Source organism: Stegostoma tigrinum, chromosome 5, assembly GCF_030684315.1.
Source record: "Stegostoma tigrinum isolate sSteTig4 chromosome 5, sSteTig4.hap1, whole genome shotgun sequence".
In the NCBI taxonomy this organism is placed as follows: domain Eukaryota; kingdom Metazoa; phylum Chordata; class Chondrichthyes; order Orectolobiformes; family Stegostomatidae; genus Stegostoma; species Stegostoma tigrinum.
Window position 1 is genome coordinate 40,802,427 of NC_081358.1, and position 576,716 is coordinate 41,379,142.

Sequence of the window (576,716 nt, forward strand, 5' to 3'; positions counted from 1 at the left end):
GTAACAACTAAGTCAAATGTCTGTCTTTCTTTCAATTTCTGGTCCAGTATTTTTGTGTGACGGTACCTGAAGCAAGACATCCAGAAATTTAAAAGTGCTCCACGATTGTGGAATTCAAAGCAAAATATTTCTTGGCATGTAATAGTATGGAGACAATGAAGATTCAGGCTGGTTGTTTAAATCCTGGAGTCCAGTTTAGACATAAAGCTGGTATTTTAGGGCTGTAGTAAATTCTTGCATTTTAAATTTATAACACAAAGAAGTTTTCCCTTGCAGTGGTAGTCAATCTTCTTAGAAAAAGAAGCAAGTATATTTCTATTGTGCCTTTCAAGGCCTCAGGATGTCCCAAAGTACCTTGCAACTGGCGAAGTAGTGCAGCTGCTGTGGTTATGTAGGCTGTATAGCAACCAATTTAATAATGCAAGCTCCTAAAAACAACAATGTGATAATGACCAGAACATCTCTTTCAATGATGAGAGACGAATAGTGGCTGCTACCAGCTCCACCGCATCAAGATTGTGCAATAGAACTGTTGACATCCTCTCGAGAAGAAAAATGATTACATCACCAACAATACAGCACTGCATTTGAAGGGTAAAGCAGAGGGTACCTGTCCAGTTTTAGGATAACAACAATGTACTAGGCAACACTATAACAATAAATCCAAGTCGCTGCCATTAAGTTCAGTCCTCTCACAGTCATTCCAAAAGTTCTTGGATGAATTACTACGTATGCTAACCACCCAAACCCCAGCCGTAGTTTCTGTCAATTGAAAAATGACATGAACAGAAAGATTTCAGTGCACACCAGATATTGACAATCTTAAATAGGTAATGTTTATGATGACATGTCTCCCTACTTGCTGCTGGAAATGTTGAGGATATAAACAGAATAAGTAATGTTTGTGCTGGGCAATTTATCCATTTCACCTATAATTCTTTTGCAAAGAATATTAAAAAAGATTCGATTAATAAGTATAAATCAAATGGTTCACACATTTTAATGACATTGTAAGCTCTGTGTTTGGATGATTGGTGAAGAGCAGGATGAGGAGGATGATTGGTCAGGATGCATCTGTAACACAATTGGTATTATAAAGGACCAAGCAGCAGTTGTAACGAAACAAGTGGGCATTTTTATAAGCTTAGGCTTCAAGAGTCTGAGAACAATTTCAATCCTCTGATGCATTTCCTGTTCGACAAATGTCACAATTTAATAAAGACAGACAATTGCATAAAATAATTGAAAACTCTTTTTTGGCTGTTTCCACATATTGTTGAAATAATGAAACTTTTGAAAGCATTTTGCTCCATGGAAAGCAGCCAGTTGGAATAATGCCAGCAACAGTTCAGTTTTTTTTACATATAGTAAGGCTTCTATTAACTTCTCAGATTAGGGATTCTGCGCCATTCAAATTGCATATCATAGATGCAGAATGTTAATGCCCTGACAATCTGATTCCTATGCAGTTATTTATATTTCTGATAACAATCAAATTAAATAAATATCCTGTAAGTAAAGAGTACCAAACATTAGAGATATATTGACTGAGGAGATTTATAAAACAATAAGTTGCAGGATATACAACACAAGGCCCTTCACAGAAGTGATGATTGAATTTAACACTATACACAGACCACATTCAGAGAGGTGACTGATAGCTCAGTGGAGACATTTAGAGAAGGAATTCTGGAGCATTGGCATCAGGCAGCTAAAGGCATGATTGAAGTGATTAAATTGGGAATGTTTCAGAGCCTAGAATTGAAAGGAAGCAGATTAGTGCTTCCCAGACTTTTTCCTAAAGTGATACCATTTTGGTGAAATAACTCCTCGGAGGTAAGTATCTGTCACCAAGGTCATCATTTATTTACACATGAACAGTCCTTGACTTTAGAATTGTTCCATTCAGCGTCAAGTACCAGAGTGTCAGTATCCCTGACACTCAATCTTTTTAATAGGTCAGCCAGGGCTCCCTGATTGGACCAGATTAACAGCCCCAATTTGGGAACGCATGTTCTGTGCAGTCCTGCTGACTGACCTCATTCCAACCACTGCAGTTGGAAAATTTTTGTCACCCCTTAATAAGAACTCTGAAAAATAAGAGCCTGTTATATCATCAGCACAGCTCAGTCAGAGCTCCACGGTGGCTACCGCTATCACAGAGCTCACAACCTAAGCTCATGAGAACATTTAGGGTTCCACACTTTGGGAAGCCTCGTCTCAGAGGGCTTTCTGAATTGAAGGAAATTATAATGTTACATAGGTTTCCAAGACAGAGCACTGATCAGAGAAGAGGTGTATGCTTTATTCTTAACACAGTGACCTGAGAGAAAGAGAGAGAAAGAAAGGGAGAGAGAAAAAGAGATAGAGAAAGAGAGAAAGAGAAATAAGTAAATACATAAATAAATAACAACTTGATTGAGTAGCTCCATAAATGACCAAATTCACAGATAATATCAGACTACAATTGGTATTTGAATCTCAAAGGCAGCTTAAATCTGAAAAAATATGTACCTTGAACATCAGGTAGCTAAAGATGTGAATGAAGCAATTAAATTGGGAATGCTTGAGAGTCCAGAATTGAAGGAAGACTGATTATTTCAGTGCAGTTCTTCCCAGACTTTTTCAAGACTTCAGGGTTATAGAATTCCATCATCACTGCTGTGGAGTATCAGCCTTAATGTCTGCATCATACCTTGGGTTGGCAGGCAAAGCTACCACTTCTCACAACCTCAATTTGCCTCAATAACCAATGGAATGCTTCTAATTTAAGTTTTGTCACTCTTACAAGGTAGCAAATTTGGCAGCCTATTTGCACACAGCAAGGTCTCGCAAGCAGCAATACAGAGATCTTTGGGACCAGAAGACCATTTGTTTTGCAGCAGGGTTCGATGCATCCTTCAGTTCATCCAAAGCGTGTGCAATGATTATGTTTTGATAACCATGGCTGATCCTGAACAGACCTGGCCCATTTAAAACCCAGACCTGGAAACTCATATCATCTCAGCTTCAAGATAAAAACTCTCCAAATCAATCAACTATTTTACAACTGAAGTTACCCTTGTTACAATTGCTGCACTATCAAAAAGAGCTCATTTGGAGAGCCAGTGCAAACCCACTTAGCTGAATTGCCTCCTTCTAGCGTTAACAATTCAACTAACACCTTCTAACAAGTCTGTGGTTCTGTGACATTAAACCAAGATTTGTTGTCTGCTCTCTCAGTGGGACATGAAAAAATTTCGTGGTTTTATTTTGAAGAAGAACAAGGAGGTCTCCCAAGTATTCTGATCAATACTTGCCTCTCAGTCAACATCACTAAGGCTGATTATCTGGGCATTATTGGATGCTGTTTGTGAGAGTGTGCTGTGCACAAATTGGTTCTATTTCTTCCTATATTACAACAGTGACTACGTTTCAAAAGTATTTCACTAGCTGTAAAGCACTTCAGAATGTCGAAGATTGTGAAAGCAACTATATTATTGCAAGCCCTTCTTCAGATGGTGGTGAGCTACCTTTTTCGAAAAAGTTCAGTTGACTTTAATTATTTGTTTATATGTGCTAGATGGTCTTCTGATTTAACATTATGGAGGTGAGATCAAGGATGTTTGGGAAGACGGTGAGATGGGCTCCTGCCCTGTTTTACATGCAGGCCTGCCAGAAACACAACTAACGGGGTCACCAAAGTACTCAGCTCAATGGCAAGTTTAGTGATGGTCCTGATTATTTATGTGCAAATCATCAGGCAACTTGTGGAAAGAAAATGACATGGCCCATACTGTCAATTGTCACAAAATTACTGAATGATTTGTGCTGTGCTGCCATTAATTTCACAAAAACAGCACCTCAGCACCAAGGAAGTTGCTATATTTACATATTAATTACCCAGTAAACACATCACTGAAAGTTAGTGCTAGTACTTAATGGCATATACCTTTTCAGTGATGATCCTGAAATACAATTCAACCCGCATAATTCAGACAGAGGACAATTGCAATCATTATCCTGGACTTATAAATAAGCCTTTTGCGTGATGTTAATTGAGAGATGAATATTGGCCAGGACACAGCTCTTATTAGTACGAATGCTATGGGACCTTTCATAATTGACTTTGATAAAAAAAAATCAAATGTCAATTTGACATCTCATCTGAAAGACTGTACCTCTGACTGTGCAGCATGCTCACCAGTACCAAGCTGGACTGTAACCATGACATTCTGGTGCAAAGTTAAAAGCACTGGCCAATGAGTCCCAGTCTATGGCTAGACCTCACAGTTCCAGTTGCAGAAGGTCTCAAGTGCACTGATAGGTACCAAGGTCTCTTTCCAGGGTCGTCCTAGCACAGCAGAGAACCAGACAATCAAAGCAATCCATGTCCTCACCTCCACCCATCAACTCAACCTTGTCCCCACCAACAATAACACCTTTGCCAGATCAAGGAGATACGAGTCGGCGCTTTGACTTTCTCATATCATAACCGAAGTCAGCACCGCTCTCACAAAGAATGTGCAGAACATTTCACTAACCATTATTACGGAGCATCCTTCATATTGCTTAATTATTTATAATTCTCAATCGTTGTTACTTGAAATTAAGACTGTTCCTTTTTAAGTGTATGTGCCTCTTTAATACAGCCATGTGCCTTGTTTCATCTTGGCAGGACTTCAAATTTGTTAATAGTTCAGAACGTTATTTCGAAGAACTGAAATTAGTTTGTGAAAACAGCTACATTTACATCCTGAGCTGTTTCCACATGGTGAGCCAGGTTTGTTTGTATAGATTACATAAATTATTTGCGTCACTTCCTGTAGTGGTTGAGACTGCTTGGTGAATTTGGTTTCCACATTATTCTACCCACAAGCATAGAAACCTGATACTTGTGCAATATATAACTACTTCATTTTAAAACATTACCAGATGTCTTTTCCAATACATTGTTGTTGATTTCAGTAAACTATTTAGCCCCTTGAGCCTGTTACGCCATTCATGGAATCATTGTTGATCTGCCCCTCAACTCCATTTATCAATCTTAATTCCATATGTGTTGAAGAAAAGAAATTACTTGCATTTATGTAACACCTTTCACAAGCTCAGAACATCCAAAATTGGTCTACATTCAGTGAAGTACTTTTGAAGTCATTCTTGAACGATAGATGAAAATACAGACAGTTAACACAAACAGGACAAAAACAAAGTTGATGGAGAAGCTCAGCAGGAGCTTGTTTTTGTTTTTGTTCCTGATTTACAGCATCAGCAGTTCTTTCGGTTTTTATTTAGTAATGTAATGGTGATCAGGTCATTTGCTTTTATTGCGTTGAATTCAGCTACTGATCTCAAGTAGTGTCGCAATGTACTTTCTGCTCAGCTGGGAGAAAAGAATGGGCGTACAGTTCAATGTCTCATCTGAAAGACACAAGATCTAATGAAAATCTGTCAATTTCAGTTTTGAGGTTTTCAAATGAGCACAAGGCCCCATCATCTTAGGATATCCTGAACAAAGGGCAGAGTATCCCAGTATCCTGCTGCTATTTAGTGACATTGTTTTTCCTGGGATGAAATTATTTGGTGCAGTAAGCGATACTGGTTAATCTAATGATGATTGTATGGCCTGCCACATATATCAGGCTGAGTTACTACCTTGGATGTCTTCCATCTATCGCAACATACACAGCTCATAGACACTTTTGGCCTAATTCCCTCATAATCCTGTATGTAAGAAAATAAGACCATAAGAAATAGGAGCAAGATTAGGCTATTTTGACCCTTGAACATGCTTTGCCATTCAATAAGACCATGGCAGATCTGCTGTAACTCCACTTTCCCACCTCCTCTCCATAACTTCTAATTCCCTCAGTGCTCAAAACCGCTTTAAAGTCTGTCTTGAACAGACTCAACGCAGGATCACTGTCATAAACAATTCCAAATATTCTAACTCTTCTGACTGAAGAAATGTTTCCTCAACTCAGTCCTGAGTGGCTTACTCGTTATCTTGAAATGGTGACTCCTAGCTCTCCTGACAGTACAAAAATCACACCAGTCCAATATTGAAGGATGTGTGGAGATGCCAGCATTTTTTTTCAAAAGAGATATTACACCTAAAAACACCATTCTCCCACTTGTGTGAATATAAAAATTCCAATGTGACTGATTCAAAGAAGACCGAGACACTTATCCCTTGTTGTTCTGGTTAATATTTATCCCCAATCAACATCACAAAGAACAGATTATCTGATCTCTATTATATTGCTTTTTCATAAAGTTCATTGAGTGCAAATTGGCTGCTGTATCTCCTAGATTCCAACAGTATCAATACTTCAAAAACAAAACAAAATGGGCTATACAGCCATTTATGATGTCTGAGAGGCTGTGGAAAGTGCTATGTAAAAGTTCATCTTGCTTTTTTCTTTTCACAAGATCTACCACTTCAAATTCCCCAAAGATTTATCCCTAGGCAGTTTCATCTAAAAGTGAAAACTCCTCAATTAAGCAATTGTGGAGATATGGCAGGAGGGGGAAGCCTATATTGAATAAATAAACAAAATTAAGCAGGACTAAACAAAGAATAGATTAAGTGTAGTTCACATTATTCATGTTATGTATTAATTCTGACTACAGATTATTCCAACTAAATCCCAAAGGTGACTGTGTTTAAATCATCATTACTCAAAGGGCAACAAAACAAATACCCCAGTTACATAAGTTTGTGTCTTAATAAATGGAGTTTACAAAATTGAATTTACTGCAGATACAATGACATAATGTTGTATTATTGGTCTCCAAGTTGACACATTTCTAATTAATTTCTTTACTGGACACAAAATACTTACAGGAATGTTTTTTTTGAGCTGTTTGGCCAGTATTAGAGGTTTAGTTGGAATCCTCTGGAAAAGGATAAACAAACTTTCCAGAACAATTTTTTACAGGCATTGACTGGGATTCTTAACATCAAGTCAGGAACCTAGCTGCTATTAGATGCTGACAGGAAGCAGCAAGAAGGTGTAAGTGAGTCGTTTTCAGGTTGGGAAGATGTAACATATATAAATTATGTTAGTAGGCGAGGATGTGGGAAATGAAGTATAATATGAGAAAATGTGAAATTGTTCATTTAGCAGGAAGAATAAAAGAGAAGCATATTATCTAAATAGGAGAGACTGCAGAACACGGAGATGCAAACAGATCTGGGAGCCATTGTGCATGAATACAAAGATTAGTAAGCAGGTACATAAAGTAATTGGGGGAGCTAATAGAATGTTATTGTTTATTACAAGTGAATTTGAATACAAAATTTAGGAGGTAATGCTTCAGCTATACAGAGCAATGGTGGGACTGTATATGGAGTACTGTGTTCAGTCTTGAACACCTTATTTAAGGAAGGATGTAAATATATTAGAGAAGCTTTACTAGACTAATGCTTGGAATAGGCCCATTGTCTTATGAGGAAAAGTTGGACAGGCTCGGCTTATACCAACAGGAATCAAGAAGTGACTTGATTCAAACACGTAAGGTGCTGAGGAATTCTGATGGGCTGGACATGGAGAGCATGTTTCTTCTCATGGGAGAATCTAGTCTAGGGATCGCTGTTTACATATAGGGGAGGTCACCCATTTAAAACAGAGGTTAGGCAATATTTCTTCTCTTAGAGGATTGTGAGTCTTCATGGTGGTGGTGGAAGCGGAATTTATTGAATGTTTTTAAGAAAGAAGTGAATAGATTCTAGTTAAGCAAGGGTTTCACAGGTTATCGGGATTGACGGAAATGGGGATTTGAGGTTAATCTTAAGGAATGACAGAGCATGCTTAAGAGTTTTAATAGCCTGCTGCATTAAATATGTAGATGATCTATTTCTCTGAGCTGTCTCTAACATATTTACATTCCTCCTTAAATAAGGTGACCAAGACTGAAGGATTACCGCCCCACTTTTGTATTCAAATTCCCTTGTAACAAACAATAACATTCTGTTAACATTCCTAATTACTTTCTGTAACTACTTACTAATCTTTCCTTACATGTTTTACTGGTCTCCTCAAGTGCTCAAATGTTCTCTCAAGGTGCAGCAGACAAATATGCAGCCTTTCCTGGATATCTTAGTGGACCATCTGACCAGGAGATTCTCTAATATTTTAAGATATAGGAGCAGAAATAATACTGTCTGTCACTAGCCTGCCTTCACTGGGCAACATACACTATTAGGATTTCTATACAGTTCCATGCGCAATAGGATTAGCCTGAGATATTTTCTCAAAATGCAAGATTGATGCTGATTGAGGCATATCAAAGCTGTCTTACAGGAAAATAACTACTTGGATCAGATCCTTTCTTGTTGTATATTGCACAAACTCATGAATGGACCTAAGGTCGCCACTTGTGATCTTGAAAAATGTTCAGTATAGCTCAGATTGCTCTGGAAGGGTAAAGTATCTGAAAAATTTGAGGGACAGGTGAAGATAACTGTTTGACGTTGCTATTACACAGCAGCAACATGAGTTGTGTCCACCAGTGGCAGGAAGATGTTGTCAAACCAAAAGGATGTTACTCCTATACTATCAGTATTACCAAATAACAATTTATATTCCCTAGATTCTGAAAAAGTCCTGGCTGGATTAGAAAGCTACAAAAGTAACTCTGTTCAAAACTAAGAGACATAAAGAACTGGGGAGATTATAGAATCAATCATTAGGGTGGTAATAGCAGAATTTCTAAAAATTACAATACAGTCAGGAAGAGTCAACATAATTTTGTGAAAGGAAAAACATATTTGACAATTTTGTGAAGAGTTCTTCGACAATATGACAGCCAGCTGGATAATTTGAAACTAACAGATCTAGTGTATTTGGATTTCAATAGGCATTCAATAAGATGACACATTAAAGGTTATTGCACATGAATTCATTAGCGTCAACAGAGGATTGGCTAGTTAACAAAATACAGACAGAAAGAGGGTAAGTGAGACATTTTCAAATTGGTAAACTGTACCTATAGATCCCAATGAGATTACTGCTAGGCAAATATTTATAATCTATATTAACGGTTTGGATTAAGGGACTGACTGCAATGTAGCCGCAATTGTTTGTGACAAAAAGACAGGTAGGAAAGTAAGTTGTAAGGAGGATTCAAAGGTTCTCTAAAGGAATATAAATAGGTTAAATGAGTAAGCAAAAAATTGGACGATCAAATATGGCAATAACTCCGCAGAGGCTGGCATCCTGTCACCAAGTCATCCTTTATTTATATATGGAGAATCCTTGACACTGACCAGCTCCCTCAGAGCCATCTCTCAGAGTGAACAGAATGTCTGACATTCATTTTTATATCTGTCAGCCAAGTCTCTGTCATTGGACCAAATTATCAGTCCCAATCAGGGAACTCATATTCTATGAGGTCCACACAGCTGATGTCATTAATGATCTCTACAAATAAAATGTGGCGAAAATGTGAGGCTGTCTCTTTGGTAGCAAAGTGAAATAGAAGCTGAACAGTATTTAATCGGAAAGAGATTGTGGAGTAACAGGATTCTGCTGTCCTTGTGTCTGAATCAGAAAACTTTAGTTTATATGTAATGCATATAGTTTGAAAGACAACTGGAATGATCACTTTTATAGCAAAGGGGATGGAATATAAAAGATCTCTTCCATGCTAAGCTCCAAAAAAGGACTAGGAGGCTGAAGCATTAAACAGTGGGAGTTTTTTCTTGGAGGTGTTCATTCTGCAGGTAGCAAGGTTAAAGTGAGTCGAGATAATGGGAACTGCAGATGCTGGAGAATCTGAGATAACAAAGTGTGAAGCTGGATGAACACAGCAGGCCAAGCAGCATCTCAGGAGCACATTTCGTTTCGGGCCTAGACCCTTCATCAGAGAGGGGAATGGGGAGAGGGTTCTGGAATAAATAGGGAGAGAGGGGGAGGCGGACCGAAGATGGAGAGAAAACAGGATAGGTGGAGAGGAGAGTACAGATGGGGAGCTAGGGAGGGGATAGGTCGCAATAAACAACTGCACCTCCCAGTCGCGAACCATTTTAACTCCCCCTCCCATTCCTCAGACGACATGTCCATCATTGGCCTCCTGCAGTGCCACAATGATACTACCCGAAGGTTGCAGGAACAGCAACTCATATTTTGCTTGGGAACCCTGCAGCCCAATGGTATCAATGAGGACTTCACAAGCTTCAAAATCTCCCCTTCACCCACTGCATCCCAAAACCAGCCCAGTTCGTCCCCTCCCCCCACTGCACCACACAACCAGCCCAGTTCTTCCCCTCCCCTCACTGCATCCCAAAACCAGCCCAGCCTGTCTCCGCCTCCCTAAGCTGTTCTTCCTCTCACCCAGCCCCTTCTCCCACCTCAAGCCGCACCTCCATTTCCTACCTACTAACCTCATCCCACCTCCTTGACCTGTCCGTCTTCCCTGGACTGACCTATCCCCTCCCTACCTCCCCACCAAACTCTCCTCTCTACCTATCTTCTTTTCTCTCCATCTTCAGTCGCCTCCCTCTCTCTCCCTATTTATTCCAGAACCCTCACCCCATCCCCCTCTCTGATGAAGGGTCTAGGCCTGAAACGCCAGCTTTTGTGCTCCTGAGATGCTGCTTGGCCTGCTGTGTTCATCCAGCTCCACACTTTGTTATCAAGGTTAAAGTGAGTGTTTTGTTCAGCCAAAACTGCCAATGATATCTTCATTACATCATATGATCAGACACTTAAAGTGACAGTCCACCACTCTTACACAAATACACAACACATACCTTAACAGAGCATTGGTGGGACCAAATCTGGGCCTAGATTTTCATAGGCCTATGGAGATTCCACAGCCTATCCAAAATGATGCTGTAAACCTGGATCTAGAAGTCTCACACCATTCATGACAGATTCTGCTGTTGCCAGACAGAAATGAGGCCTCGTCATGACACACACAGGGCTGAGTTCAAACAGATTCCTTTTCACTAAAGTAAGGTCCACATCTGCAGTGTGTGAGTTTCAATGCTTTAGATTGGACATAATTATGCATAAAATAGTCTTCAGCTGCAGTTTCATTGGTGTTTTGTTAGATAGCCCTAAGTACTATCTTTACAACATTACTACAGTTTCACAATGAGGGGGTATATGTTCACAGCTTGTTTGACATCTCAAAGAGGTTATTGAAGGATTACCTTTCATATGAATGCATGTGTTTGATTTTATAGGAGTTATGTACTTAAGGAATTTAGAAGAATGAGAGGTGATCTTATTGAAACATGTAAAATCCCAAGTCAATTGACAGGGCAAATGTTGACAAGGTTTTTGTCTTTATGGGGGAATCTTGAACCAGCTGGTGCTGTTTGAAATTAAGACATTTTCCAATTAAGTCGAGCTCAAGAGGAATTCTCTGACAGTTTGTTAATGTTTAGAATTCTCTTCCCTAGCAAAACTTATGTGTCATTGAATATATTCAAGTCTGAGTTACATACAACAAGAGAGTCAAGATCCTGTGAAATAGACAGGAGAATGAAGTTAAGGCAGTGGTGAAATCAGCCCATGATCCCACTGAATCAAGGAGTAGGTTCAGGGAGATAATGGCCTACTCCAGCTCTTGGTTCTCATTATCTATTGAATGTCCTTCAGAACTGACAAATGATTAGCCCCACACATTGACAACCTACAGCAGAGTGCAGCAAAAGTGAGAGTTGCCAGTTCATGATGCTGAGAGAGCAAAATGGCACCTACCCATGACTAGTCAAAACAACGATGGCTGCCTAGCTATGGTTATAGACGGACAAGCCTCCTTGGGATAGTCGGTGGTTGCAGTAGTCGTGTTATAGCTGTGAAGGTTTTAGAAGGGGGATGGAGCCTGCACATGAGTTAGTAACTCCACCACGTCCTCACACATGCCCTTAACAAACTACATTAACTCGGGTGTGGTCCACTGGCTGCTTGCATTTCCAGCTGAAAATCCTAAGTGGCCTCAGAACAAGGCCTTAATGGATCCTGTAACAATAATTGACTAGGAAATAATGGCCTCATTGTAAATGATTTTGGGATTGGAGTTGTGGCTGTGAACTGGAACAGAGACTGATATTATAAAATTTCACGCCCGTCTAGTTCCAATCAGGACCTTGGCTTATTGAAAATTCCTAGTCACTGAATGTGCTGAAACAGGCCGTTATCACAACTCGTTCATGCCAATGTTCGATATGAGCTTCTCCATAGCCCTCTGCTTCAAACTCTGTCAATGTATCCTTTCATCTCTTTCACCTTTGTAAACTTACCTAGATTCCCCTGAAAGATACCCACCCAGAATTACACCTTGTGATTAGAATTCCTCATTCAAATCACTCTGCGTAAACAAGTTTCTTTGGAATTCCTACTTGGGTTTATCCCATAACACATGTTTATTTCAACTGTGCGTTTAAATGGTGGTTTTGGCTAATAACATCTTCTTCCCCCCCATTGTCTATTGGTTATTTTAACTGAAGTAATTGTGGGGCGAATTATCATCTCACCCAGGATTAAGGCATTAAGTTGCCCTGCAGAAATAGCACTTAGTCTGTATATATCCTTGGTGTTGAAATCAACAGAATAACTGTGGGTGAATCTGGCTCTGAACGACTTGTTCTCAACATCAATATTTATTTTGCAGCTGGCATACTTTCAGAGTTTTCCAAAATCTACAGTGCTCAGTTCTGCACATTTTTTCTGTTTGTTTTAGTTCCCCTTTTATATCTCATTATGTGCTCCCACATTTCACATCAAAAACCATAGGCTCCTGCTTGCAAAATGCTGCTTCTTTTTCCTATAAATATTTATACAGCAATCATTCACAAGCAAAAGCATAACGACAGAACATAACATTAAATTTAGCATTTGGGAGCTTGCTGTGCACAAATTAACAGCACATTTCCTGTATTACAAAGGTGGCTACACTTCAGAAGTACTTTGTTGGCTGAGAAAGCACTTTGGGAGGTCCTAAGGTCATGAAATGTATAATATAAATGCAAATTTTTATTTCTTATTTGAAAGAACGTTCATGATTGCAAGGGAGATGGATAATATTGGTCAACGGCGAGGATTGAAATGACTTAGCTGCAGCTAATGTCAGGAGCTGGTCTGTCGTGTCTGTGACTGTGGTATACTTCCGAGATGAGAAACAAATGTTCAATAAGACAGGTACGCATGATTAGCCAAAATTCTCGAGATCAGGCATCACAACGTTTTGCCACATTATCTCCACTGAAGTGATTTTTCAATCATGAAAATCAGGCAATAAAAGCCAGCTTGTACGAACTTGCTGAGGTCAGTTTAGTCCAGTCACAGAATTTCTACAGCATGGGATGGAGGCCATTGTGTACATTTTTATGACAGGTCTCAAAATGAATAACGCACCTGAGTGCATTCCCCAACCTCTAAATAACACTGTGTAACCTTTCTTTATTTGGTGAGAGAGTCATAGAGCAATACAGCACAGAAATAGACCCCTTCAGCCCAATGAGTCCACGCCAGCCATGATCCTAAATTAAATTGGTCCTGCCTACCTGCGCTTGGCCCATATCCCTCCAAACTTTTTCTGTTCATGTACTTATCCAAATGTCTTTTAAATGTTGTAAATGTGTCTGCATCCACTGCTTTCTCTGCCGGTTCATTCCACACATGAGCCACTCTCAGTATGCTTTCTAAATCTTCCTCCTCTCACCTTAAAAATATGCCCCATAGTTTTGAACTCCCTTACCTTAGGAAAAAGACCTTTGCAATAACCAATACACTCTTGAATGCATCAATTGAACCTAACTCCACTATATTCACAGGCAGCACATTCCAGATTGTAACCACCCTATGTGTGAAAAAGGCTCTCCTCATGTCTCTGTTGCTTCTTCTGCCAAATCCTGGGGAAGATCCTGGAAATTTGCTCCCCATCCTAAAATAAATTGCACATTCCATCCACTTCTTTATTGAGTACCTTCTTTGTATTTAACCAGTACAAATATTCAATAGTAAATAAATAATTGCATTCACCCTTTCAGCTCGAAATGTGCACTCCAACTTAAAAAAAATAAATCTTAAATGGCTGAAAGGATTAAACTTTGAATACATTTACGCTTGCAGATGAGTTTCAGGCCCACCTGTTTCTTAGCTTCATAATGTTGGAAAATGAATTAGTCACATTGTGTTAAGAACAAACTGTTCCTGGAACAGAAGGATCTGAGGAGGCCTTTTGTGAAATCATATCCACTGGCTCCAGCTTTCCTCCAAACTGTAATATTGACAATTTTCTGGCAGAATTGCTATTTCAGCAGAAAACCAAAGAAAAGTTACAGGACAGAAAGGGGCCTACAGACCATGGTGTGTACTGGCTGAATAAAATAAGGGTCTATTCTAATTCCACTTTGCAGCAACTGGTGCATAGCCTTGCAGGTATATGTAAAGAATATATACATCACATGTAACAGATATCCTTCTTGGCAACTAAAACAACCATTAAATGCTGCAAATAGAAGTTGGGCTTCGGCTATCATAGTCCTGCAGCAAATTACTCCTTGCTAAATTTGAATGACTGAATCATCATATTATTTTCAATCCCATTCCCATTTTTCAGATCCAAGCAGGTTTGTCACACTCTGCCCATTATATCTTAACTCATGCCATGACCCATTTAACATAAGCGTTTGTGCTCCTAAGATGCTGCTTGGTGTGCTGAGTTCATCCAGCTCTACACTTTGTTATCTCGGATTCTCCAGCATCTGCAATTCCCATCATCTCTCTCCCATTTATATATTGCCCCCTCTGCTCACATTGACTCCCGGTCTTACAGTATCTCAATTTTAAACACTCTCACCTCTCTGTTAAATCTTTCACTTGTCTCGGCTTGTTACCTCTCCAATCCAAATTATTCTACCTAACTAATCCCAAGGTCTCTGCTCTTCTGACCATTTGCTCAAGCCTGATTTTTACTGCTGTACTATTATCTTTCTAGGCTCAAGCTCTGGGATTCTCTTCCTAAACGTCTCTGTGAAGAGAAGAAACATTTAGTTCTTTTTCGCATGTGCTGTACATTTCCTTCACTTAAATGTAGTTAAAGCCTTTCACCAGAAACAAAAAGGAGTCCATTACGATATTTTCTTAAGTGACAGTAAAAGTAATTTAAATACCTGATGACCCCCCAAACAAAAAATAATGAAGAATCAACATCAAGCAAACAGCCATTGTGATATCACATAGACCCACACATATACACATACAAACCGACACTGATACAAAGTTGAAAGCAGATGGTGTCCAGTATAAAAGTAGGTAAAGGAATATACATGGCTGACTCCTTAGAGTGTCCTAGTGCGCTAGGTTTTAATCTGAGACACCAAAATAATTAATTGTTGTTCCGGACCACTGGAAATATTATTGTTGTCCTGGACAACTGAAAATAGTAAATGTCACAGTTACCTTTTGAATGCTTAGTGTGCTGATATGTCTTTCTGATCAATTTTATAACTGGATACTTTTTCCTCTTGAGAGTCAGAGAGAGAGAGTCATCAGCCTGTGCTCAACACTGCATCCTTAGCCTGCTCTCCATTCTCTGCCAAAAAAAAACTCCTTGGAATGCAAGCTTTTTTTAAATGTATTCTGTGTTTATAAAAGCTATGCTTTTAGATTTGTTAATTGTCGGCAAGTTTCCATCTCTAACATGTGAATATTCTCATAAATATGTAAACCAAAATGGAAGGGAAAGGCCTTTCCATGCTTTATCAGGGGGCTTGCTAGCTGGTTTTGTTTCCCTGAGGGGAATTGTTAATTTCGATTCAGCTGTCTCTTGTTTAATTCATTCTGATTCCATGAAACTTAGCCAAGCTGGTCAGGTGGTCACTTTGGCAACTGTAAGTCAATATTTTTGAATTGCTTTTAAAGACTAGTTCCAGTTATTAAATTGGACAATAGAATTTGAGTAAATAGTTTATAAATTTATGATAATGGCAACGCTTCACCAAATTGGAGGCAACTTTCTCTCTTGTAGAATAAACTGTCGTGAAGACTTGAAATGTGGTCTTCTTGTGCTTGTCCTGATGCAAGTTGTGTAGCTTCGACAACATGTCTGTCTTATTAGCAATGCAACGGTAATACTTAACAATACAGAAAAGCTTTTGGAAGCTATCACAATATTCAGAATCTGACTACTACAGTTATTAAACAGGTCATACGGTGTCTCCAATCCAGTACCAAGCAAGTTAAGGTGCCGTTTATGGAATGGAACATGCATTTTTTGTGAACAAACACATTCAGTACTTCTAGGGCTTCAGAGAACAAAACATCAGGCAGTCTCAACATCCAATGAATTGTATGCAAGTATTGGCAAAAGGCTAGTTACCTGCTGGTCGAACTTGTAGGAAAATCAAAGAATCCCCACAACATTGCCGAAACTTTAACCATGCCAAGACAATCGACAAAATTCCACATTTTAAGGATATAGTTAAACAGTGAATTGACAATATGTCAGTGGATATCAAGGAGGTGCTGTTAGAATTATGGTCTACCAGTGGGAAATTTGATTTGTACACCCATGAGTCCACAAATATAATCAGACACTTCCAATGGTGGCCAGTATTCAATAAATTGACGGAAACTCCATTCAGAGGATATAATCTTTTGTAAGGAGCCACAGAATTGAGTGACCAATGAAGAACTATTTTGGCTAACGGATACTTAGAGAAAACAAACGTACCTGGGACATGTGTTTGTGCATTTGCAACAGCAAATTCTGACATTCAGATCACCCCTTGCATCCTCGACTATGAAGTTCTTGTCGCCAAAACAATGTCACTATAGAGTTAGGAGCAGTGTTGGAACAACTATGAAAATCATCATTATATAAATTACAGTCTCTGAAATCATAATTGTTTGCTCACTATTTTGTGTGCAGTGACTGGGGCTGATGGATCATGGGTTTTAACTGTTCATGTTGGACCAGTTCTTGAAGGGCTGATAGGGTAGCAATGCTAGCCTTTCCCTGCTGCTGTGTGAAATCATCATTGAGTTTACAAAGCACAATGAATGGGAATATCATTGACTTTATGTCCACGAGGTTTTATTTAATCTAACATTTAAATGTATCAATGGTGTAAAATGCTCCTTTGTTTAAAAGACTGTTTTCTCCCTTTAAAAGTACCAATGTTATACTATTTTTGTTAAATCACTTTAAAATCCAGGTATATCTATCCTCTTCTGCCCCTCCCAATAGGTAAGAGGACAGTAAACAACTGATCTTCACATTTCCACCATTGGTTCCCAAGGTGTCTACACAATGCACTTTGCAACTGACTGAGAGCGAGCACATCTAATCGTCACCTTCCTTCCTTTTGAAGATAGTTGAGCTTTCAGAATGGAAACTTGATACCTTAAGGGAATTGAACTGTCTTCATCCAGTTGACATAATACCCACATAGAACTGCAAAGCCTGTCCCAAGCTTTCAGACTTACCAACATCAGATTGACATTATCCATGGAACAACATAATAGTTGCACACATTAGCCAAGAAAAATGCATGACTAATCCATGATAACAAGGTGTAGAGCAGAAATGAAGAAGGGCCTAGGCCTGAAACGTCAGCTTTCCTGCTCCTCTGATGCTGTTTGGCCTGCTGTGTTCATCCGGCGCTATACCTTGTTATCGCAGATTCTCCAGCATCTGCACTTCCTACTATCTATGATTAATCCATGTCATTTTATGCTTAAGCTGCCATAAGCAGTCAGAAACAGTTGATTGAATAGTTTAAAGTTAGCCATATCATTAGGAAGCAAATGACCAATGTTCATTCTACTACAGCAGCTTAGTTCTTTAATATCAGAATTATTATCGAATAGGATATGGTCATAACTATTTAACAAAATTTGACAAAGAATTTAATGTTGACCCAGAAACAAAATACCAATTACCCAGTTAAAAATAAGGGTAATCAGATAACCAGTATTATTTCACCATGTCGTATTTAAAAACATTTTTTCTTTGTTTTTCTCATCGACCCTACCTACAAATTTAAAACAGTACCATGACACATCTCACATCCATCAGGGAGAGCTTCCATTTAACACTTCATTTGTAGGAGTACTACAACATTGCCTTGATGTTGTACTGAGAACAGCAGCTTGGGTTTTGCACTGAAGATAGTTGAAGTGGAGCCTTCTAGACAGGAAAACACCACCAACTAAGCTACAACTTACACCTGTATCTAGGCTGGTTTGTTAAGGCTACATCTTTTTTGTAAATTTTTCTTTACTTTGGAGTGGTGGCCAAAATGAGAAAGAGACTGGTTTAAAATGTGGAACAAGTTGTTGCATTTTGAAAACAAGTTACTGGAACTCATGAACAAAAAATGAAAGAACTGTGGATGCTGCAAATCTGAAATAAAAACAGAAATTTGGATAATCCAGTGGAGCAGCATGAGTGGAGAGAAATCAGAGATAACATTGTGGATCCTATGACCCTTCTTCAGAAATGGAACTCATCATAAGTTATGTTTAAACTGTTGCTTTGTTCAAGTGATGAAGGCAGATGTGTAGTATGCCACTGTACCTTGGTTGCGTGCAGAGTAGCCCTCACTCCGAGATAGATTGCCAGTTGGTTTGTGGAATCAGTGAAAGTTGTGGAAGAATTCATCGGCATGGCAATAACTCCCTGACTGGCTTCTGAGCAGTTTCTCTTCCTTTTCAACTATTTCCTAAAAGCTGTAGTGTATAACCGGTAACTGAAGGATGGACAATCAGTGTAACAACTGCCCTATAACTCCAGCAAAAAACTGAAAGAACATGCAAAGAATAAGATGCTTGAATAATAAATGGGCTTGGGAGGCAAATGAAGTGCCTCATTGAATCCTTTGAACTGGTGCTACTCAACTCTGTTTCCCCCACAGTGTTTCCCCTTCAGCAGGAATATCTATGTTTGTTTGCTTTTCTCTGTCTGTCTATATGTGCGTGTGTAGAGGTTTAAGAAGGGGATCAGAGTTTTATCGAGCAAAGTTGTGTTGATGATCCACAGTTTTGTTTGTCTCTCGTGTAATGAACAGTAAATCCAGTCAATGTTTTGTGCTAACCTGTGTTCATCAGACAGGAAAATTGGAGACTTTGAGTAATTTGATTAAATCTTTCAGGGGCTTGAGTATCTACACATTTCCCAAATGGGTTGTGACAGTACTGACAGCAATTTGTAGCACCTTGTGTAGACAGGTTAACTACCACCTTTCGACAGTGAAATACACTTTGTTGGCTGTAATGTGGTTTTCAATGTTGTGTGGTTCTGAAAGGTGACACATAAATTAATTAATTTAATGTAGTATTTTGATTGACATTTTCTATTCTGTCACATACTTCTACTGTCATCTGTTTGTCAGAGTTTTTTGTCACGACCACTGGATATCTCAACTCAGATTCACAGAGTTCAGCATCCAATATGGGCCAATATGACACATCTCCGATTCAGTCGCAGGACACTTCTGCACCTTAATACTGCACCTCAGGCTGCACTGGCAATTATCACTGTAATTGCTGCTGCAAGGACACTCTACACTCAGGGACGTGCGCCCAGTGCAAACACTGGACCAGGCAGCATTTCCAGACTGATTGCTTGCTTTCACAGTCCTCTCTCATTCTCAACCTACCTGGATGCTGACAGCATCCGTGTCTTGCATTGGCTTGCCTTGAAATTTAGTGCAGACACAAAGCTGGGAAGCTCGTCATGGCTCTCAACAATCCTCAGTCAAATCAAGGAAGAGAGACTTCACAAAGGGGGCCCTGTGACAGTAAGTCAAGGGCAAGCAGAGAGCATGGCAGTTGTCTTCAGATAAGGAATATGAAGTCATTGAGCACAGGCACCATCAATTTTTGTATGATAGAGTGCTGCAGTATCAGAAATAGCAGGACATTATTGACACCCGCTTCCAGTAACAAACAAAAACAAATGATGCTGGAGCAACTCAACAGGTCTGCAGCATCTATGAAGAGAACACACAGTTAATATTTTGAGTTCAGTGACCCTTCTTCCAAACTGATTCCAGTATTTGATTCACTGTAAAGTTGTTGCCACTCAAAAGGTAAGCTGTCCCTGTCTGTTCCCAGAGATGTGTTCTTTTTGTTGTGCAGGAAAGCTGATGTTTCAGGTCGAGACCCTTCTTCAGAAAGGGCCTTGACCCGAAACATCAGCCTTCCTGCTCCTCTGATGCTGCTTGGCCTGCTGTGTTCATCCAGCATCGGCAGTTCCTACTATTTCTGATTTTTTTGTTGTTGCTTTGTTTCACTTCTGCACTTTGAATAAAAGTGAATGTTTTCAACTGTTTGAACGTTTGTCAATATATGACGGTGCCACACTGAACAACGAGAAAATGTTAGGCTACACTGGGCATTTGGGAAAGAGTAGAACCCACTTAAACAAGGTTCTCAGATGGCAGGACACTAAGGATGGGAAAACTGTGTGGCTAGGTTCTTATGTTGCAATAGATTTTCAAATGTGTACTTGTGCTTGCAATGATGTATCTGTCTAGCTACATTCGTACCCTGAAAAATATACGTTCTAGTTTTTCTCCCACTATCTACATAGTGAAGGATAACTCCTGGCTAGTAGCACTTGACCTGATGCATGGTAGGGCTTTAAAATGGCACTGGCACCTAGAATCCTAGGAACACCTGGCTACAATGAATGCTTCTACCTCTGACAAGAGGGAAGATAGCACAGGTGGGTATTCATAGAGGCATGATGCATGGTTCATTAAGTGAGTTTTGGGCAATAGCATAAGAAATATTGTTAGGACCTACAGAAAGATGCCCTCCATGAAACAATCCAAAATGGACACTTAACCGATTCCTCTGAAAATTCAGCCCAGTCTTATAAAGAAATAAGTTATTTGCATAGACAGCAGCATTTAACTTCCTCTGTTTCAAGCACTGAAACTAATGATTTTGGGTCGACAGTATTCTAATGCATACACAGCAAGAAGGGGAACATCCTAATCTTAACTTATCAATAAGAAACTCATAGGTAGTGTATCCATGACATTAAAATAAACTAATCAGGAGTGAAATAAATTGTCTCTAAATATGAAGGCAAGCGGAAGTTACAATTCAACAACGGATCTCTGAAGAAATAACTGACCTTAGGCCTCTTTTGACATGTGGTTCTATGTTGATATCCATGTGTATGGATGATGAGAAGGCTAGGTCAAGACCAGGCTCCAGATTAGGTTTCTTTACATGGTAATTTGAAATATAGCAAGCTTTAATCTTACTGTTATGTTATTAAGTGTGTTCTCTAAGCTCTATCTATTATCTATCTTCCAACTCACTTCTCTATCTAACTCCACCCACATATCATGTTTGTATCCAGTGTGGAGAAGCTTCATGACTCGTCTCAAGGTTGCTCCAGAGTGCTAAAGCCCTTACACTAAAAGACCCTAATTTGCTGTTTGCAGTTTTGAGATCCAATAGGCCTAACAACAATGATTTGCATTTATTTAATGCCTTACATAGAGAAAATGTTGCAATATGTTTCACACAGGAATATGGAAAAATTGATAGTGAGTCAAAGAAGAAAGAAAAAGGAGGGGTGCCCAAAGAATGACCAAAGAGGGAGTTTAAGGATGGTATTGAAGGATAGATTGAACTAAGAGGTTAAATGCATCAGAGGTAGTGGGGGTGAGGAAGGGCGTTGGATTTTACAGCAACAGTGAAACAAATGGTATGGTTCTGCAGGTGGAATCAGAAGGCTGAAGAGTTTGGGGAAAGTGGATGCAGCAATTACAGGACAAAAAGACTATACAGAGGCAGTGAGAATCATAGAAAGATATAATTGCCTGTATTGGCAGATTGTGCCTGAGTGGTTTAATAGAATCAAGTGACAAGGGCCGCTCTCTGACAAATGGTCTAGGCCCGAAACATCAGCTTTTTTTTGCTCCTAAGATGCTGCTTGGCCTGTTGTGTTCATCCAGCTTCACACTTGGATTTTCTGGCATCTGCAGTTCCCATATCTCTGCTCTCAAGTGACAAGGGAATGGGTTTTGATGCAGATTATAAAACAAGCAGCAGAGTATAGGATGCCATGAAAGTTTTTTAGAGAATGAAAGATGACACATGGGCAAGGAGATCACTGATGTCAAAGAGGTAGATACCCAATAGAAGGCTTCAGACACAGGCCAGCTGAGATGGACCTCAAATAGGAAATGTCACAGAAGCAACATGGGTCAACTTTGTCAGGGGGCAAATATGATGTTGCCAACATTGTGTAAAATTGAACAGAGACAGTCATTGAAGGGAAATTCAGTGGCCAGATTATAGGATTTGTGCCTCAGGACAATGGCTCTGGTATTCTGATACAGGGAATGCAGCTCATTGAAAAAAATGGACATTGGCCATGCAGTCTGATAGCTTAAAAACAGTGCAGGGATCCAGAGGGGTGGTCGAGTGGCAGTGCTGGAATTCATCAGCGCACAAGTTAAAAAGCTAACCCACAACATGTGGGTAAGTCACAAAGGACATCAGAGGAAAAAGGAAGTAAGAAACTCAAAGTGGATCCATTCAACTGCTGGTAAGGAAATTTGAAGAAAAGCTAATGTTAAAGATACATTTATGATTAAGTGGTAAGAGAGGAAACAAATGAAGGTAATCACATGAATGCAACAGTTTAACAGATAAGTGATAATGGGAACTGCAGATGCTGGAGAATCCAAGATAATAAAATGTGAGGCTGGATGAACACAGCAGGCCAAGCAGCATCTCAGGAGCACAAAAGCTGACGTTTCGGGCCTAGACCCTTCATCAGAGAGGGGGATGGGGAGAGGGAACTGGAATAAATAGGGAGAGAGGGGGAGGCAGACCGAAGATGGAGAGAAAAGAAGATAGGTGGAGAGGAGAGTATAGGTGGGGAAGTAGGGAGGGGATAGGTCAGTCCAGGGAAGACGGACAGGTCAAGGAGTTGGGATGAGGTTAGTAGGTAGATGGGGGTGCGGCTTGGGGTGGGAGGAAGGGATGGGTGAGAGGAAGAACAGGTTAGGGAGGCAGAGACAGGTTGGACTGGTTTTGGGATGCAGTGGGTGGCGGGGAAGAGCTGGGCTGGTTGTGTGGTGCAGTGGGGGGAGGGGACGAACTGGGCTGGTTTTGGGATGCGGTGGGGGAAGGGGAGATTTTGAAGCTGGTGAAGTCGACCCGAAGGTTGCAGGAACAGCAACTCATATTCCGCTTGGGAACCCTGCAGCCCAATGATATCAATGTGGACTTCACCAGCTTCAAAATCTCCCCTTCCCCCACCGCATCCCAAAACCAGCCCAGTTACCAAACGGAGGCTTGGGGACCACTTTGCAGAACACCTTCGCTCGGTTCGCAATAAACAACTGCTCCTCCCAGTCACGAACCGTTTCCACTCCCCCTCCCATTCTTTAGATGACATGTCCATCATGGGCCTCCTGTAGTGCCACAATGATGCCACCCGAAGGTTGCAGGAACAGCAACTCATATTCCGCTTGGGAACCCTGCAGCCCAATGGTATCAATGTGGACTTCACCAGCTTCAAAATCTCCCCTTCCCCCACCGCATCCCAAAACCAGCCCAGTTTGTCCCCTCCCCCCACTGCACCACACAACCAGCCCAGCTCTTCCCCTCCACCCACTGCATCCCAAAACCAGTCCAACCTGTCTCTGCTTCCCTAACCTGTTCTTCCTCTCACCCATCCCTTCCTCCCACCCCAAGCCGCACCTCCATCTCCTACCTACTAACCTCATCCCTCTTCCTTGACCTGTCCGTCTTCCCTGGACTGACCTATCCCCTCCTTACCTCCCCACCTATACTCTCCTCGCCACCTATCTTTTCTCTCCATCTTCGGTCCGCCTCCCCCTCTCTCCCTATTTATTCCAGAACCCTCACCCCATCCCCCTCTCTGATGAAGGGTCTAGGCCCGAAACGTCAGCTTTTGTGCTCCTGAGATGCTGCTGGGCCTGCTGTGTTCATCCAGCCTCACATTTTATTATCTTAGTTTAACAGATAAGCCTCTTAGAAGCTTTGACTAACAATCCAGAGAACCTTAGTTCATTTCGAGCATTCAAAATCATCGAAAATAAAATAAAAGTGCTTTTAGTAAAGGCATCCATGAAGCTGTCAGACTTTTACATACACACAATTGGTTCACTACCATTATGTTCTTTAGCATATGAAACCTGCCATCCTTATCCAGGCTGTGCTAATACGTAACCTCTGGCCCATAGTAATGCAAATGACTCCTAACTGTCCCATGAAGTGGACAAGCAGCTACAATGCTGTGCTCAGAGCAACCAGGAATGGGCAATATCAGTCATACCAATGAGGTCCACATCCTGAGAGTGAATCAAAAATATCCTACTAAATTAGACAATAAGGGAAAGATTTGAGGTTAAAGATGGTGTGATGGACCTTGCCAAATGAGCATGCAGAAAGTTTGAAGAGGAAAGGTTATTTGTAACTTTTGGTTCAGACCATTCAGTACTGTGGAAGCTTATTTGGAAATTAGGAGAAAGGAGCAGGAGTAGGCCATTCAGCCTTTTGGGCCTACTGTGACATTCGACTAGGTCATGGCTGATCTGATGATTCAGATAAGGAAATGCAAGAGAGACAGGTGCTGAAATGGGAGGTGACAACATATTAAAGGACTTTGAGATAAAAGTCAGTTGGAGATGGGCTCTGGGGCAGCCAGGCACAACTCATCCAGACGTACCCCAATTTGCTACAGGGTCCAAAAAGAAATTATATTACTTGTGGATTATCTGCTCAATTCAACCAGGCAAGATACTTATCAAACTTGCATCTCAAATTTTGACACCACCTCAACTCTTAATTCAATTCTACTCTTCCAAGTTGTGGATTTTCTGGTTATAATATATTTTTAATGATTGCTCTCTCCTCTGTCTGCAAACCACCTTTCTTGCTAACCCACTTGTTTTGTTATGACGATTCTAGGTAATCTGTCACTTGCTTATATGACCACATAAGATTTAAAACTGAAACTTAGAAAGAAACTAAGAGACAGATGTTTCACAATGAAATAAGATGTCAATGCAAGAAAGATATAAAAATCCTACAAAACAGAGGAGGAGATTAAAATTTTAATTTAAGACTCACATACCATACTAATACAACAGGACTTGGATAAACACACATCTAAATTCCAATTTATGTTTGCAAATTCACAACCATTAGTTCTGAAAAGCTCTAATGTATCTGAAAGCTTTATTTCTGTCTTCTTAGATGTGGGTGTATAACCATACAGAGGAAAATAACTGATTCATGTGTGTGCCAGATGAGAGAAGATATTATGCTACAGTTTAGTTAGTCATATGTATCTGGGACATATCTAGACTCAATGATTAGAAAAGAAAAGAGAGTCATAGAGGCATAAATTACTACAAACAGAACCAGGCCCTTTGGCACATAGACTCTGTGCCTGTCAAAACCAATTACCTAACTGTTGTATAGCTTGTGTAAAAGTCCTGAAATGGGAAAAGGGCTGCTTTAAAAAACAAGGATTATGGAAATAATTATGTCATTTCTTAACAGCAAGTTACCTGATGCTTACTGTAAGTGCTGTTTGCACAGCTGTTTGTTCAAGCAGCGAGGGAAGCAACTGAGAGACAACCTAGAGTCAGGGGTATGTGTGAAGAGAGATTTGGTCAGCAATAAGTAGCTAATTGGTCTCAAATGGTTACCAGTCGTTGCTGACAAAACTTTCTGTCTGCCAACAATTGTGGGATTGGCTCCCCTTTATTTTAGCTGAACAACTTATGAGTTTGGATCAGAAGCTATTGGACCTCAGAAAGGAAGAAGTTGTCCATTTTTATAAGGGGAGTTTTATAAGGGGATTAGGGTTTTCTGGTAGAGTTATATTTTCATATTTCATAATTGATTACCTGTAGCTAGCAGCTATTTAACTATAGGAAATAGTAATCATTGCTAAGTGCAGAAACCTGGGGCTAAAAGACAGGTAAATTGTGAGTTGTATTCTTTTGGAAGATCTTTAACTTTTGCAATATGATAGAGATCGGATATTCTATTAGGCCCCTTGATGCTGTAAATGCAGATAATGTTGCTATTGTTTTCAAGAGTGAACATCTTACACTTTTATTTAAGCAAAAACAAGATCTCCCTTTAACCTTTAACAACCTTAACCTTCAGATCTGTTACTAGGCAGACTGAAGACCAAGGGACAGTTGGCTGAACACTTGGTTTGTGATGTAAAATGATGTCAACAGTGTGGGTTTGATTCTCCATCAGCTGACATTTCCATGAAGGACTTTGCTTCTCAGCCTTTCCCCTCACCTAAGGTGTGGTGGCCTTCAGGTTAAACCACAATCAGTTACCTCTCCGTAATGAGAGAGCCACCCCATTGTCTGGGTAAGATTGCGGTAGCTTAACTTAAATTAAACACTCTGCCTTTCAAGATATCAGTCTGATCAAACTTTGCATTTACAACAATAATGAGCAAGAAATCGAGCTTTTCTTGATTGACTGCAACATCCATTGGAAGTGATTCAGTGTGTGATTAATAAGAGGATATTACTTAATATGTGTTTGTTGCTAAATGCTGACAAATACTTTCACAGATGGGCCTTACTTCAATTGAATTGGTAAGCTGCCAACATTAAAGATTGAGAGGGAGGAATGGTGGTGTGTGGACAGAGTGTGAAATCCAGAAATTTCTGAGGAAGGAAAGGGGTGATACACGTGGGCCATTGGCTTTATTTGAAATGAAAATTAGATGGTGTTTAAAATGGACTGTTGATCTAGCTAAACCCCCAAAACGTGCAATTCAGCAATTGAGCAGAACAAGGGCAGCAAATGTGTAGAAGTAGTATTCCCTCCAAATTCCTCTCTGAATCCTATACCATCCAATATTAGCTGGTCCTTCATCATCATTGATGAGTTAATATCTCCAAATAACAGCACTGTTTGGAGGTACACCATGTGAACTGCAGCAGTTCAAGAAGATTGTATACTGAGGGCAATTGTCAATGGGCAGTATGCCAGTGATGCATCTTTTCCACGAATGATACTTTTTGAAATTACTTGAAAATTATGCCAAAGAGCTGTCAATTGCTGAAATGCTAACATCTTGTTGCCTGTTGTATCCTCTGTCAAAGGACAATTTACTGCAATTCCAGGTAACAACAGTGCATCTAACTCACATCCCAAATTTTGACTCCTCCATGCTAGATAGACTTATTTTCTGCCCCAACTTGTTACCTTTAGGAGAATTCATGGCAAGATTTTTCTTCATTGCCATTTTTCACTTTACATTGGCAAGTGTTTTTGTTGTTTCTTATTTTTGTCTTACCAACATTCCATCCAGGTTCTGATCTGGAAAATGCACTAACATCAGATGGGGAAGGAAGAGAGAGGTAGTAGGTATATTAAACATTCATTGAAATATAAATAAATCGTCAAGTTACAAATCTAACTTCAGCTGGGAAAGGAATATATACATTCACACTCTTCGAAACTCACTGAAAAATTCAAGAGGTTTCCTTTGTGTCTATTCTAAGTTGAAATATTAAACAGCTTTCTCTTCATATCATCTGTTTATAATGGAAGGAATTTCCACAAGTTTCGTATATGTGAACAAGTTCAGTAAAGACTAAATTGTAGCTAATTGGATGTAGGTAGGATTAGGTTTCCACAGGGGAATGAGTAGGAACAAATAATATCGCCACACAATCAAAAGGAAACTCACCCAGAACATGTTTACTTCAGAGATCAAAGTGGACATTCCTGCATCCATATAAAGCTGGAATTTCCTTCTGTGCTTGTGTCAGACTCACATACTAACATTTACGTTTCACCAACATTTACAGCTGTGATTTAAAATGTGCGCAATGACCAGATAATCTGTTTTTCATGATGTTGATATTGACCAGGGTAGAAACATAGAAGATAGGAGTAGAAGAATGTCATTTGGCCCTCCGAGCCTGCTCTGCCATTGATCACGATCATAGCTGATCGTCCAACTCAATAGCCTAATCCTGTTTTCTCCCCATAACCTTTGATCCCATTCACCCCAAGTGCTATATCTAGCTGGCTCTTGAATACATTCAATATTTTGGTATCAGCTACTTCCTATAGTAGTGAATTCTACAGGCTCATCACTCTTTGGTAGAAGAAATGTTTCCTCATCTCCATCGTAAATGGTCTATCCCGAATCCGCATCCTGTGACCCCTGATTCTGGATACACATCAGAAAAATCCTCTACATCTACTCTGTATCTACTCTGTCTAATCCAGAATTCTAATCTTAGAATTTTATATGTCTCTACGAAATCCACCCTCATTCATCTAAACTCCAGTGAAAACAATCCCAATCAGGTCAATCTCTCCTCAAACGTAAGACCTGCCATCCCCACAATCAGCTTGGTAAACGTTTGCTGCACTCCCTTGAGAGCAAGAGCATTCTTCCTCAGAAAAGGAGACCAAAACTGCGCACAATATTCTAGGCCTGGCCTCATCAAGGCCAAACATAACTGCAAAAACATATCTCTGCTCCTGTACTCGAAACCTCTCATAATGAAGGCCAACATACAATTTGCCTTTATTATTGCCCGTTGCACCTTCAGTGACTGGTGCACAAGGACACTCGGGTCCCACTGCACACTCCCCTCTCCCAAATAGGTTCACGAGGTCAATTCCCGGAACGGCAGGTCTATCATATGTTGAAAGATTGGAGGGACTGGGCTTGTATACACTTGAGTTTAGAAGGATGAGAGGGGATCTGATTGAGATGTATAAGATTATTAAGGGATTGGACGCTCTGGAAGCAGGAAGCATGTTTCCGCTGATGGGCGAGTCCAGAACAGTTTAAAAATAAAGGGTAGGCCATTTAGAACAGAGTTGAGGAAAAACTTCTTCACCCAGAGAGTGGTGGATATATGGAATGCTCTGCCCCAGAAGGCAGTGGAGGCCAACTCTCTGGATACTTTCAAGAAAGAGATGGATAGAGCTCTTAAAGATAGTGGAATCAAGGGTTATGTGGATAAGGCAGGAACAGGATACTGATTGTGGATGATCAGCCATGATCATAATGAATGGTGGTGCTGGCTCAAAGGGCTGAATGGCCTACTCCAGCACCTATTGTCTGTTGTCTATTGTCCATAATTTACAGCCATTCAGGTAGTAATCTAGCTTCTTGTCTTTGCTTCCACAGTGAAGAACCTCACATTTATCCAAATTATACTGCATCTGCCACTGATTTGCCCACTCACTCAACCTATCCAGATCACGCTGAAGGATTTCTGCTTCCTCATCAAAGTTCGCCCTCCCACCCAACTTCGTATCATCTGCAAACTTTAAGATGTTACATTTTGTTCCCTTACTCAAATCATTAATATATAGTGTGAATAGCTGGGGTCCCAGCACTGATCCCTGTGGCACTCCAATAGTTACTGCCTGCCAACGTGAAAATAACTCATTCATTCCTACTCTTTGTTTCCTCTCTGCCAACCAGTTTTCTATCCTTCTGAATACACTTTCCCCAAACCCATGTATTTTATCCTTGCACAATAATCTCTTATGCAGGGTTTTGTCAAATGCTTTCTGAAGTTCAAATATACCACATTGACTGGCTCCCCTTGTCAACTCTACTAGTTATATCTTCACATAATTCCAACACATTTGTCAAGCATGATTTCTCTTTCATAAAACAATGCTGTCTCTGTCTAATCTTGCCACTGCTTTCTAAATGCTCCCCTATAAATTCCTGGATTCAAGAATTTTCCCCACTAGGGATGTTGGACTTACTGGTGTATAATTTCCTGTTTCCTCTCTATGTCCCTTCTCAATATTGGAGTGACATTAGCTATCCTCTAATCTGCAGGGACTATTCCAGAGTCTACAGAATCCTGGAAGCTGACCACCAATGCATCAATTATTTCTACAGCCACTTTCTTAAGTACTCTGGGATGTACATTATCAGGCCCTGGAGATTTATCAGCCTTCAATCCCAACAATTTTCCCAGTAGCAATTCTCTACTAAAATTGATCTCCCTCAATTCTTCCCACTCACTAAATCTTGCATTCTCCAACATTTCTGGCATCTGATTTATGTCCTCTACTGTGGAAACCAAACCAAAGTATGTATTCAGTTGCTCAGCCATCTCTTTGCCCCCTGTTGTGCATTCCCTCATTTCTGTCTGTTCAGAACCTACAGTTGTCCACTCCAATCTCTTTCTCTTCATGTACTGATAGAAACTCTTAGTGTCAGTCTTTATGATCTCTGCAAGCTTACTTTCATATTGTATTTTCCCTTTCTTAATCAATCCTTTGGTCCTTTTTGCTGATTCTAACTGCTCCCAATCCACTGGCATATTATTTTTCTTGGCCAATCTGTATGATTCTTCCTCGAATTGGATATTATTTCTAATTTCCTTTGGAAGCCACGATTTGCCCTCTTACCCATTTTGCTTTTGCATCAGACAGGAATAAGCAGCTGTTGCAGAATCCCCATGCATCCCTTGAACAGTTGACATTGCCTATCCACTGTCATCCCTTTAAGTAGCTGTGCCCAATCTATCAAGGTGAACTCACACCTCATATCTTCAGAATTTCCCTTATTATGTTTCACCGCCCTAGTCTCCGAATTAACTACCTGATTCTCCATCTTGATAAAAAATTCTATCATGTCATGGTCGTTCATCCCAAAGAGGTCTTGCACAGCTAGGTTGGCAATGATTTCCTGCTCATTACACAGCACCAAGTCTAAGATGGCCTGCTCTGTAGTTGGTTCCCCCACATATTGGTCAAGAAAACCAGCACATATACATTCGAGGAATTCCTCCTTTATGGCATTGTGGCTAATTTAATTTGTCTAATTTATGTGCAGATTAAAATCACCCATTATCACCGATACTCCCTTACTGCATCCATCTCTAATTTCCTGTTTAATGCCATTCCCAACATCACTATTGCAGTTTGTTAGTTTATATATGACACCCTCAAATGTTTTTTGCTCCTTAGAATTTCTCAACTCTATCCATATCGACTCCACATTGTCAGAGTTAATATCCTTTCTCACTATTGTGCTAATTTCCTCTTTAACCACCAATGCCTCTCTGCCACCTTTTCCTTTTTGCCTGTCCTTCCTAAATGCTGAATACTTTTGGTTCCAATTTCTGGTCACCCTGCAGCCATGTCTCCGAGTTTATATCATACTCGTTTGCATCTATCTGCATGATTAATTCATCCACTTTTTTGCAAATGCTTTGTGCATTAAGACACAAAGCCTTTAAGCTGTCATTTTAACATTGTTTGTCTTGCTCTTATTTTTTTCAATAGCCCTGTTTGAAACTTGTCCTTGGTTTCTCTGCCTATCATTTTTCTTATTCGCTTTTCTACTTTTTGTTTTTGTCCTGCTCCATCCTTCTCCGATTCCTTACATAGGTTCCCATCCCCCAGCATGTTAGGTTAAACGCTCCACAACAGCTCCAGCAAACAATCCCGCTGGACATCAGTCCCAGTCCTGCTCAGGCGTAATCCATCCAATTTGAAGAGGTCCCACCTCCCCCACAACCAGTCCCAATGCCCCAGGAATCTGAAACCCTGCCCCAACACCATCTTTTCAGCCGCATAGTCATCCAATATATCCTGTCATTTCTGTTCTGACTAGCACGTGGCACCAGGAGTAATCCTGAGATCACTAACTTTGAGGTCCGATTTCTTAACTTTCTTTCTACCTCCCTGTATTCCACTTTTAGCACCTCATCCCTTATTTTTACCTATGTCATGTGTACTGACTTTTGTACAGAATGAGACAAGAATAAAGAACTCCCCTGCTATTCTTCGCAATAGAGCCATGGGATCATTGACATTCATCTGAGCAAGCAGATTGGACCTTGATTTCAGGTCTCACCTGGTGCACAGTACGTCTAGCAGTACTAATGCAATGTAGACTTTAAACTAGAACTGTGTGAATCGGGGCAAGCATCCTATCTGTTTCATGGCTAAGCCATTGCTGGCACACTTGACACTGAAGCTGGCACCTAGAATCTCAATGGCAACTTACACTGAAATTCCCTTCAATTCCCCATAGCCTGATTTCCCACCAGTTGCATAACTGAATTGCTAAATGTGTGTTGACCTGGCCAGGTGAAAGTCCAGCACTTCACAATTGATCAATTGAGCAACAACTAAATGAAACAAGACCAGACAGTTGTTTAACACAGTGTTTTACTCATTATTAAACTGCTTTTTAAAAAAATGAGAATTTGCACCACTTAGACATCAGTGAAAAAAATTACATTCTGAAAAGGCTCAACTGGGTTCATGATTCCCATTTTCTTTTACAGATGGGATTCTGCAACACAGAATCATAGCTAGATTTTCTAAATTGAATGTTAAAAACAAAATGTTCCTTCTGCTGCTAGGGCAAGGAACAAGTAAAAAGCTGGGATTTCCTTTGTCTAATCTAACACAGAAATGAGGGTAGAATATATTTCAATATTTAAAATTTACAGAGAAGGGCATTGAAATATAATGGAATATTCTTTAAAAATGTATGACTAGCAGGAATAATCAGAAAAAAATTGGAAGTGAAATTGTGAATCTTACACTTTCTCTCAACTCGTTTTTTAAATTTTATTCATTTTACAGAAATTAAAGATTCAAGCCATCACTTACGGTCATCAAGCACAGCATGTTTAAGAAATCCAGTTGAATGAGTTCATTTCCTGTTTTAATGTCACAGATTTTGAAGTTTTAAGGACGAATTTGAAGGGATAAATGCAGTGTAGTGGAAGGATATATATGTTAAAATATCTCCGTTAATGTACATTAGAGTTCGTAACCCTGCTTTCAGCATCACTTAGCATTTGGCAACATAAATTTGCACTCATTCAATATTGGTTAGATGCAGGAAATTCTCATTCTCTGAACTTTGCATGGATGGGGGTAGGGAGAGACATGGTCGGTGGTGTTATGTCAACGAGATATGTGGAGCTGTGGCGATTATATCTTGGATGGTTGCAATTGATTGAGGAAACCTCCATCTAGTGAAAGGTCAGTGGAATAACATCATATGGATACAAACATGCAATTCTCCCTAAAAACAACATACAGGCGACAGTGTTTCTGCTTTCACTCCATTTTGCACTTAAAATGCGCAAATTTGAGAAATGCATTTTTCCTTGAGTTTTCACGCAACGCAATTGCAAGTCATCAAATGCAAAACCCACCAAAACCAGCACAATAAGATAACAAAGTGTGAAGCTGGATGAAGCCCAGCTCGTCCCCGCCTCCCTAACCTGTTCTTCCTCTCACCTACCCCCTCCTCCCACCTCAAGCCGCACCTCCATTTCCTACCTACCAACCTCATCCCACCTCCTTGACCTGTCCATCCTCCCCGGACTGACCTATCCCCTCCCCACCTCCCCACCTATACTCTCCTCTCCACCTATCTTCTCCTCCATCCATCTTCAGTCCGCTTCCCCCTCTCTCCCTATTAATTTCAGAACCCTCTCCCCGTCCCCCTCTCTGATGAAGGGTCTAGGCCCGAAACGACAGCTTTTGTGGTTCTGAGATGCTGCTTGGCCTGCTGTGTTCATCCAGCTTCACACTTTGTTATCTTGGATTCTCCAGCATCTGCAGTTCCCATTATCTCTCCAGCACAATGAGGATGTGTTTTAATAAATAATTTATGTTGTTAAAAATTGCTTTGTAAAATAGCTATTGCTATTGTTAAGCATGGTATTTTGATCTGGGTTGAGCACCATAGCCAAAATGAGTTTCTCATGAAAGAAAATGTGTAAATCACACTGTCTATCTGCCAGCAATGAGTAACCGGATTTTAAATTACTTTTTTCAAAAAAATACAGAAGCATTTGCTAGTTATATCAAAGTAGCACAGTAGTCTTTTTGTCAATAAATTTTACAAAGAACAGTAATAACTTAAAACCACAGGATGTAGGAGCAGAAGTAGGCCATATGGCTCATTGAGTCTGCTCTGCCACAGCTGATTCAACTCAATTTTCCTGCCTTTTTCACATAACCCATAATTTCCTTACTGATCAAAATCAAATATCTAAACCTAACATACCTAACAACACAAATTCTGTCTCCTTTTGTGGTAAAGAATTCCACAGAGTTACTACCCTCTGATCATAGATCCTACATCTATGTGGCATAGTCTAAAAAATTAGGACCAGAGTGTTCAGGCGAGATGTTAGCAAGCAGTTATACACACAGGGTGGTAGAGGTTTGGGGGAACTCACTCCCACAAATGGTAGTTGATGCTAGATCAGTTGTTAACTTGTAATCAGAGATAGATCAATATTTAAGCAGAAGTATTAAAAGATATGGACAAATGGAGGTATTAGGCCACAGATCAGCCCTGATTGCATTGAATGTGGAACATTCTTGCTGGGGATGTATGATCCTGTTTCCAAGTTTCTAAAAGAAATTTCTCATCACCTCTCTCCTATTTTGGGGATCCATTATGTTGCAATATGCCCTCTTGTCCTTGGCTCTCAAGCTAGGGGAAACAACCTCTCCATGTCTAACCTGTCAATCCTCAGGAGTCTTGTATATTTCTTCTATATTTCAATAATGTTGTCTTTTATTCTTCTAAATTCCGATGACACAGGCCCAACTTACTCAACCTCTCCTCAAAAGAAAATCACTCCACAACTTTAAACATTACCTAGTGAATGTGCTGTGGACTACCTTCAATATCAAAGTATCTTTCCCTAGAAAGGGTGACCACATTATTCATTGTTTTCCAGCTGTGGGCTAACTATGCCTTACATAATTTTAATAATTATAATGTTTCTATTCCATTCCTGTTGAAACATGTCCAACATTCTCTTCACCAAGCCAACACCAACTGAATTTGAATTTTTTTAATGAATCATGCACAAGGACCCCCAAATCCCTCTATGTTGCAGCGTTATCCAGTCTCTCAATATTTAAATAATATTCACCTCCTCTATTCTTCTTGCCAAAGTGTGTAATCTCACATTTTCCCCTTTTATATTCGGTCTGAGAAGTTTTTGCCCTTTCACTTAGACTTTCTATATCCCTCTGCAGACTCTTTGTATCATTCTCACCACATACCTTCCCACCTCTTTTTGTGCCATCCACAAAGATGTGCAGGCTATGTAGATTAGCCATGCTAAATTGCCCATAGTGTTCAGGGATATGTAGATTAGGGGATGGGTTTAGACGGGATGCTGTGAGGGTTGGTGTGGACTTGTTGGGCCGAAGGGCCTGTTTCCACACTTTAGGTATTCCGTGATTGTATGATCTATCAACTTGCCTATCGCACATTCACTTCCCTCACCCATGTCACTAACATATAACGTGAATAAGTGTGAGTCCTACACTAATCCCTGTGGCACTCCACCAGTTGCAGTTCACCATCCTGAAAGTGACCCTGACTGACCCTAATCATCTGACTTCTACTAGTTATCAATTCTTCCATATATTCTATCCATATCTTCTATACATACCATTATATTACCCAACACCATGAGCACTTAGTTAATTAAGGGGCATTTATAGGTGATACTTTATGAAATACCTTTCAGAAATCTTTAATCTTCCTTGTTGTCACCTCTTCAAAGAATTGTCATAAATTTGTCAGACATAATTTCTTCGTCATGAAGCAATGCTAACTCTGATTTCATTATTGTATATCTAAATATTCTGCAATGACATCCTTTATAATAGACTAACCTTTTCCCAATAATAGACAATAAGCTAACTGGCCATTTTTTTAGTGTTTTTGTCGGCTTCCTTTTTATGTTTAACTGTTGCAAAGGTGCTTATTATTGCCTTTTACAGCCATTGAATTTTAAAGGCCTAGAAATTACACCGATGCCCAATGGTATTTAGTTCATCTTAGAGCTATTGTCACCTTGGGTATGCATGTGTCACTTGTAGACATTGTTTTCTGCTGGAACTGTCTGGTGCACCTTGGGTAGATTCACTGCCATCAATCCTCCTTGCAGGTATCAGTGTTTCACTAAGAAAACTAACATGAAGAACAATCACTGAAGCACCACACACCTCTCAATGTTTTAGATTTAAATTAGTCTTAAGTCTACTCAAGTACAACATTGCAGGAGTGCAGTGAAAGCTTTTGAATGTTGTCACAAATGGCACTATCTTAGGCACAAGTGCCTAGGTAAAACAACTTAAGAACAAGGTAGAAAGAAATAAAGAACAAAGCTAAAAGTTAAACATTATAGTCACTCGAATAATAGTGTAAATAAACTTTTTTTAAAAAGTCAAAAGTTGAACATTACATCCCTTCTTAATATTAAATCTAAAAATAAAGGAATAAAGCTAAAAGAACAACCAGTGCAGTCTTTCTTAAGTGCTTAGCTATGGTGGGACTGCACTTCCTACAAGGGCTCAATCTCCTCTTCTTTGGCGCACTTTGCCCGCACTGGCTCAATCTCCCTTGCTTTCATTGTTGCTGCAGATAGAACATAGAACATAGAACAGTACAGCACAAAACAGGGCCTTCAGCCCACAATGTTGTGCCGACCATTGATCCTCATGTATGCACCCTCAAATTTCTGTGACCATATGCATGTCCAGCAGTCTCTTAAATGACCCCAATGACCTTGCTTCCACGACTGCTGCTGGCAACACATTCCATGCTCTCACAACTCCCTGTGTAAAGAACCCGCCTCTGACATCCCCTCTATACTTTCCTCCAACCAGCTTAAAACTATGACCTCTCGTGCTAGCCATTTCTGCCCTGGGAAATAGTCTCTGGCTATCGACTCTATCTATGCCTCTCATTATCTTGTATACCTCAATTAGGTCCCCTCTCCTCCTCCTTTTCTCCAATGAAAAGAGACCGAGCTCAGTTAACCTCTCTTCATAAGATAAGCCCTCCAGTCCAGGCAGCATCCTGGTAAACCTCCTCTGAACCCTCTCCAAAGCATCCACATCTTTCCTATAATAGGGCGACCAGAACTGAACGCAGTATTCCAAGTGCAGTCTAACCAAAGTTTTATAGAGCTGCAACAAGATCTCACGACTCTTAAACTCAATCACCCTGTTAATGAAAGCCAAAGCTCCATATGCTTTCTTAACAACCCTGTCCACTTGGGTGGCCATTTTCAGGGATCTATGTATCTGCACAGCAAGATCCCTCTGTTCCTCCACACTGCCAAGAATCCTATCCTTAATCCTGTACTCAGCTTTCAAATTCGACCTTCCAAAATGCATCACCTCGCATTTATCCAGGTTGAACTCCATCTGCCACCTCTCAGCCCATCTCTGCATCCTGTCAATGTCCCGCTGCAGCCTACAACAGCCCTCTATACTGTCAACGACACCTCCAACCTTTGTGTCGTCTGCAAACTTGCTGACCCATCCTTCAATCCCCTCATCCAAGTCATTAATAAAAATTACAAACAGTAGAGGCCCAAGGACAGAGCCCTGTGGAACCCCACTCACCACTGACTTCCAGGCAGAATATTTTCCTTCTACTACCACTCGCTGTCTTCTGTTGGCCAGCCAATTCTGTATCCAAGCAGCTAAGTTCCCCTGTATCCCATTCCTCCTGACCTTCTGAATGAGCCTACCATGGCGAACCTTATCAAATGCCTTACTGAAGTCCATATACACCAAATCCACAGCTCGACCCTCATCAACTTTTCTAGTCACATCCTCAAAAAACTCGATAAGGTTTGTGAGGCATGACCTACCCCTCACAAAGCCGTGTTGACTGTATTTGATCAAGCCATGCTCTTCCAGATGGTCATAAATCCTATCCCTCAGAATCCTTTCTAACACCTTGCAGACGACAGACGTGAGACTTACTGGTCTGTAATTGCCGGGGATTTCCCTATTTCCTTTCTTGAAGAGAGGAGTTACATTTGCCTCTCTCCAGTCCTCAGGTACCACTCCAGTGGAGAGCGAGGATGCAAAGATCTTCGCAAGTGGCGAAGCAATTGCATTTCTCGCTTCCCAAAGCAGCCGAGGACAAATCTGGTCTGGGCCTGGCGACTTGTCAATCTTAATGTTTGACAAAATTTTCAGCACATCAGCTTCCTCTATCTCTATCCATTCCAGCATGCACACCTGCTCTTCAAAGGTTTCATTCACTACAAAGTTCGTTTCTTTCGTAAAGACAGAAGCAAAAAAACTCATTTAGGGCTTCCCCTACCTCCTCAGACTCCACACACAAGTTCCCTATGCTATCCCTGATCGGCCCTACTCTTTCTTTGACCATTCTCTTATTCCTCACATAAGTGTAAAATGCCTTTGTGTTTTCCCTGATTCCTTCTGCCAAGCCTTTCTCGTGCCCCCTCCTGGCTCTCCTCAGACCATTTTTGAGCTCCTTCCTTGCCTGCGTGTAATCCTCTCTAGCTGAACTTGACCCTAGCTTCCTCCACCTTATGTAAGCTACCTTCTTCCTTTTCACAAGAAGCTCCACTGCTCTCGTCATCCAAGGTTCCTTTATCTTACCCCTTCTTGCCTGTCTCAGAGGGACATATTTACTCATCACTCGCAACAACTGTCCCTTAAACAGTCTCCACATGTCTATAGTTCCCTTACCATGGAACAATTGCTCCCAGTCCATGCCTCCTGGAAGCTGATGTCGGAGAACCTTGATCGCCATTTTGAGCTTGCTCCCGGGATCTCAGACCACCAAAGTCCTGATACAGGCTTTCAGCCGCTGACACACACCGGACGGCCAAAGCCCCAAACCAGGCACTGCCAGCGCTGGGCCTCGATCTCACCTTCAGTTCACATGCTGGACATCAAGAACTCGCCAAGAGTCCTGGGTCAGGGCCCCAACTTCTGCTTCACATTGAACGTCTAGCCAACCGCCAAATTCAACAAGCCTGAAACTGCTGCCTCTCTTCAAGAAGGATAAGTTAGTAGAAGAAAACTAAAGGAGAACTTAGAACTAAAAAGAAGACAAAAGCAAATGCGAAAAGAATAATAAAGGAAAGGAAGAAGGAAAGCAGATGGAGTGGACCAGTCTACTCTGCTGCCATCTTGTATTTCCAGTGCATACATGCAAAACCTATAGGACACACAGAACTGACCAGGTCCTCCCAGAAATAGTTGTTTATATCCTGATACGCGAAGCTGATCTTGTGACATTTGTTAACCATTCCTTGTACTATACGCCTTATACAACATCTTCTGCAGTAAAGAATTGTGGAGTTCCAAATTGCATTTGCACCTAAGTTGCCCTCAGTGATAATTCCATGATCAGCTGAGCAGGCCTTAATGATTTTGAGTGAATTACCCTGAAAGAATTAACACACTAACTTAGAGAAACTCTACTCAGGGTCATTGTGAGTAAACTCCAAATTAGTCTGAACAATATTATTTCCACTGATTTTGTAAGACAAGGCTATAACTCCACAACATTAAATTCTGCTGTCTGAATAAACATGAAGCCAACATTCCCTACATAAAATCTTTTGAAAACAATTTATTTCAAAGTGTTTCAATAACAGAGTAGTGCCTGAGGGAAATCATGGAAAACAATAAAGGTATTTCCTTACGCAACTAACACGTGTACAATGCAGTCTTTGAGAACAAAGCAAAAACAACAAATGATTCAAGTCTTACGAGACTTTCACCCACAAAACAACAGCTGCAGTCACTTAGAAAACTATTTCACAATCAATTCCATGTCTCAAAGATTACTTTCGTGACAAATTTACCCATTTAGGTTGCGTAATTAAATTCAGTATCTAGAGTGAACCATTTGGGCTGGTTGTGTTTTTTTTTAAAATATAATGTTAACTAATGTAAAAACACAGTTAAATGCTTGCCTTAGCGGGTCAGAATGTCAGAAAAAAACTACACAATGAATTATCTTGAAAACAATGGGTAATACATAGCCATCATTCTGGGCTACAAAAAGCCACAAAATGTGAATTATTTTATGCTGTTGATATTGATTGAATTTTGTCCAGAACAGTGGAAGAGCTCCCAACACTTTTTCAATTACTAACAAGAGTGTTTGGAATTTCCATGAAAGTGGTATGAATCTTCCACTGTCTCTTTATTGGGACATAGATAGACACCTGAAACAGATGGAAATCCATCAAGCCCACTCCTTCTCTTCCACCTTGAAAATCTATACCTTGATCCTTCAGATTTACCTCAACTTCAATAGCAAGCAGATACAGCTTGATTTAATGGAACATCCTACTGGGATCACACTACTGAAAATATGTTCCCTCACTACTTCAGTGAACTTAGAATCAAAGGATAAAGTGCAGAAGAAAGACACCCATCATGCTTGTGCTGGCATTTTGAAAGAACTAAGTTACTAATCCATGATTTACTGAGCCAGAGATAAGTGTTGTCAAGAGACAGCAGGAACTGAGATGCTGGAGAATCTGAGATAACAAGGCGTAGAGCTGCATGAACACAGCAGGTCAAGCAGCATCAGAGGAGCAGGAAAGCTGATGTTTTGAGCCTAGACCCTTGTTTAGAAATATCTTAGTAGTTTGAACATTTTAAAATGTGTATGAAATGCTTCAGGAAATAAGTTTCAAAGTGGCCAGGAACCTGTTTGAGGCTTAGCCAGTCTAGAGATGGCTCTTTTGTTTAGCTCCTTTATGGTAAATATCAGAAGTTTATAGTCCTCTCCCTTTCTTTACTCACACTCTTGGGTACATTTATATGGAACATTGGTTATTTCACAGTATGGGAGATGAATGTTCTTGACTGCTGCTCTGTGCACTACAAAAATAGGAACAGGAGTAGGCTGTTTAAATCCTCAAATATGTTTTGTCATTCAGTGAGATTATGGTTGATCTGTGACCTAACTCTATACAACTATGGCAAATTGCCCACTTGCGAAAGCAAGGTTAAGCAGAAAATTTTTCTTGATCACTGTTCGACAGTAACTATTCATACTGCAGCCTGGTGTCTGATAAATAGTTACCATAAACCGGGTGGTATTTGTGAAACTACTTTCAATTCTGCACAAGATTTGTAATAAAGATCGAAAATCGCTGCAGTTTTATCAAGAACAAGATCTGTGGCGACCCGTACTGAGTAAATGAAAATCTCTTTAAAAAATACATAATTTGCACTAAGTAACTCAAAACTACCGTTTGATCTAACATTTGCAAAGCAAAAGGAAATGCATGCTTAAAAATTACTGAGCTTCATACAAAACACATCAGAACCAACTGTAAGCTATTGATGTGGTTTTAATGTATTATTTATTTTCAATTGTACAGCCATAAATTTAGACCAGTGACATTGCTGAGCTGTGTGAAAAATGGTGATATACATGTTAAAGTGCCCAGTTACTTATAAATGTTCAAGCAATGGAGATCCTGGCAGCACTAGCCCTTTAATCCATACATTGAATATTTACTATCAGATTTTGGAAGTAAAATAAGGCATGAGAACAAAGAAATGAGAGAAAAACATTGAGAATTTGAAGGAAACACAGAGACATATTTGGCATACATGCTAGATTAACAAGTAATTAGAAAAGCATGGATTAATCAAGGCCAGGCAGCATGGATTTATTGCAGAAACTCTGCATTTGTCAAATTTATAAGCTGTTATTGAGGAAATTGTTGTTCGGGTAGATAAATTCACCAAGGATCATCAGACAGAACCTCCCAAAACCCGATCACTTTCATCTAGAAAAACACAGACAGCAGGAAGCAACCCACTGCAAGTTCTCCAAAGTCACCATCCGGAGGGAGGGAGAGAGAAAACAGGAAATTACAGACCGGTTAGCCTGACGTCAGTGGTGGGAAAGATTCTGGAGTCAATTACAAAAGATGAAATTACGACTCATTTGCATAGCAGTAACAGAATAGGTTGGAGTCAGCATGGATTTACGAAGGGGAAATCGTGCTTGACTAATCTTCTGGAATTTTTTGAGGATGTATCTATGAAGATGGATAAGGGAGAGCCAGTGGATGTAGTGTACCTGGACTTTTAGAAAGCCTTTGATAAAGTCCCGCATAGTAGATTGGTGAACAAAATTAGGGCACATGGTATTGGGGGCAAAATACTGAGTTGGATTGAAAATTGGCTGGCTGACAGGAAGCAAAGAGTAGTGATAAACGGTACCCTTTCGGAATGGCGGGCAGTGACCATTGGGGTACCACAAGATTTGGTGCTGGGACCACAGCTGTTTATGATATATATTAATGATATAGACGAAGGCATTAAAAGTAATATTAGCAAATTTGCTGACGACACAAAGTTGGGTGGCAGTGTGAAATGTGAGGAGGATGCTATTAGAATACAGGGTGACTTGGACAGGCTAGGTGAGTGGACGGATGCATGGCAGATGCTGTTTAATGTGGATAAATGTGTAGTTTTACACTTTGGTGGCAAGAACAGGAAAGCAGATTAGTATCTCAATGGAGTCAAGTTAGGTAAAGGGGAAGCACAACGAGATCTAGGTGTTCTTGTACATCAGTCAATGAAAGCAAGCATGCAGGTACAGCAGGTAGTGAAGAAAGCTAATAGCATGCTGGCCTTCATCACAAGAGGAATTGAGTATAGGAGCAAAGAGGTCCTTCTGCAGCTGTGCAGGGCCCTGGTGAGACCGCACCTGGAGTATTGTGTGCAGTTTTGGTCTCCCAATTTGAGGAAGGACATTCTTGCTATTGAGGGAGTGCAGCGTAGGTTCACAAGGTCAATTCTCGGAATGGCAGGACTATCACATGTTGAAAGATTGGAGCGACTGGGCTTGTATACACTTGAGTTTAGAAGAATGAGAGGGGATCTGATTGAGACGTATAAGATTATTAAGGGATTGGACACTGTGGAGGCAGGAAGCATGTTTCCGCTGATGGGTGAGTCCAGGACCAGAGGACACAGTTTAAAAATAAGGGGTAGGCCATTTAGAACAGAGTTGAGGAAAAACTTCTTCACCCAGAGAGTGGTGGATATATGGAATGCTCTACCCCAGAAGGCAGTGGAGGCCAACTCTCTGGATGCTTTCAAGAAAGAGATAGACAGAGCTCTTAAAGATAGTGGAATCAAGGGTTATGGGGATAAGGCAGGAACAGGATACTGATTGTGGATGATCAGCCGTGATCATAATGAATGGTGGTGCTGGCTCGAAAGGCCGGATGGTCTACTCCAGCACCTATTGTCTATTGACTTGGAAAAATATGACTTTTCCTTCTCTGTCACTGGGTCAAAATCCTGGAATTCCCTCCCTAAAGGCATTGTGGGTCAACCTTAGACTGCAGCGATTCAAGAAGACAGCTCAACACCACCTTGTCAAGGGCAACTAGGAACAGGAAATAAATGCTGGTGAAACCAAAGTTGCCCGTGTCTCATGAGAGAATTACAATAAAATAGGAATACATTGGATGTAAAGTATAAGGATCTGTGGAAGGCATTTAATAAAATGGCTTACAAGAGTCCTGCTACAGGTGGAAAATCAAAGAGAAAATAAGGCAAATAGTTGGAATGTTGGTTGAAACTCAGGAAACAAAGGCCGAATTTTACAAGAGCAGGTTGACTCGCAGTGAGGGGGAGTATTGTGGGGAACAGACAAAAAATTAGGCATCAAAGCAGGATCACAAGATCTGTCAGCTATCACTCACTCTGGATATTTTAAATATAGTGATGGGGGCAGTGTTGCTACTTTCATACCCAAGCATTTTATCAGATGGTTAGGTTTTGAGAAGTGTCTTTAAAGAACAGTGAGCTGAAGAGACAGGGAGGTTTACGAGGGGAATTCCAAAACTTAGGGCCTCAGCAATGAAGTCATGGCCAAAGTAGTGGAGCAATTAAAATTGAGGATGCTTTAGAGGCTAGAATTAGAAGAGCACAGATAAAATGGAGAGTTTTGTGGCTGAGAGAAGTTAGGAAGGGAGAGACACTGTGAGGATTTGCAAACAAGGATGAGAATTTTAAAATCAAGATGCTTAAAACCTGAAATAAAAATGGAAAATGCCAGAAGTAGTGAGCCAGACATGATCTGTGGCATGTAAAAGACAAGTATTGTTTCAGGTTGATGAGCTTTCATCAGAACTGAACAAGATGGAGGTGGAGCATATTTTAAGCAAGTAAAAAGGTACCAATGGGCAGGAGACCATGATATCTTAAATGATAAACATGGTGATTGTGCAAGGCAAAAGCAGATGACAAGGGGACAAGTTAAGAAGCAAAAGATGGGTCTAGAGGAGGTGTGAATTAGGGAAAAGTTGTCTGAGAAAATTACGGCATTGGTTCTGAACTGACCTTTTTTTAGCTCAACCTTGAGCCCAGAAGTTTGAATTGTGACTGATAAAGATGTGGTGTGATTCTTTGAGCTGACAATGAGCTTCATTAGAACATTTTGGTGACTGAGGACAGAGGCACCAGTGTGGGAGTGGGGTGGAGAATTAAACAACAGGCACAACACTTAAAGTGACAGATTTCCAGATTTTGTTTTGCTTCTATCAAATGAGATAAATGCAAAGAAATTGTACATCGAAGAACAACTGAAAAATAAAACACTTATGAAACCAATTGGAGCTTGAGAACAGTTGCAATTTGGTATTGGAATTGGTTATATTTAGTGCACTAGCAATTGGAAACAAGACATTTTATTCTGTGTTCAACATTTTCCACCCTCTCAAAGGAGGAAGCCATTCAAGCCCTTGTGCCTGTAAATGTGCTATTTGAAAAAGTGAAATAATGAATTCCATTCCATCTAGTGCTTTTCTAGCTAAAATTTTTCTGGGGAACCTTGTTCATCTCTGTCGTTTTACTGCATTTCTAACCAGATTTATTCTGGCAACTGCTCGTGCAACATCCCAGGAAGGTCACTATAACTAGACAAAGACTTGAAATAACAATAATAAAGTACTTTGGACAATGCTCATGCCATCACAGTCCAATTTTAGTCCTAATCATTGAACAAAACTTAACAAGAAAAATCTTTAAAAAATAACTATGATAAATCAGTTGTGATAGGCAAAACATTAGCACAGAAATAAGCTATTTCTATTTCATATCTGTTAAAGTTTAAAATGTTTATTTACCCAAAAATGAAGCTAAATAATACAAAATATTACAATAATTTATTATTTTTTTCGGGTGCCATTTTATCCTTACATCACACGTATTCATTTCACATGCTGAAAGTGTGCATTTTTCAACCCAGAATTTAAAACTGGCTGAAATTGAGTGAATTTTTGTATTAAAAGGGAACTTAACAATGACATATATGTCTGGTCCCAGCAGTAGTGATAGTGCCTCTTTAATTTTCTAAAGGGAATGAAATAATTATCTGAAAAGAAAACAAAATTGCAAGAGTATAAGGAAAAGCCTGGAGAAAATGAATTAGCTGCATTGATCTTGCAGAGACCCAGCATGGATATTACAGGCTGAATGACCCCCTCAATGTTGTTTCCATTGTATGATCTATAATTAGAATATAGAACATAGAACAGTTTCACACAGGACAGGCTCTTTGGCCTCATGATGCCATTGTAAACTAATTCTATCTGCCTGCAGGTTGTCTATGTCCCCCTGTTTCCTGCCTGTTTATGTGTCTATCTAAATCCTTCTTAAATTTTGCTTTCATATCTGCTTCTACTGCCTCTCCTTGAAGTGCATTCCAGGCACTTACTACCCCCTGTGTAAAAAAAATCTTTTCTTACACATCCCCCTCAAATTTTTCCCCTCTCACCTTAGACCTATGCCCCCCAACCCAATAGTAGATATTTCCACCTTGGGGAAAAAATTCCGACTATCTACCCTATGTATGCCTCTCATAATTTTATTTACTTCTATCAGGTCGCTCAGCCTTAGCATCTGACGCTCGAGTGAAAAATATCCAAGTTTGTTCAACCTTTTCTTGTAGCTTATCCACTCCAAACCAGACAACATCCTCTAAATCCCTTTTGCATCCTGTTCAAAGCTTCCATATCCTTCCCAGAATGTGGGAGCGGAACTGGCCTAACCAATGAGCGCAAGCATGCCATACGCCTACTTTTGGCCATCTTTACTCGTCATTCACTTGTGTTGCTACTTTCAGGGAGTTATGGACTTTACATCCAAGATCCCAAATATACCAAAGTTCCTAAGGGCCCTGTCATCAACTGTATACTTTCTTCTTGCATTTGGCCTCCCAAAGTGCATCATCTCATACTTATCTGGATTGAAATCCATCTGCCATTTCTCCATTCAACTTTCCAGTTGATCTATATCCTGCTGTACCCTTTGATAATATTTCTTACTTATCTACAACTCTACCAATTTTCATGTATCTACAGACTTATTAATGAGACAATGTACATTTTCACCTAAATCATTTATACATGTTACAAACTTCAGAGGTTGCAGCACTGGCCCTTTATGGAATATTTGTTACATACCTCCAGTCAGAGAAACATCACTCCACAACTACAGATAACAAAGTGTGAAGCTGGATGAACACAGCAGGCCAAGCAGCATCTGAGGAGCACAAAAGCTGACGTTTCTGGCCTAGACCCTTCATCAGAGAGGGGGATGGGGAGGGAGTTCTGGAATAAATAGGGAGAGAGGGGGAGGCGGACCGAAGATGGAGCTTCAGGACATGGTCGAGCAGTTTCAAGGCTGAAGAGATTACAAGAGAGTTGCAGTGGGAGAGAGATTCCCTGAGGTTGGTCCGGAGGGAGGAGGGTAACTTCTTCAGGTTAGGCATCCCTGGGAGAGGCTCCACAACTACACTCTGTTTCCTTTTGACCAACTCTATTTTGTATCCATATTGCCAACTTACCACAGATCCTGTATGAATTAATCGTGTGGACCAGCCTATCATGAGGGACCTTGTCAAATACTTTAGGAAAATCTATGTAGACAACATCCACTGCACTATCCTCAATCATCTTTGTTACTTTCTCAAAAAACGCAATCAAGTTTGTGAGACAAGTCTTCCCCTGCACAAAGCAATGCTGACTATCCCTAATAAGTTCATTCCTTTCTAAATGTGAGTAAATCCTGTTACTAAAAATCTTCTCCAATAATTTCGCTACCACTGATGTAAGTCTTACTGACCTTTAACTTTCTGGATTATCCTCATTATCTTTCTTAAGCAAAGCAACAACATTGGCTCTTCTGGGACCTTGTGGCTAAAGAGGATACAAAGATCTCTGTCAAGGCCCCAGTATTTACGTACCTTAATGTTTCTCAAGGCATCTAATAGCTTCCTTCTTAATATTGACTTGCTGCAGGATATCAATATACTACCTCACTAATCTTAACATTATCCCATGTCCTTCTCCATGGTGATTATTGATGCAAAGTACTCACTTCCTCTGGCTTCACACATAAATTCTCTCCTTTATCTTTATGTTTACATACCCTTTCCCTGGTTATCCTTTTGCTCCAAATATAAGTATTGAATGCTTTGGGATTCTCCTTAATCCTATTCATGAGGATAATTTTGTGGCCCCTTCTCGACCTCATAATTCCTTGTTTAACTTCTTCTGTGCTTCCCTTGTATTCCCCAAAGGTCTAGTATGCCCCTTTCCCTAGTTGGAGTATCTACATTTTGTTTCAAGAAACTGTCCTGAATGCACCTAACAAATTCTGCACGAGCAGGGTCCCAGTCAATGTATGGGAAGTTAAAATCCATCCACTACCACAACCCTAGATAACAAAGTGTGAAGCTGGATGAACACAGCAGGCCAAGCAGCATCTCAGGAGCACAAAAGCTGACGTTTGGGCTTAGACCCTCTGATGAAGGGTCTAGGCCCAAAACATCAGCTTTTGTGCTCCTGAGGTGCTGCTTGGCCTGCTGTGTTCATCCAGCTTCACACTTTGTTATCTTGGATTCTCCAGCATCTGCAGTTCCCATTATCACTACCACAACCCTGTTAGTTTTACATCTTTCCTTGATTTGTTTACTCATCTGTTCCTTTATTTCCTGTTGGCTGTAGGAAGACCTATAGTATAATCCCATCATAGTGATTGCACTTTTCTTATTCTTAAGTTCGACTGGTATGGCCTGGCTGGATGATCCTTCTAAGATCTTCTCTGTCAGTACAGCTCCTTAACCAGTAATGCAACTCCACAACCTTTTTATGTGCCTCTCTCTCATGCCTGAAACATCTCAACCCTGGAACATTGACCTGCCAGTCCTGCCATTCCGTCAACCAAGTTTCTGTAATGGCTGCCACATCTTAATTCCATGTACAAAACCAGGATCTACGCTCATCTACTTTATCAGTTATACTCCTTGCATTGAAGTAAATACATTTCAGACTGTTGGTTCTGTTGTGTTGTTTAACCGGGCCCTGCCTGTTCTTACTTACACACTGTTGCCTGCTCTTGTTAGCTCATTCAGCCAGTCTTGTCAAACCACTTTGATGTCCCTGTCGTTAAGCTACAAAACACAGGTAACAGGAAACTCAGATGAATGGGCAAAACATAAGCTTATCATAATCAATTAACAAGGAAAATGTGAGTTAAGGGCTGAGGTAGTGTACAATACTTTGCTGACATTGATAAGACACCAATTTTAGAAACTCAACAGAAGATTAATGGGCTATAATGTGGCTTTCATTCTCTGCCTGCCTGCAATCTAAAGTCTACATCAAATGCAACAAATTTACAATTAACTGCATTAGTATTTATGCACTTATGCTATCATCAGCAAAACTACAATTGTGAGATCTGTGATCACTGATATCGCGATTCACAGTTTGTCAAAACAATATTTTTTAAGCTTCTTTTAAGTGCCAGCTCATGAAAATCTTGAAGGTCAACTTTAACTGAGCCTTGAGTTTAAAATTTTCATCCTTGTTTCCAAACCCTCTAATGTCTTGCCCCTCTCTGTCTCTATAACCTCTTCTAGCCAACAACCTGTGGGAAAATAAAAATGACAGCAATATAACTGATGATGTTACTCCAATGTCAGCAGAATAGATCATATTAAGCAGGTAAAGATGAGCATGTAAAGAGAGAGGTCTTAGACTTTAAACTAGAGAGCTGAGTTCAGTCACTTATGATGTGTAAATGTGAATAATGTGTGGTACAGAACTAAAGTGAATGAGAGAGACTTGCTTGAGATTAAGGATGAACTAGAGATGCTACAGATCAAGAAGAGTGCTAACTTAGTAAAAGAGAATTGTCTCAAAGAGTATGTTTGTGGATATTCACAGTCTAGAGATACCAAGGACAAATATCTAAATCTCAGTCGGGTTTGTGTAGCATAAAACACAACCTTCTAAGAAATCTGCATTTAACCAATTCTGCTGTCTTGCAAATTGCAGATTTTAATCAGACTCCATCTGCAGTTGTGTCTTCAGCTCTGAAATGATCTCATTAAAATTGTCAACCTCTCCTGTCCTTTAAGATACTTTTTAAAGTCTACCTCTGTGACAAAAGTTTTGGTCATCAGTTCAAATATCTTCTTAAGTGGCTCAATATGAATATTCAGTCCTGTGAATCTCCTTGGGACATTTTCTTGCAATAAAAGTGCTGTATAAATAGAACCTGTTGTTGATTCTGTTTATTTGGCAAGAGGCCTTTCTGGTTTGACCTGCACTTCACTCCAGACGTGTCCATAATAATCTTAGAAACAAATGTCATTCTAGGCATATATTTTCACCTTGAGCATTACTATGTTATCACTTTGTGTTGTTCTGATAAGTGTAAAACAAAAAGTTTTGGCAACCACGTCTCACTTTTCAGCAGTGGACAAGTTTTATAATATCAAGTGATTGTGAAAGCTTTTCTATTGAAGCCACATTGTTCTCAAAGAGCTGATGAATCCTCCTTTCCTGTTATACCTTTAATCATATCAAATAGGCATTGTATCATGGGCAGATTCAACATTCAACACCAGTAAGCACATTCCTGATACTATTTAGATTCAATTCTATTAATGCCCAATTTTTTTCCTGATAACTGTTCCTGCATGCACATCTGGTTAGAAGGAATTTGTTTCTAATCTGTCTGAGCCACTGTTTTATAGATGAGTAGTGCATGGGACAGGTCTCCAGAAGGATACTTAACACAAATAATCAAGTCATGTTTTCACCTTTCTCAGAAGGAACATTACAATCAATACTCAATTCATGCTTTTTCACTTGCTGAAGGCACTGTGGTTTGAAACAGGTGGCAGCTTGGTTTCCTGTTTGTCTGACAGTTTCAAAGTGTCTGATGAGAGATGTACAACTTTCTTAATATTTAGTGCTATTGTAATGATTCCACAATCCTCTAATCCTAGCTCGTTTAGGACTGAGCAGGAATTAGAGAATTGGGGGCTACAACATAGCAGCTAAACCTCTATCTGACCCATGCCCCTTGCAAATCTGACTTCTCAATGAGAGTGTGAACTCACCACTGCCGTGTTCCATTTCTTCATGTGTGTACATGTATGTGAGTGTGAGGGGGCACCCTGCACATTTTATGGCCCTGTAATTTCCTTTCCCTTCCAAGTTTATTCAGTTTCCTTTTGAAAGCAACAATCGAATCTCCTTTCAGCACACTTTCAGGCAGTGCACTCTAGGCCCAAACATCTCACTGCATAAGATTTACCTCCTGTCACTTTTGGTTTTTACGTCAATTGCTTTGCGTTCTCGTTCACCAAGGTCCTCCAGCATCCATATGAGCAGGTTCAACATGTGTAGTATCTAAACATGGCCTACCTGTATTCCATCTGTCTCCTTTCCCCAGTTCCAATGAATACAGAAGATTCTTTGAAACTAGGCAGAAATTCTGTTGATTAATGCAAGTGCCTGAACCTGATTTCCTGTTGGGTGGCCATGTTTGCACATCTCAACAGAGGATGAAAAGGATAGGATGTTGGGCAGCTTGCTGGGCTGTCACGTGGATGAAAAATGGATTTGTTATCAGTGTGCAGGCATCTCTGACATTCCAGTATTTTTACACATCCCAAGCTTTTCTCAAGACAGTGTTGGTGGTGAGGGTGGACCTTCTTCTTGAACTGCTGCAGCTTGTGTTGTGAAGGTGCATCTACAGTGCTGTTAGGGAAGTAGATTGGCCCAGTACAGGAAGAACTAATATATGCCAAAGTAGGGTCAGTGTGTGTATCTTGGAGCAGAGTACACAGGTGATGGCTTTCCCCTACAGCTGCTGTCCTTGCCCTTTGAGGTGGGAAGTTTCCAGTTTTCCAAAGAGTTCTTTGAGAACACGTCTGGGCCAGTTGCCACAAAGCTAAAAAATGAAGAAACTTTCTTATCACTAGATGCAATGCACTTCAATCAAATTTCATATTTGGAAACAAGATGCAAGAAACAGATAACTCTGAGAATGCAGAATTTGTCTATCTTCTTAACCGAGAGTTGAAAATGCTGATGCGTTTTAATATCAAATCAATACAAATATGGATTTTGACCTGTATTTAATGTAAGTACACCTCTTTAAACTTCTTACTTGACCTTCGATGAAATGGTGAAGTTCGTTAAAGATCAGCTCCAACTAAATTGTAATGTCCAGATGTATTGTTGGGCAACATTGAAATTAAATTATTAGCAATTGACAATATGACAATCATGCTATCAGAAGACAATGCACAATGGTCTCAATCTGAATTACAGAGAATATAGCAATACAATATTATATGTTGCAATTTTCACATCACTGATACTTACATAGCACAGTGCACTTATGCTATTAAAATAAACCCCTCAGTCTCCTATAGAAAATGCATTGTTTAGAGTGGAGTAAATATTGATCTAAATAATACCATTTTTTGTTTTGTGTTCATGAGGAAGTCTGATTACTCTGTCAATGTCAGTAAGAAAACCTTACTTACATGCCTACATGTGATACGGCATTCCCTCTTAGAATGGTTGTAGTCAATGGTGCCTAGAGGCAAAACGCTTTTAGCTGCTGGTGCTGTGATATTTCGGCTATCAGTCATGACACATTGACAGCAGGAGTGACCATTTCTGAATTTGTCTTCAGCAAATTTACCTTCTTTGCTTCAGTACCTTCTCTAAGCCACCTAGGAGAGTGAATGGTATGGTGCCAATATCACTGGACCAGGAAGTCCAAAGTCTAATGATACGACAGGTGGTGGAATTTAAATTCAATTAATAAAATCTGGTTGCTAAAATCTAGTAACACTGACTGTGACAAATATTGTCAATTGTCATAAGAAACAATCTTGTCACTCATGGTCTTCAGAGAAGAAAATCTGCTGTCCTTATCTGGTCTGGCTTGCATCTGACTCTAGACCAACATCTGTGGAGTTGATTCTTAAGTACTCTTTGACTTGTCCCAGTGAGGCACTCAGTTAAATTACAAGTAGGAATGGGAAACACCAGTGATGCCCACATCCTATGATAAAAATAAAATAGAAAATCAGTTGGTTAGGTAGGGACAAGTTTAGCAATTGTTGTCCATACTTAATTGCCCTTGAGAAAGTTTTGTACCTGCAAATGAGATTACCCATTGAATAACTTTGGTTAGTTTCTTCTGGCTCCATGAAGGAGAATGGCAATGACAAAGTAACATTTTCTTCTAATTTTGGGGAGGTTTTAATGGTTTGTCCTCCTCCAATACCCTCCGATCAACATTGCAGTGTGCACTGCTTCACACTCTGCATGATTTTAAGAAGAAAACAGATGTAAAATGGCAATGCAAATGGACAGAACTAACCTTTATTGCATGAAAGGAGATATAGCCTTTTGAAAATCATGTCTGTGATTCTATCATAAATAGGCAACAAATAATGGCAGTGCGTTGGCACTTGTTTTGTGGCAGTTTTAAGACATGCATTCTGCAAGAAATTTTGGTGTGAGCTCCATTTGGTAGCACTGGGGGCCAAAATCAGTTTTGTTATTGTTTCTGCATGGAGTCTGATCCAGGATACTCGAGGCCCAGCTATTTATTCTCAGATTTCATTCATTGACTTGGATAAATTTGAGATAAAAGGAAGGTGTCAGAAGGCATTTGATGGGGTGGGCATAAAGAAGATGTTTCCATTTGTGCAAGATACCAAATCTAGGACCTTTAAGTAAAAGAACATCTTTGCACAGGCAGCACTTATTATTAACTCGCAACTATGGGACCAGGGGCATACTGTTTGACCAAGTATCCTGGTTGATCAAGAGGTCCACATAATCAATGTAAAACCACGTACTCAGTAATAGAGATATAATACAGGGAGTAATACTGTTTCACTTTATTCATTGTTACACTTTATTTCCAGCGTAGATCATTTAAGTAAAACTGCAACTTAGCCTTAAATGAAACTTACTGGAAGAGACCCTTCTCAGTCACACCCTCAACTAATTACATGGACATCGTCAAGATCATGATAATACAGTAAACTTCGGTGACACCAAATGTGCAAATGAGAGGAATTCTATCTGCTTCCAACTTGTGGGAATCAGATCATTTAGTCGGTACCCATTAGCAATGGAGGAGGATCAGGAGTATCAGCTCATAAAGATAGCATTCACTGAGTGGTACCTTTCTCAGGAAAATAGTGGTGGTTTGGGGTGGAGGGTTGCGTATTGTTGGAATGTATTGATGGTTAAGGAGATGTGAAAGATATTAAAGGAAAAATGATCCTTTTTAATAACAGATTCAAAAATAAACTAGAAGCAGATATATCTAACAAAACTAAAAAAACTTCACCATTAACATTCATCATAATTCTACAGACCAAACCTAGATGAGTGTAGCCCCAACAACAAACACCTCAAATGCCCTTAATGACAAAATGATCAATTGATTAGCACCCCATCCACCACCATCAACATTTATTTCCTCCCACACTGATGCACAGTGGCTATAATGCATGCTATCTTCAAGGCTGGTGTAACTCATCAAGACTTCTCCAATTGCACCTTTCAACCTTGTGACTTCTAACAGTTGAAAAGACAAAGGCAGCAAATGTATGAAGCACCACAACTTGCAAGTTCCTCTCTAAACACACACCATTCTGACTTGGAGCTACATATTGCAGTTCTTTCACTGTCGCTGGATCAAACTTCTGGAACTCCTTTTCTAAAATCAGTGTAAGTGGACCTACAAAACATAGACTGCTGCAGTTCAAGATCACCATCTTCTCAAGGCCAATTACATCCAAGCCATTCACCATCCAAACTTGGAAATATATCACTGTTTCTTCAGTGTCACTGGGTCAAAATTCTGGAACTTACTCACTCAACAACATTGCAGGTGTACCTACACCAAACTGACTGAAGCAGTTCATTGAGAGAGCGCACTGCCATGCACATCAAGAGCAATTGGGGATGGTCTATAAATTGCAGCTACGGCCCAAATCCCATGAATTTAAAAAAAAGGGATCATCAATACATGCTGGCCAAGCCAGCAAAGCCATATCCTGTGAATAAAGAAACTGAAATAAATGCAAATCCTTCTTTATTTAAAGGTAGGTGGAAATTAAAACAAGGGACACACCCTTGAGCGAGACCAATCTGTTCTGATGTTTAAGCGCTGTATGGGTCTCCTCTCACCCAGCTTTAGTAACCCACCCTTTTCATTCCATTCTCACCATTACCAACTCCACATCTCCTGAAATATACATATAGTATTTGCCTCAACCAGTCCATGTTGTAAAACATATATTCTCAAAAATATTATAAATTCTGATTTATTTTTCCCCTGGCTTGTAAGTTGTAGTGTACATAGACTCCCAGGTGTCTGGAAATATTGTAATTTATGTTGTGTTTATGCCATACATAGTATATGACATCACCTTGTGACGATTAATATATACAGATTTGATCTCCCTCAGGGCCAACTTCTTATATCCTGAGCACATTATACCAGTGTTTCATTCTTTACTTCATCGAGGTCCCACTGGATCCTTTTTATTTATCTGTGATCTTTCTAAAGACAGAATGTGAAAAAGAATGAGAGGTGTGTTTTGGTTTGAAGGAATTTTCCAGCTATTTTTATTTAGCTTTCGTGAAAAAAGCTCTCCATAATCAGTGTTAGGGTTCAGGGGCATTTAATATTTGCATTATCTGCCATTATTGACAAGGGAGATGTGAATTATTTTATTGTTCCCTTCAACTGCCTAAACCAGAGGTAATTTCCTTTATCCTTCTCTCTTTTCCATTTTGAAATAGGTGGTGTTATATTTCTTCAAATCCTGCTTGAGGTCCAATTAAAAATGACGTTGCAGCAAGTTCTTTAATTTTCAAACAAAGTAGGGTCTATTAAAGCATTTAATCCCTGGAGAGGATGGTTGTCATCACACACACATAGAAAGAAAAAGGAAAGACAGGAAAAGGATTTGCAATTATGAATTACTTAAAAATCAAAGATATTGGTACTAATTCCATGGAATTGGAGTCCAGTAAGTCAATGCTCTATGAGTTTTTGCTGTAGCTGGTCTGGCAGAAATATATTTCAATTGCGGGTAGACATAATTGAAGATATAGCAATATAATTCTTGTAAGGTTAGGGTTAGCATAGTAATTGCGTCCCTATCTCTCTGAGCTCGGACACCCGGGTTCAAGTCTCACTTGCTTCAAAGGCGTGCTATAAGACCACTCATTGAGCAGCTGGATTAAAAAATACCTTTAATTCTTGTAGGTCCTGCTGTGGTGGCCCAGTGATAGTCTCCCTACTCCCCGGCTAGGAAACCTGGGTTCAAGGTGTGCCATAACATGCCTGAACAGCTTGATTAAAAATATCTATAATCTTTGTAGGATGGGAATTAGTTCAGTTTCCAGGTGAAAAAGGAATGCTTTCTGGAATTCAAACCTCAAGAGAGGCACACTGGAGCTGTTCTGGCCATGTTGCAGAGGAACACCACCTGTAGGCAGCAGAAGAAGTATGCAGACACAGAGACGCTACCTAGTAGCCCTCCATCAATACCAAGTGATGGATGGAGTTGTTGCCCAAACAGCAGGATAGTTTATTTAGCCAGCCTTATGCTGGTCAGAGAAGCAGTGGCTGCTGAGTGTCAGGTCGGGGCAAGTTCTTAATGCTGTAAGTCCTCCAACTCCTTCCCTCTAGTTCAAATTGAACCCACGGCTGCTACCTCTCCATCCCATCATGAGGAGCTGTCTGGCTCAATGATCAGCACTACTTTGTGATCTTTTCCACCACTCTCAGAACTTTGCTGTATCAGAAACATTTGCACATGCCCAATCGGTGTAACATTATTACACAGTCGTGCAGTGATGTCAGCCATGTATGGCTGATGGACATCTACCATCAGTTACTCTCTCATTGGAGATGACTGCTGGTGGTTTAACCTGAGGGTCACTATCCCTCAAGCAAAGGGAAAAGTTGAGAATGATGGTAACCTTAGCTAGCGCAGGAATTGAATCCACTCTTTTGACACCACTCTGCATTTGTAATCCAGCCATCCAGCCAAGTGAGCTAACCAATGCCCATGCCTGTCACCAGTTACTGATGCCATCATAACCATCTGCGCAGGTGGCCATTTTGATGGTCACCTTTGTATTGGGGCTAATCAAGAAAGATGGTACAAGACTTGGGGGCAACAGATCTACAATTTAAGGCAAAAATGTAGGGAGGAAAGTGAAGAAGAATTCTTTCATTTGGTGAGTTTTGATGATCTGCAATTTGTCACTCATAAGATGGTCGAAGTGGAGATGATTCTTTTTGAAATGCTTAACTGATTCTGCTTGCACCCCCTTCATAATTACTGAAGCAAAATACTGTGGATGCTGAAAATTTGAAACAAACACAAAGTGCTAGAGAAACTCAGCGTGTCTGGCAGCATCTGGAGAGAGAGAAACAGATTAACCTTCATAATTACGTCAGTTTAAAACGAGCAGAAACCTGTACCTCTGTAATTAGTTGTCTGCCCAAATTAAGAAGAATTAATATTACACTGAGCATAGCTGTAATAAAGTGCACCAATAATCAGTACTTGAAATCTTCTACATGCAATTTTAAAGAGGCAGCATTAGCTGTCACATTTTCAAATGCTAATGTCTTTCAGGAAAGGAAATCTTCAGGCTCCAGACCCACAGAGATGTGGTTAACTCTTAACTGCCCTCTGAAATAGCCTAGCTGGCCATTCAGTTTTATTAAACTATCACAATGTCTAAAGAAAGGAAAGAAATTGGCGAGACCACTGGCACCTGTCGGAAACAATGATAGAAAATATAGCTCTGTTGATCTTATAAACTCTTCTTTATTAACATTTGTGGGTTTGTGCCAAAGCTGGGAGAGCAATCTCACTGATTAATTAAGCAACATACTCACAGCATCATACTTTACAATTTCCTAAACACTTCCAGCACTATCCCTCGGTATGTCCTGTCCCACCAGCAGCAAAGACCTGCCCGGGAGGAGCATACAAATGGGAATTAGTTGCCCTAGGACATCTCAATATTGACTCTGGATTCCATGAAGCCACAAAGCATTGGGTTAAACATAAGCAAGGAAAAGTTGTGCTGATTACCACTTTCTTCTCACTGAAACTCAGTTTAGTTCAGCCATGGTTACTTGGCTCCTGACCTCATTGTAACCTTGGTCTAAACATGGGTGAAAGAACAAAACTCCAGAGATGAAGTGAGATTAACTGCCTTGGGTATCAAGTTCATATTTGACCAAGGGTGGCATCAAGGAGCCCTTGTAAAACTGAAGTCAGTGGGAACCTAAGCGAAAATTCTTTGTTGGCTGGAGTCTAACCAAACCGAACAAAAAGATGGTGTGGTTGTTGGAAGCCATTCATTTCAGCTCCAGTTTATCTCTGCAGGAGTTTCTCAGGGTAGAGATCTAGGCCCAACCGCTTTCAGCTGCTTCATCAATGGCCTTCCCTCCATCATAACATGGTAAGTGGGGATGTTGACTGACGATTGCACAATGTTCAGCACTGTCCGTGACTCCATGGATACCAAAACAGTCCATGATACAGCAAAACCCGGGCGTATCCATGTTTATGCTGTTAAATGAGAAGTGCCACACAACTGAAAGGCAATAACCATCTTCATCAAGAGAGAATCTAACCATCACCTGTTGACATTCAATTTTATTACCATTGCTAAATTCCCTACTATCAAAATCCTGGGTCTTACATTCACCCCAAACTTAAGTGAACCAGCCACCTACAAGGCACAAGTTAGGCGTGTGATGGAATACTTCCCACTAGCCAAGAACCCTCAAGAAGCTGGACACCATTCAAGGCAAAACAGCCCAATTTTTTAGCAGCACATATACAAATATTCACTCCCTCTATCATTGATGCACAGTGGCAACAACATGCACCATTCACAAGAAACACTCATGAAGTCACCTCTGACAGCACCTTCTAAACCAGCAAACCCCATCGCCTGTTAGGAAAAGGGCAGTCGATGCCTACAACATTACCCTAAGTTTGCCTTTAAGCCACACACATCACCCTGACTTGGGACTATTCCTTCACAGTTGCTGGATCAAAACTCTGCAGACCTCTTTTGAGCAGCTCCGTGGGTTTCCCTGCACCCCAAGGACTGCAGTGGTTCAACAGCTCAGCTGTCTCTAGAGCAATTAGGGATAAACAATAAATATTGACCTCGCCAGTGATGAGCACACATCTCATGAACAGAGAGAAAATGTAACTCACCCTCCTGACTTAGTGCTGCATTTGCTTAGCAGTCTAACCTGTTCCATCACATCTGACATGAGGCCAAGGGCAGCTGTATCTCAGCTGACTCTGCAGTAAGTTCTGCTGTAGTTATTACAACAGAATGTGTTTCCTCCTGGATTGTACTTGTCAACTTATACAGAGGCTCAACATTGCCCCACTGTGGTAGCAAAGTATTTTCTGTGCAACTTTCTGTATACTCATGACAATTAAATGGCAATTGTTCTCAATAAATATATCTGTGTTATTTGCCGAGGATATTCTGCTACTAAGCTATGATATAATTACAGATATTTTACTAGGTATTATTTTAGCAAATAATGTGACTCAAAGCAGTTTATTTTGCATTTGAATCTATTTGTACTCTTTCAATTTTCTCGCACTCCACCTGCAGAGGGCATTAATTTCTCTTTGGTTTCCAGCTTCTCAGGCGGCAATATTGCATCTGAGGGTCATTATTATTTATGTTTTACACTTTGAAATTAATTGAGGTAGATGATTTTAGCATAGTTGTCACCAAACCGGGTGGAAGCTAGCACGGAGAAACAGTCCCAGGCAGAGGCTGGCGCAATAAAGCAGCCCTGGATGCGAGCAAGTAGTCGCGGGCAGAGACCGGCGGTAGGAAGCAGTCCTGGAGGAAACTTACCTTGGAGTAACTGAGAGCCGGTGAGGAGCAGACTGGAGGCTTAGAGTGGAGCGTGGATGGTTGTTGGACTGGGGCCTGGTGCAGGTTGCCAGACCACTTGTGAAAGCCTCTGTGCTCAGCAACAGCAATGTAATCTTTATTTGATCTTTTTATCTGATTGTATTGTCAATCTTTTAACTATGTCTTACTTCTAACTTATTCTTTAAACACTGTAAAGTAATGCAACTACTTCTTCATTTTTAGTCGTCTTTAGTGTCGAAGATTTGTACCGAGGTACTTGTATCTAAGGTGGTATCATCAGAGGTGACATTGTCAAACTTTTCACTGTACTCCTGCACTTGTGTACACATGACAATAAAGGATATTCAATGCTAAAACTTTTTTCCATTCATTCACACATTGTGAAAGTTAACTGTAATGATCCCCTGATGAGGTGGTTTTTAAGGCCTTATTTCATCCCATCCCAAGTAGCCCTTGAGAGGCTGGTGGTGAGTTGCTTCCTTGAACCCCAACAGTCCAGATGGAGTGGGTACAGCCAAAGTGGTGTTAGGGAGGTCATTCCCGGACTTTGACCCAGTGACGGCAAAGAAAGATGACAGTGTTCCAGATTAGAATGGAGTGTAACTTGGAGGGAGACTTGCAGGCGGTAATGTTCCCGTGTATCTGCTGCTTTTGTCTTTCTAGTGGCATCAGTTGTAGGTTCAGAGGATTCTGTGAAACGAGGCTTGGCAGGTTGCTGCAGTGTATCTTGTAGATGGTACGCAGTAGTTGCCCCTATGTTTTTTAGATTAGATTAGATTCCCTGCAGTATGGAAACAGGCCCTTCGGCCCAACAAGTCCACACCGCCCCTTGAAGCATCCCACCCAGACCCATTCCCTATAACCCACACACCCCTGAACATTACCGGCAGTTTAGCATGGCCAATCCACTTAACCGGCACATCTTTGGACTGTTGGAGGAAACCGGAGCATCCAGAGGAAACTCACGCAAACACGGGGAGAATGTGCAAACTCCACACAGACTGTCACCTGAGGTGGGAATCGAACCCGAGTCCCTGCCGCTGTGAGGCTGCAGTGCTAACCACTGAGCCACCATGCCGCTCTATGTTGTTTCTGTCCTTTGCACAAATCTACGAATAAACACTGATCAGGCTTCACTTTTTAATGATCAGCAGTGACCTCTTTGGCTGATTTTCAGCTCTCTGAAATACATGTCAAGGGAATATAACGGAAAATTCTTTTCACACCAAGGTCAGAACTCGCAAAGGTTTAATTTTTGAAGAAGATTAATTTTTAACACGAATAAAGACATTTTATTGAAACTCTGGGCTCACAAGTCAAAAGTGTGGAAGGCTGGCATAATATTTTGAAGCAAGGCTTTGCAAAATTTAACAAAACAGAGTCAGTGAAAATGGGTTGATGATTATATTTTTCTTAAGAAAAAGAATTAAATTTGGTTAACATTTTGATGTTTGAGCCTTGGTTACAGGGTAGTAGCCTCAAGCATTGGAATAGTCCATGGCAAAGAGCAAGAGAGTGAAGAACTGTTTACACAATCCATTCTGCTGATGATCCCAGCTCCAGCAAGCTGCAGAAGAATTTGATAAATGCAGTCAACAGAATCTCATAGTCACGGGCAGAAATACATTGATCATGGGAAGACCCAATCCTGAGCATTAACTATTGCTTCCAACAGTTAGTGAAAAGAATGTTGGCAAAAGGACTGTGGCGAATCAGAATATTACAAATAAAAAGGTTAGCTTTTAAAAGCTTCGCACTATTGAAGGTGTTCACAGCACAGTACATATACTGGACCATTTGTTAAAAGTCTGTTGTTAGTGGCTAATCCACATTAAGTCACATTCATCTGTCACCTCCTTTGCTTATAGATCTACATTGGTTTTTGGTCCAACACTGTCTTGATGTTAAATTCTCACCACTGACCCACATGTTTTCCAACACATCCAAATACTTCGACTTTATATTTTACATTTCTGTTTCCAAATCACCCATGGTTTTGCTCCTAGTAAGCCTCTCCCAGCCCAGCAATGCTTCCCTCCCATCCCCAAATTCTCGACATTCGTCCAAATCCATTTCTGTTGTTCATCCTTAATTTCCACCGATCATTTTTTGTTGTTATGAACATTGTACTTTATACAAAATAGACCTGTTTTAGATCTATAGGTGAGCTGCCTTATTGAACTAGTCCAGTCCATGTGCTGCAGGTAGACCCACAATACCAGTAGGGAGGATTTTTACTCAATGACACTGAGGTACAGTGATATATTTCCAAGTCAGGCAGATGAGTGGCTCGGAGGGGGACTTGTAGATGTTTATGTTCCCATATAATGCTTTTTTTCTTTTGATGGAAGTGGTTGCGGATTTGGAAGGTGCTGTCTAGGGATTTTTGATGAATTTCTGCATCTTGTAGATGGTACATTCTTTTGCTACCAAGCATTGGTGGCAGGGTGACTGAATGTTTATGGATGTGAATGCTTAGAAGATTGAGTGAATAATTCTTCAGCAGAATCTTATACTATAGTGTTTGAACAAATTATGTTTGCTCAATGTCGAGTAGTTTGACCAATCGACTTGCATCTGGAACACAACACCTCACATTTGCCTTTAAAATAAGAAAAATGTTGGGTCTAGGCTATCTTTTTACTGTATTTTGAGGAGATCTGGTCTGGTCCAGCATGTAGAAGAAGTGCCAGGATGGTTGTGATAGGGTTGGAAGGTTCTAAATGTCAATGTTCTTGGAGGAGGAATGCACACGCTTGGTGCCCTTTGTTTGCACCTTTGGCTTAGTTTGGTCACAGGCAACGTTGAGGTTGCTCAGAGCAAGCAGAGAGTAGAATCCGCCAGGTACACTCATTGGTTTCCTTGTTGAGTTTTCCTGCCGACTAGCTTGTTTGGTAAGTTTGGTAAAATGGGAGCCTGAATTTTAGTAAGGAGTATTTTGACATGAACAAGGCATTAAACAAGCCTAACTTTTCTTATTTTAAAGGCAAATGTGAGGTGCTGTGTTCCAGATGCAAGTCGATTGGTCAAACTACTCGACATTAAGCAAGCATCATTTGTTCAAAACTATATTTGAAAAAACAACAAAAGAAAGAGGAACTTGGAATAACGCTATTGGAAAACTTAACAGGATAACAGATTATTCTACTACTAAACAGTAACTGTTCCAATATAGTAACATCCCATAAATGCAACCTTGCCAAAAGGAAAATTCAGAAAACAGAATCAGCTGACATGCAACTCCCACAGCTCATAAAAAAAACATGCAGAGAAACCTCACAGAGTGTAATAGCTGGGAGAGATTCACTGCCTTCCAACCTGCTAGGATCCCAGCAATAACTGCTACTAAAAACCTAATAAACTAGAAATCTTGGTTCTGTGGCCAGGGGATGCTTGTCAACACCCATTTAGGCTGCTTCTATTGTTCCAACTTATAAAAACACTCAAGGCTTCACAAGTTGTTTATCTTCTCATAGACTGTCCCAATCTCTATCTGAAAGAAATCAGGACAAAACCTATCTTTTAAAGCCAAAGCAGATCACAGCCGGCAGTATTCAGATCTGCATTGTTGTGCACATCAGCAACGAGTACAAAAAGGCTGCAGTGAGGACATTGTACCCACGGACAGGCACCCAACTCCCAGGTTAAACTAGGCTGCATTTCGGTGACACTTACTTATATTCTGAGTGCTTAACTGCATGCTCACATCATCATAGTCCTCCCTTTACTCGTTGTGTCAATTATTGTTATCAGTTATATCATAAAACCAGGTCAGCAGCTTAGGCAAGGGCTCACACAACTTGCTGTGTGGCAGTATGATACATCCATCTCCTATCTCCTCCATGTGCCAGCTGCTCATATGGCAAACTCACTACTTGTACAGCAAGCAGGCAGTTGTGTCTCAAAATCTTAGGGGAGTAGTTCTCATTAAGGCTAATGGACATAATTGCTGGTTTCATAGCAACAAGTTAGAGCTTGTTAGCTAGAGCTAATGCATTCAGGGAGATCTATAGGCACCAGTCAGGGGTTTGGGACCATCTTGCCTGGGGCTGCCCGGTCATCGAAGTCAAGGGAAAGCAGCAGAATCCAAGGGAGAAGGGCTGTGGTGGTGATGGAGGTGGGGAATCAGGGTATAGGGTGGGCAGTGTACTTGTTGCTGCAGGACTGAGACTGGGCAGATTAGCTTTTAGAACTGGGATCTGTAGGCTTTGGGCAGAAACAGTACAATTGTGATGAGGCTGGAGGCAGCAGGTTATGCCAGAAGAGAAGAACTTAGTGTCACCTTCCATCATGATGCAAATTAGAAGTGCACAATGAGGAAGACAATGTCTGTGAGCACACTTGGAGTGGTTGGGGTAGATGTTTGGTCCTACGAAGGAGAGGACTGCAGCAATCACTGATCAAGGGGCTTTTAAAGGGAAACAACATTGGACACAAACTCACATAATGTACAGCACAGACACACAGGTTACCTACTCTCTGGCCATCCCACAGCATTAATTCTCTCTGTGTTGCACCTCCCTGGAACAGCCACTGCTGGATAACTCATTGATGGTTACTTCTTTTCCCACAGGAGAAACGAAATGTTATATATGTTGAACAAGGCCCAAAGGTGTCAGCATGACTCAATGTCATGTGTATGGATTATTTCCTCTGCTTCTAGATAAGCAGTAGCTCTCAGCATTGACCTCCATCCATGAAGCCTGAGTTATGGAAACCCCAAGCCAGGCTGACAGGGTCTGGTGGTGAAACCTCCTCCTTCAATCTTCCAGTCCTCAGGGATAAGGACATGTCTATCCTGGAGCACTCTATTCACCTGGAACCTGTCAGAGAATTCCAGTGCCTGTTTCTTCTTTCTCTGAGATATTCTCACTGTGTCCTTGGCCACAAAGGGCAGCTTTAGAATGCCAGTTCTCATCCAAGGATACAAAGGGCTTTTAAAAGTGCATGCAAGGGATGCCAGTCTTTTGGCATATACCTATTGAGTGGCAACTTGTTTCCACTGCATGGTTAGATAGGGTAGAAATCAACATAAAAGATGCCATTATGCTGGGGTGGGTAATTAATGGGGTTATTTCATTCAACAGGGTGGGAAAACTTGCCAGGCCTTGTGGCAGAAAAACCCTCCAAACAAAATCAACAGAACTTAGCTAAAAGAAAAAGACACTGCCTTTTTTTAAAAAGCACGATGGAAATTTACCCTGGAGTCAGGAAGAAGACATCCTGTTGAAGCTAGGAGGAACTGGAGACTTTTGTTACAAGGTTAATTTTCTATAGAGTGCAATGAAAAATATATAATTGTAGTGCAAGGCTTTAGTTGTGTTAAGAACTTAATTGGGGGTGTTGTTTCTATTGTTTATTTACCAAGTAACAACACTCTAATATCCAGTCAATGTTAATTCTAGTTTGATTGTTACTGTAAAAGTCTTAAAATGTAAAATATGCTAAGATTCTTTCCATTGGCTGTTGAGAAATTCATATTTCTGTGAGAATCATAACATTGATCCTTTAAATTTTGTTTGCTAACATGCTTGTGAAGCACCTTAGGATTTTTTATCGTACCGTATCAATTTAAATTATTGTTAAACTAGTTATGTTTATATTTTAAGTTTCATATCCTTCAGCTATAATTTTGTTAAAACCAATTTGACAGAAATTTGACCAAGTCACTCTCAGATGAAAGGAAAAGGAAAAGAAACATATGTTTTCTCAGGCCCAACTTTGACATCACGTCATTTTTGAAAATTACTCCAGAGCAATCAATGTATAAAGGTAAAACACAATACCACTAAGTTCAAAATCTGAAATCCACCCTGATATTAGAACTGTGAGATAACATCTTTCGCGCTTTGAAATTTCCTTGGGGGAGAGCCTGTTTGCTAATCTCATGCTAAAATAAGTGAATTAAATGATGTTGAGTCAATTTAACTTTCAGGTTTATAATTAGAATGATTGATGCAGTACCTGTTGATAGAACCAAATGCATAGAGATTGCTTACAAAGTGACTAGTCAGAAATCAAAGACTGTTTTAATGAGAGAATTGAACATTTAATTACTCCTGTCTAAATGTTTCCTCAATCACAGACAGCATCACTGTGATTCAATCCTGTTTGAGAGAAAGCTGTTTCTCTGAATTCTAACTATAATATTATTTCCACTGATTATCATGATTGCTTTAGGTTAGTTCGACACCAAGCAAGAAAAATGACTTGAATGTACACTGTATGAACTTTCAATTAAAAATTCTTTCAATTGAATGTGTTTCATGAAAACCTAATTGGGATAGATTTTAAGTGGCCACCACCATTACAGGGGTTTCCAGCATGAAAATTGGAATACCGCCTGGTTTCAGGTAATGGTCTAATGCCAGACTCCTATGATGTTCTGAGGACCTTTCATTGAAGGTTTGACAGCAACTGGACAGAATTTCACACTATCCACATCTCACCCAGTTTTAAGGAGTAATATAGCAGAAAAAGCATCACAAAGGTGAAATAAGAGATCGTAAGAACTACCGATGCTGGAGTCAGAGATAACACAGTGTGGAGCTGGAGGAACACATCAGGCCAGGCAGCATCAGAGGAGCAGGAAAGTTGACGTTTTTCTGAAGAAGAGTCCCGACCCGAAATGTCAGCTTTCCTGCTCCTCCGAAGCTGTCTGACCTGCTGTGTTCATCCAGCTCTACACTGTGTTGACAAAGGTGAAGTAATGTTGACACATGTTGTGACATACCAACCTTGGACACCAACACATTTATCATGATATAATTTACTGAAATCACTGTGTGCATACGCACTGAAATTTACAAGACTTCTCTGCCCAATTTGTTTCAAGGGATATCTGGGTTGACTCAGTTATTTCCTTGGACATTTATGACTGATGAAAGTATTCATAAACACTATAAAGAAGAGTGTGGCAACAGTCCTATGAGGGGATAGTTGCAGAATATTTCATTCTCATTGTCTTTGCAATATAGAGGCATGGATTCCCCACAGATACCCAAAACAGATACTGCTCCTATTTAAGATAACAAGGTGTAGAGCTGGATGAGCACAGCAGGCCAAGCAGCATCAGAGGAGCAGGAAGGCTGACGTTTCGGGCCTAAACCCTTCTTCAGAAATGATGTTCTGAAAATGCCCAAAATGTCAGCATTCCTGTTCCTCTGATGCTGCTTGGCCTGCTGTGTTCATCCAGCTCTACGCCTTGTTATTTCAGATTCTCCAGCATCTGCAGTTCCTACTATCACACCTCCTATTTAACTCTCAATGTAAGGTGAAGAACAGTGCAATCAGACTGGGCAAGTCAATGAGAAGAGTGAAAAAATGCAGTCTGGGGTGACCTCACAGGTATCTGGATAACAGATTGCAAGGAGCAAACGTATGGATAATTTTAAAATTGCTAGTGGCCACTAAAGCTCTAAATCATAAAACTAAGTTGTCAATAAAACTGCAAACAGTAACATGAATAGATTCAACAGTGTTAAAAAACATGATGCTACCATTTGTACGAGGGAATACTGTGTTCTAGGGAATAAAATATTATCAGTGATAAATGTACTGTGAGTTCTAATCTGGCAGACTGTTAATGAAAGCATGTCTTCTCTCTTAATTAAGTGTAAGTAAGATCAAGCAAAACTAATTAACCACTGATAATGTAAGGCCATCAACTTTCAGGACAGTGAAAGAGTAAACTTCCACTGCAGTGAATAATTAAAGTGCCACTTGGTTGATAATTACGTTTATGGCAAACTTAAACTAGTAGAGTTTGAAGAACTTTTAGCACAGTCAAGTTTTGCACCAGAAGTATGGTGAAGCAATTTTTATCTTAGTGTAACAAATGGGAATATATTTGAATAAACTCTTTTCATCACTGTTCTCTCTGTTTAGTCTTTAAAAAGACTTAAAGATTTAAACACTTCTTCCTTTATAATCTTCCAAAATTAAGTAACAATGAAGCACTGTGGCTGTGTTATATAACAATGTAAAACTAATTAAATTTGGTGTTGCGTCTGCTAATCTCTAGCATCAACATGTTCTTGAGTGCATTTTGAATAAAATTGGAGTTTAAAAGAAATGCACCAAAATCCATGCCACCTTTTGTTTTCCCAAGTGCAGAGTGGAATGTGAATGATGAAAAAACATTTCATTGAACCTAGATATAAAATTGAGAAAATTTAAATTCACTGCCCAGGCACCTGTCCACTTGATCTGATAGGACTGTGAAAATAAATTTGTTGTGCATCAATGTCAGCATCAGAATGTCTAAAGTTGTTTTATGAAGGCATTAAAGATCTGTTCTGTATCTTCTCTAGGCCTCCTTGTTCTTGATATAATGCCCAACTTTGTGCATTAGTTATTGTGAGAAATCAGATCAGATTCACAGATATGATGCACACATGCCAGGCTACATTCTTAACAGGTATCAACTTGGGAACTGGCACTCCATATACAAAATGAGGCAGAATAATGTCTACATCTGGTCAAATTTCTATTTATCAGCAGCTGTTAAAGAAAACAAACATAACTGAAAAAGAGAACTCCCAGAAAGGTGAGGTTCTCATAACTCTGAGGAGCAAGACAGATGAGAACTTTTGAGGAATGAATCATGCCAAGAAAGCTATCAGCACTTGTATGATGTATTAAATGTAGCTCTGATGGAATGTCTTGTGGACAGCTTCCAATCACTGCATTTTACTGGAGGAACAATCCTGCTTTTATGAGAAGATGTTTCAATTGAGAGTTAAGTTTGTCCATAAGACCTATTTAGATAAATAGAATTTATTTTATTAAAATAGACTTTGTTTGTTGCTAGAACTCTGACCTCTGAGTCACAATGTTCTAGGTTCAAGTCACACTCTAAAGCATGAGTACAAACAAAATCAGTACTGACACTTCTGTGTAGTATTAACAGAGCACTACATTGGCAAAGATGCTGGCTTTCAAATGAAAGGTTAAGTTAAGGTGCCATTTGTCTTTTGGGGTAAAAAATTCCAAAGCATGTCAACAACAGTTGAGTTTTGCCTGGGATTTTGACCAATATGCTCCCTTTAATTAATGTTGCAAAAACAGATTGTCAAAATATAACTGCATTACTGGTTGTGGGTCTGGCTGTGCTCAAATGAGCTACTGTGTGGCCTACAATACGATAGTGAATGCAATTCAAAAGTACTTCATTGGTTGTGAAGCCCTTTGAGACATCTGTTAGTTGTGGAAGATGTTATACAAATGCAAGATTTTTTTTATTTTTAATAAATCATGTCATGCCTCCTGTTCATTGGCTGACATTAGTGTCAATATTTAATGTATAATTTGTTTGCCTCTGTAAATTTTGATAAGTACTTCTTCGCTTGACTCAATGAAATTGAATAATTTAGGTTTTGAACTCAATCTTAGATAGACAATTGACCACTTTGTGTAGTTTGCAGATCAAACAGATAGAGGATTTGAAGGAGTCACTTCAGCATCTATGGTCTGCTCTCCCACAGGTAAATGAGAGAAGACACAGCTAGCTCCATGGGAGCTGCGGTGGAATGGTGGGAATGTTCTGTTTAGAGATCACTCAAGATCTTCTCCTTCACCACACTCCTAACAAACACACACAGCCATGTTGTCTTTGAGTGAGTTGAGTCAAACTGCTCTGGCAGGAGGCAAGGTGCAGCAGTCTGCAGCCAGTCCTCACAGGGTCAGGCAGGAGGAAGCGACTAGCCTCATCAATCTTGAGGATCCTGACTTGAGGAACTTAGTCTCTTGCCAACTCTGCTCAAGACACAAGGGAAGCATTTTGTAGAAGTAGTAGTTAGGAAGTCTTCCTCATTGAGCAAAACAGTGGGCTGACTATTTGGGAGAGAAATAAATGAAAGACAAAAAAAGTTGAATTTTTATAGAATGTTCTTTTTTCACAAAATCAAGCATCTCAAATTAAGTAGTTTTGAAATAAGGTCACTGTTGCAACATAGGAAAAGAGCCAGACAGTTTGTATACAGCAAGCTACTACAAACAAAAATAATAATGACCAAATGAGCTATTTTTGCGACATTGTGTGAAGGAAATATTAGCCAGGGATAATAATTCCCCAGCTCTTCTTTGATGTAAAGCCATGCAATCTTTTACATCTATCTGAGGATAACAGATGGACACTCACTTTAAAAACACATCCAAATGACAGAGATAACAAAAACAAAAATTGCTGGAAAGACTCAGCAGCATCTGAGGAGAGAAATCACAGTTAATGCTTCAGTTTTAGTGACCCTTCCTCAGACCTGATGGTAGATAAATAAAAGTTGCTTTTCATGCATACAATAGGGTAGGGTGAGGGGTTAAGCAGGAAACGATAGGTGGAGGTAGACCCCAAAGAGATAGAAGAACAGTTGGACAGACAAAAGAGTGGATAACGTTCAGCCTGGGAGGATAACTAGCTAATGGTGGTTCAGTGGTTAGCACTGCTGCCTCACAGCTCCAGGGACCAGGGTTCTATTCCACCTTTGAGCGACTGTCTATGTGGCATTTGCGCATTCTCTCCATGTATGCGTGGGTTTCCTCTGAGTGCTCCGGTTTCCTCCCACAGTCTAACAATGTGCAGGTTAGGTGGATTGGCCATGCTAAATTGCCCATAGTGTTCAGGGAGGTGTAGATTAGGTGGGTTATTGGGACATGGGTCTGGGTGGGATGCTCAGAGGGTCGGTGTGGACTTGTTGGGCCAAAGGGCCTGTTACCACACTGCAGGCATTCTATGAAATCATGGCCATTACTGAATTAGTGGCTACTGATGGGTGGTGTATAAGAGCAAACCATGTGATAACAAGGCCTAGTGTGTAGGGGCTGGGGTAAGTACATGGAAGAAGGTGCCTCAAACCTAAAATTGTCAAAATCAAAATGGACTCCAGAAGGCTGTAGATTTCCCAAGTGTAAATGAGGTGCTATTCTTCCAGCTTGAGCTGGAGCACTACAGCAAGCCTGAGACAAAAATATTGGCCAGGAAACATGATAGTGTGAAGTGGCAACCAACTGGTTCTTTTTTGCGGATCAATGTAGGTGTTCTGCGAAGTAGTCACCCTGTCTATGCTTTGTGTCCCCTATGTAGAGTAGACCATATTATGAGCATCAAATGCAGTAGACTAGATTGTGTAAAGTGAAGGTGGAAGGTGTGTTTGGGCCCTTGGATAATGAGGAGGGAGGCAGTGAGTGGGCAGGTGTTGCACCTCTTGCAGTTGCAGGGGAAGGTGCCATGAGGTTGTGAGGGAGGGCTGTTGGATGTGAAGAAGGAGTAGACCAAGGAAAAGGAAATGGTCCTTGCCAAATGCTGACAGGGGATGGAGAGGAATTTGTGTCTGTTGGTGGCATCCCACTGGAGGTGGCAGAAATGGTGGCTAATGATGCTCTGGATGTAAATACTGGTGGGATGGTAGGTGAGGACAAGGGGGACCCTATTGCTGTGGTGGAAGAGAAGAGAGGGGGTGAGAGCTGAAGTGCGGGCAATGGCCCAGCTGAGGGCCCTGTCAACAATGGAGCTAGGAAATCCTCGGTTGAGAAACAGGGCAGACACATCAACTTGTTGAAGTTGGCATCATCACAACAGATGCAATGGAGATGGAGGAACAGGGAGAATGGAATAGAGGCTTTACAGAAAGTGGAGTGTGAGGATGTATAGTCAAGGTAACTGTGGGAGGTAGTTGGTATGTTGTGGACACTGGTGGCCAGCTTATCCCCAGAAATGGAAACAGAGATGCTGAGGAAGGGAAGGAAGGAGTCAGAGATGGGGCAGGTGAAGGTAAGAATGAGGAGGAAACTGGAAGCCAAATTGATAAACTTTTCCAATTTCGGATAAGAGAGTGAAGCACTGATGATTTCATCAATATACCGGAGAAAGACTTGAGGGTGTGGGCAGGAATAGGACTGGAATAAGGAACGCTCCATGTACCCCACAAAACAGACAGACATAACTGAGGCCCATGTGGGTACCCATGGCTACCCCTCTGACCTGAAGAAAGTGAGAGGAGTTAAAAGAGCTTTTCAGGATGAGGACAAGCTCTGCCAGCCTGAAGAAAGTGATGGTGGATGGGGATAATTCGGGCCTTTATTCTAGGAAGAAGCAGAGATCATCCTAATGAGGAATGGATATGTAAAGACACTGTATGACCATTGTAAAAGGGAAGTGGTTGGAGCCCATAAACTGGAAATTCTGAAACTGACATAAGTATCAGAGGAATCGTGGATGTAAGTGGGAAAGGACTAGACAAGGGGAGAACAAAATCAGGTTGAGGTAGGAAGAGATGAGTTCTATGGGACAAGAGCCAGCAGAAACAGTGGGTCTGCACGGGCAGTCCTGTTTGTGGATTTTGAGAAGGAGTTAGAAGCGAGCTATGTGGGGTTGGGATACTACGAGCTTGGAGTCAGTGGAGGGGACATCACCAGATGAAATAAGGTTAGTGACCATAGTGGATGCAATGACACAAGTGCAGAGATGATACAGAACAGGCTCAAAGGTAGGAGACAGGTGGTGGTGGAAGGTTGTTTTCAGACTGGAGACCTGTAACCAAGGATCTGTGCTGGGTCCACTGCTTTTAATCATTTATGTAAATGATTTGGACGTGAACAGAGGAGGTATGGTTAATAAGTTTTCAGATGACACTAAACTTGAAGGTGTAGTGGACAGCAGAAAGGTTATCTCAGAGTACAACAGGATCTTGATCAAATGGAGTTTAATTAAGACAAATATGAGGCAATGCATTTTGGAAAAGCAAATCAGGACAGGAATTATAAACTTAATGGTAAAGTCCTAGGAAGTGTTGCTGAACAAAAGGATCTTGGAATGCAGGTTCATAGTTTCTTGAAAGTGGAGTCGTAGGTAGATAGGATAGTGAAGAAGGCATTTGGTATGCTAGTCTTATATTGGTCAGTGTATTGAGGTTAGGAGTTGGGAGGTCATGTTGTGGTTGTACAGGACGTTGGTTTGGCCACTTTTGAAGTATTGCATGCAATTCTGGTCTCCTTCCTGTAAGAAGGATATTGTGAAACTTGAAAGGCTTCAGAAAAGATTTACAAGGATGCTACCAGGGTTGGAGGGTTTGAGCTACAGGGAGAGGCTGAATAGGCTGGGGTTATTTTCCCTGGAGCATCAGAGGCTGAGGGGTGACCTTATAGAAGTTTATAAAATCATGAGAGGAATTTTTTTCTTTATTCATTCATAGGATGAGGGCACTGCAGCTTACGCCAGAATTTATTGCCATCCCTAAGTGCCAAGAAGGCATTTATGAGTCAACCACATTGCCGTGGGTTTGGAATCACATATAGGCCAGACAGATAAGGACAGCAGTTTCCTTCCCTTAAGGATAATAGCAAACCAGATAGGCTTTTCTGATAATCAGCAATGGATTTATGAGCATCAATAGATTCTGAATTCTAGATATTCATTGTATTCAAATTCCACCATCTACCATTACTTAAGTGTCTGGATTAACACTTCAGTGATAATACCACTAGGCCATCGCCTCCCCCATGGATAGGGTAAATAAGAAAGGTCTTTTGGCCAGGGTGAGGGTGTTCAAAACTAAAGGGCATAGGTTCAAGATGAGAGGGGAAAGATTTAAAAGGGACTTGAGAGGCAACTTTTTCATGCAGAGGGTGGTGCGAGTATGGAATGAGCTGCCGCTGGAAGTGGTGAAGGCTGGTACGATTACAGCATTTAAAAGGCATCTGGATGGGTATATGAATAGGAAGGGTTTAGAGAGATATGGTCCAAATGTTGGCAAATGGGATGAGATTTATAAAGGATATCTGGTCGACGTAGACAAGTTGGACTAAAGGGTCTGTTTCCGTGTTGTATATCTCTATGACTCTAAGTCAAGAAGGTAGCTCACCACTGCATTCTCAAGAGGATTTAGGAATGGGTAATAATGTTGGTCTTGTTAGGAACACAAGTAAAAGATGTCCAAAAGCAAACTAAGTGCTTAGGAATTGAGGGCAAGAAATTCCTTAATAGGCTGATGGACGTAGCAGAAGCAAAGAGTTCAACCTTATTGTGTGTTTCTGGTTATAAAACTAAGGTGCAATTTTCAATCAAGAAATATTTGCAGCTCAAGCCAACCCCTCATTCTGTTTCCAATGCTTGCAAAAACAATGAAATATCATGCAATGAGGATATTAATAGATGAGGTAAATTAATTAAGAGTGAAAAATTCCTTTAACAATATGTAGCATTGACATTATCTACAAAGCTGAATGGTGAAATCGCTATTCCAGCCCTTACAATCAAACTAGCATTATTCCAAGAATTGCTGATAATTTAGGGATGCATATTTTCTTTCATTACTTGTCTAATGTTTTCAGTTTCGCAATGTTAATCAGGTTTTGTTCATTAGAAAACTTAGTTACCACAGATAACAAATGTCACTGTCTCATAAGATAAACTAGTGCACTTCCCTTTCTGAAGAGATTAGAAAATATCTTTTGAAACATAAGCATTGGAAAAATCTGGTGAAAAGTCTTTTTCGTAGAGGTTGCCATTGTTTCATTGAATACAAACAGTGCCACTGTTGCTGTGTTTTGTATTAAATTGACTTTTATAATGTGGATTAGTAGATGGCAGTTTCACGAAGGCAGAAAAACAACAGATATAATCTAGTAGATGAGTTACAGGTAGGAGAAATAAGCAGGTTGTCCAGGAGTCTACTGTGGCTACCCTCATCTTAACAAAGTATGCTGTTTTGGTGACTGTAGGGGGTAATGGGCTCTCAGGGGAGTATAGTATGGACAGCCAGGTTTCTGGTAACCTGACTGGCTCCATGGTAAAGAGGGGTATATTAGGTTCCAAGTGATCGATTGTTACTGCCCAGTCAGGGGCACGAACCGACGTTTCTGCAGCAGTCATCAAGACATCAGAATAGTGTATTGCCTCCCTGGTGCCAGGGTCAAGAATGCCTTGGAGAAGGTGGAGAATATTCTAAAAGGGGAGAGTGACCAGCAAAAGATGGTTGTACACGTTGGCACTAACAACATAGGTAGAGAAAGGGATGAAGTTATGCAGACAGAACATAGGAAATTGGCAGGAGGTTAAAAAGTACAGCCTCAAGGGTAATAATATTTGGATTAATCCTGGTGCCATATACTATTGTGAGTAGGAATAGGATAGAGCTAAGGAGCTGGTGGCTAAGCAACTGATATAAGGGGGTAAGAATTTTCATTTTCAGACAATTGGGATCTCTTCAGGGGCTGAAGTAATCTGTACTAGAAGGACAGGTTGCACCTGAATTGAAGTGTTCCCAATATCCTGGCGGGGAGATTTGCCTGTGCTATTCAGGAGGATTCCAACTAGTAAGCAATGGGGGTGTGGGACTCAAAGTGGTAGTGAGAAAAGAGATAAGTCTAGGTTGGTTCAGTAGATAAGGGAAGAAAGTTAAATAACTAGAGCACAGCAGAGGACAAGGTAAGACTGATAAAGTAAACTACATTTATATCAAAGCATGAGACCTGACAGGTAAGGCCAATAGACTTAGGAATTTGTTGAGAATGTGGGACTGGGATATCATAGTAATTACAGAAACATGGCACAGAGAGGGGCAGGACTGGCTGGTTAATGTTCCTGGGTATAGATGTATAGGAAGTTTAGAAAGGCGAGCAAGACAGGAGGGGAAATGGCATTTTTGGTTAAGTGTAACATTACTGTTGTACTTTGGGAGGGCATTCCTTGGAGAATATCAGTAATATTATATGGATGGAACTGAGAAATAAGAAAGAGATGATCACGACACTGGAATTGTATTATCAGCCGCCTCAATAGACAGTGGAAAATTATGAGGCAAATATGTAAGGAGATCTTAGATATCCATTAGAAAATAGGGTTGCAATGATAGGGATTTTTAACATTCCATATATAGACTAGGACTGACATTGTGTTAAGGGCTTGGATGAAGAGGAATTTGTTAAGTGTGTACAAGAAAATTTTCTTACTCAATATGTGAATGCACCAAACTTGATCTTCTGTTGGGAAATAAGGCAGGGTTAGTGACCGAGGGAAGTAATCATAATTCTATTAGTCTCAAAACAGTTAGGGAAATGGATAGACCTGATCTAAAATTTCAACCTTAAATTAGAGTAAGGACAATTTTGATGGTCTCACAGGTAATTCTGCTATAATGTGTGTTTCATTAACACAAATTGACTGTAACAGGATTGATGAATAGAGGACACATAATGCGAACTTTCTGCTGTATAGGTATAGCGATATGGTGATTTTCTATAAAATGCAACTATCACATTATAAGAGAAATATCTGTAGGCAGGCGCTTTCAAAATTTGATTGGGGGAGACTGGTTGGAGAATGGGAAGACTTCAAAAATGAGATAACGAAAGTTCAGAGGCATTATATTTCTGTCAGTGCGAAGGACAAGGCTGGTAGATATATGGAATACTCAAGGATTAGCAAAATTGAGGCTCTGGTCAAGAAAAAGGAGTCATGTATCATATATAGACATCTGGGATTGAGTGAATCCCCAGAGAAGCCTAAAGGCAGTAGGAGTATACTTAAGAGGGAAATCAGGTGGGCCAAAAGGTGACATGAGATGGCTTTGGCAAATAGGGTATAGGAGAGAATCCAAAGAGATTCTACAAGTACAAAAATGACAAAAGAGTAACTAGGTAGAGAATAGGGCCCCTAAAAGATCAATGAGGCTGTCTTTGTGTGGAACCACAAGACATGGGGGAGATTCTCACTGAATATTTTGCATCAATATTTACTCTAGAGAAGGATATGGGAGCTAAGGAACTTGGGAAAATAAATAGTGATGTCTTGAAAAGTACTGATACTACAGAAGAGGAGGTATGGAGGTCTTGAAATGCATAAAGGGAGATAAATCCCTAGGACCTGATCAGGTGTATCCCAAAACTTTGTGGGAAGCTAGGGAAGAGTTTTCTGGGCCCCTTACTGAGATGTGATGTGGTAGAAGACTGGAGCATGGCTAATATGGTGCCATTATTTAAGAAAAGTCAAAAGGAAAGGCTTTATAGAACAGTGAGCCTGACATCAGTGGTGGGCAAGTTGTTGGAGGGGATTCTGAGGGACAGGATTTCCATGCATTTGGAAAGTCAAAGACTGATTAGGGATAGCCAACTTTGTGCATGGGAAATTGTGTCTCACTAAGTTGATAGACCTTTTTGATGGTGTGACGAAGAAGATTGATGAAGGCAGAGTGGTAGACATTGTCTTTCTGGACTTCAGGAAAGCATTTGACAAGGTTCCACATGATAGACTGGTTAGCAAATTTGGATCTCATGGAACCCAGGGAGACTAGCAAATTGGATGTAAAATTGGCTTGAAGGCAGGAGACAGAGGCTGGTGGTGACAGTTGTTTTTTTTTGGAGTGGAGGCCTGTGACCAGGGGTATACCACAAGGATTGGCACTGGATCCTTTGCTGTCAATTTATATAAATTATTTGGATCTGTTTGTAAGAGGTATGGTAAATAAGTTTGCAGATGACAGCACAATTAGTGGTGTAGCAGTCATAGAGATGTAGAGCAGGGAAACAGACCCTTCAGTCCAGCTTGTCCATGCTGACCAGATGTCCTAAATTAATATAGTCCTATTTACCAGCATTTAGCCCATATTGCTCCAAACCCTTTCTATTCATATACCCATGCAGTTATCTTCTAAATGTTGTAATTGTACCAGCCTCCACCACCTTCTCTGGCAGTTCATTCCATACATGCGCCACAGTCTGTCTCTTAGATCCCTTTTAAGTGAAGATTATCTCAGAGTGCAACGGGACCTTGATCAGATGGACCAATGGGCTGAGAAGTGGTAGATGGAGCTTAATTTAGATAAATGTAAAATGTAAATTTTTACATTTTGGTAAGGCAAATCAATGCAGTACTTGTACACTTAATGGTAGGCCCCAGGTGAGTGTTGCTGGAAAAACAGAGACTAAGAGGCGCAGGTGAATGGTTCCTTCAAGGTTGAGTTGCAGGTAGGCACGGTAGTGAAGAAGGCATTTGGCACACGCCTTTATTGGTCAATGCATCTAGGATAGGAGTTGGGATGTCATGTTGAGACAGTACAGGACATCCGTGAGGCCAATTTTAGAATACTGCATTCAATTCTGGTCTTCCTACTTAATGAAAGATGTTGTTAAACTTGAAACAGTTCAGAAGCAATTTACAAGGATGCTGCTGAGATTGGAGGGTTTAAGTTATAGGGAGAGGCTGAATAGGCTAGGGCATTTTTCCCCTGGAGAGTCAAAGGCTTTTCACACTACCTCTCTAGATCCCAACCGCACACCTCCACCCCAACCCCTTGCTAGTTTAAATCCTCCCACTTGGCTCTAATAAATCTCCCTATCAGTATATTAGTCCCCTTCCAATTCAGGCTCTACCTGTCCTTCTTTATAGGTCACTTCTACTCCAGATGAGATTCCAATTACCCAAAAACGTGTTTCCTTCTCCCCTGCACCAGCTCCTCAGCCATACATTCATCTGCTCTATCTTCCTATTCCTATTCTCAATAGCATGTGCCACTGTGAGTAGTCCAGAAAATACTACCCTTGAGGAACCAATTATTAACTTTCTGCCTAATTTCTTATATTCTTTCCTCAGAATCTCATCCTTTTCTCTTCCTAAGTCATTCATTCCAATGTGTACAATAACCTTCTGCTGGTTCTCCTTGGTAGCCTGGAGGTAACATACCATTCTGACATCTCGTTACCAGCCACAGAAACATCTGCCTGCGCCTGACTATGAAGTCCCCTATCACAATTGATCTCAGAAGCTTGGCTGTCAATGCGACATTCCCCTGAATGTCCATCAGACCCTATATCTTCCAAAACAGCATACTTGTTTGAGATGGAGATAACCAAAGGAGAATCCTGCACTACCTGCCTACCCCTTCTACCTTTCCTAGAGATATTCCATCTACCCGAGTGTACCTACAGTTTTTCTACCTTCCTGAAACTGCCAGATCCAGTAAATTCTAACTGCCGCTCCAACTTATCCATGTGATCCGATAGGATTTGTAATCAAATACTTCCTGCAGATATAATCATCAGTAACATGTAAATTCTGCCCCAAATCGCCCACATTCTACAGGAAAAAGTACATCATTTGTTATATGGTGCTTTCTTGAACAAGTTAGACAATTCCATCCAAAATGTTATGAATGAATTTGCCCAGGTGTCCCACAATACCGAAGTGGTCAAATCAATATGAACACAAGACATTTTGAAAACAGTCCTGACATTGTTAGGAATAAAGTTACAATAATCTTTAATACTATGTGGGCCCTTAAGGTTACGATACTTCCCCAGTCTCTTTAGATTTACACAGCGACTCTCTCTCTGGCTGTGTGAAATGGCTTTCTTCCTCTCTTTCTGGATGGTCAGCTGGTCTCTGTCTCTTGTCTTGCTGGTCTCCTTTTTTTATTATTTCAAAAATATATTTTACTCAGAAAAAAATCTTTGTATATACACATGGACACAAAAACAGTTCTGTTTTGCACCGTGGCATATCAAGTAAACACAGATGTTGGAGGTTGACTGTCCACAAACCAAGTACTTCTCTTACACGTACAATACACTAATATTCACACACTAGGAAGGTCCAATAACTGAGCAGATTCCCATTTACCTTCAGCAAGAGGACCTCAGAAAGTCTATCCCCCCTATGCCTTCGCGGCAGCTGGCACAAACTTTAGTGTATCCCTCAACATGTAGTGCTGAGCCTTGGAATATGCCCATCTGCAATACTTGGTTAGGGTCAACTTCTTGTTCTGGAAGACCAACAAGGTTCAGGCAGACCAAAGAGTGTCTTTCACAAAGGTGATGGTCCTCCAGGTGCAGTTAATGCTTGTCCTGGTGTGCGTCCTGCAGAACAGACAGTAGGGCATAGAGTGTGATGGAGCTGCTTGGGACAAACCTCGATAAAAACCACTGTATCTCTCTCCAGACTTCATTTACAAAGGCACATTCCAGAAGGAGACGTATGTCAGTCTCAACCCTTCTGCAGCCGTTTCGAGGGCAGTGTCTGGTGGCGCATGCTGAGCATACATAAACAATCTTGCAGGCAGTGCCCTCCTTACTACCAACCAAGCGATATCTTGATGCTTGTTGGAAATTACTGGTGATGAGGCACACTGACAAATTGCTTTGACAGTCTGTGCAGGGAACCATGCCACAGGAAGCACCCTCTCCTTTTCTCTCAGCATTTCCATGATGCTACATGCTGACCTGGTCTCCTCAGAATCCCTCAGTCAATTCCAAGAGAGAGGTCTGCAGGTGAACACTGTTTTTATACCGTTTAGATGGTTTTCTGGAACGTGCTATAGTACTGGCCAATCAGGAAGATACACTTAGATAACAAAGTGTAGAGCTGGATGAACATAGCAGGCCAGGCAACATTAGAGGAGCAGGAAAGCTGACATTTCAGGTCTGGACTCTTCTCATTTCTGAAGGGTCCAGACTCGAAATGTCAGCTTTCCTGCTCCTGTGATGTTGCCTGGTCTGATATGTTCATCCAGTTCTCCACCTTGTTATCTTAGATTCTCCAGCATCAGCAGTTCCTACTAACTCTGAGGGAGATACACGTAATAGTCTGAAACAAGAGTCAATCATTTCGATGGTATACTACTGTTTGGATCTTGTATAGCAGGACCCTATGCCTTTGTGTCTAGGCTCGACTTTGTTTAGCGGATAAGTCATTGCAGGTATGTCTGTTCAGAGTAACTGTAGCTTTTACATTATGATAATGGCATGAGCATCTGGCTGCTGTATTTTCAGTCTTTCTGGTGTGTTGGTTTTGTGATTTCAGACTTTTACTTGGTCAACGTACCCATGATCCCTTGCTGTCTGGCCAAGTTAGCAATCCATCCGTTTAGTAGGCAGGAGGCTGCCTTACATTCAAATAAAGGCCGTCTTTGCAACTTAACAATATATAGACCCAGAAAATAGCGATCTTACTGATCTAAAAACACTGCTGTAAGGTAACTTGGTACCTATAACGGAGTCCAGAGCACATCAATGTCTGTCTACAATGTATTTAGTTGGTTGGTGTAGGAACACCATCTCCGTGTTCATGTTACAATAGCGAATGCAAAAGCTCCAGTAGCACATCAGTGGGGAAGGAGATATAGGACAGATTTTCTTCTTGGTACACATTGGGTATAAAAATCATGGAAGAATATCAATAAAAATGTAACAGCCTACTTATTTTTGGCTATTTTAAATTTTTTGATGTTCAGTTGTTACAACAAACCCAGGCTCTTGAGACTGATAAACACTTTGAATTTAAAAAACTTCAAATATTACAAATCACAAAGGCAATTGGCAGAGTACATTCTGTTAAATTAACCTTCCTCAAAATCAAATGGTTGTTTCTTTGCTGTATATCCTATGTAAATAAAAGGACATTAAAAATTTCAGTCCCCAAGAGAAAAACTGGCAATAATTTTTCAGAAACAATTCTGAATAATTTTGGTTTTATTTCCAATGATAGCAAACCATTAACACCATAGATAATTTTCACAATCATACGGTGTTCAATCGGCAAAATAAATGTGACTCAGTATCCTGACAACAGTATTTATTGGTACTAAGTGTTTGCCATGGCAATTTTGACATAACTTGTGTATTTCATATGGCAATTCACATAGTAATTGTGAGATCATGATCTGTCTGTCTTATGTTGGAGGCTCTGTCAATAATATCCCATCTCTGAACCATCCCCGCTTGTTCAGGGCTTATCATATTTAGGTTCTGGCATACTCTCAACAATTATGTTGGGTCACACCAGTACATTCATGCATATTTGGGGGCAAGGAACCAGAAATTTAGCTGCAGCACATCAGTTATGCAACCACTGTTTTGCCAGTAATACCTCCAGTATGGCACGCTAGAAACACACATGCATTCAAATTCAGAGATAATGGGAACTGCAGATACTGGAGAATTCCAAGATAAAATGTGAGGCTGGATGAACACAGCAGGCCAAGCAGCATCTCAGGAGCACAAAAGCTTTACGTTTCGGGCCTAGACCCTTCATCAGAGAGGGGGATGGGGAGAGGGAACTGGAATAAATAGGGAGAGGGGGGAGGCGGACCGAAGATGGAGAGTAAAGAAGATAGGTGGAGAGGTAGGGAGGGGATAGGTCAGTCCAGGGAAGACGGACAGGTCAAGGAGGTGGGATGAGGTTAGTAGGTAGATGGGGGTGTGGCTTGGGGTGGGAGGAAGGAATGGGTGAGAGGAAGAACTGGTTAGGGAGGCAGTGACAGGTTGGACTGGTTTTGGGATGTAGTGGGTGGGGGGGAAGAGCTGGGCTAGTTGTGTGGTGCAGTGGGGGCAGGAGACGAACTGGGCTGGTTTAGGGATGCAGTAGGGGAAGGGGAGATTTTGAAACTGGTGAAGTCCACATTGATACCATTAGGCTGCAGGGTTCCCAGGCGGAATATGAGTTGCTGTTCCTGCAACCTTCGGGTGGCATCATTGTGGCAGTGCAGGAGGCCCATGATGGACATGTCATCTAGAGAATGGGAGGGGGAGTGGAAATGGTTTGCGACTGGGAGGTGCAGTTGTTTGTTGCGAACTGAGCAGAGGTGTTCTGCAAAGCGGTCTCCAAGCCTCCGCTTCGTTTCCCCAATGTAGAGGAAGCCACACCGGGTACAGTGGATGCAGTATACCACAGTGGCAGATGTGCAGGTGAACCTCTGCTTAATGTGGAATGTCATCTTGGGGCCTGGGATAGGGGTGAGGGAGGAGGTGTGGGGCAAGTGTAGCATTTCCTGCGGTTGCAGGGGAAGGTGCCGGGTGTGGTGGGGTTGGAGGGCAGTGTGGAGCGAACAAGGGAGTCACGGAGAGAGTGGTCTCTCCGGAAAGCAGACAGGGGTGGGGATGGAAAAATGTCTTGGGTGGTGGGGTCGGATTGTAGATGGCGGAAGTGTCGGAGGATGATGCGTTGTATCCGGAGGTTGGTAGAGTGGTGTGTGAGAACGAGGGGGATCCTCTTAGGGCGGTTGTGGCGGGGGCGGGGTGTGAGGGATGTGTAGCGGGAAATACGGGAGACGCAGTCAAGGGCGTTCTCGATCACTGTGGGGGGAAAGTTGCAGTCCTTGAAGAACTTGGACATCTGGGATGTGCGGGAGTGGAATGTCTTATCGTGGGAGCAGATGCGGTGGAGGCGGAGGAATTGGGAATAGGGGATGGAATTTTTGCAGGAGGGTGGGTGGGAGGAGGTGTATTCTAGGTAGCTGTGGGAGTTGGTGGGCTTGAAATGGACATCAGTTACAAGCTGGTTGCCTGAGATGGAGACTGAGAGGTCCAGGAAGGTGAGGGATGTGCTGGAGGTGGCCCAGGTGAACTGAAGGTTGGGGTGGAAGGTGTTGGTGAAGTGGATGAACTGTTCGAGCTCCTCTGGGGAGCAAGAGGCAGCGCCGATACAGTCATCAATGTACCGGAGGAAGAGGTGGGGTTTGGGGCCTGTGTAGGTGCAGAAGAGGGACTGTTCCACGTAGCTTTTGCGCTCCTGATATGCTGCTTGGCCTGCTGTGTTCATCCAGCCTCACATTTTATCTTGCATTCAAATTCATAAATGTGCTATCAAACTGAAAAAGACCAAATCAAAATCAGCATGAAGGGCCTATGCTTGCCATCTCAAACAGTTATTTGAAAATCCAGGGGCCCGAACACTGTTGGAAATCCTAGACTGCAATTGTGTAAAACTAAGCAACGTGAAGCCTAACAGACTGTCCTTAAAGGCTATAATCAACAAAGTTATTAAAATATATATAGCTCAACGTGCAGCAGGGAGGACCACAGTCTTTGAATACGAATTTGCATGGCTTCATGAGCAAACAACTTTCCATACCAATCACTTCTAACCTCCTCCTCCAACCACTCAATCATTCACCTGAAGACTATTGCTGGTGTCACAGAATAATATTTACCCTGCTGTTGGTGAGCTGTTTATTTCTGTGCATATACCAAATAATTTCTAGGCCACAGTTTGCATGGTTCACTGTCACATAGTTAAATGTATAGATTAAACCAAGTCTGAAAACATAAATTATCAAGCATGCAATACTTCCCTCCTCTCAGTTGCATCATAATTGTGCCTAAACTTCATTGTCTCAGTTTGAAATTAGCGGGAAGTGCGGATAGTTTGATAGATCTATTGCTTTGGTACCTGGCTTGTTCTTTATTGCTAAACGCCCGTATCTGTCACTAATAAAAAAGAAAACACTGAAATCATTTTTTTTTGCATTAGTAAGCATGGGATGGCTTTACTTTGGTTCTAAAATTAATATGTAGTGCAGAAAAGACCTGACTTAAAATAAATTCTTTGCATATATATTCGTACTTTAGTATGAAGCATGGCCATTTGACTTTTAACACAAGAAGGTTTCATTTTGTTTGATAAACGACTAATTTCAGTTTTTAATTAACATCTTAGTAACTTTTCAGAACTCTTTGGTAATATACATATAACTATGTTTCATTTTTAAATCAAGGAAATACCATTTTAAATATTGAGTTGATGAATTCTGAATTCTTGTCACAATTACAATATATTGAGCTATAAAAAATATTTCATGATATATATTTAAATTTTAAGAAGACCATTGTTAGGAGTCAATCATTCCAACCCGAGGAATCACAATTGGAGTGTCTCAGATTCACTTCTCAACCATTATCCATTATTTCTTCAATGACCTTCGATCATCACATTACGAGTGGGACAGTTTGCTGATGATTCCAGTGCTAAATTCATTTGCAACTCCTTGTTGTAAAAACAGCCCATTGCAACCTATTACTGGATTTGAATACAAAATGCGGATGGCCCAAATATCAGAACTTCGGAGGAGCATGTCATTTATCCCCTCAACATGCTTCTGCCATTCAGTGAGCTCATGAAAGATTGGGGTGTTTTAATATCCACTTACCTTGGCTTCACATCCTTAAAAAGTACTAACAAGAATCTATTAGTATCAAATTTCAAATATTAATTGAACTGGCATCTAATGCTTTTTTTTCACAATTCAACCATACTTCATTTGAGGAAGTATTTCCTAACTGTTCTCCTGAACAGCCCAGCTCTAATTTTAATCTGATGTCCTCTATTCTGCACTCCTCCAGCAGATATTCCTATCTACTCTTTCAATTCCCTTTAAAATCTTAAGTTTCAATCAAATCACCCTGTACCTTCTATAATAGAGGGAATATCTAACTACAGCATACTGGGTTATCCTAATCTCTCAAACTTACCCTTGGAGTCTTGGTAATGTGCTAATAAGTCTGCATTGCCTTCCTTCCAAAGCCAAATGTACTCTAAGATGTGGTATTCAGAATGGTGCTCAAGGTTTAGAGCTTGTATTGACGTAGTAAATATTCTTCTGAGATTCTATCCCTCCAGTAATAAATGCTGACATTCATTTGCCAATATTTTTAAGGATTGTTTGTACTTACTAGATTTTAGTGGACTGTGAACGTGGACATCTAACCTCATTGAACCTCCACTGTGTTGAGCTCCACACTGTCTAAATATTTACCCAAAATATGATGTATCACCCAGTTTTGCCCAATTAACCTATCAATCCCCTTTATAATTTTATGCTCCCATCCATACAACAATAAGACCAATGTCTGTGTCATAAACAACTTGGGATAAGTAGTTCACTATTGTCCAATGCCTCACTACTGTTGTGTCTCAAGAATAACATCTCAAAAAAGCTGGAGAGTACAATCGGTAAAAAAATTATGGAGAACACCCAGAAAGAACAGACAACGCAGGAGTGAAACTGAAACAGAAATAGGTAAACGGTCTTTTGTAGTTTATCCATAACTCATTATGTATAGTTAGAAGTCCATGAAAGACAGAAAATGCATTAATATAGTCAAATCAGACAAAACAAAAACTGTATAAAAGTTCTGAATAAGTCATCTCAGACTTGAAACATTAATTCTGTTTCTCTCTCATTAGATGCTGCCAGAGCTGAGTTTCTCCTGCGCATACTGTTTGTTTTGTGGTTGAAAATTAGAAATATGATTAGATTCCCTACAGTGTGGAAACAGGCCCTTCGACCCAACACGTCCACACCGCCTGTTGGAGCATCCCACCCAGACCCATCTCCCTATAACCTACACACCCCTGAACACTACGGGCAATTTAGCATGGCCAATCCACCTAGCCTGACCATCTTTGGACTGTGGGAGGAAACCGGAGCACCCGGAGGAAACCCATGCAGACACGGGGAGAATGTGCTAACTCCGCACAGACAGTTACCCGAAGCTGGAATCGAACCTGGGTCCCTGGACCTGTGAGGCTGCAGTGCTAACCACTGAGCATTGCATGAAAACTGGGATGTGCCTGTGTGGATTGACTAACAATGTCCTTAGTACCATTTTATCTAGGATTGTGGCTATGTTTGTGAAACAAGAAATGATAAATAAAGTACTAAAGAGCTTCTGAGACCCTTTCGATCATTTTAGGCGTAAGTAGATATCATTGGCAACCCTTTTTATCTTTATAACAGGATAAATAGGAATGTTGTGCCTGATTCACACCAATAATTGTTCATTTTGTGGTTGTTGTTTTTTAGACTTTTATTTAATGTAAGAGACAGACAGGCTATTAGACTTGTGTATCATTAGTATTTCATTAAATTTGCTAATAATGACATCTGTGTATTGGAGGTCAGTATTTATTGCATATTCTTAGATTTTCTTGAGGTGGTAGTGAATCACCTTGAAATACTGAAGTCTAGAATGTACAGTTAGAACATAAGTTCCAGGATTTTTATCAAGTAACATGGAAGATGGTATGTTATTTAGAAAAGAACTTGGAGGCAGTACTGCTCCCACATTTTTCTAGAGGTAAAGAATTTGGGTTATTTGTAAAGGAAGAATGCTTAACAGATAGAAAATGTGGTAATAACGATCAATGTTTTCTGATTGTGTCTTAATTTGCCATAGGTTATACGAACGACTTGGAATGCCACAGTACCATAAAAAGCTAACTGACCAAGTCATAGATTTACCACCCCAAGGGTGATTTTACAAATGCACACTACTGGTGTGTGGCAAGTCGGAAAAATCACAGTCACCTTTACGTCTTAAAATAACCTTCAGATCCAGACTCTGATATTGGCATTTGGTTTTATTTATTTGTTATTGTCATCACTCAGATATCCATAGCCTTCATCATCGACTTTTCTCACAGCCCTTGGCAAATAACTGGGCAAATGACCTGTACTTGTGATGTATGTCCACAATAGGTTGTACAAAAATATAACATACAGTAAACTTTGTTTTAACTGGCATCTTATCAACCAACACTTGACAAACCAGTGAAAATTATATACTTCAAATATCACAATCTATTTATGCTGTAAATGAAGTATAATAGTGATGTATATACCCCAGCACTATGTTTCCGTTACTTACAACATGTTGTTACATTGATTTTAAGTGTGTTCGTGTTGTTACATAAATTTTTTCAATGATGTTGATGTCTTGAAGCTTCACTTGGTCAAGGTTTGCTGTGGTTAGGTATACTTCTCAATTATCAGGGATATTTGATCAACGGCACACTTCCACTCCTGCAGGTGCTGGCTAATAAAAAGTTTGTTGTACATATTTGAGAATAACTCAATGGTTGTGGATATTAGTTAAGAACCATCTGTCCAATGAGATGTTAAACTGAGGCCCGATCTGTCCTCTCAGGTGGACAGAAAAATCGCACGGCATTATTTTAAAGGACGGCACATGAGTTTTCCCTGGCTTCCTGCTAACATTTAACATCCAAACAATAGTAAAAGCAAAGTATTGCTGATGCTATAGACTAAAATAAAAACAATGAGAACCTTACCAGGCCAGGCTGCATTGGTGGACAGAGAAAAACAAAGTTAATGTTTTGTGCAGAAGAAGACCATTTGCTGACAGACCTGCTGCATTTCTCCTGCACTTTGTTTTTAATCCCAAAAAAATTTATTGTATACAATTATATTGAGGGCTTGAAATGTTGAAAAATTGGCTACCTTGATTCTAACAACAGTGACTACACTTCAAAAAAAGTATTTCATTGGCTAAAAAGTGTTTTGGGGCATTGTGAGGTTGTGAAAGATGCAATATATATATATATGTATCTTTAAAAAAATCTTTTCTCCCTTTCTTAGTATAACAAAAACACTGTTTACAAAATGTACATACATATGTAGGAAGAAGTTATCATTGACCATATGAAAAGAGAATTGTCTAAGCAGGATTTTAAAAGGCTAATAAGAATGAATGAGCAAAGAATTAGCCCAAAACCAAAATAATATATGAGAAAAATACTGATGTTAAGGGAATGAGAATTAAGAAAAATAAACCAGAGACATCTATTGCCAAATCGAAGCGTGGAAATCATTTGTCACGGCCATCAAGAGAATAGTGGAGAAATACATCCTACTAAATAGAAACTAGATGGTAATACGACACCACAGATAAATAATCAGGACAAAAAACTGAAACTAATGGAAAGGGCATTCAGTTAACTATTCAAACAGCAAAAGATGACGAGCAAATGTTTGGAAAGTCAAAAAATACATCAATTTGAAATTAAAGCATCAAAGAATGTAAAATGTAGTCAAATATTCTAAAATTGACAAGTGAAACTCAGGATGAGGACAATAACACATACACACATTAAACTCAAAGACAATGACAACAAGATGGCCAAAATAATAAATATTTATTTTGTCTCAGTATTTACCAGGGAAATTAACATGGTGAGAGTGATATTAGAAGAGATGAAAAAAAGTTATAAGTCATACGAGACAGAGCAAAGATTATTAATAAATTAAATCAAACTTAAGAGGAGCAAACCCTGGTCCAGGTGCATTGCATCAACACATACTAGAACACGATGGGGGAATAAAGCAGAGGCAATATTAAATATGTATGGAATATCACCAGAAAATGGAACAGTGCCTGATGAGTGGCAGACAGCTAATATGATTCTTATACATGCACAAAAACAGAGCAAGCTTAGGGGACTTCAGTTTAACGCTGACGCTAAGTGGAATTGCTAACTAAAGATGTACACCAGGTGCACAGCAATGTGGTTGACTCTTAACTGCCGTCTGGGCAACTAGGAATGCACAATGAATGCTGGCCTGTCCAACAAGAAATTAACGGAAGATCTTGTTTCTGAAGGTTAGCAAAAACGGGTGGGAGAAAGCACACGCGGAACATAAAACACTAGCAAGGAACTGTTTCTATGCTGTAAATAGAGTGCAGTACAGAGTTTGTGAGACTAGAAAAGATTATCTCTCTGAACTCTTGGCTGCAGACTGCAGATGGAGTATGTCATAGAAAAATGACAGGAGAAAGATGAACACAGCAATACTATTCCACAATTAGGTAAACAACATCATATGTGGTTTAAGAAAACAAGTTGCACAGCTCAATGAACACTGCAGGCGAAGCAGCAACAGAGGAGCAGGAAAGCTGACGTTTTATGGCCAGACCCTTGTTCAGAAAATCCCCAGATTTGTCATTCAAATGAATGGAATAGCGTTTGCATAGATCATAGAATCCCTACAGCGTGAAAACAGGCCCTTCGGCTCAATAAGTCCATACCAATCCTCAGGCATCCCATCCAGGCCCATTACCTTATAGCCCACCTATTCTGCACATCCCTGAACACAACGGGCAATTTAGCATGGCCAATCCATCTAGCGTGCACATCTTTGGACTGTGGGAGGAAGCCAGAGCACCTGGAGGAAACCCACGCACACACTGGGAGAATATGCAAACTCCACACAGGCAGTCACCAGGGGGTGGAATCGAATCTGGGTTCCTGGTGCTGTGAGGCAGCAGTGCTAACCACTGAGCCATCATTCTGCCCGTGTTCATTGTTTCCCAATTATAATTTGGTTGAAATCAACAACTAAATTGCAAGATTCAGCAATTTTACTCCCATTATATAAAACGTTAACGCAATACACGTATCTCAATAAAAGACTGGGTAATTATATGGAAGTGTCTTATCAGGAAGATCATCTCCATTAGCACCCCATTGAACCACTTCATAATTATACATTTTTTTCATTTGATCAACTCTCAGCCTTCAATTTTCTAAACAATAAAGCTTAAGGCTGTTCAGTAAGGATGAATGCACTTTAATTTAGATACTTTTCATGGCCTTGGGCAAATAACGAAGTGATAAAGATGTTCTATAAACTTGAAATAACTGCTTTACCTGTTTAATTCTGCTTACTGTAGTTCACTATTACAGACCAATTATTTGAGTACAATACAAAAGCAAAAACTACACTTGCAGTAAATCTGAAAGAAAAACAGAACACTGGGAATACTCAGGTAACTTCTGGTAATAGGTCATGAGCCTGAAATGCTAACTGTTTGTCTCTTCATAACTACTACCTGGCCTGCTGAGCATTGCCAACATTTCTGTTTTAATTATGAGTTCTCCTTTTCTGAAATCCAAATAATTACCACTTTTTTAGCTGCCTAGTGGCTACAGTATTTTTAGCCTTGATGGCATAGCGTCAGTGATTGATACCAAGCACTCCTTCTCCAATGGTACTGTTGGATAGACAGGGAGCACAAATCTGTGTAATTACATTATAGATGTTAAGAGTGGTTGCATGTCAAAAAGTAGTTCCATTGGCTTCAAACCCTTTCAAGTGGTTCCAAGTTCATTAATTTGGCTGTTTGGTCCACTATCTATGCTTGCCAAAAAGATCTGAACAACGTAAGTTCAATCTTAAGCAGTTTGTTTTTATTTCAAAATTCTAGCATCTGTAATATTTTACTTTAGCATTAAATTCAAGTATTTGACATGCTAAAATAGTGAGATTTAAAAAAAAGCATAAATAACAATTTTAAGTTATTGGGACATCTGTATCACTCCAAATACACATAATAGGACTCTAGGCCTTAAGTTTGGGCACGTCAAGTAAGAATCCCAAAAATGTTTAAACACAGTGAATGTTTTTGCCTCTTTCACAAGCAACGAATTTCAGAACTGCACCAACCTCTGCAAAGGGCTATTAAAACATCCATTTTTTTGACCATGTAACCCTGTGTTGATGGTAGATGAATGGAGGTAGGCATTCTGCTTCCTCTCTGACAGGGAGAGGCAGAAAGAAATGTAGGAAGAACACAAAGTGCTGGAGATGAATATATAACAAGCATTGGCCACTGTGCTTTGAACCTACTCCGCCACTCAGATCATAGTTGAAATGATTTTAACCTCACTGCATTGAGCATATTCTTGATAATCTTTCAGCTTCGAGTCATCAAGAATCAATCTACCTGTGGCTTCAAAATGTTCAGAGATTCTGCAAGGGAACTCTAAAAAGAACTAAGCAGATCTAGCTGCATGTATGGAGAGACAGAGTTAACACTGAGCCCAATATGGCTTCTGTTAAATTATGAATCAAATTGAATTTGAAACATTAACATTCTTTCTCCAAAGACACTGTCAGACCTGTTGAGTTTCTAAAGCAGTTTACAAGTATTTTATTTCAGATCTCCAGCATTTGTCGTACTTTGCTTTTATTGGAAAGATATGAATCAGCTATTGTGAAACTGACAATACACTGGTAAAATAGTTTAGCAGTTGATGTAAATACATTCTTGCATGTTTCAATTATGTTGCTGTGATGATTTGTACTCCAGCTTTAATCATGCACCTTGACTTCCAAATTTTAGCCCTCCACCTTGGTTTCAATGAGAAGAAAAAAAGTGTGTCTTGGCTGATACTATACATATATTAACAGTGCAAGAAAACTTGGAGTATCATGTACAGTTATCATCACTGTATTTGAGAGAGGATATACTGGCATTTGAGGCAACTCAAGAGATTTACTCTGCTGATACCTGGGATGAAGAGGTTGACATCCTAAGATTGGCTTTTAGACAGAGTAGCTGGTTCTAAAGAAGTTAAGACCTGGAACAGATTAGTTCTGATCTTTTTACAACAGCAAGGCAAGCCTAAAAGTCTGTATGGCCACTGCAGCTCCTATTTATGTTATTTACTAACATGGTCAATGTAAACGTTTCTTTTGTCTAGGGTTTACTCAAACCGTGAACATCTCTAGCAGCTGTGATGGATTTTGCTTAATTCACCCTTCTCAGCAAGGTGAGATAGGTTCCCCGTATCCCAGGACAGCATTAACATTGTACTGTCATAAATCAACTTCATTAATGCAAATACTAGACAGAAGTCTGGAGGCCTTTGGTAGAATGGTTAATCTCCCCGCCTCTTCAACAGAGTTCCACTCCAGAACATGATTACCAAAGGTGTTCAAAACACGGCCAAATAGGTTGTGCGCGCTAATTGTTTAGAGACAGGTCAGTTGACAAGAGGTAGGAACGGCGGAGATTGCTGGTTTGCTACGTCGTGGGAATATAACAGGGATGCTGACCAAATTTGAGGAACCGTCATTTCTCAGGTCACCCTTACGTTGACCGCCCTCACCATCACTAAACATATCCAAACTACATAAAACTCAAGGGTCTAGGCCAGAAACGTCGGCTTTTGTGCTCCTGAGATGATGCTTGGCCTGCTGTGTTCATCCAGCTTCACACTTTGATATCCAAACTACAAAGTGGGTTAAAGCGTGCATTTTACCACAGAAACTGGGACTCCCTGAGCGCACTGTAACACACCACCAACACCATACACTCGGTGCAAAAGTCGTGCCTCTAGCCTCCCTCTCTGCACCAGTCGCCATTTTGCCTCCCCTCGGCGAAAGAAAAGGGCAGGGTGCGGGAGAAACCCGAGCCGTGCAACATCGAAGTATTAAAACACGATACTGGAGCCCACCACGGAACACTGACTGGGAGAGAAAATAACGATAATTTCTCCCGCACACCAACTAACTACCTTCTCGCTCGCTCCGACCCGCCGTCTCTCCACCGACCGCCATTTTGTCTCCTCCTCCCGCCCCCGATGCACCGCCCGCGCGCAAGCTGCCGATCCCGCACTCACTCACACACAACACAATAATAACATATATAAATATCTCAAACTTCAGGGTGCAATCACAGGGGTGGGGGAACAAAAAAAAAATGCCGCGAGGCCGACCTCCTAAAACAGCGATAAAGAACTCGGAGGCGGGTAAGTGGGCGACGTTTTATTCTAACATTTTTCTAACGAATTTAGTGTTGGAACAGGGAAAGGCTTGAGGCCTACTACTGCCGGGGCCCCGGTCCCCGGTGATGAGGCCGGGGCGGGAGGGTAGCTCCTGTTGCTGGGGAGGGAGATGGCTGCAATATAGTCCCCGGATATTGTCCTCATATACACATACTCTTACTCTCTCAGTCAGTCTGTGTGAGGGTAAGGAGGCGGAATGATATATCTATCTATCTATATCAATATGTAGTGTGTTTTTAAACCACCGCCGTCAACGGTTAAGAAAATTAATCCCCCCCCTCCCCACTATCTCTATCGTTATTAAAACTAATGAACACGCAGCCTTTGAAGGTTTGATCTAAGTGAGTGAATGCCTAGCTTTTTTTAAAAATGACACTATTTGTGTTTAAAACCACATTAAAAAATGGCCGCGTTTGCAAACTAAAAATAATTAAAGGAGAAAAAAAAACTTCATACAACAATGCTGAATTTCTTTTTGTTGGTTTAACCTTAGGGACAAAACACAATCCTTCCCCCAGATCCTCATCTTGCAGAATTGCAGTCATTTTGTTCAGTGACTTGATTGCTTTATTGTTGTAAAATTCTTTTTGAAATAACAATTGTTACCCCCTCCTTCGTTTGTCTTCTCCTTCCCCCTTTGTTGCAGAGAATTTAGTTTTATTTTGTAAGCTCTTTTTGAAATTGAGCAGATTCTTTTGTCTCCTTGTAGTTTTCTCCCTGCTGTTTTTTTTTCGCACAGCTTTAGTGTTCTCGTAGTTCTTTCTGTCTTGTCATAAAATCACTGCAACTAATGGGCAACAAAAGTTAACGGAGTAAAATTTTCTAAGACTTAGAAAGTTATATTTTTGACAAGTGTTTTCAGTTGATTTGTAAAAAAAAATTTAACTGTGCCCCGCTGGTTCATTCATAATATTAAACGCCCATAACCAACTGTTAAAAAATATATCTGGTTTATATACTCTCACATTACAGTTACTTGAAATTGAAATTATTAAATGCAAGATAACACAAAACTTGTCATTGATTCCAAATAGAACAGTTAGTTGACTTGGTTTCATTGTGAACTTCTTTCCCACCCACCTATGTTTGGATTTGTTCTTGTACAGGACGGATTGAGATTTCACTTGGTTGCTGTAGACTTGATCTGTTATTAACGAAGGGTTGAAACTAAGCTTGCAGTATTTGTATTTAAACTTGACCCTGGCGTCTTTGCCCTGAAATTGACGTACTTATTATAATTGCTCACCTACAAGATGAAATGAGGGGAGGGGGGAAGTAGGAGCTCCTTTTTTTTGTTTTGCCGCAAATGATTGTGTTTGAAACTTGCCTTTGTATTAAGTAGGTTTAGCATTTTATGTGGGAAAAGAAATGCTGGAAATGCTCAGCATTGTCTGAGGAGAAACAGGGTTAATGTTTGAAATAATTTAACCTTTTGCAAGATTGAAACATTTGTTAAGATCAACAACCTAAAACATGTTGCCTGACCTGAGTAGTTTTGGCATGCTCTGTTTTTATTCCAGTTGCGATGAAAGGTGCCTATATAACTCTGTATGTTAATCTCCATTTTTAAGAATTTGGATGGTCTATTTTTATGAAGGTATTTAAAAATTAACTGTCAGACTTTTTGGAGCCATACTTTTAAGTCAGTATCTATCTCCTGGAATGTTAATTGAAGTTTATTTGTATTGGGGGATTTATGACTGGAGATAATAAATGTTAAACTGCTAGTTTAGTAGAAGCAAGGTTTTTGTTAACTTAGTTCAAAGTAGCCTTGACTAGGGTAAGAAGCAAGAATTCTCACTTCTAGGGAAGTTTATTTCTGAAAATTAGTTACCTCCGTGAAAGCATGTTGCTGGTGAAACTTCCAGATCAGGAATGTTTGGTTAGAAAGAACTTTGCAGATTATTAAAAGCCTGACAAGGTTTAAGCTCTGAGAGTGTATGATCAGGGGAAAGACCTAACAACTACTTGCAGAACGTGAACTGAGAAGAAGCAGTTAAGTCAAACCTAAAGATTTGATAGGAGTTGGATTTTTCTGGATTTTTAAGTAACTTTAATATGATGGTGTTGGGAAGAATGTGAGCTTTTGATTTGCTGTATGTTTTGAAATTTTTCTAACTGTGCTGTATGTAGGTAGCTTTGTTTTATTTAAGTTTATTATGCAAAATAAATAAAATTAATACTTATTGTTAAAAGTAAATCTGCAGTCTTGTTTGATAACTGCAGATGACTTTTTTATTCATCATACCAGATTTCAATCTTGGATCTGACTTGTCCAATAGAAACGTCAGCTAGGACCATAACACAATATTTTGCTTTCGTAATAACATTTGATATGCTTGTATTATATAGTCATAGTCACACAACATGGAAACAGGCCCTTTCGCCCACCATGTTTATGCTGACCAACAAACTACACAAACGCCATTGATCCGCACTTGATTCATAGACTACTGTGCACTGGTATTTTAAGTGCTTATCCAGGTGTTTCTTAAATTTTGCAAGAGTACTGCCTCTGCCACCTACTCAGGCAGCTTGTTCCATATTTCTACCAGCCTCTGGGTGGAAACAAAATTCTCATATCCTCTAAATCACTTACCTTTTAACTTATGCCATCTGGTCTTAGACACATCTGCCATTGAGAAAAGATTCTGACAATCCACTCCGCCTCTCATAATTTTATATACTATAATCAGACCCCTCTTCGCATCCTCTATCCCACCCCATCCAGGCTGCCCTTATAATAGAGACTTTTTATCTCAGGCAGCATCCTGGTGATTCTCCTGTGCACCCTCTCCAGTGCAGTCATATCCTTCCGCAAGTGTGGTGACCAGAACTGCACGTAGTGTTCCATCTGTGGCTTAATCGATGTTTTATAAAGTTGTAACAAGACTTCTTTGCTCCTATATTCCACGCTCAGGCTAATGAAGGCAAGCATCCCATATGCCTTCTTCACCACTCTGCCCACCTGTGTTGACACCTTCAGGGATGTATGGACTTGTACACCAATGTCCTTTTTTCCCTCCATATTCTCTAGGGACCTACCATTTATTGTGTATATCCTTCCCTTATTAGATCTCCCAAAATACATCCCCTTATACTTATTAAATTCCATCTGCCATTATTCTCAATTTTAACAGGTGTTCAATATCAGACTAGCCTGATTCTGTCCTCCTCACTATTAACAATACCACCAAGTTTTGTGACTCCAAAATCACTCATTGTAACTTTAGCATTCACTTTCAAGTTGTTTCTGCACATAACAAACAGCAAGGGTCTTAGCACCGATTCCTATGGTACACCCCTGACCACAGTCTTCCGGTCACATATATATAATATTTATAATAATGTGTATGCTTATCCTTCTACTTTGGGCTGTGAGTTTTAAACAATTATTCAACTTCATATGAATATATTTTGTTTTAATAATGAATGCATAATTGTGTTTATGAAGAAAATCTAGTTGATTCTTTTTTAAAATCAAATGTGATTAACGTATTTAAATTGGTCATCTTGGCAATTGGAAAAAGCATTTTATGTTAAGACCAGCACAGTCGTGGGATTTTGAAATAACTTTTGAATTAAACAAAGGAATGGGGGACAATTTTGATCAAAACTGTCTTGCCAACCAATCAGCATGCCTTTCATAGAGTACAAGTATACTGTATAACTGGATGCTTCTTTTCAAATCCCTCCATCGATACCCTTTGGCTCCCATTTGTAAGCTAGCCTTGAGTCCAGTTTGCCAACCTGCCTTGGATCCCATTGGCTCTTGTCTTTTGGACCGTTCTTCCATGTTGTTATCACATAATGAGCTGTTAATGTTGGATGGTAATCTATGGTAATAACACTAGAATAGTTCCAGGAGTCTGTTGGACGCTGTGATGGGGGCCATAAAATTGTATGCTGTTATGTCACAATTCGTGAGGATTGTTGCACAAATTATGAATTTCAGTTGTGCAGATAAACTTAAGAAATTGTAATGGTTTTCTTGGCAAAGAGAACATGGGAACATTTGATGGAGGTGTTCTGAACCATGCGTGGATTTGACAATTGAAGGGGAGAAACTGACCTAACTGTTGGAATGATTGACAGTAGGAGGGTACAGATTTAAGAAGGGTCTAGGCCCAAAACATTAGCTTTCCTGCTCCTCTAATGCTACTTGGCCTGCTATATTCATCTAGCTGTACACCTTGTTATCTCAGATTCTCCAGCATCCGCAGTTCCTATTATCTCTGAAACAGATTTAAGGTAATTGTGATAGAAGCCAAGGAGACACAGAGAGGTTTTTTTTCATGCATGTAAGTAGTTAGGATCTGGAATATGCAGCATATGAACATGATAGGGGCAGTCAATTGATGCACTCAAGAGGGAATTATATCTGAAAAGGAAGGATACGCAGGGTTATGAAAATGAGTGGGGAGCTGGCATATTTGGAGAGCTGGTGCAAATATGATGGGCCAACTGAGTGCATCCTGCACTATAGCAGTTGCGATATCTCCTATACTTTGTCAGTGCTTGTAAATTGCAAATAAGGGGTTTTATTATTTAACCCATTGTTACTTATTTTAGTCAGGTCTTTATTTATGCTGTTGTTTCTGTATTATAGTAAAGTTAGAGGGTACTTCCATTAATGCTAACAGGGTCTTCTATGATTTTCTTTCATAAGGCTGCAAAATTAGCCAAAATCATTAGTATTGCCAAGAACTGTTTGTAGCCCTTTTTCTAAAGTATGCTTTCAGAAAATGAAAATAGGATGCATTTTTCACCACTTATTGAATGAGAATGCCCTGTAAATGATTGTTTATTTTAGACTAAACCTCTGCAATGTATTTAGAATTTTAGATTTATGTGTAAAATCAAAGTAGACATTGTATTCAGCAAGATACAGATGGAGCAGTGAGAAAGAAGAAAATTGAAAGCTGCTCTGAAGAGGTCTTCAAGGTTATGAAAGGGGGGCGGTTAGACATATTGAAGATATTTCCAATTGTGCCAGAAACCAGAATCAGGAGCATGTAGTAGCAAATCCAGAAAGTTATCCAGAAGAAGCATTTTGAGCAAAGGGATACTTAAGTGTGGAATATGTAACCTGCCACAAGGTAGAGTTGAGCCAATATGTACAAGTACAATTTATTCACTTGGTAGTACAGAACTTGAGTATTTTGAAAGAAAGGAGACTTGTTGATGAAGCTTTTCCTCATGGAGCCATAGACAGGAATATTACATTTGAAAAGAAGCATCCAGTTATACAGTATACTTGTACTCTATGAAAGGCATGCTGATTGGTTGGCAAGACAGTTTTGATCAAAATTGCCCCCATTCCTTTGTTTAATTCAAAAATTATTTCAAAATCCCATGACTGTGCTGGTCTTAACATAAAATGCTTTTTCCAATTGCCAAGATGACCAATTTAAATACATTAACCACATGTGATTTTAAAAAAGAATCAACTAGATTTTCTTCATAAACACAATTATGCATTCATTATTGAAACAAAATATATTCATATGAAGTTGAATAATTGTTTAAAACTCACAGCCATAGTAGAAGGATAAGCATTCATATTATTATAAATGTCCTTAAACATAAGCTTGAAAGCATATGCACACCCTTCAGGAAAAGAGGAAGATGACTCAGGTTACGCTGCAGAGTTGACTTTCCGAACAAAATAAGTGCTGTGGGCAATGAGTTATTCTCAAAGCAAAGGTAAAGTGGTGGGCACGTTGGCATGTGTGGTCAAGTCCCTAATCACAAGCGGTTGTCTCTGAAGTTTTGTCAGCACAGTTTACTCAGAAAATATAATCTCAATGTGTTTCCTCAATGATTCTTTTGAAAGAGAAAAAACAGGTTTCAGTAGGGTTTTGTTTTCAGAAGTGGGATAGATCAACTGGCCAGCTTATTTTGAGCAGGTTTCCCTCCAACTTAACCAGGAAAAAATCTAAGCCAGTTGCTCTCCGAAACAGCCACAGCAGGGTCTGCGGCACAGCAAGCAGTTGTCATCAGTCATGTGATTTATAAGAAGCCTGGACTATGAAGACAAGAGCTTCAGTGTTCGCAGTGAATTTTCAATGGCCACTTCTAAAGAAACCATCCCCGTATTGCCACAAGACTTGCAATGAATCTAACTTTCTGCTATCCTTCAAAACTTAAGTCCTGTAAGCAATATTAAGTACAAAGTGGTGTCTTCATAACAATAAATACAAGCAGAAGATATATGTAGGAGACCATGGTGGCAGGGTAGGCGAAGAAGGTTAGAACATGTAAGAATAATCCCATGGACGTGGAATTATTGATTGGAGCATTACTACCAACATAACACATATGGACTGCTTCTGTGCTGTAGAGACTGTACCTGCTTTAGGCTTTCATCGCCATGAAAGGAGGTACTGTCAGATTGATATGTCATGAGTTTGGATTCTTGAAGTTACTTTAGTCTCTCCAGTTTTTGCTCTGTTTAGTCTACAGTACTTGCACATTGATTTGCCAAAGGACATAAAATATTAGATAGGTACAGGTGTGCTGACTGGAGTCAATAGTATCAATGCTCTGTTAGAACTTTAGCAATAATTAGAACTTTTTTTGAAGTTACTGTAAACTCTTCTCTTTCCTTAGTCTATACAATATTTTGGGATGACTTGTTTCAGAAAGGTGCACAAGCTCAAATAGACCAGAATTAAAAACACAAAATGCTGAAATAACTCAGCAGATCAGACATCTAGAGAGAGAAATGTAATCTAAGCATATGTTTCTTGACCTGCTGAGCTTTTCCAGCACTTTCTTTTTACATTTCAGATTTTCTGAATCTGCAGAATTTTGCCTTTTAAAGAGTTTTGAAAACCTGAAGCTTGTCTTTGACTTTTTTTAAAAAAGTGAACCCTTTGTTTTGGAATTGAGATATTGCTTAGGAACAAAAGCTGTCTGATGGTCTGAAGACCTAGTTTGCTGTTTTGCATTATTTAGTTCTGGTGCAATTCAGTGGCAATTCTGGGCCATGTGTTGACGCAGAACGTTTTAGAGGAAATTAAAAAGAGGAGTCTATGCTTGTAGCATATGAAACAAGTGGCCTGACATTCCTTTAGATGTAGTTTGAATTTTTCCTATAGACTTGTGTGACATGAGCTTTGCTGGCTGGGCCAGCATTTAATGTTCATGATGAGTTGCTTGTGAGAAGGCGCTGTTGAGCTGCCTTCTTAAACTGCTGTAGGTAGACCCACAATGCCTTAATATATATTGGCCCCAAACTTCAGAATAAAAGTGAAAAGTGCAATTATGACAAAGCAATCACAAAAGTGGCGCTTTTTATCATGCTTTTTAAAGAGAAACTGAATAATTGCCTGAAGGAAAATGAAATTGTGATGAGGAAAGAGGTTGAGCGGGTCTAGCTAAATTACCTTTTCAAAGAGCTGACATGGGCTGAATCTTCTGGAATCATTCTATGGTCCTATTGTCGCCTATTACCTTCAAGATGGTGAAAAATGTGCCCATATGTTCAATATTTTCTGTTTTCGGTTGAATTTTTAACTGAAGTCTAAGATCATATTCTACAATTGTTGCTCACCATTCTACCAATAAGAAGGAGGCATGTGTTAAGTATAGACAACTGGGATCAAATTAATCCCTTGAAGAATATACGGGATGTAGGGGCATTCTTAAAAGGGTAATCAGGAGGCCAAAAAGTGGATATGAAATAACTTTATCTGTCAAGGCTAAGGGCTATCCAAAGAAATTCTGTGAGTACATTGAATGAAAGAGCAACCAGAGAGGCAATAGACCCCTTTAAAGATCAATTAGATCACCTATGTGTGGAATCACAGGAGGCAGGAGAGATATTAAATGAATATTTTGTCAGTTTTTACTGTGGAGGTGACATGGAGGCTAGGAAACTCAGGGAAATAAGTATTGATGTCCTGAAAACATTACAGAAGGGGCCTTTAAAAAAAAAATAAAGGTGGATCATTCTCCGGGACCGGATCAAGTGTATCCCAGGATGTTGTGGGAAGTTATGGAAGAAATTGTGGAACCCCTGTTGGAGATGTTTGTATCATTTACAGCCACGCATGATGATCTGGCGAATGGCTGACAATGTGCTTTTGCTTAAGAAAGGCTGGAAGGTGAAGCCTGGGGACTATAGACCAGTGGGCCTGTCATCAGTGAATTGTTGGAGGGGATTCTGAGGGAGACAATTTACATGCATTTGGAGAGGCAAGGACTGATTAGGGGTAGTCAGCATGGCTTTTGTCTCTCAAACCTGATTGAGTTTCTTTGAGAATGTAACCAAAATGATTGACAAGGGCAGAGTGGTAGCCATTGCCTACCTGCACTTTGGTAAAGCCTTTGACAAGGTTCTGCATGGTAAATTGATTAATAAAGTTAGGTCATATGGGATTCAGAGAGAACTTGCCAATTGGATACAAAATTGGTTTGATGGTAGGAGACAGGGTGGTGGTGGAGGGTTGTTATTTGGGTTGGAGGCTTGTGACCATTGGTGATCCGCAGGGATTGGTGCTGGGACCACAGTTGTTTGTCACTTACATAAATGACTTGGATGAAAATTTTAGAGACATGATGAATAAGTTTGCAGATGACACCAAAATTGGTGATATAGTCGAAGTGAAGAAGATTATCTAAGATTAAAAAGAGATCTTGATCAATTGGGTAAGTAGGCTGAGGAGTGGCAGATAGAGTTTAATTTGGATAAATGTGAAGTGTGGCCTTTTGGTAAACCGAACAAAGGCAGGACTTATACAATTAATGGTAGGGCCCTGGATAATGTCAAATAGAGAGACCTAGGGGTTCAGGTACATAGTTCTTTAAAAGTCGTGTTACAGGTATACAGGGTATTTAAGAAGGAGTTTATCTTTATCACTTACCTTTTTTCGCTCAGACCATTGAGTATAGGAGTTGGGACATCCTGTTGAGGCTGTACAGAATATTGGTGAGGCCACTTTTGGAGCATTGTGTTCAGTTCTGGTCACCCTGCTATAGGAAGGGTATTATTAAAGTGGAGAGGGTTCAGAAAGATTTATGAGGATATTGCTGGGACTGGAGAGTTTAAGTTATAAGGAAAAGTTGGACACACTGGGACATTCCTCTCTGGAGCATGGGAGTTTGAGGTGTGACTTTTGTAGAGGTTTATAAAATCATGAGGGGCATAGGTAAGATGAGCAGCATAGGTCTTTTCCCTAGGGTGGGGGAGTTCAAAACTGGGAGCATATTTTTAAGGTGAGAGGAGAATGATTTAAAAGGGACCAGAGAGGTAACGTTTTCACACAGAGGGCAGCTTGTTTGTGGAATAAACTGCCAGAGGATGTGTTTGATGTAGGCTCAGTTACAATGTTTAAGAGGCATTTGGGTATGTACATGAATAGGAAAGATTTAGAGGGAGATGAGACAAATGTGAGAAGTGGTTTGGGAAACTTGGTTGGCATGGATGAGATAGGGTGAAGAATCTTTTTTTGTGCTGTATGATCCTATAACCAACTAAAATGCAGTATCAGATTTAACTTCTGTTTCTTGGAGATATTGCCTCATTTGAATTACTTGAGTGAAATAATTGCAAAGGGTGAAATTTTTATGTGAATTTCACACTATAATTGAAAGGTCCGATTTCTTTCCTATCAATTATTAATCATTTAGCAGGTACCAAAACTACTTGATATTTAAATAGTGCAATGGTAAAACTTAGTGAGCCTATTTTGAATAGTAAAGGATTCTTCTTCAGTTTGTAAAAAAGGTATTTCATTAGTTTGTAGTTTTGCTAGTGCTCCCTTTTTGTGGTCTGTAATGTCCAGCAATCCCACTATTTCTCTGTCTGCTCACAGAAAACAACAGTGGATGCACTGTCCCAGTGTAATCCTTACCCACAACTTTTATTTTGCCACCTTATTTGCATAACCATCCAAGCAGAAAATTTGACCAGGCCTCTTTGCGTGGGAAACAGCACTTGAAGCCAGATTACTTTCTAGTATTTGCTATATGTGTTGCCACTTGTATTTCTGTCCTCTTGGCTGCTTCCCTGCAGATCTTGGCTGCTTCCTTTCGTATGGGTTTAATCTCTGAGCACAGATGTAAATAACCCTGAGGAAGTGAATTGAAGAAAAATATGTTTTCTTAGGGTGGTAGGATGTTGCAAAAGAGATGAAAAGTGCTATTTGAGTCACAAGTAGGAGAACTAAAATGAATAGTATAGGTTGTTAAAAGAATTCCAGAGAGTTAAGAGCAGATGGGCAAATAGTTTTCTTGTAAGATGTTCTTATTTTTTGTTCTCTGATTTTCCTGCTTACAGGATGCATTGGTGGAATATTGCATTTCTTTCATTGAAGCATCTCTGACGTGCTTCTTTAAAAGCATTGTAAATTAGTTTAAATGTATGTTACACTGTACAAAAACTGCTTTTTAAACTGGCTTTCTATATAAAAACATAATTTTGTAACAGTCTATTTGTTAATTGCCAAAAGGTAATTGTCATTTCATGTGTGGTCATAATTTGCATTTCCACTGTGATTTTACTGTTGAAAAATGGCAAGATGCTTCATAGGTGAAAATTGACATAAAGTTGATTTCAGACCAAAGCTTAACATGTTAGGCAGTATGACCAAAAGCTACATCAAAGAGATATTTTGTCTTTGTAAGTCTTAAACCAGAAGGATATGAATTCCAGAGTGGTGGGGTCTTTGACAACTGAAGATACAGCTACTAGTGCTGAGATGAAGGAATGAACACAATGTTCTGGAGTTATGAGTGAACAGTTAGGGATTGTGGCATTGATGGAGCTCAGAGGTTGAATTTAACTTTGAGGATGAAAATGTAAAATTTGAGACGTGAGACTAGGAGCCATTAATGATCAACAGAGGCTGGGGTGATAGATAAATTTGATGCAGTCAAGGAAATGAGCAACAGATTTTTGGATGAACTAAGCTTTCCAACAGACAAGAAGAGAGTTGCCAGATACTGCGACATTAGGAAGCGAGACTTAAAAACTGGTCAAGGTTTTGTATTTAATAAGGAACTTGCAATTTTTGGAGGGAGCCCCTGAGTGCATACACTCAGTAGCTCAAGGCATGACTGCAGAGGGTGGATTCGAGGAAGAGGTGATGCACTGTGCTGAAGTAAAAGCTACATAGTTTTCAGTATAGCTGGGGTTTAGGTGGGAATACGAGCAAGGGAGAAATTCGTAAAGATGAAGAAGTTTGAGACCATGAAGGCAGAAATTGAATAGAAAAGCAAGAAGTACAGCTTTTTTTTGTGAAAGGGAGTTGAAATTGAACGTAATTTAGTGTAAACCTGGGTAGGCAGGACTTATTGCAAGATAGAATATTGGCAGCACTGTTTGAATGAGCAAAACTTTAGAGGGTGATGGATAGCAAGGTATCCGGTCAGCTGTTAAGACTGTTGAGTTTAAAGGTGACAAAAGGCTTTGTGTCTGATGAGTTTGAGAGTGGGTGATGGCTTGAAAGTGGGACTAGGTGGTTTATGTGATTGAGAGAATGTAGGGTAGGAGGGCCTCAACACACATTGTTCCCAACCTTCATTTCTGAACAGACCATACAAGAATGAAGTTTTGAAATTCTGCCTAAGGAAGTTCTAAAATTTAACCACAAAGTGTGCTGTTGCATTAGTTTGATATAGCCACATAGCACCATAATCACCATAATTTGGATGTTTTTGGGAATAAACTTGTACGCAAAAAGGACAAGAAATGATCAACTAGTACAAATATGCAGTTGTACAGCAAAGAATGACACCATCAACTTGCACCCTCAACATACCACTTCATCCTCTAGGATATGTAGTCAAAAACCTTATGCCAAATTAGGGGAGCACATTCTCATAGGACTTCTCCAACTTCAAGAAAGCTGAAAGAATTTTAGTCAGTTTCACCTAGTTTTTATAATTCAACATGTCTTTGCAGGAGCACATCCAGCTCTCGTTTTTTTGAATTTGCCTGTAGTAAATCCTTATTGCTCATTGTAGCAGAGGTCATTAATTCTGTGAAGTGCTGATGATCTGTTGTAGTTTACAAAAGATAATTAGGTTGTGTTTTGAAGTTTGCAAATATTTTAAAAAGAATCTGCAGTTCTTTTAGTGGGTAGACATTTTAAGTTCCACTTGGAAAAGAAATTAAGCATGTTTTATTTCAAAAATGCACTTGTTAAATTTACATTAAAGCTGAGAAAAGGATTCAGTGATATTTTTCTAGATGTTCAGTTCTTCAAATGATGTTTTAAAGCTTTGATATTGCTTGTTTAGTTTTTACATTCATTTGGAACATCATTAATATGAGATTTAGGTTCCATTTCTTCAATTCAATCCAAATTTTGATTTTTATTTTTGTTGATGAAACTGACCAACCATGAGGTGGTTAACCACTGTTCTATCCTCTCTGGGTCATGGTACTGCATTTCCTTGGCTAGACCGCTTTCTTTGCATATGTGTAATGTTTATAATTCTATTTTTCAAAAACTCTTCAGCTAATTGCTTTAGCTGATAAAGGTTAATACAAGAGGAAGCAACTTCCTTTACTTTAACAAAAAAGTGCATGAGTTTGACTGAATCTATTGCCACTTCCCTTAGTTCTGATCAGTTTGCTGGCTGGGTTGTGAATGTGCAAACCACTTTTGGAAGATTTACTGTAGATGAACAGTTGCTTGTATTTATTTTTGAAGATATAACATTACAATACAGGTTAAAACATATCAGACCGACCCTTTTAGGCAAGTGGCACCTTACTGTTACATTTGAGCTCACGGAGGCCGAATTGCATTAATACATGCTTCTCTTCAAACAGACGTTGAAACAGGATGCTGTCATATAACAACTTTTAATGTAGAAAAAATGTCAAAGTGCTTTCTATGCGTGTAATTATCTAAAAAAAACCTGGGACGGATGCTCCGTATGAATGGAGTGTACAAAGGATGATAACGGTGGAGAAGATTAGATGCATGAAAGGATTTTAAACATTTTTTTTACATTTTGAGTAGTTGACCCTGGGAGCCATTGCAGGTCATGAGAGCTAGTGTTTTAAAAGCTTGGTCAAAGTTAAATTTTGACCAGCAAAGTTTTCAATGAGCTGATGTTTATGTAAGCAAGAGAAAACGATTAAATCTAGAAGTTGTGGAGATGTGAATGAAAATTTTCAGTAGTCAGTGGACAGAGGCAGGTGGTTAACTAGGTGGAAATAGATGGTCATCTCAGATCAATTCAAGATTGCCAACTATCTGGTACAAACTAAGGCAGTTGCCAGAGATGAGGTCATGGTTTGTAGGAGCCTTAGTCTTTATTGTAATTAGCTGGAGGAAATTATTTAAGTTCATCTAAGACTGGAGTGCTGGTCAGGATGAAAGGGTGGACCGTTCAAATGGAAACTCATAGATTTTCAGATGATATTGGCAAGATTGTCGATTGAATTAATCGATTTATTGTCACGGATACTTGATGCATGTTTTTTTTACAAATACAGTTAAAAATGTTTAATGTTACTATTCTTTGGCACCATCTTAAAACACAGAAAATAAACTAAGACATTAATATAAAGGTTGAAAATAAATAAAGTTAAAAGTTCAACATTACAGTCGATCTTGTTAAGCGCTCCGCTATGGGCCTGGATCTAGGCTCTTCCATTCCAGTGCTGAGACCAACACCAGCACGAAACCGAGATCCTTTGCCACATGCCCAGTGCTGGAACACAGTTGCCATTCTTTGATGCCATCTTGCCTCCACCAATATTGTTGCCATAAGTCTACGCTGGGTGGATCTCAACAATGCAGCTGGTGCTGAAGCTGTCAGGTCCTGAACTGGACTCAAACATGATGTTGGGCCCACCATGCCAAAGCAGCCCATTCTGATGTTGCCGGGTCTTACAGTGGCCACTGGACCCAAACTCGCCTTCCTCTGTCACTGCTGGGACTGCAGGCTCCTTGAGGAGGGAACTGAAGCTGGATCCATTTTTACGGGCAGGTTGATCATGCAGGAGTTGGAAGAGAAACCATATCTAGATTACAACTGGATACATAAGTGAAACCAGTGAGAGCAATCACCCTGCAGCACATGATAGATAAAGCACTTCAGACTAGCCTGCTGCGATTGAACATGTTAGATAGTCAAGAAGAAATCATCTGCTGAATACCAGGTGGAGAGTGCTGTTTGTTACTCGTAAAGCTACTTTAGTGTTGGGCAGGTGGGCACTTGATTGGGACTATGAAACAAATGAGTATGGATCTGGGAGGCACCTACACTTTCATAGGGTTTGGTGAAAAACTGGAAGGTGTAAATTGGGTATATTTCTAACTGCAGAGGGTCTAAGGATGGGATCTTTTTTAGACAGTTGGCAGTGTTATATATTTTAGAACGATGGTGAATAAGGCCTTTTGTCATGCAAGGTAACATGGGAGTTAAGTAGAAAGATTGTGTGCTCAGCAGTTCACTGCAAATGATGTGTAGAGAGCAGGAACTTGATGCCCCGGCCAAAGTAACTTTGGAGAGTACATACAATGTAAGATGGGGATTTGCGTCTGTGGGTCCAAAAGTAGGATTTTGGGAAAAAGGAAAGAAAGACACAGCTAAGTCATATAAATCATTATTTTTGAGACAGAGATGTGGCAGCATCTCTTTGACATGTTATGAAACACATTTGTGGCATAATAGGTGGGACTTCAACTCCAATCTGCTGGCTTCGAGGCAGGGACACTGCCACTGCCCCAAAAGGTCTTCAGGAGCTCTTTGAACCTGCTTTCAGTGACTAGTTACTGATGGTGAAAATAAGCAGCAAGCGATAATCTTTTGTTCATAGTGATCTGGTAGTAGTTAAATAAAACAACGAATTGCAGATGCAGGAGATCTGAAATCCATAAAAGCAGAAATTATTTGAAAAGCAGGCCTGACAACACCTATGAAGAGAAAACAGAATTAATGTTTCGAGGCCAGTGACCCTTTTTCAGAAGTGATAGCAGCTAAGAAAAGTTGTTTGTGCCGATGAAGGGGAGTGGCAGGGGGAAAAGAGTAAGCAAATAGATGGAAACAAAACCGAGAGAGAGAGAGAGAAGAAACTGGTCAACAGACAAAGTGATTGATGTTAGTAAACCAGGGAAGAAGATAAGCCAGATGAGTGAGAATGGGGACTTAACAGTTGAAAGTGGTTGACTGTGCTGAAAGCAGTCAATTTCATGACAGGATTTTGGATGGAGTGACAGGTAGCTGGAAGCTTGGTTATTTTTACCTTGTAGTAGTTGTATGTTTTGGCAAAAGTTTATCAAATAGGCTGTAGTATAGCATTCAACTTGATTTCCTAAATCATTTGGTAAGCTTTCTGTAAAATTTGAGAAATATTTAAGTAGTTGGAGTTGTAGTTACTAGAACTCAGTTTGCAAAGGAGTTATTTCCAGAAAATGGGACTGCTGATCAGATGAAATACAAGAAATTGGAACGATGTCATGGGGACCTTGAGATTTATGGCAGCTGTTCTTATGAATCATATTAAGGGCCCCAGAGAAAGATACTGGAGGTATTTTTAATGGATTTGTCTCCAACAATGATGGTAGGAGCCTTGAGGGGTAAGTACTTTTATTTCAGTGTTGTTGCTGGATGGCTATTCACTCATTTTAGTTCTCCTGTTCATGACACACACACACACTTCATGAAGGCACTGACTTAGTTCCGCATGTATTATCATGCAATGGTACATTCCTCAAATCTGTTTTTCATGTTAACCTAGATACTTATTGATGGCTGTTCAGTTCTGAGGAAGGGTCACCGGACCTGAAATGTTAACTCAAATTTTGTCTTCACAGATGCTGCCAGACTTGCTAACCTTTTCAGCAACTTTTTGTTTTTGTCCTTACTTCTTTAATTGTTGATTTCCCGATTATGTGAAGTTTCTTGAAAGCTCACTGGATAATGGCCCTCGTGCAAGTTACTGTTTATTTCTTCTGTCCATATCCTACCTGTACAAATAAGTTGCACAGTTACTGTGAAATTTAGTTACAACTGGTTAACTGGTGTGTGATGCTTTTAATTTTAATGTTTTATTCAAGAACAATGTTAATTTAAAAGGAAAAAGGATTGAGCTTCAGAAAACTAAGGCAAATCTAAGCAGAATTGTAGCTTTCCATTTTTCACAGGACCACACAAGTAGTTCTTAATCATTATATTGTAAACAAATCAAATGTCAGCATTTTTATGATGTAACCTTAAGAGCTTTGCTTGCTGTAATGTTATACACAAGAAGTGATCAAAAGAATAGTGATCCTGTTTGATAGAATCATACGGCACCAAGAGTAGCCACCTGCCCCTTGTAGCTGTACTGGATCTTTGGCAAAGGTGTCCGGTTAATCAATTATCTACTCATTACGCTGCTTCATAAATGACTTCAGATTCTCTGTTCTTTCTGCCTGTATTTTATTGTACGACGTTTGACATTTGTAATAAATATATTTTTGATGAGCCTTGATCTTAAATCAGCAGTAGTTTGGTTGGGTGCACTCTTATATCTGAATCAGAAGATTCTGGGTTGAAGTCCCACTCCAGGGCTTGAGCACAGAAATCGTGAATGACACTTGTGTGAGTGAATATTGCATTGTGGAATGAGTGCTTGATTGGATGAAATGGGCTGGTGGAGGGGTATTTGCTATTTGTTGTTTTGCAGTTACACTTTTTTTTAGGGAAGAATTTTTGGTTTTCATTAAACTTTTTCATGCTTGTGTCGCTATTTTGGTGTGTTGCCAGAAGCTTCTTCTTTAATTCTTATGGGAGTATTTTTTTGTTTTTCATTCCTTTGCTCTTTGTCAGATTTTTCTGAAACAAATCTTTTATGAATCAAAAGAACCCCCTGTATAATATCCTGTGGCACTATTGTGAAGAAGAGCACAAGAGCTAAGCCTGGTGTCCTGTCCAATAATATCCTTCAATCAACATCACAGGAAAAAAGAAACAGATTATCTGGTTGTTATCATGTTGGTGTTTGTGGGAATTTGCTAAACACAAATTAGCAGCAGTGGTTCCAATATTTGAACTGTGACTACACTTTTAAAAAGTACTTCATTGATTATAAAGCACTTTGAAATATCCCTTGGTTGTGAAAAGCGCTGTTTTTATTTGTTAAGTGACCATTTTAGGGCCTCAATGGACAGTAGTGAGTAGGTATCTCACTGATCCCAATCTTCCTGATTTGCCTTCCCCTCCCACTTCCTACTTGCCACTTTTTAGAAGGAAAGAATCTACTTCTCTTGTCAGTCACCCCTACCTAGAAAAAAGAATTCCAGTCTCTCCCTCATTTGAGGTACATAAAACATTTTTTTGGAAAATGAGTTATTATGCCAATTTGTTAAACAAAGAGTTGGATTTTCACCTCTTGTTTGGGTGGAGGAGCAGATGCATCATGTAAATGAGGACAATCCTTTGAGAGTTCAAACTGCATCCATAAATATATGTTTTCTGAGCAATTCAGAGAAACTTTGAAACATTCAGTAATTTTTTTATGCTTTCAGTTGGGCATTATGGAGTCTACATTGGCATGAATCACGCTAAAGGAATAACACCACCACATGGATTCAATACCTTGCTCATGCTGAGTATCTTACTGGTTTTTCTACCTGCTGATTGTGATTGGTTTCAGTCGGTTACAAGAGTTCTAACACAATGACTAAGTAAATCTAGGTTAGATTACATAAAATCATCTCAAGCAGATAATTAAGTCTAGTAATACGAGACTGACTGATTCGTATTAGTTCTCAGGTTCTGGGACAATAATACAGAAATAATCCCATCCATGTTGATACCTTATTCATTTGTTTTGATGGTGATAACATAATCTCAGCTGACAACCCCAGTACAATATACAGGGAGTGCTGCATAGTCAAAGTGGCCATGTTTCTAATGATAACAAAGTGTGGAGCTGGATGAACACAGCAGGCCAAGCAGCATCTCAGGAGCACAAAAGCTGACATTTTGGGCCTAGACACTTCATCAGAGAGGGGGATGGGGAGAGGGTTCTGGAATAAATAGGGAGAGAGGGGAAGGCGGACCGAAGATGGAGAGAAAAGAAGATAGGTGGAGAGGAGAGTATAGGTGGGGAGGTAGGGAGGGGATAGGTCAGTCCAGGGAAGACGGGACAGGTCAAGGAGGTGGGATGAGGTTAGTAGGTAGGAAATGGAAGTGCGGCTTGAGATGGGAGGAAGGGATGGGTGAGAGGAAGAACAGGTTAGGGAGGCAGAGACAGGCTGGGCTGGTTTTGGGATGCAGTGGGGGGAGGGGATGAGCTGGACTGGTTGAGTGATGCCGTCGGGGGAGGGGACGAACTGGGACCCATCCCTTCTTCCCATCTCAAGCCGCACCTCCACTTCCTACTTACTAACCTCATCCCACCTCCTTGACCTATCCCCTCCCTACCTCCCCACCTATACTCTCCTCTCCACCTATCTTCTTTTCTCTCCATCTTCGGTCCGCCTCCCCGACTATCCCTATTTATTCCAGAACCCTCTCCCCATCCCCCTCTCTGATGAAGTGTCTAGGCCTGAAACATCAGCTTTTGTGCTCCTGAGATGCTGCTTGGCCTGCTGTGTTCATCCAGCTCCACACTTTGTTATCTTGGATTCTCTAGCATCTGCAGTTCCCATTATCTCATGTTTCTAATGAGATGTTAACTGAAGGCCCTATCTGCCCCTGCATTTGAATGTAAAAGTTGTTAGTACTATTTTTTCAGAAAGAGCAGAGCAGCTCTCCCTGGTGTCCTGGCCAATATTTATCCCTCAACCAAAATCACTAAATGGATTATTTGCTTGTTTATCATATTGCTGTTTGTAGAAATCTGCTATGTTGGCAACTACACTTCATACGTTACATTATTACAAGAGCTTTTGTATGTCTTGTCCTTGTGAACTATTCAAAAGGTAGGAGTGACAGGGCAATTGTACTAGTAACTAATACTGGGTGTAAAATGATTGTGATACTGACGAGATAAGATCTTCCTGTCCTATGATGGGATATTCCATTTCACAGTGAGCGACGGAAAGTAACTACATTTGAAGTTGAGGATCCTCAGAAAAAACATAGAGGTGACTCAAGAGAATGTTAAAATTACAAAATTATTTAATTGGATAAGTGTAAAGAAAATATTTCCACATATTTCACTCATGGTAATTTAAAAAATCTGTCTTGTGCTTGGCATGCATGAGAACTTTTAGATTGCTGCAAGACTTCATTGATTAGGACGAGTTTTGCTTCTGATCATGCAGCAGTAAAAATCAGATTCACGCTGTAAAAGAGATGTTAAAATGTGTTCCAAAATGAGAGAATTGTCTAATGCACCAAATATAGAGAAGCAAACCAGGGTTAATTGCATTCCATCAATTGCTTGATTCTTCCTCTGCATCTTCCTGTCCCTTTCCAGTTGATGGCATAACCACAGTTGTCACTTGGAACAAACCTCCTGCATTGTTAAATACATCAGTGCCTGGCAGATCAGTTCTATCAGCCAGTGTTATGGTTCCTGAGCCAGAGTTTTCTATCCAATTTGTTTTTCAATTTTGAAATGCTTCAAGTAATGAAAGTATGGAACTAGAGGCAAGCAAAGCAAATTATTTGATGATACCTATATCCTGTCATAGATGACAAACTCATTTGCACATGGTTAACTGTGGAAGAGTAGGTAACCTCTTGCCTCTGAGTCAAATGTTTCAATGCTTCATATCTATTCAAGAGATTTGAGCACACAATCTAATATGACACTCAATCTATTGTAGTATTGAGGAAATGCTGCCTTGTTGGAAGTGCTTTGTTTTGCATAAGATTTTACATCATTTACAATTTTGAGTGGACAGAGAAGATTCCACAAAATTATTTTTGAAGCATCGGCCAAAACCCAGGATAAAGGAAGAATATCTGGTCAGTATCATACTGACTGGGAAAGAGCTGTTTTAAACCTGGCTATTGTGAGCCCTGTATTACTGCAGTGATCCTAATTAGCAAACGTGGACTCAGTTGGTTTACTTAAGACATCCCTACTCTGAACTCAATTCCTCTTGCAATCAAACCCAGTATACCATTTGCCTTCCTAATTGCTCGGTGCACCTGCCTGTCTACTGTCATTGACTGGTGTACAAGGACACCAGATTCCTTTGTACAACCACACCTCCCAATATATCACCATTTAAATAGTACTCTTCCTTTCTGTTGTTCATACCAAAGTGTATAACTTCACATTTAGCCACGCTGTATTGCATCTGCCATGTGTTTGCTTGCGCACTCACTCTACTTTTCTAAATCACTTTGAAGCCTCAATGCCACCTCCATACTGCTGTTAAGTTTATCTTGCATGCAGACTTGGAAATGTTACATTTGTTGTCACTAATGGACATCATGAATAGCTGGGGCTCAATCACTGATTGTTGTGATATCTCCATTATTCACAGCCTGCAACTTGGGGGAGTAAAAAACCCATTCATTCCTACTCCGTTAGTCATTATAAGATTAGTATTGGGGATGTTTGCCAATGAGTACACAGTGTTCAGCACCATCCATGAGTCCTTACTTACTGAAGCAGTCACTGTTCAAAAGGAACAAGGTCTGGTCCATATCCAGGCTTGGACTGACAAGTGGCAAGTAATGTGAACATCACACAAATCCTAGACAATGGCCATCTCCAATAAGAGACAATCTAACCACCAACCCTTGATATTCAAGATGTTACTGGCACTCAATCCCCCACTTTAACATCCTTAGTTGTGGGGTGGGGGGGAGGGGGAGGTTACCCTTGACCAGAAATTCAACTGAATTTGCCACAAAAGCACATTGGTGACAAAAGCAGGTTAGAGGCTAGGCGACGAACTCACTTCCTGACTCCCAAAAGGCTGCCCACTATCTACAAGGCACAACTCAGAAGTGTGATGGAATACTCCCCAATTCATGGGATAAGTGCAGCTTCAACCACACTCAAGAAGCTAGACACTGATTAGGCCACTTTTAGAATACTGAGTTCATTTCTGGTCTCCCTGCTATAGGAAGAAACTTGAAAGGATTCAGAAAAGATCTACAAGGATGTTGCCGGGGTTGGAGCATTTGAGCAATAGGGAGAGGATGACTAGACTGAGGCTATTTTCCCTCGAGTGTCAGAGGCTGAGGGGTGACTTTATAGAATCATGAGGGTATGGATAGGTTGAATAGACAAGGACTTTTTCCTGGCATAGGGCAGTCTAAAACTAGAGGGCACAGGTTCAGGGTGCGAAGGGAAAGATCTGAAAGGGACCTGAGAGGCAACTTTTTCACACTGTGTGTGCGTGTATAGAATGAGCTGCCAGAGGAAATCGTGGAGGCTGGTATAATTACAAGATTTTAAAAAGCATCTGGATGGGTATATGAATAAAAAAAATTTAGATATATATATGGGCCAAATGCTGGAAAATGAAACTAGATTAATTTAAGATATCTTGTTGGCATGGGTGAATTGGACTGAAGGGTCTTTCCATGCTGTACAGCTCTAACACCATCCAGGGAAAAGCAATCTGCTTGACTGGCACCATGTCTACAAACATCCACAGCTGACACTCAGTAGTAGTAGTAGCAGTGTGTAATATCTACAAAGGTGCACTGCAGAAATTCACCAAAGATACTTAGACAACATCTTCCAAATATATGACCACTTCCATCTAGAGGGACAATTGCAGCAGATACGTCAGAAGTGTAGAACGTCACCACCTGCAAGTTCCCCTCCAGGCCACTCAGCATCCTGACTAGGAAATTTACTGCTTTCTTTACTGTCGCTGGGTCAAAATCCTGGAATTCCCACCCTAAGGGTATTGTGGGTCAACCAAGAGACATGGACTGTTTTGGTTCAAAAATGCAGCTCACCACCGCCTTCTCATGGGCAGTTAGGATAGACAATCAATACTGGCCCAGCCAGTGATGTTCACATCCCATGAGTGCATCTTAAAAATATTTTTAGATCCACATATCACATACATTTTCTGTGCTAATAACCTCTAATGAGGAAAGTCCTAATAAAGCACATCCACTGTTTTTTTTTAACCATTCTACTAGTTACATTCTCCAACACACCAAAAGGTTTATTACGCATGGTTTACCATTCGTAAACCTTTGCTGGCTTTGTCCAGTCCCATTAATGCTTTCCAATTGTTTTGGTATTACGTCTTTTATTATAGACTCAGGCACTTTCTTCCTACTAATGTTCAGCTAACTGGTCTGTATTTGTAATTCTCTTTTTTTTTCTCCCTCCTTTTATAAATGGTGAGTCTACATTTCATCACCACCACTACCCACCCCAAGGAAATCTGTAGGAACTGCTCCAGTCTATAAAATTTTGTAAGACAGTTGCATTCAGTATTTCCAGAGTCATTTCCTTTAGTAATCTGAAATGTAGATTACTAGGCCCTGGTGATTTGTTGATCTTGAACCCTGTAAATTTCCCCAGCATTGCTTTCTTGTTAATACCGATTTCTTCCAAATCTGCCCTTTCAGTAAACTCTCTGTTCGCTAACATTTTTGAGAGTTATTTATGTCCTCCTTTGTGAAATCAGAACTGTAGTATTTATTCAATTCTTCTGCTATGGCTTTTGGTTCCCCATTTTACTTTCTCCAGCAATGAGTGGCCTGAATTTATCTTTTCTTTGCTATTCTTTTTCTCTTAATGTATTCTCAGAGTATTTAATGATCTTTTCCTATGTTTCCTGCAATTTTCTGCTGATTTTATGTGTCTGCTGTTTGGATTTAATGCTACCCCCAATTTCTTTTGTAAGCCATAGTTGATCCACCTTTCCTCTCTTATTTCTTTGCATTCAGAAATGAATGATTGTTGTAACTCTTGCATGTTTTTTTTACATGTGAACCATTGCTTATCCACTGTAACACTTTTTAGTAAGGTTCCCCGATCTATCTTTGCCAATTCAAGCCGCACATCCTCCTCGTTCTCTTTTTATTTAAATTTGGGACCCTAGATTCAGGATCTTACTACTTCATAATGAAGAATTCTGTCATATTATGGTTGCTATTCCCCATGATTCCTGTAGAACAAGATAGTTGACTTTGATCAAGTAACAATGATTACAGTTATATCCACATTGCATGCAACTCTGATTTATTTTTTTCTCTTGTGTCTCCACAACTGTTTTGCGTTCTATGGATGACCCCAACAATGGTTTATACCACTCTGTTTCTTGCTTCCACCCAAACAGATTCTGCGTCATCATTTTCTGAGGAAATATCCTTCCTTTCTATTGCTTTGAGGTCCTTTATTAACAATTTTACCCCACCTCCTTTCCCTTTGTGTCTCTCCTTCCTAAATAATAAATATCCGTTGATGTTGACTTCCTATCCTCGGTAACCCTGCAGCCACGTCTTGGCAATCGCAACTGTGTCATAAGCTTTCCTGTCTGTCTGTGCTGTTTCTTCATCTACCTTATTGTAAATGCTCCATCCAGAAAGCCACATAGCCTTTAGACTTGTTTTTATAACCTTGCATGCCACCTTAGCTTTGTCTTTTGCTCTTATTTTTTCTGCCTCTCGCTTTTGCTTCTTATCTTTGTTTTTATTTCTAACATTGTTTTTCCCTCCTTTGTCTCCCTACTTGGGTACCTGTCCCTGCCATTCCAGTTTAAACCCTGGCCGACAGCACCAGCAAACACTCTTTCCTTCAAGGACACGTGGTGTGCTATATGGAAAAAGGCACAACAGTTCATGCAACATCTATGATTGACTCAGCCCTCCTCTCATCTTTCCTTATCTAAATCTGTCATTGTCAGCCCTTCTCCCTCATATGCTTCACTTTAAATGCATCTTTAATTTTGGAAGCAGCTTCTTTGATCAAACAGATTAATAATACAGGTTTAGTACCTTATCCATGCATTCCACATTCAGATAACATTTATGGTCTTTAACCTGCCTTTTACTACTCTCTTACTGCTTATATGCCTTTCGAAAACTTTTGGATTCTCATTTTGTATTGTTTGTTAGTCTTCTGTGCTCTCTCTCAATTATTACTTCTCTTTGCCTTTAAACTTTCTGTATTTAATCTGGTTGATCCAGGGAGCTGTAGCTAAGCTTATATCTTTGTGCTTTTAAATTTGACTGACATGCTTGGCCTGAAATTGCCCCACCTATTCTTAGACTTTCTCACCTACAAGATGATGAGGGGTTAAGAATCAGATGCCATCTAACGACCCACACGTCATTGACTTTGCTTTCAATGGAAACTTATACGTCATACTTAGCACAATAGGAACAGAGGAGGCTGCATATTCTCGGGATTTGTGTAGAAACAGTGTTAATGTTTGAAGTTGTTCACCTTTTGTTCGAATGCACATTTCTGAAAAGTAGAAAGCCTGAAGCATTAACTCTATTTTTACAGATGTTTCCTGAGTGTTTCCAGCATTTTTTTTTCATTTTGAATATCCAACATTGCATATTTTGCTTTCATATTAACATTAGATGTCATTGAGTTATTATCACATAATGAAAGTTCATGTGAAAGTTTGATTTTAAAAAAAAAATGTGAATCTTTCACGACACCACGGAGCCTGTAATAGACTCCATAAGATTGTATGTTCTGGTGTCATAATTCATTAAAATGTCTGTAGGGATGAACAACTTTGCACAGATTGAAAAAGGAACTGGAAAAGTTGGAATTGCTTTTCTTGGAGAAGTAAAGTTTAGAGGAAATTGGATGAGAGAGTCAAGATCGTGACAGGTCTTGTCAGAGACGATGGGGAGACTTTGTTCTCAATTCTTCCACCAGTGGGAACAAGGGGTGTAGGTTCAAGGTCATTGGCAAAAGTAGCAGTGGAAATATGAGAAACCTCCTTACACAGTGATCACTCTGGACTGGAAAGTACTGCTTGAATGTGTGGGAGGCAGAATCAATCAAGGTTTCACGATCAAATTAGATTATTATCTGAAAAGGAAGAAATGCAGGGTTATGTGGGAAAAGTAGAGTAATGACACTGGGTGCATTATTCGTTTGGAGAACCAACATAGACAAAAGTGTCTTTTTGCGTCGTAATGGCTCTGTGATTGGTTTGGCCTCCCTTGTACAAATATACCTTGACTATACTCAAAATATCTGCTTTTAAAATTGTTCCTTTACAGTTTTTCTATTAATCTTTGATTCTAGTTTATTTGGGTCAGATTCATTCTTGTCTTTTTGAAACAAGCTTCTGCCAACAATTTTCATTTCTCGTTGTCATTTCTCATTGCCGTCCTAAGCCAAAAGATACTCTAAATGTTACCTGTCTGATGCTTAATCCACTTATCGCATCTCATTCCCCAAAATGAGATCCAGCAATAACTCCTCACCTGTTGAACTTGAAGTCATCAGATGTAGAAAATTCTCGAGTGCTCCTAAGAAATTTGTTTCCTGCTCTACCGATTACTCTGTTACTATTTCAGTCTATATTAAGATAATTAAAATCTACCACCAAAGTGCTTTTGTCAGTGTGTAATTTCCTTGTAGATTTGTTCCTCTGACTTGCACAACCTAGATATTAATTCATATGCAGTTCTGGGGTTACATTAAAATTCTTTCAAGTCATGTTCATTGAGTTATTAATATTTTGTAAACATGGTTTATAGTAGCGAGTTTTGAGAAGATTTGTAGCTCAGGTTGAGGTTCTGGATGTGAGTTTGCTCGCAGAGCTGGAAGGTTCGTTTTCAGACGTTTCGTCACCATACTAGGTAACATCATCAGTGAGCCTCCGAAGCGCTGGTGTTATGTCCCGCTTTCTGTTTATCTGGTTAGGTTTCCTTGGGTTGGTGATGTCATTTCCTGTGTTGGTGATGTCATTTCCTGTTCCTTTTCTCAGAGGATGGTAGATTGGCTCCAAATCAATGTGTTTGTTGATGGAGTTCCGGTTGGAATGCCACGCTTCTAGGAGTTCTCGTGCGTCTCTCTGTTTGGCTTGTCCTAGGATGGATGTGTTGTCCCAATCAAAGTGGTGTCCTTCCTCATCTGTATGTAAGGATACGAGTGATAGTGGGTCATGTCGTTTTGTGGCTAGTTGATGTTCATGATGTTCCTAGGACAAGCCAAACAGAGAGACGCACGAGAACTCCTAGAAGCGTGGCATTCCAACCGGAACTCCATCAACAAACACATTGGCTCCAAATCAATCTACCATCCTCTGAGAAAAGGAACAGGAAATGACATCACCAACGCAGGAAATGACATCACCAACCCAAGAAAACCTAACCAGATAAAAGAAAGCGGGACATAACACCAGCGCTTCGTCGGAGGCTCACTGTTGATGTTACCTAGAATGGTGACGAAACGTGTGGGAACCAACCTTCAAGCTCAGTGAACCAGCTTACATATGGAACAAAATAAAGACCCACTCTCTTGTGGACCGAGAGGAGGAGAGTGCTGTGTTGGAGTTGAAAGGAAGACGTCGGGTTGGCTGTGCACCCTTGCGACCAGTGGATCTTAATGCTGGCTTCGGCCTAACGCTGGTTCAGGGGAGCAGCCAACCTGCAACAATGGCTGCGGCAAGTGCTCGTGCCCCAGGTCAGGGGGTCCGGAACACCATCCGTGTTTCTGTAAAGAAGGTGGATGAAGGTGCACCTGTGGACCGCACCTTCTTCGTGAAGAGGGTCCTGTTGGACTGTTGCGGGTTCGCTGCTGCGGACATTTACTGCCTGCAGGATTTCCCCGGAGGAGGTTTTTATGATGTGACCTTCAGGAGTGGCAAGCTTTGCGAGCGCTTCCTGGAGGTTTTCATGGAGAAAGGAGGTGAGGGCCCCCTCTCTGTATTGACCGCTGTCCCGCTGTTTGTGATGCCAGCGCAGAGGAGCCATATGGTGACTGTACACATGTACAACCCACATGTGCCAGCAGTTGATGTCCTGACCTTCCTTGGAAGGTACGTGAAGGTGGAAGGGGACCTAACTGACATCATGGACCCCTTTGGCATCTGGACCAGTAAGAGGCAGGTCAAGGTGACGCTGAGGATGGGCGCGGACGGGAACGTCGTACACCCGCTGTCCAGCTTCGCGATCGGCGGGAGCAAGGGCTACCTGACCTATGCAGGGCAACCTAAAGTCTGCCATGCCTGTGGTAGGTCAGGTCACGTGGCGGCCGACTGCAAAGCCACCATCTGCAGGAACTGCAGGGAGGAGGGACACCTTGCAAAGGATTGCCCATGAGAAAAAAGCTGCAACCTTTGCGGGGAAGCGGGCCACCTCTATAGGGCATGCCCGCGGCGGGGGACCACCTACACCCAGGTCGCCGGCAGGGGCAATGCGGAGCCAGCCCCCCCGGAGGAGAGGAAGGCACAAGGGCCCAGCAAGGACCCCACTAATGTGCAGGAGGGCCAGGTCGTGCAGGAGGGCCCAGCCCCGCAGGATGGGCCCGAGGCCAGCAAAGCGCCCCTGCAGGCTCCGCTCCACCCCCCTGGCAACCCGGAGTCAATGGAGGCGGCGACAGGCGACCCAGGGGAGTGGATGATGGTCCGGAAAGCGAGGAGGAAGGTGCGTCGACGGGCCCAGGAACCGCAACCATCAGGCGGGAAGAGGCAGCTACAGGGGGGCTATAAGAGCTCCTCTGACGAGGGGGATTCAGAGAGGGCCCGCCCGAAGCAGAAGTTAAAGATCTCGAGGGAGAAGGAAAGCAGCACCATGCTTCCAGGTGACGGGAGGCATCCTGAGGCTCCCTCCGACACCCAGTCAAGTGCCGCTGGGGCACTGGAGGGCCCCCCGGAACTTCCAGGCGGGAAGGAGGAAACAGCGCGTCCCCAGCCTGACCCAGAGCCGGACCCCCCCTGCCTCCGCACCCACGCCGGGGGGATGCCACCCGGAAGGCAGCACGGACGGTTTCCTGATCCCAGAGAGTGTCCAGCAGTTAGCCTGGGCAATGGGCATGAAGGGACAGATGGAGGGGCTGGACCTTGGACTTGGGGAGGGTACTGCGGTCACTGCCCACAATGGGGGTACGAGTTGCGAGCATTAATGTGCGCAGTGTCAAGTCCACCGCAAGATGTGTATCCACGTTGGCCTACCTGACCACCATCAAGGCGGACCTCCTGTTTCTGCAGGAGTGCGGGATGCCGCACCTCGGCAGGTACGGGAAATGGTCCGGCGCCTGGACCTGTGGGCCTTCGAACTGGTCGGGCGGTAACGACTGTCGCTCCTCGGGCCTGGCTATTCTGCTGCGGGGGCGCGACTTCACCATCTCTCAAGTTCAGGAGGTGGTGAGGGGGGGGGGCGCCTCCTAGTGGCTGACGTCACCTACAGGAACGCTCCCCTGAGGCTGATCAACGTGTACGCCCCAGCGGTACAGAGTGAGCGGTTGGCCGTCCTGCAGCGGCTTCCACCCCTGCTGGCTACGTCCAGGCCGGTCATCCCAGGCGGAGACTTCAACTGCATCATCAATGCAGATGGAAGATCCGGCGTGGGGACAGCGGGTGGGGGGAGTCAACTGGACATCGCGTCCAGATTCCTGAGGGGCACGGTGAAGGACGCCAAGCTGCTGAACGTCTTCAGCACCCCTGCAGACGGAGCGCAGCGGAGGTACACCTGGTCGCGGCCAGACGGGTCTATTCGCTCAAGGATAGAATTCCTGTTTGTGTCATGGGCGTTCTCGGTCAGGTCCACCGGCGTCGAGCCGGTGTTCTTCTCTGACCACTGCCTCCTGCTGGCCGACTGTCAGTTACCAGGTGACCAGCCGGCCGGCAAGGGGACGTGGAAGCTCAACACGACTCTCTTGACCCCAGAGAACGTCGAGGAGCTTAAGAGGGAGTACGCCGGTTGGAGAACCGTGAAACCCCTCTTTGAGTCTCTGGGCGACTGGTGGGAGACGGTGAAGGAGAACATCAAGAGGTTCTTTGTCTTCAAGGGTGTTCGGAAGGCGAGAGAGAGGCTGGGAAAGCTGTCGCGACTCCAGAAAAGGGTGCAGAACCTGCTCCTTCTGTAGTTGATGGGGGCCGATGTCACGGAGGACCTCCGCGCGGTGAGGGGCCAGCAAGCCTCGCTCTTCGCTGCGGAGACCTCCAGGATAATCTTCCGGTCCAGGGTCCGCTCCGTGGAGCAGGACGAGACGTGCTCGCGTTTCTTCTTTCAGAAGGTGCACAAAGAGAGTTCTGTGCTTAGCCGGCTGAAGGAGGACGACGGCTCGGTGCTGTTGTCTCGGCCCGACATTTTGAGGATCAGCAGATCCTTCTATGCCGGACTGTACGACACGAAGCCCACGGACAGCACGGCCTCCGAGTCGTTCCTGTCGTATATCACGGAGGTCTTAGACGACAGCACGAGGGAGTGGCTGGACCGACCGATATCCCTAGACGAGCTGACCAGAGCCCTCAAGTCCTTGGAGAGGAATAAAACTCCCGGGAGCGACGGCTTACCAGTCGAGCTGTATTCCGCTCTGTGGGACCTGGTCGGCCAGGACCTGCTGGAGGTGTACGATAGTGCGCTTCGGGCAGGGGAAATGTGCAAGTCCATGAGGAAGGGCATCATCGCCCTCATTTACAAGAGGAAGGGGGAGAGGGAAGAACTTAAGAATTGGCGTCCCATTTCACTATTGAACGTGGACTACAAAATCCTGGCCAAGGTCATAGCCCACCGGGTCAGGTCTGTCCTGGAGTCGGTGATTCACCCTGACCAAACCTGTGCTGTGCCAGGCAGGAAGATCGCTGAGAGTCTCGCGCTCATCAGGGATACCATTGCCTACGTACAGGACAGGCGGGTGGACACCTGCCTTGTCAGCCTGGACCAGGAGAAGGTCTTTGACAGGGTCTCTCATGCTTACATGAGGGACGTCCTTTCCAAATTGGGGTTCGGGGAGGGCATCCGCAATTGGATCCGGCTGCTCTACGCCAACATCGTTAGCGCAGTCTCGATCAACGGGTGGGAATCGGACAGTTTTCCTGTTAGATCTGGAGTGAGGCAGGGCTCCCCGCGCTCTTCTGCCTTGTTCGTGTGCTGTGTGGAGCCCTTCGCCACATCCATCAGGAAGGACGTGAGCCTGAAGGGTGTGACTATCCCAGGCAGCGGAGGCCTTCAGGTCAAGACCTCCCTGTACATGGACGATGTCGCCGTCTTCTGCACCGATCGTCGGTCGGTGAGTAGGCTATTGGACATCTGCGGCCAGTTTGAACTGGCCTCGGGTGCCAAAGTCAATAGGGGTAAGAGCGAGGCCATGTTCTTCGGGAACTGGGACGACCGCACCTTCATCCCCTTCACTGTCAGGACAGACTACCTGAAGGTGCTGGGTGTTTGGTTTGGTGGAGCTGGGGCGTGCACTAAGACTTGGGAGGAGCGTATCACCAAATTGAAGCAGAAGCTGGGCAGGTGGACGCTCCGGTCCCCCTCCATCGCGGGTAAGAACCTGGTTGTCAGGTGCGAGGGGCTTTCGGTACTGTTGTATGTGGTGCAGGCCTGGCCTATTCCCTGGACCTGCGCCGCTGCGGTCACCCGGGCCATTTTCCACTTCATTTGGGGGTCGAGGATGGACCGGGTCCGCAGGGACACCATGTACAAAGACCTGGAAAATGGGGGAAAGGGCGTACCGAACGCCACCCTCGTCCTGACGGCTACCTTTGTGTGTGGCTGCATCAAGCTGTGCGTAGATCCTCAGTACGCAAACACCAAGTATCACTACTTACTGAGGTTCTACCTGTCCCCGGTGTTGCGAAGGATGGGCCTGGCCTCGTTGTCGTGGAACGCTCCGAGTAGTTGGACCGATCCGTACCACCTGTCCTTCGTGGAGAAATTTTTGAAAGGAAACACCTTTGACCACAAGGCCGTCAGGCAGTGGTCAGCACGTAGTATCATCGAGACCCTTCGGGAAAAGGAGAGGGTGGATCTCGTCGTGTGGTTCCCCACGCAGACTGCCAAAGTCGTTTGGCAGAATGCCTCATCGCCAGAACTTTCAAACAGGCACAAGGACATTGCTTGGCTGGCGGTGAGAGGGGCTCTGCCAGTGAGATCCTTTATGCATGCTGGAATCTCTGCGCCACCGCACGCTGCCCTCGAGGTGGCTGCAGGGGGGGGATGAGACTGTCGATCACCTCCTTCTGGAGTGTGCCTATGCGCAGGAGGTCTGGAGGGGGATGCAGTGGTATTTGTCGAGGTTCGTCCCAAGCAGCTCCATGACGCGGGACTCCGTGCTCTACGGGCTGTTTCCTGGGACGCACACCGAGACCAACATCAACTGCGCCTGGAGGACCATCAATGCGGTGAAAGACGCTCTTTGGTCTGCCCGCAACTTGCTGGACTGCCAGCTGAAAGAACTGACCCCGACCGAATGTTGCAGACTGGCGCACTCCAAGGTTCAGGACTACGTGCTGAGGGACGCGCTAAAGCTTGGGGCAGCCGCCGCCAAGGCGCGGTGGGGAAAGACCATGGTATGAAACCCCTCGTCCAGCATAGGAAAAAGGGCCCTATCTGGTACCTGGGCCTAGCTGGCGCCTTCCCCAACTGGTCAGGGGGCCAACTGGGACTGTGCGGGGTGACAACTGCCGGGGTATTTTCTTTGCTTTGTTTTTTTCTTCTTTGTTTGTTTTTTTTTCCTTTAGTTGATGTATGTACCCCATGGGTAACCCGGAGCGGCTTGCATGACTGGGTAGGTGTATAAATATGTTTTATTTTTGTACATCTTATGAATAAAGTATATTTTTTCAAATAAAACAAAGTGATGAAATGTCTGAAAACGAACCTTCCAGCTCAGCGAGCAAACTCACATTCATGGTTTATAGTGCCAGAAACTGTTTGTATAAATTTCCAATAGTGCATTCAGAATTAATTTTCATAAGTGATTAAAGTTCTTCTTTATTTTGGGAGCATTAAATTGGCTTTTCAAGGGCAATAATTTTGTTTTGAGCTATGTAGCCTATGCCGCAATTTTGTAATGCAAAAAGAAACAAATTAAGTAAGTATGTGTCCTAAGGATGGATCTAAAATATGAGAATTATGTTAAGATTGAGAATTGGAAAAATGTGGACTCACAAGTCTGAGGAAACAGTATCTTATCAAAATTCGCTAGGATGGTATGCAAACTTAACAGTGTTGGCTTATTTAATGAGCAGAAAATATTAGATCAGGCATGCTTTTAATCTAATTCAGTACTTCCCTTTCACAAAAGGGGAGGTACAGTTGCTAAGTGGATAACATTGCTACCTCACAGCACCAGGACCTGTGTTTGATTCCAGTCTCAGGTGACTGTGTGGAGTTTGCTCATTTTCCTCGTGCCTGCTTGGGTTTCGTCTGGGTGCTGTGGTTTCTTCCTGCAGTCCAAAGATGCGCAGGTTGGATGGATTGGCATTGGGAAATGCAGGATTACAGGGATAAGCGGGGTATGGGTCGGATGCCCTTTTGGAAGGTTAGTTTGGGCTGAATGGCTTGTTTCCACTCTGTAGAGATTGTATGATATATGTATAAGGAATCTGCAGTTTGATTTAGGGTTCATCATCGTGTATTTAAAACCTGCTTGTACCTTTTACTTCAGTGTTCTAAAAATCACTCATTGAAATTATTTTGGTGGATAATAATCCACTAAATTTTATGTTGGATCAATTTTGAAAATACAGATATGCCAGAGACCATTGCTGTGTTTTGTTGTCTTGTTTTTGAGACTTGGAACAAATCTAATAGTTTGCCTCGCTTCACCTACCGTGTTCCTCTGAAAAGCTTGTGAAGTGCCATGTTACCTTAGTTACTTGAAATTTTCCTAAATTTTCAAGTTCTAGGGAAATTAATCGTATCAACTTCTTGTTTTGTCTTCTCAGTTTAAATGAGCTGGAATTTATGTGAACTTCTATTTTTAGACAAATGTGACACACTTCATTACATTTTGCTCTAATTTTATGTGATATTTCTCAATGCAGTAACTTGTATGCATATAATAGCTTTTTCCTGAAAATGTGCACCCATGTGTTTTGCAGAGGGGGAAGGAAATAAAAGATAAAGGCAACAGATGCTAAATCATAGGGGAGGAATTAGCATGGGTGATCAAAGGCTTGGCTTCAAAGGTAGGCTTGAAAAGAAACTTATTAAAGAGAAAGAGAGAAGTAGAGAAGTGGAAGGATAAACAGCAAAAGTTACAGTATGACTAAGACAGCTGAAGGTTTTGCTGCTGATGGTTTGATGATGGATGCGCCTTTTGGCTTATTTGCACTTGTGGCTGAGTCAGAAGGTTTTGGGTTTACGCTTGGAGACTTGAACATAAAATCTAAGTTGCCATTGTGTTGCTGTGTCAAAGTTGTCTTTTTGATGAGGTATCTAATTGAGATACTGTTTGCTGTCACTGATGAACTTAAAACATCCCATGACACAATTCAGGAAGATCTTCCCTGACCAGTGCCTGAAGCAGATAGAACATAGAACATAGAACATAGAACATAGAACATAGAACAGTACAGCACAGAACAGGACCGATTTGTTTGTTTGTTTAATTGCTATCAGTAGGAGTTTGTGATATTCATTTGGCTGCTGAATTTTCTACGTTACAGGTGATCAACACTTTAAAAGTACTTTAACTGACTGGCAGTCTGTTTGGGATTCCTGGAGTGTGAAAGGTTGTTTATAAATATGTCTTTATTTCATGAAAATCAGTAATACACAAAGGCTATACTGTGAAGAGCATGGCACGCTGGAGTGGATAGAGGGCTGAAAGAAATTGCAGAGCTATGGTGAATGAAGCAATGGAAGGATTTGAAGTAGGAGGATGAGATCATGTGTGTTAGTGTGGATGGTGGTGATGGATGAGGAATGGGCTGTGGAAAGTTTAATTTACTCTGAACTAAGAGTTCATAAAACATGAAGGATTGCAGATCATCAAGGGAAGATATTGACAAAACAGAGGGTAGAAGTAACAAAAGCATGATTGAGGATGTCAGTTTTAGTTAAGCAGGATGCCATGCTTTCATGTACTTTGACTCAGCCTAAACAAGTGAAATATAGAGGTAGTGGCATGAAAATGAAGCTTATAATGGAGAGTCCGAGATAATAAGATGTGGAGCTGGAGGTAACCTTAGTTACTTGAAATTTTCCTAAATTTTCAAGTAAGTTCTAGGGAAATTAATTGTATCAACTTTTTGTTTTGTCTTCTCAGTTTAAATGAGCTGGAATTTATGTGAACTTCTATCTGAACATCTATCCTCCCCTTTTTTAGGAGCAGAAAAGCCGACATTTCGGGCCTAGACCCTTCTTCATCTCTATTGTAATGGAGAGTGTTGACTCATCCATGGCCTAGATTAGTTGGACCAAATGATCTGTCTCCTCATTGTAATGTGTATTTTTATATTTTTATAAATGTTTGTTGTACAATCTCTAATCATTGGATAAAATCTAAGTTGCATTTAACTGTAAAATGGATTTCTTTGTTTTGTCATCAATTTAGTTATTAAAACACCCCAATGCAGAGTGCACCCTAAAGTATTCAAAGCCATCAGATTGACAGATGGGATCTATATTTTACCCTTGTTTCAGTTTTATGTTTATATCACATTTATAAGTGATTTTTGTATGACCATGAAAGCACAGTCATTAATCCTTTTCAGTCGTATCATAATGAGCAAGCCAAGACCAGTGGAGTTTGAAAGCCAAACAGTGGTTTGTTGGCAAAATGAACCAGATTAGATAAGTCCTCCATTTTTGTTAGCTTTTCTTGGTTACCTTCGCTAAGCCGTTGTAGCGCCACAGTGGGTCTCAGTTATTGCTTCACCATCCCCTCCCTTCTTTCTGAAAATGCCCTTGCAGAAGTCGGGCTAGACAACATTGGTGCTTGTCGTTGGCATCACCAAGAACGCCCTGACGTGTGATCAGAGATAATGGGAACTGCAGATGCTGGAGAATCCAAAATAACAAAGTGTGGGGCTGGATGAACACAGCAGGCCAAGCAGCATCTTGGGAGCACAAAAGCTGATGTTTCAGGCCTAGACCCTTCATCAGAAAAGGTCCTGAGGTGTGGTAGCTTATTTACATTAATGTTTAGGGTTTTTGAATGGATGTGGGCTCTGAAACGATTTAATGGTTTTGAGAGAGTGGGAAGGAAGGAGAGAAAAATATATCAAAATGAATGATGGGAGAGAAGGCTACCTTTATAGTTTGTAAAGTGGCTTAGGTATAGAGCTTCCCAGTAAGTCTGAGCATACCTCCATGAGGACAAATCTTCAGCCTGAACAGTCCTTTAACTTATGACTTTGCCATATTAATGACCATTACATCAAATAAGCATATTACATCAGTATATTATATAATTGCATATATTTATATACATGCAGTACAAAGGTTGCAACTTGTGACACTTTTTTGCTTTACTTTGACAGATAATTTACTGCAGCTGAATGCAGACAATGCAAATGGGTTTCTTGAGCCCCAGGAATCTCAATACCATGGTGCTCATAAATGTGATGTTTGTTTCCAAACATTTCCCAAATATAATCAATTGCAACGCCATATCCGAGAGCATGAGGAAAATGACAAGGTAAGCAACCTTCTTTCTGTACTTTCGAAGCCTTCAGAAATCTTCAAATAAATCTATCAACATTTCTTAAAAATAATTTTTGAAAAGTCTTAATGTCACACACTCAAGATAAAATGCATTTTTTTGCCAGGTACATAAAAGTTTATATTCTTTCAGGCCATAAGTCATTGCATCCATTGGCTTCTACACAAGGTTAACATATAGATGAATGAATATAAAATATATAGTAGTTATTATGTCTAGGGCTACGTGTGTAGAGAGTTGGCAGGCTTTTGAACTAAAAACGGCAGTGCAGTCAAGATCAATCTACCTTTACCCAGTTGAACTGTCCAGCAAAAGTGGTGGAAGGCAGTTCAAGTTGTTCTTGTGGATCAAATCTCAGTGTGGTTATTGATTACTTAGTGGTAATTATATCAGTTCATTAATTTAAAGGCCCATGCAGTAAAGTTTTAGATTTTTCTTGTGCCAAGTCTAGTTTATAATTGCCTAAAATAACTGAGAGGACCAATGTGTACCACAAGATGTATCCCAATACCTTCAGGAAAGAATAACAAGTGCACAGACCCATTTTAAATTGCAAGGAAAAATGGCAGCATAGATTAATGAATGTTAGCAAAATGATCATGTCAGTTGTGGAGCCGCCATAGTTTATGCTTTGAGTAATGGGGAAAGACTGTATTTCAAAATTCAAGTCTAATGCCAGGTGGTGCACAGGCACATGAAAAGGTGTGATTTAATACTCCTTTAGAAAATGATAATTTTATAATGTTTGCCACCTGAACGCAAAAATGAAATCATCAAATTCGACCATTATATCACTTAACGTCAAGAAAATAAAGCACATCAATTGGCCTGCATTGGAAATATGGAAGCAACATCTTCAACATGCCAGTAAGCATGTTACTAAGTTTGCTTGGAAAAAAAAGTCATTTTAAGACAATTCATCACTAAAACACCCTGTTCGGTCAGGTCTCATCTTGCAAGGTGGATGGCATAAGATTAAAGCTGATGGTGATCTTCAAGTCCAAAGCTTTCCCCATAGAAGAGCTTCAGATTGGTGTTGTCATCTGTGTTCGTGATAGAGGCTTAATGCCTGAATTTAGTTGCAAGAAATAGTTTGAAGTGTCGAATTTGATACCAAGAAGATGACCAAAGTACAAAGATAACAAGGTGTAGAGCTGGATGAACACAGCAGGCCGAGCAGGAAGGCTGACATTTCGGGCCTAGACCCCCCTTCAGAAACCAAAGTAAAAAATTTTCTCCACCGGTACATGTTCAAGTTCCACCATGTTAGTAATGTAATATGTGATGTGAAATCAGCAGCATCGATATGATGGTTATTGCCATCATCACATGAGTGTTATTTTGCCCTTGGATGTATCGATCAATAAACTTCTTGAGGACAGTATCTAGAACTTCTGAAATAATTGGGTGTTGGAAGGTGAAAAAACATTCACTTGCGAGCACCCTCACTGGCAATGTTTTGAAAGTGGGCCGTATACCTGTGGAATGAACTTGATCTAAAATGTGGAATATCAAATATGATGGATGGTGCTGAGGATGAAGAATTGTGAAATGATGACAGAAATTACCAGTGTTGCCAGTGATAATGATGAATAGGAGGAAGATGAATACATTATAGAATCGGCTATTGGGGCAAGTTGTTTGGTGGTTCAGATAGCGATTGGAGTGATCGTGAAGGATTGCACAGTGGAATCTTGTTAATTCATTATGCTACATATTTGCATTGTGTAGAATGAAATGAATGTAGTTTACTGTTATAAAATAAATGTTTGGAGAATTAGTATGAATTCTTTAGAGTTTAGAACCTTTATTGTCATGAGATGGTCTTTGGGTCTGAATCAACCATGTATGTCAATCCCTTAAAAAAAGTTACCTGTGTAAAAGTCAACCTTATTAACATTGGCTGAAGAAAGCTTTAAATATTTGACTTTTACACACAAATACATGATATTTGTTGAAGCGTTGGATAGTAACTTGCACTTCATTATACAATTAATACAAAATAAGTCCAGGAAAAAAATATCAGGAGAGAAAATTGACAGGAGGAGGAGATAACATTTGTAATACAAAAAACCAAAGCCATATTTGAGGGGTGAGTAGGTTTATATCCTTCTATTCACAAAGTAAATTTCAATTTCAAATGTAAATTTTAATTGGTAATTTGGCTGAACCAACATCATCATTCTAACATTCCACAAAGGCTAAAAAATAACTGCTGAATTTACACAGTGACTCTTGATAGGCCTTAGTGGGACCTGTCCATGGAAAATGATATAAGTTTGATCATAACTGTTCAAAAGAAGTCATAAATGTGTGTGTCTCTCTCTCTCTCTCTCTCTCTCTCTCTCTCTCTCTCTCTCTCTCTCTCTCTCTCTCTCACACTCTCTCTCTCTCGCGCTCTCTCTCTCTCTCTCTCTCTCTCTCTCTCTCTCTCGCGCTCTCTCTCTCTCTCTCTCGCGCGCTCTCTCTCTCTCTCTCCCCCTCATTCCCCGCAGATATTGCCAGACCTACTGCGTAACTCCAGCATATCCTTTTTTCATAACCTTCCATTTGTCCTGGAGCTGAGATAATTGTATCCAAGGTGAAAATAGGCCCTTAAGCTGTCATGAATTCATCATTAATTGACGACTTAAGGGGCCCGATTGTGGTACAGGATGGGGAAGGTGGTGGTGTTCAGAGACTCCTCTACTGTGCCTAATTAGGTTGTCTTTCTGACATCATATGAGACGAGATTAGAACAGTTTTTTTTTCTCCAAAGGTTAGTTGGTACGTGGGACTAACAGCTAATAAATCTTCGCATACAGTTGATCTTTGATTAACTCCAAAAAATCTCATGTGCGATGTGATAGTTACTGTGGTGAATAATAGCGAACTGGGCTTGCCAGTTTTCCATTCTGAAGATGTGGGAACATATTATACCTGTTAGTGACCAAAAATCTTCCAAGAGATCACCTCTGATTCTTTTCAGTTCAATGAGCAGAGTCTAAACCTGTTCAATCTTTGCTCATAAGTCAAGCTCTCCATACCAGAGATGATCCTAGCAAACCTTCTCTGAACGACCTCCAATGAAATAATATCTTTACTTAGATATGGGGTCCAAAACTGTGTTCACAGATGTGGTCTCATCAGCACCTTGAATAGCTGAGTGACAGTTGCATGACTGGGTAGATCACATGTGATATCTGCAGGAAGTGAACTGGCTACCTGAATAATCTTTGTGTCATTTCATGCTTTCATACGTTATGTTAAATAAAATAGTGTTAATTATAAAGCTTCACTGTATAATTTAATGTTACATACTCAATTTTGAAAGTTTGAAATTTTAAGTCGTCTTACCCGTACTTACGCGAGAAGGTGCAAAAATAAAACCCAGGCCTGGAAATTGTACCTGCTGCTTGCAGATGCTACACAACCTTGTAAGTTGCAGAATGGTAATTGGACACTGTATCTGACTAGAAGCATGCTTTATCTTCATATTGGGCAAGGGCAAATGAAGTTTTCTTCTCTCACGCCTGAACTACCTGCAGCTAAGTGGCCTGATACCTGTTTAAAGTCTTAGCTGCAAGACCGTGCTTCAAAGTTGCCATGACATCTACCATCCTTCAACCCTCTAAGACCACTGCAGTGATAATTCCGTTTCACTGGGCCAAATGTAGTAGTACCAGAAATGGAATTCAGCTTACAACAACAGCCTGTTTCACCTCTTTGCACAGTAATGTGAATGCTAAGTTATTGTTTTTATTTCGCCTTAAAAAAGTTAAATGTTTGAAATTCTTTTGCTCGTCAAATTGATAAATTTATCAATCAGCAATGTAAAATATTATTTTCAGTATCAATAAGGATATCCAAAGATGAAGACTCATTGAGCCAAGGCACTGAACGTGACTTGATAGAATCGCACAATAGGCCTCGGGCTGAATGATGTTCTCCTGTTCATCCATCCCTGTGCTATTCATATGCCTTACACCATAAGAAATAAGAAGAGGAGTCGGCATTCAGTCCTTTTGAGCCTGTACCCACATTCAATAGAATCATAGCTGATCCGACATTCTTCGCGTCCACTTTTCTGTTCTTTCTCTGTAACCCCCAATTCCCTTATTGATCAAGAATCTAATTATCTCACTCTTAAATGTACGCAAAGACTCTGTCTCCCATAGCTCTCTGAGGCAAGGAGTTCCAAAGACACTCAAACCTCCAGAGAAGAAATTTGACCTGCTCGTAGTCATAAATTCGCATTCTTTGACCTGAGGCTATGCCCTCTGGTCCTAGACCCTTCCATGAAGAGTAACATTTACCCTGTCAAGCAGCTTAAGAAACCTATATGACTCCAAGAGATCACCTCTGATTCTTTTCAGTTCCAATGAGCAGAGTCTAAACCTGTTCAATCTTTGCTCATAAGTCAAGTTCTCCATACCAGACATGATCCTAGTGAACCTTCTCTGAACGACCTCCAATGAAATAATATCTTTACTTAGATATGGGATCCAAAACTGCTCACAGATGTGGTCTCATCAGCACCTTATAGAGTTGCAACAAGACTTTCTTACTGTTACACTCCGGTTCACTTGAAATAAAAGCCCACATTTTGCAGCACTACAAATAAAAGCAAAGAACTGTTGATTGCTGACTATTCACAGTCAAAATATCATTCATATCCAAGGTAATATATTTGAAAAGCTGGAAATGTTTGCAATGTGTGATACAGAATGGCTCTGTGTTAACTAGGAAAAGTCACTTACATTTTTAAAACTTGGAAACTCATTACATTTTTACCTTGTCTGTGTAATGCAGCCTTACCGGTGTGACCAGTGCTCAACATCCTTTAATATGGAGATTAATCTCATATTGCACAAAGCCACTCACAATGCAATTGACCCGACTTGTCCTGTCTGCAACAAGAAGTTCTCCCGTGTGGCCAGCCTTAAAGCTCACATCATGCTCCACGAAAAAGAGGAAGTACGTGTTTACTATTTGTAATCTACTTGAACTTTTATACCTAGTCAGATCTAAAATGGAACCTATTTCTTTACCATCAATGTGCCAAAAAATGATGATAAATAACTAGAAAATGCTGTTTAAACAAACCAGAAAGCAATAATTTGCTAAAAAGATATGTACCTAAATTTATTGAGTTCTTATGTTTTGAAACTGACAAAAAAAATTAAATGTTGACTTTTTTAAAAAAAGAACGAATTGACCGAACCTTATACAGGATTATGATCTTACGGAGTGTTGTTTATGGTAAGTTGAATGATTTTTCATTTTGTAAGGACAAGGAGGTTACATCATGTGATGTGCATCTTAAGCGAGTAGCTCTTGTTTGTTCAGAGAATTTTTATATTTAAATATGCTTAACCATTGCAGGGTCCTTTCAAGCACCAGCATTTTAAGGTTGTTGCGCATCAAAAGTGCAACATGTTTGTGTGCAAGACATTATTTTACAATTCATTATTTTCAACAGTTGATAAAATTATTGCAGGAGTGCTGGAAATTTATAGTATCTCTCTCTTAACTTTTTTTATTAAATAAAAACCGATTTAAAAATCTGTATGCTGTAAATCAGAAACAAAAACAGAATTTGCTGGAAAAGCTCAGCAGTTCTGACAGCATCTATGAAAAGAAATAAAAGTTTAACATTTCAGATCTGGTGACCCTTCCTCAGAACTAATGGTAGCAAGGAAAATGTCAATTTATATGCATAAGATAGAGTGGTGGGAGGGAGTGAAGCAGCACTTTACTGGCAATTCTCAGAATCTAGTCTACTGCATTCAGTTCTTGCAATATGATCTCCTCTATATTGGAGAAACGAAATGTTGACTGGGTGACCACTGCAGAATATGTACATTCTGCCTGCAAAAAGACCCTGAGCTTTCAGTTGCCTGCCACTTTTAACACACCACCCTGTTCCCTGGCCAACACCTCTGTCTCAGGCTTGCTGCAGTGTTCCAGCGAAGCCCAGCACAAGCTGGAAGACCAACACCTCATTTTCCATTTGGGGACCCTGCAGCCTTTTGGACTCAGTATTAAGTTCAATAATTGAGGGCTTGAACTCTCCCATGTCCTAATCCCCTACTCCACATACCAGGCCTTGTTATCACATAGCCTGCCATTGCACACTACCCATTGTTAGCCACTAATATTCCCTATTAACAGCTATTCACTCTCCCAGCCAGATCATTACCCATTCCTTTGTCCAACTGTTCTCTCCCTTTGGGCTATATCCCCACCTATCATTTACTCCTTACACCCTCCCGCACACAATCTTCTGCATGTAAACTGACATTTTCCTAGCTACCATCAGTTCTGACAAAAGGTCACTGGACCTGAAATGTTAAATTTTGAGACAACAAAATGTGAGGCTGGATGAACACAGCAGGCCAAGCAGCATCTCAGGAGCACAAAAGCTGACGTTTCGGGCCTAGACCCTTCATCGGAGAGGGGGATGGGGAGAGGGAACTGGAATAAATAGGGAGAGAGGGGGAGGCGGACCGAAGATGGAGAGAAAAGAAGATAGGTGGAGAGAGTATCGGTGGGGAGGTAGGGAGGGGATAGGTCAGTCCAGGGAAGACGGACAGGTCAAGGAGGTGGGATGAGTTTAGTAGGTAGATGGGGGTGCGGCTTGGGGTGGGAGGAAGGGATGGGTGAGAGGAAGAACAGGTTAGGGAGGCAGAGACAGGTTGGACTGGTTTTGGGATGCAGTGGGTGAGGGGGAAGAGCTGGGCTGGTTGTGTGGTGCAGTGGGGGGAGGGGACGAACTGGGCTGGTTTAGGGATGCAGTTGGGGAAGGGGAGATTTTGAAACTGGTGAAGTCCACATTGATACCATTAGGCTGCAGGGTTCCCAGGCGGAATATGAGTTGCTGAGGAACAGTTTCACCAGTTTCAAAATCTCCCCTTCCCCTACAGCATCCCTAAACCAGCCCAGTTCGTCTCCTCCCCCCACTGCACCACACAACCAGCCCAGCTCTTCCCCCCCCCCCCCACTGCATCCCAAAACCAGTCCAACCTGTCTCTGCCTCCCTAACCTGTTCTTCCTCTCACCCATCCCTTCCTCCCACCCCAAGCCGCACCCCCATCTACCTACTAAACTCATCCCACCTCCTTGACCTGTCCGTCTTCCCTGGACTGACCTATCCCCTCCTACCTCCCCACCTATACTCTCTCCACCTATCTTCTTTACTCTCCATCTTCGGTCCGCCTCCCCCTCTCTCCCTATTTATTCCAGAACCCTCACCCCATCCCCCTCTCTGATGAAGGGTCTAAGCCCGAAACGTCAGCTTTTGTGCTCCTGAGATGCTCTTGGCCTGCTGTGTTCATCCAGCCTCACATTTTGTTGTCTTGGATTCTCCAGCATCTGCAGTTCCCATTATCTCTATGTTAAATTTTGATTTCTCTTCACAGATGCTGCCAGACCTGCTGAACTTGTCCAGAATTTTTTTTGTTTTTGGTTTGTATAGTTTTTATAGTTTGTATGTGGTCTTGGATTATCTAAGGTCTGTTTAAGACTCAGGCAATGTTTGATTGTTGTCATGCAATTATTTCCAGTGATTTAGATCATGGCAGAGAGAAATTGATTATATAACTACAGTGGCCTGTGCAGTTTGTTGGCATGCTAATTACGGACAATTGGAAGGATTTGTGAGAATAAGTATTTTTTAGAAACAATTTAGCTTTATGGCAGAATTATAAATTTTACCAATGACCTGGTGAACATTGTGAATTTATTCAAGGTCGCAAAGCTCAGTAATAACTTTTGATGTGCAGGTATTGATTATAGCTTCTAATGGTTTGACTTCATTCTTTCTTTCCTGTTGTAGAACCTGATCTGTACAGAGTGCGGAGATGAATTTACCCTGCAGAGCCAACTTAGCAGGCACTTGGAAGAACACAGGCAGGAACTAAATGGAAACAGAGTACACAACTGCAAGATTTGCACTAAGGAATTTGAAAGGCTGTCCCAGCTACGTGAACATATGAAATCACACTACAGGGTTAGGTATGTAAGGTTTTGAAACAAAATGCATTGTTTAGACAGTGTGGATTTCTGGCAATGATCCACAAACTCAAGTGAATTGCATTGAAGTGATGTGGTACAGAAGTATCCAAATGCTTATTAAAACTATTGATTTACTGGAAAATAGCTAATGTGAGGTGGGAGGTAAAAGGGGCTCCTTGTTTGTACCAATGCCATCATTCCAATCCATGATTTCAAGCCCTCATCCTGAATCTATCTTTAAGTTTAGGACAATCTTACAATATACAATGTCAATTAATGCAATTTTAATGCCAGCAATGCTGGGCTAGTAAGTCAAAACTCAAAGTTGGTTGATTGGTCTTATCAACTGGGCATTGAGCATCACTGCGAGCAAGGCGCAGAAGGAAACATTTAGCAGAGTAGATTGCATACCCGACAGAGATCTGGCGTGGATTTTCTTTCGTTGCAGTTGTGGAAATTGATCAAATCTTGACGAAGCATGATTTTTCACTGTCAAGTGTTTCTTATTTGTGTTATGCCTATAGTCTTAAACAAAACAAGAAAAGGGAGATGATGGAGAACTAACTGCTATTTCTAACCTCTTTATACAGCAACAAATTGCTTCTATATAACAGCTTTTAAACGAACAAAACATTCTCCATGTTGCAGTGTGAGCGTTAATCAGACAAAAATTGATACCAAGCTACATAAGTAACCTAAAGCTTGGTCAGAGAAATAGGTTTTAAGGAGAGTTTCATGGAGAGAAATTATGGAGACTCGGATGTTGCATGAGTATGAGAAATTTCAAATTTGAATTCTTGCAGGACTGGAAGCGAAAATATGTATCAAAAATGCTGTTGACATGTAATTGCTTAGGAATATATCATAGGTGGAGAATGCTGAATATTGTTTCTCTATAAAATGTTTCACAAGCTTCAGAGTGCTGTAAATCAATTTCTGCACCCTTTAATTGTCAGATCATCGTTGTGTACCAAACAGTATAAGCGACATGTTGATAGATCAGGTTTCTCTCATCGTTGTGAACATTGTGGAAAAACATTTCAAAAGCCCAGTCAGTTAATTCGACACATCAGAATACATACAGGTGAGGTGTACTGTTGCTAATTTAAATCTGTTTATTGAAATATCTTTTACTCAGATCATTTGTGTTGTAATTGATTTTTCATGAATTTTAATTGCACAGTTAGAAAAGGAAGTTCTTTTTAAAATATGGGTTATACACGGTCCGCAGTTTGTTGCCTTTAGTAAATGGAACATCAAGCATAGACAAAGACCATGTAATTGGTCATACACTTCACATAAACCGTCTCCAATTTCTTTTAATCGTACTAGCTTAAATATCTGTTCATTTCTCTCCCTTTTAATCACCTGGCTTCTCCTTAAATATATTTATCCTCTTTGCCTCACATGTAATAACACTTTTCACATTCTGAACACCCTCGGTTATCAGAATTTCTTCTGATTTCCCATTCAGATTTATTAGTGATTGTCCAGTATTTATAGACCTTTTTAAATTTGGTCTCATCGACTAGAGGTGAAAACATCTGTACCCTGTTAACAAAGTGTGAAGCTGGATGAACACAGCAGGCCAAGCAGCATCTCAGGAGCACAAAAGCTGACGTTTTGGGCCTAGACCCTTCATCAGAGAGGTCTCTGATGAAGGGTCTAGGCCTGAAATGTCAGCTTTTGTGCTCCTGAGATGCTGCTTGGCCTGCTGTGTTCATCCAGCTTCACACTTTTTTATCTTGCATTCTCCAGCATCTGCAGTTCCCATTATCTCTGTACCCTGTTACTTTGCTGAATGATTGCTTCCAGCTTATCTATCAGCTATGATGTTTGTTTCCAGGTCAAACCACCATCTACCCTGACTTAATTCCCCTTCTTCTTTCACAGGTCCCATCCTTTCCAAACCTGAAGTACTGTGTTTCCCAGAGTGATACCTTTTGTTTTCATCCCACCTTTTGATCAAAGCGTCTGTCTTTTGCAGTTTTATGTTGCAGCTAAATGCCTGGATGCTTATTGTTAACTAATGCCAACACTCCAGACACATTAAGCTACATATTTATTGGAGACCGACTCCTAGATTTGTGCTGCCACATGGCCCCACGATCCTGACTGACTCCAGCCCACTCGACTCCTCATCCCAGCACCCAGTTTTTCTCTGATTCACAGTGCAGTAGCCCTCACATATGCTGCATAGTCTGGCTGTCTCCTTGATGAAGGAACCCTGTTGTGAATGAAAATGCAAAAGAAAGGAATCCACCCTAAAATTTAGAACCAAATTAGGAAGCACTTATACACATGTAGGTACAAAATGTTTGGAACCTGTGGCAGTGGCAGTTAAAAGTAAGTAGTTTGTTAAATTTAAATATGAGACTGATAGACAAGGTCAAGGAACATTGGCAATGGGAGATTTAGGAAGTTTAGCCATAGATCAACTGTGATCTCATTGACAGCTGATTAAGGCTAAAAGACGATGGGCTGTTCCGATGTTAAGAGTGGGAGATGAACTGTAAACCACTGATAGGAAAGATGAGGCATTTTTTTTAAGTAAAACTTTGAATACAGGGCCATGGGAGATCAATTTGTGTATTTTAAATAAATAGATATATATGAATCATCTTAAGTATACTGTAAATAAAGGAGTGTATTTTAAAATTAAAAACAGCTTATGATGTGATTGAACTAGAATTGTGAAAGTGGAAGGGTGGACTGAAAGTTAACTGGAAATGTGAAAAATACGTATGTGTGTTTATAAGAAATGCAGTGCTGTGTTAGAATTTATATTGTGCAGATATCCCACCTTTTCTTCATGTTATAAACTGCTAAACTTAAAATACTCTGTAAAATCAAATAGCATTCAGGTGCTTTAATTTCTGCCACCAAGGTATTTGTCTTGCTCCATTGCTAATTTTCGGTGATCTAACGCAAAATAATATTTATGCAAGTAATTGTTGAATGTGTACTTAGTAACTTGAGCTAAGCCGTTAAAAGTTATACTAAATGCAGTTGACAGAACTAAAATCTGACTTTCATTCTGTGTTAAAGTTGGGGTTTTAATTACTTTCTGTTCAATTGCCAGAGTGTTTGATTATTTCTAGGAAAATGAAAGACCCTGTCCTGAATAAACTTCTGTGTATTAACACAGAATATTATTTGTGCCATTATCATTAAGTTAGCCCTAGTGCATGTCATGTTATTGCCATAATGTTAGTCAACTAGGCTAAAAATATTTCCAGTACATTGTATGATAATTAGCCTTTTTAACTTTTCTTTTTGTATGGACTTTTTGCCACTTACCGGCTTTTATTTTTATTCTGAAACTTAGGCGAACGACCATTTAAATGCACTGATTGCGGAAAAGCTTTTAACCAGAAAGGGGCGCTGCAAATCCACATGATCAAGCATACAGGCGAAAAACCCCATTTTTGTCTTTTCTGCCCTGCATCTTTTTCACAGAGAGGCAATCTACGAGCACACATACAGAGGGTTCATACTGAGGTATTGTTATTCCCTTAATGGGCAGTAAAATGTTACAAACAGTCTTCATGACTTCATCCAGAATTGAAGTGATTTGAATTTCTTACAGTATAGCTATTTGGTAATATCAAAACTGCACCTCATCTTGTCTTTTCAAAAAAAAAACAAACTGGCCAGTGTCTTAATTTTTCAGTAAAGTATGGTATTTTGTGGAATTCTTCATTCTTTGTCTATTTTGATAATTATCCATTAGTTCATTTCTTGTTTGTCAGCCAGCCTTCTTAACCTTCAGCTATTTCCATGGCTTTCAGTTTTAGATGATTAACAGAGAATCCTAAAACATGTATGCTGTATAATTCTGGAGTGAAAGCTAAAAGGCATTCCAAATGTCGTACGAAATTAACATGGTCAGTGTTACTACCCTGCTGATTCAGATGTTTTTTGCCCTTTTTCAAAAGCTATCAGAATTTTTTTTCATTCTTGTTTTGAGACTTCCTTTTACATGCACTTGCATGCAATTTTCTGCTGTCTAAAGCCTGATGTAACAATGGTAATGAACTAACCTGAGGGACTGCACATTTTCACTTGTGACAGTTTTTAAAAAGCTCCTTTTAGCTGTTCAGCTGTCAGCTATGTTGTGATTACAAGTGGTATTCTTAGTGGACAAGTCATATCTCAGATTGAAATTTTGACTTCATAAGTCATATTTAGTTTCTTTCTGCTTTAGTTTGAGTGAGGTGGTCTTTTACATTGAAACACAATCAAACAATGCTGCAGACTTGGTTTTAACCAGTCTTGGGGCTTGAAGACTTGGGGAAATGGATGCAAACATTTAAGTAGTGGAATTAAGGATGCACAGGAGGCATTGATTGAATGAAAGCAGAGGCCTCATAGAATGGAAATCTTTAATGCCTCCTGAACTGTTTATACCAGTGTTTCCCAGGCTCCACTTCCAGGTTCTATCTTCCATAAATGTGGCAACATCCAAACCTCGCATCAGATCTTGTTCATCTCTCACCCCTGTGCCTCATTTTAGATTTTCGTCCTTGTTTTCAAACCCCTCTGTGGCTTTGTCTCTCCCGATCTCAATAGTTTAAATCACTCACTCAACCTTTGAATATCTTCCCATCTCCAATTTAGGTTTCTTGAGCATCTGATTCATCATTAGTACCTGTCTTCAGCTGCCTCCTGAGCTCTGAAATTCTGTAAGCCCCTCCCCTTCTCTACCTTGCTTTCCTCCTGTATGGTACATGTTAAAATCTGCCTTTGTCAACTCACCTAATATCTGCTTATGTGACTACGTGTTAAAATTTCTTTGAAGCTACCCCATGTAATGCCTTGTAATTACATTTAAGACACAATTTAAATGCAGGTTGTTAGTTGTGGTGCTCTCGGAGATAATGCAGATGGGGGGGAATTCCAAGTAAAGTCTCAAGGCAGCATGCCACTCTTACATAAGAATTAGGTGCAGGAGTAGGCCATCTGGCTCCTCGAGCCTGCCCTGCCATTTAATAAGATCATGGCTGATCTTTTTGAGACTCCGCTCCACTTACCCGGCCACTCACCATAACCATTAATTCCTTTACTGTTCAAAAATTTATCTAGCCTTGCCTTAAAAACATTCAGTGAGGTAGCTTCAACCGCTTCACTGGGCAGGGAATTCCACAGATTCACAAACCTTTGGGTGAAGAAGTTCCTCCTGACCTCAGTTTTACATCTGCTTCCCTTTATTTTGAGGCAATGCCCTCTAGTCCTAGTTTCACCTGCTAGCAGAAACAACCTCCCTGCCTCCACCTTATCTATCCCCTTCATAATCTTATATGTTTCTATGAGATCTCCCCTCATTCTTCTGAATTCCACTGAGTATAATCCCAATCTACTCCAGTCTCTCCTCATAGTCCAACCCCCTCAACTCTGGAATCAACCAAGTGAATCCCCTCTGCACCCCCTCCAGTGCTAGTATATCCTTTCTTAAGTAAGGAGACCAAACCGCACACAGTACTCCAGGCATGACCTCACAGGACCCTATACAGCTGTAGCATAGCCTCCCTGTTTTTAAACTCCATCTCTCTTGCAATGACAGGCAAAATTCTATTTATCTTTTTAATTACCTGCTGCACCTGCAATACTACTTTTAGCAATTCATGCACAAGGACACCCAAGTCCCTCTGCATAACGGTGTGCTGCAATTTTTTTTAACCATTTAAAACATAGTCCATTTTCCTGTTATTCCTACAAAAATGGATGACCTCACACTTATCAACATTGTACTTCATCTGCCAGACCTTTGCCCAGTCACTTAGACTATGTATATCCCTCTGCAGACTTTCAATATCTTCTGCACACCTTGCTCTATCACTCACGTTAGTGTCATCTACAAATTTTGACACACCACACTCAGTCCCCAACTCCATATCATCGATGTAAATTGTAAACAATTGCAGTCTCAACACTGATCCCTGAGGCACACCACCAGCCACTGACCGTCAACCAGAAAAACCCCCATTTACCCCTACCCTTTGCTTTCTACTAGCCAACGAATCCTCTATCCTTGCCAACACATTACCTGTAATACCATGCAACTTTATCTTAGTGGCACCTTGTCAAATGCCTTCTGGAAATCCAGACACATCACATCCACAGGTTCCGCATTGTCCACCATACAAGTAATGTCCTCAAAGAATTCCACCGAATTAGTTACCCTTCATGAACCCATGCTGGGTGTTCCCAATGGGACAATTTATGTCTTGCTATTTCTTCCTTAATGATAGATTCAAGCATTTTCTCCACCACTGAAGTTAAGCTCACTGGCCTATAGTTACCTGCTTTATGTCTACTTCCTTTTTTAAACAGTGGTGCCACATTGGCTGTTTTCCAATCTGCGGGAACCACCCCAGAGTCCAGTGAATTTTGGTAAATAATTACTAGTACATTTGCTATTTCCCCCATCACCTCTTTTAGTACCCTGGGATGCAACTCATCAGCGCCAGGACACTTGTCTACCTTTAGCCCCATTAACTTGCCCAGCACTGCCTTCTTAGTAATAATGATAGTTTCTAGGTCCTCACCTGCTATAACCTTATTGCCTTCAGTTTTCAGCACGTTAATTTGTATCTTCCACTGTGAAGACTGTCACAAAATAACTGCTTAATGCCTCGACTATTTCCTCATTCCCAGTTATTAAATTGACCTTCTCATCCTCTAAAGGACCAATGTTTACTATTGCCACTCTTTGACGATTTACATATTTATAGAAACTTTTGCTGCCTGTTTTTTATTCTGAGCTAGTTTACTGTCATAATCTATCTTACTTTTCTTTATAACTTTTTTTGTGGATTTCTGTTGACCTTTAAATGTTTCCCACTACTCTTTGCTTTTTTGTACTTTTTTTTCAATCTGATATTTTGCTTTATTTCCTTAGACATCCATAGCTGGCTATCTGTTTTCCGACAGTTCTTCCTTATCACTGGAACATACTTCTGCTGAGCACTGATGCCACTTTTGTTTTCAAATAAGTGATGTTCCACAGATATTTAAGCCAGTATAGAAGGAAAGTAATTTACTGTCTGGTTATGGAATAGTCCAGTCCACTTCAGGACTGTCTTTTACCATTCCCCTGTGCTGATCTAGGAGGTTTTCTTAAAAAAATTTAAAGATTTCATTAACCCCGCAAGTCGAATAGCTAGCCAAATCTGTTTAATGTAGTTTGATGATATCAATATATATAGAAAAAGCTTAGATTAGGTTATATCATCACATCTATTGGACAGAATGAATCAAGATTATTGCAGTGCTGTTATCCTCTGATATTTGAGCTGTAATTTTAAATAAAATCTCCCTTGGCATACCTAGTTTCTAAGCTATGTTTTTATGTTAACTCGTTTAGATAATTTAGTTTAGTTTTACACCACTTATTAATCACAATTATTTATAGTAGAATAGATGTATTAAAGAGAAAGGGAGAGCAGATATTTGTTTGAAAATATAACAAAGTTGATTTTATCCCTATGGTGGGAGAATACAATTAGTTGCTGTCCTGAGTTTCAGATTTGGGGTGTCTTAACTTTCAGATCTCATTTAAGTGCCACGTGAAATGGACAAGAATGGATACAGTGACTTGGCAAACTTGGAGGTATGTTAGACAGGGAATGGGTTTTAGGTGGGTCTGTGGGAGTGGAAGGAAGCTAAGGTTTTGGAGTAGATCTGTAGTGTTAGCTGAATCTGGGGCATGGAAGAAAACCACTTTCCTTTGTGGAACCAAGGACATCACTTCTTCTGGCCCTGCAAAAGGAAAGTTTTGCGTTATTCTTTTGGAGGGTCATTTCTGGTTGCAGGACAAGGCACAGCCTGGTGGGGAAGCCTGGTTAAACTCCCGACTTCATGGCCCCAGTGATATTGTACATACCTGCTTGGTATCAGTTCCTGAGTCTATTTTAAACGGAGCATCTTCTACAGCTATATGTCCTATGTGATTGAGGAAAAGATTAATTCAAAGATAGGAAAATAAACTGCTCACCTGTTTAGTGCTGTTAAAATCAATTAAATTAATTTACTTGGATTGTGTCATTCTATGCAAGGTTTTGGAAGGAAAATGATCTGTGTAATATTTGAGATTTGTTGTAAAGAGATGGCTGAAGTGCTATTTTCAGTTTCATGATTTGCAACTGATTATTTAGTCTTGCATTCTATGTATTTGGATTAGCAATGGAAGTTCTGTACTATCTCTGTTTTTACAGGAGGCAACTTAATATTTTTCAAGCACTGTTAAATAGTCATTTTTCTGAGGAATTTCTCTCAACACTTCATGATATCTTTGGACACAATACAGTACTTCTTTGTGAAGTCCACTTTTTGCTTTTCTTTGCAATGCAGATTATAATTATGGAAATACTGTGGAGCTTTGTAGTGTTTAAAATCTCATTAAAGCCTCTGGCATTATGACAAAGTTACTGTAGCTTTTTTTAATTCTAATATGTGTTTCTATTTTTTCTGAAAATGTTTCCATTCGTGTGATTTTTTTTCAAAAGGTGAAGGATGGTGACCAACCAGCATATCAGTGTGAAGAATGCAGTTGTGTTTTCAGAAAACTAGGCAGCCTTAATGCACACATCAGCAGGATGCACTCAGATGGATCAGAATCCTCGCGAGTGATCACTGACTCTGCACACAGCGTACTGGTAAATCGAATTTGTGGGATTCCAGCTTCATTGTTAATCTCTCATTAAAGAAATACATATTTCCACAACGTTACTCCAATGTTGTATATTCCATTTGGGCTGAAGTTTTAGAGTGTCAAATATCCAAACATTACAGAAAACCAGTGTGGTGTGTCACATTTAGCAGTCCATCTCATAAAGTGTTAAAATGTTATGTCGGAGTTAGTTGCTTTGTGGTGATTTCACTGGCTTGATGATCCAGAAATCCAGGCAATGCTCTGGGAATATCCACAGTAGGTGTGATTTGAATTCTGTTCATAAAAATCTGCAGTAGTCTCTGTCATGGTGACCACGAAGCTATCATTGTTTGTTGTGCAAAATCCATCAGTTTCACTAAGGTCCTTTTAGGGAAGGAACTTTGCTGTCTTTGCTTGAGCTGGCCTACAGACCCACAACATACCTTACCAAGCCAAAGTGCAGAAATACAAACCCTGTCAGTAATGCCCAAATCTTGTGAAAGGTTAAAAAAAACAACCAATTTCTCTCCTTTTAACTGTTTCTGCCACCTATCTGGCAACCCTGTGGTATAACCTCCTCTAGTCATCTTCAGTTTGTTATGCTTCTTAATTTGTTACGATGAGCAAACTTTGACAACATTTTTGTTTCTGTGCCTTTTCCAAATCATTTACAAAAATGACAAGTAACAGAAGCCTTAGCCTGGGCATACCATTATTTGCAACCTTCCACATCATACACTCTCCAAAAAGAACCTATTTAAATTTACTTTCTGATTTCTAACCCTGTCAATTTCTAGTCTCCTTAATACTTCGTACTTTAATGTCTTCAGTAGGCTCTCACCAAATATCTTCTGAATGATTTACAGTATTTACCATGTTTCCTTATATACATAAATCTCTGACATATGTAATGTGTTGTAGAATAATTGCCCAGTTATGCTCTGTTCCCTCCTATTACTGTCTGCTCGTTTTATATAGATTACTTTGTTATAAATGAGCCTGTCTTGTACAGTAAAAATCTCCCATGTTTTGACAAATGTCTTTCCCTTCATTGTTATTGAAAAGCAATTAAATCTGGACATTTACTTTCTCATTTTGAATATTCAGTGGTACTTGCACATATATGCAGACTATGCAATACCACAATATGTCAAGGTACATAAAACTGTTATAATTTTTGATCTGGTTGAGGCTGATTGTAATGATATAACAGGAGGTGCAGCATTTTCATGGCACAATGAAATACTGTTCTCTAAAAACAGGTCCATAACTCATAATGCATTACCAGGACATTGGATTCACAATGACTGAATGTCAAATTTTATTTAATAACTTAATACTTTGGAATCAAATTCCGTAACTGTTGTTAATTCTTTGCTGTTGCCTTTAAACATCTTTTCTTTCTTGCATAATATTTGCAAGGAATTAACCATTTAGAGTAAGCAAATTCGTGAGCAAAGGGGTTTTAAGTGATTAGCTTTTCCAGGCTAATATTTGAAGGCCCCTAATTGTAAAGTATTTTTGCACTGTTTTAGGTGAGCGATGTGAATTGCTTTAAAATTTTTACATTGGTTCATCAAAAATAATATCATTCCGTAGAACATTATAAGATTATAACCTGTTGTGAATCATAAACTGCTTTCTTTCCCTTATCTGTTTTGCTTATGTCAACAGACAGCTGGGTCATCGCCAGTAACCTCTGCAGGAGGTCACCAAGGAACACAAGCTGTAACTGATGTAATACAGCAGCTTCTGGAGCTATCAGAACAGGTGACTGGAGAGGGAACGCAGTCTCAGCAGCCAGTACAGCAAATCACCATTGAAGGCAGTATTAATCAGGATATCTTGCAAGTGAGTTTTTCATTTCCACTTCTTCAACTACAGGAATCATGTTAAAACCTCAATGTAGAATGATGAATGTTGGCATATCTAGTAGCATCTGTGGCGAATGAAACAGAATTAACATTTCAAGTTCAACATGACTTCCATATATGAACCTCAAACTCAAAGCATGCATCCGCTTCACATTGCACTGTAAATCATCTCACCAACTTGATATACACTCCTTTATGGGCTTATCCTTTCACAAAAGTTTTCATAGTGTTTGCTGGTGACTTAAACTTGGCCCTTGATGCTCTTGTGTGAGAGTCTAGAATCAGAGAGCATCGTCTCAGAATAAATGGGTGCCAACTTACGATTGATATGGGAAGGAATTTCTTTTCTTGGAGGGTTGAAAGCCTTTGGAACTCCTCACCACTGAGAACTGTAGGGCCAGAGTCCTTTTGTATATTTAAGTCTGAAATAGATAGATTCTTGAGCAGTTGGGCATTCAAGGATTACGGGGAAAGGTCAGGAAAGTGGATGTGAGGAATGTTGGATCAGCCATGGTCCTATTGAGTGCCGGAGCAGGCTCAAACGGCCAAACTGCCTGCTTGTGTTCCTGCTTCTTGTAGTCTTAAAAGGATGTGTGGTTTCCGTCCCAGTTCTCTCAACCACTGGATTTAGGGATTCCTTAAGAGGTTTATAACTGGAGGCCACTGTTCAGAGATTTCCAATGTAGAAGCCATAATAAGGTAAGTAGGTATTTTTTAAATCACGCCACGGTCAGAAGTAGGGCTTCCTACCCTGACTGGAATTTCTGGGCCAATGTGCGAGGTACTATCTGTTTGTTTTCTTTAAACAGTTCTAGATATCTGAATTTAGAACCAGATTAAGGGGAAACATACATTGATAACTGTTTGGACTTTAATGGCTTGATAAGAGGAGCTACTTAATATGAATATGCCTATAGGACCTACTAAGTGGTTTTTGTGACAGATGGTGTAGATATTTATATTCTTGTAGTTTTACATCGTCTTTTATTTCGATGTTTGTATCAGTCTGCCCTGCCTCTTTCGTATAATTATTTTTGAACTACTGTGACGTGTGTTTTGATGATACTGCTGTCAAATTAGTTCTTGAAAGTTAGCTTATTAACTTATGAATCTATTTGTTTTATGTGCCAGTTCTGAGTTTTAGCATCATAAATGCTATTTTTTCTTTTATAAACATTTGAATTCCAGCAAGCCTTAGAAAATAGTGGGCTGACAACTATTCCCATTCAAGCCCATCAATCTGAGCCCAGTCAGCCAAGGTCTTCGTTATCTCGAAGTCAGTCCCAGGACGCACAGACTGCTCCGCTTCAACAGACTCAGTCTTCTGCTCCACAGTCTCACCAACAACGAATGGAAAAACTGTCTGGCAAAGAGAACATGGATGTGGTGAAAAAAATGATGATGTATCCTGGTAAGTCTGAAAATATCTGGTCTGGGAAGACCTTTGTTTTGGTTAATCTTACCTAAATATGAATATTATTGATCGTGAAGGATTTCGCTTGAGCGAACAAGGACAAAGACACTTGGCAAAGGAACTGAGACAATAAAATGTGAAGCTGGATGAACACAGCAGGCCCAGCAGCATCTCAGGAGCACAGAAGTTGACGTTTCGGGCCTAGACCCTTCATCAGAGAGTAGCTTTTGTTCTCCTGCGATGCTGCTGGGCCTGCTGTGTTCATCCAGCCTCACATTTTATTGTCTTGGATTCTCCAGCATCTGCAGTTCCCATTATCACTGGCAAAGGAACTGGTTGGGACATGATGAAGAATTGCTTTAACATGATGAGTTATTGTGTTCTGAAATGCATTGCTAGAAGGGGTGGTAGAAGCAAATTCAGTAATAACTTTATAGAATTTATGGAATAGTTTTATCGAAGAACCAGAATTTATGTGAAGGCAGCCAAAAGGCTGCAGCCTCTGTTGTGCAAGTCTATGGTATTTGAAGAGTAATGCACAAATGCTGTTTCTTTTTTCTTCATCTTGGATTTCTATGACAACAAAAGTATATGAAAGATTAATTGAACAGGCATGAAATCTGATCATGTATTTAGTCAATACCAACTGCTGTGTATGTATCAATGTAGCTTAGACAGCAGTTCCAACTTCACTAGGTGTTATACTATCTTTGTAAGAAATACTTGTTCTTTGATTTTTTTCTTCATGAGGGTAATAGAACATAGAATCAGGAGTAGGCCATCTTCCTGGCCTGCCATTCACAATGAGCATGACTGATTGAACATTTCAATGTCTTTACCACATCTCTGTAACCCTCATGACACTGGTAATCAGAAATCTGTCAATCTGTACCTTACACATTCTCAAAGGCTTAGTCACCACAATCTTTGTGGTAGAGAATTGCAAAGCTTCACAAGCCTCTGAATAAAATAGTTTTCCTCATCTCCAACCCACGTGGCTTTAGGAGAGGCTTTAAAAGGGAGAGATTTCTTGTTCCTTGCTACTTCTGCTGTTATAGCACTTGCAGATTGCCTGGATGGTTGTGATACAACAGAGGCTGTTTTCTGGATACATTTTTGTGCTGACCTGTCCATGCACCTTCTCTGATGCTTACTGTCAGGATTTCTCCTGGGGATTTATACAAAATGGTTTCTAAATTTTCTCTCTCACAACACAAAGCAAAATAGCTGCTATGTCAATTTCAAATGCACTGATATTCAAGTGGTAAAGTTATCCATGCTGGAATTCCTTTTTGAAATTGTGAAGCATTGCAACTTTTAGAAGATCCATTGGACATTCCAGAAGTAGTCTCCTGCATTTTAATAACTCTTCATAGCCAACTTCAGAGATAACCAAATCTGACCAACTTTAAGTACACATCCATGAAGACAGTTGAGACAAATGTTTAAAGCCTATATCTCCTAGTCTGAAATCATTTAACTTCATACTCAATTCAAAGATCTTGATGGAAAATGTACTTTTATGTTTAAAAATATTTATAATATCATAATTACACGTTCGTGGAAGGTGCTTACATCACATTCTCAAGGGCTGTTCGGGATGAGCATAAATGCTGATCTTGCCAGTGATGTTTGCATTGCATGAGCTAATAGTTGCTGGGTCTGTAGCAGTCATAAACTCAGTCTTTTTGCACAAATGTACTTCACTTCATTATAAGTATATTTGAATTGGAAATGTGTAATGCTGACTGAAACTGAAAGATCAGGTTTATTCAGTCAACTACTATAATATGAAGAAAGTAACTAGATGTGTATTGAGGTTCGTTGTACAATTTCTGTTTGGTTAAAGTACTTATCAATGTTGGAAACAAAGGCTAGCTGAATCAGAGTAGGATTGGACCACTGGTTTTTACAAAGGAAAAACTGACTAGTCATAAATAGTTCCTCAGATTTGAGGTCCTAATAAACAGGAGATTGTATTATGGTTCTACATTTGAAAACAGTAAGGATACAACTCAGGAGTACATCACAAATAGGCTAATATGCAAAAGCCATGTATTTATTGTTAGATGAAAATAAACATAGAAGTGTTACCAATTAGCTGTTTTTTTTTGTTTTTTTTATAATCCTAGGATCTGTCCGTCGAGTGAATGGAATTAGATGGCACATGTGTACATACTGTACAAAAGAATTTAAGAAGCCTAGTGATCTGGTACGACATATTCGTATTCACACTCATGAAAAACCATACAAGTGCACTCAGTGTTTCCGGGCATTTGCTGTGAAAAGTACCCTCACTGCTCACATGAAGACACACACCGGCATCAAGGAGTTCAGATGTCCCATGTGTGCAAAGATGTTTTCTACTCAAGGGAGTTTAAAGGTTCATCTTCGACTACACACAGGTACTGTCACCTTTGAAAAGATTTCTTTGCAAATATGTTTTTTTTGACTCAGTAACCCAGACATGTTCTGAAGGAGAACTTTTGAACAAGTCAAAATAAAATTGTTATTGAGGAAGTTGGGAAAAAAAATACTATATAGTTTTCCCTCTTAATGAAACTTTTGGTATTGATTCCAAACAATATTCAGAGAAAATGTTTGTTATATTTTATTCAAATTGGAATAAATGTTTTTATATATGAATTCTAGAATGTTGAAGTAGTTGATCAAAGTAGTATACTGTAAAGGAAAAGAGGTCTGTACTCATTCAATGCCTTTCATGACTCCAGTCTGTCCCACAGTGCTTTATAACCAACAAAGTACTTGTGCTCACAACAGTTTTGGTACAAGGTCAAGAATGCTACCCGCTGAGCCATAGCTGACAGCCTTCTAATGAAGGTTTTGGGGAGAAGTCAACTTTTTTTTCTTCTATTGTGAACCTTCCAGAGAGGCGCAGTTAGGCATAATAGGGGAGACATGATTGTCCAAGAATGAAATGAAAAATTCACTAACGTATCAGAATGTGGTATTATTTTAATCCAAATTGGCATCATGAAATCATTTGCCAAGAAATATTCAAAATTTAGGAACCTCCTCAAATTTATTCCTAAAAAGCTAATATTAACATAAAATATATTTTAATACATGCACGTGACATTGTACCATTTGCTGCTGAGCAAGGCTTAAATTTGATTAGGTAGAACAGAAAAGTGGCTGACATATGAGATGCTGGGGTAGAGGCAGTCTTTTGCTTCTGCTGGCTTCACAATCAAGTTTGTTATTTTCATTTTTAATTTATGGCGTTCTATGCTTTGGAATGTGGCATCAGGGCAGCCAAACACAATGTTGTGGCAGGAGCCTTAAGTGGTTCTTGGTTACCTTATTTGCACACACAGAGCAGGAAGCACCTGCTACAGATATTGATGAAGGACTCCTATTGTGCTCGTCCAAAATGATGGGTAGCCTGCCTCCCGTCAGTAATGTAGTTCTTATTCCTGTTTGGCATTTGAGGCGCTCGTGTGCAGTTAGTGACTTAGGAGAGCACCGAGTTCAGCTTCCCTGCCAATATGGGGACCCCAGAAACCATGGTTAAAACTGTGTCAAAGGATGTCAGAGCACTTGCATAGTTCATGGGTTATTGAAATAAAATCCAAAACTAGAAAAAATAATGCTATTACATTTAATCAGTTAGGAATTTTTTTTCAACTCTTTTCTCCATTTGTTTTCTCTTATTGTTATCATCAGGAGCCAGACCTTTTGACTGTCCACACTGTGACAAAAAGTTCCGCACCTCAGGGCATCGCAAAAGTCACATTGCTTCACACTTCAAAAACTTACAGCTTAAAAAACGGTTTCCACGCAAACCAGCCAAGACACGAATTTTAAAAAGCAGCATCACATTAACTGACATACCTCTTCAGGAGCCTATTCTCATCACTGATTCAGGTGAGTGTTTGAATCACACAGGAGTTAATGAAATGAGATGTATGTAATAAAACGATTCTTTGCAGAAAACTGAAATGATCTATATTCAGAAGGCAATAAAAAGGCAGTGAACAATTTGAAGTGTTTAATTAATGCTCTGACCTGAACAAAAAGCAAAATTGAGTGATGCTTGTGCATAGTTTTATCATATTGCTTTTAGTCAAAAAAAGCCTTGTTTTAACCATCAGAAAGATATTGGAGTGCACTTGAGGTTGGTTTTTCATTTTAACTTCAGATGAATGTGTCAGTTTAAAAAAAAAATGCCAGTTAACTTTGCTTTCCTCATGTGTACAGAACTACCTCATGGATTTTTGTTGGCTAACTCCTCCTATTTCCTTTTCTGTAATTGATGCCTCTGTTGCACAGACTAATATTTTAACAGATTAGGCTCTTTTCTCTGTGGCGGTGGTTGGGGGGTAGTAGAGAAAAAGAGAAAGCTAGGCACATTAAAACTGCTAGCACAATAATTTTCCTCTTTAATGGTCACTGGTCCAAGAATTGTTGGTTCCCCTGTGGACATAAATGACTGAATTTATTGAATGTGTTTGGGAGTCAGTGTCGGGAATGCTGGTCTCGGCCACTGGCTGCACTGCCTCTTGAGAAGGCCTACCATATCAGTTGCCTCACTGACACTCAACTGGGTGCAGAGATTCTCCAAGATCAGATGGAAGCCACCAAGCAGACAGTGCTGCCACATACTGGATCCCTGACCGCTGTTGAATCATAGGAACCGGTTGGCAAGAAGGTGGTGAGGGAGGGTAGCAGCTCTCGGTGGAATCCCTTCCTGATGTCAGATTGACTGATCAGGCATTGATTGATTGCCTTTGAATACAGAGAATCTTTGCTGAAGTCCATTGCAGCCCAATCCCCTGGAATCTGAAAGGAATCCTGCGCAAGTTTGCTCCTCATTCTCCCCACATGCTGATTTCCCCCTGTCTGTTATTGGGTAAATACCAGATATGGCAGGGCAAACTTGTCTAGTTGTAGGCCTCAATTGGTGGCTGGGTAGAAAGGTTACCTACCAATTGTCCTTCCCGCCATAGACTTAATTGGGAAGGCAGCCAATCCCTTAACTCTAACCTCCAGCCTGAATAAATGACCTGTCATTGAACTCGTCCTGTAGAACAGTGTTGTATTCTGCTCAAAGTCAGGAAGTACAAAGTCTTGTTGAAGTAAGGCGCTTTTTGTCGAAGCTTTTTGTCTAGCATACATAAAGGAATTTTGAAGCTTTCTAAGAAAAATGATTCCCTTTGCTGTTTTCAGCTAATGGCAGCTTATTAGTCACCTGCCTCATTTATTGATACCGCATTGAAAGTGAGAGATGCAAGAAGCATCTATGACATCCAACCTCCACAATACAAGCAGACAAATATAGAGACCTGGCAGCAGAGCTCCTGTTTCACATTCTGTCCATTCCCTCATGCTACCCTTTCAGGCTTGCAACTTACTTTTGTGTCCAATGGGAATAGATCTGTTTGAAATGCTTGTCAGAGATACTTGACACCAATTGGAGCGAGAGAACAAGGGCTGGTTGAATGGTCACTGTGGGTCCATTGGATGAGAACAGCATGTATATTTTACATAGGGAGTAAATAATCAGTGTTATAGAGTTTGAAATAAAGTTGGAATAAAAATCTCACTAGAAAAGTATATACCTGAACACTGTCCGACCAACTTTTTAAGCTCAGGTGTTTAACAGTGAGAGCTTAGGATGGTTCTGATCCATCAGCCTCTGAGTTATAGGTCCAGCACACTTCTGCTGTGCCACTCTGCTCAGTTGAAAGATTTGCTGGGCTGAAATGCAGAAGTGTCCTGGTGGACTTGATATCAAGGCTTGGCATGGAGTCCAGGTAGCATGAAAGGTTATTTCATTTGCTGAGCAGTTCTCTTTGATGGAGTAACTTGCATTATGTAAAAGAGCTTCAAGTTGTATAGTTCTTCTCCAGTCCTCAGTAAATGGAGTAAGCTGAGCTACCTTCTCTACATTCTCTCTCATTTGCAGGTGCAACTGAAATTAATGTTAATGGGTAAAATGTGAAAAATAGCAAGACTGAAAATCGACATTATAAGCGACAAATGTTATAAGTGCACAGTCTATCTGCCTCTAGGGTGAGAGGGAAGGGTAAAGGATAGGCTTATTTTTCAGATATGAATCTTCTCCTAGAACTGAAGAAAATATGTTTTGTTTTTCTCAGCTCCCAGGACCTCCCATTGTTTTCCTTTTTCGGGGCTGATAACCAAACTATTCATGCACTGTTAGAATTATCAGATTCAGTTGATGTGTTGTGTGTATCTCTGAAGTTTTGGATTTTCAATTTTAGTTTTGGCAAGCAATGCAAATTGGATAACAGCACAAAATTTAATTTCAACAATACTGCTAAGTAGCTGATAATAGAATCGGAAAAATCACAATGGATACGCTTTCCATTTTGGATAACAATGTTTGATGTCTGTATGAAGATACTAGTAGTATATACTTGTATTAATAGATTTATTAAATTGTCATATTTTTATTCACTATTGCTACAAATTGTGCATTAGATGTCCAGTTTTGCAATTTAAGATTGTTTCTGGTAAATTTCTTTTAAATAGGGTCTCTTTGACACTAAGAATGTTCTTGCAGCTCACTTTCGTTTTCACTTTTTCCCTGGAACTAAACCTATTACAGACCTTCCTTTGCAGCAATGCAAAACAAAAATCAAATTTGTGCAATTAAGTGTCAGTTTGCCTGTAATAATCATCTGAGTCATTGTGCTGAGGGTTCCTGGATGTTCAAGCCTAATCAAGCAACATTGAGAAGTTAATGCTACTATGTAACATCAGTCGTATAGTGTGATGTATAACTGTTTTACAAGTTTAAACAATAACATTGTTGCAAGCAGTTTTGTGTTAAGCATTGACTGGGGGTAATACCTGATTCATTTTCATTTCTTTTAATCACTTTTTAACCCAAGGTAAAACTGTGACTGTTTTTAATACATAAAAATAAAATTCGATTAAAAGCTTGACTTCTTTTTCAATGTAGGTCTCATTCAGCAAACACCACGGAATAGCCAGTTATACAGTCATTACCTGGCCAATGGCATCATGTCTGATGGACTAGGCGGGGATAGGCCATACAAATGTGCATATTGCAACAAAGGTTTTAAAAAATCTAGTCACCTTAAACAACATATCAGGTACGAATGATATGATAGCTTGTTTAAATTGCCTTGGAGTTGGGTAGTGGTCTGTTGGCAAGATTGCATGCCGTTTCTGTAGTTGATACTGTTATGGAACCAGGAAGTTCAGGAGGAGGCTGTTTGGCCCATCATATTTGTGTTAAGTCTTTGAAAGAATTGTCCATCCAGTCTCGCTCCCTTGCTATTTTCCCATTGTCTTCCAAATTACGTGCTTCCAAGTTTGTATCTAATTCCATTTGGAAGCCTTATTGAACTTGCTTCTGTTCTTGAAGGTCTTCATTTTAATGAAATTTGTGGAACAGTGGATAAGATGTCTATTTTTACATTTTAAATTATAGCTGCGTGGTAGTTGCAAAATTGCTGTCAAGTTTTGCTTCTTAAATTTAAAGTGATAAAGGGATACCCATGTCCAGAATCATTTCATAGACCAGCTGCAGCAGTGATGATTTCACAAAAGATGTTATGGAAACTCAGAAAGCACATCTGTCACAATCAACACATGACTCCTTTGTTACATTCAGTCCGGTCTTCCAAGTACTTGTGTGGATCCTCCCCTCGCCTCTTTAATGATACTTGAGCCTTATACAAATGCTTCCGGCTTGCTTGTTTATTATTTTGCCTTGATAGTTTTTTCCTTCTAACGTCCTCCCATATATTACATCTGACTGTTGCTGGATTACACTTCCGTAGGGTTGAACTGCCCACCTCCAGAGTGGCCAGCCATTTTTTTTAGTACGGACAAGTCTCCAGCCACCCTGTTTTGTTTTCCCTATTGCCTCAGTGTGTGCCATTTCTATTTTTGGTCTTTGGCAAAAGCAGACAAAATCAAATGTATATCTAATCTTCCGTGTTTTCATTTCATTTATCCTCGTTTCAGATCTGACCCATTGAACGTGAGTGCTAAAGAATGCTATCTGATGTGGAGAATGCGGAAATAAATTTAGAGAGCCTTGTACTGATACAATGGGTTCAGAGAAAGCACAGGGGCATAAGACAAATTCAACTCTTTCAAAGGGACACGATGAACCAAACGGTTGCATTTTGCCTTCTTAATTTCCATGACATTGATAACTTATTTAGTTCTCCTCTTTGAAACTTGTTTTGATTTCATTTGCTTTTACTGATCACCTGGGCATCTATCTTTTTGTTTTTTTTTGTGAAGTATTAATTTTCTTTCCAGAATGCACTCCTTTAGAATTTGTGCTTATTTCTGGCCTCTGCATTATGAAAAAAATGAACATGGAGGCTTTGGAAAAGGTATAAGATTGATTTCTTGAGGATGAAGGGTCTAGGCCCAAAACGTCAACTTTTGTGCTCCTGAGATGCTGCTTGGCCTGCTGTGTTCATCCAGCTTCATACCTTTTGTTATCTTGGATTCTCCAGCATCTGCAGTTCCTATTATCTCTGATCACTTATTGCAGTATTTAGTTTTTGTAATCAGCTGTTTTTCGGCTGTATTAATAAAACAACACCAGATTACCAATTATAGAGCAGACTTAAACTTCATGCTGTGCAAGTAAACTTGACCAGACACAGGGTGAAATAAAAGTTACTGAAAATTAGTGCAATTTACCGTCTGGTTGCCGTTTTGCCCAAAGTTTAAGAACTTAACCAACAGGGTCTGTCATTGTTTCTGAGCAATAAGGAGAACACTTTTGAAGTGAAACATACTTAACAAATGTTCACGTGAGAACATGAGTGCATTTCACCTTTATGTACCTGATGAAATTTAGAGCATCGAAATAGCGCTTCTGTCCAACTGATCCATGCTGGTGTTTGAGTTCCATCTGAACCGCCTCTCAATGTTCTTTCCGTACTTCTAATCCATCTATTCCTTTTTGCCTTAATCTATTTTGGCATTAAATGTCCCTCTCTTTTGCACCTGTAGTAGTTGAGATGGACATGAATCCCAAATCCTTTAACTGCTGTCTGGGAAATGAAGTTTCTCCTGATTTTCCTATTGAATTTTTTTGTGTGACTATCTTATACCAGTATGCAATATCACTGAAGCTGAAATGAGGGAGGGAAAGTGAAATCTGTGCAGGAATATTCTACTTGAGTGGTAGCGATGGTCAACCAGTTTGTTCTTGTTTCAGATCGCATACTGGTGAAAAACCTTTCAAATGCTCACAGTGTGGGAGAGCCTTTGTTTCATCAGGGGTCCTTAAGTCACACATCCGGACGCATTCTGGCCTCAAGGCTTACAAATGTTTGATTTGTGATGGCACTTTCACCACTAATGGCAGTTTGAAGAGGCACATGTCAACACACAGTGAGGTCCGTCCTTTCATGTGCCCCTATTGCCAGAAGACTTTCAAGACTTCTATGAATTGTAAAAAACATATGAAGACACATAGGTAAGAATCCTTTGACGTCATTTCGAATCGCACATGGTCACAACCACTTCAATCTTTATGTAAATATAGGCCTCCGATGAAATTTGTACTAAAGGTGACTCAAGGACAGTAGGACTGTACAGGGAAACCTTTGCTGTCTATTGGAGGAAAAGTGCTGATTCTAAGGCAGTGTTGTGTAGAGTCCTGCTGTGCAGTTTGTTTTTGGACACAGATAAATTATTTGAATGAAAAGAGTTTGATACGTTGTTTCAGCATTGAGCATTTCTGTAAAATGCAGGTTTTTCTTAATTCAGTCCAAATATCTACCTAACTCATACAGACTGCAACGGTTCAAGAAGACAACTCTCCACCGCCTCTTTGAGGACAAATAGGGACAGGCAGGAAATGCTGACCCAGCCAGTGATGCCCACATCCCATGATTGAAAACAAAACTTTGTCCTGAATTTGAAGCAACGTGTCATATTTCCTGTCCCCAAATCTTATAATCTTTGAGTCAGATGAACAGTTAATGGGATAATTTTGTTTACATACTCGAGCACATCCATCAGTTCAGTTGGACTCAGCCCATTTTACTTGTGGTGTTATAAACAGCATGGAGTGCATATTTTCATTTGATCAGTTGGAACTGAACAAATGATCCGGAGCCATCTTGGTTTCTTTTTAAAGCTAACAAAGATTCAGATAGGTAAGTCGATAGCTTTTGTTGAAGTTACAATGAATTAATGAACTTAAGGTATTTCTGTAGTGCCTTTTGCAGCCTCAAGATGTCCTGAAATGCTTTACAGCCAATGAAGAAATTCTATAGTGTAGTTTGAGGAGACATTTTGCTTTTAATTCTTGAAGACTTGGAATATGTGCATGTGCGCGCACACTTACGCGCACATGCACACACAGACACAGACGTTCATACAGCTAAAACTGTTTTAATGAAGACAAAAATAATGAAAGCTAATTTTAGTTTGTTCTTGTAATGTAGGCACCGTTTATTTCCCAGCCATAACTACCCTGCAGGTCTTACAAGTCAAATGCATACTGTGTTTGTGTAGAATCACCTGTAAACCAAACTTGACAGGATTGGCAAATTCTGATCTGACATTCTGACCAATTTCTGGTTCCAGCACATAAGTACTGGTTATGAGGTATGGAATAGTCCAGTAACTTAATCATTAGGCTACTGTAAAAGGGCTTTCGGCTTGATTTATAGTAGAGAAGAGAAATGTTAAGTTAGCTTTTTCTCCTTGAGGCCAACAGTAAAACCATTAGCTTCATATCCTGGTAAATTTGTTTAAATTTATTATATAGGTACGAACTTGCTCAGCAGATACAGCAACAGCAGCAACAGCAGGCATCATTAGATGATGATGCCTTAGTTGAACCTATGGAACATCAGTCTGACTCAACTAATGGCCAAACACATGCACACCTTCAGCCTGAGGATCTACAGCCATCTGCGACAGTAAATGCTGACCAACAAACCTTGCTAGGTCTGAGCCAAGAACAAGTTGTGGGATCACAGCAAACTGGCCTTGGCCAACAGCTTGCAGACCAGCAACTTGTCCAGGATGAAGGTAACATTGAAATAGGTCTGTCAGAAGTTCTAAACATGCTTTTAATAATACTTCAACCAGTAGTAAAGCTTAGAAAGAGCAATTTTTAAAAACATTCAAATTAGTGAAAAGTCCAGACTATTTTAGGATTTTTCCCAAAATTTGGCAGAAGAACATTGTATCCTGCATTTTAACTTCTGCCCAGGTAGTTTGGTGCAACTTTTCTATGCCTTCTCCAAAGCCTTCTCAGCTTTCCTGAAACACGGTGCCCAGAATTGGATGAAATACAAAAGTGGAGCCAAAAGTGTTTTTAATTCGAAGTTCCTGGTTTTCCATATTATGTTTTTAATGTGCAGTATCCAAATGCTTTATTAACTACTTGGCTAACCTGCCCTGATACCTACAAATGCTTGCGTACTGAACAACTCCCGCAGTCTCTCTGTTTTGCAACCTGGTTAAAATTTTGCCATTGCATATGTAACGTCTGTCTCTTCATTCTTCCCTTCAGAATGCATTAGCTCAATAGTTTTTGACATGAATTTTATCTGATGTGTTTATCCATTCTACCAGCTTGTCTGTCTCTTCAAAAGCCTTTTACTAGATTCCTCACTTCTGCCCACTTCAAAATTTTTGATTTATTATTGTCACGTACCAACATATAATATTGTTTTGCGTGCTATCCAGGCAATTCATCCCCTACATAAATAATGAGTAATAGAACAAAATGTAGAATAAACTCTTCCAGCTACAGTGAAGGTACAGAGATCAATTCTAATATGTGAGAACTCCCCGTTCATAAGCCAGATAACAGCAGGGAAAAAGCTGTGCTTAAATCGTCAGCTTTTCTGCTCCTCTGATGCTACTTGGCTTGCTGTGTTCATCCAGCTCTACACCTTGTTATCTCAGATTCTCCAGCATCAGCAGCTCCCACTATCCCTTAAATCTGTTCGTATGTGTTTTCAAACTTTTGTATCTGTTTCCTGATAGAGGGTGGAGGAAAGTATATCCAGGGTGGGAGGGGTCTTTGTGTATGTTGGCTGCTTTCCCGAAGCAGAGAGGAGCATAGATTGAGTCAATGGAAGGAAGGCTGGCAATGTATAGGGCTGTGTTCACAATATTTTGTAATTTCTTGTAGTCCTGGACAGAGCAGTTGGCATACTAAGCTGGGATGCATCTGGACAAGATGGTTTCTGTGGTGCATCTATGAAAATTGGTGAGATTCATTGTGGATATTGCTGAATTTCCTTTGCCTTCTGAAGAAGTAGAGACATTGGTGTGCTTTCTTGACTGTGGCACAACGCAGATGGACTGGGACAGATTGTTGGTGATATTTACTCTTAGGAGCTTGAATCTCTTGACCGTCTCCATCTTGGCATTTGTGTCTTCTTATTTTAAAATTATGCCATGCTCCTCAAATTCAAGTCATTATCGAATACAAATGACAGGAGGTATTCTTGTGCGGGACTTAAGGGAAACATCACCATATGCCTCCCACTTCAAGTGTGAGCAACAGCCAAATAGTCCTAACTTTACTTTCAGTCCTTTGGCCAATTTTGTGTCCATTGTCCCTTTTACCACAAGGTTCTCTATTTTACTAATAACCTGATAAGTGTACTTGATCAAGTGCTTTTTGAAAAGCTATTTATCATGGATCAGCTGTACTGCCCTCAACCACCTTCTCCATTACCTCATCAAAAAACTCAATCAGATTAGTCAAAATTCATCATTGTAAATATATAATATTCTTTTTGCTCATTTTTAAAAAAAGTTCTAATTTTAGGTTTCAAAAGTGATTTAGTTTCTGATCATTTGGTAGATTTTTGTATCGTTGACATCTGCTGTTAATTATTTAATGAAAATGTACTTTGCAGCAATTATATAGTCTATCTAAACTGTAACTTAGTGCAATATCTGTTAACTAGGTAGTCAATAAAAATCCAATACTCTTTAGCCAGAGAGTGGTAAGAATTTGGAACAAGCAATCATGAGGAGCAGTTGAAAAGATAGCGCACATTCATTTAAGGAAATGCTGAATAGACAAAGGGGAAGAAGGAAAAAGAACAGACTGATAGAGCCTATTAGGCGAAATCTCACGTAGGCAGAGAATAGAATTTATGGCGTAGAATCGATATAACGGCAAAAGCCAATCGAACTGAATGGAAGTTGTTCTCACCACAGTTCTTAAATGAATACTTTATATATTTCTCTGTCTGTATGCCTGTCTGTTCTCTATCCCATAACACTTCGTTTCTCTCTCCATTGTGATATATGTAATATATATGTGTCAAGTCCCAGTGTTAACAAACATTGAGCCTGTCTACTGAAGTGGCTCAGGACACTTATCTGTACCAATCCATACCACTAGATGGAGGTGGAGAGGCTGATGTGCTTCTCCTTATTTCTGTTTGAATCTCATTTGTACAATAGTTAATCAGGGAGCATTGACAGTTACTCCTTGCCCATGGCAATCCTTTGACAGCTAGCTTATTGATGAGGGAAAAAAAAACTCTTTTAAGCTGTTAATTTTAGTTTTCCCTGCATTACCTTGCATCATCAGCAGTGAACCCACATTTGCAAGTTAGACTTTATAGAGTTGAAATAACTACTTAGTTTAAACATAATGCTTATGCTGCACATGTGGTTCCACTCTGCCTATTTGATCTGTCCCTGCTGGCAGGTCTTTATATATCTGATGTTGCTGCTGGTTGTGAGGTGCAAGAATATCCTAGCTTGACTGATTTGTTATTTTCATTCATTTTTTGTGGAATGTTTTTCATTTTATCCTTAGAGATTTGGAATTCTGATTTAGAAATACCAAGTGTAATTTTGAATCTTTCTCATCTCTGACACATAAGAATGGAGTCCAAAAGTGTTTTTTTTTTTGTGGTATATTGGCAGAGCCATGTTATCAAATGAAGTAATGTAGGTTTTGCTAAACAGTGCATCGAAAGAACTTAACATGAAGAGCATAAACTGAGAATATGTGAACAAAGATCAATGTGCCAGCAGCTTTTCCAACCATTTAAATTGTTCGAATAATTATATTATTGTTCTTTAAAGTTATAATAAAATTACAGTCCCGTTTTTCAACCAGTTTACTACAAAAGTTTAATTACCTTTAACTAAAAATATTTTTGTTTTCATCACCTCCCACCTTGAAATAGTTGTATATATTAACTGTACTACAAGTACAACATAGAACATAGAACATAGAACATAGAACAGTACAGCACAGAACAGGCCCTTCAGCCCACAATGTTGTGCCGACCATTGATCCTCATGGATGCACCCTCAAATTTCTGTGACCATATGCATGTCCAGCAGTCTCTTAAATGACCCCAATGACCTTGCTTCCACAACTGCTGCTGGCAACGCATTCCATGCTCTCACAACTCTCTGCGTAAAGAACCTGCCTCTGACATCCCCTCTATACTTTCCACCAACCAGCTTAAAACTATGACCCCTCGTGCTAGCCATTTCTGCCCTGGGAAATAGTCTCTGGCTATCGACTCTATAAAGTAGCTCTTCCTTTGTAAACAAATGCAAAGACTAAGGCTGTATACAAATGCTGTATTGTGAGAACCACACAATATGACCCAAGAGAGAATTGAAGAGGCTGAAGAGAATCAAATTTAGATTAGATTAGATTCCTTACAGTGTGGAAACAGGCCCTTCGGCCCAACAAGCCCACACTGCCCCTTGATATGTCCCCCCCAGACCCATCCCCCTATAACCCACACACCCCTGAATACTACGGGCAGTTTAGCATGCCCAATCCGCCTAGCCTGCACATTTTTGGACCGTGGGAGGAAACCGGAGCACCCAGAGGAAACCCATGCAGACACAGGGAGAATGTGCAAACTCCTCACAGAGTCGCCCGAGGTTGGAATCGAACCCGGGTCCCTTTTGCTGTGAGGCTGCAGTGCTAACCACTGAGCCACCGTGCTGCCCCCTTTTTAATGGCATAAAATTTCTGAATACTCTGATTCCAACTAGGACACTGACAAATTCTTAAGGCCTAAAACTGAATGGAGCCTGATGTGTTGGCAGGACTTGAAGCTTTGTGCAGAAGGCATAAAGTGTTAGCCTCATGATGCTCTCTAAGTGCCTATCTAGCCAGAAATGGTGAAAGTATTCAATCTACTACCACAAACTAGAGGCAAGATGCATTTGAGGAAGGTAGAAAAGTACCTGGAGGATAAAGAAGGAGATAAATGTTTAGATACAGTGAGATGAAGAAGGGGGGACAGATCTCAAATAGAGTGTAAACACCAGATCCTACTGAACCAAATGGTTGTATCTGTACTGTAAGTTATCTGTATGCTTTCATCTGCTTTCATTAGCAATGTCAAATTGATTGTTTTGTTTGATATTTATTTTTGTACTCTAGATTCCTTTGTGACAACACCGCAAAATATCAGCCAATTTGATCAACAAACTATAACACAGCAGACTTTTGATCAACAGAGCCTGACCCAAGGTTTTGGAACTGTTTTATTGAGTTTTTTTTTGAATAATTGTTACAAATGTGTGCTTTAATTTAAATGTGAAAAGATTATTCTGCACATTGTTGGGCTGGGAGAGGGATGTAGCTCAAGGCAAGCTATTAAAAACAGTTAAAGGGTTGCTAGTTCATGGTTCTGATGAAACAATCTATATCGCAGTGTAACATTGGATTGAGCAGTGTCATTTTTAAAAATAGGCTTAACAGTCAGAACCAGTGGTGAGGACTGTGGTCAGCATTTCACAATTGTTCAAGTGTTATGTCATTTGAGGTTTTAGTTTTCTGTATTGTCATTATTTTTCTGTATACCAAGGAGCTGTTTGTATTTGGAATGGTAGCACAGTGGTTTTGTCACTGGATCAGTAATCCAGATGCTGGACTAAGGATACAGAAATATAAGTTTAAATCCCATCACAGCAGCTGGGGAATTTAAATTCTGTTAATTAAATACATCTGGAATGAAAGACTAGTACAATCAATGGTGACCACGGAACTACCAGATTATTACAAAAACTCATCCGGCTCATAAATGTTTTTAAGGGGAGAAATTCTGTTCTTACCCATTCTGGACTAGTTTATAGTAATTGGACGGCTCTAATCACTGTTCTAAAATAGCCTAGTAAACCACTCAGTTATGTTCAAAAGGCAGGTCACCACCTTCTTGAGGGCAATTAAGGAAAAGCAGTAAATGCTGACCTAGTCAGTGAAGCTCCGATCATAAAAAAGAATTTTAAAAAGTGACACATTTCTTTCATAAAGTTGCATCTTCAAAATATTATTTCAGTTTTTGCAGAATTGGAGAGATTTATCATTTTTCCATGGCCTCGTCAGTGTAGTTTTTCAACAATTTATTTAAATTTGATAAGCTAACTAAACCGGTCTCCAAGACTGTTTAGCGTGTCAAGAACTTACAAACATTTGAAGTAGGAGTAAAAATGGAAAGCTGAGCCATCTGGGCCTGCTCCGCCATTCAGTAAGACAATTGCTGATCTCTTATGCATTGAGTTCCACATTTCCCAATACCCCAATAAACTTTGATATGTCTGTCTGATGAGACCTCTACCTTTTTAAAATAAAAATTCAGTGATTGCTTCCGCTGCCCCCGAGGCAGAGTTCCAGAGTTGCACAGCCCTCAGAGTTGGTTGGGGTGGTGGGGGGGAAGTCTCCTCTCTGACTTAAAACGGTGGCGCCTGATTCTCCTAGTTCTGGACTTAACAGAAGAGGAAATATCCTTTCCACATTCACCTTATTAAGATCATTCAGAATCTTATGCTTCAATCAAGTCCCTCTCACCATTTCAAATCTTTGAAACAAGCTCAACCTATCCATACTTTCTTTATAAAAAGATCTGCTTAATCTAGGCACCAATCTAATAAAGTACATCTGAACTGCCTCCAAAGCATTTACATGCTTTCTTAAATAAGGAGATCAAAACTGAATACAGCATTCAAGATATGATCTCACCAATGCTATTTAGAACTGAAGCAATGACATTTTTAGAGATAGTAGGAACTGCAGATGCTGGAGAATCTGCGATAACAAGGTGTAGAGCTAGATGAACACAGCAGGCCAGGCAGCATCAGAGGAGCAGGAAAGCTGATGTTTCAGGTCTAGACCTAGGGTCTAGGTCCAAAACATCAGCTTTCTTGCTCCTCTGATGCTGCTTGGCCTGCTGTGTTCATCCTGCTCTACACCTTGTTATCCAATGACATTTTTACTTCCATTAGAAAACCAGAAATTGCTGGAGAAACTTGGAGTTCTGGCAACCATCTGTGGTGAGAGAAAAACACAGTTTATGTTTTAAGTCCAGTGACTCCTCCACCACCCCCACCCCTTCTCAGAATTGACAGAATCTAGGAAAAGTGGTATTTTGTTGACAGGAGAAGAAAGAGAAAGGAATGAGTGGATAGCTGGAGATTAAGCCCAGATAAAGAGACAGAGACAGAAATAATAGAAGTTAGGAAAACAAAAGGATTGTTAATAGTCAGCCAGGAAAGAAAAGAAAGGCTAAATAGGTGGTAATGGAAACTACGAATGTGTGAAGATGGGTTGGCTGTGCTGAAAGCAGTCTAAATCGTGACAGGATCTTAGGTGTGGGGGTGGTTAAATGACATGGAAGTGAGTTTTCAGGCTCTAAAATTATTGAACTCTGTTGCGTCCCTAAAGCTGTAAAGTTCCTCGAGCATGAGCTAAGCCTTGTTGGAGAATTACAGCAGACCTGTTTGTATGGGAACATGGGAGTGCCTTGAAGTGACTGGCAAACGGGAGCATGGGGTCATTTTTATGGCTAAACAGTAGGTATTCCACAGAATGGTCACCCCATCTGCACTTTGACTCCCTAGTGTAGAGGAGACTGTTGTCTCCTACCTGGTGTCCTATGCACCTATCTGCTCACTCCTTTTCCCCATTACTCCTGTTATTAGCATAAACACCACTTCTTCCTCGATGCTGTCCGTTCTGAACACAGTCACCAAATTAAGAATATTAACTTGCTTTACTTCCTACAGATGCTGCCAGACCTGTTGAGTTTCATCAGCAATTTATGTTTTTGTTTTAGATTTCCAGTGTCCACAGTTCTTTATTTTATTCTTACTTTCATGTTTGATTCCTCTGATAGTAAAGGATAGTGCCTTATTACTGTTACTGCATACTGTATACACACTAACTGTAAGCCATATGCCATCTGCCTGCTTATGGTGTATTAGTTTAGAATGGCATCATGGTGACACAGACATGATTGGCTGAAGGGCCTGTTCCTGTGCCGTAGTGTTCTATGTTCTGTCTTCTAGGCACCAGAACACTTAAATCCTATTGCATGTCAGAAATCCTCAGTTGCCTTCTGTTTAAATAATTTGCTTTTTTTGTTCTTCCTATCAAACCGAACAATTTCACTTTTTCCCTACATTACCCTCCATCTGTTTAGGATTTTGCACACTCTTACTCAATCTACGGAATATGTATAAATCCACTTGCGTTGACTGACTTGTCTTCTTCGCAGCGAACTTTGCTACCTATCTTGGTGTCATCTAACTTTGCATTAAATGACACCTCAAATATAATATAATGTGCACTCTGCTTCAGAGAAGCATCATTAGACAGGAAAGAACCAAGGAAGGTGACAGAAATATTTATCAGTGATGCCCACAGAGATCAGTAGAGAGGTTTACCATGGAAATTCCAGAGTTTGAGACCATTACAGCTAAAACACAGCTGCCAGTGGTGAGATAAAAGGAATCAATGATATGCAAAGAGGTCAAAATTGGATTAATAGAAGAGTTCACAAAGAGTAAGTAACTTCAAGACTCCAATTTATAACTTCAACATCTGATTTGATTGTTGTCTTGTGGCCAGTCATGTCATTGCATTTTTTTTAAAGAGTAACAGGAAAGAAAAGTATACAAAGCTATCAGTTAACAGTTTGACAAGTAATTGTTCCTGAATGTCATTTAAATACCAATTTTGAGTGAACACAACAATTTTTTTTTTAAACTAGGTTTCACTATTGCTGATAGCTTTGGCCAACAGGGTCAGTTTACAGCAGTGCAACAGTTGCAGGATTCCAGTAGCCTGGAGTCACAAGCTCTAACTCCCAGTTACCATCAGCAAAGTCTGCTTCAGGTGCCAACCACAGACAGCATTAATGTGGTGAGTATTAAATAAATGATATTTTAAATTAAATTATTCAAGTTATGTTCCTTGTTGTATCTTTTGTACTTAACTTTGACAGCCTACTGTTACATTTCAAAAGGTTATTCTATGAAATTGAAAATCAACTGTATAAAAGTATAAATTACCCTCAAATGGGCCCGCTAAAGTTTTTAATATCTAGAATATAGTATTTGAAATACCCATTATGGTATACAATAATCACTGATGTTGAATTTTTCCGATGATCGTGGAGATATAACAGCGCAGATTCAGCCCATGGAGTCTGTCATCCAGATAATTATTTAATACACAAATATTTTGCTATCTAGGCTAATCTGTGGAAGGATGACCAGTTTCTCTCTGGATAAGCTGCACATTTTAGCGACATGTTTGAAATGCTGATGAGCCAATCGAAAAGAAGCAGATGTAGTCTTAGACTAATTAGAAGCTAAGTTAGAAAGCACTTTTCCAAACAAATGCGAACAAGAAATCTGCTACTTCTGTTAATGGATGCTGGGATAATTAGAGACTTTTTTGGTGGGTTAAAGGTATCCACAGGTATAGAGGTTGGATGGCTATATGGTATCGAGGTGATAATCAGCAGCGTCTAATATGACATTGCAGACTTAAAGGATTGAGTAGCCTGCTTCTGCTCCTTTGTTCCGAAATTGTGTTTAGGTTTACAATAAGGTATTTGGTAGATACAACTATCTGATGTTTCTGTCCAATATTATCAAGGTGAATCTTTATGGTTTGCTAGACAGTTTAGTTGCACCTCCTCCATTATTGTATTCAAAATTCGGATTGAAGCAATGGAATGTGAATGCTGTAATTTGGCTTTATTTTAATAAAGAAAGCTCGAATCAAACTTTTTTTTTGACTGCTCATGGTGAACGTGCTGTCAATCATTATTGGTTCAGTAGAAGATAGGGATGGAAGAGCTTTATTCAGGGTTTGCTGACCAATCACGAATCATACATCTGAGTAGTTAGTCAGAACAAGCAGTGAAATCACTGTTCTGGTGAAAAGCATGCAGCTAATGTTTTGTGTTTGTCAGTGTGTTCATTCTCTGATAGAGATTAAATCCAAACTTAAGGAGAATTTTGCCCCTCAGCAGCTGAACAAAGCACAGATGCTGATCTTCAAAAACTGTACGACATTAGTAGATGGAGGTAAGCTAGAATGTGACAAGTGATGCTAAAACAATGAGAGGAATTCAGTATTTTTATTGCATTCTTCTCAAAATTTTGGAAAATTTAAATTTTAACCTTTGTAGTTAATATGAAATGTAAAAGTAGAATTCAGATTGCACCTAACTGCCTGTCTATTTATGACAGTATTGATAAAGGTAAAGAATCACTCCACTTCTGACCTCATGAGAGCCTTGGTTCAAACATGGTCAAAAGAATTGAATTTCAGAGGTGAAGTGAGAGTGACTGCTCTTGACGTCAAGGCTGTATTTAACCAAGTGTGGCGTCTAGCAAAGGTGTCCAGGAGGTCTGGCAAAACTAGGGACTGGGGGAAATCTCTTTACTGGCTGGAGTCATATCTGGCATAAAGAAAGATGATTGTGGTAGTTGGTCAGTTATCCTAGTTTCACGTCATCTCTGCAGGACTTCCTCAGAGTAGTGTCCTCGGCCCAATGACCTTCAGCTGCATCATCGATGACCATTCCTCCATCATGAGGCTGGAAGTGGGGTTTCTGCTGATGACACTAAACATTCTGTAATCATTTACAATTCCTCAGATACTGAAGCAGTTCAAGTCCAAATGTAGCAAGATAGGGATGACAAACATCAAATAACTTCCACACCACACAAATGCCAAGTAATGACCGTCTCAAGTAAGAGAGAATCTAACCATTGCCTTTTGACATTCAAAGGCGTTACTATCCTGAAGCCCCCACTACCATCAGCCAGAAACCGAACTGGACTAGCCATATAAATATAGTAGCTGCAAGGAAATTAAAACTGTACATTTTACTTCCATTTGAGTATTTTAAATATTATTTCAAGCTTGGGACCATGGTAACAATGGAGGACATTTAGACGCTAGAAGGATTCAAAATTGATAAAGGAGTGGGTATTGGCTAAGCTGTTGGTATTTAAAGTTGACAAAGCATTGGCACCAAATGAGATGCATTCAAGGATGCTGATGGAAGCCGGAAAAGAAATTGCAGACGCACTGACCATAATTTTTCACTCTTCGTTGGGTATGGGGTGGTGCCAAAGGAATGGAGAAATGCAACCATTTCATCTTTGTTTCAAAAACAGTGGAAGGATAATCCCACCAATCACAGGCAAATTGGTTTAACTTTGCTGGTTGCAATGTTCCTAGAAACAACAATTCACTATAGAATTAATAGTCACCTGTACAAATGTGTGTTAATTAACAAGAACTAGCTAGCATGGATTTCTTGAGGGGAAAATCATGCTTAATCAAAGGTAACAGATGAGGGTAATTCTGCTGATGTGGATTTCCAAGAGGTGTTTGATACCGAGCTGACAGGGATAAGTTGAGAGATAAATTGGAATTCTGGAATAAAGGGACAGAAACAATGTAGAGACAAAATCAACTGGTAAAAGGAAATAGGGAGTAATAGTTACTGGTTATTTTTCTGTCTGGAACAAGGTATGTTGTGGAATTCCCTATGGGTGGGCATTGGAACTCTTGCTTTCCCTGATTTTTATTAATAACCTCGATCTTGGTGTATAGGGGAAAATTTTATATTTTGTCTATGAAAACTTGAAAGCATTGTAAATTGTGAAGAAGGCAGTTTAGAACTTCAAAAGGACATTGAATGCTCGGGTAAGTGGCAGGGGATGTTCATACAAACAAGGTGTGAGATGGGCTCTTGAGCCTGCTCCATCATTTCGTTAAATCGTGGCTGAGCTGATCATAATCTCAAATCCACATTCCCATCTACCCTAGTAACATTTACCACCTTGTTTCATAAGAATCTATCCATCTCTGCCCTAAAAATACTGAATGATCCTACCTTCATCACTTTTCAGGAACAGTTCTAAACACTCAAGATACTCCTTGAGAAGAATTTTTGCCTCATTTGATTGAAATGAACCACCCTTTATTTTTAAACAGTGGCCCTTAGTTCCAGATTTTCCCATAATAAAAAACATCCTCTCTATGTTTACCCTGTTTAAGATCTTTATGAATTTCAGTAAAGCTGCTTCTAACTCTACTAAATTCCAGCAGATACAAGCTTAACCTTTTCAAACTTTCCTCATAAGCTAATCTACCAGGCATTAGTCTTGTAAACTTGCTTTGAACTCCTTCCAATGCATTTACATCCTTCTTTTAATATGGTAACTAAAACTGCCCACAGTGCTCCCGATGTAGTCTCACCAGTGCCCTTCATAATTGATATATCACCTCTTCCTTATGTTCATGATTAAATAACAGCATTCCATTGGCTGTCCTAATTACTTGTTGTACCTGCTTACTGGCCTTTTGCAACTTCTGCACTCGGGCACTCAGATTCCTGTGCATTTCAGAACTCTGCAATTTCACACCACTTAGATAATATGCTTCTCTTTATTCTTCTTGCCAAAACAATTTCACATCTTTTCCTATTGTGCTTCATTTGCCAGGTCTTTGACAATGCTTTTAAGCTATACATATCTTTCTTGTGCTGTCTTCACAACTTACTTTCCTACCTTCTTTGTGCTATTAGCAACTTTTGTAACTGTTCCTTTTGTTTCCTCATTGAAGTTATTTATGTAAATTGTAAACACTTAAGGTTCCAGCACGCATCTGTATGGTACAACTCTTGTCTCATCTTGCCCATCAAAAAAAACCTATTTGTGCCTACTCACTACATCCTATTAACCAACTATTCTTGTATCCATGTCGATATGCTGTCCAGTAATCCATGAATAATATAGTGTGACACTTTATTAAGTGCTTTCTGGAAATCTACTGGCTCCCCTTTAAAAACATGGCATGTTATTTGTTAATCATATTACCCCCAACAGATTAGTCAGAGTTGATTTCTGTTTCACAAAACCATGTTGACTCTCCTTGATCTAAGTGGCTTGCTATAATTTGTTTAGTAACAACTTTAAATATATTTCCTATGATGGATGTCAAGCCTATAGTTTCTTTCAGTCTTCCTCCATTTTTGAATAAAGGACATACATTTGCTATCTTCCAATCTAATGTGATTTAATTGAAGTTTGGAAATTTAAACCTGATTTGTTTTGTTTTCTCATGGGACACGAGCATTGTGGCTGGCCAGCATTTATTGCCCGTCTCTAGTTACCTCTGAGAACGTGGTGGTGAGCTGTCTTCTTGGATTGCTGCAATCCCTGCACTGGAGGTAGATGGTGTTGCATCAGCAAACTCACTTACTAGTTTTTTAAAGACTCTAGGATGAAATCCATCAGGACATAGGCACTTGTAAGCCTGCAGTTTCAGCAATTTACTCAGTACCTTTGGTGATTGTAATTTTCCTGCGTTCTGCGCTTATATTTTTTGTTTATAATTGCTTCTGGGATGTATTCTCTGTAGTAATGAAAAATGCAAATCACTTGTTCAATTCATTTTGTTTTATTTTCATTTTCAATTCTAGAAGCATTTTCTAAGGACCGATGTTGACTTTGTTAACTGTTTACTTTGTTAAAAATTTATTGAAAATCTTATGATCTGTTTGTATATTTCTGGCTAGCATTCTTGCACACACTCTAATTGTTCTCTCCATATTATTATTTTGGCCATTCTTTGCTATTCTTTTGTATTATGTCCAAGCTTCTGACCTGCCAACCATCTTTGTACAATTGTATGGTTTTTCTTTATGTTTGATGTTATCTTTAACCTTTCTTGTTAACCAGAGGTGGTGCGTTCATTCCTTGGAATTTTCGTTATTTACTGGAATATATTGATTCTGTCTGTTCTGAAACATATCCTTGCAGGCCTCTCACTGCATGCCTATTGACCTGTCCTTAACGTAATTTTCAAATTCACTTTAGCCACTTCACCGTTCATGTGCTCATCATTGTCCCCATTTTTTAAAAAAAATTGTCTCAGGAGTCCACTCCATTCTCCCTCAAACTGAATGTAAAATTCATTGAGTTTGTGGTGTGCTACCTCGGGGCATCCTTACTCTAAGGTTATTAATTAGTTTCATTTCATTGCATGATATCATGGTCTAGTATAACTTCCTCACTGGCTACAAAAACCATTCAGAAAATTAGGATGAGGTGTTCATCTACACTAGCTTTTGACCACCTGACCTTTCCAGTCTGTATGTAGATGAAAATCTGATGTGATTATTGCTATACCTTTTCTGAGTGCTCCCATTATTTTTTCTTTATAGTTAATCATAACGTGTGATTAGTGTCAGTGAACCTCCCTCGAGTGACCTCTTCCCTTAAGCATTTATTGTTTCTACTTGAGCTGTTTTCCATGTACTTGCCTCCTGAACTTAGGTCATTCTTCTCTAATGTGCTAGCACCATCATTAAATAATAGAGCCACACTTACACATTTTCCTATTATTTTCCCATATCAATGGTCAGTATCTTTCATATTCTGGTATGTATCAGTGTCATCTCATAATGACTACTGGATTGTGTTGTCCTTAATTATTTGTCGCAATTTTGCTTCAAATACTACATATGTTTAGATATAAAGTTTTTTCCTTACTATTTTTGTTACCTCTAGCCTTATCTCTTCTTTTACTCTCAGATTTGTACTCTGAATCCCCTTTTGTTATGGTCAGTTTATCATTTCTGTTGCCGAACAAAAAGTCCTTTTAAGGTTTTCGCAAAGATTTGTAGCTTGGTTTGTGGGTGACTTTGTTGACTTGCTCATTGAGCTGGCTTGCCTTCGTTCAGACTGAGGATGGTCTCACTGATGATGTCACCTAGCATGTGACGAGCCATCTGCACGAGAACAAAATAGCTTGGCAAGCAAGACAACAACCTCTCAATCAAAGAGACCTTGGAGTATAGGTTCATAGTTCCTTGAAGGTGGAATTGCAGGTGGACAGGGTAGTGAAGGCGGCATTTGGTACACGTGCCATTATTGGTCAGTGCATTGAGTATAGGAGTTGGGATGTCATGTTTTGGCTGTACAGACATTGATTGGGCCACATTTGGAATACTGTGTTCCAATCTAATCTCTCACGTATAGAAAGAATGTTGCTAAACGTGAAAGATTTACAAGCATGTTGCTAGGGTTGAGGACTTTGAGCAATGGGGAGAGACTGAATAGCTTGGGGGCTTTTTTCCCCTGGAGTGTCAGAAGCTGAGAGGGTGACCTTTATCCATATCCCTCATGATTTTATAAACATCTTTATAGTGTGAATAGCCAAGGTCTTTTTCCCCCAGAGTAGGGGAGTCCAAAACTGGAGGGCGTACATTTAAGGTAAGAGGGTAAACATTTCAAAGGGACCTGAGGGGGCCACATTTTCACACAGCAGGTGGTGCGTGTATGAAATGAACTGCTAGAGGAAGTGGTAGAGGCTGGTACCACTACAATTTTTAAGAGATATCTGGATGGGTAAATGAATAGGAAGGGTTTAGAGGGATATGGGCCAAATGCTCGCAGTTGGGACTGATCTAATTTAGAATATCTGGTTGGCATGGACCAGTTGGACTGAAGAGTCTGTTTCTGTTCCGTACAAATCTATGACATATTAATAACATTTTCTCTAATCTTAACTCCACTCTGATTTACTACATCTTCCAAAATTTGATTACCTATCCTCAATATTTAGGTTAAAATCTTCCCTAATTGCTTAATTATGCAACACACAAGAATACAGCCCCAACGTAATTCAGGTGGAGACTGTCCCAATGGTACAGATCTTCCTTCCCCAATACTGGTTCCCGTGCCCCACCGACTAGAACCCACTTACGCACACATTTTGTCTCTTATCTAATTTGCTTCTGCAAATTTGCAAATGGCTCAGTTACTATCAGGAGAAGTGTGAAGTGATACATTTTGGTAGAAAGGACATGGAGTATAGTATAAAATAAATGGTGCTATTCTAAACTTGTGCAGGAGCAGAGAGACATGGTGTACATGTGCATAAACCATTAAACATGGCAAGATAGTTGGAAAGAACAGCTAATAGAACATACAGTACCCTGGGCTTCATTTCTAGGAACCTAGGGTACAAGAGCAAGGATGTTATGCTGAAAGTGTGTAAGACGTCAGTTAGACCTCCACTGGAGTATTGTGTGCAGGTTTGGGCACCTCACTTCAGGATGAGAATACATTGGAGACAGTGTAGAAGAAGAATGGCTCCAGGGATGAGAAACTACAGTTATGACAAGATTGGAGAGAAGATGTCTCTATGACTATCACTGTATGACTAAAATGGCTGAAGGGTTTTTCAAAATCACGAAGAGACTGGACAAAGTAGATAGAGAGAGACTATTCTCACTTGTAAAAGGATCGAGAACGAGAGGGCACAGACTTGCAGTGAATGCAATATGAGAGAAACCATTTTCACACAGCCAAGTCATTGGTGTATGCGATATACTGCTTGGAAGTGAGATAGAAGCAGGTTCACTTGATTGTTTATATTGAAATGACGTTCAGGGTTACGGGGAACTGGCATGAAGTCGTGATGGCCATTTGGAGAACTGATGAAGACATAATAAGCTGAATGGCCTCCTTTCGCAGGATACCAATTCTAAAATTTTGTGGACCAGATTATTTCAACTAATTGTTCAGTACATTGTAGCCAGAAGGTGAATATATTTCTGATGATGATCTAAATCTCCTGATTAATTGCAATATTTCATTCATCACCTTCTGTGGGCATGAGGGAGTGCTTTTCTTTGTAGAAACCTCCAGCTTCAGAATTGTGAGATAAATGCACTATTATGCATTTTGGCATAAGTAAAAATGATTTCCATTCATTAAGTTTGGAGTTCATTTGTTTTGCAAAAAGATCTGCAAAATACTATCACAAGTGTAATTCAACATTTTATTATCCTTTGACAAGCTATCATCACGTTTTTTAAAATATGGCTTTCATATTATGTTCATGCACTTTCTACAGACAAGCCGATTATTGCATGAGCCGTCATCAGGAAGCCTACATCTTCAAAGCCATCGCTCAACATTCCATTCTGACAGTGAAGACCAAGTTAGACGAACCTACAGGTTAGAGTCAATGAGAGTTTTTTGTGTGTGTTGGTGTAACTTCCTGGTAAGTTGTGAAGCATTGTCAGTTTTTTTTATTGCTGTCTAAACTTATACTGTTCTTTTAAACTTTCGATGTCAACATTTCAGGTCAGTCATAACCTAGCTAAGCGGTAACACGCTTGCCAGTGAGACAGAAAGTCTTGGTTCAGGTCAGAATTGATCATATAACTACCTGAAGTTTCAATTAATTGTTACATTTATGGAAGAAACGATAAATCTAGGCTACTATCTTCCTCTTCAAGTTGACAAAAAGAAAGTTCTGTTGCATGATGCATGAAAGAACAGGGTTGTTCTCCTGATAATCCAGCAATAGAAGATGCTAAAACTATTCCACATCTCTGGAGAGCGTAGCTAGGTAATGTTTTCTTCAAAACAGTATCCCAACCAACATTTGCCCAGCACAAGTCTGACTTCTTTGGCATCGACGTTGTGAGGCTGGAAGCATAGCTGGCGACTTACTCTAAAGACCCCACTCTGAGATTTGGGATGGGAATCAATTGTTAGCAAAGCAATGGACAGAGGCCACCATCCTGTTGCAAGTCCACCTCCTCTCAATATTCCAAGGAATTTTCATCAGCCAGTAAATATCAGGTGCAAAATGTAAATTAAAGGCAACATGAACTTTCAAGTAACTAACTGGTAACATGTCAAACTTTAAATTATTAACACTGGGTATATGTTTACCCTGATTGTTGGTCGCACATGTGTTTGCTGTTCTTTTGATCCGCTTTTGGCTTTGTCTTTATGAATTGGTGTTCATCTTGGCCTCTGCATCGTAATGTAAAGCCCATACCACATACTGGGAAGAATCTTACCCACCTGAGAAGTGACATGATCCACTGAAAAGTTCACCAGGCGACCACTTGAGTGTCTGAATGGCATGTAGGCTTTTCAGTTTGTCATGGTGTTTTAGGGGGAAAAAAAATCAGATCCTGATCCCAACTTTGTGGTCTCAAAGCAAATTTGGGATACAGAAGCAATGAGACTTGGGCTGGTTGTTTCTTTTTCTGCCCCCACATTCAATGCCTGATGCTTTACCTGACTTGTTTCTGTGGTCAGTAGTTCCTTTATTGTGTACTTAGTCGTTAATGTCAGTTCTTAAATTAACTATCATCTATGAGAGAAGGGTACCAGATGATCATGTCTCTTTTTGTATCCCTGTACCTTCCCAAAAATCTAAAAGAATTTCTTTTGTAGATTATTACTTCTTGCAACTAAGCAATTTTTTGGCTTTTAAAGAATTTGATGACACTTTCCCTGTATTCCCAGGTGTGAGTTCTGTACGAAAGGCTTCAAGAAATCAAGCCATCTGAAACAGCATGTACGTTCTCACACTGGTGAAAAGCCCTTCAAATGCCTTCAGTGCAGTCGATGTTTCGTCTCCTCAGGAGTTTTGAAAGCACACCAGCGGACGCACACAGGTAGAGGTTTGAACAAAAGGAAGGACTCCTGTTTATAGCACCTTTTCATGAATTCAGAAGATTCTGAAGTGTTCTGCACCTTAGAGATTGAGCAACATCTGACAAGCAGCAATGACACTGCATCTTTTTTGATGAATTATTAAATGTGAGAAGTAATGATTCAGCTATCCCCTAGTTTTTTTCAGTCATGGTGCAATCCATCCAGACATTGGGTTTTATTGAGTTTGTTTAATTTATTCAATATGTATTTCAGTTTTAAATACACTTGTATTTTTGTCATTATTAAATAACATCTACCTTTTCTATCTTCCTTCTACCTACTGGAGCAAAACAATTATTTACTATTTCTGGTATCTCTCTGTCATTATTTGTGGAGGATTATCCTCGTTATCTCTTAATGGTCCTATTCCCATCACCGCCATCCTTTAGTTTAATTGACGTTTCTGAAAAATGTTTAATGTTTCTCGAAAATTTGATTTCGTGGACCGACTCATCTCCTTTGTCTTTATAATTTTCTCTACTCTTCTATACTCTTTGTCTCTTCTGATTCTCTTATAATATTCTAATTGTGGTCAGATTAGTGCATTGTATAGTTTTATTAAAACCTCTCTACTTTTATACTCCACATTTTTTGAAATAAAGGTCAGCATTCCATTTGTCTTCCCTAATACCTGCTGATCTCACTTGCTAGCTTTTTATGATTCATGGCTGAGGACTCCTGAATCCTTCTATCTGCTTTCTGCAGTCTTTCTCCAGTTAGATAAAATTCAGCTCTTCTGTTCCTGCTGACAAAGTGCATAACCTCACATTTTTCCATATAATAATAAATAATGGCCAACTAGCAGCTTTCGCAATCCTGGAATTCCCTCCCTAAGGGCATTGTGGATCAACCTACAGCATGTGACCTGCAAAGATTCAAAAAGGCAGCTCACCACCACCATCTTGAGGGCAACTAGGGATAGGCAATAGATACTGGCCAGCTGGCGACGTCCAGACACTCACTTTTCTCATCCAAGTTATTAATATATATCATAAATAGTTGTGGCACCAACATTAATCCCTGTGGCACTCTACTAGTTGCATGTTGCATCCTGAAAATGCACTCCATTATACCTACTTTGTCTTCTGTTAATTAGCTAATCCTCTATTTGTGCTAATATACTACCTCCAACACCATGGGCTCTTATTAAGTAGCCTAATGTTTGGGTTTACTGTTTTGTGCATTTCTTTTTTTGCATGCATGTTATTGATCATTTAGTGAGCAGGATGTCTGCAAGACTCACCAGTGATACTTGACTGATTTTTATGATTTGGACCTTAATAACGTCAGATAATAGAATTAGAGCTGCTTGCACCAGTCAAGTTCCTTATAGACAATTTATTGATCATGAGGGTAATAACTCTGTTGGGCACCAATTTTGATGAGCCTATGGAAGCCCTTTAAAGGATAGGGTTAGAAGTGTCAAGTGTGGAAGAGAGTGTTGGTTTACATTGCCAGTGTTTTTTTTCTATTTGTAGCTTCCAGAACGACTTGGGGAATTGCTGTAAATAGGAGAAACAGACTTTCTTCTAGTTTTACTTCACTGCAGTGAAGGTCATTAAATACTGCTAGAGATTGCGAGCTCATCCACTTGTACTGCCCATGGTTTGTGGATGGAATAAGGAATGGTGTTAGAGACAGGAATGGATTGGCAGTTTTGGGGTGTATATTCTTTCCCCCATTTGACCACACTAGTGTCTTCTGTTCCTGTTTGTAATTGGAGCTCTGGTCAGCTATGTTGAGGGCCACCTAAAAATAGGGTTGAGTAATGAATCAATGGGTCAATCCTTTGCATGTTTCTGGTCAAGTTGAGTCAAGGAGCAAGTTGAGTGGTGGCAAGGCATAAATTGAGCCCAATTTGTCCATGAAGTTTGAATCAAATATAATAAGAAGTACATCTGTTTGGACAAAAAACAAGTAAATTGAACTGTCTGCCAATCTGAACAGAATGGCTTGTTTTCTCATTTAGAAACTAAATTGAGAGGAAACGACTCACTCTGACATGTCAAAAGAAGATTTTCATGAGTAACTTCGGAAAGCAATTTGAATAAATGTGCAAAGTTACAGAGAAAGCAGAGAAATAGGCCTAATTGGAGAGTTCTTTCAGAGTGCTAGCATGGTGCAAGTGTTGAATAGCCTCCACAATTTAATTATGTGATCTCATTTTGGTTTTTAATTCCTAACGTATGACATTAGCAGTAATAACAGCAACAGCTTCAATTTCATCAGTCGTTTTGATTCAAATGAACATTAAATATTTATGGAAATATGTCTCCATATGTTTAAAGGTATCAAAGCTTTCAAATGCACTGTTTGTGATGCCACATTTACTACCAATGGAAGCCTAACAAGGCACATGGTAATTCATACCAGTCTGAGACCATTTAAGTGCCCATTCTGCGATGACACTTTCCGAACATCACTTCACTGCAAGAGGCACATGAAGATTCACCAAGTAACAGTAGGAGTTGGAGGTATGGAGTGCTTTATCTTAGAATGCTAAATCGTAGCCTGTATTTTTATGTAAAGACAGGATGTACAGTGAAACATTCATCACCTGTATTCCTTGTACCCACACTCTTCATTTGAACCAGTAAGTTTCTGAAGGGACTTGACGTGGGAGATACTGAAAGAATGTTCACTGCATGCATATCTCTTGAATTAGGGCCTGTGGTCTCAGGATAAGCCATCATTCCTTTAAAATGAAGATCTGGAGAAATATATTCACTTAGCGTTATGAATCTTTAAAAGTCTCTAATGCAGAGAAATGTGGACCCTTAGTTATTATATAAATGCATGGTTGAGGTAGATAGATTTTTGGACTTGAGGGGAACCCAGACTTATGGGGATCAAACAGAAAAGTAAAGTTGAGTTTGAAAATCAGCCATGACCATTTTGAATGGTGGACCATGCTCAAGGAAATATGTGGTGTCTACTCCAATTTTGTTGTTGCCCCACCCTAATTGCCCTTGAGAATATGAGCCACCACTTTGAACTGGTGCAATCCGCTTGGTTATCGGTATACTCAGTGTTATTAGGAAGACAATTCCAGGATTTTCAACCTGCATCAGTGAAGGGTAGCAAAACAATTCCTAGTTAAGCTAGTATGTGGCTTGGAAAGAAACTTGGACGTGATGGTGTTAGCATACGTTAGGTGCCTTGTCCTCTAGGTGGGTGAAGTCATGGTTTTGGATGGTGCTGGCAAAGCACCATTGGTGAGTTCCTTCAGAGGGTCTTGGATGTTGTACACACTGCTGCCACTGTGCATCGATGGTGGAGGAAATGAACATTTAAGTTAGTAGGTTGGGTGCTGCAAAAATTGCCTACTATAAAATATGCATCTTTATTTATGATTGCTCACTTGTAAACTCACTAATGCTCACCAAGTGCCAACTTACTTATCCACAACTCTTCCCGTTTTAACTACTGTAGTATTGAATCTAATTACACTGCTATTCATGCCCTGGTTTAACACAGGCTCATAAATGTTGCTTTGCTCTGTTGTGGCCATGAAAACATTTTCCTGCTTCCACATTGGATTGTAGGAACTAGATGATAGTTGCAGTAACATCAGAATTAATGTAGTTTAGGATTTTTTGAGCAGTGGTTGATAAAGAATGGAAAAGAAATGAGAAATGGAAAAATGGATAACCGCACCTTGCGTTAGGTGCCATTTTTAATTTAAATTAAGATTACTTCAAAGAACTTTTGATGTTATGACTATCACAGTAATAAGATCATTTTGAGTAACTTTATTACTGTAAAAAATATTCTGGCCTTTTATGCTTGAACTGCAAAGCAGCCAGTTTGTTAGACCCACCATTTCCCTGAGTCTGTCTGGTGTCTGTACTTCAAGTGGTTTTTATCATTGGTAGTGAGATTGAAATCTGTTTCACCAGTGATATAAGAAATGTTTTTCACTCTGTCTTATTATTTAGATGAAGATGATGAAAACCTAGAAAGGCCTGTTGTGCGAAGGTCACGAATTGGGATCATCACATTTACAGATGAGGAGACAGCGGAATTAGCCAAAACTGAAACACGATTAGATGCCACTGTTTCGGAAAAAGTATTAGTCCAATCGGCAGCAGAGAAGGATCGAGTTAGTGAAATCAAGGATAAGAGTACAGAGGTGGAAGAAGAGCCTAAACATGCAAATCAATGCACATTTTGCACAAAGAGTTTCAAAAAACCTAGTGACTTAGTTAGGTAAGAATTGACATTTTGCTTTCTTGTTTCTGTTTCTATTCTGTTACATGTTTTTGACATGTTTACATGTCCTTCCCTCTTCTCTCCTTTTGCTGTTGCACTTTGCTGTGCAAAAATGCACCTAATCATCCAGTTGACTCCATTATAAATCTTTTCTTTCAGTTTGAAAAATTGTAGACTTACCTGTCACTCTTTAATCCCCCTGCTAGGATTGGAACATACATTCTAGGCTGACTCACTCATACTGTTAGTTCCAGTGGTTCAGATGGAAAGTAAAGATCCAATGAGCAATTCAAGGAGTGTGAGGAGCTCTTCTAGGATCCCAGTTAACATTTGTTTTTCAACTGATGCTGAAATCTCTCTGCTGTCTGCAGGATTTAGCCTTGTTGAAAATGACAGCTATGTCAGTTTACATTGCACTAGTTCGAAATGTTATATGCAGGCTTTCTTCCTGTCTTCTTTATGTTTGTGCCCTTCAGCACCTTAACTTTAGCCTGTCTGTCCGGAGAAAGAATGGGCAATAAGTGAGGGAGGGATAATTTAAAGATGCTGACCTGCATTGTTGCCAGCCTTTATCCTTGTTTTCAGTTAAGGGAGACAGCTACCTGTTCCCCTGCTGAAAGCAAAAGAGCACAGCAGTGGAGGAATAAAAAATTACCACTGTTTTGAATCCTGACCGAACTGATGGAATTGAATTCTAGTCACCTGTTTATTTTATGGTGTACTTCAAGATAAAATGAGTTTGCAAAATCCTAATCTAATTTCTGGTACTTGAAACTCATGGAATAAAATAGATTTTTATGAGGCGAAATTTGGAATAAATCTTTGTTTAATTTATTCATGTGATGTGGGTTTTCTGACAATGTCAGAAGTTCCAGCCCCCCCATTCCTTCCCTGATTGCTCTTAAGAGATGGTGATGAGCTGTTTTTGAATAGATGGACCTTTGAAAGTGAAGTGAAAGTCACCACACTCCCAGAGAACCGTAGACTCTCTCATTAGAAAGAGATAGGACTGGTGGTGAGTTTAACCTGAGGATCACCATGCCTCAGGTAAAGGGTGAGATTGAGACAGCTGGGCCTTCATGGTATCCTCAGATAGCATGGGAATCAGCTCACCTTGTCGGAATTGCCCTGTGTTGCAGACAAGCCATCAACTGATTGAACTGACCCTCAGATAAACTGTTACCATGCATCTGACTGATCTAAGATGTGACTTTGCCACTTAGTTTAAGCAAATGTGCAAAGTGCTCCATTCCTTAATATTTATTAGGTTTTATAAGGTAAGGATTTCCTTTTTTTACCTTTGGTAACTTTCCTGAGTCTTTCACCCCTGTGTTCTGTTTTCTGTGCTCTTTTTCCCAATTTATTGTGTTTCTAAAGTCCTGCAATATGCAGCATGGTCAGAATTGCTACCGACAGCATTGTAATTTGACTGCTGAGGTTAAAAACCTCTTGCTTTTTCTGAAGTCATGTGGCAGCAGTCCAGGATAACTTTCCCTGTCTTCGCCCTTGTGATCTAAGCTCCAGTTATGTCAGCCATACACTCTGATTATTTTGTCAGTTTTTTCTAGGTTTGTCATATAAGTTGATGCCAGTGGAGTAGTTTAAACATTGAATTGCCAGTTTGAGTCTGATCAGAAGCATGAGTGGAGAATTTTTATTTCATTTTAAAGCTATATTTTATTATCACCTTTGCAAATTACCCTGGAGATTATCAGTGGGTAGGGAGGCATTATTGATCACTTTTTTGTATTTCTGTCGCTATTTCCCAATAATGAGTTTCTTAAAATTTATGAATTCTCATGAAACAAAAAGGTTCTTACAGCAAATATTTTTAAAGGGATCTAATATCTGTCCAGTTGATTCAAAACACAAGTCTTTTGATTACAGTTGTAATTTTTTTAACAAAAGTTAGCTTTTTTTCCTGAAATTTGAACTGTTCACAATTGATTGTTTAAATTGAGAACGTCAAATGTATATTTTTATCCTATACAGACATATACGAATTCATACTGGAGAGAAGCCATTTAAGTGTGATGAATGTGGGAAAAGTTTTACAGTCAAGTCTACACTGGACTGTCATTTAAAAACCCACACAGGTTGGTGATGGCTTTTTAAAAATTAAATTATTGAACAGTGAGAGGATAATGTGAGCTGTTCCCGATGATGCAAACCGTAAAACAAGATGACAATTTATCATAAATAAAAAAGAAAAATATGGAACTTGGAAAATCTCAGCAGGTTAGGCAATATCTGTAAAGAGAAATGGAGTTAATATTTCAGTTTGATGTTCCTTGATGAGAACTGGAGAGAAATAGAAATGCAATTGTTCGTAAGCAGTGGAAAAGGACAGCAAGCAGGCAGCACAAAGGAGAAAAATAGGATGAAAGACAGGGGAGATTAACCAAAAAAAAATCATGATGCAACAACCAAAATGAATCGTCATATTTATAGTGAAGAATCAAAGGGTGTGTCCAAAATCAAATTGCTGGAGTAACTCAGCAGGTCTGGCTGCATCTGTGCAAAGAAAGCCAAGTTAACGTTTCGAGTCTGTTGACACTTCTTCAGGCTTTAGAAGTCTCTCAAGAAGGGTCATTGGACTCAAAGTTGACTCTGCTTTTTCTCCACAGATGCTACCAGACATGATAAGTTTCTCCAGCAATATCTGTTTCTGTTTCAGATTTCCAGTATCTGCAGTACTTTGTTTTATTTATTAAAGGGTGCCTGCAAATGAGGTATGAATTGCTATATAACCATCTGAATACATGACGGGAGAAACAAAAAGAAACAAGAAAAAGATGAATCCAGCAAAACAAAGATAAAGGTGAAATAAAAACAAGTGGGAGGCTGTGATATCAAGATTTTGCACTGTCAGGGGCTCCACACCCCCTACCTTTCTGTTTGCTTTTCCTTAATTTATTTTTGATCTTGCTCATTGTTTTTGACAGACGCAGGTGTCCCAAGTGCACACATCAACACGCCTTAACTTAAATCCCATTTAAATCAAATCTGATTTGCACCTGTTCCCCAAGGAAAATATAAATTTTCTCTATCAGTCAAAAGGCAGCTACAAAACCCACTGAAACTGGTAGTTAATTGATAATTATAAGACTGCAGTATTGGTAGGAAAAACTGCTAAGAATTGTGGAACATTGGCAGGAAAGTGGAGGTAAGATATTGATAGGCCATTCTAACATGAATGTAACATTTGGGACAAGTGTTTGAAAGGCCTCCTCCCTTCTTATGAAGTGAATTGCAAGTTTGGTTCCTGTACTACAGCACAGGATGTGATTTTAAAAAAGTTTCTGTTTCTTCTCCACTCAATTCTTCATTGGTAAGGATCCAGAAGCTTGCAGCAGCTGTTTTCCTTCCTCCCATTTTGCATTTCTCTAAATATCGGCCTGGAATTCTGTTATGTCCTAGCTGGCTGAAGGAAATCTGCTGGCACAGAGACTTATAGGACGATCAGCCCTTCCATGTTCAAACCCAATTGAACCTACCTTCAGTTGTACAAATCTTGTTTATGCAGGGTTGTAATGCCACCTTTTTGGTGCAGCAATAAAATTGTGGCATTCAGTTAGCACCTCTGCTGTGATTGATGTGTAGATGTGAGAATTTGATTATTTTTGGATTTATAATGTTTTACATAGATTTATATTTATAATGTAAAAATTATATAATTAAAATACTTGCACCTGCGATGTATCAGAAAAAGGTATCTGATGCAAGGGCCATTTCACCAGTAAATCCATAAAGTTCACACTGGCTATAATCTAAAAAGATGTCAGATTCAAACCTGCCAAGCTCAAACTTCTGTCTCTCTTGGGATCTGAGTTCTAGACAATGTCATACCTTGACATCACTGAGGCAGTAGAGACTGGCAGAGTGCAGTAATTAGTTTTGGCGTACGCTAGAAAGTACTGAGAACAGCCTCACTAAAGCTGGGGATGTCCTTTGTAGAGAAGTGCTCATTAGTTGAGATGGCATAGAGAGGAATAGAAAAAATTATGCTAAGAAATTGTGCATTTTTCTTAAACCCTGTCATGATGAACTTATAAATCTGAATAACTCATGACAGCGCTGCATCATTTATGAAGTTAACAGGGAAGTTAATAGCATGTTAGAAAATTCAGCCTGCCTCCCATTATAAAATTATTCAAAAAATTTTGGCAGTGATTTTTAAATATTTGGGTGTCTATCAGTTTCTGAACCAGCTGTGCACCTGTTTTGCTGTTAATAACTTGGAAAATTTACTTTTTTGAAATTCAGGTCAGAAGCACTTCAAATGTCACGTATGCAGCTCTCCTTTCTCGACGAAAGGTAGCCTAAAAGTTCACATGCGACTGCACACTGGAGCAAAGCCTTTTAAATGCCCACATTGTGATGTGCGTTTCCGAACTTCAGGGCATCGGAAGAGTCATATACAATCTCACTTCAAGCCCACGTCACTGCCAAAGAAAATTCGGAAGCCTGTGACACGTCAATCAACGGAGAGCTTACAACCGGTAAACTTGCTGACTACTGCAAATGTTTACATCACGAACAACGGAGTTCTTACCAGCCAGTTTGACCAGAACCTTCTCCAGCAGGGATTAGTCGGGCAAGCTATTCTTCCTGTCTCAGTGTCAGGTAATGTTTTTAATAATTAATTATTTCAACGAAGAGATATTATGGATAAGTTTACCACATCAGGCAGCATAGAGGCAAACTATTTGGTATATCATGCCTGTGCCAGCTGTTTGAAAGAGCTGTTGGATTAGACCTATAATGTGCAATTTTTTTTATCCACGGAAGTATTTAGCCAATTTTCTTTTAAAACTTTTATTGTTGAATCAACTTCTATTAACAGCTTAGACAGTGCATTTTAGCTAACGACTTGTTGTATTTATTGTTTAAAAATCTTGTCACTTCCCTTCTGGTTCTTGTTATACATCACATTATGTGAAAAATCCATGAACTTTTCTCAACAACATAGTCACAATCACAAACACTGGTAAAATGAAGGAAGGTGACATGCAGTCGAGAAGCACTTGCTTAGCGATAACCTGATCGTTGATGCTCAGTTTGCATTCAGCCAGGGCAACTCAACTGCTGACCCCATTATAGCCTTGGTTTGAGCATGGACAAAAGAACCGAATTCCAGAGATGACATGAGAGTTGACATCAGGACAGCATTTGACTGAGTGTGACAGCAAAGAGCTCTGGGAAAATTAGAGTTGATGAGAATCGGGGGAAATGCTCCGCTGGTTGGAGTCATACCCAGCATAAAGGAAAATTGTTGTGGTGGTTGGAGGTCAGTCATCTGAGCTCCACAACAGGAGAAGTTTCCAATGTAGCATCTGCCCAGCCTTCCTCATCTGTTTCATCAATAACCTCATTCCATTATAAAGCCACAAGTGGGGACATTTACTGACAACTGCAGTGCTCAGCACAATCAACAGCCCCTCCGGTAGTAAGGCAGTAAATGCAGTGAGATCTGATCGATATCCAGGCTTGGACTGACAAGTGGCACAAATGTTTACACTGCACAAATGCCAGGCAAAGACCATCTCCAACAGGTGAGAATCTAACCATTGCTCTTAACATTCAGTGGTGTTACCATCAATGAATCACCCACTGTCTACAGCCTGGGGGTTACCATTGATCAGAATCAGAACTGGACTAGTCATGTAAGTGCTGTGACTATAAAAACACGTCAAAAGCTAGGAATCATCATAGAATTATCAAATCCCTACAGTCCGGAAAGGTGCTATTTGATCTATCAGGTTTGCACCACCCTCTGAAACATTTCCCACCCAGAATCAGCCCACCACCCTATCCATATTTACTATGACTAACCCATCTACCCTGCACGTCCCTGGACCCAGTGGCAATTTAGCATGGCTAATCCACCTAATCAGCACATCTTTGGAATGTGGAAGGAAAACTGGAGCACCTGGCGGAAACCCATGGCAACGGGGAGAATATGCAAAGTTCGCACAGAAGTCACTCAAGGCTGGAATCAAACCCGGGTCCTTGGTGCCGTGAGGCCCCAGGTGATTGCAGCTCTAACAACACTCCAAAAACTTGACAGCATTGACTACAAAGCAACCCGTTTGAATGCATCCTATCCACAAACATTCTGGTCGTCCGCCACTTAAAAGTTGCTCTGCAGGAATTTAGCAAAGCTTTTTAGACAACATCGTCCAAACCTATGACCACTAACATTTAGAAGGACAAGGACAACAAATACATGGGAACACCACCACTTATAAGTTTGAAGCCACTCACCATCCAGACTTGGAAATGCATTTCTATTTCTTCATAGCAACTGGGTCAAAATCCTTGAACTCCCTTCCTATGACATTTTGCGTGTGCCTGTACCAAATAGATTGCAGATGTTCAAGAAGCCAGCTCACAACCACCACCTCAACGGCAACTAGGGATGGGCAATAAATGCTACCCAGTCAGTAATTTCCATATGAGTGAATAAAAGAAGTAAGTACCCTCTCATCCATCAGCCCATCCTGCTCAATTGTGCTGCCTTGAACATCACATTTGCAATCTCCACCCCAACCAAAAACTAGATAATCTATAATCATAATGAATTAATGTTCTCATCAGAGGTGAACAAGCATTCGATTTATTTAATAAAGTAGATCCATTGTTGATTTTGTTGCTAAATAATTACCAGAAAGAGGTTGCCATCTTCATAATTTTAAACTTCCTACTTCACTAAAGGAATAACGACGTAACTTGAATCATAATGCTCAATGGGAGGGAATCTTGTCCATCCATACCCATCAGCTGTATATTAAACTTCAATTTTCGTTAAAATTTTAACAAAATTGTTGCCATGTCTAGCAAAACTAAATTAGTTCAAATTCATCATTTATACTTCGTCTAAATCTTTTAATGAGCAGATTTTGCACAAATGCTGCCACCTTCTTACACTATTTGTTCCTTACTGTTGAAAGGTAGCCTTAATGCAGAATTTGCAATGTACTAATGATGTATCTACTGAGCATCGCTTCTGAACTGATAAGTATATGATACCAAATTTGGCTCTTAAACATATATCAGTGTAATTAAAAAAGCTAATTTAGTACCAGCAGGAACTATAGATGTGCTTCTTGCTAAAGTGAGTTGAGCTTACCTCAGAAATACCAAGAATAAACAGGAAAGCTTGATCCATCAGTGGCAAAAAAAAACTTGATCTTGCTGTTGTTATGTAGTCCAACGTAAGACAGTTATTAACATATTTGCAAAAATAATACCAATAACAGTGATTCAGTAACATGAATTGATTCAGTCTAATTTATTTCAGAATACAAAATCATACGTTTTAACTTAGCATCACAGGACAGTCATGTGCAGTTTCAAGAATTATGATGCATCCTTAGGATAGTAAAGCTTTTGTGTGTATGTTTGGGTGAGGTGTTTGGTGAGTGGGAGGGAGTGCCGGTGTGGGAACGTGCATATGTGGACAAAGGCACTGAATGGTTTTTTTCACTGGAGTTAATGAAGCAGCAAGAGTCGATGTTTGGGCAACTGTAAACACTGTTAGGGAATATTTGAACTCAAGTTTTTAGTGCAGATAAATTAGGTCTATTTCCAATGGTCTCATGAAGAGTCATCGGACTTGAAATGTTAGCTGCGCTTTCTCCCCATAGGCATTACCAGATCTGTTAAGTTTTACCAGCAATTCCTATTTTTGTTTCAAATTTCCAGCAACACAGTTCTTTGTTCTATTTTCAATCTGCCTTCAGCATTCAATATCTCTAGCCTTTATTTATTTCAGTTAAACCTTATGAAATGCATCTGTAATCACATTAAGATCTTTTGTTTTGCACCTGTCTTCAAGCTTTAAAAAGAACAATGTAATTTGTCTTTCTGTAATCTGATAATTCCTGTTAATTTCAATCAAACTTTATGGAATGATACTAGAATTCTATTAATCCTTACCCATTCAGAACAACAGTCACTGGACCTGAAACATGAACTTCTCCTCCTTTCCACGGCTGCTGCCAGATCTGCTGAGGTTTTCAAGCAATTTTGGATTTTCTTGTTGTTAATCCTTTTAATCACTAGACAAATTTCACAACTATTTACCAAGCACCAAAGGTGATATGTTTGAGATCTGTTTATCGTAAAAAAAAATTAACCATATTTTAATGTATTCATTACAGTCTCTGCCATTTCCCTCATAAAATTAATTGTTTGTGTCCTTTGATTTATTTGGCAGCTGGAGGTGATTTGACATTATCACTTACAGATGCTGGCTTTGCCACCCTGGAAGGCATACAGCTACAACTTGCTTCTGCTAACTTGGTTGGGCAGAATGTGCAGATCTCCGGAATTGACCCCAGCAATATAAACAACATTACGCTACAGGTATGGAGCATGTCATTGCTGTTGCTACGATGAACTTCATTAACATTGTTTTTCATTACTGGGCTTCCATTAACATGAGTTTACTCAGTCAGGACAGTCCTATTTTATTACTAAGAAGCATTGGTTTAAATGTTGGAATCTTGCACTTCATGCTTGTGCATATGTCACAAGCAGAGGTGCCTTGAAATTTTGCAGCAGTGGAGGGAACTACCTTTCATCCTTAGTATCATAATCTATCAGATTGCGCAGATGACTTAAAGTGGCCCATGATTAAGTCCTTTTAAAAGGACACAGGAAGATGGAATCCTGGTTACAAAGAATGGTTGAAAGAGAAGTGGCTGAGCGTGGCTTGTGTGCTTTGATTGTGGACCTGAGAGGAGCACTAACCACTGTACACCACCCTCCCACCTCCAACTTCATGTTGAGTTTTGTTTTTTTAAATACTGACCTTTAACCTTGTTTGTTGTTGCCTGCAATGGTCCCTTTTAAAACTGCAGGTAAATATGGTTTTCCTGAACACCAACTCCAAATCAGCGCAGTATGCCCATGAAAGTCTTGGGTAAAAGTTAGAAAACAATCCAGCTCAGTGAGCAAACTCACATTCATGTTTTCAAGTTCCTGGATGGGCTCGCCTGTCTACTTCTCTCTAATCTCCAGAAGCATAACCTTCCAGGATAACCACTCATCTAATTTTGGGCTAAGTACTTCCTTGATTTTAATTGTACCAGTACTGTTAGGTAATGACTCTTATTTAATGAGTCAGTGCAGGCACAATGGGGAAACAGCCTCCTTTTGCATTGTAACCACTTGTGTGATTCTGTGGTGGCTATTCTTTCAGTTGCCTGGGCCCTAATTTCCGAATTTCCTTCACTAAATTTCCTGACCTGTCTAGTGCTCTCTGTCCTTTTTAGCTCTAACCTAGGTTTTGGCCTTTTTACCTCATATCCCATGTAGCCTAGTATCAAATTTTGCTTTATAATGCTTCTCTACTTTGCCTATGTTAAAGACACTTTAGGTTGAGTAGAAGGTAGTATTGCTAAGAACAAGTTCCAAAGAAGCGTAGTACTCGAAACTTTAACGTTCTTTCCTCTCTCCACAGATGCTGCCAAATCTGAATTTTTCCAGCACTTTGTTTTTATTTCTCATCTGCAGCATCTTGCTCTTATTGTTATCGCTAATGTCAGTAGTGCAGGTTAAGCATGGAGTAGCAGCATAAACACCAGCAACTGACGTAACTTGTGAATGTGAACAGCTCTTAAATACCAAGACCATTTAAACAGGAAACCTTAACAAGTTTACAGATATATAGACTGTGCATACCCTTCTGAATATATGAAAATAAAGGTAGATTAATCACAATAAACAGATACAATAGGCCAAATGGCCTCCTGATCTTTAAGAAAACTTGTGCATTCAGATTATCCCTGTAAATTTAAATTTGTACTTTTCAATGACTCTGCTATTAATAAACCAGTTCACAGATTAGGTTATTTTCAGTTGGTTATACTTGATCTGATTGAGTGAGCTGACTTTTGAATCAACCAATAATTGATTGGTATTTTATTGGAATTATTTTTTTCTCTTTTCCTTGCAGATTGATTCAAGCATTTTGCAGCAGACATTGCAACAAGGCAATATACTCCCTCAACAAATGTCTACTGACACAAACCTAGCACAGCAAGCTGGGACTCTCCCAGCAACAGATAATACAGTGCCGGCTAATGTGGTCATCCAGCCACTCACCAGTCTACCAATGCAACCAACAGTATCATCATCAACTGCCATGGCAATGGGAAGTCTGACTGAACAAGAAAATGTTCTGACGAGTAGCTCAGGTGAGAAATATTTGTCTAATTTTGGCATTTGCATTGAACTTCTAAATCTTTATTTTCTTCTTTTCACAATGCTAAATTTGTTTGTTGGTGACCTAGAAGAAACTGAATTGTTATGTTTGAAGTCTCTTAAGGAGCTCTGCATAACTTTGTTATCGTCAGAAATCACACATCACCAGGTTATAGTCCAACAGGATATTTGCTGTTGTGTGATTTCTGACCTTATCCACCCCAACACCAGTACCTCCACATCACAACTTTATCACAGAATATTCTTCAGAACAGTTTGCTTTATCAACACAGCAATCTCATACTGTTTTAAATTTGATAAATATATTAATGGAGAATATTACTTGCACTTAAAGGGATGAAATTATAGTGATATGTGCATTAGATATGCTAGTTATGACATGCTCTTAGTTGGAATGTAGACTTCCAGACTAATTAGATACTTGTTTCCAATAGACTGCTTGGGCATGAAGCATGTTTGTGGCCATTTTAAACTTCTGTGTTGTATACCTGGGGCCAAAATTACTATGAGACATTCAAAATTGAGTTTTTGGACTGAAAAATGTAAGAATTTATGTCTTGCAGCAGACCATTCAGGAATATATGTTGGGATGCAGCAACATGACCAGGAGATTTACTGCCAGGGACTATGTCATATTTCACTGGTATTTTTCATGGTTATATCCTGGAATTGTAATTTTATACTATTATTAACGTAATGTTGTTTCAGTGCAAGATGGGCTGAAATCATAACATTTGAGTCTTGGTTGATTTTTGTCATCTCTGCTGTAGAGGGACGATGTCTAATGCAATCTACAGCCTTTTCTCTCGTTTTTTAATATTCCTGAGCAATTACATTCCTAACAAAATGTAGTTACCAAACTTATGTGAAGCCTGTTTGTCTTTATACTGTACCTTGAAAATGAAAGTGTCCATGTTACTACGTTGCTGAATTTATAGTATAAATCTAGTGAAAGGACTGCTTCAGTAGTGCACTGCCATCCTTTCTAGATTATCTTAGAGTATCTAAGATTAACTCCCTGCTGCAAAGTTGAAACATTACTCCTGTTTCTCTCTCCACAGATGCTACCAGACCTGGCGAGTTTCTCCAGCACTTTGTTTTTATTTAAGACTTAAAGATACCAGAAGCACATCAGTAATTCTTTTCTTCATTGTACGGTCTTTCTCAAAATTTATCTTAGTGTTAAGACTGAATTAAAGTGTATTTCAGAAGATGGTTTAGTAGTGAACAAAAAGGCACAGTATGTTTAAAAATTTATTATTATAAACGTGCTGTCACCCCACAAATAGCAAGCTACCAGCACAACATTTAGAAAGCCTCAAGGGTTCTGTGAGATTAGCTGGGAGTAACTGATCACTCCTTACCTCTATTCTATTCAATGGGTACTTTACTGCTAGGAATATAGAAAATAGGAGCAACAACTTTCTGCACTATCGCCGTAACCTTTTCTCCTTTACAGATGCTACCAGATCTGCTGAGCTTTTCCAGCAATTTTGTTTTTGTGCATGTGACCTTTGTCTTTAAAGTATAGAAATATATCGAACTTTATTGGACATACTCAACAACTGAGCCCCAACACCTTTCTGTGGTAGACAATTTCAAAGATTTACCATCCTCTGTTTGAAGAAATTTCACCTCCCCTCAGCTTTAAATAGTCTACCACTTATTCTGAGACTGTCTCATCTGATTCTAGTCATGACAGCCAGAGGAAATGTCCTCCGTGCACTCACCCATTGAACAGTATGAGAATTTTGGATGTTTTGAAACAGTCAGAAAAATTATGCTGAAATTGGGATCCCAGATTGTGGGCAACACAGAGCAGCCATAACTTGCTGAATGACTAAAGAATACCATACCATACCATACAAGGCTTTATACCATACTCCTACTTCTGAGAAATTAGGTGTATGCCCTTATTCTTATGATCAATATAAATTCCCTTTTACAGAGAGAATAAGGTGCCAGTCAGTGTTAGCTGCATCATGCAGCCCTGCATTCTCAATAAATTAGTGCATGAATTTTGCAGGCAACATCTATATCTTGCACTTTTAGATCACTTTTTTGTCCCCTGAAGTTAAATAAAGGATTTAGTATTTTAAGGAAATTCTGTATTAATCAATGGCAGTAAAACAGACATTCTGTGGAGAGCCACACAGTTAATATTGCAAGTCTAGTATAACTCTTCTTCAGAACTTCAACATCCTGAAGAAGTCATACTGGACTCTGGATGTTAATGCTGTTCCACTCTCCACAGATGCTGCTGAACCTGCTGAGTTTCTCCAGCACTTTCTGTTTTACTGCAGATGCTGGAAATCTGAAATATTTTGCTTTTAATAATCAATGGCAAGGTATGTTTACCTGAATGGAAGAATTTTTTTGTACGTCTGAAAATAACTTATTCTTTTTGTTTTGTCTGTTAGGAACACAAGATGTTTCACAGTCCCCAGAACTTACATCGAGTTCTAGTGGTAAACAGGAAATGACACTGACGATTAATAATTCTAATCTCAGTCAGGTACTAGCACAGGCTACCAATGCAGCTTGTGCCAATCCATCAGGAACACCACAAGAGATATCACTCACAATATCAGGTTTGTATTAGCCATGAAGGGTCAAAGCACTGCATGATACCAACATTAGTGAGTGACTGTTATTATTCTGTTTCCACCATAATTTTTGTTGCATTGCTACTAATATCAGACATCAACAAAATTAGAGTAATTTAGCAAATAAGTTAAAACTATGGCAGAAGCAAAATTTGTGTAAAGTATTCACTGGAAGCATAGAATTCAGAGATAGAGTATAGTTTAATATGCATCACTGTTTGGTCGATTACTAATTAGAGTATTGTGCATACATTAGAAAGGATGTAGAAATAACTGAAGAAGGTGCAAAATAAAATCTGCAAGCAAGCTACTAGAATGGAGAGATTACAACTGCCAAGAAAGGCTGAATGGCTTTGAGGTTCAGTGAGCTTTTTTTTAGGAACGATAAGGCTGAAGTATATCAAATTGAAATCTTATCAAAAGATTCTGCAGTAGAAATACAGAAAAGTTGCTCCTGCTTATGGGAAGGCTAAAACTAGGGACCATAAATGTAAGGCAGGCTCTAAATTCAAAAAGAAGCTTAAAGAAACTACAATAGTAAAAGTGTGGAACTCATTAACAAAAGAAGTAGTTGAAGTGAACAGCATGGATGAAATAAAGAGAAGCTAGATATGCAAATAAGAGGGAAATAAGTAGAAAGATGTACTGAAAGGTTGAAACAAAGTAAGGTGGGAGGAAACTAATGCAGAACATAAACACCAGCATGAACGAGTTTTAGCAAATGGCTGTTTCTTTGATGTAAGTTATATGCAAAGTAATGCTATGCAGACTGTGCCAAAACAGGGTAAAGGTAGATTAATACCAAACAAAAACAAAGAACTGGGAATCCTGGAAATCTGAAACAAAAGCAGAGTAGTTAGAGAAACTCAGCAAATGTGGCAGCATCACGGAGAGAAAGCCAAGCCAACATATCCGGTCCAGTGACTCTGCTTCAGAATGTAGATAATATATGGCTGTCAGTGAATTTTACCGAGTACTTCAAGCATGTCAGTTATGTTTCCATATACCCAGAACTCTCAGTCAAGTTCTCTTCTCCAGATCCTGGCACCTAATATTCTGCAGCCATTTTGTTCTGCTAATTGTAGGTACTGTCTTATTAGTAAAGCCGACTTTGCAGTGGAAGTGTACCAAATCAGAAATAATAACTCTGTATTGGATTTTTAACAATTCAATTGCTTTTGTGGGTTCAGGAGAAAATGAAGCAAATTACCTCACTTGAAGATTGTGCCCAAGCAATCGCTAACTCTGGGGGAGGATTGAATGGGTGGCAAGGCACATAGGATTACTTTAGGAGTATGTTACAATCCTTAAAAGAAACTGATTTATTACAGAAGCTTGTTCTAGATCTCTCATGCATAGAAAACATTGCAAAATCATGCAAAATGAACTCACCCGATTTACCTTTCATTTAAATTTATTAGAGGAAATTGATCAGGTTCGTTTTACAGGTGCGTGCTTAAAAATCCAACATTCTACAATGTCCAGGCATACAGCATTGCAAGCTACTTTATAATGATCATGTTTGCAATTTTACTGCTTCAGGTACACTAAGTAGATGTTTGCCCTATGTTATAAAGAGGTGTCAAGGTTATTTAATGTAGCAAATGGGAAAAGCAGGTTTATAAGTAGGAAGTGAAGCTCATTAGCTCTGTCACACTTCTGATCTCACAGTGTAAGATATCCTCGTTGTACATAGGGAAAAAAATGTTTTGGATGATTTTACAATTGGAATGATTTAGGTATACAATAATAACATTGGTGTATGATTGCTGTGAAGTGGAACTCATTGGAAAATAACAAGTATAAATTCAGTTGCAGTACATGCTTGTGCAAAGTTGATGCATTCTTACGATTGGTTTAAGAACAGTTTCATCAGAAGTACCCTATTCTCTGATTTGTCAACCAGCATGGTAAAATTAAATAAAACTCATGCATTTGTTTTGATGAAAGTATTATTCTGATACTGATTATTTCTTAAAGAGCTAGAGGTTAAATAGTTGCTGGCAACAATGATTTCCGTTTAGAAAGTGCACTGCCAAAAGAATAACTCATTTTCTGTAAGTGAGTAGTAACTTTATTGTCATAATTTATTTGGTTACCACGTTGATGAATTAGATAATTTGGAATATTTTCACTGCCTTTGAGTTCATGTGAAGAGCTGCAGTTATCTAAATGCATTAGTGTTCAGTTCAGGTTATTGGAGTTATTCATTAATGTTCAAGTGCAGCTTTTTAAATTGATGTTTGAACATCTGTAAATGTTGGTGTTACATTGATAGTGCATTTACTGTACAGCTTTCTCAACTACTCTTTGAAATCTGTAGATCTGTGTAATTCTATGACAATAGCAGTATATGTCAAAAGCATGTAATCCTGGACTGGAGGTGCATTTTGTTTGAATAATGGCATGTACTGGAACAACACTCCAACATGTGCTTCGAATCAAAACAGAAAATGTAACAGAAATTCAGCAGGTCTGGCACCATTTGTATTCTTGTAAAATCACCGTGCTTCGGAACTCAGCAGTTCCAAAGAGGAGTCATTGGACTTGAAACGTTAACTTTGATTCTCTCTCCACAAATGCTGTCAGACTTGCTAAGTTTCTCCACCACTTTGTTTTTACGTCAGATTTCAAGCGTCTGCAGTATTTTGCTTTTATTTGATGTACTTTGAATCCTTTTGGAAGGTATCACAAGATTACATGATAATTATTGGAAGTATCCTAAAGAGGCTTCAGGGCTGTTTTCTGATTTGTAGTTGTGAACAGCAAAATTCCTTGTATGGAAATTGTTATGTTTTGAGAAATAGGAGGCTGAAGAGTTTTAACAACAGCAGGATCTTTCATAAAGAGGTCTACCTTTTACTGGTGGCAAGATTACTAAACTGATTTGGGTGGAGAATGGCATGTCATCGTCATGTCATGTGATTGGACTGTTAAAGTGACAGTCCACTATACGTACAGAAATACACAACATCCCTCCTCTTTACATCAGAGGTTCCTGCAGCCAAAGCATTCACAAGTTTTACATCATATAGACAACAGTCAGTAGGTAAGATGTTCCAGAGAACATCAATTTTTGTGTGGCTGTTGGCAGTCCTCAGACATTTGTTTATTTTTCTAATTAGCTTTAACTTCTGTTGTTTTAGGTGTACTCGGAACATCATTTCTCGCTGTCTGAGATGACTGACTGTTCAGAGGTTCACACAATGTCATGGTATTCCCCATTAAGGTAGCATTTCCCTGAGATGCTCCAGTTACTGTTCTGTCCTCAGGTGTATCCTGGTCTCCATTTGGTACAGTTATTTGCAGATATTCTGTTAATGGTGTCCCCGGCAAGTTTGATCCAGTACCACTTGGTTGCCAGTTGATCTGCATACCTTCTCTATACTGCATCGCCTCTTGTCTGTGCAGTGTAGGACTCGAGTCCAGTCTGTGCTTCACTGATGGCTGGTACCCACTTCTCACCAATAGTGTAATTCCTTGCCACTACATCTTGACCTTTTTGGAAAACGCAATGTGTGGCCTTCATCTCTTGTTGGAAAACTGGGTTCTGTTGAATCTTGTATCTTCTGATGAATCAAGGGTGTTTTCAGCAAATTACGTGTGTGACTGACACTCTAGCATGAGCAATGGTGGAGAACTTTAAAAATGGTTTACTAACAAAAATTGGCTCAGTCTTTTGGATTGCGATCCCTGTTCTCAAGTTACCCTTCATTGTCGGAACAAACGTTTCCGCCAAACCTGATGTCGTTGGGTGACAAGGAGCTAATCGAATATCTTAAATTTTGTTCAGCTTCAGATAGTTTGTAAACAATCGTGATATAAACTGTGGGCCATTTTTCACATTATTATAAGTAACCAATCCTTGCAAAGATCTCCTCCAGTCTTTCAGCGGTTTCCTCTGAAATGTTGTCTTTGTGATGGCAACTTCAGGCCAATTAGTATGTGCATCAACCATAATGAAAAACAGTGGAGCTTCAAAAGATCTCACCTGCTCAATATGAAATCTTTGCCATGGTCTTTTTGGCCATTCCCATGGTGTAATGGCATTAATGAAGGTGAGTTGCAAACTCTTATATAAGTTGCACATATTCATGCCTTCTCAATTTTGGAGTTAAGCCTTGGCCACTAAAATAGTATCTGTCTATCTCCTTCATTCTGACAATGTAATATTGACCCTTGTGTAGTTGATTTAATACAGGTTTCCTTGCTTGTTGATTGATAACACTTATTCTCCATTGGAGAAATCCTGTTGTATGGACAGCTCTAGCTTCTGAGTGGACATATGGCTACAGTTCTGGGGTTGTTCCTGCGATCTTGTCATGAAGTACCATGTCCATCACTTTTGGTGCTAGTAGATCATTTCTAGTCTATGTCTTAACTTGTCCTGCCTTTACCAAACAGTTCTTTGTTTTTTTTAAAGTGGAAAATGTCTCCGTAAACAAGATAATAAAATGTGAGGCTGGATGAACACAGCAGGCCAAGCAGCATCTCAGGAGCACAAAAGCTGACGTTTCGGGCCTAGACCCTTCATCAGAGAGAAGGGTCTAGGCCCGAAACGTCAGCTTTTGTGCTCCTGAGATGCTGCTTGGCCTGCTGTGTTCATCCAGCCTCACATTTTATTATCTTGGAATTCTCCAGCATCTGCAGTTCCCATTATCTCTAATGTCTCCGTAAAGATCGCTTTTAGTTGACTCATTTGGTAAGTACAAGCGAAAGAGCCAGTCTGCATTTGTATGTAAATTGGATTGCTGATACTTAATTGTAATAGTGAGTTGCAAATGGCTTGCTGCTGGAGAGAGCATTCCTGTATGAGGTCCAAGTATTGTGGTCAATGGTTTGGTCTGTTGGGCAAATTCCTAGCCCTAAAGGTATAAGTAGAATCATCTAATGCCAAAAATAATTCCTCGAGTTTCTTTCTCTAACTGTGCATAGATCATTTCTAATTTATTTAATCATGTTGATGCAAATGCTATTAGCTTCTCTTCATCATTGGGTGATATGTGAGAAATAATAGTTCCTCACGAAGTAGTGATCCCTAGCATGCTGGTTGCAATGGTAACTTTGGGTCAAAATGGATCAGGACATATGACTTTAATAAAACCTCTATGGCTTGTGTAAAAGCTCCTTTGTATTGTTCTTCCCATTTCTAATTCTTGTTTTGGCATAATAAATTATTCAGTGGCTTGAGAATGGTTGTAAGATGTGGAACAAACCTGTCATAGTAATTTGGTAAGCCCAAAAATGATCATAGATAGTTTGCATTTTTAGGTGTTGGTGCCTTGGTTATGGTTTTTAGTTTTGAAGGCACATTGTGCAATCCCCTTAGCATCAAAGACACTACTTATATGTGCGGTACAAGATTTAAAAATTCACATGTCTTTCCTCACTCTTGGTCATAATCTTAAAGTCTGTGCAGAACAGCGTCTGAATGATGGAGATGCTGTTTTTCTCTTCTCCTAGTAACTAAAATATCACCTAGGTATCACTGGACTTGTTCTAATCCACTTAAAATCTGATCTGTGGTATGCTGGAATAATTCAGGCACTGGTCTGGTTACAAATGGAATCCTTTTGTATTTTTTCTTTGTGTTATAAAAATCAAGTATTTCTGCGACTCAGGATCTACATTCATCTGGGGATAGGCTTGATTAAGGTCAATTTTATTGAAAAGCGAACGACCTGCTAGTCCAGCAAATATCATTGAATAAAGGCAAAGGATATTGCTCAGCACACAGTACCGGATTAATAGTGACCTTAAAATCACCTTAGATGCATATTGATCCATCTTTCCTCATCACAGTACAATTGGAATAGCCCAGTCAAATTCATTTACAGGCTTCAAGGACTCCTGTATTGACCAGTCTCTCTACTTCAGCCTTGACTTTGTCCTGATTGCATAAGGCATTGAACTAGCTTCGCAATATTTTTCTTGATTTTCAGTTTGACAGAGATCTTTTCCATGTTTTTGAGATTCCTGATTGAAGACACTGGCATGTTTCTTTAGAATCCGTGGTAGGTCATTCTCAAAATCTGACAAGTGATTTGCTTCAATTAGTTGAGTTTGATTTTCTCCATCAAATTCCTCCCAGTAAACCTGAAATTTTTTTTTTGGTAATGTGTAAGGACTGACTGTATAACTGAACATTTGCCTTGATAATACCCCTTAAAATCACCACTTTGTCTGATAAGTTCTCAGTACAATTTTTGAGGATTCAGGTGCAATGTGACTAAGTTGCTTCTGGTACACACTTTCAGCTATAAATGAAACCACAGTTCCAGTGTCCACCTCCATTCTTACTGGTTTGCTATTCAGTAAGGGAGTGATTCAATGTTAGTTGCTGTCGTCAGCAATGGCCAGTATATTTAATAACAGCTCCTCTTTGGGACTGAGAGTCTAGGCTTTTCTCGTGTCATTTTGTATCATGTAGATTTTCTTCTCACTCTTTGGTTTCTGTTTTATGTTGTTCATGTTTCTTTCTCGAGCATGCCTGTTTATTATGCCCTTATTTTTCCAGCAGTTTTTATCTACAGCTTCTTTGTACCAGCAATTTGCTGTTGACCTATTTTTCCATGTGATCGCAGTTTTGAGCCTGTGTTAATCCTCATTTCTCAGCTGCCATTTTGTGAACTCTCAGACTTGAGCTTAGCTGTTGAGCTTTCTTAGCTGCTGTTTCCAGTGCTTTCTTTAAGCCTAGCTTCTTTTCTATTCGTAAACTCTTATAGATTGTTTCACATGTTGAACCACACACTAGTCTGTCTCTGATTAATTAAGTTGTTTCTTAATCGAAAAATTCTGTTGACTTCTTTATACTAGCTATAAACTAGGAGATAGCTTCATTATCTTGCTGATTGTAGGGGCACAGGGATGACTACCTCTGCTTCAATTCTTAGTACTTCCTCATTTCTTTCCCACAAAACAAGGTATTACTGTTGGTTCAAGTCTTCACCCCTAGCTCAAGATATTTCCCTCTTGAGTAGGGTACTCATTACTCTGTGTCCGTTCAGGATGAAGATTGTGTTAAGGTTCTTCTGCACTGTTATATCCTTTTGTTTTAAATTCCTCGCTGACTGTACCTGCTTCAGCAACTTTTCATTTCTTTTCCTCTATTTTTGAAAATGCATCCGAGGTCTGCTGTGAGGATCCTGATTGTGTTTTTTTTTGGTGATTTAATGGGATTTATCTGGAAGGTCTCAAAGGGGAGATTATCCTTGTCAGCAATTTTCCATTTGCATTACATTGCAAGAAGGAGGCCCAAGTAGGAGCCTTACTAGGGAGGTTTTCATTCTGCAGACGGCAGGATTAGATTAAGTTATTTCCCACTCAGAATGACTGCAGATATCATTTTGATGTCACTTGATCAGACTCGTAAAGTGACAGTCCATCATACTTAGCAAATTCACAACAGAAAATAACAATAACTTTGCCCTGTAACTATAATTGTAGCGTGTCTGTAATAAGTATGAATTATCAAGTCACCTTTAGAAAGCATCCAGTAAAATATTTATAAAGTAAAGTTGGGGCAGATTTCTTTTTACTTGCATTGTATGAAGTGAAATTATGGAGGAAACTATCATTCATTAAAACAAATCAGGTCTTTTTTGAAGAAGAAGTGGTGCATTATCTTGAACTTTTTAAGGTGATTTTATTTCAAACTATGTAACTCTCCATTTCCCTATAGGTCAGGATATCATTCAGCAGCATAGCAGGACTGGTAATGGTGAAATGAATGGAGGGATCCAATTGGAAACGTCAGTGAATAATCAACCTAGTACTGCCACATTGACTATCAGCAATGATCAAATCCTGAATCAGGGAGCTGGCCTTAATACCACGAGTGCTAACATACCAGGTAAGAGGAAGTAACATACCTAATAGGAAAACAGGGACGGGTAAGAATGTTTAACCAGTCATTCTAGCTGTAAAGTACATTTGAGACTATCTGAACAAGAGCTTTTAGTTTTGAATTTGAGGAGATATGTACCTATTGAATATGTATACTTAAATTGCCTACAGGACTTGTAGGTATGAGACTTATCAGACCTCTATTTCACATCTTTGAATTGGGCGCTTAGAACATAAGAGTGTAAGAAATAGGAACAGGAGTTGGCTGTTTGGCCTCTTAAGCCTGCCCTGCCATTCAACGAAATTATCTGTACCTGGTCTCAGCTCCTGTTTTGTGGCAGCTCAGGGTAACTGTCAACTACCTGATATTTCAAAAATCTATCTAGTAAAAGTTAAAGTTGCCATTGTCATAGAGCATAGAAACAGGTCCTTCAGCCCACCATGCCTGTGCTAGCCGAAGAAAACCAGACAGTACTATGCTTGGTCCTTAGCCTACTATGCTATGGCATTTTAAATGCTTATCCAAGTGCTTCTTAAATGTTGTGAGGGTACCTGTCTCCATGACCTCCTCCAGCAGCACATTTCATATTTTTCCCAACCTCTGGGTGAAAAAGTTTTTTTTTAAGATGCTTACTCTTTATCTCTGGTCTTAGACACATCTGCCATGGGGGTAACAATTCTAACAATCTACTCTGTCTATGCCTCTCATAATTGTGTGTACCTCAATCAGATCGTCCTCAGCCTCCTCTGCTCCAAAGAAAACAAACCCAGCATATCCAGACCCTCCTCATAACTTGAGACCATTCATCTCAAGCAACATTCAGATGAATCTCCTGTGCACCCTCTCCAGTGTAATCATGTCTTTTTGATAGTGTGGCGTTCAGAACTGCACACAGTGTTCCATCTGTAGCTTAACAAATGTTTTATAAAGTTGTTAGTAAAAACATGTCCTTGTTCCTATATTCTACACCCTTGCTAATCAAGGCAAGCATCCTATATGCCTTTCACACCCTGTCGACCTTGCTGAAATCTTCAAGGATCTATGAGTTTGTGCAAGAAGGTCCCTTTGTTTCTCAGTACTCCTTAGGGACTTAACGTTCACTATGTATATCCTTCCTTTATTAGATCTTCCTTAAGCCATTCAAGAAGGCACATGGCATGCTAGCCATCAAGAGTATACAAATTATCATGTTGCAGCTGCGTAAAACTTTAGGACACGTTTGGATATTGTGTACAGTTCTGTTTGCCACACTACCAGAAGGATGTGTACGCTGTGGAGAAGACGCAGAAGTGGTTTTCCAGGATGTAACGGTAGTAGATTCGCCAACTTTAGGTACATTTAAGTTGTCATTGGACAAGCACATGGACGTACATGGAATAGTGTAGGTTAGATGGGCTTGAGATCGGTATGACAGGTCGGCACGACATCGAGGGCCGAAGGGCCTGTACTGTGCTGTAATGTTCTATGTTCTATGTTACTTGCTTTGGAAGATATTAGCTATGAGGAGAGATTGGACTTGATTTGTTTTCATTTGAATGTCATAGGATGATGACTATCTTGAAAGAAGTTTACAATGTTTGAGAGACATGGATAGAATGGATAGTTGGAGTCTTTTTCCCAGGTAGAAATGTTAATTACTGGGGACAAAAAAAATTTGAGGTAAAAGGGACTAAGTTTAAAGGAGAAGTCAGAGGTAGGTTTTTTCACATGGAAGGTGGTGAGTGCCTGGAATGACCTGGCAGAGGAGGTGGTGATGGAGGATGGAAGAGCAATGTTTAAGAGGCGTCTTGACCTATATGAAAAGGCAGGGAATAAAGAGATATAGGGACAGTGAAGAAGCAAAAGGTTTTATTAAGGAAGGACTGTAGGCGCAGTATTGGTGGGCTGAAGGGCCTGTTCCTGTACTGTAGTGTTCCTTGATCTTTGTTCTAAAAACATCACCTTGCACTTACTAGGATTAAATTTCACCTGCCTTTGTTGCGCCCAATTTACCTACTGTTCAATATCAGACTAGCCCGAAACCATCCTCCTCACAGTTAACAACACTACTAATTTTTGTGACATCTGCAGACTTATTAATTATAACTAATTACATTCACATCCACATCATAAATATACACAACAGCAAGGGCTCCAGCACAGATCCCTATGGGACACCGTTGGTCACAGTCTTCGAATCACAAAAATATCCCTCCACCGTCATCCTTTGCCTCCTATTTGCAAGCCAATTTTGGATCCAGTTTGCCAGCTTGACTTGGATCCCATGGGCTGTTATCTTTCGGACCAGCCTTCCATGTGGAACCTTGTCAAAAGTCATACTGAAGTCCGTGTAAACCACATGAACTTCATTACCCCCAGACGAGAGTTCAGACGAATGAGGGGGGATCTCACAGAGACTTATAACATTCTGACAGGACTGGACAGGGTAGAATCAGGGAGGATGTTCCCGATGTTAGGTGTGTCCAGATCCAGGGATCACAGTATGAGGATTTGGGGTAGACAATTTAGGACAGGGATGAGGAGACATTTCTTCACCCAAATAGTGGTAAGCTTGTGGAATTCATTACCACAGGAAGTAGCTGATGCCAAAACATCGAATATATCGAAGTGGTGACTAGATACGGCCCTTGGGGTGAATGTGATCAGAGGTTATCAGGGAAAAGCAGGATTTGACTGTTGAGTTAGATGATCCGCCATGATTGTGAAGAATGGCGGAGCAGGCTCGAAGGCCACCTCTTTCTTCTATCTTTTTTGTTACCTGAGGTGAGCCCAGCTTGCTAAACGTGCTATCCATAACGTCTTCAGCATCATGGATACCCCATAGTGAGCCCACTCCAGCTCCAGCTGCTCCATGTGATCAATCAGGAGCTGTGGCAAACACGCTTCCTGTGTACTGGTCACACTGAAAGTGTCCATGATCTCGCACATATTGCAGGAGGTGTGTTCCACAGGACTCAGTTCTCCTCCTATTGTGAATCCTATAACACCACAGACATTCAAGCAGAATTAACCTTCTTGAACTGTCGAGTCTGCATCGCCATTCGATAATGGTTGGTAGTTTTGTCATCTCCATGTTCCTGGCTTCTCCCTGAAACTCTTGATCGCCTTACCAGTCGAGAACCTATCTGTCTCTGTTAAATATACTCAATGACTTTGCCTCCAAAACCCTGTGTGGCAGTGAGTTTCACAGATTAACCACCCTCTGGCTCATCTCGGTTCTCAAGCGATGGCTCTTCTCTCTGAGGCTCATTTACTATTGGAAACATCTTGTCCACATCCGCACTATCCAAAGCCTCTCGGTAATCTGAGAGTTTCAGTCAGTTCCCTCTCATCTGTATAAACTGAATTGATTACAGTCGGAGTCCTCAACTGCTCCTCATGTAATAAGCCCTTCATCCCTGCAATCATTCTTGCAGACCTCCTCTGGACTGCTCCAAAGCCAGCACATCCATCCTTAGATATTGGGTCCAAAACTGCACACAGTATTCCAAATGTGGTCTGACCAGAACCTTCTACAGCCTCACGAGTACTTTCTGTCCTTGTATTCTGTCCCTCTTAAAATGAATACTAACATTGCATTTGCCAACTGAACCTGCACGTTAACCTGAAGAGAATTCTGAACTAGGACTCCCAAAGTCTTTTCCCATTTAGAAAATAGAATGCGCTTTTATTCTTCCTACCAAAGTGTATAACTTCACACTTTCTCACATTTGTATTCCATCTGCCACTTGTTTGCCAACTTACCGAGCCTGCCCAAGTCATTCTGCAGCCTCCCTGTCGCCTCACCACTACCTGCCCCTCCACCTACATTTTGTGTGATCTGCAAACATGGCCGCAATACCCTCAGTTCCAGATTGTTAATGTACAGTGTGAAGAATTATGGTCCTAACATGGACTGCTGTAGAACTTGACTAGTTACCTGCTGCCATCCTGGAAAAGGCCCCTTAATACCCACTCTCTGCCTTCTGCCAGATAACCAATCCTCTATTCATGTCAGTCTCTTGTCCCTAACACAATAGGCTTGCATTTGCAGCCTCCTGTTCAACATCTTCTCAGAGGTCTTATGGAAATCGAAATAGATCACATCCGTTGGCTAACTTGCTTGTTAGTCCTCAAAGAATTCTAACAGATATGTCAGGCATAATGTCCCCTTGACACAGTTGTGCTATCTCAGCCCTATTTTACCATACGCTTCTAATTACTCCTTAGTCTCATCCTTAGTAATGGACTCTAAAATCTTACCAATGACCAAGGTCAGCCTGTAATTTCCTATCTTTTGCCTTACTCCCTTCTTATACAGGGCTGTTACATTAGCCATTTCCCAGTCCTCATGGACCCTCCATGACTCCAGTCATTTTTGAAAGATCACCACCAATGCCTCCACAATGTCCTTACCTACCTCCTTGAGAACTCTGGGCTATAGACCATCTGGTCCGGGTGATTTATTCACCTTCAGACCTTTCAGCTTTTGCAGCACTTTCTCCTTAGTGATGACCACTAGGCTCAGCTCTGCCCTTTGACTCTATTGAAGTTCTGGAATGCTGCTCGTGAATTCCACTGTGAAAACTGATGCAAAGTACTTATTCAGTTCATCCACCATTTCTTTGTTTCCAGTTACTACTTCTGCAGCCTCATTTTCCAGCAATCCAATGTGCAGTCTTGCCTCTGACCTTTTTAAGATACCTTTCTAAAAAAAACCTCAACAAAAACCACTTCATCTCTCTTACTGTGCATTATAAATCAGCCAGCCAGCCAACTGAGCTAACGGACCCTACCTCCTCTTCCAATGCTTTCAGTGATCTAACCCGTACAACCCTGAGATAGTGAATTCCAGACATACATTACCCTTTGTACAAAGAAATGCCTTTGCATCTCAGTTTTAAATGAGTGTCCCTTTATTCTGTAAATATGTCCCCAAGCTCAAGATTCCCTTTTCATGGAAATAACTTCCCAGCATCTACCCTGTCAAGCCCCATCAGAATCTTGTATGTTTGAATAAGATTTTTTCAAACTCTGATGAATAAAAACATAATCTGTTTAGCTGTTCTTGATAAGTCAACCACTTCATCTCAGGATAAAACAACTTCTCTTTTTGTTCCCGATTTACAGCATTTGTAGTTCTTTCGGTTTTCACTTCATCTCAGGAATCAGCTTAGTGAATTGCTTTTGAACAATACTCAGTGTATTTTTTTTAAATATGGTGGCACAGTGGCTCAGTGGTTAGCACTGCAGCCTCACAGCACCAGGGACCCGAGTTCAAATCCAGCCTCGGGCAACTGTCTGTGTGGAATTTGCACAGTCTCCCCGTGTCTGCGTGGGTTTCTTCCGGGTGCTCCGGTTTCCTCCCACAGTCCAAAGATGTGCAGGCTAGATGGATTGGCCATGCTAAATTGCCCGTAGTGTTCAAGGATGTGTGGGTTATAGGTCTGGTTGGGATGCTCCAAGGATCGGTGTGGCCTTGTTGGGCCAAATGGCCTGTTTCCACACTGTAGGGAATCTAATCAAACTGAACATAGTGCAACTTCAACCACATCCTGCGTTGTAACAAGTCTTCTCTGTTTTTAAACACCATTCCCCTGAGCAATAAAGCCCATAATTACATTTGATATCATAATTACAAATGATATCTAACAGTTCCCCTTTATCAACTCTACTTACAACATCCTTAAAGAACTCTAGCAATTTTGTCAAATATGATTTCCCTTCCACAAAACCATGTTGTTTGTGTTTGATTGCATTAAGTTTCCACTATTTCTTAATAATGAACTCACTTTCCTAATGACGGATGTTAGATTAACTGGCCTATAATTTCAACTTTCTGTCTCCCTCCCTTCTTGAATAATGGCTCCATGTGGACTGTTTTTCCAATCTGCTGGAACACATCTGGAATCCAGTATTTCTTGAGTATTTTGACCATGCCTCCTTTTTATCTCAGCAGCTACTTCCTTTAAAGTCCTTTGATGCAGGCTATCCAGTTTGCCTTTGGTGCTTTGTAAACTTAAAACATTTTGATTGTCAAAAGCCTAACTTTCTTGGGAGAAATTTGACTTTTTTAGGAGTCATTGTGGTGAGTAACTGGTGAGCAATACAACGTCACTGTTCTTGTAGGATCTTTTCACAAGATTAGGCCGAAAACAATGGATTGTAGATGCTTATTTCACAGTTAGTTAGCCAATGGCAGTTCAGAGTTTTAGCCCTGATCTAGAATAGTATTGCATATTAACAGCCATCTAACAATAATTCTAGTACTGTGTGTCTTACGTACTATAACCTCAAAGGATTATTGGTTTAAACAGGCCGCTAATAGTAAAAATTTGTTTGGATATTTTCTGGTATTTGTTGTGCGCCTTGAGTCAAATATCTTGTTAAGTCAAGGTAGAAGTTCTGAGACTCTAAGTATTGTACAGAGAAAAATTAATGAATGATGAAAAAAAGTAGATCATTCACCATATGTTCTGTATTCCAGGAATTGATACAGGATAGAGGAACTAATTCAGCGTTGGTTTTGCATCCCTTACAGGGTTGAGTTCAACTGCCAACAGTTTGGCATCTTCCCTCACTACTTCACTTTCCCAAGCCACTGTCCCTACCCAAAGCCTTGAGATGTCATCTGCTAATGTGGGTGGGGAAGGCAGTGTTACTCTTACTTTGACTGACACTCAGAGCATGCTATCTACTGGCCTAGACACAGTCACACTCAACATAGCTGCTCAGGTAAGGATGAACCAACAAGTCCCATCCAGACAGTAAAGCATTTCATTATTTTTAAAGTTTTCATTTAATAGTTGAGAGTATATTGATACTTATGGTGGGTCTTGTGGTTTGTAACTTGTAGATTCCCCTCTGTCGCTCATATTTATGCAGAGACCTTCAGTAGCAAATATCATTACTCTCTCCGATATGAAACAAAAGCCTTTTTCTGATGTTATTCCTGGTAAAATACCATAGGGACAAAGTTAAATGCCTCAGAGTAAAATAGAACACAAACTTCTCAGATTTGAAGATCTAAATGTATAAGAATTGAATTTTGGTGGCTGGTTGGCCACATTTCAATGACAGCATATAGAAAGTCAACAATTTGCCTTATAACATCTCTGTGTGTAATTATACACCACCTTAATGAGAAAAGGTGCACCACGGAGGCATTATAGAATGATATAGGACACCATACCACATAATGGAAGGTTAGGACAGGTGATGAAGAGCATAGTCAAAGGAGAGCTCTTTTAAGAGGGCAATCTAAGCAAAGAGGTTTTAGGAAGGAAATTCGAGAGCTTGTGGGCCAGGTAGTTGAAGACACACGATTAAAATTGGGCTTTCTTCTGTTTGTTAGCTGGGTAGGACAGCTGCAGAGATTTAACCAATATTTTCTTAGTAATTCACTTGTCTCAAGAATATCACTTTGATGTTTCATCCATTACCTCATACTTCTTCCATTGAAAAAACACAGAGCAAACCTTCAATTAGATAGAAACCATCACCTTATCAGTGGATAGTGTATTAATAAAGAGGAAAGGAACAAAACACAATTAGGAAAAAAGACTGAAATTTATCTCATGAGCTTTAATTATTTCCAAAAATTCTTTAATATTGGAATGTCTTAAATCTTCAAGCATAACACTCTTAAGGATTTTAGTAAATTGTTGCAGGAAGCACTTTGCAACCAACAGCACAAAACCTGATGTGGTAAATGATTGCAGGACATGGATATGGTTTAAACAAAACTAATTCCATACTGCATTTCAAATGCAAACATAAGGAGGCTGTGAAGACGTTATGTACTACATGTCACCAAGAAGAAAGAGATTACAGACTTTTGTTAAATAAAGAACCACACAGGAAAGAAAAAGAGGCCACTCAACCCATCATACTGTGTCAGCTTTTTAAAACATCTATCCAATTAGTTCCAATGCACTTATTCTTTCCTCATAGCACTGCATTTTTTCTCTTTGCAGGTTCATCTCTAATCCCCTCCAAAAGTTGCTACTGTATTTGGTTCCACAATCATTTCAAGCTGTGTTGTCTGTTCCATAAATCCCTGTGTAGAGTATTTCTTCTTGTGCACACATAGTTCTCTATTTAGTTTAGGGCATTAAATATTTTAAACTAACTCAAAACAAACCTGATCCTAAAAAGGTGAGACTTGACAGGTTTGCAGTAGTTTCTAAATTTACATAGTGGTTGGATAAAAGGTGAAAGAGCTATCTGTAACAACACTAACAACTTGTATTCGTACTGCATCATCTGTGTGGTAAAGGTTCCGAGTTGCTTGACAGTGTATTGTCAAACAAAACTTGACCCCAAGTCACATAAGGAGATAATTAAGGCAGATGACCAAAAATGTGATCAAAGAGATGTCTTCAAAGAAGAGAAGAAAGTGAGATATAAGGAAATAATTATAGAGCTTTAGTGCTTTAGCAGCTATTTTCACAGTCGAAAAGCTGGTGCAGTGGAAAGCCTGAATGCATAAAAGGCGAAAATTGGATTAGTGGAGAGATCTTGAAGGGTTATTGGCCTGGCCTATGTAAAGTTGTAGCGATACGGAGAAGCAAGGCCACAGGGGGATTTAATCACAAGTTAAAAAAATGTAATATTTTAAAACTTTTACAAGGTGCAGTGCCAAACGGTTTACCACGGCAATTTTATGAAGCAGTTTTATAAGAATAGAGATGAAGTAAGCTCAGAAAGACAAATGTATTTAAATGTAATGAATAAGCCCAATTTTCTAATTTTAGAAAGGGATTTGAAGCTAGTAATGATATAGAGAAAAATAGACCCTGATATGTTTCACAGCAAATGTTCACAGTTCAGATGGATTTACTGGCTCTGTTAATAACATCGCAGATGTGTAGCTCTCAATTTTAGTGTTCAGTAATTGAACATTACAGCCATTCTGCAGACAACAATGTGATGTTTAGAATGGTGACTATCTAGAACAGGTACTTTGAAATGTCGGTGCCTTAGACTTTTTATAAAATTTCAAAATCATCATCTACTGTTTGCTACAAATTTATTTATAGTAAAAGATTTAAAACATGTTTTTAAGCTTTTGTGAAATATTTAATGTAGAATATGCTGACTGAATTGAAAATGAAATAGTGTTATTACAGAAGTATTATTAATGGTGGAGCAAAACATTTGTTTTGTTTGTGTAATTATGTCTGGTAATTTTAATCGTTTGCTCTTCAAAAACAGGGGCAACAATTTCCAGCAGTGGTCCCTGAAGCAACTCTCCCAGGCCAAAGTGGATCAGCTCATCCGCAAGTTATATTGGTCAGTCAGGCACCACAGGATTCAGCTGGTACACAAGATGAGACGGCCTCATACCAGGTACAGAACAGCGATTTAAAGGAAAAGTACATAGAATGATCCAACATGGGGTGAGGGCAATACCCAGTTGACGTTTTGATAGAGCTACCCAATTACTAAGTGTTAACTATAATAAGGCCTTTCATAAGGCCCGCGTGGCAGGTCAATCATGGAAGTTAGGTTGTATGGGATCGAGGGAGAGCTAGCTAATTGGATTCAAAATTGGCTCTGGTCGGAGGCAGAGGTTGTTTCTCACACTGAAGGCCTGTAACTAATGATGTGCCACAAGGATGGGTGCTGGGACCTTTGTTATTTGTTATTTACATAAATGATCTGAATGTGAATGTACAAGGCATGATTAATAAGTTTGTGGATGATACAAAATTAGAAGGTATTGATGATAGTGAGGAGGGTTATCAAAAATTACAGCGGGATCTTGATCATATGGGAGAGTGGGTTGAGGATTGGCAAATGTATTTCAATATGCTTAAGTGTGAAGCGTTGTACTTTGCAAAGTCACACTAAGGTAGGACTTATAAATGGTAAGATCCTGAAGAGTGTTGTGGAGCAGAGGAACCTAGGAGTACATTGTTCATTGAAAGTGACATCACAGGTAGACAGGGTGGTGAAGAAGGCATTTAGCATGTTGGTCTTCATTGGTCCAGGCATTGAGTATAGGAGTTGGGATGTTATGTTACAGTTGTATAAGTCGCTGGTGAGGCCGCATTTGGAGTATTCTGTACAGTTTTGGTTAACCTGTTATAGGAAAGACATTTTTAAAGTATGCAAAGAAAATTTACGAGGATGTTGACAGAACTAGTAGGCCTGAGGATACGACTTTATTCCTTAGAACGTAGGAGAATGAGAGATGACCTTAATGAGGGATGAATGCATATAGTCTTTTTCCCAGGGATGGGGAGTTGAAAACTAAAGGGCATAGCTTTAAGGTGAGAGGGGATAGATTTAAGAAGGACCTGAGGGGCAACTTCTTCACGCAGAGAGTGGTGCGTATATGGAAAGTGGTTGAGGTAGATACAATTGCAACACTTAAAAAAAAATTAGGAAAGGCTCATGGATGAGAAGAGTTTAGGGGAGTATGGACCAAATGTGGCCAATTGGAACTAGCTGAGAGGGCACCATTGTTAGCATGGACAAGTTTGGGCCGAAGGGCTTGTTTCTATTCTGTATTACTCTATGACTCTACTCCCGTGCCTCTACTCTTTCCCCATATTTCTGCAAGTACTTAAGTACCTCAGTTTTCACCAATTATCTTTAATCTGTGATCGTTAATTACAGATCATAGCGCCAGTGGAAATAGTTTCTCCCTAACCAATATGTCTCATACCATCGGCACGGTGGCTCAGTGGTTAGCACTGCAGCCTCACAGCGCCAGGGACCCGGGTTTGATTTCAGCCTCGGGCGACTGTCTGTGTGGAGTTTGCACACTCTCCCCTTGCGTGCGTGGGTTTCTTCCGGGTGCTCCAGTTTCCTCCCACAATCCAAAGATGTGCAGGCTAGGTGGATTGGCAATGCTAAATTGCCCATAGTGCTCAGGGGTGTGTGGGTTATAGGGGAATGGGTGTAGGTGGGATGCTTCAAGGGGCAGTGTGGACTTGTTGGGCCGAAGGGCCTGTTTCCACACTCTAGGGAATCTAATCTAATCCCCATTAAGTTCCCTTTGATTTTATTTGCGGTAAGGAAAATAATGCCAGTTTCTACAATTTCTCAGCGTAAGTAATTAAGGATGTAACTCTAAAGTAATTTACTGTGAATAGCAACATGGTTTGGTCTGCTAAACTTTTGATTTGTTACTACATGATGCCTAAAGTTTGAGCATAGTTTAGGTTAAGGAAGAGATTTAGAAAATCATTTGGCTAGATTAGAAAGTAGGTGGCAGAGTGTGAAGCAGGAACAGTGTTGGTATTCATTGAAATTTAAGTAGGTAAAAAACACTAATTTTGCTGTGATGTAAACAACATTTGCGATAGAGTGCCACTTGGGAAGGCCCAAAGATGCACAACTTTTGTGAATGGCAAATGTTGACTCAGGCCAATACATCTACAGGAAGTGTCTTCAACTGAAATACCTGAACTTGAGTTTAAAACTTCAGATAAGGACAATACAAAGAGTTTTGGAGCAAGAGTTTCCACTCACTCTGCTGAGATATAGGGAATGAGTTACAGGGAGAAGTGAATGGTAATCATCTAAATGTCAGGACAAGCAGGGATATTTGAAGGAAATGATCTGGTCCAGCAAATTTGAAATACTTCCTGTTGGGAAGGTGATGACTCTGGTGAGTAGGATCTTCAAGATGTTATAAGGTCGTGCTTGAGAATGGAACTCTCATTCTGGTGGAGACATTTGAAATGTTGAGGTAGTTTCTTGTAGAGCACTTCTATTTCTTATCATTAGACTCACCAGCTCCTTTTCTTCAAGAAAATGTTTTATTAAAAAGAGCATACCTATATGACTGGACCAGAATTGTTTCACTCACTTTTTTTTCTTGTTTTAAATGTTTTCACTGTATTTTGCTTTGGTATCTGGGCTAGAGTTTATTGTCCATCTCTAATTACCTTTGGAAAGAAGACCACTGCAGTTCATGGGGAATGGGCACAATCGATGCTGTTAGCAATGGAGTTCCTGAATTTTGACCCAGTGACAGTAAAAAACCAGCAATATAGGTCCAAGTCAGGATGGTGTGTGGTTTGGAGGGGAATCACTGCCATGTGTCACCTGCCCTTGTTTCCTACATGGTAGAGATCATGGATTCGGAATATGCTGTTAAAGGAGCTGTTGTGATTTCTGCAGTGTGTCTTGCAAATGGTTGCACTGTTACCTATATGTGCCAGCATTGGAAGGAATGGATGTTGAATATACTGGATGGGACGCTAATCAAATGGACTGCATTGTCCTAGGCCGTGTTGAGCTTAATCAGTGTTGCTGGAGCTGTATTTCTCCAGATAAATGGAGAATATTTCAGTCACACTCCTGACTTATGCTTTTTAGATGGTGGGCAGGCTTTGGGGAGTCAGACACTGACTGCATGTTGAGCCACAGCATTTACATGGCAAGTCCAGTTCCATTTCTGGACAGTGGTAACCCTCAGAATATTGATTGTGGGGCAGCCAGTAATGGCAATGTAATTGAATGCCAATGGACAGTGGTTGGATTGTTCCTTGTTTGAAATGGCACTGCCTAACACTAGTGTGATGCATTAGTTTGATTCCATTTGTCAGACAAAGCCCAATGTTGTTCAAGTAATCATGCATTTTGGAAAGGACTGCTTCCGTATCTGAGGAGTTATAAATGAACAGTGTTCAGCACTAATCGCCCATGACCACCTTCATCTTTTGGCATCACTTTTTGGAAGGTCATTGATGAAGCAGCAGAAAATGGTGGGTTTACAGCAGTACCTGAGGGACTCTTATAGTGATGCCCTGGGATTGAAGTGATTGACCTCTAACAACTATCTTCATTTGTGCTGAGTGTGATTCCATGTAGGGGAGGGTTTTCTCCTCTATTTCCATTTGAGTTGTAGTAGGGCTCCTTGATGCCATATTCTGTCACATTCTGTTTTGATGTCACGGATAGTTGCATTCGCCTTGCTTCTGGAGTTCAGTAGTTTTGATCATGTTTGGACCAATGCAGCAGTGTCAGAAGCAGACTGGCTTGGCTCTATTCATTGTAAACACTTCTTTCTGCTGAGAAAATTCAGCTTGATATCATGTTTAACAAACCTTTACCTCACTTTAATGATAACTGGAGGTAAACTGATGGGACATTAATTGGTTAAATTAGATTCAACCTACAGGATATACCATGCAGATCTCCATGTTTCTGGTCACATGTGCCTGTGTTGTGGCTGTACTAGAACAGCAGTTAATGCTGGAGCACAGCTCTTCAGTATTATTCCTCGAATATTGTGAGGCCTGTAGCCTTTGCCATGTACAGTACCATCAGCCATTTCTTGATATCATGTGAAATGAATTGAATTGGTTGAAGACTGAAACCTCTGATGCTGAAGTAGATTGTCCATTGACACTACTGGCTGAAAATAGTTGCAAATACTTCAGCCTGGACTTCTGCACTGATATGCTGGGCTCCCCCATCATTGAGGATGTAGACATTGTGGAGCCACCATCTCTTAAATATCCTTCACCATTCATAGCTGGGTGTGGGAGGGATTGCAGAGCAATCTGATCTGTTGATTATCAGATTGCCTAGCTTTGTCTACTTCCGTTGTTTGGCATGCAATTAGCCATGTGTTAAAACTTCATATGTTGACAGGTCACCTTTTTTTGGTATGCCTTCCGTTGTTCCTGGCACACTTTGCTGCACTCTTCCTTGAATCAGTGTTGATTCTCTGGCTTGATGTTAAAGTTAGAATTAGGGATATGCCAGGCCATATGGATGGATAATGTTCCGTTGTTGGTTCCTAAAACCAAATGAATGCCCAGTTTTGAATTCCTACTTATATTCAAAGACAATCACATTTTGCAGGGTGATAGTGTCATGTGAAGCTTCTACTTTGTTTCCACAAGGACTGTGCCGTGGTCATTCTCACTGATACTGTCATGGAAAGATACATCTGCAGAAAATAGTTTTTGTAATGACAATGCCGAATAGATTTTTCCGTCTTGTTAATTCCTCACCATATCTCCCACAGATCCAGTCTCACAAGGTACAAGTGTCAGTAAGTTGAACTTTTTGACAAACTGGCAACATTTAACATGTACAGGAGAAATGCAAAACAGCTTGAATTAAAATTTGAGTGCAAGCAAAGATAGGCATTCAAGGGGTGGGACTTGCTTCTTTCAAGTCATGTGGTTCCAGTGAGAGAGTGCGATGTAAAATACACTCAACTCCCAGAAGTGAAGTCAGAAAACTAAATGGTCAAAACAGCAACTAATCTTTAACTCATGACTGAGGCCTTTTAGAAGGTGCAAATAATGGATCCCTTCCTACTTGTTAGTGCCATGAGTTTTGGATAAGATTTTAAATTGAGACCCAGTCTGCTGTTGGAGTAGCCGCAAAAGTAGGTGTGTTTGAAAGAAGAACAAGGCCACTTGACTGGGTGCCTTAATAGGCATGCCTCGGTAGCCACCAAAATATCTTATCTGTAATTTTTATGAAACTGTTGGCAGTTAAATGATTGCTTATAAGTCCTTGAAGTGTCCTAAAGACATGAAAGGTGCTGTGTAACTGCAGGCTCTAGTTTTGAATGAGCATGAGGACAACCAATATAATTCCATGTCCACTGTGGATTTATTAAGATAAATAACTGCATCATCCACATCAGTTAACATCAGTTTTATTTTGAGTTCAATGATCTCATTGAAGGTCGGCTAGGAGCTGCCTGTTTGTTACATGATTGCTGCTGCTGCTGCTGCTGCTACAGTAAGCTAGGATGTCCATAGTGTCAAAATGCCTTACAACAATTATGTATTTATGTAGCATTTTTAATGTAGATAATCACAGTACTGATTTATCAAACAAAATTTGATTCCATGTCACTTTGGGAAAGAATTCTGGGGCATGGCTGCTAGTGATGCTAGTTAGTAAGTTAGGGTTACTTAAGAGCCAGAAATAAAGGAGCAGTAAGGCTGGAAGAGACAATGGAAACTAGTTGAGGCATTTTGCGTCTAGGCCACCCATGAAGAATAACTACTTGGGGAAGTACTAAAGGGTGTCATAGAACTATATAGTGTCAGATCCTTTTTGATTCCATTCAGAATTGAAAAGTTGATGAGAATATAGCAGTCAAAAAACAGATTTATCTTGGTTAGCTGGACAGCTGATTTACAATGCAGAATGATGAGAACACACGTGGGTTCAATTCCGACACCAGCCAAGGTTACCATGAAGGGGTTCTCCTTTTCAACCACCCCCCTCACCTGCGATGAGGTGACCCTCAGGTTAAACCACTACCTGTCATCTCTATAATGAGAGAGGAACCTATGGTCTGGTAGGATTATGACAAGTTTACCTTTTATCTCTCTAATTTTATATGCACAACAATATTGTCCTTGTGCTTATGTGACAGCAAAAATTATGCAAATAGACAAAATCAAGAAAATGAGATCCTGTTAGCACATTGCCATTCTGACAAAATTTGCGCCAGATCTTATCCATCATGAACTCAATTTGCACTTTCTGGTTTAGGTAACTGAGACAACGATTAGTTTTACAGAAGACAGTCAGACAGATGATGAGGGCCAGATAAATCACTGCCCCAATTGTAGCCAAAGCTTCTCTTCAGGCTCCATGCTCCGTCGACATTGCCGCGAAGCCCATGGGGAGGAACGAATCCACATATGCAACGTCTGCAGCAAAGCCTTCAAACGAGCAGCCCATCTCAAGGTAATTGAACAAAATCAAAAACAAATCAGCTAAATTTACTACTCATGTTAGAGTTTTTTTTTGTTTGGGCGCCATCCCCTTTCTTCAACGTTAGGCTACAATTGCCAGCAACCAAACATTTCACTTAGTACAAGCAGGATGTTATCTGCATTTCTTTAAGCTGTTAAGCGAGGCTGTTCAATCAGATCATTGTTTCACTGAGTTGAAAAGATGTGTGATCCTGACTTTGGCTCTCTAAATAATGAGTATATTGTTTTAGGTGGATTTTTTTTTGTGTGGAGCTGTTGAGGGAGACATTATTGACGGATTGACAAGCTTCCAGTACAACATTTGTTCATGTTATTGGTTTACTTTGACTTGCAGTTTGACAACATTTCAGTTTTAAAGAATACTAACTCTCCTTTCTAGCTCTGTAACCTCTCTTTTACCACCTCTAACATATCAAAGCTCTTCCAATTCTAGTTTTTTTTAATGGATGTCTGATTTTTTTTGTTCCACCATCAGCAGTCATGCCTTTAGCTGTCCCCAAATGCTGTTATTCTTTCTCTAATCCTCTATGTCTATCTCTTTCTCTACTCCTCTTTAACTAGACTTCTTAAGTATACCTATTGAATCAAAACTTTGGTCATCTGTCCTGGTATTGTCTTTGTGGCTTGGAGTTAAATCTTTTAATCATTCTTGTGAAGCATTTTGGGACATTTTATTATATTAAGTGAAAATTGTAGCTGTAGAGAGGCCCTGGAACATGCCTTTGAACCCTTTGGCCTCTACCTTACTTGCTTGGAAGGCTGTTGAGTTTGAAGGACAGAAGTAATGCTTTTCTCGATGATGTTTTATTTGTTCACTGGATGACAATGTGCTGGCAAGGCCAACTTTTGTGATTGCCCTTGAGAAAGATGTTTATTAGTTGATTGTATTGAAGGTAACTGAAAGGCTTGCTTTACCCATTTGAGGATAGGAAGGAGTGAACAGTGTAGAGTAGTATGTCAGCATATAGAAGATTTCTTAATTTAATCATTTACATTTATTTGAGTCCTTTCAAGTTTCTTTCCCCTGTTAGTCTATAAAATTAATTTCATGATTTAAGACCTCATTGTACGGGTTTATAACGGTTATCAAAATACCAAGTAATTTTTACGCATATCAGAGCTGTATTATACTGAGCCTGAATTTGGTAGAAGCTTCATCTTTGCAATTACTTATTCCACTCATGTTTTGATGTAGCAAGGTGCCTATCATGGTTTACTCTAAGGGAACTAATGATTTTTAAACCTTTCATCACCTAGGTAGTGTTTCCTTGAACATTGTACCACCTTGCTGGACAATCAGAAACTTTTAAATGCTGTAAATGTAAGGAGCACTCGGGCAGTGATGGGCATGTGGCTAACGTGTACATACTGGCTAGGCATCATGTAGCTGGGTTGTGTTACGGTGATTTAATGCACGATGTTCTTGAAAGGTGTGGGTATCAAGGCTATTGATTGTACATTGCATCTTGAATATATACCCTGCTGCGATATATGTTTCCAAAAAATGCTAATTAGATTTGTAAGATAGCACGAAGATGTGAATGAGTGAGCAGCAAGGATAGAATAAGAGGCAGAAATCAATCTGTGGTGTGTTCTTGGATTCTTAACTTGGAAAGCAGGCTTTTTTTCTGCCACGTTCCTTAATATCAAACAATGCTGTTCCAGCCTGCTACAGGTACCATTACAAATTCAGGAAGCTGGTTACCACCTAGCAAGCAAGGAGTACTGCTGCTCTCTGGTGAGGATCTTCCTAAAGTTTGAAACAGGATATCCCTCCTCATGTAATACTCTAGCCACCAAATAGGTGACCTATTGCTGCAGCACTCCTTCACTTATACACTTGTATCCTCCCTAACTCCCCAGCTACACTCACCTTTACTAGCTCCTCCCCCTGTCTGTCTCCTCTCCACCTATCTTCTCCTCTATCCATCTTCTATCTGCCTCCCCCTCTCTTCCTATTTATTTCAGAATCCCCTCCCTCTCCCCCATTTCTGAAGAAGGCTCTAGGCCCGAAATGTCAGCTTTCCTGCTGCTCTGATGCTCTTGGCCTGCTGTGTTCATCTAGCTGTACACCATGTTATCTCACTTATACACACAATCCTGGTTTCTTCATGAATTTCCATTCATTTTATTTCATTTCACCTTCTCTGCATTGTCACTCCTCCTTTCCACTCTCCATAATGACCAAAGCATTTCAAGCTTACTTTGAACCAGTGTAAAAACTGTATTGATATTTTGCCCCTTTTCAGGTTGGATTCTTCTTGTGTTCTGCACTTTTGCATTAAATTAGAATTCTACATCAATTATATGATGCCAGAGATGATATTTTCATGTGAATTTGTTTAAAAAGTTCATTTATACTTAGCTTCACTTAAAGAACTAAAATAATCATCTGTTAATTTCTGAATTTCTTCATGATATGTTTCATGTAGGGCCAGTTAAAAGAAGGATAAATTATTAGATAGACTATCAAGTTGCATTTGTCAATAACATTAATTCACCATTTCCACATTGGTAATTTGGATGCTTCATCCATAGAATAGAACCTTAAATTACTTGTGAGTCCTCAAACGATGGAATTCTGGGCACAATCCTTCGGGATATAGGGGCCTTCAGAAAGGGCTACAGAGGTATACCAGAATGCTTGCTGAGCTGGGGGCATCCCAGAGTTATGAGGAAAGATTGAAAAAGTTTTTGAAGAGTTGTCAGAATTTGGAATGCTCTAACTTTTCAAAAAAAAGTGTGGTGGGAGTCAATTCCATAAATAAGTTTAAAGAAATTTGTGGATGTGTTAAAGACTAAAGTGGAGATGTGAAACTGACTCTCTTTCATGGAGCCAGCTCAGGTACAATGGGCCACATGGTATCCTCTTGCACTGTATGATGCCAGGGTAAAAATGTATTTTGTGCTGATAAAAAATCTGGTAAAATGATGTGTTTACTAATTTTCATGAAGCATTTAATATTTATTGATGTGATAGTGGAATTGTGAACAAGTAGAACTGTTATTTTTCATCGAAGGACCATCTTCAGACACACCAACCTGGACCTTCACCCAGCAGTCAGAAACCTAAACTATATAAATGTGAATCCTGTGACAAGGCATTTGCTAAACCCAGCCAGCTGGAGAGGCACAATCGGATCCACACAGGTATTCATCAATTAATATCTTTAGATTGTGGAAAAGTGCTCTGGTATGATGGAAACCTTTCTTTAATAGGTTTTATAAGATTCATATTGGAAAGCTAAGGGGACATTTGATGAAGGTATTCCAAATTTTATGGAGTTGTATTAAAATGAGTAGGGATAAATTGTTTTCATTGGCAGGTTGGTTACTAACTAGAGGGGAGAGATTTAAGTTAACAGGCAGAAAATGCCAGAGGGTCGATGAGAATGTTTTTTAAACTTAGCAAGCTATGATGATCTGGAATGCACCACCTTAAAGACTAGCCATAGTAGCAATAGATTTTAAAAGCAAATTAGATATATATTTGAAAAAGAAAAGAGTCATAGGACAGTGGGAAAAGAGTAGGGAAGTGGATTATTCTGTGACTGTTAAGGATCAAGGTGGCCATGTATGTGTGGAACCGCAGGAAATAGTTGAGATACTAAACAAATATTTGGTGTCAGTATTTACTTTGGAGTAGGGCATGGAAGCCAGGGAACTTGGGGGAAAAAAATGATGTCTTGAAATAAGTTCCCATTGCAGAAGAAGAGGTGCTGGATGTCTTAAAATGCATAAAGATTGAGAAATCCCATGGATCTGATCAGGTGTTTCCAAGAACTTTGTGAGAAGCCAGGGATGAGATTGCTGGGCTCTTTGTGAGATATTTGCATCATCGACAGCTATGGATGAGGTGCCGGAAGAGTGGAGGTTAGCTAACGTGACAGCATTGTTTAAGAAAGACCATAAGGAAAAGCCAGGGAACTAAAAACCAGTGAGCCTTATGTCAGTGGTCGGTAAGTTGTTGGAGGGGATTTTGAGGGACAGGGTTGATGTGCATTTGGAAAGGCAGTCACTAATTAGGGATAGTCAACATGGCTTTGTGCATGAAAAATAGTGTCTCACCAACTTGATTAGGTTTTTTGGAGAGGTAACAAAGAAGATTGATGAAGGTAGAACAGTGGAAATTGTCTATATGACCTTCAATAAAGTGTTTGACAAGGTTCTACATGGTAGACTGATTAGTAAGGTTAGATCACATGGGATCCGAGGGACTTAGCCAATTGGATACAAAACCTGCTTGAAAGTAGGATGCAGAGGGTAGTGATAGAGGCTTGCTCTGCCGGCTGGAGGCCTGTGACCAGCAGTGTGGCACAAGGATTCGTGCTGGATCCCCTGCTTTCTGCCATTTATGTAAATGATTTTGATGCTTACAAAGATTTAGGAATATTTGATCATTACTTGTTCAGAAATAATGATTTCTCAACTGTATTTTAATTTTGCATTTTCAGTCCTCATATAATTTTTATGATTTGAGCCTTTGCACACCTCAAAACTTTATTTGGTTTATTCTAGACTCAAGGGCACATCAACATACATCTTAATATCTACAATGCTAACAAAATACGAAATGACAACTTCATTTTTATCAAGTCGCATAGGAAGAGAATTGATATGAATTTGACTGGTGCTTGAAATTCTACATTCTATCTGTACTGTTTAAAAAGAGATTTTTTAGCCAATATTCATGACATTTATTACATTTTTCCCTTTTCTGTTTTGTAGGAGTCTCAAGAACATATGATCTTTTTCTAAACCCAATTTTTCCTCTAACCTTTTGTCCTCTAAGTACGAAATAATTCTACAGGTCAAATATGGAATTAATTAGATGCAGAGTATATTTTTTCCTACTTTCCTTTAACTCTAATGTCAGGGAATAGCTATCTAATGTGTTACACAAGTGGATCACTACCGTTTTGAGTGACACTGCCTGTTAGATTGAATACAGTTTTGTACTGTGGATTTTCACCCATTTAAAAATTAGTTTGAGGTTCCCTGCACCATTGACTTCCCTCCTTCAACCAATTTGGTTCACTTAGACCTCACAGTCATTGTAAGGAACGTAAAAACTAGGAGCAGGAGTCGGCAGTTCATACTTATTGAGTTCATACTATTTGGTTCAGTTATGGTTGATTATATCTCAGCCTCAAGTATGCTTTTCTGTCTACTCTCTCATCTGATCCTTAAATTTATTCAATGCCCCATTACCACAGCACTGTAGGGCAATGAATTCCAGAGACTCATGACTCTTTTAGAGGAGTAATTTCATTTCTTCTCTGCTTTAAGTCTGCTTCCCCTTTTCCTCAAGCTATGACCTCCTGTTCTAGAATACTCCACATGAGGAAAACATCCTTTCCATGCCTTCATTGCCAATTGCCTTTAGTATCTTATATGCCTCAATTAGATCTCCTCTCATTCTTCTAAACTCCACAGCGTATTGATCTGAATTGCTTAATCTCCCTTTTCATAAACAATTCCCTCCTCTCTGTAACCAATTTAGTGAGCTTCCTCTGAACTGCCTCCAATACAGCTTCAACCCTCCTCAAGTAAGGGGTCCAAAATTAGAAGGAACAGATGAGACGTTTAACCCAACAGATCTGACAAAAAAATAAAAGACATTTGCATGGCTTGAAGGGGAATTTGCAGTGATGATACTATGCATCTATTGCCCTTGTCCTTCTGGACGTTAGAGATGTGGATTTGGAAGGTGTTGTAGAAGGGTCCTTGATGAGTTACTGCAGTACATCTTGTAGGTAGTGCACATTGCTGTCACGGTGCATTGAATTGAAGGGAGTGAATGTTGAAGGAGGTGGATAGGTGTAAAGTAAGAGATAAGCTTTATCCTGATTGGTGTCAAGGTTCATGAGTGGTGTTAACAGCTATATTCATCAAGTCAGGTGGGGAGTATTCTGCCACATTCCTGACTTATGCCTTGCAGTTTGGTGGACAGGCTTTGGGGAGATGGGAAGTGAGTTACTTGCCACAGCATCCCTAGCCTCTTAGCTCTTGTAGTAGATAGTGAGAGATTCAGCAAAGGTAATGCATTCAGCATGAAGGCGCAATAGTTAACTTCTCTCGTTGAAGTTGGTCATTGACTGACACTTGTGTAATGCTAATGTTACTTGCCATTTTAAAGCTCAAGCTTAGATGTTGTCCAAGTCTTCTTGCATGTGGGCATGCTCTACTTCAGAATCTAAGGTGTCATGAATGGTGATGGACATTAGTGCAATCATCAATGAACATTATATATTTTAATGCAGCCAATTAAGTATTGATTTTTATTTATTGTCTAAGCATTTTCTTAAGTTGTACTGCCTCTGCTTCTGTGTGCTGACTTGTTGACTGGAATGATTTAGAATGCTATTTCGAAGATGTTGGCAGTATATTCAAAATGGCCAAGGAATTAGCAGCTTTCTGGCATTCTGTTGAAATATTGACTTCTTAAAGCAATTTCTGTTACTTATTAAATCAAATGCTTGTTGAATGTTACTTATAGAAATGAATGAGCACAAATTATGATTTTAACTTCTATTTTATCACAACTAAGATTAACGACAATCATTTTGCAACTTCACAAAGTCTCAATGTTTTCTAATGGTATCACACTCACGCAATGATATTGTAAAGGGCAATAAGGTACGGGAATGAGATTCAGTTATCGACTGAGGGAAAAGAGAACATTGAAGGTGTTTTGAGGCTCCAAAATCATTGGGATATGTAGAACATAGGGAGGGGTAAATAGTCAGGGAATACTATTGAAACAGCACTATTGTATATATTCAGAATTAAAGAAAGGGTGAGTGTCAGTCTGGCTGTAAACATTCTTTTGATATAATATTCAGTTTTGCCTAACCAGCAGAGTAACACCAAAGGTGGTTCTATATGAAGTCAGTTTACATAATAATAGGTTAATATCAGAAACTGACCTAGCATAAAGTACTATTAGAATAGCCACCACTTGTTACTTCGATTTTTGAGTCAAAAAAGCTTACTGTCAAGTTCTGTTTACTGATGGACTTCGAATATTTACTAGCCAGGATGTCATTTTTCCACACTGCATTAAAAATTTCTCTTTGAAAGGGTGTTAATACTACGTGTGGCGCTTATGTTTTCTTTGTTTAGTGCACCACCTTGTGACCGTTTCTTGGCCTTTATGTAAACAAAATTCTGCATCCCTCTCTGACGTCTCCATTTAGTGTTTCTCAAAGTGACAAAGCCATTGGGGTATGGTCAGCATTTGTTATTTTATTGTGCCACCCTTGAGTAGCACCCTGTACTCACCTGGATGCTGCATTTCACATAGCTATCCATTGGTGTGTGGAAATTGTTACATTGATACTAATAGTTCAAAATTATCTATGAATTGAATTTAGTCTTAAAGATTTATGGAAGGAAGGTTTTATTTGCGAGCTTAGCTAAATTAAATTCCTGCTTGAAAAAGACAAGCAAACAAAAGTACTTCAGTATACTTTGAGACCTAGTTCCCCATGAAAATTATTCTAATTTAAGAATATTAAAGTGTAACCTGTGTCTTTGACAGAACTTTCAAAACTGTGTTCTCAACCTGCAAGTGTAGTTTGTAAGAGTGGAAGCGTCTAAATTTGATAATGGTCTTTGTAACTGAGAACGTTTGTGATATTTTACAGGTGAACGACCATTTCAATGCAACCTCTGTGAAAAAGCCTTCAACCAAAAAAATGCACTGCAAGTACATATGAAGAAACATACTGGTGAGAGACCGTACAAATGTGACTATTGCGGAATTTCTTTCACACAAAAAGGCAATATGAAGATACATATGAAGAGGGCACATGGCTTTCCTGGTTAGTGTTACAGTAAACTAGCTGTGAACCATTCTATTTTTTAAAAAGTACATATTCTACTTTTGTGTTACAGGAGGTTGGGCTGGGTGGTAGTGAGAGGGATATGCAGAGTGGACAAGCAGATGTAGCAAAGGATCCAGTTTATGTTTAAAAGGTAAATCTCTTGTGGAGGTGACTCCTTCAGTTCACAACTATTTTATATTTAGTCCAGCTACTCCCAGATGAAGGCCACTTGCATCTAGAAATAATTATAAAAGCTGCAACCCCAAAAGCTTGCTCATCCACATTGATAGCATGGAGGCTAAGTGGAAGATGCAGGGATTCCAATACCATCTTTCTTGTACATAAATACAAGTTGGGATTGCAGTTTATCTTTGCAGCATTATACTTACCCCATAATGTTTCCTTGAATGGACACTACATTATCATTTCCCAACTGAAATGACTACTACAACTGTAAAAAGTTGTAACTTTCAAACCTGCGACTAAAACCTTCAGTTTAATTTATTTAGTGTAAGTTTGCTTTTGTTAAGTCAAAACAGGAGGAATGAACTCCTGTTGTGCCTTTTTAGTCTAATGTGCAACTCATATTGACCATCAATTTCCAGGAATATTCTCTGTTCAGTTCCACTCTTTCCCTGCACATCTACCAGCAGTCAAATTGGCAGCCAACTCCTTTTAAGTGCTCAGGGGACCTACCTGTACAGGCCTCTTGGGTCTCTTTAATGTGTTGCTCAACGGCCTGATGCCTGTTTTTCGACCTCTGTATGAGACAAAACAGAACCTAGGCAGGGTGTGTGTTCCCTTCATTTTTTTTCCAGGTCACCATGACCCTCATAGAAGCATAGAAACTCCGAGCAGGCTTAGGCCATTCATCCCTTTGAGCCTGCTCTGACATTCAGTATGATCGTGACTGATACTCTATCTCAATGTCAAATTCCTGTTTTCCCCCCATATCCTTTATTGATTTTAACATCTAGAAATTTAGCTATTGCTTTCTTGATAACTTTCAATGATTTGGCGTCCACAGCCTTCAGTTCATTATCTTTTGAGTGAAGAAATGTTTTCTCTTCTAAGTCCAAAATGACCTAATCTTTATCCTGACTTTATTCTAGATTCGCCAGGGAAACATCCTTGTTGCATTTAGTTGGTTCAGTCCTGCTAGAATTTTATATATTTCAATAAGATCCCCTCTCATCCTTCTAAACTCTAGTGAATAAAGAACCAATCAAACCAATCTCTTTTAGGACAGTTCTGCCATCCTTGCTATCAGCCCAGCGAACTTCCAATGAACTCCCTCAATGGCAAAAATATACTTTCTTAGATGGGGAGACCAAAATCGCACACCATACTCAAGGTATGGTCTCACCAAGGACCCGTATAACTGCAGTAAAACGTTTGTACTTCTGAACTTAAATCCTCTTGTGATGAAGGCCAATATGCCACTTACCTTCCCAATTGTTTAATGCAACTACCTGTCTACTTTTGTTCACTGTTCTACATGGGCATTCAGATCCCTTTGTATATCCACTCTTTCCAACATATCACAATTTAAATAATATTTTTCCTTTCTGTTTTACACATTGAGGTGTATAGATTAACATTTAGCCACTTTGTACTACATTGTCATGTGCTTGACCACTCACTTAACTTGTTTAGATCATTTTGAAGTTTCTTTGCATCGTTTTCTCAACTTGGATCAGTTTTGTGTTGCTAGCAACCTGGGCAATATTACATTTTTGTTTCCTCATCCATGTTATTTACATATATTGTGAATAGTTAGGACCCAAGCGGTGATACTATGCAGTACACCACTAGTGACCGCCTACTACTTGGAAAAAGACCTATTTAATCTTATTCTTTGTTTCCTGTCTGTCAATCAATTCTCAAACCATGCCAATATATTACCCATGTCCCACGTGCTTTAACTTTGCTCGCTATCCTCTTATGAGATGCCTTATCAAAAACCTTCTGAAAATAATCAATAGTCCTCAAAAGGCTGCCAGGAACAGGTTTTGTGTTTTTTTTTGTTTTTAGCTACTTGACACGCAGTTGGGAAGCTCTGTGAAGCTTATAAACTGCACCACTTGCATTTGCCTAAACCACTTAAGGACAATCACCAGTGAATTAACTGGGCCAATCAATTTTGGGATTTAACTAGATCAAACTGTGATATGCAGTTGGTGTCCAAAGCTCATTTGTAACTTGGATATGAGGCACAAGATTCAATTTGGAGTGCACCTCACACCTTTTTTCAAGGTCGTCCATCATCATTGCATCATAATCACCTGCAAAACCAATTTTTGTTTCCTGATATGGAGGAAAAGGGAATTGTGAAAGCTACTAATTTTCTGTGACTCAGTGTTTAAAACAAGTATTGGAAATTGTGTAATTAATGCACATATTTTGAGTTATTAATAGGTCTAATAATTCTTTGAGCTTGAAATATTTTCATTTCCTTCTTCACTTGGTCCTCAGGTGGTGGTCAGGATACAGGAAGTAGCCAAGAACAAGAAGGAGATGATGTAAGCCGTGGTCTTGACCTGGTGGAGGTTGTTCCAGAATCTTCTAATGAATGGCACTGTAGGATAGCAAATGTATTCAATTAACTTATCTCCCCAAGTGATACTCAAGCGCAACAAATGCGTGTTCAACAAACTTTTTCTAGAGGTCAGATTCTTTCAGTTTCCATCATTGATATATATCAGGAAGGTACCACACCCAAGTCATCAAAAAAAAAGACTGGCACCAGGTTTTTGTTTGTATGTGTCAAATAAACTACTAAAACAAAGAATTGTCCTTCAGCTAAAGGGCTAAAATCATGAAGTACTTAGTTTATGACTAATCAGCGTGCAATGCTAAATAGTATTCTGAAGCAAAAGTGGATGAGATCCAGTTGCAGGAAAATATAACATATCAAGCATGCTGTCGTAACAACCCATTTGAAGTCCTTCTGCAGAGGAAACCTAGGCTTGTTACTGCTGTGCAGGGCACAGTTTCTTGTGGTATCAAGCATAACACTACAGACCTGAATTAGAATGGCCTGTTTGCTTAGGCAGAATGCTGGACGTTGGAGAAGCGATGCTGCACATCTATCATCTGACTCTTTCATGGCTCTGCCACTGATCGACCAAATTGGCTGCCATATTTCCAGAGAACTTTTAATTATGATCTGCTTAGTAGTTATTCAATGTTTGTAGTGTAATAAATTGTCACAAGTGTGACTGACTTTCAAAATATATGATTATTCCATGTATTAAAATAAATGTGAATTTTGTTGCATTCCAAAGATTATTTTTATAACTGTTCCCCACTTTACATATGAAGCACCTTTGTGCGTTTGATGAAAAAAACTAGATGGGGAACTTGTACATGGCTGTATATATTATCTACATTCTAAAACTAAGGTATTTTCAGTTTGCACTGTTACAACATGGGCACTTCTTTACAGTATTTCCTCATTGTATTCTATAACAAGTGTTCATTCTTCTCTCTTCATCTGTTTACCCTTACCCGACTAAACCTGTTGTATAACCTTGTGCATCACTTTTGACTTTGGAACAAGCTGGAAAAAATTTGAGACATTTGTAAATTCTGTTAAGATATAAATATAACATAAAGCGTCTTGAATGATGATCAAAGGATAAACCTTTTTTCTGTCTCCAATGGAGCTTTTTTTGAACAATTTAAGTGCTTTATAATATAAATTGTATAATTTGTGACTTTTTTTTGTAAGTACATGTAATGTATTTAAATCAAGATATTTCAAATAATAATACGATTTGTTTTTAATAACCAGTTTTGTTTTCTTTAAATTATTTCAAGGGGATAATCAGATTCCCAGTTTGTCCCATCATTTCTGGAGGTGCTGAGTTTTGTTGGGAATGTTCCATGAGAGCTTTGGCAAATGACTTCTTTATAATTTACAAACCATACAGAGAGTTAGTAAGCCAAAAAGTTGTTTGATTGTGGTTGATTTTTCTACTAGAGTCAATGGGTGTAAACTGAAAAAAAAACAGACAATGCACGAAATTCTCAGTAGAATTGGCAACATCTGTGCGGGGAGAAAATAGAGTTCATGTTTCAGGTCAGTGGACTTTTTATTAGAACTGGGCGAAGTTAGAAATTGAACAGTTCTTAAACTATTTTAGAGGCAGGGAGAAAAGGGTGGCAGAAGGACCAAAGGAAAATGTCTGCAATGAGGTGAAAAATGAATGATTTAAACGACAAAACTAATGTTGGTGCAAAGCAAAAGGGGGTGGCCATGGGACAAGTAAGGTAACAAAATGAATGAAAAAAATAAAACTGCTGCAGTCATTCGGAAACACTCATTTTGACCTTTATAATGGAGGACAGGCCATTTATTAAGCAGCTAATTATGATTGGGCCGAGGTCACTGCCCTGAAGACGACTTCTACCAAGTCCTTTGTCTGAGATGATTATTCTTAAATGACGTTTTTTCTCTCTCTTTGCTAGGTGTGAGCCCAGTTAGTGGAAAGGTTTCTCTTAATTCCCATTAGGTTCCTTGATGCCATGTCTGGTGAAAATCTGCACTCACTATCTGCTGTAGTCCTGATCTGAAACTGTGCCCTGGTCGGTAGTATAGCCAGTAAACCATTCTTGGTAATGGTCTTTGAAGTTCCCGACCCAGGGTGTGTTCTGCTCCCTTTACAGTGCTCTTCCAACTTACACTGAACATCAAGAAAACTGATTTTTTTCAGCTGATAGCAGAATAATTCATAACAATCAAGTGTTTCCTCTTCATAAGACTTTATAAGTTCCAGAGTCTATCTTGAAGGTTCCCAGGAATACTTCCTCCCAACTGTAATTTATGATGCCACCACCTCTGGTGGGATAGGATGTACCCAGTAATGTGATCGGGGAGTCAGTGAGATTACTTGACTGTAAGTTTGACTATCTAATTCTTTGGTTTGACTATTCTGTGAAACAGCTCTACCAATTTTGTCACAAGGCTCCAGCTGCTTTTGAGAAGGACTTTCCATGATTGACTGGACTGTTTGTGCCTTTGTTGTATCTAAGCACTGTGTTTTTAGTTTTATTTATTAAGTTTGGCACAGTTGAGTGGCTTGCTAGCTGATTTTGGAGATAATTGAGAGTCAACCACATTGCTTTGAATCTGGAGTCATATTTTTGGCCAGACCAGGTTTGGCCTTCTGTAAAGGATATGATTTGAACCAGGTAGTCTTAACACCAAGTTAGTTAACATGGTCACTGTTACTGATATAGTTTGTGTTTCTAGATTATAAGTCCAGACCTTTGGTTTTGTAGTACAGTAACGGGATTGTTTGGATGTAAAGATGACAATTGGGTATGTCAGTTCTGCTGCATTCTTGAATATGAGACCATATTAGCTTAATTTCTGTCTATAATTGGAAAAGGAATTGTTTATAGAACCACCAAGAAAGAGGGGAATGGGGACTAATTGGATAGCTCTATCAAAGAGCCAATGTGGATGAAATGAATTGAATGGCCTCTATCAGTGTTTTAAAATTCTATATTAGCATCTGTTTAATTATTTGGTCTCAAAACGCATACCACTCTGAGGTAAATACCACTTTTCCATCTAAATTGGAAAAGTCTAAAGATCTTTTAGCTAGTCTTCTGAGTACTTGAAAAATTAATTATTTAGAGTATTTATTATTTTGCACTTTTTCATGCTTATTCAAACGTTCTATGATCCTCACTCCTTAGGTTTGAAGTTCTAAGACCTTTTATTGTTACACAGTATGATCATTATGAACATACTGGACATTAGTTAGGACCTAGCTTGATAGATCATAAGATGTAGGAGCTGAAATTAGGCCATTTGGCCCATTCAGTCAGCTCTGCCATTCAGTCATGGCTGATAAGTTTCTCAAACCCATTCTCCTGCCTTCTCCTCATAACATTTGATCCCCTTAACAATTAAGAGTCTATCTACATCTGTATTAAATATACTCAATTACCTGGGCTCCACAGCCTTGTAATAATGAATTCCTATAGATTCACCATTCTCTGGTTGAAGAAGTTTCTCCTCATCTCCATTCTAAAGGGTCTTCCCTTTACTCTAAGATAGGCCCTGGGTCCTACATCCACTCTATACAGGTTATTCAGTTTTCTATAAGTTTCCAAAAGATCCCCCTCCTCATCCATCTGAACTCCATTGAGTATAGATCCAGAGTCCTCCAACATTCCTCATATGTTAAACCTTTCATTCCTGGGAACATTCTCTGAACCCTCCTCAGGACATGCTCCAGGCCCAGTACATCTTCCCTGAGATATGGTACCCAAAATTGCTGAAAATATTCTAAATGCGGTCAGACCAGACACTTTGAAAGCCTCAAAATTACATCCCTGCTTTTATAATTTGGTCCTCTTGAAATAATTGCCAACATTGTATTTTCCTTCCTAACTCCTAACTCAACCTGCAAGTTAACCTTAGGAGAATCCTGGACTGGGAATTCCAAGTCCCTCTGCACTTCAGATTTCTGAATTTTCTCCCCATTTTGAAAATAGTCTATGAATCTGTTGTTCCTACCAAAGTGCAAGACCATGCACATTTCAACATTTTATTCATCTGCCACTTCTTTGCCCATTCTTCCAACCTGTCAATCCTTTTGCAGCCGCCTCAATACTGCCTGTCTCTCCACCTATCTTTATGTCACCTGCAAACTTAGCCAGTATGCCCTACGTTCCTTCATCTGGATCATTAATGTATAAAGTGAAAAGTTGTGGACCTAACACTGGTCCTTGCAATAACACCACTAGTCACTGGCTACCATCTGCACTTTTCCTGCCAGACAGCCAAATTTGTATCCGTTCTAGTACCTTACCTCTAATGCCATGGGCTCTTATCTTACTCAGCAGCCTCCTGTGGGGCACCTTGTCAAAGGCTTCCTGGAAGTCCAAGTAGATGACATTCATTGGCTGTCTTTTGTGTGACCTGCTCGTTACCTCCCTCAAAGAATCCTAACAGATTTGTCAGGCATTACTTCTTGCTGAAACTATGCTGACTTTGCCATATTTTACCACGCACTTCTAGGTATTCAGAAATCTCAACCTTAACAATGGACTCCAAAATCTTACCAATGATGGAGGTCAGGCTAATCAGCCCGTAATTTCCCATCTTTTGCCTTACTCCCTTCTTAGACAGGGCTGTTACATTAGCAATTTTCCAATCTGTGGGACCCTCCCTAACTCCAGTGATTCCTGAAAGATCACCACTGATGTCTTCACTATCTCTTAAGCTATCTCCCTCAGAACTCTGGAGTGTATTCCATCTAGCTTGGGTGATTTATCCATCTTCAAACCGCTCAGTTTTTCTAGCTGTTTCTCCTTGGTGATGGCTGCGGTACTCGCCTCTGTTCCCCCCAACTCTCAAAATTTTGAAATGTTACTCGTGTCTTCCACTGTGAAGACTAAAGCAAAGTAATTATTCAGTCCCTCAGCCATTTCTTTGTTCCTCATTTACTACTTCTCCAATGGCCCAATGTCTACTTTTGCCTCTCTTTTACCCTCTATATATCTGAAGAAACTCTTGCAGTCTTCTTTTACATCACTGCCTAGCCTACCCCAATATTTAATCTTTTCTCTCCTTATTTATTTTTTAGTTGCCCTCAGTTGGTCTTTGTAGGCTTCCCAATCTCTTGGTTTCCCACTGCCTTTTGCCACATTATATGCTTTCTGTTTTGCTTTCATGCTGTCCTTGAACTTTGCTTGTCAGTCATGGTTGCCTCATCCTCCCTTTAGTATGCTTCTTTCTCATAGGGATGAATTTTTGCTCTGTCTCCCGAATTTGTCCTAAAATCTCCTGCCCTTGCTGTTCCATGGTCTTTCCTGCTAGGCTTCTCTCTGTCAATCCTGGCCAGCTCCTCCCTCGCCTCCGTTGTTGCCATTATTCAACTGTAAAAATGTTATGTCTGATTCCAGGCCCTCCCTCTCAAATTGCAGTCAGTTCTAACATATTACGGTCACTGTCTCCTACGGGTTCCTTCACCTTAGGGTCCCTTATCAAGTCTGCCTCATTGCATTTCACTAAATCCAGAATTGTCTGTTCCCTAGTGGGCTGTGCCACAAGTTGCTCCAAAAAACCATCTTGTAGATATTCCACAAATTCCTTTTTTTAATCGCAGTCTGATTTTCACAGTCCATCCTGCATATTCCCCATGATCACTGGGGATTATTAATTTAAAGAGTATAATGCATAGAAGAACCAAGGGTATGAAAATAAGCACAGGAGTCTGGGCTTAAGTTGAAATGCCAAAGGATTATTTACAAACTTGAAAAAAACAGAAGCAACATGAAATAAATCAGTACTGCGCGCAAGTAAGATGATTCAAAACAATATAGGCTTTGACTTTAAGCTTGATGTAACAGACTTGACATACAGTTTAATCTTTGCTGCAGCTTTCAATCTGACAGGCTTTAAAACACATACTTTAGCAGACAGTTCCTTTCAATTGGTTTGTCTGCACAGGTCACAACTGTGGTCTTCTTCCCAGTCCTTGCACAGGTATCTGAGTCATGCCAAGAACCCACCAGACCCACGTAGATACTTCCTTGTTACCGATTTCAGAACCAGAAGTCTCTTTCGAAATATGTGACCCTACTCAATTATCTACAGCTTCCTTTATCTCTCTGTAATCCCACATAGCTCAGTTCTTTGGTTAAACACAGCAGACTTGATATCTGTATCCTCCAAAGCAGCTTTCTTTTCGCTCAGTCATGCTTTTTAAGTCAAGACTTACTAATTTTCATTTTGAGCATAGATTTATTCTTAACAATCATTTCCATCGCAACCATAGGACTTTTGTGCTTTTAAAAATCTCCCAGCTGAGTTAGAAGTTCAAATCTCATTTGTAAGTGCACATTAGTCTTTTAATTAGTTTGAAAGTCTAAGCAATGTTCATAAACACAACCATCATAAAACAAATTGAAGCTAAACAAGCTCCAGTTCACCTTAAACTAAAGTGAAACTCTACACTTTCAACTCTTTATATAATCCTGTCTTTGTAATATGCTTTTCTCGGTTTAATTGAGGTTCTAGACACCCCTTAATATTTTTCTGCATGTTCCTATTACCATCCTTTCTCCTGTCCAATTTGCATACCGTTTCCTCTTTTTAAATTGTTTGTTGATCAAGAGTTCATGTTTAAACAAGTGTAGCCCTTCCAGAGTCTTAAGAGCTCTAGCCAGAACATGTAGCAATGCTGTTCTGATGGAAAAGAGTATTCTGGGAATCTAATGAATGCAGTAGTGGCAACTCTCACGATGCATTTTGGGTTATCCCAAACAGTATTGGCCCAAGCATTGATCTATTTTTACTTCGCAACATTGCTCTTGTCAGTGCAGAAACCTTGTATTCCATGCTAAAGGAGACTCATTCATGTGGGAGGGAAATATGGTTTGAGGATTTGCCTGAAAACACCTATATTGTTTGGTTTGGAGCTCTTTAAATGATAGCTAACGACCGAGCCCCACATTATTCCTGGTACTCAGGGAGTTGAGCCAGGGTATGGCAAGAAGAGAAATAGATAATAACTTGACCTGGACTGATAGTCTACTCATTTGTCGTAATGAATCAGCCACAAGCCTCTAATATTGAAAGCATTCTGTCCAATCTGCACAGACAGTAGTGTTGTTTTGACATCGTTTTAAAAAAAAAGCAGTGTTGCATATTGCAATTTGAGGAGCAGCTCAAATTATCACAATGGCATGGAGCCAGTATCTTGTCGGACTGTACAGAATGAAGTTGAAGAGCAGCTTTTAAATGTAAAAACCCCAATCCCTCCTTGGTGACTTAATTGGACTAGGACTCAGCCTCTGAGTCTTTCCACTACAGCAAAACGTGGATGGATTTTCAGCTAGTTAGTTGTGGCTGGCATCAATTCCAAGTATACCCTTGACTTGAAGATTAAATGTAGAGCTTTGGCTTTGAGAAAATTCTATGTTGAATGATTTATTTCTCCACTGGAGTGAATAGTTGACAAAATAACTGACATTAACAATCTTTGCCATTGAATTATAATTTTAACTTTATTTTAACATGGACAAACAGTGTTTAGGTGCATTATTTTATTTTACATATACATTCTGAAAAAAATTGTTCACATGCAATCACTCAGCTTTTCCTAGTATGTATTCTCTAGAAGCATGTTACTATACATAAACTGGCAATATATTGGAAAACCAACGTTAATAACTCTCCACAGCCACCTGCCCATTTATTTTTGGCATTATCAATTGGAGAATGCAAAAAAAAAGCAGGTGATGGCTGGAGAGCATTTCATGTCATCCATTGAATTTTAAATCACACATGACAGAAGAAACATTTCTTATTGAAGAGCAGCAGTAGCAGCAGGATTCAGTACTGAGGAAAGATGCGGCTGGTTTGCATTTGTTCTGCATCTCCAGTAGAAAATGTCTGGCACCATATGAAGTATACTAACATTTGAGATCTGGGAAGGTGTACGACACTTTCAATTTAAGTATTTGGGTGGGTAGTGTTTAGTGCATGTTTGCATTATTTACAAGTGCGGAGACATTTGTCTTTGTGACATTTAATGTGAATGCCAGTTATCACATGATAGCTGTGAGAAAGTTGACCACTTGTCACCTTGAGGTTTTACTGAGCATAAGGTTGCTGTTTAAAGGACGATTAGTTTTACAAGCCATAAAGAAAACAAATTGAGGGTACAAATATGTATGTATAAAGATAAAATATTACTTGGTACAAGAACAGTGCAATTCAAAAGAGCACTCACATAGGAATGGGCAGGCAGCGGGCCATTCGTATGGAATTTAGTTAATCGAACAAACCTTCTCGGTGCTAAGAGTTACCATTAGTTTCAGGTTACTATAATACTCTTGGTGTTTCACAGCTTTACAACTGGTACTGCTGCTTTTGTTCATAACAGCACACTAAAGTTTACATGGTGCAAGTGCAGAATTATTCAGCAGCTTTAACAGTGTTATTGAACTGCTTCCTCAGGCCCAAGTCACTAATGGCATGTATTGGAGTTTATTGATCTTCATACCAACGGACAGATGAGTTTTGTTTTATTTTTATACAGTGCTAAAATATTTAGTAAAACATTAACAATTGCCTTGTTAATAATATCCTTTTGTAGCAAACTCTGCCAACAGATGGTTTTGGACAAAAGGCAAACCTATGTCAAGATGCAGTAAACTTTCTTGAAAAACATTAAGTTCCTTATTTCTGTGTTTGTAGAAAAGGCTGTTGAAAATAGTGATTTTTAAAGAATCTTGACATCTTTAAGGCCATTATAATAACCATGGAGTGAATATAAGTAATAAGATATTCCATTTACGGTGCAACTTATACAGTCTACTCCTGTTAAAATTACTTATTTATATTATCCAGTGGTTCAAATTAAAGAAATTTAAATAAAAGGTGTTTTCTTGCTTTAAAATAATTAAGTTAACAGATAATTTGAATTAAACAACCTTGCTATAAACCTGATCAGTAATGGATCAATCATATTTGTATGCCAGTCATTTTTTGAGGGTGGAGTGAATGCCAGTTAATACATGAAGTGGTAAGACTGTTAATACACGACATCGAGCAAGAATTCTTTTTCCACTTTTGAAGCATTCCTTTCTGCTGCACTCATTGATGTGGATTTAACGTCTAGCAGGTGAACCTTCACCCTTTTTCCCCTGTTTGGAACAAAAACAAAGAATATTTTGATGAAGATACATGTATAATTAATAAATAGACAATCAATAGAAAGCACTGAAAACTTTGTCTAAAGTGTTGACTGACTTGGACAGTGTTTAACCCCAAGACATTTACATCTAACTTTGTGAATGCACCAAACTTATCTAAATCCAGAAGAAACTAGCAAGAACACACTCCATGCCCCAGGCCTCCTCAATACAAGTTGCTTCTCCAGGTCCTTTCGGGAAAAGGAGTGAGGGTCAACAATGGTATTGCAGTCTGTTGGAGCTGGCATGAACTCTTGACTCCTTTGAACTCCACCAGCGCCACATCACCGGAAATTTTTGATCCTTTCCTGATAGTTGTAACTTAAGGACCACAGGTTAGGGTGACCTGCCAAATTGCCTATTGGTTCTTCCATTTTAAATTTATACAATGAACAGTGATATTAAACACAGGCCTATTTACGAATACCAAGTTTGCAAATACGAAGTGACCTGCCTGAACTTCACAGCATTTGCTAATTTTTTTTTGCTTCAGATTTCTAATAATTATACGTTTTATTTTTAAACTTGACAGCAACATAACCTTATTTAGCTTTCAGTGTATATTATAACACCTGCACTCTAGCACATTTAAGTACTAATTTTTAGCCTAATCTGCTGGTATGAAATTCATGCTTTTTACACAAAGCATGTCTTTTCGTTTTAAAAAAAGTATTCATCAGTCATATTGTACAGCAAACTCAACACAATGTACTGATTTCAATTCACAGATACCAAGCCAACATTGACTATTGAACATTTCACTTCATTAGCATTTACTTATGTTAAGCAGTGATGTAAATATGTGTATTCTTGCAAGTCTTAGTGTAACAACAAAAGTAAGATGCCAATGTGTCTGATTGTGTAGATTAGTTTTAATAATAAATATTTGCAAAGGTTTAACTAAGAATGCTTCTGGCCCCTATTCTAAATTGTATTTGGAAAATGTTTCTGTTCCCTAATCCTGGTGTAATGGCAACAGGTTAATTATTTTGCTTGAAAAATTGGACAAAAAAGACTCACTAAATTCATTCATAAGGTCAATGTGCTTAGCCAACAGGGAAATTCTTATTCTGTATTAGGTAGCGGATTGTAACAAGGGGTGTTGTTAGTGAATTAAATCCTTGGGGCTGTTTTGACTGCGATATGAGAGTGAAATACAAGTGGATAGAGATATAACACATGCTGCTGTCAGCTGTGACTCACTAGGTGACACTTGGTCTCCAGGTCAGACTAGACATTTCTGATGAAGGGTCTAGGCCCGAAACATCAGCTTTCCTGCTCCTAAGATGCTGCTTGGCCTGCTGTGTTCATCCAGCTCCACAACTTGTTACCTTGAAACATTCATACTGTTTCTCTCTCCACACATACTGCCAGAACTGCTGAGATTCGTCTGTACTTTGTATTTTTAAAATTTCATTTGTCCAGTATCTGCAGAACTTTGCTTTTATTTGACTGAGTTCAAGGCCCACTCCAGAACTTAAGCACAAAACTCTAGACGAAATGCTAGAGCAGTAAAGAGCTGACTGTCAAATGGGATATTAAACTGAAGTCTCACATCCCCTTTAAAAGATCCCGGGGAGTTTCTCCTGGCGAGTATTTATCCCTCAATCATTATCACTAGAGAAAGATGATCTGGTCGTTATCACATTGCTGTGCAGAAATTGGCTGCACCATGCATTTAAATTGTTGAAAACCTTTACAATTTAAACTTAATTTGCTATTAAAACAATTTTAATGTGGCTGTATGCATCTTACAGAATTACACAAAACTATTGGCATTTAAATCATCTGTGACCTTCAGGCTTTTTTCATTCTGAAGCTTATTGCTTGTATTAGAAATGAAACAGAAAACACCTCTAATATTAAACTTTCTTGTCATCACCCTTGACAAAGGCAATGACAAACACAAAAGTACTCATTTACTTGCTATTTGCATTTAGATAAAGCATGCAAAATGTGAAGATTTGCATTTAGATTGCTACAATTGAAAATACTTGGTTCAAAGTCAAGGGATATGAAACACAATGTTGTAGGGGTCTTTCAGGAGCTCAGCATTGGAATTTCACTGGAATAACAGAGTGGGTAGATGGCCCTTCTATTGAAGAAATAGTAAAGGTTTAATTCCCATTAAATAATACTCCTTCAACAAGTAATCTTGCCAGAAGTTATACAGTTTTTCTTTACATTCTAAGAGTGCAAAAAGAAATGTAGCTGAAGTGAAATACTGGAACTTGCTCTGCTATTCAAGAAGGTTGTGATTCTTAATTCCACTTTCCTGCTCAATCCATGTGTCACTTGTTTCTTTTAGAAACAGAAATCTCACAACTTCTAACTAACGTGAATATCCTCAATAACTGAGCACCCTCTGTGGGTTAGAGAATTCCAAAGATTCATAATTCTTGAGACAGAGAACACTTCACCACCTGTGTTTCTCAGACAACTTAGCTAAATCAATTTGAAAGATGTTTGACTGTGGAAGATCAGCAGAGATGCAGTTTCAGTCCCAGGATTGTTGAAGGTTGTGGTCTAATTCTCTAATGCATTGCACCAATTCATCTGCTAACATGATATCTAAAGTAACAACTGTTACTTTCCTTCAGGTAACATAATTAAGCCTTCCCCTGCCAAGCATCTCACCCTGTCTCTCCTTAACCTACTTTTTGACATTATTGTCTATGTTTCTTCATCAGAAAGCTGGCTGGTTCCTGTGGCACCATTTGATGGACAGTATCATTCAACCAACTATGATCAGCTGCTTCTTGTTTCTTGTCAATTTTTGCCTGCTTCATTATTGCCTGAAGGAGCCTGTACTATCGACTGATTTACCTCGAGAAACATTTGACTTGCCTGAAAATTAAGTTAGGTCTCTCATTGAAAGAGCACTGCTGTGCTTAGCTGATGCCTGTAAATTTTAGGTACTGCCTTTAACACAATAAAATGTCCCAAAGCCCTTACTCATCCAATCAAACAAAATCTGATGATGAATGACATGAGGTCTTAGAAGTGACTGAAAACTTAGTTATATTAAACTTCTTCCATTCAGTAATGGTGTTTCTCCCAAGACTGAACTAGACATCAAATGTCTTACATGGGAAGTAGAAACAGGAGTAAGCCTTTTGGCCCTTCAAGTTTGCACCACCATCCAATATGATCATAGCTGATCATCATCCTACTCAGTACTCAGTTCCTGTTTTTGCCCCTTTTGATCTCCTTGGTCCTAAGAACTAGATTTATCTCATTACAAACATTCAGTGTTTTGACTTGAACTGCCCTCTGTGGCAGAGAATTCCATAGGCTCACCACCTTTATGTGAAGAATCTTCTCATCTCTGTCATTATTGACCTACCCCATATCCTTTGGCTGTGACCCTGCGTTCTGCACACCCTAGTCATTGGGAGCATACTGTCTGCATTTATCCTGTCTAGTCCGGTTAGAATTTTTATAGTTTTTATGAGATCGCCCTCTTAGTCTTCTGAACTCCAATGAGTGTAGTCCTAAACTGCCCAGTTTTTCTTTATACATTAGTCCTGTGGTGCCAGGAATTAGTCTGGAAAACTTTTAATAAATTCTTTAATTTCTTTGTCATATATTGCTGTCTCCACGTTGATTCATTGTCTAGCAAGTAAGCGCTTGATGGTAGGCTGTTCTACTATTCTGTGATCTGTTCACCCCGCCTTCACCATCTGCTTTTCTGGTTTGGCTGCATCTGAGAGTGGGTTTGATAAAGATTGCACGAGGCTTGGTGATTGGCAGACATTGGCTTCGAGTTACACTTGTGAAAGATTAACTGTACATGACAAAACCTCACTTCGACATGTTGCTGCTAGAGAGAGTGTCATCTCCCACAAGTCATCACGTTACTTCCCATGAAGATGTAGCCCCTGTTGTTTACATATTCACATTAACCCTCACATCACAATTGTGGTTTTTATTCTATGATTTTAAAGAGTGTATTGCCACCATGTTAATTTGTTCTGCTTAGTAGTAACTTCCTACAGGGGTCTTTGATAATGATTGGGAAACTCGAGTCTTTTCTTCTGATCCCTGTCTGAGACGCTGAACTAAATGGAAGCATCTGTGTTACATCATAATCAGTTACAGCAGAGAAAAAGAAAAGCTTTCAACAGAATTACCTTAGTCTCAGATCAATGAAAGGGTTAAAACCTGGCCCAATGTACTCAAAAGTAAATACATTTTTCGATTTATTGACATCTCCAAGCCTTCGTCCCCAGCAAACACATTATGGTGATGCAGGGAGACTTTGGAGAGCATCTAAATGATACCAACCTCACAAAGCTCAACCATCTATTCTAAACTACAATGGTATTGGCAAACTAACCAAGATTTAATCTCTGAAATCAACATCGTTTTTTTCTCCTTCATAGATGAGCCACACCTGCTGAGCTTTTTTAGCAACTTTGTTTTTGTTCCTGATTTACAGCATCCGCAGTTCTTTTGGTTTTTTTTTGTACCTCTTTGGCCAAGCTTTTGGCCACATGTAGAATAGAATTCCTACCATGTGGAACCAGGCCATGTGGCCCAACAAGTCCACACCGGCCTTCCGAAGAGCGTTCCATCCAGACTCATTCCCCTACGCCAGATTTCCCCATGTCTAACCCACCTAACCTAAACATCCCTGGGCACTATGGGCAATTCAGTGTGGCCTAGCCACCGAGCCTGCACATCTTTGGACAGTGGGAGGAAACCAGAGCAAACCCACGCAGACACAGGGAGAATGTACAAACTCCATGCAGGCAGTTGCCTGAGCCTGGAATCAAACCCGGGTCCCTGGTGCTGTGAGGCTGCAGTGCTAACCACTGAGCCACCGTGCCGCCCCATATCTCTTGTGCCTTGCTGTCAAATAATTGCCAAAGTGCCTCAGGACATTTTATTATGTTACAGGTGCGATATTAACACACATGTTTCTGCTGTTTTCTGGTTATTTGATACTGAGGCCTGCATTACAGAGAGAAGATGCACAGGAGGATTACGGTCACACCTGCCAGCCCAACCGAGTAAGTGCGGAACCACCTATAGGAAATTGCTGTCTCATTGCCTGAGATAAATAAACATTTCTAGCAGAAATTAAACAACTTGTGTCTTTACCAACGTTTACAGCACAAGTATACTTAGAATAATAGAATCATACAAACCCTACAGTGTGGAAACAGGCCCTTCGTTCCAACAAGTCCATACCGACCCATCCTCCTATAACCCACCTAAGCTTCACATCACTGAACACTATGGGCAATTATGTGTGGCCAATCTATTTAGCCTGCACATTTTTGGACTGTGGGAGGAAACTGGAGCACCCAGAGGAAACCCACGCAGACATGGGGAGAATGTGCAAACTTCCACACAATCGCCCAAGGGTGGGAAAGCAATAGTGCTATATAACTGTAAGTCATTGTTGTCACAATGTTATGTGATGAGTCGATAGTTTTTTTTAAAAAATTTGTTACCATTTTGAAAAAAGATGAGAGGGTGCCTGAACCATCTTTCCGTCCTCTATAGGCTTCCTTTGACTTGGAAGAACCAGCTGCCCCATAATGTGGCCTTTGTCCATCAGTACCCTTTAAACAAATCAAAAAGCAGATTAAAGATGGGAATAAGAAATTTATTCAAAGATATATGTTTATTGTTACTATTTTCCAAATACTTGTCGTGAATTGAGAGGGTATAATAAGCTGACATTTTGTAGATCATATATCTTATAATACATAGTTAAAACAGTGGAAAGTAACTTTTTTCAATCTTGGTCCTTGCAGTTTGAAAGATTGGAGATAACTGTGTAACCTGTGCAAAACGAAGCACAGGCTGGATCTGAGGCTCCTTGCTTCTTAGGGAGAGATAAGTCTCTGTAATACATTGTCAGACAGTATGATGGTTGCTGAATTGCTGTCTACTTTGTGTAGTGACTGGGGGTTGGGGGAAGAGTGTTGGTGTTGAGAGAGGAATTTTCCACAGTATTAATAAAGTTGCAGCTGTAAAAGACTTTAGTTAGGCCACATTTGGAGTATTGTGTAAAGTTCTGGTCATTGCACTATAGGATGGATGTGATAGCTTTTGGACTGGGTGCAGAAGAGATTTACCAGCTCATGAGTTTCAGAACCCTCTTGCCTTCCCCCATTTCTGAAGGAGGGTCTAGGCCTTCCTGCTCCTCTGGTACTGCTTGACCTGCTGTGTTCATCCAGCTCTACACCTTGTTATCTTAGATTCTCCAGCATCTGCAGTTGCTACTATCTCTTACCAGCTTGTTGCTTGGTTTGGAGTGTATTAGTTATATGGATTGTTTTGCGAGAGTTTGGGCTGAAGGGCCTGTTCCTATATTATACAGTTCAATGTTCTATGTTCTTTTTTGGCCCTGCAGGGGTTTCTTTTGCCATTTTTAGCAGATTACCAGGCTGTTGATGGAAATGAAATGAAATGAAATATCCAGTTATGATCTTCTGAACAGTGTGGTGGTGTGGGCAGGCTTGATCAACCAACTGGATCTTACTGGACTTAATCTTACATGTATTGTTATCATTAGGAATGAAATTAATTGGTTCTCTTTTGGAGAACAGAATTTTGAAAGAATTGTTGATAGTTTCATAAAATTAGAAAACACAATTTCAATTAAAGACAGAACACCATTACATAACTACAGAAGTATCTGTGTACAATAAGTAAAAGGGTGACACACTGAAGCACCAGATTGGTTTGCCAATATGTTACTTTGGCTGATTGTGGAATGAAAACCCTGTGCATTCACAACTGTCCATGCAGCGATGTGCACAACCTGCCATTGGAGGCACCTAACAAAACAAAACCTTTCTTCCCAAGGATTGAGAAAACGTGGGAATGCCAAATCATACTGGTCTCTTCTCAGGCATGTCCTGATAAGAAGAGGAGTGCATTGAAGCGTAGTCTCGATTTTGCCTTCTAAGTTGCAGATGCTGGAAGACTTACTGACAGGAGGAGATGAGAGGAAAGTGCCTTGAATTGATGCTGAGGTTTTCATAGAATCCCTACAGTGTGGAAATAGGCTCTTTGGCCCAACAAGTCCACACTGACCCCCAGAACATCCCACCCAGACCCATCCCCCTAATCTCCATATCCCTGAACATGACAGGCAATTTAGCATGGCCAAATCACCTAGCCTGCACATCTTTGGACTGTGGGAGGAAACCAAAGGAAACCCACGCAGACATGAGGAGAAGGTGCAAACTCCACACAGCCTGAGGGTGGAATCAAACCTGGGTTCTTGGTGCTGATTAGACATTCATAGAATGTGGGCATCACTGGAAAGAAATACATTCATTGTACATCTCCAATCACCCTAAACCAAGGTGATAATAAAGCATCTTGACCATTCCTAGGGCCATTTCAGATGCAGTTAAGAGCTGACTGCACTCCTGTGGGTCTGGAGTCACATGTGGACCAGACCAGGTATGGACAGTGGACATCCTTCCTTAAAAGAACACAGTTGAACTAGATAATAAAGTGTGAAGCTGGATGGACACAGCAGGCCAAGCAGCATCTCGGACCTGCTGGCCTGCTGTGTTCATCCAGCTTCACACTTTATTATCTTGGATTCTCCAGCATCTGCAGTTCCCATTATCTCTGATACAGTTGATCTAGATGATGTGTTATTTATATGGGCACCATTAGTGATATTAGCTATTTTACAGGGGTCAGTTAGCTCAGTGGCTAGACAGCTGATTTGTGATGCAGAGTGACACCAACAGTGTGGGTTTAATTCGTGCACTAGCTGGGAACACCATGAAGTACTAGCCTTATCAACCTTTCCCCTCAGCTGAGACATAGTGACCCTCAGATTCAACCAGCACAAGCGTCTCTGTCTAACGAAAGAGCAGCCCTGGGGACCTATGCCAAGTTTGCTTTAAACTTTTTATCTCAGATTTAGTCAGTTAACCACAATAAATTTTCTAGTTGTCATGGGGGAGGGGAGTTTGAACTCATTTGATCTTAAAAATAGGATGAGGTGAGCTATTTTTGAATTGTGATCTTTTCGCTATAATTGTCTTGAAGGCCTGAGGAATTGTGATAATTAAGCAGTATCACTGGAAAGAACTCTACAAACTCACCGTTCCTCGTGCTGGATACTGTTTGTCTTAGGCGATTGAGGTTTGCCGTGCAAAAATTCCACCTTCATTAGAAAACTGATAACATTTTTATAGGCAGCTCTGGTAACTGATGGGGCTGGTAAAGTCTTAAGCTATACCTGTGGCCCACAATGTACCAAAAAGAGCATGTGCATACTTGGAGTGGCTGCTGAATTTTGAGATGCAACTTAAGACAAACCTTTAAAGGCATATCTGAAGTACACATTAAATCTGCAGTGTCACTGAACTGTTTAAAGTAAAAAAAATCTGTTACTTCTTGGAAGTACAATCATGTTAAACATTAGCAACGGTATTTCACATTATTAATGCATTGCGATGCTTTGATATTGATTATGTAAGATTTTCTTTTGAAGTACAATTAGTTTGATTCTGCGATGATGAGGTTAACGGATTAGCCTCCATATGTCCTGCTATCACTCACTGTGTGTACGAGATGCTGAATGACTATCAATGAAACTTACCAGCAAACATGTGGCGACACTGGATTCCACCAAAAGCCATTGGTCAAATAACACAGAGAACAGAGAGAGCTATGGATCTTTCATCCTGTCAGTGGATTGGTTACTGGTCCAGCCAAAGAGAAGGTTACTTATTTGCAGCTTCATGGCACCTTCATTCTAATTTAACTCAAAGAACTAGGTTGCACTGTCAATATTCTATGCTTTTGTACACCAATGAGTCAGTGAATTGCAAAGAAACAATGAACTGAATTGTTGAATTTGTCAGAGAACTGAGACATGACTTCTAAGTGTGATGGCAGCAAAGAAATGATTTGCGACCATCTACAATACAAATAGACAACTGACAAACTGAAGATCTTTAAATACAGCTGCATCATCATTTATCCCTCCACAGTCCCCCTCCCATTAGTAACACAATCAATGTGTCTTGCTGGGATCTGCTCTCATTCAGATTTTTCGACTTCAGTCTCACCTGGTGCCTCATTTGGCAGCTGCCATCTTGCTTGTTTGACTTAAATTGGGTTGGAGTGGGAGTGGCAAGGCAATTGGACAGTTAGTGGCCCCTCTTTCAATCATTCCAAGCTCATGATTGGCGAAGTAAACTTTTATCTGACTGAGTTCCATTCAGGAATCCAATAAGTTGTGCCTTGAGAATTAAACAGGAACATCTCTTGCTTGTTTTATCACCTTGTAATATTTATTGAAACTTGTATTATTGATTTTTTGCAGAAGTTAAGCCTAGTGTAAAAATTTGAGATCGTCCAAATACCTGAAAAAAATCAGCATCTTGATAACAGAACTTGGGTGTGGAACATATTTTTGACAACAGCATTCAGCACAGAAGCAGGCCATTTGACATAATCGGCCTCTCTTGGCATTCATGTCCTATGTGAGCCTTCTCCCACGCCATCAGCGTAAGCTTCCATTCTTTTCTTCATCATGAGTCATCCTGGCTTCTTCCTTAACTGATTGTATCAGCCAAAAACACCTCATCTTCAGCAGACAACACACCAAAACTTTAATTGATGTCTTTGTTAACATTTAAAGAAAACCAAAGATTTTGCAATGATCATGTATTGTCTTCAAATTGACCTTTTTGACCAAATTTGCTCGCACCCACACTGAATTCTATCAGCTGGGATAAAAGTAAGCTATCCTCCTCTAAAGACCAATTTCATCTCATTTCGTGACATTACACACACTAACAGGAGAGGAGGGATTATCTTTCCTCTCTCAGTTGCTTGCTCTCACCATCAGAGATCCTTATACATTACAAATCTGATATTGGATTTGGTGATTGGGGTGTTGAACTGAAGACCAAAGTCATATAAGCATACTTCCTAACTCATTTTCTGCTGGGAATTCCCGGTCTATGAAGTTAGGCAAGTATGGGGATGGAGTTTATAAATGAGAAACATCACTAGACATGTTGGCATGACAAGATGAAATGAAACAGTAATGGTGCAAGTGCATTTCTGGTTAGATTTCTTGAATTTATCGATTTGTTAGCCATTGTGACCAGCGTGGTTACGGCAGTAAATACAGATCTTGCACCTTACCCAAATAAATTTAGTGATAGCTCTACTTGCTCCGGACCTTCCCTGTAGTAGTGATGAGAAAAGGAGCCATGACAATCACCAAATAAAATTGGAGACACAAAAGGTATGAGGTGGCTCAGAAAATGATGTAGAGAAAGTACAGAATATAAATCAAGGTTACCTAAGATTGCTACTCAGTATTTGAATGCGAGTATCCTAACATTTAATGGAAGTGTCTGACAGAAATTCATTTTGTCATTTCTCTCTAATTAAAATAGTGTAGCAGTTTTATTCTATAGAACTATTAAGCTGACTAAGAGATGATACTTTTCTTAGATCTCAGTGGGTTGCGCTCGTCCCTCAAGAACTGGCATATTCAACCGCCATACCAGAGACTTGATTTCACAATCCATGCTGCCATTCCTGTGCAACGTGCATTACTGAGGGTGTGTTACACTGTTAGAGGTGTTTCTTTTACAAGGGGTGTGAAACAAAGTTCTCCTCTGTCTCCAAGATGGACATAAATAAATCCCACATTACCATCTTGAAGATCTGAGGAGTGTTCAGAACATTCTGAAAAATAATTTTCCCCTTAGCTTGCACCATTGAAAGAAAGTGTTGTGGTCTTACTGCTGTTTCTGTGATCTTACTGTGCGCAAATTTTCCTACACTTCAGCAAAAGGCTTTATTTGGTGCGAAGTACATTAAATGTCATGTGATGGTGAATGGTGCTTAATACTTCACTTAAAAGCGTGATATTGTCAAAGTTATGGGTATTTGACTGTCACAATTTGCATATCCACTAGACTGAGGTGCAGTGCAAGGAACAGGCCATTTACCTTTTGTTGTACTGGGGCTTTCTTTGGTGACATCTGAAAAAGAAGACAATACTGGAGTCAAGACATGTATAAGCAGGATTCAGTCACACAGGGGTAAAGTTGCCTGAAAATTTGGTCTTGAAAGATGAATTTAAGATTAATGTATAATTAGGGCATGCTGCACATCCACGCCGAAGAAAAATTTCAACAAGATAGTTTTATTTTACCGCAAATCTGCAAAAGGGACTACAGTTGGTAATTTCCTTGTGGTGGTGTTAATTTTGAACTATCTATATACTGAGGGGGTGTCAGATGTGGTAGTTTATTTCACTGAGCCACTGTGCCACCCTAAAATAATAGTTGTGGAGGCATCAGTTTCTGCAAGCTGGTTGCATATCTTCTGGCTGTGGAGAAGCAAGCACTGAGATATACTGTTGGCAAATTAATAATAGGTCTCACTAAAGGTTCATTGCTTGGGACTCCTATGATGCTCCTCTGCTTAACTGCTACGCATCAATCTTGGCAGGTGAGTTTCTATACCTTTTGAAAGATTGTGATCCAGTTATACAATAGGGTTAGATTAACAGACCCATTTTGTGCCCTAATTGGCTATTTGCTATCTGGGTGGTAGATGTCACTGTAGAAAAAGCACATGGAGCTTGGGACACTTTGCAGAACCAGCCCAAAGTGAATCAATTTCAATTTCCTTATCTCCCAAGCTACCTCAAGGAACTGCAACAGTTAGGCCTCTCATAATCTTCTCCAAGAAGCACTCCTAATGGGCAAACACTTGTGATTTATGTTTAGAATACAAACTACTTAAACACAAGAGGAAATCTTAATTTATTGTTTCTAATCAATCTGCTCAGAGATGTTGTTACACACCTCTGGAGCAGGTGGGACTTGAACCTGTGGCTCCTGGACCAAGGGTAGAGATACTACCACTGCACCACGAGGGGATGGGCAGCCAGAGCTGTGTAGACAGCTCATGTTTAAATGCACCTGCTGCACTTTAATTGGACATGAGCACCAGACCCAACTTCACCTTAAAGAAACATCAAAGAGACTTGGATTTTGGAGCCTTATGTAGAGGCATCAAAGAAAGGTATTGTTACTAATGTCAATCCAGACAACTACTTTGAATTCTGACCAGAATAGGGCCAAGGGCACAATTCAAACTGATAAGAAAGTAACTTTGGGCTGCCATTTCAGCTCAGCCCTAAATTCTGGAAATTCCTCCTTGTATTTCTTGACTTCTTTACCACTGTCTCCCTTTTAAAGATGCTCTTAACATCTACTTCTTAGTTACGTTTTAGGTCTTCTGACCTAATCTTACCTCCCATGGCTTGGTGTCAAACGTTTGTTTGTTGACATACCCATGTAGCGCCCCAGGTCTTTGTAAACTATGTTTAAAGTCTCTGATGTATGAGGAGAGACTGGATAGGCTGGTTTTGTTTACCTTGGAGCAGAGGAGGCTAGGGATGGATCTGACTGAAGTATGCAAAACCGTGAGAGACATAGACAGATTAGATCATGAGAATCTATTCTCCCTGCAGACATATCTAAGACGAGAAGACATAAGTTTAGGGTGAGGAGCAAGTGGTTTGGGTGAGATCTGACAAAGAATTTTTTCACTCGTAGGGTGGTAGAAACATGGAAAGTGCTGCCTGGATGACCACTTAAAATGCCGGGGGCATAGTAGGATATGGACAAAGTGCACGTAAATGGGATTGGTGTTGTTTGGTGTTTGTTAGTCAGCATAAACATATTGGGCCAGAAGTCCTGTTTCTATACTGTAGGACTCTGTCTATGTCTAATACAAATGCTTTTTTATTGTTGATATCTTCATGATCTGCTTCATGAGGAGAGGGAAACTAGACCCGAAAATGTAATCCAGAAACAATAAAAAAACAGCACTGTGTTGACAGGCTATGATGGTTTGAATGACATCCCTCATCCAAGAGTACACAGCATTTGATGTGGAATGACTCTAACTTTTGGATGGAATGAAAGAAACAAAGAACTGCTGTTCTCCCTATCTTAACATAATTTCTCATTATCAAAGGCTGAAACATGCAGCTCGCACACCATAGACAGCAATAGTCAATTACCATATTCTTAAAGAAGTGGACAACAGCACTATCATCAGTTTGTCTCCCTGGATGGGCCTTGTGTGTGGTTGGTGCTGTTAGCACACTCCTGGTTGCTGGTTCCTGAAATACATACATTCTATTTTAGCATGGAAATATGATAAATAATTTGACAACCAAATAAATCAAATACACTGAGTATCAAATAATTAATGCTCCATAACACTAACTGCCCACCTCACATCCAGTTTATGGCTTGAGCAGTTCAAAGTGGCTGCCTGTTGTTTCAGTTCAGTGTGATTTGGACAAGTTGAGTGTGTGGACAAATACACGGCATAGGAAGTATAATGTGGATAAATGTGAACTTATTCATTTTGCTAGCAAAAACAGGAAGGCAGATTATACCAGTCACTGAAAGTAAACATGCAAATGCAGCAACCAGTAAAGAAGGTAAATAGTATGTTGGCCTCATTGCAAGAGAATAAGTACAGGGGCAGAGATGTCCTGCTACAACTGTACAGGACATTGGTAAGTACACACCTGGAGTATTGTATGCTGGTTTTGGTCTCCTTATGTGAGGGAAGTTGTTCTGGCTATTGAGAAAGTGCAAAGAGGTTTACCAGACTGAATCCTGGGGTGGCAGGTCTGACCTACAGGGAGACACTCAACCAGTTAGGACTATATTCAATAGAGTTTAGAAGAATGAAGGGGAATCTTTCAGAAACCTATAAAATTCTAAGCAGGATTAGACACAGTAAATGCAGGGAGGATGTTCTCAGTGACCAGGAAGTCCAGAACCAGGGATCATACCTTTAGCATAAGGGGTGGGTCTTTTACAGAAAACATGAGGAGAAATTTCTTCATCTATACAGTGGCAAGTCTGTGAAATTCTGTGTCACAGGAAACTGTTGAGGCCAAAACATTGAAGGCTTTCAAGAAATATGTAAATATAGTTCTTAATACTAGAGGTATCAAAGTAAATGAGGAGAAAGCAGGAAAAGGACACCGAGTTGGATAAGCAGCCAGGATCATACTGAATGGCTGAGCAGACTTGAAGGGCTGAATGGCCTACTGCTCATATAGTATATGTTCCTATGTCGTGAAAAGGTTGAGGAGGAAAAGTCCTAATTTATCAGGCAACAGTTGCTAAAAATGTATGTCATTTGAAGATAAGACTGAATTCTCTGATATCCCTCTCAAGTCTCCAATTGAATAGCACTGGAACATTCACCTCAAGACTCAAATTAAAAGTTTCTAATTGGACAACTGATGCTCGGACCTTTCAACAAGGCGGCGAACTCTCAGGAGAAAAGGTAAGGGGACACTCACAGACAGAATGGGGAGAGGACAAAGACAACAAAAGCTGGCTCTTTACACTTTATGTAGCACTAGTGATGTAACAGAAGGTCCTTGCATTGATTGTCAAAGGTGGAAAATGGTTTCAAAAATGAAAAGAATATTTTATAGCTGGTGTATTACTCTTAGGTGGCATACGGCATACAATTCTGGTTGCCCTTGTAGACGAAGGTTGTTAAACTTGAGCAGGTGCGGAAATGATTTACAAGTATATTACCAGGGTTGGTGGGTTTAAGCCATAGGGAAAGGCTGAATAGGCTGGAGCGATTTTCCCTGGAGCTTTGGAGGCTGAGAGGTGTCCTTATTGAGGTTTATAAAATGACAACGGGGTAGATAGGGTGAATAACCAAGGTCTTTTTCCTATGGTGAGGAAGTCCAGAACTAGAACAGTGGGACGCTATACAGTCTATTCTATTCTACTCTTCTGTTCTATTTGAAAATCTTCACAATTTTGAAGAAAAGTCACAATCTCAGATATTGACTGTTTCTCTCTGCACAGATGCTGCCAGACCCAATGGTCTCAGCATCTTGTTTTAATTAATGGTTCCATCATTCATTATTATCCAATGATGAGTACTTCTATACTTTTCAATTTGCAAACTATGAAGAAAGCATTCCATAAGAGGAATTGTAGACAGGTAAAATTGCTCATTGCCCATTGTACTGACTTCTGAAATCTAAACTGTATTTTTTAAGTTGCTTTATGTTCTTGGCTAGATTTAAGCAGATAGCCACAAACTTACCGTAGACAATAAGACCACAATTTTTGATAATTTTCATAAGCAACCCATTGCAAATGACACTCCTCATTTTATCCAATGGAAGACAGTTCAATTTGCTTAATTAGTAGCTCTAAAGATTAATGCATTAACCTAATTAATGTATGTGAACACACCAATTGTAAAAACAAAGCACCATAGATAAACAATAGCCAGGTGCAGGAAATTCCTTGTTCAGGCGTTCATGATGAAGGGGAGAACGTTTTCAATTTCAGAAGTTGTTTTCTGAGGATTCTGTTGGAATAGAAATTGATGGACAATCATTGGAATTGTATAAAGCTATTTCACTATTATTCGATAAACCTCCAGGACTTGAACCCTCGAGTCCAGAGATAGCAACACTGCCACAAAAGCTCCCTCAATGCTTTCACACATGGGCTCATTATGGGCATCTGCTTCCCAATCACCACCAAGTTTCTAGATCAAAGCAGTTTCACTAAAAATATAAGCACAAGAAAGCAAGAAATAGCTGGAGTGATCTTTTGGTACTATCAAAACAGATCTTCAATGTCAATATATCTTACATAAAAACAACCCATCTATCCCACCCAAGAAACTCCTGAGGACATCCAAGATAACAAAGTGTGGAGCTGGATGAACACAGCAGGCCAAGCAGCATCTCAGTAGCACAAAAGCTGACGTTTCAGGCCTAGACACTTCATCAGAGGACATCCTCCTGATTCCCAGTGGTATACTCATACAAGTCCAAAATCTTCATCCATCTCTGCAATTTTAACATGTCACTCTTCACAAAATGGACTGAACTGTTTCCTACAGCTCCTCTTTTGATGTTGTGATAAACAATCCAGCCTGAGATTCTTGCCTCCTCTCTCAAATTTAGAACAAAAATCTAATCTCAGTAATACTGAATATCATCCACTCATGTTCTCTAACCTGTTCTCCGAAAAAGACAATTCAGGAGGACTAAAGTGTAGGCTTTGCCAGCTATGTCTTGAATTACCTTGGAAAGAAGCACCCACTTAGTGAGCACCAAAAGCTGCTAAAGGCCTAATCACTAGAACCAGCTACTTTGCAGAATGTTGATGTTCTTTCAGTGAAACTCTCCCTGGACACTGCCTGCTAAAGGGACTCGGGCAGTGTAATATATGGTGTGACCTCCCTCTGGGCTTAGTGGACACCGTGAGACTGGAAAGATTGTGAGGTGGGGAGGTGGGGTGAAATGGTATATTGTGTGTTGGCAAAGACTGCCTACACAGTATCAACTGAGGAAGTTGAAGTTATATTGCTCTGAATGATGAGATGAGGATTGAAATTATTAGGCATTGTGAAAGGAGAAAGAGGGTAAGTACATGTAAGCAATAATACACCAATATGCCTGCAGAGAGGGAAGACATGAATGGTGAAGAATGGGTAAGATGGAGTAATAGAGTGTGCATTGAAGGCAATAGGTAAAGAAGAAAGTGTCCTGACCTATCCTCATTAAGTAATTGGTATGTTTTCTGGACTGAACTGTGGGTGTCCTGATCCTGCTGCTGACCTCATCAGCTACCTCAGTCTAGGCCTTCTCTCATCATATTCTTTTGCTTACTGGGAATAACATTTCCCTCCATGCCCTCACTGCAGCCAGTGTTTTCTCCACGATGGCACCACTCATCCTAGGGGGCTGACCTTTTCCTCTCTTGCCAGACATCTTTCCAGCTCGCAGCATGCCCTTTCCATTTCCTCAATTCGTAACCTCAGAGTTCCTCACAGAGGTGAGTGGTGCTTTTCGGCAGTAAACAGATTTACTGCAATGTGGACACATCATTCACAGAGGGAGCATTCCATTCAAGGACCCAAGGAAATGTATTTAAGTCATTATTACAGACCATTCAATCCTGCAATTTGTCACCTACTAACTCCAAACAGTGTTCCCATCTCTGGGTTAAGAGAGAGGCTAATGAAAGAAGAAAATAAGACTGAAAGCAAACTCCAAAGTCACAAAACTGAAAAAGTAGGAAAAAAAGTTATGTGGGAGAATAAAAAATAACAGATGGTTCTTCCAGCCTGCTCCACAATTCAGTTGGATCAATGGCTGATCTTCTGCCTCAGCACTGCTTTCACCACCCCCCCCCCCACTTCCCAAATCCCTTGTTTCCCTTAGGACCCAAATCCATAAGCTACCCTCTGGGATAGGGAATTCCAAAGATTCACAACCCTCAGTGAAATAATTTTCTCAAATCTGGTGGCTGACCCCTTTGTTCGAAGATCTACCCTTCATCCTAAACTCCCCAGTCACAGGAAACATCCTCTTGGCAACTAAGCACAGCCCAGGCAGGCCAAAGATTTGTCTGATGTATCATCATGTGAAGAGCAAACACTGAACAAAAGCAAAATAAAATTCTCTGTTCTCAATGTTAACACTGCTCTCTCATTAGGACTGATAACTTGTCATCTGCCTGGTTTGTGGAATCAACACTTTACAAGTTTACACATGAAATACTAACTGGGTTGTCTCCTCAAATGACTGAGCAGCAGAAACATTAATTATTTGGTCATGATAAAGTACTTGAGAAACAGATAGTATTTATCAAGGACACCCATCTCACCTTTGGATGACATTAAGACAACTTGTATTTACACAGCATCTTTCATGACCTCAGAATGTCCCAAAGTACTATACAGTCAGCAAGTTAATTTTGAATCTATGTACTGCTGTAACGCAGGGAATGTAGCATGGTCGAAAAAAAAGATATCTGATAAAATGGGCAAAGACCCTGTCTTTAATGATGTTGCTTGAGGAATACAGTTAGTACAACAGAGAGGATTCAACTGTTCATTTGAAAAAAATGCTATCGGACACATCCGCCAGCTTTTGAACTGGTTACATTTGCTCAGAATTTGAGGCTGCTTTTCCTGGCTGGTTGAGTCAAGAACATGGGATCATGGTCCCCAGATGTAAAATATTTCCTCTCTTAGAAGGTAGGGAAACTTTGACATTCTCTACCCAGGGAGCAGGGGATGCTTGCTCAGTCATTGAGTATATTCAGCACTGAGATAGATAGGCCGTGGAGCACTAGGAGCTACCCACCATAAAGCCATTGTATAATGTCTCATCTCAAAGAGTGGCAGTACAACATTGCCTCAGAACAAACACTGGTAATATCTGTCTAGAGATAGTAGGAACTGCAGATGCTGGAGAATCCGAGATAACAAAGTGTGGAGCCGTATGACCACAGCAGGCCAGGCAGCATCTTAGGAGCACAAAAGCTGGCGTTTTGGGCCTAGACCCCGAACATAATCCCAAACTATTCCTGCCTGCCTGCTGCTGGCTAATACTTCTCCAAATCTTTCCTATTCATGTACTTATCCAAATGTCTTTGAAACATTGTAACTGTATCCACATCCACCACTTCCTCAGGAAGTTCATTCTGTGTGCGAACCACCTTCAGTGTAAAACATTTGCCTCTCATGTCCTTTTTAAACCTATCTGCTCTCACCTTAAAAATGTGTCCCCTTGCCTTAAAATCCCCCATCCCAGGGAAAAAACAACTACTATTAACTCTATTTATAGCCCTCATTATTTTATAAACTTCTGTCAGGTCACATTAACCTCCCACTCTCCAGTGAAAGAAGTCCCCATCTATCCAGCCTCTCCTTATGACTTAAACCTTCTATTCCTGGCAACATCCTGGTAAATCTCTTCTGAACCAAGGCTCTAGGCCTGAAACATCAGCTTTTGTGCTCCTAAGAAGCTGCTTGGCCTGCTGTGCTCAACCAGCTCCACACAGTGTTATCTTGTAATATCAGTGTAGGTTGTGTATATTGGTCTGAGAACAAAACTTTATGACACATAGATGTCAGTCTTAGCTTGGGAACCTAAGTCAAGGTGTAGAGCTGGATGAAATGTTGGAAGGTTGAATTTGAAACCCGAGTACAGGATTAAGGATAGGTTTCTTGGCAGTGTGGAGGAACGTAGGGATCTTGGTGTGCAGATACATAGATCCCTTAAAATGGCCACCCAGGTAGACAGGGTTGTTAAGAAAGCATATGGTGTTTTGGCTTTCATTAACAGAGGGATTGAGTTTAAGAGTCGTGAGATCTTGTTGCAGCTCTGTAGGACTTTGGTTGGACTGCACTTGGAGTGCTGCGTCCAGTTCTGGTCGCCCTATTGTAGGAAGGATGTGGATGCTTTGGAGGGGGTTCGGGGGAGGTTTACCGGGATGCTGCCTGGACTGGGGGGCTTATCTTATGAAGAGAGGTTGACTGAGCTCTGACTTTTTTCATTGGAGAAAGGGAGGAGGAGATGGGACCTGATTGGGGTGTGCAGGATAGTGAGAGGCTTGGATAGAGTTGGTGGCCGGAGACTATTTCTCAGGGCAGAAATGGCTAACACGAGGGGTCATAGTTTTAAGCTGGTTGGAGGAAGGTATAGAGGGGATGTCAGAGGCGGGTTCTTTGCACAGAGAGCTGTGGGAGCATGGAATGCGTTGCCAGCAGCAGTTGTGGAAGCAAGGTCATTGGGGACATTTAAGAGACTGCAGGACATGCATATGGTCACAGAAATTTGAGGGTACATGCATGAGGATCAATGGTCGGCACAACATCGTGGGCTGAAGGGCCTGTTCTGTGCTGTACTGTTCTATGTTCTATGTTCTACGTTCTATTCTCCAGCATTGGCACTTCCCACTATCTCTAAGTCATTGGTATACACTGCAGGTACACACAAGCACCAGATGGTGGCAGACAGAGCACTCTGTAACTGTGTTCCTCAGCAGCTCGAATGCAGCGCTAATACCCTGCCATCAAATGAAATCACAATTTCATGTTCACACAAGATTAAGAACTGACACACCTTTCTTCAAAAAGGCATAAATACTTTGCTGTCGCTTGACTCACAGTTACTTCACTTATATCTTCTGCACAGAAACTAGTTACTCAGACAAATGACAGTACCGTCAATCAATTAAGCAGCCATTGTAAACAGTTACACAATGTGTGGAAAATCTCTAAAAATCACGTGCAATAACAATGTCTGGATAAAGTACATTAAAAGTGCATGGGAGTGATGAAATAACCATTATTTCTAGAAAGCAAGATGTAGCTATTAAACACTCATCTGCTTGATGATAACACAACATATTTTCTATCACTTTTCATTTGCTTAAAATTTCCTTTAATAGTTCATACGAACTGTTGCATTCAGGCTATCTAGCTGATTTTCCACAATATATGGCATAGAGTAAAGGTCATTTGTCAGTCAACTGTAAGAATGCCTTTAATTTTAAGTGAATGATAACACCAAATGTTTTAACCAAAAGTTTAAGTTTTCACACAGAATCCTGGTTGTTCAAAACTGTCATTTATTGCCACAGCTAATGACACTTCTAGGATAGCCAGGTCACTTGCAGGGTAGCCAGGTACAATGGACTCTCAGCATGCCCCAGAATGATCCTGTAGTACAACTGGCATGTAAAAGCATTGCCTCAGGTATATTGACTAATTTGGAAGAGTTCTTCAATAAAACCCAGCAAAATTTTCACAATATTGTGCTTGCATTGAGGCTTTATGAAGAATGTGAAGCTGTTAGAAAGGGATTTAAGAGAATTGTTCCCAGGATGAGGATCTCCAGTTAATGAGCAGAGATTGGAGAAGTTGAGACTGAGTGGAGAGTTGATAGCTAGAAGGGAACTAAAGTAAAGTAGAGAGGAACTTTTCCCATTGAAAAGGAGATGGCACAAATTTAAAGTAATTGGCAAAAGAAGCAAAACCAACCTGAGAAAACATATTTTCACACAACAATTTGTGAAGGTTTGGATCACACTGCACAAGATGGTGGTGGAACAGGTTCAAGTGAACCATTCAAACAGATTTAAATTGCTACCCGAGAAGGAAGAATGTGTAGTATAACAGTGAATGACACTAAGTGAATTGTTCATGTAGAGAAACAATATAATGAACAATACAATGAGCTCCTTCTGCACAATTACAATTCTGTGATTCTCTGACTGTGAAGTCCCCACAGGAGAAAAACACCCTGCTATAGTGAAGAAACCTGATAGAGGAACAGCAATTTCCTCAAGATGCAGCAGGAAGAGGCCAATTGTTGCGAACCATTACTTTAAACAGAAATACATACAGCAGTTATTCATGGCAACTTTCCTCAAGTTGCATAGATTCCCACCTGATTACCCAAGTGTTTCTTCCTTTTTCAATGCAATTCATGGATATTCGTTGATAGATAATATTAGATTAGGTTAGATTCCCTACGGTGCGGAAACAGGCCCTTTGGCCCAACAAGTCCAAGTCCACACTGCCCCTTGAAGCATCCCACCCAGACCCATCCCCCTATAACCCACACACCCCTGAACACTACGGGCAGTTTAGCATGGCTGATTCTCCTAACCTGCACAACTTTGGACTGTAGGGGGAAACCGGAGCACCCGGAGGAAACCCACACAGACACAGGGAGAATGTGCAAACTCCACACAGACAGTTGCCCGAGGCTGGAATCGAACCCGGGTCCCTGGCGCTGTGAGGCTGCAGTGCTAACCACTGAGGCACTGTGCCACCATGATACAACGTACACCAAAAATTCATTGGTGAAGGTGTGCAATCGAGCAGCTTTTTCCATCACTAAACTATTTTTTCTGGCATGGGTGCTCATCTTTCTGGTGCTACATTAGAAGTAAGAATGAGAGATGGGAGGCAGCTCTGGGCCAATAGAATAGAAGCTCCTTCATCGAAATAGTCTTCAGTTGTTGGTGGCCACAGCCTTTCCTACTGCCTTATGGACAGTCTGACCCTGGTGTTGTTTTTTGTCACTTGTGTCAAAGGGCTGGCTGAAGTGAGCTACATCCAGATATACTGGCTTCCTGACAGCTCAATCGTTGTCCATTGCAATCATTCATTCATTTTCAGACATTCCTTACTATAGCCACAGATCTGCGTCCCCTAACAACACCAAATAAGTTTGATAAAGCAGTCTTTCATTTAGGACTAACATTTAATTTCAGCTGTCAGAGGCTGAAAGAGGTGGGCAGTTGGAATCTGACACACCGGAGCTGGAATTTAAAACCTTCCTTCCCATATTTAGGCCTTTAAGTGAACAATTAATGCTCAAAAGAGCTTTTATTGCCTCTACCGGTATTAACCCATCAATAGTGGCATGGGGATGGGGGAGGGATCTCGCTCCGTGTGGAACATACCAAACAAACCCTATTGAGGGTCCTTACCAGGAGCCATCTTGTATTCAAAGGAATCCAGTGACTGATCAAGGCTTTAGGAAATAGAAAGAGTGGAGGTTGGACACGGAAGCCACATCTTACTGTCCCACCTGTCCTTGCAGTGAATCCCATTTCTGCCATCGACACCTAGTAAAGCCCCAGCTGCCATCACTCCCCTGTGGCCTGGGATCCAGTGATGATTCTAGGACTTGACTGGTCGCCAACGTGGCAACAGCCACCATCTCCCCAGTGGTGCTGCCTTTCAATACAGCGGTCAGATTGGTCTGATAGTTCCCAGTGAGGTAGACTTCTGTCCTTCAGGTCCTTGACCCTAGTTAAGTGCCCGAGTGAGCATTCTGTAAAAGTGGAGGTGGGGCTCTTGCCTGTGGGTGATCAGTCTTAGCTCTCTCTCCCACCTTTGCTGTGATTAAATCCAGCCCAGCTCTCTTAAAACAAAAAGGACCTCAGCATGTCCCATGTGGTCAACAATAAATTAAGTACTTTTGAAGTTAAACAAAAACAGAAATTGCTGGAAAGACTCAACGGACAGCATCTGTGCAAAGAAAACAGAAGGGTTCTGAAGAAGTGTCACCGGACACAAAATGACAACTTTGCTTTCTCTGCTCAGATGTTGCCAGACTTGCTGAGTTTCTCCAGCAATTTGTTTTTGTTTCAAGATTTCTTGGTTTGACTTTTGAATTGTTATAAGTGATAATGAAGGAAATAAAGTGACTAATTTGAAACGTTTTAATGCATTCCTACTATCTGTTCAGTAACAATAACATAACTTGTTGCTTTACCATTTTTAATAGGTTTTCTCACTTGAAATTTGTTGTTCTGCTTCTTCTCATTGGCTCTTTCTGCTTTGTGTCCAAGGCTGTGTTATCTCACCAACCTGTTTCAACACAAACATTCCTTTCTTATAAGCTACCTGATGAATGCTTCAAGGAGATAGTTGACTGAACACTGTCCCTAAATGTGTCTCTGGGCAGCAACATGCCATCTGCAGTTCTCTGGCCGAATTTCTGATAAGATTTTAATGATCTTAAGCCAAAATTGACAAGAACACTAGGCCCCATTGAATGATTTGTAACATTATGAGGTATGAATGAGGGGGAAAATGATATAAGGAGGACTTTTGGTTTACAGGAATCTAATGTTGGGACAATTTACTGTTTACTTTGGGTACTGAATCCACAGAATAGATTTTCAATCCCTTTAGCAGAAATGGCTTGACAGAAATGCAACCATTTAGGAGGGGAGATTTTATGTCAGCTGCTATTATATTGCTGGAAATATTACAATCTTGACAATGAAAACAAGCATTTTTGAACCTGATAATGGTTCAAATCTTCCAGAAAGTGGCATTTTAGATATAGTTATCTCCATGTTCTCTGCATTTTCTTTAATAAAAAGCTTCAGTCTATAAACTGAGAGTGGGCAGAATTCAGAATAAGGTGGCACAATCTTAAACGTAGTAGTTGGTAAATATCCAGTTAGGTACTTGAGCTAATTGCTCAATATCATCAATTTCTTTAATTATCATTAACATCTCAATTCGCTCACCACAAGGGGATAATAATTTAGTCTACGTAATTTGTCATAATTTAAAAGAAAACAAGGTCAATTTCTTACAAATAGACGGTGAATGGGCTTAAGCGTCAGTAGGTAGATTTAAAATCCTTCTTCCCAGCATGTTACAATCTACTTACAGGGTTTCATAAATCCATTAACTACTTCTTTAGAAAAATAGTCATATCTACATTCTCGAATTGCATGCCCTCTCAGTCTTCTTCATTCCTAGAAATTTTGAGGAGAAAATGTGAAAAGGGAAACTGAAGAGGATTGAGAATAAGAGCATCTTGTTCAGACAATCACAACTTTCCACAGAAACAGATTCTCCTGCTTGCACTGATGAAGGCTCAACTCCGAAGTATCAACTTAATTTTACTCTCTGTTCGTTGCTGTACGATCTGTATTGTTTTTAACCTGTTTCTTCAAGAAATGTATTCTTAAGATGTGGACAATGCTGCATTCAGCGACTACTCTTAATCAAAATCACAACTGTCAAACCATGAAGGCAGAGATTGAAATTCTGTTTCAAGGAACAGAGGACAGTCTGATACTGTAATGTGATCACTGCCCTCCTTTATTATGTTACAAAAATTTATAAAAAGATTAAATGACAACCATAGTTTCCCATCCTTCCTTGCTTCTGGTCCACTTGCAAGAAACATTGGAAGAAATCACAGGAACACCATCAAGAAAATACAGGAGAATTTAGGTATAGTGAACTGGAATCTGTGCTATCTTATTAGGTGTCTCAGTTGATAATGTGTTAGCTTTGCCCTTTACCAACATTATAATAACTGGTTTAAGCACATTTCACTACCACTTGGGTGGAGAATAGGAACAGCATTTGTAGCATTTGATACACACCAAGCACCCCAAATTATTGATACTAATAGAGCTGCTGAACAATAAAAAAAGCACTTTTAGACAGAGCACAAAAAGGGAAAGTAAACAAATGATACTGATGGGGTATAACATCCAAAAGAACAAAAGCTACTAAGTAATGGACAAGTGTCTTCAGCAATTTTTAACAGTCAATAAGGAACAAGTTGAATATGATAAAGAAAGACTTAGAGAGTGTCTGGCTTTGGCAGTACAGCTTTGTCACCCTATGCAATCCGAACAATACAGACACTTTGCAACTTCAGAGCATGTTTCGAAATCAGTTGACATTTTATTGAAAAAAAACTTAGAAGAACACATTTAAAGCAGTTAATCACAACTGGAAATCTAAAATGCGTCAAAAGCCTAATATTCCCATATAAAAATAAGGAAAAAAGTGAATGCTTCTATTTAAGAAGAAAACAGAAAAATGGTAAGAATCCAGGAAATCAATCAACATTTTAAAAAAATCTAGACTAACATTTCAAGTGTAATGCCCTTGACCAGAATTGACAAAAAGATTTGCCTTGAGTTTAAAATGTACTGTCTCAGATTGGCATGAATAGCCTGATATTAGTCAATGGATGGCACTCTCATCCTTGAATCAAAGGATTAGGAATTATGTGTCACTTTGTGACATGTGCACAAAACCTGGGCTGACTCTCTCAGTGCCAAGGGAGTGCTGCAGTATTTGAGGTGACAATTTTGGGATTGAGGTATTAAATGGGGAGGCTCTGCCTGCCTCCCAGGTGGATGTAATGGATTCTAAGATCACTCCTTCAAAAGGCAAAATGGAGGCATTCTCCCTGTTGTATGAATATCTAAACATCAGTCAACATGTTTACAACAGTTTATTTGGTCATGACGTTATTTCTTGTTTCTGGGAGCGTACGGTGTGTAAATTAGCTGTATTTCAACAGCAACAATATCTTAAAGATATTTCATTGGCTGTAAAATGTTTTGGATTGTTTTGAAGTCATGGAAAGCACTCTTAAAAATGTACATGTTTTTCTTTCACATTTTCCAGAGTTTTATGCTTAATCAGCAGTTCTAACAGAGAGAAAAAATAAACAGACTCGTGTTTCTTTAGCACTTTTCATGGCCACACGTTGTCCTGAAGTGCTTTCAAGCCAAATGATGCACATTTGAAGTGCAGGCTCGGTAATGTAGGAAACCCATGTCTAAAACTTTCAAATAAATTTCTTTAATAATGGCTACCAGAAAGTACATTTTGAAACAAAACATGCACAAAATTTTAAAAGCGACCATCTTTAAAGTTAATTTCGAAATTGGCACACTATTAATAAAGTTGCAAGAGAAGGCCTAACTTAAATACTTAAGAATACGGTAGAAGAATAAACAATGACAAGAAGAATTTGTTAATGGAAACAAATGCACAAGTTTACTTAAGCACCTTATTTTACCTTATCACAGCTTATCTCAAGTTCTGAAGCAGCGTGAGAAATTACAATTTAAGATGTAGTGAAATACTTTGAACTAGCTCTTGGACATTTAAAAGCACCATCACACCTCCTTCCCCTATAGTGAAGACAATCTCCTCTTTTCGCTTGAGTACACAAAATATGCATTTGTCTATAATATCAGAACTTGACAGAAAACACTTACCATTAATAAATGACAGATTCATTTAAAAATATGTTCACAAGTTGTACATGGAAATTTCAATCATTTGAATATGATACTGGTGGATTTTAAAATGAGGCAAATTGTCCATCTCTGAGATTTGCAGAGTTGACTGGTTGGTTAATTCGTGTTATTTTAATGTGGTAAGAATTGGTTACAATGCTTCTTTGTTACCAAAGAAAGTTTAGCCAAGATTATAAAATATTAACAAAAACAAAGACTGAAATTGCAATGATGTAAGTGCCTTTACAACCTCAGGACATCATAAAAAATTTGATAGCCAATGAAATATGCTTGAAGTGTAGTCACTTATAATGCCATAAGTTTGTTAGGGAATTTGCACACTGCAAACTCCCACAAAAAACAATGGCATTATGATCAAGCAATCAATTTCAGTTATGTTGAATGGCAAGTGGTGGCCAGGACTCCAGCAACAACGTGCCTGCCAAATAAAACTGAGACATATTTAATGTCCATCCGAGAGGACAGACTGGATTTTGGTTTAACAGCCTATTCAAAAGATAATATGAAAAACACCATGACAACAGTCATGCTATGGAACCATATTATTCATCGTAGTGAGTGACTTCACCCAGGGCCAACCTCAATGTGCTCCCAAAATGTCCTGTCTCACCAGGAAGTACAGACGTCCTTGACCATTGCTACATAACCAAAGATACCTACTGCTGCATACCCAAACATGTTGTGGAAAATCAGACTCAACAACACTGTGCTCCTCCTCCCGGCTTACAAGCAGAATTGAAGTTTGAGGACTCAGTACCGAAAACAGTGCAGTGTTGGTCTGAGGAAACCGAAGTGCTGCTTAGAGTTGGTGGGCTTGTCCCTATTCAAGAACTCATGGCCAACCTACTTAAGTATGTCATTAATGTTACAGACTTCATTAGGAAGTGCATAGATGACTGTATGCTGAATAAGTTAATCCAAACATTCCCCAACTGGAAACCATGGATGAACTGGGTGATGAAGTCCAGATCGGAGGTGTTCGAATCAGGATCCCTGACCTTGACAGGAAATTTAGGTACAATCTTTGCAAGGCCATCAGGAATGCCAAAAGGCAATACCAAACTTAGCTTGAGAACACACTAACCACATGGACAACCATCATTTGTGACAAGGCTAACACGACATACTGGGCCTCAAAGCAAACAAAAAACAGCATTGTGAGCAACAGTACATCCCTGCCCAATAAGCTCAGTGTATTCTGTGCTCGCTTTGAACAGAAGGGCAGTGAAACAATGTTACCTGTCCCGTCAGTCTTGGATGAGCCTGTACTCTCACTCACCCACTGCACACATTAGATTAGCCTTCTTAAGAATGAACCCTTAGAAAACAACTGGCCCGGATGGAAACTCCTGCTGGGCACTCAGATCCTGCGCAGACCAGCCGATAGGAGTATTCACAGGCATTTTCGATCTCTCCTTACCACGATCTGAAGTCCCCACCTGTTTCAAGAAGAGCACCATCATTCCAGTGTCAATGAAAACTCATGCAGCGTTCCTCAATGGCTACCACCCGGTAGTTCTGACATCCTTAATTATGAAGTGCTTTGAGACGTCGGCCATGGCTCACATCAACTCTAGCTTTCCAGACTCTCTTGATCCCTTGTGCTTTGCCTACCAGTGCAACAGGTCCATGGCAGATGCCATCTCCCTGGCACATCTGAACAACAAGGGTATGTATGTCAGGCTCATACTTATTGACTACAGCTCCACTTTCAACATCATAATTCCAAACAAACATCTCCAAACTCTAGGCCTAGGACCCCACTCCCTCCTCTGTAACTGGATTCTCAAATTCCTGACTGTCAGAGCTGAGTAAGGATAGGTGACAACACCTCCTCCATGGTAACCCTCAACACCAGTGCCTGCAAGACGGCATACTCAGCCTCCTGATATATTCTTACTCAACACACAACTGTGTGGTCAAATTCTGCACCAACTCCACTTACAGGTTCACTGACAACACCACCGTCATAGGTTGGATCTCAAACAACGATATGGAATACAGGAAGGAGATAAGGTGCTTAACAGTGCGGTGTAAAAACAAAAACTTTCTCCATCAATGGCAGCAAAACAAAGGAGCTGGCCATTGACTTAAGGAAGGGCACGTCCCTGTCTGCATCAATGATGCTGAGGTGGAGATGGTTGAGAGTGTCAAGTTCCTGGGAGTGCTGATCACCAACAATCTGTCCTGGTCTACCCATGTTGGCGCTATGGTTAAGGCGGCACAATAATGCCTCTACCACCACAGGAGGCTAAGGGAATTCAGCATGTCCACAAAGATACCTACAATTTTTTATAGATGCACTATAGAAAGCATTCTATCTGGGATGCATCACAGCATGGTATGGCAACTGCTCTTCCCAAGAAAGAAACTACATGAGATGTGAACACTGCCAAGTCCATCTCACAAACTAGCCTCCTGTCCATTGACTTCATCTATACTTCCCAATGCCTCAGGAAAGAAACCAACAAAATCAAAGACCCGTCCCGCCCGGTTAAACACTCTTCCATTGGGCAGAAGATATAAAAGTTTGTATACACATACAAAACAAATTCATGAATAGTTCTTTTCTCTCACTTTATCAGACTTTTGAACAAACTTCTTTAATGTTAATGCTGAACTCTCTCTGCACCCTCTTGGCAGCTGTAACATTGTATCCTGCACTCTCTTCTGTTACCCTGTTGCACTTATACAATCTGCCTGTCACGCACATAAGACAATATTTTCACTGTATCTTGACATGTGTCAGTCATAAATAAAATCAAAACCTGTCTATCTTCTCTCCCACATATCCACTCACCCATTGCACTGACCAACCCCACCACTCCGTACATGCACTCACCTATCACCATCTCAAGTATCTTCTCCAGCCCCAACATCCTCTCTCTATTTATTACTCAGCTCCCTTCCCCCTCCCAATTTCTGACTAAGGGTCCCGACCCGAAAGATCACCTTTCCTGCTCCTCTGATGCTGCCTGGCCTGTTGAGTTCCTCCAGATCCATTCCGTATTATGTCTGACTCCAGCATCTGCGGTTCCTGCTATCTCTTAGAATGAGGCAATCAATGTTTTTTGAGGTACGAGGGAGGAGAACAGGACCATTTTTCTGCACTTGCTTAAAGTTGAAATGACACTGGATTTTTACCATTACTAAGAACCCTGCTCTCAAATGAACAAAGGAATCTTTGATAATGTATTTCAAAATTCATGAATTACAAATGATAATGCCTCAATTGTTGATGATTTCTAATTCTATTTTAAGCCCAATTACATCAGGCCATTGCTACAAAAAAGTTACCTAAAATACAAATTAGCATCAAAACAAAAAGCATTTTAAAATTGCTGTTTAAGTGCTTTACCATTGTACAACATAATCAGCTGGATAATTTCATGCAAAATTATACAGTCGTGACAGTCTACATATTCCTCAAAGAATGAAAACATTTAGCTGCAAGGTCATATTATTTTTATGACCAAAAATTTTGGTCAATGTTCTATCCCCACTGCCATCCTAACTCCTTAAAAATGTAACATTTAAGAATTTTTGAAGTTCATTCATGGGATTTAGGCTTCACTGGCTGGCTCAGCAGTTAATACTCACACACTTAGTGGCGCTGGAGGTGGTGTTATAGTGAGCTCCCTTCTTAAGTCACTGCAGCCCATTTGGTGCAGGAATACATACAATGCTATTAGGGACAGCACACCAAGATTTTGATCCAGACACAGTGAAGGAATGTGAGCTGATAAGTAACAAGTAACATTCGGATCAGACAACTGCGAGGTAATGACCATTTCCAACAAGACAATCTAACTGTTGTCCCTTGATGTTTAATGGCATTACTGTTGAATGGCATTACCATTCAATGGAATCCTGCAGTGAAGGAACAGTGATATAGTTTTAAGGCAGGATGATGATTGGTTTGGAGAGGGACCTGCAGGTGGTGATGTTCCCATGTATCTGCTACCCTTGTCCTTGATGGGAATTGATTGTAAGTTTTAAGCTCACCGTCCAAAGAGCGTGTGTGAATTTATCCAGTGCAGTTTATAGATAGTACATACTGCTGCCATTGAACATCGATGTTGGAGGAAGTGAATATTTGTGGATCTGATGCCAATCAAGCAGGCCGCTTCGCTCTGAATGATGTCAAGCAAAGCATTTTTGAAACTGCACTAATAGAGGCAAGTGGGCAGTATCCCATCACACTCTTGACATGTGCCTTGTACATGGTGGATAGGCTTTGGTGAGTCAGAAGGTACATTAGTCACTGCAGAGTTCCTGCTCTTGCAGCCACTGTGTTCATATGGCCAGTCCAGTTCAGTTTCTGGTCAATGGTAACTAACAGCATGTTAATAGTAGGTGAGTCAGCAATGATGCTCTTGAGCATCAAGGGATAACAGTTAGATTCTCTCATCAGATGTGGTCATTACCTAGCAATTGTCAGATCCAAATGTTACCTGTCATTTATCAGTTCAAGGCTAGGCGTTTTTTTGGCTTTTGGACTGTTTCAGTATCGGGGAGCCATGAATAGTGCTGAATATTGTGCAGTTATCAGCGAACATCCCTACTTTTGACCTTATGATGGAGGGAAGATCATTGATGAAGCAGCCAAAGACAGTTGGGCTGAGGATACTGCCCTGAGGAACTCCTGCAGGATTTCATGGAGCTGAGATGATGGACATCCAACAACCATAGCCGCCTTCTTATATAAGGTACGACTCTAACCTATCATGACTGATATAATTCATATTTCCACACTTGATCCACGTGCCTCTCCAAACTGTAATTTAGGTATGCAAATTTAAGACTACCTGGCCATAGGCAATAGGGCTATCTGTCAATAGGTTGCACAAAAGTGATAGATTGAAGTTGAATGAAGGTTACCAACTTCAGTTGGCCATGTTCCTGCAGTTTTATCATATGACATCCTTGCCACAATCACTGAACCCAGTCAACCATCTATCCTAATCCCTCTCCGCTATCTTTACAATTAACAGTGGGATGAAAGGATCCTGACAAGAATCCCATGTCACTTCTGTTGAAGACCTGACAGAATTGGAATTCAAGACTGGGGTAGAAATTTCAAGATCAGAGCTCCTGACTGAGTAAATACAAACAGAAATGATATCCTGATGTGGAGATCAATTACACACTTAAAAGAGAAACTCAATCACTGTTGAGATGGGAAGGCCCTGTGTAACCTTCCCACCAGAGACTGAAGTGCTTGGCAGTAGAATACCCACTCTTCCATTAGGTAAATGTCATCCCAACCTAGGCAACTGGTGGGTGGAGGAGAAAGGTGAAGCCTCCTAAAGCTCCTTCTGTAAATTTCCAAGAGATTATTCTTTAATTCCTGGAAACTCTTGGCCAATGTAGTTTGCTGGTAATGATTTCTAATTCTAGCTGCAGAAGAGCAGAACTGAGGGAAATTGTGCAGTGATTCACTTGTGGACCATCACAAATCTATTACAGGAACAAAAGGAGGTGATTCAGCTGGTCAAGTGAGTTCCACCATTTAGTTAGACCATGACTAATCTTTGGCTTAACTCTACCCATATGCCTAAATTCCATAATCCTTGCTTCTACAACTTTTTAACAGACAGCAAACATTAGTTGCAGAATCCTGCAGTAGGGATGTATTTAACTACTTCCTGGTTTGAGAAATGTAATTACAAAAGAGAGGCAGGGAATGTTTAGACTTAGAAGTGGAGAGAAACAAAAAAACAAACAAACAATCAATAAAACACAAGTGATCAGACTGAAAGTCAGAACCACTTCATCAATGTGACCAAGATCTGCATTAAGATCTCAAGTCTCATCAACACAAACTGAAAGACTTACCTGTTCATCAGAAGAAAGAAATCTTTCCCACAAATATAACTGATGAATTAGTTTGTGTGACTCAACACCCTTCTATAGTGCCATTCTGAAGAAGTAGTTCTAAGGAAGGGTCACCCACCCGAAACGTTAATTCTGATTTTTTCTTCACATATGCTGCCAAACCTGCTGAGCTTTTTCCAGCAACTTCTGTTTTTGTTATTTTTAACCCCTCAATAATGCTTTGGCGATGTCTTCTGGATCACAAAATGTTTGAAGTCACATCTGTTTGAAATCAGACATCAAGTGAAACTGGGTAAATACTGGGGCTTAATTTTAAAACAATAGAGAAATCTGTTGTTTTCATTCTTCTGAACTCTGAGCCCTATAAATTATTTGTGAGATCTTATTTTCACCATCTAAAAAACATTACACATCTAGAATTATCTATGAAGCAAATCATGCAAATTTTATTCATTTTCAGGAACAGAGAGGAAGATAATGTTAAATACAAGCTTGCCAAATGAATAACAATTGTTCAATGCATCCAATTGAGATTCTATTAAGCAGACACTATTCACAGCATGTATTGTTTGTGAACAGACCCTCTTACAGACAAAGGTTTATCAGCTAAACTAGTGATGATGTTAAAAAAGGTATAAAGCAAAAACTTTCTCACCGTGAAATTTCAGGATTAACATCGAGAGAGAAAATTTGGAGGATATTGAATACTTATTTCAAAATCAAAAGTTAAATGTGGAAATATTCTATCCTTTAGAATCCTCTTATAAATATCTTTGATCATAAAATAACTATACATGTAGCATTATGTTTTCTTTTCGACTATTAAGTATATCCGACAATTACCTTACATTTATTGCTCTTCGGGATTTATCATGCTTGAAGAATTAAGCACAAGTAAGGGCTGCAGTGACCCAAATGTCTTTTAAATAGAACAATTATAATAGTCCATGATTAGAAATTGTGGAATATATTATACTGTACAATCAATTAGTGTTGGGACCTAAGTTTGCCAGTGTTCTCTGATTTGTAGCTTTGTGTCAATAAAAGAGATTCTATGTAAACGTCATGGTACAAACAGTCACCAGAACTGATGGATGAAAGACTAAGTCTTTCAAAAGGCAGAGGCCGTGTAGCCAATTTCTGAAAGTGCCATCTGATTAGTCACACTCCCCTACAGCCCACTGCTTACATTTCCCTTTTAAGTAGTTGCCCAGTTTTCTTTGAATTGGTTTCCATCATACTTTCAGCCAGATCATCATAACTTGCTGCATCAAAGTAATTGCCATCTTTTTCATGGCTCTTTTGCCAAAGTCTTTGTTTTATTATCTTCCTCTAAGTGCAAAACAGTTTTTCCCCATAAATTCAATGGAAGTCTTTCATGATTTGAAAAGATATTACATATGCAGCTGCTGTAATTTTTACTTCAAAACTAAAATTTCCCATCAGGACAGCAATTGGTTTGTTTTAAAAACAGAGTGATTAGACGATGGATTAGGCAAGGCATTGAAAAGCAACAAATAGAGAATCTACAGCAGAGCTTAGAGAGAGATAAGTTCACATTAACTGATACTGCAGGGAAAAAAAAATCTTCAAAGCTTCTAAAGGTTTCCATTCTGCCTGCCTTTGGTTCTTGAAAGGAGAGAGTCTCACCATTAGTACACTGCAGGAAAATATCTGCTAAAATAAATTATTAATATAATCACATCTTCGGTTTATTCTAGTCAGTCTTTAAGCAAATATTGTTTAGTAATTGGTAAAACAATACAAGGCATTATATTTTGTAGTCAATGAAGATTAATGCAATGCTACTGTCATGTATAACTCACTTCAGAAGCAGTTCTACCATAACAATAGTAACCAAAAAAGTCACAATCTGCAGAAAGTGTATTCAGACCTTTTCTTTATGGAATATTCAATATAAATAACTCAAAAACAATCGGTTGTTAGTGAATACAGTCTTAAACCTGAAACATTAACTGGTTATTATTTTATGATTTTTTAAAAAATATTAATACCTGCTAGCAACATTTAAATGCTCTGACCAGGACTGCATTGCTGTTTGTGAGATCTTCCCTCATTGTACAAGTGATAAACTTCTTCACAGGGCCTCTTTGTGGTTATAAATGGAAGTCTTTCTTTCATTACTTTAGATAAACAGCCTCAGACAGGTCATAAACTTCAGGCAGCCATAAAGTACACATTTGTCAGGTACAGATTTGACATATACATCCTTTTCCTAATTTCTAAAATTCCCACGGTCTTCCTTTCTCTTCTGGGGAAAGTCAGTCTATCTGTTGAAGGTATTAGTGTTGCTTTATGGCAGGCTTGTGGGAGGTATCATAGTGGGGCCAACTAACATACAAAAAATTGAGTTATTTAACGTGGATTACGGTACAACTGTAAAGAGATGGAATCATTGTTGAATGTTCTTTTTACAACTAAAGCGCAGTTGCTTTAAACTGCTTGCCTTCCAGTTCAGATGAAACAGGACTGACCAAGTGAAATGCTGGTTCCTTCTTTAGGAATATAGCTCATTCTTACACCACCTGGTGCGTAAGCCGAGGTTAACTCCTACTGGTATAGTGCAGGTGAGCATCCCGCCAAGAACTTGTACTGGTCATCAACTATCTGAGCACAAAAGGTATAAATATTGCAAACACATTACATTTAATAAAGATTATTTCTGAGCCTGGGGCACAACTTTCAGTGGGGTGTATTTGTACTTGAATCCTTTGGTTTCTCGACCTCTCCGATTCTCACTCTCTCCACGTCACGTGACTCGTTACTCCTACGGAAATGTATTATCTCAAATTTTTTGCTGTTGACCTTCATTTACCAAATTTTGCCACTCTGTATGTTTTGTAATGTCCTCCTACAATTTGTTATGATTTTCCTCAGTGTTGACAATCTGAAAATAACCTCCCGGCGCTACATCACACTTCCTCCCCCTCCGCACAGCTTGGGGTCATCTACAGATTTAGAAACCTGAGTTTTTCACTCCAAAGCTCAAAATCGCCGATGTCAACTGTGAGTGACCAATTAGACAAATTGCACTGATCTTAGGTAGCTGGCATCAGGAAGATAATGTTGCAAGAATAATGAGTGAACAGCCTAATACGAGTCACCACCCAGGCTTACTTGAGAAGTGACCACACTTATGGGATGCAGGTAGCTTGAAATTGCAATTGCAGCAGTCCCTGCTTCTAAACTGCAAATTTCACCATGGCAAACAGAGATCAAACTTGATCATCAGTATGCTGACACCAATAAAATTAACAAAGAAAGTTGATGCATTGTCAGAAAAATCCAACTATGGCTCATCAATATCCTGGCACCTTCAAGTCAGGCCAATCCCACACTACATCACTAATCTTCACACTGCTGCCTGGATCCTAAAATCTGCCATTTCTCCTCCAAACCTCTCCAACCATTTCTCCTCCTCCAAGACCCTGCTTAAGTGTGCCCCACCCTAATGACCTTTGGCTAGTTTCAATTTTTGATCGAATCTGTTTGCGTGAACCTACATTAAGAAGGCGCTACATAAATCAGTTGTTGTAGCAGTGATGCCTGTCACGTGGTGGTACATAGCTAACCCACCATTTTGTCAGGACAAGGGAACTGCAATTAAAAGTGGCCTTGTCAATATTGTCCACTCTTTGATAGAAGTAAGAAATTTTATTATAGACAGTATAACATGGATGCGAATGTCAATCTGCAGGAAACAGATATGATGCAAAATGTAATTTGGAGCAGCACTCACACTTAAAATGTGTCTAATAACTCATGTCAAAATGGCCCCTGCAAGTAACTTTAAAACGTCTTCACTCTTTCTAAATGAAAGATCACTGCCCCTTTTGTATCTAGCTACTTCTTCATCGCTACGTATTTCCTCTAACCACCAGCTTACCTCTATAATCACCCTCATCATCTTTTAAAATGGATTGGCTTCCTTTATTGCAATCTTGTGCATTCCTAATGGACATGTTGATTGTGATTCTTAAATTGACCAGAACATTTTCCTCCGCACTGCCAAAGGATATTACTCTTTATCATACTGCTGTACCCATATTATGAGATCACAAAGAAAAAGAATGTTGATAATTAAGAAACCATTAGTTCAAGCAAAAACCATGTTTGTCCTCAAGGGGAAAGAAAACTTAGCAGCATAAAATTCGAGAGCACTTATCACAACGTCACAGATTCTCAAAGTACTTTGCAGCCAAGGAAATAGTTTTGATACGTTGTCACTGTTAAATTGTAGGCAAACACAACAACCAATTTGAACATGCAAGGTCTCACAGACGGCAATGAGATAAACAACTAGACCACCTACATTTGATAATGTTGGTCATGGGATAAATATTGGGTTGGATACTAGGTGAACTCCCTTGATAGATCTTTTTCCCCCCCCAATCGATTTGCACAAGCCAGTGATGTTTTTGAACTCTGATGAGAATTCATAGTAGCTGTGTGTACAAAATCTACGGTCACTTAATTCAAAAGGGAGGAAGGACATCAGTTTCCCTTGCGTCATGGTACAGTATGCAGAAAATTACAGAAAACCAGACAGCGGTTAGATATTATTACACATACACACTCACTCTCATATACACCACTCAAATAGTCAGATTCATGTTGAGTTTAACATATAATCCTAAATGGCAGCAATTAATAGCCATTTACACATAATTAAAAGATGCAGGTTTGGACAACATTGAAGTCACAGTCATAATGTAAAAGGTTTAATTCAGTTACATAATTAACCAACAGGACATTATCTGCTTGACCGTACCGTTAATTTTCAGCAAAACAAAAATACTATAACAAAAATATCTTTGATATGACACATCTTAAAAAAATGTCCAGAGCATACCATTCTTTTTATTGAGCAAAAGAAAATGCAAAACAAACAAAATAGCATTACAGTAGAAACCACACAAGATTATTAATTCAGATTGCAAGCCTGAGAGTTTGAGCTGATTAATGATACACTAGCTTCTTTGAATGATGTGATATTGCAGACACTGTTTCTGCAACACCAAACAGTAATCTCAACAGTCCTTTTTTTTTGAAGGAGAAGAAAATGGCGGAGGTTCGAGAAGGATAGAATGAACTTGCTTCTGCTCACTGCAAATGTTTGCAACCAAACTAGTGGCCTTAACAAAAGCCTAAAAAAGTAAGATTTCTGCACATTTCCACTCTTGACACGAATGCCTGGATGTTAGTTACAGAAAGGAAAACAACTTTGTGGAAAAAAAGTCTTCCTCCTAAATATTGAAGGCAAATCAATTTCATCCCCACAAACATTGGCATTCCACATCTCTCTCAATCACAATCTTATTAGTCTTGAAAACAAGATCTTGCTAGGTTTATGCTTTGTGCTATAATACTGTGGTGAAGGTATTTACAAATGGCTTTGGTTTAAGTATAAACTAAGGATAATAAAACTGAATAGATCATTGGACACACAGGCAACAAAGATAAAAGATCATCTGTTGAATTTCTCGAAATAAAACCCTGTAATAGTCAACACACAATGGCTAGATTGATATAAAGCCTTGTTTTATGCTGTTCATTTTGGAGTTTTGAAAAATTTAATCAGTATTATGGCTTCTTTTAAAAAAAATCTTTAACTGAACTTTAGGTCAATAGCACATCTTTGGTTTTCTGAGTGTTTCAAGTAATACATATTAGAAAGATGACAAACACATTTGGTGATCTTTAATTAATAGACATTTTTATTTTCTCTTAGTTTTCATCATCAGTTTCCCTGACCTCAAAATAAAGGTGTAATGTCTCTGGGACACGGGTAAATCAAAATTATGAGTGGCTCAACACAGGACATCTGTTTTGTAAAGGAATGGTAATATTTCTGCCTCGTTCTCTCTTAGCTCTCCTAAAGCAAACCAAACCAGTCAGTTCCACTCCTTGAAGCAATAAATTGAGATTTTTATGTCCACTGAGCAAAAACTGGCAAGAAAAGGTATGACACTGATCTTTCATTCAGACACAGCTCTGAATGCGCTCAGAAGAAAAGCAAATTCTTGTGAGCAAAGAAGTTGATAGCAACAAACACATTTAAAAACTGACATTGCAGATAAACAGAGAAAGACCACAGTGACCGAGTAAAGAAGCTATAGGTAGGGACAGGCAAAGTAGTTGAAATGAGCAAGAAAGAGTGGCATCGCAGCCAGTGGTAATAGGCAGACTGTTTTTATACCAAATTATAACAGTTCACAACAGTGTGTGACTTCTTATAACCAATGTGTTATTTTTGCAGTATAATCATTCTGCAATGGTGAATGTAAGGTTGAGTGACAGGGAGCAGTCAGTAGCAGGCAAGGTTGATTGAAAAACAGAGGGTGTGGGGTGGGGTGTGAACGTAAGGAGAGAGAAATGGAAGTCAGTGCAAGTCACCACAGTCCCAGAGGACCATAGCCTGCTCTCTGATTAGAGAGACAGGAGACAAATGTTGATGAGTTCAACTGGACAGTCAGGGGAGGAGGAGAGGTTGAAAAGGTGGGGCCTTTGTGGTGACTTCAGCTGGTGCAGGATTTGAGCCCAGACTGTTGGTGTCAGTCTTCATCACAGACCAACTGCCCAGCCAATCACGTACAGGTCAAAAGGCCGAGAAATAGTTTGCAGAGATAGTCCGGAATAACAGATGGGTTCAAAGCAGGCTGGAGAGACCAGACGATACAATACCTGCACTCAATCCTAAGTGAAGAGCGATGTGGTTGCTGGGGTTCAGACAGCCACCCTGTCTTAAGGGAAATCTGATACCACTGGCTTTACTGTCATTTGGCTTTAGGGAGAGTGCAACAAGATTCTGGTGGGAAATGTCCCAACATAAATCTCTGATCAAAAATCACAAAAAGTTTTCCTTTAATCCAGATATACCAGGCCAGAAATGTAATACTGATAGCCACTATATCCAAGATCCTGTTAACCCCTTGGGAAAATATTTAATTTGATTAATCCTGTACATTCTATGCAAATGCATTTGAAGGCATTTGCAATTGAAATCAAAACATACATTTACTTTGAAAAGTCTTTGAAAATAGTTAAGTTATGAATTTCGTGGCTTTGTAACACGTTTCAATGTACTGAATACAGAGAGGACCATGGACTCAGACTATACTGCACAAGACACAGGAGATAAAGACATGCTTGTATCTACGGCTAGCAGAAGGGTATTTCCTGGCTAATTCCTGGTCAGCCATCCTACTCATATATTCTACAATAGTTACAATATTCCCAAGTACTCAATGCTACCATCACTACGGAACAAAGTGGCATCCATTTGCAGCACCTTGTCGACAAAACGTATTTAAATTTATTGGAAGCATGCTTGAACAGTTTGAATGTGTGAGCAAGAGAAAAATTCAATAGGTCATTGCTCAGGGTACGTGGGCGTTCATTTCCACACAACCACTTTTGTTCTTGTCAAAGAAGCTGTTTCTCTGCAAATTCAAATGCAATCAGGTTTAATGTCAGGGTCGGGTTTACACAAAGAGCAAGTGTCTAACTGTTGCTGCTAATTGCTGCAGTGGGTTGGTAAATAGGGACGACACAAGCTTTTGAGACAGAAACATTAACAAGCAGAAGGGGAAAGCAGAGACCTAATATGATATCAGCAACAAGTGCACTGAATGGAAACTGACATTGAGTTCAATATGGAATGCTTTAGCTAGTTTAAGCTACGAAAAAAGTACAAGGCAAATCTTAAGTCTTAAAAACATTTCCACGACTGCACAGTGTTCTTTGACACCAGAATGTCTTCTACACTTCACTCTCTGAAGAATAGTTCATAAAATGCCTTGTCAGCAAATATGCTTCAGAACTAATGGATCAGGCAATTGCTTTTTTAAATCTATAGCTGAATGCTTTAAATTTAATCTTACTGCTAAATCAATTTGTTCTATGTTATAGATAAGGTTCAGAACAAGTTTTCACTTCCTACCAAATAATATATTCAAATTTTAGCATCTTTGATTTTCTATTATGGAATAAAATCGAGAGAATTTCACATTGCTGTTGAACTGGTGAGATACCTGTTGCAACTCCTACTTCACTAAAAGCTGTACCATATACAACTAGTGCTGCAATCCGTTTCTGGGATAAACTATTAACGCACGACAACACATTTCAATCATTGTGACTGACTGAGGCCAACAGCTTCCAGACAAATCTGTAAGTTCACTTATTTACAAGCTGTAATCAGAGACAAACATGATTTGGAGTACTCCAAGAACAAGTAACTTGTAAATTGTACAGAAATGAAAATAATCAGGTTTCTTATGAAAAAGAAATGCAGTTTCACCCCATTAGGGTGAACAGCTTGGATTCTGCAAGTTACAGTGCATTTATAATTCTGTTCTATGCAGCAAATGTGACATTTTTGTTTGCTTTGCAGAGTTCTGAAGAGTTGTCATTTTAAAACTATAGGATATTTTACTAATAAATCCGTATATTTCTGAGCAATAAGAAATCAACAATCACTGGCAAAAGTAATTACAATTTCAGCTGTACCAAAAGTTGTTAATTCATGTAGGAAATATCACACATGACAAAGACTGCTACACTCCATCTTCACATATGTTTGGACTCTTGCTATCTGTGTCAAGATTTATTTACAAAGAGGCTGACATCAACATTCAAAGATTGCACAAAGCTGCAAGGGTCAATCTAAGCCAGTGAAGCTTTGACAGATATTCGTTTGTTTCAATTCAACATTATTAATGAGGTATAATCGCAGGCAACCAACAAAAATATGAACTGACAGTGTACAGTCCAACAGAAAAGGACAACAGGTTGTGAATTAAATAGTCAAATCTCTGCAATTTTTGAAGGACAATGTGAAAAAATGGTTAGATTAAAAATATGATTCCAATTAATGCAGAGATAGGTGGTGTTAAAGGATAGTGACTACTACAGAATCTTAAAATGCAAGACATTTTTTGAAAAAAAGTGACCAATGTTCATGGAAAGGACAAAGTCTGAACTGACCACTATATTTGAGTAAATTTCTGATCAAACTCCTGATGGTGCCCCAACAGAGAAGATACACTGTTCATGCTCCAAAGTTAGGAACTTCAAGATCCCATCTGCTTCAGACATTAGTAATCCAATTCACACTTGATGATCTACACTAGTGATCGAATAATCCATTGGTAATCGGGCAGATTCACTGCCACCAATTCAAAGAACCAATCAAAATCAGAGATGTGTCTCTTCTTACTGCTCAACAGTGAAAGATGCATTAGTAATTTAGAAAGTTGTGTCATATTTTATGATTTAGTTAGTCCGGAAGCTGTGAGCTTCTTAAAAAGTTTAGAGACAGCGCTCACTTTTCATCCCATGTTATGCTCCTTTCCTCTGGAATATTTACATCTTAAAACATGCACAGTCCTTTTACAATAATTGAATTGAGGAACATAATGCACAAGCCTAATAAGTTTACCAATATTCTAATACAACACCTTTCTTAGAAACAAAATCAAGGAGTTCTTCATTATTAACAAACTATTTAAAAGAAATAAAACAGAAAACGACTGTCAACATTTATAATGGGCCATTTCAACTCTTGCTGATACTGAAACAGTTTGGAGAACCCTCTTCTGAAGGTTTTAAGCTTCTGTTCAGTCCTTTATGCCTCAGAGCTCACCTTGCCCTTCTCAGGTACTTTCCTGGAACCTTCTTGCCCAAAAAACTTTCCCAGCTGGTCGAGTATACCCGAGTCTCTTTGCCTTGAGTGGGCTCCTCCAGCTTGCTTAGCATGGTCTGAGGCACTTGCGGATGCCATTTGTTTTGCTACTTGTCCCTTCTTAGCTGATGATTGTGAGGACAGTTTCTGCACTTCCATCAAATCTGAGCTCGTCACAGGAACTGAGCTATCCTCTTGGATGGCTTGAAGGTCTTCGGATTCAGATGGGCGGTCTTTGAAGGTGTTGTCCTCACGTCCTGGCGCGTCACGAGAAAAGAGGCGGACCAAGTGTGGGCGTCCAGCTGGCTCAGCTGTGCTGGGCGACTTCCAAGCATTCTTTGGGTCCTCTACACTCTTGGAGCCTGGCGCTACCATCTTCTTCTGCTTTGAGGAGGATCCATTGTTCTGATTAACATCTGCCTCTGCTGAAAATAACAAGCACCAGCAATGAATGCAAGATACATCAGAGAATAATGCTTCATTTCACAAGGACATTATTTGTCTTTGGTCACCATCAATTCAATCACACAGAAGCAAGTCAAACTTTAACTTTTACAGCAGTTACCTTTCTGTTAGGTGAATGTGTCAATTCCTTTCAATCACATATTTACATTTAAAAATCAGAACTAGGCAGAATATGAACACAATTTTTTGATATAATTATCACATGCAAATTGAGACAGAAGAGTACACATACTATTCACAGTTCCATACAGTATCAAAACATCAAGCCATTGGCATACTAAATATGTTTTAACAGTTATTCTTTGTTTGGCTGAATACTGTTATTGAGTAAGGAACAAAAGGGGGTTTTGGTGTCATAGCATGGTGAACGTTCGGTGTCAGTGATTGAACAGAACTCTAAAGCACTTTGACTGAAAAAAATTACCTAGCTTTTTTTTTTACATCACGACTTAGGAATCTTTCATCACATCTGCAAACTATTTCTCAAGCAGGTTCAAAATCTGCATAAATCCAACAAAAAGTATTACATATATAAAGTTGGAAGGTTATGATGCGATTAGACATGAGTTAGGAAGCATGGACTGGGAGTAGTTGTTCCATGGTAAGGGAACTATAGACATGTGGAGACGGTTTAAGGAACAGTTGTTGGGAGTGATGAGTAAATATGTCCCTCTGAGACAGGCAAGAAGGGGTAAGCTTAAGGAACCTTGGATGACGAGAGCGGTGGAGCTTCTAGTGAAAAGGAAGAAGGTAGCTTACATAAGGTGGAGGAAGCTAGGATCAAGTTCAGCTAGAGAGGATTACATGCAGGCAAGGAAGGAGCTCAAAAATGGTCTGAGGAGAGCCAGGAGGGGGCACGAGAAAGGCTTGGCAGAAGGAATCCGGGAAAACACAAAGGCATTTTACACTTACGTGAGGAATAAGAGAATGGTCAAAGAAAGAGTAGGGCTGATCAGGGATAGCATAGGGAACTTGTGTGTGGAGCCTGAGGAGGTAGGGGAAGCCCTAAATGAGTTTTTTGCTTCTGTCTTTATGAAAGAAACGAACTTTGTAGTGAATGAAACCTTTGAAGAGCAGGTGTGCATGCTGGAATGGATAGAGATAGACGAAGCTGATGTGCTGAAAATTTTGTCAAACATTAAGATTGACAAGTCGCCAGGCCCGGATCAGATTTGTCCTCGGCTGCTTTGGGAAGCGAGAAATGCAACTGCTTCGCCACTTGCGAAGATCTTTGCATCCTCGCTCTCCACTGGAGTCGTACCTGAGGGCTGGAGAGAGGCAAATGTAATTCCTCTCTTCAAGAAAGGAAATAGGGAAATCCCCGGCAATTATAGACCGGTAAGTCTCACGTCTGTCGTCTGCAAGGTGTTAGAAAGGATTCTGAGGGATAAGATTTATGACCATCTGGAAGAGCATGGCTTGATCAAATACAGTCAACACGGCTTTGTGAGGGGTAGGTCATGCCTTACAAACCTTATCGAGTTTTTTGAGGATGTGACTAGAAAAGTTGATGAGGGTCGAGCTGTGGATTTGGTGTATATGGACTTCAGTAAGGCATTTGATAAGGTTCCCCATGGAAGGCTCATTCAGAAGGTCAGGAGGAATGGGATACAGAATTGGCTGGCCAACAGAAGACAGCGAGTGGTAGTAGAAGGAAAATATTCTGCCTGGAAGTCAGTGGTGAGTGGAGTTCCACAGGGCTCTGTCCTTGGGCCTCTACTGTTTGTAATTTTTATTAATGACTTGGACGAGGGAATTGAAGGATGGGTCAGCAAGTTTGCAGACGACACAAAGGTCAGAGGTGTCGTTGACAGTGTAGAGGGCTGTTGTAGGCTGCAGCGGGACATTGACAGGATGCAGAGATGGGCTGAGAGGTGGCAGATGGAGTTCAACCTGGATAAATGCGAGGTGATGCATTTTGGAAGGTCGAATTTGAAAGCTGAGTACAGGATTAAGGATAGGATTCTTGGCAGCGTGGAGGAACAGAGGGATCTTGGTGTGCAGATACATAGATCCCTTAAAATGGCCACCCAAGTGGACAGGGTTGTTAAGAAAGCATATGGTGTTTTGGCTTTCATTAACAGGGGGATTGAGTTTAAGAGTCGTGAGATCTTGTTGCAGCTCTATAAAACTTTGGTTAGACCGCACTTGGAATACTGCGTCCAGTTCTGGGCGCCCTATTATAGGAAAGATGTGGATGCTTTGGAGAGGGTTCAGAGGAGGTTTACCAGGATGCTGCCTGGACTGGAGGGCTTATCTTATGAAGAGAGGTTGACTGAGCTCCGTCTCTTTTCATTGGAGAAAAGGAGGAGGAGAGGGGACCTAATTGAGGTATACAAGATAATGAGAGGCATAGATAGAGTTGATAGCCAGAGACTATTTCCCAGGGCAGAAATGGCTAGCACGAGGGGTCGTAGTTTTAAGCTGGTTGGTGGAAAGTATAGAGGGGATGTCAGAGGCAGGTTCTTTACACAGAGAGTTGTGAGAGCATGGAATGCGTTGCCAGCAGCAGTTGTGGAAGCAAGGTCATTGGGGTCATTTAAGAGACTGCTGGACATGTATATGGTCACAGAAATTTGAGGGTGCATACATGAGGATCAATGGTCGGCACAACATTGTGGGCTGAAGGGCCTGTTCTGTGCTGTACTGTTCTATGTTCTATGTTCTATGTTCTAAACCCAGCAAGCTCACATATTAAAAGGGTCATATCTCCATATTTGTCAGTATTTGCACAAGTCAGATAAAGCTTGAGAAACTAGCTTGGACAGTTAATAAGGAGTACCAACTCAGTATAGGCAAAAATTGTGTGGTAAAGTGGTAATGTCCCTAACCTAGAGCCAGGAGGCCCAGATTCAGGCTCCACCTGCTCTGGAGGTGTGTAATAACATCACTGAGCAGATTGTTCAAAAATATCTGGGGGAGCAGAGGAAGGTAGTAGTATAAAGTTCCATTATTGGAAGTGCATATACTAACATTTTGCAGGCTTCAGCTTTAGGACTTTCTGCCAAACTGGAGAACGAACGGATGAATTTCAATGACGAAAGCTATTGATTAAATTATAAAACCAAATATAAAGATATATTGTTCATCTATACCAGAGAAAGGAGACAGATGATCTGCTCCTGGGCTATTTTGAAGGCCGAGGTTAAGCATTCAGGAAATCCATACAGTGCCACAATATTAGACGTGCCGTTTTCAGATGAGGTATCAAACCAAGTTCCTTCTTATTTAGCAGTTGGACATAAGATCCCATAGCAAAAAAAATTTTACTCTCATTGTAGCGGAACTTTAGGGAAAAAGTATCCTTAGTTAGGATTGGTATAATCTACTGTGGGAAAGGCTGTTGGTAATTTTAACCTTTATATAATTAAAAGAATGTTTTATTAAAAAAAATACAAGGATGAGATCAGCATGATACTACATAAACTCTTGTTAAGTAACCTTCCAACACCGATTATGTAGACTGACTATTTACATATTTAAACAGCCCTTTTGCACTAGATAGCAGGGGACATTCTGTAATCCCACCACCCTGCAGAGTCATGTTCAATATTTATCACTCATAACATCAAGGACAGTTATCTAATTGATGTTTGTGGGATTTTGCTTTGTGCTACTCGCCACCATCTTTCTCAACACTGCAGCAAAACATTGGGAAGGTATTGCGGAAGGTACTGTATAAATGCAAGCTTCCCCATAAGACAGGCAATACTTTCAAAAGAAAACACAAACATAAAACACAAAGATTACAAGAATGTGAGTAGTAATAAATTCTTGATTAGAAAAATTTGACAGGAGAGAGAAGAAAATCCAATTGATGTTTCTTCATGATTTTCCAACTCTTTCCCATTTTTTGGAGGGGTGAGAGGCAGGGTTGGGTATCCATATTACAAAACTGCTCGTGTAATTCAGCATAACTTGATCCCACACTGAAACTGGGACTCAATACTCATCATTAGGCAATGTAGTTGAGCGTTTATTTAAAGCTTGATCAATTTTATGCTTCAGGCCCATTAAGCACAAAATGTTCAATAAAAGGCAAGTCCAATTCACAAACATTGACATTGTTACCACTTGTAAGTACAAAATTGAAAATAAGTGTGTTGTATTGGGTGTAAACCAACAACAAATGTTTATTATTTTATTTCTTAACTAATACAAAACAAAAATATTAACAGGTAATGATTATACCATTAGGGTGAGCTGAAAACATTTCACCACAGACAGAATAATTATTACAACCATTGATCTTTTGGAAACATTTAAGAAAACTTGATGAATTTCTCAATTGACCTTGTAACGAATCACAGGCCCCAGAGTTTAAACAACAGGGCAGTACCGTAGCTCAGTGGTTAGCACAGTGGGTTCGATTCCAGCTTCATTTGCCTGGGGCTGTGTGGAGTTTGCACATTCTCCCATGTTTATGTAGGGCTACTCTGGGTGCTGTGGTCTCCTTCCACCATCCAAAGATGTGCAGGCTAGGTGGACTGGCCATGCTAAATTGCCCATATAGTGTCCAAGGCTGTGCAGCCATGGTAAAGGCAAGGTCTGGGTGGGTGGTCTTCAGAGAGCCAGTGTGGACTTGTTGGGCCGAAGGGCTTGTTTCCTCACTGTACAGATTCTATGATTCTATGATTATGTGGTGAGTTGCGTGATAAAGACAAGGAGAAAGGCAAAGCTTAGGTAGGAAGAATCAAATGAATTAGATCAGAATGGCTGAGTCAAATAATGCAAAGTTATACATTGTGCAGCTCAGTGAGAACACGCAGCGGGAGTAGAGAATTATATTTTTTGGCAGGATTGAACCAACATGTTTAACAGCCTTACCTGTTGACGTGATATCAAATAGGCTGACTGATAACACAGGCATAACCATAAAATTGTAGGAATTGGCGGAAATGTCAGATTTTCTGTCATGAGAAATCTACTAGATTGGACAAGTAATTTTGTCTTAGTCCCCTACCCATTCATTTCCTAGCACCATGTAAGCAGCTTGGGACATTCCACAGTGTTGCATTCAGTGGTTGGGGAGGGGGGGCGCGAGGGGGAGCTGGGTGGCAAAGAATGGGAGGGGCATTTAACGGCACAACCTCACATCCCTATCAGTCCAGCCTGTTTAAGATATAATACAAACAAAAATGAACAAGAGCAAACCTCTAATTTACCTTGGTTAGGTTTACTTCATGCATACTACCCAAGGTGGAGTCTGACATTGGGGAGATCACCCACATCGTGCAACATTCACAACATAATGATGATGCAATCCCATATGAAAATGAATACCCTTCATGCGAAATTTGCAACATAGCAACAGATGTGAGGAGAAACACAGATGTGACGGAAAACGTATTGCCTTGTTTTCTATTTGATGAAGCTCGGTTCCGAATGTAAAATCCAAAATGGTGGAAATGTGCACAGAGACTAAAATGGAATTAATCTTTTTGGTCAATGATGGTTTGTACTCTGGAGCACAGTCATTGACCTGAAAAGCTAACTTGGACCTTCTCTCCATTTTACTTGCTAGATATTTCTATAATTTGAAATTTTTACTTCAGCTTTCTGGTTTCTGCAGTATTTTGTTTCCATCCACCCACAGATGTTCTAACACGGCATTTATGCAACAGCACAGGGGTTGTTCCATTACTGACAAATTGCATTAAAATATTAAAACATGACACCAAGTATACCCAGTCACCCCATTTGGCAACAGTTTTTTTTTGGGTATTAGATTAATCATATTCTTGTGTTAGAAAGTTTGGTCTTGCATTGGTGAACAAATGGGGAAGAAAATAACAACTAGAAGATCTATCGAGTTGTGCAAAACACTTGGAATTCTTTCCAAGGTGTATACAATCACTAGTGGGTCACTCAGAAGATTGAGAAAGATTATAAACAAACAGACAGAATTGAGAAATGTCTAATATACAACAGTACATCTTTCTTATGTGGAATTTACAACAAGAAAAACAAACTATTGATTCCACCTGTTCAATGATAGTGTTTATAGTCCATAAGAAATCCTTCCGCTGTGCTTCAGGGGTGGCACGGTGGCTCAGTGGTTAGCACTGCAGCCCCACAGCACCAGGGACACGGGTTCGATTCCAGCCTCGGGCGACTGTCTGTGTGGAGTTTGCACATTCTCCCCGTGTCTGTGAGGGTTTCCTCCGGGTGCTCCGGTTTCCTCCCACAGTCCAAAGATGTGCAGGCTAGGTGGATTGACCATGCTAAATTGCCCGTAGTGTTCAGGGGTTTGTGGGTTATAGGGGGATGGGTCTGGGTGGGATGCTTCAAGGGGCGGTGTGGACTTGTTGGGCCGAAGGGCCTGTTTCCACATTGTAGGGAATCTAATCATATCAACTCAACCTATTTACAAATCTCTCTTCTTTTCTCCTTTATGATCTGATCTAACTGCTCTTAATTACATCTATATTATTTGCTTCAACTTGCCACATTGTAGAATGGTTCTTGTGGAACTTGCTATGGCTAAAGCCATTTCTCTTGAATTCCCTATGGATTGATTAGTCCTAAATTATATTCATAACCCTTAATTCTGGGCTCGCCTGCAAGTGGGAAAAATGTTTTCTCTTTCAACCTCTTTCAAACCCTGTCACAGAACTGAAGACTTCTTTCAGGTTATCTTTTGATCTTTTCATTATCTGGAGGAAAGGCAATTTCATTTTCATTTAGTATTATATTTTTCCACCTTCTTCTCAGACCCTGCCTTCATGGCAACAAGTCTCCAGTGTTCATATAGACAGATTAGAAAAAGTTAGATCGACTCCTGGGGATAACTCAGGTGCAGAGTCTAGCTGTGTCTGAGATGCAAAATATTATCTCCAAAGACAATTCCAAGATTTCTACATTTCAAGCATTTCTACTAATCAAGCCATTTTGAGAGGCTGTTTTAAAATCCTAAGATTATGATTCATGCTTTTAATTACACACTTGCAGGTCTGTTTACAATGCAACGTTTTATAGAACCTCACCCTCCTTGTCATCGGAATATTAGTCCAATGGAACATTAACACCAGTCGAAGTAATGTTCTTGGAGAAGCAAGTTACCCATCAGCAAAGGGAAATGTCCACATTCTCCCACTCAGCAACAGCCCCAAAATCACACAAGTAAAAGGAGGGTATTCCAAAAATAAGATAAATCAAGCCTCCTGGAGCGTAACCCAGAAAACAATAATTGCAAAAACCTTTCTCCTCAATCATTCCTGCCCAGATTCCTTAAAACATATGGAATAGGTCACGAAACATTTTTGAACTCAAACCTGCGCTCTCACATTTAACTATCTGGAATTGGGTTGATGGGGAGGGATTCGGTGCGGTCAAGGATAGCAAATGCAGAATACAATCGGGAATACAGAGTTAGCTGCTCCAGATTCAATCCACATTTGCTGGACATTAGTTTGTTGAGCCAACAGATGCAGAATTTCACAAATAAAATGTACAACTTATTTGACATTATCCAATTCAGGGAAAAGCTTTCTTTTGAAATTAACCAGCAACCAATGGTTCTTAAGAGATAAACTGCACATCCCAGGAATTAAATGACCCATGACAGCTGGTTAATTCAGTTTCTATTCAAGGTTTAATGTTGCTCGACATTTCAAATTGCAATGATATTTTACCGCCTACTCAAGTTTGCATCAAATTCTGAAATAGGCAAGGAAGCAATAAGGGAAAAAAGGCAAAAAGTGTACAAACTTCAAAGTGCACCATCAGGTAAGTGTAGAGGTTACAAAAATAGAAAAAAAAAGAACTAAAGGATCAATCTCAATGCACTTAGCATTTGTAACCTTGCAGATGAATTGACATTGCAAATACAAATAAATATCTATAGATATGTATGAGTTCATAAAATATCTTTTGGCAATTTAATACAGCATGCCGAGATAGCAGGAACTGCAGATGCTGGAGTTAGAGACAACACAGTTGGACCTGGATGAACACAGCGGGCCAGGCAGCATCAGAGGAGCAGGAAAGTTGACATTTTGGGTCGAGATCCTTCTTCATACAGCGAGCAATCTCTTGTTAACAGGGAGAGGAGAATGGATCTAAGACTAGTGTTTAAATTTAAAATGGGATAATTATGATGGTATGAAGACAGAGTTGGCTGAAGTGAACTGGTTAAGTTAGGTTAAATGATAGGTCAGTAGACCTGCTGAGTCAAGACTTTTAAAAAGGTATTTCAGAATATTCAGAAAAGATACATTCCAGAAAGAAAGTTTGGATCCCCAAGGAAGAATGCACTATCCATTGCAAACTGAGGAAAATTAAATTATCGCATCAAATTGAAAGAGAAAGTGTATAATTCCACAAAGATTAGCAGCAGGTCAGGAGATTGGTTAGAATATTAAAAAAAAGTAAGGAACGACTAAAAAGATTAATAAGGAGGGAGAAAACTGTCTAGAGCCAGTAAAGAAATAGTGAGAGTTCTATGGGTAATAAAGAAGGAAAAGTGCGACAGAAGTGAGCATTGGTACTCCAGAGTCTGAGAATTAATATTGGAAAATATGGAATTGATAAGGAATTGAACAAATACTTTAATGTTTTGTCTGCATCATAGAAACTAAGAATAACATCCCAGAAATGACTATGAAGTGGAAGATGAAAAGGATGATGGAACTTAAAACAATTACAATCACCAAGAAATTGTGTTGAAAATTATTGGACCTAAAAATTGCTAAGTCCCCAATTTTCACAATTTCAGCACACCTCAGAATGCTGTACAACTGATTAGAAACATCTGAAGTGTTGCCACTTTTGTAAGGTAGGCAACCCAGCAGCAAATTGTGGGTGGCACGGTGGCTCAGTGGTTAGCACTGCAGCCTCACAGTGCCACGGACCTGGGTTCAATTCCAACCTCGGGCAACTATCTTGTGTGGAGTTTGCACATTCTCCCTGTGTCTGCGTGGGTTTTTTCCGGGTGCTCCGGTTTCCTCCCACAGCCCAAAGATGTGCAGGCTAGATGGATTGGCCATGCTAAATTGCCCGTAGTGTTCGGGGCGTGTGGGTTATAGGGGGATGGGTCTGGGTGGGATGGTCCAAGGGGCAGTGTGGAATTGTTGGGCTGAAGGGCCTGTTTCCACACTGTAGAGAATCTAATCTAATCTAATCTATATCATCCTGGGGTCTTAAAAGAAGTCATCCCTGAAACAGTAGGTAGATTGGTTGTAATTTTTCAAAATTTTCTAGATTCACAGTTTCAAAAAATGGCAAAAGTAATTCTCTGTTCAAACAAAAAGGGACGCTAAAACTGGAGGCCAGTTAGATGAATACTGATCATAGGCTCTATATTGGGGCCTATTATTAGATTAGATTAGATTCCTTACAGTGTGGAAACAGGCACTTCAGCCCAACAAGTCCACATGTAAGCATGTGACATGCTTACCTTCATTGATCAGGACATTGACTCTAAAAGTTGACAAGTCATCTAGCAGCTGTATAAAACTGTAGTTAGGCCACATTTGGAGTGCTGCATGCAGTTCTGTTCACCACAGTGCAGGAAGGATGTGAAGGTTTGGATTGTGTGCAAAAGAACTTTACCACGTGCAGGCAGATGGGATTAGTTTAGAATGGCATCGTGATTGGCACAGGCATGGTAAGTTGAAGGGCCTGTTTGTGCTGTACTAGTCAATGTTCTGTGTTGGACTGCTGTACTTAGATTCCCAGAAGACATTTCACACGGTACGACAAAGATTACTATGGAATAAAAAGTTCATGGTGTAGGGCACATATATGGCCTGCCACAGCATTTCATATGGTTTCATGTCTGGTTTACTGTTGGACAAATTTACAACTCAATCATAAGGTTAATGTAATTAATAATTACCTCACCTCGCATCAGGAGGTCATAGGCCAGGAAGGAAATGGAATTTTCTTTTGTGTGTTGTTAATTTGAAACCTAGTTTCAAGTAAAGGTAAAGTGAAAGTGCTAGGTTTGGGAATGAGAGGAATCTCTCACTCTCGCGTCCGAAGGCTTAGTGGTGAGCCAGTCAGCCACTCATGTGGGAGTGAACCATCTGTGATTGGAGGAACCTCAAGCGGAAACTGTTGGTCGGGCAATGGAGTGGGTGGATACGATAGATAGGGTCCTGATTGCTCCTGCTAATTCTTCTTTCATTTAGATTTTTGCTTGAAATCATCTTTTACCAAATTTTACCAATTCTCTCTGGGAATTTAAAAAAAACTGGGCCACAAAATGGTTGGTGGGGAAATATTTGGAGCGCCAAGTCCCATGGATTATTGGTTTGGAATTAAATTGGTTGGGGTGGGGGGTGCGGAAGGGTACAGAAGTAAATGTTGGCATTCTTTTCAAGCAGGCTAGAATGCAAGAACAGGGATGAACTACTCAGGCTGTACAAGTCTCTGATCAGACTGCATCTCAAATATTGAGAACAGTTTTGTGGCTCCGCATCTAAGGGAGAATGTAATGGCATTGGATGATGTCCAGAGGAGGTTTATGAGAATGATTGTGGGAATGAAGGGCTTGTCAATATGAGGAGCAGTTGAGGACTCTGGGTCTGTAGTTGATGGTAATTGAGAACGATGTTGGTTGGGGAGGGGGGATATGTTTCTCATTGAAACTTAAAGAAAACTGCGTGGCCTAGATAGTGGACATGGAGAAGATGTTTTCACTGGTAGGAGAGACCAGGACCAGAGGGCACAGCCTCAGAGTGAAGGGACAACCCTTTAGATGAGGAGGAATTTCTTCAGCCAGAGGGTGGTGAATCTGAGGAACTTGTTGTCACAGAGGTTTATGGAGGCCAATTCACCGAATGCATTTAAGACAGGAGGTAGATAGGCTCTAGATTAGTAAGGGGATTAAAGTTTACAAGAAGGAGGCAAGAAAATGGGTTGAGAAACATATCAGCCATGACTGAATGATGGAATGGACTCATTGGGCAGAACAACCTAAGTCTGCTCTAATATTGTATGGAGGGGAGAGAGATAGCGAGAGAGAGCAAGAGAGAGGTCAAAGGGAATGAGTTAAGAGTGTGGGAGAAGGAAAGAGGAAAGCAGGCCTAGAGAAGAGGAAATCCCAGGTGACATAATAGAGCAGATACAGAAAACAGACATAAATAGATTATTAGAGATAACATGATGTGAAGCTGGCTGAACACAGCAGGCCAAGTAGCATCAGAGGAGCAGGAAAGCTTGACGTTTCAGGTCGGGACCCTTCTTCAGAAATGGCCCCGACCCAAAACGTCAAGCTTTCCTGCTCCTCTGATGCTGCTTGGCCTGCTGTGTTCATCCACCTTCACACAGTGTTATCTCAGATTGTCCAGCATCAGCAGTTCCTACTATCTCTCTATAAATAGATCATGTTCTTGTTGAATGTGATGAGTACCGTTGAAATCAGTGCTGAAACTCAAACTTTACTGATTTAAATCTACGACTGGAAAAATCAAATGAAGATAACCTATACGAAGAGTTCAGAAAATTATCTGAGATTATGCTGTTCTAAGAAAGTTTCCGGAGTTGACCGGAGAGTAGGCTGTACTAGACCTGGTATCATACATTAAGATAAGACATTTCCGAAATGACTGCCAGACTACTCGGACTTCTTGGCATCAGGGTAGCCCACAAACCCACCAACACACTAAAATAGCAGCTAATGAACTTAAAATAACCTATACAGACAACAAGCAAAATGAACGTCATCTATAAAATACCTTGCAAGAACTGTGACAAACTCTACATTTGACAAACTGGCAGAAAGCTAGGCACCAGGATACATGAACATCAACTAGCCACAAAATGACATGACCCACTATCACTATTATCATTACATACAGACGAGGAAGGACACCACATCCATCCTAGGGCAAGCCAAACGGAGACACGCACGAGAATTCCTAGAAGCATGGCATTCCAACCGGAACTCCATCAACAAACATGTTGATTTGGAGCCAATCTACCATCCTCTGAGAAAAAGAACAGGAAATGACATCACCAACACAGGAAATGACATCACCAACCCAAGGAAACCTAACCAGATAAATAGAAAGCGGGACATAACACCAGTGCTTTGTCGGAGGCTCACTGATGATGTTACCTAGAATGGTGACGAAACGTCTGAAAACTAACCTTCCAGCTCAGTGAGCAAACTCACATCCAGAAACTCAACCTGAGCTACAAATCTTCTCAAAACTCGCTAACATTAAGATAGAATTAACTAACGATCTCAGTGAAAGCATTCTTAGTTAACAGTCATCTTAACATGACTAAAGTTTACATTTTTGATGGAGAGAAGAGTGGATCAAAGACTAACATATTAAACTTAAAATAAAGGCAAATATGAAGGCATGAAAACAGAGCTAGCTGAGATGAACTATAAATTAGGTTAAGGGACAGTCCAAGAGAGACGCAGTGGCAGACAGTTAAGGAAATATTTCTAAATACACAGTGTTGATACATTCCAGTAGGAGGGCCCATCATTCACAGCTAACTGAAAAAGTGAAAAGAAAATCAAACTTAGGAGTAAAAGCATATAGTTCACAAAGCTGGGTACAAGATCAGAAAATTGGACATATTTAAAAAAGTGGAGACTAATAGATTGACAAACAGGAAAAAATATAGCACCAGAGAAATCTAGCTAGAAATAAATGGAGACGGTAAGTGTCTCTTTATAGATAGTTTAAAAGGAAAAGAGTTAAAGTGAATATGGTCTCATAGAAAGACAGTATTAGAAATTAACAATGGAAACTAAGGAAATGGCAGATCAACTGAATAGGTGTTGCCATTGGTCTTCACAGCAGGGGATACAAATAAAATCCCAGAAAAAAGATGCAAATGTTAAATGGAAGGGAGGGAGAACTCTAGGTAATTACAATCACACGGAAAATGGCTCTGAGAAAATCTTTGAGCTCCAAGTTGACGTGGCCTGGATCCTAATGAATTTCATCTTAGAATCTTTAAATAAAATGGCTGTGATAATTGAGGCACTGGTTTTAATTTTACAGATTCCCTTGATCTGGGGAAGGCTCCACTAGAAAGAAAAAACAAAGCAAACCCTACTACTTTGTTCACAAAGGGTAGAAGATAGCAAGTAGGAATCTATAGGCTAGCTAGCTTAGCATCTTTTGCAGGGAAGAGATTCAAAGCTATTAAATAGGTTACAGCAGGGCACTTAGAAGTAGTAGAGCGAAGTTAACCCCATTCTACAATACAATCACTATCCTTTAATATCACAAAGCAGATCACCTGGTTATCATGACATTGCTGTTTATGGGATCTTGCTATGTGCAATCTAATTGTTGTGTTTCCTCTATTACAACAGTAACACCACTTCAAAAGTATTCAATGAGACACAGTTGGTGGCTGTGAAAAGCTCTATACAAATGCAAGTCTACCTTTCTATTTTGTCGTTATAAACAGAAGGTAAAAACCATGGATTTTAAAAACCAATGGACTGCTCACGGATCTGTGATGTCTTAAACACAAAAACAAACTGTCTATAACCTAATCTAATCTATAAACAACGGATCAAAAACATTGTTTCAGAGATAGCAGGAACTGCAGATGGTGGAGAATCTGAGATAACAAGAGCTGGAAGAACACAGCAGGCTAAGCAGCATCAGAGGAGCAGAAAAGCTAACATTTTGGGTCTAGAAGGGCCTAAAACATATTGACTGATTTCAAATGTCAAGGCAGCAATGCCAGAACACTTTCAGAGAGTCAGGCATCCTGGTGTGGACAATGTGACTCATGTTTATCTATGTTAACAGACTTTAAAAATTTGCTCAGTGAGCAGGCTGTCTCAGTCAACTAGAAGGTCATGCTTTCACTTTGAGGACCCAAGTTCAACTGAGCAATGGGAGATTAGTCCCATTTTTCTGCCTGCTAAGTGCAAATAAATTCGGGGAGGCACGAGAGATTATTGAGACAGCTCTCCCAAACTGGCATTTCTCATTGTAAAGCAGTGCCCCAATTTGGAGCTACTCAGCAACATATTGCTCAGTTGGAGTGACCCCAAGCGTTGGGAAAAATGCAGCAGCAATATTGCCACAGTGCATTGTATTTGGTATATCCAGATCACAACCACAAACTGCTGATGAGGGAGTGGCTGGAAATGAAGTGCAGAAACAAGGCCAACTGTTGCTTTGGCTGCAGGTCCTGGCCTTGTTCGTATTACTGAGTATCTATAAGCTGTTCAGTCTACAGAAGGTTTAAGATGAAATTCTCTACCCAGAGGTTTATGGATCTTCAGTCATCAAGTATATTCAGTCCAAAGATGTGCAGGCTAGGTGAATCGGCCATGCTAAATTGCCCGTTGCGTTCAGGGGTGTGTGGGTTATAGGGGGATGGGTCTGGTTGGGATGCTCCAAGGGGTGGTGTGAACTTGTTGGGCCGAAGGGCCTGTTTCCACACTGTCTGGAATCTAATCAGAGATCGATGAATGTGTGTGTATTAAAGGAATCATGGGACATCAGAATCATTTGGTAAAGAAAATCAGCCATAATCTTATGGATTGGCAGAATGGACATGAAAGGTTCTGTGGCCCATTCCTATTTATAATAGTAAAGATTAATTGGAGAATGTGACTGCAGTGTATGTTCTGGGTGGGGGTCATAAAAATGGCAAAACACACCATCCTCCACTTCTGGAGGGGGATCTGGAGGATCAGACAGACACCGGGGTGGGGGAGCGAGGATCAGACAGACACCGGGTAGGGCGGAGCGACGACCAGACGGACACCGGGTGGGGGGGGGAGCGAGGACCGGACAGACACCGGGGTCAGGGGTGGAAGAGAGGGAAGCAAGGATCAGACAGGCATCGGAGCGGTGAGTCAAATACTGGCTCGATTTTGAAGTCTTTACCGCTTCCGTTAACTTCACGGGACACTAGGGTCCATTTAATTTTGAGCAAAGATTTTCCTGATAGAGGGTGACCTTCCGAGTATAGTAGTTCAGGCATGGTAAAGCAGGCAATGGCAGAGCTTAAGTAACAGTTTGGGAGCAAATCAAATTTAACTCTGACAGATTTATTGTGGGTTTACTTACATATTTCAGATGACTCTGGATTGAGTGCACACTGATTCTCTGTGTTGATTTAGGAGGAGGATTACTGCTTCAGCATTACAATATGTTTCAAACATTTTCTTTATCATTTTAATTCTTTCATTCCAAAAAGCTTTGACATTATAGAAAGAGATACCAATGGACAGAAATTCATTTGACGGATGCTGTAGATTGAAACCTGCGTTTTAATGAGCTCTGTGTTCTACAATTAATATTAGTTTAATTTTAAAATGACAAGGTATACTATCGCTGTTGCTGTTTCTCTAACCTGAAATGGCTGCCATTGCAGCAAACCCTTTGAATGCAAAATTCTCATCCTTGTTTTCTAAGTTCACAACAGCCATCATCCACCCCCATTTCCAAAACCTCCTCCATTGCTACAAACTTTTGAGATCTTGGTGCTTCTCTGATTCTAGTCTCTTACACATTTGTCAATTCTTATTGTCCCACAATTACAGGGTGTACCTTCAGTTGCCTGGAGTCTACACTTGGAATTCCCACCAGAAATGACGTTAATCTGACAATCTTCCACCCGTACGCCACGGAGTAGCTGTCAGCCCAATTTTCAACCAAAGCAAAAGGAACAGCAGGAGGCCATTCCATCCCTTGAGCTTGCACCAACTATCAACAGTATCATGTATGATTTTCGACCTCTACTCCGCTCTCTCGCATTATCCCCATAGCCCTCAAATTCCTTATAGGGCCTCAAAAATCTATCAAACTCAGTCCTGAAGTTATTCGGTCAGTGAGTGCCCACAGTGAGTGACTTGTGGGCGTGGAGAGGAGTTGACTGAAAATGTTCACCAGCGTACTAATGACATTGTACCTTTGGCAAATCAAAAGGTGGCGTTTGATTGTGGGTGGGCTAAAGTCAAAAATGGATGTGGTCTTTGGATACCCAGCAGCTGGGCCTCTTTCAAAACCATGCTAGCTGCTTTGCTGTGGTGTTGTTAGAGGGGACTGAAAATGTTTCCTGCACAGACTGATCCATGTCTGTAAGAGACAGTAGGATATAGCCCCGAAATTTGCTGAAATAAGATGAGATCACCTGCAACACCACTTCCGAAGGGTGAAGGTGCAGATTCTGGAAAAGAAAAGGCTATTACAACTGTCCTATATGAAGTTCCCCCCAGTCAGTGCTGCAGGCTGACACCGTTCTGGCTAGGTTGGTGTCTCCCCCAACGCTGGCATTGCCACATGCAGTCACCAGCCAGAGCATTCGCTGACCTCTGACAGATAGCTGCATTTGAAGAACAGCAATATAGTTCCAGCAGATGAGGACTGCAGGGTAATTTACACATGGCAAGGATTATATATGCCTGCTGCCTTCTAGATCTTAGAACTTTGAGGTGGTTGCCAATTTTTCAGAATGGCTTAGGAGTCTCCGGGATTTAGGGATTAATTTTCCAGACACTACAGTGACAAGATTTTTCTGATCTCCTTGAAATATTTGCGGTCACTAATGCTATTGGAGGGTGAGGATGGGAGAAGGGTAGATGAGAGGCCGGAGGCTATGTCTTGAATGCATCTGGTCCTGGTTGCCAACCCTACAAGCTGCAAGGTGTAGGGTTGGAGGGGTCTGAAATTTTGATGGGTCTCACTTGCACAAAGGTAACTGGGTGTCAAAAGTTTGAGCTGTTGAGGGGCTGGGCTAATTTTCTAAGTTTGCAGTAGTGGATTTTGGCCCTTGCTGAGCAAGAACCTGCCACAGAATGCCAGAAAGTACATGCAAACAGCAGTCCATGAGAATAATGGGAAAAGAAAAAAGGAATGTGTCGAGTGGACGCAACTGGCACACAAACCTTCCTCGTGCCCCCACCCTTCACTCCTCTCTTTCTCAAATACATTTGGGCATTCAAACTGTTTGCTTAAGGTCAAAAAGGGAATGATGGCAAAGACAAAAAGCTCATGGTTGCAGATGGTGGGACTAGCTATGGAAGAAATTCTTAAAACTCGCCAGGAATTTGGCTGCTCTCCAGAAACCCTGCAGAGACCTAACTCTCCGGAGGGGAGCTCTCATTGCGTTCACCCACCAGCTGAAGGAAATAAGGTTCCTTTGTAATCATAGAATGCATATCTGTTTATCACTGATATTATGCCCAGTGTGCAATTTTTTCTCAAAATGGACAGATTGCAGATTTATTTTTCTTCCATGATTAAAACTAAAATGACCTGACAGTTTCGGCTTACAAGAGATTAAAGCTCACAAAACGTTGCATTTAGTAATTTATTGCTTTTGCTTTTTATTGCAGTATTAACAAACTGCCCTTTCTGTATCCAATCTTGCCCATTACTGCTACAGAGATGTTATTTAATAGCCGAGAGAAGATATAATATTTAAGTGGCGCAATGCATCAGGTCCTACTCAGTTCTGATTGGCAACTGAACAGGTGCAAGGAGTAGTTTTTTCATACTGACTATCGAACAGGCAAATTTTACCGCACCCATTGCCATAAAAGCCCAAGACAGGCACCACTTTTGCAAAGACTAGTATTCTCTGTGCATGTCTTAGACTCAAAATACACGGGAGTAACAATTGGCCTATCATGCATGTGTCAATGTTTGGAGACAGTTGTCTAACTTAGTCACATTCCCCTGTGTTTACCCCACAGCATTGGAAAAGTCTCCCCACTGCCAAGTAATAAATTTACAAGTGAATCTGCTTGCATAATCCTTTCATGCAGTAAATGCTAAATCATGTCAGTCCACAGCACTAGGAAGTCTCATTTCCCTCTGCGGTCACTCTTTTGCCAGTTATCTTAAATCCACACCCTGTGGTTGCTAACCTTCCTGCCAGTGGAAGCTGGTTCTTAACTAATCCACCGTTGGGGTTTTGAAGACCTCTATTAAATTGTCTCCTAAAAAAAACACTTCACTGCTCAACTCCCTTACTTAGCTGACACACTGGCTAGAAGCAGCAGCTCACAGAGAGATAGTTGTTTCACTGATCACTGGGACACAGCAGCACTACTTTCAAAACTCAATTTAACAGAAAACATCCTGGTCTGTATGCAGAGGTATATACAGTGATTTTAGGGAGTTGTGTGCCTTTAAAACATATAATATGTTTAAAGTGCTTCGGGGACTTTTGCTTAGCAAGTGCAGCTACCAAACGTGCTTGAATAAGTGTAACATTGACACTCATAGTAAGTTTGTGCATCATAGGAAGGAGATTTAGTCTGGGTGGGCATCAGAAATCTTTCCTGCGATGTTCAAATGATGAGCTGATGGAGTCAATTTTAAGAAGGATATTTCAACATTAGAGCAAAGAAACCAAATGTCACTGTAAATGTCATAATTTAGACCTCATTAGTAATAACAATTTGCATTTAAAAATGACTTCTAATACGGTAAAATATCCAAAGTGGCTTCAAAGAAGTGATTAAGTAAAATTCAACATCTAGCCACGTACATCAGGAGTCCAAACCTCAGTCAGAGGTAAATTTTAGAAAATGCATTAAAAGAGGACATTTGGTCTTTTTTTGTAATTCATCAAACCCTTCATAATTTTCAACACCAATAAGCTTCTCAATTCTAATAAAGGGTCCCCTGTTCATTTATCTTTGCTAATGCGCTGGTGGCTTTCAGTTCTGTGTCAATTAATCCCTGCCAAATAACCAGCACGAGTCTGACACACATTAATCTTAGACTGTGAATACATCTGACAAAGAACTGTTATTCATTTCAGACTAATCTTGTAGAACAATAATCAGGTCAGTCAGATGCTTTTCCCAACCAGGAAGTGAAATATTAAATGGAAAATCATTGTAAATCTCCCAATTAGTCTAGGAATCATCCCTGAACTGCCATTTTTCCATTTGACAAATAAAGCAAGATACACAAGCATGATAGTTATAACCAACATTTTGATACAAACTGGTTTGGTTCGCTCGGTTGCCCAGATGGCTGGTTTGTGTTGCAGAGTGATGCTAACAGTGTAGGTTCAATTCCTCCACTGACTGAGGTTACCATGAAGGATTCTCCTGCCAACCCCACCACTCACCTGAAGTTTGGTGAACCTCAGGTTAAACTACCAATCATCTCTCTCTCCCCCGCTCTCTCTCTCTGATGAGAGAGCCGCCCTATGGTCTGGTAAGACAACTTTACCTCTGCCTTAAAGAGATGTCATTGTTGTGAATAATGTGGTACATGGCTTCAGAGGTACAAATGAGTTTCATTCTGTACTTCCCAAAGTTCGACATCTGGAGGTTTTTTTTCACCATATGTCTCGGTCTGATGTAGACTAATAAGAGATTCATTGCCATGATGAGTTTAAAACTCTATTGTTACATGACTGCTTGGAAACAGAGTGAACTGGATGGACCTTGGTCCTTTTTCATCATAGTTGCTATGTTGCTGAACATGGAACTTATTGGATTATGTTTTGAAAGCATGCATGTTCTTTGTAGATGGGCTGAGTCATAGTGTATACTGCGGCATGGGAAACCATATACTCATGAAATTTCCATGTTGCTCTATTGTTTTGAAAAATTCAGTTATCTAATTTAACAGATTATGACTTCAGAATGGACTGAATAATCTCCTGGATGTCGTTTTTTTTTAAGAAATGAAAGAAGGACTCAAATTTACATCGCACCTTTCCCGGCCAAAGTCCCAGTGATTTACTGCTAATTAAATACACTTGAAGTGTAGTCATGATTGGAACCTAGGAAATAATGCAGAAAGACAGTCTGCAAACAACTGTACCATGATTGTTTGCAGGAACTTATGATTTGATAAATCTATTGTTGAGATGTCAATGGATTGATAAATAGCAGCGGGAGCCAGGGCGGGGGAGGGCTCTCCTACACTTGTACTGTTCCATTTGCCTGAGTGGACTTTCAGGACCTCAGTTTAACATTGTAAATACACTGATTGCACTTCCAATAGTATAGCTCTCCATCAGAATTGTACTGGAGTGTCAGCCTTGATTTTTATGTTCAGATCTCTGGTGTGAAACTTCAGTGCTCAACGATCTGACTCAGGAATGTACAGACCTAACCCGCAAATTGAGATTCTTGGATTTGGTCCGAAAAGGGGAGTGCTTGTAGGAAGCAAGCCCACAGCCTGCCAGCATGAGAAAGCCTGATGGATCTTTCTGATGATACAACCTTAGATGAGGAAGCCCTCTGTTGCCAAGTGATCATCCCCATCAGAGTGACCGCTTGTGCAATCTGATTAACCTATTGGATAGGCCTTTCCCTTGCTGTCCAGAGGAGAAGTGTTGGCGGCTCACACAGGGTGAAGCCAGTAGCTGGTGGTTAATTGACCAGTTAAAGACCTCAATTGGCAGCAAATTGAGAAAGTGAAGCTTGGGGTTTCCTACCTACAACACAATTCAAGCGAGAATGGGAAGAGTGGGGGGATTCCATCTGCCACCTGATGAAGTTCACTTCCTGCTAGCTCTAGGCTCAGGACTCCATCCTGAGGTTTTTCTTTAAATTTTGATGCTGCAGTGTTAAAGACAGAAAGCTTACACAGAGGAGGCGGTGGAAAAAGAATGACAGTTCAAAACCACGGCAGCTGTTACATGCGGTCTTTAAAAACAAACATATAGGAGCCACGGCTCCTACAATCATTAAAATTCTATCCTTCTTTTTGAAGGGCAGAATTGACATTTTGTAAAGCTTAGTGGAAATCGTTGAGTCTTGAGGGGCTGGAGAATGATGACAGAATTGATCACCTTTTGACCGGTCTACAGGGAGCAAAATCAAGCAATGGATCAGCAACCCAATGCCAGCAGAGCAAACCGAGTGAGGTTATCAGTTGAATCCGAGATGACTGTTGCCTTCAAATCCATTTTGAGCACGTCACTGCATGCTAATGATCTGGGTCACTTTAACACAAAATCGAGCATTGCTAGGAGGGCGCACCAATTGCAGGTTCAAGTAAAACTAAAATCTTTCATTTAAAATTAAAACCTCTTCTTTCAAAATAAAGAACAAACTTCTCTTAGTGCTAGAGTTCAGGACACCCCGAAATACCTACGAAGACAACTAGATACTTTTGTCAAAGTTTTATGGGGCATAGCAAGATCCCACAAACTTCAAGTGAGTTAAACGGCTATCTATTCTTACTGAGACTATTTGTGGGGTTACAATTTAACTGGCATGCTTGCGCTGTGGTCTCCCTTTGTCTCAAAATGTACTGTGGGGTTATTTTATGACCACCCGTGACAGCAGACAGTTTAATGTCTCACCGAGCGATGTATTATCAGCTGTCGCTCTTGTTGGATGGTAAGCGCTGTTAACTGTGCTCTGTCTTTAACCCTTGCAGCCACAATCCTGACAACACAGCTGCTCATTGAACATCACTGGGTCCTGACGGTGTTGGAGTTCTCTCTCAATGCCACCTTTGTTTTTTTTCCCTAAATGATGGACAGTTGCTTTCTTGTTTGTCCCAAAAAATTCTGATGTGATTCATTGAGAAAAATACATCGCCCAGTTCCAACTTAAACGGCAAAATCACTAATATAGAGATTTGAAGATTGAGGGGACTCGAGTGAGGAATGAACCTGAATCTTTTTGGCAATTATTTTGGACAAAAATGGTAAAAATTCATTATGGTTAGTACGTCTGATGAATAACTTACAGATGCCTGGACAGGGATCCAATTGGGGTAATTGCAACTAACTGCTAATGACTGCCTTGTTTACACAGTAGGGTTGCTTACTTGTCAGGAGCCAATCTAGCAGTGCTATCTCAAAGCTAGCTACCATCATGTAAGCCTGAAATGCAGGCTAAGAAAGTACACCCATGGAGTGTTGTGGCATTGGGAAACTGAACGATATATTCCTTATTGGTAGAAAAATGTTACAGTTTCAACACCACCCTCCAACAGTTTCTATAAGAGACTGGGTAGCTGTGAAATGCAATCCATTCTGTGCTGAGGGATCTTGAACTGATATATCAACAACTGTCCTAAGTTTGCATAGGGCACCCAGTATGGGGGGAGCACCAGCCAAGTGCAGTTCACTTGTACCACAGAACACTGCACCTCAAAAATGTATTTGTAAAGTGGGCCCACTGAGGGCCTTCATGATGCTGGCAAGTGGACCCAAGTTAGGCAGGCCCTGGGAATTAAAGCTGGTGAGATTCTCTATCTTGATCAGATGGATTTTGCATTGGTTGAGAAGTCCAATGTGTGGTCTGAAGGCTTCACCAAAGGGCAAATAGGACTGAAGGTTTGGTATGATCGATGTGGTTTGACTGGAGGGTTGTGTGCTCTCTCTCTGACACCTTAGTTTCACCCCTGCGTGTTCCCGAAGAAGTTTGGAAGTGTTAAGGGGCTTTCTAAATCAATCTGCTCTAGTTTGATCAGTCAGAGGCCAGGGGATTCCTGTGAGTCAATGGGGACATTTGATGCTGTCTTCCTGGAAGACTCCTGCCACAATGAGTTCAAAGTAAAGTTGTTGCTTCCACAGTCTGGTGTCGGGCATACAAATGATGTGCCTCACCAACTGAGCCGGTTGGGTGACTAGAACCACCCCAAGTGCTGGGACCACAACCTTCCAAAATCTGTAGCAATAACTTGGATTAAATCAATTTAACATAGGGCAACTATATTTGCTGATGACACTGAAATAGGTAACTCTCAAGGGGTAATTACAGAGTTTGAAAAGGGATTATAGATAGGTTATCAGATAATGAAAAATATTGGAAGATGAAGTGGCACGTGGCTCAGTGGTTAGCATTGCTGCCAGACAGTTCGGACCTGGGTTCGATTCTAGCCTTGGAACATTGTACATTCTCCCTGGGTCTGTGTGGGTTTCTGCCGGATGCTCCCGTTTCCTCTCTCAGTCCGAAGATTTGCAGGTTAGGTGGATTGTTCAGGGATGTACAGATTAGGGGGATTAACCATGGTAAATTCTAAATTACATGGATAGATTAGAGGGCTGGGTCTGGATGGGATTCTTCTCAGAGGATCAGAACAGACTCAATGGGCTTTTTTTCCCACACTGTACAGATTCTGTGATTCTATGACTTTGACTTTCCTGTCTGCCTGGCAGACACAGGACAATAAATTAAGTCAACTCTACACAGTCACCAAGGCTGGAATAGAACCCACATCCCTGATGCTGTGAGGCAATAACACTAACCACTGTACCACCCTGGACTGATGGCCACCTGATTAGCCATAACCTTACTGAATGGTGTAGCAGGCATTAAAGGACTGAATTGTCTACACTGGCTCAAAAGTCCTCTGTACCATCCATATTTACATTAAGAAATATTTGTAGCTGCATGGCAGTACTGTTTGGAGAAACAACCTGGCCGTTGTTTTATTATAAGGGCAAGTGCCTTAGACAGCTACAACAAACATCAGAGAGAAGTGCAATATCAACTCATGAGCTTTTCAAACTGGGTTGAACGTTTTCTTGGCAGTTGGCTTCAGTCAAACAATCCTGCTGCATGCAAGAATTCTGCTTGTTTAAAGAATGGTGTTGTCACAACACCTACACATTTATTTGTTCATTCCTCACTGGTCTAAGTGTCTCATTTTGACCTTGGGAAAAGGCAGAAAACCTGCTTGTGCATGCATTTTCTTTTCAGATTGCCACCCTTCTCCCAGAGGGCTCAACTGGTTTTATATCCAATATCAGGAGAGCCAGAGTGTCTTAGGCAGTCAAAACAAAGAACATCCAAATATATTCAGCCTGCTACAGAGGAGAGATTACTTGACTGCTGCTGCCATTGTTTTCTTTTAGAGTCTTCATTTCGGAACCTTGGACCTTCTGACTTTAAGGCTTGCTGGGACTTGTAAATGTAGAAAATTTGGAGGCAAAACATAACAGACTTGGGGTCACTTACTACTGTACCACAAGTCAGACATTAAAATTGCTTCTGTCGAAATCCTGCCCAGACTGAAGACGGACTTGCCCTTTTATATTCAGCATGTTAGAGTGAACCTGCCAGAGGCTACACATAAGTACTGAATTAACAATAAATTTAGACAACATTCAGCCTCAGATGTGTTCTCAGGAAGTGTCACCGAACCCGAAATGTTAACTCTGATTTTTTTCTTCACAGATGCTGCTGGACTTGCTGAGCTTTTCCAGCAACTTCAGTTTTTGTTCAACATTCAGGCTCGACCTGAGAAGTAGCAAGTAATGTTTGTACCATATTAGTGCCAGGCAATGACTACCTCCTGGTCATTCCATGGCATTATCAAAATAAAATTTCCTATCAACATCTTGGTGAGGGTGGATTTAATCAGTGACCAGAAATGATAGTGAGCTTGTTACAAACACTGTGGCTACAGAGGCAGCTCAAAGGCAGGAATTCTGCAGCAAGTAACTCGCCATCACCTGTCACCATCTGTAAAGCACAATTCAGGAAATAGTCTCCACTTGCCTATTGGCTGCAGCTCCAATAACACAAGATGCTTGACATCACGCAGGACAAAGCAGCCTGACCGACTGGCATGTAATCCACCACTTTTGACATTCACTTCCTTTACCACTGACGAAGTGGTAGAAAGTAGTACAATCTACAAGATACAGTGCAGTAACTTACCAAGTCTTCAACAGCACCTTCCAAATCCGTGATCTCCACCTTGAAGAACAAGGGCAGCAGATGCAAAGAGAGCATCACATCCACTTGCAAGGTTCTCCTCCAAGGCACACACACCATCCTGACTTGGAACTACATTGTTGTTCCTTCACTGTCACTAGGTCAAAATCCTGGAACTTCCTTCCTGTCGGCATTTTGGGTGTGTGTACATGCCAAAGTCTACAGTACATCACCACTCAATGGTAATTAGGGATGGGCAATAAATACCCACCTGGCCGCATTGCATGGGCAAACAAAAGAGACAGTTGACATTGTTGCCATTTTTGCCTCATAAATGTCCCATCCCATCCTCTCAACAAATCCTTCCATTCCTTTCTCCTGCACGTACTTATCCAGCTTTCCGTTGCATACATCAAGAGGCTGAATAAGCTGGGTCTATTTTCCCTGGAGTGTCAGAGGCTGAGGGGTGATCTTATAAAGCTTTATAAAATCACAAGGGGCATGGACAGGATAAATAGACAAGGTCTTTTCTCTGGGGTGGGGGTGTCTAAAACTAGAGGGCATAGATTTAAAGTGAGAGGGGAAAGGTTTAAAAGAGACATAATGAGCTATTTTTCACAGAGAGGGTGGTGCGTATATGGAATGAGCTGCCAGAGGAAGTGGTGGAGACTGGTACAAATGCAACATTTAAAAAGGCATCTAGATGGGTACATGCATAGGAATTTAGAAGGATATGGGCCAAATGCTGGCAAATGGGACTAGATTTATCTAGGATATTTGGTTGGCACAGACGAGTTGGACCGAAGAGTCTGTTTCAGTGCTGTACCTCTCTATGACTATGATATCACCGATATTTAGCTCTGCTTGTTGCATTAGCAAGTTCCACATTCTTAACTGGGAGGACTGGTTCAAGGAGAAAGATGAAGACTGAAGGAATCATGTTATTCTAATACTCCAGCATGAGATTATGTTTAGATTTTCATGTCGCATTTTGGAAAAAAATGCCTTCTGCAAGAAGGGAACAATCTTTACAGACTCAACATTGTCATCCTCTATCCATTACTCAACGGGAACAGTAACCAACATCCAATTGTCTTTACACTGACACTATCCAAACTTATAAAAACTGGAGACAGCAGCATATTTCTGGCATTGCTGCTCCTTTTTGCCTCATCACATACCTCTAGAATTTTAATGATTCATCCACTGGTGCGACATTCCCAGAATTTTCTGTTGCGCTCCCAAAAAAGTTACATTGCCAATAAAGGTGTCAAAATGAGCTCATGAGATCATAATGGAAAGTAGTGATCAGACGTTCTGTGAAATGCTACAGTCCCAAGGATTTTGCTTTGGCAACTACAAAAGTGTCATGCTATGGTGATCAACTTATTCCAGATCAATTAGGCAGTGAGCTTCCACAGTTATTTTGCAGTTTCACGTGGTCACTTTCATTGGGCAAGTTGCATGACTTTCCCAAACTGTACTCAATGAGGTGGTCACCATGACACAGCAACTATGCACGGTCTGTGAAATGAATGGGATGATTGGTATCTCTCATTTTAAGTTTATTACCACCAGAAATGTGTTCTGGAAATTCTGAAAATGGTTTACCAGGAAAGGAAATGCAAGCAGAAAGTGAAAAATGCACTGTGGCTCAGTGGTTAGCGTTCTTGCCCCTGAATCAGAAAGAGGTATGTTCAAGAATCAGTCAAGCCGCAGGCACACAATGTCCTGCTGAGACTGGTTGAGATGCTTGACCAGGGCCTCAACCTATTCTCTCAGGCAGATGTAAAGATATCATTAAACTATTCAAAGAAGAACAGGTTTATAGTATCTGGTGTTCTGGCTATTACATATCCTTAAACCAATATCGCTAAAAGAGATTATCCATGCATTCATTTGATGTTGTTTGCAGGATCTTGCAGTAGGAAAACTGGTTGCTACATCATCCTATCAATAGTAAATATACTTCAGAACTTCTCCATTGGCTGGGCAAAGCATTTAAAGACATCTTGTGATGTGCAAATTTCCCCTTTCATCTCACTTTTTACACAATTTTGGATCAACTCAAGTGGTACATGTGTTACAAAAGCCAATTCCCAATCTCTGTCATCAGTGGATGAAAATACAGCCTCTCTGAACAATCTGTGGCAGAACTGGGGCGGAAACGGATTTCCACTTGCCCTCAATCCTTTGTCATCCAGAGGAAAGAGGATGCAATTAAAAGCATGCCAAGTGAACAGGAGAGCAACTTCATTTAAAAACTGGAACTTTCTTTTCTCTCTCACGTTTCTCTACGTACTTGACCATGACGACCAGGTAACAAGTTTCCAAGCTTTAACAAACGCTGTCAAAAATCCTGACTCCTGGCCCAGATCAGACCGAGATCAAGTTTTCCTCTCTCCCTTTCTTGTCACAACTGCACTGAATCTCCTGGTCTCAAGACATTGGATCAAAGCATGCTACTTCATCCATGTTTCAGGAGGAAATTCCACAAGGAAATGGGTTGGGAATTCATGGAATCCTATTTTTCTTTTGTTCAAAGTTAAAGTCGAATACAACAAGACTTACCTTTTTGAAACAGCAATACCAATTAAATATCACCAGCTCAAATTTAAAAGACAAAGCAGTCTTTTATTAGTTGAGGAATAAAAAGAAACATCATGGTAGAAAGCCTCTCTAGAAACATTACAAGGGGAAAAAAAAACTTACCTCGTGCTTTTAAGCTAAATCAAAAGATGACACTTGTGCCAGTACGAAGGGTATGCTGCACTTTTGGAGAGGTCTTACAGACATTCAGCCGAAATTGTCCCCTCAGGGAGATCTAAATTATCGCTCAGTTCTACTTCAAAAAATAGCATGGGACATCTCCCTGGTGGCCTAATATTTAGTCCACAAAATCAACACGACAAAAAAAATTATCCAATCAAGATCATGCTGCTCTTTGAGAGACCTAGCTGGACACATTTCTTACATTACAAACACTGACCAGTGCAGAAGTACTTCAGTGGCCCGTCAACATTTTTGGAACATCCCAAGATTATGAAACCTGCCCTGCTTTTTTTTTAAATGCGAGAAAGTAAAAATGCCACATTCGCTTCACAGAGTGGCAGTCGACAAAGAGACGCTGAGTCAAATCAGGGGCCGTAAGGAATTGTAACCAAAATCTTCTGTCAAAGAGGTGAAATTTTAAAAAGGCGAGGGTGAACAAACAGTGGTACCGGGGGTGGGGTTGGAGGGTATTTCCAAAGTGTGGGGATGGGGAAGATGAAAGCAGAGTCACCAGCAGTGGTGGCACAAAGGGAAGGATACTGTTCTAAAGTCTGGAACAAGTAGCAACAGTCTCTGACCATAAGTTGCATCAGTGTTAGGAAATAATAAATAAGGAATCACATTTAATAAAAACCAGATTAACCCTTCCTTCCACTTGGGGAAGAGTGAGAGGTGTCAAAAGTTAACTGATATGCCACAACAAAAGGCACTTTTACAAAATAAAAGCACATGGCCTGGGGTTAGCTTATTGACATGGATTGACATTGGCAGGTTTACAGGAAGCAGAAGGTATGCTTAAATGGGCATTTTTCAGGTTGTTTTATCTTGCCAAGTAGAGTGCCACAGGGATTGGCATTGGGATATCAACAGCTTACGATATATGCAGATGTTTTGGTGGAAGGTATGGTTGTTGAATTTGCAAATGATGGAGGAACAAGTTAAGTTGTGAAGAACGGATGAAGCGGCTACAAAAGGGATTTCATTGGGTTAAATGAGTGGGCAAAGATCCTGAGGAGTCTTAACAGGATAGAAGGAATATTTCCCTTAGTGGGAGAATCTAGAACTGGGATAAAATAAAAACAGGTGAAGAAACTTAATATCGCTGACAGAATTTGTGGAGACAGACATTAACACTTCTTCTCTCTGCACAGATACTGCCGGACTGCTGAGTTCTTTCAGCACTTTGTTTTTATTTCAGACATTCAACATTTTCAGTATTTTGCTTTCCCTAAAAATAGGGGTCACTGTTTAAAAATCAGGAGTCGTCCATTTAAAAACAGATGAGGCAATTATTTTAGCTGTGAGGTTTAAGAGCTTTTCAAACCTTGCTACCACCTTCTTTTGAGGATGAGAGTCCTTGAATGCCTTTAGAAGGTACAGGAGGTAAGATTCACATTCAGTAGAGGGATGAAAGGTAATCAGGGGTTGGCAAGAACACCACCTTGTACAAATCAGATTAGTCATGATCTTACTGAGCAGCAGGGCGGCCTCGAAGGGCTGAATGGACTGCTCCCGTTTCTTATTCATACACTAGAATAGTTTAAAGATTGTTTGGACTCAAGGCCACTGACATGAACTCTGTTTCACTCTCAAAACATGCTGTCTGACCTGCTGAATATTTCCTGCATTTTCTGTTTTATTTCAGATTTCCAGTTTTTGCAACCATTTGGGTTTTGTGTTGGAGAGATTAAGCAGGTTCATTCTTGCACTGTCCATACTCAGGCGCTGAATCAAGTAATTGAGAAGCTCTTATTTTAGTCATGAGAAACATCACATTATGCAGCTGGATACATATTCGAGGGAGCTACATCAATTTGGAACTGGAAATAACATATATGTAACTGCTGACTGAACAGTTCTACACCCGATTCGGACAATATTAGGGAAATATTAACCTGACTCAGTTATTGGTAAACTCACAGAACCAGGGTCTCTTATATTAAAGCCAATGACAATCTCTCCACTGACTTCAATGTAGGGCAAAATCAAATGGGAGTGTAACTCAAACTAGCTGAAATTGAGATTAAGACTCTCCCTTCATATCGAGGTTTTTATGTGCAGCTCTACCTGTTTTGGTTCTTTCATGAGATGTGGGCACTGCTGGCAAAGTTTATGCACAACTGCCCCTTGAACAAAGGCACGTGGAACCATTTCAGCGAGACAGCCAACTCTGCTGTAGGCCACAGAGTAAGGACTGCAGATTGCACATGAGTGAATCTGTGGAGAGTTATGACAAAGTGATGATAGTTTCATGGTTGCTGCCAAACTGTGATTTTTGTGCATATCCCCAGGAGGTTCTGGGCAGCTGTAATGTTGCCATGATGCCACTGTCTTCCTGGTCCGTGGAGGTCAATAACATCTCCACATTGGTTTGGTGAGGCAAAAGGCCAAAATCATTAAGTACTGCATTCTCACTCCCAGCTGGAAAAACAAGAAAAAAATCAAACCCTGCATGTTTGCAGAATAAGTAATAAATTATTAGACGAGTTTTCAATCCCAGAGGGAAGAAATTTAAACTGCTTGATTTCATAGGGTCTTTGTGCAGAATACAAGATTTGTACAGCAATCTTGCCAAAATCAAAAGAAGCCAGGTTTTGAGAATTAGTTATGTAATATTGGTGACTGGAAGCTATTAGAGTAATCTGCAATTGAGAATCAGAAATGGAAGAATTCTGTTTATTGACACATTATTAGTCTGCTTCCATTCTACTGTCGAAAGCACCAGGTCACATACAATTTGATCAAAAGTAGTTATAGATGGCATGGAAGAGATGATTCCCTCGGGAAGATGGGCATTTGTTCCAAACTTTTCACAATTTCAGGACACTTCAGAATGCTTTACAACTGATTAGATACGTTTGAAGTGTTGCCACTTTTGTAATGTGCGCAATCCAGCAGCAAAACGGGGGCGGAACTGCTGGTTAGCACTGCAGTCTCACAGCGCCAGGGACCCAGGTTCGATTCCACTCTTGGGCAACTGTCTGTGTGGATTTTGTACGTTCTCCCTATGTCTACGTGGGTTTCCTCCGGGAGCTCTGGTTTCCTCCCACAATCCAAAGATATGCAGGTTAGCTGGATTGGCCGTGCTAAATTGCCCATTGTGTCCAGGGATGTGTAGATTAGGTGGGTTATAGGGGGATGGGTCTGGTTGGGATGCTCCAAGGGTCGGTATGAACTTGTTGAGCTGAAGGGCCTGCTTCCACACTGTAGAGATTCTATGATTTATGATCTATGATCAAATGGTGCACAGCAAAATTCCACAAGTCACAATGAAGAAAGAATCTGATCCTCTGTTTAGTGACAATGATGGAGGCCAGGTCACTAAACGGACATCCCTTGCTTATCTTTGACATACTGTAGTGTTGTTTGAATCTTTTACAACCACCTGAGGGGGCAGACAGGGCTTCAGTCTAACATTGTATCGAAAAAGATTGGCACCTCCCATGATGCTGCAATGTCTACATTCCTGGCACCGGTGTGTGTTAGCCTAAATTACACATTTGAGTCTCAGGACGGGGACAATGGTTTAACTCTCAGCAGATAGGACCCCTCGCTGAGCTGGTACATAAGTAGCCTAAATGTGACTACAGCACAGAAGCAGGACAATGGTGTCAAAGCAAAGAAGACAGCTCTAGTGATAGATGATTCTATGATACAATATCTTCCATTGAGGGCTATTGAGTAACCTGCTGACAAAAGCTGCTCACATAGCAGTGGGTTACACTTAGTACCAGCTACAGTTAGCTGCTGCCTTGGGAGCAACTCACCCCTGCATCTTTGACAACACGATAGCTTTTGTGCTGTGCGCCCGATGAAGTAAGCTTTATACTGGCTGTGAGTGGGTAGCTGCAAAAAAAAAAGCTCAGCACATTTAAAAAAAAATGGTGATTACACATCCAGGGAAAGATCTCAAGCTGCTACAAAAAAACAAGGTCAAAAAGATTGAATAAGGATGCAGGCTGCCTGGTAAACTTGTTTTGGCCTTGCTAAGTATAGGGAATTTGGAGGACAATCCACACACAGGAACTTGGAAGTGATGCACTATGAAAATCCACAAAAAAATTACAATGATCTTTCATCAGAGCTTGTTGGGAAATCAGCCAGAGACATTAACTGTAAATGTCTCTCTACAGATGCTGCCAGACCTGCTAATCCCAGCACTTTCGTGTTTTCCTCTTATATTTCCAGTGTCTTGAGCTTTTTGGTTTGATCAATTAAACTGTCCCGCATAAATGGTCTTGCAATAAAGTCACCTGCCTGCACACCCACCCTACTGCCCAGCTTTTAAACATCACAAACAGCAGCCAGGCTTTCTCTACACTTGGATGGCAGTTCCAAAAACAGTACCCAGCCACAACACATTCAATTTACCCCCCATGCCAGTCCTTTTACACTCTCAACTCTCTGTCAGACATGTAGACTCTGGGGGGAGGGCTCAGGCTCACTCCTATGAATAACTCTGCAGCCCCACAATCTGAAAAGGTACCTTTACAGCTTGACATTTAGTTAAATGACACATAACCTTAACAAGGATGGTGCTGCATGTACTGGATACTTTGAGCACACATTTGCTACCTTCCAAACATGCCAGTGCCATAAAAACAAGCTAAATTTATATAGTGTGTTGAACATAATAAAATTTTCAAAATACAACACAGGGATATTAAGTAAAACAGCACCAAGCTGAATTATGTTATGGCAGAGGACCAATAAAAGGAAAAAAAAAGTGAGGCTGCAATATAATTCCAGAGCTTTGGACCCAGACAACTAAAAACATAGCTAGCAATACTGGAGCATTTAAAATCAGCCACATTCAAAGGTTAGAGAGTAGATATTTCAGAAGAGTTGCAAAGTTAGAGAAGATGACAGTGGTAGGGAAGAGCAAGACCATGGTACAATTTGCAAGCCAGGATGAGAATTCAAGATGTTAAACAGGAATCAGCTTAAGAAAACAGAAATGTAATTCGCTGAGTGTAGTGTGACTGTAAACCATATTCTGATGAACTAGAACACAAGACAGTTGAGCTTTTTTTTAAAATCAGCTTAGGTTTACGAAGGGTAGGATGTGGGAGGCTGGCCAGAGGCACTTGAAAATTGTCAAACCTCAATGGATTAAGGATACAGATGGGAACTACTGCTGAGGAGAATGAGGCCCCCAGGCACATACCAGCTTGAAGTCCCCCTCCAGGTTATGCTCTATCTTGGCAGGACACTTTTGACCAGTTCTTCATCATTGTTCAGTCACAATCCTAGAGTTCTCTCTAACAATGTATGGACCCAAATCACTAGGGACTGCAGCAGTTCATGGTGGCTCACCACCATCACCAACCTCTCCAGGTCAATTCGTGATGAGCAATAATACTGTCCTCACCAGCGATGCCCATATCCCAAGGATGAATTCAACTAAATTAATGGCTAAAATGTTCCTGTCGAGATTTTTTTGTATTCTGGGGTTGAATTCCCAAATGTTTCAGAACATTTAGAAAATACTCAGTTTTATCTTTTGGGGCTGAGGTAATGGATGGCCTTCAATTCTCCACTATGAATTCCAACAATAATGTCGCCCACTTCCTTGATCAGTCCATATCCTTTCCCCCCCCCCCCCCCACCCCCCCAATTTCCTCAAAATAAATTGCCCCTCCTAACTTATCTGAAAACATAATTTACAATTCTCTCTGCCTTCACCCAAGTCACTATTGAATGTGGTGAGACCCGAAACAGACCCTGGGGGAAGCACTGTTAATTGCAACTAATTTGTGATGAACTGTGTCCCAGATACGTGTCCGTCCTTGGGAGTTAATGCTTTCTGAACAGAATCTAACTTCACAAAATAGATTTATTCAGAAAAAAATCCCTTTGCAGACAAGACAGAAGAATCTTAAAATGTAGAATCCTCTCCAATCCATTCAGATCTTTTATAAAAGTTCAGAGGTTCTTCATTGTTTATGACTTGGCCTCTCCTTTTGAAATTTCCATTTGGATTTGTTCTCTTCAAAATCATCTTTTCTTAATCATTGACGTATATTATGCTTTAAAAATGGAAGTCAGACAAACGTGAAGGAGAAAGAGCAGAGGGATATGGTGATCGGGTTGGTTGAAGATGTGAGAGGAGGCTCACGTGAAACATAAACACTAGCCTGGATTGGTTGGGCCGAATGGCCTGCTTCTTATACAGCATATACTTGTGTGTGATATTTATTTAAGAGCTCCCTTTCTTCCAATCAAATTCAAAAGATTCCTTTTACCCACTCCTTGGCAACTGTTGCTCTGTTGCTGTGGTAGGACAGAACCATCTCAGCACCAGGCCACTGCATGTGCTAACGTTACTGTGATATCAAAGTGCTGTGGTGCAAATACAGGCCAAAGAGTGCTATGGGATTCTGGAACGAGGGTCACAATCTCCAAATGTGGGTTTGGCCATTTAAGATGAAGATTAGGCAAGTTTTATTCTCTAAAAGGTTCATGAGCTTCTAAAATTCCCCACCTCAAAAAGTGTGCAGATGTGCAGTCTTCAGGCACATTATTATGGTCCCTGCAAATGTTACTACTGGGCAAATCAAAACCCAGGTTGAAACTTGGCTTGATTTTGTTTTTATTTCCCTGTAAACAGTGGTGGTGACATATTGAACACTCAAGAGTCTGCAAATGTATTTAGAACATTTTTGGATATACCATTCATCAGATTAAAAAGCATGAATGATATTCCATTTGACAAAAAAGGTGGACAGTTTTCATTGCCAACACCAACAAAATGATTAAATTGCACCAGCATTTCTTTTCTGCAAAATCCTTACAATCAAACTCTACACAAAACCTTCTTGCTTAGGCTGGCACAGCTGCAACTGGTTTCCTTCCGGCAAATTCATAGATCGTAGATTCCCTGTGGAAGGAGGCCATTTGGCCCTTTGGATTGATACCAACCCTCTGAACAGCATCCCATCCAGACCCACCCCTCCACCGTATCCCTGCATTTCCTATGATTAACCCACCTAGTCTGGACATCTGTGGACTGTGGGAAGAAATCAGAGTACCCGGAAGAAGCCCATGGAGAGAGGGAGAATGTGCAAACTCAGCACAGTCACCCAAAACTGGAAATCGAACCAGATTCCTGGCTTTGTGAGGCCACAGTGAAAACCACTGAGCCACTGTGCTGTCTTAGAATGCATATTCACTAGACCTTTTTCCTTTCATCTGGTATATGTTCCTGATAACACCCAAAACAAACTCCAAATTAAGCTAGCTGTTATGCACTTTCAGAGCAAACATGCAAATTCTTTGCAAGTCAGTTTACAGAATATTGCAAGATTTCTTACTCGACAGTGTAATGCTCCTACTTCCACCTTCTGGCACACCTATATACCGGCTGACTTCTGGATTTATGTATCTTTGTTTCTTGACACCTGTTGCTAGTCAACAGCATTGTTCATTTCCACCCCTTTGGTTTAGATTTATACACACTAAACTACCAACTTTTTACTTCAGGAGGTAGCAAAACCTTATAAAAATGCAAATAAGCAAACAGACCTCCAGTCCTTCCAATAGCGAAACCAGAAACGCAACGTTTTAAAAACCTAAAACAATGTCTTTTCCTTTTAATAACAAATTACAAAATGTAACAAACCTCAAGTTATCCATTGTTCCTAATAGGTAGAGGCTGATAGATTTTTGAATTCCAGGAGATTGAGGTATGTAGGAGAAAGTGGAGTAGTGCTGTTGAAGCAGAACATCCAGCACGATCTTCCTGAATTATCCAACAGGCTTGAAGGGCTGAATGGCCTACTCCTGCTCCTGTTATTTCTTATGAAAAAGTCAAATCAACATGTGACTGGTTTTCAGACAACTTCAAATGGTTTGGTGTGGCTTTGAACTGCACATGTAAACATTAAATATTACCACTCTGAGCTCTATCCTCCAACGGATCATTACCACAAAGCTCACAAAAATCTGTTTAATAAAGAGCTCCCTCTGTTGACCAGTCTCTTTGTTATTCAATCTACAGTCTACATTTCTTCGCTTTTATAGAAATTCATAATTTCTACTGATACTTAATAGGTGGGATCTGCATTCAACAAAATTTGTGGACTACTTTACAAATAAACAATTTTGGGTTGATGAGGATTGAGTTATTTTATGAAAAAAGCATTTTTTTGGTTTTGACCAATAGTTGAAATGAATGCTTATTATGAGGCCAACTTTGGATTTCAAAAACAAAATCTTCCTGAAGGAAAAGTAAGGGACATTTTAATTCATTGTACTTTATTGGAATGTATGCTTCAGGTTTTGAAGGAGACAAGAAAGTGGTACCCACTGGCTAATCACACAGCATCACAGGGTGGATAACGGTGAGGGGCAGCACATTTCATGCAGACATGGTCAATCCACATACTTTCCAATTCAAGTCCCCAGATGCAATCTTGATGAGCTAGATCCACCAGAAGATATCTTTTGGATCAAAACAGGGAAACATGGGAAGTCACTGGCAAGAGGTGGTAGGAACTGCCGATGCTGGAGAATCTGAGATAACACGGTGTGAAGCTGGATGAACACGGCAGGCCTGCCATCCGACAAAAGAAAGGCTTTGACCTACCAATGGTGAGTGAGATCCTTGCTAAAGTAGTTCAGGACAAGCTAGGACTTCTGCCCAAACAACCATCCACTGCTGAGGGCTCAGTACAAACTCCTCGTGCACTCACAGAGATACAATCACCTCAAATTCAGCAAACAAAGACAAAGTTTGTCTTTGGAGATTCACATTTGCTATAAAATAACAAGGTGAATAGACTTACAATTAACAGTTGGGACACATCCCTGGAAGCTGGACATGAAAAGGGAATGCACTGGGATCTGGGAGACAACTGCTTATTTGCAGTGGTGCATCGGCATAGTGTAGATTTACACGTGAAGGAGTGTATGGGAACAAAGGTGTGGAGCTTGTAATGGAGGGCAAGTGTTCCCAAATGAAGAAAACTTGTATTCACAGTTGTTTCCAAGGCCACATCTCAACTTTGGCACTTTACAGCCAGCTAAGTACTTTTAAAAAGTGTAGTTGCTATATTGTAATATAGGAAGCCAATTTGTACACAGCAAGCCCTGACAAATAGCAAATTCTTCAAATCAAAAGTCAAAAGTTATGGATTATTCTACATGACCCTGAGTCTCTCACACAGAGGGCGAGAGAGAGGTAGGGAGGGAAAGACTACAATTTCAAACATTTCTGAACCCAAGTGGATGCAAAACGTGAAAATGCCGTTTAGAAAACAAGAAAATAAAGCTACATTTCCACTAGGCTGAACGGTCAATACTTTTCTTCAACAAGATACAAAATTCCCATGCTAATGGTGATTGTATTATATAGTCCTCTAGTGCCCACATAAACACTAACTAGCAGGGGGTCACGTGGTAGTGGGGAGAAATTGGAACCCTGCTCGATTACCCTCCTCTTTACTCAGACAAGAAGCTGAAACCAATTATAAATAATTGTTTCTGAAAAATAAAGCACCTCTTTAAACTTCTGAAAATGTACGAGAAGTCTTGCCTACAACAGAAGGGAGATTTTCCAGCGAGATATTACTGTCATCTTTCTCCTGTTTCTCATAATTAAAGCATACACAAGCAAGCAAATGGAAACATAACCAGATGTCAGCAAGCCGGCACCCGACGGCAATGTTCAAAGAAGCTCATTTATTTATTAGGACAGCACTGCCTCAATGTCTTAACTTTCCAGAACTCTTCAAGCAAGTACTTCTCCTAATCCCTAGCAGTCTTTTTATGGAATACTAAAGGGCAAATCTTTTCAATGTATTGAGTGAAAATGAGTCAGAACTCACTGCCTACAGATGGTTACAGAAGCAGAGGCAATTGTGGATTTCAAAAAGATAACTGGTTCGGCACTCGGAAACAAATGTGCAGGGCTATGGGGGTGGAATGAACAAATGGGACAAGATTGCTCGAGCGTGAGTCAGTATGGAGTTGATGGGCTGTGCCACAATGACTCTGCATTGCACTAATTCACTTCACTGTTGAAGCGTCCTTGCCCTGGGAGATGCATCTTTCCAGTCAGCCTAGTCTCATGCATATCTGGAGGTGGCTATGAAAGAGGAGGATACATTAAGACAAGCAAATGCCCTCAAACTCTCATTGACAAGCACTCCAGACGAGAGTTTAATTCCCTTTAAAAACAGGCACATTATTCATTATCTAAAAGGTGCAAAAATGAGCAAGAAAGAGGAAGCAGAATTTAAGTGAGAAAGAGAAGAAGAGCGAGAAAGTGAAAGAGACAAAGAAAAGAGAGAGCATGACGGGGGAAGAGAGGAAGTAAGTGAAGGAGAGTGCAGGAAGGGCTGAAGGAGAGTGCAGGAAGGGCTGGTGGGAATCAATGTCCCTTTTAGGCCAATCACTACTCTTAATACTATTTCTTCTGTGGTATACGATAACTCTTCTTTCCCTGACTAACAACAGATTATGAAGTTCAACTCTAAATACAGCACAAGTTAATGTCAACATATTCCCACTTCATTAGATGTAAACGGTCTGAGCAGTTTCGTAGACTTGTTTTGTTGCCAGTCTGCATAACATAAGAGGGTCATTTGAAGGGTATAAAATTTGAGCTGTTGAACCATCAACAAACGAGATGGGATTAATGATCTTTCTTTACAAACTGCAAGGGGTCACCTTCCAAAACAGTTTAAAGCATAGTGATGACTTTGATTCAGTCAAAGCAGGAAAACTGTGATATTTACGATGTTTTGTTCGCAGCTGCACATATAGGATGACTGGCTGTGGTGTATAATTCCTTCACTTTCTACTATCAAACATCACAGGCACTGAATTGTGCTAAAGTATTCAGTGGCATACTCCCACAAAAATAAATTTGCTGCAGTTAGGTTGACTGTGGTGTCAGCAAGCTATTGGGAGATGGTGCAATATGTCCTCACGTAGCCTGAATGTGCTCTGAAGTGCTTGTTGTACAGCTATATTAAAAAACGATGAATTGAAGCAGCAATATAAGTAAATATGTGGAGTCTACAACCTGCTAATTCCTTGTTTAAGAAGCGGAAGCATATTTTGTATAGAGAGCATTGAAGTTGATTAGTGCCTCCTAGCAGGTATGCTTTACTAAACTCCAAAGCTTAAAATGGCAAATGAGTAAAATGCAAACATCTGGAAAATATTATATATAAAATATTAAATTTATTGGGAGAAAGGGGCAAATAAAAAAAAAGAGCGAATTGCCCAAACTAATCAGAAAGTATTGCAGAAACTTGGTAGATCTGGCAGAATCTGTGGAGACAGAAACAGAGGTAATGTATTATGTTCAAAGATTTTTTGCTTTTGAGCTGGAGTTTTTACAGAGCTGTTCTACCTGTGACTCAGAAACAAATTTTGTTTGAAGTGTGTCATCATGTGAATCCTAGAAACGAAAACAGAAGTTGGTGGAATAAGTAAGCAGGTCTGGCGGCATCTGTGGACAGGAGTTAGAGTTAATGTTTCTGGTCCAATGACCCTTCTTCAGAAACAAAGATTTTTTTTTAAATCCTATGCCTGTCTGCTGATTTTCTGGGCCCAATCCCCTCTGCATCAAAGACTGTAGACATGCACAGTTGCCCTTCTACTCTAGTTGTATCTTCCAAGTACATGACAGTCCCAGGGAGGTGTTGGTGGATGTTAGCCATAGCAAACAATCCTTTTTTTTAAAAGAAAGAACAATTCAGTAACTGAAGACTTTTTGGCCTGCAGGTGGGGTCACTACCGCTGTGCCACAAGGGTCTGTGTAACAGTTGCGTCCTGGCAGATTTGAGCACATGCCAGCACTTGGAACAACTGCGGGGAATTCAAGCGGCATTTCAGTGTGGAAATGAATGTGCGCGAGTCCAATAAGTGAGTAAGGGAATGTGAGCAAGGTAAATGGGTAAAACAAGGCAGTGGCAAGGCTAGTGAGGATGGTAGGGCAGCTCAGTGGGAGTTGAGGGCAGGGGATAAGTGGCTTCGCAGCTGGTTAGGTAAGATTGGAGTCATGTTAAGGGTCAGGGGAGTTAGATTGGTGAGGAACATTTGGGTCAGGCCAGGTCATATCTGGAGCATGGTGGTCAGGGAAGGGGTCAAACTGTACTTCAGAAATAGAGAAGCCTCTCATACTCTCCTGGCTAACTTTTCAGGAAAGTAAGTCAGACACTGTGTTTCTGGAGGATTTCAGACACCGGGTGATTGCCCGACAGATCCTCATGGGCAATTCCGATGTCGTCAGTGGGTCAGGGTCCGAGAACATGTCTTTCAGGGAAGGTCTGATCACGGACTATTCAGAGACCTGAAGATTAACTAACCTGTCTTCCCAACATTGGATGAGGGATAAATATCAGCCAGAATAATCCCTCTGCTCTCCTCTGATGTAATGCCACAGGATTTGTTTGACACCCATTTGCAACAGAACTCAGGGCCTGCATCACATCCAAGAATAAGTGAATAAACATTCCTGTGGAACAGAACTAACGATAGACTTTAAGCACAGAAAGGGATGATCAAATAACCTAGAGGTCACAATGCTTCCTGTACAACTGCTGCCCAGGTTATTTTGGCAGTGCAAGAACACAGACAGTCTCAGACACTTCATGACTATGTTGTTAGAAGATAATTACCACAATGTAAAAATAAAACAAATACAGAACTTGCACGATTTATGTTCAATAATCATGAAATGTACATCAAAAAGTTGTTCAGTTTTTACTCCACCTGATGTTCCAGCACTTTTGAGCACTCGTCATTCCCCTTCTGGAAATTACACACAAAATAACCACAAGATAAACTTGTCTTCCAGTCAACAGGCTGTTCATCATCAGTTAAAAAGTAGAAGCCTGCTTCAGAGTCAGACTGTGAAGCTGCTTCAACATTTCCACATTGTAGGTGCAAAGTGGTGGAAAGGTTAAGCACCAAATGACACATCCCTTCTCTCTGCCCTCCACTGAAAAGTTACTCCCTCGCACCTTCCTAAAAGCAAAACAAATTAAACCAACTTTACTCAGACTCCCTCAAAATTCACAAAGTGACAAAGATATTTGCAATGCCAAGAAAGTTTCCAATTCAGCAGGTGCAGCAAATATTCTGAAACTTCAGCTTTCTCTACCTTCCTCTGGTAAGATTTTCCTGCTCACAGCTTGAAAGCACGTTGACTGACTTTTTTATGCCAACATTTTCATATTGAAGGGCTATGAACAGTGAGGAGAACAATGACAGGTGGATATAGGCTGGCAGAATGTGCAGGGAAGTGGTTGGTGAATTCTAAAGGATGGAAGTGCGTAGTGATGTATTTTGGTGAGAAGAATGAGGAGACAGTACAAAATAGAAGTGCTAATGGTTGCACAGGGATCTAGGGGCACATGCACAAATCATTGAAATGGTCGGTCAAGAAGCTGGTTGAAAAACCTTATGGGATCCTGGGCTTTACAAATAGAAGGAGAGAATTTTGATCCCAAGGCAATAGCTGTACAACTCTATAACTGTATTTGTCAGAGTTATTAGAAAAGTTTAATGGCTTATGTACCGTAATGCATGCTGGCTGATCAGGCACAGAAAGGGGCAGAGTTGACACTGTGTTAGCATAGAAGCTACGAGGAGCCTGGGGACTTGGTCATTGGTTAGACTGACCATTTGAACTGACCATTGAGACTGCTCCTGACTCCAGCCATGGTTTGCAATTCCCTAGATGGTTTCTAAGCCGCGTGCTATGCAGAAGTTTGCACGGCTTCATGAAAATCAAAGGAGGCTAGGAGATACCTATCCTCACAATGGAGCTGGCAAGATCAGGAGCACAGAGTCACAATCCCAGGATCAAGTCCCACCTGCACTTTTAAATGGTTCAAAAAGATGTTCCCACTCAACAAACATTTGGCCCAATAGACTGCAAAAGTACATATACTGAGATGAACTTTTGTTAAAATACTGGTTCAGCCTCGGCACAGGTATAGAGTTCAATTCTGGACACTGCACTTTAGGAAGGATTTGAGCACTTTGGAGATGGTGCAAAAAAAATTACAAGAATAGTGTCTGAGATGAGGGATTACAGTTAGAATGGTTGATCGAACAAGTTGGAATCATGTTCCGTGAAGACAGGCTCAAGAGGTGATTTGATGAAGGCATTCAAACTCATGTAGGGTCTGGTGGAGTGAATACATAACCCGATCTGATTGACCCAAGGTTGAAAAACCAGCAGACGTTGTAAGAAGCAGGGGTGTGGAAGAGAGCGCCTTTTACAGAGAACAACACAGATACAACAGACTGAGTGGCCTCCTTTTAGGACTGGAACCACTTTAGAAATTCTATGATTAATTTAGTGTGTGCACACACACACATATCACTAACCCCAATTACTCATTTATTATATGCATGTGATAAATTAGAGTTAAAAGTTGACTAACTGCTACAAAAGAGCTGCCATGTGGCTCAGAAAAGCAAACAATTGAAAAACGGCCTTAAATACAGGTCTCAAGATACACATAACCAAGGAATTATAACTGCAGCGTATGTAGTAGAGCAGAGATTGGAATTCCAAGCAGAGTCAGCATTTAGTCAACATCAAAACGAGATTTTTTTGGGGAAGTTTTGTTAAAAAAAATGTAAAACACACTTCAAAGAAATAAACTGATTTAGAAATTGAAGGGGGCTGCAACATCTCTAGGTTTAAAATTATGACAAATTCGAGCCTGGAGTACAAGCATTTTTCTGTTTATCGGTTTATAAACTTTTAGCATTAAACTACTGAAGGCCAAAAGGATGATTGCAGCATGGAGGATGCTGGGAAACCAACACCCAGATTAACTGAAAAGAACATTCACCATTCAGAAAAAAAATCTCTCATCAAAGCTGTGTCAAATAGGGAATTCCTTAACTTTTATTATGCCCTCTAGTCCTTTGTTCTCCCTCAAAAGGAAATGTATTTGCTGTCAAGCCCTTTAAGAATCTTATGTCCTTCAGTAAGGTTACCTCTCAGTCTCCTCAACTCCAATGTGTGCAGGTCTTAATCGCTCAATCTCTCCTCATAAAACAATCCTTCCAAACTCAGAATCAAGGTAGTGAATCCTCTCTGGATCGCTCCAAAAGGCCAGTATATCGTTCTTTAGATAAGGGAACCAAAACTGTTCACAGTATTCGAGGTGTGCTTTGGCTACAGTCTTGTATACATTTTGGCATAACCCCCTAATTTTATACCAGTTTTCCTTTGAAATATAGGCCAACATATTTGCCTTTCCTAACACCAGCTGAACTTGGAGGCTTGCTTTTTCTTGAGGGTCCTCAATGACCCTTAACACCTTGCCCCTTCTCAGAGCATCTTGCCATGCCACACTGGGGATGGGACACCTCTCTTTGCTGGATCTAAGATCCCAAACAACACTTTCAGGTGCCGCAGTGATTTCAACGTATCTCGAGCAATCTAGTTTACTGCACTGTAAGCAATGAGTACAATCACCTCTATGTTGCAGAGACCAGGCAAAGACTGTATGACCTGCCACTTGCACATTGTGAAACATTTTTATTCAGCCTGCAAATGGGACTCAGATTCCAGGACCTGTCACTTCAATGCTCCACCTTACTTTCCTGTGGTCATCACTGGAACACTGCAGCAGGAAGACAATGATGAAACCCACTGTAAACCAAAGGAATTGCATCTTCTCAGCCTTGTGGACACAACATGGAAGTCAACAATTTCAGACTTTGCTCCTCCTTGTTCCTTTTTATTTGGCGTGTGTTAGCCTTAGTCGCATTTTTCTGGCTCTTACTTGGAGGCACAACTGTTCTTAATTCTGCATTTAGTTCCACTCTGAGCAAGTGTTTATTTGTTTATGACAACCATTACCACTCCCTTCAGCTTTGTGCCATGAGATCTTCTGTCATTTACCACACGCTGCCATCCATCACATCTTCACATTTGGTCCTTCTAAACCCTGCCACTTTCCACTTGCTCAAACTCTTTTACATTTATTTCTATTTTCCTTAATATTTGAAGGAAGACCCTTGATCTGAAATGTTAAATTTATTCCTCTCTCCACAGATGCTACCAGGTCTGAGTATTTGCAGCAATTCCAGTTTATATTTCTGTCTTTACATTACTTAGTTCATGGGATTCAAGGTGGCGTCGACACAGGGTAACTCTTTACGAGCTCTCTACAGCAGTTTTTATTCTCACATTTCTTACACTCATTCGGCACTTTTAAACCCGAATTCTAAGTCTGCTAAAATTATTAACAGTGCTCCCTTAAATCTACTTGTGGGTCTCGAATGGGCCTCTCAAATTTCAAATCTAAATGACGATCTTGCTTTTTGTGCACCTTCTCTGCAGCTGTAACTTTGTATTCCTCGCTCTGTTCAATCACCCTATGATCTTTGTATGGTATGATGTGCCTGTACTACTCGTGAAACAAAACTTTTCAGTGTACTTCAGTACATGCGACAATAGATCAAATCAAAAGTCTGATGATTCAGAAGGTTACATATTCTAGACCTACTCCAGAACTCAAGAATACAAACTGAATTTGACATGCTAGTGTGGTGCAGAACTGAGGGAATGCTTCGGTTTTAGTTGTGCCACCTTGCAAGTGAGACAGTAAGCTGAAGTCTCATCTACTTTTTAAAAGAGGGCGTAACAGTTTCCATGGCCAATGTTACTCTTCAAATTAACCTTTCGATAAACAAACAGGTTATCCAGTTATTGTCACACTGCTGTCTGTAGGATCTTTCTGTGCACAAATTGGCTGTCATATTGCCTACATTATCTCACTGGCTGCACTTCAAAAGACACTACATTGGCTATAAAATAATTCAGGTTCCCTAAAATTGTGAAAGGTGCTACGTGGATGTGAAACTTGTTTCTCCTCTTACTGCAACAAACAACATAACTGGAGAGAACGGAAAAGGAAGAGACGGCGCATAATTCAAGGTCAGACGTTGGGACATTTCCTCAGAAAAGCAATTTCAACAGTCTAGATTAAAACTGTGAAACTACACATAGGCTCAAAGCACAAACCAAAAGGTGAGACAACATATTCTTCAAAAATCAAGAACCAAAAACTAAGCATAAATTCTAAGGTGACATTTTCTTTTGACAAAATAAGGGGAGAGAGATTTTTAGCATGATAACAAAAATAAGTTGAATGGCAATCCACTTAAAAAAGGAAAAGGTAGTTATTACTTCATTCAGGTGATAGTTATAACACGAAAGTAGCTAGTTACATTAAAATGAATGTATAAACAGTCAAGAAAATGAGAAATCAAGCACAGAAAACAAAAGGTGAAAGGGGAAGCAGACTGCGAGAGAATTGAACAGGTCTGTAATTAAACTGAACATCATCTTCTATGCTGCGCATTCCAGGTAATTTTTTGCAATAAAGAAAAACAATCACTCATCACGCCCACTTTCTATTTTTGCAGTGGAATGTCAGCATTGATAACAGAGCTAGTAATTGTTCTCACCTCTAATTGCTCTTGAGAAAGTGGTGGTGAACACTGCACTACCTGTGATGAAGGGACACACTCAGTGCAATTTTGGATAGGAGTTCTGGATTGTGACCCAGTGACAGCGAAGGGATAGGGAAGTCATTCCAAATTAGCTGGCATGTGACCTGGAGATAAATGTGAATATGATATGGTGTCTAGTCAACTGTCTGTTTCCACTGGATTCTGACAAACTACAAACAGTGATTCCCTGAAATTTACATCAACCAGGAAGTAGATAAATCAGTCGAGAGAGAGAGAGAGAGACAGAGACAGAGACAGAGACATACACACACAAAGAGTCAAAGAGAGACACACACAGAGACAGCACTTATAAAGCACCTTTATGCCTTAGGAAGTATGAAAGTGTTTTACATCCCTGCACTCCTGAAAGGTGATCACTGTTGTGATGTGGGAAACATTGCTGGTAGTGGAGCTACATGGCCATGTAGATACTACCATATCATCTGCTGGTTGAGGGGTTCTCTATGCCCAGGAAACCTGGGATAACAGCTCTTACTCTTCCTAGAAAGTGTGTTGTGGGATTTTCTTCTTACATCTCCTACATAATGTATAGGTGTGAGGGCAGGTGGGACATAAATTTAAAATCTTATTGGAGACTCATCAAGACCAAGTTTGCCTCGCAATTCCGTATCTCTGACTTCTTCAGCTCTCCATCCCTGAGATACCTACAATCCTCTAACTGCAGCCTTCTAGCACCTGAGATTAACCTGCTCCACCATGGGCAGCTGTGCACTCAAATTACTTGCTTATGCTATTAGCTCTAGAATTCCATCGCTAAAACCTCTTTCCATCATTGTCTCGCCTCAAATGTTTCTATACAAAAGTTAGAGCTTATAGCATTTGGCATGAATAAAGAATTGTTGGGCTGATAGGAAACACAGTATCAGCATAAATGTCAGGGATAGTAAGAACTGACAATGCTGGAGTCAGAGATAACACAGTGTGGAGCTGACAGAACACAGCAGGCCGGGCAGCAGAGGAGCAGGAAAACTTATGTTTTGGGTCAGGACTTTCTGAAGAAGGGTCCCAACCCAAAACGTCAGCTTTCCTGCTCCTCTGATGCTGCCTGGCCTGATGTGTTCCTCCAGCTCCACACTGTGTTATCAGCATAAATATGTTACTTTTGGGTTGGCAAGATGTAATGATTGAGAGTCCCAAAGGGATCAGTGTGGCACTAACTATTTACAATCTATACTAATGGCTTGAACAAAGGTACCAAATGTATAGGTATTAAATTTGCTGATTTCATCGATTTAGAATGGTTAAAGCTCGGAGGGGGCATGAAGAGTCTGTAAATGGGTTAAGTAGATTAAGTGAGTGCACAAAAATGTGGCAACTGGAGTATATTATGACCTTGTTAGCTTGTAAATCCTTCCAACACACACCACTGTATTTTGCATATAATAGAAAGAAAGCTGGAGGTTCCATCATCACTATCAACATTATCCAGATATAAACTGTACATAGAAAGTACATTTTACCAGTGCAACTGTAACATCAAGTGATCAGCAACCCACGATACAGGACATCATTAAATTACTTACTTACTTCTTCTATACACATCAAAAGGAGGAAAAGTACAATCTGTGGCACAAATACAAGGGAGCTATTTCCTCTACTACAGTTGGTGCAGTTTAGTGACACACACATTGGCTTTGCTGAGTTAGTGAATGGAAGGAAAATAATAATTAACCATTCTTTTGAAAGGTACAGATGCAAATCTGAATGGAATTTAATGGTTTAATCTACATAAAAACCCCTTCACCTCCCCAAGAATATTGCTCCTGGCAACACTCAGTGCTAATGGTTATGAGATATGGCATCCACATGGGGATTGTGTCCATCACTGGCTCGGCTGGCCGTTTTGCCTCGATCCTTAACTGCCTTTTGAGAAGTTCTGGTGAACTACCTTCAAAATTACTGCAGTACACATAGTGAAGGCAATCCCACAGAGATGTTGGGGATGGAGTTGCAAGACTTTGACTCAATGAGGACGAAGGAGAGATCGATACACAGTACAGTGTGGGCATGCTTGTACTCTTACATGCCTGCTGCCTGCAAAATGGGTATTTGGAACAGCTGTTTTTGGAGCATTTGTAGATCCCAGTAGAACTGTACATTGATACAAGCCAATTTGCATGAGAAGAGGAAGATAACAAAAAGGGAAGGAAACAAAAAGGAGGAAAATGGGGGACAAACTCCTGGAGTGAAGCAATGACTGTAGGTAACGTTGTCACCTCCACCTAGACACATTGGTGAAGATTTCATCAAATCACATCAAGTCCAATCACACTGCCCAGCCAAACCATTTCAATCCCTACCACCCCCACCCCATCGCCAATATTTGTTCATGTGAACTTTTTGGGCCGAATGGCCTGTCTCCACACTTATAGGGGTTCTGATTCAAAATGCCCACTATAACACTTCTCACATTACTCATTGCAGTATCTTAGGGTTTATTTCTCAAGTCCTGGGGACTCCAGGGTAATCCTGGAAATTGGGCACTCAAGCGGTACACAGGAAACATGATGATCCTAAAGATTTTAATGATTGAACAAACTTTATCAATCCTAAAGTTCAGTCACATCAAATCTATTACTACTATATTGTGAGCAATGAATAAATTTGTCATAACGCAGGCTCATTTTACAGATTAACCTTACAGATTAAATCCTGTACATACCAAAGACTTCATTGTCCTCTTGTGGGTCCATGGTTAGGCTTCGCGTCTCAGTTTCACACACTGCCTGAAATAAATAAAACAAGCAGATACTTAACAAACACCATCCCATTTTTCTATTGGAAGACTCATACTGAAAGGTATGGGCGTTTCACTCCACTTTTAAATGTACAATAAAATGAAAGAGGAGAAAACAAGGTGGCTACACAACTCTCAGACACAAGCTATAATTGGGAGAAATCCCTTCTCAATCATCCTTGGATTTCACACCACTTTAAATGCTACTTTGCTATTCTTCCTGTATTCCTTGGGGAAATGTTCCTGCTTTCATCAGGAGACACCACAGTAGTTTTGGTTTGGAGCTCTGGTTGCTGTAACTTACAGGGAGTCTGTTTAATTAGACTCAGCAGCAAACAAATTCCTCAATGTATAAAATCCCAGCACACCATCAGGCCCCAAAGCTCTTGGCATTTCAAAAAGAGTACTTAATTGGCTGTACTGGAGGTAACACGCCAATTTGCCCAAAAGCGAGGTCTTCACACACTGCAATGTGACAGTGTCCAGATAATCCACTTTTGTGATACTGGTTGAGGCGTGAATGTTGGCCAGGAGACCTCCACTGCTCTCTTCAAATAGCGGCATGGGACTTTTAACATCCAGCTGTGGACAGTAGACTAGGACTCCGTTCAACATATCTAAATCACAGATTCAATTTGAACCTTAATTATTATTTCCCCAAGGATTTGTTTCAGCAATTCTACTTAATGAATGAAAAAAATACTCATTATCACTATCATTTTAAAAAAAACAAACAAATACTCAGTGTCCTCAAGGTGTAAAACCAACAATCAGAAGAATCTTCACATGGGTATGATTTTTTGTTACACGTATCAATTTAATGGCTGGAATCATCTGTTTGCAGAGGCGTTGAACTTTGAGTTGGGGATCTCATGAGGCGAATGGTCATGTTCCGCCCTGCCTCGGTCACAGGTTGACTGCCACTGCCAACTGGCCAGTGAAGGGCCACACACTGCCAAGGTTGGGATTAACCCAGCTGCAAATGGACCTGTCACCATGCAGCGTACACAACACTTCAAACTGTGCAGGGTCACTGGTCATCTTAGAAAGGGAGTGAAGGTGCGTGATCAAAGGTTTGAACATTCGGAGGCAAACAATTGTCTTCACTTCCTAGACCATTCCTCCTGTGAATTGCCCCACATCACCAGGGCCTTCTGTGATCCCGGAACATTAGGAGTGCAGCTGGTGCTGGTAATGGCTGCCACCTTTCACTGGACAAGTCTTCTGCCCAGCTGTCCCCTCATCCCTTGCTTTTGATTCCAATGGGAAGTTCTCCTCACAGTTTGTACACTATCCCAGTGTTTGTTTTGGGCTAGGTGGCTGACAGGCAGCACGGGTCTCCACCCTGTTGGAGACACCCTTAAAAGTGACCTTAACAAGACTTCCATTCAAATTTTCAACATAAAAGTATTAGAAGGTGTTTTCATCCTCTGAAGCTTGAAGTGAGATTTCACAGGCAGCAAGAGTCTTTGAATGGAGATCAAACTTGCTTCCAACTTTTGACACCTCAATTCAGTCATCCAGACTCATTACCAGATCCGTAAACTTATGTAATAGATATTATAACACTCGAAGGCTCTCTGTTCACAAACCCTCTAAAGAGGTGAAAATGACTCTAAACTGTTCTGGATTTATTTTACTTGGCTTTAAAATAAAAACACATTAAATCCAATTCCACAGCAAAATTGTGTATCTCTGCAGCCCGTGGCCATTTCATTACACCTGCATTATCTTCACAAACTTTGCTGCCTGACACATAATTGCGTTTATGTGGATGCACTGAGCACACACTGGAGTGAACAGACAGATTGACAAAATAACCATGGAGAAAGGGAAAAGTTGGAACAGGCTGCCACCTGGTGCAAGAATAAGTAACTATACAAAGAAAGAACCAGACAACACAATGGGTCAGAGATAGTAGAAACTGCGGATGCTGAGAATCTGAGACAACAAGATTTAGAGCTGGATGAACACAGCAGGCCAAGCAGCACCAGAGGAGCAGGAAGGCTGATGTTTCGGCCCTAGGCCCTTCTTCAGAAATGGGGGAGGGGAAGGGGATTCTGAAATAAATAGGGAGAGAGGGGGAGGCGGGTAGAAGATGGATAGAGGAGAAGGTAGGTGGAGAGGAGACAGACAAGTTAAAGGAGGCGGGGATGGAGCCTGTAAAGGTGAGGGTAGGTGGGGATAGGTCAGTCCAGGGAGGACAGACAGGTCAAGGGGGTGGGATGAGGTTAATACGTAGGAGATAGGGGTGGGGCCTGAGGTGGGAGGAGGGGATAGGTGGGAGGAAGGACAGGTTAGGGAAGTGGGGACAAGCTGAGATAATAAAGTGTGAAGCTGGACGAACAGAGCAGGCCAAGCAGCATCTCAGGAGCACAAAAGTTGACGTTTCGGGCCTAGACCCTTCATCAGGACAAGCTGGGCTGGTTTTGGGATGCAGCAGGGGGAAGGGAGATTTTGAAGCTTGTCGGTCGCTCCCTACCTATGTCCGTGACACCACCCACTCCCTCCATCCCCTCCAGAACTTCCAATTCCCCGATCCCCAACACTTCATCTTTACCATGGACATCCAGTCCCTATACACCTGCATTCCCCATACAGATGGCCTAACGGCCCTCCGCTTCTTCCTGTCCCGCAGGCTCGACTGGGCCCCTTCGACCGACACCCTCATCCGCCTAGCTGAACTCGTCCTCGCCCTCAACAACTTCTCCTTCAATTTCTCCCACTTCCAACAGACAAAGGGTTGGCCATGGGCACCCGTATGGGCCCAAGCTATGCCTGCCTCTTTGTAGGTTATGTGGAACAATCCATCTTCCACATCTACACTGGCCCTAAACACCACCTCTTCCTCCATTACATTGATGACTGTATCGGCACTGCCTCGTGCTCCCACGAGGAGCTCGAACAGTTCATCCACTTCAACATCTTCCACCCCAACTTTAAATTCACCTGGACCATCTCTAATACCTCTCTCCCCTTCCTGGGCCTCTCTGTCTCCATCTCCAGCAACCACCAAGAAACCGATATCCATTTCAAGCCCACCAACTCTCACAGCTACTTAGAATACTGCTCCTCCCACCCACCTTCCTTCCTGCAAAAATGCCATCCGCTATTCCCAATTCCTTCACCTCCGCCGCATACGCTATCAGGATGAGGCATTCCACTCCCTAACATCTCAGATGTCCTCGTTTTTCAAGGACCGCAACTTCCCCCCCACCCACCGCAGTGGTCGAGAATGCCCTCGACCGTGTCTCCCGCATTTCCCGCAACTCATCCCTCACAGCTCCTCCGCACAACAAAACCAAAACAGAATCCCCCTCATCCTCACGTGCCACCCCCCCAACCTCTGGATCCAACGCATCATCCCCTGACACTTCCACTATTTGCAAACCGACCCCACCACCAAAGATATTTTTCCCTCCCCATCCTTATCTGCCTTCTGGAGGGATCACTCTCTCCATGACTCCCTTGTCCGCTACACACTCTCCTCCAGCCCTACCACACCCGACACTTTTCCCTGCAACCGCAGGAAGTACTACACCTACCCCTACACCTCCTCCCTCACCCCCATCCCTGGCCCCAAGAAGACTTTCCACATCAAGCAGATGTTTACCTGCACATCTGCTAATGTGGTATATTGCATCCGCTGTTCCCACTGTAGCCTCCTCTACATCGGGGAAACCAAGCAGAGGCTTGGGCTCCACTTTGCAGAACACTTACACTCGGTTCGCACTAAATAACTGCATCTCCCAGTTGCAAACTATTTCAACTCCCCCTCCCATTCCGCAGATACATGTCCATCTTGGGCCTCCTGCAGTGCCACAACGATGCCACCCGAAGGTTGCAGGAAAAGTACCTCATATGTCGCTTAGGAACCCTGTAGCCCAATGGTATCAATGTGGACTTCACAAGTTTCAAAATCTCTCCTCCCCCACCGCATCCCAAAACCAGCCCAGCTCGTCCCCACCTCCCAAACCTGTTCTTCCTCCCACCTAAAGTCCCTCCCCCATCTCCTACCTACTAACCTCATTCCGCCTCCTTGACCTGTCCTTCCTCCCTGGATTGACCTATCTCCCCCTTACCTCCGTACCGACACTCACCTTTAAAGGCTCCATCCCCAGCTCTTTGACCGGTCTGTCTCCTCTCCACTTATTTTCACTTCTATCCATCTTCGATCTGCCTCCCCCTCTCTCTCTCTCTCTTTTTATTTCAGAATTCCCTTCCCCTCCCCCATTTCTGAAGGAAGGTCTAGGCCCAAAACGTCAAGCTTTCCTCCTCCTGTGATGCTGCTCAGCCTGCTGTGTTCGTCCAGCTCTACACCTTGTTAAAGCAATGGGTCAGCCTCTTCAACTCTGGAATCTCTGGTTTGAATCCATACGACTCAAGTACACAGCAGAAGATGACACTTCACGACAGTACTGATAGAGTGCTGTACTATTAGGAGGTGCCATCTTTTAGGCGAGACACTAGAGAAAGCCCTCAACTTATCCTCTGTGGCATGAAGTGAAGAGGACCCTAATGGGCTCACCAAGAGATATTTCTCCACCAACAAACATGGATTAAAGAAAGACAGAATATCGTATCAGTATCATCTTGTTGTTTCTGACATGCCAGTTGACTCCAGTGTTTCCTACATTAAAGCAGTGACTACATTTAAGAAAATGTTTCGATGGCTGCAAAACTAGTTGGGATGCTAATAGGCATTGCATGTGGGAATAAAAGAGACAGACATTTTATGTAAAGCATGAGGAACAGCTGCTTCACATGTGGGTGAATGAACCACTTTGCTCAGTTCACGCAATGTGGTAGCTGGGGCATTTGTGATTGAGGACTTCTGAGAGCTACACAGAGTGTGAAAACCAGGAATTATACTGTCCAATTTTCTCTTCAATGACATAACTTCTTTGTGTTGGGTATCATGTTGCCCCATTCACCGACTCTTCAGAAAGAATTGTGCGCTGTGATGCTAAACTTTTCCGATTTCCTCAAGAAAGAAAACACAAAACTAGCAAACTGTCATTAATCTATCAGGGAATGTCCCATGCAACCAAAATACTTCCTCCAAAACACTGTCTTTTGTTTGCCCCGCAAACTACTGACCAACGTTGAATTTCAAGGGTATTACATTCAGAGGTCACAGATGGCATGTTTGTCCTATAGCTTACTTGAATTTACCCCTCATTTAGTTTTCAACGTTTAATCATGTGATAGCAAAATGTGATTGAAGTTTTCTTGTCAAATTGCCTTTTGAGTACTGACAACGTCATTGTCAGAATGCCTGCATGTGACAGTTAAAAAAGGATGAGACTGTAATTGACATTTTGACCCGAAGCTATTACGGACTGAAGACAGCCATCACCCACACCTGTGCCTTTAATATGGATTCTTCTAGAGTCAGGTTTTGTTCATCATTTGAGGTGAAGATGACCATGTTCATCATCTGGAGGGTTTGACAGCAGTCATAGAGCAATACCCACTCGCAACCCAAATCCAATCTCAATCTGGAAGGTCCTACTCTAAATAGTACAGGATGAAGAAGACAACGAAGGAAGGGTCACTGGATCTGAAACATTAATTCTGATTTTTTTCTTCACAGATGCTGCCAGACCTGCTGGGCTTTTCCAGCAACTTCTGTTCTTGTTTCTGTTTCTGAAGATGACAAAGATTTGACTCACTTAGAAAATCAAGTATCTCCTCTCCTTCACATTTTCATTCTCCGTAGTGCAGGAGCGCGCACCTTGTTTTTACTGGTTTGCTTCCCGGAGAAATCTCCCAACTTTCATCAGGAAACATTGCTGTAGCATTGTGTTGTGTTTGCTGTAGTGCGTAGGGACTCAGTCTAATTAAACAGTGTGCTAATGAAATTGTTTGCCACAGGTTCCACCACTCAGCCAGCTTACTAGCTGGTGCAGTAGACACATTAAGACACACCCTGTATTTATGTAACACAGTGTAGAGCTGGATGAACACAGCAGGCTGGGCAACATCAGAGGAGCAGGAAAGCTGACGTTTCAGGTCGGGGCCCTTCTTCATTTCTGTCAACCCGATACGTCGGCTTTCCACCTCCTCTGATGCTGCCTGGCCTGCTGTGTTCCTCCAGCTCCACACTGTGTTATGTCAGACTCCAGCATCAGGAGTTCTTACTACCTCTGCATTTATTTCACTGTTTGTGACCTCAGGGTGCCCCAAAGTGCTGCCCAGGCATGTTCCAGCGGCACCAGGGGGAGATCGGGGAGATGGCAGCTTGAGCAGCAGCGGTGATGGCACTGTAGCCCAACTCTGGAACAGCGAGGGATGTCCCCCAGTATCTTTGGCAGTAGCATCGAGAACAGACAGGTAAGGTCTCCCGGGGAAGGAACTAAGTAGAGAACTCAAAGACTGCTGAACTTTTAACTTTATTCCTTTATTTTTCTAGTTAAAATTAGCAAAGGACTTCAATGATAACTATTACTTTTTTCCCTTTATTTATCTGCTTATTCTATGAAGGCAATACTTAGTTCGTCAACTCTGTTTTTGTTACTAGTTTTTACCCAAGTTTTTTTGTATCTAGGTGCCTTTGTATCGAAGATGGCAACATTACATACTTTTCACTTGAGTACATGTAATATTAAAACCTAAATCCAAATCTAAAGTCTGTAAAGAAGATTTGATTTGGTAACCTAGTGTCACTACATGACTAGCCCAGCTGAGTTGAGACTGTCAAAACAGGGTTTGGGTACTTGGCAAGATAATTCATGGGCTCCAGAGTGTCCAATATTTTCTCCCAACAACACAATTTCAGCAGCTTCCAAAGACAGCTCAAGTGAAAATGGTTGAGCGTGATGCTGGTAATAGCCCATGTCTTGACTGGGCAAAGCAAACTATCTAGTGAGCAAATGTTCTGCCCAGTCTGTTTGGTCGGCAGACTTGCTCCTCTTTGTACTGATGTTCAAAGTCCTCCAAAGGGGACACCTGCTTTGGCAATTCTTGCAGGTGTTGAGCCTTTTTCTGGTACTTTATTCATTGGACGAGGGCATCACCGGCTGAAGGCAGTTGAGTCAACCACGTTGCTGGGGGTCTGGAGTCACATGTAGGCCAGATCAGATAAGGATGGCAGTTTCCTCCCCTCAAGGATGTTAGTGAATGAGATGGGTTTTTTCGACAATCGGCAATGAATTCGCGGTCATCGTTAGGCTCTTAATTCCAGACATTTATCAAATTCAATTACCATCTGCCATGGCAGGATTTGAATCTGGGTCCCGATTGACAGTCCAGTGATAACAGCACTAGGCTATCACCTCCCCAGAGCTGAGTCATCAATATATACAGCATGAGCGTGCATGCAGTGAATAGGAGGTCATTCAGCACATCGTGCCTCTATGAAAGAACAGGAAATAGGCCATTACAACCCCTCGAGGCTGCTCCATCATTTAATACGATGGTTGAGGACTGACCTCAATTCCACTTTACTGCACGATTCCCAAACCCCTTGATCTTTCCTGACATACCTTCATATTCTCACTTTATCTAGAATTTACACATTCCCTTCAGAAAGTCGCTATTGAACCTGCTTCCAGCACCTTTCCAGTCAATTTATTCTATATTATCACAACCCGCCTTGAACTCTCTTGTCTTTTATAGTAAAACTGGTTGCCAACACAAACAGGCCACAAAAAAAACTGGGGTTTGCATAGTCACACAATTGGAGGTGTAGATGACATCACGGTATTGTCACTAGACTAGTAATCTGCTAATGCCACAGGGAACTGGGAAATTGACTTCATTCATTATCTGGAATTACAAGTCTAATAATGAGCATGAAATGATGCTTGCTGATAAAAACCCATCTGGTCCACTAATATTCCTTTACAGAAGGAGGAGTGTTGCTCTTAGGTGACCCCAGACCCACAGCAATGAGGTTGACTATTAATCGGTCTCTTAAACAGCTAAGCAAACCACAAAAGTTGAATCAACTGCTAGATAATCTTAAAAAATTAAAATTGAGCTGAACAGACCACTATCGACCAAAACAGTGAAAACAAATAATAACAAATGCACTGCTGTTGACATTGTAAAGTTCTAGTTGTTAGCACCGACTAGTCAAACAAAAACCTGACATAGACATACTCATGGAATTGTACCACACACATCACAGACAGGTCCATTATCATCTTTGGAGATGTTCTCACCCTGCTGAGATGTCCAGCAGGACAGACCAAATCAAGGTGGCAGCACAGTGGCATACACATTCAGGAGACTAGCTGCCCAGGAGTCCTCAACATTGACTCTGGACCATATCAAATCTGATGGCATCAGATCAAATGTGGACAAGGAAACTATCTGTTATCATGTACTGCCACCATTCCCCTCCCCCCACCTCGGCAGATGAATAAGTTTGCCCTCACATGTGTTCTGAAGGTGGCAAGGCTGCAGAATATATACTGTGTGGGGGCTTCAATGGAGAAAAACTGCTAACAAGTTGGTTGATTCCTGTAGGATGCTGCCGTTAAACTAGCTCAGCAGCAGGTGGTGATGGGAATCAAGAGGGAATAAACATATTTGACGTCAGCCTTACCAATCCGTCTACTGCAGATGTATCTACCCATGATTGGAAAGACTGACCAACACGCGGTCAATGTGGAGATGAAATCCTGCCTTCATATTGATAATATCACCATGCTAAACGAAACAGACTTCGGACAGATCTAGCGATACTACGGTCAGCCATTCAGTGCTGTGGACCATCAACGGCAATCAAATTGTACTCCAATACAATCTGCAATCCCATGACCTAGCATATCCCACCACTACCATCAAGCCAGAGGTCAATCTTGGTTCAATGAAAGTCCAGGAAAGTAGCAGGCATACCCAAAAATGCGATGTCAACCTGGTGAAGCTACAAAATAGGAATATTGATAAACAGCAAGTGACAGACAGAACCCAGTGATTCCACAATCAACAGATCTGATCTAAACTCTGCCACAACTAGTTGAGAGTTAAATAATCAACTGAAGGAGGCAGCCCTACAAATATCTCAATCCTCAATAATGGGGGAACCTACAAAGTTAGTGCAATATAGAAGACAAGCATTTGCAACACTTTTCAGCCAGAAGTGCGAATGGGTGCTCCACCTCAGCCTCATTAAGAGGTTCCCAATATTACAGATGCCAGTGTTAGGTTAATTCAATTCACTCCATGTGATCTCAAAAAATGGCTGGAGGCACTGGGTACTGCAAAGTTAGTACTGAAGACTTGTGTACTAGAACATACAAGATGCACTACTGAAATTCACCAAGGCTCCTCAGACAGTGCCTTCCAAAATGACAATCATTTCCATCTAGGAAAACTGCACAAGTTAATGAAACACCACTGCCCACAAGTTCCCTTTCAAGCCTTTCACCACCCAGGCATGAACGTACATTGCCATTCTTACAGTTCTGGTAGGTCAAAACTGGAACTCCCCAAATAACATTGTGGGTCTACCTTTACAGATGGACTGCTGTGGTTCAAGAAGGCAGTTGACCACCACCTTTAGGCTTTATATAATTCCACCACAAAGGTGGTTTGCCCATTATTCAAAGCACCACCCTGATGTAATATTTCTTCTAATTAGGCTAATTGCTGTGATCTCAGTTTTAGCAACCATTTATTGTTATTTGCTAAGCAAACAAACTTTACTTCATTATTTCTTTGGCCTTCAGATCTTATCTTGGTTACCAAGTAAGTAAATAATTGTTGACTTGTTTTCAAATCAATACGTTTCACTCATTGTATTCTGATTAAAACATTCATATTAATGAGTTCACCCCAGCTCAAACTGTACTGAATAAAAGATACTGAACATTGTTAGCTGTTTATTCAAGGTTGTTTAAATTAAAGGGAAGGAGAATGAAGTTCAGATAGCTAGATCCAACTGAAGAGCGATCACAGGTACCGATGCTGTGAACTGAATGGTGCCTCCTTTAGTTGAAATATCATCTTTTGCTTATTGTGCTTATTATTAAAGAGCCAACAGTAAGTAAAACATGGACCAGTAATGAACAACTTTAAAAAATGGGATGAAAATCCAAGCTTCTGATGAACAAATATGGCAATTTCATATTAGACAGGATCGGAGGAACAACAACTTACATTTACATAGTGCCTTGAACAAAGTAAAATCTCTGTATCCCTCAGCAACATAGCCTAAAATGTGATGTCAAATCATATGGGGATTATTAATGGGGAAATTGTGATGCAAGTTTATTCTTAATTTTTTTGATTGGACCTGTATTTTTCTAATATTGATGTTTATTTCAGCTTAAGGTAGCTTTGTTTCATGTAAAATATTAAATATCCAATGGTGTAAACTAAATAGGTTCCTCTTAAAAGGTCACTGTCCTGAAATGTTACCTGTTTATCTCTCCACAGACACTGCCTATCCTCCTGAGATTTTCCAGCAGTAGGTTTTGTTGACTCCCAACATTTGTAACCTTTTGCTTTAGTCTAATGTGCGTCGATAACAAAATGAGACATTATCATATTTTCCAGAAACCCAGAACTTGTCAATTCTTTTTATGAGATGGATGGAATGAGTGTGATGTTGAAAGTTGAACACTGGAGATCACCCAACAGTGCAGAGTGCAGTAAGTGTATAATAAAATCACAGGAAAGCTATATTTTTAGTAACTCTATTCCTGCAGGCCCATATTTACTTTACCTAACCAGAACATTACAGGACTGTGGGGGAAACCCACACAGAGACAGGGAGAATGTACAAACTCTACACAGTCAGAGAGTCAAACAGCATGGAGACAGACCCTTTGGTCCAACCAGTCCACACCAACTATGATCCCAAACTAAACTAGACCAACCTGCCTGCACTTGCCCCATATCCTTCCAAACCTTTCCGATTCATGAACCTATCCAACCATCTCTTAAACATTATAGCTGTCCCTGCATTCACCACTTTCTCTGGCAGTTCATTCCACAAATGAAGCACCCTCTGTAAGTCATCCAAGGCTGGAGTTGAACCCGGGACCCTGGCCCAGTGGAGCTGCAGTGCTAACCACTGAGCCACCATGTGCCCTGCCATTTTCCGAAAGCAATCTGCTTTTCTCACTTTGCTTGGCCTAAAGGTGACTCCAGACCCATAACAAGGTGGTAGACTTTTAACTGCCCTCTGCCTTTCTGTGCTATTTCTGGCAGTTCAAGGGCAATTAGGAAAAGGCAACAAATGCTGGCATTGCCAGTCATACCCATCTTGTTCAAGCAACAATAAGCAGCAATTCCACTCCCTCCTGTTTTGAAGGTTGAAGAATACAATAGTCAGGTACAAGCTGTCAGGCAACAAGATTACAAAGAAATGATCAAAGACTTCACGTTAATAAAACACTGAATCATTCTGGCCTTGCAGCTCAATTTTAAAATTCTGTTTTGAAGGCCCAAATGGATCTGTCCAATATTTCTAAAATAAAAAGACTATGTTTACATCAATCTCAGTGTCAATCTTGCAAAACTTGTGCAGTAATTTATTTCATGCTGTTAAACACCTCGTTAGATCACATAGCAAGTAATAATTCTACGTGGGAATTAGTTCTACAGCCTTCTGGGATGTTACAACATAAATTGTTCTCATCGTGTCTTCCCACACTTCGCTGATAAAGCATTTCATCTCATTCCCAGAACAAATAGCAAGCTGGAGGGTCTTCCCACTTAATGGAGGCATGTGGCGTCCAGTGAAAAATGATAATGTAGATGTGGAACGAAGTGAAAACAATATCACTCGATATTTGCTTTGTACATATTGAAGCAAACTGGGATGTGTGTGCGTGCGCGCGTGAGAGAGAGAGAGTGTGAGAGAGAGAGTGTGAGAGAGAGAGTGGGTGCATAATAACCAATTCTCCAAGGATTCTTCCTGACAGCTCTCTGTAACTTGGATTGAGTACTGCACACTTTTCTCCCCTGCCACCATCTGCATCTGAATTTTGGTGAAAACATAAATTCTGTCCATGTTCCCTTGGACAAATTCATCTTGTTCCTTCAATTTCCTTCACCCCATTCTCCCAAACACCGTCAATCCCCCAGCATTGTTCTGAACTTACAATTAAAGATGAATTCCCAGCTACCCCACAAACCAGCACTGGGCAAAATAAGCAAAGGCAAGATAACCATATGGCTGCTCCACCAGGATCATACTAAAAGTAAATAAGTTTTGCCTTTCTATAGCACCTTCCACAACTTGAGGGTGGCTCAAAGCACTTCAGAGCCAACAATGTACTTTGAAATATAGTCAATATAGAAATATAGTGGTAGGAATCAAGGCAGCTAAATTGCGCAGAGTGATCGCATAAACAGTGGTGAGGTGATAGCAACCAGATCACTGGATGATGAATCTGACGAAGGGTCACTGGACTGGAAATGTCAATAGACGCTGCGAGGCTGGCTGGGTTTCTCCAGCATTTTGTGATTTTGTTGTCTGTAGATAATATCCTAGGTTGAGAGATCAATATTTTGCTGGGATTGCCCTGCTCTTCTTTGGCAGAGATGCAGGAGATCTTTGTTTGGGCCTCTCCTCAGGTAATGCAGTCACTGAGCTCCTTTGTTTTGTTCTGAATTCTTTAGGGCAGGAGCTATACCTACAACTGTGTCGAAAAATGCTTCAGGAAAATGCAATAGCAACACCCGAGGCTCAATGGGTGTAGCCTCGGGTGAAATCTGACAAATATGCTTGCAAGCTACTGTGACCCTCAAAAACCAGCTGTTAATCTTCAACAAGAAAAGGAAGAAAAACACTTTTGCTTTTCTTAAAAAAAAAACAACTGCACCCTTCCTTAAACCATGCACATGACAGTAGGAGTGAAAAGTCTGAGTTAGGGACTGCATGTTTAAGTGAAATAAAAACTAAACATGCATTTTTATAGAATTATAAAAAGGAAAATGCTGGGAAGAAGCTCAGCAGGTTAGACAGCATCCTGTGTAAAGAGAGTGCTGGCATTTTTATTTCAGATTTCAAGCATTCACATGACAAACATAAATTGGAAAGCAGCATCTTTAAGGTGACTGAAACTGTTCAAAGCACATCATGGACAAAATCTGACTGAAAGAGAGATATTAAGACAGGGTGAACAAGGGAGACTTAAGGAGAGTATTTTCCAAGAGAAAGGAAACAGAAGACAAGCAGAAAGGTTTAGACATGGAATTCCAGAGCTTTGAGATCTTCTTACTGTAGACACAGACACAAATGGAATAGTGAGTTAACCTGGGGTGTACAAAAGACCAGACTTGCAGGAGTGCTGAGTTCTGGGAGGGCTTCAGAAGGATCTGGCCTTAGAAGGATTGAAAACAAGGATGAATATTCCAAAAACTGAGATGCCCGTTGATTAGAGCCAAAAAAGCACAAGGGAATGGGTGAATGGGGCCTGACGTGAGAGGACACGTGGCAGAGTAGTGGAGCTTCATTTCTCGCCAAATTGCCTCAGCAAGGCACCACACAAGGCACTTCTGGCTTTCTGTATTCTACACCTTAAACAGGAGCTTCTCCACTCATGGAGTGATCAGAAAAGCTTAAAAATATTATCAAAACTTGCTGAGAGCCCTCAGTTTACCTGTTTGCTAGAATCAGCTTATAATAAATAGACTTTAATCACAGGGTAACCACCATGGACTGTCAACATACAATTACTGGTGAAAACTGTAACCCCATTTTAAAAGCCCCCCCCACTCATATACGTAATTTTTTTTTTAGGTGGTGGTGTTATGGGTGGAATTAAAAATGCCCACTGGAAAAACCATACAATATCACCAGTGCTCAGGGCTTGATGGAGTGCTTATGTTTCCTCATCTCTTTCAGTGATTATTTTTCCTCAAGGTATTTTCACTTCACAGGAGACAGAGATTGTTTTTCATTTCTCGGCAGAGAGCGCGAGACACAGACACAGAGACAGAGACGTGCACAGCAAGAGAGCGCGCGCGAGACACAGACACAGAGACGTGCAGAGAGAGAGAGAGAGCGCGCGAGACACAGACACAGAGACAGAGACAGAGACGTGCAGAGAGAGAGAGAGAGACAGCGCGAGACACAGACACAGAGACAGAGACGTGCAGAGAGAGAGAGAGAGCGCGAGACACAGATACAGAGACATGCAGAGAGAGAGAGAGAGAGAGAGAGAGACAGAGACAGAGACACACATACACAGAGAGCAACACAATAGACACACAGAGAGACAGACAGAGAGACACGGAGAGAGAGACACACAGAGAAAGAGACGGAGAGAGAGGAGGAGATAGGGAGGGATAGAGAGCATGGGTAAGAAGGAGAGCCTGAGACAGCGCCATTAACATTTGGGAGGTCCATTCAAAAGTCTGATAACAGAGGGGAAGAAGCTGTTCTTGAATCTGTTTGTATGTGTATTTGAAGCTTTACATCTTCTGCCTGGAAGAGGGTATAACCTGGGTGGGAGGGGTCTTTGACTTTGTTCATTGCTTTCCTGAGGCAATGGGAAATATGGATGGAGTCAATGGATGGAAGGTTAGTTTGCATGATGTTCTGGGCTATGTTCGTGGCTCTTTGTAATTTCTTGTGATGTTGGGGAGAATAGTTGCTATAGCACGCTGCGATTCATATAGACAGGATATTTTCTATGGTGCATCTATAAAAATTTGGTAGAAGCCCTTGTGGACATGCTAAATTTCCTCAGCCTCCTGAGGCAGTAGAGGCGCTGTCTTGACCATCATGTGGACATGGATGGACTAGGAGTTGGCGATGAAGCAACAGTGCATTCCTCTAATTCTGGCAATTTGTACAGCCATGGATTCTGCGCCCCATCACCATCACCTTTTGATACCCAGGGCCTAAACTCCATAACTGCCTTCCAATGTCTCACCTTAAAAAAAGGTCACTTTTTTTAAAAACCAAACTTTTGAATATCTCTTCCATGAATCAGCGACAATTGTTTTAGTTAATTGGATACTGTGATTGGTAAGACCAAAACCTTCCAATACATGCTAATAGTTGAATAGCAACTTCAAGGCCATTTACAAGCATTAAAAAAGTGCAATAAGCTAGGTGACTAGCAAGAATTATTACTGCATTTATTTGACCCTTACACAAAAATCACTCCCTGTTCAGTTTACAAAAATGTAAATGAACAATCACTCACTCATCCAGCTGCCCTTTAATTCCTTTTGTGGAACAGGTTCAAGAGGCTGAGTGCCCTACTTCTGTTCCTATCTCTACTTGTTTTCACAGAGACTTGGCTGATATTTATAGACCCTTGAGCAGTTTTACCACATCAAGGGCAGAATGGTTGCAACTAGAAGCATACATCGTGGCTTTGTAACTGTTCCACAAACTGCTGAAGTGCAGCACAGATAAAAGAGAAGAGTTTCTTTCTTTTTAAGCTACATAATATGCCTCATGTTAATGCCTGTAATGTTGATTAATTGTGTGATGCAGAAGGAGAGGATGCAAGATTTACTCTGTTTGCAGCTGGGGATCTAACAGTTATGATTGCTGGAATTATTCCAGAATTTCTCTGTCGATACCTGATGCATTTGGTAGCATCAATTTAACTGCCATATTTCCTGTGTCACAGTTTAAAGAAAAGGAACTTGTTCATCCATTTTATGAGCACAGTTGTAAGACACTATCGATATCAGAATAGAGTGAAATTGTCAGTTGTGAGATATACCAGATGGTGCTTCTTCAGTGAAAACCATTCAGCTGGAGATTTGTGGTCAAAATGTACCATCAGTGATATTTGTCAAGGGGGCAGGTGCATGTTATGCTGGAAGCTGTGGCTCAGTGGCTTAGCACACTTGGTTTCGATTAGAACCTTGTGACTCTGAAGGCAACAGGACAAATACTAATGCTGATACTCCAGTATAAAACCGAGGGACTGTTCCACTGTCAGAAGTGGCAGCTCTTAGTGACTGACGTTTTTTGTTGGAAGAAAGGCTGTATGATTCAGATGATGAATGCTAGGTATCCCACAAAATTATAGAAAAGAGAAGTAAGTTGGTTCTTGTGCATCCTGGACAATATTTACATCTGTACCATGATTGTTGAAACAGATTATCACAAGCTATCCTATTGCTGTTGTTGCAGTTTGCAATGCACAAATTTAGTGCCATGTGCCCTATGTTACAACAGTGACTAGACATGAGATATCATTAAGTGGCCACGAAAGACTTATTTTTCAAGCATCTTTTACAAATTCAAGCCAAGTTACTGTTTTTACATTGTAGTTGATGAGAACTATTTTCATTTCAACAAGAAAAAAAGAGGAGAAATAAAATCAACTTGCAGTCCAGGGACCTTCAACTCACCAACGACAGCAGCACTTTAGCAATCATGATTTTTATTGTTCAACTTCCAACATCGACACATATCCCCACTTCTAAAGGGAGATCTACTTGTTTTAGCTGTGATTCCAATAGAGTGATCTACATTTCTTGATTTGTCTTTCTTCAAGTCCAACATTTGGTGATGGCAGACTAATCAAGCATCACAAACAATCTCAAGTATGTCCTCATTTGCTATACACATGTATACACACAGCCGCCTTTGGGAAAGGGTTAGGCATTGGATAGCAATCTGGAGAGCTAATCCCAGTCTAGTCTCCTGCTTCTTGACTGAGGGCACAGACTCAAGGTAAAAATGACAATTGTGTTCCAGTCTGGCGATGAGCTAGACCAACAGAGTGGGAAATCAAACTTTATGATCTGCTATATTTCAGCTACTGCCTGTATAAGGACCTTGAGCAATTGGGAGAACAGTACTCTGTGAGGTATGTTCATTCCACTCATCTCATGTTCTCTGCATGCACACTGCTTCAACAAGTTCGATCTTGCTGGTAAACAGTATGCTGTGTCTAAAGTGGACAGCAAGTTCAAGGAATGAAGAGGTACACTAGAGCTTGCAAAGAACTTTCTGGTCAATTTACATCAAAATAATGGGTGTTTAGGGATGATATGCCATTTGTGCCAAGCAAGTGAAGAACTAGCTGGATATACATAATTGTCCATTAAGCTCACTGCAGGACAGTTCCTTCATAATGTCTAGGTAATACTTTAACAATGTGACTAATGCTAATGCAATACCAAACAAATTTTCTGGGCCAGGATGAGGACAATTCAAACAATTTAATCAAATTGTTGCAGTTGGTACATTCTTGTTAGCGATTTTGAATTTTCACCATACCTCACTCTTTCCCAACCAGATTTCACTTTATTTCTACCTTTTGTACCTCAATCACATTTAATTCATGCCATTTCCTTCTCCATTGTTCCTGCTTTCTTTCACAATTCTTAAAATTTCTTTGCGGACAGGAGGAGTGTGGGTCTCATCACTCCTAGACTGTCCCTTGCTGCTCTCTGCACTGTTATCAGTTCACACTCCCAATGGGTGATGCTGCATGTTCTATTCACAATGTAAGTAAAAGGGCAAAAGGCCAACTAATGGTCTACATTTCAGTAACACCATCTCAAAGATGCACCGCAGCAACTTGCTGAGCCTTGACAGCACCTTTCAAACCAGTGTCCTCTACCATCCAGAAAGATGTATAAATACCACCACCTGCAAGTCTGCCTCCAAGCCATGCACGATCTGGCCTTGAAACTACAATTGCCATTCCTTTAGTGACACTCAATCAAGATCCTGGATCTCCCTCCCTGACAGCAACGTTAGCAAATAGAGATGGACTGCAGTGGTTCAAGGCAGCTGCTCATTATCAGCTTCATAGACAATAAAAGTGATTGGCAACAAACGCTTGCCTAGCCAGTGATACCCACTAAAATAAAAATCCCTTTCCAATCGCTTTGACCCATTAATACTTCATTGCTTTGGGAAGCTTGAAATTATTGCTCTCACCACAGGATTCCATTTGAATTTGCTTCAAATCATTTCCATTCTCTAACTTTCATCTAGCATGAAGGTGAAGAAATTCCCTGATCAGCTTACACCTAACTGACTGCTGAATGAAACTTCGTTCGTTCCAGCCATCAAACTGTCTGGACATGAGTGCAATCATGAAAGGGACACTGTTACAAGGACCAGATTAAATTCACGTCAAAACCACGTTGATCATACAAGATCATAGAATCCCTATGGTGTGGAAACAGGTCCTTTGGCCCAACGAGTCTACACCAACCCACAGAGCATCACACCCAGTCCCATCCCCCTATAAGCCCACCTAACCTACACATCCGTGAACACTATGGGCAATTTAGCATGGCCAATTCACTTCACCTGCACATCTTTGCACTGTCGGAGGAAACCAGAGCACACGGAGGAAATCTGCGCAGACACGGGGAGAATATGCAAACTCCACACAGACAATCGCCCAAGGGTGGAATTGAACCCAGGTCTCTGGTGCTGTGAGGCAGCAGTGCTAACCACTGAGCCACTGCTGAAATGACCCATGTCTGCACGTTGCACAATCTGCACTTTCATACTTCTTCAAAACCCTCCAGGGTCTTTGCCCCTTCTTATTTCTGAAGCTTCCTTCAGTCCCACAGGCCTCCGAGATCTCTGCACTCTTCCAAATCTAGCCTCTTGAGCCGGCTCATGTTCCATCATTCCACCAACAATAGCCATACCTTCAACTACCCAGGTCATGGTCTCTGGCATCACATCTGTCTCTCTCTACTTTGAGGAACTTCTAAAAACCTACTTTGACCAATTCTTTGGTCATAGCATCTTGAGGCAGATGCGAAGGTCATTGGGGCATTTGAGGCTGCAGTGAGGTCAGATTCTGCTCCCACGCACGTACAGACACCTGGTCATATTTGGAATCACTGATTCCCATCAACTCTAGAATATTTTTTGAAGGAATGAAAGGGAATATTTAGAGACACAGTGGGAGTGAGGATCTCAAGGGATTTAAACACAAAAATGAGAATGTTTCATTTGTTATTCATTCAAGGATGACGGCATCACTGGCTATGCCAACATTCATTGTCCATCCCAGAGGTCATAGACGAGTTAACCATATAGTCACTTGTAGTCCAGACTGGCATTTTCCTTACGGACATTTGTGAACTAGGTGGGTTTTTCTAACAACAGACAATGGATTCACAGTCAGTCATTGTTAGATTAATTCCATGCATTATTCAATTCAAATTCCATCATCTGCTGTGGTAGGATTGAATCCAGGGTTCCCAGAACATTATCCCAGCCTCTGGATTAACAGTGATAATACCACTAGGCTGCTGTCTCCCCTATGTTTAATTTTGATGTGTGGCTGGATTAGAAGTCAGAAAGCTGGTCAGTGTGTGCTCCAAAGCTGCTTTTGATGGGTGAGAGGTCAGGTGGCTAGCCAAACAAAGCTCCTTGGGTAGCAAATGCCCTCTTCGTGGCTGTGCCTTGCCATCCTTTTAAACTCTGGTATGACCAACTTCAGCAGGCACCGGGGGAGCTGTCCCCAACATGCGCACATTTGAGCCAAATAGCTTAGACATAGCCCATGAGGACACAACAAATAGTGACACTTTAAACAGCTCTCTCATACAGTGGACTCCAACCTAATGTGCACTCAGACTTCAATAGAAGATTTTGTTCCGACATGGAAACCACACTTAACATCTTGAGATAAAACAACTCCAAATCATCTTGGATGGTAGTAATCAAATTTAGAATGAGGAAGGCTGCAGGTTGGCACTGCAAACTGCTACTTTGACAGAATTTATTGGGACTTGTATTGATCTACTCTGCAGAAGGCCAATTTTCTCCCAGATTCAAAGCAGCTGTTTAGAAACTACAAATTTCTTTTCACTGCAAAGCGATTATTGAACAAGATGTTTTATGGCAGTTTCCTAGAGCTTTCACACAAGATTAAAATCATACAACCGTTACAACTGCAAGAAGGAAAAAGCCCAGTCACAGCTATGATTTTTTAAAGAAACTGCTACAATCTTACATTCATACAGAAGTTCAAATAGGACGGACAGCAAACAATGATAGGTCGGAATACAGGAAGGTGGTACAGGGCTTGGTAACATGGTCCAAATGATAACACCCTCTCTCTGAATGTCTGCAAAACTAAAGAACTGATCACTGACTTCAGAAAGAAAGGAAGAGAACATGCCCCCATCTACATCACCGGAGTGGAATTTCGGAGTGACGATAACCAACAATCTGTCCTGGACTTCCCACATAGATGTGATGGTCAGGAAGGCACAACAACACCTCTTCTTCCTCAGGTGGCTCAGGAAATTCAGCATGTCCATAAAGACCCCCGCCAACTTTTACCGATGCACTACAGAAAGTGTTCTGTCCAGGTACGTAACGGCTTGATACGGCAACTGCTCTACCCAGGACTGTAAGAAACTACGGAAGGTTGTGTGCACAGCCCAGACCATCACGGAAGCCAACGTTCCATCCATCGGCACCAGTTACACATCTTGTTGCTTGAAAGGCTACTAATATCATCAAAGACCCACCCCATCCCCGTAACAATCTCCTAGAACCTCTTCCATCAGGCAGAAGGTACAGAAGCTTGAACACACACACCAGCAGGTTCAAGAACAACTTCATCTCTGCGACTGTTAGGCTGATGAATGCACTTCCCAACTTCAAATAATGCTGATCTTCCTTAGCACACGTCCCTTGCAGTGTAACCAATGTGCCTTACACCGTCAAAGTTATTTTTTCACCCTATGATCTGCCTGTCCTCACTCATGATGATCTGCCTGTACTGCTCGCAAATAAAGCTTTTCACTACACATTAGGTAATTGTGACAATAAATGACTTTAATCAAAGTTAACAGCACAGAAGGTTGCAATTTCATGAATTGTCCCTGCATAACTTTGGTTTCTTCCTTTTACCTCTTTTCATCGAATACTTTCACAGGATGTGAGTGTTGTTAGTGAGGTCTGCATTTGTCATTCATCCCCAAACAAAGTGGTTTGCCAGGTCACTTCAGAGGGCAGTTAAGATTCAATCATATTGCTGTCAGTCTGGAGTCGCACATAGGCCTGATAATGATGAAGACAGCAGATTTCCTTCCGGAGTGAATCAGCTTGATTTTTTTTTTAATAACTATCATGGTCACCATTTCTAACAATGGCTGACATATTTTATGAAATTCAGAGTTTAAATTCTACCAGCTGCCCTGCTGAATTTTAAACTTGTGCCCTCACAGCACTGTTGTGGACTGTAAAGTAGCACTGCTCCCCTCTGCAGCAGTGATGGGCCAGGCCGCAAAATACACTTTTGTTTCAGATTGCTGCTTGGATTCAAAACTGGTTTGAAGGCAGGGGACAGCGAGTAATGCTGAAGGGGTGTTTTTCAGTCTGGAGGCCTGTGACCAGTGATGTGCCACAAGGATCGGTGCTGGGTCCGCTGCTTTTAGTCATTTATATAATTGATGCAGACATGAATATAGGAGGCATGGTTAGTAAGTTTGCAGATGACACTACAATATTTGCTGTACAGGACAGTGAAAAAGATCAGTGTACAAAGGGACTTTGATCAGATGGGCCAGTGGGCTGAGAAGTGGCAGATGGAGTTGATTTTAGTTTAATGTGAGGTGCTGCATTTTGGAAAGACAAATCAGGGCAGGGCTTAATGGGTAGGGAAGTAGGGAGTGTTGCCGAGCAAAGAGACCTTGGGGTGCAGGTACATAGGTCCTTGAAAGTGAAGTCGCAGTAGCCAGAACAGTGTAGGTGGTGTTTGGCATGCTTGTTTTCATTGCTCAGAACACCGAGTATAGGATTTGGGATGTCATGTTGCAGCTGTACAGGACATTGGTTAGGCAACTTTGGGAATACTGTGCTCACTTTTGGTCACTGCTCTATGAGAAAGATGTTGTTAAACTTGAAAGGGTGCAGAAAAGACTTAAAAAGGGCGGTGCCTGAACTGGAGGGTTTGAGGAGGTTGGGGCTGTTTTCCCTTGTCATGTCAGAGACTGAGGGGTGGCCTTATGGAGGGTTATAAAATCATGAGGGGCATGGATAGGTCCCATGATTAACTAAGGTCTTTTTCCTGTGTGGGGGGGGGGGTCTAGAACTAGAGGGTGCAGGTTTAAGATGAGGAGGGAATGATTTAAAAAGGGCCTGAGGGGTAACTTTTTCCACACAGAAGGTAGGGCGTGAGTGGGAGTGGTAGAGGTTGGTAGAACCATGACATTTAAAAGGCACAGACCGGTTTCTGTTTCCATGCTGTATACTCAATTTAAAGAAGTTGGAGGGATGGCACCTCCATCTTGAGGAATCCATCTCTTTTTATTTTGCCTATTTTTTGTCTTTCACTGGACATGGGCATTGCTAGGAAGGCCAGTGTTTGATGTTTACCCAGAATCGTGGTCAGACAGAGTGATTTGGTCGGCCATTTCGAAAGTCTGTCAAATAGTCAGCCATATTTTGGTCTGGTTCTGGAGTCATGCATGGGCCAGACCAGGTAGATTCTATTCACGAGAAAAGGACAGTAGCATTCCAGGTAAGCTTTTAGAATAAAAGATAATCGTTTCAGGGTCAGCATCACCAAAAGAACTACCCTCAATTTAAGATTTTAATCAATTGAATTTTAAAGTCTACTAGCTGTCAAAGTAGGATTTGAACAAGTTTCCTGTAAACAGTAGCCTAGGTGACCAGTTCAGTGACATTATCACTACAGAGTGGTCTGTGGCCACCGCGCCTGAAGCCAGGGGCTGGGAGGTCTCTGCTCCCTGTGGGGACCTGGGGACTGACTGGGAAATTACTGACAGGCTTGTCAAATGACCTCAGTAGGTTCTTATCTACGCAGGAAGTTTCACCAGCATTACCTCCTCCTTCAGTCTCAAACCCCGCTTCTGCACAAAATCAGTCATGAGACGGAGCTGGGAAAATGGCTCACTTGTTGGTGCTCGTATTTTCATGGCTGCTGATTGGTCTTTCCTCACACAGAGTCAAGCCACCATCCTTAGTTAGACAGTCAGCCCATCTTCTGGCCTAACTGGCTGCTATAGAGGAAGTCGCGATGAATAACTATTCCTCCTCAGCAAGACTCTGACCCAAATTGCAGACTTATGGCAGAGGTTTAGGAATGACCTCACCTCGTGACAGGGAAAGTCCAACTGATTGTTGTTAAAACCCTCACACCATCTACATAGCTGAAGGAAGGACTGGAACAAAAGCTTACTAGTGCCTGGATAGGTGAAATGCAGCGGCCAACGATGCTTTACACCATCTGAGGTATAAATCAATCTGCTCGACTGGTGCCACAACTAATGAACTCCATAGGCACCCTCCTCCTTCAACAGTATACATGACATACAGAATACACTGCAGGAACAATGCCCATAATATTACACAAAATGCCCCAAGGAATTCTTTAGAGGGTAGTATAAAGCGAAATTTGATGCCGAGGCACAACAGAAGCTTAGAACAGATCCCTAAAAAGATTTTTCAAAAAGGACGTGAAGGAGTGATTTAGGAACAGAATTCCAGAGTTAAAGGTCTCTGCAGCTGAAGGCCTGACCACCATTGTTGGAGTGATTAGAAGTGGGTGAAGGGGTGATAATCAAGGGGTGTTGGAGGAGCACTGCTATCTCAGGAGGCTAGAGAAGATTACAGACAAAAATTGGGAGGGGTAAGGCCATGGAGGGATTTGAAAATGAGAATTTTAAAAGCAAGGTGTTGCTCAAGTTGGCAGCCAATATAGGTTAGGTGGTGAGAGGTGAAAAGGGTTTGAAGTTAGGATGTCAACTGTCCTACCCTGAGAGAATCTCCTATAATCTAGACTCAAGGAAGATGTGAGCTGCATGGAAACACTTCTAAAAAGGAAAGTCATCCTGCCTTAGACAGGATGCTGAGCCAATATCTTTGATATATTCTCAGTTGCGTTCAAATGAGCAATTAGAAGGATTCAAGATGGCTCATCATCTTATTAGATCCACATCAGATGGAAAAGGGTTGCCATGGGTTTCTTAAATCCAAAAGAAATATTTTACAGGTCCCAGGATTTATGGCAAGTCAACAAATTCTATTCTAATAGACATCGGAGTCAAGCAGAAGTCATGTTATTAAAGCAGATTTACATACTATTCAACATTTCTCATCGTACTATTAACTAAACCATTCAGAAACACAGGCCAAAATTAAAGAAGCTTAATGTGCTTTGAAGTGATTACATTTATTTAAAGCACTTTGCATCATTCTGTGGTTGTGAAAAGGTGCTTCACGTTATTTCATTAAAGAAAGGTTACCTCCAAAAGCATCTTTGGCTTCTCATGCGCTGCTGACCAGTTGTTCATTTCAATCATTTTCTGTTAATGCCTCACTTTTCACATCCACATATTATAAATCTTTTGAGATAGTTTTACTTCGCAATGATCTTGAAAAGACAGTCAGACAAATTAAACTGCTACTGGATTTTTGGTGGATGAAACCAGGTGAAAATTTTCCTAACACCACGCAGAAAGTAATATCTAAACAAAACATACTGTCTTCAACAGTTTTGTAAAAACCATGATATTTATAGACTCTATACCAAGAAACTACACAAATCTTTTCATAATAAAGAGAGGAGAGAGAGCTGAAAAAGCCATGAAGAGTCTAGATAGAGTGCTTCATTATACCTTCCTTCCTTCCTTTAAAGTAGTACCAGTACAAATCAAAGGTGATGGGGAAATGTACCTTCACTGTTCAAGTGTCAGTCAAAATTGAAATTGTGTCATGGACAGCAGCTTTTCTTTAAATAAGAGAGTCTCATGTGCCCTGAATAGCCCTTTTCTCATAAATCACGTTCACTCTTGCAAAGTCTTTCTTCCTACTGTCTCCATCTCTATTTTGTTTAACTTAGGTGAAAAGTGGATTCTGTCAAGCTAAACTTTTACTAATTTATTCTGGTGATGTGGGAGATGCCATAAGGTGGAGGTGATTGTCATGGCCAAACTGAGATGCCTTTTTCCAACTGCTGTCATCTGTGTGGTGAAGGCACTCCCTCAAAGTGGCTAGAAATTTGCCATAACAAAGGAGGAGGAACAGCAATACATATCCAAGCCAGGACTGAGTGTGACTTATAGGGCAACCTCAAAAGTATGTGTCTCTCTAGGTCCTTTTCTTCGGGTGATGGGCACCACAGGTTTGTGGGGCATCTGAAGAAACATTTTCAGGCATGAGGTATCCTGTTTCAGACTATGTAAAAGAAGTTATCAATTCATGGAATCGATGCTCCAGTTTCTGTGGGTTATTTGGAGGCAGTCTCAACACGCTTGTGAGTTCGAATCCTATTCCAGGGCTTGAATATGAAAAAAGAAGCGAAGTTGACATGCCCACTGTCAATTAGAGCTGCTCTGCTCGAGGTGCTAGTATTTAAAGCTACACATTGAATGGGTGCTCCATCTGTTATTCTAAGGTGGCTGTAAAAGATGGCATGGCACTTTCTTTTGAAGAGGAGCAAGAGAGTCATTGCCTGGTGTTGTGGTCAAAATTTATCAACCAACACTAGATTATCTTAAGTGTAGTGCCCGTCTGCTTGTGCGAACTTGTTGTATGTTGCCTGCGCCACAACAGTGTGTGTACCTCAGACTAACTCATTGCCAGCTTGTAGTTGTGAAAGGGTGTGTTAATTGCAGGTTTCACTTTCCCGGTCTAAAAATATTCAGAACTGCTTCATCTGAAAATCTCTCATTTAGCAACTGCTGTTGACCAGTTGCCAAAATGTTTTCTGTTAATCTCTCAGATTGCCCCCACCCACACAGTTTTTAAATTGCTTGTTTTATAAAAGGAGGCCAGCAGAGTGTGCAAATAAAAACAGCTAGTGGATGTTTGTCGATCAAGACAACTGAAGTAGGCTCATCAGAATTTCACCAAGGAGTAATTTAAAAATAAAAGACCTCTTTCACAATTAAAACAAACCTGGCATTAATGAACTCTATAAATGGAAAGTCTAATATATTAAAAAAAAGAGTCAAGTGGGAATATTTCCCCATGTACTGTGTGTTTCTGTGATCAGCATGCTTCTTCCATGTTATCGTGGAACAAGTTGAACTAATGCACAGATTTATCATTCGAAGTTCCTTATCTGTTTTGTCCTTTAAATTTAAAATGTCTCTAAAAGTTTGTGGTGCTGTAGGTCCATTGTGGGGACAAAAGATTACCTTAGACCATCCTCTATGGAGCAATACTATCACTTAGAAGCAGAGTTACTCAATTCGGGTCGACTAAAATGAAAGTCACCACAGCCCCAGAGCATCATAGGCTATAAACTTATTAGAGATAAATGAATCGGGAGCGAGTTTAATCTTAAGGGTCACCAAGCCTTGGTGGAGAGGTGAAGTTAAGAACACGGCATTCATATTAACCATTGCCAAAAACAGGAATTACTGGTGCCACAGACTAGCTGCCCAGCCAAATGAGTTCATGTATCTCCCAAATTTAGATCATAACCACTGCTCCCAGGTTTTCAGATATCAGCTGCTGGCAATGGTTCTGCTGTGGTCTTTAGATTCTCTGCTCGGTCCACTACCTTTTCCTTTCTTATTTTATTACTCATACCTTCCACCCTGTTAAGTACCTTCCCTTTAAATTCTGCACTCCCAGACCTGCCTCTGTAGCCGCTGGGGAAAACAAAACTGCTCCCTATTCTGATGAAACACAGTCACTTATCTGAACAGTGTCTCTGTCTCTCTCTGCAGATACTGCCAGAGCTGCACTTTCCTGTTTCTTCATCAGGCAAGAAAGTCAGAGACACCGTTAAGTGAGAGCCACAGTACATCATCTTGCAAAATCACCAAAAAAAATTTAGATTTGCTTTCTCATGGTTCTTTCTCCGATTTGCTACTCCTGAGCAAGATAATGGAAACTGTGCTGCTAGATTTATTAGGATCCTTCTTGTGGTAATTTCCTGCCCCAACCCTTGATCACAGGGTGTGGACCTCTGTCTCCTCCATGTTACCACACGTGCTCTAACAGATGGAGGTTTTCCTGCCAGCTGAATTTAACATGTAAAACAAAAACAACACATCAAACAACAACAGCAGCGTAACATGTGTACACTTGGGCGTGTGTATAGATATATCTGCACAAACATGGTTCTTTGGTTCTATACATCGCAACATTGAAAAGAATGTGAATGATTTAAAACGTGTTTTAACAATCTGGGATCCTAAGAACAGAAGCAGGTCTTTCTGCTCCTCAAACCTGTTCTATTACTCAATTAAATCATGGATCTGTATCTCAACTCCAGCCAGTCACTTTGCCTCTTTAACCATCGGCACACCTGGTATTAAGATTGCTAAATTAAAATATTTAAGTTTAATTCAATTTTTGGAGGAAGAGTGTTCCAGATTTTCATTACACTTCTGTCTGAAGTGCTTCAGGACATTGCGCTCCAAATTTTTTGATGAAATGTTTGAAAGCCGAACACTTTTTTTAAAAAAAAAGACAGAGACATTGCTTTCAAACAGCAGCAATAACTATGGGCTGTGGGAGGTCTAGGAGCCTGATGTCATCAGGTTTTCATAGCTGTGTTATTGTTTTTAAAGCATATTGTGCTACAATTTCTCTTTTCCAACTGGCTTGCAAGAAAAATCAATACAGCGCAGCAAAAGGTGACCATTTGATCCTTTGCCCTTCTTTGGGAACAGCTATCAAATAATCTCTGCTCCATTTTCTCTTCTCCTCCTATGCCTGTAATCTTCAAGTACAATGCCCCGGAGAAAGTCACCACTAAATCATTTTCAACACTCTTTCAGACAGTGTTCCAGAACACACTGACTCACTAAATTAAAGATTATACTCATCTTCTCTCCACAACTATCTCCCCAAAACATTCCAAACCTTAAGCTTTTGTTTGCCATTAAATCTTCAAAAGCTGTGTTCTCTGGTTATCAACACCCATGTGCATAGGAAGTTTCTCTCCATTCACTCAAAGAGGTTCTCAAAATTGGCATTACCTCTTAAATTTTCCCCCACACTGTTCCATGGAGGGCAATCCTGTCTACATTAGGTCTTCCTGCACAATTGAATTGAATCAGCTTTCTGGTCACACACACTCAAATGGGTACAGTGAAAAGTTAATAAGTCAGCAATTACTGCACCATCTTAGGTGTAAAGATACCTAGGTACAGCTTCTTCAGTTATAAGATTAGTTAGCCTCACATCTCATTTACCATCTGGTGATTCCCGTTCGTCTTCTAAGTCCTTGGAGACCTACAGAAAGTGAGTGCTACAGACTTGGGTGGAATGTTCTAGTTGAGCTGTAACCAGTGATTCACTGCATTTGTACTTGAGACACATCGAGACACTCTTGTCTCCCCACTCCACTCCTGCTGAAACTCCTGAGCTACTCAGGCAAAGAACAGATGACCTGCAGCCATTTAGTCATAAGCTGTTCATTAGACTGGAGGAGGGTCTTACACCTACTGAAGAACACAAAATCCTGCCTAACAGCTGAGAACAGCTGCTTCCAAGCACCCATCGCACCACCACTGGTCGTGGCCAATGCTGGTTGTGCACTAGAGGGGCATGAGGAGGCAAATTGTACTGTACTCAGCCAATGAGAGAGTGGGATCTCTCCAGGTACTGAGCCAGCAGGGCCTGGCCTGGGAGGTTGAAAGGTCATTCTCTTTTCTGTCTTGGGTGAATGTCAGGTGGAGAGGAAAAAAGCAAGGGAGCTTTGATGAAGGACAGACCCCACAACCAATGCATACAAACTTGCCAGGCTGGAAGCTTGGCATAGGTCCCTTTCACAGGTGATTAAATTAAAATGGGCCAAACTAAACTGGAGGCAGGGGTGGATAAGTTAACTTTGGGAAAACAACTCTTTGGATCTTATGTGCCACGTCCCCTTCAAATCCTCCAGCAAGGGGACCCTTAATCCAATCTTATGACTGACAATCGGAAAAACCAAGAGTCCCTGAGAACACACACACACACACACACACACAAACGCACGCGAGAACAAGGGGGTTGCTTTGATGGGCTATCAGCATTGCCTCTCTTTCAATATTTTCAGAATCCTGGGAAAACTAGCTGTAATATAATAAATTTTAAATTGAAACTGTAAGTACATTGTAGGAGTTTGATTTCAAAACAGGAATGAAGTCTCCCACTGCTCAAATACAGACACTTCTACTGCATTGTTTCCCCTGGCGTGGAAACTTCAATTGTGCATAGGTGGAAGGGCTCTCCACTTTCAAACTACTTAAATACTCTTCTCTATCCCTCACCAGTGACCACCATGGCATCATTGATAGACAGCAGTATCTCACCAGAAGTGATTGTTTCAAAAAGCTGGAGGATGTGAAGCAAGAGAAAGAGGAATCTTAACCAAAAAAACCTGAAAATGTTTTTGCAGAAATCATTTCACAAAATAAGCATTTGGCAAATCAACATGGCAGAAAAAAAACTGTTGCAAATTGAACACGATAGTAATGAAGTAACTATGCTGGATATGAACTATGCTCATCACTTTGTAATGAGCGTCTTTGATTTAGCACTAAATAAAAAAAAAGTGTTCAGAATGAGGATTTGCAACTCAAATTGGAGGCAATCCTGATTTCATTAACTGCTCCACCCCCTCAATCCCATTGCTTCCAATTTTCCCAACCTTTGAACTTATGACTTCTGCATACCACACAATCAGTGTTGTACAGCATGGGCCATTCAGTTCAACTCATCCATGGTGACCAAATATCCTAAATTAATCTCATCTCATTTACCAGCATTTGGCCCATATCCCTCCAAACCCCTCTCCACTTATGCCCCGTAGATGTTGTAATTGTACTAGCCTCCACCACATCCTCTGGCAGCTCATACATGTACCACTGTGTGAAAAAGTTGCCCCCCAGGTCCTTTTATATACACCTTTCCCCTCTAGCCTTAAACCTACCCTGGGGAAAAGACCTTGACTGTTCTCCCTATCTATGCCCCTCTGTACAGGTCACCCCTCAACCTCTGACACTCCAGGGAAAATAGACCGACAGTATTCAGCATCTCCTGAAAGCTCAAACACCCCCAACCCCTACAACATCCTTGTTAATCTTTCTGCACCCTTTCAAGTTTAATAACATATTTCCTATAGCATGGAGGCCAGAATTACATGCAGTATTCTAACAGTGGGCTAACCAACGTCCCGTACTGCCACACCATGCTCCCAAATCTTATACTCAATGCACTGACCAATAAAAGCAAGGGTACCAAACGCTTTCTTCACTATCCTGTCTACCTGTGACTCTATTTTCAAAGAACTACTAAGCCGCACCTTAAGGTCTCTTCCAAATGTGAAGCAAACAAACCTTTCACTGTCTTGCCCCTAGTCTCACTAAGCTCTTTCAAACAAAATGCTTTTAACAAAGCAATGAGCATTTAACTTTTGTCCTGAGGTTTGCTTCCTGCTGTATCTTGGAAGAGAAAAGGCTTGCTCTACTTCATGGTGAAGGCCATCAGAAGAATTTGGAGGGTCTGATTGCAGGAGGCAGTTTGAGTAGGGACCTGTAGTCAGTCCACATTGCCAGCAACACACAAGAAGCCTTGCAACTTTGGAGAGGGCAGGGAGGGAGTCTGGTGTAATAGCTTCCTGTTTATCTCCCAAGTCAGCTAGCACTATACCACAGCATTGTTTTATGAATCAGGCAGGCAGCTGCAATTAAGGAGGTTTTGGAAATCCTGTGGTAACTAAAAAGTTGCAAGCAGTTTCAGCACAGTATGCCCAGTCTGCCTAAAACTGACCAGAAAACTAAAAGGCTCCTAAGAAGTATCAAGAGGATACATTCAAACAGATGCCTCACCTAGACTCCTAGGAGGACGTAAAAATTACCTCAGCACCTATTTCAAAGTACAGCGGGGGGTTTACAGTACACCGGCCGATATTTACCCCTCAACCACAAATAAAGGCGTTTGACAAGATTTCTCACGGTAGACTGGTTAGAAAGGTTAGATCACACAGAATACAGGCTGAACTAGTTATTTGCATATAGAACTGGCTCAAAAGGTAGAAGACAGTGGGTTGTGGCGGAGGGTTGCTTTTGAGGTTGGAGGCCTGTGACCAACAGTGGGCCACAAGGATCGGTGCTGGGTCCACTGTTTTTTGTTATTTATACAAATGATTTGTATGAGAATAGAGGAGGTATGGTTAGTAAGTTTGCAGATGACACTAAAATTGGAAGTGTAGTGGACAGCGAAGAAGGTTTCCTCAGAGTCCAACGAGACCTTGATCAAATGGGCCAAGGAGTTGTAGGTGGAGTTTAACTTGATTTAATGTGAGGTGCTACATTTTGGAAAGGCAAATCAGGACAGGACTTGTACAGTTAACAGTTAGGTCCTCGGGACTGTTGCTAAACAAAGAGACCTTAGAGTACAGGTTCATAGTTCCTTAAAAGTGGAGTCACAGTCAGATAGGATATTGAAGGCGGTGTCTTCATTGGCCAGTGCAGTGAGTGCAAGAGTTGGGAGGTCACATTGCAGCTGCACAGGACATTGGAGTATTGTGTGCAATTCTGGTCTCCCCCCTATAGGATGGATGTTGTGACACTTGAAAGGGTTCAGAAATGATTTATGAGTATGTTTTGCCAGGGTTAGAGGGTTTGAGCAATCAGAAGAGGCTAAATAGGCTGAGGCTATTTTCCCTGGAGCATTGGAGACTGAGTGGTGACTTTACAGAGGTTTATAAAGTCATGGATAGGGTAAATAGGCAAGGTTTTGTCCCCGAGGTGGGTGAGTCCAACCAGATATACAAGGGATCTAATGGGCAACTTTTTCATGCAGAGGGTAGTGTGTGTATGGAATGAGCTGCCAGAGGAAGTGGTAGAGACTGGTACAATTACAACATTTAAAAGGCATCTGGATGTGTAAGGGTTTAGTGGGAAATGGGCCAAATGCTGACAAATGGGACTAAATTTATAAAGGATATCTGGCCAACTTGGACAAGTTGGACCAAAGGTTCTGTTTCTGTGCTCTAGGTGTCATTCTAAATCTCGTGACCATTATCACATGGTTGTTCATGGGAGTCTCCAGTGCACAGATTGGCTGCCATGTTTGTTACATTACAGCAGTGACTGTGTCAAAAGTACTTTGTTAGCTTTGTTCTGGGATCCCCTCATTTCATATAAAATGTTATCTAAAGGCAAAAAAGTGATCTTAACTAATTGGATTAAAAAGAAATCATGATCTTGGTTAATAGTAAATGACTTTGCAAAATCTTTAAAACAATAACTGGAGATATTCTACGTGCACCCACATAAAAAGCCAACTTAATTAGTTAAGCAAGTGTCCTTACTTTAGGAGGCTGGTCTGTAGGACTATGATGACTGTTGTGTTTACCAGCTAAGTTGCCCATTCTGACTCTGTGGAGCTGTGAAAGAAAACAAATACAAATTATTCAACAGAAAACATTAAGGTAGACAACTTACACATGTTACTTGTTGAATTAGAAGTGGCAGCAACCAAATGTAGGAAAAAAAAGCACACAAGCTGCTTTTGCAAATCGGTGTGAAAGAGATGTAATTGGAGGGTAACTCGATCATTGTTTGAATTATAAAATGCACTACTGATTTAACATAATAATGGAGTGGGGGGTTGAAATGCAAGCAAAGGCAAATTGGCAGCCTCCACTCAGTCAATAATTGACTGTTATGAAAGTTGCCAAATTTCCAGCATAGACGTAGAGCCTCCAGGTTTTAGAGATGGAAGAGATCGAAGAGATTTGGGGGCGGATAGAAAAAAAATGGCTGTTTGCTTGAATGATTCTTGGGCATCAGTCAGGTGATAGAGAGAGCATTTACTTTTTCACTGGCCATGGGAAGTTGGGGTGACAGAAGGGGAGACAAATCTGGTGAGAAAGGTAGGCTCGTGGAGTTGGAATGTTTGAGAGTGGTGAATTAGCGAGTGCTATGGTAACACAAGTTATTGTGTTCTTCGCCAAAATCAATTTCTCTCCCAGGTTTTAATTGAAAAGAAAGTACAATGATACATTTGTATGCAATGGCGGTGGCAAGTAACTGGCTGAGTTTGATGTCCATGTGATACTGAGAACTCCATAAACAATGCACTATGCATCTGGGTTCAGCTGTGAGAGGGCAAGAGACAAAATGGGGTAAAAAGTACGAGTGGGATTTTGGGAGCTCACTCGTCCAAGGTTGCACTTAAGTGGCAGGACTTCAGTCCTTTGGAGGGGACTGGTCAAGTTTGACAGGATTTTTGTTTTTTTTACAGTGGGTGGGGTGTGTGGAGATAGAAAAGAGGGGCAGCTGAGTGTGTTTTTCGGGAGAGTGGAGTTGGACAGAGATGTGTAAATTCTTGTGACCAAACAGTGTAGAACCTTGACAGAACATGTTGATTAGTAAATAAAAACCGAAAGAACTGCAGATGCTGTAAATCAGGAACAAAAACAATGTTTCTGGAAAAGTTCAGCAGGTCTGACAGCATCTGAAATAAAAAAAAATCTGAGTTAACGTTTCGGGTCAGGTGAGTTCTGAGGAAGGGTCACCCGACCCGAAACGTTAACTTTGATTTTTTTCATCACAGATGCTGCCAGACCTGCTGAGCTTTTCCAGCAACTGTGTTTCTGTGTCATTGCTTAGGTTGTGCAGGCATACTCTAAACTACTTTGTACATGACTCATTCATTGTGTGGGAGAAGAGTTTTGTAGTTGGAAATTCTTTTGATTTGATGACTATTAATCCCCTTCCCCTCCTTTCCAGGGTCTACTCTCCTCCCAAATCTCCTCCCTCCTTACACCCTCCAAACACCACACCCTTCCAAAGTGTCCATTCTTTTATTTTGTCAGAACTGGTCACCCTGCCTTGAAGGTATCAGAAAAAGAAAGTTGAAAGGACTAATACAGAAGTAGTCAAGTTAAAAGAACAATAAAAGAGAAGCTGGACTGTACAGCACAGCTGAAAAGGAGCAATGTTATTTTTTCAGATAAGGTGGATGTTTAATAAGCAGTTCAAAGGTGTGCAGGCTAGGTGGATTGGCCATGCTAAATTATCTGTAGTGTTCAGGGGTGTGTGGGTTATAGGGGGAATGGGTCTGGGTGGGATGCTGCAAGGGGCAGTGTGGACTTGTTGGGCCGAAGGGCCTGTTTCCACACTGTAGGGAATCTAATCTAATTGCACCAAGGCTAAAGAGTGGAAATGCACAGTAAAAGAATTACAACATTTATTTATACACCACCACCTTCTTTTTGAAATGTTTCAAAAGCTGATTCTGGTTCTTTTGCCAATCACTTAAAATCTGTGATAACAAGGTATAGAGTTCGATGAATGCAGTAAGTGAAGCAGCATCAGAGGAGCAGGAAAGCTGACGTTTTGGGTCTGGGCTCTTTATCAGAAGGAGGATCCAGACCCAAAACGTCAGCTTTCCCGCTCCTCTGATGTTGCTTGGCCGGCAGCGTTCATCCAGTTCTATACCCTATTTCCAACTCCAGCAATGGCAGTTCCTACTATCACCACAAATCTGTGCTTTTGTTACTCCTCCCTTATGCCACTAGAAACAATTTCTCCATACTGACTGAATCAGAACCATTTTCTTTATCCTTTTGTGGGATGTGGGCATCACTGGCTGATCCAACATTTGTTATCCATCCCTAACTGCCCCAGAAGGTGGTGGTAAGTGGCCTTCTCAAGCTACAGTGGCCCATTTTGTGTACGTACACCCACAGTGCTGTTGGGTTTGGCGGGGGGGTTGGGGAAGGTCGGAGAAAGAAGAGATCCAGGATTCTGACCCAGCAACAGGGAATGAAAAGGTGATACATTTCTTAGTTAGGATATTGTCTGGCTTGCTTGAACATGATGACATTCTCATACATTTGCTACCCGTGTCCTTTTAAGAGGTCAAAGTTACAAGTTTGGAAGATGTTGTCAAAAGAAGCCTTGGTGAGTTAGCAAGTTAACCTTCTAGATGCACTATGATAGCAGTGTGTACCATCAGTTGTAGAAGGGCTGAATGTTAAAAGGTAGTGGATAGGGTGCCAAACAAGTGGGTTACTTTGTCCAAATGGCATTGACTTTCACCACTGAGGCAAGTGGGCAGTAGTCCATCAAATTCCTGACTTGTGCCTTATAGATGGTAGACAGTTCATTTGATTCTGGTGGTGGTGGTTGGGGGTGGCGGGGGGGCATGCAGAGGTGGTGACGTGAAGGAGTAGGTTATTCACCTGAATTTCTAGCTTTCGGCCTGCAGGTATAACCACAGTATTTGTAAAGCTTTTTCAATTCACTTATGGTTTTGAATACCCTCACTGCTCTGAGAAGCTCAGTTCCAGCTTCTCCACTCTCCTCACACAATAGAAACCCCTCATTCCAGTATCATCTTTATAGTCACAGCACCCATCCTAGACAGTGTGTGGTACTCAGCACTGAACACAGCACTCTAGGCACGTCTGGAATTAATATGCATTACTTTGCTCCTCATTTCCAGCACACAGTTGGCAAGTAGCAGTACAACAAGACAGTCAAATATACAAGTTTCTCCCCAAGAACAGACAGCCTCTCCAAAAATCTGCATGTACCTAGCTGCACCTCCTCCTAATGGGCACATGAAAACTGGGCCCTTTGTAGCTCCAGGTTAAAACTTCAGGTAAACTCTGACCCACCAACACCACATGGACCTACCCTGACACTCGTGAACCAAATTGCCAAATAACTTCACTACCTTGTGGCCACCTCACAGCTGAAGGCCTAAAAGGAATTAACCCCTACAAAAAATCTCAAAAGGCCGAGTACTTCCTAAATGTTTGAGACAGAAGGAACTGCAGATGCTGCAGAATCTGAGATAATAAGGTGTTGAGCTGGATGAACACGGCAGGCCGAGCGGCATCAGAGGAGCAGGAAGGCTGATGTTTCGGGCCTAGGCCCTTCTTCAGAAATGGGGGAGGGGGAAAGGAGTTTCTGAAATAAATAGGGAGAGAGGGGGAAACAGATAGAAGATGGATAAAAGGAAAAGATTAGGTGGAGAGGAGACAGACAGATTAAAAGAGGCAGGGGTGCTGAAATAAATAGGGAGCTTCAAAATCTCCCCTCCCTGACCGGTGTCCCAAAACCAGCCCAGCTTGTCCCCACCTCCCTAACCGCCCTTCCTGCCACCTATCCCCTCCTCCCACCTCATGCTCCTCCCCCATCCCCTACCTACCAATCTCATCCCGTTCCCTTGAGCTGTCCGTCCTACCTGGACTGAAGTATGCCCTCCCTACCCACACTCATCTTTACTGGCTCCAATACCGCCTCTTGGATCTGTCTGTCTCCTCTCCACCTATCTTCTCCTTTATCCATCTTCTATCCACCTCCCCCTCTCTCCCTATTTACTTCAGAATTCCCTTCCCCTCCCACATTTCTGAAGAAGGGTCTAGGCTCAAAACGTCAGCCTTCCTGCTCCTCTGACACTACTTGGCCTGCTGTGTTCATCCAGCTCTACACCTAGTTATCTCTACTTCCTAAATGTGCCATCTTTCTGACTACTCCTTCAATCAATCAGGTATCAAACGTAGTGCTTTTCTAGTGGATTCAACCACTGAGATCAAGGGGAAGGGTCAAGCCCTGATATTTGGGCAGTTCAGGGTCTCCATACAATCTGTCCAGGCTTGTGACCCAGAGAGGACATTCCAGTGTCACTGTAGATCATTCACATAAGCAGCTACGAGTGAACAGGAGTTGATCTCCAGGACAAGCCATTTTCTCACAAGTTATAAAGCCGTAGCAGCGGTCGAGCAGTCTTTAACAGCTGTTTAGTGTAACTTCCTCGCTTTTATACTCCTATGTTGCTATAAGGCAACAATTTCGCACATGATTTTAACAGCTTTATGAACTTGTCAAAAAGATTTGTAAAAATACAATCCTGAGTCTCTCAAACATGGTCTTATTTGGATATAGCCAATTGCATACATAAAAGGTGCCTTTAATATAGTAAAACACTCTACAGAGATTTAGCAAACAACAGAACTAAAAGCTTGGTCAAAGTGGAATATTTTATGCATATTGGAGACAGAGACAGACGCAGACAGAAAGACAGACAGAGAGACAGTGTTGATGCACGGGTGGCCAGTGTTTAGAGTGCTAAAACGGATGAGAATTTTTAAAATAAAAATAATACTTGATCAGCACCCAATCCAATCTAGGCCAGCAACACAGAGGCACCATACGTCACTAGGTTAATTGGAACAAATGGTATAAAGTTATGACTTGAATTATAATTGCTGCATATTAGTGCCCGCGTTCTTTTCTCAACAGTTCCTCTCTGTAAGCCTATTTCTAACTAGACACAAAAAAATGCCCAGTAGGAGTCATACAGAAAATATTACTTGGCTTCCATTAGAGACATCCGCATGTGTGGGACAATCAGTCGCAATGCATTACTTGTCCTTTGATGGGAGCTAGGCTTGTGTTTTTTCCCAGATGGCTTTGCTAGATGCGTCTGGAAGTAACCAAGAATACAACAATTTGTTTTGCATGCGTTTTTATTTTGCCTTATTGATGATGTCCAGTTCTATGAACAGAAGTGGGAAAATCAGAACCAAGTTCTTCTGATAGCCATTAACATTAAGCTAGGTGACTATTAGAAAGTATGCTTTCAAACAAGTTAAATTAAATGCACTTTTAAAATGTTTTTCAATCATGTTGTGACTTGGCAAGACCACCCTTTTGATCCTAAGTAAGGAATTGTGACATTACCAGTAGAATTCTATCTTTTAAAAGAAAACATTCGTTGGGTATATTTAAGCAAAAAGAGCAATACAATTTTGGACAATATAGGGAATCGAGGGACATGGGGACCATGCAGCAATGTACAACTAAAGATTAGTCATGTGTAGCACTCTCAAGGAGCCAAATGGCCAATCTGGTTTATAGTTCTTACATGGAAAGGGAGGTAATGGTCGACAGATTGTATTGACAGCAATGCTCTTAAACAGATGGTGTATGTTAAATGACTGCATGGCATAAATGCAAGACAAATTATCTAACTGCTCATTTTAGACCAAGAGCACAAGAGATGCTGACGGACAAGTCTTTTATCGGTGAAATTACAGAGGTGGCCTCGGCCTCGACAGTTCAGGGAGTCTGAGAGACAACCAGTTTACTCACAAAATATTACTGAGGAATGGGATATCCTACAAAGTGGGGTCAACAGCCAACTTCGAGAATGATTTCATCGGTTTGTCTGACAACCTTAAGCTTCTTGTGGCTACCAGTATCGTCAGATAGTTAGGCACCTGCTCATGGTCATCAGGCCACTTTGTAGTTTGTAGCAGGCCCTTTGGAAAGGAGCAGACTAGCAAGAAAATAAGTGGGCATTTAGCTTTGCCTTTAAAATACAGAATGCTTTCACAGAGGTAAAGCTTTTTCGTTTATGGCTTTACGACTTGTCCACCCATTCAATCTACAGCACCAAAAAAAGAGAGGTTATCCAGCCCCGCTGGTATTCAGTGCTGTTAATGCCACAAGATCAACTCCGTCTCTTCTTGTTCTAGAAAATGTTAAATCCCCACAGTCTGACAGAGATCGGATAGAAGTCCATAGCAAGAAAAATACGTGCCTGTAGCTCCCCTGAAAACTGGAACCGAATCCTAAACACTAAAAAAAATAAACATTTGATGTACAGATTAACATGCTGCACTTGCAGCCAAACCCCAATGCTACAGCTACCAATGTCAATCCTAATGCCTCAAAATGGTGAGGTTCTTTTTTTTCTCCATTCAGTGGTCTCAGTGCAAATCAGAGTCATGAACAATGCAGATGCTATAACGTTACACATCTAAGCAATATCTGAACTTGAACAATACATTTATTAAGTGCCTCTTGAAAATGTATCTGAAAGGATAGAATTCCTTTTGTACCTCTGTGGAGGACACAGTGAAGCATTAAAAAGACTCCTAACTATTATTCTCAATTGCTGTCATAAAAACCATAATGCAGTTCTCCAGGTTTAAACAAAAAGAAGCAGGAAATGACTGGAATTTCTGACAGATGGCATTGTGCGTTTCCAGAATCTAAAAAAACATTATTTCTTTCAGCTGCTCTCAGATGTTCTAAAGGGAGACCATTTCTGTATTATTTACAATCTACTGGCAATTACTAATGAACAAAGCAACTCAATTAAAACATGAATTTTTATGTAGACAGAAGCTTTCAGTGCTATGCTCTTAAGCCCCAACCTCCGTCACTAAGCCTCACCAACACTCATTCCTTTAAAATGTTCCTTAAAACCCATGCTAACACCAAAGCTTTTGGTCACCCATCCCAATATCTCCTTATGCAGCTCGGTGTTGAATTTCGATAGTTACTCCTGTGGAGGGCCTTTGGATATTTCATAACATCTGACGGCACTATATGAATGCAAGTTTGTGTGCACAATATTAGGAAATAATTAAAGCAGGCCAAATAAGAGCAAGACTGGGAAAATTTCAGTAAGTGAATAAGCCTAACCTCTAAAAGGCAAAGACTACTAATAATTCAAAAAAGCAGGGAATAGCGAGGACTGAGATCAGCGCAAGCAAAATGAGGGAAAATAAAGTGCTGCACCGAACCAGCTCAGCAGAATCCACCCAGGAGCTAACGTCACTAATCAACATTCCATGTTGAGCTACAGCTCAAATTACACAGGGGTCGCGGGAAAACCCAACCCCCAAAACTTGCGGGAAAATACAAAAAGTAAACAAGCCTCTGCTCTGGGCCCCAACAAGGCCTCCCCTGTCCACACAAGCTCCCTTATGCACAGGAGTGGAAAGGCCCATTCCCCCCTGGACTCTCACAGTCAGTTGATGCCGTTTTTGACGGGGGTTGGGGTTTGTCGTACGTGCGGTTAAAAATGAATCCACTGCACAGACAACATCCCTATACGTCATCATGGCAGACGGTTTTGCTGTCACAATCTTTTAAGTGTAGGGAACCTTCTTTGGTCTAGTTTGTGATGGATAAACCACTTGCTGGTCCAACTGAAAGAGGTATTGAAATACACAATAACAAGTTTCATTGCTAGGTCTCTGTAACAGTGTCTAACCTACAAGGAGACCCCAAATGTTAGCTCACACTTCAAGTTTCAAAGCTATCCATCTGACATTTTAGTGGGTGGTGTGAATGACACTTCTCATTTTTGACCCTTTCAGACTGATTTACAACAGAAGGCAGACGAGAATCCTGTGTGAAAAAGGCCCTGAGAGAGAAAAATTGGAGACATCATCCATTGCAGCATAAGGCCTTTCAGCCCCTCAAAGCTGTTCCTGTACCCTGATAATATTACAGGGTCTTGGCCAAAGCAAAGAAAGAGCTTGATGAAGACAGACTTGAGGCTGGGATGCTCCTGACAGTCTCTGTAGTAATTCTGATCATATTCATGCAATCTATAAATAGGTGCAGCTATTAATAAACATCATATTGTTCACTCAATATTTATACCTTATTTAGACCTGAAGGAGGTAGATGCCCTAAATCTGTAGATGATCATTTCTGGTTTGAAGGAATCCACAACACAACATAGTCCCGGTCATAACCTAGTGAACAGCTGTGACTAGCATTATTTCAAAATGGTACTGAGAGAAATTAAAATTTAGGGCTTCAGGAAAAAAAAAGAGAAAACAACCTGGAAGACTTCAAGAGAAACAGAGTTTGCTGATTGCTGATGAGAGTGAAAACCATGTAAAAAAATCTTGGCAACAGCGAAAAATAGGACTAATATTTCACAGAATGAGCACAGAAAGATTCAGATCTGACTGAAGACGTATGAGAACAGAAACAATCCACTGCTCAAAGTTGGAGGTACAAGTTACAGCGCAAAGTGCTGATCTGTGGAAAAAGTCCAGCCTGAATTGAGTTGGTCAGACATCAAGAACTGCATAAACCGAAACCAAAAACCCCTTGTACAATTAAGGGAATATCTTTTTTTGATGCACTCATTCAAGCTGTAATTTGAAAAAGGACAGTACTTTTAAAAGAAAGTTGCAGCTCTGATTCGACATCACTACCATAGCACTTGGATACCACAAAAGGTAGGGCGAAAAAAAGAATGAAACTAAGAGGGCCACAGGAGAACAAAAAAAAAACTTACGTAACCTAGAGCAGAGAACTGGTAAAGCTGCTAAATAAACCACTTATTTAGAGACAAAAGGAGGGCAATTGATAGATCCTATTCTAACAGTATTTCATTTGGGAAAGGAGGAGAATGACGCAGTTGTCATAAGGAGGTCCTGGAGCATGAAAATCCCCCCATTAGAGCCATAAAACGTGAAAATTAATGTTATCGCAGCATGAAAATTTTTTAATGAAGACAACTTTAGAAAGCACAACCAGAAAAAAATTGCCAGGGAGATTTAGTTTTTAGTGATGGTCCAAATTGAACATCCTGATGGATCCTACACTGGATACAAAGACATAACCTAAAGAAGTGGATACATTTCTGTGTACAATTGAGAGCATAGCAGAAAATGTCACTGCTTGACACGGAATAAATGAAAGAGATAGAATGTCGGATACATATCAACCACAAACAAAATTCTTGAAAAGGCACGATTTGACAAAAGAACGCTTGCAGGTAAATCCATTTATTATTTCATTAATGTTATCTACAAGCTGCTGGAGAAATGTAAACACAGAGACTTAAAGTCAGAATTGATAACAGACCACATTGTTGTCAGCATCACTGGTGTGTCTGTCAGATTTAGTCGTAATTCAAAAAGGTGCTCCAACTGTACAGGAAGCCATTCAGATGGAGAGTGAAGCAGAATTCTAGAAGCAAAATCAAATCCATCTGAAGAGAAGATAAAAACTGGCACAGGAGAGCTACAAAAATATTCATTTCCTGAGGCAAAAGAAAATCCAGTAAAGACACATGGGATAGGTCAATGCAGCAGGTAGGACAGAATGAGACACATTGCCAATAGGGTAGAGCCGAGAAACCTGACAGGTGCAAACTGTGTTCAGCTCTTAAAACATTACTTTTGTTTCTAGCAAGGAGATCACTTTCAGCAAATGTATAGAAGCCAGACAGATAAACAAAAGTCTGAAAAACTACATGCACAAAGACACACATGAAGCAGACCAGAATCCAGAAGATAAACTTAAATTTTTTCCCAGGAAAATCAAATGGCCCAGACCAAACATTTTGATGTGCAGACATGTACATCACTGGGCATCTCAGAAAATTCAATTCTACAGAAGAGCATCTGTCACCATACTGTCAGAGAGAGATGCTGGATTGGCAGAACATGACCTACAGCTGTCAGAAGTTAAGCTAACATGGTCTGGGAGCACCACACTTGAAAAATTAAGCCATTAATGTTTCAATACAGAAAACACTTTTGGACAACTTCAAACCCTAAAATGCTCCATAGCAAATAATTCTCTCGGCAGAATAGAGGCTTTCAACCTGACTCAAAAGATTAAAAAGGTTAAACAGTAAAAGCTCAAGGAAAAACCAGTTGAATATTTTGTTGGGCTCTGTAAGCTCATGGCGAAATCTCAACTAAAATCAGAATCTCCAGTGATTACTGATATTTCGGGTCGGGACCCTTCAAGTGCTCCTCCAGCTTCACACTGTGTTATCACTGACTCCAGCATCGGCAGTTCTTACTATCTCCTCTCATTACTTATGGTACAATAAAATATTCATTTAATACCCTATATGAGAGTGAAGGAGAGACTCCAATGGTTTGGCAGAAATATTGCTGAAAAAAAAAATGTTGAAAGGATCAGTTGCCATGTGGAAAAAGTTCAAGGGAAGTGTAACTGAACCATCTGCATTGGAGAAGATGTATAGTGAAAGGCAGACAACGCCAGCATCTGCAACTGAATTGAAACAGATTTATTTCCTGTGCTGTGTAACACTCATTCCAGATTCATATTCATTATTAGAGGTGGAGGGAATCCAGAAGGGACAATGTCAGTCAAACTGCACTACCTTCTAAAAGAAGAACCCCTCCAACAATAACGGGCAACACTTAAAATCACAAGATGTTCAAATTGAAGTAATAACTCCACCTACTTCAATGCAGGTGGAATGAAAAAGAAATCAAATTCCACTGATGAAAGTTGAAGATGTGGTACATTCAACTCTACCGAAGACACTGACAGGAGACAAATCACATGCAAAGATCAAAAAATATTGCAAAGTCACCAGCTATTGGAGGGAGAGCACATGAACAACAATAAAGAACAAGCATGCATCACCAAAATTCTCTGTGGAAGAAATACATGAGATTAAAGACCCTCCAAACCTTAGACAATCCAAATTAACTTCTTGGGACCTGAAAATCTACCATTGTTACAAATTCGGATAGCACACATGGAGAATGGTAAAACCTCTAGCTTCTTCTTTGGAAGGTGAGGGGAAGACAGGTAGAGTAGAGGCAAAAGTAAATATGTGAATTAATATTAATTTCACTATTATACAAAGGGGGATAAAGAGGAAGGAGGACTGGGATGGGGTGTGTGGGGAGGTATTAGTTAGTGCTTGATGGAATGCTGTAAGTGCCACCCATTGTAAGTGCTGTCATCACTGGTGACAATTTTAGAAATGCAACTCCTGTTTAATAAAAGGGAAAAGCAAGAGAGCTAAATGAGACAAAAGGTGAAGGTTATTGGAGTGTGCATCTGAACCAGAAGGAAGCGCACTTGTGGAAGTGGCACAGTGATAGTGGCCTCTATTTTCTGGGACCAAAGCTCTGGGTTCAAGCCCAAATGTCATAATGTCACACGTATGAGCATGATGGTTAAAGATGCTTAAGGTTAGGTGAACTCTGGCTGTTGCCAATACCAGACTGAAATATCTGAACAAGAGGAGGGCTGTAATGGCACAATAATAGCATCATGGTCCTTGGAACCAGGAGATCTGGGCTCTCGACCCACCTGCTTCAGAGCTGTGTACTATCATCTCTGAACAAGTCGATTAGAAAATCTCTGAACCAAAAGGGACACCACCTCTTATCTAGGAGGCCTGGGTTCAAGTCCCATTTACTTGAGAGATTTATAACAATATTGTTGAACAGTGTGGATTAGAAAATCTCTTTTGAAGGACATGTGTGGCACAGTGGCAGTGTCCCCATCTCTGAGCAAGGGTCCTGGATTCATCTCCAGAGCGAGTACTGACATCCAAACAACATTAGCAAATATCTAAAACATTCTGACAACATAGGACACAATTTCATTAGCACCTTTAGGGCTCTTGTGGTGCAGTGGTAACAATGTTCCAGATTTTGCTTTAACTTTGAACTTCTATTTTATCAAAGAAAAAAATGCTAAAATAGAATAATCTGATCTATGATGATACAAATTCAAAGAAGTTTAAAAATAGAGTAAAAATATAATCCCAAAGCACTATCTTATAAACACTGTAAACAAAACAGCACTTATACTATAGTCCCTCTCATCTCTACCAACTGAATAATTGTCACTTACAACTAATTCACAGACAAACATCAGATTAGTTTCTCCCTGAAGCCATTATATATATCTGAGCTTAAATATATTCAACTTTAAAGTAACTTCTTCAGAGTTTTATTCCAACACTTCTTCTGTGGGGCTTCCTAATTTCTCACTCTGAATGGTCATCTAGTTTCATTATTTTCTTCCCTTCTCTGGAACCTTGATCTATACAATTATCTTCATTAGCATATTTCACAGGACTGCTCAAAACGCAAAGTAAAACATCATTTTAAAAAATGCTCTCTCTTGCCAAGTCAAGGATGTTTTCCTTTTGCTTAGAAAGCCAAATTCCAGAAATCTACAACAAACTTTGAGGCTCCATTATTTGCACTGCCGACTCAGTAAACAACTTACGGTAAATAAAAATCCATTAGTGGTGAACAAAATCATCAATACCAATACGAGGCCTCTAAAACTGTTTGAAAAGAAATCACATGGCTACAAGATTACTTGTCAGTTAAACTATTAACTTCACTCGCAGAAACCCATTGGTTACTAACTCAAAAGATCCAAACACACCTAACTTACAATAAAATCACAATATAAAGAATATCACCGATAGAAGAAATGATAGAGCTTTGAATATAAACCATTTCACAATCTCTAGAAGTTGAGCACTTTGGGAAATTTTATGAAGGAGTATGTTTTGCGTTCGCTCGTGTTGTAATGTAGGAAACACAGCAAGTTCCCAGGAGATGATAAGAATCAGAATTTAGTTTGAGGTATTAACATCAACCAAGACATGACATAAGCGAGAACCCGGAACAATATGTTATGTTACAAAAGACAAACAGCAATGAAGTTTTATTGATCTGAGACATTAAGATAAAGGCCTTATTTTAAGTGTCTTCTGAAAGATTGCTCCTGTGACAGTGCAGCACACCCCCAAGAGTGCATTGGAAGCTCATGTAGATGTGCTCAAGTTTCTGAAGTGGCACTCAAATCGATGACTTTCTGACTCAGAAATGGGAATGCCAACTACTGAGCCAAGGTTAGCACGGCAGTGAGCCATGCACATTGCTCTAAGTTGTAGGTTGTGAAAAGCTATTATGTAGTCCTATCAATGTAATATCAACGTGTGAAGACACATTGAAGAAATAAAAATACTGGAATCTAGTCACCATCTAAGTTCCTGCTGCGTTCTTAAATTAGAATAGCAGCTACACATGAAAGATTCTTCTTTGGCTGTAAAACAGGAAGCATGTTTGGTAATATAATGGCCATAAAAAGCACTAAAGGCACAAGTTCCCTCTTTCTTTTACTGCACTAGTATTTCACAGCCAAAGCTGTCTTTCTGTGTGGCAGAAAGAATACAAAATAACATATTGTGAGTCAGACAATATTGACATACCAACGGCATCTAAGAAAAAAAACTGAGAAAAACAAATGCACCAGTCATTCACTTACTGACAGCACTTAGACACGTTCCAAGATCATATTAATTTGTAGTCCCATGTAATAATTTTATTGCTAGGTTTAAACATCTTTTAATGCAACATTATCAAATTCTCAGAATACTGGCTATTATCAAATAGCACATAGTATTGCTGATTAAAGCAAGTGAATCTTTACATTGTTAACCATACAAAAAGTTGGTTAAAAAAAAAGCCAATGCACAATACTGAGAAAAATCACCTTTTGTTTTTCCAATAACAGCTTTCAATAATTTGAAGTATTAGTAAATTCATCAAAATTAATGGTTTTTGTTAACAGTTTGTCTTCAGTAAGGTATTTGTCCGGGCAAGCCATTGCTTTTATTTTCTCCCATTAGGAAATAACCTGGGTATGGACATCATTAGATTGGACAACCCATGCACTAATTACAACCAACCATTTACAAACATTATATTTCTCAGGCATCCAAATATCTAGCCTAACATTAAATGGTGACATGTTTCCAGTAGCAAGACCTGCCTGGGTTGCCCTCCAAGGCAAGATGGAGTCTGAGGCAGTCATACCTTTGGGTCATGTGCTTGGGTATAGTGGTGATATCATTAACATGCCTCAGAAAAGGCATACTGACCGTGCGACACAGCTTAATAGTTTTCCATTAGTGATATTCCACTCAGATTTTCCAGTAAGTAGCAATGCCAGGCACACCACTGGCACCTGATGTTTTCTGTACGCCATCAGACCTGTCCATTTTTAGCCAGAATAACTGATACAAAAATGAAGCCAAAAACAGCCCAGTATGGATCTTCCAGGGTAAGCCAGCCAATACATGAAAGTCAGAAGAAAGGGAGGACACCACAACTTTTTTATGGCATAAGGTGTTGTATTCAAGTAGGATTTTTTTTATAAATGACTTGTCCTCTCGAATTTATGTTAGCAAGCTAGTGGAAAAAGTGGGTTGCCAGATTGGGTGAATGGTCAGAGGGTGAGCTGGATGAGTTGAAGTGTTTAATTCAGTAATGCTGTCTAATCTCAGAGTTAGATTAGACAAGAATCAGTTTAATATTTCCTGCCCAAGTAATAAAAGTAAGACTTGCGAATCTGACCCAAGTCTCTGACACTGGCCTCAGCATTGGAAACATTTGCAGAGGGTTCCAGGCAACACAAAATCAGTCCATTGGAAGTTTAAACTTCCTGGGCAAGAGCAGCGCTTGTGCACATACCAAGACTTCTGCAGGGACCTGACATACATTACAAACTCAAATCCAGATTATGTTGCTTTGGGGTTCAAAAGATTTAGAATCATTACAATATGGAAGCCGGTCATTCAGCCCATCGAGTCCATGCCGACCCTCCAAACAGCATCCCACCCTGACTTACCCCATCTCTGTAACCCTACACTTCCCCTGGCTAATCCACATAATCTACATCCTTGTTCACGATGGGAAATTTAACAGTTAATCCACCTGACCTGCACATCTGTGGACTGTGGGAGGAAACCAGAGCACCTGGAGGAAACCCATGCAGACACTGGGATAAAATGCAAACTCCACACAGTAGTCCAGGAGTGGAATTGAACCCAGGGCGCTGGCACTGTGAGGGAGCAGTGCTAACCACTGAGCCACCATGCTGCCCTAAAACTTGAACCAGTGTTGTAACAGCAAAGATTGTGGAACTTAAGAGTTACAAAAATCAACACACTTTTGTGTTTTCCAGAACCTTTTACATGTTTCAAATGATTCAATTAGCTCTAGTCAGGTCTCACTCTTAGCCTCACATCTATGTGGAAACTAGGAGATTCAACAGTGCTATTCCAAGGACATCCTTACATTGCACTAATTTCCTTAGTTGCACAGACACTAATGGGTGTGTTTTCACACTCTATAAATTCATAAAAATTAAAGAAACGGAGTTCTGCACATTGAATGAAGCAACTGAATGACATTGCAATATTTCTGAAAATCAATTTTAAATTTTAATCGACTTGTTCACTGATGGAGGACCACATGATATTACGAAAGTTGTTTTTGCTGGTAAATCATTTTTGACTATTTGGAAAGCTACAGCCAATTGCTAGCCTTCAAAACATCCTAAAACACATTGTAAAAAGAGAAAGAGTTTATAAAGCCATTACACTAAGCTGTGTTGGTTTATGGAAGAGTTCACATTTGTGATGACAGCTGAAAATTTTAGCAAACACTTGAAGCTTCACACAGACAGTACATTTCAGGTGGGTTTGGGCAAAATGACCAATCATTGATATGAAAGTAATAATCCAGTCACTGTTACTAAAAGAGAAGAGAAATGAGGCTTCTGATGACCTAGTGGAGTTTAACAATTGGTTATGTGCTTGATAACTGTAGTATGCAAATGCTTTAGACGCTAAGAGTTCTGTCATAATAGCTCTGTGGCTTGTTAACTTCAAGTAGCAACTGTCTATGTTTTAACACTAGTAGCTGCCAAATGCACATTTGCAGCATCAAGTGACTGCCTGGCCACAGCAGAGCTGGTGATAATGGCAAATGCATGCTATTTTTCTTGCTTACTTGCAAAAAGCTGCACGGAACAGATGACTGACCTCATCTGGGAAACTTGGGTCTACACAGGAACAAAGAAATTCTTCAGTTCTGATACTGACAGGATGTGAGTTGGGGCGGGAATGGGCACAGTTGACAGATGGTGGTGCTGTCTGCAGCTGGAGATACAGCATTGCAAGTAATGGATAGCTCAATGCAGTTATCTTTTTCCCCCCCAGTTATTCATTCCTGGAATATGGGGATTGCAGGCTCGGCCATTATTTGTTGCCCACCTCAAATTGCCCTTAAGGTGACAGTGAGCTACCTTCTTCAACTGCTGCAGCTCTTGTGTGTAAGGACACCCACAGTGTTGTCAGCGAGTTCCAAGATTTTGACCCAGCAATAGCGAAGGAATGGCAGTGTACTTCCAAGCCAGGATGATGAATGGCTTGGAGAGGAACTGATGGATGACAATGTTCCAATGTACCTGCTGCCTTTACCTTTCTAAATGGTAGGGGTTTGGAGAATACTGTTGAAGAAGCCTTGCTGCAACATGCAGTGCATCTTGTAAATAGTTCACTCTGCTGCCAGTGCACTGGTGGCAAAGGGAGTGAACGTTGTAGGTGGTGAATGGGATGCCAGTCAAATGGCCTGTTTTGCCCTGTTGAGATTTTCCACTGTTGGAACTGTAATTATTCAGGCAAGCGGTGAATATTCCATCACACTCTTGACTTGTGCCTTATGACAGGAGTCGGGGAGATAGACTAGTTACTTCCCTAGAATTCCTAGTTTCTGATCTTCTTTTGTAGTCAGTGTCTTTCCATGGCTAGTTCAGTTCAGCTTCTGGTCATTTGATAACCCTAGGATATTAATAATGGGGGATTCAATGATGGAAATGCCTTGAATGTCAAGGCAAGATGGTTACATTCCTGTGACAACATTTGTGCTACACAAGTTCCAAATTACTTGCCCTCATCAGTCCAAGCCTGGATATTGCCCAGGTCTTGATGCATATGGATGGCTTCTGTATCTGGAATGTCTTGGATAGTGTTAGACATTCTGCAATCAGCAACTAACACCCTTATCTCTGACCTTATGATGGAAGGAAGGTCATTAATGAAGTAGCTACGGGTAGCTAGGCCTAGGGCACGACGCTGAAAAAAAATCCTCCTGTAATTTCCAAGGGCAGACATAATTAATCTCCAAACACCACAAACATCACCTTTTCAGTTTGGCAGGATTCCAACTAGTGGAGAGTTTACCTCCAGATTCAGGTAGACTTCAGTATTGCATGGGCTCCTTGACACCACATTCTGTCAAATGCAGTCTTGATGTTAAGGGCAGTCATTCCCACTTCATTTCTGGAATTCAGCACTTATGTCCCTGTTTGGACCAAGGTCACAGAGAGGTCAAAAGCCAAGTGGCCCTGACAGAAGCTAAATGGAGTGCCAGTGAGCAGACTATTTTGTTGCTTTTGTCAAAAGGTCACTTCATCACTTTGACAGTGTGATAATTTGCAGGATTAGATTGCCTGTTGTAACGTGGGAGATTAACACAATTTTGTTTTAAAAAGAGTTCAAATTTTGAACTTGCGGCATGTGGGTTTTGGCCTGCCTACATTAAGGGGTTTCATAATTAACTGTTGGTCTTACTGGAGCCACGATTTTAAACCAGCATGTCGTCAGAACGACTGACTAAAGGCCCTTGTGATGTGATAATGGGAATTCATTTGTATTGAGAAAGAGTTTTACGATCAGAGAAAGAAGAACAAAAATATTGATTCAAACATCGAAATTTTTGAAGAAGGGTCCCAACCTGAAACGTCAAGCTTTCCTTCTCCTCTGATGCTGCTTGGCCTGCTGTGTTCCTCCAGGTCCACACCGTGTTATATCAAAAATTGGAATGGATTCACTTGCCTTTGTTTTAGAAAAACAAACTAGTGATTTTTGTTTAAGAAAAACCTACTGATTCGAAAGCTTTCATTTCAGTTTGTAATAGATCTGGTTGGAGTCAGATGCAAGAACAGTTTCTCCTGGGAGGAAGGAGCTGGTCAGAACAATTGGGGGATAGTGGAAGATTTTTAAATTTGAAAATTGCAGTCCAGAAGTATTTAGTTAGAAACTTGAAATGAGTAATTTGAAGCTAGAAAGTTTAAGCTCAATTGTGTGAACCATCAAGGGAAAAAGCAAACAAATTCTCCAATACTTCTGGGAATTCACAATATCAAGTCAAACCTGTTAAGTGTGATAGAGAAGGGAATTCTGCACTGTTCAAGTACTTAAAGTGTGGTGCTTGGATTAGACAAGATTTTATTTTGCCATATGTTTTATATAAATAGCTTGCCTTGTTCTTTCTCAAGAAATGCAGCATTATTGTTCAAACCAAATCTACAGCACCTCATGCTTGTCATTGTGTTTCAGTGAAAGGCCACTGCATTAGGTAAGAAAGATCTTTCAAGCTAGATTTCATTCTGTACTACAAGAGAAGAGAGATTCCAGTCAGCTTGGATTGTAACACAGTCGCCTTTTTTTTTGTGTCCAGATCAATATTGAGTAAATTTCGTTATAGATGAAGGCCTTTCAGCCCATTGAGGCCACTCTGCCATTCAGTGAAATCGTGGCTAATCTGCCAATCCACAACTCCACTTTCCTGCCTTGTAACCCTGATTCCCTTACTCATGAAAAACCTGTCTCAGTCTTCAGCATACGTAATGACAGAGGCTGCATAGCCCTCAGTGGTAAAGAATGCCACAGACTCATTGCCCACTATGAAAAAATCCCTCATCATCTCAGTATTAAACAGATGACCCTTTGAGATTATACTCCCTGGTTCCAGTATCTTCCACAAGGTCCTCCTACATCTACGCTGTCAGGTCCCTTAAGAATCTTATACATTCAGTCGCATCTTCCAAACTCCAATAAGTACAGGTCCAAACTGCTCAACCTGTCCTCTTACAACACTACCTCTAAAGTCATGATCAGCTGAGTCAGTCTCCCCCACATAGCCTCTAATGCCAATTCATTCTCCTTTGGAGGGGACCAAAACTGTTTATAGTATTGAAGGAACGGTAATAGTCTACCTAGCGACCTGTACAGTTTTTACTAAGACCTCCCTATTTTTATACCTCAAGCAAAGAACAACATTCATTACCCAGCGAACCTGGTGGTTAGCTTTTTGTGATTCACGGACAAGGACCTCAACAACTCTATACTGCAGTTTTTTTGCAGTCTCTACCTCCATTTAAAAGTATTCAGCTTTTTTGAAGTTAACCTATTTTTTCTAATTAACTTGTTCAGAGGGGTTATTAAACACTTCTGGGACAGTTGGGACTTGAACCTGGGCCTCTCAGTCCAGGGTCAGGGACACTACCATTGCTCCACAAGAGGCCTCTCAGCCCTATTTTTTCACGCTCTTCTATTCTTCAAACTGCATAACCTCACGTTTTCCCAGTTGACGTCTGCCACGATTTGAACACTCATGTAATCTGCTTGAAGTCTGTCCCATTTAGCAGAGCGGCAGGGCCTCAGAACACAATGGAGGGCATCTTCAATGCCTCCAGAAGAACTGAGTGATAGTTACTTCTGTCAATACTTTCTTGGATGGATGTATCTGCAACAGGTAGATTGGGGAGGACAAGGCCAAGTAGATTCTTGCCCCTTGTTGGTTCCCTCACCATGTTCAATGCATGATAAAAAACTATATAATTCCTTGCACTGTTCAGAGGCAACCTCTGTCCCTTTCAGGTGTGTAAAGAAAATAGATTCCACTGCACTATTCCGAAGCGCAGCAGGAAAACCAATTGCACGCACATATTGTGCCAATGTTATCCCTCAAGCCAACAGATTACCTCCAAACGATCCCAAAGCTATCCTGGAATCTGGCGGTGTACAAATTTACAAATTCATTGCCATATTTCACCAATATAACATTTACTTTGTTGCCTTCAAAGCATTTTAGGGTGCCCTGAATGCTGTTGAATAAATGAGTTTACCACTGCAGTGTAAACAGTTGTACTTTAAACATCTGGCAAGCAACTTGTGCACAGAAGTGGTTTGGAGCTCAAAAACAAAACAGCTCAAGTTGTTTTGGGTTGACGATGTTCATCAATCGTGGAATACTGGCATGGACACTGGAAAGCTCTGTAGGCTTTCCAATTATCCAGGACAGCCTAGTGGTCTGGACAAGATTCCTAATAGAGTAACTCTAGCAAAAATTTTAAAAAAAAAATCAGTGTGAAGAAAAATCCTGTTTATTTGCCTCCAGAAAAAAACAGGGACTGGCTTTGCACTTTGTTAGATCACATACATACTGAAGCTGGTCAAAAAGAAAGGCTGTCCTATTGGGATGAATTTGATGTGTTGGAACCTCCTGTCTTGCCTCAAGAATTGTTAACCCTAACTCATCAATTTAAGACGGTGGCTGACCTTTTAATTGAAAGGTTTGTAGTTGTACTGGGCCTTAACATCAAAAAAAAAGTCTCTAAAAGGACAGAAGTGAGATGCAAAGGCAATGAAAGGGGAATTCCAAAGCCAATGGGCCAAGCAACTGAAGGCATGGCCAGTAATCTTGGAACAATTAATACTGGGCTTTCTATACAGTTCAGCACTGAAAAAGTATAGGTAACTTTGGAGAATTGGGACAACGACCAGCATTTTAAATTTGAACTTTTCAATATAAGTAAGAGAACACAACAGGGGTGATAACAGAGACCAGGCCTAGTTCACCCGAAACACAGGCAGAATTTTAGAGAAGCTCAACTTTATAGATAATAGAACATGAGAGACCAAGCAGTAAGGAGTGAAGTTTAACAAACTCCAGCATTTCTATTTGTATTTCAGATTTCCAGCATGCACAGTATTTCACTTTTACTCAAGTGTCCAATTCACTTGTGACTGTCTTAAGATGGTTTGGATGGCAGATGGATTGGTGATTGTTGTGGGACTGGTAATTAAGAAAAATGAACAATGTTTCAGGGACCACCAGATTGTTATAAAAATCCAACTGATTCATAGATGTCTTATGGGAAAGAAATCCACAGTCTATTTCTGGTCTATGGCCTGCATGTGAGCAGAGCCCACACCGACTTGGCCATCTCTTACCCTCCAAAAATGTAGCATAGCAAATTCCATACGGCATCAAAACTTGAACATGAAGCAGTCTCTCTATGTGCCTGTATTACCTGCAATGTCTACATCTCAAGGAAAAGTTATTAAATTAATGATTCCACGCATGCTGGTGTTAAAAAGTAGTTTGTAGTCATTTCTGACATGAGGCACTTTTACGTAAAACAGCAGAGAAGTCTTTACTTTTCTCATTTTTGAAACAATTGCTATGGAAACTTACTTTCCTTTATTTGAGCAGTGATGATACTGGAGGTGGTGGTGAAGAGCATGACTCAATTAAGGGTGAAAGGACAAAACTGAGACAAGAAAACACTAGGAATGTTTTCTTCTTCGGCTGTATCCTTGAATTGGGAATGGCAAACTTCCCTCCCATCACTGACATGTAAATTTGCTTCTTTTTGCTGCACAAATAGGCTGAAACATACAGCATGACTTACAGTTAATAAACTAGCCAGCAAGTGGTGCCTGCAGATGTACAGTTAAATCCAGAAATCACTGTCTTCAATTTATTCACAGGATGTGGGCATTGGCTAGTCCAGCATTTATTGCTCATCCCGATTAGGCTTGGAGAAGGAAGGTGGTGCTGAGCTGCCTTCATGAACCATTGCTGTCTTTCAGGTGTGGGGACGTGTGTCTTGGCCTGACATTTACAAGTGGTGTTCCCAGGTCCTTCTGGGTGGTAAAAGTTGCAAGTTTGGAAGGTGCTGTCAAAGGAGCTTTAGTAATTTATCACAGAATATCTCAGAGATGATGTGCATTGCAGCCACTGTATGGAGAGGTGAAAGGAAGGAACATTGCCACCCCATCCACCATGTTCTATCAAGCGGACTGCTTCACCCCGAATTTTGAGCTGGTCTATCACATTCCTCGTATGTGCCTTGTAGATGGTGGATAGACAGCTGCATGAAGTATTCACTGCCAAATTGCCAGCCTTCAACTTGCTCTTGTAACACAGTATTTATATTGCTGGGCCATTCAGCTTCTGGCTAATGATAAACCAAGGATATCGATAGCCGAGTGAATTGTCCTGGTCTGTCCGAAGGGTGAGAGTACACATACACAAAACAGTATGAGAGAGCTCGGTACCGAGTAGAAGAAGGAGTAGAAGCATAAAACTATTTTTAAAAAAAACAAAGTTTGACTGGCATCAGTCCTGAGTCACTTTTGTTTATGTTTTTCCTCTGATAATGATTCAAAATACTTCTGGTTTGTGGTTAGTGAGAACATTAATCAAAAGAATGATACAGCATGGTAGGATGTCATTTAGCTCATCTTACTTGCGTAAGCCCTTATTCCCATAGCCCTTTGAGCAGCTTTCCTACTCCCCTTTCTAAAGTGGTGATTGCTCCTGCATGTATATTAGATCATTAAAAAAAAACTTTCCTCATAAAAAGTTTCTGTACATCTCCCTTCTGCTCCTTACTGACAGGCTGTGCTACATTAAGTCGATACAGTTTGGAGGTGGAGGAACAGCAGGTCAGGCAGCAGCACACAAGCAGGAAAGTTGACGTTTCAGGTCAGGATCATTCATCAGGACTACATTAAGAGTAGTTTTTCCTTTCAATTCCCCTTCTTCAATTTGAGAAGTTTTTTTTAAAACTTGGTGCTATATTAAGTGGTGATTTCCTCCTGGTTAAATGAAAGGGACAAAGCTAATATGATCTGGGATTTAAATGAGACATATACAAATCTCTGTTGCACTTGAATCAAGAAGTGCATGTATTTTCTAAATAACAGCACCTTGAAGAATAGAAATAGAAACGAGAAAAGGCAAGTGCCTCATCTCAAACTGAATGTTGCTTCCCTCATCATAAGTATCCTGCAGTTCAATTTGCATTTAATTGGGGGGGAAAAAAAGGGACTTGCATTTATCTAGCGCACTTCATGACAATCAGCTGTCTCAATTTTTTAAATGAAGCACCTTTATAAGCGTCACCATTCTAATCTTGGATAATTCAGTGCCTTAGACAGCCTTGCATTGTGATAAAATGAAATGCATGTTCTTATTTATAAGCCACCAAACCATCAAGGAGATAGCAACATGTTTTTGAAATAAATCCTTATATCACATGATAATGAGAGCAAATAAATAACTGATCAATGTTGGAATGTAGCCATATAGCTTCTGTGCTTCAAGACTGTTGCACTGCACCAGATGCCACTTATTTTTAGATTTAGTTTGCTTCTAAATATGTTCACACTGAAATCAGGTGATAAATTGGTGTCACGTGAAGTTTATAGGCACAGCGCGATGGATTTAGATGCAGTGTGTGTGTGGTACAAAATGCAAAATGAGCAGTGTGCAATAAATGCCATTTAAATGCACTGACAATGGTGTGTGGATCAGGAGCAGAATTCCACATCTCACAGCGAGTCATTGCAGGATAGCAGTTGGGTCAGGGTACACAGTGCGTCATTAACAAATCTCCGAATGCTAACATAATAAATCTACTGAATGTAACTAAAATGTTTAGTTCTAAGTTAACAGGCTGCCTTTGAGGTAAATAATAAAAAGTGTTAGCAAATTATGCAGATATCTGGCACAGAAATACAAGCGATCTTTTGTCAGCGAGGTTTAGTAAGCAGACTGAATCAGACTTAATCTCTGTAGAAGGTGATGTCCAATACTGGACGGCAGACTGGAAATCAGTCCTGGGAGTGAAAGCTGAAGGTGTTAGATTTCTCTCTCGGTATTGAATAATTTACTTCAGATTATAAACATGACGACTTGATGCATGTCTGTTTTTATTTGTAATTAACATTCTTTTCATTTTGATGAGTACTGTATTTTTTAAATTTAAAGTGCAACTATTATTGTGAAGAAAGAGATTCTTCACCAGAAAGCCCACAAGAAAAGTAGTCCTCCCTGACTCGAAAGCTTATGCCCCTAAGACGTGTAGCCAATTTGCAGATTGGCAAAAGTGACAACTACATTATGCTCCAACTATAGCTTGAATAAGTCTACTCATCTTTATTCTTAGAAATTTATGCTATTAGATAGTCAAAGTGATTTTGAGATTAGCTAAATGACAGGTGCTTCAGTTTGTGATGCCATGTTACAGAGTTCTTTACAGAAAACACAGATGTCCTGAAGCAGTTAACAAAGATTTCAAATCATCACAATGAGAGACAGCAAGAGAGAGATTGAAAAGACTAGATCCAGGATTTATTTAACCGGGTGATAAATGAGGGATGTTCATCCAAGCTGCATTTTTCAGACAACTAAGTACTTTGTTGAAGTGCTGTACATGGTAGGACAGAAATAAATTAGAAGACGAGGACATGTAAGAGAGGCAAGACTTTAATCATAGATTATGAAAGTCAGATTGGCAGAGGCGGCCACCAGAAATAAAATTCAAGAAGTGTACTCAGGACAGTTTCCTTGAATGTGTTATGGGACCAACCAGAGAGCAGATTATTTTGGATCTGGCGATGTGTAATAAGGGAGGTTTAAAAAATGATTTATAAATTCCCTAGAACACTGTAGCCATGATACAGTTGGGTTTAGCATTCAATGCGAGGTAGAATCTTGGGTTGGAAACTTAAGCTAAATAAAGGTAATTACAAAGAAATGAGGACAACGCTAACTGGAGCAAAGTGGGAAATATGTTTAGAAGCAAAAATGGTTGCTGAACAGTGGCTAAATGAAGAAATAGTCCACAGCTCACAAATATATATTCTCAGGACAAATAAGAGTTCTAAAAAGGAAATAAACCAACAATGGGTAACAGATGAAGATGAGGATAGCATCAAATTGAAAGAAAAATCATACACTGTGGCAAAAAATTAGTGGTAAGCCAAGGGGTTGGGAAAGTTTAAAAAAATGTTGTGAAAAAAAGGAAAATAAACTTTAAAAGGTAAACTTGGAAGTAATAAAGACTGACAAAAAGAGTTTTTTTTGTTTGTACACACACACACACACACACACACACACACACACACACACACACACAGAGGAAGGGATTATAGGAGGTCTATGTGAGCATAGGCCCTTTAGAGAAGGCAACTGGGGAAATAATAATGGGGAATCAGAAATTGGCAAAGGAGTGGAACAATCAATTTGTTTTTATAATGCATAATATAATTCCATATGCACTCAGACAAGGGATATAAGGAAATGGCACGGGATGGGAGGTGGTTGGTTGAAAGTGGAAATGAATACAATAAAATCACTAGAGAAAGAGTTATGGGGAAGCTCATGGAGCTAAAGGCCGATAGGTCTCCTGGACCAGATGGAAAATGTCCGAGGATATGAAAAGGAAGTAGCTACAGAGATAGTGGATGGCCTTGTCATAATCTTCCTAAATTCTGGAAAATAAAGCACAGAGAATCGGAAAACTGCCAATGTAATACCATTTTCAAAATGGGGAGGAGACTAAAAGGTAACTTTCCGACATTCAGCTTAATATCTGTTATTGGGAAAAACATTCGGGGCTATTATAAACAAAAATCCATAATATGATCAAGCAGATTCATTTTGTCTTCATGAAGGGGAAAACAGGATGCACAAATTTATGAAAATTCAATGAGTAGGTTATAAAGATAGATAAAGGGGGCAGATACAGGGGAAGCATGGATGAATCTTATTTGGATTTCCAGAAGGCATTTGATAATATATTTTAGGCCACTTAACAAGATAGGAGCCCCAGAACTGCTTTGGGTCTTAGCTGAACATACAGATTCAGGCTTTCTACAGCGAGACTTGAACTATAACCTTTTGGCTTAAAATGCTGGCAGGATACCAACTGAGCCAATATTAGCAATATTTTCCAAACATAAAACAAAATATGATTCACCATTTAAGGCATGATCTTCCTGTTGTCAAAAAATGCAGTCTGCATCATACAATTAAGCTACTTTTAACCACAAGATGTATAGGTTTCTGACATTCCCCCTTATTCTTCTAAATATAGTCTTAACCAATCCAGTCCTTTCTTCATAGATCAATCCTGTAATGTCCTCCTCACTAACACATGGGAGTTTGCTGCAAAGTCAGGAAACGTGTCCCACTGACTAGTCAAGCAAAGCTGGACATAATTCTGCTCATTGAATCAGAGCTCACAGATATAACAAACAGACAGATAGATAGACAAATGTCTTAGACACCCACCATCACCTTCCTCAGGCATGTCCAGCAGGAGACATCCAACAGTGGCGGTGGCACTGTGCTGTCTGGGACAGTACAACTAGGAAGGAAATGGTCCAGGAGTCCTCAATATTAACTTTGCACACAACGAAATTACAGGGTAACAGGTCAAATATGATCAAGGCAACCTCCTAATGATTTACCATTCACTGCCCTACCCACCCAATGGTGGCCAATCAGTTCCTCTCCATTATGGGTACATAGCACAGAGTGGTAGACAGAGGCTTGCTTTAACAGCTCATCCATCAAATATCACCTTGACAGTGCAGCACAGCACCTCTCGCTGAGCTGACCATCCACATAGGTCTTAAACTCTGGCTGTAGAGAGAAACTGTAACGAAATCTTGAGAGTCCTGGCTGTCACCACAAAGTCATAGATTCAAGATCAGTTATAAGTAAAAAACTGATAAAGGAACAAAATGATGTTAAAAGCTACCAAGAAGATGCAAACCTTTTTCTTTCCTTGTATTAAAAAAAAGTTACATCCACAAACAAAAATAATTGTTAGGTGAAACTATTTTGCAAGAAAAATTAAAAAGTATCAATTTGGTAAGTAAGTTTGCTATTTAGCTAATCAATTGCAACACTTTGTTCATAGCTTTTGTGCTCCCGAGATGCTGCTGGGCCTGCTGTGTTCATCCAGCCTCACATTTTATTACCTTGTTCATGATCTTGTGTTCCTGTACAAAATAATAGAACATTTAGTATCGTACTGCAGTTAAGGAGTGTACAATTGTCAATTATAATGCTCAGGTCTAATTTGAGTCATCTTAGTTAATAGCTTCAGCAGAAAATACAAAAAGTGGTTCATGTGTAGATATCAAAACTGTTTACAAAGTTATGGAACATGAAATTTAAAGAAAGGTGGAAATAGGAAGTTTTGAATTTATCACGATGACTTTGCAAAAAGTCAGTCAGAATTCTGTTGCAAAGTCTGCGGCTTTTTAAAGGACCATCAGAAGTCTTTAAAATTAATTGCATTCAACACTCAAAACAATTTTATGAAAATGAAAAGGAAGAGATGGACATAGATCATGATGTGGAAGATAATGAGGGCAAGTTGAATTCAAATCTGGATATTCAACCTTCACCAGATAAAATGAGACCACACTGCCTATTGCTTTTATTTCAGATTTCATTCCAGGTGATTGCCACCTTCTCCACTTAAAATCATAATGCTCAACAGGAGAGCAGATGGGTTTTTCCACACGCAGTAGTCTCCTTAGGATCTGTCATTTAACGATAGATAAAAGATCAGAGGCAGGGTCACACCAGACACACTGTTGGAACAAGCATGCTGCTCCTCTTAAAAACACGTGTCTTTACACAAGGACAGTAAAATAAAAGTTCCATTGTATACAATGTTCTGGATTAATAATTCAGTAAACTTTATGTATTTATTCATGGAATAGGAGTAATACTGACAGGGCCATCTCCTATCAGAGAAACATACAGTACAGAAAAGTCTATCACCAAAAATATACGACCTACACTCGGCCCACTTTCCTGCACCACCCCAAATCGCTTTGAATTTTATAACCCTTGAGAACATTCTGGAGAGTAGTATTTCAACTGTACTGCAAACTAGAAGGGAATAAGTTGCAAGATACAGTTGAAGCAAATAGTAAAGATGCATTTGAGAGGAATGTGAAGTAGAAGTGATTAGAGATTGATTCCAAAAGACTGAAGAAAGATATTTTGAATAGTGCATAAACTTCAGCACAGACTGAACAGTCCTTGTGTGTCTCTATCTTATGTAACTTTACCATCTTGATGTATACAATGAATTTAGTGTGTTTAAATTCAGTTTTAATTGAATTTCAACAGAAGCAAATATTAGAAAAGATAAGAGATAATGGGAACTACAGATGCTGGAGAATTCCAAGATAATAAAATGTGAGGCTGGATGAACACAGCAGGCCAAGCAGCATCTCAGGAGCACAAAAGCTGACGTTTCGGGCCTAGACCCTTCATCAGAGAGGGGGATGGGGAGAGGGAACTGGAATAAATAGGGAGAGAGGGGGAGGCGGACCGAAGATGGAGAGTAAAGAAGATAGGTGGAGAGAGTATAGGTGGGGAGGTAGGGAGGGGATAGGTCAGTCCAGGGAAGACGGACAGGTCAAGGAGGTGGGATGAGGTTAGTAGGTAGCTGGGGGTGCGGCTTGGGGTGGGAGGAAGGGATGGGTGAGAGGAAGAGCCGGTTAGGGAGGTAGAGACAGGTTGGACTGGTTTTGGGATGCAGTGGGTGGGGGGGGAAGAGCTGGGCTGGTTGTGTGGTGCAGTGGGGGGAGGGGACGAACTAGGCTGGTTTAGGGATGCAGTAGGGGAAGGGGAGATTTTGAAACTGGTGAAGTCCACATTGATACCATATGATGGACATTCTCTAGATGACATGTCCATCATGGGCCTCCTGCACTGCCACAATGATGCCACCCGAAGGTTGCAGGAACAGCAACTCATATTCCGCCTGGGAACCCTGCAGCCATATGGTATCAATGTAGACTTCACCAGTTTCAAAATCTCCCCTTCCCCAACTGCATCCCTAAACCAGCCTAGTTCGCCCCCTCCCCCCACTGCACCACACAACCAGCCCAGCTCTTCCCCCCACCCACTGCATCCCAAAACCAGTCCAACCTGTCTCTGCCTCCCTAACCGGCTCTTCCTCTCACCCATCCCTTCCTCCCACCCCAAGCCGCACCCCCAGCTACCTACTAACCTCATCCCACCTCCTTGACCTGTCCGTCTTCCCTGGACTGACCTATCCCCTCCCTACCTATACTCTCTCCACCTATCTTCTTTACTCTCCATCTTCGGTCCGCCTCCCCCTCTCTCCCTATTTATTCCAGTTCCCTCTCCCCATCCCCCTCTCTGATGAAGGGTCTAGGCCCGAAATGTCAGCTTTTGTGCTCCTGAGATGCTGCTTAGCCTGCTGTGTTCATCCAGCCTCACATTAGAAAAGATAACTTTGGGTTATATTCCTGCAGTGACAGCCTAGCCCAGATGGAGCAGCATCCTTTGATCATCTTTTTAAAACAGATAAATATGGTGTTCTATATTAGAGCAGCAAGAGTAAAATCAGTAATTCACCCAACACTGGACAGTGTGCACAGCTCATAGCATCAGTAAGATCCACTTAAGTAACGTGCAAATCTTCTTCAGCAACAAGACTCGTAACCTCTACCACTTTACACAATGAATGGAAGTGGGTAGGAACAACACAAATCTGCAGGTCACACACACTAGAATTTGTATAATACAATTTGACAGTTTTTTATTCACCGTCCCTGGATCAAATTTATGAAACTCCTCTCTAACAGCACTATAAGAGAATCTTCATCACATGAACTGCGGTGGTTCAAAAAGTTAGCTCACCACCACCTTCTCAATACAGCTCATGTTTTATATTACCTTGGCATTTCATTTTAAAAGATACTAATTTCGTAGCGAGAAGAGATTTAGCAAAGTCCCACACCCATTGGCAACGGATAAACTAATTATGCATCGTAATAATCAAATTTTACCCACAAGTGTACAGTGAAAACTACTGTAATCCATGAGTAGGCTCAGCCATGACCATGCAGAAAATGAATGCTCAGGATGTTCACAAAGGCTCCACATAAAATCCTTTTGTCAATATTTACCATGAGCTAACACTGTCGTACATGTAATATCAATTGGTAACTTACAACCATTGCAACCTAGTTCTCAGTTTGGTGGGATACCCAAGATGGCAACAAAAAGGTTGCCAATCAAATAATTTGTTTGTTCCTCCTTTTGCCTTCAGTTAGTTGCTGACTATAAATCAATGATTCAGGATGTGAACAGAATCCAAGCTGGCTGGCAAGACAAAAACCAAACCAGATTTTCTGAGTGGAGAGCATTTGTTGACTTCTCTGGGTCCAGTCCTCATACCACAACTCAAAGCTGTAGTTGTTCTTTATTCATAGGTCCTCAAAAGACAATTAATATTCAGCAATGTCACTTACTGTATGTTAATGTCAACGACTGAAAATTAACACAACAGTGCTTTGTTTGCTCTGTTCTCAAGCAAGCTTCACTCAATACACAAAAAAAAAACAAGTTACCAGAAAAGCCCAGCAGGTCTGGCAGCATCTGTGAAGGGAAAGACACCAGAGTTAACATTTCTGGTCCAGTGACCCTTCCTCAGAACTGTTCTTAAGGAGGATCACCGAATCGGAAACGTTGACTGTGTTTTCTCCTTCACGGATGCTGCCAGACCTGCTGAGCTTTTCCAGCAATTTTGTTTTTGTTCCTGATTTACAGCATCCGCAGTGCTTCAGGTTTTCCTTCACTCACAATAACCTGTGCGCATAACTCTTCGCTGTCATATGTGGATTATATTTCAACAGTTATTAAGTTGATTTCACAATTATACAAATGCTCAAACAGTAACAGAAGCAAACATTTAGATAAAGCAATGGACAAGACAATGCATAACAGAAAGGATAGATTGAATGGGGATTATATTAGCAGATCTTCATAGATTACTCACAGTGAATTCAAGGTTATGCTGTTCCAAAGAAGAGTGAGATGCACATTGTTAGAGCAGTAAGTTGGAAAAAGAGCTGGTCAGAAGCTGAAGTAAGATTGGTTTTCTAGAAGAACGAAGTACAAAGACTTACTCACTCACTGTAGAGAGATAAATAAATACACAGCCATGTATGGCAATCGTAAATCAAAGTCTACTGCAGTAAAGGCTAAATAAATAAAGATACAGCTATAAGCAATCACAATATAAACAAAAGGCAGCAGCTGTTGCCATTTACAAGACATTATATTTTGTAATACACAAAATAATACACGAGAACAGTGGTGAGGCTCTCAGCACTCTCTGTACTAGACAGTAAATCAGTTAGCAACTCCCAGGTTCACATATGCACATCAAGGCATTGCTGACAGAGTTGCTCTACTCCTCTCCAAGCTGTGCTATACTGGTATCATGCTGAGGAATTTAGTACTGAAACACACAAAACAGTGTACCATGAGAGACAATTACACTCCAAACTCAAAAGAAAAATTGAGGTAATTCATTCCACCAGAGGTGAATTTTGAAATATGTTAAGTCTTAGTTGCAGCCAAACAAACAGGTACAAATGTGGCATCACATTCTCTCAAATTCAATTATGGAAAATTGAAAATGAAAAAAAACTTTGGCTCAGAGCGACACCAAGGTGGGACTCTAGCAGCCTGTGGCGCAGTGGCTGGTGAGCCCGGATGGCAGTTGGCAGCGAGGCAGCAGCATGGGGGTGCAAGGATTGAGAGATCTAGCTGTCATGGCAAAAGCCCAGTTTGGAGCGATTGCAGGGTCATGGTCAAAGGACTGTAATTTGAAGGTTTAAACTTTATTCCTTATTTACTACAGTTCCTCGCAGTAAAATGTAATGTTGAACTTTTAACTTATTTCTTTATTTTCTACTTTTTAACCAAAGATTTTGTATCTAGGTTCCTTATATCATACATTGTAAACTTGTTTCTGCACTCTTGTATCCCTGTGCTTGAGTACACTTGACAATGAAACTTAATTTTAATTCAATTAAAATTAGGTTTTTGAACGTTTCCTTGAGAAGAAATCTTTTCTTCCTCTCAAAACTCCAATTTCTGAATATTAAATTTGCCAAATCATGCAAAGTGACACTTCTTGGTTTAGACTCTGCAAAGCTCATTCCTCTCAAATCGAATCATACAATGGTTTAAAACATGCCCTACTTGCAGATTCCAGCTCCCCAGTGAAGATACGGAGTTGAAACAGCTCTCCAATTACAGCAAGTTCCTGCATGCAATTCCAGATATCCAGTGTGCCACTATTCATTATCAGTGAGATCTTGCACTCTGCACTAAATGTATCATCTGTAGCTCCCCTCATGAACAAAAGATATCCAAGTTGTTTCAGTTTAAGTTATTTGCAATCAAATAAGTTTGTGCTTTATCATAAAGCTGTAAACTGGGGTTGAGAGGAAGAGGTTAATTCAAAAACAAAGCACATAGGGTATGATGAAAACATGTAAGCCAAGGTCTTCATAGAATCCCTACAGTGTGGAAAGAGGCCTTTCACCCCATCAGGTCTGCAGTGACCTTCCGAAGAGCATCCCATCCAGATGCAACCCCATCTCCTACCCTACTGCCATGGCTAATCCACCATCCTGTACATCCTTGGACAATAATTGGCAATTTACCATGGACAGTCCACCTAAGCGGCATACCTTTGGACTGTGGGAGGAAACCAGGGCACGTGGTGGAAACCCAGCAGATGGAGGGAGGACGTGCAAATTCCACCGACACTCATTCAAGGCTGAAATTGAACCTGGGTTCCTGGTGTATGAGGCAGCAGTACAAACCACTGTGCCACCGTGCTGCCCAATATTGCACACAACAAAAACAAGAAAGTGCTGGAGAAACCCGGCAGGCCTGGCAGTATCTGTGGAAAGAGAAACAGATCCTTTGGCTGAGCTGTCCGGTTCTGGAGAAGGATCACTCAACTCGAAATGTTACTGGTTTCTCTTCTCCACAGATTCTGCAATTCTCCACTTCTTGTTTTTTGTTTTAGGTCTCCAGCATGCACAGTTCTTCATTTTACTTCAGACAGGTCTTGTACATGGTTACAGATTTTTACTTCATCATTAGTCCACAAATTCATAATACATGCTGTTTCAGTTTTTAAAAAAAATGGCTATTGGCTTCTCGACCAACAATCTGGAATGGGTAGGGCTCAAAGAACGTGTTCTTGCCTGATCTAAAGAATGTCTCTTGAAAACAGAATTCTTGATCGATATTGAAGAGGCAAAGATTTGCATAACTAATGCAGAAAAGCCAGTAAAATCATTTACAGAAATGGCCTGATGTACAACCACAATAATTCACACACCAAACAACTATTCAAAATGGAGCCTCAGGCTTCGGACCACTTTAGGCTTCTCCAAAAAAAACGTAATTTTAAACTAACAATGAAACGCTTTGTAACATCCGTGGAAACAGCAAGTAGTGATAAAGCTTATTGCATTTTATATACCATTCTACATGCATCTCTGTAATGCTGTCCCTGTCTGGGCCAGTCTCAGGTTATCTCTTGTTGAAACACATCTGAGCTACGGTTGCTAATAGACTTGGATGTTCAGAACATACCTGAATGACCTTAGACCCTTAACAAATTTCAGCTCATTCAGAAATCTGCTGCCCATATTCTCACAATTCCCAATGGCTTATTACCCCTTTCCTCATTGATCCATCAGCTCTCAGTCCAACAACGCCAGTGCTTCACATTCTCATCCACCTTCAATGGCCCTGGCCCTGGCCCTGTCTGATTTCCTCCAGCCCCAAAAGGCCAAATGCCTCCAATTCCAGCTTTCTGTGCATCGTTGATGTTTGCTTTCCCTCTAACACTGGAGGCCTTTCCTCCAGGTAAGCTTTGGAATTCTGCCCCTAACTTTTCGCACTTCTCTTTTGTCCTTCACGATATGCTTTAAGAATCCCTTAGTCAGCAGTCTGAACATCTTCTGAAATAATTCAATCTCAAATTCTACGCAGTAACAGTTTAATTGCAAGAGGGTTCGTGTACAGAAGTAGAGACGTCTTGCTTCAGGTGCACAGGAGCTTGGTTAGACCACACCTGAAGAACGGTATGCAGTTTCAGTCTCCTTATCTCAGGAAATATATCATTGCCAATGAAGGCACTTAACAAAGGTACAGTAAACTTGTTCCCAGGATGGTGGAACAGTGCGAGGAGAGATTGGACCTGCATTCTCTACAGTTTGGAAGAACGAGACGCAATCTAATTGACAAATAAAGGGATAGACAGTACCTGCAGGTAAAATGATTCCCCCGGTTGGGTAGTCTAGAACCAGAGGCACAATTCAAAACTAAAGGGTGCCATTTATGACCAAGTTGGTGGAGAATTTTTTTTTAAATACCTCAGAGGGTTGTGAACGTTTGGAATTCTGAAACCAAAGAGGGCTGTGGAAGGTCAGTGTTTGAGTATGTTTAAGGCAAAGATTGGTAAATTGTTGATTAGCAATGGCTAACAGGGATGGGTTGGGTAAAGGGCATTGAAGTGTTCAATTAGCCGTGATCATATTGCTCTAGCTTGCCATTCAATGGCCTGAATAACCTACTCCCGTTTCCATGCTGGTTTTGGGTGACACTTAGTTGAGACATTAAGGGTTGAAACAAAACAAACTGAATGTAAGTTTAGAGATAATGGGAACTGCAGATGCTGGAGATTCCAAGATAATAAAATGTGAGGCTGGATGAACACAGCAGGCCAAGCAGCATCTCAGGAACACAAAAGCTGATGTTTCGGGCCTAGACCCTTCAGCAGAGAGGGGGATGGGGGGAGGGAACTGGAATAAATAGGGAGAGAGGGGGAGGCGGACCGAAGATGGAGAGTAAAGAAGATAGGTGGAGAGAGTGTAGGTGGGGAGGTAGGGAGGGGATAGGTCAGTCCAGGGAAGATGGACAGGTCAAGGAGGTGGGATGAGGTTAGTAGGTAGCTGGGGGTGTGGCTTGGGGTGGGAGGAAGGGATGGGTGAGAGGAAGAACCGGTTAGGGAGGCAGAGACAGGTTGGACTGGTTTTGGGATGCAGTGGGTGGGGGGGGAAGAGCTGGGCTGGTTGTGTGGTGCAGTGGGGGGAGGGGATGCACTGGGCTGGTTTAGGGATGCAGTAGGGGAAGGGGAGATTTTGAAACTGGTGAAGTCCACATTGATACCATATGGCTGCAGGGTTCCCAGGCGGAATATGAGTTGCTGTTCCTGCAACCTTCGGGTGGCATCATTGTGGCAGTGCAGGAGGCCCATGATGGACATGTCATCAAGAGAATGGGAGGGGGAGTGGAAATGGTTTGCGACTGGGAGGTGCAGTTGTTTGTTGCGAACTGAGCGGAGGTGTTCTGCAATGTAAGTTTAGCTTAGCACATCGCAGACACACAGAGGAGGCATGAGCCATTTAGGTACAGAGTGATGTAATTACGATAATCTTTGTAAAAGTAGAAACTTGTTAATGTTACAGAAAATTGCTGTAAACAGGAACCTGTTTGCACTTGCAATGAACATGGTCACTAGGTAGGGGCACAGCAGCAACTTGATTAGAAACAAAAACAGAAATTTCTGGAGAAACTTAGCACACTTGTCAGCATTTGTGGAGACAGAACGAGTTCATGTTGAGTCCAGTATGATACTTCATCAGAACAGCTTCAATTCAGGAGGCTTTTAACAAAAGGTCCCCCGAGAGATTAGCATGTAAAATTACAGCTCATGTGATTGGGGTAGCGTATTGATATGAAGAGAGAACTGGCTGGCAAACCGGAAACAAACAGTAGGAGTAAGTGGGACTTTTCCAAGTAAAAGGCAGTGACTAGTGGGTACCCCAGGGAACACTGCTTGTGCCCCAACCATTCACAATACCTATGAATGATTTAGATGATGGAACTAAGTACATCCCCAAGTTCACAGATGACACAAAGCTGGGCAAGATGGTGAACTGTGGGAAAGATTCAGAGATGTTTCAGTATGATTTGGATAAGTTGAGCAAGTGGCCAAATGCATGGAAGATGCAGTATAAATGTGAATAAACCTGAGAATATCCACTTTGATAGCAAAATCAGAAAGACAAAATAAGAATGGTGATACACTGGGAAGGCCGGGGTGGGGGGCAACGAGACCTTGGTATCTTTGTTTAGCAGCGAAAGAAGCAAGTGATATGCTAGCCTTTATAGTGAAAGGATGAGTACAAGAGTAAAGATGTATTACTGCAATTATACAGGCCTTGTTGTGAACACACCTTGAATATTTGGTCTCCTTACCAGAGGGAGGAAGGATGTTCTAGCTATGCATAGAGTGCAATAAAGGTTTACTACTCATTCCTGGATGGCAGGACCAACATATGAAGAAAGACTGGATCAATTAGGACTTTATTCAGTATAGTTTAGAATAACAAGGAGGATCTCAGAAACCTACACAATTCTATTTGAATTTTATAGGATAGATGCAGAAACTATATCCTTATGGAGTCGATAAGCATGGGTCATAGACCAAGGATACAGGGTAAACTATTTAGGACAGAAGGCATTTCTTTAACCATAGAGTGATCAGTGTGTGTTACAGAAAAGAATTAAGGCCAGATGATTGGATGATTTCAATGAGTTAATTTGATTCTCAGGGCTAAAGGCATGAAAGGGAGAAAGTGGAAACAGGGTACTGAGTTTGATGAACAGCTGCTATTACAGTGAATGGCCAATTCCAGCACATATTTTCTATATTTCTATGTTTGCATCTTTTAAAGTGGATATCTTGCTCTTACATTGTTGTTTTGAGGCTGCCTGTTGTGTGTAAACAGGTCACCACATTTACCACATTAAAGTGATCACATTTCTGAAGTACTTTAGGACATTCCAATGTCACGAAATGTGCATTCTAAACAATTTCTTCTTTTTAAATAAATTTGTTAACTACGCACTATCTTGGAAACCTATCAGTGCATTACACTTCCAACTCTTTCAGCAGGAGAGAATAGTCCCACTCTCTCTGTTTATTCGGTTGTATAATTAACAGGAATGCACTCGGTCAGAACATGTAGACTTGTCACGTTGGGCACTTCAAGGTGAAAATACAACCTTGGAAAGTAAATGTGACCTAGCGAGAATGAGCAAACACTAAACACTTCCTTGCCAGGAAAGCATGCACGGTCACGGATGACACTTGCACTACGGAAATACTGGCCGAAACATTCAATAAAATGTTGATGACAAAAAACTGCAAACACGCTAACATTATACTAATTTTTAACCGTTTATCACCAAAATTACTTTGTCATATGTTTGTACAAACATATGCAAAAGTAATGTGACAAATTCAGAGATCTAACTTCACCCCCCCCACCCCCACCCAGTTTTTATTTCCATGATTTTGGTAGACAATTAACTGGTCTTTCGCTCACTGAGCAAAGTCTGGTTGATTGGAACGTATGAATAGTCTGAAACTCTGTTCCCTGCCGTCACTACCTCACGGAACGTAATGATAGAGACATCCTTTGCAGATGTGCATCATGTTCAAGATGATAGGTGGTAGCTACATGACAGGAAGGATGTGGTGGCTTTAGAAAAGGTGCAGAAAAGAAGTTTACCAGGTTGCTGCCTGGATTAGAGTGTATGAGCTACAAAGGAGGGGCTGGAAAAACTGGGATTGTTTTGTCTGGAGCAGTGAAAGGGGAGGAGAGACTGGATGAAAGTCCATAAAATTATGAGATGCATATATACTGTTGACAGTCAGAATTTCTTTTCCTCCTAGATTTGAAATGCCCAACACTAGGGGGCATGCATTTAAGGTGTGATGGGGAAAGTTCAAAAGGAGATGTGAAGGGCAAGGTCTTTTTTAAAAAGAATCATTGGTGTCTGGAACATGCTGCCAGGGGTGGTGACAGAGGCAGATACAATAGGGGCATTTAAGGGGCTTTTCGGTAAGCACAAGAATATATGTGGATATGGACCAAAGGCATTCAGAAGGGAATAGTTTAATTTAGCATCACATTCAGCCCATTCCTGCGCAGCATTGTTCTATGTGCTAGGTAAGCTAACATCAGATGGATGGAAGGAAATCTGCATCCCCTTTGGATTAATCAATGAGAACCAAATTTAAGTAATAGAGATGGATTCAATTTCAGAGAAGAGGTAAATGCTAATCGCAGGGAAGGTGACACATTAGTGGTACAATAGACACTAGCCCCAATGTGCTTTAAACCCTATTGGTCATTAAGCAGGAGTGAATGGGATTATTGGCTCCCCTTTTTTTTTAACTCCCTCCCAATTGGTTGCAACAGATCTTATTTCCATATTTAACATTTACTTATCACATTGAAGTATACAAAACAGATCAGAATGGAAGAGCCAAATTGGAAGGTAATTTGAAAGGAGGAATTTTATCACTGACTAATAAAGTTGCCACAGTACCTGAAGACCATAGAGCTGCCCTATCATTCCACAGTACCTGAAGACCATAGAGCTGCCCTATCATTCGGGATGACTAGTGGTAGTTTAACATGGAGGTTACCACACCTCAGGTGAGGGAAGTGATTGAGAAGGAGTGAGCTTTGTTGTAATCTCAGGTGGTATGGGTCACTGCTTTGCAAACCATCCGAGCTAACCAGACTCCTGCCACTTTGGAAAAGACACACAAACACAGGTAATAAGCTTAAACCAGAAGCGTGGGTCAGGGGATAGAAGGCTGAAAAGCATGAACAGGAAGGTAAAGCCAACAGCAGTTTATAGTTCTTACACTTAAGCTATGGGAATTAACCAAGTTCCAACTATTGTGCTGTTATTTCTTTTCAGCAATAAAGTTTTCAGATGTTCTCAACTGTACAAACTATTGTTTTCCTATGTTGCTTTTTCACCAGGCACTGACTTTATAGGTTGAGGAGGGAGAAGATTCCTGTTTGTTGATATCAAAATCGTATCTTAAAAAAAACTCTTTTCCTACTCAATAGCCATTGCCTGAAATACAGTTTAATTGCGACATTGGCATCTTTTTGCAAACTGCCTTATCTGCAGTTGACTTTCATCACAATGTGCAACTCCCAGGACGGCGTGAATTAGTCAGGAGATACAGGTTGAATTTTTGGTATTTCTCATTATGGTGTGAATTTTAAGCTCAGATTGGTTGTGAGAGATCACTCAACATGGTCAGCTGATCAGAGCAGCCATTACAGGCAAGTATTTATCCTTTTCTTTCAAGTTATTTTAGTCCATGAAGGCAATGAAAGTAAAGGATGGAAACTGATCAATCATCCATGTTTCCTACGATGATAACATAATTGCCAAGCTTCTTAAAATGCAATAATGTAAAATATTTTTCTTCTGTTTCAGCTAAATTTCTAAAGTGGATGTGCATATATCTGCTCGGTGATCTTAAAGCAAGTCAGTTTCAAATAAAATGAATGTGTCACCATGGTAGTACTGATGCCCAATCTCAGAAGATAATCACACATTCCAGCTTCACTTCGAGAATCGACCGCAAAATCCAGGCTGGCACTTTTCAGGGAGCACTGCCCTGTTCGGGGTGCTGTCTTTCAGAAGAGATGCTAAGCCAATGCCTTGGCTGTCCTTAAAGTGGATACAAAAGATCCAGTGGCCAATTTTTCATAGATGAGAGGTGGAGGATGCTTGCCCTTGTTTCCTGGTCAGTAGTCATCCTCTAAAGCTTAAAATATAATCTGGTCATACATACATTTTAGATTACAAAGTGTGGAACTGGATGAACACAGCAGGTCAAGCAGCATCTCAGGAGCACAAAAGCTGACGTTTCGGGCCTCGACCCTTCATCAGAGAGGGGGATGGGGGGAGGGAACTGGAATAAATAGGGAGAGAGGGGGAGGCGGACCGAAGATGGAGAGAAAAGAAGATAGGTGGAGAGGAGAGTATAGGTGGGGAGGTAGGAAGGGGATAGGTCAGTCCAGGGAAGATGGACAGATCAAGGAGGTGGGATGAGGTTAGTAGGTAGGAGATGGAGGTGCGGCTTGGGGTGGGAGGAAGGGATGGGTGAGAGGAAGAACAGGTTAGGGAGGCAGAGACAGGTTGGACTGGTTTTGGGATGCAGTGGGTGGAGGAGGAAGAGCTGGGCTGGTTGTGTGGTGCAGTGGGGGGAGGGGACGAACTGGGCTGGTTTAGGGATGCAGTAGGGGAAGGGGAGATTTTGAAACTGGTGAAGTCCACATTGATACCATTAGGCTGCAGGGTTCCCAGGCGGAATATGAGTTGCTGTTCCTGCAACCTTCGGGTGGCATCATTGTGGCAGTGCAGGAGGCCCATGACAGACATGTCGTCTGAGGAATGGGAGGGGGGAGTTGAAATGGTTCGCGACTGGGAAGTGCAGTTGTTTGTTGCGGACCAAGTGGAGATGTTCTGCAAAGCGGTCCCCAAGCCTCTGCTTGGTTTCCCCAACGCAGAGGATGCCACACCGGGTACAATGGATACAATATACCACATTAGCAGATGTGCAGGTGAACATTTGCTTGATATGGAAGGATATCTTGGGGGCTGGGATAGTGGTGAGGGAGGAGGTGTGGGGGCAAGTGTAGCACTTCCTGCAGTTGCAGGGGAAGGTGCCAGGTGTGGTGGGGTTGGAGGGGAGTGTGGAGCGGACAAGGGAGTCGCGGAGAAAGTGGTCTCTCCGGAAGGCAGACAAGGGTGGGGATGGAAAAATAGCTTGGGTGGTGGGGTCGGATTGTAGATGGCGGAAATGTCGGAGGATGATACGTTGTATCCGGAGGTTGGTGGGGTGGTAATGTGAGAATGAGGGGGATCCTCTGGGGGCGGTTGTGGCAGGGGCAGGGTGTGAGGGATGTGTTGTGGGAAATGCGGGAGACGCGGTCAAGGGTGTTCTTGACCGCTGCGGGGGGAAAGTTGCAGTCCTTGAAGAACGTGGACATCTGGGATGTGCGGGAGTGGAATGTCTCATCCTGGGAGCAGATGCGGAGGAATTGGGAATAGGGGATGGAATTTTTGCAGGAGGGTGGGTGGGAGAAGGTGTAATCTAGGGATTATGACTCTGTGGGTGTCAGTGGGCTTGAAATGGACATCAGTTTCTAGCTGGTTACCTGAGATGGAGACAGAGGTCCAGGAAGGTGAGGGATGTGTTGGAGATGGCCCAGGTGAGCTGGAGGTTGGGGTGGAAGGTGTTGGTGAAGTGGATGAACTGTTCGAACTCCTGCGGGGAGCAAGAGGCGGCGCCGATACAGTCATCAATGTAATGGAGGAAGAGGTGGAGTTTGGGGCCTGTGTAGGAACATTTTATTAGTTTGTGGGGGCATGCACAAAGGCTGTCAAAACTTCCTGCACAGCAGCAGTGGATTCAATTCAAAAGCGCTTCATTGGCTCACAAAACATTTTGGGATGTTCGAGGTCAGAAGAGATACTATAGAAATTGAGGTCCCTCTCTCTGTAATGTTACTTCATGACCAAATTGAGAACTCCATATCAAATTTAGCTAGTTATATGATGGAACTTCAGCAAAACATGTTATCTTGATCTTTTGGCACAATTTAATACTTTTTTCACAAACTGGGCCCACGCATAGTATAAACTGCATAATCCACAGGTCTCCCTGAAAGCATAAATATACATGGAGTCATAAAGCATGGAAACAGACCCTTTGATCCAGCCAGTCTATGCAGACCACGTTCTGAACTAACTTTGTCCCAGTTTGTGTTTGGCCAAGAAAACTTGCAACATATTCAATATTTAAAATTAACTTGACATGTTTGATCAGGGTAATAAGGTTGACAGATATAGGATGTATTCGGGAAAACTTGAACTTGTATCTCCTTTTACAACATCAGGGCACTCAAAAGCACTTTACAAACAATTCATTACGTTTTGAAGTGCAGTTATTGTTTTCATGTCAGAAACATTGTTTGTGCACAGCGAGCTCTGACAAAGAGCACTGTAAATCAACTAATCTGTGTTGGCAAGGAGCCAAGGGGAACACACCATCCTTCTTCAAAATAGGATGAGGAGTTGCAAAAGGAGACAGAATGGGTTTCCTTTTAACGTCTCATCTGAAAAAGGGCTTCTCCAACAATATAGCACTCAGTCAGTGCTGCACTGGGGCTACCAGCCTAGAGATATTATGCTCCAGAAGAATAAGGTGTTTACTCCTCAGATGTAAGGACCCTGTCATCAGAATTACAGCTTACACCAATTAGTTTCCACATTGATTTGTAGGTATGTGATGATTGTCAGCGAGAGTCAGCTTTGACTTAAATGACCTTAAAACACACAGGCTTCAAAGTGCAATATCTACCAATTATTTTCCACATCTAACAAGACAAGCTGTTAAAATGACGACGGCGTACTCATGAGACACTGTTCACTCCAACTGACTGAACTCTAACATCGGAGTGCAAAATAACCCTTCACTAGTTAAGCTACAAATTTCACTTGGGGGGGGAGGGGAGAGATAAAGAGAGAGAGCGAGAGACATATCTTCGGGTTGCAACAGGAGCTGGACTCTTCCCACAAATTTTGTACCACTCCCTGCAAGACAGCCTGTGGCAGAATACGCAAACCCATACAAATTAGCAGACTCTGACTGTACAGTTGCCAATTCTGGTTGGATGCATTCTTGAAGTCAATAATCAGCTAAAACATCCTTTCTCAAAGCACAGCACCTTCCCAAGCCAATTGTAAAGTGAACCCCAGAATCTTCTTTTACCTCCCAGGCTCTTTCCTGGCCTGTCAGTCAAGCAACCACCATCTCTGACCAATCAAATAATTTATGACCAACAAACAGACTCTTTTGCTTTCTTTCTGAACACTGGCACCTTAATGTCACTAATTCATCTTCTGCATTGACACAAATGAGACTTGAGAGATTAACTTACCATTCCTGGAGACACTAGGGCATGCTGGCAAATTCATGTCCAACATTTATTACTTAAAATAGCAACTGAAGTACAGCAAAATGTCCCACAACAGACAGACAATAACATTTGACAATGATCCACTGAACTATTTGGGCATGTGACCAAAGTATAGACTGACGTAGGTTTTCAGCGCACCTTAAACAAAGGACTACAAGTATTCAAAAGGTTTAGGGAGGGAATGCTTGAACTTAGGATCTAGAGAACAGACGGTGCAGCTATCAGTAGCAGAGTGAAGGAAGGGCAGAATTGAACATTTGGAACCCAATTTACAAGTGTATAAATACCTAACCTTCTTTGGCCATGAAATAAAGAGGCGGCAGGGAGAGTGGGGGATTGAACGTTCATCAGACAGCTCTTGAACAGACTGCTGCCAGAGTACAACATCCTTTAAATATTATGACAATCCTTACTGACTCAGTCAAGAATAACAGGCAAAGACTTAAACCAGGACCTTTTCATTGCAAACAGACCTGTTCTTTCCCCAAAATCGTAAATAGCTCAGCGCTGACCAAAGATTGCACACAAGACTGTGCTTAAAGTAGGTGGCCCAACTAAAGAATTATGTTTAACTTTAAGCAAGTGATATAGATTAAAGTTCCATTTCCCACAAGTGAAAAAAGTAGGTCAACGTGGGAGGTGAAACTAGCCAGTTACATTAGACAAGCAACTGTGACAATTCCAAAGGGATCACAAGTAAGCCAAATACTTACCCCTACGGACACCTCCCCCGCCCAAGAAATTTTCCAACACAACTGTAGCTATTAGATCCAAGTAATAACTATAATCAGCACCCGAATCTTACTTGTACCCATGTGTCAAAAAAAAGCACGTTAGTTTATTACGTAGTCCACATGACAATATCTTGACAAATCTAAAGTCTTAAAAATACACACAATCAAAAATGCAATAACAAATCTATTGCTAGAATCTGGCCCCACCCCATTCGTCACACAAAAGACAAAGTACTTTAGTTTCTGCCAGGTTCGTGTTATCTTTAAAGAATTTCAGTACAGGTCGATGGGAGTATTTCCAGGGACAGAACAGTCAGTCACCCGAAGGCACAGCTTTAGGAATGAAAAATAAACAAAAAAAATCTGAAAAAGAGTAGCAGGATCATATTAACTTTCAGGAAGGAACTGAATATGTCATTAAAGTGGAGAATTCTGCCGTGCTAGAGTGAAAAGGTGAAAGGAGAAGGGGGAGCAATTGGATCCTATGTTTTGAAGAGTCAGGGGAGTCACAGTGGGCCAAATGAGCTCCTTCTCTGGTTATGTTTCATTAAAGAAATCCGAAAGGACCAACCAATTCAGAGAAAAGAAACGTACAATAGCTCAACTCATGGTGAAGCAGGGCGGTGAAAGGCATCAACGGGCTGGAAAAACAGGTTGGTTTGGAAAGTAGGAATTAGAGAGGCGGCAAAACAAAATCAAACCCAAGGTTCACTCAAATGAAATAAGGTGGAAACGCCATATCACTAACCGGAAACTGCATCGCACTTGCGCATTGACGGTCTGGAGCTAACTACAAAATACTGGCATTATTATTGAAAAAAATAAACACCGAACACATCCACAAGACAACATGTATGGGCCATCCTTTAGAGTTCGGAAGCCCAATTTGTGTCCAAGCCTCTCTTTTGCAAGGTGATTGCAGTATAGGACGAAAGCTTTGTGGAATATAGAGGTGATTATCGTCTTAGCACATTGCACAATGTTCGTGAGCTCCCTCACAACACACACACGAAAATCGAACAACCCAAGAAGAACTATTGAACATTAACAGGCAAAAACAAAGTAAGCCGATTTCTTGTCATGTGTCAGAATTGTTCATCGCCGTCCCCTCCCCTTAGTATATTTGCAAGGTTATGAGGAACTGAATGTGTTATTTTCCTTACTCACGTACCCGAGCTCTCCGACTCTGAAACGATGCATTAAACAACCCGGAACAGTCTTGTCGTTTTCAGTAGTAATTTTCCTCAGGATACAGTTCGAATCGCAACGTTCAGCCTCTCAGAAATGTAGTCAGTCAGGGTAGTTTCATTTGGGTTGTGTGAATATAATGCTGGACACTTCCTGTTTTTTTCTCTCTCTATCCATCAAGGTACTATGTAAAGGCTGGGTGGGGAAAGATTACCAACGAACTGCAGCCAATCAGCAATTGAAAACAGCCGAAAGCAGACCTGCTAATGGTGCTCCGTCCAAACATCACTGCTCAAAATCAAACGTGTAGCAACAACTTTCATTTAAGAGAAGACCTGCAACCTATCTCCATGGTTTCTCGTGTCAGCAGGCCATGATGATTTTTGCATGAGCAGCTAGTTTTTTGTTGCATTATCATCACTCACCGATCACAATCAGAAAAAAAGACTTTCACTGTAGGGACATCCAGCCTGTACATGTTAAATATGCAAAGATGTTGGCTTATTTGCGTTCATGTACTCACATCTGAAAGAGAGAGGAGCCTTCGTGCTTTCTTCGACAGAATGTTGTTGATCATTCAGCAGAATTGGAATAAGATATCAGGATAACTTGCAGATTTTGTGACCAGTGCCTCGTCTACCACCCCGTACCTAACTGAAATTTTAAAGTTTTGCCTGCTCCTTCGTTTTGGACTCCGCCACCAGAGGAAATCTAATCATTTGTAGACATGTCAATCGGATCACCAGTTAATCTTCTGGTCTCCAAGCTTAGTCTACTCAATATGTGGAGGTTGGTTTAACATAATTGGCTGGATAGTTGGCCTTCAAAGCAGTGTGAAACTAATAGTGTTGGTTCAATCTCAATCTCTCTTAATAACAAGGTCAGGGTTGGATCTAAGCGCACAGAGTGCATTCAGTTAGGAAGGAGATAGGTTTGATTGGGTGAAGGGTTGCGGAGAAATTGAGGCAACCAATTTCACATCGACAGTTCTCAATGAACAGGTTGAGTGCAGATAAAATGCCAGAGGGAGGGATCCAGGAGGAGAGAGAGTGTTGGAGCTGTGCGAAGGGGTCTGTGGGACGGGGAGAGGAATCTTATCCAAATAAATGGGCATGGAGATGAAGACAATGGAAGAAGAATTCAATGTCATGCTGTGTCTGAAATTCATTCAGGTAGAAAGCAGAGACCTTTGCTGGGTACAGAATGTTCAGCACTGGTGACTGGAAGGTTTGGAGGGATGGTGAATACTTGACAGGAGGTGGGGTTAGGGGAGGGGATAGAGTCTGAGGGAAGGGGAGGAAGCTTCCAAAGAACCATAGATACCTCTGAGTTGTCACATCTTGTGGGCCTGAAAAGAAAAGAAAAAGCTCCTTGTTAGCACAGCAAATGAGCCGGAGGATGAAGTGGAACTGCGGAGTGGTGCAACCCTGAGCCAGTGTGTTGCGATGCCATTGGAGAGAAAGGTCGACAGTGTGTATGTGACGCCACATTGCACTGAGTGTGGATCTCAGGATGAAGCGAGAACAGCTGAATCGTTGAATCATATGGAGATACCTGTAATCCTGGGAGGATTCAAGGCATGAGGGATGAGACTTCAGTTGGAATCAATGTGGGGTGAGCCTGAGCCACAGGCAGTCACTAAGGAGTGTGTTGTGACTGTGGAAATGAGTCTTAGCAAATATCTGGTCACACACCAGGAGTGAGAGTGAAATTAATGTCCATGGTCAAGAAAAGAAAATTGGAACGAAAATACTGTCGATAGAGAAGTAGAACTTCTTTGAAGTGGACGTACCTCGAAGAGATATGGCAGTGAGTTAAATATTAAATAGAAACTGAAAGAGATGTGGATACTGCAAACCAGAAACAAAACAGAAGTTGCTGGAAAAGCTGAGCAGGTCTGGCAGCATCTGTGAAGACAAATCAGAGTTAATGTTTCGGTTCCGGTGACCCTTCCTCAGAACTAACTCATGCAATGCTGAGGGAGATCTATTTATCCAAGTGGTTAAGCTGAGACCCTGCCAGCACTCCCGGGGGATAAAAATGGTGGCACTATTGTGAAGAAACTCTATCTGTGACATCCTGGCCAATCAACAAACATTCCTCAACCAGAAACTTGCCAAAATACAGATTACTGCTTGTCTGAGTATGGCAGCTTTTTTTTGGATTTGTTGGTAGGATGTGGGTGTTAGCCGCCAGGCCAGCATTTGTTGCTCAAAGCTGTTTATGATTGAGGAGATGGTGGGGAGCTGCCTTTTGGACCTACTACAGTCTGTCAGAGTTGGATGGGCGTGGTGGTGGAATTGTGAAAGGTACCCATAGTCCTGTCAGGAAAGGTTTTCCAGGATTTTGACCCAGTGAAAGTGAAGGAATAGTGATATAGCATGGTGCTATTCCTGTGCATCAGCTGCCATCGTCCTTCTGGATGATAGAAGTCATGAGTTTGGAAGGTGCCATCAAAGGAACTTGGGTGAGTTGCTGCTGTGCATCTTAAAGATGATGAACATTGCTGCTATTGTGTGTTGGTGGGGAGAGTGAATGGTGAAGCTTATAAACTGGCTGCCAAACAAGTGGACTGTTTTGTTCATGATGGTGTCAAGCTTTTTGAAGGTTGTTAGAGCTTCACTCATTTGAGTCAATGAATGGTATTTCATAACACTATTGACTCATGCCGGATGAGTGATGTACACTTTTTTGAGGAGTCAGGAGATGAGTTATTCACCTAAAAATTTCTAGTCTCTGACTTGCCCTTTTCCCCACCATTATTTATAAGGCTGGTTCAGTTCTATTTCTGATCAATGAAATCTGCAGTTTGTTGGTACTGGATAATTTAGCAGTGGTAATGCCAGTGAATATCAAGGTGAGACAGATTTGCTTTTGTTGGAGATGGCAACTTCCTAGCACATGTGTGGTGCAAATGTTACTTGCCATCTTTCACCCTAGTCTAGGTATTACCCAGCTCTTGCTGTGTTTGTGCACAGACTACCTCAGGATCTGAACATTGTGCAATCATCAGCAAAAATCCCCACTTTTACATTGAACTTAGAACATAGAATAATACAGCAAAGAACAGACTTTTCAGCTCAGCATGTCTGTGTTGTTCATGATGCTGTTCTAAACTGATCCCACCTGCCTGCACATAGTCCGTCTATTCCCTGCCTTTTCACATGTCTTTCTAATTGCCTCTTAAGCTTTGCTATCGTACCTGCTTCTACACCTCTCCTGGTAGTTCCAAACACCTACTAGTTCCAAACACCTACTAGTATGCTATGCCCCCTAGTATTTTGTACTTCCACTGACCAGCCATCCTATCCGTGCCTCTCGTCATTCGATATACTTCTATCAGTTCATCCCTCAGCCTATGATGCTGTAACAAAAACAATCCACATTTATCCAAGATAACAAGGTGTGGAGCTGGATGAACACAGCAGGCCAAGCAACATCAGAGGAGCAGGAAAGTTTGACATTTCAGTTCGAGACCCTCTGATGCTGCTTGGCCTGCTGTGTTCATCCAGCTTCATACTGTGTTATCTCAGATTCTCCAGCATCGGCAGTTCCTACTGTCTCCCACATTTATCCAACCTTTATTTTATCTAATACACTTCAATCAGCCAAGATCATGATAAACCTTTTTCACCCTGTCCAAGGCCTTCACGTCCTTCCTACAGTGTGGCCATTAGAACTGCACACAATACTCCAAATGTGGCCTAACTGAAGTCTTATACAGTTGCAACATAACTTGCAAAATTTTATACTCAGTGTCCTGAATGATGAAGGCATACCGTATGCCTTCTCCACCACACTATCTACTTATGTTACCACGTTCAGGGAGCTATGGTCCTGCCTCTGCATATCAGTACTCCTAAAGGTCCTGCCATTTACTGTCCATGACATTATGATGCCTCTGCATATCAGTACTCCTAAGGGTCCTGCCATTTACTGTATATGACATTATGATGGAAAGAAGGACATTGCTGTAAGATAGTTGGGCCTGGGACACTCCGTAAGGAATCCTGCAGTTGAGAAGATCATCTTCCTTTGCACTAGGTCTGACTCAGTGGGTAAATTTTCCATGATTCCCATATCCTTGAGTTTTGCCAGACTACTTTGATATTTTACCTTGTCAAATGCTGCCTTGATGTCATGGGCAGTCGCTTTGACCTTATCTCTGGGGTTCAGCTTTTTTGTCCACATTTGACCAAGGTTGTCATAAGGACCGAAGGTGAGTGACCCTGACAGAACACAAACTGAGTGTCAGTGGGCATATTCTAATTGGGTAAGTGCTGCTTGATAGCATGGTGAAAAAACCTCTTCCATCATTTTATTTGTGATCAAGAGTAGGCTGATGGGACAGTCACTGGTCACGTTAGATTTGTTATACTTTGTGTAGATAGGATATACTGGAGCAAATATCCACACTGCCAGGTAGTGTTAGTGTTGCTGCTGTATTGGAATAGATTGATAGAGGAGCAGCTAATTTTGGAGTACACGTCTTCTGTATTATTGCTGGACTGTAATCAGAGCCCATCGCCTTTGCAGTGTCCAGTGCTTTAACTATTTCTTGGTATTACGTGGAGTGAATCAATTTGGCTAAAGACTGGTTGGAGTCCTCAGGAAGCACTGACATGGATCACTCACCTTGGCTAAAGGTCATTGTGAATTCTTCAGCCCTGTCTTTCACATTTGTACACTGAGCAACTCACATCATTGAGGATGGAGATAATTATGGAGCATTGCCCTGTTGGTTTTTGTATTGTCCGCCGTCATTCATATTTGGATGTGGCAGAACTGATTGGTTTAAATCTGATCCCTGATTGTTGGATTGCTTTGCTGTGTCTTTTGCATGCTGCTCCTGTTTTTTGGTCCTCAAGTAGTCCTGTGTTTTACTTTAATCAAGTTGCTCATTTTTAAGCATGTCTGGTGCTGCTGCTGGCCTACCCTCATGCATTGAACCAAGGCTGATCCCTCCATGCTTGATGGCAGGAGTAGAGTTGCGTGATATGTTGAAACATGACCAAACTGTGGTTGAATTAGGTTCTATTGCTGTTGTTAGCTTCCAGTGCCTCATGAATGTCCAGTTTTGAGTTGCTACGACAATCTGAAATCTGTTACATGTTACTTGATCAGTGTTGCATAATACAATGGAGAATATCCTAAATGTGAAGACAGGACTTCTTCTCAACAAGGTCTGCGTGATGGTCACTTCTACCAATTCTGACGTGGATAGATGTATCTGTGACAGTTGTATTGGTGAGGACGAGGTCCGTGTGGAGTTTGCACATTCTCCCCGTGTCTGCATGGGTTTCCTCCGGGTGCTCCGGTTTCCTCCCACAGTCCAAAGATGTGCAGGTTAGGTGGATTGGCCATGCTAAATTGCCCATAGTGTTCAGGGGTGTGTGGGTTATAGGGGGATGGGATTGGGTCTGGGTGGGATGCTCCAAGGGGCAGTGTGGACTTGTTGGGCCAAAGGGCCTGTTTCCACACTGTAGGAAATCTAAAAAATCTAAATATGTTCTTCATCTTTGCCACCATCAGTGATTCTTCCAAGAGGTGTTCAACAGCGAGGGTGGGGGTGGGAGGGGGATTACTAGTTGGTAATCAGCAGGAGGTTTCCTTGCCTGTGTTTATACTGATGTTATCCTAGGGTAACTGTGACGTAACCAATGATTCATTCTCTTGCCGCTTCTAGTAGGTGCAAATTGTCAGTGGGACATGACATACCAAGCGACGGTAATGTTGGGTCACACAGATTGGAAGATATGATTTTGTGAGAATGACTACATCAGGCTATTGCTTGACTAGTCTGTAAAGACAGCTCTCCCAACTTTAATCAAGTCTCAGAAGTTGCTGAAGACTTTTCTGGTTGTCGGCTTGGTTTTGCCATCATTGGTACCACGTAGATCAATGCTGTGTGGTTGTCTGATATTCTTTTTCTTATACTTTAAGACAGATGTCAGATGCAGGTTCTTTACTCAGATAGTGGTAAGGGCATGGAATGCCCTGCCTGCCAATGTAGTTAACTCAGCCACATCAGGGGCATTTAAACAGTCCTTGGATAAGCGTATCGATGATGACGGGATAGTGTTGGGGAGGGGCTTAGATTAGTTCACAGGTCGGCACAACATCGAGGGCCGAAGGGCCTGTTCTGCGCCGTATTGTTCTATGTTCTATGCTTTGAAAATGGTTAGACTTCAAAACGACTTCATTGATTGTAAAAGCTATGACATCTCCAGATGTAAAGAAGGCTTTATTATGGTTATATTCTCACAACCAATTTGTTGGCATGACAATACGTGGAATTTGTCATGCAGCAATTAATTCCTGCTTAAAGTTTTAAAACTTGACAAACATCTTTCTAGTTTTGTTGATGGTATCTGAAGTACCATTAGCATTTTGGACCTAAGCTCTAATCAATATTACTCCGATACCATAACAGGAACTAAACCTAAACAAAATCTAAGGAAATAGACTAGAGAATATAAAAATGAAATTGAATGTCTGGTCATTTGTATCATTTACTGTGCATGGACTCTTGCTGTATGCAAATTAACTGCTCTGACTACCTACATAACGGCAGTGTTTAAATTACAGAAGCAGTTTGTTAAAGATGACATTGGTCTTCCATTGACAGTAACACCAAACGGGGAAGTGAATCTGCAGCAGGTTTACATAATACCAATTATATAAGTGAATGGTCTTATGCGTTGCCATTTTGATATTCCCATCCACATGAAGCTTCAATCGTGTTGGTCTCTTAATGTTGTTCTCTTGTTGGTAGTTGGGTTGCTGTGAAACTCTGGGTCTGATGGTTGACGTAAAGCAGGTGGTATGTTCATCTCTTCCCATCAGCTGCCTGCAGTTGAGGAACAGCTTCTTGGGTGTAAGTGCCTGTAGTTATTCGCTTTCACTGTATGATTGAGCCATTCCATGCAGGTAGCGAGTTCCCACTTGGGCTACTTTTGTCAAATGCTTGTCAAATGCTTGTATCCTGCATGGCTGTCCAATTCTCAACTCTGGCAATGGTTGAGCGGGCTTGTCAATGTGAAACTTGATTTTTTGTCATTTCATGTTGATTTTGTGACTCACACTTGCGACTACTTCTTATTCAGCAGCTTTTTTGCTGTTGCAAGAGTGGTTTGGGTCCTTTGTGGAATTAGTCTTTGTACTGAATGACGTTCCAAGGCTTCCAAGGTGTGTTTCTCCAAATGAAGATTGTCTTGAATAGATCTGTGTGGGATTTGCTCAATTCCTTTATGATTCCTTTCAGCTTTTCCATTTGTCTGAGGATAGTGTAGAAATGATGTGTGCTGTTGATTACATTTTCTAATCACTTGTGAAATCACTGAATTTTTCACTTGTGAACTGAGGGACATTGTCACTTATGACAAGGTTAAAATTGCACAATGGTTGAAGTGTGGTTTTAGGCATTTAACAATCTCAGCGGTAGTCATTGAATAGTAGTGTGCTGTGATGATAATCTGTTCCTGGAAGTGTAAAGAGATCTAATCCCAGCTTCATCCAGCATTTGTCTTGGATGTCGTATGTCTTTGGGGCTGTTTATTTTACTTAGTTAGGTACTTGTTACAAACATTGTACAGTCTGTTGTAGTTGATGTTATTGCTCATGTTTGTCTTGAACGCATCGATAGCCTTTCTCAGTCTGGACTCAATTCCTTAGTCACTTGAATGGATGTACTTCTATGGAAGTATCACTCCTATCAACATCTTTGGGATAATGAGCGTACTTCCTTTGTACAACATGCCACCTTCGGCTCTTAATGCATCTCTATATGCTTTCATAGCCGCATAGATGTGTACATGATGCTCTTGGCAATCCTTTTACCATTAATCCTTGCAATGCTTGGAGGTTAGTGTTTTGTTTGAATAGCGTGCATGATTTAAACAAGGTGCTTTTTATATTCAGTATCTCTGCTGGCTTGATGACTTCTGGAGCATATTGACTTGCTGATTCATGTTTAACCTGGAAGATTTCACAGTCTGTTTTTAAATGCACCATTTTTCCGTCAGGAGTGTTGCTCTTCAAATTGTATCTGCTTTCCTAATTTCTATGTCACATCCAGATGGTATCCCTGTAACCAGAGTAACATTATTTGGAGACATTTTGAGGCAGTTATTAACAACTTAATGAATAAGGTTTGAAATGACTTGTGGTCAAATTCAATTCTTTATTGTTCCAAGTGGGTACTGATGAAAATGTTCACACACAAATACATAGGGTGAGCACTGTTTCTCAGTCTGGGCATCATATCTTTGTCCTTGTGCCCTGGATACAGAAGCAACTGGTTGTCTTTGCTTCATTAGTATTGCACCAACTCCTGTTTTACTGGTGTCAGACTGCAGGGTGATTTCATTTACAGCGAAGTATTTCAGCATTGGCATTGCTGTCATGAGCTGCTTAATGTTGGTGAATTCTACTTCTTGTTCTGTGCCTCAATACTACAGCACACCTTGGCTGTGAGTTAGATTTATGATTCACATTCTGCCAAAAATCAGTCAAGAAATAGTTGACAAATGTAACAAATCATTGCACTGCTTTTATCACTGGTAATACAGGTGGTTGCAGCATTGCTGATACAATGTTCATCTTTTTGGGATCTGGATGAAAACATTTTGCTGTCAGCACTTGACTTGCCATCTTCAAATTTAACCATTTCTTGTTTAACTTCAGGATTCTGAGCAAATTCTGTCAAGCAGTTGCACTAGATTTTGATTCCAGTCACATATGGCTTCTTGTTTGTATTTGCATATTCATGACTAGCAAAGCATCCATTAATTATTTCATGTTGTCTGCATTGATATTCTCCTGGAGCAGCGGAAATGCCAATCGCACACACATCCATCTATGTTGTCTGAAGCATGTCTATAATGTGGTTAGGAAGCTGCTCATTTCATCATCTTCTCTTGCCAGTAACCATACATTGTACCTAGGGTGGTGTAGATTTTGGCATTTACAAGTTTCAGCAAAATTCCTTCAAAGTTAGTCATGGGATGGTGAGATCTGTCCAGGGCTCATTTACGTTCTTTGGGTCAATGCATACTTTTAGTTTCTAGGTTGTTTCACTCCTACCATTGTTGCTATTCCATTCTGTTGGAGTTGTCACTTTCTTGATTGCTTCCTTCTTGCCTAGCTCTTTCATTGAGAGTTACCAGATAAGCTTCAAACTTATCCCAGCTGAGATGAGTGTGAATGGGAACTGCAGATGCTGGAGAATCCAAGATAACAAAGTGTGGAGCTGGATGAACACAGCAGGCCAAGCAGCATCTTAGGAGCACAAAAGCTGACGTTTTGGGCCTGGGCCCTTCATCAGCCCTCTGATGAAGGGTCTCGGCCCAAAACGTCAGCTTTTGTGCTCCTGAGATGCTGCTTGGCCTGCTGTGTTCATCCAGCTCCACACTTTGTTATCTGAGATGAGTGCTACTTGTTTGTAATCTATGGTCTAGAACTTCAGATCCTTGTTCGTATTGTTACTACGGGCTCATAGAGAATTTATCATTGGCATAAATAGGATACCATCACATAGCCTCCACCTCACTTTTGATTGCTTCAGTTTTGGATTGCCTTGTTATGTCATAGCAATTAAAGCCAGAAAAGTTCGTAATATTTCATACTGCATTACGGTCTGACACTATTTGTTGACCTAATGTTCTCCTTCTGCAGTCCTCAGTCCAACAGTTACAAAATACGTCTCACCTATTGGCCTGACTGAAACAACCTGTTGTGTAGTGTATAATGATTCATCAGAATCCCCAGTTGATAGCTCTGCAGTGGCCATCTACCTACTTGTTAATAAAATGTGAGGCTGGATGAACACAGCAGGCCAAGCAGCATCTCAGGAGCACACAAGAGCTTTTGTGCTCCTGAGATGCTGCTTGGCCTGCTGTGTTCATCCGGCCCCACATTTTATTATCTTGGATTCTCCTGCATCTTCAGTTCCCATTATCTCTGATACCTACTTGTTAGACTTTTTTTTAATATCAGACACTTGTATGCAAAATGTTTCAGCTTCTTGCACTAAGAACATTGTTTTCTGTGTGCTGGATATACCTTCTTCCCCTTCATATTGGTGACATTCACTGTATTTGCACTTTAATCTTTCTGTGTGATTTTTCTGTCCTATGGGAAGGAGTATCTGTTTGCATAAAGCAAGACCTGGTCTGTGCTACCATGAATATGCTGATTTACTTCTGTACATGCTAATTGCTCTCTGAAGTGAACGTTCCTCCTGTGTCAGTGGACATGCTGTCACTTCAGGCTGTCTTACAGTTAATACAATCCCAACTTTAATTAGGTCATCCTGTAATTGCACATGTTCACAGGTTTCTGAAAGCTGAGTTAATGACATTACAAGTTGATCAACTGGCTCCTTTTCACTTTGGTCCTTTAAATTGAGTACATACTGTTCATGCAGTAGGTTCACTCAGGTTCAAGGCATGCCTTCAAAGCTTCCAAAATTTCTGTCACATGTTTTTTCAGATTGATTTTGGCTGGAATATATTTTGAAACAGTCTCCTCCCAATAGTGATAAAAGTAGAATGACTTTTAACTTCTGTCTTGCTCAGCAAATCGGTTACTATTTCATAATTATGTCATTTTGCATTGAAGAAATTACAACTCTCCTTTGTGTTCATTGTCATTTCAACTGGAGCTGGTAGGGAGAAAATCTACATCATTTTCTCTTAATCAGTAGTTTACTTATGGCTTGTTTTAATCGTTGTCATTTTTAAAGTTTGTTTTAGTGCCTGCTCATGCACACTTCTGACTCTTTATAGGCAGGGGAATCAGATTCTTTGAATATTTTGAAGACAAAGGCCAATAGATTCTTGGTAAGCAATGTGATGTTTGGTTATCAGGGATAGGCTGGAATGTGGATTTGCAGTCAGATCAGTCATGATCTTATTAAGTAGTGGAGCAGTTTCAGGTAGGTAAATGTCCCACTCCTGTTCCTAACTCGTAAGTGTGTAAGTGCTTTATGAAAAGGGATGTGTGAGGCTGGAAATGGAGGAACACAGACATAATAGAGAATTGAGGGTCTGAAAGTGGTTATATTAATCAGGAAGGGTAGGCTCTTGATTCGACCAACTTTCCAGGGTACTTCAGTGAGGTAAAGGGAGAAGAGCACACATGAGTTCTACGTCTAACAAAAAAAAATCAAAACGTTCAGCTGAAAGAATTTTGGTAAATATAACTGACATGTAAAAATACATAGTGTTTTCCATTATTAATTCCATCAGCACACATTATGCATCATTTTGTTCTATTAAAAGCACTACATAAAGAAAAGTTCATTGTGTTCTGTGGAATAGCATCTTACTTGTATATATTATAACTAGGAAGTAGGTCCATTCACCAGATGTCTCCTATTCAATTGATTGGGAGCAGCCCATGCACCTTCTCCCACCAGCAGACCAGCTCATACGTGTAGGTGTCCCTGTAATTCTTTAAATCTGAGTGGCAACAGCCTCCCACTATATTGTTGCAGACGCCAGAATGTTATGCTGTTATTTTGCCAGGCTTCTGGTGGTGGTGCTCCCTCTATTCTCCAGTAGCTATCCCCTGTGCTGGAGATGCAGTTTCATGGGAATATATAGAACTTGGGCAACAAATACATTTTGCAGTGGACTGAATGGTGTTTTCCTAATTCTATACCTTTTATTTGTTCATGTCCTTACACAGACTCTGATCCGGTCATAATTACTGGGCAACCTTGGAAACCATTGAATCGATCTGTCGTTTCTCAGCAACTTGCAAACTTTCAGTGACACAATTCTGCAAGATTCCAGCCCTGCCCGAATGCCCATTGAATGCAACAGTTCTATGAATTTTACATTGGTAAAGGCTCCCTACAGTGATGACCCAATTTTTACTTTTCGAAATGTGAAATGTCTTTCCAATCGATCCTTGATTAAAAGAGTTCATGCTGCTTCGAGCTCTCAGTAATTATTGTGAAAGGAAAAATGTCTTCTTTCCATCAGCTCACATTGTATTGAAAGCTTAATCCTGGAGGGCAGTGCAGCTAATTAATCTAGAGCATATAGAATATTTTATTTCAAATGCTATAAATAACTTCACTTGCTGCATATTTTAAATGCATTGACAGAAAGAAAAGTAACTTCCATTTGTAAAGGGTCTTTCATGAATTTGGAATGTCTCAAAGCACTTCACGATCAACAACAGTGTACAATGGCCTGCCCATATTATCGCTAGACTATTATCCAGAAACCCAGCCAATATTCTGGGGATCTGGGTTTGAATGCTACCAGGGCAGATGGTGAAAATTGAATCCTATAAAGATAATGGTTTGGAATTAAGAATGTACTGATCACCACAAAATCAAAGCCAGTTGTCGGAAAGACGCATCTGGTTCGCTCATGACCATCAGGGAAGGAAATCTGCCATCCTCACCTGGTCAGGCCTATATGTGACTCCAGACCCACAGCAATGTGGCTAATTCTCACTTGCTTCTGAAATGGCCAAGCAAGCCACACAGTTGTACTGGTTGCTACTAAGTATCAAAGAAGTGAAACGAGATGTATCACCTAGCAAAGAACTAGCCAGCGGACAATGGCAGAAACAGCCCTGTCAACCCTGCAAATTCATCCTCACTAACATCTGTGGTTAGTGCCAAAATTGGGAGAACTGTCGCACAGACTAGTTAAGCAACAGCTTGACATAGTCATACTGACAGAATCACATCTGAGAGACAATGTCTCAAACACAACCATCGCAATCCCTGGATATGTTCTGTCCTACTGGAAGGACAGACCTAGCAGAGGTGGTGGTACAGCGGTATACAGTCAGGAGAGAGTTGCTGTAGGAGTCCTCGACATTGACTCCAGACTAAATTAAGTCTCATGGCTTCGAGTGAAACATGGGCAAGAAAACCTCCTCCTGATTACCACATACTGCCCTCCCTCAGCTGATGAATCAGTACTCTTCCATGTTGAACAATACCTGGAGGAAGCACTGAGGATGGCAAGGGCACCAAATGTACACTGGGTGGGGGATTTCAATCAAGAGTGGTTCAGCAGCAATACTACAGATTGAGCTGTTGGGTCCTAAAGGGCATAGATGCTAGACTAGGTCTACTGCAGGTGGTGAGGGAACTGACAAGAGGGAAAAACATAATTGACCTCACCTTTATTAATCTGCCAGCTGCAATTGTATCTGTCCATACAGTATTGGTATGAGTGACCATCACACAGTCCTTATGGAAACAAAGTCCCGCCTTCACATTGAGAATAACTTTCATTGTGTTATGTGGCAATATCACCGTGCTAAAACGGATAGACTTTACCCAAACCTAGCAACTCAAGACTGGGTGCCCATGAGGCACTGTGGGCCATCAACAGCAGCAGAATTGCAATCCAGCACAATGTGTATCCTTATGGCCTGGCATATCTCCCACTCAACCATTACCATCAAGCCAGGGAATGAATGCTGGTTCAATGGACGGTGCAGGAGGGCATGCCAGGAGCAGCACCAGGCGTACTGAATGATGAGGTATCAACCTGGTGAAGCCACCAAACAGGACTACTTGCATGCCAAACAGCGAAAAGAGCAAGTGATAGACAGAGCTGAATGATCCCACAAACAATTGATCAGATCTAAGCTCTGCAGTCCTGCCACATCCAGTTGTGAATGGTGGTGGACAATTAAACAACTCACTGGAGGAGGAGACTCCACATATATCCCCATCCTCAATGATGGAAGAGCTCAGCACTTCAGTGCAAAAGATAAGGCTGAAACTTTTGCAGCAATCTTCAGCCAGAAGTGCCGAGTGGATGATTCATCTCGGGTTCCTCCAGTGGTCCCCAGCATTACAGATACCAGTCTTCAGCCAATTCAATTCACTTCATGTGATGTCACGAAACGGTTGGGGACACTGGGTACTGCAGAGGCTATGGGCCCTGACAACATTCCAGCAATAGTACTGAAGACTTATGCTCCAGAACCTATTGCTCCCCAGGCCAAGCTGTTCCAGTACAGTTACAACACTGGTATCTATCCAGCAATTTGGAAAATTCACCAAGAATGTCCTGTACACAAAAAGCAGGATAAATCCAATCCAGCAAATTAGTCTGCTCTTAATCACCAATGAAGTGATGGAAGGTGTCATCAACACTGCTACAGAGTAGGACTGACTCAGCACCTGTTTAGTGACACCCAGTTTGGGTTCCACCAGGGCCACTCAGCTCCTGAACTCATTACAGCCTTCATTCAAACATGGTCAATAGAGTTGAATTCCAGAGTTGAGGTGAGAGTGACAGCCCTTGACATCATGGCTGCAATTGGCCAAATGTGGTATGAAGGAGCGAAACTGGAATCACTGGGTATTAGGGGGGCAAAATTTCTGGTATTTGGAGTCATCCCTGACACATAGGAAGATGGACATGGTGTTTGGAGGTTAATCATCTCAGCTCCAGGGCATTTCTGCAGGAGTTCCTCAGGGTAGTGTCCTTGGCCCAACCATCTTCAGCTGCTTCATCAAAGACATTCCCTCCATCGTAAGGCCAGAAGTGGAATCTTTGCTGATGATTGCTCAAAATTCAGTACCATTTGCAAACCCTCAGATACTGAAGCAGTCCATGTTCACATGCAACAAGCTCTGGACAATATCCAGGTTTGGGCTGATGAGTGGCAAATGACGTTCACGCCACACAAATACCAAGCTATGACCACTACCAATAAGAGACAATCTAACCAGCACCCCTTGACATTCATTCATGTTACCATCACTGAACCCCTCACTATCAACATCCTGGGGTTACCATTGACCAGAGACTCCACTGGACTCACCACATTAACAGAGTGGCTACAAGAGCAGCTCAGAGGCTGGGAAAACTGCGGAAAGTAACTCACCTCCTGACTCCTCAAAGCCTGTCCACCATCCACAAGGCACAAGTCAGGAGTGTGTTGGAATGCTCCCCCCCACTTGCCTGTGAGTGCATCCCCAATGACACACAAGAAGCTTGACACTATCCAGAACAGAGCAGCCTGCTTCATTGGCACTATATCCAGAAGCATCCACTCCCTCCACCACCGAAGCTCAGTTGCAGCAGTGTGTACTACCTACAAGATGCATGGCAGAAATTCACCAAAGACCCTCAGACAGCACATTCCAAACGCACAACCACTTCCACCTAGCAGGACAAGGGCAGCAGACATATGGGAACATCATCACCTTCAAGTTCCCCTCCAAGACACTCACCATCCTGACTTGGAAATATATCACTGTTCCTTCACTGTCACTGGTTCAAAATCCTGGAATTCCCTCCCTAATGGCATTATGGGTCAACCTACAGCAAGTGAACTACAGCAGTTCAGGAAGGCCGCTCAACACCACCTTCTCAAAGGCATCGAGGAATGGGCAAGAAATGCTGGCCAGCCAGTGACACCCACATCCCACGAAAAAAGAATCCACTATTGAAATGTAGGAAATACAGCAATTAAAATGCACTTGGAAAACTCTTCCAAGCAGCAAAGAGACTGACCAGATTGTCTATTTTAGTGGTATCAGAAGAAATAATAGGCAAAACACCAAAGGAACTCTCCTGTTTTTCCTAAAAATAATGCAATGGGATCTATTTTACATTAACCAGAAAGAACAAACAGGAATTATTAGCAGCCAAAATTCTCTTCTGCATCAAGGTTATCTTGAACTCAATTTTTTTACTGACTGCTGCAAATTTGATTTGCAACAAACCCCAGACATTTTTCAATACCTGCAATCAATTTTGGAGTTTAAATTGAAGAAGTAACTTCATATTCAATAACATTCACCGAACAATCTTTGGGAACTAGTAATTGTCGTCTACTGAAACAAGCTTAAACCCAAAAAGACTGAAACAAAGCAAAAAAAAATTGTAAGTTCACAGGAGACCTACCTGTAAAGATGACCAGATCATTAGCTTGGAGGCAGATAATCCCCTTCACAAGAGCACAGGCCTGAAAGAACATAACTTTTTACAGATGCTCTTGATTTACATCAGCAAGGAAATGAAGAATGAGTGCTTCTAAGAACCTGAGACATTAGACTGAAATTGAATAAATTAATGAAATTAGGGCAAATGCATGGGCCAGAAGGTACATGTCCCACCCTCTCCAGACGACCAGTTTCAAAATATCTAAAAAAAGATCAGGTCAGAACTGAGAGGTGATACTTAGCAGGGAAACAGCGAAAAGGCTGCAGTCATTTTGTCTTGATTATAGTCTAAGGTGTTTAAAGGTTTTATGGAGAAGCTGTAGAACAATGTTTCTCGTGTAGAAGAAATTAAAACTATAGCTAGAAATATGCAATAGTAACTAATAAACCTTTTTGTTGACTTTCTTTAGCTAGAATTAGGGATGTGGAACTCACTACAATATGGAATAGTTGAAATGAATAGCACAGATACATTTAAGTGGAAGGTGGATGAATACATGAGGGGTAAACAAATAGAATGATATACTGACAGGGTGAAATGAAGAACAGTGGAAAGAAGCTTTATGAGGGTACTACACCAGCACAGACTAGTCGGGCAGAACGCCCTGTTTCTACGTTATACATTCTGTATAATTACTTGAAAATTTTACCACATCTAATGTTACCAGTACCTTATTTTTACAGTTAGGTTGGAAAAGTAAATGGCCTGATTTATGTGCAAATCTGTAACCCATTCTAAAGTGTAAATAGGCGTGGAGCTGAAGGGTCTAGGCCCGAAACATCAGCTTTCCTGCTCCGAAGATGCTGCTTGGCCTGCTGTGTTCATCCAGCTCCACGCCTTGTTATCTCGGATTCTCCAGAATCTGCAGTTCCCATTATCTCTAAAGTGTAGGTGCTCTACTCTTCAATACAACTTTACTGCCTGTATCTCATGCTGCAACTTATTCTGCACTTACAAAACATGAATCATGAATAACTCAACACCCATGTGTCACACAATTGCAATAAAAACTGAGAAAGGTTTGTAGTTTGACCATTTGAACATAGTTTGGCATACTTCAGAATTCCACAGCACAGAAACTGACCGTTCACCTAATTGATCTATGCCAGTCTTCACAAGCCTCTTCTCTTCCCTATTTTGTTTCATACAAGCAGTATATCATTCTACTCTTTTCTCCCATGAATCTATCTAGCTTTCTCACTTGGCTGTTATTGGATGCCCATTTTGTGCTGTGACCAAAGTCTTTCTCTAAACATTTCTGTCATTACTCTATTATATTTTATCCATCAGCCCCGAACCATAAGTGAGGAGGCTATGGTGTAAAAGATGAATAACTATATGTTTGAAAATAAAAAAACTTAATAACATGCAAAGATTACTTGAGATGAATTCAACAGAACATTTGCGAAATGGTGCAATTTAAGTGTGTAAATTTAATACAGTTAAATTTGCGATACCTGGCATGCATCAGGAATTGATGATACCACTAAATCAAAAATGCCAAAAAAACAGAAGGAGGGCTGACTTTAATATCATTCAACCATTTGAGTCCTTTTGATAGGTAATGAGCTTGAAACCATATGCAAGTTCTGACATGCCAAAAGGATCATTTCAGTGAACCCTGTGGACAAAACCTATTGAACTGCCTTACACTGTTTCCCTTCACCAATTGCAGCCAATTTTTTTGGTGTCTGCCTGTGACTGTCTATATGTGTATATAGGGTAAGTTTACTGAGAGTTAGGGTTTTAACTGGTAGAGTTACATGTCAACAGCTCATAGTTGTTCTCGATAAACTCTACTTATTTATAACAAATAGTTATGTTAAATACATAAGTATTCTGTTAAATACAGAAACCTGTCTGAGTTTTCTGTCAACTGGGTCCAAAACACAAGTAAATTGGTGTATTTTGTCAACTTTTATAAAATGTATAAGTTTGGCGATGCCTCTGGGAATAGCGGTGCTTGAGCGTGCTGCCCTAGTGAGGTGTAACAGGGATATCCAGCATCCCTGCGTGATATTCCAAGTTACTCTGGGCCAAGTACAGGAGCATGTCTTTTGCTTGGAGTTGAGCTAGGTGTCAGGTCTCTGAGGTGCCTGAGATGCAGCTTCCTTTGAATTGCAGCAGTGATGTGTTAGTAATGTGCTCACAAGATGGTGATGCTGTATGTAGTATAGGCAGATAACCCAATGAGGTGGAACTCTCTGAGCTGGTGGAGGGTGCATCTGCTGCGGTTTCAGAGCAATCATGTCAGAAATGGTACTGATGGGGAGAGGCTACGCATCTCTTTTTCTTGGCGGTGTGTGTTAACTACTCATACCTGTAGAAGAGAAAGAATAAGTTGGTGAACATGCACAGTCCTTATATAGATGAACATGTGGAACGACACAACTGAGAAGTGCAGTCTATAATCTTCCTTACTGACTTCTCCTGCCATTCTGATCTTTCTATTGACTCAGGACTGGTCACTATCCGCATCTATCACTCTGCTGCCTGGACCATATAAGGGAAGAAAACTCAGCAACTCTGCACTGGTCTTAGCCTTTTCGGCCTCTTGTCCTGCAAGCAGAGAAGGAGAAGGATTGTGTGTCCTTGGTACTGGTGCAGGAGCACTTTATGACCATGTGTCCCGAAAGTAGGCTTCCCACAAGTATTTAGAAAGTGCAATGCCTGGGAAACAGAATACTCAGAGCATAAGGTGTGAGCCCTTCAAAGCAGATCATGGGTAAGAGACTGAGGCTTGCAGGCCAGTGGCTGAGTTAGACTAAGTGATGGCCCTAAGAGATTGATCTTGCAATGAGGAGCACAGGAGACCATTCATGAATGCTGAATGATTTATTTATTGCCACCAGCATTACAGTGAATAATACAGTAAAATTATACAGTGAAAAGCTTCAAAAGTCGCCACAATCCAGCGCCATTTTGAATAGTTTGAGAATGAAAAGGATAAAAGATATGACTGAAAGAGAATCCTGAGCCCTGAGCCGGATCACCAACAATACCTGTGCCACGCTGCCACCTACGCTGGGCCCACCAACATAGGAGTCGCTGCCCTTCCTGTGGCACACTGGCACTGACCCAAGCGCCTGAGTCTGATGGGAGCTGCCAATACTAGAGGACAGCACTTATCTGGGTTCTCTGGATGGCATTGAGCCGAAACCTGATGAGGCTTTCATAAACCTTGGAGCTGATTTGTTCCTGCTATATGACCATGAGTGAGTAGGGAAGGGAGTAGCTGACGCAGGCTCTCTTGACTCTGCAGCTTGGCGGAGATTGAAGGGATGCCTCAGGTGGCTTTTTATGTATACCAGCAGAACCTTCACACCTGGGAGATCCTGGCAGGATCAAGAACCTCTCCCCACCCACCCCATATCACTTACTGTTGACGTCACACTATGACTCACTTCCTTATAAAATGAGCTGAAAAAGGTACAGTCGTGCAAGAAAATTTGCCCTAGGTCATGACAGAATTGATGCTCTCTAAGATGCCTCATGTCCTTCTTTAACTTCAATATGGAAAATCTTGGCTGTGGTGTTTGAAATCAAAAACAGGGTTGAATGAGGTCTGCGACAGCAAGTAAGCACATATAATAGCATTAGCTTTTCACTGTGCTGCTATTATACTTCACAATGGCCGGGTGAAGCTTGTTTTGTTGTCATGACAACACTAAGGTACCAGTTGTCATCAGTACAGTTTCTTGTTTGGCGAATTGCTCCTGGTCATTTAGGGGAACATCAGAGTTTCTGATTGGTGGAGCATCCTGGTTTGTACAGATAACATTTGGAAAATACAAAATTAACTGTATGTATTGAAAATAAACCTTATCCAATTTATGTAATGTTTAATTTACTTGAAATTTCTCACACCTCTATTTTCCCAACAATAATTTGAAACTTACAGCTACAGTCGGCAACTTTTTCAGTTTCTTCATGAGTTTTCATAATTAAGTACGTATCACAATTCTGATGTCCAAGGTACTTCGACCCGTATGAAGGTATTGAGGTGGGTACGTAATATTTCCCTTTCATACGTTAGGCTCAACTGCCAACAACAAATGACGACTGGGAAAACAAAACAAAAACAACTGGTAACAAACAGTGTCAACTTTTGTCAACTGGTCACAGTTTTCAATTAGCAGTGGATTAAACTGCTGTGATCAAACTGTGCAACTCTTTGTCTCAAGTCAAGACTTCTGTAGCTCAAAGAGTCACTGTTCTACATCTTGAGAGCCAACCAATTAACTCTGTAAGCTGTAGGAAAAATACCCCATCAGATGAATGAACTATTTTACTGTTATCAGTGATGTGTGTCTTTGCATTGTGACAGAAGATCTTAATTATTGTTTTGTCATCATTCATGTGATTCAGTAGATTATGACATACCTCAAAATGCATTAAATAATCCTTTGTGAGGTCAGTTGGAAGGAATATAAGATTCTACCTCAGAAGTTATGGATTGGAACTTGGGTCTATAGGACAATGATAATTTTTTTTTGATTGCTTTTAAAAAGGGACATAAATAATGTTGCAAAACACAAGACTGCTGGGCTCAGTCCCCATTTACTGCCATACGATTGGGGTTTGCCTAATGAAGAGAAATTGAGCAGATTGAACCGACTCTCTGATGTTTAGAAAAACAAGATGCGTTCTAGTTGTGGTATTTAAGATGCTGAAGGGGATTAACAAAGTAAAAGTAGAAAAGATGTTTCCTCATGTGAAGCGGTCTAAAATGAGAGTTCATAGCTTCATGATAAAGTGTAGAAACAGAAATGAAGAGAAATTGCTTCTCTCAAAGGGTCATAAATCTGTGGAACTCACTAATCCCAGAGTGTGATGGATGCTGTGTCAATGAGTAAATTTTTTTTCTATTCAGTTTTGGAATGGGGGTATCACTGACTGGCCAGCATTTCTTGCTCTTCCCTAGTTGCCCTTGAGAAGGTGGTGGTGAGTTGCCTTCTTGAACTGCTGCAGTTCACCTGCTGTAATTTGACCCACAATGCCATTAGGGAGGAAATTCCAGGATTTTGAACCAGTGACAGTGAAGGAACAGCGATATATTTCCAAGTCAGGATGGTGAGCGTCTTGGAGGGGAACTTGAAGGTGATGGTGTTCCCATATATCTGCTGCCCTTGTCCTTCTAGGTGGAAGTGGTTGTGGGTTTAGAAGGCGATATCTGAGGATTTTTGGTGAGTTTCTGCCATGTATCTTTTAGATAGTACACACTGCTGCTACTAAGCATCAGTGGTAGAGGGAGTGGCTGCTTCTGGATATAGTGCCAATGAAGCAGGATGCTTTGTCCTAGATAGTGTCACGCTTCTTGTGTGTTGTTGGGGATGCACTCATCCAGGTAAGTTGGGGGGGTGGGTGGTGTGGTGGTGGGGGGGCAGTATTCCATCACACTCCTGACTTGTGCCTTGTGGATGGTGGACAGTATTTGAGGAGTCAGGAGGTGAGTTACTGGCTGCAGAAATACTAGCTTCTGACTTGCTCTTGAAGTCTCTGTGTTAATGTCGTGAGTCCAGTTGGGTTTCTGGTCAATGGTAACTCGCAGAATGTTGATAGTGAGGGATTCAGTGATGGTAACATCATTGAATGTCAAGGGGTGCTGGTTATTTGTCTCTTGTTGGTGATGGTCATAGCCTGGCATTTGTGTGGCACAAATGTCACTTGCCGCTCATCAGCCCAAACCTAGATATTGTCCAGATCTAGTTGCATTTGAACACTGACTGCTTCAGTATCTTAGGAGTTGCGAATGATGCTGAACATTGTGCAATCATGGGTGAACATCCCCACTTCTGACTTTACGATGGTGGGAAGGTCATTGATGAAACAGCTGAAGATGGTTGGGCCCAGGACATTACCCTGAGGAACTCCTGCAGAGACGTCCTGGAACTGAGATGATTAGCCTCCAACAACCACGACCATCTTCATGTGTCAGGTATGACTCCAACCACCAGACTGTTAGCTCCCTGATACCCGTTGATTCCATTCTTGCTACGGCTCCTTAACACCACTCTCGGTCGAATGCAGCCTTGATGTACAGGGCTGTCACTCTCAATTTGCATCTGGAATTCAGCGCATTTGTCCATGTTTGAACCAAGTCTGTAATGAGGTCAGGAGCTGAGTGGTCCTGGCAGAACCCAAACTGGGCGTCACTGAGCAGGTTATTTATATGCAGGTGCTGCTTGATAGCACTGTTGATGACACCTTCCACCACTTTACTGATGATTGAGAAAAGCCTGATGGGGCGATAATTGGCTGGGTTGGATGAATCCTTCTTTTGTGCAGGACATTCTTGGTGAATTTTCCAAATTACCGGATAGATACCAATGTTGTAACTTTACTGGAACAGCTTGGCCTGGGGAGCAACAGGTTCTGGAGCACAGGTCTTCAGTACTATTGCTGGAATGTTGTCAGAGTTTGTAGCCTTTGCAGTATCCAGAGTCTCCAACCATTTCTTGAGGTCACATGAAGTGAATTGAATTGGCTGAAGACTGGTATCTGTAATGTTGGGGACCACTGGAGGAGCCTGAGATGGATCATCTACTCAGCACTTCTGGCTGAAGATTGCTGCAAAAACTTCAGCCTTATCTTTTGCACTGATGTGCTGGGCTCTTCCATCATTGAGGATGGGGATATTTGTGGAGTCTCCTCCTCCAGGGAGTTGTTTAATTGTCCCCCACCATTCACAACTGGATGTGGCAGGACTGCAGAGCTTATATCTGATCCGTTGGTTGCGGGCTTGCTTAGCTCCGTCTATCACTTGCTCTTTTCGCTGTTTGGCAAGCAAGTAGTCCTGTTTAGTGGCTTCACCAGGTTGATACCTCATCATTCAGTATGTCTGGTGCTGCTCCTGGCATGCCCTCCTGCACTCTCCATTGAACCAGGTTTCATACCCTGGCTTGATGATAATGGTTGAGTGGGAGATATGCCAGGTCATGAGGTTACAGATTGTTTTGGAGTACAATTCTGCTGCTTTGAATGGCCCACAGTGCCTCATAGATGTCGAGTCTTGGGTTGCAGTATCTGTGCAAAGTCTGTCCCATTTAACACAGTGATATTGCCACACAACACGATGGAAGGTATTCTCAACGTGAAGGCGGGACTTTGTCTCCATAAGGACTGTGCAAAGGTCACTCTTACTGATACTGTACGGGCAGATGCAACTGCAGCTGGCAGGTTGGTAAGGATGAGGTCGAGTATGCTTTTCCCTCTTGTTGGTTCCCTCACTACCTGTCCCAGAGCCAGTCTAGCATCTATGTCCTTTAGGACCTGAACAGCTTAATCAGTAGTACTGCTGCCAAGCCACTCTTAGTGGTTGACATTGAAATCCCCCACCCAGAGCATTTTGTGCCCTTGCCATCCTCAGTGCTTCCACCACGTGTTGTTCAACATGGAGGAGTACTGATTCATCAGCTGAGGCTAATCAGCAAAAGGTTTCCTTGCCCATGTTTAACCTGAAGCTATGAGACTTTATGGGATCTAGAGTTGATGTTGAGCAACTCCCCCCTGACTGTATACCGCTGTGCCACCACCTCTGCTGAGTCTCTCCTGCCGATGGGACAGGACATACCCAGGAATGGTGATGGTGGTGTCCGGGACATTGTCTGTGAGTATGACTGTGTCAGGCTGTTGCTTGACTAGTCTGTGAGACAGCCGTCCTAATTTTGGCACTAGCTCCCAGATGTTAGTTAGGAGGACTTTGCATGGTTGACAGGGCTGTTTCTGCAGTTGTCTTTTCCAGTGCCTAGGTCGATACCAGATGATCTGTCAGGTTTCACTTCTTTGAGACTTAGTAGCACTTGGTAAAACTGAGTGGCTTGCTAGGCCATTTCAGAGGGCAATTGCAAGTCCCACATTGCTGTGGCTGTTGGCACATGTAGGCCAGACCAGGTGAGGAAGGCAGGACATTAGTGAACAGATGGGTTTTTCCAACAATTGACAATGATTTTATGGTGATCAGTAGATTCCTAATTCCAGACATTCTTTTCAAAATTATTGATTTCAAATTCCACCATTGATTCAAACCTAGGTGCCCAGAATATTAACTGGGTTACTGGATTAATAGTCTAGCGATAAAACCACTAGTCCATCTCCTACCCTTGAGGAATTGACAGATTTTTAATTGATCATGGGTTGAGGGTTTATGAACAGTAGCCAGGACAGGAGTTGACACCAAGATGAGATCAGACATGATCACATTAAATGATGTATCAGGTTTGAGAATCTGAATTGCCTACTCCTGCTCCTAGCTTTTCTGTTCTTGTAGCTGCTTTTATTTAGAAGTATACCTGCAAAGCCCAATACTTACTGATGCAACCCACAATATAATCTAAATGTCAAATATCCAAAGTCTTTCTTTTATAGGAACTAGATTATAGCTTTGCTGGAAACACATGACCAACAGGTCCCAGTGGATAGGGCGCTGGTTTCCTCAGCCAGGGGTTGCAGGTTCAAATCCTGTCTGGGGTGCAAAAAAAAGTGCGTGGATTTAGCTCAAATGGTAGAGCTCATATTGCACATGAGAGGTAATGGAATCGATGCCCATGTTCTAGGAGAGAAGTGGTAGTTGAGTGGTACTGTTACCAGACTGATAATCCAGAACCCCAGACCAAAATTCTGGGGACATGTGTCCAAATCTGACTGTGACTGCTGGTGAAATCTGAATTCAGTAAAATCTGGAATTGAATATAGTCGAATGTTGTAAAAAGATGAAATGTGCTTTTGAAGTGGACCAGTGATTAGCACTGCTGAGCCACGGTGCCAACGATCTGGATTCAGTTCCAGCCTCGGGCGACTGTCTGTGTGGAGTTTGCACATTCTCCCTGTGTCTGCGTGGGTTTTCCTCCCACAGTCCAAAGATATGCAGGCTAGCTGGATTGGTCATACAAAACTTGTCTAGCGTGTTCAGGGAAAAGTAGATTAGGTGAGTTATTGGGGGATGGGTCTGGGTCGGATGCTCTGAGGGTCAGTGTGGACTTGTTGGGCCAAAAGGCCCGTTTCCACACTGTAAGGATTCTAATAGTTGCCTTTATTACTGCAGGAATTTGCCAGCAACTTGTGAGGAAGACATCCCATGCACATAAGTGAATGTACAAGTTTCTGGACAATTTTGCTATGATCTGTTGTCAATGTTGTGTAAATTGGATCTCACTTTCAGCTTCCTCCAGAGTTTTAAGGTGAGACTGCATTTACACATTGATTGCCACAGCTCTCACCGCAGAGTTAATTGTAATAATTAACTGCAGGAGTGTCCTTTTAACAGTGCTAAAATTCTTAATAATCTCAAAGCAATCTATTTGATCCAGATAGTGAAAAATGAAATGCATGCATTTTCATTCCTTCAGGTGACAAATTCTTGTTAGAGGTTTTTAAAAAGTGCATTTTACATTTTAGTTTTTGTTTCTTATCTTTCCACACTGTTTTGTTTTCTCTAGTACCTAATTTTGCTTTCCCTTTCTTTGTTTCTCTTTATATGCCTGATTCAATACACGATTTGGCATTGAATCCACCGACTACAATTCACCTCCGATTATTTTGTTTGTTTCTCAGTCTTTAAATCTCAGTGGTTAAGGAGATAGACTGTTGGGGTGTAATTCACCAAAACCCTAAATGCTCTGCTGTACTTGCTGACTACATCTGGCACTTCAAGCGACTTCATTGATAAAAATAGAACTGAAAACCAAAAGTGCAAGCAGTAAGATTCTGTCTGAGCAAAATTTGGCTTGATTGTGCTTCAATGTCAAATTTTATCTCCTGTAAAGTGCCTCAGAGAGATTATCCTCACCTGGCAAAGCTGGGACGATGAGAACACATGAAATTCACTGATTGGCTTTCGGTGTGTACTGAGTAGGTGAATGAAGTAATTTCACCAACTTCAACTGCTTGTTTCTGCAAACAATAATAAACCACACACTTTGACCTCTCTAAGGCTCTGCCGTTTCCTTTTGACCAAAAGCTTTAGTTCTTCAGATACCTTCCAACTGCACGAAACTGAACTACTGCATATTAAACGCAAGACTTGGATTAAATCCTGTGATCTCTTGTCTGAAACTGACTGCCTTTCTAATCTTTTGTCCTTAGTTTTCTCTTTTTGGGGTAGAGGGGAGGGAAGGTTACAACTTCATGTCTTTGTAGTGGTTGACATGGTGACAGTAATATGAAGTACCTCTCTTATTCCCTTCAGATATCAACTTTGGAATGGGGCTTTATAAGGAGCAGCTCAGGATTTTTATGGTAGTTCATTCAATTACCCTGCCATAGCTTTAGTACACATTAGTAGAACCCCAAGGGAAGTAGTTAAGGAAGTGTAAGGGAGCTTTGGGGTTACATCGAATATACAAGCTAGGAAGTCATGCTAAATGTTTACAAATCTCTGCTAATAGGTCTCAGCTGGAGTATTGTGTAGAATCCTGTGCATCACATTTCGGAAAGAATGAGAGGGCACAGAGGAGATTTCTCAGGGCAGTACCAGCGTTCTGGAACTTCACTTATGTTGGAGACATTGGGAAAATTGGATCGTTCTCCTTCCAGCATTGAAGTTTAAAGAAGAGACCTAAAGGAGATGTTGAAAATAATGAGGGGTTTTAACAAGGCATGTGTACAGAAATGGTTTCTTCTCAAACATGAAGCCAAACTTCAGAGATTTGAAACAAATTAGGGAAATAACTAAAGAGGAAATGAAAAATAACTTCATTTTTGTGGTTGTTAAGATCTGAATGTGAGAATTCTTGGAATCAGATTCAATAATAATTTTCAAAGACAGTTGGACATGCACTTTAAATGAACCAATTTGCAGGTTTAAGGGGATAAATCTGGGCCATAGAACTAAATTAGATAGCTCTTTCAAAGAGCCTGCAGAGGCACAATGGACCGTGTGGTTTCTATCCACTCTGTGAAAGAAAATAGTAAAAACAATATCAGTGGTTGTTTTCAGCCTATTCCCACCGATATTATCACAGGAGTTCACAATGAACTGCCTCAGTACGAACTCCTTCTGTTCCCAAAATGGATGGAATACCCAGGAAACTCTCTGGGGTACTGTACAACCACTGTGCACTTGATCATCTGCAAGATGTGGTAGCCCAGTATTGTTATGCAAGTCACAGCCAGGACACCTGTTTGGCACCATCAAGCAGAGCTGAGTCATAGCAGCCCTCCAGGATTTAGCCTGAAAATTTCAAAAAAAAATCTTGAAGATGCTACTGTGAGCTAAAAAGCCTGGAGAAAGATAAATATTTATAAAAGGGACGTTCTAAAAAAACTTCCTTTGGACGCTTTTGACCTGTTATCATTATATGGCAGATGACAGAAAATAGAGGATTCCGATTACCAGTCTTGAGCCACCTGATTTAGGGTGCGAAGATGGAGCATCTTGAGGATTTTGGAGGGTGATAAGGAGCAGGAGGGGTGGTGGTGGGGGCAGGCTGTCTATGAATATCATTGCCACTTCTGTTTATGCATATGATGCTGTTTGAAACTCTGAATACATTTTCATTTATCCTGGCAATGTCACTTTATCATCCTTGCATTGTCGCCTTCAGCTTTACACGATACTCCTGTGAACTGTGGTTGCCTGAACAGCACACTTACTCCTGTGTTTGAGGTTATGGGTTCAAGCTCCACTCCTGAGCAGGTAATCCAGCCTGCCAACATATCTTAAAGACAATACAGCGTTGAACTGAGGTAGTGTGCTACATGTTGCCAGATGTAAAAGATCCCAAGGCAGTATTTTGAAAAAGACAAAGAGAATTTTTCCTGGTAACTTAACTAACATGACTAACTAACGTAACATGAATAACAGATTATCCGTTGCTGTTTGTGATAGTTTGCTGTGTGAAAATTGGTTCTTGTTTTTCCCACATTCAAGCAACACCTCAGAAATATTTTGGGATAGTAAAACACACTGAATAAGTAAAAGGTATTTTTTTCTTATATGACACTGCGAGTACCTATAATGACATTTATGGGCCATTCTGTTGTAAATTTATTTGACATTCTCAACCATACTTCATGCAAATCTGACATGAAATAAATCAGCTCGGCTGTACAATCCTATTACAGAATTCTGACTTCTTCGAGGTTTGACTGGCAAGTTTGTGGGGACTGAATAAGTGATATTTCACGGGTCATATTTAGAACGTCATTTAACGTATTCAAATTGACAGTTTCTACAACACATGTGCCACCTAGCAGCACCAACTGGAAAAGCATTGATCTCCTCAGAAGCCTCAGAACTTCAACAACAAACCTGCATTTGTGTGGCTTCTGTCACATCCCAAGGTGCATCAGCCGAGTGCAATCAGACAAAAAAAGTGTTACCACACGTTGCTGCCCGATTTCCATACCTATATGGGGTGAACCATGCCTCAATGGGTAGCACTCTCATTTCTGCGTAAGAAGGTCCTGGGTCACTTCAGAGACCTGAGTCAATTGTGGCATAGACCCAATGGAGCACTTGACCTCTTTTTGTACTGTTAGTCACTCTGTGAACACAGCGTCTTGGCTGAGGCTCCAGAACTGCACTGTCTGAAGTGCAGCCTGCTGGATGAAATGTTAACTGATTGACCCATCTGTCATTGTAGGTTGACATCAATGATTGTATAATACTGGTTTGAAGATGAACATGATGAGAGGGGACAGGGTCAAGGTGCTGGAATCCTGCACAGTGACCTGGTCAACATTCATTCTATGATCAAGTTTCATTTTTTAAAAAAAATCGCAACACCATTGAATTGCTGTTTGTGGGATCATTCTGTGCATAAATTGGTTGCTATGCTTACAACGATACAGCAGTGGCTATACTTCAAAAGTATTGAAATGAATGTAAAGTGCTTTGAAGCATTCTGAGATTGTGAAAGATGTTTTAAAATCACAAATTTCTGCCTCCTCAAACACTGAGCTCAGTTTTCATCGTGAGTGGAGGAATCAGGAGACAGATTGATTTCCAGATTGCAAATTCATGCATGACAAGATGAAGAAACTTTCTGGTATTTTGATGGCAGTGATCTACCAATGGGCTTGCAATGAGTTTTGTAGCTAAATAGTTGTCTAGTAGACAGTACAGACAAAACACTGGAAATGCAGGCCACATTTTAACTAAAGCAACCATTATTATGGGAAAGTGACCTGAAAAGTTGAAAAAATTGGAAGTGGAGACTTGTTACATTTCAGGGGACTTCTGGAACCTGGGATAGATTTGGATGTTGAGCAATTGTTGAAAGATTTTTGACATTTCCTGTGATGGCCTCTTTGTTACTACTTATAAGTTGATATTCTCCATTCGCCTTGTTCTCATCATGCTTGAGCTGGTCAGCATTATACAGCATCTGAAGGCCATGAAAATTTGGAAACATTCAAAGCAAGCCCTTAATATACCCCTTCTTAAGTGTCTTAATTAGCCTGCTGAGTTTGCGAGCCTAACCTCTCCACAGCTCTCTTGCCACTCTCACAGAAATCAGAGTCATGAATAGAGGTGGGAATTCATCATGCAAGATGTCAGCAGCAAGTTCTTTTTTGCTCACCTCCCTCCTTTTAGACCTGCTCATAGAAGCAAACATCCAGCCCAAGGTTTCTCCACTGAAACAAAGAGATTCTACAATGTTGATCAGGACAGTTCAGAAACTGCTCACTGGGCTGACTCCTTGAATGAAAGTGTTGGCTTTAGAGGTAAAGTTGAGCAGGTTAGGCCTGTACTGAACTGAGTTCAGAAGAGCAAGAGGTGATCCTATTGAAGTATATAAGATTCCGAGGGAGCATGTCATGTATCACAACTTGCTAGGACAGCATGCTGGAAATCAAGCCCCATTACTCCTCGGCTCGTCATAAAAGTTAAAAGTTGGTTCAAAGTTAGAAAAGCCTCTAATTTATCCATTTGATAAACTCATGTTAGCAGAAAACTCAGACCAGGTTACTGAACTTAACATGAGCTACTAGTTATTACAAAAAAAAATTCTAACCACTGCTAATCAGCTATGAACTGTTGACGTACTTGATAAAACTGTAACCCCTTTCTAAAACAAAACCCTACACACAGACCAAACAGCTTTGGTGTTATGAGTTCAAAGAAAGAAAATTGCTGGAGAGCCAATTCAATGGCTGAAGCCCTCAAGATTTGAAGTAGAAGACCCTTTTGTTTCCCAAGTCTTTCAGTTCACCAAACAGTTCCTGTGGGAATGACTTATTTAGTCTCTGACTTATTGTTAAAAGTAACAGATTACAACAGCTGGTCGGAGAGTAAAATATGTCTTTCTTCGGCTTCAGGTATTTTACTGGAGAGAGTGAGAGAGGGAGGAACATACCATCTCCCCCTCCAGAGGTCCAAAGACTTCTCACTGTACCGCTCTTACCCACAAGCTGTTCAGCTGCCCAGGAAGCAACCAGGAGTTGTCTTTATGCTGAAGACCTTCGATGTTCGCAACTGATCATAATTGCACAAGCCAATCATCTGTAGGTTGCCAGCAGAATCTCACTCAGTGTCCAAGCCCCAGTACAGAACTATCTCTTCTTACACCTTTCTGACTGCTTGTAAAACAACAATGTAAGCACAACTTGCAATGAGTTTCAGTAACTGTTTTTTAAAAAATACAACTATTTCTTCCTCAGTCCATTGTAGTGAAACAGACCTTAACCCAACTCAGTCCACAATGAAAAACAATGTAAAATAGAATGATATGATCTTTACAATTAAGAGAAGTTTCATCTTGTGAGAGCATCTAGAGCAATTGAGCACAGTTAAAAATTAGGGGCTTCACAAGATGGAAACAAGGGGAAATTTCATTTCTTAGAGGGATGTTAGTCTTTACAATTCCATTCCCATTGAATTGTGGAGCTGGTTCATTGAATACATTCAATGCTGTATTAGATAGATTGATCTGTAAGCAAGTCAAAACTTATGGGAGAGAGGCAGGAAAGTGGACCTGAAGCCATAACATTACTGATTGGTAGAGCAGTCTCAATGGACAAAATTACCTATTCCTGCTCCTTTTACTTGTGATCTAGCACATGATGTTCCAAAACAACTTTTTTTGTGATGGTAGTTTAACTCCACAATTAGATTCCTATTTGAGAATTCACTTGATTTGTTCAATGATTTATCTAAATGCTCCACTGTCAAACCTCACGGAATGTAGTAAAAACTGAAAGAACTGTGGACGCTTTAAATCAGGAACAAAAACAAAGTTGTTGGAAAAGCTCAGCAGGTCTGGCAGCATCAGTTCTGAGGAAGGGCCACCAGACCTTAAATGTTAACTCTTTTTTTCTTTCACAGATGCTGCTAGACCTGCTGAACTTTTCCAGCAACTTTGTTTTTGTTCGAGGAATATAATTGTTGTAATGATAAGGAGGTTTCATTTTCTCTCCCAAACCAAAGTTGGCAATGTTCAATGGTTTAATTCACATCATATTTTCTTTCATTTCAAATATACAGTTACTGACGTACAATTGGAAAAGATTAATATTAAATATTTGAAGATTGACATCAGTTCAATATCATCAAGGTGCAGCTTTACTGTTCATGATTGTTCCCATGGAGATTATGGCTCACTATCACCACTTAAATGGACAAATATGATTATTCTGCAGTTTCCATTTGTTGATATAAGGTTTAATAAGAAATCATATTTCTTAATAAAAATATTTTAAAAAGCTTATGACTTGCTAACTTGAATATTTCTCATGAATGAAAAGATCCCTATTATTTCTGAAGAATCCCATGTATTATACAGCGGACTATAAATCTGTCAACAATAACAAATATCTCCCATGACTTTGCTCCTAGTGAGTCAACAAATGCCCTGTAGGAGGAAAGAGGAGGTGTAGTAATGGGGTGGCATTGATGAAGTACAGGCTTGGAGGAATGGGCAGCAATGTGAAAAGCATTTGAAATAAGCTTGTAGGAAATTTCTCAACAGGTAGTATCGAATGCATCTTTTGGAATTACTCCCCGGATGATGGATAGCATTTTCCTCAAGAAATTGCTGACAGTATTTGCCTTTCTCTCATGTCTTTGTTAGCTCCACACTTGACCATACCAATCCACCCCTGTCCAGCCTCCCACCTTCCACCTGTATATATGTAAATTTGCAAATTCTTACAATTTGGAGAAGCCCCAGAGGCTTATAAAACTGCCAGTTTAACACCTTTGTTTAAAAAAAGGAAAGGAGATGGAAACAAGTAACTGTAGGACATTAAGCTTAACATCTGTTATTGGGAAGTTGTTAGAATCTATTATGAGGGATATGATAGCAGTGCATTTAGAAGGAGATAAAATGATCAAGTAGAATAAGCATGACTTCAGGAATGGGAAATGATGGCTGAAAATGTTACCAGAAAACTTTGAGGAGGCTACAAGAGGATGAATGAAGGGTAAGCAGTGGATGTGAAAAATCTGGATTTCTAGGAAATGTTTGATAAGGAAACTCACATAAGGCTGCTTCATAAGAAAAGAGCCCATGGTATTGGTGGTAGTATGTTAGCATGGATAGAGGATTCGTTAATGAATAGAAGACAGAAAGTTAGGAAGCTGGGGGCATTTTGAGGATGACAACCCGTAACTGGTGAAGTGACACAGGGATTTGTGCTGGACGAACAGTTATTTACAATATATATCCATGACTTAAATGTGAAAAGTGAATATACTACCACCAATTTTTCGGATGATGTAAAAGTAGGTAGGAAGAAAAATGATGAGGATGACACAGAATCAGTAGAGGGATACAAATGGGTTACATGAGCAGACAAAATCTTGACAGATGGAATGTAATGTGGGAGACTTATCAGGTTATGCATTTTGGAAAGGAAGAATAGAGGGGGTGAATATTATTTAAATGAAGAAAGAATGGAGAAAGCTACAGCACACAATGGTATGAGCATCTTTGTTCATAAATCACAAAAAACAGGCATATAATTTCAGCAGGGAAGTCTTGCTAAAACTATACATGGCACTAATTAGACAGCACTTGGAATACTGTGAACTAGGGAAAGAAATACAGGTAATGGAGCATGAGGAAATTGTGCCTGTACTCATTGGAGTTTAGAAGAATGGTTGCAGGGCATGAGCAACACAAGTGTGGCACATGGTCAGTAGACACTAAATATCCAGGGTGAGGTGGATTTCTGACTCTAACCTGATAGGCTGAATTACCTTCTTTTATGCCATTTCCTAACATTCTAAGCTGTTATGTGATGGACCATAGACAGCAACAATCAGTTTTGTTAACAAAGGATGTTTTATTAACAGTCAACATTAATGCAATTGGCTACAAATTCCTTTGCTTTCCCAATTGGCTGTGAAAGTCACGACGATGAGGGATGTTAGCGTAGGTTGGTTCAAAGCAGCAGACTAGATAAAACCTCTAGAAAAGCATCCTAAGAGGGTTGATTGTTGTAAAAACACATGGGCCCACTTACGTCCTTTGGGGAAGGATATCTGCCATTCTTACATGGTCCAGGATATACATGACTCCAGACCTATGGAAAGTGGTTGACTCTTAGTCACTCTTTAATTTATCTTGAATTCCAGGATTGAATCACTTATACAAAAACCCATTTCTGTTTTAATACAATCGTGCTTCAAAAGATCTGACTAGCACCTGCTTGCTGTTATATTTACCTATTAGGGAAGTTAGAGAGTTGATGAAATGGAACTGTGTTAGAACGTTTCATGAACTGTCATCAGTACTATTTAAGTCAAGGGGTGCAATTATTCAAATGTAAATGTAATTCATGTTGTGCAGATTCATTTGAAAAAATAATTGATACCACTGAAGAATCATACTGCAGTTAAAATTGGATAAAAGGTAGCCACTTTCAAAGATTGGAAGCCAGGTAGCACCAAAGAAATATTTAACAATACATCAAGGACTGTGAACAAACTGTAGCATGGATTGCAAATTGTAAGTTTGTTTTGGCAACTATAATGACAGTAGAGCTTGCGATCAAGGAGTGGTGAGCATCTGCCAACAAACAACCAAATGTTGGTGTGTGATGTTCTGGTAGTAATTTTGTATCTAATATTTGTTCTGATGTTTCCGGCCTCATCATTTCTATTGAGTCTTACAGTGATGCAGTCTGCAGTCCATGTGCATGAAGGTGACAAATTGAACCAAATGACAGTCATTGCTTACATTTTCAGGAGTGTTATGCCACCCTGTTGAGGCAACTCGAGTGGCGAGAGGACACGGGCTGGGAAATTTTAACCAAACAGCTTAACCAACCATACAGCATATGTTCCCGTATAATCTAGCATTTCCCAGAGGTGTGAGTGCAGCAATAGGCGGCCCCTGACAGCAGATAATTAAAATAATTAATGATGTAATTCAAGAGCATTTGAAGATATGTGTGTGTACTTTTGTCAATGATATGTGGGACCCCTGCTCTTTCTGAAGCCCATGCACTCACAGGAGGTGAAAAGGAATTGAGAGCTCATAGCTCCAAGGGATTAAAGGTAGTTTGAAGAATCAAACTGACAATCCTCAGACCATCTACCTGCAGAGGCTTGCAAGTGACTGTTCCTCACCAGTAGATGTTTCCACCATTATGGAATGTGGGCATCTCTGGCAAGGCCAACATCCATTCTGGCCTTTCAACCTAATTTTGTCAGAGAGTGACTAAGAGTCAAACATCTTCTATAGATATGGAATCACATGTATCCCAGACCATTGCAAGAATAGCAGATATCATTCCCTATGGGACATAAGCGGGCACATGTACTTTTACGACAATCATTGACAGTTGTCTTATCATCACTGAGACTAAATTCTACATTTACAAATTGAATTTAACTTCTACTTGCTACTATGCTGAACATTTGAACCCATGCCCATTAGATGATAAGCTTGGCCCTCTGGATTACTCATTTAGTGACATTAGTTCTGGATCAACATCTCCCTTTAGCTGTAAGGAATTGAGGCAACAGTCAGTTCAACCAATGATTGTATTCCCAATTTTAATTGCTACACTTTTGGTGGCTGTGCCTTTAGGTGCCTGGGCCTTAAGTTCTGGAATTCCCTAGGTGCATCTCTCAATGTCTCTGGCTAACTTTCTTTATCTAAGATGTCCTTTCAAACCTAATTCTATGATTATAGTCTGTCTGTCTTAATATTGCCTAATGCCCTGCTATGTTTTTAAACTCAATATGAAAATTCAGTTGACTACACTAGAAGCACTAAATAATTGCAGGGCATTATTACTGTTGTATTAATAGCATATTGTGATGGTGTGTTCCTTATATTTGTACGTAGGACAACAGTGGCCTCAGCAATTGACCTCAATGAGTCATAGAATAATAGAGATGGAAACAGACCCTTCAGTCCATGCTGACTAGATATCCTAAATTAATCTAGTCCCATTTGCCAGCATTTGACCCATATTCCTCTAAACCCTTCCTATTCATATACCTATACAGATGCCTTTTAAATGTTGTAATTGTGCTGGCCTCCACCAATTCTTCTGGCAGTTCATTCCACGCACACACCACTCTCTACGTGAAAAAGTTGCCACTCAGATCCCATTTAAATCTTACTCTTCTAACCTTAAACCAACATCCTTTAGTTTTGGACTGCCCTACCCTGGGAAAAACACCTTGACCATCCTGCCCATGCCTCCATGATTTTATAAACTTTGATAAGGTCACCTCTTAACCTCCGATGCTCCAGGGAAAATAACTCCATCCTATTCAGCCTCTCTCTATAGCTGAAACCCTCCCACTCTAAGAACATCTTAGTACATATTTTCTGAACACTTTCAAGTTTCATAACAAATTTCCTATAGCATAGACACCAGAATTGAACACAGTATTCCAAAAGTAGCCAGCCAATGGCCTCCATGTCCACAATATGACCTCTCAACTCTTATAATCAATGCACTAAACAATGAAGGCAAGTGTGTCAAATGCCTTCTTCATTACCCCATCTACCTGTGACTCCACTTTCAAGGGACTGTGAACCTGCACTCCAAGGTCTCTTTGTTTCGTAATGTTCCCCAGGACCTTACCATTAAGAGTATAAGCCCTGCGCTGATTTGCTTTTCCAAGTGTAGCACCTCACATTTATCTAGATTAAACTCCATCTGCGACTCCTTGGTCTATCAGCCCATCTGATCCAGGCCCCGTTGTATTCTGAGGTAATTGTTTTCACAGTTCACTACACCACCAAATTTAGTGTCATCTGCAAACTGACTAACCATGTCCCCTATATTCACACCCAAGTCATTTATATAAATAACAAAAAGCAATGGACCCAGCACTGATCCTTGTGGCACACCGCTGGTCACAGGCCTCCAGTCTGAAAAGCAACCCTCCACCGCCACTCTCTGTCTTCTACCTTCAAACCAATTTTGAACTCCCTTTATTCCTTGTGATCTAACCAGTCTGCCATGCAGAACTTTATTTAAAGCCTTACTGAAGTCCATACAGACAATGTACACCACTCTGCCTTCATCAATCTTCTTTGTCATTTTTTCAAGAAAATTCAGTCAAGTTAGCGTGACATGATTTCCCATGCATAAAGCTGTATTGTCTATCCCTAATCAGTTCTTCCCTTTCCAGATACATGTAAATCCTGTCCCTTAGAATGCCCTCCGACAACTTGCCCACCACCGATAATACGCTCACTGGTCTATAGTTCCCTGGCTTTTCCTTACCACCTTTCTTAAATAGTGGCACCACATTAGCCAACCTCCAGTCTCCCAGCACCTCACCTGTGGCTGTCAATGATGCAAATTTCTCAGCAAACCATTCAGCATTCATTTCCCTAGCTTCCCACAAAGCGCTTGGGTATACTGAAACAGTCCTGGGGATTTATCCTCCAGCACCTCCTTCTCTGTAATAGGAACACTTTTCAAGATATTGCTATTTATTTCCTCAAGTTCTCTAGCTTCTATTTCCTTTTCCACAGTAAATACGGATGCAAATACTTATTTAGTATTTCAGGCATCTCCTGTGGATCCAAACATAGATTGCCCCTAAGGGGCCCAAATCTCTCCCTAGTTACTTTTTTTATATCGAATCCCTGAAGTGTGGAAACAGGCCCTTTAGCCCATCAGGCCATTCTGATCCTCAGAGCACCCACCCAGACCCATCCCCCTATAGCCCACCTAATCCACACATCCTTGAACACTACAGGCAATTTAGCATGGCCAATCTACCCAGCCTGCACAGCTTTGGACTGTGGGAGGAAACTGCAGTACCTGGTGGAAAAACCACACAGACACAGGGAGAATATGCAAACTCTACACAGACAGTCACCCGAGGGTGAGATTGAACCCAAGTCTCTGGTGCTGTGAGGCAGCAGTTCTAACCATTGCATCACCATGCCGCTTCTTTTATCCTTAATGTATTGTAGAATGCCTTCAGATTCTCCTTCGCCCTATTTTGTTAAAGCTACCTCATGTACCCTTCCTACCCTCCTGATTTCCCTCTTAAGTATACTTCTACTGTCCTTATACTCTTCTAGGTATTCACTCAATCCCCATTGTCTGTATCTGGCATATACTTCCTTCTTTTCCTTGAAGAGAACCTCAATTTCTGTCGTCATCTGGCATTCCGTACACCTACCAGCATTGTTCTTCACCCTGACAGGAACATTCTTGTTAACTGTTGATATTTGATAATCCTTGTCATCTCATTTTTGAACGCTTCTCATTTTCCTGCCGTCCCTTTGCCTGTGAATATCGCAACCCCTCACCCCTGCAATCAACTTTTGAAAGTTCTTGCTTAATACTGTCAAAATTGGCCTTCCTCCAATCTAGAACTTTAACTTTTAGATCAGGTCTATCCTTTTCCATCACTATTTTAAAACTGATAGAATTATGATTGCTGGTCCCAAAATGATCCCCCACTGACACATCAGTCACTTGCCCTGCCTTATTTCCCAAGAGAAGGTCAAGTTTTGATATCGGCTAAGTAACATCCTTGAAATAATTTGCGCTCTAAAATTTTATGTTCTTTTCCATGTGCCTACTTGTTGCATTGTTTGTTGCTGGAGAAATTAGATTACATCCTTTGGGCAATGATTCATTCTTCTGTGTTTCAACATTGAACCGAATGCATTGTCCTAAGAAGACTCGTGTTAGAGCACAGATCAACAATAAAAGAAAGAGGCAGGAAATTAACCAGATGTGTTCTCTGGGTGATATAATATTGAAAATATTGACTATGTGACATTGAATTCCTGGCAATAAATCCATGTAAGATTAGAAACAGACTGTAGATGTTAAATGAGATAACAAAGTGTGGAGCTGGATGAACACAGCAGACCAAGCAGCGTCTGAGGAGCACAAAAGCTGATGTTTCGGGCCTAGACCCTTCATCAAAAAAGGGGGAAGGGAGAGGGTTCTGAAATAAATAGGGAGAAAGGGGGAGACAGCTCAAAGATGGATAGAGGAGAAGTTAGGTGGAGAGGAGACAGACGAGTTGAATGGCAGGAACAGCAACTCATATTCCACTTGGGAACCCTGCAGCTCAATGGTATCAATGTGGATTTCACAAGCTTCAAAATCTCCCCTCCCCCCACCGCGTCCCAAAACCAGCCCAGCTCATCCCCGCCTCCCTAACCTGTTCTTCCTCTCACCTATCCCCTCTTCCCACCTCAAGCCACACCCCCATTTCTTACCTACTAACCTCCTCCCGCCCCCTTGACCTGTCTGTCCTCCCCAACTGACCTATCCCATCCCTAACTCCCCACCTACACTCACTTCTACTCACTCCATCCCCGCCTGTTTAACTTGTCTGTCTCCTCTCCACCTATCTTCTCCTCTATCTATCTTCAATCTGCCTCCCCCTTTCTCCCTAATTATTTCGGAACCCTCTCCCCCTCCCCCTTTTTTGATGAAGAGTCTAGGCCCAAAACATCAGCTTTTGTGCTCCTGTTTGCCCTCTGTGTTCATCCAGTTCCACACTTTGTTATCTCGGATTCTCCAGCATCTGCAGTTCCGATTATCTCTGTAGATGTTAAATGGTTCTCTTCATTCCAGAAAATAATAAGCCACTGGAATACATTACTGGCTGGCCTTGTGGGTCATTCCTCTCTTCCATGTACAGGAAGGAGATAATGGGTACTGTCATGAGGCAAAGATCCTGCCATATGAAGGTAAATGTCTTTATATATAATACTTGGTCTGAGTCATCTCCTGGATTGGTTTTGGTCAATTGAAGAGAGGTGTTTAGTCATGATGGTGCATGCCACATAATGTGAGGCCATCCACTCTGGTAAACGAAAAATTAAAACACATACCTTCTAAGTGATCAAAAGCTATGAACGGGATGGCGAAAGCATTTGAGCATTCACGTACACTATCACAAATAGGTACAGAAAATAATGAAAGATGCTTTTGGGATGCGAAGAAACTGTGTTTCATCCATGGTTACAGAGATAGTTGAAACTGCAGATGCTGGAGAATCTGAGGTAACAAGGAGTAGAGCTGGATGAACACAGTCAGCCAAGCAGCATCAGAGGAGCAGGAAGGCTGATGTTTCGGGCCTAGATTTTCTGAAGAAGGGCCTTAGCCCAAAATAACAGCCTCCTGCTCCTCTGATGCTGCTTGGCCTGCTGTGTACATCCAGCTCTACACCTTGTTATCTCTTCATCTCTGGTTAGATGGCCCCTAGAAGACTTTGAGCAGTTCTTGCCACCAAACCTTAGGAAAGACATACTGGCCATTTGAAGGGAATGCATGTAGGTTTATGAACATGATAGCTGGATGTCAAGAGCTGAATTACAACGAGAAATTACAAAAAAAAGTGTTGTCATCCCTAGAATTTGAAAGATTAAGTGGTGATTTAATCAAAGTTTTCAAGAATTTAGAGAACAGACAAATCAAAACTATTTCCACTTGTTAGGAAATCTGAGTCTAATGTACATAGTCTAAAGACTAGACCTAGACTTTTTTTCAAAGTGACATTCAGAAACACAAAGGACTGTAGAGGCTTGGAACTCTCTTCCAAAAATGATAATTGATACTAAGTTAACAGCTAAATCTGACATGACTATATTTTGTAATAGGCATATATATTAGATGATGGAACATACTTGACGGGGCTATATGGGCTCCTCCTGTTCCTATATTCACATGCCCAATTATCGTCTGGTTTGGGACAGGCTTGACAGATAAGTTGTTCTTTTAACCTCACCACTGATTTTCTATGTTTGTACAGCCTTCAAATTCAATTTGTATCATTACAATGATCATCAGAGCCTTTTGATAAGGTTTACTGCCAGTATTGTATGTTCTGTACCTGTTAGGTTCCTCTATAGACAAACCCACAGCCCTGCCATATTCTCAGCTCTGACACTCAAAAATAATCTGTAATTCTTTTTAAAAACAGAAGATTCATGTTCTCAAAAAGAAATGCTGAAAATCAGTCACTCAAATACTGTAATCAATTAATTATTTGTATTCAATTGCAAAGTCCAGATAGTTTCTGACGTTCTGAAATATTTGTGATCCTTTGTCACAGCTAAATCAATACCAGTCTGAAAAGAAATAAAGACAGGGAACACAACTGATATACAGTAATTTATAGGGTTGCAAGCTTTATTTTTCAAATGGGCATGTTGATCAATCACATAAAACAAAATCACACAGAGACAAACAGAATAGCTGATCAGGTCCAATATTTACAAAGCCTCAAAGCCTTCAAAGGTAAACAGAGATAAAACCTATTGCTACATTTCATGGTAAATATGTACAGGACAAATTAGATGTGCAGTGACATCAGGATTGTCAAGTACCAATCTTGCCAGATTGAGCTCAGTTGGTAGCACTTTGACCTGAGTCGGGAGTATGTTAGTGCACTGATGGCACCCAGTTCCAACTCATTTACCTCTTCTCTCAACTCCTTCATGATAGTTAAATTATCAGCGTACTCATCTGACATTCCATATTGATTGAATGGAAATTTTCTCAAATTAAATCTTTCTACTTGAAAGATAGAAGCCATTGTTTTTTTATCCCTGCTCCTGTTTTCTAGTTATTGAATCCAATACACTCCCTGGCAACAGTCTGAAATGAAGTCAATCTGTTCGCAACATTGGTGTCATCCTGAGATGAGCTTCTAACCTCTTGTTAATGTCTTCACAATATTCGTCTATTTCCACCTCTGTACAATTGCTTGATTGCACATCTGTCACAGCTCATCAACTGCTGAAATCTTCATTTATGTTTTTTGTTGCATGTAGAGTTGATCATTCCAACCTCCATTTTCCCAACCATAAACTTGAGGCCGTCCAAACTCTGCACCTGTGACTTAACTCACAGCAAATCTGTTCCCCCATTAGCCCTGTAATTGTTGATTTATACTGACTCTTGGTCAACACTTTGATTTTTAAATTCTCATTCTTGTTTTCAAATCCCTCCATTGCCTTCATCCTCTTTACTAGAATCTCCTCTAGTCCCACAATCCTGTGCTCCATCTATTTTGGCCCCTTGAGTATTTTTAATTATAATTCTCTGCCATAGGTGGACATGCCTCTAATTTGCATAGGGCCCAAGCCCTGGAATTCCCATTCCTAACTTGCTCTAACTTGCTTTCGTTCTTTAAAACACTATCTCTTTGAACAAGGTTTTGGTCAACAGACATAATATCACCTGATGAGGCTCAATGTTCATATTTTGGTTTGAGTGGCTCTGCGAAGTGCCTTGGGATATTTCGTTATTTGAAAAGTGTTCACATAAACTTATTTTGTTGTTTTTGTGAGCTCATGCCTCATTCTAGACCGGAACATGTTGGGGGGTGGGGGATATTTTATTGTGACAGAGTGGGTGTGAATCACAGATAGCGATGAGGGTTAACTTTCCAAAAAAATTGAAACAATTCAGAAAGTTGGCTCCAAATCATTATTTTAAATGTGCTAAACAGGCTGAAAGTCTCAGATTTACCTTGTTAATTTCTGGATTTTCCATGCACTACCACTACACCAAGCCCACTTAACTAATAGGCCTCAGTTTTAAACGCCATCCGCACCCCCCAACCCCAATCCCAACTGTACCATTTCAGCTGCAGCTTCAGCCCAGGGAGTGCTTTATCTTCATAGTTTTCTTTCTGATGAGCTGTTCGACTAAGTTCCAAAATACCAGCTCAAGTGTGCATAAAAGATATCAAGGTATTATTATCTGATAAAGACCCGCAATGTTATGGCCAGTATCTTTCCACTCTACTGCCCATAAAATTTATTTGAATTCAGCAGAGTAGAAAGGCAGGCTCAGTGTAAAATGAGCCATAGCCTGTTTAGTATTTTCTCTGAGGAGCAATTTCATGCCCTCAACCTTTTCATTATTGGTCTAACACCAAGTTGCACGTGAATCAACAGCTCACATGGTTCTTTGTCGACATGACTCAAGTCCCAATGTTCAGCACTCAACAGAACCGATATGCTTCATTTGCCACAAAAGGTCAACCAACAAGGCTGCCAGTACAGTTTGAGCCTGTTGGTATGTCTCCTCTTTCACCCTGATCTGAGTTTCCTGTTTCACCTCCCAGATGTTGCTGAGACCACCTTGTGGCTCATTCCAGCTCCACCCTAAACTCTTCCACTGTTGAAACTTCCAATTGTGTCGGACCTATTTCTGGGACTATTTCCCAAGTGCTATTTCACTAGCCTCTCAATTTTGAATTTTCACAAACCAGAATCTTTCAACTTGAGTGCACTCTTCATAAACTTTCACACACTTGTCCAAATCCTGACTTTTATCTGCCCCACAAACTTCTTATATCCCATTAAAACAACTTTCGGATTTTTTTCTCATTTTCACAATTTTCGATTCATTCATTCTATTGGGAGTGCAAGTGGTAGAAAATATCACAAAAAAGCTGTGAATGATTCTATTTTGAGAGCAATTGGTCAAAGCCACATATTCCAACTTGCAAATTCTACCCTTCTTTGGCATTGAATTATTTTGTGGTGCCCTTAAAACCTAGCTCAACTATCAATTATTTAAATACTCCCAGCCTTCTTGAGCAGTTGAACTGAAATCACTTTCTTTGTATCCTTCCTAAACCCATCTCTTGCAATATTTAACTTCATAAAGGATCCATGAATATGTATTAAGTGGGATATGGTGCCTCCGGTGTTATCTGGACTAAACTGTTCAATAGCCTGACAAAGTCCAGACTTAGACTCCCAATGTCAGAACAGAGAGAGTGCTACAATGTTGGAGGTGCAATCTTTTGAATGTGGAATTAAACACAGTTCTCATTGGTCTCTCTGGTGAGAGCGAAAATTCAGATGGGACTATCTGAAGAAGAGGAGCAGAATCCCAACTCGTTGCACAGGAACATAGAAATGAGAAGCCGTTTGGCAATTTGAGCTTGTTCTGGCATTTAATAAGACACTGGCTTATCCATGACCTAATTCCACCATTGCATGTCCATTCATGGCTGTGTTCAATGATTCAGACCTTGAAAATACCTTGTCAGGTTAGTCTGACAGGAGCGTGTGCATCCATTACTGGGTGCTAACATGGGTTGCTTTGTAAGTTATTCTGAGTAAGAGATTGAAGAAATTGTACTTATTTCTGGCATAATACCAAGGAATTCCTTTAGATATATAGTTTGCTTTTGGCATGTCAAGTATCTGAATAGCTCCACCTATTCAATGGGAGCCACAGACACGTCATTAATGCTGTATTTCATATTTAATTGGATAATAACGATAACTCGCTACCTTAAAGAAGCTTCAACACAGTATAATATCCCAAGGCACTTCACAGAGACCAGAAGAGTTTCTGAACCATGGGTGGGAGAGTTGCTAACTCAGTCATGTCTGACATTCATAAGTGAAGATTTAGTGAAGTTGCATGCTTAATTGGTTATTTGAGCGTTGTAGAAAGATGGAGTCTGGTGTGCTCAGCATGGAACACTTCTCGTTTATTCGCAAAAATGATCCATAAGAATTGAGATCAATAATTTCAGAGCATGACCTCTATTCGCCATTCTGATTACAAATCCCTACACCAATATCACTCTGGCCACGTCTTACTGGCTTTGCACTCAGCAGATTATACCCATTTTCTTATTTTCACAATAATCACTTCCACCAGTTTACATCTCTATCGATTTCATTAGTATTCCCTTTGTCTTTTTCTACAGACAGCCCCACCATTTGTCCCACTTGTTCCTCTCACCCTCTATCATCGGTATAAAAACCATTGTTTTTAAGTCCTTTCCAGTTCTGAAGTAGTGTCAAATCAGACCTAGAAAATAAACTCTACTTTTCTCTCTACAATGCTGATTTTGCCCAGTATTTTCTGTTTTTATGTCCCCGAAATGCATAGATAAGCTGAAATCATACTTAAAGTATAGGCTAATACTTCCCAGTGCATGATTGAGCGAGTGCTACACTGTAAGAGGTAATGTCTTTCGATGAGATGTGAAAATGTGGCTTCCATCTCAGGTGGATGTAAGTGATCCCTGAGTGCCATTTCAAAGAGAAGCAAGGGAGTAATTCCCAGTGTTCTGGCCAACATATCATCAAAACAGAAGACAATGTTATTATCACCATTACTATTTGAGGAAGCTTGCTGCATGCAAATTGGTTGATGCATTACTGATGTTAAAAGAGGATTCTAATCACAATCTACACTTATAACAAGAATGCATCATTGGTTCTAAAGAATGTTGGCATACACTGAGGTTGCAAAAAGTGGAATTTTTTTTTTCCCCTGTATAGATGTAAAATGTTGGGAAGGATCCGACAATCTGAGGAACTCCTGATGTGGCTATTGCACTGATAGCTGATCGCATTGGCATACAAGAGAGTATAAAGAGAGGTTATAACATTGAAAGCAGACCATGGAGGAAGAAGCAACTGATAGGACAGTAATTAGAAATCCAGGCAGTCCAAAAATAACTGCTTTGAGAAGCGGAAATTACAATAGGATTTTACTTTAAAGTGTCATACTTATAATATGATAGTTTTAGGGAATAGAACACATTTTACTTTAGATTCTTAAATCATTTCAAGCTAGGTTCTCAGATTAGTTATAGCACAGTTCATTTTCCTGCATTCATTGGCTCAGTGACAATGTACTATATTTCCAAATTGGTGTGATATAGGGTTAATTTTACCTCTGAGAGGATTATCGCCAATATGTAAAACAGCCAAAATCAAATTTATACTCTGTGTTCAGAATCTATTTAAATTTTTCCACTCCCATTACTCACTTCCCTTCAGTTTCTTTTTGAAGTGTTATTATTGGCCACTAGCTGATTGGTAAGTTGAATGGGCTCGGTTGCTGTCTACGCAGAGTGGTTGTAATTATCCTGGAAACAAATTATGGTGACGTGTGGCTCAGTCAGAATAACGTCCAAAATTGCTGCCACCAAGTAAAGATTTCTTTAAAACGAGCTACCTCAAATTAAAGAAAAGTAGATTACAGTCACATAGGGTTGGCCATTGTGTGATGCTCAGTGCACCACTACATAATTTTCAAACTTTGGCTTTAAATAAAGCATTTGAGCTGAGGGCAGAGGCTAAATAGGCTGGGTTTCTTTCCCTTGAGTGTTGGAGCCTCAGGGGTGGCCTTATTGAGACTTATAAAATCATGAGGGTCGTGGATAGGATGAATAGTCAAGGTCTTTTTCCGAGCGTAAGGAAGTCCAAAGCTAGACGGCATATATTAAGGTGAGAGGGGAAAGATTTCAAAAGGACCTGAGGGGCAACTTTTTCACAGAGAGGGTAACACATGTGTGGAACAAGCTGCCAAAAGAGGTGGTGGAGGCAAGTACAGTTACAACATTTAAAAGGCATCTGAATGGGCACGTGATTAGGAAAGGTTTAGAGGGATTTGGCCAAATGCTACCAAATGGGACTAGATCAGTTCAGGATATCTGATTGGCATGAACAATTTGGACTAAAAGGTCTGTTTCCATGCTGTATGATTCTATGACTGAATAATTCATAGAATGTGGGCATCACTGACTAGACCAGCATTTGTTGCTCACACATAACTGGTCTTCAGAAAATGGTGGTGAGTTGCCCTCTTGAAGTGTCGCAGTCCAACTGGTATCTGTTGCAGCTCAGGAGAATTGGTTTGCTTCCAAGATCATTTCGGACGGCAAGTTATGAGTGGCCTAATTGCTGTGGATCCAGTCACACTTAAGACAACAATGTAAGTGCAGCAGATTTCCTTCTCTGAAGGGCATGAGTGGCCCAGATGGATTTTTACAACAATTCATTGTAGTTTCACGATTGCTATGTCTGAGATTAGCTTTTTGTTTCAGCTTGTGTTAATTGATCACAAATTCCACTATCTGCTGGGGTAGCATTTGACCCTATATCTCCAGAGCATTAGCCGATGTTTATGGGATGCTAGTGCAATGTCATTACTTGTTTTCCACCATCATCTTCTAAAATTAGATGCATAGTAACATTTCCCTATCCTATACCCCAAGAGCATGTCTCAGTCCCTTCCCAACATCTATTGATTTGTTTTTATTTAGTTGTGGGATGAGAGTGCCAGAGCAAGTTTTTTCTCATTTCTTACTTGCTTTTCAGAAGATGACAATGAATGAATTCTTGAACTGCTGCAGTTCATCTTCTGCTGATGCACCTGTAGTGGGTTAGTAAGGAAGTTCAGAATTTTCCAGTGACAGTGAAGTATTCCATCACTTTCTTAGCCTTGTGCTTTATGGATGCTGGCCAGGATTAATTGACCCAGAATTCCCTGTCTTTAGTCTGCTTTAACAGCCACAGTATTTATGTGGCTGACCCAGATCAGTTCCTGATAACTCCCAGGATGTTAGTATGGAAGATTCAGTGATGGAATACTATTGAAGACAAGGGAAAAATGTTAGATTCTCTCTTAATGTTGATAATCATTGCCTGACATTTGTGTGGCTCAAATGTTATTTCCATTGATCAGCTCAAGATTGGTGGTACAAATTTTCGTGCATGTGGACATAGATTGCTTCAATTGTTTGAGGAACTGCAAATGGCATTGACATTGTTCAGTCGTCCCCATTTCTGAACTTCAAATGGTGTCATAGAACTTATCAGCACAAGAACGGGCCCTTCGGCCCAACACGTTGTGCTGAACATGATGCCAAATGAAACTAATCCCTTCTACTTGCCACTGGTACATAATCCCTCCATTCCTTGCATATTCATGTGCTTATCTAAAGGACCCTTAAATGCCCCTATTGTATCTGCCCCCACCACCACCTTTAATGCATTCCAGACTGCTACCACCAACCATGTGAAAAACTCACCCCTCACATCTCCTTTGAACTTTGCTCCTCTTAACTTAAATGCATGCCCCCTTGTATTAGACATTACAACTCTGGGAAAAAGATTCTGACAGTCAACCCTATCTATGCATCTCATAATTTTAGAGGCTTCTATCAAGTCTCCCCTCACCTTGCATCACCCGGGAGAAAACAACCCAAGTTTTTCTAGCGTATCCTTACAGCTCATACCCTCTAATCCAGGCAGCATCCTGGCAAACCTCTTCTGCAATCTCTCCAAAGCCTCCACATCCTTCCTGTAATGTGGCAACCAGAATTGAATGCAGTACTCTAAATGTGGCCTAACCAAAGTCTTACAAAGCTGCAACATGACATCCTGACTCTTGTACTCATTTCCCAACCAATAAATGCAAGCATGCCGCATGCCTTCTTTACCATCCTATCTGTTTGTGTGGCTACTTTCAGGGAGCTATGGACTTGAACCCCAAGATCCTTCTGTACACCAATGTTGTTCAGAGTCCTGCCATTAACTGTATGCATTTCCTTAACATTTGATCTCCCAAAGTGCAGCACCTCACGCTCATCTGGATTAAACTCCATCTGCCATTTCTCAGCCTATGTCTGCAACTGATCCATATCCTGCTATTTCCTTCGACAACCTTCTACACTGTCTACAACTCTACTGATCTCTGCATTATCTGTAAATTCACTAACTCAACCATCTACATTTTCATCCAAGTCATTTATATATATTACAAATAGCAGAGGTTCCAGTATGGATCCCTGTGGAACAACCTTATTCACAATCTCTGGCCTGAAACACACCCTTCTACCACTACCCTCTGCCTTCTATGGGAAAGCCACTTCTGAATCCATGTGGCCAAATCATTGTGGATCCCATGTACCTTAATCTTCTGGATAAGGCTACCATGAGGGACCTTGTCGAAGGCCATACTAAAATCCATGTAAACAACATTACTACTCCACGCTCATTGATTACCTTTGTCACCGCCTTGAAAAATTCAATCAAGTTAGTAAGACATGATGTGCCCTGAACAAACCATACTGACTGTTCATAATTTGGCCATGCTTTTCCTAATGTGCACAAATCCTATCCCTAAAAATTCTCTCCAAAAGCTTCCCAACCATCGATGTAAGAATCACCAGTCTGTAGTTTCCTGTATTATCTCTATTTCCCTTCTTGAACAAAGGAACAATATTAGCTACTCGCCAGTCCTCCTGGACCTCTGTATTGGTTTGCAAGGGTTCAAAGATCTTTGTCAAGGGCCCAGCAATTTCCAGTTTTGTGTCTCTCAATAACATGGGCTAGATACCATCAGCCCTGGAGACTTAGTCACCTTAGTGCTCTTCAAGAGATTCATCACCACTTCTTTCTTGATCTCAAAATGCCCTAGCATGTTAGCATGCTCCACACAAATCTCACTATCCTCCACAGCCTTTTCCTGAGTGAACAAGTACTCATTTAGGATCTCACCCATATGCTCTCCCTCCATGCACAAGTTTCCTCCTTTATCTTTGAGTGGTTCTATCTTCACCCAAGTTATCCTGTTGTTTTTAATGTATCCATAGAATACATTGGGATTGTCTTTAGCCCTACTTGCCAAGGCCATTTCATGGCCCCTTCTTGCTCTCCTAATTCCCTGCTTGAGTACTTTCTTGCTTTCCTTATATTCCTCACAGGCTCTGTCCAATTTTAGCTTCAAAAACCTTACATGTGCTACTTTTTCCCTTTTGACTAAATTTGCAACCTCCTTTGTTATCCAAGGGTCCATTACCTTGTCATCTTCAGATAGAAATTACTACTCTCAAGATCTTGCTTTTCAGCCTGTTTCCTAATTCCCTGTACTCACTCTGCAGGACTCCATCCCTCTTTCTACCTCTATTGTTGGTACCAATGTGCACCATAACCTCTAGCTGCTTATCCTCTTCCGTAAGAATTGCGTGCAACTGCTCAGAGACATCCTGGACCCTGGCACCATCCTGGAGTCTCAGACACAGCCACAGAAATGCCTGCCCCTAACTAGCGAGTTGCCAACCACAATCAGTCGCTTGGATCTTGCCCGACCCTGGTCTACAGCAGGGCCAGTTGTGGCGCCACAGGCCTGGCTGCTTCTTTTATACTCCCCTGAGAGGTTATCACTCCCCAACAGTATCCAAAATGATATACCTATTAGAGAGGGCAATAGCCACTGGAAAATCTTGTACTACCTACTTATGTCTCCTGGTGGTCAGCCATCTACCTGACTGAATCTTTGGTGTGACCACCTCCCTGTAACAAGTATCTATCAAACTATCTGCCCCCCCCCATGCTCCTCAGTGTGTCCAACTGCCACTCCAACCAAACAATGCAGTCAGTGAGGAGTTGCACACTTCCTGTAGATATAGCTTTCAGGGATGCTAGTCTGCTCCCTGATCTGGGAGGTGGAGCACACCCCACTGTCCTAATTGCCATCTCCATCCCTTTACACTCAGAGAGATAACAGGATCTTACCTAGCCTGCCTTACTCAGTGAAGCCCAGTATTCACCTAAGCATGCATTTATACCAACCACTGCACTAACTGGTTCCTTAAATTACAGTGCAATCTTTACAAGCAGACCAAATAATCTGTAGGCTACAACAAACTTCCTATCAGTCTCTCTAAGTGTCTGTCCTTTTATTTAGTTACAGGAGGAAGGAAGGATAGAAACACCACAGTAATGCAATGCTTGGAGCTTAGTGTTCCTTGTCACTGAATTCTTCCTCACTCTGCTGATTGGCTGTGGTGACTGAGCCAACTTCTCCCAGAAAGCTGAGTGAAGTCTCTCAGCATCCTCTATTGGAGGAAGGTCAATTGGAAAGTAGCTGAAGATGTCTGGGCTGAGAACAATACCTGCAAGAACTTCTGCAGCGATGTCTTAGAGTTCAGATGACTGATCTCCAACATCCACAAGCATCTTCCTTTGTGTTAGGTATGACTCCAACCAATATTGAGCTTTTTACTGATTCCCAGTGTCTTCAGTTTCACTAGGGTTCCTTGATGCTTCACCTGGTCGAAGGCTGCCTCAATGCTAAAGGTGTCACTCTTGCCTCTCCTCTGGAATTTAGCTCTTTCGTCCGTATTTGGTCCAAAGCTGTGGTGATTTCCCTTGTTATACCATTGGAGCAGATTTTTTCCAATTTCTGACAACAACCCTCATTCAGTCTTTGCAGTTCTTACATACACACACATAACTGTCTGAAACTTAGCCAAATTTATTTCACATAGGACACCAGATAGACAGAACTTTTATTCCATCAGTCTGACCTTGTTTTGAGCCCAGGTGCCACAGTGAAATTTCGGGACCTGACCCACTATGCCAGAACAGATCTCCAATGATTGAAGTTTTGAAACTAATGCAGGAGAATCATTCCCATTTTAGAAACAGCAAATTGCAGTTTGGCAATTTTAAATGAATTTAATTTATCAAAGCATGCTCAGTTCCCATGCTGTAAAGGTGACATAATTCTAGATGGAATTCGAGCGTAACTAATTTCCTGTGGATTTTGTAGTGAAAATGAAAACTATATTTTTATTCCCTTGAAGTGGTTAGATCACTTATGGATGGATTGATTCTCAATTTTGTGGATTTTGTCCCATTTAACTTATATGATATATTTGACAAACAGCCATTTGGAAAATGGAAGACACCGACTTGGGTCATAAAAGTGTCTATAACAATATAAAAGAAAAATGATTCACAGGAGCATCATTTGGCCAATTTTGCCAATGAGTCAAAGATGTATTATGAGTGGTGACCAAACACTTGATAAAATCAATGGATTTTCAGAAATTAGATCAGAAGGGAGAGAGGCAGAAAGGTTTAGAATGAGAATTCCAGAGCTTAGTGCCCAGCCAGCTGAAGGTATGACAGTCAAAGTTGGAGTAAAGGAAGTCAACAATGTGCAAGTAGTAGAAAACTATGGAGATTTCAAGGGTTGTAGGAGTGGCGATTGTTATAGAAATAAGAAGTGGTGAGGCCATATCCTCATGCCAGGCTTATCTATGTTTTAAAGCACAATTCACAACTTTGTTTCTGGTCTTCCAACTACATGTTACTGACCTGTATTTAAAAGTCATATTCCTTTACCCATTAATGACTAGAAAAGATAAGTAGATATCCCATCAACATTAATGTTTAGTGCCAATGTCGTTAGAGGCATCAGCATAAAAAAATCTTTATCAATAAGTGTCACAAACTCCAGTATTGCAGACAAGGAGTTATGAGAGGTAGTTGCAAACTTTGTGGTTCTGTAGTCAATAGATACTGCATTGTTATCCCAAAGAGTCATTTCAAATCGCATAATGCTACCAACAGAATCGGAACAAACTGTGCAAATTGGCAATTTTGACCTTCCTCAGAAATGAATCAGACAAGCCATCAGATTTTATTTTTGGCAAACACATAAATTAATTTGCAAAGAAAATGCAACAAAAATGACAATTCATTGACTCTGAAGAGTAACAGTTTAAACTGAGTTTCAGATGACCTTAGATTAAATGTAAATGCAAATGTATTAATTTTAAATTATGACTAAAATGGCAACAAAACAAAGAGTTGTGGATGCTGGAAATCTGAAACAAATCAGAAATTTCTGGAGAAACTCAGAGCTGTTGTGAAGAAGGATCACCAGACTTGAAACTTTGCTTTGCCTCCTCCTCTGACCTGCTCTGTTTCTCCAGTAATTTCTGTTTTTAACTTTAATGTTAATCTTGTGCAGGGTGGATTTCTGTGCCTGACTGGTTCTTTATTGTGCAAAAATTATTGTTACAAAATATTCCTATTGCAGCCTGAGAGATGAAAATATAAAGTTCTTTATTAAATAATGTATATAATATGCAGTAGCACAGATATACAAAATGGAATCTGTAGCAGCAGGTTTTATTAGGGAATAGTGCTATTCCTCTTGCTTTCCCATTTAGTGTCATTCTTTTAAAATCATTCTTTATACTATTGTACCCCAAATAGCCATTGAAATCCAGTTGAAGTATTTTTCAAACCATGTTCAGCTAAAATCGGGGTCCATGAACAGTTATACTACAAATCATTCAGCTGTGTATCTGTGCTGTTTTGTTTTGGTACACATCAGAAACTGCTCTTAGACAACTGGTACAGTTTTGCATTCATCCAGACTATTTTCTGGAGCATTTGCTCAACTGTGTTTGAAATATTACTTTGTTTTCCCATCTCTTGCTGACATTCCTTGTCTAATCTAGAAGTTCAATGAATAAACTGACTTATTTTGCTTCCATTGGGTGTACAATCTATAGTTAATATCTTCATGAGGGCCATGAACAAAATTGTAGGAGTCAAATAGAACTGTCTGCCAATGGGAGTTAAGTACACATTTTACTGAGTCAGTTACATTTAGTCAGTATTCCAAGCACTTGAGTAGCCAACATGTGTTATTGATAGGGACTAGAGAAACAACTCTCCAATGGTGGGATTGAACTCATTTCAATGGATCCAGGTCACTTAGTGAGAGAACACTGGAATGAGTAGGATGATTTGAACTACGTAAGATTGTCAAAAGATTGACAGTCAGGGAAATCCCATTGTACATGAGGGGAGTCAACAAGCCTTGGTTCTTGTCAATTTTCTGTGATATCTCTGGAGGCACAAAGGGGAGTGTGTACTCTTGATGCCAGACAAACATAACTCCTCCTTGTGGATTCCATTGTCTGTTGAAACTTCTGAGCACTTGGGAGACCAAGCAAAGTGTACAAAAGAAACTTATCAGTAGTTTTGTTTCTTTGTTGTTGCATAAATAATGTAAGCAAGCAAATCTGGTCTGAATGACGAAGTTCCTTCAGTTATTTCAATTCAACCATAGAAGAGCAGTAAAAAACATGGGAACATTCTGAAGAAGTCACACTGGACTCATAAGGTTAACTCTGTTCTTCTCTCTCCATGGATACTGCCAGACCTGCTAAGTTTGTTTCAGATTTCCAGCATCTGTAGTTTTTTTATTCATAGAAGAACATTTTCTGGTCCATCAGGTCAACTGGTGTATTTTCTATGCTGCTTACATAGTTCAGTGGTGCATTTTCTGAAACACAGCTAGACATTTACCTAACATCGCTTTTCTGAGGATCTGGTTAGTGGAGGCTTAAGATGTATTTACTGTAGAATTGAAGTGCTAGCAATATCTTAATTGGTAGCCCTTATACCTCTGAATCAAAAGTTGGGATTTCCAGACTGACCGTAGATGCCTGACTGTAAAATCTAGGTTGTTGTTCTAGTGCATTACTGAGGGAGGACTGAAATGCCTAATGTGTTGCCTTTTAAGGTGAAATGATAAAGTAAAAGATTTTAAGAAAACCTGTATAAGAAAATATATATCCTATGCAAGAAAACTATAGCACTATTTGAAGAAAATTGAAATAATTTTTGTGCACAGTACAGTAGTTATTCCCAAACCAGCATTGTTAAAATGAATTAGTTCTCTGATAATTTATCTCTGTTGTCTGTGTGCCCTACTGGGCATAAATTGACTGCTGTGGTTCCCACTTGACTGTTTTCCAGCATTGCCTCAGCTGGCAGCATGGAGACATAGAGTCATGCAACATGGAAACATACCCTTTGGTCCAACTAATCCATGCAGAGCATAATCCCAAAGTAAACTAGTCCCACCTGCATGTTCCTGGCACATATCCCTGCAAACTTTCCTATTCATGTACTTATCTCAGTGTCTTTTAAACATTGTAACTATGCCCACATCCACCACTTCCTCGGGAAGTTCATTCCACATACAAACTACCCTTTGTGTAAAAACTTTGCCTCCAAGTCTTTTTTAAATTTCTCTCCTCGCACTTAAAAATATACCTCATTGTCTTGAAATCCCTCATCCTAGGGAATAGACACCTATCATTAACCCTATCTAAACTCTTCATGATTTTATAACTTCTCAACTTCCTGTGCTCCAGTAAAAAAAGTCCCCGCCTTTCTTTATATCTCAAATCTTCCATACTCTGCAACACCCTGGTAAATCTCTCCTGAACCCTCTGTATTTTGATAATATTCTTCCAATATTAGGTCAAACAAAACTGAACACATTACTCCAGAAAAGTCCTCACCAATGTCCTGTACAACCTCAACATGATTTCCCAATGCCTATACTCGAAGGACTAGGCAATGAAGACAAATGTGCTAACTGTCATGTTTCAAGTCCCACTCTACAACTTGAGCACAGCCATTCAGATTGATGCTCTAGTCCAGTACTAAGAGAATGAAGTGTGGTTTGTTTTCACTCTAAGACCTTGTCTTCTCTTTTATGTGATTATTATGGGCCGCACGGTGGCTCAGTGGTTAGCACTGCTGCGTCAGAGCGCCAGGGACCTGGGTTCGATTCTGCCCTCAGGCGACTGTCTGTGTGGAGTTTGCACATTCTCCCTGTGTCTGTGTGGGTTTCCTCTGGGTGCTCTGGTTTCTTCCCACAGTCCAAAGATGTGCAGACTAGGTGGATTGGCCATGCTAAGTTGCCTGTATTGTTCAGGGATGTGTTGATTATGGCGGATGGATCTGGGTAGGATGCTGTGTGGGTCGGTGTGGTCTGTTTGGGCAGAAGGGCCTGTTTCCACACTATAGGGATTCTATGATGACTCTATGCGAGGTGGTAATGTAGCGATGATGGCAATACTTGGAAGAGAAAGGGAGTAATTCCTGGTGTCCTGGCCAAAGCCTATCCCTCACACACATCATATGTGCGGATTACACGAGGAGGACCAACAGCGGATGGTGGAATCTTGCTGTGCGCAACCTAGCCCCTGAGTTTCCCGTGTCGCAGCACTAACTGCATCTCAAAAGTACCGGATTGCTTCCAAAGGGACTTGAGAGATTGCGTGGTTGCTAAAGACGCTACATAAATACAACTTTTTCTTAGGCAGTGACAACAATTCATTTTGAAATACCCCAAGGTCATGGGGACGGTGCAGTTATTTGATCATACCTGAATTTGCTGCGTCCCTCATTCCATTGCCCCTACAGAAATCCTCAATGGTTATCATGTAAACATCTTTGCCAAATCCCTAAATAATATTTACAACGAAGCATTTATCTGGTGATGACTTTGATTTGAAAAACGTCACCAAATAAAAAACATACTGGATATCATTCACCTTGGAAAATTCCGTGACTGTCTGTCCAACACAACAACAACTTTTAATCATGTGCCAATTATGGGGGTGAATCCACTCTTGCATGATATCAGTCACTTGTCTTTCACCACAAGAACAGAACTGGTGGCTGGGGATGGTGTGTGTGTGTGTTGTGTGTACGTGACACTATAGCGTGGAGGCTCAGAGCTCCAGAGAGATGCTCGGCAGCGACAAACTAGCAGGATGTGAAGCGTGCACTGAGTTAGCAGCTGAGGCATCCGCTTTACTCGGCGGCAAATAAGGAGACGGCGGAAAACGAGAATCAGCTCCTTACGACGGCTACCGAACGAGTATGTATTAAAACAAAGCCAAGGTGGAGAAAGGGGAAGAAATCAGAGTGAAAGAGAGAGAGAGGGAGAGGATCATTGGAAGACAGAAGCGTACGGGAGCGAATCGCAAGTCTATAAACTCCACGGCAAACGGCATTCTACAAGTAGGTCTGATGTGAATGATTGAAAGTACAACTCAAGGTACACGCGAATGAAACCAAGTTTGGGGATGTGTTGATGAAAGGATTTAGGGAACCGGGCTTGAAGGGCCATTCGATTTTGAAGCAAGCCATTCAATTGCGCTAACTCTAGAGCAGTCTTTACTTTGCAAATGTACTCAACGTCCATGTAATGTGTTTGATTGTTACAATTTAATTGCAGTTGGTCAATATGGATGAGAACCAAAGCAGTATAGAGACCAATGACACAACGGCTGGGAACCTGGCCGCAGGACAGCAGCAGCAGATCAACGCTGACGGCTTCATTGTCCTCTTCATCTTCAGCCTGATCTTCTGCCTCGGGGTCCTTGGCAACTCGCTGGTTATCACGGTGCTGGCCCGCAGCAAACCGGGCAAAACGCTCAGCACCACTAACATCTTCATCCTCAACCTGAGCATCGCTGACCTCTCCTACCTGCTGTTCTGCATCCCCTTCCAGGCCACCTACTACGTGCTGCCCAGCTGGATCTTCGGCGGCTTCATTTGCAAGTTTGTCCACTACTTCTTCACCGTATCGGTGCTGGTCAGCATCTTCACCCTGTCGGCCATGGCCGTGGATCGTTACATCGCTATTGTCCACTCGCGAAAGTCCTCCTGCATTCGGGTGACCAGGAACGCTGTCCTCAGTGTGATCTTCATCTGGCTCCTGTCCCTCGCCACCGCTTCGCCGGTCGCTTATTACCACATGCTGGTTCACAAGAAGGATCAGGGTCCCTTCTGCTGGGAGAACTGGACCGTCCTCAGTCACAGGCAGATCTACAAGGTGGCCACTTTCGTGGTGGGCTACCTACTGCCCCTGCTTCTCATTTGCTACTGTTATGCCAAGGTAAGGCCAGTAAACAAAAACAGACTCCCACATCTGCAGGATACTGCCGCCCCTAGTTAATAGTTTTAGATGGTGATTGACACTTGATAGATTTGAACTCACTCATTCTATTGGAATCACCCTCGTCGTTCACGGCACGTTTTTCCCAATCTCTCCTCATGCCGAGACACTTTACGGCAGTCCAAGTCAAACTTCTCCCGATTTAATGGTCATTCCACGGGGTGTAGGGCAGTGAAAGGGGGAAGGTGTATTCCTGTGAAAGTACTTTTCCATTTTTGATGATTTCTCGTATAACATGGTTCTGACTGCTGGGAATCCATATCTTTGCTGGCTGGATTTTGTAAATTAAACACACACACACACACACACACGCTGCGCTGGGGGGGATAGGTTAAGTGAACATCAATCTTGGAACTTCAACTAGAATTTGAGACTACTTTTAGCTTCAAAAATATATTTTATTCATTAAAATATATGTGTATACATTCAGTGACTAAAGCAGTTCTATTCTGTACGGAAATATGTGAAGAAAACAATCAAACATTGAAGTTTGAGTCTGAGGCATGTTCCTTTGTCGATTGTTACCTCAATCCTAAAGTTGCCATCTGCTGAACGCCTTCTTGTTGGGCAGCAACCATTAGTGGTGACGATTTGGTCTGCCTGGATTTCAGTTTAGGAAAATAACAAGCTTCAGCTAGTACAATACCTGTTAAACTGCACGGACCTACACACAAGTGTGAATGCATAGCTTTTTGAGGCTGGGACGGTGAACGATTTCTTTTGACAATGTGACAGGTATAACAATGTTAATTACTGGGTTTGCATCCTGCAACTCCCTCAACTACAGAGCTCTGAGTGTCCCTACACCTGCAACAGTTCAAGAAGGCAGCTCACAACTACCTTCTCAAAATCAGGTGGAGGTGGACAATAGATGCCAGCCTTGCCATCATTATGGAAGAACAACAAATGAAAAACAAAAATTCTGATCTATTTTACCCAAGTCGTTAAGATCTTAAGCTCAACACCTTCTGTGAGGAACAGGTCTAACTAGACTTTCCTAAGACAAAAGGTGATTTTCTTGGAAGAAAAAATGCTCATGGATTGACAGCTCCTGAGAAAAAGTCACAAACTAAACTAATTTTATGAAAAACTTGCAATGAATTATTGAGAATAAGTTGGTGGAATGAGTAAGCTAACCAAAAACACAGGACCACATTAGACATAGGGCACAAAGCAGCCCGTGTGGCATTCATTTGCCACTTGACACTTCATCCATTTTTCTGAATCTAAATCTAATGTTCATAAGTCTGTATTCCTTTGCCTTCATATGATTCTCTACCCTCCTCCTAAATGTATCTGTCTATTGACTTCATCATCTTCCTATGATCAGTTATTCCACATTCTCATCAGTCTTTGTCTTCATTGATATTCCACATTTCACTTCTAGGCTATAACTATGAAATAAAAGCATTTCTGATTCTTTCTCTACCACCGTCTCTGTGTGCAAAAGATGCTAACTTAAATGATTTTTTGAACCTGATCAGTCTTAAACAAGGTGCAGAGAACTGCTGCTGATATTTTGGTGAACTGGCCTGCTATTCACAGAACCCTGTAAGTTGGTGTGGAAAGTGAAAAATGTTGACGTTGGCTTAGCAGGAATCTTCATTACAATTTGAAATGAAGTCATTTGGTTGAGGAGCTGCAGATGTAACTTTCTACTTGGTTAGGTTGTCTATCATCAAGGATTATTCATCTGCCGTCTGCAATCTGACCCCACTACCAAAGACATTGTTCCCTCCCCACACTTATCTGCTTTCCAGAGGGACCACTCTCTCGGTGACTCCCTTGGCTGCTCCACACTCCCCTCTATCCCCACCACACCCAGCACTTTTCCCTGCAACCGAAGCAAGTGCTACACCTGTCACTACACCTCCCCCCTCACCCCCATCCCAGGCCCTATGAAGACCTTCCACATCAAACAGATGTTCACCTGCACATCTGCTAATGTGGTATACTGTGTCTGCTGTTCCCGTTGTAGCCTCCTCTACATTGGGGAAACCAAGTGGAGGCTTGGAGACTGCTTTGCGGAACACCTATGCTCGATTTGCAACAAATAACTACACCTCCCAGTCACGAACCATTTCAGCTCCCCCTCCCACTCCTTGGATGACATGTCCATCCTGGGCCTCCGGCATTGCTGCAATGATGCCACCCGAAAGCTGCAGGAACAGCATCTCATATTTCGCTTGGGAACCGTGCAGCCCAAGGGTATCAATGTGGACTTCACAAGCTTCAAAATCTCCCCTCCCCCAACCGCATTCCAAAACCAGCCCAGCTAGTCCCCGCCTCCCTAACCATTCCTCCCGCCTCAAGCCCCATGCCCATCTCCTACTCATCAACCTCATCCCACCTCCTTGACCTGCCCGTTCTCCCTGGACCGACCTATCCCTTCCCTAACTCCACCTACATTCACCTTCACTGGCCACAACCCTGCCACTTTAACCTGTCTATCTCCTCTCCACCTATCTTCTCCTTTATCCATCTTCTATCCGCCTCCCCCTCTCTCCATATTTATTTCAGAATCCCATTCCCCTCCCCCATTTCTGAAGAAGGGTCTTGACCGGAAGTGTCAACTTTCCTGCTCCTCTGATGCTGCTATGTTCATCCAGCTATACACTGTGTTATCTCAGATTCACCAGCAGTGGCAGTTCCTACTATTTCTTATTCAACATTTACCCTGGGTTGCAGGATTTTCCCAATATCGACTTTCAAGCACTTACAACAGGAAGCAAGATGAAATATTTTGATTGCTTTCAAAATTAATTATTCTCCAGAATGCAGCAATTTCTCTGATCAGTTTGTGCAGAAGCATTAGAAATCATCTTCTGTGCTCTTTTCCTGTGAGATTATTAATAAGTTTGTTGTAAAACTTGGTTCCATTTGATTTACTGAATTTTGTAGTATGGGTTGATGCGATGATCACAAACTGCCAGAGGAACATTTACCCTTCTCTGTTGTAAATTTATGCTGCAGTATTCAGGTGATTTGATGGTAACCAGCTTGATCAAGTTCAGATAAAAACATCTCTGATCACCAATCTTGAGAAAAATTATGACTTCAGAATGAAATTGATTTCACCAGGAGTCCGAACACTTCACATTTTATTTTTAAAAAAGTGCTAAGAAGCTGGACGTTTGAAACAGAAGCAGAGTGTTGAAGAAACTCATCAGGTCTGGCTGCATTTGTGCTTCTGAAGATGAATCATAATGGACTTAAACATGAGCCAGCACAAACTCTTTCAGGTAGCATACTCAGATCATAAAAATTCACTTTGTAAATATATATTTCTTATCTTTGTACTGGCTTTTAAATCTCTGCCACTGTGAAACCGAACCTCCTGCCATGGAAACAGTCCATTCCATTCAATCCTATCAAAAACCTTCAGAGGATTATAGATTTCTATTGCTTCTCTCAGATCACTAGCACAGTAGCTTGTAAAATACTAATTTAGTTTCACATTTCAAATTGTTTGGGAACCACAGGTTTTCTATCCACTGAAATAAAGGGACAGGGATTTTCATTTAAATGTAAATTGTTGCATCACTGTGCATTCTCTATTTCGGTAATGTACAGCCTACAACTGCACCAATCCTTTATACTTCAGCTTATCTATGCACTATGATGATCTCAGTTTACCAGAAAATTGCATTGATTTCTACTGAGAAACACATATCTGCATGTCAACATTTTCTTTCATGGAAATTGCTATCTCCTATCCAGAGCTGTACACCTCTGTGTATGCCAAGAGACCAAAACTTACATATAGCTCAGAACAGTATCAAAAAACCAAATATGGGACACTGTAGGAATTGAATTCAATATATTAATTTTTCCTTACCTAATAAACATTTTTCTATACAATGCTATAAAGAAATACGTATGAACACAAAGGTTTTTTCTAAATGCAGAATATTTATTAGCAATATTCTTTTTATACATCATATAACAGTTTTCAATCTTGTAATTTCCCCAGTTCTTTTATTTAAAATTTGTGTCATTAAAGTTTTAATGCTGTTACTTAGGCTTGGGTTTAAATATAAAATATAGGCACAAAGTGATATGATTTTTGTAGTTACTTATTTGTTGTGTTCAACGTACAGCATTCAGATTAGTGGTTTTATTTGGTTTTGGAAGTGTACCAGATATCATGTTTTCTGCTTACTTTATGCCAGTTGCTAGCCAAACTCCATTTTCACTGTGAATAGGTTTAAACACTAGAAAAAAAACTGCCAGGATTTTGAAGGAAAATTCAAGTAAAGAAATGCCAAACGGCACTGTGGCTCAGTTGTTAGCACTGCTGCCTCACGCCACCAGGGAACTAGGTTTGATTCCACAGTTGGGTGACTGTAAGGAGTTTGCACATTCTCCCCAAGTCTATGTGGGTTTCCTCCAGATGCTCCAGTTTCCAGTCAAGAGATAAAGCAGTTCAGATGGATTGTCTAGAAATCTGAAGGCGAGGTGGATTAGCCATGGGAAATGCAGGTTAGGGGTTTGGGCCTGGATCGGGTGCTCTTTGGAGTGACAGTATAGACTTGATGGGCTGAAATGGTTTGATTCCACTCTGTAGGGATTCTATGATTCTATGCAAGTCGTAGAAATCTTATATTAAAGCTGTTCTTAAGCAAATGCCAAGTCAGGAAGATGGAGTATAGAGGAAAGACTATGATAGTGTAAAGAGCAGGAATGATTAAATGGCATTTGTTTATGCAATGTGAGTATCTCTAGCTGGGTCAACATTTACTGTCTATCTCTCATTTATACTTCAGTGAGCTTCCTTCTTGAATAGTTGTTGTCCATTTAGTGTTGGTGCACTCACAGTGTTGTTAACAGAGGAGTTCCAGGATTTTGACCCAGTGATGGTGAAGGAACCATGGCATTGTTCCAAGTTTACAATAATGTATAGCCTAGATGGGAACTTGCAGTAGGTATTTTCCCATGTATCTGTTATCCTCATTCTTCCATGTAGAGATTGCAGCTTTAGAATGTTGTATAAAGCTGTAAGGGGTTAAAACAGTTAATACTGAGGGGTGCTTTAAGCACCATCCATCATATTAATATCATCTGGACTTGGGGACAGAGCTTAGGATCTCAGATGATTAAACCAAACATGGACCTGGAATCGGAAATAAGCGATGTGTCATTTCTTGCTGAGTTTCATGGACGGTTTCTGTCTGGGAGGATTAGTTTGTTTTCTCATGTTTTCATTTCAAACTCACCTCATTATCTAGGTATTGCATCCCAATGGCACCCCATCTGTCTGATGCTAACCCAATTCTCCCACTCACTTTCCTTGGCAGCCTGCATCCACACTTTAAGATTTGAGACATTTGGCCAGGCACTGGCAAACAAGGAGAAATTGGTGACCCACTTTGAGGTCAGAGAACTGAAAGCCCTGGTGATGGGGTGGTGCAGAACAGTCCTCTTCCCTCAGGACCAGCAGCAGAGGCCACTCCACCACAGCCTGAAAACTTTTCTAGATTGCCACATGGGACAGTGAGGTATCAGAGGTCCAGAAGGACGCTCAGTGTTCTACATCAGTGTGAGTGCCACCATCTTCTCTCTTGCTACCTCATAGTTACTGCATTTCAGCTATTGCACCCACACCAAAGCTCATGTTCTACCACTCTCACTATTGCATGCAGCATCTTACGTCACTCACTCTGTCCCACCCCAAATCATCATTGTACTAACCCTGCGTGGCCTTTGCACTGTCTACTCACTCACATGCAACACATCACCAGCTTTCTAACTGCAACTATAGCACTAACAGCTGTGCCACCCTCTTTCACCTCACCTAATCACTCTCATTCCAAAAGAATAGAGCCCATCACGGACGATTAATCCTTTGGAGATGCTGAGCCACCCTTTTCAGGGCAATCAAAAAAGAAGCATTGTCCTTTGTTGTGTCACTGTCTTATTATCCCCACCTTGAATGTACTATTAACATACCATAACTTCTAATTTTTGTTCGTGGTGCATTGTCTGTCTTGACTCGATGTAGATACCAATGGTATTACTGCAATATCCACAGTCAAAATCGGGGCCCCATAAGACATCTCCTGCTCCACCTCTGGGCAGTGGAACACAGATACTTCGGAGGATGCCCTGGAAAGGTTATCTCCCGCACCCCCACCAACTCAGATACTGACATCTTGATGGGTACTTTAGCTAGATTAAAGTAGGGAGCACACGCTGGTGAGCATGTCACAACCACATCTCCACAGCTGGTTGAGGAAAAATTGCCGCAGGTTGCTGGCATTCAGAGGATTGCTGGAGATCTGGCACCTGCACAGCACCAGGCAGGGGAATACATCGTGGCGTCGGCAAATTGTGGCATGTCAAAGTAGGCAGAGCGGCAGATGGCAGGTTCGTTGAGACTCTGGGCAAGCTAACAAAAGCTGCAGAACTCAGCAATGCTATTGGGACCCTGCTTTCTCAAGCATATGCCTGTTTGGCTGCCTCCATAGACAGGCTGAGGCTGTCAAGGACACTCTGGTCCAGCAGTCTCAGAGTCTGTGGATATGTACATCGATCTCCTCTCCATTGCTCCAACCACTGATGCTCAGTAGCTACGACAAGGTGACAGGGAGGTGGGGTCTTTCAGCCCACTGCCCCTTCCGCATAAGGAGATAGCGTGGTGGTCAGACACCATGCCAAAGGAGGAGACACATACAGTGCCCACCAGAAATGTCTTCATCAGACACTCTAGAGGTGGCTGGACCAGCCATAGATCCTGGGCTGAACCGAGACACAGTGAGAAGGTAAGGAAGCAGAAAACCTTCTGATGGTGCTTGGGTAACACAGGAGACAGTTAATATAAATAAGTTTTGACATTTGTAAATATATGCTCACCTTTCTACACCAGCTGTGTGCGTGACCGTTTGACTAGCTGCAACTGCAACATTGAAGCTACAGATGCCATCTGTTCTTTGCACTAAATTATATTTGATGATCCAATGTTAGAAGTGAGCAGCTCCTGTACCATAGCAGGCCATGGGGGAATGGTAGACAATTGCTACTTGGTCAGGCTTTACAAATGACAGAACATTGCTAATGCATTACAGCCATTAGTGCGATTGATCTGCAACATTGTATGATATGGCCAACAGCGCTTCAGGCAAGAATTTGGATTCCAGACAGTCAGTTAATGCCTAATGACTAAGATTCACACAGCATGTCGTGCTGTCAGAGGCATTCCATATTGTATGGGAGTGTGTGTAATGCAATTGCCCTTTGAATGGTATTACATTACTCAAAAGCAAATCCCCCTCCCTCATTGAATGAAACAACATATTCCATTCACTCTGGATGTGGTCACAGCCAATTTCATCTTCATTTTGCATTTGTTAATTTTAGGAGGTGCTCTTCATGCAGTGAATCTTAGGTTCAGCCTTTTAATATTGGTCAACCCCCAAATGTAAATATTTTTGTTGATCATTCTCTCCATAAATCCCACAACCCCATTGGTTTTGAACTTCTGCACAAGCATTCACTGCCTCCACCACCAAAGCTAAGAAGCAGCAGTGTGCATTGTCAACAAAATGCACTGCAGAACCTATCCAAAGCCCCTTAGACAGCACTTTTCAAACCCATGACCACTTCATCTTGAAGGGCAAAGGCAGCTGATACATGGAACACCACCACCTGCAAATCCTCCTCCAAGCCACCGACCATCCTGACTTGGAAATATATTGCTGTTCTTTCAGTGTCATTGGGTCAAAGTCTTGTAACTCCCTTCCTAACAGCATTGTGGGTCGACCGACATTTTGTAGACTGCCATGGTTCATGAAAACAGCTCAACACCACCCTGACAAGAGCAACTAGGGATGGGCAATAAATGCTGGCTCAGCCAGGGATACCCACATTTCATGACTGAATAAAAGAAAAGAATAAAAGAAAAGAGTCCCCACTGAGCCTGTATATTTAGGATCTCTGCACTGTCCCCCTATCAAAGCCAGGGAACTACTGACTGTTGATGACTTCCTCTCCCTCATTAGTTTCTTTTCCTTCATTTACTGCTGTCTCCCACATTGTATCTTGAATTGACCTCTTGCACAATTCTAGTCCCTGAATGTGCTGCCTCCAATCCCCACAAAAGTTTCCCAGCTTCCTTCGCACAACAAAGGCTCCTGATAGCCCCCACTTTAGTAACCCCAAGGACAGAACATGGGCAGCCCCCATGAGTGATTTAGCCAGAAAGCTCTGAACATTGAGTGACCAAACCTCTGAATTATGTCTGCACATTTCCTGCGATCCCCTGGACTGATTACATTGGACCCACAGAGCTGACTGTAGCCCACTCCTCGGATTGTAAATGTTGAGACTCCCCTGACCTTGACCACCTTGATGAGTTGAATGACCAGGCCCAAATACCTGGACTAATGTTAGAGGCTGCCCTTGACTTACTGTACTAACTCGCTGCCTGAAAGGTGCCTTGCTGGACATTTCTGAAGACTACTTGCCTTAGACTGTGAGACATGGTTATTTGCTTGAAACATGTGCAGGGTGCTTGCTGTGTACTGTGGCTGCTATATGGTCCAGGTGTGCGATTAATGTAACACAATACCATAAAATGTCCATCCCTTTGATTGATGACTGCTGGCGACCATAACAAGCTGCCTGGCTTTTGATCGGAGCTAAAAGGCAATTCAGGATAGAAGCACTATGAGCCTTAGCTCTTGTTTAGTGGATAAGTCACCAAAAGGCAAGACAAGGCATGGCTGAGCATCAAAGTAGGGACAGAGTGAGTGAGTGCTAAGTGAGCAATCAAGAAGTAGTGAGGTGCACCGAGTTCAAACAATGAGTCGGATGCCTGTCATTGGTGTAAAGTAGCCCAGCAACAGGATAGCAATGAAAGATGCCTTTGAGTTCTAGACTGCAGCATTGAAATGCAGATGCATATTGTAAATGGATGGGAGATGTGTCATGATGAGGATAGATTGTATTGGTTGCTAATATGCACAGATATGGCGTTCTTGATCATTGCCAATGGAATATACCCTGAGATATTGGTGGCTGGTGAGCAAGATGGAGTTCTGGAGGAACAAGCAGTGAGCTGGAGTTGCCAGGTAATCACTTGGACTTTCATATCAGCAATGCATGCTCCATACTTTCTATCTGATGGGTGGGAGAACAGGAAGCAGCATATTTATGAGACATACATAGGCAGTAAAGAAAGTAATAATGAGCGATAATCCATGCAAAATGGTCTCCTACCATCACTAGTGGGAGCCTTGTTATGTCATCCAGTAAGTTTAGAACTTAAAATTTTTGTGATTGAGTATGAAATCATGCTTTGACCTCCATCTTCTTCAAGTGTCAGAAGTTAACTAAACTAGTTAGCATCCTGAAACAATGGTCTAAGATCAGCCAGCTGTGGCACAATGGGCAAAGGAACAGTCAGTTCAGGAACGGCTGGTTATACAGTAACTGGTCAAGAGACAGCTGATAGAGGATTTCATTGGCTAGCATTGACTAATGGCAAAATCCAAACAGAAAACAGAATGCATTGAGGTCCGTTGCATTGGTATATGAAATTTGTTTCACACCATCAGCAAAATGGAAAATTACGACTACATTGAGCTGATATTCATGTTTTCCATTGTTATCAACATTGAAGAGAATTCGGACTGCAATAATCAAATAAACTTTCAAGGAAACACGAGCAATAAGATAAACAATAAACTGTACATTTATTTGAGTTAGTTGACAAATACATAATTGATATACCTCAAAAGGAAAACAACAACTGGTGAACAAAGTGAAGTCTGATCCTAAACACTGAGGTGACTGGGAAGAGAAAGGTTCAGCCAGAACATTTGAATTCCTATCTTCCCACGAAAATCCTCAGCAGCTTTTTCAGACATCAAGCCAAGAAAGATGCACTCCTCAAATAGGAAAAAATATCACGTTGGTTTCATCAAAACTGCAATGGTTGAGGGCAAATAATCTACATTGTTTAGCACAGATCTATGGGCAGCTCCAGAATAAAAACCTGCTAATGGAATTTGATGAGCAGAATGCTCATACAACATGGAAGGTGCTGTGAAGGTGCCAAGGTAAGTGGCTGCAGTGCAACATGTAAATGGTATTCAAATGTACTCTGTCACATTCCTGCCTTCTGCCATATAGATGATAGACAGGTTTTGTGGTAACATAAGGTGCATTACATGCCTCAGACATCCTCGCCTCTGATCTGTCTTTGAAGCCAAGGTATTTATCTAGTTAGTTCACTCAAGTTTCTAGTCAGTAGTAACCTGTATGATGTTGATAGTGGAGGATTTCAGTGATGGTAATGCCATTGAATATCAGAGGAAAAAATGGTTATGTTCTCTCTTGTTGCAGATAGCTATTGACTGGCATTGTGAATGTTACTGTTAGTTATCAGCTCAATCCTGAATGTTATTTAAGTATTGGTGCATATGTGCATGGATTGTTTCAGTATCTAAGTAATGGGAAAACAATTTCCCTTCACTCTATCCTTGCCTACAAATTGTTAAATTACTAATGTCTTCCAATTCTGAAGGTCACCCAGCCTGAAATATTTTGTCCCTCCCTATCATATGTGACCTGTTAGCTACTTGCAGCATTTTCAATTTTTTTTACAAATTTTTTTGGTAGAGGTTGCTGTGCACAGCAATGTGGTTCTGACCAGATGATCTGTTATTGTGAGTTTAATGAAGGGATGAATATTGACCTGGGATAACTGGCCTATGTTCTGTGAAATAGTGGCATGGGAGATTTCTCCATTCACCTGAGAGAAGCTCAGACCTGGAACCCAGAGACATGAATGTCAAGTCATGGCTGATATTCTGGTTAGAATTCCAAAGCATGAAACCGAGGTGGCAGATAGCATAACTGCCACTAATCGGGCAAAAAGGAAAGGGGGGAGATGCACCAGAAGGCCAAGGAGCTGGTTAGTTAGGGGCTTTGACGATGTTGGACTGAAGCAGTTGACAGAGCAAATTAGGTTGGTTACAGGGGAATGGTTCTGAGTTGGATGCTTTGAGGGTCTGTGTGGACTTGTTGGGCCGAAGGGCCTGTTTCCACACTGTAGGGATTCTGCGAAATTTAGTACTTTTTTAGAAAAAAAAGTAAAAGAAAATACTTGCGTTGATTGCAGACTATTCAGCAATTTTATGGTAACATTGTATTACTTTCAGGTGCTGAATCACTTGCACAAAAAATTGCGCAATATGTCGAAGAAGTCAGAAACATCTAAGAAAAAGGTAAGCTAATTGCATAAAAATTGCAATTTCCAGTACTAATCCTTTTTGATCTTTGTGCTCCTCCAAATCTAGCCTCTTGTGCAGTTCCCATTTTAATCATTTCATCATTGATGATACTGACTTCAATTATCAGCCCTGAGTTGTAAAATTCCCTCCCTAATCCCTCCTACCTTAGTACCCTCTGCTTCTCTAAGATTCTCCCTTAAAACCTACCTTTTTGAACATACTGTCCTCATTTCTTCTTATGTGATCCAGAGTTAAATTTTGCTTTCTAACAGCCCTGTGGAAATCCTTGGAATGTTTCACCACGTTCAAAGTGCTGTATAAATGCAAATTGTTGTTGAAAGAGTATAGCATTCATTATGTTATTGAGTAGACTCATTGGAGTTGAAACAGTCTTACCAGTGTGCATAGTCCGATACCTAGTAGACAATAAGGCGGCACGGTGGCTGAGTGGTTAGCAATGCTTTCTCACATTACCAGGGATACGGGCCTGATTCCACCCTCGGGCAACACAAACACACACACACACACACACACACACACACACACACAAACACACACACACACACACACACACACACAAATCTGTGGGATGAATCTGTATTTGCAGATATGTTCTATTTTGTTCAAAAAACACACAAATTATTGTCAGTCAATGTGGCATTTTATAAATTCTTACTTTAGAAATAAAACCAGTCTGACTCCAAACCAAAACAGAAACAGATTCTAAAAAAGTTCTAAACAAGGCCTTACACCCAACATGCATTGTCTGATCTAAAATGTCACCTCTTCTTTACATTGACAAAACCTTTCGTTATCAGAACTGTGACTTGAAAGGAATTCAGGGATAGATATATATTAATCAATTAAAACCTTTTAACTGATTCAAGATTTAATAGCATATTAGGTTTGTTTAATACATCCTTATCAGTGGTGTGACTCTGTGATCTTTTAGTTATAAATTCTGTGTCTAATACCACCTCATTAACACCTGAAGAAAAAGCACGGTTCTGAAAGCTTGTGTTTTCAAATAAGCCTGTTGACTATAACCTAATGTTGTGTGATTTCTGACCTTCTGGAAGAAAACATGCACCAAAGCACTTAAATGTGCTGAAGGTTACTCCACATTTAATAAAGAGAAACAGATAATCCACATAGCCTCGCTAACCTCATATAATAAACTGGCCAATAGCTAGGAATTATAGTAAGAAATAACAGTGATGAATGCTGAGACAAATTTTAGTCAAAAGCTGTCGGAGGAACGTAACAAGTTACATATGGGCAGGAGGACAAGGCGTCTTCATATGTGTGAATGGCTGCAGAGACCAATCCATGTTCAGCCCATTTGCCACACATGAAGTGGTTACAAGGTATCATTATGAGTCGTTGATTGGTGCAATGTTGGTACTAGTTGCCAAGCCACCGAAAGCACTTAATCACCTTAGTGGCACATATCATTCTCCAGGTGATGTTGCCACTTTCCTCTGTTCTCAGTGAATGTCTTCCATGTGTGAGAATCCATGTTTAGGGCCTTCTTGGCACACTTGCATGCGTCATTGAAGTGCATCTTTGTGTATTTTGCTGGTCATTTTGCTCCGCTGTCCTCACTATGCAGAAAATCCTTCCAGTGTACACCCTCTTCTGTCCTATGAATAGCATCTCGATCTTTGCTCTTTGAATGAATTCTGCACTATCAATACTTCCTTTCAGGACAAGTATCAAGTATCATGTCACAATCATGACATCATCCAAGTGGATGTTCAGATGAGGCAATCATTATTTTAAGGAAGGAATTAAGCACTTGAAAAAAATGTCTCCCATTTACACAGCATCCCATCCTACCCTCAGACATCCATTTTATAACCAATGGATTACTTTTAAAATCTGTTACAATTACGTAGACAGTTGTAACTCTCCATTTCCATGTAAAGCCCTATAAATGGCAAGTGAATAAATGAGCAACTCATTTCTATTTTGGTGGTGTTTGCTGGGTGTGGAGTAATAGCTAAGAAATTGGGAGAACATAACATTAGTTTTCAAACATTGTCAGTTAATGTTTTATAATACCCACCTGAACAAATTTTGTATATATCTGAATGCCAGCACCTCCAAATCACGCAGTACTTACATTGTTATTCATTCACAGCATGTAGGGATCACTGGTATAGTCAGCATTTAAAAAGAAAGTAAGCTCAAAGTTTTTTTTCAAAAAGAATAAATTCTTTCTTCATATTAATGTCATAATTTTGCCTAGCCAAATAAAAAACATGTTTTTTAAGCCCCATTATTAGATATTTCTGGAATTTGCACACTGGAGCTTATTGAAGCAAAATGGAATATACCTCAGGACACCGTCTACAATATTGTACTTTTAATATTTGGAAGGCAATAGTGACAGATTTGAGGTTGACATCACTTTGATAGAGCCTGTCATTGAAGCCATGTGGTCTACTCCCATTAATTACAAGAGAGACCTGAATGAGAAGACTCTGAATGCACAAAGACCCGCTTAAAGTAAGGTCCAGCAGGTTGCAAGGCTATGTGCTGGTGACTACTAGTTGTATTTTTGTCTGAAATTTGTAATGTTCTTTGGCCCAGTGAATGTCAGAGCCATAAAGGCAAGATCAAAAAGGCAACAAGTCCATCAATGAAGATAGCAACTTAAGTGCAAACAAGGGTAGTGGAGGTCATCACAAACTGCAATAAACATTTGGAAAGATAAGTGGAATAACATGCTTTGGAGTGTACACTCTAACAGGGGAAGTTCTAGATGCTAGTAAAAGCCTGCCGATAATAACAGAGCTGATATTGAATTCACAGTGGAAGAGCTTAATAAAGGTGTTAACTTGCTTTCCATTAACAAAGTTCCAGGTGGTGATGCTTTATTGCTTGAAGATGGGAAATTAGCCCTCCATGCAAGATGTGCAATGATTTTGACTCTGTAAAAGAACAGGGGTATAGCAGCGATTGCACCAACCATTGAGTCATTTCCTTGCTTCGCATTGTAGGAAATATATTTACCCAAATTGCCCTTGTAAGCCTGCACATTGTGGCCGAATGCACAACCTCGAATCCCAGTGTAGTTTCAGAATAGGAAAGTTTCAGAACAATTTACAATTGACATGAGCTTCTTAGTCTAAAAGCTTCAAGAGAAATAGCAGGAATGAAGGAGACCAGTATATATTGCCTTCATCAATATCACCAAGCTTTTCAGTCATGTAAACAGAGACAGACTAATTAAGCTGCTGGTGAAAATTGGCTACAAACACAAAGAATATTGGAGAGATTTAGCAGGTTGGTCAGCATCTGTGGAAAGAAATAAAGTTAACTTTTCATGACTGGTATGACTTTTCCTTCGAACTTCTTCAGAATGTTATCTGCAATTGATTGCTTAGTGTGATCTCCTCCTTCTAGTATAACATAAGAGGTAAACTCAGGCATTTCAAAGCAACTCAGAATCCCTTTAAAATTTGCAATCTGGTCAAACCTGACTGAGTTCTAGCACGAATAGTCTTTGACTTAATTTTCTCTTTGCTGCTTCTATATAATGTCAGGCCCTACCATCTTCAGCTGCTTCATCAATGACCTTCCCACCATCATAAGGTCAGAGGTGGGGATGTTCGCTGATATGGCACAATGTTCAGCACCATTCGTGACTCCACAGATACTGAACCAGTCCATGTTCGCATGCAACAAGATCTGGACAATATCCAGGCTTGGGCTGACAAGCGGCAAGTGACATTCGTGCCACACAAATGCCAGACTATGACCATCACCAATAAGAGACCATCTAACCACTGCCTCTTGACATTCAGTGGTGTTACCATCACTGGGTCCCCCACTATCAACATCCTGGGGGTTACTATTGACCAGAAACTCAACTGGACTCAGCACATTAACAGAGTTGCTACAAGAGCAGGCCAGAAGCTGGGAATACTGTGGCCAGTAACTCACCTCCTGACTCCTTAAAGCCTGTCCATCATCTACAAGGCACAAGTCAGGAGTGTGATGGAATTCTCCCCACTTGCCTGGATGCATGCAGCCCCAACAACACTCAAGAAGCTTGACACCATCCAGGACAAAGCAGCCCACTTGATTGGCACTATATCCACAAGCATTCACTCCCTCCACCGACGCTGAGTAGCAGCAGTGTGTACTATCTACAAGATGCACTTCAGAAATTCACCAAAGATCCTGAGACATCACCTACCATCTAGAAAGACTAGGGCAGCAGATATATGGGAGCACCACCCCCTCCAAGTTCCCCTCCAAGTCTCCATCCTGACTTGGAAATATATTTTTATATATATTACATATTATATATATATATATATATTCCTTTATTGTTGCGGTGTCAAATTTCTGGAATTCACTCCCTAACAGCCTTGTGGGTCAACCCACAGCAGGAGGACTGTAGTGGTTCAAGAGACAGCTCACCTCCAGCTTCTCAAGGGCAACGAGGGATGGGTAAGAAATACTGGCCAGCCAGTGATGCCCACATCCCACAGAATGAATAGAAATTAAAAAGGTAATTTACAGAGGATAATAAAATGTGAGGCTGGATGAACACAGCAGGCCAAGCAGCATCTCAGGAGCACAAAAGCTGACGTTTCGGGCCTAGACCCTTCATCAGAGAGGGGGATGGGGGGAGGGAACTGGAATAAATAGGGAGAGAGGGGGAGGCGGACCGAAGATGGAGAGTAAAGAAGATAGGTGGAGAGGGTGTAGGTGGGGAGGTAGGGAGGGGATAGGTCAGTCCAGGGAAGACGGACAGGTCAAGGAGGTGGGATGAGGTTAGTAGGTAGCTGGGGGTGCGGCTTGGGGTGGGAGGAAGGGATGGGTGAGAGGAAGAACCGGTTAGGGAGGCAGAGACAGGTTGGACTGGTTTTGGGATGCAGTGGGTGGGGGGGAAGAGCTGGGCTGGTTGTGTGGTGCAGTGGGGGGAGGGGATGAACTGGGCTGGTTTAGGGATGCAGTGGGGGAAGGGGAGATTTTGAAACTGGTGAAGTCCACATTGATACCATATGGCTGCAGGGTTCCCAGGCGGAATATGAGTTGCTGTTCCTGCAACCTTCGGGTGGCATCATTGTGGCAGTGCAGGAGGCCCATGATGGACATGTCATCAAGAGAATGGGAGGGGGAGTGGAAATGGTTTGCGACTGGGAGGTGCAGTTGTTTGTTGCGAACTGAGCGGAGGTGTTCTGCAAAGCGGTCCCCAAGCCTCCGCTTGGTTTCCCCAATGTAGAGAAAGCCGCACCGGGTACAGTGGATGCAGTATACCACATTGGCAGATGTGCAGGTGAACCTCTGCTTAATGTGGAATGTCATCTTGGGGCCTGGGATGGGGGTGAGGGAGGAGGTGTGGGGACAAGTGTAGCATTTCCTGCGGTTGCAGGGGAAGGTGCCGGGTGTGGTGGGGTTGGAGGGCAGTGTGGAGCGAACAAGGGAGTCACGGAGAGAGTGGTCTCTCCGGAAAGCAGACAGGGGTGGGGATGGAAAAATGTCTTGGGTGGTGGGGTCGGATTGTAAATGGCGGAAGTGTCGGAGGATAATGCGTTGTATCCGGAGGTTGGTAGGGTGGTGTGTGAGAACGAGGGGGATCCTCTTGGGGCGGTTGTGGCGGGGGCGGGGTGTGAGGGATGTGTCGCGGGAAATGCGGGAGACGCGGTCAAGGGCGTTCTCAATCACCATGGGGGGGAAGTTGCGGTCCTAGGCCCGAAACGTCAGCTTTTGTGCTCCTGAGATGCTGCTTGGCCTGCTGTGTTCATCCAGCCTCACATTTTATTATCTTGGAATCTCCAGCATCTGCAGTTCCCATTATCTCTGATACTAATTTACAGAGGATGTTTACTTACATAGCAGAACTGATGAAAGCTGATCTGCCTTTCCTGTCTAATATTCAAGACAAAATTCTGTTAAGTTCTTGTTGGAGAACTGTTTTACGGTGATGAAGTCACACTCTGATTCCATTTTGAGGAGCACTATCAGCTCCAAATGGTTGAATGCTCTCACACTGGTAAAGTGTTTGGTTTGACCATCTGCAACAGGAAAGCACATGTTATAGTCCAGGATGTTGCCACACTACTATTTATCTATTGTCATAGCATTGTTGTTAGTGACACATATGTAGGCTCCAAGACAACTAGCAATCTGTCACTTGATGCTGAAGTGATCACAAAAGTGAGGCTGTTATGCCTGAGTAAGCAGGTGTGGAACAATAGCAGCATGATTGAGAACATCAAACTGTACCTTGACTGAGTTCCCAGTGTACCCTCCTATGGCAGTGAGCCCTGAGCAGCAGGAGAAAAAGCTATTAGAGATAATAAGAACGGCAGATGCTGGAGAATCTGAGATAACAAAGTGTGGAGCTGGATGAACACAGCAGGCCAAGCAGCATCTTAGGAGCAGGAAGGCTGATGTTACAGGCCTAGACCCTTCATCAGATAAGGGGGATGGGGAGAGGGTTTTGAAATAAGTAGGGAGAGAGGGGGAGGCGGATCAAAGGTGGATAGAGGAGAAGATAGGTGGAAAGGGACAGACAAGTTAAAGGGACGGGGATGGAGCCTGTAGAGGTGAGTATAGGTGGGGAGGTAGGGAGTGGATAGGTTGGTCTGGGGAGGACGGACAGATCAAGGGGGTGGGATGAGGTTAGGAGGGAGGGAATGGAGGTGCGGCTTGCGGTGGGAGGAGGGGATAGGTGAGTGAAAGAACAGGTTAGGGAGGCAGGGACGAGCTGGGCTGGTTTTGGGATACAGTGGGGGGAGAGGAGATTTTGAAGCTTGTGAAATCCACATTGATATCATTGGGCTGCCACCCAAAGGTTGCAGGAGAAAAAGCTAAACTGTTTCTACCTTCTCTGACTCAGAACTAACCTCAGCACTCCTTGGCAGGACAGAGCCCCTCATGATTGCTAATTGCACAGAGTCATTGCTAAGCCAGTGATGTTTATGCTGGTTCAGCCACATTCATTAGTTGACAACACAAAGACCTTCTGTACAGTGAACTGTTCACAAGGTTGTAAACTTCTGGGCTTCCATGTATGTTCAATTTGAAGGATAAACCCCTTGGAACAACTTCCTAGTTACAGGATTAGGCATCAATAGTTTTCTGTACTCTTTCTGGAATGAAGATGTTGAGTGATTTTGCCAGAATATTTACCATTTTACAGTACCCAAAGAGGAGGAGCCCTACCCACCAGTAGATGCTAGATCTTGCTCAGGCCATTCTGGACAGGCCTTAAGGAGTCAGGAGGTGAGTTACTGGCCACAGTATTCCCAGCTTCTGGCCTGCTCTTGTAGCCACTCTGAAGATAGTGGACACAGATACTGAAAAGTTGAAGGTAGCCACTGATGGGTCTGACCTTTGGAAGCTGACTATTTGGAGGGACATTGAGCAGCTAAGTAGAAATCAAGAGCTCAGCTGATGCAGAAGTAGGCCCACAGAAAACAGAAACCAGCAAAATGAGCACCATCTCCTCCCGCTGATCCAACTGCATAGAACGGCATACCAGAGTGGGGCAACCCCAGGCAAAACTTAACATAGAGTCAACCATCTTGACAAAATTCTTTGTTTTATGAGATGGGAGGCTACCATTGTCTTCCTCATCTTTAACTGACCTTATCAGGCTGGTGGGGAACCGGGTAAGGATGGTAGATTTCTTTTGCTGAAGGCCAGAAAATAATAATTAAATGGCCACTGTGACTAGTACCAGGGCTGGAATTTCCTTCCTGGGGGCAGTTTGGCAGATGCTGGGTGGTGGGGAAGACGGCTATACAATTAAGTGTCATGGCAGCAGTCATTTACCCTCTCTCACCTGCCCTGCAGTATTGTACCCGTTGTGGGGGAGACTGCCGCCTCATGTCCAGGGCATCAGGACGAACCATCACGGTGGGCTATGAGCAGTTGTCTTCTGATCAGGCACCCTGTGCCCATTGGAGGCATAAAACCCCTGCCCAATGTATTCTTACCCAGATTCTCCAGCATTTACTCTCCCAACTACCCTGCCAATAGCACCCCTACCCCTGGGGCCTGCCAGATTGGCCTGAGCGAGATCTAGCACCTACCTGTGGGTTGGGCTCCTCCTCTTTGGGTACTGACTGCTGTTTTTGGAGTAATTTGCTGGCTTGGAGGAGGAAATGGATCAGTTATGATCATGAATCATTACAAGCTACTGCATAATTTGCATCGCACTACTGAGATTGTGTAATCAAATTCCCTATGAACTCCAAGAAATTGCTGGATCTGTCCTTTCTGTATTAATTGAACTTTGTAGCATTACATGAGGTAAGGACACATTTAGTAAAATGGTAAATATTCTGGCAAAATCACTCAACATCTTCATTCTAGAAAGAGTCCAGAAAACTATTGATTCCTAATCCTGTAACTAGGAAGTTGTTCCAAGGGGTTCATCCTTCAAATTGAACATACCTAATTTTAATTTTTTTTGCTTTTCTTTGGTATCTCCTCTTTTGCCCTCTTAATGAAATATCTCTTTCTTTCTGTATCTAAGTTGACTGTAATCTATCCTATTCCCTATTCGGTACTCCACCACTTAAATTAAATGACTGACAGACAATTGGTCCAGTTATTCACTGAGAATCCAATTGTTCCATTGACTCCTCATCATCAACTCACCATTGCAGCAGTTCTGACACAAAATCAGGATAAGAAAAAGATCCAATCCACAGTGATCCAGGAAATATTAAGGCTGCTACTTTTCAAATTACAGATTTTTCGAGTGTAAATGACTGTGAGAAAAAAAAACAAGGCTTTGCAATCATAGTATAGAACCTCAATTTATGCCTGACCTTAGATACAGCCTCATACTACTCTTAATATACTGACAAAGCATTATTGATAACGAGACAGACTTCTCTGCAGCAGTCAACACAATACTGATCAAAAGAAGTACTGGAATAGTAATGAAGTGTGAAGCTGGATGAACACAGCAGGCCAAGCAGCATCTCAGGAGCACAAAAAAAGGATTCTCCAGCATCTGCAGTTCCCATTATTTCTGACTGGAATAGTAATGTTTCCTTGGTTACATATTACGTTGATGAGGTACTAATGGAACAGCTCATAACATTGAATGTAAAAGCTTTATCGTTTTAAAGTGAAACGGAACGTTCTTGGCAAAAGCTATGAGTGCTTTTAACAGAAATATCAATTTCAGTTTCAATGCTATAAGCAACATACTTTAGTTATCAAAGATTAAACCATACCTTACCACATTAAAGAATATGTGGAGTACTTCATGCTCATGACAGTTTCAAGCTTTATTCTTGAGTTATGCTCTGAGAAAGAAGAAATATGAGCTTACTGTATTTCTTCTCCTCACCATTATTATTTTGTGAGCAGCATCGCCTGCTTTTCAGATGCTCAGTCATTACCTCCTATTTGCTAGCTTTCTTAAATGTCAGACCCTATTGCCTGTGTTTTAGGTCACAATAAGTCCTATACCCCCATCAATCATATTGTGCAAGATCAAATACCGAGAATACCTACATTGGCTTCCTGTCAAGCAAAGTCTTGGTTTTAATATGCTCAGTCTTAATTTCAAATTCTTCTATGTATTCATAGAACACAGAACAGTACAGCACAGTACAAGCCCTCCAGCCCACGATGTTGTGCTGAACTTTTACCCTAATCCTAAGGTCTGTCTGACCTCCACCCCTAACCTCCATCCATATGACTATGTAATAGCTGCTTAAATGCCCCTAATAAGGCCGACTCCACTACCTGCTCTGGCAATGCAATCCAAGCCCTGACCACTCTCTGAGTAAAGAACCTACCTCTGACATCTCCCCTAAATCTATCTCCACTTACTTTAAAACAATGCCCCCTCGGAATAGCTACCTCCACCCTAGGAAAAGGTCTCTGGCTGTTTACTCTATCTATATCTCTGATCATTTTGTATACCTCTATCAAGTCATCTCTTATCCTTCATCATTCTAAAAAGAAAAGCCCTAGCTCTCTCAACCTTTCCTCATAAGACCTTCCCTCCATTGCAGGCAACATCCTGGTAAATCTCCTTTGCACCTTTTTCAATGCTTCCACATCTTTCTTGTAATGAGGTGACCAGAACTGGACACAATGCTCCAGATGTGGCCGAATCAGAGTTTGTTATAGCTAGAGCATAAATTCACAGCTCTTGAACTCAATCCCTCTATTAATGAAAGCTAGCACCATACCATATTCACCCCTTCCTATCTCTGCAATTCCTTCAGTCCCGTGAAATTCTAGGATCACGATGCTTGTCTCATTCTGGTCTCTTGTGTATCTTGATTTTTAATTATTGGTCTCTCATTCAGTGTTTAGATTCCAAGTTATAGAGTCATAGAGCCATACAGCATGGAAAAAGATCCTTCAGTCCACCTTGGCCATACTGACCAGGTTTACCCATGTAAACTAGTCTCATTTGCCTGTATTTGGCTCATATCCCTCTCAACCTTTCCAAGTCATGTTCCTGTCTAAATATTTTTTAAATGTTGTAACTGTTGCTGCATTTACCACTTTCTCTGGCAGTTCATTCCAAATACTAACCATTCAGGTCCCTTTAAATCTTTCTCCCCTCACATTGAAAATATGTTCTCTAGTCATGAACTACCCTACCCTAGGGAAAAGACGCTTTAAGGTTATTCATCTTATCTAAGCCCCTGATGGTTTAATAAACCTCACTAAGGTTAGCCCTCAACCTCCTATGCTCCAGTGAAAAAAAAATCCCAGCATATCCAGGCTCTCTTTATAACTCAAACCCTTGTTCCAGCAACATTCTGGTAAATCTTTTCTGAACCCTCTTACATTTAATAATATTCTTCCTACTCCAGGGTGACCAGAACTATACAAAGTACTCCAAAAGTGGCCTCACCAACATCCTGATGTTTATATAAATGACAAACAGTGGGCCTAGCATGCATCCCTGCGGAACACCACTGGCCACAGGCCACCTCTCCAAAAATGAAGACCCTAGCACCACCCTCAGACTCCTCCTATCAAGCTACCTTTGTATCCAATTGGCAAGTTCTCCCCGAATCCCACGTGATCTAAATTTACTCAGTAGTGCACCACGCGGAACCTTGTCAAAGGCTTTACTAAAGTCCATGTGGACTACATCTACTCCTCTTCCCTCATCTATCATTTGGCCATGACCTCAAATACTCAATCAGGCATGTGAGACATGATTTCCCACACATGATTAAGCTGTTCAAAGAAGAACAGGGATTGGTGGAGCCAAAGGCTGGAAGCAGCATTTCAAAAACCTTATTTAGAAACGGCAGGCTTCTCTGTATATGTATTTAACTTTGGTATTAAAGAATCTAGAGAACAGAGATTCACCAAAGAACAGTTTCTTCTGGAATCCCTTCCTTGCATTTCTCCCCTATCTACCTGGCCACCGTTAAATATATGTTCAGGCCTTCAAGATTTAGAGAGGGCATTGGCTGTTGTGTCAAACTCTTAAATAGCATAGCAGGTGTCAAATGAGTGCTGCAATCTCCCATTTATGCTCAGTTCAAAGTACTATTTCCTCTGCCATGCCCTTTCACCGAAGGGTATATGTAGATCACATGGGGAATCACACGATAGTTACAGCACAGAAGGAGGTCATCTGGCCCATTGTGTCTACGAAGGCTCTTTGAAGGAGCAATCCACCTAATCCCACACTCCACCTGTGGTTCTGAACATTTTTATTCCTTTTCAGATAATGGTATAACTCCCTGTTGAAAGCTGCAATTGACTCGTCCCTTCCACCCTCTCAGGCAATGCATTTGAAATACTACCCAGCACTGCATGAAAACATTTTTCCTTGTGCCATCATTGTTTCTTTTGTGAATCATTCTAAACCTGTGCCTTCTACATCAATCCTTCCACCAGTGAAAACAACTTCTTCATATCTATTACATCCAAACCCTAATTGCATATGACTACCTCTATCAAATCTCCTCTTGAATATTCTCTCCTGCACAATAAAAAAAATCCACTTTCTCCAACCTTTCTACAGAATGGAAGTTCCCTACTCCTGAAGTTGTTTTTGTGAATTGTTTCACAACTTTGTTGCTTTTTTACTCTAAGCATTTAATTGTATAGTCCAGTTTGCTGTATCCTTTAACTGCCCTCTGAACTGTGTCGTCCCTTCAACGATTTGTGCAGGTAGACACACAGGCCCACATCCTATTGCACTCCCTTTAGAATTTTACCCTTCACATTACAATATCTGCCTGTATTCTTCCTACTAAAGTGAGTCACTTCACATTTTCTGCACTAAATTCCACCTGCCATATACCTACACATTCCACCGACCTGACTGTCCTTTTGAAATTCTTCACTATTCACAATTGTTGATTAACATTGGTTCACAATAATTTCAAATTTTGTATCATTGACAAATTTAATTTTACCCTGCACACCAAAGGTCATTATTTTAACAGGAAGAATAAAGTTCCTAATACCAATCCCTGGGAAATCCCAAAATAAATATTCCTCTGAACTGAAAAAATCATTTATGATGATTTTCTGCATTCTGTCACTCAACCAAATTCATATCCATGCTGTCCCTTATTCCATGAGCTCTAACTTTTCTCTCAAGTCTGTTTTGTGGAACATTATCAAATGTTTCAGCAAGTCTGTGCACATCACACCAACAGAATGACTCTCATCAATCCTTTCTGTTACTTTGTAAAAAAAATCGAAAGTTAGTTAAACACGATTTGTCTCAGCAAATCCATTCTGCTTTCCTTAATTAATCCACATTTATTCATGTAGCTATTAATTTTGTTCCAAGTCATTATTTCTAAAATCATTCCCCACATTGAAGTTAAACTGAATATAATTATTGGGCTAGCCTTAACACCTTCTTCAAACCTTAGCACAACATTTGGAATTGTCAAGTTCTCTATCACCATTCCTGAGTCTATGAAAATTGGAAAATGAAGGTCAGTGTCTCTGCAATTTCCAATGTCACTTCTTTCAGTAACCTTGGATATATTTCATCCCATTCTGGTGCCTCTTAGTACACATAGCCTGTCCAATACTTCCTCCTTATCAATTTTACACCCTTCAAGTGTCTTTCACCATGATCTGAACAGCATCTTCTTTCTTGACAGACAGATGCAAATATTCATTTAATATTCAGACATGCAACATGCCTTCATCTATAAATACCTTTTTTGTTCTCCAATCTTCCTTTTACCGTCAACTGTTTAAATATTATCGGGTGGAAAAATCTGCTTGATGTCTTTTTAGACAAATGAGTTTTCAATTTTTTTTGGCGAAATAGAGATTAAGTAAACATTTAATAGCATTTGTGCTGATTACATTTCAAAATTACTTTGTGGCTGTGACATACTTTTGCGTCACCCCGAGGTGGTATGCTTCATAAATTCAAGTTCTTCGTTTCCTTCAATTGTGTGTGCTGTTTTGGATCAACATATGGAATGAAGGCAACATAAAGTCAGATATAGAAAATTCCTTTAGCCAGAGAAAGAGGGAGGGAACAAAAGCTTGGAATTATACTGTACCTGTAACACAGTAAAATCTCCAGAGCAAGGTTTCCTTTAAGCTGGGTGCTGTGTGTGGTCGTGTGACAATCTTGAATGTAACAAACAGGATTGGCGAACCAGCATTTCTTCTAATGTGCATGTGTGTGGCTGTGTAACAAGGGGAATCTACAATGCATCAAACATGCTGTACGCAATAAAGAAAAAGTAGTGGGAATGATAGTCTCCTTTGCTTTCAGGATGGCTAAAAGGAGAAGTAAGAGGTAAGGACTTTTAGGGAGAGAACTCCTGAGCTTAGAAGTAAATGTAGTCTGATAATGCTCCTAGAAAGCCCTTAGAACCTTTTTACTCAAATAAATGTTCTATAAGCTTGCACGTTGTTGCTGTAGACAGCTGTATCAATGAGCAACAAAGGAACCAGTAGATATAGAAGAAAAACAATTAAAGGGCTTAGTGATTGATCTCAAGTAACAAATGCTCATTGTTTCCTTTCTTTATCCATCCTGTTCCCTCCAGACTGCCCAAACGGTGCTGGTGGTGATTGTCGTCTTCTGCATTTCCTGGCTGCCAAACCATGTGATCAACCTGTGGACTGAGTTTGGTAGCTTCCCACTCACGGATGCTTCCTTTGCCTTCAGGATAGCCGCACACTGCCTAGCTTACAGCAACTCCTCTGTCAACCCTATCATATATGCCTTCCTTTCGGAGAATTTCCGCAAGTCCTACCAGCAAGTGTTCAAATGTAAGATCCGCAGTACCTCACCCTTAAATGATGGCAAGGAATATCGAATGCAGTCTGAAGTCATCCCATCTACCAGCTGTACCAATGTGTGAGTTGCAAATCTGCAGCATGGGAGATGTTAATACTGTAATATTCACCATTCATGCATTTTATGTTAGTGCAAACAGGCTATTGACTTACTGGAACCAAAGACAGCAGATTTCTCTGGAGCATTATCCTAGGTATTGAGTAAGCATGAAGCTGTGACAGTGTTCAGGAGGATTTTAGGCACAACACGGGAGTAGAATTCAGAACAAAGTTTGCCCTTGACATTCAAAGGATACCTGCAGGAAGAGATGACTGTGCATGTTTATTATGACAGCAACAGTATACTGAGATTCACTAATTAGTGTGATGTGAGAGCACAAGGCTTTACATTGTGCATTACCCAAGGAAAAGGGCAAATTGTCGTATTTGGCACAGTAGCGACAACATTCTCAGTATTTCATCTCATGTCCGACCTTAGATCGAAACATTAACTCTTGATTGTCTGCACAGCTGAGTAAAAGTTTCAGCATTGCCCACCTTTAAAGGCCTTACAACTTTGTGAATGATATGTTGATAGGCCACATAAGACAGTTGACATCATGAACGGAAATTGTCCACAGCCAAATCAGATGGAAATTGAAATATTCTGATTGTTTCCCTTTGACCTTATCACTTAATGTCTTTTCCAATTTGTTCCCCCATTTTTTCTTCCCTCCTTTCTGATCCATAGCTTTATAGATAAATCCAAGACATGTGGATTGGAAAGATCACTGGTTCAGTCCCAGCTGTGCCTCCATTTACCTGTACCATAATCCTGAGGATATCATGCTTAGTCTTTATCTTCAAGGGGTATGGGAAAATGGCCTAGAGAGAATCCAAGATAACAAAGTGTGAAGCTGGATGAACGCACCAGGCCAAGCAGCATCTCAGGAGCACGAAAGCTGATGTTTCGGGCCTAGACTCTTCATCAGAGGTCTAGGCCCGAAATGTCAGCTTTTGAGCTCCTGAGATGCTGCTTGGCCTGGTGCGTTCATCCAGCTTCACACTTTGTTATCTTGGATTCTCCAGCATCTGCAGCTCCCATTATCTCTAGAGAGAATTAAATACAGATTTTATGAGTCCTGGAAGAATACAACAGATGGTCAAAATGCAAAAAAATGAAGTAAAAGGAAGATTACAACTACAGAATCATACAATACAGAAGTAGGTCATTTCCCCTATTGTGTCTGCGCAGCTTCATTTAAAGATCTATTCAATTTGTCCCACTCCCATGCTCAGTCCCTATAACCCTGCATAGTTTTCCTTTTCAAGTACTCAGTTATATTATTTCCTTCTACAGAATTGAAGTATTTCAAATTGGAATTTAAAGCATAATTATTCCAGTTAATGAAGTGATTTTTCATTTTAATAGAACTTTTCTTTGTAAATCCGCATCACTAAAAGCAGATTATGTAGTCATTATCACATAGCTGTTTGTGGGAGTTTGCTGTGACAAATTGACTGTCATACCTCCCACATTGCAACAGCGACTACACTTCAAAAACTACTTCATGGGTCATAAATCATATTGGGCCATACGTTCAAATCTTTCCCTTTGCCTGTCCTCATTTCCTGAAGTGAAAGCTTTGATTTCGTGATGATGCATTGCATTGAAGAGATGAACATTCAATTTGGCTTTCCCACTGGAATGGGGAGCCAAGGGGATTGATGGATATGTTAGGAGACCAATGGTGGTGGGCTTAGGGATGGGGTAGGTAAACATGTCATGAAACCTCCAGAATATGTCAAGTCAAAATTAGTGATCCTATAGAGAAAGTAGTGCCATCATCACCGCAGTGTTGCGTTTTCATGCTGCATAACAAACAGTCAGTTGGGAGTATCAAAGCAACAAAAGGAAGCATAATTAGATGATCTCTCCCAGACTAATGCTGACTTTATGTAGAGGAATGATTGTTGAATGCACCCTGGAAACTGAGGGATAGATTTACAATGCTATAATTTAACTAAATGTACTCCAAAAAAAAAGGCCTTGCTTTCTACTTTATTTCATCCACTCTTGTGTCTCTGGCTGGGCCAGAGTTTATTGCCCATAGGGCAGTTAAGAGCTAGTGAGTTTTGAGAAGATTTGTAGCTCAGGTTGAGTTTCTGGATGTGAGTTTGCTCGCTGAGCTGGAAGGTTAGTTTTCAGATGTTTCGTCATCATTCTAGGCTCACTGACGATGTTACCTAGAATGGTGATGAAACGTCTGAAAACTAACCTTCCACCTCAGTGAGCAAACTCACATCCAGGGCAGTTAAGAATCAATCTTATTGCTGTGCATCTGGAGTCATGTAGGCTACAGCAGGTAAGAACAGCAGATTTCCTTCCCCTAAATAATATTAATGAACCAGATGGATTTTTCTGACAATCATATCATGGTCATCATCAGACCCTTAATTCCAGATTGTTTATTGAATTCAAATTCCGTCATCCGCATGTGAGATTTCAATCAGTGTCTCCAAAACATTAGCTGAGTTTCTAGATTAACAGTCTTGTGAATATACCACTAGGCAATTCCTTTCCTTAATAGAATCGCCCTTCACATTTGGAGGTCCCAAAGCATTTCTGAGGCTGAGGAATAAGAGGTCTTGCAGCAAAATAACTATTTCTAACTAATTATTTTCATTTTGAGAGCACATGAACATACAAAAGTGGACCATGAGCCTCCTCAAGCCTGCTTTACCATTCAGTAAGATGATGGCTGGTCTGCTTGTTCTTCAAATCCCCCTGTTCCCCTATAGCTGTTGATTTCCTTGCCTGACAATAATCTGTCTAATTTTGCCTTAAAAATGTTGAATGTCTCAGCCTCTGCTGCCTTCGGAGGCAGAAAATTCCTGAGCCACATACTGTCAGAGAGAAGACATTTCTCCTCATCTCTGCCATCAAGGTTTGATCCCTAATTCTAAAATAGTTACTTCTAGTTCTGGACTGATCCACAAGAGGAAACATCCTTTCCACATCGACCTTTTCAACATCATTTTATTTCTTATACAGTTCAATCAAGTAATCTCTCACATTTTTAAATGCCAGTGGAATCTACATGTCCAACCTATGCCCATAAGGTGAGCTGCTCATTCAATCTAGTAAATCTTCTGTGAACTGCTGTCATGCATTGACATCCTTCCTTAAATAAGGAAACCAAAATTGTCCTCGGTATTTGAGATGTGGGCTGACCAAAGCCCTATATAACAGAAGCATAACATTCTTTCTTTTATGTTCAATTCCTCTTGTAATAAAGGGCAGCATTCTATGAGCTTTCTTGATTACGTTATTCCTTGGGGTGTGGGTGCCATTGACAAAGTTAGCATTTATTACCCAATCCCAGTTGCCTTTACACTGAATGGCTTGCAGGACTATTTCAGTTCATGGGCCATTCAGAATCAATCTCATTACTATTGGTCTGGAGTCAGATGTAGACTAGAGCAAGTAAAGATGGTAGATTTCCTGCCTTACACAACATTAATGAAATAGATGGGTCTTCATAGCTAAAGTGGCATTCGTGAAACTAATGGCTAATTGCCATTGTTTCAAAAATTTAATTAATTGTGTTTAAATTTCACCAGCTTCCATTTCTGGTATTTGAGCTTGAGATCCCAAAGATTCTCCAGCATCTGCAGTTCCCATTATCTCTGATCCCAAAGAATTAGCCTGGACCTTTGATTTAATAATCTAGTGACATGGCCATTATCCGATCACTAGAAATTCAGAACCTATTCTTCTGAGAACATGGATTCAATTTCCAGCTTGCAGATGGTGAAATTTGAATTTCCACACGTCCACAATTCTGTTATAGAGAGAGTTCCAGGATTTTGACTGAGTAACAGTAAAGAACTTGCTTTTCTATCCAGGTTATTTATTTGGCAGGTCCAATCAGTTCCTGGTTAATAGTAACCCCCCTGGTATTGAGAGTGGGGTACTCAGTCATGATAATACCTTTGAATGTCATGTGTAATGGTAAGATTCCCTCTTCTTGGAGACAATATTTGCCCAATAGTTGTGTGGCACAAATGTTTCTTGATAATGGTCTTTAAACAATTGCTTGTTGGGCATTGGGTTAACTACATGAGTTAGTTTAATTTTTAAACAAAGGATATAATTGTAAGTTATGAAGCATAACTCTCCTAAAGGCAAGGTACATATACAATAACCTGTCCTTTCTGAAATAAAAGTTAGCTGTTTATATTCAGACATACAAACATATGAGCATACGGACAAGGAACAAGAATAGGCCATTCAGTCCTTTGAGCATGCTACACCATGCTGATCTGATTTTAACCTCAGCCCCACATTCCTGTCTATCCTTGATAATCTTTCATCGCTGTGATAATCAAGAATCTAGGAACTTCTGTCTTAATAATATTTAAAGACTCTGCATCCACTGCCTTTGGAGAAAGGAATTCCATGGACTTACAACCCTCTGAGAGAAAGGATGTTTCCTTATCTATGTTTTAAATGGGCATCCCCTTATTTTTAAACTATGGCACCTGGTTCTAGATTTCTCCCAAGACAAAACATCCTTTCAATATTCGCCCAGTCAAGGCCTCTCAGGATTTTGTGTATTTCTGTTACATCACCTCTGACTCTTTTAAACTCTAGAGCAAATGGCCTAGCCTGTCTAACGTTTCTTTATGAGGCAATCTACTCATTCCAAGCATTAGTCAAGTAAACCTTGTCTGAACTGCTTACCATAACAAATGAGCCTTCTGTTAGTCCAATATATTTTCTCTTCCATAACTTGTTCAAATTACTGTTCAGCCTCCTCAACTTTTTTTTCTTTGGAAGCCTCCCACTCAGTTGTAGGCCCTCTAAATCCTGCTTCAGTTTTTTTTTCACGAGAGCTTCATTGCTGGCATTTACTCTGAAAGGACTGTCATATGAACCATTTTCTCCAGCATTGCTATGAACTCAAGTCATGTCCCTATGGTTGGCATGATTCTAAACAGTGGAGAATTTCCCCTGATTTCCATTATTTCAGTTTTGCTTCAGCTTCTTGATGTCATACTCAGTCAAATGCTGCTTTAATGTCAAGGGAAGTCATTCTCACTCCACCTTCTTTGTCCATTGTGAACAAATGGTCTATTGAGGTCCCATGATGACTGGCCAGGTGAAGCCCAAACTGAGTGTTATTACAAAGCTAGTGCTGTTTAATAGCACTGTCAACAGTACCTTCTATCATGTTGCTGACAGTAGAGAGTAGACTGATAGGGTGGTTATTAAGTGGATTGGATTAGTCCACCTTTTCTGTGTCCAGATAAATCTGGGAAATCTACCACATTGTTGAGTTGATAGCATTGTTGAAATTGGACTGGAACAGTTTGACTGGGGGTGTATTCAGTGATATTGCTGGAACATTACACTGCCTTTGCAGTAATCAGTGCCATCAGCTGTTTCATGATACCACAATCAAATTGGCTGAAGGCTGGCATCTGTGATGCTGGAGAATTCCAGAAAAGGCTGAGATGGATCATTTACCCCATACATTGAGCTGAAGGTTGTTGTTAATGCTTCAGCTTTGCCTTTCGTTCTGATGTGCTGGGCTCCCCCATTATCGAGGATGAGGATATTCTGGGGGCTTCTACCTCCTAATAGTTCTTTTGTTATCCAAAGCTATTCATGACTGGATGTAGTAGGGCTGGAATGCTTAGATTGGATCCATTGGCTATGGGATACAGAAAACAATTTCACATTTCACAATGACATGATACATGAAACAATTATTACAATAGACAGACAGGATACCAAACAATTACTACATCAAGAACATAAAACACCAGGATATAGTATCGATTGCTAGTGAAGTGGCTGCTAATGGCAGGAGGCGATTTCAAGTTGTTATCGGGACACATTTTGATTTCAAGTTGCCGGTGAGTCTGGCTAGAACAAAGTCAGTGCCCTGGCCCATTTGTCAGTGACAGAAGTTACATGCTTCAGAAGTCTCACACCTTTCCAAATGTTCCTCACTTAACCTTATTTGAAACAGTTTAATTCTAATTTTATTCAGTCAGGAAGCTTAAGACAGTGTCTGCATACCGATGTGTGGGAAGATAAGGAGTTACAAAGTCTTAGACTGAATTCCTAGCTGGGAAGGAAGCTTCAGGTCAGTGCCTGCATACCTAAGTGTAGGCAGATAAAAGACATTAATTTACAGAAGTATAGAAATCAATGGGATGTTATCCCAATAACCTCTCAGTACTGTAGCCAACTATTCCGCTGTTACGTTGATGACTGCATCGGTGCTGTGTCCTGCACCCAGGCTGAACTGGAGCAGTTCATCGATTTTGCTAACAACTTCCAGCCCGCCCTCAAATTCACTTTGGTCTATCTCAGATGCTTCCCTCCTCTTTCTTGACCTCTCCGTTTCTATTTCTGGTGACAGTTTAAAGACCAACATTTACTATAAGCCCACAGGCTCGCATAGCTACCTAGACTACACCTCCTCCCACCCTGTATCCTGCAAAAACTCCATTCTGTTTTCCCAATTCCTCTGTCTACATCACATCTGCTGTGACTAGGAGATGCTCCACTCCCAAACATCCCAGATGCCTGCCTTATTCAAACAATGCTCTTTTCGCCCCTCTGTCATCCAGACAGCCCTTCACCATGCCTCCTCCAGCCCCCACTCCGCAGCTCTTAACTACCACCCCTCTAAATGTAGTAAAGTTTGTGTCCCCCTTGTCTTCGCTTTCCATGCCACCAGCCTCCACTTCCAAAGTATCATCCTCAAACACTTCTGCCAACTGCAATTAGACTCCACTGCCCATCCATCTTCCACTCCCCACCCTCTCTACCTTCTGCAAGGATCATTCCCTTCACCACATCTTAGTTTGTTCCACACTCCCCACCAACTACTCCAACCTGCCCAGTACACTCCCCTATAACCGTAAAAGATGCAACACCTGCCCACACACCAGCTCCGTCACCTCCATTCAGGGCCCTAAACAGCCCGTCCAAGTGAGACAGAGCTTCACTTGCATCTCCTCCAAGCTAGACTATTACATCCAGTGATCCTGATGTGGTCTTCTCTCTGTCGGTGAGACCAAACGTAGACTAGGTGATCCTTTGAGCATCCCCACCTGGCCTGTAATGGCCAATCTAACCTCCTGGTTACCGCCCATTTCAACTCCCCACCCCACTCCCTCTCTGACATGTCTACCCTTAGCCTTGTCCAGTGTCGCAGTGACTCAGAATGTAAGTTTGAAGAACAACACTTTATCTTTAGCCTGGGCATTCTACAGCCTAGACTACACCTCCTCCCACCCTGTATCCTGCAAAAACTCCATTCTGTTTTCCCAATTCCTCTGTCTACATCACATCTGCTGTGACTAGGAGATGCTCCACTTCCAAACATCCCAGGGATTCAACATTGAGTTCTCCAGTTTCAAATAACCCCAGCCACCCATCCCCTGGCTTCCTTTCCAGCTTCACCTCCCTCCTTCCACTCCACATTCTGACCCTCTGTTCCAGACACCAACCGGATTCATCCCTTCCATTGGCCAACCAGGTCATACCTACCACCAGGGTCCACCTATCACCGCCATTCTGCCATTCCACCCCACCCCCCATCCCTCACTTTATCTGTAGCTCCCCCTAACCCACGTCCCATCCTGAAGAAGGGTAATACCCGAAACGTTGACTGCTCCTTTCCTCCAGATGCTGCCTGGCCAGCTGCGTTTTTCCAGCCTCCTGTTTGTCTACCTTGAATTCCAGCAGCTGCAGTTTTTTTGTCTCTTTATGGAGACAGCATCTTCTGTAGCCTCCTTTGTGGTGGTCATTCCCATCAGCGGAAGAAACTTACAGCATTTAAAATTAAGATGATCCAATAGGAAATTCACCTGGGTTATCGGTGAGTATGAGGTGTAACCAAGAAGCTTTGACCCGACACACTTACAGTGGTTCATTGTGCAAGACGATAATCTTGACTCAAGTCTTTGTGAACAAATTTAATTTTCTGCTTCATTCCCACACTGATCTTTCTGTCAAGGCCTCCTATACTCAATGTGAAATCAAAAAAATAACATGACATCTTTAGGTATGAGAGTTTACAGTTTTCTGAACTCAGAATTGAGTTCAACAATTTCAGTTTACGACAAATGCTGTAGTTATTTTTCTGGAAGGTAGTTGTCAGTGATGATCCTTTTTTCTATTTACACCTCCTCAAGACACATACTTTGTTTATTTACTTATCCCATAGCCAATCCCTTTTGTATTGTACCATCACCTCCTTTATCATTTAATCAGACTTACATTATCAACATCCTGAGGCTACCACCAGAAAATGTACTGGACTAACCATAGAAATGCCATGGCTACAACAGCAAGTATTCCCAATTCCTCTGCCTCCACTGCATCTGCGCCCAAGATGAGGATTCCGCTCCCAAACATCCCAGATGTCATCTTATTTCAAGGGTCGCAACTTCCCCAATTTGGTGGTTGAAAATGCTCTCAACCGCATCTCTTGCCTTTCCCGCACCTCTGCCCTCACATCCCCTACCCCCAACAAAAACAAAGCCAGAATCCCCCTTGTCCTCACATATCACCCCACTAACCTCTGTATTCAACGTATCATTCTCCACAACTTCCATCACCTACGATCAGACTCCACAACCAAAGATATATTCCCCTTCCCACCCCTTTTTGCCGTGCATAGGGATCGCGCTCTCCACAACTCGCTCATCTGCCTAACACGCCCCACTAGCCCCACCATCCCCAGCACCTTTCCCTGCAACCGCAAGAATTGCTACACCTGCCCCTAAACCTCCCCCCTCACCTCCATTCAAGGCACCAAACAAACTTTCCAACTCAGATAAATATTCACCTGCACATCCGCTAATGTGGTCAATTGCATTCACTACTCCCGATGTTGTCTCCTCCACGTTGGTGAAACCGGACGGAGGCTTGGAGACCATTTTGTAAAGCAACTGCGCTTGGTTTACCACAAACAACAACACCTTCCGGTCACGAGCCACTTCAACTTCCCCTTTCACTCCCTGGGTGACATTTCCATCCTGGGCCTCCTCCAGTGTCACAACAACACCACCCGGAAACTGAAGGAGCAGCACCACATATTCCGCTCTGGGAGCCTACAGCCAAATGGTCTAAACATGAACTTTACTAGCTTCAAGATCTCCCCACTCCCAGCCTCGTCCCATGACCAACTCTCCCTGTCATCCCCACCTCCTTAACCTGGCACAACCTGTCCATCTTCTCTCCCTTCCTACTTGCTCCTCCTACCTCATTGACCAATCCCCACCACTCCCTACCTGCACTCACCTCTATTTATTTTTGAGCTCACTTACCCCACCCCCATTTCTGAAGAAGGATCCCAACAGAATACTCCCCACTTGCCTGGATGAGTGCAGCTTCAGTAATACTCAAGAAGCTTGAAGTTTGATACCATCCAGGACAAAACAGCCTGCTTGATCGGCACCACATTCAGAACCATCTATTTGCTCCACCACTGATACACATTAGCAACAGTATGTACCATTTACAAGATGCATAAAAGCTCCATAGACAGAACGTTCCAAACCTACAACCACTTCCATCCAGAAGGACAAGGACAACAGACAAAGACCACCACCTGCAAGTCCCCTTCCAAATCATTCACCATCCTGACTTGGTATTGTTGTTCCTTCCATGTTGCTGGGTCAAAATCCTGGCACTCCCTCCCTAACAGCACAGTCCACCAAATGGACTGCAGAGGATCAAGAAGACAGCTCACTGCCACCTTCTCAAAGGCAACTAGGGATGGGCAGTGAATGCTGGCCCAGCCAACAATGCCCACATCATGTGAGTGAATTTTTAAAAAATCTCTTTATCGCTTATATTGGTCCTCCATTTACATTAGTTACCCTATTCCCTAACTTCCCTGAATTTATACAAACCTGAAGCCTGTTACATCCCTAAATATCTCCAGGTCATTGACCTAAATGTTTAACGCTGTTTCTCGTGCAGATGCTGTCTCCACCTTCTAAGAATTTCCATTTTCTATTTCAGAGTCCCAGAAGCCACTGAATTTTCCTTTGCTATTTTTAAAATAGTGAAAATAGTGAGACACATTGTTTTATGTTGAGAGACAGTTGCATATTGCAAGAAAACCTCTACAATGTATTTACTCAATCTATTATAACCACTATCAGGGGAACCCTTTGACTGATAATAAACAGGCAAGGATGTCAGGAGCCACTTGGAGCACTGTACCCGCACTTGCCTGGTGTCAGATGAGCCCAGTAATATTCCCTTCTCATGGTTCACCCCTGAATTCACCATGCGAGTGAGCTTTCAATGCAGCTAGATGGCTAACAGCTCTGTAGGCTCAGCCACCTCACCAACAAGCTGGCTGCTGCTGAGGCCAGTCGGTGATCAGTATCCAGCAACTTTTAAATTCAGATTCATATACATGTAGACCTAATGTCACTCTGTCTCTCACTACAGGATACTGATCAAATTGCAGCTTTAAATTTTCCACAATGCTCAAGTCTTCTATAAATTTTTCTGACAGCTACTGTAACAGTGAAGACTGACAGTGGTAGCTTTGCTTTACCTATTGAATCAACGAGTTTCCATGGTAACCTAATAGCTATACAACTGCGATATTCATGTGTCAGGTACTCTAATGGGCTCTCAATTGTATTATATGCTGTTACATTCAGAAAGTCGATTCATAATTAACATCTTCATTGATTTTATTTGTTTCTAAGTGATGTGTAATTTCTTAAATCAATTTTTGTTCAATCTTTCACGTAGGAGTAAGAATTCTGTAAGACACACATCTTCTTTTGGCTTCTCCCACTTTACTTAGGGTTACTAAAATGCTGCTTGTTCACCTTGCTCCAATTCTGCCTGTCAGTCACCCATTCCTCTTCCAATCCTACTGCATTTATGTCTCTCAGCACCACATCTGTCCATCCAATTTCAGGCCTTCCTCTACTCCTTCTTTGCAGTTTCACCCCCATCACTTCATCACAAGTCCTCTTTCTCTTGGCTGCAGGTGACCATACCCCATATCATTTCAATCTCTTCCCAGCTTCTTTTTTTGATTCCACACCAAACACCACCCCCCCCCCCCGACCCCCCACAGTCGTCATGGACTAAAAACTGAAAGAACTGTGGATCCTGCAAATGAGGAACAAAAACAAAAGTTGCTGGAAGCTCAGCAAGTCTGGCAGCATCTGCAAACCTTTCCTCAGAGTTGGGGAAGGGTCACTGGACCCGAAACATTAACTCTGATTTTTTTCTTCACAGATGCTGCCAGACCTGCTGAACTTCCAGCAACTTCTGTGCTTGTCTTCACAGACTACTTGGTGAGCTGGGATTTGGTTTTGTCCTCTCTATATGTCCTGCTCCACATCCATTTTTCATTAGCCTCTGGTCATTGTTCCTGCCTGCTTGATGTGGCTCAAGTTTTTACACACTACTGAAGGCTGATCTTATAACTACCTTGCCCATCCTTTTCAGTTTCAGCAGTACACTTCTATTAGACAACGCTCCACTGCACCACTTCCAATTGTTCCAACTCTTTCAATCAGTTTGTAAAGCAATATTATAAGTGCATTCATAAAGGGGAACGATGTGCAGTTTCATGAGAATGGGCTGATTGGGATAATAGATAGAATGGCCTCTTTCCTTGTTACATCTTCCTATGAAATGCTTCCTTTGTTTAAGTACTCCAGAGCACAGATCTTTCAAATCATAACATAAATTTATATTTATGTTGCACCTCTAATGGAATCAACCATCTGAAAATGCTTCACAGAGGCATTATAAAACAAAATATAAGCCATATAAGGAGACATTAGGTCAGATGACTAAAGGTTTGATCAAAGAACAAGAGAACAAGGTTTTAAAGAAGTATAAGAAAAGAGGAAAGTGAGAATTGAGGGGAAGAGAGGTATTTGGAGAGAATTCCCTAGCTTGGGATCTAGACAACTAAAAGAATGCCCACCACTGGTTTGACTTAGAATGAAAAAACAAGCAAGCATTAGAGGAGCAGAGGCATCTCCAGTGGTTGAAATGTTAAAAGAGATTATAAATATAGGGAAGCAGAAGATTTGAAAACAAAGATAACAATTTTTAAAATCAGAGTGCTGCTTGACCTTCAGCTAGCTTAGCTCAATGAGCACTGGTGTGACAGGGAAATGGAACTTGCTGTGAGATAAGACATAGGCAAGTAGAGCTTTGGATCACCTCAAGTTTACACAAGGTAGAAAAGGCTTAGAAACCAGTTGTACATTGGAATAGTCAAGCCTGGAGGTTATAAAGATGTTGTAGCTCCCAAAATTTTGAAGTAACCACTCTTTTAAACTCAAGAGCTGGCACTTCATTATATACGTTTTACAGATCTCATCATGCGCTGTGGATTGATACATTGATAATCAACACCTGATTGTAGTGTAGTAAATGATGCAGGACCCTTGACACTTATGTATGCATACACATGAACATATAGTTCCAAGATCAAATTGCAATAATTTAACAACATAACAGAAGGCATGAAAGTAGGTTTCAGCAGCAGATGAGTTGAAATAGGGCCAAAGTCAAGCAATTTAATAAAAGTGGAAATAGGTGATCTTAAGATGACATTAAAATGAAGTTGTAAGCTCATCTCAGCATCACAGTTGCAAACAAATTTGCTTAATCTTATACAATTGCCAGAGAGAGGGATGGAGTCTATAGTTATAGAATGGAGTTCAGAGTTGTCCGGATTTGACTAACGGTCAGGTGGATTTCATTGAATATGAGTTCCCTGATTGGCCCAGGTTGACAGCCCCAATCAGGGAGTCCTGGCTGACAGATATAAACAGGAGTTTCAGAGATTCCACTCTGGCTTTGAGCTAGCTGGTCAGAGTCCATGTGAGCGTGCACATGTAAAGAAAGGGTGTATGAACACAGCAGGCCAAGCAGCATCTCAGGAGCACAAAAGCTGACGTTTCGGGCCTAGACCCTTCATCAGAGAGGGGGATGGGGGGAGGGAACTGGAATAAATAGGGAGAGAGGGGGAGGCGGACCGAAGATGGAGAGTAAAGAAGATAGGTGGAGAGAGTGTAGGTGGGGAGGTAGGGAGGGGATAGGTCAGTCCAGGGAAGACGGACAGGTCAAGGAGGTGGGATGAGGTTAGTAGGTAGTGGGGGGTGCGGCTAGGGGTGGGAGGAAGGGATGGGTGAGAGGAAGAACCGGTTAGGGAGGCAGAGACAGGTTGGACTGGTTTTGGGATGCAGTGGGTGGGGGGGAAGAGCTGGGCTGGTTGTGTGGTGCAGTGGGGGGAGGGGACGAACTGGGCTGGTTGAGGGATGCAGTAGGGGAAGGGGAGATTTTGAAACTGGTGAAGTCCACATTGATACCATATGGCTGCAGGGTTCCCAGGCGGAATATGAGTTGCTGTTCCTGCAACCTTCGGGTGGCATCATTGTGGCAGTGCAGGAGGCCCATGATGGACATGTCATCAAGAGAATGGGAGGGGGAGTGGAAATGGTTTGCGACTGGGAGGTGCAGTTGTTTTTTGCAAACTGAGCGGAGGTGTTCTGCAAAGCGGTCCCCAAGCCTCCGCTTGGTTTCCCCAATGTAGAGGAAGCCGCACCGGGTACAGTGGATGCAGTATACCACATTGGCAGATGTGCAGGTGAACCTTCGCTTGATGTGGAATGTCATCTTGGGGCCTGGGATGGGGGTGAGGGAGGAGGTGTGGGGACAAGTGTAGCATTTCCTGCGGTTGCAGGGGAAGGTGCCGGGTGTGGTGGGGTTGGAGGGCAGTGTGGAGCGAACAAGGGAGTCACGGAGAGAGTGGTCTCTCCGGAAAGCAGACAGGGGAGGGTATGGAAAAATGTCTTGGGTGGTGGGGTCGGATTGTAAATGGCGGAAGTGTCGGAGGATAATGCGTTGTATCCGGAGGTTGGTAGGGTGGTGTGTGAGAACGAGGGGGATCCTCTTGGGGCGGTTGTGGCGGGGGCGGGGTGTGAGGGATGTGTCGCGGGAAATGCGGGAGACGCGGTCAAGGGCGTTCTCGATCACCGTGGGGGGAAAGTTGCGGTCCTTAAAGAACTTGGACATCTGGGATGTGCGGGAGTGGAATGTCTTGTCGTGGGAGCAGAGGATCCCCCTCGTTCTCACACACCACCCTACCAACCTCCGGATACAACGCATTATCCTCCGACACTTCCGCCATTTACAATCCGACCCCAGCACCCAAGACATTTTTCCATACCCTCCCCTGTCTGCTTTCTGGAGAGACCACTCTCTCCGTGACTCCCTTGTTCGCTCCACACTGCCCTCCAACCCCACCACACCCAGCACCTTCCCTTGCAACCGCAGGAAATGCTACACTTGTCCCCACACCTCCTCCCTCACCCCTATCCCAGGCCCCAAGATGACATTCCACATCAAGCAGAGGTTCACCTGCACATCTGCCAATGTGGTATACTGCATCCACTGTACCCGGTGCGGCTTCCTCTACATTGGGGAAACCAAGCGGAGGCTTGGGGACCGCTTTGCAGAACACCTCCGCTCAGTTTGCAAAAAACAACTGCACCTCCCAGTCGCAAACCATTTCCACTCCCCCTCCCATTCTCTTGATGACATGTCCATCATGGGCCTCCTGCACTGCCACAATGATGCCACCCGAAGGTTGCAGGAACAGCAACTCATATTCCGCCTGGGAACCCTGCAGCCATATGGTATCAATGTGGACTTCACCAGTTTCAAAATCTCCCCTTCCCCTACTGCATCCCTCAACCAGCCCAGTTCGTCCCCTCCCCCCACTGCACCACACAACCAGCCCAGCTCTTCCCCCCCACCCACTGCATCCCAAAACCAGTCCAACCTGTCTCTGCCTCCCTAACCGGTTCTTCCTCTCACCCATCCCTTCCTCCCACCCCTAGCCGCACCCCCCACTACCTACTAACCTCATCCCACCTCCTTGACCTGTCCGTCTTCCCTGGACTGACCTATCCCCTCCCTACCTCCCCACCTACACTCTCTCCACCTATCTTCTTTACTCTCCATCTTCGGTCCGCCTCCCCCTCTCTCCCTATTTATTCCAGTTCCCTCCCCCCATCCCCCTCTCTGATGAAGGGTCTAGGCCCGAAACGTCAGCTTTTGTGCTCCTGAGATGCTGCTTGGCCTGCTGTGTTCATCCAGCCTCACATTTTATTATCTTGGAATCTCCAGCATCTGCAGTTCCCATTATCTCTAAAGAAAGGGTGACTTGGTTACATGGAGTTATTTCAGGAGTGAGGGCTGAAACCAATAGGTTCAGCCCTCCTATTACTTAATCGGAGGAAATCTACTCATCCAGTCCAGTTGTTGGACAAGCAAAATGATATTTGGAGGACTCAAAATGGTGAGGTAGACCTGGGTGCTGCCAGTGTGCATGTTAAATTGTACCTTCCTCTGTTCAAGGTGGGAAGATGGCATAATTAGACAGGCTGGTATCATCTCAGTATGCTGCTATCTTCCTGCCCCCATCCAAGTTTTAGGTGAAAAGGCCCAAGTCTGATCTTCGCAGCCCTCCACTTAAGGACCTATTCCTATCTGGGCTATTACTACCCAGGCTCTGAATTGAAATGAAATCCTGGACCCCCATCTCCTGGTTAAACTAGTGCAAACAGGCTGTCATCTGAGGTTTTCTTAATCTGCCCTGATTTGTGCATTATTAAGGGACTAGACATCGGGCAGAGAGGTGACCAATGTGAGGGAGCGAATCCCCCTAATCCCTTCTCCTGACAAACATCAAACACTGTAAATCACCCACCCTGCAAAGAGCAGTTCTGCCCTCACAATTTTGGTTGTTCTTCTGGCTGCAGCCAGGGCATTTTTACAGTGGCTCAGTTGAATATGAGAGATAAGGGCATCTGACTGGTCAGCTGCTCTCACAGGGCAAGACAGCTGCCCTTGGGACTTGATTCTGGAGAAACTTCCATCTTCCCTGAGATTGTCTGTTTGGAGGAAGGTACAGCAGGCTTTACATCAGCTCAGGAGTCCTGTCACCTTTACAGCAAGTGAGCAAAATGTCCAACAGATACGGAAGATTCTCACTTCATGTCTTTGAATTATGTTATAAAGGGGTACACATGGATGAGACATAGGAGGGTACCAACAATAGTGTATTGAGGCACACCAGAGAGAACGATGTGGGGCAAGGAAGAGGAACCACTGTGAGTCATTCTCTGGTGAGATAGACACAAATAGATCCACATGACAGCAATCGTCTGGCTGATGACAGTAGAGAGGCAATGGAAAAGGTTAGTATGGCCCACCAAGTCAAAAGCTGCACATAGATATTGAAAGGAATGAAGAGAAGGTTTCCCTTTGTCACAATCACATCAGATTCTGTTTGTGATTTTGAATCATTTGTTTACTGTGAGAGGGGCATAAATCTATGAAGATTCAAACAGGAAACAGTTCCAGGAGAGATGGGAATGGATTTGGGAGTTGACAACATTTTAAAATGAGGCTGGAGGTGGGATAATAGTTTCTGCAGGTGGAAGCAAGAGTTGGTTTTTTGAGGGGAGGGTTGAATTATAGCAGCTTTAGCTATAGCTCTAAAGGAAAGAGGGACAACACCCAAGGAAATCACTTCCAATATTGGCTAACGCAAGGACCAGGAGATTTGGATTGTTAATCAGTGATTCAGTAGAAATAGAAGTGATGTAACAAGAGGTGGGTCAGATGGACAAGATAAGCTCAGAGAGGTCATGAGGGAACATGGGGAGAGACTGGAATGAGATGCAAGTTTAAAACTAGGATTGGGGAATTGCCAGAATAAGAGAAAGCAAAGCTTTATTGGGAACAATGAAATCAAAGATGGAGATAAGGGCATTGTTGAATAAAGCAGCCACAGAAGTAGTGTTGTGGCTAACTGAAGGCCAAAGATCAGATTGTGGGATTTTGAACTTACAGCTATAAGTGAATTGCAGGACAGTTTTCCAGGGATGAGTGCTGAAGGTGAATGTGGATAATATGTGATACAGTCAAGTGATCTCAGACAGCCTTATCTGTGATTGAAGCTATGGGAGGAGCAGCACCTCAAGAGAAAAGTCAAGAGGTGGCCTTGTTGAGATAATGTGGAGGGTGGCATAGAGACAACTGGTAAGATCAGACCTGCTAGAAGAGTCCATTGTTCAGCAGAGGGAGGGATGAGTTGGGCAGTGACAAGGTTAGCTCCTAGCAGATGCCATGGGTGGGAAAGATAACACGAGAACTTGGAGTTACTGAGCAGAATAATTCAACAGTGATTAGCCTTTTGAAAGGTTGCCATTTAGGTTCAGAGGCAAGCTGAAGGCTCATTGAATAGGGAATCAAGCATGGTGCAGCAACAAGAGCAGATGGTCAGGGAGTACTGACAGGTTGGTGTCTGGAATAGAGAAAGCAGAGCACCTGAAAGTGGAAAACTGGAAGTAAACATGACATCAGATGGAAACCTAGACAAGAGGAAGAGAAAATTAGTTAAATGGAAGATGGAAGTTGAATGTAGATTGACGAACTCATGTGCTAAGCAACAGCCAAACTGCAGACACATAGGGACAGCAAAAGCTACATGGGTCTAGCTACGTAAAAATTGGATTTATGCAAACATGATCACAAATAGATAAGAAGAAATAGATGGCAACAAAAGGAAAAAAAAAGACCAGAATAAATGTTGAGGCCCCAGGTAGAATAATGATGACTTAGGGAGATTGAATCAGTATGAGCTGGTGCTCATGTTAAGAGACTGCTGAAGTGCAGAAGCTGTTTTCACATTAGAATATTGATGAATGCATTGCGAGAGGCATTTTCATTGGAATGAAGATCCAAGAGGTGGACAGACACATTTAGACAGCACCATAAAATCCAAAAGCATCAGAGGTTTTCTCCTCTGCATAACATTGTCAAGTACAGACTAAAAATGAAAAACCAGTTAAACCTAGCTCAGCAGGAGTTTGAATCCTCTCATTCGCGGCAGTGATGGAGAAAGGGCAGTGAACACATTCATGATACTTAAATTATCACAAAAGAGCGTGAAGCCAAAGACTTTTGAACCTTTTGGTGTCATCTAGTGTTATCCAATATAGAACCAACACCTTGATTTTGTGAAGCCAAAGACTTTTGAACCTTTTGGTGTCATCTAGTGTTATCCAATATAGAACCACACCTTGATTTTGTGGAAGTTCTGGAGTTATTTGAAGCCAAGCTTACAGTATGATGCAGATCTGGATTTACTAGTTTTTTCCACAGGTCAAAAAGGTTATCAAAATACAGCAGACTAGGACAAGAACAACATTTTATATTTCATTTATTTATTTTTATTCATACATAACCAGGGCAGAATTTATTGCCCTTCCTTAATTGCCCAGGAGAAGCCAGTGGTGAGCTGCCTTCTTGAGCCACTGCAGTTCTGGGATATCGAGGCCATTGGGTCCTTTAGGAGGAAGATTCTACAATGTTGACCCAGCGACACTGAAGGAATGCTGATGTCATTGTAAGTAAGCATGGTGTGGCTGGGAGGAGTTCCCATGCATAGCCTGCCCTTGCCTTTTGTGGTGATAGAGTTTTTGGATTTAGAAAGTGCCGTCCTAGGAACGATGATGAGTCACTGAAATGCATCTTGTAGATGATATACACTGCTGCCATTGTGCGTTGGTGTGAAGAGAGTGAAAGTTGAAGGTTTATGCATTTTCCAACGTAGTCCAGTATAGAAATGTAGTCTGGAAGTCATGGAATTTGAAGCTATATTTGAGAGGAAATCCATGCAAGGTCTTCTCTAGACTTTTGCTAGAACAAAGGACAAAGAAAATTACAGCACAGGAACAGGACCTTCGGCCCTCCAAGCCTGCGCCGATCCAGATCCTCTATCTAAACCTGTTGCCTATTTTCCAGGGATCTGTATCCCTCTGCTCCCTGCTCATTCATGTATCTGTCTAGAAACATCTTAAATGACACTATCGTGCCCACCTCTACCACCACTGCTGGCAACGCGTTCCAGACACCCACCACCCCCTGCATACAGAACTTTCCATGCATATCTCCCTTAAACTTTTCCCCTCTCACTTTGAAACCCTGACCCCTAGTAATAGAGTCCCCCACTCTGGGAAAAGCTTCTTGCTATCTACCCTGTCTGTAACGCACATGATTTTGTAGACCTCAATCAGGCCCCTCCTCAACCTCCATCTTTCTAATGTAACTAATCCTAATCTACTCAACCTCTCTTCATTGCTAGTGCCCTCCATACCAGGCAACATCCTGGCGAACCTCCTCTGCACCCTCTCCAAAGCATCCACATCCTTTGGAAATGTGGCGACCAAAACTGTATGCTGTATTCCAAGTGTGGTGAAAACAAAGTCCTATACAACTGTAACATGACTTACCAACTCTTGGACTCAATACACCATCTGATGCCTTCTTGAGCACTCTATCGACCTGCATTGCCACCTTCAGGATGCAATGGACCTGAACACCCAGATCTCTCTGTGCATCAATTTTCGCCAGGGCTTTTCCATTTACCATATACCATTTACATAGAGAAAGATAGGTTGGGTATGGGCTTTGAGCCATCAGATAGAAGCTGAAACTACTTAAAGTTTGAGTGTACATTATTAGAATGAGCAGAAGTGAGGAATTATAAGGAGAAGAAAATGATTGATGGCAGCAGATTGCAATAGATGGGTGTAGTGAAGCTCTTATGGGTGTTGACTCGATGGGGAACTCTTGAAAAACATTTCTGTCAATCAGAAGAAATCTTTACAAAACAAATTATGCTTCTATGTATATGTCTAGGTAACTGGGACAGCTGCTTATGACAGGAGTTAATGAGCCCTAGCCAATGAAGGAAATGGGTTTACATGAATGGAGATAATCCTCCAGGGCCCAGGCTTCGATACTGTTTTCACTTCATTCTAACATTCTGCAGCTCAACTCACACCGAGGCCCATTCAGTATCAGTCCCTGTGTTCATGTTCTACATTAGCTATACACCTGTCAATGCATAGTGATTAAACTTTGCATCCATTTTTCCATATGCCATATGCCCTTGCTTCACTATCTCTGTGTCTGCAATGGGAGCGAAGAGGTGCAGTATGTGCTGGAGGGTTTCAATGGAGGTATTATTAGCCTGATGGGAACAGATAGCTAGCTACTGTGTCAACTCCAGCACTAAGAGAAATATCAGTCTCCAGAACTCTTCACTCCTCAACCAGCAAAGGACACCAGCCTTGCTTTTGGAAAGTTATGCTACTCTGACCTGCTGTAGTGCAGCTGACTCCTTCTAATCACAGACCAGCTAACTAAGCAATAGAGGCCCTTGCAAGATTGATGCCAGTGGAAGATTGCTGTTAATCTGCTAAGCAGGTTGCTGATATCAGTCTCAACCCACTCCTCAGAGAGGCAGTCAGATGTGGGAATGTGCTAAGAAACCATTGACACATTTTTCATTTGTTCCAGCTATTCTTCCTGAAAATGATCAGCCTGAACAAAACTTGTCAAAAATATCAGTATATAAATGAAAAGGCATCAAAATGCCTTGTAAGTATTTTGTTTTGTGAATATGGCAGCTGGTAACGTTTTGAATTGATGTCAGCTCCATATATTACAGTTTTAATCATGGGAAAGCAACAAAGTCCAAACAAAAACATTCAGAAAAGGAGTTGAGATAACAAGGTGTAGAGCTGAATGAACACAGCAGGCCATCTTAGGAGCTGCTTGGCCTGCTGTGTTCATCCAGCTCTACACCTTGTTATCTTGGATTCTCCAGTGTCTGCAGTTCCTATTATCGCTGATACAAAAAAGGAGTTGAGCCGTTTTTCTTGCTGTCATTAGGTGGCTATAAAACCAAGAGTTTCTGGTCTTGAAGGCTCTAAATGTTGTTTTTACCATTGTAGCTTTACAGTGTCTCAGTCAAGAGATGATGTACATGAGTTAATAATCTCACTATCTTGAACATTGTTTTGACAGAGGTGAATGAATATATCAATATTTAAATAAATGTTATTTACAATGCACAGGGGCTTTATATTGTGTGTGCCTGCAATAGTGAGTATCCTATGTGTCAATCTATCCTGTGCCAAAGTTTCCAATGCTTGAAATGGTAATGTGAACTTTATCATTCTGAGCCATGTGTTTGTCCAATTTTTTTCCAGTGTACCTTTCATGTAGAGAAACAACATTCCCTAAGCATTTGCTTAGACATGATGTTCAACTAATTTATAAGCCAAAATGCACTTTAAACAGAGGACAGTGTTACATATTAAAATGTTTATTTGGTCCAATTTATCTTCAGCATCTTTCACACTATAATAAAATATTGTAGATTTAGTGTTGGTAGTCGATAGAGGTGTTTAAAATTGTGAAGAGTTTCGACAAAAGGATCAGAAGCCAGAGGAAACAATTTTCAAGTAATTGACAAAAGGATCAAAAGGAAGATGACTTTCTTTTTGGATGTAGTGAGTTGCTGTGGTCTGAAATGCATTGCCTGAAATGGCATTGGAAGGAGATGCTATAGTAACTTTCAAAAGGGAATTGGGTACAAAACTGAGGGTGAAAATCTTGCTGGGAGATGCGGGGAGTGGATAAAAGCAAATTACTGTGAATGCTGGAAATGTGCAAAATTCTGGAGAAACTCAGCAGGTCTAGCAGCATCTGTCGAAAAAGCAACAAAAGTTCACATTTTGAGACCAATAGAACATTTCTTCAGAACTAATTGGATAATTTACACAGGTAGAAAATAGTGTTAACCTGGCCAAAGTTGAAGTAGAAGCTGAGTCTAGCAACTGTGGATTACTAGAATTTACATAAACTGTCTCTGAACCTCAGATATTAATATTCTTGCTTATTAATATCTATTGGACCACTTTGCCTACTGTTGACATTAAAAGGCCGCTATTGTATTCACCTAAGCATACTAATAAAAAAATTGCAGTGTATGATTTCATAGTCTGAATTTCTTTCATGATGCTTTCAGCAAATGACTTATATCCATCCTAATGGGAGTCGGGGATGGCTGCCATTTAAATTCTATTGTCATCAAACTAGTTGCCTACATGAACATCTAAACACTTTTGATGAGACTGTGTACAAGAAATTATCAGCGATAATGAAAGCCATGGAATTACATCCAAACTTAAGAATGGTTACTGGCTGAGAGGTTGGAGTCACAGGGAGCATTTTATGGTGAGGCAGAGCAGATGTTTAATTGGGAATTGGATGCGGACTGGAGCCCTTGCTGACTTTACACCTTCACTCCGATGATATCCAGGGTGGGATAGCTCATTACCAGCATTAATTGAGGCCTGTAAGTGGATAATTAATGCTTCCTTCAGGTCGTTATCCCTCTGTTGCTGGGTATTAAACTAGCAGCTAATAGTGAGGAGCCCAAAAAGAAAACCTGGCCAGGGTTGTTTCTGGGTCAGTCCTCATTCAAAGGCACTGATTGAGATGCCCTACATTGATAAGGTATGCCTGCTGAAATCCTACTCCTTTGCAATTGCCACAGATCCTCTCCCTTGCTTTCCCATATACCCCATCCCAACCTCATTTACTTTTAGTCAGGGGATTCTCATTCATCTTGGGCCTGTAGTGGGCAGACTACCGACAGCAGCCATTCACTCCCAGTGGTGCTACCCACAAAGGACAGCTGCTGGTCTCTGATTGGCTAGCAGATATTGGAAGGCTATTTTTGCCCCAGCCTCCTGAAACCCCAGCCTGAAAGCCATTTATTACAGCATGCCTTCCCAGTGATGCAAAAAACTTCAGTGATCTCGGCCACATTTCTCCCTGAGAGTGTGATAAAGAAAACATTCTCTGACTGGTGGGATATAATTCTCAGGATCTGGACTAGCCTTTCACAATCTCTATTAATGACTTGGATGTAGAAATGGAGTGACATCTGTCCACAATTGAAATAACACTGAATTTGAAACAATTCTGAGTTGTGCAGAAGTAGAAATTTTAAAGGAATACAGATGGATCAAGTAAATGGGTAAAACTATGGAGGTCAGGTTATAAGGTATGCTCTCAAAGACAATCATTTTTATACGGGGAGAAACTAGGAAGATTAAAGGAGTAAAGGTATTTTGAAACAAAAAGAATTTTAAACTAAACCTTAATACTTCTGAGGCCATCCCTTGTGTTCGAAGATATGTTGCTTCCGTTCTTGTTTGCCAGTTCTGAGATGGTTGATAAGCCCAAAGTGTGACTTGTGGGGTCTGCCACATGTGGGGCCCCAAATTAGCAGATCCCTGGTGTAACCTCTTTTGCTCAGTACTTAATTCTTTTTGAATGGTTGAAGGGTTGGGTAGGTGGGTTGTTTGGAGGTTTATGTATTCCTCTGACATCTTGATTTCACCTCTGCACATTCCAAGCAAAGGCTCTTGATGTGGTTGCTACCATGCTAAGTTAGACCTCCTCCATTTTCAGTGGGTCACAAGGTTAGGTCTCCCATGATTTGGCAGGCATGTTTGATCATCCCCAACTCTTAGGTTACAATACGTTCAGAAGGAGAAACACTCAGCATTACGTTGACACCAGAATTTCAACACAAAGGTCATTTTTTGACTACATATCCAGGGCAACGCTAAAACTGCTTATTTCCACTTTCATCATATCACCAGATCCCTTGCCTCTGCCTCAGCTCAACTGTTGCTGAAATTGTCATTTGTAATTTGTTCCTTTCAAGTTTGACCATTCCAACAATATTCCTGGCCAGCCTCTCACATCCTGTCCCCTATAAACTTGAGGTCACCCAAAACCCAACTCTTTGTTTTCAAAATTCTCATCTTTATTTTCATATTCCTTCCTGGACTTGGTTCCATCATAACTCTGTCACTTTATTCAGTCCCACACACATCCGAGTTATCCGCCTTATTCTGATTCTGGCTCTTGAACATTGCCATTATCTGGTACATCTTCCTTGTCTGAATCCCAAGATCTGGAATTCTCTCCATAAGCCTCTCAGCCACCCCCTCCTCATTTAAGACATTCTTAAAACGTACCTCTTTGACCAAATGTTTTACCATCCACGCTAAATTCTCCTGATGTGACTTGGTGTCAACTTTTTTTTATCTTTGAAAGCTCAACAAGAAGTAACTAATGATTTAGTACATTAAGAGCACTACATAAATGCTAGTACTTGTTCAGCAACTGGGTGAAGTTCAAAAACAGGAGAGAGAAAAATGGGACCCAAGACAGAAAAAACAATTGAGAGCAGGAGGACTGTGGGAGATTTACCTGGGTTCCGACCTCTGGAAGTTACTTAGTAACAAGCACAAGAAGTTAGCTGCAAAGGCGAATGGTATAACATGGCATAACATGCAAGAAAGAGGACCGAGACACGAAAATTGACTCCTGTAGCGTTGTGTGTCACAGTCATTGTATCCTATACTCTTCTGAGAGACATAATTTTGTGACTTTATTATAATGTATGTCCTGATGGTATAAAAGCCTCACATCTCATCTGACATTGGGATCTCTTGAATAATGACATGTTATGGGGAGCATGCTGTTCAATGCTCTTTACTATAATTTAATGTTTGTGCTTAACAGCTTAATAAACATCTGTTGGATTCTTCGTCACCGCAACATGCACACACAGTTTCTTCTGTTATAGAGCTAATATAAGTATTACCGCAACTAGGAGGCAAGACAACATGATTAGCAGCAGTGACCATCAAAGATCTTTGTGGTACATATTTGAAAAACCAACTAAGGGCCAACCAGATAAAAACTTCGGCCATCAGAGAATTTAGACTATCAGTAGCATCTCCTTCTGTGAGTCCAGACAGCCATACAGATCTTTTGGCACATATTGGCTCTTTCAAGATAATTCTATGATTGCTTTCCTTAAAAACAAAAAAAGGCTAAATTGCAAAAACAATCAAAAGCCAAAGGTTACAGGCCCTGTGCAAAAGCAGTTGATCATCTTCGTCTTCCTCCTCCCTTACTAACTAATCAAGAACCCATCTATCTCTGTCTTAAATAAACTCAATGACTTAGCCACGACAGACATCTGGCTGATTCACCACACTCTGGTCGAACTGAGATTTCTCTTCACCTCAGTTCTGAAGTGTCGTGAGGCTGTGTCCTCAGGTCCGGGTCTCTCCAACTAGTGGAAACATCTTCCCCATGTCCATTATATCCAGATCTCTCAGTATTCTGCCTGGCAGTTACAAGCAGTTTCAGGATTACCAGAGGTCTCAGCATCGTAGCAATGCATGAAATTCACGCTGATACAAAAAACATGACACTAAGACATTATGTCAATGTTAAATAAAAGAGGGATGAGTCAAGATATTTAGTGACTTATGAATGCATGAATAACATTATAAACTTATCAACCTCAGCAGCAGAGGGGGCCTTTGCATCCTTGCACGATTCCGTCTGCTCCTCAGGTGAAATTAGCAAAAAACCTATTCACAATTGAAAAGAACGTTACACCCCTACAATGGGCAACTTTACTAAATTTGCCACTGTTTAACCAGTTAGCAAAACAATAAACACCATCGTTGCTGATGCTTTGAGTGATATTTTCAATTTATTTGGTCCTCTGAAATGCAAGGCGTGTGACAATGTATTGCAGTAATTGGGCAAATATTTTCAAGACGTCTATTAAATGAGGAGTGATGCATTTTACATTGTCACCACACTATTAATGATCTAGCAGATCGTACAGTACATAGTAACAAGCAAAAGTGTCAAGCAACAAATGATTTTCACATTACATTGCGCCATTGCTCTGCAACACTAAGGGTTGTTGAAGGGGTTACAAATTCTCTCACAACTTATGTTCGTGAGGCAAATGCAAATGGCTTTACCCAGCAACCGACTTTCCCATCATTCCAAGACATTCTTTTACAAAGACAGTGGACAATGAAAGAGATACATGATGTATGATGAGGAGCAGTAACCAAGTGAGATCAATGTATAGCATCAAAGTCAAACACAAAGGGAGTGAGGAAGAACACTCCAGCAATGGTTCTACAGCAATGCTGAGGGAAAAGAACCAGCAGCAAGACAACCAAGTTGTCAAAGAAGTGCAACAAAGAATAATCTCTATTTCTCTCGATGGATATATGAACAGATCAAGACACATTGCCAAATCTCTGAAATGTTACTTTGAAGTTTACGGTGTTAGTTTGGTAACATTTGTTTTACCTATTTGCCTAATTATTGAATTGACAGCAGGTGCCTAGTCATTATTAGTATATTAGTTTGGGATCATTTTTATCTTTGGAAAAAGAAGCATGTTGTGTCCAGTCTCGGAGCTAGTATTTCAGTGTACTTTTAAGGGGCTTGCTCATCATATCCTCATTGATATATAACATGTGATCTGATGGTAGGAAGGCCTCATATTCCATCTTGCCACAGGGTCACTTGAAGCACAACTAGTACATGGTGTTCAATGCTTTGTGTTCTAATCTAACGTTTGTATATATGCCAGATTCTTCATACCATGATATTCAAATCCAGGTTCTTTTATTAAGGGGGCTTTTGCTGCATCAGGATAAAAAATAATCAATTTTCAGATATGGAAGCAATTCCACTCAACAGTGAACAGTAGAGTGTGGGGCACATGAGTGTTTATAGTCCGTAGGATGTGCATGTGTAGGTTTTTGTTTAGGAGGAAAATTTTAAATTTGCTTATTGTTTGAGAAGCATTTCTACCAGAAAGTGGGTGTACACTTCACAACAGAGGGGTCTGATTTTAACTCTGTGCAAGTTGAATGAATTAAATTATTGTCCTAAAAGTGGGCATATACCTTGTATCTGCCTATTTTGCACTCCTTGTTATAGCTGAATTGTTTTTGGTATATATTCTATCATGTGATTGGATTTTTTTCAGAAATTTTAACATATTGCAAAATAATTATTTCAATATAGTGAAAACTGATGTGACTACAATCAAATTAAATAGAACAAGAAAAATCTGTGGCACCCACTTGATAATATTTTGTGTCAATCAAAAAACCATAACCGTGGAAATTTCTTTTCCCCTTGGTCTTATACAATAAATCATATTCATGCTTCACAGCTTGTCAATCTGGTCTTTTTCTGCCCTCTGGTTCTAATTAATTGGAATGCAAATCCACCCAATCTAAGCCTAATCAAGCTTTGCACTATTTCAAACAAAAATTTGTTTTAACAGCAAACACAACAAAGATTAAGTTGTAATTTGTATTATATTTTGAGTAGGACTACTATCACATTTTTGATGGAGAGCCACTTATTTGTCTATGTTCCTGAACTGTTCAGATTCTGCCTGATTATATGGTGACTCTGAGGCAAGAGGTTTAGCTGGAAAACATTCTATTCTGGCTCCCTGTCAAAATTCCTCACTTCCAGATTTTCTAGCAGAAAGATGTTACAAACATGAGATTGCCCTCTGAATCCATATTGTAGAGCAACAAGAGCCAGTTCTCTAATTCCTTGATTTCCCTTTTCTTTTCAATCTGCAGAGTAATATTGCTCACAAAGAAAACCAATCTATGTCCGATTTCCAGACTTCCAATGGCACACAGAATGGTAGTTAACATTTGAAAGACCATATGAAGTTGATCAACTGTTCATGGGAAAAGCATGCACCTTGGACTTTCCAATTTTTTCCAATTATTTCACTGCTACTCTTGACATTACATGGCTCCCATTGGTACATTGTTCCCTTAGACACACAGGGGAATCTTCTCGGGTCTGAGTGAAGACTCTTGCATTTGTAGCAATATCAGAGAAGAACTCCAGTAAGGTCTCAGTTTCAGGAGCATCTTGCTGCAGCTTTTATCCATTTGCCAAGCAACTTGACGAGTTTCTCAGTAGGTGGCAGTGAGTTGCCAACTGTGGGAGATTCTTGCTTGTTAAGGGCTTTATTAACACCACAACTCACCTTATTAATATTTAGCTGCCTATTTTACCAAATCCACTGACAACTGTCAGCATGGAAGTCATAGCAGAAACCTAGCATTCAGCTTACTGCTTGTTCCAAGGGATCTTAATGATAGCACCAACATCTCAGGGTCTCTGGTTACAAATGCTCTGTGTTTACAAACATTGGAATCAGACATGTCTCAATCTCTAAGAGTTCATAACTCTGATCCACCTATAGGATGCTTCCGCATTTCAATATTGCACCCTGGGCTGCACAGGCCATTATCATTGTAATGCTGCTGCAAAGATATTTTGCACTCAGAGACATGGACTCAGCTCGTCGACTGGATCAGTTGCAAATTTGGGCTCTTTGCTAGCTCTCCCTCAGCCTCACAGCATCCTTGCATTGCTTTGTCTTTTGCACTTATCCTCCTCTTCCAGTGACACCAAAGTCATTTTGTTGCTGCCTTGTTTAGTGAGACACAAAAGCAGGAATTTTGTCACAACTGCCAGCAGTCCCCAATCTTGTCACAGGAGACAGACTTTGGTCAAGGGGTCCCAGTGCAGTAAGCCAAAGGTGGTATCTGACATCAGTTCAAGGTAGTGCCTGATATTGCTGAATGCTCGAGGTAGTCAGAGTCAAGCTTCTCTCTACCTAAGGGGTGAGGAACCAAACATCGGGCAGCCCATCATTCATCGAGTCTTTTTTTACCCTGCTTTCAGAATTGAATGAGAGACCCAAGTATTACAGAAGATAAAAGCAGGTGGCACAGCTGCTTCTTTATGCACAGGTATGGAGGTGTTGCTAATGAGTGAGTATATTTTGCAGAGGGCTTGCAGGATTAGTGGTATCGGGGGTTTGATATAGGTGATAACAAATGAGGGAAGATGTGGAAGCCAATACTGATAATGGTAGAGCATGAATCTTGGTAGGAGGTGGGTACAGAAGCAGAGACAAATTGAGTGTGAGGTACCAAAGAGAAAATTATTACGCTGTCAGTGGAAATGGCCATTGACGTTTATCCTACAGTCCCTCTCAATAGTGTAAACTGCTAACCAGCTGGTAACCTCAGACCAAATAGGCACAGTCTGGCATCGTAGCCTTTGCTGCTAGTCAATGGAAGACTATGTCCACCTGTCCACTATCCCGTTCGGCAGGATTTGCTCACCCTGCTACTTCCTGCCTCTGCAAGTTTCTTTCTCTGGCCCAGAGTACATATCCCAACTTGGGCAGGCAATAAAACCTCAGGAATTTCTTTCTTGTCTGTGGATAACTGTGACATTCTCAAAGCAACCAGGCAGTGTTAACATGGTCTTGTGAAAGGAGTAATAAGCATCATGGATAAAGGATAACCTGTAGGTGGGGTGTATCTAAATTTCCAGAAAGCACTTGATAAGGTACCACATCAAAGATAATTACTCAAACTAAGAGCTTATAGTGCATAGGGTGATATATGAATATGGATAAAGAATTGGTTAGCTAACAGGAAGCAGACAGCAGATATAAATGAGAGATAATGGGAACTGCAGATGCTGGAGATTCCAAGATAATAAAATGTGGGGCTGGATGAACACAGCAGGCCAAGCAGCATCTCAGGAGCACAAAAGCTGACGTTTCGGGCCTAGACCCTTCATCAGAGGGGATGAAGGGTCTCTGATGAAGGGTCTAGGCCCGAAACGTCAGCTTTTGTGCTCCTGAGATGCTGTTTGGCCTGCTGTGTTCATCCAGCCCCACATTTTATTATCTTATAGCAGATATAAATGAGTCATTTTCAGGTTGGCAGGATGTAATGAGCAACAGAGTCGTAGAGTCATAGAGTTGTACAGCATGGAAACAGACCTTTTGATGTCCATGCCGACAGATGTCCTAAATTAATTGAATCACGTTTGCCAGCATTTGGCACATATCCCTCTAAACCATTTCTATTTGTGTGCCCATCCCGATGCCTTTTATGTGTTGTGATTGTACCAGCCTCCATCACTTCCTCTGGCAGCTTGTTCCATACACGCACCATCCTCTCTGAAAAAGTTGCCCCTTACTTCCCTTATGTATCTTTCCCCTCTCAACTTAAACCTACGCCCTCTAGTTATAGTCTCCCCGTCCCTGGGAAAAAGACTGTGGCTATTCACCCAATCTATGCTGCTCATGATTTTATAAACCTCTACAATGTAACTCCTCAGCATCTGACGCTATAGGGAAAATAGCCCCAGTCTATTCAGCCTGTCCTTAGAGCTTATACCCGTCAGGCCCACCAACATCCTTGTAAGTCTATTCTGCACCTTTTCAAGTTTAACAACACCTTGGGTGGCACAGTGGCTCAGTGGTTAGCATTGCAGCCTCACAGTGCCAGGGACCGAGATTCAATTCCAGCCTCGGGTGACCGTCTGTGTGGAGTTTGCACATTCCCCCCCGTCTGCGTGGGTTTCCTCCGGGTGCTCCCACAGTCCAAAGATGTGCAGGCTAGGTGGATCAGCCATGCTGAATTGCCCGTAGCGTTCAGGGGTGTGTGGGTTGTGGGGGATGGGTCTGGGTGGAATGCTCCAAGGGGCAGTGTGGACTTGTTGAGCTAAAGGGCCTGTTTCCACACTGTAGAGAATCTAATCTGTCTGATGGAGCATTCATATTCTTAACTCGGAAAGTGGGTTAGAAACATAGAATTCCAAGAATGCAGGAAAAGGCCATTCAGCCCATCATGTCTGTACTGGCACTGAGGAGTGTCCCATCCAGACCTCCCCCTCCTAATACCCCATTGTAACACCACATAGGTATTTTTAACATGGCTAATGCACCTAACCTACACACCCCCAAACAATTTTAAGCATGGCCAATCCACGTAACCTGCACATCTTTAGACTGTGGGAGGAAACCAGAGCACCCAAAGGAAACACAACTTACAACCTCCACACAGACAGTTGCCCAAGGCTAGAATCGATCCTGGATCCCTGATACGATGAGGCAGCAGTACAAATCACTGTTGCAGAATTTTCTCATGACACAGATATGTCAGAAAGTAAGTTATGAAAGAAGTGTAACGAACCTGCAAAGATATATTAATAGGTCAAATGAGTGGGCAAAAATTTTGGAAGGTGCAATATAATGTGGGAATGTGCAGCAAAAATGCTGCATTTTATTTAAATAGAGAGAGAGAAAAAAAACAGAACTCGAGAACAGATGGATCAGAGTGTCGTTGTGCATTAAAAACAAACTTTGCATGCAGGTGCAGCAGAGGTAAATTTCAGGAGAACTGCCTCCACTCACAGACAGGTGAGAATGTGAAACTTCAAACTGTAAGGAACCATGGAAATGAATACTAATAACATCAATCCTTGTAGGGGAAGCTTTCGGGTAAGAAATGAAGGTAAAAGGAATATAGCCATGTCCTGATAGATGAGATAAAAGGAGGGTGAGGAGTGGCTCATACGGTAACAGTGACTATGGGGGAGCGGGGTTATTGGGGAGGGGAGGTGGAGTGACAAAGATGGCCTAATTGTATTAGTGCTAGACAGTTAACCTAAAGACCTAGGTAACATTCTGTGGACTTGGGTTCAAACAATCCAGATGGTGGAATGTGAATCTAGAATTAAAGGTCTAGATGACAACGAAACCATTGTCAATTATTAGATAAGCCCCAAATGGCTCGCTGATGGGCTTTAAGTGAAGGAAATCTGCCATCCTTACCGGATCTGGCCTACATGTGACTCCAGACTCACAGCAATATGGTTGACTCTCAATAGCCTTTTGGGACACTCAATAAATGCTGTCCTAGCCTTGGTTCCAACTGTACAAGGCTATTTGCCAAGTGGTGGAAAATGGGGCGAAGAATTAGAGGAGAGATAATAGGAACTGCAGATGCTGGAGAATCCAAGATAACAAGGTGTAGAGCTGGATGAACACAGAGGCCAGGCAGCATCTTAGGAGCAGGAAAGCTGACATTTCGGGCCTAGACCCTTCCTGAAACGTCAGTTTTCTGGCTCCTAAGATGCTGCTTTGCCTGCTGTCTTCATCCAGGTCTACATCTTGTTATCTATGAAGAATTGGATGGTTGTTTTTAACAGATAAGCAGAAGAATCTTTTTTCTGTGATGTGGACCTGTGTGACTCTGCGATTCTATGAACCTGTTGGGTTCAATGCCCTTTCACTGTGCTGTACTTTTAATGCAGGTTTAGCAAGTAAGCTCTGAGAATGGAAAATAGCAGGGTCAAATATTTGGCTTCATCATTGACCTCACTAAACATAATTAGCTTGATAGCGAGTTTTGAGAAGATTTGTAGTTCAGGTTGACGTTCTGGATGTGAGTTTGCTCGCTGAGCTGGAAGGTTAGTTTTCAGATGTTTCGTCACCTTTTTTTAATTTGAAAAAATACACTTTGTTCATAAGATGTACAAAAAATAAAACACGTTTATACACCTACCCAGTCATGCAAGCCGCTCCGGGTTACCCAGGGGGTATGTACACCAACTAACGGAAAAAAAAACAAAGAAGAAAAAAAAAACAAGGCAAAGAAAATACCCCGGCAGTCATCACCCCGCACAGTCCCAGTTGGCCCCCAACCAGTTGGGGAAGGTGCCACCTGGGCCCAGTTACCAGATAGGGCCCTTTTTTTCTATTCTGGACGAGGGGTTTCATAGAGTGGTCTTTCCCCACCGCACTTTGGCGGTGGCTGCCCCAAGCTTTAGTGCGTCTCTCAGCACGTAGTCCTGGACCTTGGAGTGCGCCAGTCTGCAACACTCGGTCAGGGTCAGTTCTTTCAGCTGGCAGACCAGCAAGTTGCGGGCAGACCAAAGAGCGTCTTTCACCGCATTGACGGTCCTCCAGGCGCAGTTGATGTTGGTCTCGGTGTGCGTCCCAGGAAATAGCACGTACAGCACGGAGTCCCACGTCACAGAGCTGCTCGGGACGAACCTCGACAGATACCACTGCATCCCCCTCCAGACCTCCTGCGCATAGGCACACTCCAGAAGGAGGTGATCGACAGTCTCGTCCCCCCTGCAGCCACCTCGAGGGCAGCGTGCGGTGGCGCAGAGATTCCGGGCATGCATAAAGGATCTCACTGGCAGAGCCCCTCTCAACGCCAGCCAAGCAATGTCCTTGTGCTTGTTTGAAAGTTCTGGCGATGAGGCATTCTGCCAAACGACTTTGGCAGTCTGCGTGGGGAACCACACGATGGGATCCACCCTCTCCTTTTCCCAAAGGGTCTTGAGGATACTACGTGCTGACCACTGCCTGACGGCCTTGTGGTCAAAGGTGTTTCCTTTCAAAAATTTCTCCACGAAGGACAGGTGGTACGGAACGGTCCAACTACTCGGAGCGTTCAACGGCAACGAGGCCAGGCCCATCCTTCGCAACACCGGGGACAGGTAGAACCTCAGTAAGTAGTGACACTTGGTGTTTGCGTACTGAGGATGTACGCACAGCTTGATGCAGCCGCACACAAAGGTAGCCATCAGGGGGAGGGTGGCGTTCAGTATGGCCTTTCCCGCATTTTCCAGGTCTTTGTACATGGTGTCCCTACGGACCCGGTCCATCCTCGACCCCCAAATGAAGTGGAAGATGGCCCGGGTGACCACAGCGGCGCAGGTCCAGGGAATAGGCCAGGCCTGCGCCACGTACAACAGTACTGAAAGCCCCTCGCATCTGACAACCAGGTTCTTACCCGCGATGGAGAGGGACCTGCCCAGCTTCTGCTTCAGTTTGGTGATACGCTCCACCCAAGTCTTAGTGCACGCCCCAGCTCCACCAAACCAAACACCCAGCACCTTCAGGTAGTCTGTCCTGACGGTGAAGGGGATGAAGGAGCGGTCATGCCAGTTCCCGAAGAATATGGCCTCGGTCTTACCCCTATTGACTTTGGCCGGTTCAAACTGGCCGCAGATGTCCAACAGCCTACTCACCGACCGACGATCGGTGCAGAAGACGGCGACGTCGTCCATGTACAGGGAGGTCTTGACCTGAAGGCCTCCGCTGCCTGGGATAGTCACGCCCTGCAGGCTCACGTCCTTCCTGATGGATGCAGTGAAGGGCTCCACACAGCACACGAACAAGGCAGGAGAGAGTGGGGAGCCCTGCCTCACTCCAGATCTAACAGGAAAACTGTCCGATTCCCGCCTGTTGATCGAGAATGCGCTAACGATGTTGGCGTAGAGCAGCCGGATCCAATTGCGGATGCCCTCCTCGAACCCCAATTTGGAGAGGACGTCCCTCATGTAAGCATGAGAGACCCTGTCGAAGGCCTTCTCCTGGTCCAGGCTGACGAGGCAGGTGTCCACCCGAACTGTCCTGCACAGAGGCGATCGTATCCCTGATGAGCACGAGACTCTCAGCGATCTTCCTGCCCGGCACAGCACAGGTTTGGTCAGGGTGAATCACCGACTCCAGGACAGACCTGACCTGGTTGGCTATGACCTTGGCCAGGATTTTGTAATCCACGTTCAATAGTGAAATGGGACGCCAATTCTTAATTTCTTCCCTCTCCCCCTTCCTCTTGTAAATGAGGGTGATGATGCCCTTCCTCACGGACTTGCACATTTCCCCGGCCCGAAGCACACTATCGTACATCTCCAGCAGGTCCTGGCTGATCAGGTCCCACAGAGAGGAATATAGCTCGACCGGTAAGCCGTCGCTCCCGGGAGTCTTATTCCTCTCCAAGGACTTGAGGGCTCTGGTCAGCTCGTCCTGGGATATCGGCCAGTCCAGCCACTCCCTCGTGCTGTCGTCTAAGATCTCCGTGATAGATGACAGGAACGACTCAGAGGCTGTGCTGTCCGTGGGCTTCACGTCGTACAGTCCGGCATAGAAGGATCTGCTGATCCTCAAAATGTCGGGCCGAGACGACGTCACCGAGCCGTTGTCCTCCTTCAGCCGGCTAAGCACAGAGCTCTCTTTGTGCACCTTCTGAAAGAAGAAACGCGAGCACGTCTCGTCCTGCTCCACGGAGCGGACCCTGGACCGGAAGATTATCCTGGAGGCCTCTGCGGCGAAGAGCGAGGCTTGCTGGCCCCTCACCTCGCGGAGGTCCTCCGTGGCATCGACCCCCATCAACTGTAGAAGGAGCAGGTTCTGCACCCTTTTCTGGAGTTGCGACAGCTTTCCCCGCCTCTCTCTCGCCTTCCGAACACCCTTGACAACAAAGAACCTCTTGATGTTCTCCTTCACCGTCTCCCACCAGTCGCGCCGGAGACTCAAAGAGGGGTTTCACGGTTCTCCAACCGGTGTACGCCCTCTTTAGCTCCTCGACATTCTCTGGGGTCAACAGAGTCGTGTTGAGCTTCCACATACCCTTGCCGGCCGGCTGGTCGTCCTGTAAGTGACAGTCAGCCAGCAGGAGGCAGTGGTCAGAGAAGAACATTGGCTCGATGCCGGTAGACTTGACTGAGAACGCCCGTGGCACAAACAGGAAGTCTATCCTTGAGCGGATAGACCCGTCTGGCCGCGGCCAGGTATATCTCCGCTGCGCTCCGTCTGCAGGGGTGCTGAAGACGTCGAGCAGCTTGGCATCCTTCACCGTGCCCATCAGGAATCTGGATGTGATGTCCAGTTGATTCCCCGCACCCGCTGTCCCCACGCCGGATCTTCCATCTGCATCGATGATGCAGTTGAAGTCTCCGCCTAGGATGACCGGCCTGGACGTAGCCGGCAGGGGTGGAAGCCGCTGCAGGACGGCCAACCGCTCACTCCGTACCGCTGGGGCGTACACGTTGATCAGCCTCAGGGGAGCATTCCTGTAGGTGACATCAGCCACTAGGCGGCGCCCCCCACCACCTCCTGAAATTGAGAGATGGTGAAGTTGCACCCCTGCAGCAGAATAGCCAGGCCCGAGGAGCGACAGTCATTACCCCCCAACCAGATCGAAGGCCCACAGGTCCAGGTGCCGGACCATTTCCCGTGCCTGCTGAGGTCACTCAGACCCCTTGGCATCAGGGTAGCCCACAAACCCACCAACACACTAAAACAGCAGCTAATGAACTTAAAAGACCCTATACAGACAACAAGCAAAATGAACGTCATCTACAAAATACCTTGCAAGAACGGTGACAAACACTACATTGGACAGACAGGCAGAAAGCTTGCCACCAGGATACATGAACATCAACTAGCCACAAAACGACATGACCCACTATCACTAGTATCCTTACATACAGATGAGGAAGGACACCACTTTGATTGGGACAACACATCCATCCTAGGACAAGCCACACAGAGACATGCACGAGAATTCCTAGAAGCATGGCATTCCAACCGGAACTCGATCAACAAACACATTGATTTGGAGCCAATCTACCATCCTCTGAGAAAAAGAGCAGGAAATGACATCACCAATGCAGGAAATGACATCACCAACCCAAGGAAACCTAAACATAGAAAGCGGGACATAACACCAGCGCTTCGTCGGAGGCTCACTGATGATGTTACCTAGAATGGTGACGAAACGTCTGAAAATGAACCTTCCAGCTCAGCGAGCAAACACATTCATAATTAGCTTGAGTTCTGCTCCACAACTTGAATTGTAATTAAACCCCTCTGTTCAATTAACATCAGATTGGAGCATGTGGATTTAAAGGGTCAGTAGATTAACAGATTGTAAATTATACAGCATAATTAACCTGTCTGTAAATGAAAGCTATCATTTTAAACAATGCAATGAGGTGTATTATGACTATAAAAGCATGTAGCGTCAAGGATGCTTAAAATTGTTAAAACACAAAACATGAGCAAAATCTTGAGAGGATGGATAGAAAGAAATGATATATTCTTGTGGATAAACCCAGAACAATGGACACAAATAGAGACAGCAAAGTGTGGAGCTGGATGAACACAGCAGGCCAAGCAGCATCTCAGGAGCACAAAAGCTGACGTTTCGGGCCTAGACCCTTCATCAGACCCGAAATGTCAGCTTTTGTGCTCCTGAGATGCTGCTTGGCCTGCTGTGTTCATCCAGCTCCACACTTTGTTATCTCAGATTCTCCAGCATCTGCAGTTCCTACTATCTCTCAGCACACACTGTTAGCTTGTACTAGGTGAAGTAGAAAAGACAGGCATTGACAGAGCTATTTATCTAACGTTAATGGAGTCTAGGAACAGACTACATTTAATTATACCACTTTCTGCTGCATCCTTCAGAAAGTGCCTCTATGACAGCAACAACTTGCACTTGTACATGGTCTTTAACATTGCCATGATATCCCAAGATACCTCATAGCTTAATGCTGTCAATGTGCCACAGGGACACCAGTGACAGATGCTTAGAGGCAGACTACCCACAGATGAAAAAGGAAATAATTGACAGTATAAAAGAATAAGTAGGACTAATGCAGATGTATTTGTTTATCTTGTCACCAATGACTAGTGTGAGATGCTGTGCTGTACAATCTCATTACTTTAACTTCGATTGCATGCTGTCACAACCAGGTGAGGAGGGGTAATTTTGCTGCATTTAATTTGCTTCATTTTAACCCTCTTTTGGCTGGTTACAATAAATGTGTTTATTTCTTTTTACTGTGCAGCTATTTCAGAATTCAATTAAAATTTGGATTCCAGTCAAAATTAAGGATCTATTTACAAGATTTTTTGAGTGACAAAATGGAAGTTTACAACCAACTCTGAGAAAATCATTAAAATACAACATCTAGATCATACTCAAATGCAGGTAATACTGTAATTTGTAAAGGATAGTGTGTCTGATATAAACAGGGAGAATAAAGGCTACACAATTTAAAAGTCCCTAATGCCCTTGAAGGGATGAATTTGCTCTTTAATTGGGCACTTATGAGATTATGAGAGAAACAGAGAGAAGGACAATTTTCTGCTTGTTACTTATAAATCATTTTCCTCCTCGATGGTCTGCTGCTCTGTAACAGCAAACAAAACATGGCTTGTTTGTATATTCCGAAGTCTGGTTCCAAGTCGGTTAATTAGTTGGTGAGCCTTTCATCTCCCAATATGTGAAATGACCACACAAGTAAGAACTAAAACCGGAAATGTGAATTTCTTAACACTAATTCAGGTGCCTGGTAGCAATCTTTTTGGATAAAGTAGGAATTCAAATGCAGATGGTTTTGTTCATTCCACATGGGTCTCCTGGACTTGCCTCAATCTCTTGTTGGTGATCATGGCAGCCATTTTTGTCAGTATTTGTTCCCTTTTTAAAATCCATTTTACTTAATAACAAACAGATAATAGAAAGTAATTGAAAGTAAAAATCCATCTTTAAGACTATTCACAACTCCCTTAAAATTTGAGTTTCTTGCTATTGTGTAATATCCAGTGCCAGAGGAGCTAACCTATAAAACCTACCTTAGTAGTCTAGTCTCATCCACCTCTGCAGCTGTGCTCTTCAAATCTATATCTCCTTCTACCATTAGTATTGGATTAACCCAGCTTTCATTTAAGGTCATGAGCATGATAAGTGAAAGTACCTCCATAATATGGCATAACAGCAGGCTTTGTCTCCAACTGTTGGTTTGTAGCTGAACTAAATGGATCAATGATCATTCCCTTTGCTCGAGTAAATACATGTAAAATAGTTTCTGTTCCATTTTTATCAATACTTCATTTTGGGCTACTTTCTTTTAACTATGGCACCAAAAACACTTTAAATAAGTATACTCATAACTTCATTTAAATAGGATGTGGAATAAATTTGATTACTAATCATTCTTAAACATCTTTGTTATAAAATTTGACTTACCTCAGGCAATATTTGACAATGACAATACATTCCAAGTGTGCAATAACGGTTATTTACAAACGTTTTAAAAAAATTTCTGCAATCACCAAATATCTATGACATGCTTGTCCCAGCTCTGGTTTCTTGAAGTTTCCATGGTGTCTGTCTGTTTTGCTCAAGTCACACCCAGGTTTTTTGCACATTAAAACATTCTCATTGGCTCTAAAGTGCTTGGCGACAGACTGAGCTTGTGAAAAACGCTATAGTTTTCTTATGTCAAAATTATATGCGCCTGATTAACAGTGTGAATTCGGTGTCTTTGGTAATACAATAGATTTAATAAATTAAATATCAGGTACAGAGATAGTGGGAACTGCCGATGCTGGTCATCCAGCTTGACACCTTGTTATTTCAAATATCCGGTACGGTTGGTTCTGCTTTAACGCTATAGTTGTGTTTCTGCACAACATCAAATTACAGAAAATTACCCCACAGAAATTACGGGATCGATGGGAAAAGCAGAGTTAGGGGCAAATCACTAAAACATTTCACTCAAAATCAGTCAAAAATCACTCAAAAGCCTGACACAAAGATTAGCACAAATTGAATAAATGTTTAATTCATATCTAATAATGAAACAAAAGTAAATTTAATACCTAACCTTGAAAAAAATGTCAAGATCCTAAATTTTGACTACAACCCAGATTTTAACTGAAGTATGAAATAGCTGTATACTAAAAAGCAATAAACACAATTATTGCAACCAACCGAAAGAGGATTAAAATGGCAAGATGACTTGATGGGGGAGCAGTTTTTGAGGTTGCTGTGTTGTTAATGCAGGGGCTGAGGGTCATCATCACCATCATCACCACCTTTAGGTGCAGTTGTGGTTGTAGGGTTAGGGCGAAAAATAATTAATCCAGAATTGGATGGCTGTGGCTCATTTTCTTCTGACTGTTTCTTGGGGGTTGGCTTTAAAAAGACTTCCAGTTTTTGCTGCTTTGTTCTTTCATGAAGAAGCTGTTGTTAGGGCACCTTGAAACTGCTACCCTGCTCCGTTCGGTATTGCAATCGTCCTGTGAGAGCTATAATTGCTTCTCAATTTCCCTCAGAATAAAAGAAAAAAACAGAAGTGGAAAGCTCTCTTGGTGCTGCATCTTCTTCATCTCCAGCTTCTACGTACCCCTCAGCAACAAGTTGTTGTAGAACAGCTGGAGAGAGGTCTTCATAACAGAGCTGAAGCAGATCTTCAACATCCTCTTGCCCCACTTCTTCAAATCCAACCTGCTTTGCAAGGTCAACACAATGTTCTTTGATTCTTGGGAGCTCCTCTGATGGATCAAAGCCTTTAAAATCTTGAAAAAATTCTGGGAGAAGCTTCCACCAAACTGCATGCAAGCAGTCCATACTGACATTACCCCAGGCCCCCACAATAATGTCTATTGCATTTTTGAAGTTAAAGCTCTTTCAGAATTGAAGAAAAAGGTCCTTACCTCCCTCAATGGCTGCAAACAGCCTCTTAAATGTGTGCCTTAAGTATTAAGCTTTAAAAGCTGCTATTGGCCCTGGTCCATGGTTTGCAGGAGAGAGGTTGTGTTTGGGGTTAGAAATATCACTTTGATGTTTTCAGAAAGCTTGCCAATGGCAGGAGGATGGCTTGGGGCATTATCCAGGATGAGAAGCACTGATGGAATTGTGTTATAGCCAACGCAAGTTCACATTTAGGAATAGAATTCCCCTATTCATCAGTCACGTTATAGCCAATTCATGTTGCCGGAACACACATTATAGCAGAACATTCTGCATTTCAGATACTCCTATAAAATTGTATTTTATGGCATTTCTTAGAAGATGAAGCATACTGTCCACTTGGTGCAGTAAATGATGATTGATATCATGTGATATCAATTGAATTGCCTGAAGGCTGGGATCTGTGATGCTGAGGACCTATGGAGGAGGCTGAGAGGGATCATCCACTTGGCACTTCTGGTGGAAGATTGTTGAGAATACTTCAGCATTGTCTTTTTGTGCAGACTTACTGTACTGCCCCAGCATAGAGGGTGAGGATATTTGGGGAGTCTCCTCCTCCAGTGAGTTCTTTAATTGTACACCACCATTCACAGCGAGATCTGGCAGGACTGCCGAGTTTAGATCTGATCCATTGATTATTGAATTTATTAGTTCTATCTATCATTTGCTGATTATGATGTTTGGCTCAAAAGTAGCACTGTTTTGTAGCTTCACCAACTTGACACCTGATTTTTTGGTTTGCCCTGGTGCTGCTCCAGACATTCTGTCCTGCAGTCCTAAACCAGAGTTAATCCCCACGTTGGTGTTAATGGCTGAGTAGGGCACATGCCGGACCATGAGGTTGCAGATTGGTTTAGATTATGAGTCTGGTGTTGTTGATGGCGCACAGCTCCTCATGGATACCTGGTGTTGGGTTGCTAAATCTGTTTGAAGTCTGTGCGATTTAGCACGGTGATAGTGCCACACAAAACAATGTAAGGCAATCTCAATTTAAAGGTGGGACTTAGTCTCCACCATGGCTGTGTGGTGGTCACTCTTACCGATACTGTCATGGGCAGATGCATCTACATCCAGCAGACTGGTAAGGAGAGGTCAAATATGATTTTCCACCTTATTGATTGCTTTACCACTGTTGCACAACCAGTCGAGAAGTAATGTCTTTTATGACTTGACCAGCTTGACCAGTGGCTTCGCTGCCATATTGAAGTATCCCCCCACCCAGAGTACATCCTACACTCTTGTCACCCTCACTACTTACTCCAAGTGTTGTTCAACATGGAGAAGTGCAGATTTATTAGCTAATGAGTGAGGTATATGGTAATCAGTATGAGATATCCTTGCTGTGTTTGACCTGATGTCCTGATATTTCATGGGGTCTGGAGTCAATGTTGAACATTCCCAGAGTAACTCCCTCCAAACTGTTTCCTTCTGTGTCACCATCTCTGCTGCAGCTGTCCTTCTGGTGGTACGGCACATATGGATGGTGATGTTCTGGGACATTACCTGCAAGATATAATTCTATATTTGTGACTGTGTGAAAATGATGCTTGACTATTCTGTGAGACAAATCTCCCAATTTGGCATGAGTCTCCAAATGTTGGTTATGAGAACTTTGCAGGGTTGACAGGGCTGTGTTTATTATTGACATTTCGGTGCCTTAGTCAATGTCAGGTAATACAACCAGTTTCATTTCTTTTTTTGAGATTTTTTAGCAGTTGGTACAACTGAATGCCATGCTAGTCCACTTCTGAGGGTAGCTCAGAGTTAACCACATTGCTGTGGGTCTGGACTCACGTGTCAGTCACACCAGGTAAGGATAGTAGTCTTTCTTCCCTGAAGGATATTACTGAGGCTGGTAGATTTTTCAGATAATTGACAATAATTTCTTGGTCAACATTAGACATTTAATTCCAGATTTTTATTGCATTCAAATTCTGCCATCTTCTGTGGCCACCACCTATCCAAGATGTTAATGATAGAAACATAGAATCCCTACAGTGTGGAAGCAGGCCATCTGGCCCATACTAACCAGCTGAACAGCATCCCATCCACATCCACCCCGTACATTTCCCATGGCTAACCTACTTAGCCTGAACACTATGATCAGTTTAGCATGGCTAATCCACTTAAGCTGCATAAGTTCGGGCTGTGGCAGGAAACAAGAGCACCTGAAGGAAACGTGCACAGAAACAGGAAGAATGAGAAAACTCCACACAGACAACTGCCTAAGGCCAGATTGAACCCAAGTCCCTGGTGCTATGAGGCAGCAATGCTAACCACTGAGCCACTAATAAGATGAAAACTCTTGACAACATGTCTCTTGTCAGCAAGACAGCAGTTATGTGTTACACTCAGGGTATCTGGATTATTGTAGCAGCATTTATTATAATATGTGCATTATAATCTGGATCAGGGATGGTGGAGACACCAACTTTCTTTCTATCATGTGGCTGACCAGGAATCTCTCCCATTCTCTACCTGCATTTTTTGTGTGTATTGGAAGGATTCGATGGTTGATATCCAACTTATTTGGCTGTGAAAGGAAATGCAGCTTCCTTGGACATCAATAGTGAAATTTGAACTTGGAGCTTCTCGCTCAGCAGCAGAAACACCACTCTTTCAGTCACAAGACCTCCACATATGATTTTTACAGGGTGAAAACATCCAATAAACAAAGTTTTATTAGCTTTATTGACATGTTCCATTTTAAGTGTTTTATTCCAGACAGACAATCCACTTGAATTTAACATCACCAAGTACCTCCATAATGTTTTGTTCTTCTTTTAATCCAGTTAGATTTCTCTTACTACAAGCCATGTAAACAGAAGTGTAAGATTTAGGGATCAAGGTTGGAACTTTTATCATAGTTCCATGTGGTATCGTCATCAGTGAAGGCTAGATATGTTTGCAATATATCAGTGTGAAGTTTGGGCTATAAGCCAACCAACTTGTTGTGTGTTTACCAATGTAATATCCAGGCATGTAAAGCAATGTACTACAAAGTTCCACACTAAGCCATGTATGTTGATATTGACACAGGTGGTCGAAAGATACCTGTTTGAACAGCTGAAGGAAGAGACTCTTACAAAAGGAGACATGGACTGTCAAGTGAAGAGACTTCAGGAAAGAATTCCAGAACTCAGAGAGCTGAACGTTTAGTGCCAGTGGTTGAGTAATGAACATTGGGAAAGCACAAGGCGAATTGAGATCTCAGAGGGGCTTTAGGTCTGGAAAAGATTGCAGCGACAGGGAGGCATGAGACCATAAAAGGAATAATAGCAAGGGTGAGAATTTCAAAGTTGAGGCATTACTGGATTGGGAGTTAATGCCAATGCCAATGACAATACCATGATGATGGGTGAATATGAGTTAGTCTGAGTTAGAAAATGGGCAACAGAGTAAAGAAACAAGTAAAGGATCAGATGGAGGTCCAGCAGCCGATATAGTTGAGGTAGAAAATGGGTGGGGTGCAGGCGAGTTTGGGTCAGGAATCAAATATCTCAGACTTTAATCCTCCACCAAAATTCAATGTGAATTTTCCTGGATTGCAGGATAAAGCAGACCCTGAATGTTTCAAATAAAGCTCAAAAGACTTTATTGGTCATTTTACAATTGCTACACTAGCGAATTTCAGTTCCTGAAACCATGTAAGTACATAATGTGGTCGCTGAACATTTATGACAAAGCAAACAGTTTTTATGTTTTGTTCCTGCGGCAATGGGTCAACATCACTTGATTAATGGGTTTATTATTAAATCTGATTACCTTGGCTCACTGGAGCGGAAATACGTAAGCAAAAATAAGCAGAAATTTAACATCACCAAGATAAGGAAAACTGGTTACATTTCTAAAGAAAGGAAGAATGAACCCCAGTGAATTGAAATGCTGCTGTACACAATGTAAATACAGTGCAAGGACAATAGTGACTTCCACAGTTGGATGTAGCTAGCATGGTTGCATTTTACTGTCACTACTTAAAATGTTAATCTAATTGGCTGAGCAAGAAATAGAAAGAATTGGGCAAAATACCCTTGCTTGATATTACTGTCTGTTAACTTCGATTTGGACTTCAGTCAGGTGAAATACAAATTATACCCATTCTCCTCGGTCTCCCAAGGGTTGATAACATCAAAATGTTCCAGATTATTTCCAATGATGAAGATAACTAACAGAAAATAAATTTATAGAAAGGGCTGGACCAAGTGAACAATATTCTGCAACTCAGCTCTCACTTTCCATTGTAAAACATGTCAAGTTGAGACATGAAGAGCAAGAGGATAACTAAAGAAAGAGCAAGGCTTATTGGAAACTGAGAATGCAGCCTGTGTGTGGAGGCCGAGCAGGGGTGTGGTTCTTAACATGACCCTCTTCAGAAAAAAAGAGGAAAATGGTACCGATCTTCTTGTTACAGGTGAAAATTTGGAAATATTGGAGAGATGATCACTGCGTTGCTCAGGTGAAATCAGATACAAAAACAGAAATTGCTGGGAAAACTCAGCAGGTCTGGTAGAACCTGTGCAGAGAAAATAATTATTTTTTTCAGATCCAGTGATCCTTCTTCAATAGTGATATAGCTAGGAAAATGGTGGCACAAGTGCTGAAGACAGGGTATGGGAGAGGACGGAGTAAACAATAGGTGGAGATGGAGCCGATGGAGAGACAACAGTTGGACAGAGAAAGGAATGGATAAAGGTCAGTTTGGGAACTCAATGGTTGCTAATTGGGACCATTAATAGCTGATAATGGGATGGTAGTGGTAGTGGTAGCAGCCCATGTGTAGACAAAGCCTGGTGCATGGGGTTGGGTTAAGGACATGGGAGAAACTGCTCAGGCCCTAAAACTATTGAACTCACTATTGACTCCCTAATAGGGTCCAAAAGCAGAAAATGAGATGTTCATCTCCACCTCACCTCCCCATATCATTTACTCCTTCCCTCTCCTGCCAACCCCATCTCTAGACCACGTACCAACCTTCCCAGCTACAATCAGTCCTGAAGAAGGGTCACTGGACTGAAAATGTTAACTCCCTTTTCTCTGCACAGATGCTGCCAGACCTGCTGAGTTTTCCCAGCAATTTCTGTGAAATGTACCTCAGAAACAAATGAGAATAAAGGTAAACTCTGACTATCATTTTCCAATCTTCTCAGGCAACTAGCATGATGGTGGGCAACTGCTGGCATTGTTTGAAAAGTAAAACAGGGATGGAGTGAATAATTATAGGCCAGTAAACCTAACATCAATGATTGGAAATTTATAGGTAAAGGTTCTGAGCGTCAGAATAAGCCATCACCCAGAAATGCATGGGTTAATCAAGTGCAGTCAGGTTGGAATGGTCACATTTGAGTAACTCAATTGACTCTCCGTCTTACTCCTAGGAAAAATAGTAATGTGGGCAGTGTATTTGTGGTGGTCTACATGGATTTTGACGAGACTTTTGACAAAGCCCCACGCGTACACACTGCCCTCAAAGTTTGACAGCAATGAGCCAGTCTGTTCACACCACCTTTGTAAAGTTTGTCTGGAGGGCCAACAAAATAAAAGCACATGGAATCCAAAGAGGGAAGTTGAATCCAAGCATGGCTGGAAGCAGAAAATAGTGGCTAACAGATACTTTTGTGACTGTAAGTTTTTTTTTCCAAATGGGACAGAGCTCATAGAGAAATGTGAGATGCTGCATTTTGGAAAAGCAAATCAGGGCAGGTCATATAGTTAATGATAAGGTCTTGGGGAGTATTGCTAAACAAACAAACCTTGGAGTGCTGGTTCATACTACCTTGAAAGTGGAGCCCCAGGTAGATGGGACAGTGAAGGCGGCATTTGGAATGCTTGCCTTTATTTGTCAGTGCATGGAGTATAGGAGTTGGGATGTCATGTTGTGGCTACACAGAAAATTGGTTAGGGTTCTTTTGGAATACTGCATTCAGTTCTGGTCACCCTGCTATTGGAAAAAATGTTGCAAAACTTGAAAGGGTACAGAAAAGATTTACAGGGATGTTGCCAGGGTTTGAGTTATAGGGAGAGACTGAATAGGCTGAGGCTATTTTCCCTGGAGCATTGGAGGCTGACTGGAGACCTTATAGAGGCCTATAAAATTATGAGGGGCATGGATAGGGTGACTAGCCAAGGTTTTTTCCCCAGGGTGGGGGAGTCCAAAACTAGAGGGCACAGGTTTAAGCTGAGAGTGGAAAGATTTAAAAGAGACCCAAGGGGCAACTTTTTCATGCAGAGGGTGGTGCATTTGTGGAATGAGTTGCCAGATGAAGTGGTGGAGACTGGTACAATTACAGCGTTTAAAAGGCATCTGGACGAGTATATGAATAGAGAGGATTTAGAAGGATATGGGCCAAATGCTGTCAAATGAGACTGGATTAAGTTATGATATCTGGTCTGCATGGATGAGTTGGGTCAGTTTCCATGCTACACAGCTCTATAAGTCTATGGTCCTATTATTAGGTCCTACAAATATCTCAAATGATTTAAATTTAAATGTAGGGGTCTTGTTTAAGAAGTTTGCAGATGATGCAAAATTGACCCACTAGCTGATATCGAAGAGGAACGTATCAATAAACTGGTCAATGGTACAGAGAAGTGGCAAATGGAAGTCCAAACAGAGAAAATTGAGGGAATGGGATTTGCAGAAGGCAAGACAATAAGGTCAGACCATACAGAATAAGTGAGAGGATAGTGAACAACAGACAGACTTTGGTGTGCATGTCTCAAGATCCCTGAGCATAGTAGGGCCAGCAGGACAATTAAGAAGGCATATTGATGTTTTCCTGTATTAGCAGGGAGCGTATGCTAGAGCTTCAAGAAACGCTAATTAGACAACAGTTAGAAAGTTGCATGCAGTTCTGTGTATCACATTACAAATAGAATATCATTGAGGAGAGTCCCTACCTCTCGGCCAGGAGATGTGGGTTCATGTCTCAACTTTTCCAGAGGGTTTGTCATAACATCTTTGAACATGTTGATTTAAAATGTCTACAAGAGTGATTGATGATTTATGCGGATGTTATCCTGAATGGGCAATTGTAGTTTTGACATTTTTTTATTTGCAAAAGAGGGAGTGGAGGGACATTTAACTCAGAAGACTAGATGGAGTGGGTCAGAATACCTATTTCCCCTCATAGAAAGGGCAATAGCTAGAGGGCATGAATTTAAAATATTTGGTTGAAAGATTTGAGAAAGTTAATCATAATTGCTTGAGAGTTTGGAATTTATCTCCTGAAACGGTGATGAAGGCACACACATCAGGAGCATTTAAGAAAAATCACTTGGATTTGCACTTAAAGTGCCATTAACTACAGTGTTAGGGACAAAGAGATATGAGATGATAGCTATTTTGCAGTAGGCACCTGTTATGTTGGGCTGAATAGCCTCCAGGCTCTTTCTGTGCTATAAATTTCTATGATCCTATGGGATGCTTTTGTACAAATGAAGTTGACTATTTCTTGTTCTAAAATGGTTCAGTGCAAAATAAAATTAGAATGATTTGCATAATGACACCATCCACTGCACCCCTGGTGTTGTGATTTAATTGGGCTCACGTAATTATTCCTTTGACTATATTAAGATTTTAAGAAAAAGAACTGAAACAAAATAAAAATACAGACAAAATGTGCGACTGCAAATTGATGCTGTGCTTGGAAAAGTGTTATAAAATGGATCCTCGGCAGCATTGACAAAAGAAAGGACATCCTACTCAAAAGACAGCGTCCAGTAAACTTTTAAAATGTGCTCACTCCAAAACAAAACGTGTGATACATTGTCACAATGAACCCTGCTCCTCACTGTTTTTCTGATGGTTTTAGTCCAGTGAGTACCATGACAACAATTACGGCATTTATGCAGGATGATTGGACTGCAGGAAGTCAGTGGGTAGGTGTGCAGGCAGCAGTTATGACTCGTTAAGTATCGCTTTGACGATTATCCCTTCCTTCTGTTGAATTATAAGCAGGTCAAAAAGAAGGGGGCACTTGGCATGTTTTAAAGCTCTATTGAAGACGTATTGTTATTGACAGGAGAAGACGAGCATGGACTATCCCGTGAGGGTATAACCAGGTGTTATGTACTTACACGAAGATTTTCACGATGTCTTGCTGAACAATCTCTATGCAGTGTTACGTTCGACCTCCCGAAAAAAAACTCTGCCTATCATTTTGTCGTAATCTCGCATTTTTCTGCCTCTCCCGAGACAGCATATAGGTGGAGATGAGTTGGGAGCAAAGGGATCATTCACAGCGTAATTTATTTTCAGCCCTGGTTTAGTGAGTAGCACACCCTGCGTCAGAAGGTCGTGTGTTCAAGTGTCTCTCCAGAGGCATGAGCACAAAATGCAAAGCTGACAATAACGAGGAAGGTAATAAAACGTGAGGCTCGATGAACACAGCAGGCCAAGCAGCATCTCAGGAGCACAAAAGCTGACGTTTCGGGCCTCGACCCTTCATCAGAGAGGGGGATGGGGGGAGGGAACTGGAATAAATAGGGAGAGAGGGGGAGGCGGACCGAAGATGGAGAGTAAAGAAGATAGGTGGAGAGAGTGTAGGTGGGGAGGTAGGGAGGGGATAGGTCAGTCCAGGGAAGACGGACAGGTCAAGGAGGTGGGATGAGGTTAGTAGGTAGCTGGGGGTGCGGCTTGGGGTGGGAGGAAGGGATGGGTGAGAGGAAGAACCGGTTAGGGAGGCAGAGACAGGTTGGACTGATTTTGGGATGCAGTGGGTGGGGGGGGAAGAGCTGGGCTGGTTGTGTGGTGCAGTGGGGGGAGGGGATGAACTGGGCTGGTTTAGGGATGCAGTAGGGGAAGGGGAGATTTTGAAACTGGTGAAGTCCACATTGATACCATATGGCTGCAGGGTTCCCAGGCGGAATATGAGTTGCTGTTCCTGCAACCTTTGGGTGGCATCATTGTGGCAGTGCAGGAGGCCCATGATGGACATGTCATCAAGAGAATGGGAGGGGGAGTGGAAATGGTTTGCGACTGGGAGGTGCAGTTGTTTGTTGCGAACTGAGCGGAGGTGTTCTGCAAAGCGGTCCCCAAGCCTCCGCTTGGTTTCCCCAATGTAGAGGAAGCCGCACCGGGTACAGTGGATGCAGTATACCACATTGGCAGATGTGCAGGTGAACCTCTGCTTGATGTGGAATGTCATCTTGGGGCCTGGGATGGGGGTGAGGGAGGAGGTGTGGGGACAAGTGTAGCATTTCCTGCGGTTGCAGGGGAAGGTGCTGGGTGTGGTGGGGTTGGAGGGCAGTATGGAGCGAACAAGGGAGTCACGGAGAGAGTGGTCTCTCCGGAAAGCAGACAGGGGAGGGTATGGAAAAATGTCTTGGGTGGTGGGGTCGGATTGTAAATGGCGGAAGTGTCGGAGGATAATGCGTTGTATCCGGAGGTTGGTAGGGTGGTGTGTGAGAACGAGGGGGATCCTCTTGGGGCGGTTGTGGCGGGGGCGGGGTGTGAGGGATGTGTCGCGGGAAATGCGGGAGACGCGGTCAAGGGCGTTCTCGATCACCGTGGGGGGAAAGTTGCGGTCCTTAAAGAACTTGGACATCTGGGATGTGCGGGAGTGGAATGTCTTATCGTGGGAGCAGATGCGGCGGAGGCGGAGGAATTGGGAATAGGGGATGGAATTTTTGCAGGAGGGTGGGTGGGAGGAGGTGTATTCTAGATAGCTGTGGGAGTCGGTGGGCTTGAAATGGACATCAGTTACAAGCTGGTTGCCTGCGATGGAGACTGAGAGGTCCAGGAAGGTGAGGGATGTGCTGGAGATGGCCCAGGTGAACTGAAGGTTGGGGTGGAAGGTGTTGGTGAAGTGGATGAACTGTTCGAGCTCCTCTGGGGAGCAAGAGGCGGCGCCGATACAGTCATCAATGTACTGGAGGAAGAGGTGGGGTTTGGGGCCTGTGTAGGTGCGGAAGAGGGACTGTTCCACGTAACCTACAAAGAGGCAGGCATAGCTGGGGCCCATGCGGGTGCCCATGGCCACCCCCTTAGTCTGTAGCTGTCTTTCAGTAGAGACACACTCTCATCTGGATTCTGAAGCTGCCAATACACCATTGAGTAGACTGGTTCCTGACCCTTTCAATACACAGTACACTTCAAAGAGACAAACAATTCCAGGGACAGAGATAATGGGAACTGCAGATGCTGGAGAATCAGAGATAACGAAGTGTGGAGCTGGATGAACACAGCAGGCCAAGCAGCATCTTTGGAGCACAAAAGCTGACGTTTCGGGCCCTTCATCAGAGCTTTGATGAAGGATCTAGGTCCGAAACATCAGCTTTTGTGCTCCTAAGATGCTGCTTGGCCTGCTGTGTTCATCCAGCTCCACACTTTGTTCTCTCCAATTCCAGGGACATTCAAGTTTTTACATCCTCTCCATTTTGCCCTTTAGCTCCGTGTGTTCAGAATGTTCATGTGTTAGAATCAAAAGACTGATATTGTGCTTTTAATTTGATGATTTTTAAAATGAGTTTTATCAATTAAAGCTTTGGTTGGACAAAATATTACTTAAGAAGAAACAATATTGGCTCTACATTGACCATAAGACCATTCCGGATAAGAGCAGAATTAGGCCATTGGGCTCATCGAGTCTACTCTGTCATTCGATCATGGTTGATATATTTCTCAATCCAATTTTCTTGCCATTTCCCCATAACCTTTGATGTTCTTACCAATCTAATCCATTACTCACTGATTTTTATTACCTTTGTACAACATTTCATGGCACGCTAGGACAGTTCTCACAGCACACTGGTTGAAAACGACTGCTATAAAATGATGATATCATGAACTTATCTCTTAAAATGTACACTGACGTACAGACTGTAGGACTTAACACACGGGACATTGTCAAACAATATTTACACCAAAGTGTGAAAATTACTGGGTGACCAAAAAATGTGAAACAAAGCCACCTTGCAGCTCTAATTCCTTCTGGGCTTCTTACGGAGGTGAGGGCTGGATCTCTGTCCCACAGTGGATGGTCTGTCCTGTCCTCAATAACAGCTGGACCATCTAGTTGGCCACTAACTTTAGCCGCCTTGCAGTACGAGAACTCGTAGTGGATGATACTGGTATTGCAAAGAGGCTCACAAATGAGAAGAGATCCCAATCCCAGAGATTTTGGGAGGGGTGGGAAGCACGTTTTGGTGGCTATGTGGGAAATGACAAAGTGTGAGGTGTAATATCTTGTGAGTTGTGCCACTGATCTATACAGGGCACACCCCACCTGATGACCCTATGCCCACTTACTTCACACCTGATAGCCAGGTTTAAAAAGAGCAGCCTTTCCGACCTCACCTGCCTAACCACTTCTGTTGTATTGTGGTGTAGATCATGTAATATTTGGGTCAGTTGGTTTGTTATCCAGCTCAAATGCCCATTTTTTAAAAGGAAAATGGCAGGATTGCCATAAACCGGCAAGTTTATGTATTCTCCTGGCTTTCCTTTTATGGGAACTGGGTTAGGAAAAGGTGGGAAGGCAGTAGGGTCAGCACCCAAAATATTTTATGTATGCAGCTACCAAGAACACACTTGGCAGGGCATAAAGTTTGGTCACAGGCCACACAACATGACATCAAGGGAGGTGACCAACTGTTTGATCTAAAAGCTAGATTTCAAGAAGTGTCTGACCGGAGGAAAGGAAGATGGCAAGGCAGAGAAGTTTAAGGAGATATCTTCAAAGCTTAGGAACAAGACAGCTGGAGGTAAAACCAATAATGTCATAGCAATGAGAATCATGGTTCTGCAAGTGGTCAGATTTGGTGAAGCTGAGAGATCTCAGACAGTCAGAGCCCTGGAGTAGGTTACAAAGCTGGCTTTAATTTGGAGCTTAGCTTGAAGAGTCTTGAAACTTACCAGATTTATTTTTGAACGTATGTAGCTGACCAAATACATAAATAAGTCACTCTCACATCTGTAAAAGCAAATTTCCTTCAACCTTAAGCTCTCAAATTCAACAAAGAGAGATCTAAGCCTTAGAAGGTTTATTGAGGAAACATGCAAGTATATTTGATGAATACAGCATGGTTGTTACAGTGTTTTGACATCTATGACTCACACTGTGACTTTAGACTGATTATTTATTGCTTCAGTATGTTTCATTACAAACACATCATATGTAATCAAGCAAGCAAAGACAAAAGGTTCCAGGTTACATATAATTTGTCTTGGTATCCTCCTTTGAGATCCAGATTCCCACATTAATTCACTTCTTAATACTCAGTTTAAAAAAAACTTTTAATTTAAAACATTCCATTGAGGGTAATTGCTACAAGTTTGCTCCACAGGGAAACAAGTGTAACATTTTATAGGTCATCATACTTTCAAATCATCCTTAAAATATAAGGAATTTATGCTAAGCTTCTTTAAATCATTGGTGAAGTGTTGTGGACATCACGGTTTAGAGGAGGGTGCAGAGGAGTGAGGGACATCAGATGTTTGGAGAGACTGAGTAATCTCTAATTATTTTCCCTTAGGAATACAGATGGCTAAAGGGAGATTAAATTGTGGTGTTTAAAATTATGATCAAAGTAAATAGGAGAATTTGTTTCCACTGGTGGACGAGTCGGTCATCAGAGGATAACAAATCTAAGGTAATTGGCAAATGAACCTGAGGAAAAATAAGCAGATTTTTTTTATTCTGCTGTAAGTCGGCATGAGCTGGAACACACTGTCTAAAAGAAGGAATTGAACATGTATTTGAAATGAAAAAAAAACAAACAAAGGGGAATGAGAAAAGAATACAGAGAAGAACTAATTGGATACAGTGGGAACATGTACAATAGGCCAAATGGCCTCCTGTTGTACAATACGATTGTGTATTAGACAAAGTGTTAAAAGCCTATTGATGAAAGAAGGCACGGCACTTCATACAAAGCAGGCATAGCTGCTAAAAATGAGAGAGCTTAAAAACAAATGGTAAGGAAACTGGCTTCCACCTTCGAGTAGGGTCAACCAACAGGTATTGTTGCGTATATAAGACCACGTATAAAATGTTGTACATATGAACAAGAAGCAGGAATAAGCCATCCAGCTCATCAAACCTACTGTGCTATTTAATATGACCATGATTTGGTTCATTAGGGCTCAAATATAAAAAGAAAACAGTAAAACACAAAGGTTGGTAAATTGTGGAATTCTCTCCCATAAATGTTAAGAAATATTCAGCCAGTTGTTAATTTTAAAATTAATCAGCTCAGGTTGCAATGATACAGTTTAAAGCAGGGCTATCGAGGCTCTACTTCTTATGTCGCTTTCCAAGCTCATGTGCTGATCAGTCTTCCATCGCCCTTACAGTAGCCATTTGGGAAAGGTCCTTACAGAGGCACCAGGAGAGGTAGAGACCCACACCTGACAGGTGTCAGGGTGATCTTGTTTCATTTTTAACAATACTACTTAATGCATTATTACATTTGGATTATATTTGCATTTTCTGATGTTCTTTAATGTAGTGCTGAATTGAATGAGGAATAAATATGCATTGATAAAGAGAAAGCAAAAGGTGTATGGGACTATTGGTGAATAGAGAAATGTGATTGAGAAATGGGTCATGAAAAATCTGATTTGTGGCAAAGAGTGACTGTTGATGTTATAGCCTGTCTCCCTTTTTATATTCCTCCTTTTGCTTCTTACGGTCCTGCACTTTCGCTTCTCGGCTAATGTATGGAGTTTGGAAAAGTGCATTTGTACTTATAAATACTTCCACTGTAAGTGCTTGATTTCAGTTGGTACAACTATTGAATGCATTACATGGAGTGTGGTATCAGAAGTATGTCGCAGAGATTGACTGAATCAGAGCTCTAAGAGAGCTAGATACTGTTTGAAAAGTAATGCAATTTGCAACTCTGAAGTGTTGGTGAGTCAGAATGTCTGTGAATTTTCCAAATTCTGCCGTTTTTGAAATGAAAGGAGAAATGTGATAGAATTGCATTCTTGTCCACTCTCAGTGGCAAAATTATGAAATAGCTACACAACTAAATTATAAAGATTGAGAAAATAATGGTAGCAATTCCGTTATCAGTGCTGAGGAATGTATGTTTCAATCTGTATTGCACCCTAACCTCACTAAGGGGCAGGACATCTAGAGAGATTTCCAAGGCTTTGAAGACATAAATAAAAACTGAAAGAACTATAGATGCTGTAAATCAGAAACAAAAGTAGAAATTGTTGGAAAAGCTCAACAGGTTTGGCAGCATCTATGAAGAGAAAAAGGTTTGAGCAAGAGTCACCGGACTCAAAACATTAACTCCGATTTTTCTCCAAACATGCTGCCAGACCTGCTGAGCTTTTCCAGCAATTTTCTATTTTTGCTTTGAAGACATATTTTGAATCTGTTTTAATGTTATTTATGAATGGTATGTATTCAACATGATGGGAAAGGGAGACCATTGATTGGTATGGCATGACACATCTAGTTCAATCCTGATATTTTGGACAACTGACAGATGATCCCATTGGTGACAGGGGTAACTTAGGTACAAGAAATTCTGCTGTGAGACCGCATGGCTGTCATGATATAAGAGACATCCTCTCAAGAAAGCTAGCAATATGTGCAGGAACATTTGGATTGGCATTTATCAGTTGGAGTATATGATGAGCCTTGGAGACATTCTAGGCTGATGAAAACAAAATATTGGGATAAAGGAAGAAATACTTGCATAACTGCTAGCATAAAAATCAAGGCCCAAGGGCAGGATGTTAACATAATGGAGCAGATATACAAAAGAAAGGAAAGCATGTCCAATATGTGGAAAATGGTACTTTGAGTGCAAGAAGGTAACTGTTTTTGCACACAAATGTTTTAGCCAGTATAAGCAAAGAAAACCTATAAAGGTGGCTGCTGGAAAGATGTCAGCCAAATCATTCTGAAAAATCATTCCACACAATACAACAGATTGGCATTGTCACATTTAAAGGTGATAAATGTTTGTGACTGTTAGAATGACTGCAGAAGGAGACATTCAAGTGAATGTGAAGTTTCAGATAGACATCAGTGCTTTGTCCAACATCATAAGCTTCTCAGACCTGTGCAAAGTAGGTCAAGATGATGACCCAAAAGTAAAACCTTGATGATAAGGCTGAGGCAGTATGATGGAATAGTACTCATTGCAAAAGGACAAACAAAATTGGGAGCTCTTTGCACTGGGAAGAACAATGATCTAATGCAAGTGTTAAGTAAATTTTGACTCATCTCAGCAGAAGCAAGTCTAAATCTTACAGCATTAACATACTACCTTCTAGAAAATATTTGCAATGTCTCACAGGTACCTAATCCATTGGGTACTACAAAATCTGAGAAAATTAAGCAAACAATGTTCTGGTTGATTTCTAATATCTTACTAATGAATATCATCTCAAAGTGGATGAAAATGAGGCCAGCTCAGCATCTGTCCAGGAGAATTCCAGCTGTCCTCAAGAAAAATCCAAAAGGCAAATTTTAAGAGCTGGTAGCCCAATTGATCTAGGAGGTCCTAAAAATACGAAGGTAAGAGCCCCAAAATAAAAATTCTTTGGGGAACTGGTGGCTGATCCTAAGTAAACAAAAGCAGAAGAGGCAGTCATCAAAGAACTGAAGAAAGTATGTGATAAGAAAATGGAGTGGAGCAAGAAGCAGTTGAGGTTACCTGATGTCAAACGCATCGGTCACGTACTGAATGAAAATGTGGAGCTGGATGAACACAGCAGGCCAAGCAACATCTTAGGAGCGCAAAAGCTGACGTTTCTGGCCTAGACCCTTTCTGATGAAGGGTCTAAGCTCAAAACATCAGCTTTTGTGCTCCTGAGATGCTGCTTGGCTTACTGTGTTCATCCAGCTCCACACTTTGTTATCTCGGATTCTCCAGCATCTGCAGTTCCCATTATCTACTGAATGAAAATGTGTTTTTACCCACATTCCTGACAAAGTGAGAGCTGTGAAAGAGATGCAGTCACTATCAGATGTGTAAGTAGTGTTACAATTTGTTGGATTTGTGAACGATACGCCAATGTTCTCGCTTAAATTATCATCATAGTTTAAATCTCAATGATATCTCACTGCAAAGTGTGTATTGAGGCACAGATCAAGAAGCAGCTTTCACTTGAATCAAACAACTAGTGATAACAGTATAAAGTCAACATACAGTGTAAGGTCAGTCCTCCAGAACTGGGAACAAACCTTATGCTGCTATGGCAACAAGTTACAGTTCCGTTCGGCCTGTTAACACAAACTCAACAACTGTACACTCATATTGAGATACAGTCCCTTGCTATTGTCTTTGCTTCTGTGCTTTTCAATAATACTTGTTCAGGAAAGACAATGTGACAGTTGAACCCCATCAAAACCATCATCCAAGCATTTTCCTCACATTGCATCTATCTGCTTTCAAACACCTGCAAAGTGTATTACTTTGTTTGCAGAGCTATCATGTGGATGGCAACAGATGTGCATCGTGGCTATGTTGCCAAGAGCAGCACTCCTAATGAAGACAGTTGAGAATGCTATGGCAGAGTGAGAACGAGATTCTACAAGAAGCAACAGTTTGACATGCTCTTTAAATTATCAACTCAGCTGAGACAGTCAATATGAAAGACAAGTACCTTACTGCAAGTGCTGCAGGAAGTAGTGATGAAGGTATGGTCTGAAGTATTAAGGATATACTTTTTCTGCTATAAAAGAAGCATTAGATAAAGATGAATTATTAGCCCCAGATGGCGTCTTTACAAAAGATGTAGAGTCATTATCCCAAATGAGATGAGAAATGAGATGCTGAAGCACATCCCTACTAACCTTTGAAGAATTGTTTCTGGAATGAGGGCAGGAATTGTTCTCCTAGCTAAACATAAACAGTGGGATTAAGGGCACATCAACCTATGTAGTATCTGTAATGATTAGCAAGATAACCAGTTATTTATAACATATGACATTCTTATAGATCACGGTTGAAGTAGAACACCTTATTCTGTCAGAAACTGATTATCATGTCACCAGAGACTAACAGTATTGGATATTAGCTAATTAAACTGTTCAGAGTTGATATCTCACGCCTCTGGAGGAGGTAGGACTTGAAACTCAGCCTCCTGGCCAGGAATGAGTGACTAAAATGACTATATGATTCTGGCTAATGGGTGTTAAACCAGCTGACTTCAGTGACTATCACAGAGATTGTAGAATACCTGAAAGCACACGTCAGTTATTATGGTATTTCAGATATTATGATGAGTGACAATGGCCTTTGATTCATGAGTGAAGATTTTAAGCACTTCAGAAATGGTTGGCAAATTCAACACCATAGATCATCTCTGCATTATCTCCAGTCAAGAGGAAAGGAAAGGGAAGTGGTCAGAACTGCCAAAGGGATCATAAAGAAATCCAGCAAAGTCTTGTACAAGGCAATCATTGAGTGTGTAAATTCTCCTACTGAAATTATTGAAAGTCATCCAGTATAAAGATTTATCTCATGCTGTGCACAAATTATTCTGCCATTGTGAGAAAAACTACTGAAACTGGAAACAGGACCAAACATGAGACACAAAATCAAGGTGATGCAAAAGCTAAACTTCACCGATAAAACTCCAAATTATTGCAAGAGATGAATATTGGTTCTTTAGAGAAGGAAATCTATCATCCTTGCCCATCTGGTCTAGATGTGATTTGAGACCCATAGTCATACGATTGACTCTTGTCCTCTGAAATTACCTAGGAAGCAATTCCACTCCAGGGCAATTGAGAAGGTGGGCAATAAATGCCAGCCTTGCTAGTGACACCAAACTCTCTTGAGCAACTAAATAAAAGGCCAGTGTGCAAATGTTCAGAATTATTTAAGAATCAGCCTATGTGGCAATTTAGGACTTGTGTAGAGATTCAAATCAATATCATTATCTCAATGTGTTGCATACTGCAGTCATTAGGGAGGCACAAAACCCCTTGACAACATCCCAGCGCACTTCCAGTCAGGCATAAACATGTGTATCTCAGACACCAATTTTGAGATTTTATTGGTACATAATTCCTCAAAAACCATATGGCACTTATGAATTCAGTTAACCCTCTCTTTTCCCTTAAACTTACCTAAGGCACTCATACAATACATGGGCATAAAAGATAGGAGCTGAAGTCGGCCATTTGGCTGCCCATGTTTGCTTCACTGTTCAGTAAGATATTGGCTGACCTATCATCATTCCTTTTTTAAAAAATTTAACCTGTTTTCCTAATCAATCAGTTCAGAGGTGTTAATCCCCCCCACCCCGTGAAGCAAGTGGGACTTAAACCCACTCTTCCTGGTCTGAGAGTAGGGACTCTACCACTGCACCACAAGAGGGCTCCTGACTTCCCTACTCCCTGCATCCTTAAATTCCCTTCAAATCTCGATGCAAAATATGCTCAAAGACTGAATGCATGGCAATACAGAGTTCAGCTGTTGCACTGATTGCTAGGAACTAAGTTAAATAATTAATGCAGGCTTTTAATTAATTAAGCCATAAAATAACCATGTGGCTCAGATCCAGGGAATGAGCACTTAGCAAGTTGTAAGAAGGTTGCAGTCCTGCAAATTTGCATGACTCCTTTTGTTAAAAGCAAAGCTGTAAGCTCATGAGAGGCTACAAAAGAAATATTTTGAGGAGAACCTGAACTTTTTGGGGATGATTGACACAATAAGGGTCACTCAGAGTTGTTTGTATTGTCAAAATAGATAGAACCTCTCTCTTATTGTGAGTTGCTCACAGGAAGACCTATTTCCTCTCTTCTTTGCTCGGAAGAAGTCTTACCTTACAGGGGATGTTTTAAAGCACCGTTTTGATTGTGGTGACACTAGCCTGTTTTCATTTGTTTGAAGAAGTGGGGAGAGGTCTGAACTGGAGGAAGATGCAAAGGTAATGAGTTATAACATCATCAGTTCTAACTGGTGCAAGTTCAATCAAAACTGAAGGTCCAAGTGAAATGGATCACGCTGTCACAAAAAAACGTTGATTGAATCAACACTCCAGATATCATGCCTACGTGTGAAGGAGAATGGAGATTGCATCAACTACACTGTGCAAGAGACTGTGGTCCTGTAAAACCTGAATGCTATCAATCAGAAGGTAAATGTCTGTACAAAATCTTTGCTTTAATAGTCACAACTGAGCAACTTTTCCAACCTTTACTGCAATCATCTGGATCTGTCAAACTTGCTAGGCTAAATGATACCTTTGTTGGGGTTGAAATTGTATGCATTCTGGCCTGCAAGCCCAATTCTATCTGCACATGCTGCAGTTTACAATGTTTATGACACTGTTTTTGAAAAAGTGAGAACTCAGTGATGGAAGATCATTGCCACCAATAAATCACACTATTCGCTCCTGCCATCTGTCAAATTTAAATGATGTGAAAATGCTGTTTTTTAATTCACAACCCACACCAGGGTGTTCATTTGTCTAGTTTTTGCTATACTATTTCCAACAAGCTGCAATGCTGTTTGCAACTTTGAAGTGTTTCCAGACTAGAAAAATTACATTTCACCAGGAGAACTATAGGTATAACAGAGTTTGTCATATTTGGTTTTGAAGCTCCATGTGTTGTTCCTCAAGCATTCAGTGGGAGATCTGAGAGAGAGACAGAGGTGTGCCAGCTGGGCACATCATAGGACAGGGATTCCATGTAAACTTTCAAACATGAACTGGAGAACTGTGCAGTGCAATGAGAATGAGCAGTGAAATTGGATCAGTTGGATAACATTTTCAAAGAGCTGGCCCAGGCATGATGGAGAGAATAGTTTCTTAGTTTTCAATAAGAATATGTGATTTTTGAAGGATGCTAAGAGAAAGCAAGTATTTGGCTCTGTACTCAGAGTTTCACCTCAGTGAAACTCTGAGTTCACCTATTTCCATGGTGAGCTGTATTTATGCCCTCCTTGGCATGGGATCCCAATGTCGAGGAGCCTCACATTGGTAGCATATACAGATCTAGCTCAAGTCACAGGAGACAGAGCAACATTCCTCCAGCTCGACTTTACTGTCTACCTAGACAGGAAGTTAAGAAAATCTTTATAAACAATGTTCAAATCAACACCATGTTTTGCATGACCCCCTCAAGTTAAATGAATCACTGAAGAAGATTACAACATCATTGTTGAAGCTCACACATCAATCCCACCTACCTATGATCCAATCCTTTGATTAGCTTCTGCTTTGATTAATTAAAATCCGTTGAGAGTTTCTGTTTGGATATAATCAGTGATCTGGTTAAAACATGGAATGACTTTCAGAAAAGAATGCTTTTTGTTTCTCCTCCCTCCTATTTCATTCATGTGCCTATTTTCAGACAAAACTGGTCTGCTATGAATTCATGTAATTAGGCAACAAACTGGAATGTATCCTTTTTGAAGAGAAATCACATTTTGGTATATATTCCTGAAATAGTTAATAGTAGTAACCTGATCATACTTTGATTATAAAACTGAAAATAGATTTATCACAAAAAGAAACTTAATCAATATCCATCAACCAACTCTAATCAGATTTTAAAATCACTGAAAATAGCAAATGATTATAACCATTCACTAGTTCTATTGATGCAATGTAGTCAGTTCATCAACTTTGAAAATGCACTTATTTTAGGCCTCTGTGTTCTAAAAAAAGGGCTTCATTTTTAGAACCTCCTTAAAGAATTGCAAATGAGTGCAATTAGAGAAATGATGGCATTCTGATTAATTTGGTTGGGGATGTGACCAGTGTCATGGGTGGCTCCAATTTTCAACACAATCCATTTTTATGAGTTGAATCTTATGATTTTTGCATAAGTCTGATCCGTGTCGAGATTTTTGGGAAGCTTTTGCTCTGAGGCTTCGTGAAATTTCTTGTCTCAATTTACCAAACTCATCTCATTAATAACCTACCTCCATGCCCTCACATCCAAATCCAGCCCTGTTTTTACCAAACATCTCTGCTGGGAGATCCTGGAGTTAACCAGCATCATTAGCAACTGTGCCATCTTTAAAAGCCAGTTGTGCATGCGGACAAGTACTGTCAGTTTGGATCTGATCAGGGATTGCCACCCAATTCCCCCTCCCATTCCGCAGATGACATGTCCATCCTGGGTCTGCTGCAGTGCCACAATGATGCTACTCGAAAGTTGCAGGAACAGCAACTCATATTCCGCTTGGGAACCCTGCAGCCTAATGGTATCGATGTGGACTTCACAAGCTTCAAAGTCTCCCCTCCGCCTACCGCATCCCCAAACCAGCCCAGCTCGACCCCGCCTCCCTAACCTGTCCTTCCACCTATCCCCTCCTCCCACCTCAAGCCCCACCCCTATCTCCTACCTACTAACCTCATCCCACCCCCTTGACCAGTCCGTCCTCCCTGGACTGACCTATCTCCCCAACTACACTCACGTTTACTGGCTCCATCCCTGCCTCTTTGACTGGTCTGTCTCCTCTCCACCTATCTTCTCCTCTGTCCATTTTCTATCTGCTCCCCCTCTCTCCCTATTTATTTCAGAACCTCCTCCCCTCCTCCATTTCTGAAGAAGAGTCCAGGCCTGAAATGTCAGCTTTCCTGCTCCTCTGATGGCGCTTGGCCTGCTGTGTTAGTCCAGCTTGATGCCATTTTCACAGATTCTCCAGCATCTGCAGTTCCTACTATCTCTAGTACAGTTTCAGCTGTCTGAAGGAGTGCAGAGCACAAAAGGAAGAAAGTCAGTGACTTTCTTCACTTCACCAGGTTAAGTATCACCACATTCTCCAAAACCTCACACTCACTCTATCTCTGTACCATACCCATCTCCCACCAAGGCTCATGCTCCACCACTCTCACTATTACCTGCAACATCCTCCCTCATTCACTATCACCCATCCTGAACCCTAACACGAGTAACTCTGTACACACTTGACACTGCCTTCTCACTTGCTTGGGACACCCTCCCAGCTATGCCATCCACTTTCATCTCCTGTAATATCTGCCTGTCTTCCATTCCAAGATATATACATCCCCAGACAGGCAGAAAGTTTCACTCTTTATGTGAGAGCATCTTAGCTCTGGCCTGAGTGACTGACCAACCACGTCTAAGCCCGTAGGTTAGTATTGGAGGCTGCTCTTGACTTATTGTGCTGGGACCTTGAGTAAAAGCTTTTCCTTTTGACTTGACTGAGGCCTGCTGTCAGCCGTGACAAGCTTCTTGTCTTTGTGTCTGCACTAAATAGCATGGCAAGGCAAAAGTAATGTGAGCCTGGTAAGTCTGGGTAAGGGGGCAAAGCACTTATTGATCATCCCTAATTACAATGATGGCATTGAGACACCATCAGATAGAAAACTGGCGGCACGGTGGCTCAGTGGTTAGCACTGCAGCCTCACAGCACCAGGGACCAGGTTCGATTCTAGCCTGTGTGGAGTTTGCACATTCTCCCTGTGTCTGCGTGGGTTTCCATTGGGTGCTCCGGTTTCCTCCCACAGTCCAAAGATGTGCAGGTTAGGTAGATTGGCCATGCTAAATTGCCTGTCGTGTTCAGGGGTGTGTGGGTTATAGGGGGATGGGTCTGGGTGGGATGATTCAAGGGGCAGTGTGGACTTGTTGGGCCGAAAGGCCCGTTTCCACACTATAGGGAATCTAATCTAATCTAATCTAAAAACTACTGAATGGTGTCCCTTACCAGCACTATTTGCAAACAGAATGAACAAATTGTTCATTCTCCTCTCATCTTGAGCTAGGGGGCTTAGTCTGAGAATTAGGGCCAGACTGTTTAGGAGAAATGTTAGGAAGCATTTCTTCATACAAAGAGTGGTAAATGTTTGGAACTGTTTTCCACAAATGGCAATTGATGCTAAACCAGTTGTTAATTTTAAATGTGAGGCACTTTTTTTTTGGTAAGCAAAGGTGTTAAGGGCTATGGGCCAAAGCAGGTATAGAATTAGGACATAGATCTGTATGATCTCGTTGAATGGTGGAACTTGCCTGGGGAGCTGAATAGTCTACTGCTGTTCTTATGTTCCAATGTCATGAAGCACTTGAAGCTCACAATATCCTTGTAAATGGTCAGCATTGTTTTCAGGTGAAGCGATTTACAAAAGCAAATCATTTGTAAACCATCTACTTTCTGAAATGAGATGGAAGATACACACCTAATAACACTGATGTGCTGAAATATCTGAATACCTCTTTCAATTATCCTTTGGCCATTCCTGCTGGATGTCCTCATCTGACATTGAATGAGAAATTATTCATATGGCAATACTAGATTTCTCAAACACCTTTGAGAAAGTTTCTCATGATAATCGCTTTTTGAACTCCACTGCAAGGGAATCAAAAGGATATTATTAAATTGGATCCAGTACTTCCTGGCCTACAGAGACAAAGAATGGTGAATGATGGGGAATCAAAAACTGCTATGCCAAGTTCACCAACAATAAAAATGATTCAACATATTGCTTTAAAATCTGTAATCAGTTCGCTAATTTTAAGATATATAATCACACCCAAAGTCCATATTGAAAATAATCGTCAATGGGAGTTCCAAATTCAGTTTAACATAAAAAAAACCCTGGTTTACTTTGTTCGATATCTGAAGGGGAATCTTTGGCATGGCAACAAAAACATCAGCTTTGTAGCTTACAAATATGTATTCATCCAGTCCTGACGGTTGTGTGTGATATTCTTGCGCAGTGAGAGAACTAAATAAGATTGAAGTGATCCGAAGACCTATTATACAAATCAATATGGAATATATACCAGTGCTATTACATTCTTGATCAAAATTTGGAATGGGAATAATTGTATCCCATGTGGGAAAAGGTAATTTGGGAATAAGAGGAAAAAAATTACGCATACACTTTAAAATATGGAATGAACAGGTGGAATTTGAATTTGGTTTAGAGGGATATTGATCAAACGTAGGCAAATAGGACTAATTTAGTTTGGGAAACTTGTCGGTTGGATGAGTTGGACCGGAGGGACTGTCTCTGTGCTGTATGACTCTATGATAAAACATGAAATAGCCATCTGCACAAATTACAAAGACTGTTTCAGAGATAGTAGGAACTCAGATGCTGGAGAACCTGAGATAACAAGGTGTAGAGCTGGATGAACACAACAAGCCAAGCAAAACTGAAGAAGGGCCTAGGCCTGAAATGTCAGCCCTCCTGCTCCTCTGAAGCTGCTTGGCTTGCTGTGTTCATCCAGCTCTACACCTTGTTATCTCAGATTACAAAGACCATTTGTTTGTAAGACAGTACATCAAAAATCTTTCTTCCCAAAGACAGTCCCACAATGGAACATGCTGCCAGAGGAGATAGTCACAACTCCATCACTTGAAATCTTCAACACCCATCTTTAGATTATTTCTATTCGGGGAATTTCATTGTCGGGAGTATCATCTCAGTTGATCTTGCCAAGTTAACTAATGCTACCCTTACAAATACTGGCAGAATACTGATATTAATCTGTAGAGTTGACTCAAGAAGGTACAGTCATGGTGCTGTTAGGGAGTCCACCATTCAATTCTTCCATTGGTATTCAACATGGAAGAGTATCAGTTCCTCGGTGGTTGCTGGGAATTAGGAGAAGTTCTTTTGCCTACGTAGCCTGGAGGCAATTTTCCAAAGCCAGCTCCCTTCTGACTGTATCTGTGATAATGGGAACTGCAGATGCTGGAGAATCCAAGATAACAAAGTGTGAAGCTGGATGAATACAGCAGGCCAAGCAGCATCTCAAGAGAACAAAAGGTGACGTTTCGGGCCTAGACCCTTCATCCCTTCTGATTGTATGCGACTGTTCTGCCATCACTGGCAGGTCTGCCCTAAAGAGAACATAGTCGGGAATGGTGATGGTAGTACATGGCATATCATCATGGGCTGAGACCCAGATTTCAGCACCTAGTTAAATGCCAGCAGGATAGTACCAGGTCTATCTGTTTTCTTCATTTTCACCTTATCCGTAGTGATCGGTACTGAGGACGGTTTGTTGTCAACCGAATTATTCTGAATCTGGAATCAGATTTAGACCAGAGCAAGTAGGGATGGCTGTTATCCATCCTGAAAGGGACATTAGTGAGCCAGATGGCTCTATACAGCTACTGATGATGGCTTCGTGGTCATGCTTACTTTCAACTCCAGATTCCTATTAATTAGGCATGTTTAAATTCCATCAGCTGCCACAGCAGGATTTGTACTCAACTTCAAACTAGCCTGGGTTTCGGATTTACTAGCACAGTGACATTGCCACTGCTTCACTGTCTCCCTTAATCAATGCATCAACATTGGCTGACCACGTTTTAAAGCAGCGATCTTGTAATAGAAGGCTTATTATTAAACTGTTATTGTAACTTCCAAACAAAAGGACACAACCAATAACTTTGCCGTACCTCAATCTGTTGCTAGGAAACTAATTTTTTTTGTACTAAAAATATAGAATTCTCACTCTATATATAAGATCAGTTGTGCCTGCTTGGGGAAAAGCAGTGAACTTCACATCTACAGTATACTGAATAATACACCTTAGATGAAATATTTGTTTTTTTTATTTAATTTGTAATTAACTAGTCATGTTCCTGTTTAGGGGACTTTGCCTTCTGTGAATGTCACTCGGAAAACATTATCTGCAATGTAAACGTCTTTTGTTGATTGAGCAGTGATTTGGGTCATTGCACAAAAATGATAGAAAAGCAGCTTATTTCTTCCTTGCTCAAGCCCCTTTCTCCTAAACAACGCAAATCCATCTGAATTCACGAATTTGCTGCAACTACCTTGCTGCTTCGGGAGATACATAACATTAAAAAAAATTGTAATTGCAAACTGGTAGTGAAGATGCAAATCCAGTTGCAAGAGTCAAATACTGCAAGAGCTTGTTATAAACAGAAAATGTTGGACAACTCATTGGGCCAGATGGCATCAGCCAGAGAGAGATGCAGAATTTTAATGCTTTTCCAGGATCGAGTGCCCTTATAGATGTAATTGTTTTTAAACAAAACAGTGAAAGGTTTTGCAAGGGAAGTGAGGAAAGAACAAAATAAAAGGCCTATGACAGGGTGGAATCAAGACAGGAGAGATTAAATGATGGAAAGGACTTTACAAAGCAGATGTTGATGGGGATGATTCTGTTTTCCATATTGACTTCTTCTCCTGAACCAGTTTTGCCTTTTTTGTACCTTGTTGCACTACTCTCTTTGGCTTTGTATTATATACTTCATATTTTATTCCTTTACCTCCAGCCTTCCACAAATAACATCCTCACCTAGACTTTGTTTTCTCCTCTACTTTTTCCTTGCTTAAAAACCGTAACATCTTTAAATACTCCTAGATCTGACAAAAGATTATAAATCTGAAAGATGAACTCAGATCCCTGTTTACACTCCAGAAAAATTGTTACTACAAAGTGGGTGGAATAGCTCCATTTTTTTTTCAGGATGGAATGTAACCGTTTGAAATTGAGGCCCTGCCAGGGGAAAAACATCTGGCATCAGATCAGTGGGGGTGCTAATATGGTGGCTCTGTCACTATACTAATAAACCAGAGCACTGGCCTAATAACCTGGAATAAAACCTGAAATAAAAGAAATCAAGCTTAAAGTCCATCATGTAACAACTTGTCGTAAAAGTCCATCAGCTTTAGAGAAGGAAATCTGCAGTCCTTACCTCGTCTGGTCCACCGATGACACCAGATCGACAGCAATGTGGCTGATGTTTAATGTGTTCTGGGCAGCAGAAATGGGCATTAAATGTAGACATCAGCCATGTCTCATCCAATGAAGGGGTATAAAAAATTTGCACTTAATTTGCTGTTCATCATTTTCCAAATTATGGTGTCAAGTTCCCACGACTGTTACAATGTTTGTACTAATTGTCTCCTTGTCAGCTAAGAAAATATAACCAGATGGTAACTTAAAACTGTCTAGATTTTCTGAAACACATTCCACAGTTGTCACTCGAGGCAATGCTTCAGAGCTTCCATATTTGCACACTGTCTACAAGGACAGAGCCTGTGGCATTCAACGGTGTATTTTTTGGGAGAGAGGCTATGACAGTCCCTTATTGCCAGAATTCTACTGCACTGTTACCTAGGCCCAGGCTAGCTTTATCTGGCTTTGTGATCTCCTTTGCTGGTCAGCAGGATGCAGCACTGCCTTCGTCACCACTACACTGCCTGCCAGTGCCTCCGGGTCCTGGTTAGCAAACTCAGCGGATCACTTGCCTATATGGTCCATACCCTGAATGTAGATCCACTTGAGCACCACAGAGTGAGAACAGTGTCTGCTGTGGTGTACAGCTGGCGGTAAGTACTTTCACTGCTCTTGCTGTACTGTTCCATGAGATAGGCGCTGTAGGGCCTGGATGCATAATTAATCAAGTGAAGAATGGAAGACAGCATGCAAAATATTGTAACAACCATGATTTTCTCTTGATAAAACATTTTGGCTAGAAATGGGAGTGGCTAGCCCCATAGAAACAGGAAAAAGCCATTCAGCCCCTTGAACTAAGTCTAGAAAATTGCTGATCTGTGTCTTAGACCTATCGACCCACTTTGGCTCTCTAACCTATAATGATCTTCACAACCAAATATTGATCAATCTTATTTCTGAAAATTTTAATTGAGTCTCCCAGATGCACGAGCTTTGAGGATAGAGAGTTGCAGATTTCCATTGCCCTTTGTGTGTAGAAGTGCTTCCTGACATCACCCCTCAATGGCTTGGCTCTAAGTTTAAAACATTTTAATTCAGTGTTTGAGTGCTTGCCATGAATCTGTGCGCATTAAAGGCAGCCTTAAATCTCTCTGCTGTGAAAGCAGCTGGCTGCTCTAATTCAATGGGCACTATTCAGAAGCACAGACTTGATAAAGAAGTGCTTGTTTTCAAGTTCTAAATGAACAAAACCTTGAAACTGACATGAATCAAGCAACAAAACTACTGACACACTTCTGAAGCACAAGTTGGTGGATGCTGCCTTTGAGAACAACCTTTGCAAAAAATCACACTGGCTGTTGCAGACTCAAAGCCCCATCCCCATGTCTTGAATTTCAACTGATCAGCTTTTTTTTTCACACAGCATCACTAGCAGGAAAAGAAGACAAATGATTTGCATTTATATAGCAACTTTCACAAGTCTCAGGCCATCCTCAAGTAATTTACAGCCAGTAGGAAAATGTGACTAATGGCAGTAAAGTATGGTTGACTGCACCACCAAAGATTATCAATTAGAATCTCTCAGTCCGAGTACCCACTGAAAATCTACCATCATGACAATACAATTTAAACTGAGGCTATGATATTAAACACAATATTTTTCGTAGATTCTGCAACACAATATGTATTGAACAAAAACAGAAGTTTCTGGAAAAGCTGCCAGACCTGCTGAGCTTTGTTCCTGATTAATAGCATCTACAGTTCTTTTGGTTTTAACAAAATATGCATTGTCAGGTCACATCTTGAAGACTTTTATATTTTCACTAACCTTCGACACAAACATGAGTGATGCCTTTGTATGTTTGCTGTGCAAATGGAAGATACAAATGTTTCTTGCTGTGGACTTTCACACTTTATCATCTAGCAAATGTTATATAACCTTTTGCATTCCTAATTGCCCGAGAGGATGGTGTGCTGCCTTCTTGAATTGCTGCAGTCCATTTTGTGTAAGTACCCCCTCAAAGCTGTTCATGAGTGAGTTCCATGATTTTGACCTGGTGACTGTGAAGGAACAGGGATACAGTTCCCGATCAGGACGATGAGTAACTTGGGAGTGATGGTGCTCCCATGCATCTGCTGACCTTCTCCTTCTGAGTGGTAATGCTTACAGGCTTGAAAGGTGCTGTTCAAGGAGCTTTGGTGCATCTTCCAGATGGTGAACGCTGCTACCACCATCTGTTTGTAGTGAAAGGAATAAATGTTGAAGATAGGTACCAATGAAGTGGACAGCTTTGCATTGGATGGTGTTGAACGTCTTGAGTGTTGTTGGAGCAGCACTCATCCATGCACATGGAGAATGCTCCATCACATTTCGGAGAACACAATAAATAAACCTGGCACAAATGACCTCACAAACCATTAGACAAAAGCTTGAAATTCACAGGTTTCAAAATAAGCTTGAAATTTTATGAATAGATGGTGATTTGAAATTATTGTTATTTCTTCAGTTATTGGATTGTAGAGTTTAGTTACAGGGTGTTCATGCCACAGGAAGTATGATAGCAGGCATCTCAAGTTTGAAACAAAGCCCAGAATTAGGCTATTCTGCCCATCAAATTGGCTAAATGATCGAGCAGTGTAACTAATTCCGACCTCCACAGCCATGGAAGCTTTTCCTGTATAAGCATTTATCCAATTTCCTTTTAAAAGTTAATATTGAATCTGCTTCAATAACCCTATGGGAACACATTACAACTTAGTGTGTAAAAACAAACACCATTTCCATTTTAGTTTTGACAATTATATTCAACCAGAGCCCTCAGGTTAGCAACCCTCCTGAGAGTGAGATTAGTTTCCCCGTGTCTATTCTATAAAAAGAGCTGCTGTTACTTTGACTAATTCTATGATATGTCCCCTTAACTTTCTCTGCTGTATGGAAAACATCCCCCAGTTCTCTATCTCGCCCAGCCATGTAGCTATATTCTCAGCCATTGGATAGCAGAGCCATGCCTCATTTTAACCATGATAACATTACATATGATAGGATTTGTGTTTAGATCATTTGCCTGATTATGTTAAGCCCTGAAGCTGCTGTGTGAAGAAAATAAAGGACAACATTTGCCAAGCACTTTTGCAAGAACACTTCCCTTTTAAAATGAGTTCCAGGGCATTAAATTTATTCTTTCTTCTGCTTAGTCCTTCATTATTAAAGAAATTGGAAACTTTCTTGATGGGGTCAAAGTGGAAAAATATTTTTGGGTTTTGTTTATGAAGAAAACAACTTCTTGTGATTTCCATTGAAATGTGACGAATGGGAGGGGTAGCCAATTTGACACCACTCCTCTATTCAGCATGATCATTAGACATTATCTCAACACCATACTCATGTGCTCTCCTCAGACCACTCAAGATCTTTACCCTGTAGAGATCTCTTTCTTAAGTGTGCTCAATGATATGGTTTCCACAGCTTTCTGTGCTGGAGAATTCATCGGGTTCACCAGTCTGTAAGTTAAAAGATTTCTCATTTCTCATATCCTGCGTTCTGAGGCTGTAACCCCTTGTTGCAGTGCCCCTAAACTAGGCGAAACATAATCCCTGAGTCCAGCCCTGTGAGATTTTATATTCTTCAATGAGATCCCCTTTCATTCTCCTAAACTCCAGTAAGGCCCAGTCTAGTTGACCTGATTTCTCCTCACAGTAATAAACATGCTATCACAAAAACCAGACTGATGAACCATTGTTGCACTCCCTCTGTGACAAGTATACCTTTCCTTTGCAAGGAGGCTAACACTGCGCAAAAAAACTCCACAAGACTTCCTTGCTACAGGACACAACCCTTTTGCAAAGAAGGCCAACAAAATATTTGCCTTTAACTGTTTGCTGGACCTGCATGCCCATTTTCAGTGACTGGTATACAAGGACACCAGGTCATTTCCAATTCTAACGCTATTCAAATAATATTCTGATATATGTTTGTCACTGACGTGGACAAGTTCACATTTTTTCACATTATGCTGTATTTGACATGTATTTTCTTACTCAACTTGTCTAAATCACCCAGAATTCTCTTTACACCCTTCTCACAATACCAGCTGGTTTTATGTCATCAGCAAACTTGGAAATACTACGCCTGATTCCCTAATCAAAATCGTACCTATAAATGTGTATCCTGAAAGGTGGGGCATAAGCACTGATCCCCGTGGTACCCCACTCATCACCGCCTTCCATTCCAAAAAATGACTCATTTATTCCTACGATAAGAAATAGCAAGGTGTAGTGGCATCATAGGAGTAGGAAAGCTGTCATTTGGGGCCTAGACCCTTCTTCAGAAAAGGCACAGGAAAACGGGACTAGTTCAGTTTAGGAAACCCAGTTGGCATAGACAAGTTGGGCCAAATGACTCTATGACAATGACCTAGAACTTTATCCACTTTCTGAAAATCCAAATATACTATACCCACAGGTTCTCCCTCATCTATTTTATGATTATCCTCAAAAAGAAATTCAAGTAGGTTTGTCGAATAAAATTTCTCTGTAAAACATCCATGCTGATTTTGTTTAACCATGTTAGTGTTTTCTAAGTGTCCAGTTACCACATCCTTTGTAACTGAGTCCAGCCTTTTCTCTGCTACCAATGTTATGTTGACACATCTGTAATTCAAAGTTTTCTTCCTCCCTCTTAAAAAAAAACAAGGTTACATTTACCACCTGCCAAAATACTGGGACTACTCCAGAATCTGTAGAAATTTGCAAGATCACAAATCATGCATTCACTGCTTCCACGGCCAACCCTTTCGATAGCATGGGGTTATAAATTAATCGGGACCTGAACATTTATCAGCTTTCCATCCCATTGATTTCTCTTGCACTTTTTTTTGGCAACTATTAATTTTCTTTAATTGCTCTTTCCCAGTAGAACCTTATTTCCCTAGGAAGCATTTCCAGGAAGACATTGTGTTTTCTTCTGTGAAGACAAAACTAAAGAACTTTTAAAATTGTTCTGCCATTCCTTTGCTCTCCATTATCAATTCTCTTATTTCAGACTGTAAGTATCTCTCATTTGTGATGCTTATCTTGACATTTTTACATGCCTACAGAAGCTCATATAGTCGCTTTTGCATTCATTCCAACTTTATCTCTGTATCTCCTCTTGGTCCTTTTTTTAGTAAATTCTAAACTGCTCCAAGTTTTCAGGTTACTTTATTCTCTAGTAATTTTATGCCACTACTCTTTGGGATGAATATGATCACTAATTTCTTTTGGTAGCCACAGTTGGATCACTTTCCTATTGTGTACTTTTGTTCAAATGAAGTATACATAATTGTCACAATGCACACATTCATTGCTTAAATATCAATCATTGCTTACCTGCTGTCATGTCTTTTGATGAAGTTACCCAGCCTTTTACAGCCAACACTTCCCTCATACATTCTCAGTTTTCTTTGTTTAGATTTAGGACACCAATTGTGGGTAGGACTACTTCATTTTCTATCCTAATGAATAATTCTAACATAGGAACATAAGCGATAGGAGCAGGAGTAAGCCATTCTGCCCCTTAAGCTTTCCCTGCCATTCAACAAGGTCAGGGCTAATCTGCCCGGGCCTCAACTCCTCCTTCATATCAGTTCAGCTTAGCTTCCAACTTCCCAATATTCCAAAAATCTATGTACCTCCTCTTTAAATACTTTCAATAATCTAGCTTCCATAACTGTCTGGGACTAAAGTATTCCTGACATGCACTACCTTCTGGGAGAAGAATTTCATTCACAACTCAGTTTTTAATAAGTGTCCTCTTATTCTCTAACTAAATCCCCTTGTTCAAGATTCTTCCACTGGTGGAATAATCTTCTCAACATCTATGCTGTCAATCCTCTTCAGAACCTTGAATGTCTCAATAAAATTACCCTTAACTCTTCTAAACTCTAGTGAATCTGTTTAGCCATTCTTGATAACCCCTTCATCTCTGAAGAAGCAGAATCTCTTTTGAACTTCCTCCAATGTCAGTGTACCCTTTCTCAAGCACAGGGACCAAAACTATAAACATGTGCTTGGTGTGCCTTCAGCAACATGCTGTACAGCTGTTCCAAGACTTCCCTATTTTTAAACTCCAACCTCTTAGCAAAATAATGGCAAGATTCCATTTGCCCCATTATTATTTGCCAACATTTTGTGTTTCGTGTGCAAGAACGCACAGATCTCACTGGTCTGCGCTTCTTCAGAGTCTATCTCTTCATTTAAACCTCGTCCGCCTTTTGATCCTTCCTAACAAAGGGGTGAACTCACACTTTCCTACATTAAAATTCATATATCAAGATTTTGCCCTCTCACTCAACATATCTATCCCCTCTTGCAGATTCCTTATGGTCTCATCACAGTATGCACGGTATCATGTTATAATAACTTTCCCCTAAAGGTCCTCTCACAACCAGGGACCAGATATTCTCAGGAATGGCAATTTCACAGCAATTATCACCCTGAAACCCTCTTTTTTATGTAAATAAGGAATATTTTGTATTCCTTAAAGAATATTCTGCTTAGGGCTCCCTCAGAAACACAAAGCTGCACTTCCATTCTGACAGTACATTCATAGTGCAGAACTAACAGTGGAAGCCCTGCCGTATTCCAAACTTTAAAGCTGATTTTTGACAGCTGCAGACAAAGGTGTGTATGTGTGTGCATGTGTGTATGCGTGCACGCACGCTTATCTCTTCGCCAATATGGATTCTAGAATGATACATCTCACAAGATACATAGTTACAATATTGATATCACTGTGGAACTCCAAGGGCACTTGTAACATCTAAAATAAAAATGCTAACAACCTCATTTTCCATCTCTTTATATCTTGCCTCAATTTAGAGAGGCAAGAAATATAAATCACATTTTAAAAAGTCAAAACTAGCATTATTAAGGAATCAGTTTAGCACCATGCTGATTGAAACATGGAGGAGAAACTGGAGCAGAATTCTACAGTCCAGTTGAAATAAGGAAAGTGAGTACCCATTTCCATCTGCACTTAGTTGCATAAATGAGTCCATGCTTGAATTCACAGCATGGAACTGACAGAAGCTCCAGTACAGCACATCTCTGAGAGACAGGAGAGATGAAATGGTGTCAAAACTGATTTAAAAGCATCTGCTTCTTTGATCGCAGGATCATATGCTGAGCTGATATCTGCTCTCAGGTGCAATTTAACCCAGCAGTCAGACCAGAAACTATCTAGATAAGGATAATAAGCGGATCATTTTAATTCACTGGAGTTCATGAGATTTGAATTGCAGCCTGAAGAGACCGATTTAAGGCAATTTGCAAAAGAACCAGGGGCAAGATGAGACTTTGAAAAACCTGTTGTTCTGATCTGGAAATACTGATAGACAGGGCATTAGAAGATGATTCAAACGGTTTGGAAATCAGTCAGATTGGGTTTCTTAATGGAGGGTAATGACTGTGCTGGCAACAGACATTTTCCCACATAGCCTCCTTGAACCACCGCTGTGGCAGACTTTTGGGATTAGCTTCCTGAGTTCTTATTCCGCAAAATTAACTCAATTTTTTAGAAAAAAAACAAAGCTGCTGGTAAAGCTCAGCAGGTCTGGCAGCATCTGTGGAGGAGAAAACAGAGTTAACGTTTTGGGTCCGGTGACCCTTCCTGAGAACTGATGGTGGCTGGGAGAACATCAGTTTCTATGCAGAAAATAGGGAGGTGAGTGGGGGTAGGGAGCAAACGATAGGATAGAGCCCAAAGAGAGAGAAAGGCAGTTAGACAGACAAAGGAGTTGCTAATGATTAGGCTAGGAGGGTGAATAATTGTTAATGGGGACTGTTAGTGGCTAACAACAGGGGGTATGTAATGGCAGTCTATGTGGTAACAAGGCCTGGTGTGTGTGGGGTGGGGTCTGGGACATGGGGGAGTTTAGGCCTTAAAATTATTGAACTCAATATTGGGTCTGGAGGGTTGTAGGGTCCCCAAGCAGAAAATAAGGTGTTGTTCCTCCAGCTTGTGCTGGGCTTCACTGGAACACTGTAGCAAACCGGAGACAGAGATATTGGTCAGGGAGCAGGGTGGTACATTGAAGTGGCAGGCAACAGGTAGCTCAGGGTCTATTTTGTGGGCAGAACGTAGATCCTGAACTACCTGTTGCCGGCCACTTCAATGCACCTGGCCAATATCTCTGTCTCCGGCTTGCTATAGTGTTCCAGTGAAGCCCAGCTGGAGGAACAACGCCTCATTTTCCACTTGGGGACCCTACAGCCCTCCAGACTCAATGTTGAGTTCAATAATTTTAAGGCCTAAACTCCCCCAAGTCCCAGCCCCCCACCCCATACACCAGGCCTCATTACCACATAGCCTGCCACTACACACCCCCCGTTGTTAGTCACTAACAGTCCCCATTTATAACTATTCACCCTCCCAGCCTGATCATTAGCAACTCCTTTGTCTGTCCAATTGTCTTTCTCTCTCTTTGGACTCTATCCTATCGTTTACTCAGTACCCCACCCACCTCCCTATTTTCTGCATAGAAACTGACATTTTCCCAGCCACTATCAGTTCTCAGGAAGGATCACAGAACTGAAACGTTAACTCTGTTTTCTCCGCTACAGATGCTGCCAGACCTGCTGAGCTTTTCCAGCAACTTTGTTTTTGTTCCTGATTTACAGCATCTGCAGGTCTTTTGGTGTTTACTTTTTTAGGAAGTCAATTTTGCAACTTCTAAGCTGTGAATCCTTTGCAGGAGGATATAAACCAACTAATATGAATATTATGACCTTTGTTTTCTAAGATGATCTTTGTTGTATCCATGTAAATGAGATACTCATCCATTCCTTCTAGAGAAGAGTTCCTGTGACCTGATTCTGTAGACAGTTGGGCTTCTGAAGTATCTGTACTTTTCTAATTATAATTCCAAAACCTTCTCCACTTTTAATTATTGCTCCATTGCTGAAACATGCTATTGAGGGTCTAAATTTCGCCACCTCTCTGCATCTCTAACATCTTTCAAGACAATGCTCAAAAAACCTGCATCTTCCACCAAGATTTTGGTCATCTTCCCTAATTTTGTTTTGTGTGGCTTTGTGTCTACTTTCACTTTATAACAGCCCTGTGAAGTGTTTTAGGGCATTTTATTTCATTAAAGCTGCTACATTAATACAGCTTCTTACATTCTGTCCATTGTCAGAGAACTCTTTCATTTCCAACTCCTTTGTCTCCCCCTCAGAAAGGGTTTTGAAAATTATAATGCAAAATAAGTTTCACATCCCTTGCGTTTTAGCAAAAACAATATTTCTTAAATAGTAATGGTACCTTTTGAAGCAAAATCAGTCAGGACTGACAAGACATAAAAGCAATAATATGTTGTCTGATCCTTTGATCCTGCACAGTGAATTGATATCAAACAGACTGCTCTAATAGTTTTAATGGGCACATTATACAGATATAATGGCTTTTATGTAACAGTCTTGAAGCACAAAATTGGTTATTAAGTAAGCTTTAATCTACAAGGTGTAAGAGCTATTTTCCTCAAGAAATTTGTAGGCCAAAGGGTTACCTGATGGAGGTCTTTCAGGTTATAAGATCATATGATAGGGGAGAGGTAGAGAAAATATTTCCATTTGAGTGGGTGTCTGAAACTGGAAACTATAAATTGTAAGTTAGTCACTGAATCTTGTTATGGGAAATGGGCACGACTAGTATTTGTGGCCCATCAATAATTATTTTTGAACTGAGTAACTCGTGAGGCCATTTCAGAATCAAACACAAGACTATGGAGTTGTATGTATGCCAGGCCAGGTAAGGACAGCAAATTTCCTTCTATAAAAAACATCCTGGAGAATCAGCTGGCTTTTAAAGCCAGTTGATGATAGTGACAGAGCCATGAAACTAAGATTAACTTTATCATCCAGATTTATTGAATTTTAATTCCACCAGTTTCAGTCATGGGAGCTGAATTCACATCCCTACATCTTTAGTTCTGGCTTCGAGATGATTAGTTTACTGATATTACATCAGCACCAAGCCCTCATCCCAATAAATGGAATACAAAATTTAGAAGGAACTGTTTTACTGAGCAAATCCCTCTGCTAATTTTACTGAAACACAAGCCTCCAATCTGTTATGGTGAGACTAGTGGCTCCCTTCTAATATTATTTTAAATTCATTCAGGGGATGAGGGCGTAGCTGGCTAGGCAGCATTTATAGTCCTAATTGCCCAGATGGCAGTTAAGAGTCAACCACATTGCTGTGGGTCTGGAGTCACATGTAGGCCAGACTAAGTAAGAATGGTAGTTTCCTTCCCTAAAGGGTATTAGTGAACCAGGTGGACTTTTCCAACAATCGACAATGGATTCATGGTCATCATTTGATTCTTAATTTCAGATATTTTATTGAATTTAAACTGCACCATCTGCCATTGCAGGATTCGAGCCCTGGTCCCCAGAACATTATCTGGGTCTCTGGATTAACAGTCCAACAGTAATACCACTAGGCAATCACCTCCGCTTAAACCCAAGAAACACAGTGAAGCTCGCCTTGCCTTTATAATGTGAAAAAGAGTGGTTAAATGAAAGAAAACCCCTGACATTCACGGTACAAGTGACAAATAACAATTTATTTTGTTCTAACGTGAACAAATTAACAGAATTACTAATAAACTGAACAACCCCGAGCTAGAAGTGCCATGGTACCATTAATAGATAGATGGTGCTTTCTTAGAGAGCTTAGCGACTTCTTGTGAGAGCTAGATGCTTATTTCTCAGACGGCATTTTGCTCCCACCCCAATTTTCAAAAACCCTCTCTTTATATACCTTGGATGACATGACAATTGGTTGAAGGTTGTCAAAACCATCAGATTTACGTTCAGTTGGCTTTCAATTGCTGAGTGCTTGGTTTAAATTAATTGGCTGTTTTCAGCTAGTTACCAAAACATCAAAACCCATTCTGAGGTTTCGAATCACACGACAACTTGATACATGTTTCAATTTCAGAACTGGCTGTACATCTTCAGCCACACACTGACATTTCTTTTTCCATATAATTCTCTAAGCTTAGAAAAGAACATTACCTCTTAAATGAACCAGATACTCTTCTCCCTTATAATTTTTTTTTGCAAACAAATTCTACCTTCCTGCCTTCTGATTCACAATTACTCTACACAACTTCCTAACAGTGAGAATGTGGAACGTGCAACCACAGGAACTTGATGAGGCAATTGATGCATTTAAATGAAGCTAGATAAGCATGACAGAGGAAAAAAGAAGTTCATGTTGATAGGTTGACATGAAGAGAGATATGAGGATGCCCATGAGGAGCAGAAATGACATCATACGGCAGTTGAACTGAATGGTCTGATTCTTTGCTGTATATTCTATGAAAAATATAAAGTAGGGAAGTTTGCTTAGCTGTTGCAGTCCAGAGATATAATTTGTTCTCAGTACCATCAATTACAGGATACACAGTGCTTTAGTGATTATGTCACTAATGGAAATCAATCTTTATTCATAAATTATAAGGCCAAGATCAGTTGTCACGATCAATTCTGTTTCACTTGTCCTTTTAAAGGATAAAATCCACCATCCTTACCTAGTCTGTCCCACATGTGACTCATGGCAAATGTGGTTGACACTTAACTCTCTTCTGAAATGGCCTAGCAGCTCACAAGTGAGATTAGCCAGTGAGAAATAAATGCTCACATCCGTGAAAGAATGAAAGTAAGACTCGCTCTGCTTCCAAATTTGCAGAGTCCAGGACTTTGTGAAGATTGACTTCATGACTAACTACTAGTTCCCAGAAAAAATCTGTTTCAGTTCTTGTTTATTATATTTAGTAGTGACTTACATGATAGAGTCACTTATTCAAGTTTGTTGATAACATTAAAGCCCTGTAGCTGGAATCATAAAATTACGAAGGGATATTGATACTTCAGATGAATGGCAATGACTGCAAGTGGTTTTCAAAACAAGCAGGTGATGTCATTTTCCACCTGAAAAGCATCACACAGTGTACTTTCTGGATGGTGAAAAATTAGGAAAAGAGGAGATCAAAATCAACAGAGGAGTACAAGGATTGTTCTGTGCTTACAAGGAGGGAGCCTGGCCTGTACTTCTTTATTGAAGTGCTGTAAGATAGCTGCCTCCATTGTGTATACCTTATGGTAAAGGTCACATGACCATGGCAAACCAGGAAGAATATTTGTATGTGATTACATTTCAATCCAGGAGTCATTTTAAAACATTTCTTGACATCAGAGCTGCTAGATAAATGCATGCCTTTTTTTTTATAAACAAATCTAACATCATAGAGTGAAGTCATTTAGTCTGCCAGGTCTGTGCTGGCCCTGGGAAGGTGCAATTTACCAAATGCCACTCTCTTGCCTTTCCTCTGTAGCACTGCAATTTCTTTCATTTCAGATAATGACCCATTTCCGTTCTGAAAGGCCAGATAGAACCTGATGCCAGTGCTGTGTCAGGCAGCACATTCTAGATCCGAAACACTTGCTGCATGAAAAGTTGTTTTCCTTCTCCTGGCCATCGCCTTAACATAGTGGTCTCCGGTTGCAATGGGAACGGTTTCTTTCCATCAATTCTGTCCAGACCACTAATGATTTTGAATACTTCAATTAAATATTGTCTTGACCTTTGCTTTCTGGGGAGAACAGTTCTGCTTTCTCCAATTTATCTCCTTAACCGATGTTCCTCATCTTTCTCACAAATCTTTTCTGCACTTTCTTTAATGCCTTCCTGTAGTATCATGCCAAGAAATAAACAAAATACTCCAATTGAGGCTGAATAGTGTTCGACACAGAATTAATGTAATTTACTTGGATTTGTCCTCTATGCCCCTATTGATAAATCCCAGAATGCCATTTGTTTTAATAACTGCCTTCTGAATCTGTCTTGCCACTTGCCATTAGTGATGCACAAATACACCCATGCACCTCTGTTCCTGCATCCACTTTAGAATGGTACCCTTCATTCTACATTGCCTTCCTGCATTCTTCCTACTAAACTGAATCATTTCATATTTCTTGGCATTAAATTCCATCAGCCACTCGTCTGTCAATTCCATCAACTTGTTCATGTTCTTTTGAAGTTCTATACTGTCCTTCTCACAGTTCACAATGATACCAAATTTCATATCATCCTCAATTTTTGAAATTGTGCCCAATAGACCAAGATCTAGCTCACTAAAAGTTACAAGGAAGTGTTGGAGTCCTAACACTGATCCTGGGGTAACTCCACTTTAAACCTTCCTCCAATGTGACAACAACCATTCACCACTGCTCTTTATTTGCAATCACTCAGCTAATTTTGTGTCCATATCACCATTGCCCCTTTTATTCCTTAAGCTAAGAACACTGATTCCAATGTCTTTTGGAAATACAAGTATCTCACATCGACTGCATTAACCACGGCAATGCTCTTCTTAACTTTATCAAAAAACTTATTCAAGTTAGTCAAATGTGATTTTCCCTTCTTCATTTATACTACATAGAATCATAGAAACATACAGCACGGAAACAGACCCTTTGGTCCAACTTGTCCACGCCTTCCAGATATCCTAAATTAAACTAGTCCCATTTACCAGCTTTTGGCCCATATCCCTCTAAATCTTTCCAATTCATATACCTATTCAGATGCCTTTTAAATGTTGTACCAGCCTCTACCACTTCCTCTGGCAGTTCATTCCAAATATGCATCAATTTCTATGTGAAAATGTTGTTCCTTCGGTCCCTGTTAAATTGTTCCCCCTCACCAAAAACCGATAGCCTCTAGTTTTGGACTCTCCCACCCTGGGAAAAGATATTGTCTATTTATCCTATCCATGCCTCTCATGATTTTATAAACATCTGTAAGGTCACCCTCAAGCCTCTGATGCTCCATAGAAATAAACCCATTTATTCAGTCTCTCTCTAAAGCTCAAGCCCTCCAACCCTAGAAACATCTTAGTAAATCTTTTCTGAATCCTTTCAAGTTTCACAACATCATTTCTATGGCAGGGAGAACAGATTGCACACAGTATTCAATAGTAGTCTAACTAATGTCCTGTACAACTGCAACATGACCTTCCAACTCCTATATTCAATGGACCGAGCAGTAGAGGCAAGCATACTTTTTCACTATCCTATCTACCTGCAACTCCACTTTCAGGGAGCTATGAACCTGCACTCCAAGGTCTCCTTGTTCAGCAACACTCCCTTGGACTTTACCTTTAAGTATATAAGCCCTGCCCTGATTTGACTTTCCAAAATGCAGCACCTCACATTTATCCAGAGTAAATGCCATCTGCCACTCTGTGGCCATTTGGCCCATCTGATCAAGATCCCATTGTACTCTGAGGTAGCCTTCTTGGTGCCCACTACACCTCCAATTTTGGTGTCATCTGCAAACTTACTAACCATATTTCCTCTGATCATTTATATAAGTGATAAAAAGCAGTGGACCAAGTACCAATCCTTGTGGCACACTGCTGGCCACAGGCCTCCAGTTGGAAAAGCAACCCTCCACCACCACCCTCTGTCTTCTACCTTCGAGCCAGTTCTGTATCCAAAGAGCTAGTTCTTCCTCTATTCCATATGATCTAACCTTGCTAAGCAATCTACCATGTTGGAAGCTAGGGAAGTGATTGATAGGTCCGTTGCTGAGATATTTGTATTATTGATAGCCACTGGTGAGGTGCCAGAAGACTGGAGTTTGGCTAACTTGATGACACTATTTAAGAATGGTGTTAAGGAAAAGCCAGGGAACCATAGACCAGCGAGCCTGACATTGGTGGTGGGCAGGTTATTGGAGGGAATCCTGAGGGACAGAATTTACAGGTATCTGGAAAGGCAATGACTGATTAGGGAGAGTCGACACGGCTTTGTGTATGAGAAATCGTGTCTCACAAACTTGACTGAGTTTTTTGAAGAATTAACAAAGAGGATTGATCTGGCAGAGCAGTGGACGTGATTCCTCTACATTGGGGAAACCAAGCGGAGGCTTGGGGACCGCTTTGCAGAACACCTCCGCTTGGTTCGCAATAAACAACTGCACCTCCCAGTCGCAAACCATTTCCACTCCCCCTCCCATTCTTTAGATGACATGTCCATCGTGGGCCTCCTGCAGTGCCACAATGATGCCACCCGAAGGTTGCAGGAACAGCAACTCATATTCCGTTTGGGAACCCTGCAGCCCAATGGTATCAATGTGGACTTCACCAGCTTCAAAATCTCCCCTTCCCCCACCGCATCCCAAAACCAGCCCAGTTCGTCCCCTCCCCCCACTGCACCACACAGCCAGCCCAGCTCTTCCCCTCCACCCACTGCATCCCAAAACCAGCCCAGCCTGCCTCTGCCTCCCTAACCTGTTCTTCCTCTCACCCATCCCTTCCTCCCACCCCAAGCCGCACCTCCATCTCCTACCTACTAACCTCATCCCACCTCCTTGACCTGTCCGTCTTCCCTGGACTGACCTATCCCCTCCCTACCTATACTCTCCTCTCCAACTATCTTCTTTTCTCTCCATCTTCGGTCCACCTCCCCCTCTCTCCCTATTTATTCCAGAACCCTCACCCCATTCCCCCTCTCTGATGAAGGGTCTAGGCCAGAAACGTCAGCTTTTGTGCTCCTGAGATGCTGCTGGGCCTGCTGTGTTCATCCAGCCTCACATTTCATTATCTGTGATCCTTATGGACTTCAGTAAGGCATTCAACTAAGGGTCATTCTTCTCCATTGACTATCAGTTTTGTCCTTAATTATAATTTCTGAAAGCTTCCCTATCACTGAGGTTAAACTAACTGGCCTGTAGTTGCTGGGCTCATTTCACACAATTTTTTTAACAAAACTATAACAATTGTAATCCTTCAGTCCTCTAGCAATGCAGCTAAACCCAAGAAAGAATTGAAAATTATGATCAGTGCCTCTGCAGTTTCCACTCTCCCTTCCTTCAATAGGGCCAGATGCATCTTATCACATCCTGCTGTATTTTCAAATTTAAGTACAAACACCTCATCCAAACCCTCCTTTCCATAAATTTTTCATGTGTTTGAACCATCTCATCTGACACCGTGACTCTGGGAGCATTTTTTCCTTTGGTAAAGACAAATGCAAAGTATTCATTATGTACCCCAGCAATGCCTCCAGGCCCCATGCAAAAATTCTCTTTTTAGTCCCTAACTGACCACCTCATCTCCAATGACTAATGTTTAAAGTTTGATATGCTTACAGAAGACTTTGAGATTTTTTATTATATTAGATCCCAATCTTTTCTGACATCCTCACTTTGCTTCTGTTATTTGCTTTTTCAATTTACCACTGAACCTTCTATATTGAGCCTTGTTCTCAACTTTATTATCCACTAGACATCTGATATAAGCACACAATTTCCCTGCTTTGGTTTGGCCTGTATCTTTTTCCTGGTCCAGGCAGCTTTATATTTGTTAGGCCCCTCTGGACCATCCTCTCCCTTCAGTAAAACAATGTTCTTCTTAACCAATACTGCCACCACTGCCACTCCCCTTCCCTTCACTGCCTATCTTTCCAGAACATCTAATATCCAGGAATATTTAATTCCCAGTCCTGTCTTTCCTTGACCCAGATCTCTGTTGCTGCTAATTATCACATTTCCACATTGGCTATTTGTTGGCTGTTTGCATGTCATTGAATGATTAGTGATATATCTTTTTCATTTACTCAAGGGATGTAGCTAAGCAGCATACATTGTCCATGCTTAGTTGCCCTTGAGATGGTGGTGGTGAGCTGCCTTCTTGAATCACTGCAGTTCATTTGGTGTAGAAAGATCTACAGTACCATTAGAGAGGGAGATCCAGGATTTTGACCCAGCAACTCTAAAGGAATAATGATGTATTTCAAAGTCAAGATGATGAGTAGCTTGGAGAAGTGCTGAAAGTGGTGGTGTTCCCATGTATTTGCTGTCCATGTCGTTCTAGATGGTAGTTTTGGAATGTGCTGTCTCAGGAGACTTTGTGAATTTAATTTGTCTCTGTGAAATCTTTAAGAAGAATACTAGTGGTAATTATCTGTCTGATTTTACAGTAATCACTTTGATATACAACTGAAATTACAAAAAGACTGATTAGCTTTATATTTTCACCCTCTGATTCTGTTGACCCCTTGAATACTTTCTCCTTAAATCATAACAGTTGGTAACATCAGAGGAATTGTCTTCAAAAATTCACTGAGCTTGACTGTGTGACAAGAATTAATTAAAATCCAAATTCTAAATGAGAATCAGTGAAGCAAGCCACGTTAATTACTAACTCCGCTTATAGTTCCACCTTTCAAATGATCATATTCAGAATCTCATGCTGTCAGGTTCATTAACTCCTTTGAGCTGACTCGCCAATTTTGTCACTGATGTGTGTTGCTTAAACACAAAACTTTGCGATGAATGTGCCTCTGATGCCACCATCATTTACATACTACCTGTTCAGTCTGTAATTTTTTTTCTTCGTTTTGTACTTCTCTTGTTATTTTCTTGTCTGCCTTCTACTCTTTGGATGTATCCATCCTCTTGTGCTAAACTTTTCTCCCAAATTTCACGCTGCTGAAATGTATTGCCATTCCATAAAAGAAAGTTAAAACCAAAATGGCAATTCCATACTCACCTTATTAAATATCTTTAAAAATAAAATTAGTCCCACATTATAAGCAATAAAAAATTCCCAAATAAAATCAAGCTATGTTGCAGGAGGAAACTTAAATGCAAAATAATGACATTAATCTACAAAGAGCGAAATTAAATTTGCTGAGGCCACTGATCCCATTTGCAGATCATGTTCCTCACCAATCCAGCTACCATCCCATACTCAGTGGCTTAGAGTCCGTCCTCGTTGTCCCTAATTTTAGATTTTTTAAATCAAACAACCTGTTTTAAATCAACCAACAGCTTTTTTAGCTTGTTTTCCTGTAGTGTTTAGTTGCTCAGTCTTTGATTATAAGTCAAGTAACTATGCTCACTATTTTTGAATAGTCAAGCTTGGATATTAACTCAAAGTAATGTAAACAGAAATCACAGAAGCAACAGCTGGATTAAACATCGTGCAGATATTTTGTGCTTACAGAGATATTTTAAAACTCTTACAAATAAAACTTGGTGCACATTTATAAACTAATGCAGCCTTTTGTATTGTTCTGAGGAATATTAAATATACAAACTATACAACTATTCCTACTACTTATATAAATATCCAACAGAAGAGTTCAATGGAAAAATTGTGCCATGTTTTAAAAACTCCAAATTGTTTACACTAGGATATTTTATCTTCTCCAAATTTTCCTGTAAACATTATTTGAAACTATGTTTTTCAAACCTCTTCCATCCAGGTATCAGCTTTGATTCAGTTAGCTGTACACCTGGCTTCAGTGTTGTGGGTTCAATTCTCACTCCAGAAATTGTGAGAAAAGTTGCTAGATTTGAAAGTAAAATGTATTATTTGTTGCCAAGTGTAGACCTACTTGTTTAATTCATCAATGCCAAACTCTTTCTGTACCTTTATGCTACAAATGTTTCATTCCTTGATGGTTATGGCTGTTCATATTCTAAAATTCATTTCATTGGCTCAAAATTGAAAATATTTTACGCTGTGGTTTTCTTTTCCTGTACAGCATGATCAGACAAGGTTGTTCTCCTGAATTAAACGGACCACTGCCTCATAATAATAATCTGTATTCCATTATTGTTCCTAATGTCTTTGTACTTAAGAATTTTCTGATTCTCAGTTTGCTTGTGATATATATTTTACAGGTACATCATTGGTGACCTGTACTTTTATCCAGTGGTCAACAAATAAATTTTCATTGCGCAAATGTTTTTCAAACTCAGTTCAGAAAGTAATCAAATCAAGTTATGACACGTAAAGTAAACCTTGAGATGTTTTCAAATGCTACAGCCATAGAAACCACTGGAGTCCTCTTAGGCTCTTATGTCTGTTATAATTTGCAGTTAGATAATGGCTGATCAGTATCTTAACTCCATCTCTCCACTTTATCTACATAAAACTTAATATCCTTACTGACAAATGTCCGTTTCAGTCATTGAGTGTACAATTGACATTGGTAATTTCAGCATATCATGTGTGTGGATGGGGCAGGATGGGATGCATCCTGGGTAAGAGTTCCAGAGTTCCCTAACACTTTGTGTGAGGATAAAGCAAAGAACTGCAGATGCTAGAAATCTGAAACAGAAATAGAAATTGCTGGAGAAACTCAACAGATCTGGCAGCATCTGTTGAGATAAAGTAAAGTTAATGTTTCAGGTCCAGTGACCCTTCTTCAGGAACTGCTGAGTTTCTCCAGCAATTTCAAACTTGGCATGAGCAAGTGTTTTTTGGTTCACTCCTGAACACCTTAGCTCTAATTTTAATGCCACAGCACCTTTTTCTGGTTGCCTTCCACCAGAGGAAAGAGTTTATCGTGATCAATCAAGTTGTGCCCTTTAAGCAGCTTAAATACCTCAATTAAATCATCCCACCATTTTCTACACTTAAGAGAATGTGAGACTAGTGTCTGCGATCTGTCAGCGTAATGTAATGTTATCTCTTTACCAGCAGTTGTGAATTTAATTTGCTATGTATTGTTGAAACTGTTAAACATTTAGGACTACTTACCTAGTCTGCCTGTTTGCTTAAAAGTATAGATTGTGTTTTTCATATTTTGTTGAGCAGGAGATTGTCAAGATTTCTTTTGGCTATGTCATTGTGACTTCTGGTCGTTTGTTAAAAACATTACGGGCCACTTTACAGGCTTAGAGCAATAGCCTGATGAAAATCGTGCATTATACAAATATATTGTGGTATCTCAGTGGTTATCACTGTTACCTCACAGCACTAGGGACCAGGGTTTGATTTCAACCTCAGGTGACTGTCTATGTGGAGTTTGCACATTCTCCCTGTGTCAGCGTGGGTTTCTGCCGTATGCCCTGGTTCCCTCACATAGTCCAAAGATGTGAAAATTAGGTGGATCGGCATGCTAAATTGCCCATGGTGTTCAGGGATGTGCAGGGTAGGTGCATTAGCCATAGGAAATGCAAAGTTACAGGGATAGGGTAGGAGAATTGGTTGGGGTGGGATGCTTTTCAGAGGATCAGTGTGGACTTGTCAGGCTGAATGGCCTGTTTCCACACAGTGGGGATTCTGTGAAAATTGGGAATGGCATGAAACCTGTCGCTTGCTGACTTTATCAGAATACAATATGAAATGCTATTATTATTGCTCCAAGAAAGCAATGAGAATTTTACTGATTTACATTTCTTTCATTTATATTTGTAACAGTGATTTTAGAGGATGAACAGTTGGACTATGGTCCTCTGTTGTTTCAGAGCAGCTGCTTACAAATGAGTTAATATTTCTGTTAAAATAGTAATGACAGATAAACGTGCTAACTTTCATCTGTGGATATTTACCACAGACAGTTTTAGGTTGATATGATTATGCTGGCTGTATTAATGATGTGACAATTTATCTGCCAGACTTTAATTCACAACCTAATCTTCTGGCTGGCAACATATTATAAAGAGCACAAGCAGACATTGCATTAAAACTGAAACAAGACAGAATCTGACAGCTCAAATATTGAGGGCATTTTTTTTAATAGTGCTGAAGTCACTCCACTTGTGATTAAGAAAGCAACTATATGGATCTGACATGTCTCGTCTATCACCTTGTCATCAAACTGCTGGTGATTACTGTTTACAACAGTCCAGATTATTAGGAATCTGACTGTTCTGGAGGCCTACTTTGCCACAATGGGAAATGTCCTGGCAAATTTATAAGGAACTTATCATAAACTTGCATTGATATTTCTTAGTGTTTCATCATTTGCAACAGGCAGATGAAAACTGGCTTTCCATTAACACACTGAGAGGATTTTGACAAGCCAGTGTAGGCTGATGTTTCATAATGGGAGTGTCCAAGAATGCATTATGTTCAAAGAATAGTCACGACACCATCCAGGTTCAGGCAGTAAACATGATCAGCACTCATGCATGAAAGTCAATTTTCATGATCTCTAGCTCCAACAGATTGTGTTATGCACTACACATAATCCACAAATTGTACAGCAGCAAGTCATCAAATTTGCCAGATCTCATTTCTTTTTAATATTCTCATCAGGACCTCCTGGGCATGGAAATTCTCGCCACTGAAGGACAAATGCAGTGATCACATTTGAACATTGCCATCTCCATATTCCCCTTGGTGTCATACACCATCCTGAGTTGAAAATAAATCATACTTCACTGTCATTGGATTAAAATCTTGAAAGGTTCTCCCTAACAGTATTGTGGGAGCACCTTCACTACATGGACTGTGGCAATTTAGGCTAAGGTCCTGTCAAAGTATTCTTTTAAGGTAATTAGAGGTGGGCAATAAAGCGATGCATGTGTCCCAGGAATGAATAGATAACTTTTTAAAGAGACTGTATCTCCATGAATGATGTGTTTTTTTATTAATTCATGGGTTGGGGGCTTTGCTGGTTTGCAGTGATGGGCATTGCGTTAATGTCTCTGGAGAGAATAAATACTTTAATGATTCAGGAGTGGACTACATGCTATGACCTAGTAAAACAAAACCCTTTATGAGAGAATACCATCCACTATTATTCTGGTGGCACATCATTGTCACAGAATCAAATTTTGAATTTAGAGTAGCCTGGAAAAAAATTCAGAAACTCGAAAGGTGAGAAAATTGCCTTGTACAGTAATTCAAAATGGCAATAGAGAATCAATAGCTGCTTTTATATTGTGCTAGACGTTAGTTTCCATATACTTTGTTGGATGCTTCACTATTGCTTTTTCTAGTCCAGTTTCACCACCTAACTTTTGAAACATCAGAACTGTATGCCTGTTGGATACATCCCTTTATAATACTTCGCAGATGATGTAAGGGGACACTTCATATACTTGACCAAGAATTCCAGGAGCATTGAAAACATGACATCTCCATATATTCCATGTTTTGAGTAACAGTTTCTGGGAGATACTTGTTTCAATTCTTTATTTTACTATCTTTTAATGAATGGGTTCCATTGTAGTTTATTCGGAAACGGTGCTTCGTAAATCAGCAGCATGAAACTGAATCTTCTGACATTCACATTGAGGGCTCGGTTAGTGGGGCTGTAATATTCTACAGTTGTCCTTAGCCTGCATAGAAATGTTTTATTAATATGCACTGATAACTGTTTCTTTTCCAGCTCTGGATGTCCAAAACTATTCCAGTCTTTTGCACAAATCTGCTGTAGTTATTATTCTACACTAACTACATCAACAGTTCAAATAATTGGCAATCTCAAGTCGGACCTATTCCCCAACAGTCGTGGCATTGTTCAGGTATGATAGTCAACACAAGCATTTTAATTAGGAAAGGTTAATGTTTTTACAAAGCAGGTTCAAGAAGATAACAACATGCTCAATAATTAAAGGTTAACTTCATTTTCTCAGTGATTGAATATATTGGTAATGAATTGTGAGGGTTACATCGAATTGGCTATTCACAAGATTCTGTTTGGGGTCACTTAGTAATAAACTGCACCTGCTGAATGGATCTTGGATATGGTCAAATAGCAAACTAAAGTCCTCAATCTAGGTCAGATTGCAAATGAAGGATCTTCATAGTCTCCACAGAGAAAAAAAAGATTGAAAATGTTTGCCATCAAATAGATTATTTTCAGCAGCAAGATGACAGCTCCAATGGTTGCAGTCCACTTAAAAAGTGCTGTTCAGTGATCAGGCCAAACTTGTCAGTAATAAGATTTGGTTGTGTCCCAGTTTTACTGACTGCAAACCTACTACAGTCACTAGTCAAATTATGCCTCACTTCCACTCAATGACCCAAATTGCTATTATTAATATTCCACTCTTTTCAAACTTATAAATGTCAAAAAAGGTTTAAAGTAATTTTATCTGTCCTTTGTGAGCAAACGTTAGCACAGTTTCCTCTTATTGTGCAGCATACCTACCTTGCAGGTGCAATTATGCAGTTAATATTATGAGGTGTATCACTATAAGATAGAAATTAGCCAATTCCAAGAATCTGGAGTACAATTAATAAACACAATTCCATGAATCAAGGACAAGTTATTCCTTTCCATGGGACAACATAGTAGCTTATACCCACTTATTGTCTGTTACATAACATTCAGCATTTCAGAGAGCCAATCTCTTAATTAAAATATCAATGGAAGATGTACAGTGATCATTAATATCTTGGCCCAAATGCCCAGAATGGTTTAATGTGCTACCACTTTGCTTCCTTTGTAATTGGAAATACCAACACATTTAGGATGCCAAGCCATGATCCTGTAGTTGGGCACCCTGACAGGACAACTACTGAATATCTAAAAGGCATTAGTTAGGAATGTGCTGGAATACTCTTTTCTTGTCTGGACAGTTTCAACTGCAGCCACTCTCAGACTCTCAAGAAGATCAACACCATCCATGAAAATGCAGCCTGCTTATTCAGGAGCCATTCAGCACCAGGGTCCATCCCTTCCACCATGGTGCACAGTGGCAACAGTGTGTATAATCTATAGGGTACATAGCTGCTACATGCCAAGGTGCCTTCATTAGCACCTCCCAAGCACGTGACCTCTATCATCTAAAAGGATATAGACAGCAAACACATAGGAACATCTCCATCTCAATTCCACTCCTAGTCACAGACCAATTTGACACAATTATTCATTCATACTGCACCAAAGTATAAGAACACTATAGGAGCGGCTTAACCACAGAGACTGTCGAAATTCAAGAAGCTACACAACAACCTTCTCAAAGGCAACTTGGGATGGACAATAATTACTGGCTTTGCCAGTGATGCCTACATCACAAGAATTAATTTTGAGAAAAGGGGACTTTGATAATGGTCTCTAACCAGCTGCTCGGTAGTATATTGAAATGTGTTGCGAATAAAATTTATTTCAATTCTATGGGCTGTTGTTGCAGCCTCTTTAAAATACCACACAGTTTAAATTAATTGTATAATTGGCCTTTAAAAGAATAAGAGTGCTGACAAATACAAAAAACTTCTGTAAATGCTTCAGGCCAATGTTAATGAACTCAAAACACTTGTAGAACACAACAGCAGTTTCAAAGGTACTAGGATGTATGTGGCAGTCATTTTATGTATATTAGTCCTGTCCATGTTTAACATTTATATGCCAAGTGCTCAAAATTAACATGGAGCAGTTATTGGACTTAACCCCATCCATCATTCACATGCATTTATTTGCAATGGTTTCTGCATCCTTCCAACGAACTGACAATGCCCAGTATAAATTAGCAAAACAACACTCTGGGCACTGCTTGCTGCCAACATTTGATGGTATTTATTGAGCAGTGACATGTTAATGTTGGCAGGGATTTTAAATGTGACAGCTTAGTTGCTCTTCGGTTTACTATTATTAAAGGGCAAATGCACTAAGTTCAAAGAAGTTCCTTGTAGAAATTTGCTTGCAGACTGTGAATCCATGTTAATTATCCAGGAATAGAAGCCTGTGCCATTTTCCCACCAGC

General features: G+C 40.9%; 3 protein-coding genes and 1 long non-coding RNA gene across 9 annotated transcripts; 2 read left to right on the top strand and 2 right to left on the bottom strand.

The window, feature by feature from the left end:
• Positions 1–86,224: 86,224 nt before the first annotated feature.
• Positions 86,225–92,045, bottom strand: LOC132209582 (uncharacterized). The gene is made up of 2 exons (XR_009445743.1): positions 91,977–92,045; positions 86,225–86,692 (listed from the first exon to the last, which is right to left on the bottom strand). It is a non-coding gene; the product is annotated as an uncharacterized LOC132209582 (long non-coding RNA).
• Positions 91,813–228,556, top strand: LOC125451629 (zinc finger protein 236-like). The gene is made up of 32 exons (XM_048528975.2): positions 91,813–92,210; positions 127,499–127,656; positions 132,472–132,636; positions 135,497–135,675; positions 136,632–136,759; positions 139,004–139,176; positions 144,183–144,332; positions 146,003–146,179; positions 147,391–147,613; positions 149,749–150,021; positions 151,304–151,504; positions 154,569–154,722; positions 156,822–157,082; positions 158,385–158,650; positions 163,020–163,109; positions 166,627–166,778; positions 174,813–174,916; positions 176,228–176,379; positions 178,708–178,893; positions 180,358–180,628; positions 182,624–182,727; positions 184,898–185,257; positions 188,853–189,001; positions 190,596–190,836; positions 193,285–193,455; positions 201,152–201,322; positions 207,837–208,030; positions 210,512–210,646; positions 216,788–216,985; positions 220,035–220,164; positions 224,664–224,840; positions 227,319–228,556. The coding sequence occupies exons 1-32, from the start codon at positions 92,162–92,164 to the stop codon at positions 227,447–227,449; spliced, it is 5,673 nt and encodes a 1,890-aa protein (XP_048384932.1). The 5' UTR covers positions 91,813–92,161; the 3' UTR covers positions 227,450–228,556.
• A 6,300-nt stretch (positions 228,557–234,856) lies between these two features.
• On the bottom strand, positions 234,857–419,358 carry LOC125451420 (myelin basic protein). Of its 4 annotated transcripts, none has more exons than XM_048528473.1 (9): positions 419,323–419,358; positions 358,768–358,842; positions 326,534–326,597; positions 278,532–278,992; positions 249,625–249,726; positions 247,535–247,567; positions 246,717–246,758; positions 242,030–242,140; positions 234,857–236,519 (listed from the first exon to the last, which is right to left on the bottom strand). In XM_048528473.1, exons 1-9 carry the CDS (start codon positions 419,341–419,343, stop codon positions 236,484–236,486), a joined length of 945 nt encoding a protein of 314 aa, XP_048384430.1. In that variant the 5' UTR covers positions 419,344–419,358; the 3' UTR covers positions 234,857–236,483. The 4 variants fall into 4 exon arrangements, with proteins under 4 accessions (XP_048384430.1, XP_048384429.1, XP_048384431.1 ...); XM_048528472.1 differs by having other exon boundaries at positions 278,532–278,995; XM_048528474.2 differs by lacking the exon at positions 419,323–419,358 and adding an exon at positions 403,404–403,590 and having other exon boundaries at positions 278,532–278,995.
• A 39,549-nt stretch (positions 419,359–458,907) lies between these two features.
• Positions 458,908–507,500, top strand: galr1a (galanin receptor 1a). Of its 3 annotated transcripts, XM_059645957.1 has the most exons (6): positions 458,908–459,170; positions 459,388–460,050; positions 471,273–471,338; positions 485,351–485,664; positions 496,888–496,946; positions 504,833–507,500. In XM_059645957.1, exons 2-5 carry the CDS (start codon positions 459,397–459,399, stop codon positions 496,904–496,906), a joined length of 1,053 nt encoding a protein of 350 aa, XP_059501940.1. In that variant the 5' UTR covers positions 458,908–459,170; positions 459,388–459,396; the 3' UTR covers positions 496,907–496,946; positions 504,833–507,500. The 3 variants fall into 3 exon arrangements, with proteins under 3 accessions (XP_059501940.1, XP_048384584.1, XP_048384586.1); XM_048528627.2 differs by lacking the exon at positions 504,833–507,500 and having other exon boundaries at positions 496,888–498,517; XM_048528629.2 differs by lacking the exons at positions 496,888–496,946; positions 504,833–507,500 and having other exon boundaries at positions 485,351–486,384.
• The last annotated feature ends 69,216 nt before the right edge of the window (positions 507,501–576,716 follow it).

What these genes read in the sequence shown, in the direction of transcription:
- LOC125451629 (XM_048528975.2), top strand. Translation starts at nt 92,162, where the DNA reads ATGCCGCGAGGCCGACCTCCTAAAACAGCGATAAAGAACTCGGAGGCG. An exon ending in GCAACTTGTCCAGGATGAAG is followed by an intron (nt 158,651 to 163,019) that starts GTAACATTGAAA and finishes TTTGTACTCTAG; the next exon opens with ATTCCTTTGTGACAACACCG. An exon ending in CACGAGTGCTAACATACCAG is followed by an intron (nt 201,323 to 207,836) that starts GTAAGAGGAAGT and finishes CATCCCTTACAG; the next exon opens with GGTTGAGTTCAACTGCCAAC.
- LOC125451420 (XM_048528472.1), bottom strand. Translation starts at nt 419,343, where the DNA reads ATGATCTGGTCATCTTTACAG. An exon ending in CTACAGACCAGCCTCCTAAA is followed by an intron (nt 326,598 to 358,767) that starts GTAAGGACACTT and finishes TATTTATTTCAG; the next exon opens with GCAGTGTGTGAAACTGAGAC. An exon ending in TCCACTTCTTTAAGAATATG is followed by an intron (nt 247,568 to 249,624) that starts GTAATTGACTAT and finishes CTTCTTTTTCAG; the next exon opens with ATGTCACCAAAGAAAGCCCC.
- galr1a (XM_059645957.1), top strand. Translation starts at nt 459,397, where the DNA reads ATGGATGAGAACCAAAGCAGTATAGAGACCAATGACACAACGGCTGGG. An exon ending in TTTGCTACTGTTATGCCAAG is followed by an intron (nt 460,051 to 471,272) that starts GTAAGGCCAGTA and finishes TATTACTTTCAG; the next exon opens with GTGCTGAATCACTTGCACAA. An exon ending in CAGAAACATCTAAGAAAAAG is followed by an intron (nt 471,339 to 485,350) that starts GTAAGCTAATTG and finishes TGTTCCCTCCAG; the next exon opens with ACTGCCCAAACGGTGCTGGT.